This window comes from Neodiprion fabricii, chromosome 4, assembly GCF_021155785.1.
Source record: "Neodiprion fabricii isolate iyNeoFabr1 chromosome 4, iyNeoFabr1.1, whole genome shotgun sequence".
Taxonomy (NCBI): Eukaryota; Metazoa; Arthropoda; class Insecta; order Hymenoptera; family Diprionidae; genus Neodiprion; species Neodiprion fabricii.
In genome coordinates, this window is record NC_060242.1 from 39,358,646 (window position 1) to 39,934,038 (window position 575,393).

General features: G+C 38.4%; 42 protein-coding genes and 5 long non-coding RNA genes across 109 annotated transcripts in view; 23 read left to right on the plus strand and 24 right to left on the minus strand.

Annotated features, from left to right (window-relative positions):
* LOC124180142 (Y-box-binding protein 1) overlaps positions 1–3,256 on the minus strand; it is a 19,005-nt gene extending 15,749 nt beyond the window's left edge. Inside the window, exon 1 of one of the 2 annotated variants that reach the window (XM_046565255.1) lies at positions 3,091–3,256. In XM_046565255.1, coding sequence (XP_046421211.1) covers positions 3,091–3,151 — 61 coding nt within the window. In that variant the 5' untranslated portion in view covers positions 3,152–3,256. The remainder of the gene's footprint in view (positions 1–3,090) is intronic. The other variant, XM_046565254.1, reaches the window with a different exon arrangement.
* A 1,530-nt stretch (positions 3,257–4,786) lies between these two features.
* Positions 4,787–11,613, minus strand: LOC124180138 (nuclear envelope pore membrane protein POM 121-like). The gene is made up of 5 exons (XM_046565246.1): positions 10,738–11,613; positions 10,056–10,642; positions 9,427–9,981; positions 6,278–8,932; positions 4,787–6,175 (listed from the first exon to the last, which is right to left on the minus strand). Exons 1-5 carry the CDS (start codon positions 11,529–11,531, stop codon positions 5,973–5,975), a joined length of 4,794 nt encoding a protein of 1,597 aa, XP_046421202.1. The 5' UTR covers positions 11,532–11,613; the 3' UTR covers positions 4,787–5,972.
* Positions 11,614–12,031: 418 nt separating this feature from the next.
* Positions 12,032–69,140, minus strand: LOC124179479. Of its 2 annotated transcripts, none has more exons than XM_046563881.1 (8): positions 68,845–69,140; positions 53,423–53,617; positions 29,186–31,341; positions 27,850–28,273; positions 27,575–27,681; positions 18,366–25,571; positions 17,585–18,105; positions 12,032–16,568 (listed from the first exon to the last, which is right to left on the minus strand). In XM_046563881.1, exons 2-8 carry the CDS (start codon positions 53,520–53,522, stop codon positions 13,781–13,783), a joined length of 13,302 nt encoding a protein of 4,433 aa, XP_046419837.1. In that variant the 5' UTR covers positions 53,523–53,617; positions 68,845–69,140; the 3' UTR covers positions 12,032–13,780. The 2 variants fall into 2 exon arrangements, with proteins under 2 accessions (XP_046419837.1, XP_046419836.1); XM_046563880.1 differs by having other exon boundaries at positions 27,575–27,705.
* A 2,679-nt stretch (positions 69,141–71,819) lies between these two features.
* LOC124180416 lies at positions 71,820–87,727 on the plus strand. Of its 3 annotated transcripts, none has more exons than XM_046565885.1 (7): positions 71,820–72,038; positions 77,433–77,615; positions 77,845–78,329; positions 79,748–79,879; positions 86,154–86,575; positions 87,323–87,453; positions 87,638–87,727. In XM_046565885.1, the coding sequence occupies exons 2-7, from the start codon at positions 77,435–77,437 to the stop codon at positions 87,706–87,708; spliced, it is 1,422 nt and encodes a 473-aa protein (XP_046421841.1). In that variant the 5' UTR covers positions 71,820–72,038; positions 77,433–77,434; the 3' UTR covers positions 87,709–87,727. The 3 variants fall into 3 exon arrangements, with proteins under 3 accessions (XP_046421841.1, XP_046421839.1, XP_046421840.1); XM_046565883.1 differs by lacking the exon at positions 71,820–72,038 and adding an exon at positions 73,993–74,183; XM_046565884.1 differs by lacking the exon at positions 71,820–72,038 and adding an exon at positions 76,583–76,637.
* An 8,972-nt stretch (positions 87,728–96,699) lies between these two features.
* On the plus strand, positions 96,700–99,608 carry LOC124180418 (chitinase-like protein Idgf4). Its single transcript, XM_046565897.1, has 6 exons — positions 96,700–96,824; positions 97,331–97,453; positions 97,535–97,788; positions 97,874–98,180; positions 98,354–98,516; positions 99,041–99,608. Exons 2-6 carry the CDS (start codon positions 97,339–97,341, stop codon positions 99,504–99,506), a joined length of 1,305 nt encoding a protein of 434 aa, XP_046421853.1. The 5' UTR covers positions 96,700–96,824; positions 97,331–97,338; the 3' UTR covers positions 99,507–99,608.
* A 205-nt stretch (positions 99,609–99,813) lies between these two features.
* LOC124180417 lies at positions 99,814–140,729 on the minus strand. Of its 10 annotated transcripts, none has more exons than XM_046565889.1 (13): positions 140,590–140,729; positions 137,234–138,099; positions 127,709–127,965; positions 124,327–124,982; positions 122,151–122,262; positions 117,060–117,217; positions 115,922–115,972; positions 114,194–114,474; positions 111,532–111,696; positions 106,519–106,695; positions 105,155–105,410; positions 104,823–105,006; positions 99,814–104,005 (listed from the first exon to the last, which is right to left on the minus strand). In XM_046565889.1, the coding sequence occupies exons 2-13, from the start codon at positions 137,778–137,780 to the stop codon at positions 103,859–103,861; spliced, it is 2,991 nt and encodes a 996-aa protein (XP_046421845.1). In that variant the 5' UTR covers positions 137,781–138,099; positions 140,590–140,729; the 3' UTR covers positions 99,814–103,858. The 10 variants fall into 10 exon arrangements, with proteins under 10 accessions (XP_046421845.1, XP_046421842.1, XP_046421844.1 ...); XM_046565886.1 differs by having other exon boundaries at positions 140,485–140,716; XM_046565888.1 differs by lacking the exon at positions 140,590–140,729 and adding an exon at positions 140,065–140,369.
* A 10,828-nt stretch (positions 140,730–151,557) lies between these two features.
* Positions 151,558–157,875, minus strand: LOC124180420 (ras-related protein Rab-3). 4 transcript variants are annotated; one of them, XM_046565901.1, is made up of 5 exons: positions 157,593–157,875; positions 157,079–157,338; positions 154,815–155,036; positions 153,923–154,213; positions 151,558–153,133 (listed from the first exon to the last, which is right to left on the minus strand). In XM_046565901.1, exons 3-5 carry the CDS (start codon positions 155,034–155,036, stop codon positions 152,972–152,974), a joined length of 675 nt encoding a protein of 224 aa, XP_046421857.1. In that variant the 5' UTR covers positions 157,079–157,338; positions 157,593–157,875; the 3' UTR covers positions 151,558–152,971. The 4 variants fall into 4 exon arrangements, with proteins under 4 accessions (XP_046421857.1, XP_046421856.1, XP_046421858.1 ...); XM_046565900.1 differs by lacking the exon at positions 157,079–157,338 and having other exon boundaries at positions 157,593–157,874; XM_046565902.1 differs by lacking the exons at positions 157,079–157,338; positions 157,593–157,875 and adding an exon at positions 155,574–155,591.
* A 3,797-nt stretch (positions 157,876–161,672) lies between these two features.
* On the minus strand, positions 161,673–173,909 carry LOC124180419. 2 transcript variants are annotated; one of them, XR_006870257.1, is made up of 7 exons: positions 173,077–173,909; positions 171,897–172,102; positions 169,493–169,628; positions 168,035–168,168; positions 165,531–165,834; positions 164,813–165,096; positions 161,673–162,936 (listed from the first exon to the last, which is right to left on the minus strand). XR_006870257.1 is itself a non-coding variant. In XM_046565898.1 (6 exons), exons 1-6 carry the CDS (start codon positions 173,153–173,155, stop codon positions 165,020–165,022), a joined length of 936 nt encoding a protein of 311 aa, XP_046421854.1. In that variant the 5' UTR covers positions 173,156–173,909; the 3' UTR covers positions 163,277–165,019. The 2 variants fall into 2 exon arrangements, 1 of the variants encoding a protein (XP_046421854.1); XM_046565898.1 differs by lacking the exon at positions 161,673–162,936 and having other exon boundaries at positions 163,277–165,096.
* Positions 173,910–189,586: 15,677 nt separating this feature from the next.
* LOC124180410 lies at positions 189,587–216,299 on the plus strand. The gene is made up of 6 exons (XM_046565877.1): positions 189,587–190,428; positions 213,379–213,584; positions 213,830–213,965; positions 214,298–214,437; positions 214,542–214,806; positions 214,911–216,299. Exons 1-6 carry the CDS (start codon positions 190,371–190,373, stop codon positions 214,979–214,981), a joined length of 876 nt encoding a protein of 291 aa, XP_046421833.1. The 5' UTR covers positions 189,587–190,370; the 3' UTR covers positions 214,982–216,299.
* A 407-nt stretch (positions 216,300–216,706) lies between these two features.
* Positions 216,707–218,857, minus strand: LOC124180409 (ribonuclease H2 subunit A). The gene is made up of 2 exons (XM_046565876.1): positions 218,284–218,857; positions 216,707–217,947 (listed from the first exon to the last, which is right to left on the minus strand). The coding sequence occupies exons 1-2, from the start codon at positions 218,431–218,433 to the stop codon at positions 217,102–217,104; spliced, it is 996 nt and encodes a 331-aa protein (XP_046421832.1). The 5' UTR covers positions 218,434–218,857; the 3' UTR covers positions 216,707–217,101.
* A 59-nt stretch (positions 218,858–218,916) lies between these two features.
* On the plus strand, positions 218,917–220,654 carry LOC124180413 (ubiquitin-like protein 4A). Its single transcript, XM_046565881.1, has 3 exons — positions 218,917–219,292; positions 219,622–219,727; positions 219,861–220,654. Exons 1-3 carry the CDS (start codon positions 219,245–219,247, stop codon positions 220,148–220,150), a joined length of 444 nt encoding a protein of 147 aa, XP_046421837.1. The 5' UTR covers positions 218,917–219,244; the 3' UTR covers positions 220,151–220,654.
* On the minus strand, positions 220,644–221,893 carry LOC124180411 (gem-associated protein 2). The gene is made up of 5 exons (XM_046565878.1): positions 221,639–221,893; positions 221,477–221,561; positions 221,239–221,397; positions 220,910–221,176; positions 220,644–220,828 (listed from the first exon to the last, which is right to left on the minus strand). Exons 1-5 carry the CDS (start codon positions 221,743–221,745, stop codon positions 220,736–220,738), a joined length of 711 nt encoding a protein of 236 aa, XP_046421834.1. The 5' UTR covers positions 221,746–221,893; the 3' UTR covers positions 220,644–220,735.
* Positions 221,894–222,021: 128 nt separating this feature from the next.
* On the minus strand, positions 222,022–226,764 carry LOC124180404 (GATA zinc finger domain-containing protein 14-like). Of its 2 annotated transcripts, none has more exons than XM_046565870.1 (4): positions 226,446–226,764; positions 225,032–225,218; positions 223,131–224,939; positions 222,022–223,034 (listed from the first exon to the last, which is right to left on the minus strand). In XM_046565870.1, the coding sequence occupies exons 1-4, from the start codon at positions 226,477–226,479 to the stop codon at positions 222,734–222,736; spliced, it is 2,331 nt and encodes a 776-aa protein (XP_046421826.1). In that variant the 5' UTR covers positions 226,480–226,764; the 3' UTR covers positions 222,022–222,733. The 2 variants fall into 2 exon arrangements, with proteins under 2 accessions (XP_046421826.1, XP_046421825.1); XM_046565869.1 differs by having other exon boundaries at positions 222,022–223,037; positions 226,446–226,759.
* Positions 226,765–244,119: 17,355 nt separating this feature from the next.
* LOC124180407 (E3 ubiquitin-protein ligase TRIM23-like) lies at positions 244,120–248,870 on the plus strand. The gene is made up of 7 exons (XM_046565873.1): positions 244,120–244,319; positions 244,551–245,111; positions 245,390–245,498; positions 245,608–245,981; positions 246,067–246,435; positions 246,561–246,765; positions 247,710–248,870. The coding sequence occupies exons 1-6, from the start codon at positions 244,251–244,253 to the stop codon at positions 246,747–246,749; spliced, it is 1,671 nt and encodes a 556-aa protein (XP_046421829.1). The 5' UTR covers positions 244,120–244,250; the 3' UTR covers positions 246,750–246,765; positions 247,710–248,870.
* Positions 248,608–253,476, minus strand: LOC124180408 (calreticulin). Its single transcript, XM_046565874.1, has 8 exons — positions 253,310–253,476; positions 252,225–252,329; positions 251,419–251,622; positions 250,972–251,123; positions 250,272–250,538; positions 249,934–250,170; positions 249,578–249,721; positions 248,608–249,337 (listed from the first exon to the last, which is right to left on the minus strand). The coding sequence occupies exons 1-8, from the start codon at positions 253,392–253,394 to the stop codon at positions 249,320–249,322; spliced, it is 1,212 nt and encodes a 403-aa protein (XP_046421830.1). The 5' UTR covers positions 253,395–253,476; the 3' UTR covers positions 248,608–249,319.
* A 1,621-nt stretch (positions 253,477–255,097) lies between these two features.
* On the plus strand, positions 255,098–260,127 carry LOC124180405. Its single transcript, XM_046565871.1, has 5 exons — positions 255,098–256,201; positions 256,892–257,666; positions 259,063–259,250; positions 259,605–259,814; positions 260,047–260,127. The coding sequence occupies exons 1-4, from the start codon at positions 255,206–255,208 to the stop codon at positions 259,668–259,670; spliced, it is 2,025 nt and encodes a 674-aa protein (XP_046421827.1). The 5' UTR covers positions 255,098–255,205; the 3' UTR covers positions 259,671–259,814; positions 260,047–260,127.
* Positions 260,128–260,579: 452 nt separating this feature from the next.
* LOC124180412 lies at positions 260,580–286,419 on the plus strand. Of its 2 annotated transcripts, none has more exons than XM_046565880.1 (3): positions 260,580–260,703; positions 282,887–283,463; positions 284,112–286,419. In XM_046565880.1, the coding sequence occupies exons 2-3, from the start codon at positions 282,998–283,000 to the stop codon at positions 284,303–284,305; spliced, it is 660 nt and encodes a 219-aa protein (XP_046421836.1). In that variant the 5' UTR covers positions 260,580–260,703; positions 282,887–282,997; the 3' UTR covers positions 284,306–286,419. The 2 variants fall into 2 exon arrangements, with proteins under 2 accessions (XP_046421836.1, XP_046421835.1); XM_046565879.1 differs by lacking the exon at positions 260,580–260,703 and adding an exon at positions 260,869–261,130.
* Positions 268,462–269,763, minus strand: LOC124180415. The gene is made up of 3 exons (XR_006870256.1): positions 269,655–269,763; positions 269,203–269,386; positions 268,462–269,053 (listed from the first exon to the last, which is right to left on the minus strand). It is a non-coding gene; the product is annotated as an uncharacterized LOC124180415 (long non-coding RNA).
* A 1,062-nt stretch (positions 286,420–287,481) lies between the features above and the next one.
* Positions 287,482–315,454, minus strand: LOC124180406 (plexin domain-containing protein 2). Its single transcript, XM_046565872.1, has 8 exons — positions 314,929–315,454; positions 292,484–292,803; positions 291,916–292,242; positions 291,477–291,669; positions 291,166–291,375; positions 290,281–290,667; positions 290,065–290,201; positions 287,482–289,918 (listed from the first exon to the last, which is right to left on the minus strand). Exons 1-8 carry the CDS (start codon positions 315,047–315,049, stop codon positions 289,850–289,852), a joined length of 1,764 nt encoding a protein of 587 aa, XP_046421828.1. The 5' UTR covers positions 315,050–315,454; the 3' UTR covers positions 287,482–289,849.
* A 470-nt stretch (positions 315,455–315,924) lies between these two features.
* LOC124180414 lies at positions 315,925–316,672 on the plus strand. The gene is made up of 2 exons (XR_006870255.1): positions 315,925–316,038; positions 316,318–316,672. It is a non-coding gene; the product is annotated as an uncharacterized LOC124180414 (long non-coding RNA).
* A 1,067-nt stretch (positions 316,673–317,739) lies between these two features.
* LOC124180744 (cilia- and flagella-associated protein 69-like) lies at positions 317,740–319,960 on the plus strand. Its single transcript, XM_046566491.1, has 7 exons — positions 317,740–317,991; positions 318,073–318,505; positions 318,571–318,820; positions 318,904–319,204; positions 319,263–319,444; positions 319,516–319,667; positions 319,749–319,960. The coding sequence occupies exons 1-7, from the start codon at positions 317,740–317,742 to the stop codon at positions 319,958–319,960; spliced, it is 1,782 nt and encodes a 593-aa protein (XP_046422447.1).
* Positions 319,961–319,997: 37 nt separating this feature from the next.
* On the plus strand, positions 319,998–321,613 carry LOC124180745 (cilia- and flagella-associated protein 69-like). The gene is made up of 4 exons (XM_046566492.1): positions 319,998–320,319; positions 320,511–320,725; positions 320,814–321,245; positions 321,410–321,613. Exons 1-4 carry the CDS (start codon positions 319,998–320,000, stop codon positions 321,611–321,613), a joined length of 1,173 nt encoding a protein of 390 aa, XP_046422448.1.
* Positions 321,614–322,510: 897 nt separating this feature from the next.
* Positions 322,511–324,122, plus strand: LOC124179608 (39S ribosomal protein L47, mitochondrial). The gene is made up of 5 exons (XM_046564185.1): positions 322,511–322,681; positions 323,039–323,206; positions 323,285–323,499; positions 323,631–323,790; positions 323,908–324,122. The coding sequence occupies exons 1-5, from the start codon at positions 322,560–322,562 to the stop codon at positions 324,047–324,049; spliced, it is 807 nt and encodes a 268-aa protein (XP_046420141.1). The 5' UTR covers positions 322,511–322,559; the 3' UTR covers positions 324,050–324,122.
* An 88-nt stretch (positions 324,123–324,210) lies between these two features.
* On the minus strand, positions 324,211–335,387 carry LOC124179606 (pleckstrin homology domain-containing family M member 2). Of its 6 annotated transcripts, none has more exons than XM_046564184.1 (9): positions 335,330–335,387; positions 332,220–332,415; positions 330,631–330,818; positions 329,576–329,770; positions 327,763–329,484; positions 327,340–327,564; positions 326,678–327,259; positions 326,496–326,615; positions 324,211–326,417 (listed from the first exon to the last, which is right to left on the minus strand). In XM_046564184.1, the coding sequence occupies exons 4-9, from the start codon at positions 329,738–329,740 to the stop codon at positions 326,301–326,303; spliced, it is 2,931 nt and encodes a 976-aa protein (XP_046420140.1). In that variant the 5' UTR covers positions 329,741–329,770; positions 330,631–330,818; positions 332,220–332,415; positions 335,330–335,387; the 3' UTR covers positions 324,211–326,300. The 6 variants fall into 6 exon arrangements, with proteins under 6 accessions (XP_046420140.1, XP_046420137.1, XP_046420136.1 ...); XM_046564181.1 differs by lacking the exon at positions 335,330–335,387 and adding an exon at positions 334,392–334,766; XM_046564180.1 differs by lacking the exon at positions 335,330–335,387 and adding an exon at positions 334,055–334,141 and having other exon boundaries at positions 329,594–329,770.
* An 8,279-nt stretch (positions 335,388–343,666) lies between these two features.
* LOC124179822 (cardioacceleratory peptide receptor) lies at positions 343,667–387,548 on the minus strand. The gene is made up of 7 exons (XM_046564596.1): positions 386,906–387,548; positions 355,391–355,526; positions 353,101–353,298; positions 351,020–351,114; positions 349,592–349,847; positions 347,824–348,004; positions 343,667–345,920 (listed from the first exon to the last, which is right to left on the minus strand). Exons 1-7 carry the CDS (start codon positions 387,116–387,118, stop codon positions 345,761–345,763), a joined length of 1,239 nt encoding a protein of 412 aa, XP_046420552.1. The 5' UTR covers positions 387,119–387,548; the 3' UTR covers positions 343,667–345,760.
* Positions 387,549–398,289: 10,741 nt separating this feature from the next.
* On the minus strand, positions 398,290–402,136 carry LOC124179823. 3 transcript variants are annotated; one of them, XM_046564599.1, is made up of 6 exons: positions 401,777–402,136; positions 400,934–401,118; positions 400,676–400,863; positions 400,040–400,206; positions 399,755–399,955; positions 398,290–399,602 (listed from the first exon to the last, which is right to left on the minus strand). In XM_046564599.1, the coding sequence occupies exons 1-6, from the start codon at positions 401,779–401,781 to the stop codon at positions 399,584–399,586; spliced, it is 765 nt and encodes a 254-aa protein (XP_046420555.1). In that variant the 5' UTR covers positions 401,782–402,136; the 3' UTR covers positions 398,290–399,583. The 3 variants fall into 3 exon arrangements, with proteins under 3 accessions (XP_046420555.1, XP_046420553.1, XP_046420554.1); XM_046564597.1 differs by having other exon boundaries at positions 400,934–401,253; positions 401,777–402,135; XM_046564598.1 differs by lacking the exon at positions 398,290–399,602 and having other exon boundaries at positions 399,653–399,955; positions 400,934–401,253; positions 401,777–402,134.
* A 2,898-nt stretch (positions 402,137–405,034) lies between these two features.
* Positions 405,035–410,598, minus strand: LOC124179914 (arylalkylamine N-acetyltransferase-like 2). 2 transcript variants are annotated; one of them, XM_046564784.1, is made up of 3 exons: positions 410,460–410,598; positions 406,854–407,139; positions 405,035–405,999 (listed from the first exon to the last, which is right to left on the minus strand). In XM_046564784.1, the coding sequence occupies exons 1-3, from the start codon at positions 410,507–410,509 to the stop codon at positions 405,508–405,510; spliced, it is 828 nt and encodes a 275-aa protein (XP_046420740.1). In that variant the 5' UTR covers positions 410,510–410,598; the 3' UTR covers positions 405,035–405,507. The 2 variants fall into 2 exon arrangements, with proteins under 2 accessions (XP_046420740.1, XP_046420742.1); XM_046564786.1 differs by lacking the exon at positions 410,460–410,598 and adding an exon at positions 407,819–408,249.
* LOC124179916 lies at positions 409,792–412,617 on the plus strand. Its single transcript, XR_006870173.1, has 3 exons — positions 409,792–410,081; positions 412,186–412,386; positions 412,470–412,617. It is a non-coding gene; the product is annotated as an uncharacterized LOC124179916 (long non-coding RNA).
* On the minus strand, positions 410,733–412,343 carry LOC124179915. The gene is made up of 2 exons (XM_046564787.1): positions 412,240–412,343; positions 410,733–412,128 (listed from the first exon to the last, which is right to left on the minus strand). The coding sequence occupies exon 2, from the start codon at positions 411,961–411,963 to the stop codon at positions 411,193–411,195; it is 771 nt and encodes a 256-aa protein (XP_046420743.1). The 5' UTR covers positions 411,964–412,128; positions 412,240–412,343; the 3' UTR covers positions 410,733–411,192.
* A 7,384-nt stretch (positions 412,618–420,001) lies between the features above and the next one.
* LOC124179752 (protein AF-10) lies at positions 420,002–432,456 on the plus strand. Of its 5 annotated transcripts, XM_046564456.1 has the most exons (14): positions 420,002–420,411; positions 421,301–421,380; positions 421,941–422,111; positions 422,302–422,499; positions 422,793–422,910; positions 423,103–423,452; positions 423,583–423,902; positions 426,305–426,754; positions 426,916–427,099; positions 427,285–427,480; positions 427,937–428,089; positions 428,175–428,457; positions 428,752–428,880; positions 428,977–432,456. In XM_046564456.1, the coding sequence occupies exons 1-14, from the start codon at positions 420,303–420,305 to the stop codon at positions 429,125–429,127; spliced, it is 2,892 nt and encodes a 963-aa protein (XP_046420412.1). In that variant the 5' UTR covers positions 420,002–420,302; the 3' UTR covers positions 429,128–432,456. The 5 variants fall into 5 exon arrangements, with proteins under 5 accessions (XP_046420412.1, XP_046420408.1, XP_046420411.1 ...); XM_046564452.1 differs by having other exon boundaries at positions 422,793–423,452; XM_046564455.1 differs by having other exon boundaries at positions 422,793–423,452; positions 428,193–428,457.
* LOC124179753 lies at positions 420,903–421,945 on the minus strand. Its single transcript, XR_006870148.1, has 3 exons — positions 421,787–421,945; positions 421,261–421,693; positions 420,903–421,088 (listed from the first exon to the last, which is right to left on the minus strand). It is a non-coding gene; the product is annotated as an uncharacterized LOC124179753 (long non-coding RNA).
* Positions 432,457–439,749: 7,293 nt separating the features above from the next.
* Positions 439,750–445,722, minus strand: LOC124180000 (pancreas transcription factor 1 subunit alpha). 3 transcript variants are annotated; one of them, XM_046564946.1, is made up of 4 exons: positions 445,720–445,722; positions 443,599–444,762; positions 442,430–442,755; positions 439,750–441,120 (listed from the first exon to the last, which is right to left on the minus strand). In XM_046564946.1, the coding sequence occupies exons 2-4, from the start codon at positions 443,868–443,870 to the stop codon at positions 440,918–440,920; spliced, it is 801 nt and encodes a 266-aa protein (XP_046420902.1). In that variant the 5' UTR covers positions 443,871–444,762; positions 445,720–445,722; the 3' UTR covers positions 439,750–440,917. The 3 variants fall into 3 exon arrangements, with proteins under 3 accessions (XP_046420902.1, XP_046420901.1, XP_046420903.1); XM_046564945.1 differs by lacking the exon at positions 445,720–445,722 and having other exon boundaries at positions 443,599–444,855; XM_046564947.1 differs by lacking the exon at positions 445,720–445,722 and having other exon boundaries at positions 439,750–441,124; positions 443,599–444,852.
* Positions 445,723–450,121: 4,399 nt separating this feature from the next.
* Positions 450,122–454,354, plus strand: LOC124179556 (protein DDI1 homolog 2). The gene is made up of 6 exons (XM_046564083.1): positions 450,122–450,588; positions 451,310–451,531; positions 451,641–451,895; positions 452,165–452,470; positions 452,562–452,678; positions 453,004–454,354. Exons 1-6 carry the CDS (start codon positions 450,327–450,329, stop codon positions 453,234–453,236), a joined length of 1,395 nt encoding a protein of 464 aa, XP_046420039.1. The 5' UTR covers positions 450,122–450,326; the 3' UTR covers positions 453,237–454,354.
* On the minus strand, positions 454,347–456,111 carry LOC124179557 (inositol 2-dehydrogenase-like). The gene is made up of 4 exons (XM_046564084.1): positions 455,952–456,111; positions 455,467–455,712; positions 455,007–455,388; positions 454,347–454,946 (listed from the first exon to the last, which is right to left on the minus strand). The coding sequence occupies exons 1-4, from the start codon at positions 456,032–456,034 to the stop codon at positions 454,488–454,490; spliced, it is 1,170 nt and encodes a 389-aa protein (XP_046420040.1). The 5' UTR covers positions 456,035–456,111; the 3' UTR covers positions 454,347–454,487.
* A 4,946-nt stretch (positions 456,112–461,057) lies between these two features.
* LOC124179352 lies at positions 461,058–470,894 on the minus strand. Of its 3 annotated transcripts, XM_046563608.1 has the most exons (10): positions 470,614–470,894; positions 469,525–469,998; positions 469,090–469,359; positions 468,438–468,589; positions 465,434–465,531; positions 464,445–464,805; positions 464,074–464,285; positions 463,656–463,991; positions 462,537–463,448; positions 461,059–462,374 (listed from the first exon to the last, which is right to left on the minus strand). In XM_046563608.1, exons 2-10 carry the CDS (start codon positions 469,852–469,854, stop codon positions 461,950–461,952), a joined length of 3,096 nt encoding a protein of 1,031 aa, XP_046419564.1. In that variant the 5' UTR covers positions 469,855–469,998; positions 470,614–470,894; the 3' UTR covers positions 461,059–461,949. The 3 variants fall into 3 exon arrangements, with proteins under 3 accessions (XP_046419562.1, XP_046419564.1, XP_046419561.1); XM_046563606.1 differs by having other exon boundaries at positions 461,058–463,445; XM_046563605.1 differs by having other exon boundaries at positions 461,059–463,448.
* A 585-nt stretch (positions 470,895–471,479) lies between these two features.
* LOC124179363 (regulator of microtubule dynamics protein 1-like) lies at positions 471,480–475,530 on the plus strand. 4 transcript variants are annotated; one of them, XM_046563651.1, is made up of 6 exons: positions 471,480–471,868; positions 473,171–473,362; positions 473,520–473,711; positions 474,281–474,513; positions 474,602–474,840; positions 474,961–475,530. In XM_046563651.1, exons 2-6 carry the CDS (start codon positions 473,175–473,177, stop codon positions 475,225–475,227), a joined length of 1,119 nt encoding a protein of 372 aa, XP_046419607.1. In that variant the 5' UTR covers positions 471,480–471,868; positions 473,171–473,174; the 3' UTR covers positions 475,228–475,530. The 4 variants fall into 4 exon arrangements, with proteins under 4 accessions (XP_046419607.1, XP_046419609.1, XP_046419606.1 ...); XM_046563653.1 differs by lacking the exon at positions 471,480–471,868 and adding an exon at positions 472,820–472,915 and having other exon boundaries at positions 474,983–475,183; XM_046563650.1 differs by lacking the exon at positions 471,480–471,868 and adding an exon at positions 472,821–472,915.
* A 476-nt stretch (positions 475,531–476,006) lies between these two features.
* LOC124179364 (lysocardiolipin acyltransferase 1-like) lies at positions 476,007–481,408 on the plus strand. 3 transcript variants are annotated; one of them, XR_006870018.1, is made up of 6 exons: positions 476,007–476,161; positions 476,534–476,717; positions 476,859–477,066; positions 477,268–477,834; positions 477,947–478,211; positions 478,282–481,408. XR_006870018.1 is itself a non-coding variant. In XM_046563654.1 (5 exons), exons 2-5 carry the CDS (start codon positions 476,550–476,552, stop codon positions 478,093–478,095), a joined length of 1,092 nt encoding a protein of 363 aa, XP_046419610.1. In that variant the 5' UTR covers positions 476,007–476,161; positions 476,534–476,549; the 3' UTR covers positions 478,096–481,408. The 3 variants fall into 3 exon arrangements, 2 of the variants coding, with proteins under 2 accessions (XP_046419610.1, XP_046419611.1); XM_046563654.1 differs by having other exon boundaries at positions 477,947–481,408; XM_046563655.1 differs by lacking the exon at positions 476,007–476,161 and adding an exon at positions 476,172–476,246 and having other exon boundaries at positions 477,947–481,408.
* LOC124179355 (ribosomal RNA processing protein 1 homolog) lies at positions 480,794–484,730 on the minus strand. 3 transcript variants are annotated; one of them, XM_046563622.1, is made up of 8 exons: positions 484,624–484,730; positions 484,233–484,526; positions 483,887–484,110; positions 483,635–483,805; positions 483,234–483,416; positions 482,849–483,138; positions 481,837–482,641; positions 480,794–481,738 (listed from the first exon to the last, which is right to left on the minus strand). In XM_046563622.1, the coding sequence occupies exons 2-8, from the start codon at positions 484,480–484,482 to the stop codon at positions 481,472–481,474; spliced, it is 2,190 nt and encodes a 729-aa protein (XP_046419578.1). In that variant the 5' UTR covers positions 484,483–484,526; positions 484,624–484,730; the 3' UTR covers positions 480,794–481,471. The 3 variants fall into 3 exon arrangements, with proteins under 3 accessions (XP_046419578.1, XP_046419577.1, XP_046419576.1); XM_046563621.1 differs by having other exon boundaries at positions 484,233–484,546; XM_046563620.1 differs by having other exon boundaries at positions 484,233–484,730.
* Positions 484,731–484,756: 26 nt separating this feature from the next.
* Positions 484,757–486,100, minus strand: LOC124179365 (histone H2A). Its single transcript, XM_046563656.1, has 2 exons — positions 485,138–486,100; positions 484,757–484,799 (listed from the first exon to the last, which is right to left on the minus strand). The coding sequence occupies exon 1, from the start codon at positions 486,043–486,045 to the stop codon at positions 485,671–485,673; it is 375 nt and encodes a 124-aa protein (XP_046419612.1). The 5' UTR covers positions 486,046–486,100; the 3' UTR covers positions 484,757–484,799; positions 485,138–485,670.
* A 186-nt stretch (positions 486,101–486,286) lies between these two features.
* On the plus strand, positions 486,287–487,946 carry LOC124179367 (histone H2B.3-like). Its single transcript, XM_046563657.1, has one exon. It carries the CDS (start codon positions 486,354–486,356, stop codon positions 486,723–486,725), a length of 372 nt encoding a protein of 123 aa, XP_046419613.1. The 5' UTR covers positions 486,287–486,353; the 3' UTR covers positions 486,726–487,946.
* Positions 487,947–488,189: 243 nt separating this feature from the next.
* LOC124179362 (choline/ethanolamine kinase) lies at positions 488,190–503,769 on the minus strand. Of its 6 annotated transcripts, none has more exons than XM_046563646.1 (6): positions 503,567–503,769; positions 493,687–493,799; positions 492,389–492,868; positions 491,930–492,176; positions 489,841–490,005; positions 488,190–489,721 (listed from the first exon to the last, which is right to left on the minus strand). In XM_046563646.1, the coding sequence occupies exons 2-6, from the start codon at positions 493,797–493,799 to the stop codon at positions 489,608–489,610; spliced, it is 1,119 nt and encodes a 372-aa protein (XP_046419602.1). In that variant the 5' UTR covers positions 503,567–503,769; the 3' UTR covers positions 488,190–489,607. The 6 variants fall into 6 exon arrangements, with proteins under 6 accessions (XP_046419602.1, XP_046419601.1, XP_046419599.1 ...); XM_046563645.1 differs by lacking the exon at positions 503,567–503,769 and adding an exon at positions 497,936–498,367; XM_046563643.1 differs by lacking the exon at positions 503,567–503,769 and adding an exon at positions 495,402–496,556.
* LOC124179360 (galactose mutarotase-like) lies at positions 498,559–506,708 on the plus strand. 9 transcript variants are annotated; one of them, XM_046563637.1, is made up of 5 exons: positions 498,559–498,649; positions 504,795–505,003; positions 505,225–505,592; positions 505,847–506,272; positions 506,368–506,708. In XM_046563637.1, the coding sequence occupies exons 1-5, from the start codon at positions 498,639–498,641 to the stop codon at positions 506,449–506,451; spliced, it is 1,098 nt and encodes a 365-aa protein (XP_046419593.1). In that variant the 5' UTR covers positions 498,559–498,638; the 3' UTR covers positions 506,452–506,708. The 9 variants fall into 9 exon arrangements, with proteins under 9 accessions (XP_046419593.1, XP_046419596.1, XP_046419591.1 ...); XM_046563640.1 differs by having other exon boundaries at positions 498,572–498,717; XM_046563635.1 differs by lacking the exon at positions 498,559–498,649 and adding an exon at positions 501,792–502,368.
* A 1,830-nt stretch (positions 506,709–508,538) lies between these two features.
* LOC124179357 (GPI mannosyltransferase 3-like) lies at positions 508,539–512,423 on the plus strand. Of its 2 annotated transcripts, none has more exons than XM_046563625.1 (3): positions 508,539–508,954; positions 509,278–509,464; positions 510,431–512,423. In XM_046563625.1, the coding sequence occupies exon 3, from the start codon at positions 510,489–510,491 to the stop codon at positions 511,998–512,000; it is 1,512 nt and encodes a 503-aa protein (XP_046419581.1). In that variant the 5' UTR covers positions 508,539–508,954; positions 509,278–509,464; positions 510,431–510,488; the 3' UTR covers positions 512,001–512,423. The 2 variants fall into 2 exon arrangements, with proteins under 2 accessions (XP_046419581.1, XP_046419582.1); XM_046563626.1 differs by lacking the exon at positions 508,539–508,954 and adding an exon at positions 509,027–509,107.
* A 654-nt stretch (positions 512,424–513,077) lies between these two features.
* Positions 513,078–518,039, plus strand: LOC124179359 (GPI mannosyltransferase 3-like). 5 transcript variants are annotated; one of them, XM_046563629.1, is made up of 3 exons: positions 513,078–513,704; positions 514,903–515,752; positions 515,814–518,039. In XM_046563629.1, the coding sequence occupies exon 3, from the start codon at positions 515,902–515,904 to the stop codon at positions 517,381–517,383; it is 1,482 nt and encodes a 493-aa protein (XP_046419585.1). In that variant the 5' UTR covers positions 513,078–513,704; positions 514,903–515,752; positions 515,814–515,901; the 3' UTR covers positions 517,384–518,039. The 5 variants fall into 5 exon arrangements, with proteins under 5 accessions (XP_046419585.1, XP_046419587.1, XP_046419586.1 ...); XM_046563631.1 differs by having other exon boundaries at positions 514,903–515,659; positions 515,819–518,039; XM_046563628.1 differs by having other exon boundaries at positions 513,079–513,704; positions 514,903–515,659.
* Positions 518,040–518,158: 119 nt separating this feature from the next.
* LOC124179356 (ATP-binding cassette sub-family D member 3) lies at positions 518,159–524,707 on the plus strand. 2 transcript variants are annotated; one of them, XM_046563624.1, is made up of 13 exons: positions 518,159–519,049; positions 519,170–519,212; positions 519,278–519,465; positions 519,576–519,645; positions 519,935–520,032; positions 520,223–520,403; positions 520,576–520,788; positions 520,878–520,947; positions 521,054–521,529; positions 521,616–521,915; positions 522,014–522,175; positions 522,264–522,371; positions 523,293–524,707. In XM_046563624.1, exons 1-12 carry the CDS (start codon positions 518,934–518,936, stop codon positions 522,339–522,341), a joined length of 1,995 nt encoding a protein of 664 aa, XP_046419580.1. In that variant the 5' UTR covers positions 518,159–518,933; the 3' UTR covers positions 522,342–522,371; positions 523,293–524,707. The 2 variants fall into 2 exon arrangements, with proteins under 2 accessions (XP_046419580.1, XP_046419579.1); XM_046563623.1 differs by having other exon boundaries at positions 518,160–519,049; positions 522,264–524,307.
* A 362-nt stretch (positions 524,708–525,069) lies between these two features.
* LOC124179354 (midnolin-A-like) overlaps positions 525,070–575,393 on the plus strand; it is a 51,759-nt gene continuing 1,435 nt past the window's right edge. Inside the window, exons 1-3 of one of the 2 annotated variants that reach the window (XM_046563618.1) lie at positions 525,070–526,158; positions 531,229–531,316; positions 572,887–574,167. In XM_046563618.1, the coding sequence (XP_046419574.1) occupies positions 525,731–526,158; positions 531,229–531,316; positions 572,887–574,167 (1,797 nt within the window). In that variant the 5' untranslated portion in view covers positions 525,070–525,730. The remainder of the gene's footprint in view (positions 526,159–531,228; positions 531,317–572,886; positions 574,168–575,393) is intronic. The other variant, XM_046563619.1, reaches the window with a different exon arrangement.
* On the plus strand, positions 564,245–572,443 carry LOC124179368. Its single transcript, XR_006870019.1, has 3 exons — positions 564,245–564,355; positions 569,374–569,570; positions 569,695–572,443. It is a non-coding gene; the product is annotated as an uncharacterized LOC124179368 (long non-coding RNA).

Consider the following 575,393-nt stretch of genomic DNA (forward strand, 5'->3'; position numbering starts at 1 on the left):
ACAATAATAATGGATTAAAAATGAAAAAAGGCGAAACGGACGCGTGCGAATTACATTGTAAAAGGTAGTCAAGTTTTTATTGCCGCTTATTTTAATGTTAGTATTAATATAAGCGGTTTGTGTGTTTTGTTTTTTTTTTTGGCATTTTATGATACGTGAAGTGAAAATCGACTGAAAACGTTGACGCCGTAGCATTTGTTAAAATTAACCAATTTTACGTAGCGAAAATTTCGCGTACTATATTGCCTGCTAATGGGTATTTATAAACAAACGGACTCGCCGTAACTTTATTTTATACAAAGTTTGAAATTGGGATTGGGACGGAAAAGTACGCATAAGGCGAAATGTTAACTTCTAATCCACGAAAGGTATGTTATTAATAGCGTTTCAAATTCGGGTCATCGCTCGTCTGGAGATTCGATTCTGCATACGCGATATCGAGATACGAAAGAATCACGAGTGAATAAAGCGATTCGAGATCGTAAACGTGATATTCAGATAAGCCGAGTACTCGGATTAACAAATCATAGGAGACTCGCTACTCAATTACTTTGAACGGCAACAATAAAGATTAGCAAATCGAGACGCTGGTTTGCTACAGTGAAATTTTCCCACCAGTTGTAATGAGTTGAAAAGTAAGTGTGAGATCGAGACGATAATTTTTTCAAATTCGATATCTATCCCGGTATTGCTGACGTGATAATTCGCGAACCAACATGCCGAACGCTGCTGGAAAATTACGGTAACGTTAAACGGTGCGTGACCCGATTGAGGAACCGGGACAGGAAAAAAAAAAAATTTGTACGAATATACGAATAATCAGCAACAGCGGTGGAGAATAAATATCACATATGCATATGTATATAAATACACAGGCACACGCGAGTTACATAATCGTAATAATTGCTTATCACTCAACGCAGGGCGGAAGATTGTCTAAAAGCTCGACTAGCTTGTTCGTACTTATCACTTATTACACGTTACAAAGTGTAATAATTTGTCGTTTTGCATTTCTTTAGCAATGCGGTGAGTTGTGCATAACAAGACGATAAACGGACAATCGGATCGGTGCACCAGTGATCAATGCCCTCGGTTCTAATTGGTACCAAATCAAGACTATCGACATACATACTCGTACAATAAACGTCTTGGGATAATTCTCGTTTTCTATACATTTCAAATCATATCCCGTTTCGAATGAATAACGAAAGTTCGACGAATTTGCGATACCTGCGATAGCGACTTGAATATTTCCAATTCAATCGTACTATATTTCCGTAAAATAATTTCACACAACGATTTTCAATATCGCTGTATGGAAAAATATTCACGCATACGCAGATTTTAATACTACGCATGGAGAATATGTTAATCATTATTATTATTGTTTGTTGTTATTATTAATAATTATTCTCCAAGAATTCTCCTAGACGAACGATTCGGACGGAAGTGAGAATGGGAAAAGAAACTAAGTGAGTCTCAACGAGTCAGGGAACACCTTAAACTTATTTTAGGGATGATCTCACGTAGCTTCGAATGCAGCAACCATTCGCTTGGGCAGCGTGCTGTTTGGGTGACGCGGTCGGTCAGGAATCGTAGGTATCTTCTATCTCTGCTTGCTTCTTCTATGCCTATCTATAATCCATCTATATATATATATACACACACACGCACACACACACACACGCACGCACGATTGGGTCTCGGTTAGATTATTAAGGCGGAAGTTACTACGAGAAATCATCAAGCCGCATACAATAACGAAAATTTACCGACAGCAGAATAAAATATTTCACACTCGATGTCGCATTTATTTGAATAGCTGTATTGTAACAGCTACGTTGTAATGTCTGGAGATATTTCTCGAATGTGTTAAGAAAAAATTGTAGAGCTACATACACGTGACGAAAAGTCGACAACACCTGGACGTCGTCGTTTTTACAAGCCTGAGTTTATAATGCTCGAGCTGAGGAGGATTAGGCCGAAGTAAACGCGGACGATTCAAGAATGAATTCTATTATCTAAACCTGATATATGTATGTGTATATATATATATATATATATAAACGGTTTGCAGAAGGCTAGTGTGAGGAAATCGATGATGCAGATGAAACTGCAAGAAGAGAACCAGTTTTTCGTGATTTTCAGACCGGAAGAAGGCGATAGATGCAGAAGATATCCCGCGGACAATAAACGAGGAGCGTTGTGTTTTTGTTTTCTTCTCTTCTCTTCTCTTCTTTTCTCTCTCTCTCTTTCTCTGTCTCTCTCGCCCTTCCTCTCGTTGATGCCTGAGCGAAACGAAACCGTGAGAGGAAACGGCAGACAAAAGAAAAAAAGAAAAAACGAAGCTAAGAAACAGTTCGAACTATCGGCGCGTAACGGACGAACAAGCAGTCAATGGCAGTTTCTTGCTTAAATTAACGATATCGAATAAAACGTAGGGAAGACAGTTTAGTCGATAATCCGGCGCCCTATACTCGGCGGTGTGATAATACGAACGACATGTGCGTCGCGGCTTAATTACAATCATTTAAGGTTACTAGGTGATCCTTGTACCGACCCCCCCCCCCCCCTTGCCGTACACGATGTTCCTCTAAATTAGCCAAGCGTACGCCGAAAGCAGAGTGAAATTTGACCTCTGAACAATCGTCGAGGGTTACGGAATTGAAGAAAGAACAAATCGTAACTGGGGGAGGGGGGGGGGAGCGATTGCCATTTCCCGCTAAGTAATGCTAGTAGAGCCTCGCTTCTATTTACCAAATTTATTAAGCCTTGAAGAAAGTTTTCGTTAAAATGCTGCGCTGCGGTGGTGGATAAATCGATGAGGTGTTGAGAAAACGAAGATTCTCGTAACGGGCAACGTTTCCGCGGGATAGGGGTTATAGGGGGGGAGGGAGGGAGAGGGAGAGGGGGGGTTGGGTGATAGAGACGATTCGCTCGCGTTCGCGGCACGCCGGCCACATGGCGAGAAAGGCGAATACGTCTGCTCGGCGCGGGCGCCATTACCCGATGATGACCGTGGTAGGGTGCCGATTCGTATACGAAACGAGACGGAGGGATATTTTTGTTGAGATTTGAAAATTTACTCACCGATGATCTGCTTTTGCTGTACAGCCTTGGGTTGTTCGGGCTGCTTCTCCGGGTCAGCCATTGTGGTGGTGTTAGGTGTTAAACGACACGCCGCTGCCGAACCTAGGTGTTCCCGTCCTTCTAGTTGTACTGTTGGTTCCCTTCTAATGTTCCCAACATGGCTGCGGCTCCAAGCAACCGGGCAAACATTCTTCCGATCTAACGCGACTCCTCATTGGCTATCCCAGCCGGCGCTCGCCAGGGTCAACCAATCACCGTCAGAGTTACTTCGGCCGGCACACGCGCCACTCACTGGCTTTGATATCGTCGTCACGAACCCCGCCGGCAGCCGGCCGAAAACGATGAGCGCGTCGAGCGTGGCGACGAACGGACGAATCGAGCCTCTTTCCTGCGCTGCCTGTTTCGCTCTTCCGACGATCCGCGTCGGTGCCGCGTGTCGCTGCTTTTCGACCGATGGGTCAAATTCACCTTGCGGAATAATGCAGGAATTAATTTCGTCGATGCCTTCAACCCCCTTTTTCCCGTCCTTATTTTTTACCGCTGATGCGTACTCTGGCCAAATCGATATATCGCGTGTACCTGTGTTTTTCTCGCAAACGCGTTTTGTTTTCCGAGACTCCCCGCGTTTAATTCGGACTCGTAAACAACTCGCGTCGTTACAAGACCCGGTGAATAGAACTTTACCGCCTGTTGACTGGACGTCAACACGTTGGGTACAAGGGCCGAATAATCTTAATTTTAAATCGGCATCCGAACCAGTCAAGTGTCGTTTCGAGAATCTTTGTCATTCATGCAGCCGGTTGATTAAGCGTATGGCTTTTTTCCAGCTCGAAAATACGAAAATACAAGATTTACTCTTCACGATGTTTATTGACCTCTAGTTTATCGAATAAATTAAAATCGTAGACAAACCGTCGTCGGTTACTCGACTCTTTATCGAGTACAGCGTTAGAACAGCAAAAAAAAAAGTATACTTTCGCTTGCAGTCGTATAACGACGATTCAGTTTTTCTGGCCTCGCGCTTACAGCACAAACTTACGGCGAGAAATTTCTAACAGACATTTTTGCGGCCAAGTGTAAACTGTTTAGTTTACACTCATAATCAGTTACGAGGGTATTGGATAGAAATTTCGAGATACAAATGTAAACCCTAAGCTCGTACATGAAGATTATCGAACTACGGGTGAGGATTAGAAGACGTTGAGAAATGATTCGATATATTTGAATGCAAACAAATTTTCGCGAGCATTTGCCAAACTTTTTCCAAACAGATTTACGATATTCAATGTATGTATGTATCTATCGACGTCGATACTGGGTACAAATAGAATTACAATATCGGATTAGAAGCGTCAATAATATGAGAATATTGATTTATTACTTTTTTCGTCCTAATAATCATCGATAATAGTATCATACATGTGTATACGTAACGATATATCGTTGATATACTACTATTAATTAACACCGGTTACAAAATGTTAAAACTCTTACTATACTTACTTAAATTTAAGTGTACGTACAAACAGATGTATGTGTTTCATTTTAATTACTATTACAGTATTTATTATTACCGTTACCGTTAAGTTAGTATGGTATAATGATATTTAATAGTAGTGCATAGGCAATCGAATCCCGTACGTGCGTAATTTTGCGTACACAATTATACCGACTAAAATATGAATCATACAATGTATCTAGACACGTCGCGTCGGGGATAAGATCTATTATACATATGTATACAGTTTTTTTTTTTTTTTTAAATATAAGACTGGCTTTTTTCCGCTTAGAGATACTTACTTACTATACACGAACAAATTAATACGATACTAAGCTCAATAGTCAAAGTAGAAAACAAATAACAATTCCAAACATGATTTTATCTGAATAGATCCAAACGCTTGTTATTTCAACACGTATCGTTTAGCACGGAATTTTAGTTCGGGAGTTAAAAAATGGCAGACACTTGATTAAACAACGATTATTTAATGCCCTTGAAAGTAATCCGGCAAGCACGGTATATTGAATATAAAACCAATCAGTGATATTTAATAAAGTTATACTAATATATAATTTACGAGACTTGGCCTTATTATTATTATTATTATTTTGTATCCGTTCCTGCGATTTTCTTTCAATATTGCAAAAGAATATAAATACATTTTGTACAAACTAATCGAAAGGTATTCTTATTAACAATAGGGGCACCAAGTGCAACAAGTACGGAACAAAAAATGTTAAAAACTTATCATTGGTTGAGCGGATAAATTGATCAAATGGAGGACTCATGAGTATTTGACACCAGCTGTTAAACCTTAACAGAGTCATCAATAGATGCTGAAAAATGTCATGATTTTAAAGTTAGTCAGGACTCTGGTTTTGTCATCAGTAGAATTTTAACCCGCTCAATACTTGATCTGTAAACGGTGAAAAGAGGTGAAATACATTTTGTCAGTGTTCTGAAATAATTGGTTTGTCAACAGTGTCAGGCAACGATTTTAGTAATGGTAGTTGTAATAATTATATATTACAAATTACGAACATGCGTAGTAACGATACTTATAAAAAACCACGAGGAAAAGTTAAGGTGAGTAAAATCTGAAACCAATTTGGTGCGCCCTGTAAATTTATTATTATTCGTTCTCGTTACCGTTACAGTACCATCCTCTCGCATTTAAAAGCGTCAAGGCAATAAAGATCTTATGCGTAATATGTGAATTGAACCGTTGGACTTTCTCCGGATTTTATAAAATTTAGAAATCATCCTATCATTATTCTGCTCGATTAGCATCAAATAACCAAAATTTAATTTCTTATTCTTTATAGCTAATTCTTACTCAATTATACATTTCGATAATGGTAAATTAAAATTACATTCTCCACTATCTCCTACTCCGCGTCCTGTTCGATCGAGATCTCGGAGCTGTAGAACCAGCCCCAATACTAAACATTCCACTAGCAGGAACAGCCGGCGCTGCTGCTCCGAACATGTTTGATCCTTGTGTTGGTGCACCGAAAGAAGATGAAGCATTGGCGCCAAAATTCAAGTTGGGAGTAGTAGTTGGCGCATTAAAATTGAAGCCATCTGCAAAAAATAAAAAGTTCGTCAAGATTCATGAAAATCTCAGTGCTGAGAACTTCCTGAATTTTACATTCACGAAATAAGAATGGCGAAAAACCAACACACCTGTTTTAGTTGGTGCACCACCGAACTGGAAGGGTGCCGCACCCATCGTGTTATTCGCAGTGGCGTTGCCACTGAACGAAAAGCTGGAATTTTGTTGCGTTTGCTGTTGGTTGGCGTTGAAGCCGAATGCTCCGCTAGCATTGTTATTGGTTGAGCCGAAACTCGGCGTAATTGAATTTTGGGTTCCAAAAGCTGGTGGGGGATTTTGGCTCTGTCCAAACGGAGTCGAGACATTGGTGCCAAAAGTAGAGCCGGAACTTACAGTGCCAGCACCGAAATTTGGCGTAGTTGTATTTTGAGTTCCAAACGTAGTTGCCGACGATCCAAACCCAGTAGAAGGCGCTGCACTCGCGCCAAAACTTGTATTGGTCGACGCGAATGCAGGAGGAGGAGCTTGGGAAGATTGCTTTACTGCTGGAGTTTGCGTTCCAAAAGTTGGCGCCATCGAAGTCTGACCACCAAACCCAGAATTGTTTCCAGATGCCGTAGTGGCAACACCGCCAAAGGAGGTGTTCAGTGCTCCAAAGCTAGGAGTTCCGCCACTACCAAAAGCCTGTGATGTACTGCTGGCAAAACTCGGTGGTGACTTTCCTTGGCCAAAAAGAGTTATTTGATCTGTGGTTACTCCGAACGCTGAAGTTGCCGTCGATGTAACAGTGGAACCAGTAGCAGCTGCAGTGCTGGGCGTAGTGTTCAGGCCTGTACCTGTAAACTGAACAGCTTTCCCTCCGTAATTGAAGCCAGTATCGGCTGTGTGGGAACCAAAAGCTGGCGGCGTTGTTGTCTTTGGTACGCTAAAGGCTGAGGGGGCAGCAGCAGAATTAGATCCAGTACCAAAGGTTGACTGATTTGCACTAGTGTTAAACATTCCCGATGTTGTCGTGGCTGGTGAACCGAACAATGGTGTAGTTGTACTCGATGTGACACCAAATGCAGTCATTGCCGCGCCAGAGGTTCCGCCGAGTGCCGGTGCTGCAGTGCTTGAAGATTCTCCAAAGGCCGAAGGCGCGGTAGTCGCAGGAGTACCAAATCTTGGTGCACATCTACTATTGAGAATGTTGTAGGCAGGTACTTGATTGGTATTGCCGGAAGTCAGCGTCCCGCTAGAAGTGGTAGTTGGTACAGCGTTTGCGCCAAACGAGAAGCCAGGTTTAGTGCCAGGTGCTGACGTCGAGCCAAAGGAGAATGTTGGATTTTTACCTGACGCAGGGGCAATGGAAGGGGTAGTAGATTTAACGTTTGTACTGAATACAGACGCAGTGGTAGTTTGGCCCGCTGTACTTCCAAATGCAAATGATGTACTTGTGGTGGATGTATTAATGCCATAAGCGGGCGGAGGAGCAGATGAAGCTAGGGTTTCGAATGTCGGCGCGTTTTGAGTTACAGTCGTCACAACACTTCCAAATCCTGGCGTACTGCTGCTAAACGTCGGGGCATTTTGCGAAGTAGTGCTTGCCACGCTGAGCCCAGGAGCTTGAATAGTTTGGAAATTAACCGAGCTTCCAAAGGCTGGTGGATTTTGCGTCGTTGCCACCGTACTTCCGAAGGTCGCGTTACTTTGATTAGTAATGGTTCCAAAAGTAGGAGCTTGGCTCATGGCGGTGTTAACATTGCCTGCAAATAAGAAGCTTCCGCTGGTCGTTGATTGTGGCATGGCACTATTACCGCCAAATGAAAAGACTGCTGGTTTTGTCTCAGGCACTGCGATACTACCTGCGTTTGACGTAACTTTAGTCGCAGACTGTTGCGTTTGGGATACACTACCAGGCATGAAAGACGACGTTGTTGTCGGTGTAGTAGTACTGACGTTTACTTGATTTTGCGTACTAGCTGGGAACTGATTATTTTCACCGAATGCTGATGAGGAGGTCATTTTAGCAGCACCAAATGAGAAATTGGGCATCGGGGCTGGAGTGTGAGTGTCGGTCTTGACAGGCTCAACTACTTTGATCGGTTCTTGAACAAATTTCCCCGTACTTGGTGACAAAGTTGTCATTACTGGTTCGGATACCGATACTGTGTTGGTATTTTGAGTTACATTGGTATAATTTGATGAACTAAATGCACCAATGCTGCTCGGAGGTAAGAATTTTGTTGCTAAACTTGTACTACTTGTCAAGTTTGAGCCACTCTGAATTCCTGACGACACAGTTGAACTTTGTGTAGATGTTGCAACGGCAAATGAAGGAGGAGCAATGGTGGAAATGGTTGCAGAAGATGCAGGAGTGCTCATATTGTTTGTGTTTTGACTATTTGAAGAAGATACTTTAGCGGGATCAGTTGCACTAGTATTTGTTGTAGTTGTAGCAACAGTTCCAAAGTTCAACTTTGGAACTTCTGACTGATTTTGTGCCTCGGTTGTACTTGCTTGGAATCCAGTTGAAGAGATCGATGATGTCAAGCTGCTGTTCGAGATCAATGGTTGCTGTGAACTAGGCAAGTCGAAGGTAACGTGTTTAGTCTTAATTGTGCTGCCGAGTTTCGAATTAGTAATTGTTGGTACTACGGAAGATGTTGTAATCGGAGATGTATTGATGTCTGTAGTCGAAGTCGTCAATCTCAGAGTAGCTGAGCTCGATGGTACATCTGAGGTGGTAGAAGGTTCGTTGTTTGAGTCAGCTTGTATAATAACGTCTGGATTTATCTTCTTGGCAGCTGCAAAATATCAAGAGACCAGATTTTAGGTTTTTTTCTGTGCTATGTTACAAAATGTTTCACTTCAAAAAAATCAAAATAATCTTACACAATAGTTCAGCATTCGGTATAACATACAAATTTATATCAATGGTGTGAATATAACTATCCCATTACGTCGAGTTATTTTCTACTAACTGATTTGAACAATTAACTAACTGTCAGAATTCAAAGCTGTGATGTTTCCAGGTAGGGGCTAGTAAAGCAATGCACAACCAACTAAACAAATCAAGTAGATATAGTTTTATTACTGATTCTCGCATACAGTGTGGTACGGCCAGCACAGCACCTGCCTGCTTGCTCTCGACCGACCACGCAAACAGCTCACTGCCGCTACTCCCACTCACACACGCATACTCCTTGTATCCTGATACACACCTAAACTCCTACTCGTACACTCATCGTATCCGATATCACAAAGGCAATCTGTCATGAAATTTGAGATATATACTCACATTTTCCGGATATAGCATCAAACATGCTCTGCAGTCTGGCTCTCATACTTGTTTGCCTCATATTCACAATGTCTTCTTTCTTAATTTCGTCAACATCATCACTGGTGAATTTTGCTCTGATATTTCCTTGTTCTTCAATTAATGTTCTCAACCTTTCATTAGCTTGTGGTTCTGCTTTCATAAATAATTTCTCAGTGAAGCTGATTGATTTGTTCACTGCAGGAGAAAGATTCTTCATAGGTTCAATTTCTGGTTTTTCATCTATCTTTTTATCTACTCTGTCCGATTGATCCTGGTTTTGATCTCCGACCGTGTCTTTGGTAGAGACGCTTTTTAAAATACTTTTTACTTGCATTGAGGACCGTTCAGGTGATTTCTTGTACGACTCAACTTCCATATTCAGAGAAGATTTCAGATTCAGATCGTCTCTTTGAAGTTTTATTTTCTCTATTTCAGGCTCAATTACAGTTGCCAATAATTTCGGGGTCCCCTGAACCATGTCCGAAGGTTTGAAATGTTTCTCTATGCTGGGTGTGCCACATCGGGATAAATCGACTAAAAAAAAAGCAAAGAATTTGATTCCCTCTGCACAGAAAAGACAGTATATAAATCGATTTTGTGGTACTTACGACTACTCGCTTTTCGCTTAATTCCTGAGGAATATTGATTGCTCGAGCTCAATGAATTCAAAACATCGAAGCAAGAAGGGGTCTTAGTTTTCTTGACTGGCCTAAGCTGATTGTTCCTGAGCAAATCCTCTTCTTCCTCACTGTTCGGCGAATCTTCCCTGGTTCTTTTCTGCGTCATTTCTACCAGATCATCCAAGTTGTCTTCGTATATATCCTCGGTTCTCTGTTTTTTTGCTAAATCCAAGCTCACATCATCTCTCGACGCGTGCCTCTTAAGTGATATTTCTCTAAGCACTTGCACAACGCTCTGGGGTGCTCTATTCTCAGCTTTGCATATGTCTGAGATAATTCTTTGTCTTTCAGGTGGCGAGTACCTGCTCGTTTCTGGCGGAGCTATCCGCACAGTCACGGGAGTTCTGACCTTGACATTTTTCATGTTTATTAACGGTAATGGACTGACGCTGAGATTGACTTTGGGAAATTGGCCAGTCGCGTACTGCGACTGATGCGTCAGTTTGTTGTTGGCTTCCGTGGCATACTTCGCCAAGCGTGTGCTCAGTCCTGGAGATGTTACATCCGAATATGTTCTGAAGGAAGGAGAAAATATGTAGTACGCAGATGATGTAATGTTGGAAGTCAACTGCGGTAACTTGGGCAATTAGTAACGACATGAATTTCTTACTTGGGATCGATGTTGTATCTCGTAGATGCAAGTAGGGGTCCAGCGACGGTTTGTACAGTCTTAATTCCAGCTGCTTTAGATCGCATTTTTGGGCTAATGCTGGTTCCCCACGGAGAGCCCTCAGGGCTAAAGACAGTCTCATTTTGTATCATCGATGAGTGATTCGGTCCGAATGTTGGTTGTATTTCTCGGCGAAGAGGTCGAGTTGGTGTGAAAAGTTCGATGCCTCCGTTGGATGGTACCTGAGGGTCTTTGCACCAGGGGTCAAGTGGTGTCGAGGTGAGCTTTGTCAACGAGTAGTTATCGCTCAGTTGACGAGTGGCAGGATGATCGATGTAGGGGGTATTTTCTTGGTAGCTATTTTTGGGTATGGGGCTGAGCGGATTGGTGGTGAGATCGAACCTTGAAGAGCTTCTGGACGCTTGGCGATTGTCGTTGCTCAATTGGTATGAGGAATTTTTTCTAAATCTGCTCATTTTCGCCGCGACGTAAGTCCGGCAGTGGTTACTTAAAATAGTGTATAACTTACGGAGGGTGGACGATAGGTAGAACGATGCAGCATTCAAATTGGCGGATATTTCCCTGCCGCCCTCGCTCACGTATTCGAGGAAAAATAACGCTTGCGGCGATAGAATGCTGTCGTTGGTTAGCAGGGAGTAACATACGTGTATCACAGCGATTATCGACACAGTTAGCGCGAGAATCGGACCCCAGGCATTGTATAAAACAGCGCATCCGCTCAGCACACTTATCAACACAAAAATACCACGGTTCCGGTCTCCTAAATCCCACATATTACTTTAAAAAGATAACCTCTCCATATTTGAAAAGAGCCCAGAGCACGCAGAGTCATCGGAACCTTGCTGCACTCTTTCTCTCGATCTCAGGGTTGCCAGCCGTCGCCTGTTACAAATCCTAAATTATCAGCATTATGATGATACATATTAGGACCCGCGCTTTACAAACATCACTCTATACGTGTCCGTGTCGTTGAATGAAGAATATGTTATATTCTTCAGTCAACGAATATGTGGATATATATTTACGGCCACAGTTTGCGGAGTAAAAAAATCGCGATCAGAGTTAATCATCGGCCAAATTATAATATTTTTGTTATTAATCTTTCGCTTAAATTCTTCTTTCCTTTCCTCAAGTGCGTTGACTGAACATCTTCAGTCAACGACAAGTGTCATTAAAGTTTGGGAGATAATTCGAAACTTGTTTTTTTATCGATAATTTTAGTTTATTTTTGCAATTCTTATTATATTACAAAACATACTTTTTTTTTCAAGACACATTGAAAATATGCTCTATTTACATCGGATGTACCTAGTTTTTTTTTCTTTCTTTTAGTTCTTTTCTTTTTTTTGTCAATGTTTTTGTGCTATTATTTTATTTTTACAGGAATTAACTATCATTATAGGCTTCCGTATAATTATAATATGGTTATGGCAGTACATTTACAATAAAGTCTATCATATATCTTCATGTTATACATACATATACTTATTGTGATTTTATACTAATTGTAAATACGAAAATCTGAATAGTTACTATACCCACGATCACCGCCATCATTATCCACAATCCCATTGAGGATGTGCTCGAAGTAAACGAAATAATAAACAATTATATTTAAGAAAACATAATTTAACCCGGCACGTGTGGCCACGTTGTGAGATCTATTAATTTGAACACAAACAGAAAGTAAAGCCTTAAATATTCTCGTGCATCAATAATAATTGGTTTAAATGTAAGCATTTATTTGGAATATTCAGACACATACCCGTACTCTCTGAATGAAATTGACCTAACTTTTCTTTCTCTTCATTATTCATTTTCATGTAATATTTTCTGTTCATACATACATTTATAATACATGTATGTATATGTCTTAAATCTATATAACTTTTTTTTAACGTATTCTTCATTATTCTCGTTTTCATGTAATATTTTCTATTCATACATACATTTATAATATATGTATGTATATGTCTTAAATCTATATAATTTTTTTTTTAACGTTTTCTTCATCATTCTCGTTTTCATTTGTATAATCCGTTTTTATTTTCTCTCCTTTTTTTTCAAATGTTACTCAAGTTGCGATATGTAGCAATCACGAAAAGCTGGCCAAAACGCTATAGTTGATTGGACCCCTGTTGCGCGCTGTCCGTCAAAAATAATCCATTTATCATACATTTATAATATTTCTAACTAGTAACCACACCTGTTATTTATCATGATTAAACCAATTTCTGCAGTATTGTCTATAAGTGCCTTCACGTGTCTGCTAAGTCCAACTAATGTTTCGTACATTCAGTCTAATTGTAAGCGATATATTCATAGCATTTATATATGTATACATGTATACAACACAATTCTTTCTCTCTGATGCTCTGTTATGAAACGTGTTTGGCTCAAATTTAATCACTATATATTCGTAATTTAGATCAATGAAGATCCAGTGTAAAATATATCTCAGCTGAATGAATATATGTATATTATATAAGTATGTATGTATGTATGCATGTATGTATGTATATATGAATGTACGTGTTGCATATTGTACAGGGAGTTTTTTTAGATTTTTTATTTTACCGTCACGCCATATATTACAAGTTATCTTATTCACTTTTTGATATTTTATATTTATTTTCACTATCCTCAAACTGGAAACAAATGTCTTATTCGGGTTTATTCGTTTCTTACAAGTCTATCCACGTTTTATTCGCAGTTACGTTTTCATTGGCCAATGTAACCAGCTTTTATTATAAATTACCTAAGATACGTTCTAGCGGTATGAGCATTGGCAATGATTGAAAGTAACGAAACGCTGCTAATGAAATTGTACAGAAAAAAAAAAAGGAGAAAAACTCGAACTCACATCAAAATAAAAAGCTAATTATGCGTTACCGTACATCGGTTCTCTACATTCGAGCGGAAACTAACAAGAAATAAAAAATAATGATAATAATAACAATAATAATAGTGTTAATGAAACTACAGTTTCGCTTGGTAATGAAATTCAGTCGTCGTAATTGTATCAGGACGTGCTATTCCTGTGCTTTTTATTCTTTGCCTTGTTGGGCTCAAACTCGTCCTCACTGCGTCTCCGTTTCTCCTTGAGCTGCTTCTCCATGGCGAGCATCGTTATCATTCTCTTATGAGAATCGCCGACAATCCAGCCGTGCTGCTCCTGACGGTCATCTTCCTCCTCAGCGTTGGCCAGAGGCTCTTCGACGATTTCCTCTTCCTCGTCGCTCGAGCTCGACCAGTAATAAAGCTGATTGGCTGCAGCACGTTTCCTGCGGCCGATGGCGACGCCAACACCTTCCTCAACCTTGTTCCAGGATTTGGTCGTACGCAGCTCTTCGTCGGTCGAGTCCCGTTTCATTCCCGATGACCTCCGATCCTTGCTGTCCTTTGTTTCCTTGCCGTTGAATTCAGCCGCCGACTTGCCACCGGTTGAATGTTTTTTGCTCCTGCTAGACGAGCTCGACGTCTTTTTCGGTGATTTTTGATCAGGTTTCGACTGCTTCTTTGTTTTGGATGGCGACTCGTTGATGCACGTTTTCTCTCTGGTGGTGTCCGCAGTTTTTTCCATCGAATCACCCAAGACACTGCCAGCTCTTTGGGGCTTTTGCTTCTTCTGCTTTTTCGGGCTCATTTTACTCTCAGCTCCTTCTTTGATTTCGTCCTGATCAAACTCGTCGCCCTCGAATGACTTTACGGAATCCATTACCGAGGTCGTTCTCCCATCTTTCTTCTTTCCAAGCTCTCGCAGGATCTCTTCCTGTATCGCCTTCTGCTCCTTGGCTATTATCTGCTCGTGTTTCTTCTCGATGTATCTTTCCTTCCGCTTTTCCCTCGACTCGCGTTTCTGCCGTCGCGGTTTCTCCGACGTATCCGAAGACCTGTCCTTGTCGTGATACTTCCTCAAACCGCTACCACCCTCGTCGGACGAAGAGCTGCTGATCTCCGCTAGCAATCCTTGCTTGCCGATGGCGCATTTCCTCTGCCTCCTAGTCGGCTGTAGCTCCAACAAAATCCGCTCTTGCTCCTCTTGGAGTTTCTTGAGGTGTTGCTGTTTCCGCTTCTTCGACTCCTGCACCTTTCTGCTTAGGAACACGTGAAGCGGTAGATTGTCCGAGGCTTTCTCTGGCTTCTCATTGCCGGGCAGTTTCTCTGGTAGCTGAACCGTCTCGTCCTCATCGATTTTCTCATTCGTCGGACTCCCGGCGTAATTTTCAACGAGCTCTTCACCTTTTGCAACACTAATGTTATCCCCCTCGGTTTCTCTGTCTGTTAAAAATTTCTTTCCTTTATCCTTAGACCGACTCGTTGACTCTTCGAGCGTTCCCGGTTGGTCAAGAAGATCGAGAGCCTCCTCAAGAGGGATCAGTTCATCCTCCTTGAGGAACTTCGACTTCGGCAGGACCTCGGAATTATCCTCGACCACTTTGTCCACCTCCTCGAACACGGGGCACTCAGCATCTCCCTCGTCGGAGCTGTCTTCTCTGTAAAGGTCATCCATTTCAAACGAAGGTTCGTAATTATTTCTGGCATTGCTCTCTTCGTCGCTTTCTCGTCTCTCGTCGATAACGAGCGGATGATCGGACATTTCAGACTCGGATTTCTTTGTCTCGGAATAATTTCTGGTGTTGTGTTCTTCCGTTTGCTGACAAAGACGATCATTGGGTGATTTGTCGCGCGTCGGTTCTTCTGCAGCGTCGATTTCGTCGGGTAACACATCCGTTGATCCACAGTCATAATCAAGCTCTACCTCCTCCTCGCTCTCTGACGAGGTCGACGACAACTCGGCGAACAGATTTTGCTTACCTTTCGAGCAGGTTCTCTGGCTCTTCGATATCCCAACACCGACGTCCTCGGTCTTCGCAGCTGTTATGAATTCGTCCGAACTATCATTTTCGTACCATGCCGAGGGCCGCGATTTCTTCCGCGATGTTTTACCCCGTTTTTTGGACTTCGACCTCTTCCTAAACTCACTGTTACGCTTCGAGCCCTGCTTACCGCGCTGCACAAAATCGTCCATTGGGCCCGCGGCTTGGTCTTCCAGTTTCACGTCACTCGGCTCCTTGGCTTTTTTCGTCCCGGGATCGATCTCGGCGTCTTTTGGGGCGCCTCGGTCGTTCTGGAAGGCTTTGAGAGCGCCTTTGGTCTTCGGCGCGGACTTCTCTACTTCCTTGAACTTCCGGTCGATCATCGACTCGAGTCTGCGGCCCAGGATGTCCGCCTCCTTACCGTTGTCGAGGGTCTGGACGATGGCCTTTGAGGCTAGGCTGGCGACGTCAACCTCCAGAGGCGTGACTTTGCTCCGGAACGAGACGACGCTGGGCATCGCGACTTCCGCCTGGCTCTCCTCGTCGTCGAAATCGTAGACGTCCTTGACCTTGTCACTACGGATAACCAGCGGCTCCTTTTTTTCCGACGAAATATCCCTGCGCTTTTTCTTCTCGGCCATTCCACTGTAGGGACTTTTCCGTACCAACGGAAATTCCTGCGAACGCTGTTGCCTCCTCGCTTTCTTCGCTGTCGTCGTGTTCTTGTTACGGTGCCGATGGACGTTCAGTTCCTTGAGCGCTGCAACCGCCACCACAACGGCTCTTGTTCTGTCGCTTTGGTTACGATCGTTCAGCTCTTTTTTACGCTCGAATAACTCTTTTATTGGGTTCCGTATCCTACGGATGGGGATATCTTTCCGATCCGTCGGCATGCTGTCCAGTACTTTTGGCTCCAGTTCACCAATCTTTGTTGCCGACGGTGCCCGGGCGCAGGCCAGCTCTGCCAATACCGTCATCGGCGTCGAACCACTGCAAATAAAAAAACAAGTTATTTAAAGTAACATAACTTTAAGAAATAATGGCAGGACTTGATCAAGACTAGCAAGTTTGTTTTTTTCATATCTCTTAAACTATTTTCCTCGACCAATAGAGAAGAATTGAATTCGCAAGACTCTAAATGATCTGATTACTCTTCAGAACCATTCCTCTAAGAAATTATTTTATTGTTAAATGGACTAGTTTTGAGGTCAGTTTTCCTGTCACCATATCAAGTTTTTGAAATTCAAAAGTAACGTGAATTTATAATAAAAAAACCATGCAACTAAGTACTTATATTTGGACATTCGTGAGAGTCAATGAGGTGTAAAGAATCGCATAAGGTCAAAAAATAAAAATAATAAAATGGCATGGTCGGTATGTTGTTCCATCAAAAGCTATGGTGGCAAGTTTCTAATCGTAAACAGCGTGATCGTTCCAAATATGATGACGTTTGGGACAACAGGAAAGGATCATTAAAGACCATATGTAATACTACACTGTGAGGATAGTGTGCCTGGGGAGTATTTGTGGTTTTAGGATGACAAAGGACAACGAAGGACGACACGGGTCGAAGTGTAACGCGAAAAGTCCGAAGCTTGGATCAATACCCACCTACGTACGAGTCGTTGAATAGAGGACCGCACACGCGATGAATTAGGCACAGTAATAGCGCGCTTAAACCCAAAACCATCATGCCAGCTTAACTAATTCAAATGATTTATAGCCGGGTGTGTACGTACATACAAGAGGTATAAAATAAAATGAGCGGTTTGCATAATTTCAGCGAGTGTCCCAGTCGCGAAACGATTTTCGTTTTCAATTTAGCTTTTCCTACGCTTCGGTCAAGGGATCGAGTTCAGGTTCATATTAATCACTAAATTGAGGAACTTAAACGAAGCTGGGCGATATTCGGAAGTTCGGGAGTTCATTGGTCAAATCCAAATGCTGAAATCAGTATTCGGATAAGAAATTTGAAAAAATTATTATAATTAGGGAATACGCCTTACTTGTGATCGTGTTTGGTGGTGTCGTGAAGCAGATTGGAAAGCGCGAGTTTGTCAAGAAGTCCACCCAGGGTGGATGTCATCTTTTGCTTGAAGCCTGCGGATTCAAGGGAAGCATTTTTTGAGGTATGATGATGATGATGATCGTCTAGGCCCTTGGCGACACAGGAAGCGATCCTCGGTTCATCCGCGTGAACGGTTGAAGCTGGATGAGCAACTCCATGGGGCGAATTCAAGTCGCCATGAGAAGGATGACGGGTTGTCGGGTTGTTAGCCTCGCGTGGAAACGAGCTGGCGATCAGATTCTCGCTTTCCCGCATTCGCTGTTGTATCTTGTCCCGCAATTTGTTGTTATGCTCGAAGGCGACGTCGAGACTGTCCTCGTAGCCAAGGTTGTCGGGCAAGATGCAGGACGCTTCGAGATCCGGGCTTACGGAGCGACTAGAATTCTCACTTCGCCGATGGTGCGTCGCATGTTTCGAGTAGTCCTTTTCATTGTTCGCGTATCTTTCCTCACCGAGTAGCTGTAAAACGAGGCGCACAATTAGGCGTCGGTGATGGTAGAGTGCTTTGAGAAAAAGGGTGTATACGGTATATTACAAGTGTAAAAAGTTCATGCTGATCTTTTGCAAAAGTTTCTATAGTCGCGCGAATCTGAGTAGCTAAACCCGCAGGCCAAGTTACTCGGAAACTGGTCCACTACGGAAAAAGGTAAAAGCCCTGTTGGAATTACCCAGAACTATCGACAATCGAGTGTTAAACGAATTTTTAAATTCCAACTCACCTGATTCACGGACTCAAGCAGACTGCCAAGGCTGTTCTGACTCTCTGCATCTCTGAACCTGTCGCAGATGCTCCTAAACCCGGATCCATCGACGGTGTCTTTTTTTCTGTAAGCATCGGAGTGATCAAGCTGTATTTTCTTGGCGCCCCGGAGTTCGTTCTCGGAGGTTTTAAGCCTTGAGCAGCACTCGACGAACAACTTCTCGTCGCAATTGAGGACCTTCACTTGGCGGGGCTTCTGCAGAGAGGCGGCAGCATGGATGAGCGCGGGTCGAGGAACGTCGATGGCGTTGTCCTCGAGGGCGTCGGTCGGAGCGATGGTAACGACCTGGTGTTCCTCGGCGAGTTTCACAACCGGCGTATCGACGAGCGGTAATTTTTTCTGGGCCTTATCATCGGCGACAAAATCTCCATTCGCGTCGGAGGCAACGCTGTCCATCGACGTGTCGGGGGTGTTTCTAATATAGAGCGGCGAGAGTCTGCATCGCGGCCCGTCGTCCTCCGACTCCGATGAATCGGAAGACTGTGAATTGCGGTCCGGAGTCGGCGAACGGTTCCTGACGCTGCTCGGGGCCACGCTACTCTGCGCCGGTGACGAGGGTGGTGACGGCGATGGAAGTAGCGACGCCCATTCCGGAAGCGATGCCCGGTTCATCGAATTCTCCGCCTCGGAAACAACGTTGCGCTCGTCACCGGTTCCTAGGGGTTGTTTGGTGTCCGAAATCTCAGATTTGGTGCCAAAGATGGGCCACTCGTCAACACCTGGTTTAGCGGCGCGCTCCTCCTTGGTCGTTTCCACCAGCTCCTCGTGCCCGTTTTCGGAGAGGCCATTCTGATTGCCGACGGAGACTGCCTCCTCCTCGAAAGCCTTGGATATCCGCTCTTCGGCCCGTTTCTTGCTCCGACGACTGACCCGTGATTCACCGTTCGCGCGTTTCTCGTCCTCCCTAGTTTTCGCCCTAGAGCGATTCCGCCGCTTTTTCGAGTCCTCCGACGACAGCGACGCTCCGCGTCTCCTGGCGTCGTCGTCCGAACGAGAATCCCAGTCGTCCAAGACTTCCTTCACCTTGTCCTGGACCTTTTCAGACTTCTCACCGCCGAAGACCCGCCCGAACACGCTCTTAACGATCTTGTTCTTGTTCCTCGAATCCGACGACATGTTCTCAGCCTCGCTCGATTCGCTGCCGGAACTCGGGGTCACGTTTCGTCTCCGCTTTGGTCTCACCGACCTCGATTTTCGAGGGTGAACCTTCCTCACCGACGGCTTTTCATTTTCAAATTTATCGTTCGACGGGCTCACTTCCCGCTGGCTCTCCCCCGGCTTCGAATCGCTCACTTCCTGGTTTTTTAACAGTTTTCTGACATCCACCGAAACCTCGGTGTTGATTGCGCTCTCGTCGCTCTCGAATTCCGCCGCAGCTTTCCGGCTCTTTGATCCGTTCGGCTTCTCGGTGGCGTTAACGAGTCCGAGATGCGTGTCGGTGGACTTTTTCGTCTTTGAAGACACGGAGAGTTCTTCCACTTTCTGGTTGAAAACTTCGGAGAGTTGGGAATTCCTGCTCTTAGATAAAATCTCGGCCAGCGGTCGATCCGATGATGAATCGTCGTCAATGTTGAGGTTGGAGGAAGCGAGAACGTCTCGTTGAATCTTGACAGGAATACTGACGAGCGGATGTTTTACAGCGGGTAAATCCGTGCCGTCGGTCTTCTGCAAACTGCCCGGCGATGCTTCCTTCGTTTTCTCGGCTAAATCGGACTCCTCGGGGTCGGAACCCGGCCTCCGGAACTCCAGGGACAAGTTTTCCGTCCTAGAGACACTTTTACACGGAGTGTCTGTTCCGAAAATCGGGCTTTCCGGCGGCGAGGGCTCGAGATCAGTTTCCTTGTTGAGCTTCGGTTGTGGGCTTGGCGAGTCAAGGTCGAGATGTTCCTCGGCGAGGTTCCTGCGCTTTTTCGCTTTCTGCGCGTCGAGGGCCGGTAGCTCATCTTTCTTCAGGTTTTTGCTCTTCGCGGTAACGCTGACCGCCGTATCAGGTTCCGGGCTGATGTGATCAGTCAGGACAAAATCGTCGTGAGTCATGTTTTCCGTTATCTTGCATATCTCCTCGTCGAGCAGTTCCTCCTCTAGGGCTTCCTCTTCGGATATCTGCGGCGTGAGCGGGTTTCTCGGTGCCCGATGAAGCGCCGTGTCGTCGGGATTCGAACCCAATGGATCGACAACCGGCGTTTCGTCAACGTCGTCGAGACTATCCTCCGAGCCCCAGTAATCCCGGGTTCGATCCTCATCCTCGGGATCCTCCTTCTCCGCCGCTTCTTCGCCTTGGGCAATTTCGATCTCAGAATTTTTTTCCGACTTCGCGATCTGGACGAGATGCGACTGAGACAAGTTGTGCTTCTTCAGCGAACTCTTACGCGTGAAACTCGTCGCGCACACCTCACAAAAGAACCGAGCCGCCTCCTTGGTAAGCTTTTTTTTCTTCTCGACTATCAATATTTCCCCATTCTTCGTGTGACCCACAGCAAAGTTGGCCGTTCCTCGTTTCTTCGGGATCTGCTGCAGCTGGTCGTCTTCCGCTGATATTTCTGTCGTCACGTCCGTTTCCGAAACCAGTATCGACTCGTTGAGCTTCCCATCGCTTTCCTCGGGATCATCGATCGGCACTTCCTCCTCGTTTTTGTCGGACAGATCGAGGTGCTCCTTAATCAAGGATGGTTCGAGACTCTCGGCATTCTCGGAGTTCGCCGTTTCATCTGGAGTCTCAGTTTCGATTGGTGTGTTCGACTTCGGAGTCCGGTTGATTATCGCCGTTTCTAAATCCTGGCCAACTTCTACCGCTTTCGAATTCAACGATTCAGCCGACGATTTCCTCTTCGTCGAAATCGTCTCGCCGTTTGCAGAACCGATCAAAGCCTCGGTGTCAGCCACGTTCAGTGACCTTTTCGAAGACCGTCGCGTTCGCGAATGATGCGCTTCGCCCACTCCCGGTACTTTGAACGGTTCTGTGTTCACTTCCTCCTCGTCGTCGAAGAGTTCCAGATGATCCTCGGCGAGGGATTTCCGCTTTGGATTCCTCTGTCGGAGCGTCCGAAGGCGGTGAAAGATTTGCGGGGACTCGGGCTTCGCCTTGGTGAGAGAATCGGCCGGGGTTTCGGCCTCGGAAAGAGCAGTCGAGTCCTCGTCGTCTAAGTCAAGATGTTCGTTGACGAGCGAGGGTATTTTTTGGGGGGTGGAACGAGACGTCTTCATCTTTTTGGACTCTTCCAGCGTTTCTTCGATCTTCGACTCGTCATCTCTGCTCGATTTCTCTTCAGATTTGCTCCTGCACTTCCTCTTTTTCGTTGCTATCTTTTTCTCGCAAGCTTCGATGACGCTGAATTCGAGCTTCGCATCCGGCTGGGATTCCTCAGCCTCTCCAGTTATTCGTTTGATGTTTTTAGCCTTGCTTCCAGAGTTCTCGTCGCGTTTATCATTCTCCGAACTTACGAGGTCCTTTTCTGCACAAGTGTCCGGTTTTTCATTAGCGAGGGATGATTTCCTTTTCGAAGATCGTCTCTCCGGTTCCTGCGATGATTCACTACCATCGTCGGTCTTTTGACGACTCGTTTCTATCAATCTCCTCTTCGCGGCACAGTTGTTTAGAGCAGAATTTGATCTCGGCACCTGGTTAGCCTCGAGCTCAATCACAGTCGCATCTTCGTCCTGAAGGTTTTTTCTTTTGTTTATATTTTTCGTAAACGTTTCATCATCGTCGTAGGTTTTTTCCAAATCGTCAATCAGCAGCGGCAAGTGCTCTTCAATCAGCGACGTCTTCACGCAGGATCTTCGCTTCGGTCGTTTCGAGTCGCTGTCTTCGGTTGCTGATATCTCGAGGTCCTCGGTCCGCCCTTTCGTCCGCGGCTCACTTTCACTCACCGTTTTTCGTTTCCCCGGCCTGGCTACAGTCTCGTTTTCCTTCTCTCCGTTGGTCTTCGGCTTCTGTATAAGCTTCATTATATCAGCAAGGCAGAGTTCGTCCGTTGGTAGATCGTCGACTTCGTTGATCGCCTCGGCGTCGACGGACTTCCGTTTGTTTTTCTTTGGCGTGCTCGTTTCGATAGCTCGTTTCTTCGACACCGTGACGTCATCGTTCTTCTTCACGTTATCCTTGGCTTTGGGTTCATTCGATGTATGGATAACTAGATTATCAGAGGCACTTGTCGTGATCAATCGATCCTCGTCTAAAGTTGGCCCCACGTCGTCAACGGGCACGAAATCTGCGGTACAAACCTTGATGGCTTCGCTCTGGTCTCTCAAAGTCGGTACCACGTCTTCGTCTTCCTTTTCAACCCGAGTACTTTCCCCCTGACTTTTTTCAGCGAGACTCAAACCAGCGGCTTTGTCGCTCCGAGCCTGCGTATCGTTGACGCTGGTAGTAAGATTTTCCGTGCTCTCCGTAAGATTGGGCGCAACTTCATCGAGTATATTCGTCAGTTCGTCGACGGCGTTGTCGAGGAGAGATCCGACGTCACCCTCGACGAGCAAAACATCCTTCTGCTTCGCTATTTTCGAGACGATTTTTTCCAAGAACGAACCCTTACCCTTCGGTTTTCTCCGCGACAAATCCATTATTATATCGTTCGAGGGTTCGAACGGCACTTGAAGCTCAACTTGATTCGTCATTTTTTCCCCGGGCACTGGTTCCAACTTTTTCAGAGGTTCCACCGTCGCTTGAGTTTCGCAAGAGCCGGAAGGCACAGCTTCTTGGACGACTTGATTTTTCTCAGGGTCGTTAGAGTCTTGAGGTTTATCAGACTTGCTTTCCACCTTTTCTACGCTGCCAGTCATCGCATCAATACCACGGCGAGTTTCCAGCTCCAAAAGCGCCTCATCGCCAACCGGACCCTTCTCCTCGTCGGAGGCTTTGTCCTCGACAACGGCGTCTTTCTCGGGTTTCACCTGGCTTCCGGAAGTGGCTGGCTCGGCGTTCACCGAGGCGGTTTGCACTGTCAGAACGACGCTCTGCTGCGCTTCGACGGGAATGTTTACACCCTCGGTCAGGATCCCGATGACGCTGCCGAGGCGCTTCGTGGGGCGGTCGCGACCGGTCCGCCCGGTCTTCGTCTTCTTCGGACGAACAGCCCGCGGTTTTGGAACCATAATCGGAGTTTCCGACGAGTTCTCTTTGCCGCTGTCGACGTTCGAGTTGCTCGATTCCCGCTGCAGCCGCTCAAGGCTCAAGTTGATCGGGGACTCTATCACGGCCTCTTCGTCCTCGTCGGTGTGCTTCTCTATGACTTCCGGGGCTTTGATACGGCCTCGACGCTTTCCGAGACCTCTACCGCGTTTCGGCAGTCCCGAGTGTTCCTCCTCTTCAGGGTCCAGTTTCCCCTGAAGATGCGGACCTTCCGCGTCACTTGCGGAAATCGGCTGATCATGGTCAGCGAGTTTTTTAACAGCGTGATTCTCACCGGTCGCTTTTTGGACGCTTTTTCTCCCCGATTTTCCCTGCGGCTTGGCAGAGACTCCGTCATCTCTGATTTCTGTCACTTTATCCCGGCTCTTTGATGATCTCGGTTGATTTTGAGCCGCGTAGATTTCCTCGCCATGATCTTTGGCTGATGACGTTCGCCCACATTGTCTTGGATTCGGTTTGCATCCGTTGAGACTTGTGATCATCACTAGACTCTGTTTCTGACCGGCGTCTTCTGCTTTCTCCCGGTTCTTTAGCGTCGTGGATGGTTCGTCCCGCGATCCTTCGATCTCGTCTCTGCGGTCCTTGATAGACGATGTTCGCTCCGAGCGCCTTGGACTCTCTTTATATTCCGTTGGGTTCTTGTTCGTGTTGTTTTTATCTCTTCCTTCCTCGACGGCCTCCATCGCTTTCTGGACCTGCGCAGTTTCAGCATCATTCCCGCGTCGTTCCCTGGTAGACGAGGTGCGCCCTGATCGCCTTGGGTTCTGCTTGATTTCCTTCGATTCGACGAGCGTCTGTGCCGGCTTCTTTTGCGCACCCCTGTAACCGTCCTGAACACTCACGCTCCTCTTGGGCAAGTTCTTTTTCTCTTTAACCCGCGTCAGCGATGAAGAAGACGCGGAGAACGAAGACAAGGCCACTTGCGTCTTTCGCTTGCTGCGCGGGCCTCGAACACCCTTCTTTTCGCTCTCCGCCTTCCGTTGCGAAGCATTTTCTCGCTCATACTTATTCTTCAGTTCGGCGACATCGATCACGCTCTTCTCGAGCACGTCGTCAAGATCAAGGTGATCTTCGGTCGTCGGATCCTTTTTGTCGGAGGCCCGCGAGGTCCGACGAACGGTGCCAATGGCGGCGGGCGAAAGGACTGGAAGCTCGTTTCCGCGGCCTGGTATTTCAGGCTCTTCTTCGGGCCCTGACAGTTCGGAGTCTCTGACCGGCACGGCCGGTTCGAGGGTCGGCATCTTGTCGCCATCGGAGGGCACGCGTCCAGTTATCTTTGCGGTCTTCTTTTTACCAACCTCCTTAGTCGCCTTGATCCTGGATTTGGGAATTACGAATCGCGGAATGCTCGTGTGGCGCCGAGGGTATCGTTCCTGGGTCGGGAGTTCGTCGGAACTATGATTCGGACTCCTCGCGAATTTTCCGTCGTTGGTTCTGAGCTGCTGTTTCGCCTTCAACGAGGCATGCATCGAGGCGACTGGGTCGATCACCTTTTTCTTCCGCCCCATAGCACCAGCCTCTTCAGCCTCTCCGGAATTCTTGGGAGGCTTAGCGCCGACCGCTTGCTGCTGCGGCGCTTGGTTCTTCGGGTTAGGAGGTTTGCCGCTCTTCAAGGCCGGTTTTTCCGGAACCACGTTCACTTTTGAACGACTGGAAACCCTAACGGCTCCAAAGGGCCGTCCTCTCGTTCTGGGATGCTCCATGTTTGCGATGGTGCTGACCTTCGTCTTGACGTTCTTCTTCTTGCTCAGAACCGCCATGACGTTTCTTGCCTGGATTTTCGCCATCCTCGTTCCCGACTCATCGCCTCGTTTGACCGACTCGACCGTTGATTTCGTCTCGGACGTTGATTGCGCCAATCTGCATGTTACCACGCTCTCGATAGCCGCTGCTATGTTGTCGATTCTAGTCCTGTTGCGCTGGAAGGATTTAGCGTTCTTCAGCAGCTTATTCTTCAGCACCGTCTTGTTCCTCGACTGAACCGCCGACGATGTTACATCCGTCGATATTCGGGGTCGTGACCGCGTTTGTACCTGGGGCCAAAAATTTTCATTAATCACTTTGCGTCGAGTTCATTTCTTTTCAACGAGCGAGTGAACAGTAGGGATAAATAGGAAGACATATAGTTTTTGGAGAAGATGACGATGGTGATGGTATTATAATTGCTGGTATTCGGCGGCCGTTTCAACTCGCGAGAAATTTATTCATGAATCATGAATACAAATATGTGTGACCTTGAACACATTCGACGCCGCCTTGTTACAAGGATAACCGGCGGCAGAGAGACGGCGGCAGACGAGACTGAGTCTCTCTAATCAACCGTTAAGGTGCGTGAACAAAGCGAAATGAGCGAGATGAAATTCGATAGAAGAACGCACTGTACGTATGAACCAGCCAATTGGTAATTATTATGCATTGATAAGGAAAATATCCCATATCACGTTCGAGCACCTTCCAAGCATAATTATTTCTTAAAGTACCAATGGTCAGTTAGATTTGAAAGTAAAAAGTGGAGAAAAACCTGAGCAAAGGGCACATTCCACGAAAACTGATGCGAACAACGAGTGGGTGACTTTACCGCTCTGAACACCTTGTATAGCGATACATAGACGTTGCAACTTACACTAGATGCCTGGATTCACGTTTTGTGGCGATGAGTGGGGAATCCGTAGGCCGTGTCGGTTTACCGGTGCACACGCACACTGGTAGCATCGGAACTCCGTTCGCGACGTGAGCTAGCGGAGCCTAAGTGCAGTGTGCGTGTCCGGTATCACCAATCAATACGCTTCACTTACATCGGCAAGTTGTCTGTATGAGTAGTAGGAAGGAGAAACCGAAGAGGCTAGGCGACGGATATTGAGAGCGATAGAGCGAGGAGGAAATAGAGAAAGATGGAGCCAACTCGTCCTTATCAGCACCTCCGAGATTGCCTTTTTTCATCCATCCAATATGCCGGCTTTCCAAAAATTTATAGCGTGATATTCACTGCGCTGTTCAAGGCTCCCAAACGCTAAACGATGATGATTTTACACACTGAGCAAGATGTCTAATTTTTATACAAACACGAATGGTATGGCTTGGCTTACGTTTCGGGCAGAGATCGCTAAATGATGCCTTGATCCGTTTTCAGGGGTGAAGCATCTAATAATAACTGAATCTTCAGTTAGACATAACGTACTTGCTATTGATCACTTGACGCAGTGGTTTGAACGACGGAATTACTATTTTTGTTTTGTTTTTTCAGGCGCAAAATGAATAAGAAGAACGCGTTTTAACGTAATCATTCATCAGGGTTTAATTCATCCGTTGAAATTCATTGAGTACATTGTTGTCAAAACTTTATGCGTTATTGTCTTGCCGAGTGATTTAGAACATGTCTGGGGTCATCACGTTATTGCTATTACTAGTAAATAAGAGATAAACAGAACTACTGTGTGTTAAGTTGTTAATAAGTGTGAAAACTGTGTATTATTCGAAAAATCGATTAGTACGTTACAGGTGAACATGCGTATTTCGAGAGAGGTAAAATTGGGGAAACTTCATAGGTATCAAATACTCGAAAAACATATTTCTGAGTCTGCATTTCAACAAATACTTGTAGAACATATTCTGACGTTGATAATCAATCGTTTCAATTCGTTCTACTTCGATCGTGGCCGTGAAGTTCTTCAAACAACGTAACAATTTAATCCCAAAGATGAAAAGTGTATTCTTAAGCGGTGAGTATTTTAACATGTATAATAAAGGTTACATAATTTTCATTCTACTTGTTACTGCAATAGCAGCAAAAAATATTGCAACGACCCGAGGTTACAGTTTACAACACATCTCGGTCATTTCTTGTTCGTAACTTCCTTGGTCTAAGAATAGTGCGCGTTTGATTTCCGTCTTGCAGTTTTCTGGCACAGTAGAAAATGTCAAGGCTTGAAGAAGAAAGAGCGAGAGAGATAGAGAGAAAGAGCGAGACAGAGAAACGAAGAGGGGGAAAAAAACGGTGAAAGTTTAACGAGGTCCAAAATGGCGCGTTGATACTTACGGTTTGCGCTGCTTCCCGACGCGATCTAGCCAGGTTTTCTTCTCTGAGAACTTTTCTAGATGCTCTCTTGGGAGGAAGGTTGGCCAACATTTTCTGAATACTTTCTCCTGCGGACATGCATGACAAAACAACTGCCTAAGTTTATCATCAGTTTAACGAAAGTTACGGGGGTCCTAATTACCGCCCGTGCACTTATCGGCCCCCTACTCACATCCATTCGAAATCGAGTTTACCGTTTAAAACGGATGAGGACAATAATCGATATGATATCTTACGATCACTGGGACGGACGCGGGGTCCGTTCGCCTGTCGATCCTTGGGGGTGTTCGCCCTCGGGGTCTGGGAATTCTGGATGTTCCTCTTCATGCCGCGCTGCCTTCGCCGCCGACTTCGACTACCGAACGGTCGCCATTTGCACTTCTTTTTACCGTTACCAAAAAGCCCGAGAAGCCAGGTCTGGTCGCCGGCGCACTCCAGCATGTGCCTGTGCAATTCCGCAAGGGTATTACAGTTCTTCGAACACTTTGTGCATATCTTTTCCGGCGATATCGCCGCCCGTGCTGTCGCCGTCGGCGAACCTTTACCCGGCAAGAAAAGGTGCTTGTAAAGGTCGCGTTGATCGCCTGCGAACTCAAAGTGCGAACACCACACGTTCGGATGGGTGCACGATTTGTGTTCCTCCATTTCCTTCAGTGTCACCTGCGCAAAAAGTTTCATTCCCAATGGTCAATGTGTGGAGTTGGAATAGTTTGCTAACCATAATTAGATGTATTTTAGTAAATATTCCATGATAAAACGGGTGAAGGAACGCGGAAACACATGTTTTGATGATGAAGGACCAATGCAGAGGAGGCCGGAAAATTGATCATGGTGTTAAAACTTCTAAAGGCATTTTCTTACTTCGGGAAAGAATTTCTATGATATACCGTGGTGGGAAAATCGTGCGAAGAAATATGAGACGCGATATCTTTTATAAAAGGTGAAAGACAGCCGGTAATTAGTGCTCAAGGTTGACTTGTAGAAAAGATAGAAGCGTTGAATGGAGCAGAAGTGAAAATGAGAGGAGGCGAATCTCACCTCTTGCTTTTCTTAAATATGGGCAATTAAGACTCGAAAAAACAGGGAAACAAGACCGAGGTGTTTTTACCTGCCTGCCATTTCAAAGTCTTCGCTCTCAATGAAAAGATTGTTTAAAACTTTCAAATTGGGTAATTTTGAACTGTTAACATTGATACTCGACCTTCCAAGTCGGATTAATACCGGAAAGAAGGATTTTCCTATAGCCTGAATTCGACCCTTATCCCAATTAGTCACTCAAAGAAAATGCTTCCTCGAATTTTCTCCTCTGTTTCACGAAAATACTGGGGCACATTGGTTCATTTCATTTGTTTAAAGTTCATTACTAAAACAGTGACACGAATACATATATATGTAATTTGGTAAATAAAATCATTGGACAACTTTTAACGTCGTTACATATCGATCATAATATCAGAGACGATTTGAACTGGTGAATAATTATCTATGGCGGCGAATGGACAATAGTTTACGTAACTCTGATTACTTCCTCTGACCTTGATCGTAACCGAAGAAGTCTGTAAAAAAACTCACGTGACGCTCGGCGCAGGCACCGCAAATATAAATCCTTGGTCTAGACCACTCGCCGGTGAGCTCGGCATAGACGACTTTCCTGTGATCAGCATCACCGTTAACGACCTCATCCCACCTCTTGAGCCTCATGAAGCTGGCAAATTCTGATGTAAACATAGTTGTCTTGGAGTCGATTTCGGGTAAATTGAGGTCAGAGCACCGCGGCGAGTTTGGCGATGATTCCTCGGAGGGTACACTGGCTGTTCCAAGAGCGTCGTGAGCATCGCCAACCGGTGTCTCTTCACCGGCCGAAGTTCCAACATCGATGTCGGTTTGTCCATCCTGTCTAACACCGGTCGTCAATCCCACGGAGCTGTCTGATAGCTGCTGCTTCTTCCTCAGTGTGAGCTGAGTGGATATGTCGAACTTGCTGAGGTCCTTGATAGAGCACGACCACGGTTCCTTGCCGTCGTACTTCCTCGGGAAGTTGTACTTCTCAAAGGACACCCTCCTCGGATGGGTCCTTGTCTTTCCTGGCCGCTGAGCGTACTCGCTCGAGTTCTCGTTACCGTCGTTCGAGTACTCCTTGTTGTACACAGGCGTTGCAGCGGTCAGCGATATGTCTATGGGTAGCTGTATCTGGGCGGCGTTGCTCTCGTAAAAGTTCTGCTGCTGCTGCTGCTGCTGTTGCTGGGGCTTCACCTCGACCACCGGGATCACGACGAGGGTCGAATTTGCCTGAAGCTTACCATCCAGATGGTGTAAAAGGTTCTCCCTGATGTTGCAACTCACACTGCTGTAGAACGAGCTATCAAAATCCGGGCTTCCGGGACTGGCGAAGGCTTCCTTCTTCACCGATTCCAGCGTCTCATCGAGCTGCTCCTTCACCCTAGTCACAACCGCCTCCTTTTCTTGCTCCTGAACGGTGTTGTGTGCCTCCGTTGCATGGTTCGCAAGGCTTTCACGGGTAGCGTAGCGCGTCGAGCACTGAACGCAGGCGTAATACCGGTCCGGATGGTACCGCACCATGTGTTTGAAGAGCCCGTCCAGGGTGTCGATGATCTCGCAGGGTACAGCCTCGGGTGACTCGGGCGTCTCGGATGCGTCACCGACGACCTTCTCGGAGCAGTATTGGCAGGTCTGGACGGTCCGCCGCGAGTTCCTCTCCGACCTTCGGCTTGCCCCGCCAACCTGATGAACCCGTTCCGCGTGCCGTTGTCGCAGCGATATCGACAGGAACTTCCTGTCGCAGTAGAGGCAGAGGTGACGCACCATCGGTGGCGAAGGTCGAGACGGCGAACGCTGGGGTGATTGGGAAAAGGTGACGGGCTGGTAGTCCTGACAGGAGCGAAGCATCGGAGCGACCTTCTCCAGAGGCAGACTGCAGTGAAGACTCGTCGGTGACGCGATCTGAACCCGGTTATCTTCCGGGTCCGGGTCGCGGTTCGGCGGCGCTTTTCTCTCGATCAGGTTGTTTATGTCGTTCAGAAGGTCGTTCATCAGCTCCCTGCACGCGTCCATCAGCTTCTCGGATTCGCTGTCGTCTTCGGTCTCGTTAGAATGCTTCTTCTCCGAGTCCTCTTCTTCAACGACGGGATCGTTTACTGCCTCGTTTTTGGCCCCCTCCAACGCCTCCTCGGCGTCTCTTTCCGGCTTCGAGCCCTCTTCGTCGTCCTTAGCATCGTCGGCACACGACGTTGAAGACTCCTCAATCCGGTCCTCGGCGACATCTTCTGCCTCGTCCTTTATCACGCCGTTCAGAACGGTCATCACGTACTTTTCAAGGGTTTCTAGATTCCGCTCGAGGCTATTGCGCCCATCGCTGTCGCTTTCGTTACGCTGTTGTTGTGATTCTTGACGTTGGTGCTGCTGCTGTTGCTGTTGCTGTTGGGTTTGGGTTTGAGAAGACGACTCGGGCACCTTCTTCCTTAGGTTGTTTATAACGTTGCTCAGTCTGCTCCGCTTGTCCAGCGCCGTCTGGGCCGTTCTGTTGCTTTCGGACAATCCTCGATCGCCGCTCGCACTTGCCGGGTGACTCACCCCGAGTTCTTCTAGACTGTGACTCGACGCTACCATGTTTTTCGGCACCACACTGCGATTCAAACTCGTCGTGGGACAGATCACCGGTCCCAATGTTATGCCGGGATCAATGCCCAATAACTTCGCAGATGTTGTATCTGCAACAGGCAAAGAAAGACCATTTTTCAACGAAAAATTTAACCTTGGAACATTACAATTATGTGTATTATACTTAAATGTAGTATGGAGTATAAGTCAATAACGTGATACCTTTGTAAGGTATCGAATCTGAAGTACCCTTCACTGTTTCTTTTTCCTTTTCTCTCGCCATTTCGACCGTCTGTTAAACCAATTTATAATCATCTATTTCTGCTGTAAAAATTCTCTAAAAGACTGTTATTATCGTTGCATTCCAACCTAGGACAACATTCTTTTACTTCGTCTGACGATAAAAGTATAACGGACTTGTTTCTGACCTGCGGTAGATAAAATTGCGGAGTAATGACTTACACCGCAATTTACAAGATGATGAACGAACTTTGAACTGGTGACTTTCAGTCGAACCTTTGAGTGTTCAAGTTATCAGGTGCAATGTTTTTTACATAAGCGATCAAAGTGGCTTTCCACTTATGACTAACGACGATCGTGTGCTTAATCAAAGTGATGAAACGAAACAACGTCTGACATGCTAGCGACTGGATCGATGAAAAATATCTTCAAGATAAATCGAGGATTTTATAGAATATCAGTAACTTGAGCCGATCTCTATAAAAAAAAAATAACAAAAAAAATATGGAAGCAAAGATTTTCCAACGCCAAGGATAAGATGCTTGGATCGATTTGTCCGACGACTATAAAATCGATTCAAAGAAATGTTTTCACTGTCCGAAATCCGTGAACGCAAATTTGGTATAAGTACCTGTAATGCTAAAATAACGATCCAATTTCAGCGAGAAAAGAAGCACTCGATCATAAGGATAGATAATCAGCTCGGGATAAACGGCGAGGCTAGTTAAGTTTCCCATCATGGCGAATGTGGGCTGCACGGGTATAAGTTTCTAAAATAGCATCCAGAGGTGCTAGAGAATTTATTTGACGGGTTGCACCCAGTAAGCGTTTGCCCTAGCTCGATCCTAGCTTCCGTTTCTCCTCACAGACTCAGACTTGCACGTTGAAAATTTATTTGTACAAGAGACTGCTGCACTCGCGTGAAGCTTTCGGGCTCATCCCCTCTTTCATCATCATCGCGGCTTCCCCTTCCTATTCCAAAGCCTGAGCCAGATCCAGAGCCAGAGAGCCAAAGCCAAAGAGCGCAAAGTACGAGGTGAGAACAAGCGTTCGAGTGCATGGCTCTAGTCATTATACACGGATCGAGACAGATCGCCCGGCGAGATAAGATAAGAGGACAGCCGGTCGAAAAACAGGGCGAGCTACGTTTTTAGCGTTCCGCCGAATCGGCGATTAGCGCGGAAGCAAAAAAAAAAAACAAAAACCATCAAAGCAGAAGTTGAGCGACAGTCGGAAGGAGATAGATGATATTCATTCTCTCTCTCTCTCTCTCTCTCTCTCTCTCTCTCTCTCTCTCTCTCTCTCTCTCTTTCTATCTCACTCTTTCTCTCCAGACTTTATAACGGTACAGCATCGATAAGGAGCGAAGTAAGAGGTTCACCCGTAGGCCGCAGTCTCGGCGATGCGGTTAATTCGGATTCCCGACTGCATCGTGACGCCGTCGGAATTGCGGATTATAATTTATTATTATACGCATCGTTGTGCCGCGTTAATGTTTAATAATACATATATACATATGTATAGATAATTGCAATTCTCTATGCCAATAAACGATGACCTGCAGACGGGTGCTAAAAATTGTATAACGCGTACAACGCTAAGCGCATTCATGCACATACACACATATATATATATATTACATACATACATATATGTGTGTACTGTACAAGAATGGAGAAGATACCGCAAAACGGCGACGATTATCTGCGCGTCGATATCACTTATTACATCGAACATGCTATACGTAAGTATTACAAGTAATAGTTTTGCGATTACGATATTGAAATAATTTATAAACATTTAATGGCCAATCGAAGAGACGCATAGAGAGATTATACGTAGGTGTGTAATGTAGTACAGAAATAGATATGGAATATAAACGGCACGAATCGAGAATAATTTCTTATTTTATACGTGGGATGTAGAGTGTGGATAACGTTTATAACGGTAATAATTACTTGTAATTGTTAAACGATCGTTAAAATTAACCCGCTTCAACGATCTTCTATCTTTTCACCCTTCGTTCGGTTCTTCCTCCGTTTTGTACATCATCCATTGAACTAATGTACAAAAGTGTGATTACGTAAGAAAACACAAACCCTCCCCTCATTTGTTATTCAAGAAATAAGGTAGGTACATCGAATTGGATTCGCCTGAGATAGTATTTTTATACATGTACACTACAGTTTCACTCTCCGGCACAATCTTTGGTTGGACAAATTCAACTCGGTTATTTTTTGGCGCGTCGATATCTCTCTCTCTCTCTTTTTTTTAAATTTTCTTGTCTTATCCGTTTGCACAACCCAACAACAAAAAATTTTCACATACATATGGGTGTACTTTTGCGTGTGTGCGTGAAAGAAATATATAATTAAAAATAGGATAACAATGAAATAGCAAAAAGTCGATCGCACCTCTGCATATAATAATATATTATATATATATGTATATGCCTACAAGTGTAGTAAACCTTATGCAGCAATTAATTTCAACGGAGGGTCAATTACGGATTTTAAAGCCGTCCCAGAAGAGAAATAAAGCGACCGTGTAATAGAGACGAGAAAGAAGGAAAAGAAAAGAAAATAAAAAAAAAGAAAAAACAGCACTCGGAACAAGGGGGATAAGTAATTATATAGAACGTGTTTCCTTATGGGAGTTTTAATTCCGCACTTTAAATTACACGGTATGAATTTCACTGTGACTTCACAGCTCATTAATGATATATTCCATACTGTTTAGTAAACTCGGCGAGAAGTGTTTTTAAAATTTTTTCATTTCCAATTTTTAATTTTTTTTTCTGACTTTTGAATCCGCGGTAATCGACACGTTTCGTACTACGTAATATTATCAATAGTAATAGTAATAATAATAATAATAATAATGTATACAGAACAAGTCGAGTATCGGTCTGATTTTCTATGGTAACAATTTTTTTCTCATCATACACGTTAGACGATTTTATTATGCGAAATTTTTCTCAAGTTTGCGATAAAATTTTACCACTCGTGATGAATTGTACCAGACTGATTAGGATGTGAAAAACATCATATGCGAAAAAATAAAAGTTTTTGTTTCTCCGTCTGGTCAATTATTGTGCGTACAATAAACGATGTACAGTAAATTCGTCTAAATTATCGAGTATAGTTTGTTGTTACTACTCCGGTTAAACGAAAAGCTTTCAATATATTCACTCCCGTTTTATGTTACAGTTCGATATTTGATACGTAATTGTACTTGAAACGATGTAAGATGTGTATAGAAAAAAAAAAAAAAATAAATTAAAAAAAAAAATAAAATGTAAAAAAAGAAACGCAAATACGAAATTGCGAATTGTGACAAGTGTTTTTGAATCGTTTAATCTTTACACGCGACGTGCGTGCATGCGTGTACGCGTGTGCGTAAAATTTCCATTTTGTGTTATCATCGCACGTGCATATATCGGTATATACCTACAGTGTTTGATTGCACAGGTTGTACATTCACACCGTGCGGCATATCACTGCCATCCTGCAATGAGAGCGAGCGAGAGAGAGAGAGAGAGCTGCCGTTAATTACACTAATAACTTTCCGGCGGAAAACACGGATGAACAGAAACGATGATTACGAGACGTTCGCCGAGCGATTTTAATTATAAATACGTTCGCAGAGAAATAACGTAATCGCGAAATTTTCTGTGAGCACAAATCGTTCGGTGGACAGATATTTCAAATATTTTACAGTCACTGTAATCGATGTGAAATTCAAAAATGCGACGATCAATGTAACGTTATTAGAGATTATTGATCGGTAATAATCAAGCTTTTATTTATTAAGGAGGTGTTGTTTGGCCGAAAATCTGTACTTTTTTTTGTAATTATTATTATTACGAAATTGTTCTAAGCTGAATATTTATCGAATTATTATATGTCTAAATTCGCTAGCTACGAAGGATCTCTTAAAAAAAAAAAAATACAAAATTGTCACAAAAATGAGTAAAAACGATCTTAAAATTTCTAAAGGAGTGAATTAATACTCTGAAAAATCTTTGCTGAAAAGAAGAAAATGGGAGCAAAAAATGCTTAGAGAAGGTACAAAGGTTGCAGGCTCGTATAACATAAAGTATTTCATGACCCGAGAAGAAGGTGAATATAGGTATGTAGGTTGGTCGTATGTATAAATTCCGGTGCTCGAGGCACAATCGCGTATTATATATATATATATACATACATACACACCTGTGTATAAAAGAATGCGCAGGACAGAAAAAAGTGAGACGAAAAAAAGGACAGGCTGAAAGAGAGAAAACAGAGAAGTTTATCCGCTGAAAAATTTCACCGAGAAAGACTGAGAAAGAAAGAGGGAAAGAAGAAAAAAAATAAATAAATACCGCCACTGTTGTTCCGTTTATTGCTTAAAATTTTCTCGTTCGCAATTAAACCGAGTGATCCTTTAAAACAATTGTATTAAATTATTACACGGTGATTTTTGCATATAATTACAACGAATTATACAACGGTTAACGTTAATTTGATATTATTATTTTGATTGGTTCCTATTTTCCTAATACTGCAATACGCAGGAGTTATTTTTGACAGTTCAATTGTTCAATGTATTTTACAGATTATAATTGAAAAATTCAATCAACGTATAACACGTATATAATTTACAGGTTCGTTAACAATTTCTTGAACACCGGTATTAAAGACCAGAAAATTTTCATCTTTTTAAAACAATGCCGAATCGATCGCGTTAAACTTCCAGGTAGAAATTCAGTCAGAATTGTATCTTTTATGTTTTTACATTCGTAACTACGGTTCAAATAACAACAATGGATATTTTATACAGTTTATCATGTAAACAATGAAATTGAAAAACTCGAGGCGGTATTCCTCTTCACTTTTTTTATCTCTCTTTGATTTTTCCTACATTTTTTTGCACCAACAATACCGTGTTTCCGTGTTGTTGAACAACGTAAACTTTGTCCCGAACGGAATTGTTTTGTCGGACGCGTCAAAGTTTCCGACTTCTATTTTTGAACATAGTACGCGAGAAAAAAAAAAAAAAAAAAAAACAACGCACAGCAACGAGAACAAAAAATTCTAACGTGGTAAAAAATTTAAAAAAAAAAAAAAGGACAGAAACAACAGTCGCATATACCTTATTTATCCGTATATGCATAAATACATACACACGTATAGAATTTCGGAATTAAGAAACGTTCAACGACAATTAATAATACGAAAACGTCGCGCGCAATCTGCAAGGGAGTAGAAAAATATCAGGCGGATAAAACGGCGGGAGGATAAAAAGAAAAAGTGCAGGAGTAACGAATGATATTATCGCCAATCGCCTGATCGCGGGTAAAAAGCTTCGGGAGAAAAAAAACTTGCAAAAAAGAAGAAAAGAAAAAGAAAAAAAAAAGAAGAAATCGCAAACCGGTAAACGGCCATGATACGGAGAGGGGAGAGGAGAGGAGAAAAAAAAAAAAGAAGAAAGAAAACTTAGCGAGAGAAAAACGATAATAAACGACGAGCAGAGTGGCGGATAGGAGCCTTGAACGAAGTTCGTCACGAAATTACCCGCGATAAATTTCAAGAGAGTGTCTCCTCTTTTTATTACACGGACGTGAGGCAGGTCGTCGAGAATTTCGCTTTTCGACACAACGCGCAACGCGCGTGGGAATAGGAATAAAAACATTTCGATCATGCATTGTTGTGCAATTAATTACGATATATCGCAGTACGAAAAGGATTTTCGACAAAATTTTTTTTTTTTACAAACACACTCGCACGCACTTCACGTAACACAAGCACCTCGATTCAAATGATCCGGTATTTTGTCATTTGTTCTGTTAATTAACACTGCGATAATTTCCGCAAGTAGAAGAAATGTAAAAGAAGAGAACCAAAAAAAAAATACATACATACGAATAAATAATTATTTATACATATATATATATTCATTAAACACGAATTATTCCACTATAATACTGTTACATTATTGTTAGATTTTTTTATTCATCCTTGATCTTCGGGAAAGTTTTAATTTTTTCATTTCTCTTACGTCGATTAATTTTCGTTCATCAATTTTTGTTCTCCCTTTCAACGAACATTCAAAATTGTTTCGCCCCCTGTATTCAAGTTTCTTCCTTCTTCCTCAACACTGAGAGAAATTTTTATTTCCGGTTACCGCTCGGTCCTTAACTATTTTCATTGTTTACCACGATCGAAAAATATACTTCCGGGTATAAAATGAAAATTAGTTTTATAACCGATACCGGAAAGTCTGGTATCCGTTGCTATTCCATCTCATTGCAATCACCGTTGCTATATTTTCTTGCGACCGTTGCTAAAATTCAACGCTCGTGCGACGATAAATTGACGTTGAAGCCCTTGTTCAACTAAAAAAGTAGATTAAACCTCAAAAACTGATTCAGCGTTGCAATAACCAAAAAAGGATCGACGATGGCGCAAAATGTTTACGCGTACCTCGTTTTTCGTAATCCCAACGATATTCAAACAGTTTTCTCAACGATACCTGTTTTACTCAATTTTTCTAGTTACCGTAAGAAGTGAAATTTTTCTCAGTCAAATTTTCGGCAGAATAAACAAACAAACAAACAAAGTTCGGAAGTTGGAGGAGGGACGGGAAGGCGGAAGGACGCTCGGCGTCCTCTTCGTCGTCCTGGAGGCGGCGGAGGCGGCGTGTCCGCGTATCCGCGTTCTCACCCCGACTGTTTTCCTCCGGCGCAGCTGCTTCTGCTGCTTTTCCGCAAAACCTTTCCTCTACCGTCGCCATTCCGCCGCCCTAGAGGAGGATTCTCGACGTGGATCGATATCGTCCCTACCCTGCCTCGAATCGACTCGGCGCTACCCTCGCATCGACGACCGCCCGTCTTATATGGGGCATTCCGTGCCGAATCTCGGCACTGGGACCAAATAACCGAGAAATAACAATGCGAGCAAAAATAACACGCGATAAATTGAATTTCGTCGATTTCGGTATGATTTAATTTTTTGTCGCGGGTTATTTTTACGCGGGTTCGTCGTACAGGGGGAGTTCTGCACGAAATCTCGACACTCGGACCGAATAACCAAGAAATAAGAACCCGAGCAAAAGTAATCAGTGACAAAAATAACACGCGAGAAATTTAATTTAATTTCATCTATTTCGGTATGATCTAAGTTTTTTTTATCGTGTGTTAATTTTTGCATGGGTTATTTTTGCACGAATTATTAATGTCGGTCACCCCGAATCTCGCGTAGGTTTTGGCAACACTGTGATTAAGATTCAATTAATCAAAAATCGAGCAGGGAGGGCAACGAAAAAAAAAAAAAAACCGTTTATATAATCTACGGCGATGTTATTTTAGTCATGGATTATGAACAAGATTCATGAATTATTACACTAGTATATTTCCCGATAAAAGTAACGGAACTGCGCAAATTCAAAGAACGAAATTGCTAGGTCACGTGATCTGTAAAAAATTTGACAAAGCGATGTACGTATTATAAATATCCGGATTTTCTCACGAAATGAGTCATTTCCGTATCACATAGCTTTTTTTTTTTTTTTTGAAACGTTTGTTTCATTTTTAGAATAATTAAATTAAAAAGACAAAAGAAATAAATCTACTTTGGTAATTTCTTTAATATTTTTTTTTTTTTTTTTTTCGACTATTTGAAATTTTTAACTGCGCTTATTTTCATTTGTTACGGAAATTATAAACTGCGAAACGAAGCGTGAAGACTTCCCCTCTTAATTTCATTAAAAATTTTCAGGCAATGATTTCCGAGTTGCGGAGATAAAAAAAAAAAAAAAGACACGCACATCTCAAAATAAAAAAAAAAAAATGAATTTTTAGTTTTTTAATTATTAACCTCATTCTCATAATCAAGTCATTCCTCCGTCAAATGTTGAGGAAAATTTTTAATTGCAAAAATCCTTGATGTTCGAGGTTTTTAAAAACCGTATTGAAAAACAATTTTCTATCAAATTATTTTCTACTTAAAATTAGTGTGAGAAATGAAATGAATTTGAAAAAAGTAACGGAGTTACCCTGAGACGAAATTCCGTCACTACAATTGAAATATTCAGTCAAGTCAAAACCCCAATTTTCTTCATCGTTCGCTTTTCCCTTTTCGATTCAACCGATTATATAATTCAGAAGATCGCATCGGGGCGATGAAAAAAATCCCTTGGCATCGCGGCGGCGGCGGCGGCGGCGGCGGAATCACCGCAAGATTAATCAAACGTCGCGTCTATGACCCGATTCGATAAATCAATGTCTTGTAGGGTTCAACGATGATACAAGGTAGGTATTAATTAGAGACGCGAAATAAATTGGCAACAAATATCCCCGGTAATTTCAGGTACAGGTACAACCCTTGCTGATGCACCGAAAAAAATTTAGATACAAGAAAAAAATAAATAAATAATAATTCGCTGGACGACTTAAGAATTTTCATCGTAAAAGCGAAAAGATTTTTTGATTTTTTTTTTTTTTGCAAAGTGGGTTTTCAATGATTAAGGCGTTCCGGGGATATTCCCAACAAAAATTGAGTCTCGGTGAGAATATTGAACATTTTGCAATGAGATAAGAATCTGGAAAAATTAGTCATAACCAAGTCGATAAGATAATTATAACAGAAGATAACAGAATGTTGTTGATAAATTGGTTAAACAAAAATTTGTGCAACAAAACTCTGGTGAATTTTTTTTTTCGTTTCACATAAAATGAATTCATTGATTTTTCCGAATAGCTGTAAATTTTTTTTAGAGTATTCGGCGATTTTCAAAAAACTCGTTTTCCAAAATTTTACGACGCATCTATTTATGAAACTATTCGTTCCATTTTTCAAAATTGAAAAAACGGGTTTATCAAAATTTTTATTTTGGCATTATTATTGTTATTCAAAACTAATCAATCTCATCAACGCGGTTAGGATTCGTTGTTTTTTTTTTTTTCCAGATTTCTCCGTCATCGCAAAGTGTTCAATATTCTCACCGAGATTCACTTTTGGCTTGGAACATACGTCCCATCCCATGAGACGTTGAGCAAACTCGTCAGTCAAAATTGGAAAATTCTAGGAGTTGGAATGAAAAAAAGTTATTTTTGTAAGAAGAAAGAAGAAAGAAAAAGGCGGCGAAGATTATCATGCAGCTGGTTGTATGATTAATAACGCTGAAGGGAAAAATTTTGCACCCCTGTGAATAATCGAAGCCCCGTAAATACCTCAGACTTTTATATAATACAATAAGGTAGGCATAGAATGCGCTGTATATCCTCGACCCTCGACACTGCAAAGTTTCCCCGCGATCAAATAACGGGCCAAAAAAGCCAACAAGAAAGGATCGAACGTATCCTGTAATTATTGGTAAAAAGGGACCGCGCACATTTTCAATTTATTCTTCTTCTTCTTGTTTTGGGAGTCTTTTTGGTTACGCGGTGACACCGGAATTCAATACTGTAGAAAAACACGGTCGAGTTATAACGAATACGCGTTTCGATTGTTACACGTGAAATACTGAACGACAAAAATGAAGAGGATAATAGAAAAATGCTGGAAGTACCATTTTCTTAATAAAAAAAAAAAAACAGATTTCATCAGTTTTGTTATTGGAAGATTGGAGAAAAGTTGAAAACGCCACTTCTTTGGAATTTCTAAGTTTCAAATTTTTTTGGATTCAGCTTTTTTTGCAATCTCCAACCACAAAACGATTAAAAGGAAGAATAGCAGAGGATAAGTGTCAACGTTTCAAAAAGAAAATTAAACAAAAATGGCACTTGCGGCATTTCTGCAATCTCAAAAAACATGGCACCTACAGCCTTTCCACCTTTTATTCGTTTCGTTACAGGAGATTGCGGAAAGCGTGTAAGCGCCATTTTTAAAAAATTTATTTTTAAAAAAAAATGGCACTTTTCCTCTTCCATTCTTCCATTTATTCGTTTTGTATTACAAGATTGCAGAACGGTTGTATCCAAAAAAAAAAATGGCACTTACAGCCGTTCCTCCTTTTATCCGTTTTGGAAACGCTGCGAGTGCCATTTTTTTTTTAAATTTATTTTGGAAAAAAGGACACTTTTCCTCTTCCATTCTTCCATTTATTCGTTTCGTAATACGAGATTGCGGAAGGGCTGTATACAAAAAAAAAAAAAAAATGGCACTTACAGCCGTTCCTCCTTTTATTCGTTTTGGAAACGCTGCGAGTGCTATTTTTTTTTTAAATTTATTTTGGAAAAAAGGACACTTTTCCTCTTCCATTCTTCCATTTATTCGTTTCGTAATACGAGATTGCGGAAGGGCTGTATACAAAAAAAAAAAAAAAATGGCACTTACAGCCGTTCCTCCTTTTATTAGTTTTGGAAACGCTGCGAGTGCCATTTTTTTTTTCAATTTATTTTGGAAAAAAGGACAATTTTCCTCTTCCATTCTTCCATTCATTCGTTTCGTAATACGAGATTGCGGAAGGGCTGTATACAAAAAAAAAAAAAAAAATGGCACTTACAGCCTTAGCAGTAAGATTGCGATAGCGAAACTGCTGTGATTGTCATTTTTTTTGCCAAAAGAAGGAAACAAAAGATGAGGGGAAAAAAAATGGCCTTTCTACAATTAATCTCCTAGTTATAACGAAACGAACAAAGGGATTCGATATTCGGGCGAAGCTCGGTGTTTCACGTAGACGTATTAAGGGGTTAATTTCCCCCCGGATTCGTCATCGTCACCGTCCGTCAACGCGTTTATCACGAAACGCACGCAGGCAGGATTATGCAACCGCGTATATATAACGCGAATATCTTTTCACACTTCCGTACGGCAGCTGGTCAGTCGTTCGAGTGCATTGCGGTCTGATTGCAGAGTTCTCTATGGTCGAGGAGCGAAGCCGAGGCTCGTTTGAAACCACGTAGCGTTGACCCACGTCCTCTGATAAGAAGAATTATAGACGAGCAGAGTGCGATCCGACTTTATTACTGCTCGCTGTACGTTTATCTCCGGATCGGAGTAACGCGTCGTCTGCTTGTAGATATTATGTGACGAAATGGCCGATCAAGGGTTTACATACATATATATATATATATATATATATATATATATATATATATATATATATATGTATATATTAGAGTGTCCCAAAAAAACCGACTATTTTTTTTTTTTTTTTGGAGAACATTGAAAAATCTTCCGAGTGTCCCTCAGAAATGACCTCGGTAAAATATGAGCTCTTAATATTGATATTTAGAGGTGGCAATTCTCAATTTTCTATTTCCCATTTAAATAACGTGGGAAAAATTTGTTTAAAAATTTAGAATTTAATTGCTCGAAAACGAATCAGTGCGAAGATATAAACAAAACATATTCTTGTAGGAAATTTGACACTCTACAAAAAAGATCTGAATAAAGATTTGCGTAAGGTAAGTCGTTTCGGAGTTATCAGGCCTCAAACATCGAACCGTTTGAAATAATGATGTTATTAATCTATAAACGCTACAAAACTGACTCATATCACTTAAATACGCAATATTATTGATTTTAAAATTAGAACTATAGACTTCCAATGAAATGTTAATTAGCAAATTTCATTAACCAACGATATGAGTCACTTTTGTAGCATTTATAAATTAATAACATCATTATTTCAAACGGTTCGATGTTTGAGGCCTGATAACTCCGAAACGACTTACCTTACGCAAATCTTTATTCAGATCTTTTTTGTAGAGCGTAAAATTTCCTACAAGAATATGTTTTGTTTATATCTTCACACTGATTCGTTTTCGAGCAATAAAATTCTAAATTTTAAAAAAATTTTTTCCCATGTTATTTAAACGGGAAATAGAAAATTGAGAATCGCCACCTCTAAATATCAATATTAAAAGCTCATACTTTACCGAGGTCATTTCTGAGGGACACTCGGAAGATTTTTCAACGTTCTCCAAAAAAAAAAAAAAAATAGTCGGTTTTTTTGATACACTCTAATATATATATAGAGCACCGAGGAGAAGATTTCTAGATTTTCCATGCTTACTCGACGGTCTCCGATTGCACTAATTTTTTTTTTTTTTTTTATTTAAATCACAACAATCGAAATTATTGAGACGATTTTGCAGGGTACAGAATTAAAACAGGTGGTTTAATTCGGATAGCCTTGATCAAGGTCAAGTCTGAAAGATTCCCGCTGGGATGCTTTTCCGACCGGTAAAACACTGACGAATACGATGTCGCAAATTTGTTTATTTATTTATTTATTTTTTTTTTTCTTTCCTTACTTTGTTACAAAAAAAAAAAAAAAAAACTCAAAAACCGCGTGACCGATAGAATCCAAGATTAAGTTGGTTTTAGGCTAACTAAAGTTGCGTCGATTTAGACCGAAATGAAGGTCATTCCTTCTCCAAATCAACTTCGTTTTTTTTTTTTTTTTTTTTTTTTTTCTTTGTGTCCGTAAAATTTAATCTTCAATATCAGGGATATTATAAAATAACTGAAAAACTACCGGACCGATCATATCGAAACTGTAATCAGTCTTGAGTCAACAAAAACTCCGTTGATTCGAGACCAAAATCATTAAAATCCGTTCATTTTTCTTCGGATATCGTCAAACAAAAATATATAACAAATGGCGGATGGCGGGAGGGGAGGCAGGTTTTTCCGCAGGAGCTACTTATAACAACAACAATAATAATAATAATAAAAACTCTGCTACAGCCGCATTGTAAGTAAATTGAAAAACGCGTTATTCGCGAATTTAACATCGATCGAATCCTACAGCGGTGTTAATTGACAAAGAATAATGCCGCGTGGGGGGAAATGGGTCAATTAACACCGAACAAGGTTTAATTAAACACCTAACAGGGTTGAGCCACTTTTCAATTCGAAAGCGGTGTTAAATTCAACACCCGCCCTTAATTAGTAACATTTTGTAATTGCATCAATCTACCCAATTTATAGCGTCAAATATTACGTCTCGAGTCGTGGTTATGGTGGACGATGGTTCGAAACATTGCAAAACAGGATTATTATACATTAATTTCTATGTAAAGTAGTTCTTTGCGAGACGAGGGTGTAAGAAATAAATTAGAAAAACAATATAAAAAAAAAGAAAGGAAAAAATACATTGTTTCACTTTGCTTTAAATAATTTAAACAACTCTGAACCCATGCATGAGAAAAATAAGTTCGAAATTTAAGGTGCCGCTACATAACATTCAATGACCTTTAAATTGAAAGAACAATACTCCGGATATTTGGGATCAGATTTTCAAATACTTCATTCCGGCATATCGTTTGAAATTTCGAAAATTTTCATACCATCATCGCGATAATTTTCAGATAAAATAATTCCACGTGCTCGCAAACATTGCATACAACGAAAGGAAAAAATAACTGTAAATCGGAATTTTTCCAATCTTTCCGTTCAACCTTATAATATACCGATTACGCGTGTTCCAGAAATGAAAAAAAATAAATAAAAAATAAATAAATAAAAAAAAAAAAAATCGAATAGGAAAAAAATGTACAAAAACGTAACATTCGGTAAAATTAAATTTGCAAAGAAAATGGGCAGTATAATAATAAGTGCTGCAAGCCTTTCGATACCACCACTCCTCTTTTCAACGGGGGATGGTAATTTTGCACTTTTCTTCCTCTCCTTTTTATTTTATATCTTTTTTTTTTTTTTTTTTTGTCAAGGGCCGCGACTGCTCGCCCGCCTGGCGATTGCCACGATTCGACGACGTCACGAATCCACATCCGCCATTGCCGCCATCTTTGCTTTTCGTCTGCTAACTCGCGGCGCCTGCCTGGCCTCGCCTGTCGCCTCTCGTGCACAACTCGGGCGTCGCGACGCGACGCCGCATCAATTTCTCTACATCTCTCTCGCTCTCTCTCTGTTTCATTACAAAGGCGGGGGCGGCAGAGTGACGTGGAACAGAAGTGGCAGAAAATTGAAACAAAAAATAAATAAATAAATAAATAAAATACAAAAATAAGCAATGACAAAGTCGATTCTAAAAACCCGGTCATTGTAACCTTGGAGAAATTTTTATTTCCGTTTACCGCTCGGTTCTTGACTGTTTTCATTTTTTTTTACCACAATCGAAAAATATAGTTCCAGGTAGAAAATGAAAATCAGTTTTTTAGCCGTTACCGGAAAGTCTAGTATCCGTTGCTATCCTTTCTCGTTACGATCACTGTTGCTAGATTTTCTTGCAACTGTTGCGAAAATTTAACGCTCGTGCAACGATAAATTGACGTTAAAGCCTTGTTTAACTAAAAACGTAGAGTAAATCTCACAAACTGATTTTGCGTTGCAATTAGGAAAAAAGGATCGACGATAGCGCAAAATGGTTAGGCGTACCTCGTTTTTCGTAATTCCAACAGTTTTTTTTAACGATACCTGTTTTAACGAATTATTCTAGCTACCGTAACGAATGGAGTTTTTCTCAGTGAATAATAATGTAAATGATGTTGAAGATGAAGATGAATGAAGATCCGATTTTAATCTCGTGTTTTATATAATTTGTAACGTATTTCCGCTTTTTTTTTCTTTTTTTTTAACACATTACTTGCTTTTTTTTGTTACTTTTATTGGACCGATGAACGAAATGAATATACTGGTCGTGTTCGATGAGGAAGAGTGGAAGAATAAGAAAAAAAAAAAGAAAAATACACCACGTGAAAAAAAAGAAGGCGAAGACCGTTGACTCCGACGACGATATTTTATGCGACACGCATTGGAAGCGTCGTAAACGTGGCAACGGTGGTGATCGCGTCCGAACTAAGCAGACGACAAAATAAAAATAAAAAAGTAGTACAACGAACCTGCCGATCGTGCAAATTCGGTGCAAATGTAACACTGCGACGCATCGCACGGTGTGATAAAATCATCGAGACGGCGACTGAGCGTTGAAAGAAAGAGAGGAATAAAAAAAAAAAAAAAAAAAAAACGCAAAATACAAGAAACATTGCGATGCACCGTTTATTATTCGTCTATTATTAAACGTCATTTCGAATTCATTATTACTGCAGAGTTTACTCAGAGGAGGATCCGGCACGTAGCTTTCGTTGAATTATTATCCAAGACGGTTCAATCGATCGGAGTGATATTAGTCGTCAAGTTATTCCTGCTTCTGATAATCCCTGATTTGTGATTAACTACGGTGTGATTAATTTATTCATCACGCACGCATTTTGAGTCTCGTGATTTCATCGTCCTGCAGGTTATCAAATTATCATGATAAAAATAATTTATCCTCTGCATTCAGAATCGTGTATTAATACTTTGAACAGATGGAAGGATATATTCGCGTTTAATGATACGATCCCAAGTGCCCAAATTATGGGAAGTTTTTTTTTTTTTTGTTTTTTTTATATATAATAAAATTTGTGCTACTCGGCGTGGAGAACCTTTGAATATTGTATATCTATAATACCAAGCGTGGTTTCGTATCTTCGGAGAAAGGCTTGCGCTGTTATTCCGCGTGTGCAATGTCTCAGCTACTTTAATCCACGAGCCGTGCTGGTAATGCAGAAATCAATTTGGGGGGGGGGGATTCATTTCAACCGACAACCCAAGAGTCATCGATATTCTGATTTACACTTATCGCCATTGATTGATCGAGCGCTTTTCCAACTACGAACCACCCCCAACAGTCCATTGGTATCCTTGATGATCGAGGATTACGCTCGTGGTCTTGAAAAGGATGTATCCTCGAAATTTCAAGTCACTTGAAAGTTGAATACGTGCGTTACGTAACGCATACTGGAAAGAAAAGCATTCGCTTACTTTTTCATAGTCGAAAGTTGCCCCTTTGAAGCACCATTTCCTGCAGACATTCCGTAAGGTGAATGTGATGTTCCTGTTTCGTTGCTATTGTACCGCGTATGAAAGGGAGATGTGTGTCCAGGACTTGGATATACACGTAATAAGTAAAGCAGACCGAGGTCGGTTGAAAAATGATGAGGATTAAGTTGGCAACGTTACTTTCACGATGCATGTTTAGGAGAAATCGTTACTTCGCGCCTTTAAAATCGTCCGAAATTTGATAAACCATGACAAACGAAACATACTTATATTTCTAAAGCCAGTTCCAAGAAAGGTAACGATTTTTTCCCCGATGTTTCGTTACGTTAACGTTACTACGTTACTACGTTATAACGTTCGTATTCGTGGAAAAATGAACTAATGATCGTCGGTCTATTCCATTCAACAACTGCAGGTTCTTCATCATCGCACTGCGGTGTATTGATTCAACAATATTCATTCGAAGATGATTTCTGGATCTGTAACAGCGCGGATCAGAGTGCCAACAGCTGGTTGAATCGAACCATCAATTAATGGTTACATTGCAGATCTAACTTGCGATTAGTAACCAACGTGTTTTGAGAAGGAGAACAAACAACTATTCCAAGCTGAAACTAACGTTAGGTGTAAATGGAAATGGTCAACTTTCCAGCCTCTCTCTTCTCCTGTTCATCTCTTTATCCTGGCAATCTGCAGTCCAAGTTAAAACTTGCCATTCGCGATTCGAAAGTATTTTTAAACCAGTAAGTGGATTTTTCCTACTGACCAAAATGACGTTATTGATGATCAGAACGAGGCTGAAGCTAGCAGCCAAACGTTCCGAAGGTAACGAAGTCTGAAAATCAAAATCATGTGAAATACCTTGACTTTGAAAGAACGATCAGGATACAACTGAACGTCATATTTCTACTTCCAAAAAGTTTAACACGTTTTCTGCTGCTGTGACGGAAAACTATGTAACGTAGATTTTACATCTGTCGTGATTAACCTTTGGACACGACTTCTTTTGGAATCAAATCTAAAAATTTTGTTTCCGTGTAGCTTCGGCTTCGATGCAGATTCCGCATCGGAGAAGAAACGGATCCGTATATCGAGTGGCGCGATTCTTGATCGTTGCTGCAAGTTTATCAAGTGTTTCGAGGCGTTCACCTTGACACGATTTCGCCCGCGCTGCGTGTGACAAGGTGATAGCGGTAAGACGAAGTGGCAGGCAGCAGTAAGGCAGGTAGTCAGGTGCATATCGTACAGGTACTAGTACCAGCGGTTGGTCGGTCGGTTGGTTGGTTAGGTGCCACAACTGCAGAGACGTTTAACAACCGCGAGTGAAAAAGCAATGCGCAGCATCGATAATTGCCTCGCTACAAGCTGAGAAGACACCTACGATTGTTACGTTACACGTTACGAGCGTGTCCTCGCTTCGTTACATAACCTGACGGGAACGTTGTTATTTACTGAAAACGACATATATTTTTAACCAAGTAACAGACTGACCGACTGACTGACTTGTTCGTGTCGGCGGACGAAGGTTTAAAAATTTTTATGAGAAACTTTGCATTTAGTAAACGGAAGAACGATGAAGCGAGTAATTTATTAGCTTATACTTGCGCCATGTCACGGATTTCTCTCTCACTCTCTCGCTCTCTTTCTCTTTCATTACCGCATTCCACTCTTTAATTGCTAATTTGATCCATATTATCGAAATGTACTTAAAAATTGCTGTTCAACGATATTAAATTATATCAACGATCACTGATAGTGAGATTCTGGAGAAAATAATGCTATCACACACATATTTGTTATAAATAAACAAATACAGTAATATTAATGTCCGAGTATAAGAACAAAGATGAATAAATTCATCAATGAATGTATGAAAAGAACAGAATTGAATATCCGCGATTTTTGATCCTGAGGAAAAAAAAAAATTTTCTAAAACTTGTACTACAAAATTGCACAATCAAAGTTCATATATCCCTGAAAAAGAATTACCATGATATGCTATCCTGAAATAGAATCCTGCAACGATCGTTCGAAGGAGGTAAAAAAAAAAAACGGCTAAGAATTTAAAGTGCTAATTTAAGCAATACCTTGACATTTCTGAACAAAAAAAAAAAATTTGCGAACTTTACGTTGGTATGAGATATTTATTTTAAGAACGTGTGTAATACAATGTTAAATTGAATAATTAAAAGTTCGCATCGGCGACGGTTGTTGTTTTTTTTTTTTTTTTTTTTCTTTCAACCCTAACCTTTTGATTTTCGTTTCTTTAAATTTTTCCTGGACGAATGAATCGTGATCGCGAAACTAAAAGCGTGAAATTTTTGACGTCTTACTACGGATATCTCTCTCTCGCCCGCAGGCTCTCGGTTCGATAACGGAATGGAGATGAACGCTGCTGCAGCTGCCCGCAGGATGAGGAGATGACTAATTGACTGCGAGGGACCGTCAAGCAGGCATTGCTGGCTTGTAACGGGATGGTATCCGTACTGGCAATGGGGACATACGGGAGGGGGAGAATTTCGTCGAGGATGTAGCGAGCGATCGAGTGATAAAATAAAAGAGTACGCCGATAAACAAAAAAAGAGAAGGAGAGACAGAGCGAGAGAAAGAGAGATAGCGAGATAGAGAGAAAATGAGAAAGAAGAAATTTGTAAAACGAGGTGAAACCGGAATGGGCCCAAAAATTTTTACTGCTGCAGTTAAATTCTCCAGGATTTTTTTGCATAAACAATCTGTATAAGAAACCGAACGATAGTGTTTTCAGATATTTCTCCATAAATGGAAGTAAAACATGACTTTATATATTGATACCATGAGAAAACGTATTTGATGTATTAGATATTGATAGACCGTTTTTACGGTATTGATATTAAATAAGTGATATTGAAAAGTTGGATCTTAAAATTCGTTCAAGCGTGAGGAAGAAGTGAAATATCGTATGTGCGTTAGAATTTTTGCAATTATCGTCGAATATAGGTATATAGCGTATTATTACGAAACTAGAGGGAATTAGGAACGAGGGTTGCGTAACCAAAGTTTGAATGCCTTGCTGTGCCGTCCTCACGGCGCAAGCTAATCCTGCAATGCAGGGAGGGTTACGCAATTTTCAATCGTAAAACGATCCCGTTACGTCACCAACAGATTCTGCATTCCTGAAGTCCCTCCTTTTGCTTGAATGATAATTTATAAAATTCAGTAAACGTCGGTTAATTGCGTGAAGGTGATACAAAGGAGGCGGAAGAACGACGAGCAAACAACCGAGGAGGTATACATAATATAATTGGTTCTTCCTGAGTGAAAAAAAAAAAAAATTCCTGTGGAAGTCATACTAAACTGTCGTCCTGCACCAGTGTCGAAAGTCTGACGTTCATATCGAACTTCTCTGCCTCGGCGAGCGAAAGAAGAAAGGAAGTAACGAAGAAAGAAAAAGATGAAAAAATAAGAAGAAGAAGACGAAACGAGGCCACTGCTTCTTTCTATGCGTATAATTCAAGTACGTAGATAGATGGAACAAGAACCCGGATAGGGTTAAGAAGCCCTTAGAGACCTTTGGCTCTACCCTTATTAAGCCCAGCGTCGAGAACCCCTGATGGTGTTGCCGTAGTGGTCTGATAGTCGTGGATGTCGATGATTCGCCAATACATGGGAGTCTATATACCGGGACAATCTCTTGACAGTTGAAGATCAACCGCGCATGCGCCAAGTAATTAAATCTCATTGGTCGGCGAAATCTTCACGCAGCGATATTTTTGTCCGCGACGCAGGCGTGCCAACCTACGCAAAATGTCTACGTTTGAATTTTCAAAGAGCGTAAGCGTTGAATTCCGAGCGTTCTTTGAAGAATCGACTTTCCGACCCGACAACAAATGCTTCCGAAACCTTTCCGAGTCGCTGCCTCGATTATTCGAGATTCTAACCTCGAAAATTCGTATCAACCGCATCGCCGGCAGAGAGAGTTTGACAGCTGAAACTCGGGATGGCCAGCCGATAAAACTCGCGCATGCGCGGTTGATTTTCAAGTTTCAACAGATTGTACTTGTGTATATGAAGGTGGCGATAATTTTGTTCAAATAAAATTCCCCGACTTTTCCCTTAAAAAAAAATTCAAAATTCCCTAACGATTTCCCACGAGACTTAGGTAATGTTGGACGGCTTTTGTGACCAAAAGCTCCAGAAGTTTTGCACCTTGAATATAATACGTTTGGATCGAGAAAAACACGTAGTATTGCTTCGTTTCGCACAAATAATTAGAAATTTAACAATACCATTTTCAAAAGTTAGCTGAACTGAATTTACGAAGCTTAGCTGAAGTTTGAAAACGATTTGTAAGAAAAAGTACACTTTTCCCTATGGTCCGTCATAATTCCCTGACTATTCCCGGTTTTCCCGGTCCGTCGCCATCCTGTGTATGAGCAAAGGGAAATCGTAACCGCAGGCAAAGAGCTTAATAGTCTATCTCTCGCTCTCTCTCAATATATATGTATAAACCAACACGTTTGATATACGTACATTAATAAGGTTCTTCGAATCGTGCTGTTGCGAAAGGGTAAATTGAGCGGCAACGTGGTCAGTGCAGGAAATGGCAAAACATTTCAAAGTAAATATAATTGTGTAGATATTGAAAGTTTTCACGGACCGTATAAATGAGTTTTATTATATTTATTATTAGTTCGCAATTTTTTTTCGAATATTGAAATTCTCGAATATCAAGTAAAACGCAATAAAGTAAAACATGCGCGCGTGTTTTGAAAACTCAGTTAATTCAATACGATTACAAATTGTAAAAGCAGTGAAATAGTAACATTTTTCTTTTTTTTAGCTTCCTTACGTTAACATCTTGAACGTCAACTTTAACCCTAGAAGGGTGGAATTTTTTTTTTTGTTTTTTATTTAAAACGCCCGAATCTTGTAAATTCCATCTTTCGAGTACGTCATCTCGTTAAGATTCCTATAGGGACTCATTTTCTTCGTTTTTTAATAAAGAATCACGTGGGCCAAAAAACTTTTTGCGTGAATTCCAAAATAATGGTGAAAAAATGATGTGTCTCGAGTCGATAACGTAAGTTGTTCTCTTACGGTCGGAAACTTAAACTCGCGTGGGGTGTTTTTTCACCCCTTTGTTACCGTTTTAGGGTTAAAGATCTGCTTAAGGATACAAAAATAATAAAATCCTAGAATTGTAAATAAAATCTTGAATATTGATATTTTACTTAAAATCGCTTAAAAATCGTTAAAAATCTAGCAGATTGGTCTGATTGTTAATAATCTTATACGATGGCTTATTTTGCTTAACTGAGAAAAATTTTCTCTCCTTAAAGTCGTTCGATATTAAAATTAGCTGATCGTACGCAATAACGAATGAGAAAGTCTTTCAGTCATAAATTTGTAGAAAATAGAATTCTGAACGAAGCGAGCCGTCGTATGGAATGAAATCGAACGAATCTATCAGAGATTTTAAACAATTCTAAAGCAAATTGAAATTTATAATTTTTTCTAATTTTTCTAAGCTTTTGTTGACAATTACAATATTTTTATTACATATATTTCCGCCTTCTTGATCAGGACTTTATCAGTCAAATAAACAGCAGAAGTTAACGACGTCTAAGTGATGAAATCTAATAACTAAAAATCATTACCTCGCAGCATCAAAATAACTGAATAAGTTGAATTCCCATAATCCGAGTTTCTAAATGCGGTAGATATTCCAGTTTACCGAATTACCGATTACCCTGATGGTAAAATGTGAACTTGAAAATTTGCCATTTTCGTAAAACGTAGACGACCATCGAGTAAAGTGTGAAAAAATTTAGTAAAAAATCCTCAACAAATTCAAAAACATTTTCCGGTTATTCAAAGACACTCAGGAAAAATCAAAAATACACGAATGCACAGGACACTGTACACGATCAACGCGACGTACGATGTATACGTTATTTCTGCGACAATTTGTTGGTAGGAAAAAAACGAAAAAAAACGCGACTCGACGCAGGAATCCATTTTTTACAAACAATTACCGTGTGATCAAAAATAAATATATAATTCCCAGAAAACCTTAAGAACCATATCATTTCCCGGGACCGTTTAAAGAGAATAAAAATTCAAGGATGTTTCCAAGGCCTCAATGACTTCCAGAACCAATGGACAACGTGCAATATCCAGTCGTGGCATTGCTCACCTGGGGAGATGACGGGCGGGTTCGGTGGCGTCGGTGGCGTCGACGGTATCGGCGGTGCCCTCGGCGGGGAATCGTCGGCGGAGGGTGTGCGTTCCCTCATGCTCCCGGGTCTCCCCGGGCCGAAGGATGGTTGACGCCCTCGGCGCCCCCCCTCAGAGCCACCGCACTGGAGAACATGGGCTTCTTTGGGTGCCACTGCGAGAGAAATAAAGAAGAAACGCGGATGTATAAATGGAGAAGAAACAGCTCAGCAAACACTAGTTGTCGGTGTTACACCGTGCACCGTAAGAACGATTTTGTTTTTTTTTTTTCTTTTTATCTATTTGGAAATTTACCGCAAGATATTCTTAAACTGACACGCAAAATTTTATAGTCTATAAAAGTCCGGATAGAAATATTTTTTACAGCGTATTTACAGAGTGTTTCCGAATAAACGCCGAGGTATATTGGATTGCCTACCACTCAGGGGGACAAATATCGGTAATACAGATCTACCGAGTTATCGATAGACAGCGCGTTTAAAGTTCTCGCGAGTCAGCTGGGTCTGCTAGTGTTGCGTGGATTTGCCAAGCAGTTGTTTCTTTAAAGTGATGCGTTAAAGTGATTATATCTATGAATTGACTTGGTCGAAGTGATTACGACTCCGTAGGTAGTTCTGTTTGACCGATATTCGTTACCCTCGGTGGTAGGCAACCCGACACGTTGAAGTTAGAAACGATTCGTGCCGAGGGAAAATCGTTATTTCGCCATTTTTGGATTGTCTGAAGTTCAGTTAGCCGTAATAAAACACAACACACTCATACCTATACATTATACTATAAAACCATTGCTGTTGTATAATTTGAATTTCGCAAGAGTAACATATTATGCAGTGATTGGGTGAACGGCCAGAGCTATTTATATCTATGGATATGATTCCTCCAATTTCGTTAAACCGAACGACATTGTAATCGAGCTTGAACAACAAGTTTCCAAATTTCAGGACTTACTGTCCGGTCGACAATTTTTCGAAAAAAAAACGTGAGATGCCAAAGGTTTGCAGAAAAACATTACGTAACACTGAATCTCAACTATAAACATGTTATTATCCAAGGTTAATGATATCACATTATGCCGCTACATTTGTTTTATGAAGTGATAGTATACTCTGATTTCTCTACTAATGTTGTTAGTGCACATCCAGGCGTTGACAATACGAATTCAGGGCTCTTGGAGTTTTTTTTCTGAACCACGGTCCTCAGTCACCAAACTGAGTTGTTATAAAAACGAATATAAACTCGCCTAACATTGAGCCTAAAACCAACTTGGCAAGATTCATTCACCCCTCAGAAACTGATCATTAGAATTCAGTACGAATGGAAAATTGAGATCTCGACAACGTTTGCGGTCGATCAAATCTTAAGGTACGTGTACTTTTTTACTCACATGTAACTAGATTCGGTTTAGCGAAACTTTTTAATCATTTGTGTTCCATCACTTTTCTGACTTGACTCAAGTCCTTAAAGAGGAGTAACAAAAAAAGAAAAAAAAACCACGACCGTCTTTCGAATGACGTATTAAGGATAATTTTGAATTTACACAATAAATTGCGAGTGTCTTCCGCAGCAGCGAATGTACTCTACTATTCAGAGGGTGTGTCCAAGCAGCCCTTCGTCAGCGTCGGCGCCCCTTCTACTCGGGTATCTAATTCGCCCGTGTATATAATAGGCAATCCATCCGATTCGGCAAAGCAACGAATAAGTCAATCGAGCGAAAGAGACGATGATCAACGTCACGAGCAGCAGTAACACAAGAGCGGTAGCCATTGCCTCCGAGCGTAAAGCGTTATCGGACCGAACCGACCTTCGCGACCCTTTTCTGGCTCTGCTGTATCAGAGCAGTTTCGCCACAATCTTTTCGTTATCGTATATATTTCATATATTTTACACAATTTTCATCCATAGTCGTACGAAAACTCCGACAGGTTTTCAACTCACATTTTGGAAGTCATTCCTAACCCAAATGGAATCCTCTTATAACTCTTTGCCCGTATCTCCGAGTCCTATGTTCTATTCGAGTAGGTACATTGTACTAAGCATCTTTTATAGTTTCAGCCACCCACATCAGTCTTTGGAACAGTCTCTTCTGAAGCCCATAAAAAGAGAGTAAGAGGACGAGGAGAAGGCCCCGTTGATCCGGTGACTCACTTGAAAGACGATTGTATTTTTATTTCGCACCTAAAACCAGACCTAGGTTACCAACTTCCGCCTACCCCGAGGTATATCTATACTTTACCGCTTTCAGCATTATGCCCCCCTCTACTTTCTTCTGCAGCTCATTCTTCCTCTCATTATTCTCTTTCTCATTCCCAGTTGCGTGTCCTCAGTATTTTACACTCCTGGGTTTCATTCATCATCAAATTATGCGGTTATACACCAGTCGGCAAGTTAACGAGATGAAGAATATCCACTTATATCTGTCATTTTTCAATCCACACTATGATACAATTTTCCTGGACCTTGTCCAAAAGTACCGTTCCAACGAAATTCTGTGTTCTATACATTTGTTCCTCTGAATCTAGGTGTGTTAGTGAATTTTCCAAGCAATACACGGCCACGATTGTTGCAGCATATAAACAATATCCTCGAACCATGGGGTTGCGATATCTTACCGACGAAATTCTGACGCGTGACACGTACCTTAACCACTGATATAACCTACATTTAGGTAACGTCGCGCGTTTGCGTGGGACGACTTGGCGTCTCGTTAGAGGAGAGCCTCAAGACAGCATGGATGCAGCCTAAATTACACTTGCGTTCATTCGCATTGCATGCTCGCAAGTTTAAAGACACATGCACAAATACGCGCGAGCAGTTAACAACCCATTATTCTTCCACGACGTAGTGTAACACGTGGTTACAGTCGACCACTGGACCATAAGAATTGAACCCAATTGAGCAGACCAAGACCGAAATCTCTCGTCTCTTGCAGGTGCATCCTGAGTCCGAAGACTCCGTCAGTACATCCATTGGCTAACTTCGGAGCTGAACCGAGAATCGAGAGTTTAATTAATTGATTTTTTCGGATGTTCCTTTGTACCAAATTATTCAAGATGAGGGAAGCCCGATGATTGCACAGCTTTCACAGGTCGGTGGTACCCTCCTCATAGATGTAATCGAAGAAAGCTTAGGAACGAGAAGGTCACTCTTAACGATTTCGCTTCCTTCCTTCCCTTCGACCGCGTTAGCTGGGCGCCTGTATAGTCACTTGGAAGGCTTGGCATCCATTCCCTCTGCCGCAGGGTGAGCGGGGTGTCTTTTATCGATTTTAACCTCGCTGAGTAGGGAAAAACAGGATTGAAAAGAGTGAGACGACGAACAGAGAGACCAGCGGCTAAATGTACTCTGTCGGAGGCGGTTCTTGCACTGACGAAAAATGGGCTTGGTGAAAATTTCACCCACCATTCTCGCGAGGAGCTTCGTTACCGTCATTAGCTGCGGTTAGGTTCTTCTTTTATGGAAAGGAATTGAGTTCCGGATTATTGGAATGAGACCGTTTGGTATGCAACCATCGTCGGTTTCTCATCATCGATCGAATCTCAGCGAGCGTCGTGAATTGCTTCACGATCACAATTTCTGACTTGTCGCTTCTCTGTGAGATGGTCCAGAGAAGATGGAAAGTTATTTATGATCAAACCGGCAAAGAAGAGATGATAAATTTTCGCTACATCTCGACATCGTTTTGAGGTATTACATAAAAAATCAATCACTTCTATCCCAACCAGATAAAAACAACTTGATTTTCTAGCCGTCTCATTTTTTTACCACAATCGAAAAATATAGTTCCAGGTAGAAAATGAAAATCAGTTTTCTAGCCGTTACCGGAAAGTCTAGTATCAGTTGCTATTCTTTCTCACTACGATCGCTGTTACTAGATTTTCTTGCAACTGTTGCGATAATTTCATGCTTGTGCAACGATAAATTGACGTTAAAGCCTTGTTTAACTAAAAAAGTATAGTAAACCTCAGAAACTGATTTTGCGTTGCAATTAGCAAAAAAGGATCGACGATAGCGCAAAATGGTTAAGCGTACCTCGTTTTTCGTAATTCCAACAATATTCAAACAGTTTTTTTTAACGATTCCTATTTTACTGAATTTTTCTAGTTACTGTAACAAATGAAATTTTTCTCGGTGTGGAAAATTTTCATCACAGCATCCAATTAGAACCTAAAAAACACCTGATTATACTACAACACCTCGTGTTTGAGGTTTTCTACGTGGCTCTGTTAAGTTTATCCATAGATAAAATAGCAGGAAGTTCCAGGGCCGATCGCTTCCGGCCATTCGAGCATCATGCTCGTCTGAATACGAATGATCCGATTTCAACGACCACGAGTATATTCCAAAGTGATTATCGTTGATGTTTTTTGAAATATTATACCTGTCGAATTTGGTAAACATGACGAGATCGTCGCTCGCCGCACTCACGTTTTTTACTTTATGCAAATTCCGAACTCTGCCACAATACTTTCCCCGTCGACTTTCCCTAAACTAGTTTTCACAACATTAATAATTTATACATCAAAATATTCAGGTTCGACAAGATCGAGAAAATTTTCACGAACAGCGAGTTCAGGAAGCCTCGAATAACCGTTACGAACAAGTCGGATAGCTTTTCTCAGATAAAGCTAAAACCACCGCTGGCTTAAACCTGCAGGTATGCTTACAGCTTTGATCCCGCGTCAAACTCGATCATCCGAGACGAAGATCTTTGAGCCGAAAGAAATTTCTCTGCACCGATTTACGGAACTCTTTGAAAACATTGTATCACTGCTGAATTTTTCATCGAATTAAAAAAAAAAAAATAATTCATTTGGCAATCGGTGAACGATGGATTTTGTTCTTTTTTTATTATTCAAATAAATCGATAATTTTTTAGTTCTTACCACGATGCGAGCAAATAAGATAAAACAACGCGCATAAACGCTTTAGTTGAACTAATCACAAAACATATCCACGATGACGTCATACAGGCTTGATACTTTCTCCTTTAGTGTTTATATCGTTATGTTCGCAACTTTTGACCGCAAAAACTGTCATTTCCAGCAAACAGTATGTACGGAAATAAACGAGTAACCTATTTTCGTGAATTCTTTGACCTCATCTTGGATACGCGCAGACCGAGCGAAAATCGATCTTCGGTTCTGACACGCCTTGTTTCCTCACATCATGGTTCTTACACATGTACGATACATACTTCGTAACGTAATATCGAACTTTTATACCTATAATGTTAATCGGATCAAAATGATGCCAAGCAGTAAGATCCCGTATTCTGGTCTCTGGGTGAATAATGTCACTTGTACAGCTACACCGAGAGAAATTTTTATTTCCGGTTACCGCTCAGTCCTTAACTATTTTCATTTTTTACCACAATCGAAAAATGCGCAAAATGTTTACGCGCACCTCGTTTTTCGTAATTCCAACGATATTCAAACAAGTTTTTTCAACGATACCTGTTTTACTCAACTTTTCTAGCTGCCATGACAAATGAAATTTTTCTCAATGTGTAAAAAACGGCGGTACGCATATACGTACGAGCCAGGGAGTCTCTCGCTCGGTAAATGGAACAGCCATAGGCTCGTGGTCGTGTAGCACGTACATCTGCATACGCTGTGAACAAAACCAGCAACAGTGCACGTTGCCCCCACACGACGACGACCACGACGACGATTGGTGTGCAGAATGTAAGTGTGTGCGAACGTGCGTTACGCGTGTAAAATAACGTAGACGCGTAGAGAGGCGTGCCGATTTCGCGCGTGGAGTCGCTACGTTGAAAAACGTTTTGCCAACCAACGAGACGACGACGTGCAATTTATTATTCGCGTGCGAATTTTCACCGCATTCGCGACGCTGTTGGCGCGGAATTGAATAATAGCAACGAATGGAAGAGAAGAAAAAAAAAAAAAAAAAAAAGAACACAAGTTTTTCCTGAAACCTCATTGTTATTGCAGATGAATGAGAAAACATTTTCAAACCTGCGATAATCGCGTAAAATACAGGAATTAAAAACAGGATTATTACGATTTTTCGAACCTGAAATTCCTTTCCGAGACTTTTCCAGGTATTCCAGCCTCTGAGAATACGATTGTTTTTTTTTTTTCAGTAACCTTTCACGAAATATACCGCTGATTAATGACAATCTTTTTCAACACATTAATAATAATATCTTCAATATTAATTAGTAACTAACTTGCAATTTACAAACAACTACCTACGATTTTCCCTAAGAAATAAAAACGAAACAAGATTTGGTATCAAGTAATATCCTTGTATATAAAATGTACGAAACGGTGCGAAAAAATAAAATTTTTAGTGCAATTTGTGTTTTCTTTCTAAGCTAGACAGTACTTTGTATATAAGAACGAGTTTATTGCTTCGACAGACTCAACATTCCAATCTTATTTTCGAAATTCCTTGACTTTTTCCCTGTTGGAAGAAACTTCCAAGTTGCACCTTGAAATCTTTTTGCAAATATATCTGTATAATCGTTCAAGATGATTGAATAACGATACGATACGATACACAAGAATAGAAAACAATGCGAATAAAGCGTCACATCATCGGTTAAATTGTGGTTACGTGTTACACGCACGCTTCAAACAGAAGGAAAGAAAAAATTGCGAAAGTAAAAGACAAAGGAAAAAAAAAAAAAAAAACATAATAATAATTGAATTAAGTCCGTCGGAGCGAGAATTTTGCGTATATAAATATTGGAAAACAGGTTTACTGTAAAAATTTCTCTTCTCGTAAACTCGTCCGATTAATAACAATATAAATAAAAGAAAAAAATTAAATCATGAAATTGCAATGATTTATCAAATATATTGTTTTTTTTATCTTATCTTCTTCGTTATCTACAATCAATTTCGACGGATTCGTGAAGAATAATAAAATTAGTGAAATTAGTGCTATTGTATTATAATTTTCGTTAAAAATTTAAAATTTTAGAATTGCGATATATATTCCTTACCTTATTAATTCTGCTCCAAGTCAATCGAGTTATTCCAATATCGCGTAAAGATTTGATTTGACGTTGTTCAATTATTGTTTGATATTTGGTCTGTTTCTTTCCGTCCCTATTTCGTCGATTTTCAGTAAATACCTTATCTTTTCCTCACGACTTTACTGTTATGTACGTACAATACACCCTTAGAACTCGGACGCCGCACGTGAGAGTCGCGTTGAATTTGAAATCACGTCGTCAAAACTCGCGATCGAAACCGCAGGTTAGAGACGAGCCAACGCATATATATATATATATATATATATAACGAGATGAGGATGCGCAGCAGATAGAAGGAAAATCCGGGATGATAATTCTGTTCCCTCGCATCCTTCATCCGTCGCCCCGAAACCCGACGCACAACCTTTAAAACCTGACGTCTGACGTCCCGACGCCGGAAAAACGACGCCTGATTTACCGCATACACACAGCCTAACCTAAGTGAGTATACCTACTCACAATGAAAAAAATTTCATTTGTCAGAGTAACTACAAAAATTGAGTAAAACAGGCATCGTTAAAAAAACTGTCTGAATATGGTTGGAATTACGGGAAACGAGGTACGCCTCGTTTTCAATTTTGCGCTATCGTCGATCCTTTTTTGGTAATCGCAACGCAAAATCAGTTTCTGAGGTTTACTATACTTTTTTAGTTAAACGTTTAGCTTCAACGTCGATTTATCGTTGCACGAGCGTTAAATTTTCCAAACAGTTGCAAGAAAATATAGCGAAAGTGATCGTAATGAGATAGAATAGTAACGGATAGTAGACTTTCCGGTAACGGCTAGAAAACTAATTTTCATTATCTACCTGGAACTATATTTTTCGATCGTGTTAAAAAATGAAAATAGTTAAGGACTGAGCGGTTACCGCAACTAAAAAATTCTCTCAGTTTATAGGAATAGCCGCGATGAATATATTGCCGAGAAATTTGAACGAGCGTGGGTGTGGTTAGAAAAACAAAGAAAAAAAAAACCATCATCTTTGGGGAGAGAAATTTTCTAGGGAATTCATTAAATTCCGGGGAATTTTTTAGTTATATAATTATCTGTAAACATTCTACATTACGTATAAATGTGTTGTACACGTAGGTTTTTTTTTTTTTTTTTACGATTGGCAATATTAGAAACATTGAAATATTCGTCGGATAACGTTGCAAGTGTCGAAATATGGATGCAAATTGAAAAAAAAAAAAATAAGAAAGAAAAGATTTTACCGTAAGACTTGTAAGAAAATTTAACCACGTATAAAAAGTCGTAAATATATTATACAAATTGATCATATAACGTAACATCTTGCAATTGTTACCAGAAATGATTATTTTATTTCATTCCATTCAATTTCGTTCAAATTCTAAATCGAGACAAGAGTGTTAAACGAATAATATCCTTCTTCGCAACTTCTGTCTATTGTATATATACACATATGTACATTTTGTATTTATGTCCAGCTCAAAGTGCGCAGGTGATAAATAAATCGCTCAAGTACGTTTGAAGAGTTCTCTTCTCAATATGTGTGTGGGTATGTGAACATAATCATGTACATTAAACGTAGGTAGGTGTAGGATATGTGTAATATACATGTAGGTATGTAACAGCCGTGTACATAATACGGGCAATGCGTGACTGTTGAAATTTACCGTTAAGACGGACAGACGAACTGATATGTATAACAGATACGGTAATTTACACATTACCTTCCGTTTCTTACCCTCCCGCGCCGACGAAGGTGTACATAGACAACTACTGTAAATAACATTAGTAACAACCAAAATGCGTGATACATTGTATGTAGTAATAATCTCGGAGCTGCTAGGTGTGAAGACGGCAAAAGTATTTTACGTACAACGTATTATAACCAAAAGTGGCGGGCATATCGGAATAAGTACATTTTCGTGTGTCTGTTGGTTTTTTTTTTGTTTTTGTTTTTTTTTTCTTCAAATTTCTTTTTCGCTTCTGTAATACGTTAGATTTGATTAATCTCGATACCTACGTGTAGGAATAACGATTCACGAGTACGCTACGAGCAAATGAAAGAAGAATGAAAAATGAGTGGAGAAAGAGAGAGAGAGAGAGTAATAATTGGACGTGAGAATGGTCATGAAAAAAAACGGTGTTCTATAACAGTATAATTACCACTGAACGGCTTTTGTAACAGTGACTAGCTAGTCTGTCAAGATAAAAATGTCATTGTTGATTGTAAAGAAAGAGAAAATAGTGTAATACATGATTTCGACGATTAGTAACCCGATTCACGGTACAGTGTCGAAAAAAACTGCGCACGACGAAAAATTCTGACAACGTGACGTCACGGAGCCAAATCGTATCGAGAAAAAAAGTAGGTGACGGTGACGCCAACGATGCAGCAGCGAAGCTATCCATCTAATCCCAAAGAGAGTGAAGTTCGTGACAAAGAAAAAAAATAATAATAATTTCGCAAATGTATAATCGTATCAAATTGAGAAATCTGTTTTTAAAAAGCAAAGTATATTCAGATTTTGAGAATTAAACTCATTTAAAGTATCTCCAAACTTTCGAAACAATGATTTTAGTTTCAATATTTCGCTATATTAACGTTACTATCTTCAGTATGGTTCCATCGATCCATTCATCCCAAGTGTGTAATAACACAGAAACCTCGCAGCGCAACAATGTTATAATATAAATATAGTTGAAGTACTGAACGTTGCATAGATTACGGACAAAGGGCGCGTCTAAATTTGCAGTTTATAGATAGTTACACGGTTAGAAGTAGCGTCAGGAGGAGGAGGAGGAGGAGGAAAGGCGAGTGAAGTTAGCCACTTACTGACTGCTGCTACAAAAGTTTGAAAATGTGGCCTGGAACTTCACTCTAAACTCATTACATTACGAAGCGACGCCCTGCCGAGTACCGCGTGAGTTTGAATTTAGTAACTAAAACTCGACGATATGCTTTTTATGAAAAATCGTTACTCTCAATTGCCAGGATGGTCTGTTACGACCGACGATGAAATTCATTGAACCAAATATCACATTCAAATTCGTCATTGTCAGGTTAAGAATTGACGATTTTACTTCAATCCATCCGTGCGCTACGTACTTTTCAACCTACACGGAAAAAAAAATTCTGTTCGGCGAGCTGTATTCTACAGCTCCAGTAACTATACGCACTCTACGGTCTATCTTGTAGTTACAGCAACTATATATTAGTCAGCTCTGATAGCTGCAAGTTGTTCAGCTCTCACAGCTGAATGGTTTTGCTCTAAGAGCTGTAAGTTGCGCTGTGCTCTGGTGCGTTGACATATTTCATAACCTTCAAATTTCATGAGTATGATTTAAATACGGTTGATAGATAATTGTTTAAATAGTCCATTCAAATATGTAAATGACACTGAATAAATAATGATAATAATGATGAAAAATAATAGTAATAGCAATATAATTATACTATTTAATAATAAGCGCTGTGAGCGGAGCCGAAAGATTCTGGTCTAGCTCTTCGAACGAAGCTGTTCAGCTGAGAGAGCTGAACAACGTACAGCTATGACAGCTGACTAACAGTCAGTTATACGAACCATGCAGTGCTCTTCCAATAACAGAACGTTTAGTTCGACGAACTGTTTACAAGTAACTATCTAATATTTAGTTCCACGAGCTGAATTTTTTTTTCCGTGTATATAACCAAATACCACCTCATACACCCCGGGGTGTTACCAATGCGCGTCGCAACGGTCCGTGGGACTAAAATTAACCATCTAACAATAAGATTCTCACGGATGGACGAACGAAGAGGTGCCTAGTAACATTGGTACGCGTATCACAATTGTCCGACGGTACTGGGACAAGTGCATGTTTTAGATCTGGCTAACAGCGGAGACCCAAGGTGGGAGTAGGTGGATAGGTAGGTAGGTAGGCAGACAGTACTGCTTCAACTTCGACTGACCACTGCTGCAGCACACGCGACGTGTATACTGTATCAAGGCTGACCAAAATACCGTTTCCTATATAACAGACCACCTATAGCTGTGTGGCCCACTACACTGCCCGCTACTCGGTTGATCCTCCGTCTGTCCACCTTCGCTGCTGCCTGCTTGTTGCTCAGAGGCCAACAGATACCGAACGAATTTCACACACCGTGTGTGTATCGGCGAGTTACGTTATTTATCTCTTTTTCTTCCTTGCAGCCGATCGGTTTTTCCGCCGAACGACTGAAATTTTTGAAGAGGATCGTTTTACGGTCGCGGTTGGCCGTAATTAAATTAGAAGCACGTGATATCTTGCAACTAAACTGCTTCGAGGTCTCTAAAAAGTTTGAAGATATCGTGATCGTTACTTTTGTTTGGCGTTTGGGTGAAACTTTAACGTTGCTGACTTCACGCTCGTCATCTTCGTCCGGTCTTTTATAGGTCAGTGTTCGAAAATCGATCATTTCGAAGTTAGGAACGTTATTGTAACGATTCATGCTAGGGAAAAAGCGTTAATCTGCGATTTTGAAATTGTTTGACATTCGGTAAACCGTGATAAAACAAAACACACTCGTATTTCGAAATCATAGATAGCGATATTCTTTCCCAATGTTTCGTTATGATAACGTTACTAACTTCAATCTTGTGAAAATCGTAGGGGGAAATCGAGACAATGTTGAAGTTATGGTAACGTTAATGTTACCAAACACCGAACACCAAATCACTATTTTACAAGTTCGGAATGACATTAAACGAGTTAAAATTTGACTAGAATATGAAAATGATTTGCCTCGATTACGATTTGTTGAGTTTCAGAGAATCGTGAAGATGTTGCGAGCTACAATATCCGTAAAATTGCATCTTTACAGTAACGTTACGAATTAAAATTTCATGAATCAAGTAACGTCTGTGTGTTTATTTTTCTTGCTTTGTTTTTCGATGTCGAAAGAGATCACTTAACCTCGGCCAGTAATTTTTCATCAGTTTTCCTTCAACATTTCGAGTTGGAAATTACAAATTTAGATTAAAGACAAGGCTTGGAATGGTTGACTTGAATCTGCTTACGAGAAAAAAGTCGGCACCAATATAGCGCTGTTCGTGAATACAGAAGCCCTAGGGACTTTTCACGCCCACATTTGGATCCCATCACACATTCCAATACACGTATCTACAATATTGCAAGAATCACCTTACGGTTCTTTTCTTTCTAACGTTCAAGAAGCACAATTGTTTTATTCCTCCTCAGCAGTGTTTACGCCAAGAATTTTATCGAAACTTTCTCAATCTTGTTTGACGACTGCATACCTGTTTTCTTCGATCTAGTTCGAGAAGAAAAAAAAAAAAAAGAAAAATTCTCCAGGTGCGTTCTCCTGAAACGAACGTCCCGAGTAGGTATATCTCTTCGATTTTTCCTTTCTCTCTCTCTTTCCTCATTCAATTCCAAACTTCAGATAGTACAATGAGTTACTCGACGCTGCTAACAATAAGAAAGATCTCGCACCACATCAAAATGGACTCCCTTGTCGATGCACTGCAGTGGTGTTCAAGCCATCGGCACTTTCAGCGATAGCAGGGCTGTTCCCTGACGGCGTTGTTGGTCATGGCGTTATACCTACACGTCAGTTCGGTTCTATTGACGATGCTGCTCGTCCTCGTCGTGTCGTGTCGCGTTTTCCAGATACACGCACACGCACACACACACACACACACAGGCACACACAGTCGACTCAAATGCGCGACCTACTTACAGCAAGAAGTTGGTGGCAGTAGATACGGATTTCTACAAGGTGGCCTGGAACGATGACATCGATGACGGAGCAGGAAGAAGAGGCATGAAGTTCGTAACGTAATAACGTTTTCTAGGAAGAATCGTTCTTTCGTCGTAAGATCATTTCGATACTACCTACGTCAGCGTTACTAACTCCAACTAGCTTGTGCCCAGGAGAGAGACATCGGATCATCGATTCGATTTTCACGTGGATTCAGTCGGGAGGAAAACAATTTTAGAATACCCGACGACGAGTGTGACGGGAAAAAATTACGATTACGAATCGTAAGCATTGGCGAAAAGAAAAACAAACTCTCTACCTTATGGTTGGTACCGTTGTTGTTTGCGGGCAGGGCAGGAAACCGCTTTTTTTTATCTTAGATTCACGACGACGAGGATGAAGACGAGGCGCTCGATCAGAACAGGTTCAAATCCCGAACTTTCTTCGACGTCGTGTGCCTAGCTATCCTATAACCGTGTCGTCGACTGACGACTTTGCTAAAAATACGCCTCTTGCGGTACCTGAGAGAAAATAGCGTAACTGCAGGGTTGGAAAGCCAAAATCTAGGGTTTTTTTTCATTCTATTTTTTAATACAGCTGAGTGTCAATTTTTTTTCCATCATCCGTGAACATAGCGGGGAGAAAATTGTTTCAATGGGCTCTTTTCAGACCGCGGGGTAAAAATACAGCGTCAAGTTTTTGATGTACACACGTTCATCGGTGAATATTTTCGAGAGCAAAAATGTGATTCGCAGAGGCTTCTGAATCCGTATATAATATACCTATACATAGGTTATATATACGTACACACACATTCGAACCGGATAGGGTAAAACTTTCGTGCGGCATTGGAAAACCACATTCTGCAGTATTGCATAGGTAGCTTTATCACTGTGATTGAACACGAGCTATTGAAGTTGGAGAAAATTTTTACGTACAACCTTTCCAAAGTTCGTTCGTTTTTTTTTTTACAAATGTGATGTTCGCCGATTTATCTTTTATTCACAAGAAATACAGTGTTTATCCGATCAGTGTCGTAGTGCTGCTGGGTGTAGAGTAAGACAAAGAAATTCGAAAGACAATGAAAATTCAGTGAAGCATATTCTCTCCACATTTTCCACAGTTTCACAACTCCGACTCTTCAGGGTTATAAGTGAAGAATTTTGGTAAGATTGTCGATGCAATTCTATTCTGTTCAGCGCAAGGGAATAAATTCAAAATCTTTTCTTTCTACTCGAAGAATTTTACGCCGAGCCGGAAGTTCGAATAGGATTCTTTCTCTTTTTGATCGCCTTTTGTTTTTTATCATTGTTATTTACTTCTCGTATAATCTTTTATGATCCAATTTTGCAAACTTGATGAAAACTGTGTTTCCCCACGAAATTATTATCCGAAATCGCAAGTTACCGGCAGACTCGGAAGTGGATGATGTTGCCTCTCGACGTACATATGTACCATACATGCATATGTACGAAGTGGCGAGTATAGAACGTGCACAACTCCTAGCTCGGAGAGACCGTCTCTGTCGTAAAAATCGATCGTCCTGAACCACCGGCCAGCACCGCCACTGACAGAGGTTCGCTGGTCGCTCAAAGGATGTTAGAGAACTGCTGCTCGAGTTGCAGCTGGGTTAATATTCCCAGATGAAGAACACGTCTCAGGCAGTGTTCACCGAAAATCTTGAGTTTTCAGCGATCGATTGATCGACGAGTTCAACGATTACTAAAAATACCTAAAATTTGGGTTTTCTCATTCCGGGAGACGAAACTTGGTCCAGTTTCTTACTCTGATATCGATCACGTAGTTTTCGGAGATAAGATGAGGGTGTGAAAATAATGAGGGACGGTAATAAACGGAGTATCTTTCATACTTGCTGTAAGCTTAGAAATAAAAATCCGAGATTCTCGTGGCTCGGGCGTAAACGGAGTTAGTTGAATAATTATTCATGATCCTGTTTTTACCTCCCCGAAGGAGGAAGCCCGACGTCGATGTCGAGGGAAGGTGAGAAGAACCGAGACGTGTGAAACAAGACAAGGATGATCATGACCAACGGTGAGCGAAAAAAGTAAAAAGCTACTCGGAGCAATGGGGAAAATGTTGGCTGCTGAATTTCACCGAATCGGCTGTTTGGTCATTGCGGCGAAAAAAATTCCTCCAATGTCACATTCTTCTCCGTGTTTCTCCGCGACCGCGTATCGATCGATCGATTTCCATTTTTCCATAAGTTGTCTAGTGCATAAAATCGCGAATAAAACTGGGTCCGGTGAAAGAACAAACGGCTCGCTGAACTCGGGGCGTAATCGCGCGAGTAAAGCAGGAAACAGGAGAACTGACTTCTCGATTCTCTTCCAATTTCGTGTCAAGTAAGCCTGAACGGCGTTCGTTTCACGTTTGATCGTGCTCTCTGTTTTCACGTTGCCTAGCGATGACAAACGAGGCGTCGACGGCGGTGGCAGGGAAAAAGACAGCGGAATCTCGGTCTGAAAACGGGGATCGGCGATAAAGGGACGACGACGAAGCGAGACGGAAAAACGTAGAAGAGCGGCGGTCCGATCGCCGGGAGGGCGATTCGTACGGGCGGATAAAATTGGCGCCGGGGTTCTCAACCTGATTATCGAATGGGCAGTGCGGTTTCGTTCCGATAAGAACGGTTAAATTTGCTACTCACGCCATGATCCCGGGAAGTGGCTTTGAGATGTCAGTCGTCGGCTGGTTCCGTCGCACTCAGAGCGTTGAAAACGCTGCGGTCATCACGTCGTGCACAGATTTCACGGACTGGGCGGGCGGAGTTGAGGCTGATAGTCTCGTTTGTCGCACAGCACACACCACGCGCACGAATGAAAGAAAAAGGCACCGCGATTCGGTGGGAAATGCTGGGAATAATCGCGGAGCAGCCGCCGGGCGAGACTCGATCACTGCCGACCGCGAGCCTCGGGACGCGCCTCGTAGTTGTTTGGTGCAACCGAGTTTCCGTACTGAGCTCTCGACACTGCTGCAGCCGTGCCCCACTCGGCGCCACCGCCACCAACCCCCGAGTCCAAAAGTCCCTAGGTTCCGCCCCGAGTAGCGCTCGATTCGACCCAATGACGTGATCCACTTCTATTCGGCGGCTTCGGTGCCGTTCCCTTACCGTATGCACGATATAAGTATACATATACCTCGGGCTTGTTCGGAAGGCCCTGCGTTTGCACGAAAATTAGGAAACGCGGGGGGTAACGACAAGTTCAGATATTCAAATTCATAGCCAAACTTGGGTATTTTCTCCCCCTCCCCCCCCTGCAGGTACTTCCACCAAAATTGAATGGTTGTACTCTGTACGTTAAACCTGTGTGCAACCAGCTGCTTTATACGTGATTCATCATAAGTGACTGTCGCCGACGCTTATACCTAGGTATAAATGATATGTCACGGAATGCTTCGTCACTGTATTAAATGTAGGCTGGACAGGTAGAAGCGGCGCTGTCGTATAATCGGAATGTAATAGGGAAATTATTGGTTCGTTGCTCTATTTATATAATCATTCCAATAATAAATGTAAATAACAGAAATAGCTACTCGAGGCGGTGGTTCATTCAGTCATGAATGGATAATGTTTTCTCACCAAACTTATTGCGCAGTGTATAAATTTTTTGATTATATGTACATATTAATACACTTACAAATCAATAGCATATGTTCACCATAGTATAACAGTCTAAATCGTTATCTTATACCAGGAAATAGATGTACGGTAATTGTTAGAAAATTGTTTTAAATTCGCGGAAGGTTTCGCCTTATTAGAACTGATTTTATAGGCAATCGATTATTTATCGATAATAATTGGTGACACAGAAGGTTGAGAGTTGGGAATAACATTATGTATGAGATCAATTATGAGTAGAAACTTTTTCGTCTAACCGCAAAGTGGTCCGATATATGTATAGGTGTAGTGATCGTTTACCGAGTGTTATGAGGCTGCAGGCCAGCTGATAGTTTCGAAACGGCGCAGGGCTAAATATACCTAATACTTCGCCACGTATGCGGAAGGTGTACATAGATACATGGCATGTACACATATGCACCCAACATAAGCAGCACGAACGGTTGAAGAGAAAATTTACGTTTCGGGCAAAGACACACGCGCATTGTGGTTAAGCACCTAGCCCAGTGTTTATGATTTGCATTGTGGGATATACCTGTGTATGTATACTCACCACTCTGCAGGTCATGGACACTAAAGGGAAATACTAAGCAGTTTACCCTAAGCCCAACCGTGATCCTTTATACTTCATTATTTCCTGTCATGCCGTTATGAGTATATATATGCGACTTCTAGGTATATCGTACCTTCGCCGTAAGTATTAATTTGACCGTAGAACACATTTACAGGGTCGTAAACGACCCCAGTTGACCCACTAACTGCGCTCCTAAGCTAGAAATTGTCATTATCGCGTTAATACTTTCAGTAGTACTATAACTGAACTTTAATGAAATTAAATCTGCTCTTCGACACTGGATTTCTTGATAAAACACGAAAAGATTTCTATACCTCGAGTCCCATTATTGGTTTTAGAACGATTTTACGAACAAGACACGCATGGGGTCGATAACGACCCCACTCACGGGTTAAAAGGTACAAAAAGATACATGTGTTCTAACGATAAGGAGAAAAATTAATTAGTTCTCCATTCGGGATTGCTGTAGTTTGTTTTCTAGAGAAATAAGTAAATGCAAATGAATAATCGAACAGCTTCGATACCTTTTCATTGTGTATACAGAATTTTGCACGGGTCTATGGATATTCAGTTTTCAAAGTTTAACTGCTTTACCAATTTGAATCAGGATTTGAAAGAAATCATTTCCGGAAGAAGAAGAAATTCTTTTAGTATGAAGCCTATTTCAATATGCCCAAGTCCAATATATCTCAAATTTCGAATCATTCATTACGCTTGTAAATTTACTTATGGTAAATTGTGATCGCTTTAATCAACGCACTTCGCTATGCCCAATAAAACACGGTCATATTTCCCTGGAGGTTCGAGAAAAAAAAACCTTTGCTCAATTTGTTACGGCCTGATAAATTCCGCAGAGTGCCTGTAACATATTTCCAGTTTCTAACGGACGATTGTAGCCACACCGACCGCGGCTGCAGTGCGTTTGTATAATACAATAACCTTTCACCGTAGGTAAAATTAATTCTTCGTCAAACATTGGCCGTACTTCGTACAGCGTAATGTGCTGTACGTTAAATCCTCGCACCCGGACTAAACGACCGGTGTATACATAATTGTGTCGAGGCGACCTTACAAAGCCCCAGGCAGAAGACGATAATTCCGAAAAAGAATCCAGAGCAAAACGAAGAAAGAGAAAAAAACCCGCAGGCACGATTACGGCACGATCGTGCGTAGAACGTTCAGCAGGCTCGGTTTCTCAATGAAAGAGATCAAGGATCAAGGGTAGAGACAACAGCAGCGACCACAAAACACGCTCGACATTTCCTAGAGACTTTTCTCCGCGCGGTTGGCAGACCGGACGCGCGAGGCGCACGGTGATTGGCCAGCCGCCGCGAAACAACGGACGATCGCGAGATTGGCGGCCATGTTTCCTCGTTCGGCCGTGTGCTTACGCAGTTGGTCTCTTTCCGCAGCGCCGACGGACGACTGCGACGACTCGGAAATCGAGCGAACGCAGCCGCGAAGCAAAGCGCAGCGAGTCGGTAGTTGGCGGCTCGAGCAGCTCGCAATAAGCAGAGTCGGTCGGTCAGTGGTGATAAGAATAAACCGTGGTTTAAGAAAGAAAGATAAGCTGGCGGACTACGAGAGGAAAATTCTCGATTGCGGGAGTATGGAGTAAAGCCAGACCGAGTCCTCGGGCCGACGAAAGGTAGGACAATCGGCGAAAACCCGAGCGGAATCCGTTCGAGCTGTGAAAGCGCAACGCAGACGCTTCCAAGCTGTTTAGTTCGTGAACGTCAGCCAAGTGTCAGTGAACCCGTGCAACACGCGGCCGCTGTCCGCTCTTCTTCTTCGTTTCTTCTCCGGCCGCAGATAACGAATCGTACGACGCTGTACGGTCAAATCGTACCCAAATTACTCGACTGACTTTGACAGTCGAGTGTCGAACCCCAATTTCCTGACACGAGAAACGACGGCTTCTCGTCATCTGTTACGTGCGCGAACACCCTGCGCACACGCGTGCACTCGAAGGACACGTGCATCCCGGTTCCTACTCGCCAATTTCAAAGAGGCCAAAGGTCCTGCAACTTGCTGCAGTTGCTGCAGACAAGTGTTAGCTCATCCGGTGAATCGATCATTGATCACGATTAAACGAGATCCGCAAACTGCACGCAAATTAGGTTTAGAGGGATTGCGGTGTCGTGTTTTTTCATTGACATATTCACGTTGATAGGGGGACGAGACGGGAGAGTAAATTAAAAATTAAAATAGAGGGCATATTAATATGTAGCTTTAATAAGATATGACTACGTAATTTTCAATCCCTTGTAATCGTTACAAAAAGCCACGCTCGATCACAAGTGGCCGATATGGGTGGCAGATTGATGGCGGATTGATGACCCACTAGCTTAATAAAATTACTTAAAATCAGCCTTAGCGGATTAACAAGGAGCATGAAAGAAATTATAAACTGTAACAAGATATATACCTCGGGTTTTGGATGAGTGGAAAGAGAAATACACGTTATAGAGTATCGTTAATCCCACCTTCAGTCCTTTTTTCCTTAATTTACGACAGTACCCGACGCACTAATGAGTATCTTTTATCGGACGAAAGGAACCGCGTGTGTTGGGCATGAAGCGTGTTGTGTTCAGTGCGAATGGTCGAGTTCATGAGTGGTCGCTTTGACGCGTGGCTAATCTGTTTCTACTATCTCGCGATGTTTTATTTTGATCTTTTTACCACCTCCAGATGCTTTCATCGTCACGTTCCGTTTTATTACCTTCTTCGGTAGCTTTGAACCACGACTACAAACGGCTGGCCTTCGATAGATTTTAATGCTTTAAAGATTAGACATGTTCTCGTTTGTGATGAAACCAGCGCACGATCTTGTATTATCAGAACAACTTAAGTTAATAGTTTTCAAACTTGGATACCTACGGACAATTTGTACTTTTGCGCCGAATTACCAACATTATACGTACTTCGAAATTGAATATTAGAGAAACGTTTCTGTTCTCTTCTCTAGCGTATTCTATTCGTTGTTATTGGTGCAAACGTAATACAAAACAAAAAACAACCGACTTGTGGAAACAACGATCATCATCAATGCGGTTCAGAAATAAAAGTGGAAATGTATTTTTCGGTATAACGTACACTTTAGTTTGCGCTCATCCAGCTCAGCAAAATTGTTCGATTTCATTATAATTTATAAGCATTAAACCAGCAACTTCTCTGCAGATTAAATTAACACGAGGCTGAAGTTAGCAACGTTAATGTATCCAGACTTTGAAACAAAAATTATTAACCCGCACCTTTAGAATACATGACAAAAGTTGAATGTACTAAATCTGAGTTTTTTGATGCTGTATCAACAGTTCGCTAAATTTCAAGTAATCCCAAAGCTGCAAAATAACGACTTATTTCAAAGATGCATCATTACAATAACGTTACTAACTTCAACCCGATAGGTTAACCGCGTTATTTACTCTGTCGATCGATCGCAGCGCCCCCACTACACACGTCTCTTAATTTTTCGTCTCTTTCCCCGTGTTACACATGTTACACATGTTACACATGTTCACAATTGGCTCCACGTCTCCGTTTCCGACAAACCTGGTTTGCCACTTGGTGGCAGTATAGCCGCGAAGGACAAATAACTGGTAGAACCGAAACGGCGGCTTCGATCTCAGTTCGATTCTTACTCCTGAGCGATCGCAACCCGTTCTCTTAATTAACCGTCGCGGACCAGTTCGAATTTTGAAAATGTTACCGCTACTCAGGCACAGAAACCGGACGGCGAGCAGCGACGAGACGCCGGAAAATCCAGAGCCGGATAACCCGAAACACGAATGTAATTATCCGACGCATAGTATCAATTCAATTCCCTAAAACGATGTAATGGGATAGAATTAACGGGTTGTGTTTGCGCACAATACTCGTCTCAAGTTTGCGATTCGAGTATTCTCGACGGATCACGGACGGACGCCTTTCTTCGTTTGTTCTTTCGGCCCTCTTCAAGTACGGACAAAAGACCAAGTATTTACCGTCCGCTTTGCTAGGCCCCGGTAAAGTATGGCCCAGTTGTGAATATGTACGGCAACACTGACTACGTGGCTCACAGGCGCGGGTGTGAAATATCGAGCTGCAGTATTAGCGGGAGAAAAGACACCTCTGGAGCACTTTATTATTCGAGTACTCAGCAAACTTAACACACTCTGGTATAGAAAATTTCCTGAAATATCGTCGCACCGAAGTACTCTTTCACTCAATATTATAGTATCAAAATCACCAATTTGTGTCATCCAAATTTTCTATTTCATTCGGGATTCGCAACGTTGAAAATCTTTGTTGAAAATTTCTACAGTAAGTCCATAAGATACATCCAAATTCCTCTACAATATCATCGGAAATTGGACCAAACCAGATGAATTTCCATGGAATATTTTCACTAAGGATATCTGCTGTAACGGTTGTTCAAGACGTGGAAAATAAACTTGTTGATTGTGAAATTATCGTAAGAAATATTTTCTACGATGTGTGATCAATTTCTGAAAGGCAGAAAATGCGGATCGTCAAATTGCTCATCCCGATTCGTTTTAAATGATTTAACAATTGTGGATCCGACTAATATTTTCAACGACTGCACAATCAGTTACAGCTTACAAGCAGGCAGACCGCTTTTGCCCGAAATGTCTCCAGGCTTTACAACTTGTATAATATTTATATATCTATGCATTCGAAAGAGAAACGTTCCTCTGCATTATACCCGAACTTTTACTCATTCGATGTTATCCTTTCATTTAAGGGGACTAGGAAAGCTCTGACGGCTAAAAATGGGATGAAAAATTAAATGTCATTTATGATCGAGTGAGAAAATATACGCGATGTTCTTATCTTTAAGTTAATTGTCACAGTTTTGGCAATGACGATCAATGGTCTTAAAAATAAAAAAATCGCGTACGTTATATCGATTGTTCGTAAACGCCATTCGAATTTTTACCTCATTTTTAGCCTAATTTCGCGAATTTTTCAGTTGTCTTTACGCAAAAATGTTCGCAAAATATTATCCTAATACAATAGGTCAATGAGAAAAGATGATATTTTTCAATATTTTAAGCCTTCGTGGTCCCCTTAAAAGTAACCGAACTCGATAGCTTTAACCGAACCGACTAATGAAAAACAAAATAGTCGGATTTGCATAGATATTAATTACAGCCTACATGTGAAATCATTTCTTTCTGAAAAGGCTGCGCGAGTTTCGTTTCGCGAAAAGTTTTCTCTTCGTCAAGGCAAAATATATGCGTGTACATTTGCATATAATATTTCTCTTATGTACAACATCAGCATTCAAGCAAATCCTACGTATGATAAATATAAAATCTGTATTAATTATGTCGCGGCAAATGATTAGCGAAAATGTGATTGCAAGTGCGTTCTCTTTTGTTTGTGCGACACACTGTTGATACATAAATTGCTCTACTGTTCCGAGCAATATCATCAATACTAGCCCTACAATATCATCGTGATCCACTGAAGCGCTGCGAAGCATCGCGATGATCTATACTTCGCGTTTAGATATGCATCTGATGCATATGATCGTTATCGCTGCAAATATGTTCATTCCAATGTTTTTCCACCATTCACATATTCGTACTCGAAAGCGTCACGTTTTTCATACAGCGCTTCAAAAACACCCACATGACGATATCTTGATCGTTCCGACGTGTGTTATACGACTGTTTTTACAACCGACTATAAGATAAGTGTACCACTTATTGACCTTGTCCCAATAACTGTACCTATTTAGTCGTATCTGTTTGATCCTTGGTTCGAAAATTACCAAAAATTAATTTTTAGCCTGAAACCTGCACAAATTCACAATTGGTGCCGTAAATTTATAATTTTGAAAAATAAAAGAGTCAATAATTGGGGCTAAACGTGTCAATAACTGGTAAACTTATCTTACGTGGCACGTTTCTTTTTTTTTATTCCAATCATTTGACTACACTAGTGACGACTTTTCAATATTCCTCAACTACCTCGATTGCGTGCAAACTCGACTCAAACAGCGACCAATGACAAACTTTATTTGCCAGAATCTTCAAGCGTCGACTACAGTCTGCGCTTCAGAGGGGCGATGAAATACACGCGACATTTTCCAGCTGAAAAAAGTCGTCCGCTCATTGTCAGACCGGCTCCGCGTATAATCGCTAAGTAGGCAGTACGATACGTAATTCGCAATTTTCAACAGCTGTGTTCACCTTCATGGCGAGCGATCCGCGATTTGCAAATTTCTTCGAGAGCTGTATGGATCGTGCTAATTTTTTTTTACAACAGTTTTGCTCCTCGTCATGAAATCTTTGATGCGTTTCTTTTTTTTTTTTAAGAATTGTGTATTCGCGTAGTATAAAAGTTACCTAATTCTCCGGAATTGAAAATGATTTGTGGTTTGTCATAGCTGTATTATCGATTGCAGAATTTTTTTTCACTCATTTTGCTTATTACGCTTTACGGTTTTTCTTCTTACACATGTTTTCTTTCTTTTTTTATGAAACATGAGAAAAAGTAAAAAAATTGTACAATATTAGATCTCTCGTATTAACAGATTTTATACCAGAATGTTAGCTTAATCGAAACACTCGGAAAGACGAACTCGTGTCCTCCACGTTGCAAAAGAAAGAAAAACATCGAGGCCAAAATTCATCGGTGAATTCGTATTGTAAAGCATTATACAAAACACTTGTGTTAATTCAACTGACTAAATAATGAAGAACACTCGTTGAAACGTATATATATAAATAATAATCCTATGAGCCCGGATATGTTGTTAATAATTCCATTACCTGTATGGAAAACGGTTGAAAATGAATTTCCCTAACAATTTTAATACGTTCTGTGAAACTCGCCGTTCATCGCCGGCAGATTATAGACAACCGAAGCTACATTTTCGATGAACGGTTGCCTATCTGCCGGGGCTGAGTGCAAAGTTTCACAGAAAACTCCAGGTTATAGGTCTAATTAAAATATTAATTTAAAGAGGGAAAAAAAAATTAAAAAATAAAAAAACTAAACTAATCTCTGTTAATAATTTCCTCCTCAGCGATGAACGGTTCTCGGCTTGGCAGAGGCCGTGGTGGCCGGCTCGCGGTCTACGCTGGAAGTCTTGTGGGCCTCCTGCTCCTGGTGATGGTGTATCGCGCAGCCGTCTCGGAGATGGCGAGACTTCGAGAAATCCACGTCCAGTGCACCCACGACAAAGAATCGTTGGCCGCTCAGTTTCAAGGTAAGATAACAGAAAGAGATAGATAGATAGATAGAGAGAGAGGAGCGCTTATTTCAAGAACAAGGTAAACCATTAACAAGATATGAAAAACTTTCAATGGACAAATCGGCAATGATTTGACCAGAGTAAAAATGTAAAAGTGAAACTACTATAATCGGACACTATATAGCAAACAGCAGTTACGGTAACTGTATGAGATTTAACAGAAATACACTATGATGATCCGCAGTGATATCCGAGTACAAGATGAGAATTGAGAAGTCTCTGGCGGATGAGAAGAGCGCGAACGTTGCCGCGAAGCAGGAACTCGAGCACAGGGCGACGATCGAGAAATCGCAACGGGACAAGGATCTCGTGGAAGCGAATCACAGGTACAACTCTTTGGACCAGGAGTTCAAGACCCTCAAGACCCAGTACAAGGATTATCTCGACGAGTGCGCGATGAAGCAGCAACAGGCGTCCGAGGAGAAGACAAGGCTCGAAAACACTTTGCAGGAGCTCAGGACCGAAGTCCAGCGGGCGCAGGAAGACAGGGACGCGGCGAAGAACAGCCTCGAGAACTTCAAGAACAAGTATCTTACCGTCGAAACGGAGAAGGGCCGGTTCGAAAACATGTACAACGACATGGTCAAGACCAATGAGGCGACGGCCATGGAGAAGCAGAAACTCGAGAAACATGTTCACCAGCTCAAAATTGAGCTCGAAGATGTGAAGGTGAGTTCGATATCTGGTAATGCGTGTCGGTGTTTGAAAGGAGGTTGCGATAATTCGGAAAGAAAAAAATGGGAGGATGCTAAGTTTGTAAAGACGTGATTAGACGTGATCGGAGTTAAAATATGTAACGGATAAAAATCATTCGTTTTGTGCAATGAATTTTTTCAGTTTCGGTAGGTTATTTCGACTATCGATGGGTTCGTGTGCTGTATGGATCAGGAGTTGGGAAAGAAGAAAAAAAAAAACCGTTTACGAAAAATTCCAGCAACACTGTTTGTGCCGATGATCGTAAACACGAATGAAACATCATTCCTGTTATGTGATTAAACATAAGCTGAGATGTAAAGAATTTGAGGAAAGGTTTTATCATCAGAAATTTCAAAATGATTACACTACGGTGTTTTTCATCCGATTTATTGTTAGATGTTTTCTGGCACGTTTTGACCCATGATCAGATTCTCATAGATTATCCGAAAATTATTCGAGAAATCTTACAACAAGTACAGATGTGACGAACAAATGTGATTGTTGACGAAAATCTTTTGTATTTTCCTCAGACAAATCTATTTTTATCCACTGTGAAGATAATATTTGTAAATTTTTATTTTTTCACATCTACTCGTGTAATCAATGAAATAAACCGGCAAATTTTGCAATCGGATGAAAAATACCAGAGTTTTTCGAGAATTTCAAAATTACTGATGATAAAAGCGTTTTTTAAATTTTTGTTGAAAGGTTTTGTGATCCAAACCTACTTATCTTCATGTCCTTCACGTAGTAGGGATATTGTTTCTTTTGTGTTCATTATCATTGGTGCAAATAACATTTCTGGAGAATTTTTAAGCGATTTTACGTCTTTTTTTCCGACTTCTGATTCAGACGGAACGGGCTATTCATCACTTACGATGATATGTATACTTGGGGACAATGAATTTGAGACGGCTTATTTTTTACACTAGACAGTTATGTTGGCAACGCAGAGAAATCTACAGCGCCATAGTCGGCCGAACGCGAAACAAACTCAATCTCGATAAACATAACATAATCTATAACCGTCGAATCTAACCTTAAAATACTGCGAGGATAATGACTTGTTGGATTGGCACGTATTCTAAGGTTAGATTCGACGGTCGTGGGTTATGTTACGTTTATTGAGATTGAGTTAGTTTCGCGTTTGGCCGACTATGGCGCTGTAGGTTTCTCTGCGTTGCCAACATAACTGTCTAGTGTAAAAAATTAACCGTCTCAGATGCATCGTCCCCAAATGTACATACATTCGATCTAATTATGTTCTCAAATTTCCTTGCTACCGTGAATCCTAGAGTTGTTTTGAGATCCTTTAAATATAATTTTTTCACGATCGTGAGAAAATAATTTCAGATTCTTATGAACTAATTTTTCTCTTTCTTTTGTCGCAGAGATCCTGTGGTCAGCCCGCCGCACCTCCGTCATTTGTAGGCGAACCGAACGGAGCGGCGCCGAAGGAGGCGGAAGGGGGCCAAGACGCTGGAGCAGCAATGAACCTGGCGAAACCGCCGGCTCCGCAACAGGTAAGTCCGCCCAGTGACGGTGCCGGGGGTCCACCACAGCCGATTCAGCCGCCTCAGAACCACGTCCCAGTTCGTCCCGAGGACGGGGCGCAGGTTGACCCGGCGAGCAACGTCGGATTCGAGGTGGACGAAGGGGTCGTCGTACCGGCTGGGCCGAACGCGGCAGAGGAGCTGGATCGCGCGGCCCTGAACGATAACGGGAACAAACCGCCCTCGGAAAACGTCGTCGACAATCCAAACCAGAATAACGCAATACCGAACTCGGGAAACGCCGGTGACAACGACGGAAACGTTCTAGCCGCCCCGAATCTCGCACAAAAAACGTCGAGCGCCGGGCCTCCCGGAGACGGCAATCCTGAAGCCGTTCCGAATGTTCCTATAGTCAAGATCGAGGACCAGGGTCAGGTTGTTCAGGACAGACCCGAGACGCACTGATCTTATACCTGGCGAAATAACCGGAGCGCGGTTTATAGGCGATTCGTATCACGGTGGTTGATTTTACGATGTTGAAGTTAGAAACGTCAGCGTAAATCCAGAGCGACTAACTACTACCTGAAAAACCTGGGATCTGGGGATTTTCTTTTTATTTTCGTGGGAAAACCTGAAATTCTTGGGGAGTTTTTTTTTTATTCTTCTCATGGAAAAGCCTGAAACCAATGAGAATGCAGTTGGTAACGTTAACGTAATGGAACATCACGGGGGGAAACTATGGAAAAATCATTATTGAGTAACTTTATAATGAGTTTCAAGGAGTTGACTTTGAAAAAGATGAGTATATTCTGTTCATCGTGGTTCTCTAAATTTCAGGTACCCCTTAAGGTGTCAAGTAACGATTTTTCCTAAACAGGCATCGTTACATTACCATTACCAACTTCATCCCCATTGAAATCGTAGAACATTTTTTTTTTTTTTTTCTTGCTGCACACAAATTATTTTACCTATGGAAAATAATGGGATAGAAATAAATACCAAACAAAAATACTGAAAATTGTCGACAAAAAAGATAATGTGAGAAGTATAATGATTTGCATTATCTGAGCAGTCTATGAATAAGGATCGGTACTTCAGATTAACATGGAAAATGATAAAAATTATCTGAAATAATCTGAAATTTTTAGGGAATTTTGGTGCCATGTTTTAGTCAACACTCTGATAACAAGACTTTGTAGGGGGAGAGTCGCCATTTTCCATTTTTAAAATACTTCTGGAAAGTTGAGTCTGCAAAATGTTTGATCACACGTCGCTTTATGATCGTTTAGTGTATTCCTAACCATCCTAAAGTTGTGAAATTATGATTTTTCTCTTTCTTCTAAAAAACGGATTGCTGCAATGACGTTTCGAACTTGGAAGATCGTGATTTTATACCGCTGAGTTCCCCTCCACTCGAAATCACGACGTACCTCGCGAATCACTGAATTCTATCGTGCGATTGTATACGTTCAATATCCCGAATAATAATCAACCGATGTAATTATACATCCGCTCCGGCTTTTCAAGGGAAGATTTATACTCACTTGTCGAGTACTTGCCACGTACCTACCTAACTTCGCATCTTGTCATATAATTGGACGCTTATATTATACGGGATCGATTTTAGTTACCCCAGTTTTCATAACTCTGCGATAATTATATACATTCCTTTCGTCTCTCGTCAGTTTCTCGTTTATCCTTTCTTTCCTGTTATCGTCTTCTCTATCTTGTTTATTTTTTCAACACAGCCGCAGGGTTTTTTGATTTAATTTTCAAACACTTGAATTACGAATGTCCAGCACCGACGAAACTTCATTAACAAAGGTCAAAATATCACCCAAAACAAATTTCATCGCGATCCACAGCTGCGTGTTATTTCACACCTTTATGTTCAAACTTGAATGATACTATTTTTAGTGTTTGAAACTTCGTCTCAAGGCCTCTGTGTTTGTCTTCGTAAAAGCACGTCTTCGAAACACTTGCGGTCTTTTGGAGGACTGATATTTTACCCTGACCTTACATAATAAATCATAATAACAACATGAGCATTAAATTGGAATTTTACGAGTTCTGCTTATTATATACATATGCTAGAACTTATTTTTATATCAATCAAACTGTGCAGTAACCTGAATCAGAAAATTATAGGTACATAAAATATCGATTAACTATAATAACGTAATGCATCGTTATACAAATTAAACATATAATTTGTAATATACAAAGATACACGTGTAATAATTTTCCGCTATTGTTTCTGCATTCTCACAGATTGTTTATACCACAGATAGTAACTATTGTATGTATGCACCTAGTTATTATTTATACTATTTACTTCGCCGTGTTATATTAATGTAGAACAGGTGGCTTTGGGATGTGATTTGCGACTTTCCCCTGCATTACTTGTGTAATCGTTTGTCTCGTTTAAATGGCTGGAAAACCGCTATTTAGTTTGTAGATTATTCTTCCCGCAGGGCACCTTGCATGACACATTATTATGTATGTATATTAATACCGACTAACCGTGGCTGCAATATACTTTTCTGTTCCTTACTTCTCTCTTTATTTTTTAGTATCTCGATTAGAAAATTTCCGTAATTCGAGCCGGATGTTTGATTGAATTTTCGAAACAACCTCGTTCTTTCTCTTTTATCCCTCTCTTTCTCTAATTCGTCATTGTTCTCTCATCCTATCAATAACTTGATTGATCGATTATACTCTCCTGAAAACAATCAAACGGTAAGAAATCTCTAAAACCTGCAAAGTTTTTCACTCTGCAGTTGTCTGTAATTTCAATTTTTCGGTAAAAGAACAAAGAACCAGGTATGAATAATAAAAACGTTAAACAACTGCACATAATGTTTGATAATTGGCGATACATATAAATCAAGTTTCATATACGCAATTACCAAAAATGTCAACATCACATGACAGAGAAGAGATTTTAAAAAATTAATTGCGAAAAAATTTCGATTACAGAATTTGCGCGCATCTAATTCCATCTAATATGATAACAATTAGTATGCAATAATTGAGTTGAAAAAACTTGAGGCAATTTGTTCAGCACAAAAATACATACCCACACAAATGCACCCATATATATATATATATGAAATATATATATATGAGCGAATAAAGACCCTGTGTAAATGAATTAGCTGTCTTTTCATGTACAATGGGAATCGTGAAACGACAAAGAAAGGTGAATTATATATGCTTATATATTTATATAGATTGATTATTATAGAGTGAACGAAGGACGTGCTACGCCTTGAATGTGCCTGTACATCTGTGTTACTTAAAATATTATAAATAATAAACTGTTATCATTTCTACTTGCTTGCGTTTTTTTTTTACTTATCATATATGATATATATCGATATATATATATTGTACATACATGCACCCGCACCTAACTAAATACAGCTACGTGTATATAGTATATTATGTACGTACTGATATCGCGTGTCAATCGTGACGTAGGAGCTTCAAAAAAAAATTTTTTTTAATTTTTGAACCAAAAACAATTTCTCACCAATTTTATTTCTCTGTATTTTATATTTATTTTCTTCTATTATTAACGACATAACGTTCAAAATTTGGATCAGATTCGATTGGTTTTACTTATTTATTAACCTAATGCTTGCACGTTTACGTTCTGCAAACGATTCTTGTGGTGCTATTTTCGTTGATAATAATTATGTAATTCAGTGGTTGTAGTAACTAGATATTTAATTAACCTCGAGCTTGCTCATGCACGATTTTATCATGTGACAAGGTATTAATTTATTAATTTAGATACTGTAAACATTTTTTTACATTTCAAACTATTTTATAAATTTATCACTTCTTCTATCTACTTTTGATGAACCTTATTAATGTAATATACACGTATGCGTAACCTTGTTTATAATATGCTGCTACATCTTATTACAATTGTTTACTTGCGATTCTTTATAATTTTTTTCTGTTATTTGTCGCTTCTTTACCCAATTTTGTTTCAATTTTTGACGTTGAACGCATTTTTCATAAGAATACGTTTTAATATCGGGAATAAAATGCAGTCGAAAGAATAATGTTATTTGTTTGGCTTCGCAAGAGGTGTAATACAATGAATACAATTTCTCTCGATTACACGTTTAAAATGATCGCTTCAATTATTCATAAACGATGTACGCGTACGAAGCTGAAATTTTTATAGTTAAATATAACACGCCGAATGTCGCCAGCAAACTTTTAATGTTCAATTACAGCTGAGCAAGTATAAAGTTAGAGTCAACAATTTACCGCGAACAAATAAAACCGGCAAAGTCTAACCAGCGCTCAACGGTTTTTCAGGAAGCAAATTTAATAACTCGTTTAAAACTTTACTAATATAAAAACGATTCGTTCATCTACCTGAATAAATTTTGCCAAATACCATATTCGTTTATTATTTTCTCGAAATATCTCTTCCAACTTTCACCTGCGTCTCGGTGAAACAATTCATATAGTACTTCGGTACAATTTTACGGTAATTTATAATAACTTACGCTGTTATATTCAGAATTGAAAGATTTATCAGAAAAATACTGATAATCACGTAAGTAGTAAAATTGTGCATGATTTTATTTAAAACAGTGCCAAAGCTTCTAATCTTATAATTTGCATGAAAATTCTTTCGCATCTGGTTGGGGAAAAGGAGAAGAAGAAAAATAAAACCATACACCCGTCTTAGCCTTAGAATTATCGCAGAGTTCTCGTAAACTTGGAGAAATGATAAAAGTAAGGGAATATAAATTATCAACGATTAAAGTCACAAAATTTAACAGAGTTTTCAGTTACTTTTATTTTTTTTATTTCTTAGTTATTAGCTTAGTGGAATTGAGAGAGATCATTCCACTACGTTGTAAAACCCAAATTTGTAAGAACGTTGATTATGCAAATTTGGAATTGCATCAGATTTTCACGATTCTTGGTGAGATGTTACGTATGGATAGATAGTCTTTTAAAAAATCACGTCAAATCGTCGAAAGCACATGATAAGATGCAAGTCGACAGAATGTTGACGAATTGAAACAATTTCCCCTCTACCGCAAAATTTGCAACAATTTCGATGATTTTCAACGACTTTGGTTAACTTGACGATTCTCTGTTGCTTCGAGAAATATTTCGATCATTCAAGCTTCTTTGGTTCAAGGATCTATGAGGTGAAAAAGCGTCGAAACAAAAACGTGGCGAAAGCCTTCAACACATTCACTGAAGCTAATTCAATTACATTCAACTATAAGACTTCCCATGATGGGGGAGAAAATGTTAAAATACTTAAATTCGAATATTAATACCTCAATATTTTACTTACATCATAGAAATTTCAATTTTTCGCCCCTAAAAACTCCATACCGCTTATCTGATTCTGATGAACAATGTCTGATTTTATTCGTAACTGAATTCTCCACAGATCTTCCAAGTCAAATTATGATTAAAATTATGATGAATTACGATCAGTTGTTCAATTACAAGTTCAACATTTTTAAATTATTACGATTGGATACAGTGATTTTTATCCACTAACTAAGGAGCTCAAGAAAGAATCTGCATCCAAGGCAAGTTGCAGGAAATTCGTTTACTAACAGAATGAGCTATTTTTCAATAGAATCTAAATAGACAAACTATACCGGCTTTTCGCTGAAAAAATAGTGCAGTAATGTGATTTCTTTAATGTCGGTAATAACAATGTTTTTTGTTGAAACGCTTTCATCTGGATCACAGTAACTTTCTCGAATCAGATTCAACTTGATCAGCTTCAGTTGCTGTGTTCAACTTAAATATTGTTACGTTTTTGATTAGACACATTTTTGTGCCGAGTCAATTTTTATAACAAGACAGTATTCTGTGTTTTTTGGGCTTGCTGATTACGAATCTGAAATCAGGTTTCAAAAATTCAAAATGGTGGATACAATATGGCGGACGAAAATTCCAAATTCAATCAAATCCAGTGCAAAGAATTCATTTACCAATAAAATGAGACATTTTTAATACAATCAGCCAAACTGTACCGGTGATTTTAGGTGAAAAAATATTAGAATAATTTAGTTTTTTTTACGTTCACAATTGTAATTCAATATTGAAACGTATTGATCTGGATCACTGTAAATTTTTCGGAAAAGATTCAACTTGACGAACTTCACTTACCCTGTTTAACTTTCGTTGTGTTATATTTTCGATTCGCCAAATTTTTTACCCAGGTTCATACAAGCTGAACGATTTAATTTTCACCCGTTAAATTCATGGCCCCCCTTATTCAACGACCTCATCCTTACAGAGCACGTCGACGACGATGCCGAGGTTGCGAGCAGCGCAGGTTGGCGACGGCTCCTTGAAGTCGAGTACGAAGGGATCGACGCAACCCGGAGAAAAGTCGTCTCCTGGTGTCCGGAAGGTGAAACTTCCCGCTGGAGTTCCGCCCATCCCGAAATTCGAGGCGGAAAGAAACCCCGCGGCAACGAATGGAGATAAAGTTGAAAAGGGCCGGGGCGATGCCGCCGAGCTTCCATTCGAGGAGGAAAAGCTCCAAGGTCCAGTCGCCGATAATCAGGTCGCGAACCCTCCTCATTTACCCGCCGCGCAACGTCATCCTGGGGAACAGGCCCAACCTCGCCAGGACAGCTGGGCCTGGCCCGCCAAAGTTGCCCCCGGGGTCCAGGAAATTGGCGACGAGCTCAGCAACAGGGAAAAGATACCAGGGTGAGTGTTGAATTCGGTAATACAGGTATCGATAAAAAAATGTTTGAATATTGTTGGGATTACGAAAAACAGTGACTAGGGTTAAATATAATTTGGCATATACATATATGCGATTTTTAGTTGTTTTCTTTACATATTGCTGAATAACCATAAGAATTTATTTCACGTAAGATCACCTGATCCATTTCACCTTCGTGTTTCGATTAGAAGATACGTTTTTCTTTTCTCCACTCCATCTGAAACTCTTCTTGCACACGGCAAGACGGAAGTCAAACTTGACACGGACTTGATTCTGGAATTAAAATTTCTACCAAAGTATCCTTCGAATCATTTTTGTAAAGTCAATAATCTAGCCACTTATAAAGACGGTTGAAGATAAAGTTCTGCGTACAAAGTAAGTAATTAAAACTTAGGAACCGTTTCGGCTACGAATTTCATTCAACGGACAAGTTTTGCAAAGAAGCGAGCAAATCAATTTAAAAAAAAAAAAAAAAAACAAACACAAATAAAATAAAGAATGTTTAATCTTCTCCATGCTTTCCAAATGAGAAAACTTCGGATTCCGAGGACGATCTTTTAATGTTGAATTTCAGAGGTATCCTTTCGCTGGGAATGCTTTTTATTTTTTTTACTACCGAGGGCAAGTTTTTCAGGTCCAGATAAAGAGGAAAGGATTTTTCTTCCAAACGAAACACTCTGATGTACCAAATATTTGTATTGTTTGTTTTCATATTTTTCACTCTACAGGCTCGAGGAGACGGGGATTCGACAAATTGCTGACGGTGTTGAGTACGGTCAGTACGGTGCTGATTACGAGAAGGATTCGCCGATGAAAAACAACGATCTGCACTTAGAGGAAGGGGAAGAAGAGGGAGAAGGTGAGGAATAAAAATGAGTGTTCACTTTTATCACGTTTTACGAACCGCAATAATCAGTTAGCTGTAAAATTATTCCATATAAAATACCAACTGGGAAATAAGCGAGAATTGAAATAATCCGTTGAACATGTAAGCCAAATTTTACGATATCGCCCAACTTTCTTATATTATATTTATTTTCAAGACGGAGACGACCCGCTGGACTATCCGATACTCGAGGGAAACAATATGAAGGCTGGAAAGAATCCGGAATGAGAAGCAACGATTTAAGAGGAAAAAGAAAAAAAAAAGAAAAATTTCCTACCAGAATAAATTAACGTTGAGTTACACGTCGCGTAGAGTGAGCTAATCAAAAAAGGAACAATAATAAATTTTGCGGTGTTGCGGGTGTGTCGGAACATGGCAAGAATGCTGATGGATAACGCAACGGAAAACCAAAAGGAGAAAAAAGCCATCCGATGTTAAATACTGAACTTATACGCAGTAGCGTAGCGATAATCGATGACGGTATAAAATAATGAGCGAAAAAATTCGAACAATAACGGTGAAGGTTTGACATTAACCGATTGAAACACAGTAATAATAACAATAATGTTAAATAACGATAGTGATTTTATAGAAGAATACATCGACTTATATCAGCGTAAACGAAAGCGAGATAAAGCACTATTGTATAAAAAAAAAGCAGAAAAAATTTAATGAAAAATATTCCCAGACAAATAGTTATATACGGTTGATTGAATGGACTGATGATTGATTATAGTCTTGTAGGGAATAGACAGTATTTTTGTAGAAAAATAATATTGATAGCCGAGGAAAATGGATGAATGAGTTGCAGGGTGAGCAACAAAAAAAAAAAATAACGGATTACCCAATTTTTTATAACGAATCGATTGTGACTGAATCTGATCACTGAGTTAATCGTGCGGATTTTTACTTTCTAGCCTTTTCACTTATAAATTTCACCACGTTTCATACAAATTTGTAAATGAATTCGTGACACAATTGTACAGATACAGAGTGCATAATTTCATATTGATTAAAGTGTTGGGAATTACGAGACGCTGTCAAATCGATAAAAGAAAAGGCGTCGAAATTTTCCACCAAATTCATACTGATACATAATTAATCGCATAGTTATTTATCATCATCGATAATATTAGCTTTAACTTATTTTATCTCAAGAATCAAAATCGCGTTATAAATTATCACGCATTACGACTATGAATTTTTTAGTTATTAATTGTTATTTTTTTTTTTTTTCCATTCACGCTGAAGATACCTTCGGAACTTATATTTTACACTCGTATTTCTTTTGAAACATTGTCTAAAAATCACGTGTAATATGCCGTGGCGTGAGTTGTTATTATACACGGTAAAAGCGATGATGCCTGTTACGAGATTTCAAGGATGCATATATAAATATTATATGTATATTATATATACTGTATTGTTAAACTAACACGAGGAGATTATTGCGTAGCGAATATTCCGATTTTTTTAGTAGGTTCAACTTCAGGATCGTTATTCGCCGTATATAAAGCCTCTCATTAGCATAATCAATTCTTCGCATATTTTGAATAAGGAAAAAATTTCAATTTCGTCAAAAGCGGCGAAAGCTTATTTGCGCACTTTTTCAGGAAATCTAATAATTGCGTATATCGATCCAACTTTGAAAGCTGAACGGTTGAACATTTTACTTTGTTTGCATTGTTTCTATTTCATCAAAGCGTTAACATTCTATCGTAATTATTTCGACGTAGCTTATAAATTGGTTTATTCTCTTTCGTATAATTTCTTCTTCTTTACCTGGAAAAGAAAAGGTCCGAAATATTTTTAATAATTCGTAATTACGTGATACGCAGTAATCTCAACCTACGAACAAAACTAGACGCACTATGCACTGTAAATAATGTTCTTTTTTTCGTAATAAAATTGTAAACGTTATAACCTCAACAGTCATATGAATACCACGCACTCGTTCCTAGAGTTACAACAATTTCTTCTGAATTTCGAATAAATCAGATTCTGACTCACTGTCGGAGTTTTCAGGTTTCAGTTCGAAAGTTCAGGATAGAAAATTTAATATACGACAAACGTGATTTGTAAATGTTCAGAGAATGTTCGAGTGATGATATGTTTAAGCGCCACAGAGAATAACGAGGGCTTGCACCATATTTGCAGATCATATCTGCTGATCTCGTGACAAACGGGCAAGTAAGCGATAAACTGAACGAACCTGCACCTTGTGACACATGACGCATTTTTACAAGATGGCAACAAGAGCAGGTTGATATATTTACGAAGGTGACACACACTGTTACACCCGCTTAAACATTAGTCGTGTTTCCTTGCGCCATGCAATCGCAAACAGCAGCAGTGCAGTAATTTGCTTACATTGAGATTGTACTCAGAAATGAAACGGTAATGAATCGCAGAAATGGTCGTTGTTCATACAACGGCTGTACGATACAACGATAACGTCTGTTATTAGTCGAATAAATCGTATTTATATAACGCAAGCATATTACACGCGCCTTTTTCGTGCGTGTTTTCCGTACACAGAACTTTCCGTTTCTATGACACTAGAGTGAGTCTAAGAATGCGCATGCGCGGAGTACAGAAAAGACCACTCTTAAGTCCTAGGAGTGAAAAGTGGTCCTTCTTGCACTCCGCGTATGCGCAGTTGCGAACAAATCTGACATACGCGATCCTAACCTCTATTTCGTACTTCGTGAAAAAACCCGTAACATACTTTCGTTGTATAAAAAAATCGTATGCAACAAAAAGACAACCGTCCTTTCTCATCGCGTGTTTGCAATATTCGTCTTCGACTTCAGCTACGACTCATATTGCAAAGTCGCTTTCTCGTTACACAATATAATATTTCTAACCAATTTAACGAATCCACACTATTGCATTTTCAAATTACGATACTAAATCGGTATCGGAATCCAAAGTTTGAGCGTGACTAAAGTAAGATGGCGTCGTTTCATCAGCTGATCGTTTTACGGAGATTAGACGAATGTAAAGGCACGTGAAGCTTTGTGCAAGCACTTGAACTTCCATTTTGTTGCAATAAGTCGGTACAGGGTAAAAACCGTCATGAAAAATTAATTTTAAAATTAAATATGACTCATTCGGAGCGATTTGAAATCCGCCGTCAAACGGGAGATTTAGGTACTTTGGACCCCGATGTGATTTACTCTCTCATTAATCGCCGGTTTTTTTTTTTTTAAATCGCGTGCACATGTAATTGTGTGATGTAATCTTTCGTCTCTCGTAATCGCCACTTTGGCACTTTGACCTCTTCACGACTGTGAAAAGAAAAAACATTGAAAACATAATCTCAAACCAAATAACAGAGCTGAAAGCTGAACCGATATAAATATTGTCACTTGTCTTGCGTTCGGAAAGTTACGCGATCAATGTTAACACTGTAACAAGATTGATTAACACAATTTTATGGTTACTTACCGATTAGTATTTTGATATTTCATTCGTATTTTCCCAGTAATTTGTCTGTTGAAAAAAAAAGAAAAAAAAAAAATAGTAGAGTAAATAAAGTCTTTTATCGTTATAAATTCAAGGAATCGATTATATCGACTCGTAATTCGATCCAAATGCGAACGGCTGAATTGCATGGTTGTTTGTGCAACGCTTCTCTCGGAAACGAGGAATGCGAATGAAGTGCAAACGCGATTCGCATACTTTAATATCGTCGCACTAGTTCAACTAACTATCAACAAGATCCACACGATTCGCAATACCTTTGCAATTATTCGCGACGCGACTAGTTTCTGGTGTTTGCACACGCAGATTAAGGCGAGGCTATAAATCCGTCGCCCACTTTGCGTGTGAAGGTATTCACCGAGTACAGATTTATACTCAGCACCGTTTGAAATAGGCGGTAATGAATTTGAACGATCTGTAAATTTCTCTTTTATTATTTTCATCGCTCGTTGCTTACGACTCGCAATTAAGTCGTCAGCTTTGGTCATTGACATTGGTCGATTACAGTGAACGGCTGTCTCATCCCAAGCAGCCCAAGGCACATATTAGCCAAGGTTGTAAGTCTTTGGAACAGAAATGAAAGGTGCGCGCAACGTTAATACATCGGGATAATCTTTCGTTGCCATTGAAAATTTTTTCTTACGAGATAGAGAAACAGCTTATAACTGCATGGAAATTCGTAATAATCGTCACTAAGAAAAGAAAAAAAAAAATATTATTTCCCTGCATTAGCTTATGCGAAAAATAGCCTTCATTTAGTAAGCAAGACACTGACGCGAAATAAAGGATTTTTTCAATGTCCGCGCAGGAGAAAAATTCCCGCATAAAGAATTGCTGATCGATGCTGAATCGCTCGCCTTTTTCTCACAGCCTACTGTTATATGCAAAGTTTTTAGTGCGTGTAATATCTACTCGGGATCAGACCAGTCGTAACTACAAGCATGACTCAAGATCGCAGGTTAAGTTACGTAACAAAGTGCTCGGATATTGCGTCTTCTTATCTCTCAAGTCCGGCGAGCTTGAATATTATTATAACGAGATGATAGTTTCTTAGAAAATTCTTAGCACGTTCGTCGTCATTAGCAGTTATCCACTAATTTTTGTTTGACGGATAGCCACGATAATTGTGCTCAAAACGTGTGTTTTCCGCACATATTACAGCTTCTTTAATTTCGAGATTAGCACAATGATGCGCGATGTTGACATTGTTTGCGAAATATTTTCGTTTTGTGACGAGTTTCAAGACATCGAATTTCAAGGAATTGTTAATATATTTTTTATTTAAATTTATTTATTCATTTGCGACATTTCTTCGAAAAAATTGTGACTTCATTCCGTATAGCTGAAGCACCTTCTCGAAAAAATGCACGTGGTTATTATTCTACTCATATCGACTGCGTGATTTCTCTATAAATAAATTGCAGCAACAAATGATAATCCGAGAAATCGAAGAAATGGACGACAGTGAAACCAGGTAAACACACCGAGCTGCTTTAGCAGACAGTTGGAAAGTATAATATTACTTATTTATATTTATTTACTTAATTTATCTTCGTTTTCCGAGAACATCGATTATCGCGTTGCACAACGTGATAAAAACTTGAAAAAGTCTCTGTGCGTGTTATCGTAACAACTTTACAACGATAAAAGTTTTTCAACTTTTCAACCTCAACACTGTCTCACTTCTAATTTAAAAATAATTTCTATCCCAAGTTCACAGGCCTCGAGCGATAAGAGTCCAGAATCTAATATTCCAGCTGAATAAAAAAAAAACAAAAACATATCGAGTAAAATTTATTCACTTATTTCCACTTGCTTATCGGCCGTGTGTTTTCATCATCCACGAGATGCTCACAGAAAAGAGAAAGATAATAATAAACACTGTATGCGAGAGAGGAGTGCAAAAGTAAGTACTCTGACAAAACGGTATCGACGAATCGTAACTCACGTTTTACACGCACGGTTACGAGGTTGATTGTGACTCTCTTCATCAATTTATCGTTCGTCCAATTATACCGCCCATTTTGCTAATGAAGATGCTGATATTACAGCTCGGTTGTGTTACCACATGCAGAGAGAGAGAGAGTTTCCCGAAGGAGATAATTCGCTACTATCTCGCATCGTTTGAACCGTGAACGCCACTATCAGCTGTGTCAATCGGGGATCGAGCCAACAGGTTAACAAGATCTGGTAAACAACTCCGAGAATCGAAACATTCGTCGAGAAATTTCCATTTCGTTTTAATTTTACTGCCGATTTCAGGCCGTCGGAATACTCCGAAACGCACCAATTTGCCAGGCCATGGCTTCGTCGAAAATGCGGATTCGGCGAACAAACGTAAAATAAAACCACGACCGTCAAAGAATATATCCACGCTTGATCTGGTTAACCTTTGTATCCGCGGTACAGAGAACGTATAACAGAAAAATGCGGAGCACAGCCTGCAGTCAGTGTGTTTGATCGGCTCTGTTCCCAGCTCTTTGTAAAAAAAGGTCAAGGAATATATTTGTTATGCATACCGACTGGGGAAACGAGATAAGGTAGACGGAGCTGGGCTCCCGGCTTTGCTGGTGACGAGGCAAAGCCGATGCGGATTTTGAAGATTTCGCATGTCTGCAAGCTTTCCACCCTCTGTCACCAACGCGTCTGCCTAGAAGATATCCTCTAAATATTTGCACAGCCCGTCGTAGGTACGTCGACTTTCATCTCGTCGCCGTTTAATGTTTACCCAACTTCAGCCGGGCGTCGTACGAGAATTTTTTTCAACCTACAAACCGAGGATACTTGTAAAGTCGAATTTTTTTGCATTGGGATTTCGAAGCTTTAACTTCTTGTATTTTGAGTACCTAATATTAGTTTCCTGAGCAAAGTTCAACTTTGAAACCTTGGGAAGCGATTGGTTATCGCAACTCTGTAACAGTGTCAAAAAGCACGACCCTGTACCAAACTTCTGTACACTTCGCAACAATGTTTCCGAGGCGTGAAACAGTTGTGTACTTGATTCGATGCCTCTTCGTACAAGATTAAGCATCGTACTTAAACAGGTACCATTCCTCTTGAAAAGTCACGATTTTAATCTCCATATTGGGAACCATTGAAGAAAGTTCTTCTCACAGGAATGAATCAGAACTCTTTTATTTCTGAATCCGCAAATTAGAAAATAAAAAATCTGTGCCGTCTATGAAGACACGTGATGATGGCTGCCAGGTGAGAATGAGATCTCGACTGAATTTAGAGGCTGTCGCAGATTTCTCTGACCTTTCTTCCCTCCCTCGAAGCACGGCTGATCATCGATGTACGATCAGTTTAACGTACAGAGGCGAGAAAAGACCGACCGGTATTGACAAGCTTGGCACGTTTCGCTCACCTTGGAGTTTGAACGAGTGCAAAATATGCAAACTTGTACGCCGCGTTCTTCCCCGCTCATTTCTCGCCTTTCCATTGTCAAAGATTTATTGGCACAAGACGTGATCGTTTCCGAAAACCGCATAAGCGGTCGTGTCTGATCGAGAATCAGGAAATCTTGTTTTCTTCAAAGTTTTTGGATATCCAATATCGACTGCAGTGAATCATCAGGTTCGAATGTCGGGTCTTGTTTGATTGTTAGTTTTTTTCTTCTATTTCTTGCGTCGTTATTGATGACAGTAAACAGAGTACTTCACGGACAGTTCGAACTTCTTTGCGACACGTGTATTACATTGAAAATATCGCGGTTACTCATTGTAAGTTATTGCAGACTATTATTTTTTATGCCTGACAAAATACGCTGGGCCGTGCAAAACAAGCGAGTGAGGATCGTAACGAGGTAATTCTGACAGTTTAATCTTGTCTGAGGTCACATAACCGGATGGATCAGTGGTTCGACCGTGCCAAATTGAACTACTTACCTTGCTACGCACAAGAGATACTATAAGTGATACAAGCGTATTGTAGACGTAGATTTAAATTGTTAAACTGGTCTCCGCCTTCGCTCTTCCTCCAATCTCATAGCTTTAATTTGCCTTCGTATTATCAACGATTTACGGTCATGACGAATGGTTCAGGTTACCAAGAATCGGGGATTCTGACTTCGGTACTCGTCGTTACGTATAAAGGAATGGTTCAAGTTTCTTTTTCCGTTGCTTCTTTCCCTCTTCTCCAAAGTTTCACATCGCACAGTCACGTCGCATTGTCCCCAGAGGTGACGAAGATCTGAAGTTGGTTTAGGACGGAGGGCGAAACCGAGATTTGGAGGCTTATCAGGAAAACGGTCACCTGCGTCAGTTACGCGAGTAGAATTTTCGGCTAAGCTTCAGATTGCGGAGAAGAAGAACTGACGATCTCAAGAAACAAACCATCGTGTTATCTCGAATCGAAATGCGGACCACGATTGGCCTTGGGCGCTAAAAATTAAGTTTCGAGAAACTCGTTTCCACTATCTCAACAGAAGCCAGAAACTTCAATGCAATTATCGAAGCTCCGATGATGACCTCTGAAACATCTCTAATCGTTATCGTCTCTCTTCCCAGTCGGAACATTCAACAACAACTTTCGGCTGTTATTCCCGCAACTTTCACCACTCGAATTTGAGCCTTTAATAATCCAAACCCGTCCATATTCCTCAAGAGGAAAGAAAGAGTTTGAAAAAAATCGCCTCTTCCAACCTGTTAACCATTCTATTTCGAACCGTGCACCTACGTAAAACCTACGAGTGTATGTACGAAACAGTAACAGTCATAATGATAACATTGCCCTGACAAATTTTCGCCTGCTCGCTCATGTCACCAAACTTTGTTTTCCAGCTGTAAACAATTAGTTGGGGCGTCACGTGTTCGCTACACAGAACAAAGTCTAAACTCCATTGCCAAGGCTCGACGCATTGTTTGAAACTAATGCGTTGATTGCTGTAGGTGTTTACGCTTATTTACCCGCAGGCTGTTGACACGGTGCGATTACATTTCACCAGTCTCCTGCTAACGAGGATAATTTTAGTCTGAGGGGTTATACCCAGTTGGAAAAATTAGATTTTGATTTATTTCCGAGAATTGGATATGCAAGAAGAAAACAAGCTGAATGCCGATTCTGTAATTCAATCCAGCAGAGATATGAACGCTTAAAACTCGTCAACAATCTACATCGACTCCATGCTCTACTTGCCTGTGAAATCGTATTTTTGCACTCTGCCCTTTACAACGTGAAAACTGGAAGTCGGGTCAGTCGAACAGTAGATAATCGACGAACTGGGTTGGACGCAATAACAATTAATTCCGACAGAACAATCGATTCAGTCATATATACGTGCAAACACTGTTTTACTCACACCCTGATCGGGGACAAGGATAATGTCTCAGTCCAATTCACAATCAGTCGAATTGAAACGTTTGTCAAAAAATGGCTTACTTGTTGCGCCTAATCCTTAAGAGTTATCGAGAGATCGGAAGATCCAAGTGATCCCATTTCTCGGTCCGTGACTGCTTCAGCTTTTACCACGTCCTGCAGCTTCGTGAGGGAAAAAATCAAAGACGGGCTCAAGATGGTTGTACATATTTTGAAAGACTGTGCGTTGAATTGGCGTGGTATGATTAGCTTCGGAAGATTTTCCTTGAGAAGTCCTGGGTCTTTGAGAATTAAGGATTCGCTAGGTGTAAACCCCCATAATACAACGCACAAAGGCGTCCCTGAATAGTGAGCATCCATAATGTCTGTGCACATGTAACAGAGTCTCGCCGATTCATGTGTGTAGCGTACGGATTGAACGATGACGTAATTATAGTCAACCCCACCACTGACTAGTCGCTGGGACCAAGGCGAAGTTTCGAAGCCTTCGCTGGTTGCTCGCTCTGGTAAGTCTAGCCAGTCCACGTCTCTTCGCGGGCAAGGTAAGTCCAGTTTTTCCTTCCTTCATTATGCTTAAGAGTTTATTCAAGTTCGAAAGTTATACTACGGTTTGTGAAACCACCGCAATTTCCAAAGACGGTCGATCCTCGTATGGAATAATCACAATTCTTCGTTTAAGAGCGTTGAATTCGAGACAATCGGTCAATTTTTCACAAACTTTCAGTAACCAAACGTTCAATTAAAGATATGTATATCGTACTGCGAATGATCTCCGGAGATAATCTGTAGGAACGTTCGACTTTAATAGTCGATTTCGGAAGAGAAACGCTATCGCTGGACTGACAATTATTAATTAATTCAAGCTAACAAAGTAGATTGGAATAGAATGCAGACTCAACAAATTTCTTTCATTTAATGCTGTATGGAATAACTTTCGAACTCGAAAACTGTTCTTCACTATAGAGCAATAAGTGTATGAGAAAGAAGAAAGTGATAGTTCCAAGCAAATTATGAAAGCACTGGATAAAGCAATGATTCTTTTTTACAGATTGCGAAATGAAGCTGATCACTGTAGGAGTTTTGGCGACGCTGTGCGTCGCCACATTTGCCGTTCAGCACACCCACGACAAGGTTGTTTGTTTCTGGAACTCGACCTCTTTCGAACGCCAAGGTAGAATCGATGACTTTTCAAGAGTTACAACGTACACGTTGAATACCCCGAAGGCTCGAATAATTCGTGCGTGTTTTTCAGGTCCGGCTAAGTTCCAAATAGAAGATCTGCGCCCGGCACTGTCACTCTGCACCCACCTGGTCTACGGATACGCTGGCATCAACGCCGAGACCCACGAAGCCACACCTCTCCATCCAAACATCGACACTGGAGCCGGTTACGCCTTCTTCCGTACGGTTACTCAGTTCAAGAGGACCTTCCCTGACCTCAAGGTCTACCTTAGCATTGGTGGAAACGATGACCCCTATGAAGAGACCCACAAGTACCTCGTCGTGGTGAGTGGAGAATAGAGTAAGCCGATTAGTCGACTCTTTTGTTCTGTCTTCTTCGTATTTACGATATTTACGTTTCGATTTTAAGACCGAGACGAGCGAGAACAGAGCAAAGTTCGTCAACTCTGTCGGACGTCTTTTGACCGATTACGACTTCGACGGTGTGGATCTGGCGTGGCAGTTCCCCGAGGTCAAGGTCAAGAAGAAGCGTGGATTCTTCGGCAGCATTGCTCACAGTGTCAAGAAGGTATTCGGTTATGGCAAGTTCAAGGACGAGAGGGAGCAGGACCACCGTGACGGGTTCACCATCCTGGTACGAGACATCAAGAACCTCCTCAGACAGAGGAATAACAAGGACCTCACCATAACCGTCCTGCCCCACGTGAACTCCTCCAGTAAGTTGATTCAGCGTATTACTGACCGTCCGGATCATGAATTCTAGGATTTTTATGCTGCTGCCTTGGTCGGTTTATTTTTCTTTAAGTTTGTGACACCGAGGTTTGGGTACTGGCATGCAGACATAATTATATTATATTCATTGGTACATCGAAAATCGTTTACTTTCCAGTCTACTACGACGCTCGAGCTCTGACTCCCAACATCGAAGCGGTACATCTCTTCGCCTTCGACCAGAAGACTCCAGACCGCAACCCCAAGGACGCAGACTACCCTGCCCCGATTTACGAAAGCTACGGACGCGCTTTCGATGAAAACATCGACGGTCAAGTGAGGTAAGTGTCAGAGATAAAAATCGTTGGATCACTAAAAAAAAAATGGAAGAAAGAGAGAAACTGAAATCTGCAAGATTTCGATCTACCGCATTTGCAAACCGACCAAAGTGTCCATGTTTCCGAACACTTCAACCTACTCTCACATTCGAATAGCGAGAAGAAACTGTGAAAATCAGCAGGTTGAAAGACCGACTGCGCAGGCGCAACATTTTCGTCTGCAAAGCAGGAGAGCCATCTTGCAGAAACGAATCATGCGGTGTAAAATATTCCCGCGTTTAATGGCGAATTGAAATAACGTAATTTCAGCCAGTTGAAAATTAAAGTTTGTGACACTTTCCCGAATCGTTAACATCAACCTTTCGACTATTGCAACTACACAACCTCCGTAAGCCGCGGTGTAACGTTTCACCGCTGAAACTTGAGTTGGCCAGCCTGCATAAAAGGTTCGCGTATGCGCAATGGAACGCTCTATCTTCCAATCCTCACAATATCCTCTCGGTGTCTAACCAACCATACGTCTCCAGGTACTGGCTCGAGCACGGCACTCCAGGAAGTAAAATCATCGTCGGGATTCCGACTTTCGCCCGCACCTGGAAGCTGACTGCTGACAGCCAGATATCCGGAGTGCCTCCACTGGACGTGGACGGCCCTGGAGCAGAAGGACCGCAAACTTTGACACCTGGTCTCCTCTCCTACACGGAGGTCTGCACTCGGCTGACAGAGACGACGCTCGGCACAATTTTACGCCGGGTTAGCGATCCCTCGAAGAAGTACGGAAGCTACGCCTACCAGTCGTATAATGATGCGACCGGCGCCGACGGCATTTGGGTCGGATACGAGGACCCGGACACTGCCGGAAACAAGGCGAACTACGTGAAGGCAAAGGGCCTCGGTGGCGTCGCGATCGTCGATCTTTCCCTAGACGATTTCAGAGGCGTTTGCACCGGTGACAAGTTCCCGATTACCCGTGCAGCCAAGTACAAGTTGTAAAGCGGAATTTGGGGCCAGTGAACGGCAAAATTAAGCGTTCGATTGTCTTGTTTCTCCGTTATGTTCTTCGAATTTGCCAAATTATAATTTCAGTTTAAAATTTTTACCCGTTTATTGATGTATATGGTGTAATGATATATGATGTGTAAGCTTTGAAAAGACGTCGCAAACTTTACAGGTGACTCTTCTTTTCTTGTGCATATAAGTAAAATCTGTACGAATGTTCTACGTTATCTGTCTTGCAATTTTTTGTCCCCTTTAATTGACGAAACTACCACTGTTTTCCTTTCTCTTGTTTCTTTTTTTATAGAAATTTTCATCGATTTAGGATTGGGATCGATGAACGTACGCAAAAAGATGCGATTTCAACAAGTTCATATATTGTGGACGAGAGAAATTTCGGGTATAATTTAAGGCAACGAGCAAAGGATAAATCAATGGTTTATTTTTTATTTTTACCATCGAAGATGAATCTATATAATGGTTATTATCTGTTGAAATAAAGTTATTCAGAAATTATAACGTTATACATAATTATACAAAACCTGCAAAGTAATACAAAGCAGTGAAAAATTGTTGGAGAATTTTGCTAAAATTTGTTGTGGATATTATTCTCGTTACTTTATTGCCTGCAGTATTATTTTTGTCTCTACTTGACACAGTGTTCTTTTCCATTCTTGTTCTTCTTCTCGTGTATAACAAATTTGGTAGAAGATTAGCTATAAAAAATTCTATTATATTTTGCGTAGAAGTGTGTAGAACTTGACTTTTATTGAACATGATTTTTTCTTTTTTTTCTTCCCTTCTCTTTGAAATATAAATCAAACAAGACGCGCTACGACGCGTGAAATTTCACGCGTCTACAAGATTTTCAGCGACACAATGAAAACTTGGGCATGAAAAAAAAGACTACTTTTCCATTTTGAGGTACTGCAGGTAAAGACTACCACACAGTGTAGGATCGATTACAATTGATTGTGTTATAGTTTATTAAAAATTCGGGATGGTATTCAGGACCTATACTATATCTTATTATCTAGATTCTAGACTGTGTATTAAATGCTTGATTGATTTCTATACCTACATACTTTGTAACTTACGCACGTTCTTCGATTATAATTTTTTTAATCGTTATCCATGCGCGAAAATCGTTTTCTTTCATTTATTTCCGTCTATTGATTGTGTTGCAAATTTAACAAATATCGGTATGTATTTATAGCTCGATTAATAAAACGTGCGAGAAATAGGAAAACTGATAACAAGTAAATGATTATGATAGTTTTTTTTTTTTTTTTTTTCTACTAAAGTTAAATTAAATTAAAATAGAAAATTGCTTCTTAATTAATTTCGGTGCGGTGGTATATTTTTTGTTTTTGTTATTCTCATGTTCTTTTTTTTTTTCTTCTTATTTTTACTTCGACTTTCCTATAACATGAGCGTATATACTCAGTGTATACGTGTATATAATTTAGATAGTATATATATATATATATATTACGTGCAGTCTATAACTCGAATAAACACACGTTTCTCTATATTCCACGCCACAAAGCGTGCACAATCAAAGATTTCAAACGCAGCACCAACATTTCTACCCATTCGCTTCACGTAGGGTTTAAAGATACATTCATAGGTATAGATTATTAACATCACAATAACAGTTCGGAAAACCTGTCTCGTTTCTTTCATTTACTTTCAATTCTGTTTTTTTATTAAAATTTTTTTTTGTTACTTTCCACTTTTACCCATATTTCACGGAACGCGGCAAAATTCATCTTTCCTCATCGTGTATTTCTTCTTTCATTTTCAAATTATTCCAAATCTTTGATAGGCACGCAATCCATAGTTTCATAACTGTTCAAACATTATAATATAATATACTGATATATGTATAATATATCAATTATCTAACAGATGAAGGGCACAACGATATTACATAAACAACTTTGCTCTTGCATTTAATACTTAAAAAATACTGGGCAGGTTTTTTTAATTTTTTTAATATTTTTTTTTTTTTCTTGTTTTTGTTGAGAGTACTTATACACTTAAAATATACTTTATCATACGCGTTATATAATATATTGTATGGTTCAACAAGGAAAGGGCACGCGTTACATCATTTCATCTGTATATAATACCGATATCTTGTGGGTACATATATGTATATATGTAATATTATTTATATCAAATATTTATACTGAAATTTTCATCTATGCAGGATATCGATTTTACATTACGCTGACAATATTCTTCTGCAATTGCTATATCGGTGTGGCTAAAACGAGAACTGAAAATTCCAAGGTAAAAACATACGGTACAAAAGTTTTACCCAATTTACACACGAAATTTTAGATTACATATCCAGTTTTGAAAAAAATGTTTGACTGTACCGGACGACTTTTTCGCAAAAAAATATTGACGTCGTGTCTTTATAATTTGTACACAACAATAGTGCAAGTTGATTCAGGGTGCTCTTGAAACATCAAGATCAAGGTAGTGATAGGGTGCGGATTAAAAACATATAAAGAAGACGTGGCGACGTACGCTGATCTTTCAGCTCACTTCAAGCATCACCTTGTTCTACATTTCATGTTGCATTTATTTTGCCATTTGTACTGGTGTTCAACTCGATATTCTAAAAAATTAGACCACTGAGGAAGTACGATGACAATCTTTCGTCTCGGAAGATTCAATATCGCAAGTACGATGAAAGTGAGAATGAATTTAAGATATTCTCTCAAAAAAAGAGACCATCTGATTGATGACGAAAAATGTACTCTAGCTATCAAATTTTTTCCAAGAAAAATTTGGCAGAGTTCAAAAACTCTGAATTACGATCGATATCGTGACTCAATATTTTGATCTAAAAGAATAAAAGTTCCTCGTGTGGAATCGCAAACTGCAGTGAGCGATTGAGAAACCGAGCACGTCTGCGACGTCATTCATGGGATAGAGGACAGGTACGATATATATTTTATATATAATCTCCTATAAAAAGTTCACTCCAACAATGACAGTACACACTTGTATCGAGAGAAAATGGTGAAACTTGGCAGATCGATCGTCCGACCGCGCATGCGCAAATTTTGTTGTCTTCGTACAGACTAGCCAACTTAAACTTCAGCTGAAAAATTCCGCTTGTTAAGCTTATTTAGGTTATGCGATGTTCTTGCGGTAAGCAGACCTGGAATAGTCAATTCAAGTATTGATTCGAATCTTGAGAACGATATAATTTCAGTTCGACACATGATGCGGGAGTTTGGCATCTCATGCCTCGTTTCGCATAAGTTGGCTCCTCTACCTAATAGACGAAACAATGATGTAAAGGAACAAGGTGTGCTCCAAACGGAGATGCGCAGTATAAAAGTCACGATGTCACGACAAAAATTCCTTTTCTGTCGTAAAAAGTACAACATAACCTCTGTAACCGATTATTTAATATTTGAATATTATTTCCACCATAAAATAAGATTCCGTGAACGTGAGAATGAACGGTTGTTCTATAGATTTTGAAAATAGTGCTCAAAATGACACGATGTAGGGTCACGTTCTCACGAACACACCTTATTTCCTTGTACCATGGACGAAACAATTACCGATCAATAAATTTTAATAATCTTATGCATGCGCGGTCGGTAATTCAGTCTGCCAAAATCGTTGAGCCCATTTGTCTCCGTAAGAACGATCCGAAAGTATAACTTTCCACAGTTCCCGAGGATCCGTCTACCATTAACAGCCGGACACGGGATCTTCAGCCAATTAGCTAGCTGCAACTACATGAGGGAACATCCTTTAACGCTATCTAAATCTTGGTCCACGTTGTTGACGCTAATGAGCTTGAGCAGCTTGTCGGTATCCTTGAAATTTCGCCTGCCACCTTTGTTGGTCCGAGCGTAAGGTAGCGAGTAGTCGATCATGGCGTCATCGAGGCGTATGCGTTGAGGCCACTGGAAGGTGGCGCTGCTGTCGAACTCGTCTAGGTTGCTGGAAGCGCGTTCCAGGGGCTTCTGGCAGTAGCTGACCGCGATTTTCGGCTGGACGAAGGCGTCGTGAACGCGGACGGGCCGCGCCAAGGACGAACGCTTCTTCGCCGGAGTCTGCGGAAGTTTTCTCGGGAGGAAAACGGCCGGCTGACGCTCTTCGTTCGCCGGCTTCGCCGTTGGCGGCGCTGCGCTCGGTAAATTCGGACTCGCGTTTCCAGCGTGTCGACACTCTTCGCCGCACTGAAGACAGTCGTAATACTTCTCCGAGGCTGAAGAGGGCGTTTGAAGACCCGCCTCGCCTCCGCTAGAATTCGGAACGCTCGATCGCTGCTGCGATATGAAACGGAAACTCCGCTGTGGAGGCGGGGGTCACACTTCCTGCAGGTACTTAAGAGGGCACAGGGTCTCCTTTAACCGGGGCTCCGTCTCCTTGCTCAGGCTCTCCGTCGTGTTCACGTTCGACGCGCATCTCACCATCGCCACGCCATCCACCTCCTCCCCGATCTGGATCACGATCTGTTCGAAACAGCGAGGGAAGCAAACACGCGGTTTTTAATCTTCCATAAATATAAATTTATAGGTACCGTCAAGTTCTTTCGGAGCTCCCGAAATTTTCCTAGTCAGAATTCTTCACCCTCCGACAAAAGTGTCATTTCTTAAATCGCGGCAGGCTCTTTCATAGAACAGTTTCTGAAGACCGCCCTGAAGTTGCCTGCCTTGCCTCTAATTTTTTTAAATCGAAACGTTTACCAGGGTGAATTATTTTCTAATTATTTTTCCTTTCATATTTCTTTTTCACTATTACCAAACTAGTCTTCTACGAGTTTAAAACAAAAAATACAAGCAATCGTACAAGCAATTGACAAGGCATTAACGATCTATCTTCGGAAATACTTCAATTTCGAAACTCAGGGGCTGTTAATTTTACGGAGGATTCCCGAATAGCTAGCTAAACCAGCCTGAATATGCAAATGATTTGGCACGGAACGACCTCCGCGTTGCACGATGTATTTTTATCCGTGATTCAGAATCGCTGTGAACTAGTTTTGTATACATTGAATGCGATGCGCAATTTGAAACATAGAAAGACTTGATGTCTCCGTCTCTACGACCTCCGAAGATCTATACGATCATGGACAGTCCAGAAATAGGGGCAGTGCATATGAAGATATGCACGAGAAGTCGCTTTTTAACACTTCGGGCGGACATCTAGATCGGATTAAAAAATTTTCAAGAATCTAGTCAACCGGCCTCGTCTTCTTCTTCTTCATCCGGTTTAACAAGCGGAACACTGTGCTTAAAGAACCGTAAAAAAAAATCAATGAAAATTCACCTGATCTCTGAGCAGAGTCGTCTGATCGGCTAGCTGAAGATTCCGGGTGACCTGAAGCGTCCTTTGGCCAGATTCTACGCGCATGACATAGGCGCTTGGAAAATAGCCGGCTCTTCCACCTAGACATTTGCCTTTCCACCAGTCGGGATCGGACTTGTCTATAACGGTGACTTTGTAACCGGCCCTGAAACGTGATTAGGAAGAGAGTGTTCGCGGTATAAAATCATTCGATTTCGCTTTCCAGGCGGTACGGAGCAATTACCACCCCCACCAACCCCCCCACCCTTCCGATCCCGTTGATTACGCTCCTCTCGATCCATTTATGCACTTACTTCAGATCCAATTCGTCCCGATGACGGGCGTTGAAGTTGTAGAGAACAACGTAGAGGTTGTTCGGCGGCAGGACACGCTTTCCTGGTGGAAAAGGATTCAGATGATTCGCGTTCCCCGCGTGCGGGGAGGGGCACGGGGAAGTACTCGCCGAGGAATAGGACTTCTCTATATCGTCCGGAAGCTCCATGCTTGACATCCGAATTGTGCTTCTTAAAAGCTTGTGACCCCCGTGTCCTTGGCTAGGACTGCAGGGCGCTAGAATTTTATGAAAATTTAGACAGAGTTTTTCGCCCTCCGTCTAATTCACCGACACCGATCTGTTACTCCGTTTTTCTTCTAGATTTTACCGATGAAAAAAGCGATGACGTGTTGTAACGATTTTTGATTAGACCATCTCTGGTGGCTTTACGAATTATTTCGTTTTTCAGCAATTTCGAAAATAGAAACATTTTTAACAAATTTTTACCATTGTGTCGTAATGTACCGAGCTTCGGGGGAAACGAAAAAACTCGCATCTTTTCAATAACAGAATTTGAAGAGATTTTGAGATCAAGTCGAGAAACATCAAACGTACCCGAATTGCGGCACCTTTCATATATTCGACATTTTTTCACTCAACTCGTCCCGTTATTAACTCGAATTAACTACAGCAGAAAAATTGAAAAGAATTTGATGAAAATCAATGAAAATGTTTAGTAAAAAAAGTTTGGCACAGGCTAAAGATAGAGAAGAGAAAAATCACACAGACGAAAATTTTCTGTTCTTCACAAATTTTCGTCAATTTTGGTGAAATACTTTCGATTGTTCCTGTAACATCGAAGAGAATTTTAATTCCAGAATTTCATTCGAAACAAAATCTTTACTACAATCGGTCGAATTCAGGAAAAACGATACGTTCGTCAAAACGTGAAAATCTAAAAATTCTACGGTTAAAAATTTCCTTTAAAAAGTTTCAATCCAACGACAAATTCGTTGTTCGAATAATTGTTCGAAAAGTATAAACATTTAAAGTTAAAAAAAAAGCTGCATAAACATTGAAAATAATTAAGTAAAAACGGAGACACGCGTCAATCTCCACTTTTTTCTTTGCGGTGACGCAGTCGAGATACAAAAAAAAAAAAAAAAAAAAGTATCGGCGTCGGTGAACTTTTGTACCGATTACAGGCGATCGGGTGAAACGAGACGGAATATCCCCTTGTGGATCAGATTTATCGGGGCCAACGAGACGCCGGTTTTTCCGCAAAGTTGCGGCTGCGTAACGTATTTCGCGTATAACCGCCGAACTCTGGGTTAATCCCTGCGATTTTAATCAAGGCACGGGCTTTGTTGTGTAAATTATTCAATCATCCGGTGAAATACATACATAACCGGCTGGTGCCACCGCTGTCGGATAACCGCGGGGGCGTAGATTCCCTCGGACCAGTTGCATAGTAATCTCGAGGACGCTGACGCGTGTGAGCCGAACCTTCCGGCGAATCCAGGCTCAAACTCTTCATCCGTAAATTAAGCCGCTCCCTCCGACGTTGTGGACTGTGGGGCGCTTCATTTTTCATCATATCAATTCAATTAGCATTATCTGTAATCGCTCAACGTTCGTATCGGCGCGATTCTCGTCTCGTCGAGAAACTCCACCGAATTATTGTTATTGCTTTTCTTATAGTTGTGTGTGTGTGTGTGTGTGTGTGCGTGTGTGTTTTTATTTTTTCGGTGTTTGCTTATTTTTCATTTCTCTTTATACGCAGGGGGAGGAAACAGTTATTGTCGCGTGACAAATGATGATCGGTCGTGATGACGAATGAGAATATCGTTCTTTAAAAAACAAAAAAAAAAACGATTCTGGGATTGAAACGGAGTGGGAGTTAAAAGAATAGTACCAAAGTAAGGAGATTCGATTTCAATTCTCTAGTTTGAAAAGTACTCTGTAAATAATCAACGAGGGTATAAAAATTGTTGAAATTATAAGACTACGATGTATAATTACTGTTTTTGTCTTTTTCCCATTTTTTTCTTCCTGTTCTCTTTTTTGTAATATCGCATCACGTATCGTATACATATATTGCATAATATACATCCAGCCACAGCGAGCGAAACAAGGGCCCGCTATCGAAGCGTTGATTTTTCAACGAGATCGTTGGATTATTATAGAAACATACATAATACATATAGTGTATATAAAAATAAGGGGGTAAAATTGGCAACGACGTACAGATGTAATAACAAACATTCACAATTCCATCACAATAATACGCGTGCGCACAACGAGGATTATACCAAGAGAGCTGGGACACGACTCGCAGTACATACGAACATACATTATACATATATATAAATTATACACATAGGTAGGTACGTACGTAACGCGTACGTAAATTTGGAAATAAGACACACCGATATTCGTACGATATTTGAAGAAAATAAAGTTCTTTTTATTATTTCTATTATCATTATTATTTACATTATATACATCGCTTAATTATTGAGGTAACAGTAGTGAACGGTATTTCATGTCTTAGAATTCAACACAGATATTTCTTTCCTTCTATCGATCCGTAGCATGCGCCTTTCAAGCGATTCAATTTACATTCAATTACAAAGAGAGAGAGGGAGAGAGTGAGAGAGAGAGAGAGAGAGAGAGAGCGAGAGAGACAATTCTTTGACGAGTATTACCGATCGGATCTTTGTAGGATCCTGATATAAATGTTTCTTCCTCTTTCGTTTGTTCGCTTCTTCATTGGCAAAGTTTCACCGTCGGATCGTTTGCGCAGAATTAATTTTTATCGCAGATGGATAAACAATCTTTGAAAGGGGGGAGGGGAAATTATTATGCGCACATAATACAGGCAAAAGTGCGTATATAATTCGAAGCCGCACTCTCGCTGTTGGAAACAAGGTAAATGAACGAAACAAATGAAGAGAAAAAAAAAAAAAAAAAAATGGTCAAAAAATTAATTAACAAAGGTGTGAATCGGAAACGCAAATCATCGGCGTTTCGTGGATTTTCGCGTGGTCGATTTACGCCTAAGTTGCAGCGAGGACGAAGTGGATTGATTCGCTGGCCCTCGAGCCATCAGAACCAGAGGCTGTCCGAAGGGTCGAGTGCCTGAAGTTGATCCTCCGCTACCCCGCCCTAGCCAATCGAATCTCGTCAATATTCTTCTGCATATCTTTGTTTATGTTTGTTTGTTTGTTCGTTAATTTACTTGTTTATTCTCGTTATCCTTGCTCCTCCTAAAATCGCGTGAGTGGTTTTAATATTCAAACTTGTGGTTATATTCAGACTTCAGCTTGTAAATCTTCCACACGATTTTTGTTAGTGTTGCAACCGTAGCACCGGCTACATCGTCATCGATAATCCGATGATGAAGAAGAAGCTGCGGGAAAATTGTTACGGAATAACACTCGAAAACTTGTTCATCGTTCGACCCTCTATCGGCTGAGTAAGTTAACCCGAAACGAAGTTTCGGAACTTGTTCGAACCTATCATAATTAAACCTAATCGAATTTAGCTCTCGTTTATACCCTCGAGATCCTCGCAGCTTAGTTTGATTCATTCGACCGAGATCGATGATCTCAAAAATTCTAGATCGATATTTAACCTAGAGATCCTAACATCTCACTTAATGGAAAATCGAGTCTGTAAGACTCGAGAAAAGAAAACCGTGAGGATTGATTAACGTCTAAACCCGGAATATTGAGATTCAGGCTTCCGAGGGTCAAATGAGTTCCAATTTTGTTTCTCGTTAGAACTTCAAACATCAGAATCGGGCCTTACGCGCAGTTTCGAGATTAAAATAGGGTCTTTTTGACTCAGGAGTTCTCTGTTTAATAAAGAAGGTATCGCAAGTCGATCTCTCCGGTTTGATTTCTTTTCTAATATGTTACATTAGACTACTAATAAAAACTAAGCGACACGTATTTTTTTACATGCCATTAAACATTTCAAGGTGGTGAAACAACCCTGAAAAGTGAGGCGTGTCAAGTGCACATAATATTCTTTAACCAATCCAAGTGGCAAAGTTTTCTCGTAACGAGAAATGAAAAATGTGATATCTCAATTAAAAAAAAAAAACTGTCAAATCACCCGTTGACATCCCTTACTTCGGAGGGTAGTTTCATCGTCTTAAAGTGTTCAATGGCGGATAAAAAAAACATACGTGTCGCTTAGTGTTTAGTATACTGTATCATGTTACAAAAGAAGTCAAATCGGAGATATCGACCTGAGTTACCGTCCCTGTAAGAACGTCACACGTAAGGCTAAAAAGCCTCGAAATTTTCTCGGCGTCGAAACAAGGTATAAAATTTCATCCCGGGTAAGCAGGGTGAAAATTCAACGAAGAGAAAATATACAGCTTTACGTATCAAAGGAAGTGGATTTATACCACAGTACCATCCGAGAAAAAATTGCTTGCTCCTGAATGTAAATCGAGAAATCTCTGGAGCGAGTTCCCGGGTGAAAGCTGAATAAAAAACGAGACCGAGGCGGCGCTAGACTGGCAGGGGAATCAGTTTCATGGGATTCGCTGTCTGTTTGATGTTTCGAGGGTACGGATGCGACGCTTTATTAACGCTAGATCCGCCGGATTTGGCTATTCCACTTGGCTTCGCGGAGCAAAACGCACAAGAGCCAGACGGGTCAGGGGTGTCTTTTTTCGACGTGTAATTATCCCGAGTCGAAGGATCGCGAGAGCTTTGCTTGTCTCGCAGCTTTTGTCGGGGATCCGAAATTGGAAACGGGACGGAATTGTGTCTCACCGTCTGCGCGTTTGCAGGGAAACAAGCGGAACCCTTTTTTTTTCTTTTTTTATCTTCTTCTATTTCGACCAATTTTCGTACCGTCGCCGGGTGAATAACTCAGCCGTTAAAGGATAATTGATGAGCTGTCTTCGACGGGCGAATGTGAAAAGAAAATATTGCTTTTCCGTCGAGGTTCGAACACATCTCGATAAGCATATTTTCCTCTGTTTTCTTCTTCAAATCTCGTCAGGTAAAATCAACAATTCCATGTCATAATGTGGTTTCTTTTCAATCTTTCTCCACTGATGTAAATAGAAAGAAGATCGTACAATATTTCTGCTCATTTTGCTGCAATTTCGGGCGTCAGGTTTAAATGCGGTTACTGCAACAGCGGCACTTCGTAAAAGTGATAAGATCACTGATCGTGAGATCAAGTCGACGTTGGTAGTATACTCGACTCGTAATCGTTGCCAAATTCAATTCGTCCCCAAGGAAAAAAAATTCGCAGCAATAATCGCGAGATAAAAATTACAACGAGGTAGTGTCCAGTTTAGAAAATGTAGAAAGAGCGTTGAACCGATGTCGTGTGGGCATTTTGACTTCAATGTATGAACTAAGACACGTTATTCCATGCTTTCCAGATCGGACACCAGCTCGATGTCGATTCAGAGTTAACGGTAAAGGGTCCGCGTCAAACAGCGTGTTATTTAAAAAACAAACATTCGAATATCAACACTCCGGAGAAAAATAAGGTGTACGTTAAAACCTGCAGAACAAGCGTGGACAAAAAAAACAAGACTTAAAAAAGTACGGATTGATAGACGGATGAGTGATTACGGTTTTCGGGGTATGTAGTGACAAAAATAACGCAGGTAGGTACCCACTACACACAAGGCTGCAGGGTGAAAAACACAAATTGGTTATTCAAGCCGTCAGTGTGTTCAGAGTTCCGTAACGAAGTGGCAGCATGGCGGCAAATTCAGAGCTTTCGCACACCTCGTTCAACGACGCGTTAAAAAACACGTTTCGTGTGTGCGTGTGTACGTAATGCAGAGCAGTCGGAGATTGGTACCCCTAGTCAGGTACGCTTAGGGACAATGAATCTGAGACGGCTAATTTTTTACACCAGACAGTTACGTTGGCAACACTGAGAAATCTACAGCGCCACGGTCGGCCGAGCGCGAAACTAACTCAATCTCGATAAACGTAACATAACCCGTGACCGTCGAATCTAACCTTAAAATACCGCGGGGATAATGACTTGTTGGATTGGCACGTATTTTAAGGTTAGATTCGACGGTCACGGGTTATGTTACGTTTATCGAGATTGAGTTTGTTTCGCGCTCGGCCGACCGTGGCGCTGTAGGTTTCTCAGTATTGCCAACGTGACTGTCTAGTATAAAAAATAAATGATCCGTCTCAGATTCATTGTCCCCGAATGCAGCTGTACAGTCGTAGTTGCAAGCTTAAGGTGTATTAATCGAAAGAACACTGGCAGAGTTTCGGGGCGGGTGAGATAATGCCGGATGTGTAAAACGACACGTAAAAGCTTGCACAGCTCGTAAGGTAAGGTATGCAACAACGATCAGCGGAGCGGCGAGTCATGTCCCTGGTAGTGATCGTTAGTAGAGGGGTGGCTTACCAGAGGTGGACGAGGAACAGGGTTGGGAAGAAGAGGTCCTCGTAGCCAGGGGTGCTGCTGCACCGGAAGGGGGATGATCTGCCGTGGGAGGTGTTGGTGGAGAGTTCGTCGAGTTCCCCCTTATCTCCCCAGCCTGCTTCAGCACCTGGTATATCGCGTCCACGTCTGCCATGGTACAAACGCAAGCACACAAGGGTGCCGAGGAGATGTTTTTGGTTAGGGTAAAGGATTTCATCAGCGTATCAATTGGCATATCATTGGGCTGTGGTCGTCCGCTCTCCATGGACCAACGGAAACGGTGTGTGAGATAAAAGAAAAAGAAAAAAAAAAGAAGAGAAGAGAAGAGAAGAGAGGAGGAACGAACGAACGAACGAGAAGTAGACGGACAGACAGAGAGAGAGAGAGAGAAAGAGAGAGAGAGAGAGAGAGAGAGAGATTTAAAAAAAAACGAGAAAAAGAATACACCGAGGAAAATCATCCGTCGGATCAATGATTTTGATACTAGCTAAAGCTATACGAGGGGATAAACCGTTCATTGCCAAAATTCACCAGTCAACCGTGTCTGTTGGTTAAACTTTGCACACATCAAAGGGACGCGGCTCGCCAAATATTCTATCTATAGCATCGAGCACGAGCTTGTAATCATATTTATCTCGGATCAGATTTTCCTCGTGTTCGTCGTTCGCAAAAACGTATATGTGTTTGGGTATATCGGTTATGTTACGTTGAAAATGATTCTTATATTTACGTGATTTATTTTACATTCTACGGTATTGTATGTGGGGAACTTCTTTATCAATTGGGTCAGTTTTGGTACCAACTTTATAAATAATTTTACGCAATATTACTAGGTGAGAAAACTTGTTGTACAATTTATTACGGATTTTTAATTTAATATTCGTCATGCATTTTGCGTTGTACATGTACGACGTGATTATCAATTTCATAGACGAGTTTGACATCCAAAATTTCTGCGATACGTTATTTGATGCGAATTTTTCTTCTCTGTTTTCGATCATGCCTGCCAAGATATGTATCTACATTTCAACAAGCGTATAGGCCGTATATTTGAGTGTTCTTTAAGCCTCTTTTTACCCACCTATCAAACTTGTTTACGTTATATCGTGCCATCGACGTTTACGCGTCTTGGACCGGATTTATCGATCAACAACAATGACAGTGTTTACACACGCGTTAAGCCGGCGAGTTTGAGAATCTTTCGTGTTACTTCTCGTCGTAACGATACGAAAGCAACACGTGTTCGCGTACAGAGGACAGCGAGTGCTGAGTGACGGTAATTGGAGGTGTAGTTATAACAGTAACCGCGTTGAAACGACACGTTTTGCTGCCGACAATTAGATCTGGAATTTATTCTTTCCTCTATCGTCAACTTCTGAAAGTTCTCGCGTGCTTATTGTGACGAGCTTTTCTGTGTCGGTTTTTACTGTTATTACACTTTTGAGACGAACATTGTCCAGCAATTTCATGTTTACTCCATGTTTTACCGCCTCTGTAGCTCGACTGCTGAAATCTGTCTCTGGACTTCTGTTTCACGGGTTTTTGTAATTTTTATTTGTTTTGCAAGCAAAAGAATCGTACAAGTTAAAACGTGAGAGAAACTATGAACAAATCGAAGGTGCTCATCGTCAACTCTAAATTCGGAATGCGTTCACTGTGATTTTAACGAAAAGAAAAGTCCCACCCCAAAAGCTTCCAAAACTGACGAGCCATTACAGTCACACATTTTTTCACTCAATATCTTGGCCTGAATTTAGGTAATCGTGGGTTTTTTGGGTCGCTGATCACGAATATGAAGTCTGAATTTGACAATTCCAAAATCCGAAATGCTGGATCCAATATGACGATATATCCAAATTCTGACCTCAGATTTTGTGATCAGCGACCCCGAAAACCGCGGAGTAACAAAATTCCAGCCAAAATATTGAGTGAAAAAATGTGTGACTGAAAGAGTTAAAAACGTTGATTTAAAAAAAAAGAGAAAATGATTGAATATTAAATATTGATATTGATATTGGAAAAAAAATATTTGCGTCAACTTATATTTATTTTACAATCCCTTTACCCCAAGTCCGGTTATAATGCTTAATGAACATTCTATTTTTATGTATTCCCTGAATAAGGATTAATTATTCTGACGAGAATATGAAAAGATGCAGCGTATCGATACCGTAAAATTACGATCTTCCACAGTAAAGACTTCAGCATCCGGTTTCAATTTTTCAAAACGGCTTACGGATACTTTATTTATCCCCCAATATCTCAGCTTCAATTTCCCGTTGGATTCTTTATTTCCCCACATTTCATTCAAAAGTTACGATTACCATTCGATAACCACGCGCATCACGTATCCGGTGCAATGTACTTGCAATAAAAACACATTGCAAACAATCACCTCAAATTTAATTTTTTCATAGAATTATAACGCAAGGTTCGAAGATATTATATAAATTTTCATAAATTTCCTTCACAATACATGAAATTGGTGAAAAACAAGTTGGAAAAAAAAGACCCGGGTGTTAAAAATCCGTAAGAAATATTTTCAAAACCAGTTCTCTCAAGTAGCAACGAAGCGTGTGAGTTGGCGAAACGTGACCGTATTGACGAAGAAGGTCCCGGAATCGAACGAATCTGAGGGACTTACTGTGATCGGTAGTCGACGAAGTGTCCTCGGCGGTGTGCGAAGTGGTGCTTCGCTGTCTGCGGAGAAGAGGAATTCCGCCGCTTCGTTTCGAGCCAAGACTCGGACAAGTGGCTGGCTGAACGGAAGTTATGCAGTCGGCGTGGACGTTCGTTTTGCAACCGCGACATCGGAATCCCTGTCGACTGTGGCCTCGTAAAACTTGACCGCAGGCATCGCACGGTGTGATCTTTCGGTAAGTGTATTCTCTCCAAGCGTGACCGCCCTCGGATTCCAAATTTTTCCTGGTCATTTGGGTAACGAAATGGTTTCACTGTAATAGTCAGACTTGACATCCTGCCAAATAATCGCTCCGAGGCTTTGTAATTCTTTTTCAGTATTTTCCCGGAACTCAAAAGGCGACTCGTCTCGTTCGTTCAGAGATGCGAACAGGTTCGGGTTGAGATCGTTATTTTAGGTGGATTTTTTCACGCTTTGGATGAAGAAAAAAAAAAAAAAATGGTCGTCTGCCATCTCCTTTTGAGTTTTTTGTTCTTTTGGTTTTATACGATCAGTGTAAAAGTGCAGGGATTGTGAGAAGAACAGAGCCGTACTTACATTCTGAGAGTAAAGCAAGGTGGTGTGCAACATTCACATTCATTATCAGTGTGCCGCGTTAGCATAATTATGTAATCAATGCGAATTAGTGTTTATAACGTATAGTAGCGGCGTTCAACAACGGCGGGGTTGAAGTTCCGAATTTGAAAAGGGCGGAAAGCGCCAAATTTCAAATTATTTGGTGGCGAAATTTGAAGCAAGGAAATCAAACTTTGAAGAAACAAGAAAGTTTCGAATGGTCGGAAAACCGACCGGCTCAAAGTTGCGAAACGGACGATTTCGAAAATTCAAGTTACGAAAAGTAAAGTTCCGATGTAGCGAAATTCCGATAAACAGAGTTTCGGTGGAGTAAAATTTGGAAAATTAATAATATACTCACACAGCGTATGTTTACTCGACGAGTGGGTGTAAGTAATGAGAAAAGCGTAAAAATGTTGAAAATCCGAAACAAAGGAAGGTCAAAGTGGCGAAATTTTACCGAGCCCGAAATTCACTGAACTGAAAATCTTCGGTCATTCGGTATTTCGGTTTTTCAGATTTTTTAATTTTCTCATTCTCCTACTTTCGGAACTTTGATATGTCCTCAAAGTTTGATTTCTCTACTTTAAGTTTCGTCATCAAACAACTCGGTATTTCGCGCTCTCGTAACTTTTCACAATCGGAATTTCAACCCCGCCTCGTCCAACAGATTGCCAAACCGCAGAAAAAATTTTTGCGCAATGTGAGAACAGCGAAAAATTGCGTGAAAAAATGACGATAAAAATAATAAGATATCGACGATGAATAGAAAAATAATAAATGCAGCATTTCCATCTAGCGCAAATTTGTGATCAGCCATCAAGGGGTGGAAAAATATCGTTAATAAATTGCTGTTCCGTCATTGAATCGATTGCGTGTTCGTGTTGTATTGTCAATGTAACATACGTGTAAATTTCAGCTCGATTTGCATTCATACGTTGCTGGTATAAATGTATAAAAATACAGGTATGTATGTACATAGATTATGTGCTGTGACAAACGGATGCTTGCGAGTATGTAATAACAGTAAAAACGGTGAGGGGCGGGTTGTGAGAGGGTTGCAGATCTTAGAGACGTTTATATGCGGACTTTAGGGGGGGGTTGTTGATAAATTACCTGGACATCGCGACGACGGTGGACACAGCGTGATACATCGCTTGCTTCCCCCTTTGTTAGTTTAGCATTACACAAACATTGACTGACGTTATTTTCCAGCAAATGAAAACAAAACGGCGAAACACCGAAGCCTCCGGATTATGGTTTAATCATTATTGGGTGGAGTATAATTTATGAATTACGTACACACAGGTTGGGGAAGTTGTTTTTTTTTAATGTACGATGGTACGAAACTCTAAATCCTGACTAATAACACGTGTGAGCAAAAAAAAAAAAAATAAATAAAAAATAAAAGAAGCACAAAAACATTCCGAGTTTCTATGGATATAAACAAATTTCGATTTCGACAAACATCGAATAATAAACTGAGCCTTAATTTATAACTTGTAAAGTTTGTTTTTGTCTTTTTTACGTTGATAAATAAGTCTTGAAGTTTTTTGTTTATAGCTAATATGGGTGCCCGAAGGGAAGATGAAGGAAAACGTTTTCACTAAGATATGATGGACTTTATCGTTAATAACGTTACCAGGGGCGGTTTAACGAGAGTATGATGGGAGATTAAGTTTGGAGTTTGATACGAGAAAGTTCGTACGAAGATGGAATAAGTACGAAAAATATTCATTTTTTAACTTTGTTTATCAATTCTTTTACATTCGCATTTTATCATCGATTATTATTTTTGAATCAAAGCGATTTAAATGCAAAACTGGAAGTTTGTTTGATTGTTATGTACAGCAAATAGGTAATTTTTCTTAAAATTCGAAATATCGTTCTGCTTTCTACAAAAAACAAACTTCATCTAGTGAAACTAGTTTTTCACCAACTAGTTACGTAGTAGAAATAAAAACTTGACATCTAGAATCCAGACTCAAAATTCGTTTCTATTATAATTCGACTGCTCGATTCAGAAATCGACATATGGCAAAATAAAATTTAAACGTAAAGAAATGAATATTTATGCGGTTATTCTGTCAGAGGTTTTATTTAGCCCGAAAATTGGGTTTCGGGGTGGAGAAAAATTCACCTTAAATGTACCTAGACGCTACAGATCCGAGAGAGTAAAAAAACGTCTTGCAATTTTCGGTAATATAATCGTTATCCTATGCGTGCAGCGTTAAACTAAATGTAAGAAGCTTACTTTTCTGCGGGAACCGGCGAGGCCGCTGGAGAGCTTGTTTTTAGGCTTTTAAAAGCTTTGAGCCATTTGTGCTTGGTGCTGCCGGTTGATCCGTTGGACATTTTACGATCGTTCATCCCGTCCTGGGGACCCGCTTCGCTGCCCCCGAAAAGCTCCTTCTAAAAATCGAAAATTTCATTCTTGTAGTCAGATCTGATCAGTGATATTCTCATCCATAATCCGTACAATCCGATTCGTCTCCGATATTACGATCATCTTCGATCAGGAGGTAGCAGGCTCGTTATTGATAAGAAGAATTAGGGAGAATTAAGTGCTCTTCAACGATCATCGGATACGAATCCAAAGAATATAAGCAAAAGAAGATGAATTTTTCTATAAGAATAAGAAGAACATTTGGAAAATTGCACCCTTTGTCGAGAATTATTTTTTCATACAAAAGTGACAACAACGTTGTCGTTAGACTAGATCGTAAAAGCGTTTCAAACGAATCTCTCGTCTGAGGTATTAAAATGGAAATCGAATTTCAAGCTCAGGGAAACCGATTTCTACGTTTCGATAACACGTAGAATCGAACCGTATGAATTAAAACGACGAAGAAAATGATTGAGCGTTTTGTTAAGAAGATTGTTTAAAGTGATCGTATAACCGAGTCGTATTACTCAGTGAGATTTTTGATCAACCTGCTTCTGGACTTGTGTTTCACGGGTTCTTGTATTTTTATTTTTTTTTGTTTCGCACGAAAAGGCACCGTACAAGTTCAAAAGTAAAAGAAACTATGGAGAAATCGGAGGTGTTCATCGTCAACTATAAATTCAGAATGCGTTCACTGTGATTTTAACGAAAAGAAAAGTCCCACCCCAAAAGCTTTCAAAACTGACTAGCCATTTCAGTCACACATTTTTCCAATCAATATCTTGGCCTGAATTTAGGTAATCGGGGGTTTTTGGATCGCTGATCACGAATATGAAGTAAGAATTTGACAATTCCAAAATCCGAAATGCTGGATCCAACATGGCGATGTATCCAAATTCTGACCTCAGATTTTGTGATCAGCGAGCCCGAAAACCGCGGAGTAACAAAATTCCAGCCAAAATATTGAGTGAAAAAATGTGTGACTGAAAGAGTTAAAAACGTTGATTTAAAAAAAAGAGAAAATGATTGAATATTAAATATTGATATTGATATTGGAAAAAAAATATTTGCGTCAACTTATATTTATTTTACAATCCCTTTTCCCCAAGCCCGGTTATAATGCTTAATGAACATTCTATTTTTATGTATTCCCCGAATAAGGATTAATTATTCTGACGAGAATATTAAAAGATGCAGCGTATCGATACCGTAAAATTACGATTTTCCACAGTAGAGACTCGAGCATCCGGTTTAAATTTTTCTAAACCGCTTATCGGTACTTTATTTATTCCTCAATATCTTAGCTTCAATTTCCCGTTTCATTCTGACAAATAACGTACGAATTATGCGCGTGAAAACAAATACGAGCGTAAGAACGAACAGACGGACTTTGTCCGGCGAGTGCGATGACGGTTGATGGAAGTAGAAGAAGAATAAACGTAATAAAAAAAAAAAAAAAAACAAACTGTCAGGCGACGAGGCGTAGAAGCATGAAAGCACGGGGACGGTAATGCGAGCATTGAGGTGAGATTCGGGTTATACTGACAATTCGGGAACGAAGAGTTGTCCAGCCCATGGCGATATTTCGATAAGAGCACCCTGACCTAGCCAGACGCCGCGGCTTGCACTGGTTTTGGATTCGGGCGAGCCATGTTGACCCAGTTTTCAAGGCGCATGCCGAGACACACGCGCCCCTTTATCTCGCTCTCGAAGCGAGGAATTCGATAAGTCGAGCAGCGGAGCTCGATTCTCGACAAGGGGTGCACTCTTTGAACCGAAGCTCTGTCTCTTTATTTGTTTATCTTCGTTATTCTTACTGTCGTTATCGTTTGCTCATTTAATTTTATTTACCAACTTATCCAAACCGAGAGAAATTTTTAGTTCCTGTTACCGCTCGGTCCTTGACTATTTTCATTTTTTACCACGATCGAAAAATATAGTTCCGGGTAGAAAATGAAAATTAGTTTTACAGCCGATACCGGAAATTCTGGTATCCGTTGCTATTCTTTCTCATTGCGATCACCGTTGCTATATTTTCTTGCAACTGTTGCGAAAATTTAACGTTCGTGCGACGATAAATTGACGTTAAAGCCTTGTTTAACTGAAAAAGTAGAGTGAACCGAAGATACTGATTTTGCGTTGCGATTACCAAAAAAGGATCGACGATAGCGGAAAATGGTTAGGCGTACCTCGTTTTTCGTAATTCCAACGATGTTCAAACAGTTTTTTTAACGATACCTGTTTTACTCAATTTTTCTAGTTATTGTAACGAATGAAATTCTTCTCGGTGTGACACATTGAATATGAAAACGCTCGTTTGTCAGAGGAAATCGGCGATCTTAAGGCAATTGAATCTGAACATAATATTATGTAATTTGAAATAACAATTTCCGGTATCCCGAGTGCTTTATCCGACCGTACATATTCGAGAGCTGGATAATGGATTTCAGTTTCTCTGATAAAGATTCAAAATTTAAGGAGTGAAAAAGCTTTCCGATAGAAGATGTCGATTTGTCGAGAATTAGCGAAATCGTGCGATGATCCAACCTAGCAGCCATCTTATCTTAAAATTGACTCAATCTATCTATCCATCTATCTGTCTGTCTATCTATCTGTCTATCTCTTCGCCTATCCGTGGGACCCAATTCAATTGAACAGGTCACGAAGGTGTGAGTTCAATTTCGCCTTATCGAATTATAAAAAGGTTTTTGCCACTACTCAAAGCGAAAACTCCCCCCCCCCCCCCTCTCTCTCTCTCTCTCTCTCTCTCTAGTCGTTCGCTCCATTATCACACCCTCCTAAAGTCGCACCTTCCGCTCTTTCCCTGCCATGCCTTCTCGCCCTTGAACCACACTTCGAGCACCGTTTCAAGTTTCCACTTACGATCAGTCCCTGATTTTAGTCCAAGCAGTTCTTGAAATCTCGCAATTACAATGAAAAGGTGGAAGAAGTACGACTGAGTAAGTCTTTGAAGTGTTTTGAGGAGGGTGTTTGACCAAAAATCGATAATTTTGAATAATTTTTACTAGTTTTACTGATAATAGATAGTCGTGCATTGAGATATTTATCGAATCATCGTACAAGTGAACTACGGAGATATTTAATTGAAAATGGAAAAACGAAAGATCAAATTTCCAAACCCCGTTTCGAATCACTTCGAAATCGGTAAAACTTTATTAGATACGTTAGATTTCAATCTACGATAGCTCACTTTGTTCAAACGGATTATATTGCCTGCGAATTCAGTAAAATACTTTTCTTTTTTATTACGTCGAAATCGTTGAACGGTTAATTTTACAACATTGCAGCGATATTGATTCTAACGAACAATTGGTAGTACGGAATTGACAGCTGGAAAAAGAAAAACAAAATCTTACTTAGATTGTGAACCAGTCAGAAGCGATTTGAAACAACGCAACGATATCCTAGCCGTAATTGTTTAATTTAGTTTTTATGATAATTTGATGAATACTCAGTGCAATAAAACGAATAAAAAATATCGATTTTCGTACTCGACCCAACGATGACGGTTTAAAAAAACTTCATGCAATAGAAAACTCGTCTTTTAGTTTGAAATTGGAAGATTCTATCATGGATTCAATTCTCTAGACATTTGTTACAAGAAACGATCGACAATTTTTTTCCAACCGAAGCTCGAGGGAGTGTCGGAAGTTTTCCATAATTGGGGCTGCAAAACCGACAGATACAAGCGTTGAAACGTGTCGAAGAAAACAGCTAGACAATAAAGAAATGGAATTTCGCTGAGTGACGGATTATATTTTCAGCTTGAATTGAAAGAACCGTTAACCCGTCCGAGTGAGTAATTTTATGGTGAGGATATTTTGGGGTTTTCTCCTCCAATTACTCGGTCCGAATCGACATTTTGCTCGCGCGGGCTTATAAATCCGAATACCGACCGCAAGTATCGGGAACAAGGCTTCCGGTAGCTTCGACTGTCGGGTAAGCCTAAAGGGTGCAAATCACTCTGTCCGTTTCAAGAGTGAAGGAAGTAAATTCGGGAAACAGAGGTATTCACTCAGCGAGGTAACGAATAAAATCGGAAAGAAAGAAAAAGAGAGCCGGATGAAACGAAGAGGGAAAGAAGAAGATAAGAGGAGAAACGAGCAAGGTGCGACATGTGCGGAGATTTTTTTTCACCAGCCTGTCGTATCTGTCATCGTTTGTGTTTCGTCGAATTTACCTCGCATTTCGCTGACTCGACCTTGTCACTTTTTCAACCTTCCAAACGACCCCAGTCAGTCTTCCATGATCCAAGGCTCAAGGGTCACGGAACAAGTTGTTAACTTGTAGCGGCACGAAACACGCGGCCATCTTCTTCAACGGTCGGCAATATATCAGAAGCACGAGCGGAATTCATAAGGAGACCTCTTTCTCTCTCTCTCTCTCTCTCTGTAACGTCCTCTTAAAAGCCTCCGAAAATCTCGTCGTTTCGGCGTAAATTGCCCGATATAGTCACGTAGCCACTCCAACGACTTTTGGAATATGTAGCCGAAAAAGGGTTAAAGAAAAGGTGGAGCCGTACGAATTACGCGAAGCGGAGCTTAATCGACTAAGCCCGAAAGCTCCGATGACTGGTTTGATTTTAATCAGCGCGAATCCGGTAAGAAATGGATGAGCGAATGCGCGAATGTACAGAAACGTACAGCCAAAGCCGTGCTTTCGATTGCGATAACACATTCGCGAAGCTTTTTATACTAGGAGACGTCACTTGGCTGATCACTCCTTTGACGACGGAGATTATTTATTTATTTTTTTTTGTTGTTTTTTCCTCAATGCGTGCAAAGCTCCCTTTACTTCATTTTATTTTTCTTTCATAGCTCGTTTGCAAAGCGAGAGTGTCTCGGGCTCGGAGAGTTCGCAAAGCCGTGAAACAAACCCTCGCTCGAAATTATGAGCTAGCTACGTTTTAAACGGTAAAGTAATGACGGAATACGAGACCTGAGCTTGCACCGCGGCTAGTTGGAGGTGAGCAACCCCCAGGTCAAAACGCTTCAACGATATGTCCTCTTGAAGTTCCGCTGCTTTGGTGAACAGGCTGCTTTCTGCGCTTCTGAAAACGGAGAAGTCAGCTTTTACTTTTTGCTCGTTTACCCGCTTGTGAATTAAATTATCGATTCCTGTATCTGGATGGGTGTTTGAGATAATAACAATTCGCGATTTTCCACCATGGCACCCTCTGAAAATTTTCCGCAGGTTAAAAAAAAGGTTTTGACCAAATATGAGCGGTCTACGTTACGCGGAGGATCTTTTACTTTTATGCATTTTTTAAAAATTTATGAAGTATAATCGTGAATTCATTTTTTTTTTTTTTTTCATCCCTTACATCGATCGTAATAACAAATTTCGTAACAAAGAAAATCCGCACTTGTAATATCAAGCCTCCGGTTGATGTTTGGAAAGCGTATCTGACGACTTTTTCATTATTTATTCAATCTCGTAAAATATTAATAATTCAATGTGAACTTTTGATTCAGGGGAATAAGATTCCGGGTTAATATATCCTTGTGTTACGGACCGTAATCTTTGGGTTGAATATTTGAGTAGCAGGAATGAAATAATAATTGAAGAGCTACAACGTATTTCTTCACAAAATCCAAGAAAGAATGTCCGAAAAAGTGAAAAATCAGATGAACGTGATCTTCCACATAACGTAGAGCGCCCATCTTTTCACAGAACCATTCTTTTGACCCGAACAAACTTTTTAGGGAGTGTCGTGGTGTAAAATCGTGAATTATTTTTTTCTGAAACACCCTACAACATCAGCAATCCGTGGGTAAATTTTTTTGCGTATAATCAAGGATAATGATCATAAATTTCATCGCTTGCTCGTTATTTCAATTCTGTTAGAAGACCGCGAAAGCTTTTAACCTAACAGCTGAAACTTGGCAATTTTAAACCGCTCGGGAAGAAGATTGGCGAAATTCTTAACACGAAAGTCACCTAGGGATGAAAAAAAAACGAGGAAATCAAAATTTACGTACCCTTGTTTGTTACACACTGTATATTTTCGTCCTTAATTTTACATTCCGATGTAAGCTCCTTAATTCGCGCCTGCGGTTATGCGACAAAGCTTTTACCCGTCATAATTAAAAAACGTTCACCCTGCGCATAAAGTCACGAATATAAAATACTCCGTACGTATCAAGAGAATTTTAGAGCTCAGAGTGCTAAGTCAGATTTTGCATTTTTTTTTTCTCATCTCCCAAGTACAGTGAAATCGTTTCAAACTCTAGAAAATAATAGACTTGCAATACTGTGCTTGCGCGGTAATCAAAAAAAGTTTAGAAAATTCAGTGAAACACTTACGTTTTGCAATTATGACATATGCTATTCTACAAATGCGTGAAACAAGATATATTTCATATATTTCATGTGTTACTTTTTTTTTTTTTCTATTAATCAATTTCCCAAATTTTTTCTGTAGTAAAAATACAAGCGCGATCGTAAATTCTGTCATTCTACCAAATTTTGAGCGGTTTTATTGCTGTGCAAGCGATGAAAAAAATGTCAAATACGATTCGCTAAATTTCGTCGTTGAAACGTGAAGGGTCGACTTTCCCTTAAAACAGCTTGGAAGTTAGAAAAAACAAACTTAACATTTTTACCTTGGTAACAAAAAAAACTAAAGATTGTATTAAACATTTCTCCACAGATTTGGTGTAAAATTATTCTGAATTTTAGAAATATCGATACCGACTCGTAAAAATGCATCATCTTCCACAATCTTCTCGTTGTACAGATATATACTTCAATACTTATCACGGTGACTTTCGAAGCATTCCCATAACAATCTTTAGTCCCAGATTTAGCATAAGATATGTAAAAATCGAGTCGGAATATCCGACAAGAGGGGGTAAGAAAATTTTGTCTTAAAATATATTTCTATCGTTACAATAAATAAGACGCATCGATTCCGAGCAATCTCTCGTCGTTTCAAGACGAATCACGAATAGGCAATTAGAGTCGTCTCGCGAGCCTGTATCAAAATGCAAATAACAAGAAAAAAAAGTACAAGTAGAATGTGTCACGAACTTCGTAACTCGTTGCGGTCGGGTTGAAACATTGAAGTGCGTGCTTTTAAAATATTAACAATCTCCCCGCGGTGTATACTCACTTTCGCTGAATGCGAACCAGGGCCTCGAGCGAGTCCTGGAGGCGGCTTATCTCCTGGGTGAGACGGTCCGCCTCCCGTCTGAGGTCCTCCATCAGGGGTGCGGCGCTGGTTCCCGTTGGCACGAGCTCATCCCGTAAATTAGGCACCTGGGCCAGCCGTTCCTGAGGCACCTGCTCCGGGGGTGACGGAGGGACGAAGAGGCGTCGCGGTGGCTTTCGGGTCCCGGGGGCGGGAGCCAAGCTTCGGGCAACGAGCTGAAGGTCGTTGGCCGGAACGACAGCGCGGGCCTCTTTAGCCGCGGTCTGAAAGCGGCGGGCCTGATCGGCGGCCCGCTCCCCCCCCGCCTCGGCAATGCCGGCCATGCAGCTCCCCGCAAGCCCGCAAAGCTCCTCGTATACCTCGGTCATCTCCTTGAGGAGATTTGGCAGACAGTGAAGCTGGTATCGTTCGGTTATCGCGTTAGTCGCCCGCAGCTGGAGAACGTAAGCGTTGTGGGCCTCAAGGTAGGACCGCTTAAGGCCCTGGTGATCACCCCCACCTTCAACGTCAACGCTCAAAAGCGCGGCGTAAGCTCGCTTGTAATCGACTCGGGCGCGCTGGAGCTTCTCCTCCGTTTTACTCACAACCTGCTCGTACGCCTCGCGGTGGGCGAATATCTGCGTCACATAACCAAAATCACATTGGCGACTAAGTTAGTCGACGATCCTTAAAGCTCGGCCCGCGGGACGTCGGTTACCAACCGCGTAAACGTTGAGCCGTTAAACGAGGCCGGTGGGGTCGATTGGATGCATCGAGTTACGTTACACGGACTTGATTTTTTTTTTTTTTCTAATCATATCTTTCGATGATTATCGTGATAAACTCGTCGACGTCGTGCGGTCGTTGAAATAAGCGGTTAGGGGAAAACGGTGAAAATTACCAGATTGAGCTTTTTTCGTATTTCAACGATGCAGGCGGGCCAACTCAATTAAGTTTGGCTGTAAACCGCAGCCTGCGCGATTTATCTAGATATGGAACGGTTGAGGTTAGCGCTGTGCGATTAATCGATCAATCGATGATTTCGGTAAGTCGTTTTTCCAATTACTCGATTAATCGAAGTCGCTTCGTAATAATTCCGCACACCGATCGGTGTATGAGTCGAAACCGTCGATCAATCGGTTAATCGGAAAAACGAATAATCGAAATCATCGATTAACCGATTAATTGTAAAAACGATTAATCGAAAAGTTGCTTAATCGAAGCTGCCGATTAATCGATTAGTCGCACAGCACTAGTTTATGACTAATTGACCAACTTTTGTCAGTATCTGAATAACGACTGGTAACTGTTACAAGTCTTGTCACTCACTGTCAAGTTTCACCGGATTCCTCTCCGTCTAATGACTCGAAGACTAAAGTGATCAAAAATATTCTGCAATCATGATTCGGAAATTGAACGGACGTTAAAATCGGTTGATCGTTGTACCTGACATGCGAGTGTATAATCGCCCCGAAGTAAGGATCGTAAGTTTTTACGGCTTCGTGTTAAGCCGGTGCTTGCAGAGGAGTAAATTACACCCGGATTTCGGACAGTAGGTTCATTGTTGTCAGTCTCGGAGATCTTACACAGTGAGTTACTCTCGGACATTTTGACGAGCCTGATACTTTTATTCGCAAGGAGTCATAAACCGTCAAAAGAAATACCGAAGCTTTATTGGGTCGTAAAAAACGCAGTGCCAACTCTACGCATATCGCGATTCCGTTCGTTTCTTCCAGGAAATAGACTCGACGTTGCAGAGTCAGGATTATATGGCAGTCGAGTACTTTCTCTAGCCAACTGCAACTGCTGGCTCCGCGGTGCACCGACCTTTTATTAAAGTGCTTTTGGACTGATTTCAAAATTTCATACTGACCGCAATGCCGCGCTACGTAATTTCACGAGTCGAAAGGTCGTTTCGCCGGGTTATAAAAAACGGTTCTTATTTCTTAGTCAGACAAAACGCGATTGATTCGTGAGTAAAAAAAAAAAAACCGTAATACATGAATAAATTTTTTTTAACAAGGCCAGTTAACGAGTATTGTAAAGTTAGTGTAAGAATTTCAAACACACTTCGGTAAGCTCGTTCCGAAGTAATTAAACTCCAAAAATACTGACAAGCTTTTTCGGAACTGACACGAGTTCTGAAATTAATTTACTCGCAAATTAGTTTTAAAAGTATTCCCAAACATTTCAACAAGCTTAAGTATTTTATGGCAAAAGTAAATGAAACCTGACGTTTCTTCACAATTTTGACATCATCCTGCAGGCATTAAACAACGTTGAAGATATTTTATGTTTACAGTCGAGTGAAAAATTAAGACACAGATGTTTAGAGTCTATAACCAAACAAAGTTCTGATACGTTTCGTTAATAAATTCTACCCTTGGTACAGGGAAACATTGAAAGCTATAAATTTTGATTAAAATAGATGAGTAATTAGTAATTTGAAGTGATTTACATCACGGATAAACTTTGATTAATGTCAGTTTAACTAAACTGTACACCTGATACATCCTTAACTCTGCTCGATATTTCGAAAATGTTAAAACCACCACGTTTAGAGTACAAATAATATAAGAACCTTGACTTACGTAGTCTCAAAGCAATCAATCGTCCGGGAACATAAAACTAACTACCTTATATATAAAGCGCGTATTACTTATACATGCGAAAATGAGGCATACGTGTCGTATAATCAGAAAAACAGGCGATATTTGTATAAATAAATGAAAACCTTCGCACGTATTTCGCTCGTTACGATAAACGAAGTCGATTTTTCGAGCTGAAAAAGGGGGCCGTTCTCTTTTCCGAAGATGGATTATTACCCCTCAGCTATTATGTACTCATAATGCGGAAAGATGTACCAGCTTATACACGACGCCGTAATCCGCGCGATCGATCTCCTGGGTTTCAATCAATCCATACTCATCCTCGCGGCATGAATAAGTAACATGTACCCGAAGTTACGGTCGATCAATTTTGATCTAAAACTCGAGCTCCTGCTGACATCGTACATACCGAGACTCTGCGATGAATATTTGAAGAGCGAATGAAACAGTTATACCAAATGGTGGGATTATTGACCAGACATTGTATGCATACCTTGCATATTCGTTCACTGTTGAAACTCTTCTTGACCAATTGATCGATTGATCAAAACTTGGAGCACTTTGTTGAAAAAAATTTCCGTTGCGTATGCTGTTATTCCCATCACAGTGAGAAAAATCCGCACCAGTGCGAAAACGTACCATTTTCCGCGCTAGTGCGAGAATGTGCCATTTTCCGCACTAGTGCGGGAATGTACTGTTTTGCGCACTTGATTGGTAAATTTTTTATTTTTCTTTTTTTTTTTTGCTTTTCTCACCTTTCTCGATTGCACCTTCCGGTGGAAGCTCGCCTCCTGCGTTGGCCGTGCAAGCTGCTGCTGCAGGACACCCGCGAGATCCAAATTCGCCGCAGCGTCCGCCTCGACCTGCCGCAAAAGGCTTTCCCAGGCGCGTCGCATCCCTCCTGAATCTCCCCTCGGCTCTCCTGAACGTCCACGAAAATCGTCGACCAGCCGCCGTATGTTCGCCGCGTGGCTTTCCATCGCACCCCCCAATTCCTGAGCGAATTCCGACACTGCAAGGGGCGGGAGGAGAGGTGATAATTAACGCTGGGTATTTTTTTTTTTTTTAATGCTGTGTAAATTTACGACTTCCGGAGGAGGTGTGTCGCCGTCATAAATGTAACAACGTGGCGAGGGATAACCTTGATTAATAAAAAATGTACCCTAGCTTCCGATGAGAAAAAATAACTAGTTAAAAAGTTGCAGGGCATAAATATGAGAAATTTATAAAATTATTGCAGCAATGATTCAGATTCTTTCGTTTAATTAAACAAATTCAACGTTTTCATCTTTTTTTTGTTTTTCGTATACTTGTGTTTTTTGCCTCGAGGAAATGTTGTTCTGTCAGGTAAGCTTCGTGGAATTTCGTACGTTTCAGATTATTTTAACGACCAATTAGAGAAAAATAATTTGGTCGTTGGATGACTTTCTTCTTTTCTTTTTGTTTTTTTTCTCTTCTCTTAGTGGTCATATTCGAAACGAAGAACAAAAGCATTGAATTATCAGCGGATTGAAAAAAGTTTCTGTTCGACGTCGGCCGTACGAAAGTTTACCGTCTAAATTAAATACGTCGAAAGCAGTGTGATTCGGTTGTAACGAGGTGAGAAATTATTTGTTTCATGTAAAATCTGCATGGAAAGTACGATTTTGCGCACGGACAAAATTCGCGCGAAGCGCCCGATTCTCCTGGACGTTAAAAACCGTTCGGCAGTGTTTTTTTTTTTTGGTACAGAAAATGATCGGGGATCAAAAAAAATATTTATCATTTTAATCGCTGCTTGTTTCAAAACCCGGAGAAATAACAATATTTCATGCCAATCAGATGGAATCAAAATTCGTCAAGGTCGACACAGATGTGAAAGTTTTTCACAATGTAATTTAAAATTGAATCGTCGAACCTTTTCGGTTCCGGAAATTTTGATATTTTTTATATATATATATATATGTATATTTTTTTTTTTTTTTTACCAACACTAGAAACATTTCAACCTCCATACGATGTACGGTGTTTGAGTACAATTAGCGTTTACGAGTGAATAGGCCATTATCTTCCCGCGGCCACGTGCGGATCGAAATCGGTTAATTGCGTAAGTAGAATCGCGTGTTTTCCCCTAATTGCGCACACACTCGACACATCGCATCGTTCGATTATGTATACAGGCATTGTACAGCCGAGCTTAATACGACCTGTATCGCGATGAGATAATACCGGTTGGAAAAGCGGTCAAGATCCGGTGTCAGCCGATGTGAGTAACGATCGTTTTTATGACGGGAGTTGACGATGAAAAAAAAAAAAAAAAATGGGAGGCGAGAAACAAAACCCCAGGAAAACCATCAGGGAACCGTGTCACCGTATCCCACGGTACTTTATTTTATTTTTGTTTCGTTTTTTTTTTTTTTTTTTTTCTCTTCTTTTTCCATATCCCTCCCCTTTTTATTTCCATTTCTTTCTCAATTTTTCCTCCCGCATATGAGGCTCTCAAACGTTTATTGCACCCATTTGCGGGATTACCTTGCAACGTTCTTTATTTACAATAAATCTATCCATCGCGGTGTACGGGAAAAATACGGGAAGAGATAAACGGGGAAAAATAACGTTAAATACAAGGAGATGAAAAAAAGCAAAGAATCGTACAAATTTTATACGCAAACAACGCGTCGAAAAGATGTATAACCTAAATATTATTTGTATAGGTATTTTTTTTTTTTTTTTGTTTTTTTTTCTATCGCGAATACGTTGAATTCTAAGGCACAAAAGCGTCGCATGATACTTTCTGCAGCGGCGTGTAAGAAAAGTACACATTTCAATACCCATCGCGATGTGAATCGAATGATCGATACGTAAGATATAGACTGCATAGATGTATTATGCTTGTAACACAGGTGCGAAAGTAGGCATTCTTCTTTCATTCTTTCTTTCGTTCTTTTCTTTTACAAAATTCACGGATACACGTATATTGTGTATGTTTGTCATTTTTACCCGCGAAACAGAAAAATTCCTATACACGCGGCCTCAAAAAGCTCAGTTCATAAAATCGCTGAAATCGCAGGGAATCGTTTTTCATCGTTTCACTTACTTTTTCTTCCGTATACTCGTTAAAAAACATTACAGATCGAGATTGTCGAAGTAGAATTTATTTTCAAAAATTTTCCTCCCGCCCGACTAACGACCTTCTCCCTCCCCATTTTTCACCCGCGATTTCGCAGACGGTTTGTTTCAACAACGAGTATCCATCAGCTCTGAGAGTTCCAGGATCGGCCTAATTGGAACATGAGAATATCGAATGACTCTCTCCGATATCACGTTGCCGTTAGATTTTACCTTCCGCCGACATTATTTTCCTTCCTCTCTTACCTCGGGTTTCTTCTTCTTTTTTCTTCTTTTTTTTTTTTGTCCCCCTTATTCTTATCGTCTCTATTTTTTCCCCCTACTTCTCACTTTCGTCCCTTTTCCCCCAGACAACGGTCTCCCGTTCGATCGACTCCAACAGCAGCGGCGGCAGCGGATTCGTCGGGAACGATCGGTTATAACGAGGATTCACAGAATGCACTTGGCGCTTAATTATCAGGTCGGCTGTCGGTGGTGTTAATAATGACGAACGCCGCGTCGGGGAAGCCTCGATCCTTTAATCCAGGCCGGTAATATGCATAATTAATGTAACCTTGTCAAAGATTGCAGGTGGGTATGCATACATAATACAGAAAAGGTGTTTAGTCAGGGGTTGACCTGAATTCAGGTGGGGCAGATCAATACCTTGCCTGTTCACCAGCTCGGCTGTGCTGCCATGGCAACCTGCAGACTCCTTCGACATTGTAAAATATTTATAATGCCGATTCGGTCGGTGAGGTGGGATTTTTTTTTTTAAACAAATATAAACAATTACATTAAATGTCACGCGTCACGCCTGGCTCGCAGGATTTCTCATGGATCCGCTCTACCAAACTCCGGACAATACGTTTTCAGCTCCGGCTCAGCGACACGAACCCCTCGAATTACCTTCCAACCGAGATCCAATTTCAACCTTCCCACCACCTGATTTCTCTATCTAGCTAATAGCCGTGTACTACGCGTAACGTAGAATTTCAAACTAGTTTCACCCGTCAAAGGGAAATCTAATTTTAACAACGATATTTATAACTAACGGCGACGGAATCGAATTGCAAAACAACTTGTTCGACGAATTTTATCAACGCCGATAGAATTTGCATAACGATTTTTTTAAATAGGGACCAAATTACTTTTGCTAATTCGATTCGGCCAATTATTGCATTCAACCCTCAATCGCTCTCTCTCTCTCTCTCTCTCTTTCTCTCTCTCGAGCCGTCGACGGCACGACGTGCAGTTAGAACGTGAATAATCGATGTAATTACGCTGCATTCACTTTGCTTATTTAATATTCTCTGTATAATACTGTGAAGAAGAATGATAAAAATCATTTTACCTGAAACGGTGTCGTGATTATATATATATATTTATAGCGCCGAAGTATTACGAGAGGTATTTACTGACGGAAGATATGAGAAGAGAAAAATTTTTACGATCAACTTCTCCCGACTAATAATTATAATAATCAAGATTTTACATCTTGAATCTGTAATCTGTAATAAATTTTTCTGTACCGATCAATTTTCAAAATGACTCATCTGTAATAGGTATGTGTAATGAAACTTTTTATAATTCTTAAAGAAATTACCTCGAAATGAAAAATCGCTGTCGAACCTCTTAAACTGCTGATCTCAATATTTATTCAAGTTTCTACACGTTTGAGAATCATCAAAATTAACGAAGAGACGTTAATTTTGAATCGAGCAACTTTGTGATTCCAGTGTGCGAATCTCAAAAGTTCAAATCACGTTCGTTCCACTGTTTAAAATTTCACGAAATGGCGTTGAAATTGGATGGATTCGAAATCGATTTTTTTTTTTTTCTCTCCGTCTTTTCAACACGAGGCGTATTTATAGACTAGAATCTAAGCGTTGCGAGAAATTGGTCTTTCGCGTAAAACGTGTGAAAAAATCGCTGTGCAACGCGGACGAGAATTTTAGCCACGTAACGAACTACTGTAAGAATGAAAAATTCATTCACGTCGTTAAAAGCGTATCGTCGGTTGGCACGTATATACGCACGTACCCCAAAGACCATAAAAAATTCATTGCCTGCGGATGTGCAGAAACAATTCCAAATTCACCGATGCCCGCTACGTTTCCTGCACGACTGTAATACACGTATATAATCGATCGTGAAATAATATGTATACATTGGAGTGGTTCAAAAAAGTCGAGTGTTTTTTTTTTTTTATTTTTATTAAAATCCCATCTGAAATACTTTCGAGGGGGTGAAAAAAGATGCCTGTCAAAAGCAGAGCTCTTAGTATTAATATTCAGAGGTCAATCATCGCGGATTTCTATTTTCCATTTAAATGGTACAGGAAATTTCTTTGTTTTTTTATATTTTTTTTTTTTTTTCTCAGAATTTCGTAGCTCGCAAACCAATTTTAATGCAATTAAAACAAAACAATTTTTTTTTCAACATGTGGAATGAGAAATTTCACACTACAATATTTGAAACGGAATTAACCGTTAACTTAAAAGTAGAATTGATTTCAGTGAGGTTATTTTATCGTTGAAAGTAGAGCTTTACAAATTAAAAATTGTTGGCTGACTTCCTTCCTCGTAGAATATCACAAGCTATGGAAATTTTATGAAAAATTTGACGATGTTTAGGAGTAAATTTTAACACCTTGCCGTAAACTAAAAAAAAAAAAAAATAGTCGAATGTACTGTAAATTGGACTTCGAGCTTGAATAACTTTGGAAGGAGTCGATTTATCAAAAAATGTTAATAAACACTTTTTGTAGAGTGTTCGATTTCCTATAAGAATATGTGCGAGTCATTTGAATTTGTTTATTGGTTTGTGAGTTACAAGAGTTCTGAAAAAATAAAATAGATCTTTTTTAACCCGGCCAGTATACACGCGTATAAGTATCGTCCATAAAAAGATTTATTTCACTTTGTATGGATAAGTAGACTTTTCTTTCTTTATTTTTATTCTATTTGCGTCCGATTTTATAAGCCTCAGATTTTCGTATATTTTGCATTGAAACAACGCGAACATTGTACGAAAAAATTATTCGTCTTGTTTATTCAACGGGAATGAAAGTCGGCCGAACGAAAATAATTTGATTAAATTCATCCCCTGCACGCATAGAGCAAACACCAAATATAAATGTATTATACGCACAGTCAGAATTGAAAGTTATTGGAAAACTCGTTCGAAACATTACCAGCAGTGTAAATCGCCCCGATGGGAAATGGCGAAGACGGATAAAAAAATACCTGTACGTTGTACACAGCGGTAAAAATATTGAGATAACTTCTTTGCTTCTTAATATCCCGCAACGAGGCGAAGGATATTAGATTAGAGAGCTGGCTCGTAATAATTCCGTTGTTAAATATTTTCATTACCCGTTCTACGTTATCAGCTTTTTCACTTACATGAAATTGCGCGTTAAGAATCGGCGAAGTGAGACGCGTAGTTCCTCTTCTCGAATGGAAAATTAATAACCTCGGCGTTAATATATTCGTAAACAAGAACACAGGGAACCTCATCCGACATAACGAAGCGAGAAAACGGAACGCCGGAGTCTCTTAACCCTTTGAGTCATAGTGGTGGAAGCATTTTTACCAAATATTTTATACGCATTTATGGACGTTTAGAGAAATTTGAAAACGCATTTTTTTTTACTGTATCTGACGGTATAATAATAGATTTTCAATACTCGAGAGCAATTGTTGCGATGTAATGTAAATTGTTATTGTTAGACACAAATTGATTGAAGAAAATACATGTTTTATACAAGTTATAAGTTTTTAAGATCGTTGATTACGAATCTGATACCGGATTTAAAAAACTCAAGATGGCGGATCCAATATGGCGGACGAAAATTTCAAATCGATCCAATCCGGAGAAAAAACTCTGTAGAGGGGTTTTTGGGGTCGCTGATTACGAATCGGAAATCAGATTTTGAAAATTCAGTACGGCGAATCCAAGCAGCGACCCCAAAAGCCCTTGCACAGAGTTTTTTGACCGGATTCGAACAAATTTGAAATTTTCGTCCGTTAGGTTGGATCCGCCATTTTGAATGATTGAAATCTGATTTCAGATTCGTAATCAGCGATCCCCAAAAACCACAGAACACTGTCTCGTTTTAAAAGTTGGTTCAGTGCGATAATGTGTGACTCAAAGGGTTGAGGATGTATGGGACGTATAGTCAGGTCAAAGATGTGTCGAATCAAAAACGTAACAAGATGAAAGTTAAACAGGGCAAGTGATGTTGATCAATTTGAATCTAATTCGAGAAGTCACTGTGATCCGGATGAAAGCGTTTTAATAATGAACTTCAAGTGTAAAAAACTTGTTATTAACGACATCAAAGAAACCACATTATTTCACTGTTTTTTTTTTTTTTTTTCTTTTTTACTTTTTTTCCGGTAAATTAATACAGTTCGTCTGATCGTGATGAAAAACAGCTCGTTCTACTGGTAAATAAATTCCCGGAAAATTGTCTGAGGCAGATTCTTTCTTGGGTTGGTCAGTTGGCAAAAAAAAAAAAAAAAATCCACGATTATCCAATCGTAACAACTTGCACACGAATAAATTATCGTTAAAAAAAAAAGAAAATTCATTTAAAACAAAATCAGCTCATGCCGATTAGAAGGAATCAAGCAATATGGTGTTTCCGATGAAATAAAAATAAAAACGTGTATATTAATAAGATTTCTATGAAGTAGCTAAAGTAACGATGTGTTTATGGTCGAGTTTCAATGTTTCAACTTTCAATCCTTCCATCGTGGGAAAGTCAGTTACAGTAAAATGTAAGTAAAACATCCTGAACGACGCTACTTAAAAGCTACCCGTTTCGTCCCGTCTTTGTTTCAACAATTTTCAGCCCGACTGTACACCCCGTAGATCGTTAATGCGGATGAGCTTCAGGCCCAGTTGCCATTCGCGACCCCGATGATTAATTCAACTATGATTCAAGGTCCGGAGTCGCTGTCCAACTCTACTTGGAAAACGATCCGTGGGTTTCGAGCAGGTTCATAGATACAACCCCCGACTCAATTGCGGGGTTCTCGTTACCGCAATTACGACGGCACACGACGAACTTCGTTCCGTACACGCGTCGCGACGTGGTCGCATTGTTGTGAACAGGCAAATTGTCCCGTCGCGAAGCTTCGCCGTGCGAACCCTGCAACTTGGCTCGATATTCGCCCCCGCACGCGAGTTTTCTCTATTTGCGTGCCGAATAACTTGATTCAAAATTATGTGCTCGTTGCGTTGCGATGTATGATCCCCTCCCTCCCCTGGGCGGGGTAAAAAATTAAGTGGTTTAATTTCGGTGACCTTGATAAGGCCAGCCTAAAAACATTCCTCTGGGATGCGTTTCGAGACGGTGAAACATCCGGAAGAAGCTTGTTTGTTTTTTTTTTTTTTTTTGACTTTCTCACTTTTTTGCATTTCATGTTTTCGTCAAACAACTGGAAAAATTTTGTGGCCGATGAAATTCAAAAACTGATTCGGTTCCAAGGTGAAAAAAGCTGGGTGGATTTAGACTAAGATCATGAAAATTCGTTTATCCATTCTCGAGATATCATCATTTTCACACATGTACACATTTTTTTTTTCTCGTACGGTTAATCGAATAACTCTAAAACTAATGGATCGATCTTGTCCAAAATCTCAATCGGTTCTAAGTTGAGGAAAGCCTCGTCGATTTAGACCAGAATCGTCCGAATCCGTTCTTTCGTTCTCCAGATATCGTCGGATGAAAAATTGATAGCACAGACACTCAGACGTTCGTTCGAATATTTTCAAAAATTATTTTTAAACCTCCCTTGAAACATCGAGACTCAAGATACAGTGAAAACTAAATTTTTCATTTCCGAGGTGATTGCAATAACATCCCTTATTCGTTTTTTCTTTAGAAAAGCAAAAAAAAATAAATAAAAACGAAAAATCGCAATAATTTTAACCGGAATTTAACAAGGGCGCTGCTTTTGAAATTCCGGCATTTTCGAAAGCACCTCACCCTTTGTTCAGGCTTATTATACCGGTTGTTGATTGACTGAAATTTAACACGCGACGTCTAATTAAGCATCGATGTATGTTTTCCGTTTCTATTCAACTTTCACCGTCGCATCGCGTCTATTAAAATTGTTGCTCCGTGCACGGTTCGTAGGATCGATAATTGACTGTACCTTAGTTGTTGGTGGGAAAATATAATTACACTACCAGTTATGGGTCACGGCGATACGCGATCTACGAGTGACTCTTTGACGTGTGCAGAAGGTGCTGATGATCCAACACTTGCGGCTAAGGCCGATCGTTTTTCTTTTTTTTTCCTTTTTTTTTTTCGTTGCTTTTTATTCCACTCGAATCTGCGGTAATATAATATGCATATAAAAAGCGTCGAAAACCACTTTGCTGCAGAATACATGGATGGTATTATTATACAAAATGAAAACGTTTCAATTTTCCTCGATATTTTGACCCCACATTTTTATATCAACATCAATTTATTATCGGATTAAATATAATGCACCGGGCGTACCTACGGTCGAGTAAAAAGTACAGTGAAACTGATATCAAGTGCTGGTTCTTTTCTTTTTTTTTTTCAATTTCTTTTTAGGTCCCAAGCGTCGAAATCAATCATAATTCAGAACGTTTTTGCCTTGAATATACATATATATATATATATATCGAATAAGTATTCTGTGATTTAGTGTGAAGGTAATGAAAAAATTTGCCTCAAACTAGCTTCCGGTTAATTACGAATTCATTTACGAATGAAAATCCAGAGTTCCAATTCACTGAAATGCAACATTGAACGGTCCGTTTTTTTCCATTCCATCCAAAAAAAAAAAAAGCGACTACTAGGATGGTCCTTATTTAGGGTGTGACGAATTTTTTCCACCCCGCCCCCCCCCCTCCCCCAAATAAACTTCAAATAATTAACAAACGTTTGCTTAATTTTTTTTTTCAAAGAAAGAATAGCAACGGATACCAGAATTTCCGGTATCGGCTGTAAAACTGATTTTCACTTTCTACCCGGAACAATATTTTTTCGACAGCGATAGAAAAAAAAAAAAAAACGAAAATAGCCAAGGACCGAGCGTTAACCGGAAGTAAAAATTTCCCTCGCCGCACTCTTTCATACCGCTGAACTTTGCGCTTTATTACCGAGCTTACAGAGGACAGAGAAAAATGATTGATATACTGACCGTTCTGAACGAGCTTGAGGGTGTTGGCATTGTGGAGCTTTAGCGGTTCGCTGAGGGATGCATGTGTCAAGTCCTTAAGGGGGTTGGGTGCGCCCTCCTCGTTGGTGTTGCGGTTATTTTGCATAATAACTCGTTTTTTCTTACGGCCTTTAGATGCGCCGGAATTTCCGGACGAGTTTAAACAGCTCTTCTCGATATTACTAAAACTACCGCTATCGTTACTGTTGCTGTTACTGTTGCCGTTACCGTTGATTTTATTACTATTATTGTTTTTGTTGTTGTTGTTGTTGTTATTGTTGTTGTTATTATTGCTGTTGTTGTTATTATGATTGTTACTGTTGCTCTGATCGTGATCGTTCCTAGTCGGTTTTCCCGGCTTATTCTTCTTGCTCTTCTCTATCTTCTTAGCGTTCGAGTCAATCTGACTCCAGTTAGAAACTTGGCACCGTCGACTCGTCAACACGCCAGCGTTCAGTAAGCTCCCCGCGGGTAGCCTGTTGGTTTCATAGATTCTAAGGAGCTCTTCTGCCGGATAGATGACGTACATGCCCGATCCAAGACGAATTTATTATTAATACCGCTAGAGCAACCATTTCTATCCTCCACTTCATCGTTAAATGCACCTGCTCCCCGGCCTTTATTCTTATTATAATCCCCGCGATTATTTACGTAGTATAATAAGTCCTTTCCACCCGTGAAAAACATCTTTCTCATACTCCCGTAGCTGGGTCTCCGATTATCGCCGTGATTCGCAACACAAAAAAAAACCTGATTTTTTTTTTTTTAATCTTTTTTTTTTTTTTTTTGTATATATTTTTATTATTTATTCACGCGTCGGGGCTTCTTTAACGCGTTTCCATCGTCACCTGAAATCAGACAGTTATTTATCACCGTTATTAACTAATAATTTTGTCAGTGCGCGGATAATCGGGCGAGAAATCTTAACGAATTTGGTTTTTTTTTTTTTTTTTTTTTTTTTTTTTTGTGAAAATTGTTTCGTCAAATTCTAGCCGTCGCCTTTTTATTCGACTTTTCGTTATGCTATATGTATGTATATATATATATTTGTATTCTCACCGGTGCGCGGCTAATTTTAACTTTTATAAAACAAGAAACAGCGTATTACCTTCACAAACAGCCGATAGACACGCGGCAACGTCACCTTAAGTTAATCAACTCAAAAATAGCTCATCATAATATACGCGTATACAGCATATACAGTGTGTATTGTGTCCCAGCGCAGGTTGAGCTACCCTAAAATCGGCTATTTTTGTACAACGAAAATCGTGAATAAAAGTAAAATAGAATCTGACTATCCGACTAATATTTCCCTCTAGCCGTGTTTCACGCTCTTTGTCGCTACTGAAAAAATTCACAATCTTTCACAATCGCTTTGATGTAAAAATATACGTTCTTTAATCAAGTAATCGGCCTCTTCGATCAAACTGATGAGACTTATTATTCACACGATTGGGGAAACTGGTTATCTAAATTGAGTCAATATTAACACGACGGAGTATTCAAAACGGGTTTACACCTTGTTCGATTATACATTTATTAAACGTTACAGATTTATCGTTAAATTTAACCGACGTGAAGTTTTTTATTACCTTTGAAAATTCGACCAGGCAGCCGAGAGTTTATCGTTTTGTACGACAAAAGATCAAATTAATCGCACGCGAGAGGTTTACAAAAGTATTTTAAACACATTTCAAATAAGTGGTGAAAAAAAAAAATGATCTACTCAATTTTTTTGCGAGAGATTGTAAATTCGATTTTCTATACATCGTTACTTGGAAAAATTGGGACTTATTTCTTGCAACAAAATCTTATGAGAATAATTTCGCCAAATTGAAATATGTAAAGCTAAGTATTGCTTTATAAAAAATTACATGAGTTTTCTTCCTCCTATTCAGCAATTACTTTCTGATTTTTAAACAAAGTGATCAAATTCTCTAAAAATTACTGAATCGGCGCGACGAAACGAGATGTCGTGCGGTTTGTCCCGAAACAAAAAAAAAAAAAAACCGAGTCCCGAGCTCTGAAGAGACCGATTGCGAGGAAAAGACTGCCGCACGAATATCTGTCACTCGGCGGATGTTCGGCAGATGTGGCAAAGGGGCGGGAAGCGAGAGACAGAATGAGAATATAAAAATAATCGTCAACTAGGGGAGTTGCAATCTCCTAGCCGACGATGAGAGCGATTTCTGACCGAAGTGACGAGTCGTAGAAATAACCGAGTGATCGAACTAAACACTATCTTTCCTCGCCCGATTTCCGACCCTGTCCTGCAACACCGCTGGGTATAATGTGAACGAAATAAAAATACTCAAGTAGACGGTGGGTTTCAGTCAGTTTCGTTTCGTTTCGTTTCGTTTCGTTTCGTTTAGTTTCGTTACGTTCGGTGTTGGTCAGCGGAGAAGTTGGCAGCATTAAATATTCAGTTAGGATTTATTTATACACCCGCTATATATAGTCGGCTCTACACTCCATTATATACACATAATACATATGTTACACATCGGAAGCTTTCGTAAACTCGGTAGAAACGAAACGCGGAATTGAGACGATTTTTGAAAAAAATAAAAGAGAAAAGATTATATGAAAAGAAGAAGAGAAGAAGAAGAAAAAAAAAAAACAACAACGACGGTAACGAATAAAACGGAAACTCCGCGAATCGCGAAAACCGCCGCCGTTTGAAACCCGGCTCACCGATTACGTTAACAAATGTATATATTAGAAACACATGACGCGGGCGACACCGCAGGTATTATTTGCATACATTTTTTCCCCGCTAAGCTGAGCTTTTCTTTAGTTAAAAAAGAAATAACGTCTATTATACACTTCCAATCCGCACGCTTGTCCGGCTTCGGACGTTCCACTTTCATCCTCCGCAGCTGAACGCGTCGTGTTATAATAACGCGTTATATGTATAATGCATAAATTTTCTTTCAATTAACAATTTCGCCAATTTTTCATACATAATTAACGGATCGTTGCGTATATTCGTTTCAATACCGAGACAGTAAAAGCCGCCGTCGCGTTACCTAACGCCGTGCTTAAACTGACAATGAAAATTGGAAAAACAAGGCCCCAAGGATTTTCGCTCAAGTGCCAAAAACAAGAGAGAGAGAGAGAGAGAGAGAGAGAAGAAAAAAAAACGGCAAGATCGTTAGAAGAAAAGCTCGATTTCATCAGGGATCCTTAAGGGGAGAAGAGTTTACGATTTTGCAATAGTCGTGAAAACTCACACTGAGCTTTTTTTCCTCCTTCATTATCTGTCTGCAAAGTCTTCGGACTGTCTTTTTTTTTTTTTTTTTTATTTATTTTCTTCTTATTCTCTGTCTATTATTTACTTTTCTCAACGCGGACGAGCGACGAGCACCGGAAGAAGAAGAAGAAAAGAAGAATCGGTCGAAGGAGGGATTGAACGTCGACGCGGATCGAAAGCTCGCGCAGCACTGACGGCGAGCGCTCGCCGCCTTCGTCTGGTTCTTCGCTCTTCGGTTTCATCCCATATATATACATATATATATATATATGCCTGTGTGTGTGTATGTATATACATTCATGTATATATCAGTTATACATAACGTACATGTATACGTATACAAACGTCCGACGCAGGGCACACGCGCCAAGGGTGAACGTGAAAACGTCGCACGCGCCCTCGCGGACCTCCCAGAGCTTTTCGGGAGCTTTTAGTGAGGTATCGCAGGTATGTGTGCGCGGATAGAGACGTACGTACGTCGCGGGGACGCGCGGACCGCAAATTTACGCGTACGTACGCTTGTTGCTCCGGCGCTTTTCCCCCACCATGCTGCCGAACGAGAATTGACTGCGCGCGCATCGTACGCGAGCTTTCGCGCGCCGCGTTACTCGATGCGCAGACACCTACTGTACCTATGTAGCGTGCCTTTAGTGCAGGTATGTACATACACCTGGCGGACCTCTATAGGTAGGTACGATGTTTAAGATAGACGCGGGGAAGGCGGGAGGGTTGGAGAACTTGAACTTGTCTTGCGAAATTTTTTTCTATTTCCTCATTTTTTTCTTTCTTTTTCGCTTTATTTTTAGACTAATTGACTTGACTCGGAGTGAAACTGGATTCTGTGAGGCTTGTATGTAATACCATTTGTAACGGTTTTGTACGTACCTACGTATATATATTTGTATTATACCGTTTGCACGATGTTGCAGAATTTCTTCGAGAGTTTGAATTTCTGGTTTTTACTACTCAATTCTTTTTACCCGCAAACTCAAATTCCTCATTGTATAGCATATTTTTCATTTTCGGAATCGGAAGGGTTTCATTCGTTTATGTGTTAATGGAAAATTTCAGTAAAATGGTTACATCGATTCGAACATTTTTGGTTTGAACAGTTTTTGTAGTCTGGTGTCATATGTATACTGTTAAAATTTTTTAGTACTTTTTGGGCGAAAACTTTTCACGTTCTGGCGGAACAATTTACACGTGCCCGTATATTGACTTCAAATTACACGAAATCTGGACAAAATTTTTTCACCTTGTAACTGTCAATAATGTATTTTCTGGTTACTGCAACGTAAAATTTATTTGTTCAACTTATTGCATTGCTTCAGTCGAATGAGACCTTAAAATCAATCTCTCGTCGCGCCAGCATCAAATTATGACAACTGTTTCAAAAAAATGGTATACGAAAGAAATTCCCGTTTATTTGGTACCCAGAACAGAAAATTTTTAGGTTATGTTGAAAATTGAAAATAGTCAAAGACTCTGTAGTGTACAGTAATCACAATCAGAAATTTCTCTCGCTGCTGTGATTGTAATTTTCTTTGTCTTCTTGGTAAGCAATGTGTACATGTGGATAATAAAAAAGTAACCCGCATTCAAGTTCTAAATTCAAACAGGTATTATCATGTAATTTCATAACACCTGTAAAACAAATTTTTCTCTCGACCGTATACCTGCGTATGAAAATATGAGAAGTATTTGAATATGCGATTGATTTTGTATATTAGGTCGTTTATTAACCGCGATAAAATATCCACAATAACAGGGTGAAAATTTAAAGAGACGTGGTAGGGTGTCAAGACTAGGAACAAAAGTGCTGCAACTTTTCTCATTTCCCGCGGATAAAATCTCCACGAAAGTTGTGTATAGTAGATTTTCGTTCACAGTATTTCGAACCTTTAGACTGATAGCTGGAATTTGCAGATAGCGGAAATTTTACCATAACTCGAGGTAAGAAATATATATGGGGCATTCCACGCCAACTCAGTAAACGGTTTACCATGACATTTTTTAATTTCACCAAGGATTTTTCCTACCTTAGTGCGACCCTTGAAAAGCTTCGAAAAAAATTTTCGTTCCAAAAAACACCCAACTTGATTTTTATGAAACGAGAAAAAAAAATAGTTTTTTCTATTTTCATACCTGTTCAAAATCTATTATAATACGTACCGCATCTCCGATTTGATTACTAATTTTTGAAATTGCTTCTCTAGTTCTAAAACACACTCACGAGTTTTTTCAAAATTTCGTGACATATTTTGAACAGGTATGAAGATAGAAAAAAAACATGAGAAAAATAGAAAGAATGATTAAAAAATAAGAAAAGAAAATAAAAAAAACGAGGTCCTCTGAATCTTGCGTGAAATATTTCATTTCGGAAACTAAATGTTTGTTTTTTTTCTTTTTCTCATTACATAAAAATCATTTTGAGTGTTCATGAGACGGGTGTTAAAAAATCATTGGACAAAGACGAGCGATTAAAAAAATTTGAAAATTTTGTTGGAAAAGCTTTTCAGGGATCGCACTGACGTGGGGAAAATCCTTGGAGAAAAGAAAGAAATTTTACGGTTTAAAGAAATGTGAAAGCTGGTGTAATCGTTTACCGAATTGGCGTGGAACGCCCCATATAACATGTATGTTTGAAAAAGTTTTCAGGTAAACTTAAACGCAGTCTAACGACCAGACAATTTATCACGATAAATTCGCAGCGAAAGACGCAAATCGTGTCTTGCGAAATTGCGAAATTGCGAAATTGCAAAATAGGCGGAACATACACCGATCAATCCGACTACGTGGGCAAGTTAATTTCGAAAAGGAACCGGGTTTCGTCAAGTTGCCTGTCTTCGCCGTGCGAACGGTGTGAACATACAAATGCGCGCGGAGAGCCGGATGATGTTAAAATCTCGACGTGACTTCTTGCCGGGAGTCGGTTAAATAAACTAAACGAGCCTGCAGCCGAGAGCTTCGAGACTAAGTGTAAACATTTCAGATCGTACCTAACTCTAATTGTAAAGCATTTCAGCTTATGCTTTAGCTGGTTTCAAAGATAGGCGGGGAGGCGTTTTTGTAACATGTGCTGCTGCTGCTGCTGCTGCTGCATGCGGCAATAATATTATAGGTGTGTGTATAATTCGTGTTTTCAACTTATCCGTGCGGTACGTGCGCATTTTGGGTTAATTATAATATTCCCACGTAAATATAGAACCAACGAGAATCCGCACGAAATAGCCCCCAGCGCAAGCTGCCTAAACGCGTCACCGTTTTTATTTACCTGCTTGTATCATTGCGCGGTTTATTTATCGCCATTATTCTCGTTCCGATATTCTTTTTATACTCCCACCAACGCCGTTTCTCTCGTCTTTCTTCTCCGGGACCTGTAAATAGCTGACGACGTTTTTCTTCTTTTCTGTATTAAAAAAAAAAAAACAAAGAAACAAAAAAGAAAAAAGAAAGAAAGAAAAAGTAAAAAGCATGCCGCAACCTCGATTCATCGATAAACTTATCAAATCACGTTTCACCCTTTTCCCCCCGACGACGTCGGAGCACCGCCTCTTACCACGAGCCTGAGAGACGTGAGCTTGCATACATTAAGCGACAGTCTTAACGCCCGCTTCTCAAATGATCCAAGTTTTCGTAATCTAATAATTACATCACCCTTTCTCGCACTCTGCATAACTTGTATTAATTGATACACAGCAAAACGAGGTCGTGAGAAACTGTGTGGTAGGGTAAAAAAAGCTCGGAAGCTTCGGCCGAGGTCTGTCGAATAAAAATTCCTTGAAACGCTATCAACAACTATTTAGGTATACCAACGTTTTGTGGGTTGGATAAAAACACGAGGAAATAAAGACGTCTTGTAGGTATTATTTCTATTGTTCGTGATACGATCTTTTACGGAATGCTTCTGCCAGCTGGCCAACGATACATCAAGTCTCGATGTACGTGCGATACACTGTATCCAAGTTGGAATAGAGATGTGTTATTTTAGCACGCCAAAACTCTGGGAATAAATTGCTGAGTCAGAAAATAGGAAACCATTGTGATATTTATAGGAAACTACACGCCGGCATATGGATAGTAATTATTTAGATACAGAGGGTGGGAATTTTCTTCCGAACATGGTTTGATAAAGCGAAACGCAGTATGAAACAATAAGTTTAAGGGAGGTGAGATCGATACAAATCGAGGAACCATCTTTCTTCTGAATAAAGAATATCGGGATTCTTCTTGATTTTATGGAAAGGCAGTTGGGGGGAAAATCCATCCCCGAACACTTGGAACTTCTCTAGAACTTCGGACGTCAATAAAACCCAACGGGGAATACATCGAATATTTCGATTCCGATAAAAGCACAGCTTTCTCTCCCGATTCGAGCGTCATGTACTTACGAAGGGTGCTTTCGAAATTGAAACAAGATCATCGAAAGGGTGTATGCGAGGTGCATCAAAAAGATGGAGAATACATGTAGAAGAAACCGTTACCTGCAAATGGTGATTTTCATAAAACGTCCAGTTCTTTTCCTCCAGAGGAATTCCATTCCGTATTTATAATTCAGCAGTGAAATATACAGCCCGAGAGAAAGTTTCGACGAGACGTTCTCTTGGGAGAAAAATTACATTCGGACCCCTCGGATCCCTGACACAGTTAGTTGAAAACATCGAGAAAAGAGGTTCTCTGGCATTAATCTGGATCTCCGTTAATGGAGTCGAGCTAAACGCGGCGGGACGTCCTTCTCATCATAAAACTAATGAACGGTTTGACGATTATTCAGACAAGCTGAAAGCTTTTGAGTTAGTCACGGATTATTCGTAGCGTTGGAAGAAAAGCTCAAACGTCGATGATTCTCGATCCTCTCATCATATTCGCAGCACAAACTGACTGCGATGAATTCTTGCATATGGACAATTCGTCGGACCAATGAGATGATGAGAACCGAAGATGCAAAGCTCGGTCCTGTTTGTGTGAATAAACTACTTTTCATCACTACCAGCAGCTTCGCCAAGACGGGGAAAAGAAGTGTCGATGCTCTAGACTTTTGTAAGCTCGTACCATGTCATTATGACGTATTGTTAGTTCCCTGAAGCTCTGCTTTTGAGATACCTGAAGTCGATGCTACGAGAGCTGCGTTAACCAAAGAGAATAATAGTCAGACCATATGTTGGGGCCGGTAGCGAAGCCGCCACAGCTTCGCCACATCGTTATAACAAATTTCATGCTTTTCAAGGAGAGCGGAAACCCCGGGCAGCCAGTGGTCATCAAGTGGCCATCGACCATTTCTACACCGCGTAAAGTTCAGGTGAGGTCGAGGAGCGGGACTTGACTTTGCCCGCCCGAAGTCATTAGCACGAAGGAGTCCAGGACTGATGTACCATTATTCGCGAGTTTGCCAGGAGCAGATATTAACGTCGAGGAATTTAGACTTGACCTTGCCGGCTTGAAATTATTGGCACGTTAATGAGTCGAGGAGTCATGTACCATCATTCACCATTTAACAAGTAACGGAGTAGCCTGACAGATAAAACTCGAAAAGTGGAGAACGTGGACAGAACCCATGGTGAGGAACCTTTTTAACGGGAGTACAAAAGGCGCGTCTCGTCGCCCTGGAAACGGCCCTGCTGCCTGAGCTCCTGGTGAACCACGAGCTCGTCTTGTTCCCAGAAAAGCTTGAGCCCATCGGGCAGCGGAGTCGACGCCCACATCGCCGGGTTAGAGGAAACCTTACATGCGTAAACGGTCGTGCAGCAGTGAGGCCAGGTTCTCTCTCACCTGGGCCTGGGAATCGATCGGGCTATTTTTCCCTGACCATTCGTCGTCTGCTCGCATTCGAGCCAACAACCTGTTTATCGATTGCCCTCCGTTACTTGCGTGCTCATTGTAGTCAATGTTATATTGGGAGTTTCGATGTTCGAGGTATATCGTCTTTGTCTCGAAGCTACGTGAGGATTGTCGGCCAAAGGATCAATGCCGTCAGAAGGATCACCTCGACCCCCTCGCTCCGTACTTCAAAGACATGCCTGTCTTCCCTCCTCTTCTCAGCAACGCGGTTCGATCCAATTGACCCAAAGCTCGTCCTTGTCATCAAACCGGATGTGACATCGGAACAAGTTCTTTTCCCGAAGGACGATATTCGAAAGAACTTCAATGGCGGAAATACTCTTCGGTATCACGGGGAATTCATCGAGATTTCTCATGTTATTGGAATTCATCGCCAATCACTTGGTATCTCTGAAGAAATCGCGTGAGGAACGATGCAGATCATGGAAAACGTTCCTCAGCGTTACGGTTAACGCCAAATGGTTTCAATCCCATGACATTCTATTGACTTCTGTCTTATCTTGTACTTTCGTTGACTCTCAGTAAACCTAGTGGTTTTCACTGTTTTCCAACGACTTTTCAGAGTTCTCTGGGTGTCCTCAAACTCTTTCGAGTCACTTGCTGGAACTTCCTTGCTGGAAAATCACCGAATTTCCCGAGATCACTGGAAAATCACTGAAAATCAGGTACGTAACCTTTGCGATATCAACGGACATCATTTTGAATCGTGAAAAAATAGAATTCTGTAACGAAAATTACATGAAAAGGCAGAAATCGATAGAAGTCATTCGAAATCTACGTCACGGAACCGAAATGATTCATTTGACTTCCAAGCAAATGGACGATCGACTTTTTAGTCTGCAGTCTGCAATGAGCTTGAAGCACCAAGTTCTTTCGCGACACCAAAGACCCTCCTTCATTTTGTAGTTAGTCATTTTCACAGCTCTCACTCCTAAATTTATCACCTGCAGATGAAGCGCGATAATAGTCACCAGGCAACCCATTCGCCATTTCGATGTTCGCCTACAAGATATCGATATCATCGCTGTCGCTGCAGGGGGATAAGCAGAACCCTCTGGAGAACTGCCCTTCGACATGACAGTTTATCCGAAATGTCTTCTCTGATACCAATAACGTGATGTTTCGTACAAAGACGAACCATGTAATCGGTGAGAAACTGCTCAACGTTGACAACGTGAACATTTTCTCACCCGTCGCTTCAAACAAACCTCTTTACCAACAATCGGACTGTCTCGATTCAGTGTTTCATCAAGATTTTCAAGTTGAATGAAGTCAAAGTCAAGATGAACCTAGAAGCAAGGATATAAGGAGCAAACTTGACGAACATTCGGTCACTTTTGTTTTTCAGGGTACTTTCTGTAAACGTGTCCATTCATAGTCCGCCCAAGATATCTTGATACGGTTAATTGCACCTCAGCACATGATCATCGTCGTCATCAAGTAACGAAAGAACCTGATTAAGGTATTTTCACACCAGTGTCTTAACTTGATTAGATCGAAATTATTCAGCAATTATGTAACCAGCAGGAGGTCTCCTTACTTATATGAGGAAACGTTGGGGCTAGTCTGGCGTGAGTAATTTATGCTTTAATTCCGAGTTAACGCGTCACTCGAGAATCAAGGCCTTTAGGGGTAACGTCGCGTTCTTTCGTTTATGACGGGGAATTGTTATCACTGGTGACCCAGTTTCAACCCCGTACGTAGAAGAGATAGCATACCCGACACATGTGGAATTCGAAAACTTACCGGATTACGGAAACCCAAGAGGAAAGGTTCGATTCACACCCTCTCGGTGAGGGAAATCCCCCCCCAAGAAAACTGACCCATCAACTTCCGCCGCTATTCCCAAATCAATCGTCGAGGAAGAACGATTGCTGTTCCGATCGATGAAATTTAATTATTCTAAAACCTATCCTTATCCAGGGATTACGGGGAGCTGACTTTGATCGAGGGTGAAGAAAATACGCGGCTGATGTGAGTCAAGGGTCGGTCGGTCTTACGGCCGATACAATTCAATTTAGTTTATTGTTCATCATCAATTGTCGATTATGGTTCACGCATAGAAACGAACTTCGAGGGGAATTGAAATACCTCGTTATAATTAACACAGAACTCTGCAGTGATATTATATAATGCGAAACACTTCACTGCGAATAACCTAGAATGGTTGTAATCGAGCATGAAAGCTCGGTTCGTTTCATTCCAGATTTTATTAGTCAATAAAAATTCATTTCCCGACAAGTTTACGGCTATAATGGGGTTTGAAAATCGATTTTCCCGGTGATCGTGTGACCTATGAGAAATGACATGGGGTATACTTGTTTCAATTATCGGTTATACGAACATCGCCTAAATATATATATATATGTATAATAAATATGATGGCACAATTCGTATGTTGAATTATTATTATAATACACTTTTATTTTTTGACAATGTTGCCTGCTATTATAATATTGTGTAGACAGCACTGAAAACATTAACTTTATATATTCATATATACTACATTTATTTATTAATATTATTATTATTATTATTATTGTTATTATTATTATTGTAATAATACGAACGATCAGCATAACTTTTAGGAAGTAAGTCCCAGTAACAGGTTATTATTATTATTATTATCATTATTATTAGGCGTGTGATGATATTATTGATAAAAATAATAATAACAACAACAACAATAACAATAATAATTAAATTAATAGTAACGGTAGTTACATACGTTTTACAATACATACATACAGTGTCCATCCACCAGCTTTTCTAATGTGTACTTTTTTTTTTTTTTTTTTTTCAATTTTCTTTCTCCTACTTTTTGTCTTCACGCTATTCGTATCTTTTCGATCTGTCCGCCGACTATTTGATTTTGTTTCCATACCTTTTCTCCGCTCTTTGTCATTGTATATATATATAGTATGTTTGCAGATTATTATTATTATAATAATACATCTGTATACCCCTTGACGTCAGACTGTAATAATAATTGCATAGATAAACGGCGTTTCACACAAAATATGTAGGAAAATTACCTGTTACGTTATTATATTATGTTCATTGTGTAATTTTTTATTTATTTTTTTTTTTTTTTTTTTTTACCTTTCTTCTAATTTTCTTCCTTATTATCATGTTTGTTCTCGTTTTGTTTCCCTTTTGCACAATTCTAATATATATATATATATATATATATATATATATATTATATGGCCGCATGAAGACATCGCATTTGATATATTATTGAGTTAAAGCAATAAATTCAACAAGAAAAATAAAAAATTTACTATTGCAGGTAGTATATTATATATATATATATATATATAGTATGTTTGCATGTATATATATATATATATGTGTATATTAGGGTGTTTCAAAAAAAGACGATTTTTTTTATGGTGTCTAAAAATTGATAGTTTACCTAAAAACAAAAATTTTGGCACCAATATGAACTATTAATATCAATAGTAAGGTTTGCCTCTATCCATTTCTTTATTTTCGATTTAAATAAGACGGGAAAATTTATTTTTTATTTTTTAATTCTTATTACTTTGGAACGGTTCATCGTAACAACAATCTGAAAAAAGAGATTTGTAGGAAATTTCACGCTCTACAAAAAACGTCTGAAGATCAAAGTTCCTCAGATCAACCCGTTCGAAGATATCAGCTATCAAAAATAACACTAATCAAAAATTTCAAATATTTTCCAATAAAACTACAAAAAAATATCATATGCCATATTTATATTATTTTTTACGTAAAATTACTTTAATTCTGTTAACTTGAGCCTGTAAACTTTTTTTTTTGCTAATTAATTCAACACTTAACTCACAAAAAGCACAAATACATAAATATAAAGGTTAAATATATCATATAAATGATTTTTGTGCTTATTGTGAGTTAAGTATTGAATTAATTAGCTAAAAAAAAAAGTTTATAGGCTCAGGTTAACAGAAATAAAGTAATTTTACGTAAAAAATAATACAAATATGGCATATGATATTTTTTTGTAGTTTTATTGGAAAATATTTGAAATTTTTGATTAGTGTCATTTTTGATCGCTGATATCTTCGAAACGGTTGATCTGAGAAACTTTGATCTTCAGACGTTTTTTGTAGAGCGTGAAATTTCCTGCTAATCTCTTTTTTCAGATTGTTGTTACGATGAACCGTTCCAAAGTAATAAAAATTGAAAAATAAAAAATAAATTTTCCCGTGTTATTTAAATGGAAAATAAAGAAATGGATAGAGTCAAACCTTACTATTGATATTAAGAGCTCATATTGTTGCCAAAATTTTTGTTTTTAGGTATACTATCAATTTTTGGACACCATAAGAAAAAAAAAAAATTCTTTTTTTTTTGAAACAACCTCATGTATATATATATACATGTGTAATCGCAATTCGAAACGCGGTTTCTTTTCAATTTATCATCAGATTTATTTATTGTTTTATATTCTGCGTTGCGGGTTCTATCAGCATCCTATCGTGCGGAAATGGACCCTCGTTAATTCACACGGATAAATTATTAACGCATACATTATACACTTCATTACATATGTCAATAATATTTAATATATCTTATTTACAGAGGGTAGTTCGCCTAGTTTTAAAATGGGCGGGACGGGAGTGAAGAAATAGGGAATGAAAGGAATTGAAATGAAACTAATTCAATGGAACGATAAGGAAAGTTCTAAAAATATAGACAATGGAATAACATTACGGACATTATACTGCATACATATCTATAATATACATATACAATGTATATGCAAATACTGTAGCGCTGATTACGTGAGCTATATATAACATACCTCTATCACGTATGTATAAATTTATATACTATCATACTAACATATTCAAAGAGAACGGTACGAATTGAGTTTAACAAGGTGACAAAAGTTAAAGACTTCATTTAACGCGGTTACTATTTTTGCGAGAAATACAATTCTTCCAACGTATCTGTAACCCGCATTGTGAAAGATCGGCGATGCGAATGAATTTTTCGACTTGGAAAATATCTTGTTTGCAGATTATTTTATACTCATAGTTAATCGTTGTACAGGAATTATAATCTTTAATTTTAACAAAAAGGGTTAAAATTTCGTAAGACGTCAAACTGATCGTCAAGAGATTGTTATGACGAATATTACATACTTCAAAGACATTTTAATTTGAATCGACAAAATTGGTGGTTTTTTTTTTTTTTTTTTTTTTTCTCGATGACTTTGTCAAGAATCATTTCATCGAAATATTTGCCTTTTATCTGTATTGCATACTTCGAGAAGAATTAAAATTTTTCAGGATACAAATCATAGCAGCGATTAATTCGATAGCTTGTAAAAATCGAGTATCGGTTGAAAATTTGATATCGTTGTTTTTTTTTTTTTTTTTATTTTTTTCAAAGCCTAGACTTTGATTCGTGACACCGATTTTACTTCATCGGATTGGATCACCGATCTGTACTTCGCCAAATTGCCAAATTTCATTTCCACACCGAATCCCCTGACTAAACGCGTTTGATTTCTGTCTGTTACAAAAGGCCTATGATTCAGTTTCTATACATAATGACAAATCGTGTATACAATGACGAAAATTATCGTCGTCGTCGTAGCAGGCAATTGAAATTCACTTTAATTGACACGTCATAGAATAAGTTAATAATATAGATTATACAATGTATAGCTGATGTATCTAAATATACATCACACACTCATTTTCAATCGGTTGTAATGTGTACATGTATATGTATATACAAAGATTCTTCTAATAATTGAGACTCTAATTGATAAATTCACAATTCGCTGATTTCAGCTGTACACCGCGCAATATTACATTACATTAGTGATATATCGTATATTATAGGATGCTGGTGCAACAGGATTGTGTTTATACTTTGGTTCCTTCGCTCGTGTAATTTTTCCTCTCATAACAGTTGTCATCTGTTTTAGCCGCCGTACTGCTATTCCAGTTGATAATAATATTCATGTTTAATGATGAGAGAGACCATAAACTGGCTTTCGTAAAATGGTGTTCAAATTTTCGAAATATTTTTAAACAAGTTTTCCATTAATTGCCCGTCTCTTCGTGACGAATTTCATCCTAAAATCAGTAGATTAACTCTTACGTTATGTGAAGTGAAAAACACTCGGGTTTAATGAGGCTAAAATTAACGTTCAACTTTGACCAAAAGGTGAACTTAAATCTAAGATTATTTTTTACTCGGTTGATAATTTTTCAAACGATCCAGAATTGATATTTCAAAATCCGACGAGATTTGACGATAAAAATTCATTTACTCAAATCTGCTGTATGAAATTTTCAAATTGTATAATATTTCTGCGAATCCCAAACGAGTAAATCTACATGGCGGGAAATTTGAACACCAGAATAAGAACGGTGAGAATGTAAAGAGAGTATTGTCTAACCGAGTATCGCTAACCGTAAAAACAAAGGCTTGGACTGAATGGAAATTGAAGTACAGGGGCGGAATGCGAGAGAGAGAGAGAGAGAGAGAGAGGGTGAAATTAAGAGGGAGAGGAAGAAGAGACAAACAAGGAACGACGAAATTATGGACTAGCCAACTAGCGTCGGCACTCAAAGGGATTTTCCATGAGGCGCAATTATGACGCCTTAGCAGTTGCAGTTTGCATTAGCGGGGTTACTCGGCTGATCCGTAAGTCGCTGGCCCTTCGCCCCGGTTCCTGCACCTCCACTTCCCATCAGGGTTGGATCACTGTCAAGCGATTCGCTCATCTTGTCGCATATTATGTCCACCAGCCGCTCGAACACAGCCTAAAAATTTTAAACACATCTGTTATTAGTTACGAAAATATAATTGACAAAATTTATGCAACTGGTTAAATCGCAGGATCTTTTTTGATGGGCTTTACTTATTTCTCGTCGTTTCTTCGTTCTAATTAAAAGTGAATTGATTAACTCGATTCGTCTCTACGGTACTGCTAATTTTTTCAATCTTGTAACTAATCATTCTTTTCGTTTCGTATTTTGTTTAATTGAGGAAATTCGTTCAATTGTAGAAAATTTTTTCCGTAAAATTTATTTGTTCCTAATCCGCTTTTCATTCTAATTAGCAGTAAATCAATTAGCTTCGTTCACTTCTGCAATATTCCTCACTTCAGATTTCTAACTAGTCAATTTTTTGTTTCGCGCTTTGCTTACTTGCAGAAATTGACTTGATTGGAGAATCTTTTGCGCTTTCATTAGCATTTTTTTACCGGCTAATTCATTTTAGGTTATCGAAAAGGACTCGACTCAATCGATTTCTGCAGGGTGTTGTTTCAAACCTGTAACTCATTTTATGATTTCGCACTTCAAGTGGTTGACAAATTGATTCACAATTAATTGTAGGATCTGTTTGGCTTGAATTTAGTTTTTCTTATCGCTTTTTCATCCCAATTAGTGAAAATCAGTCGATTAACTCGACTCATGACTGCAGATATTTACTTTCCCAACCTTCCGTCACATCATTTTATGACTTTGTAATTAGTGTCAACTTTTTTTAGTTTTGTCTGATTGCAGGATAACGCAAAGGTTGACCATATCTATTTCGAATGACCTTACCTTGACGTTGACATTCTCCTTGGCCGATGTTTCGAAAAATTGTACGCCTAATTGGTCGGCCAATTGTTTGCCCCTTTCGAAACTGATGACTCTCTCGTCTTCCATGTCGCACTTGTTCCCGACCAAAATAACCTGGGCATTGTCCCACGAATATGTCTTTATTTGCGTAACCCAGTCTTGGACGGAATTGAATGACTCCGCGTTTGTTATGTCGTACATCAGTATGAAACCCATCGCACCTCTGTAGTAGGCCGTCGTAATCGTTCTGTATCTCTCCTGACCCGCCGTGTCCTGCAGGAATAAAAAACAGTTCTCATTTCCACTAGGATCACGACTTTATTATTGCCATTTTTATACGTCAAGAGGATACGCTATAGTCCATCTTTACCGACGAGTCAAAATGTCACTATTTTTTATCGTTCTAGGGGAATTTTTGTTACGCTGACTGCAGCATTTTATCGAGACTTTTTAATTGCCATTTTTATCCGTTGAAAAGATATGCTATAGTCCATCTTTACCGACAGATCAAAATGTCATTGTTTTTGACTGTTCTAGGGGTATTTTTATTAAGCTGACTGCAGCATTTCATCAAGACATTCTAATTGCCAATTTTATCCGTTAAGAGGATACGCTACAGTCCATCTTTACCGACGGATCAAAATGTCACTGATTTTGACTGTTCTATGGGTATTTTAATTACGCTTACTGCGGCATTTTCATATCGGACGTGCGTAGGCTTTCATAGTACAGTAAAAATGAATGACATTTAACGCGATCGGTATAAACTAACTACAGCATAATATATTCCATTCAACTTTAAATACGCGTTGAAAAATAGAATTTCTCACTTTGGTAAGTAGAGATAAATCGTTTACAGTAACAAAGAACGAACCCATATCTGCAGTTTAACCCGCTTGTCGTGCCTGAAGACGGTTTTCACTTTGAAATCGATCCCCACCGTCGATACAAAGGCCGAGGTGAACGAGTCGTCGGCGTATCGGAAGAGGAACGATGTTTTACCGACGGATGAGTTGCCGATTATTAACAGCTTGAACATGTAGTCGAAATTTTGATCCGCCGCATCCTTCTGCCACTTAGGGTCTTGGCCCGCCATCTGAAAACAATCCAAACGGTATTAACAACTGCCTCTTTTACGATCCAACCTTATTTTTCAAACCAATTCGAAAATTGATACTTAAATATAATGCGTTGACCGATCGCATCGAAACGTATAAACGAAAAAAAGACGAAAATCGGGTAAAACAGATGCTGAGAATACCGTCAATCGACGTTTCGCGAAGTGGGAATGAAAAGATATAATCCATGTACCGCGTAATCCGGGGAAGTGATTTCGACGATTGATATCATCCGTTGCATTCGCGTACGAAGTTCCAGCACTGAATCCTTGACAGGAACTCTAGCGGCGCTATCCTTGTCCTTATTCTCGGACATTGTCGCGATGTAATAGCAAAAATACGGTTACGGAATGCGAATTATAGAACGCGTCGCGAGATGAATGAATGATGCGAGTCAGTCAATGAGTGACAGAATCGCAGGTTTAAACGTCGGGATGAAATCTTTCTCCCCGTCTGTTGATCTCCTTCCTGTCGATGTATAATTACTATCCTCGGTATTTACGATATCGCCTTACTGGGTTTCCGCTGCTGATAGAGAAAACGCAAAACCACACCGCGAACCTCACTTCGGTCTACGTGGCTTCAAGTCGAAGAACGACTCGGTTCGCAGTTTTAAGTAACGCTGATAACGTCGCCTTTCGAGTGATCGGCTCTGCGGAACATGTTTTAACGTTAGTTCCACCTCGACTCACGATTGGCTCCTGTACGTCATATTGAACTTAGTAACGTTATCGAAACGACTCATGTTGACGAAAGAGCGTTGTTTCATGTTCCGAAATCTTAGTTACTTCAAAATCAATGTAAAATTAAGAAAATAGTGATTTTTTTCCACAATGTTTAGTTACGATAATGTTACCAACTTCAATATCGTCCGTATACACGGTGCAGTAATTTACACTCACTCCCAGTTTCTTCAAGATCGTTAAAAACTGTTATCGAAATTGTGTCGTTTTCCAGTGAAATTCGATATTTTCGAGTCTTTCCCTTATCTCGCATAAAATATCTCTGTCGCTTAGATCAGTGCATTGTATAAATTATTTTACGTACAGTATAGCGCAAAATAGTGCGAATTTCTAATCTGCGAAAAGATCATTTATTTCATCGTATGGAATGGATATAATTTTTGTAATTTTGAAAAACGAAACTGTATTATGAATTTTAACTGGTTGTCCTGTACTGAAAAAAAGTGATTTTAAATCTAACGTGATATTCGACAAAGTTAGACAGTTTGCGGAAACTGTTTTTGGGATATTTAGGTACATTTAAAAAAATGGATAAAGTTAAGATCGGATAAGACAGAGAATCGAGAAAAACAAAAAGTGATTAAACCTCTTTATTTGAATATCTGTGCAAAAGAAAAATGAGAATAAAATATTTATTCTACTCACACTTCTGAAAAAAAAACAAAATATTGCAGTATTCTTCGTACAGTATCTATTCACGGTTTTGATTCAACTGTTTTTCAACCGAGGATCAGATTCAATTTGTCTAAAGATTTTCCATCCCTCCGTTGTAGAGAAAATGATTTCGATATGAATTATAAACTTATTGTTAGAAATTCTAATTCTAATATCAAATTTGGTGAAATTTTTTTTGTCTATTCCTGTACTAAAGTTAACAATCGCCCGACACGCAATCGTCGGACGTTGTATTAAGCGATATCCGATATCGTTTATATCGACTGCCAAATAATGGCCGAAATTTCACTACTTTTTGACAGTCTCAATTATTGATCAGGGGGGTTTAGCTCTTGAACCACGTACAAACGACGTATACCCATATATATAGCGCACCTTACACATGCCCGCCATCAAAGATTGTAATTGGAAACATCTGGTACGAAGTTGGCACAGAATCGATTCAAACGAACCGACCGATAAAACAAAAAACGCAAAGAACGGAATAAACTGACCGTGATTCGTTGCCGTATCGCGAGAACACAAATCCTCTCGCCAGTTAACCGAATCAAATATGGCTATTCTTGAATGACAAGGGTGATGAATAAGAAGACGAACTCAACTCGACTTTTCCACAATCAGCCATGTTTTCCTTGGCTCTCCGTTCGCTTGTTTCGAACCTGACCGAATAACGTCGAAACAAGTGACGTTCAAGTTCGCCTCACGGCTATAAGAAACGAATCCGAATTAGCTCAGCTGTCAGGAGGCGATAAACGAGCGTAATATCGTGTGCTATCTTCAAGGAAGTGGGAAGCAGGCACGTCACAAGCGAGTTGCTGTTGCAGGCTTATCGAGGCTCGCTGATTGGCGGAGGTGCGTCGACCTAAATAAAAGCGTTAGTCGCCGATTAGGAGTCGGGGAGTCTAAACACGGATTGAAAAAATAGCCAAGCGAAAGCGGAGCCGTAGAAAAAGAAGAAGAAGAAGGAGAAGAAGAAAAAGAGAAGGGGTGCATCGTGCGAAGGAAGGTCGGGAAATCAATAAGCAGGCCATCGACGAACGAGTCGAGTCCGCGTTGGCGTTGGAGATGGTGCGGATGGAAATGGAACGGGAGCTTTCGTTTCAGTGATCGACTCACAGTTCCGTCGTTGACGACCCTCGAAGGCCCCGATGATTTTAGTCTAAGGCCCAGCGGCGGTTTTCCGGCGATGCAGGCTGCTGCTGGTCAGGATGATCGACGATCTCCGTTTCCCCCGGATATTTATCTCGCTAAACTCTCGTTATCGAGCCTCGACAGTTCTTCCTGCCGATTGTCAGGACCTGATTACGTTTCACGGACACGAAAATTCTACCGCGGGTACACGAACGACAACGTCGTCGGCTGGCGGACTGGCCTCGGGAAAGCCTCGCGCCACTATAGCTTCGATATCGACCATTTCGAAGACCCCCGCCCGTACCCTGTCAACGGTGTCCTGAAACGCGCCTGCGTCTCCCCCCGATGCGAACTACATCAATATATCCCAAGAATACCGTGCCGACGACGTCGCTGACTCCGAGGGTCCAACTTGTTGATTTCCCAATCGGTTGCAGTTGCTGTTAATTTACACTGAGAAATATTTCATTTGTTATAGGAACTGGAAAAATTGAGTAAAACTGGTATCGTTGAGAAAACTGTTTGAATATTGTTGGAACTGCGAAAAACGAGGTACGCCTAAACATTTTGCGCTGTCGTCGATCCTTTTTTGGTAATCGCAACGCAAATTCAGTTTCTGAGGTTTACTCTACTTTTTTAGTTAAACAAGGCTTTAACGTCAATTTATTCTTGCACAAGCGTTAAATTTTCGCAACAGTTGCAAGAAAATATAGTAAAAGTGATCGTAATGAGAAAGAATGGCAACGGATACTAGACCTTCCGGCAACGGCTAGAAAACTAATTTTCATTTTCTACCTAGAACTATATTTTTCGATTGTGGTAAAAGATGAAAATAGTTAAGGACTGAACGGTAACCGGAACTAAAAATTTCTCTCGGTGTATTTAAAATTACAAAATATGCGCACATGTATGTGTATAGACTTGAAAAACTAAAATATAGACAAAAAGAATATGAAAAATAGAAAATGCATTTTTTGGCTCCAAACATCTTACTTTATATAGAAAACCAAATAAGCAATAAAAATAATTTAAATAAAAATTAATATGCATTTACATATTAATCTGAGCCCTAGCCGTAACAGTCAAGTTATACCTCATAGTTCTGGGTGTAGAATTGAATCAGTTTTTCTACAGCAGTGTAGTGACTGAAGAATTACAGTCGGATGAATGAACGGACTTCTAATATTCCAATAACCAAGGAATCGTAATTGTACCGTATTTGAAAACTATTTAAACCTCTTTAAATAAAATTTTCCATATTGTATCCTGTATGTGGATACGTAAAATTTCATGTCGACAGTCATGTTTATCCCTCTTACACCGTTAAACTCTTTCTTTCAAAGGTCTAAAATTCTCTCGAAAACCAAAAAAGACCAACGATATTCAATATATTATAACCTTCCGCGACTGCAATTTTATCCTCGTATACTGCCTTAATATCATATAGCTGTACGTAATTTAATACAAATGTATATTATACTGTAAACTGCAAGTTTTCCGTCAAATTCGACGCGAAACGCCGGCAGATAGGCAACCAAAGCTACGTTTCGAATATCAAGGAGCATAAAACGTAACTTCGGTTGCCTATCTGCCGGCGTTTCGCGACGAGTTTCACGGAAGACTTCCAGTATATGCAGCTATCTCGTTTTCCACGTACTAATTATGGAAAATCTTGAAGCAAACCAGCCTCCTGTCTTATTAACACAGTAATGCATTTTACACTAAAACGTATAAAAATAAAATATTAAATAATTTTTCCCACCCCATTATAACGTATGATTTCCATCTACATTGACTGAAAAAGACGCGAAACAAGAAAATTCGATAGAACTGAAAAATTCTGCCCAACAATTTCTTTCCTTATTCTTTTAGTAGAATCCTTTTTACTTTTATCTTTCTTTTTTTCTCTGTTGCACGTCTTATCTCATCTCTTTCAACAAATTTCACCAACGTTATATTTCTATCCTGAAGCTCATTGACAATTTGCTCAGCTGTTGTAATTGCATCGTGAAAACAAACACAGTGCTCTTGTGCCACGCTGCCGCAACCGCGCATCGACATCTGCTCTGATCTAACATGGCCGCTCTTGTATATGATAGTCTTTTTTTTCTTCTTTCTTACATTTCATTTTCACTACACCAGGTATTTTATTTTCACCTTTCCGAATGGCAGCGCCTGTCGCGATGCTCCATCTGGTGCCTCGGTCCGCTATCCAATTTCTCTTCTCTTCACATACCTTTTGTTGTCGATAACTTCCGGTTATCGGCTGTCTGTTAACCGGATGCTAGAGAATCGCGCGAACTATTGTGATTCGATTTATTTTGAGAATGAAGGGAAAGGATTCAATCTTGTACCATATACTTACAATAATCCATTGCGATTTCGGTGAAATTTTTATTTTTTTTTTCGTCACAGTTTGTATTTCCTTCGTCTGTCAGTTTCTTGAATTGTTTAGAAAATTGAAAGATTAGTAAAATTATTTTTGCAAGTTGTTTTTTAATTGTTTCAAAATTGTTGACAATGGCATGAGATTTGAATTGCAATTCTTTAGGGGATACGTTCTGCCTACTTTACAAACATTAGGGAAATCAAGGTTTTCCTTGGATAAAAATTAGTTTATTAATTACGTCACGTTGTCAATCGACATGATTTTTAGTCATATATAATAATATGTGTATGATTGGTAAGATAATAATTATAACAGGACTGTTCAGATATGCGCGAATTATAAATGATACATCGCATCCTGGTTCCTTGCCTGCTGGGATGTTGATGAAGTTGTTGATACGCGACTATTTTAGTTCCACACAAATCGTTATATGACGGTAACACATTCAATCTGCATTTTTTAACTTTTGCCATCCTGCAGTTCTCGTAATTTTCTGATCAATTATCTTACACATTGATATCCTAGTTTTCAAGTTACATATTTATATAAATGTAATCATGCACATACAAGCTTCCAAAGATCACATTATTCAAATTGTACAAACGAAACGCTGCTATTTTCTCCTCTGACTTTTACATCTTTCTGTGATTTTAACAACCAGTCAATGTAAAATTAAGATATTTGCCAGACACAACGATAAATCTACCACGATTTTATCTAGTCAAAAAATAGATGAATAAATAAATTTTATCGTAACTTACAACATGATAATTATTCGCTGTGGAGCTCGATTTTCCCTTTTTCTTCTTCTTCTTCTTTTTCTTCTTCACTTACGTACGTGCATGAATGATTTTCGTCCATTATACACGCGTCGGAAATATTGATACTTGATCGACGCAAGTCGAGCGTTAAATAATCGTTTTATTAAACATCACACCAGCGATCAACCAGCTAACTTTACATGATTATCGGCGCGTTTACCAGTAATTAAATCATCCCGCAATTGAGTGCTTCTCAACACTTGCGATTATTGGATTATACAAAGTACATTAATTACCGTTCATTAACACGCATTACATGGCATTGTTGCGTGGTTTAACACTTATGATACGTGTATCCACGTAAAGATTTATAATACCATGACGATATTCTATACGTATGCTATTCGTTTTAATTTTACCCTAGATTCATCACCTATATATGTACGTATAATTATTATCATTATTATCGTTGTTATTGTTATTATCATGCCAGATGATACGAATATATTAATTTCAAAAAGTATACAGATACGGTATATACTCGTAGCGTAACGTAAAATATATAAAGAAACTATATATAATCGATTTGAATGAGCAAAACAATTAGGATGCACTGACGGAAATTTTTAGTTTCGATTACCGCTCGGTCCTTAACTATTTTCATTTTTTACCGCTATCGAAAAATATAGTTCTAGGTAGAAAATGAAAATCAGTTTTCTAGCTGATACCGGAAAGTCTGGTATCCGTTGCTATTCTTTCTCATCACGATCACTGTTGCTATATTTTCTTGCAACTATTGCGAAAATTTAACGCTCGTGCAAGAATAAATTGACGTTAATGCCTTGTTTAAACAAAAAAGTATAGTAAACCTCGGAAACTGATTCAGCGTTGCAATAACCAAAAAAGGACCGACGATAGCGCAAAATCGTTACGCGTGCCTCGTTTTCCGTAATTCCAACAATATTCAAACAGTTTTCTCAACGATACCTGTTTTACTCAATTTTTCTAGTTACCGTAACAGTTGAAATTTTTCTCTGTGTGACTATTTCGATGCGTAAAAACAGATATGTGTCTAGACGATTTTAATCACTATGTACAATAGTTGCGCCTTGCTAACTGTATGTAAAACGGGCCAACTAATTGATGTAAGATGCATCTCGTGTAATTAAAAAAAATCTTCAACGATACATTTTGGCATGAGGATAATAAAAACATTATATTTTACGTACGTAATCGTATATGTATATTGAATTAATAATTCAGTTAGTCGATTAATTTTAATTTTAATAATAATAATGACAATAATAACAATAACAATAATAATAATAATAATAACAACAACAACAACAACAACAACAACTCTGTAAATTATGTACATATTTACAATTGCGACGACGTCGTTTTTTTTTTCCCCACCGAATTCGCCCTTTCATTATACATACGTCATATATTATGATAAATAAGTTCCATTCCACGCCCGACCTATTTTCATCGTTCACATTCATACGTAGTACATACATACATTCGTAATAACATACATATATATTTAAAACTCCAGCGTACTTCATCAGCATTCACCTCGACGCTTTTAACATGTATTATATATTTCTACGGAAAAAATAATACTGACGTAATTTCCGAATGAGGATTTTCCGCTTCGTCTGCATGTATAACATTGTACATTAGCCGTAGTTTATGAAGTACAGAGGGCGTGGATTTTTGCAAAAAATTTTGTTGTTTTCCTTCACGTACTTGCAGCTCAGAGTGAGAACGATAACAGTAGTAATTGTAATTTAATTGGTACGGAGATGATAACAGTTATTAGCGATGAAAATCCTCATTCCGCTGTGAAAGTTTTTCTCAATATATACTCTTAACACACCGTTAGGATATAACTTAACATATTTTCTAAATATGATAGCCTAAAGTACGGAGTCAGATCACCGTTCAATTATATATTTCTACCTCCAGTGTAACGTTATATTATATGATTAATAATTCATAACGAATGTAAAGTTTGAGAAGGAACAAAAGTATCACCCTTGTAATGATAATTATTACAAACTCAGCGGAGGATTCGACATCTTAATAAAAGAAATTTCAATATACATTATAACATTATGTATTAACTAAAATAATCTATTACATACTATATATATATATATACATATATATATAGCTTCAAACTTTATCGCAAATGTGTATATAAACTGTAACGCAGGTGTAGGTATAAAGATATTTACTTCGTTTCGGTATAAAGTCGGGAACAAACGACGTTTGGATTTTTATACAGTAAAGGTATGTGTAAGAAAAGAATGAGTGCAGGCAAATTGGCATGTACAACGCAAATTGTAATAAGGAAGAAAATTGAGCCATGTAATTTTATCGCTGTAATGGGAGGCTATTAAAACAAGAAGAAAAAACTTTAAATGAGTTCAGCTGTTTCGTGCAAAATCGATAATACAACGGTCTAGTATTATTATCCACAAGATGGCGAGATGGATATATTCTAGATTTTCACTTTGACAAAATCACATTAACCGTTTTCTAATCTTTTTTTTTTTTGTTTTTTAATTCTTTTGATTATCTTCAAACAATACGACAGTCAATCAATCTACCGAACAATTGGCAATAATTTTTGCAACGACTTTTCGTAATTTTTTTTATTTACAATTGCAGAAAACCTTTCGCGTTGCGGTGATAGAAATTGTTCTGAAAACGCGGGAAGTCTTGCGCGAATCAAAGAATTGGATTCAGGCTTTAGAAAGTTGTTTGTTTGTTATTTTATTTATTTTTTTTTTCTCGTTTTTCTTTCTTATACCAAACAAAAAATTATGACATGACATTTTCCTCTCACGTATTTGTTGGGTATAACATGTTGGTGGAATTGAGCTCGTTAGCCGTTTATAGTAATACTAGATAATGATACAGGTAACGATATAATAACGATAATAACAACAAACCGAATCAATAAATAATTATACCGCGGCTCGCGATTCGAATTTCACTGCAATTTCGGACGAGGCATCATATCCGCTCGTTTCGTCAACATATTCCGCGATGTGCAAAATATTACCTTACACGTATATCGCATAATGTGATGCATGGAATATAAAACCCATCGACACTTGACCTCGGACGACGTTACATGGGACGGTCGATACGTAAAGTGTACGTTTATAGGTATAGGTCTCAACGTGTCTCTCACTTCGAAGTTATCGTATTATCCCAATTTCCTTGACTTTCGTCGTTTTTTTTAAATAAATTATCTTCCCACTTCTCTCCATCTCTCTCTCTCCCTCTCTTTCTCTCTCTCTGTTTATGTAAAGCGAGGAAACGCGTATAATTGCCTGTGTATATTATACTTTAAATAGATATTACAAGTAATAATATGTATACGGCGTTATACAAATTTATGTACAAAATATTGAACTATGTATATTTTACACGTATATATCGTACGTATGTTAAATTCTTATCGAATATTTATTTATTGTTATTATTATTATTACTATTGTTGTTGTTATTGTTATTATTCTTGTTATGATTGCATTCGAAGATTCCTAATAGCCTATATAAAATTGTAAAGCGTCGAGCGAAATTTCAAGCTGATTAGGTATTCAAATTCTAGTGTCTCTTTGTGTGTGTGTGTGTTCGTGTGTGTGTGTGCGCGCGGTCTTTCTCTTTCTCTTTTTTCCTTTGAGCTTATTGCAGAATATTTTATGCATATCAATATACGATATGTATAATGCTCGTATAAACATAATACATATACACGTTTTCTATATATCTACGTAATATATAGTTATATTACATATACATATATTTTTATGTATTATATTAATACAGAAGTTTCAAGCTTCGATCTTTATTTTTATTTTTTTACAGGCTCAAAATAAGCCCGCGAACCTTCGTGAGGGGATCGCATCGAAGATGTTTATATTTCTGTGTATATATGTATAGGTACATAATAACACAGTTTAAAAGTATGTATTGATCATTTTCATATATCTATACATTATGTTAAATAATGGTGTACCTATTTTTATATATACATATACATATACATATACGTATACATATATATATATATATATATATATAAATGTGTATCTGCACTTATAGATTATACTTACGTGATTTATATATTAACGATTATTTGTGATTCACTTTGACATGTATTTATTATACATATTATATTTATGTATCATATCTCCGGCACGATGTTGTACGTATAACGGAAGTACGTGCAGCGGTAAATATTATCGTGTCAAAAAGATCGCCGCCAGTGCTGGCAATAGAAATGACAACCAGTCCGCAACGAATTCACCGCTGGAACCTGGACATTTAAAAATTAAAAAAAAAAATCGTTAGTACGCGAAGAAGAAAAAAAATAAATAAACAAAAAACTACGTCACCGATCAAAGTACGAATTAGTAAGGGAAGGAAAAAAAAAAACCATCATTCTCTTTCGCGAAAATTAATAATTAGTTCGTAATTTTTTTATTTTTCATTATCACACCGTTACTGTAATTATTATATACTTTTATTCCTAGGGGTGAAAAATTTAAAGACGGTGAAGAAAAACTGCTGGAGTAGAAGAAAAAAAAAAAAGAATAAAAAATTTGTCCAAAGAAAATATTTCGAAGGATTACTTTTACGGGGAACATGGTTCTTGTCGCCGGACCATCACTTATCTTTTATCCCCATAAATATTCGTGGAAAAGTCGAAGAAAAAAAAAAAAAAAGAAAAGAAAAGAAAAAGGCACTCACCGTGGGCGAGATCGTTGCGGGTGTGACTCTGCGCCCGAGTTTCCCTACTTTCGGGGGCTTTTAGGGCGTTGTTGCGATCATCGGGGTCAGAATGTCCCGGTGCAGGTACGCCGACGCCCTTAACGCTTTCCTCCTTACTCTGCAAATATACCGTCGCGATTGTGGCCAGACACTTGAGATTCATGTCGCCACGCTTCAGGTGTTTCGGCGTTACGTGAAACTGCAGACCCAACATCGCCGTTTCCAATCCCCTATCATCGACGCCCGTGATGTGAGGAGGACCTTTCAAATACTTCGCGTCCGCCTGTGGAAATAGTTTATTGTATTACTAGTGCGGAAAGTGGGTCATTTCTGATGAGCGCGAAGTTTGCTGCGATCGGACCAATACGCGAGCAAGGTAAGTGCACCGGTTATTGACACGCTTAGACCTAATTATTGACCCCTGTATTTTACGAAATTATAAATTTATGGCACAAATTGTTAATTTCTCGATGACTGAAACCAGTTGCTGGAATGTTGGATACTCCAATTTTTTTTTTTTTTTTGTTGGTTATTCTAGAATTAAGGATCAAACAGATACAACCAAAAAAGGTCAAGAATTGGGATAGGGTCAATAACTGGTACACTTACCTACGCGAATCGCACGAGTCAGATATCATCAGGCTTAAGTTTGTAACGTTATTGTAACGATGCATTTCTAGAAAAAGTCGTTATTTGGCTACTTTAGGATTATCTGAAATTTAGCACATCAAAGTTAATACAGCGTCGACAAATTCAGATTTCGTAAATTCAATTCATGTATTCAGTTAAATATATAAACGAAGGTACGAAATATTAATTTTTTTATTGCAACGTTTCGATACGTTAACGTTACTAACTTCAGTCTCGTCATATATCGCTCATCCGCAAGCGCGACACACGCTATTTTCTCCAATGCCTGTGAAGAAGAGTTCGATTTGCGAAGCAACGCAGATGCCACTGACAGCGAGTCAAATTGAGGTTAGGTAATTTGCGCTCATTGACGCGGCGCGTAAAATGAAGTTATTCGGAAGTGCGCATGCGCCAAAGAAGGCCTTGGTGTGTAAAATTGAGCACTTCGGTTGTGCGCATGCGCCCACGCCGTTTTACCCCACGGTTCGGAAATAAAACTTTCGAAGCAGGTTTTGGGAAAAAAAAATTTTTATCGTGGAAAAACGGGACGAAAAAGGGAACAAAAACACGAAACAACGAGGTTAAGATTATATTGTACGTATTCCATGATATTGGAAACCATGTATACATCATCATATCCATGCGGATATCCATTTTTTACGATATTTCAATTGTCAAATCAAATCACCCGAAGATGAATCTAAACAATTTGTCCGTTCGAACATAAATCGCTCCGAAAAAAATCCTGCAGGATTACATCGATTTCGAAAACAATTTGAAATCATTTCGTTTCGTTGTTCCCCTCGTACGATGGCTGAAAAGTATATTTTTCACGACTTTATCCCCCTTTTCCATCCATTCGTCCATCACTTTAATCATGAGGCAAACGGTTCCTTCCATCTGGGTTAACGCGCGAATACGGAACAGCGATAATCGTTATTATATCGAATTTGCGCATAACACTTAGCGAACTTCATTCGCAGCAGGTGTTGCCCGATTTTAGGCACTATTATATACCTATATGTACACTGTTTCAAGGCGCCATCGCATTCATTATAGTTCCGTTAGTTGTTCTCATGATACGCTTCGTTTACGTCTCGCGCTCATTGCACGATTATTTACGCCATAGAATAATGAAATTATCCCTAGTCGAAATTTTAGAACTCAGGCATAACGAATCAAATTTATGTCTCACTTATTACACCCTTCCGATCCTCGCAGCTTAGTTTGACTCAACAGAGCCGCCAAGTTCTAAGAATTCCAGATCGCAATTCAACCTCGAGATCCTCGCATGTCTCGATCACACTCACAATCGTTCCAACTTCGAATTAGCCAAATTCCAGAAAAACAACCTCAGTGATTAACTGAGGTCTAAGCCAGGAATATCGCAACTGAGACTTCTGAGGAACAAATGAGTCCCAATTTTTTTTTAATCTCGATAGCACCTCAATCATCGGAATTGGGACTTGAGCGTAATTTTGAGGTTAGATTGACATATTTTTTTTAAATCCAAATTTCCGTATCCAAGAAGGTTTCACTAGATAACCCTGGAAAACGTCGATATTTTCCCCTAAGGTCCAAACGAGGTCCAAACTTTCGTCTTTGGTTACTGACCTATAATAATATTATAAGTAACTCGCGATTGTAAACTTTAAGTATTTATTATACGAGGATAAAATATAAAACTGTAAGAAAAAATGCCCAATTTTTCGAGACACTAATTCCTTTCCAAAATTCGTGAAACCCTTCACGCGAGTCACTTCCATATTACAGGAATGTATTATATATCAGGCATCAGCTGCAGTAGGTACAGCAACTCATAGTATATATAAGATAATTGTTACGACACTTACGGGTTCTCCGTTTATGAACCAAGTCAGCATGGCTGCAGGTTTCGATGGGGCAGAAGTGCAGTTGAGCCTGACCGTGTCTCCAACCTGATAACGTGAACGACCTCCGGATATGTGGGGTCCTTTACTCGGCAGAACTGTTCAATTGTCCGTGCAAAACGGATGTGGAAAAAAAAAAGTTGAAAAAAAAATAAAGGAAACAGAACAAAGAGAACGGTATTAAGTGTTTGTAATCGTACGGCAAATAGCGAATCCGTAACTTTGGTTCACGCGGGCGATAATAATTTTCCCACGAAATGGAGTGATGAGTGAAATATATGTATCGTGTATGGGTATAGATAATTATCAATTTCATTATATTTCAGCAGGTGAAAATCGCAATTTTTGCAAATTTTGTTACACACATTTTTATTAAAAAGAAATAAAGAGAAAAAAAAATACGCCATTTTCAATACAACGAACGATGAATTAAGTGTGTAAAATTTGTCGATTTGATGTTTTAATAAAGTGCATAAATGCCTTAATATTCCGGCTAACTTGTTTTCGATCCGAAACAAAATGCGAGTTCAATTCTATACCAATTATGTGACAATGACTGGCGATGCAATTGACGTGACGAAATTGGTTACATTGTCGCAAAATTCGTATAAAATCGACGTCGCATTTTATTGCGGACCGAAAACAAGTTTGCCGGAAGGTTAAAGCATTTATGCATTTTACTGTACAGTAATGTTCATTACTAGGCTTCGAGTGACTCGGTATTTTTTTTTTTTTTTTTGAATCAAAACTGAATCGAGTTTTCTTTGTACATAAATTTTACGTGTCTATGATCAACGTATCGTTTGTTTCTCCCGTGACTCGCGTCGCTAGTCATAGACACATGAAATTTGATTAGAAAGGAAACTCGTTGCAGTTTTAATTTCAGAAAAATAGTTAGCCACTGGAAACCTGTAAACGAATATAACTGTACCTACATACAGAGTTATGCACATAAAAAGGCGAATATATTATTATCATACGCATGATGTGAATAGTTTTAAACGGAAAAATTTAATCTGGTATGAATTATACGAGAGAAGACTTTTATTCCCCGTTATCCTCATTTGCCTCCCCTTCCTTTCATTTACAAAGGGAAAATAGACGGGGCCACGCTGCAGTAAAACTGGTGTAATAAAATTGCCTTATTGAAAAATTCATTTCTAACACACCGGCAGTGTAACAGTTCCTCAAAAAATATCACTGCAGGTTATTCGAGCCCCATTCCCCCCCGTAAATCGTAAAGACACCTAAGTCAATTTGACAAATGTTACGCGAATTTTTTGCCTCTTTTATTTTTCGCTCCTCGGAATATTATGAAAAAAGTTAGTAGAATTTTTTTTTAAATGCCCAAGATTGGAAATTCGAGATATATGTATGTAAATTATACGTATTATACGCGAATCGCTTATTGTTGTCACTCACCTACGACCACCATGTCCGCGTGATCTGATACAGTTTGAAAGGACGGGGCTTCGGCGGAAACTTCGCAGCGATATCGTCCAGTGCTCGACAAATCCACGTTGCGTAAAACGAGCGATTTTTCCGTAGAGTTTGCGATCTGGTCAAATTATAAAAAAATATATAAATATGTATATATATTATAATTGGAAATATAATCGTATTTAAAAAAAATATGCAGCATTTTTTGTACAACGAATATATTTCGCATACAATTAAAGGCTTCGCAGTGCTTAGGCCAGGTAATTTTAGGGGAAAACACGGGAGGTGTTCCCATATTTTTCAGTTTTAGTACCTGTTTGCACCACAAAAAAAAAAAAAAATGTTCACAGTACAGAAAAAAAATCCCACGCAGATATAAAAGTTTTCGAATTTGAATTTGATATACATTGAAACTTTCGATGTTTTTTAATTTTTATTTTTTTTTTATTTTTTCATAACCTTGAATGTGCTGAAAAAATTAATTCAACGCTTGAGTACAATGTTTATGTTTTCAACTGAATGTTGGAACAACGTAATTTGGGATGAGCAAACGTATTTCGTAGATAACGACACTGAATTAAATCGTAAAAATGATGGTTTTGTGAAATATAAGGGTGTTTTGAAATTCAGTGTATTCTTTGTTTGTTCCTATGGGAATTTCGGAATATAAAAATTGTTCCCAACCATGGAATTGATTTTTTCAGTCCATTATAATTTATGACAAAAAAGTAACTGACTGGCAAAAATAGAGTGGTTTTAGGGGGAAATTGACTGCTTTAGGGGAAACCTTCAGTTTTAGAGTCCTTATAGAGGAATATAAAAAAATATGGTATTTTTCGGGAAATAGCGGACCCAGTCAATGTAGCCTGCAAATTAAATCCGGTAAAATAATTATTTTATATTCGATGAATACGACGCGAGTTATATTTATGATTGAAAAAATGTGCACAGGTATTTTTTTTCTCCCTTTTTTTTATAATGCAATACATTTTACATCACCGCTCTGCAATTTTTCCATTTTTTATACTTGCGTTCAGCGTTTTCTATTATCTGCCTGCAGTGCTTACAACAATAGATGATATAAAGTATTGTAATGGTTGTGGAATAAAAGTTAAACAAAGAACAGTAAAACGAATAAGAAAAAAAAAAAGAACGCCGCAGGTTGCGGAGCGCTGTAATTGATGCGGGTTAACGCATGTAGACCGGAAATGAACGATGCGGAGCGATTAGTTCAGCTTTTTCTATCAAATTGAATGAATGCACGCTGCATGGTTGCATGTGCAATGGACGTTACGTGCATGTGCACATTATGGCCATATGTATAATTTATATATACATATATATGCCATATATGTACAAAATGACGTATAATGTATATAACGATTCATTAGCGGGAGAGAAAATGTATTTCCGATTCGATGATAAGAATTTTTAATAAGATACTGCTATACTGCAATGATACTCATCAAATTGTATGATTTGCACAAAGAATAAGTTGATGAGACAAATATCAATAGTTTTTTTTTTTTTTTTTCTTCTGCCATTCCGTTATAAATATATAAACGGTATAAATTTTTCATCGGGCGATCTTTATGGTGCAGAAAATAGGCCCGAAACATTAAAATCGGATCGAAAACACCGGAGTTCAATCATTTTGAACGTTCTATAATTACATTGTAGAATTTCTTGAGTTAATTGTCGCGATATTTTAAAGTTCTGTTGTTCGAATTCGCTCAGAATAATTTCTGTCGCATGGTTAAAATATCGTTTTATTCCTGCTTATTCACTTTTAAAATTTTTCAACGGGAAAATTTTCTCTTACTCTCCCAAGACGAAATTTTAAAATTCATTGGAAGCTTTAAAAAATTTTGAGGTTTGCTAGGTTTCAAACTGAGAATTAATCCCGATTCCGATGTTTGAGGTTCTAATGAGAAAATAAAAAATTGGAACTTGGGGTTCAAACGATTTCTAAAATTTCCCATTTATTTTTGATGAAAGGTATTGTCATTTGGCCAGCCGAACTCGTTGAGAAAATTCTAGATGCTTGACCAGTGTGGGCAAAAATTATTGAGAAAAAAATTCCGTAACATTTCCAGATTTTCCAGGAGCTAAAATCTAATTTCCCCTGAAATTTTTTCAGTTCTATTAATTAATTGAAATTCAATTCGAATCGAAGAAAAATATAATGTTCAAAAAAGTAAGTTTAAGCCGATTTGTTTCCTAGAGGAAAAACAAGTAAATTTGATATCACAAAAAATCATTCCTATTTATATCTTCAGTTTTTTCTACGTCCAAATTAGAAAATCCCCTGACAAATCCAAGTTTTTCAAGTGTGTGACCACTTCCCTGACAAAATGCGAAACGAAAATCGGAAATGCGAACTCACGTCGACGGAGACGCCGGAAAGCTCGAAGACCTGGACAGGCGGAGTCTCGCCTGGAACGTATCGGTAAAATTCGTTGCCATCCTTGTACCATTTCACAGAGTACAAGAATTCCCGATCGAGATTGAAATTGCACTGAAGGGTGACGGTCTGATTGAAAACCACGTGCTCCGGTATCTGCAGCGCCGTCATCCTGAGCGCTCCGATTTCTGAAAGAAAAATGGGAAATCATCCAAAGCCTGAAAATCCTTGACACGCGGGATCGAGGCGAAAGAGAAGTGAAAAATCGGCAAGAAATAAATCCCGCTTTTCGTTAGCCGGTTTTTATCCAATAACGATAATCGCACGATTAGAACACAACGAAATTCGCCTGTCCATTTGTGTTACATCGCCTTTTCCCGGATTAGAAAACACCGATTCGTCGCGGCCGATAATCGGAAGCCAAATCGCGGTTCGAGTGGATTAACTTATCAATATTTCATCGCGGTTCGGTGTATCGTACATTCGCTTCTGAAAATATAAAACACAATATTTAATTATGTACCTCAAATTTTGTGAAAAAAATATTTCACCGATCTTTATAAAACGTCATTTCAAACGGCCCGTGCCCTCAAATTTTTCATGGATCTGTTACACTAATCCCTAGAATATTTGACGAATCGTCTTGAGGAAATTAATTTTTCTCACCGGTTTATTTTTTTTTATCGCCATTTCCTTTATCGCGTTTGCTGAAATTCGAAACCGTATAAAGCGATCAAATGCCTTTGTATAACGCAAAACTTTGAACAATCCCTGATAATTATTGCACATCGGATTTAAAAACTGCCATCTTTCCGCAACGACTTTCGAAAAATTATTGATCAGCCCCATGACTGAGGTGGAGAAAAAAAAAAAGCTAGAGGAATAAATAAAGCTAAATTCCAACATCGTCGACTCGTTTTTAATCATCGCACGTCTGAACGGTTAGCTTAATAATAATTTCCACATGGTAATTGGGTTTTGACTATTAACGTTCGTCTTTGTCTCGTTAACTTTCACTTTCAGACAACTGATCGCCGAGCTTATCGAAAATTCCGTAATTCGCGAAATTCATAAAAGAGCGAAAAATCGTAAAAAGAAAAAAAAAATAGAACACGAACATTCATCGAAGAGGTTAAAAGGTGGGCACATAAAGAGCATTAACCTGGCGCAACGAGGATCAGCAAAAGCGTGACGAGGATCAGAGTGACGTAAGCGAGGCAAGTAAACCGGGCTGACATCATACTCGAAGATTTAATATCCCCCTTCAATGACGTTGTCTATATACGTATACGTACACAATGTATATCATACATATATATATTTATATATATCAGTAAATTCGAATCACAGGGTAAGCAATCATCGGCATCATGACGTCGCCGAGACCGATCCCACGACACATTTCACGTAACGAAAAAATAAAAACACCACCCGCGCCTCATCGATCGGAGTCTGCAAAGTAGACGCACGTATATTACATCTCGAAATCAGACACCATGAACTCAACGGTCTTATCCGGTATATTTAACTTAAAATTCACCGGTTTTTCCTCCTCACCGACAATTTGTCGATCGATTAAAAAAATCGTCACAATTCGTTTCACAAACGGATTTACACATTTTTTCTTCGTTTCTTTTTCTTTATTATTTTCCTTATTACAACATCGGGGAAACCCGAATACCAAGATAGAAAATCAACCGGGCGACATATCGATCACGCGAATTTCCGAAACGTTAAAACTAAATCCACAAATCTACGGATCGTTGAACAACGTGTCAAAAATTTCTCGCCTGGTGATACGGCGTGAACAATAACAGACCAAAAAAAAAAACAAAAACACACCAAAACGGTCAGTTTAGCGGCTGGTTAAAAACGACGCGGTTTCAACGCCGCGGTAAACACGCCGACGGATCCCGTCGTCCTACGGGTACTGCGGCACACGGGCCCTGAAACGTCGTCGACGTTGGGCAATGCTGCGCGACGTTCCGTCGGCCGACGTCGGTAACGGAGTAGCATGACGGGGGGGGGGAGCAGGAGGTCGAAACGGCTCCTGCGCGGCTGGACATTCCCGTCAACGATCGCGCGCGCCGGGCAAAGAAAGCCCCGAATTGCTCGGCAACGCGCATGTCCGGCCCGGGTCGGAGCTTGCGCACTTTCAACCCCCGCGCCCGCCTGGGAAGCTTTGAGCTTTCGCCCCACCATACCCGATTTCGGAACCTCTCGCCCGTTCCCCGCCGACCACCGGAATCGACGATTTCTGCATACGCCGTTTTTTCACGCGACTCTGACTGCGACTGCACTTGTTCCGTGCAGCTTGAGGCACGGAAAGTGGAACTGACATGTTTACGTTGGTAAGGATCGCGATGTATGGATGTATGGATGTACCTATATGGTGGATCGATTCGTCGAAGATTCGGAATTGATGTTTTCTTTTTTTATGAATTATGAAATTTTTGTCGTTTTCTAGTGGGGTTGAAAAGGTTGGATTTAGACAAATTTGATCAGGTAATCGGATTCAGGGTATCGACGTGTGTCGGATTTTTAAACACGTAGAAATCTAATTTACAGATTTTCGAAACGTAGAAGTGCATTTCTGTATTTTTTTTTTTTTTTGTATTTTTTTTTCTACGCGGGAAGAAGGAAAATGTAGAAAAATCAGGTAACGACGTTTTTAGTGATGGGAAAATCTTTTTTTTTACGGAATTTTAAAGTTTAGAAGAAAAAGAGAATTATTTGTCAATATTTTTTCTGCGTATTTCACATTTTCACATTATATATTTTCAACAAATTACCATTTTACATGTATGCATATTGTATTTCGACTTCGCCATTCATATCGAAATTCCACGAGATTCGCAGTCTCCAAAAATTCGTTATTGCGAACCTTCTATTGTATTTTGACCCTCACCCTCTGCTCTCGTTAAAACTGTCACCAATGTTTGTTCTCTTTTTTTTAACTCTTCAGCTTGCTCGATTGAATTTTTCAATTTTTCATGCCTGGTTCGGTTAACACTATCGTTTTACATACAATCCCTAAACCCGTGTGAACGATCTAATTTCCAATCGTACGTGAATTTGAAATTTATTCCCTTACTTTTTATTTTCTTCCGCTTCTTTTTCCCAATCGATTTTCGGTCCATAGTAAAAATAAAAAAAAAAAAAAACAATCGAATGACAAAAATTTGAATTCAGAGAAAACAGACACACGAATAATTCCGACAAGTACGAGTAAAGAACGAATCTATGAAGGAATCTATAAAAGTGGACTAATACAGACGGATGAGATCCTGATATAATAGATTATAGTCAGGATTGAAAGCTTTATGATCGAGCTTGCGTGGGCATCCCTTATACGTATATAACTACACGCCTACACGGGTAGACCCAACAATTTCCCGAGAAGCGTTCCGCGGTATCTCGCGAAGGTCCAACCTACGTACGTAGGTATGTATAGACCCACATCCACCTTGTTGTTCGCTCCTTGCGGTGCTTTCGTTACACAATATACGTATAAGCTCTGTATCAACCGATACAATGCATACCCATGTACGTATACATCCGCATCCGTAAAACTTGATCTACTCGCGCGTTGTATAACTTCCGGTTTCAGGTACTTAAGCCTCTACCTGTACATTTCTCTGGGCAGAAATTGTTTCCGGGAAAGTGGCTTTGTAGGGGCACGATTCGAACATAGAAAAATAACCGGGACCGAATTTTATTGACTCAATTTTTACATCCAACTGCACTTTTTTCCACACTATTTGTGAAATATTATCACAGAAGATTCACTTCAAAGAAATTGTGTGATCGCGCACCGTGCTTTTGGGAAAGATCTAATTTCACGTATAAATTTTTACTCATATTTTACACCCGTAGCCGTTTTATTTCAGTATTTATATATATAAGGGTACATATCCGTAAATATGGACCTATATATCTATTAACGGTATTAACAGCCCGTCGATAACACGTATATTTAATAGCCGCTATACCGGTATCCGCCTGAATACGGACAAGTTCCCGGGATAAAGAACGTACGTGTATGTAATGTAATAATACATTAGAGCTATATACCCATATAATACACATGGGAGGATGCGAGAGGAGAAAAAGTCGCTGTCGGTAATTTTTTTATTATTCTTTTATCCACTTCTGTCGATCCACTTTTATAATTCTGTTTTTTTTTTTTTTTTTTGGTGTGCGTTTTGTTTTCCCCGCACATGTCACTTTTTCGACATTACACTAGCTCCAAAGTTGCGTCAAGTTGCATACGACAGATTTTTTGTCTATGTGCAAAAGAAGAATTATAGCTGTGTTCGAAGAGCTGAAAAAAAAAAAAAAAACAAAAAAAAAATTGCACGTGATATATGGAGTGAATCAATTCACGTAAAAATACTACCTGTATTTAACGTATTTATAAACAGGCGGATTAATACAGCCTGGCGTAGCGTTCATAAATAACCGTTTTACAACAAAAACATGTTTGCGCCAAGGTGTAACACATCATGTACAGGTTATAATTTTCTTGTGTAATTTTTCATATTAGAATATACCTGTACCAAATACAGAGACGCTGCTTCGACCGATAATATATCCGAGATAGAGTTAAGGGAACGGGGGTGAAGTGTTAAGAAGCCGGGCTTGTCGAGAAGGAATTTTTAATAACGAGCTTTCGTCAAGCCGGCTCACCATTTACATATGTATAAGTATAAACTAATCGCTATCAGAAATGTTTCGGAATCTCATCATTTTTAATCTCTGCGCAACAGTTTTTGAGAATCATTGATGCTAGTTGTATTATGAGCGGGTATAAAACTGAAGTAAATGACATCAAAGAAATGCAATTTTGTTACATTGTTGCAGAGTGACGAGAGAAATTAAAGTACAAAATTCCCATACCTCATTTCCTCGGAATTCTCTGACATATTTTCACAATTCATACCTAATTATCATGCTTCAATAATGTAAGGTAAATTCTACAGAATCGTGTGGTAATATTATAAATCAGATGTGTTACATCGAAGTTAAAATCGGACAATTATTCTTTCCATTTAAAACGAATTATTATTTGACTTTTCGTTAATCGTTATCAATAAAATCTAAACAATTTTCTCAAATATAAGAGAAATATCTTTCCACAATTTACCCTGATTTTTCAGCGTCCAAAAATTATCTGTTTTTCCGGTTCTCTCGCCACCCTCAGCAATCATAGTTGGGAATGTTACAATAAATTCTGATAATAATAGTTGTAGGAAATGCAAAAAACAATTTTTCCAAATAACTATTCAGTGTCCAAATCTTATGAATATTATCGATATCGAAGTTTCTGGTAAGCATAAAAAAAATCGCATTCGTCTATTTGTTTTATTTTTTTTTTCTACGTAAAAATATAGTAACAAAAACCGGTTAAAGGTGTAATAAAGTTGGAGCACCGAGGTGTTGGAGTAAAAAATCTGGCGGCCTTGGGGATGAAAAGCGGGCGAGGAAAGAGACTCGGAGAGGCTAAAGGATCCGCACATACGCACGTAGGGCGGGATCAGCGAGGCGCACACGAAGAAGCCCATTGAAATTGAAGGCAGCCTGCGGAGCGAGCGAGGAAGAAACGGGCAGAGAGCACCGACGTACATACACATGCCCTGAGCATAATAGGCGGTGTGTGGAGTGAGTGAAGCGACCATTTCGATCGATCTTCGCAGCTTGCACTACTAATAAATAGCTGCCGGGGCGACGAGGGGGACGCGTGCGCGATAAGGATGTGTAAGGACGCTGCACGTACGGCCTCGAGGGCTCGAAGCGCCGCAGGACTCCTTCCTCCACGCCCTTGAAAGAGAGGAGCGCGAGGATGAGCCGAGTCTCTGCACTGGAAGAAAAAAAAAAATTCTATTTCGCATGTGTCTGACGCAGGGAAACACGGAATCATTAAGTTCGTATTTTTTTTTTTTTTTTTCATGAAGGTAACACGGCACGTTGTGTTACCAGTGCGGAAAGTAGGCCGTTTCCGATGAGTGTGAACCCGCTGTAACCACGCGAGTCGGGTATCGCCCATCCGCACGTGTGACACACGATATTTTCTTCAATACCGGCAAGGGGAAGAAAACAAAGGAATTTTCTTGAAAAATATAATATACCTAGTGTATTGTGTTGCTAGTGCGGAAAATTGGCAATTTATAATATGCATGAAGTTTATTGGAAATATAATAAGCCAAAGACAGAGAGGCTAATTATAAAGATAGACTTTAAAGACTGAGTTGACCCTCTAGACAGTTGTCTGTGTTCTATGGTCGTTTTCGTTACAGCTATCGAGACGTCATCGATAAAAGGCTAAAAGAGACGCTATGTTAATTGTATCAGTTTCTGCTTCTTGTTATATCGTAATAGATAAATCTAAAAGGCTAAAGTGTGCCATAAAACAAATCCTGTCCCATAATTCATCTCTGCGACAAAGTTTGCCGCACGAGCCAAGGCGAGCGCTGTAACAACGCGAGTCAAATATCGTCCATCGGCACGTGTGACATACGCTATTTTCTCCAAAATCTGTGAACGAAAGTTCGATTTGAGAAGCAGCGGAGCGGTGCGTAAAATTGAGTTATACGAAAGTGCACGTGCGCCGAAGAAAGCTCTGGTGAGTAATATTGAGCACTTCAGTTACGCGCATGCGCCTACGTCGTTTTACCGCATTGCTTGGAAATGGGGAATTTTACGCACGCTCGACCGGATTTAAAAATCGAACTTTTCGAGCTGGTTGTGAAAAAAATCATTTTTTATATATACCTGACGCGACAGACACAGAATAATTTGGGACGTATTTTTTGTTTTTACTTTGAAAAAAAGACGACTGCGAGTGTCACAAGGAATTAAATTTCACTGATTTCGTGATTTTTAGATATACAGCTAACCTGGGTCATCATATTGTTGTACTTTCAAGTCTGCTGTATTTTCATCAATTTCTGTTCAATTAATCGCTAAGAGAAACTATATGACCTGATTATTTTTGGTTTCTCTGCTTAGTACGCATGTAACATTTTTTCATGCCGAGTCTTAATCCGACCCGGCTATGATGCACCCTGCAACGCTGGATCCCCCTTCATCCCCTGCAGGGTGGAAAGCCATGCACACATCGGAGCCCCAATTAATTCCTCAAACTCCGCTGCGGTGCCGTGATCTGCACCCCGGAAAACCCGCAATCCACCCTCCTAAACAGGAAGATCTTCATGGGTAAAGACCATTACTGAAGATTACCAAAAAGAACTTTGAGTAATTCACCGAAATAACTTTCTAGTCGTGATACTGTTACAAGTTGTACAGTTGAAAATCAATACTTTTTATTCGGCATTTCATTTCTACAAGATGTTCACGCATCGAGCGTTTAACAAATTGCTGCATTCCTAATTGTAAGTTCGGTATTTCCCTAATCATAAACGATAGCTTGGATGTGGATTTCTTGTTTCAAAAGATTTCAAAACGCTGATAAATCCAGTAATAACCAGAAAATTCGTATCAACAATTATGATTACACTGAATAGTTACTTGTGTCAAATTATCTATCTGCAATTTGGACAAAATTTGAACCGCACCTAGTATCGTAACAATATACATTTTGCTAGAATTTTCTACTACAAACAATGCCAACTGAAATTTTTCTCATTGCCCGCAGCCATGGGATGTTCTTTTTAAAAGCAAGCGTATAAAAAGCGCGGAGGTAATGGTGCAGTGTCCTACATAACCGACTGGCTTACGGGACCACGACGTTAATTGAGTCGGCGGCGGTAGGAAATCCTTTTACCGTCAAGCTTCAAGAGACTTGTTGAGATTCACCGCTCGGTGTGAATTTTCGTTCCGGGCTGCACCCTCCCTGCATCTGTAAATGCAATTCTCCGCACCCCGAGGTGACGTGTTTGCTGACTTCTCCTCCTCCCCGTCATCCTCTTGTGATGACGACGTTTGATTACGCCGGAGATCGCGCATTCGCCAACTGGATCATCGCCTGTTAGACAAGCAACGCAGGTCGGCTGACCGTGTTTGTACAGGGTGATTCAGGCGTGGTGGTAAAGTTTCCTGTAATGTCGACTGAGTCGCGTTCCTATTTTCGTCGTCATTATTGTTATTCAACTTCTTCTTTTTCTTCTTCGAAAACTTAGGGCCGGTGTTACAGGTAATGGTGTTTGAGTTACCGGAACGAGAGTTCAGATGGCCAATCGGAGAAACTGTCGCGTAACTACGTGCAACCAGGCGAATCGACGTTTTGCAATCACTTCAAAACTGCTCCAGCTGCACTTCAGTCGTATGATTGAAATGTTACTAGAAAAATTTCACCTATCCATGGATATTTCTCACCAAGCCAAGAAAGACTGATTTCTTTGTTTCAAAATTATGGGCACATGTTGTACTTGTGAAACATTCAAACACCATCGAGTTAGATATAACCATGAATTTAGAAATCTGGGTAACAAGAATTGGAAGAAATACGATCAGCCGTGGCTATCAATCGAATTTGGACAAAAATTTATATTTATTAATATAATCGTTTACTTCCCTTTTTTACCTTGCTTAGAATGATATTGGATAACTTTGAGATCGAATAAAATTCGAAGTGACAAAATGCCGTTTTCAGGTACTCGAGGTATTGCTTTTTTGCCACGCATACCTGTCTCGCGATTATTCGAACGAATCTACTTCGCAAGGAATATACAATTCCTGGAGACACGTGACTTATGGATGAAATAGAGACAAAAAAAAAAACAAAAACCGCGTATCGTCTGTGCGCACGACACAAAATATCGCCACCCGTGCCGATATGCATTATACATACCTCGAGCTAAGACTCGTAAAGAATTTCGTGAACGCTGCAGTTCACTTGCAAGAAAAATGGAAGATCTACGACGGTAGATTATCTCAAAGCCATAGACGATATGGCGAAGGTCTCGCAAGAATTTCGTTACCCACTTAAAACCCTAAGTGCATGGTTGACAGGAACCCGAAATCCATATTTTGAGTAACGATACGGTGCTACAGATAATTGTGCAGGTGAAAGGCAATTCCAGACTGGTGCGAAAAATGCTAGAAAAAGTTGACGAGATAGAAAGAATTCGGTATTAACGGCTCGCGTGTAAAAAAAAAACAAAAAAACAAAAAAAGAAAAAAGAAAGAGAGAAACGGAATAAAACGTTAAAACTTGACGCAACAAAGTAAAATTTGATGAGATTAGCTCGCGGTGGAACGATCAAAGAAGTAAACCCGGTAATTCGATTCAGTTTTAAATATTAATACGTCAAAACCGATGAACAATTAAACATTCAAGGGACGTTTTGCTGGGACAGGATTAAAAAGGTTGATTGTCTGCATTTGACCTGTCTCTGAAGAATAGCTTATCGTTACTTGATGAATGTTTAATCGCGCCAGTCTGACACCAGTGCGAAAGAAAAAAGAAAAGGTGACGAGGAACGAGCGATAAAAAATTTGTCTTCGTATTTTGTTGTTGTTTTTTTTTTTTTTTCTTTTCATTTTGTAAAATTACCACAGCACGAATATCGTATTAAAAAAAAAAAAGAAAAAAACAGAAAGTAAGCATCGCGTGTGCGTTAGATGGAAATAATTTTTCCCTTCGTAAAACTTTAGAAGCGTCTATACGTATATATATGTATATTATATGTATACCTATGTAATGATGTTCAAGGAATAATAATGCAGCTTGTGGAAGGTATATGGTATATAATAGTATAAATGCAGGAAAGACCCTGCCGACGGTGATGGTGGGCGAACGATCAAAGGAAAGGGCGTTTCTCATTACTCATTGGATACACGAGCGATGAAGAAGAGCTCGGGGCGATTCGTAGAAGTCGATTTTGAGATGTCGGAGAATCGACGATACACAATACGCCAACCCCCTACTACCACCTTTTATTCGAATGACGGAACAACAAAACGCGTGCAACGGCAGCGGCAGCGACAACAACAACAACAACAACAACAGCAGCAGCAGAAGTAGGAGGAGGGAAAATATTTGCCTTCACGCAACGCGTGTACTTTGAGACACTGCAGTATCTCCTTACTTATTTCACGTCCCAAGATACACATGTTATAGAGCGATATATATGCGGCATTGTACTATCGGCCCACTGACGCGGTATTTTCTTACAACGCATACCTGCAGCCAACTCTCCAAATATTTCATCGCAATTTTACAGACTCGCAGCTACTGCATCGCGTTGTACGACGGGTTTCGTTGGAAAAAAATTCATGAAAGACTGACAGAAATTTCACTCTTTTTGAGATATGGAAAGGTTCGTGCTTCGGATATATGTCTGTTTGAAAAAAAAAATTTCTTGTTCCTTGGATACAACTCTTTAGACGCGCTCAAAATTCAAGTGTATTTATTAAATGAACACAAGATCGTTTGATTTAGTGATAATTGATTTAGTTTTTGATTGAAATATTATCCCATCTTGATGAAAGATTAATACTTGTCGAAGCTAAGGTTTGATTGGTAATTTAAGGGGAGAGGTGCAGTTTGGACGGTCTAATATCATACCTGTATTTAGGATATTTTTTTTTTTAAAGAAAATGAAAACACTTGAAGCGATTTGAGTTTCAGGGCTTTGTTATTTATCGTTTCAAGAATATTTTTAATTTATTTTCATTGAAATCAACAACAATGCTGCGGCATGACGCGTATAAGTAGCAAACGACTCCGAACTCGAGGGGTTTTGCGGTGGTGCTTCTCCTGACATCACTGTTCAATTTGTAACGGATAGAAGAAAATTTAGAGTTAAGAATACAGTTTTCGGGTTCGATCTCGTGGCCAAAATGTAAAAAAAAAAAATGTTTCTTCAAATATATACAAATATGATCAAAAAATTTTTAAGAAAATTTCTGTACACAAAAGTTGGGGCTGAAATTCAAAAACCTAGCTACGAACTCGAATCGATAAACAGGTTTTAAAGATTGTGTCAAAATTTCAAGTAGATCGGATAAAAATTGACCGAGGAATCTGTGCGACCGGCTTGAAAACGTAATCGTTCGCTACTTGTATGCGCCATTCTGCCATTTTCTTGTTAATTTCGAAGAATATTTTTTTAAATATAAACTATAAATAATAAATCAAGAACCTCATAAAAAGAGGTATGATTTTATACCGTCCAATATCCCCCCTTAAACACGACAAAGTAAGAAATTCTTTTTGCCACGGGAACGTCGAGCGCTAGCGACATCTGTTAGCAACTTTCTGTACGATTTATCAATAAACACGCTGAATCTTGATATTTTTTTTTGTGCGCGCATGTGTAATAAGAAATTTGCAAATTAGTTTTCAATCGCAGAATTTTGTAAAAACGTCGATTAATTACAACATCCCATTATTTTCCATGCGAGCAGTGGACAGCATAATAAAATGAAATTTTACGAACCGAGTGTCGTATATTTGAAGGTGTTGAAGTATGTGGGCGGCGTTCGGAGCGAATGGGTAAATAAACTGAAACCTCCAAGTAGGAGTATCAGTGCGGCGGGAGGGGATAGGAACTGTAGGTATAGGAAAAACTGGGAGATCAGACACAGAGTCTCAACATCGCACACACGTTCTCAATTAATCTAATCGGTTGACCCGGTTCTAAGGAACAATAGAAAAGACTTCTGACAAACTGGTATACATATACTATATATATATATATACGTTTAAGACGTCGGTATAAGGAGGAGACGGTGGTGTTCAGGATGCCGGAGTAAATTCACGTTCAAAGGATGAATTTGAGACGGGTTCGTTGAGATGGTCGGCGGGCGAAGGGGGGGGGGGGGGGAGGGGTAAAGTAATTGGGACCTTCAATTTATACGCCCCAGTAATGGAAATAGTTGACAAAGAGAGAAGAGACCTCGACTCGATCTTTTTGTTTATTTATTTTTTTTAATTCCTTATGGGTACAGCGAGAGACAGTTTTTTTTCCTTCTTTACTTCCATCCTTCATCCTCGATACTCCTTCTACATTTAACAAGGGGCCGATTCTTCGTTTAATCCTATTTTTCATACGCGTTAATATTGCTTAATTTTCTTCCATGATCTGACATCGTAAGTTCATACTCATTATACGTGTATGTATATTTAATATACGATCGATATCGAATCGAGGATATGTATCCTCGTACGCCAACCTTACCGCACCATCGTAAGTGCAACGGGAATAGCATCCTACTGTCGTAAATTCGGGTTTGTAACCTATTAAATTTAACTTTATACCTGACGTATAATCAACGTTAACCCCCCTCGCTGCACTCTGTGTATATTTTGCCTGCATCAGGGGCAAACGGCGCGACCTTACAGCCCGAGTTATACACAACTTATACAGTTATACCTGTTTGTATATTATTACAAACGGTAAATGTGTGCCCGCGTGTTTCTAAACGATGATGGGGGCGCAGGAGGGGGAGGTTTTTTAGTATTAGCCACGCATTTACATACATATATATATATATATATGCACACACGGACACAACACCGTGATGGCGGATAGTTTACGTCGACTTGGCGGGACGATCACGACTCGTGCACATGGATGCAGAGTTTGGGGGCGGTTGGCAATGCTGTCTGTTTTATGCCTATCTAAACATCTGGAATGTTTCGGTATACGCGGGAGAGTTTACCCGGATCTCGTGTATATAACCGGTGGCGTTATATACCCTGCACCTATACCTATATCATACCCGTAACCCCCCCCCCCCCCCCCTCCCGCCCGTCTTTTACGCCGGTTTTATTTATTTAAAACCCATTCAGAAGTTCCTGTATTTTACATACGCGTATGTATAACAGTTGTATAGAGGTGTAACACAGAAGGCATGGCGGAGAGGAGAGGAGACTCTGGGTACTTATAGTTGAGCTACAACTCTGTAAACAGAGGCTAACGTGTATAGCACACTACCGCTTCACACATACACACGCACGCACATGCAAGATTTTACAGCTGAATATTCTGTGTTTAATTTGATTCAAGTATTTTTATACATTGTAATCTACAGTTCGCGAAATCTACAATCCCACTAAATGCAGCTGGATGATAAATTGGAAAGAATTTTTAATCTTTGAAACTGTAACTGTGTGTAATTTCGAGAACCTTTCATCGCCTCAAGTCTGCTGTAATTAATTAATTTGGTCATTCCTTCATTCACTGACGACAAGAAATATTATTGTATACATATACTCACGACGGTTGATTTTGTCGTACCTACCGCGTTGAAAACGCAAGACGTTTGAAATTTTATATTTTCCGAACAGAAATGTTGAACAAATGCGAATGGTAAAAAAGTAAAGAAAGACAAATAAAAATTCCTCAGAGGTACAAATCTAGGGTGCTTTTCCGTTTTGTTTCACTAAAATAATTTCCCCTGCGTTTTTCGGTTTGGTTTGATAAAATCAAAATGGAAACAAAAAATAATAACAATAATAGTAAGAAAAATGTAAGAAGCTATTACAGGTAGACGGAATTTATGGCATTTTGCATATCTGCATCAGTGTGTGTATATTGTACACATAACATTATACGTACGTATAACGTGTATAAGTAGACGCATATCTACCCATACAAATAATGCACCTTACAAATCGATAATCCACCCAGTATATGCGATAGTATGGTGTATCAGCTGTGCTTCAATACTATACATAAATATATATATATATATATATGATGATACATCGAGGGGTATGAAGAGAGGGATAGAAAAATGCGGAGTTTTTATTTTTTTTTTTTTTTCGTTTTCGCCAACTCATTTGTGAATCAAGAATTTAGTTATTTATTTATTTATTTTTTTGTTTACAATATGTGTATATAATTTTTATTCCTTCAATTTATTAATGCCTCCTCTATATTGCTTAATAATATTCATCATTTCCCTCTTTGTCTCTACCGTTCTATTCTTTCCTCTTAAATCATACCGCTCTGCTGCTAGCAGTTCGGGCAGTCGGTCGGGCCGCGGCGATGCGTGTACATTTGTCGTTGCGAAATATTCCCTTTACTCGGTTATAAATCTCCCCCTAAATTATCCCACACCCCCATATTTCAGACTATAGCGCACTGTGCGGTACCCGTTTTTTTTTTAAATCTATTTATTTTCATTTGTCGTCTCGTTACATTTTGTTATTTTTATTCTATCCTTTTTGTCCGTCTGTCGTTTTTATTTGTTCGATTGTATGTTTCTACCTTTTTCGAAAAAGCTTTTTCTCACGCCCTCCTCTCGATTATCTATAATTTACCCCATATGCACGGTAACGTATAATACCAATTTTCTCTCTCTCTCTCTCTCTATCTGATTCTCGTTATTCTCAAGTTACATTAGGTAATTTTTCATTTGTATTGCTGTTTTCTTTTTTTTTTTTTTTCGTTTTACACTAATCGAGACTATGGAAAATTATCGCAAACCAGAAAATTGTAGAAAAAGAGCAATTATTAGTCTACAGGGACTTGTATTCGTACATATGTTACTTTATACCAACAACATGAGTGAATACCGCAGATGTAATCTTTGATCGCTGGCGCGGTGACTCATTAATTGTATAATGACGGGGCGAAGGTAAATAAATTTGTACATAATGTATAAAAATACGTATACGATATGTGTATATAAGTTGGACGGACGTTTCGTAGGCTATAATGTATTATATAACAAATAGAGATGAGTAGGAGAAGGAGAAGAAGGAGAAGTAGTGGGAGGGGGAGGAAGAGACAGACGGATGGACGGTGTTTAGGAAGGGAGGGTGGATGGATAAGAGGAAAGGGAGGAGACGCAGGGAGAGGAGAGTTCGGGAGTTGCCACTGCAAACCAGAGAATCCTGGATAACGTTAATTGCACTTAAAGCCTCGTGGCTCCGCCGGGGCCCTCGGGATGGTATCAAGCATTTTGCCGCCTGTACGGCTCCCGACGACGATGTCAAAATTAGTCACTCCTCCAGCCGCTGAAACCGTTCGTTCACGATGCGCGGACCCACCGACGTAGAAATGACCGAATCGCCGGTCGTTTCCCGTTTCTCCCTTCCATCGATTACAAATAAACAACAGCAAAAAAATAAGAACAAAACGAAGGAAAAAAAAAAAGAAAGAAGAAAAACAACGATCCGCGCCAAGTTTTATACACTCTCTTTGGTATATAACCGCGCAAGAATTTCAATTAACGAGAAAACGCGGTGAAAAGAGAGTTAAAATAGAAGTGAAGAAAAACAAAACGAGATAAATAAATAAATAATTTTAAGCGCCAGGTTTTCCGATTTTCCGCGAAATGCCGTGCTGCGTCGAAGGAAAAAACAAAAACAAAAAAAAAAAAAGAACGAAAGAGAGATAGAGAGAGAGAAAGAGAGACAGAAACAACGCTGGAAATCTGGAAATGTATAACATTATTATGGGGTAGAATTTTATAGTCTGAAAAATATACGTGGAAATGTCAGGGAATTTACGTTGTACATATTCACGCATAAAAGCACGGTAATGGCACGGGTGTTGGCGCTTAAGTGAAGACGGATGTTAGTTTTTGGGTTTTATTATATAATGTACCACGGATGAGTGACCTTGACACGTTCCATTTATTTATTTTTTTTCTTGTCATTTATACATCGGGACGGTTTTTTTAAAAATTTTTCGAATGACCGGCGATTTTTATTGCAAGAAATGATGAAATTTGATTTACTCTTAACGAAATTTGCTTGACGCTAGTTTACTTAATCGTTATTTACAAAGAAAAATAATTGATGTCAAACAGCGAGAAAATAGTGAAAAGTATAAAAGCGGATCGCAATCAAACGACGAATATAATGAAAAAAAGTAGGTACCACGCAGAAGTATCTATGTATTGTATGTAACATGCGTACGTCTAGCTGAGGGGGGGGGGGGGGGGGGAGGGGAGAAAAAAATTGCCAACACACATCGCATGTCGTCTACGTCCGCTTCCCTTTGTAGTCGCGCGGTACCAAGAATCAGCCGACAATTAGGAAAATTGACCCTACGATGAATTTAGCGGTAAATTAAGAGCGAACCATGTCCATTGCGACCCGGACAAAAGCACGACCGACGTGGCTCCATGCACGCGAATCATGAGTCAAGAAGAATTCTCGAAAATAAAAGATCGTGCCGTTTTTGGTAACTAAAACGATTTCGAAGATGGGTAACTCGAGAAGTTTACCTCATTTGTACGAGGAACGTTTTTTAATTGGTCGAAACGAAAGAAGGCGATACATGTAATTTCGAGCAACTGTTCCTGCAATATTTATAAATATATATATGATATAAATTATTCTCCTGGAATTAATTTTACAGATGCTCGTCGACCTGTAATTCGCTTAAAAATCGAACATTTTGTAGATCTCGTGGCCTAGAGTGACACTAGCGTCACCTGTAACGAATTTTAAACAAGTTGCGAAAGTATCGAAATACTAACCTCACAAAATTTAAACTTTTTTTGCTCCTACCGAGTAATAAAATTCACGAATCAGTTGCAAAATTTCTCCATCAGTTCACCCACAGATTTTTGGTACGCCTACCTGAAACATTGGTTCGTTGAACATCGAACATTGAAAAAAATTTTCCAATCGAATGTAAGTCAAAATCTGGGGGTGATGGAGCAACTCCGCATAGGTATGGTGGCCTAGTCCGCTCGGCAAGACTTTTTTGTTTAGCGTGCTTGTGTAATATTTGTACAACACTATTTGTACAACGCGAGAATGTTTTACGCGTTTTTCCATGCGTGTTTTCCGTACACAAAGTAGCCGATTCTATGACGATCGAGTGAGTCTCCGAATGCGCATGCGCGGAGTACAGAAAAGACCGCTTTCAAATCCTGAGAGTGTTAAAAGTAGTCTTTTCTGTACTGCGCGCATGCGCTGTCGCGAACAGATCTGACATTACGCCATCCTAACCTCAATTTCGTGCTTCGTGACAAAACGCGTAACATAATCTTGTTGTATAAAGAATCGCTTGCAACAAAAAGGCATTGGTCTTTTCACCTCGCGTTTTTGAAATAATCGTCTTCGACTTTACCTACGATTCGTATTGCAAACTTACGCTTGGCCCGAAAAAACCGCGTTTGTCTCCTTATTACACAATATACACCCCGGTGGAAATTTCTACTCAAACAAATTTTTACAAAAATTGCAACATTTCGTATTATCTTCGTAAAGAATTGTTAATTTTCGTTAAACACTGTACTACCTTGTAAATCTTTTTACCGAAAAACAATAAAAATTCTCGTAAAAATCTACAAGGTTTTATGAGAAATTATGTATCCTTCAAATTTTCCACGACAACAATTATTTCTAAAAAAAACTGTACGAAATGTACCAGCGTCGTTAAGAATTCGTATAAAAATCTTATAAATAATTATCACCAAGTATATACTATTTAATAATCGTTTACGTCGGGCTCTATGGCAAAAAAACTCTTCCAATATCGAGGAAAAAAATAACAGCAACGTTACAAATGCACGACTGGTTTCGGTTTTCGGTTAGGATTCGAAGTTCCGACAGTCCTAACCCTAAAATCCGAGACGAGAACCGGTTCTTTATTTCATTAGTTCGAGGAGCGCTCACCAGGTGGCGCTCGCAAGTGGCACTCCCGTCGACCAGCTGCAGGCGCGGCCGAGGGTTCGAGGCCGTGGATTTCGGAGGGGGAACCCCGGCGCCTGAACGGCAGTGGCACCGTTGACAGAAAGACGCGTGCGCGCGAACGTTCGACTCGCCGACTCATTTCCACTCAGTTCACCCCGAGACACGAAGTGCGAAGGGTTGCCGAGTAGGTATCCATCCGAGGGTAGCGCCGGCTGTTTTCACGCCGATTACAGTCTCAAGCCTTCGCGGGGCCGCGGAATTACTGGGAGGGGCGATATTTTTTTTCCGAGGGGTTGGCGTGCCGATTTTCGCGAGGGTCGCGCGGCGGGAAACCGATAAACGTAACACTGCCCCGTACATGTATTTTTGAAATTTATAAATCGCGTGACGGCGCATTCTCGTCCCATCGACAAATGTTCCCAACGAGGGTTCAACCCTGCAGTTATCTATGTGCTTCTACGGACGATTCCTACACACCGATTTGTCCTAGTTTGCAGATGACGTTATTCGCCCGTCGATTTTCGGTACTGTGATTATACCTGAAATCAGTGCGAATTGTTTCAACGCCGCAGTTTCGACGCTGTTTGTGTGAATTTCTGTGACCGTTTCTAGGACTCTTGATACCAAGACGTAATAACTTGTAATACGTTTTGTTTATTTTATTTATTTATTTTTTTTTTATATTCAATCTTTGGTGCATTTTAAAGATAATTTGTATCGGAAAATAGGGGAGAAAACGAATTTTGCACGCCCTTCGGCATTCTTGCCGCAGCCGTCGCCGCTGCCGCTGCTGCCGTTTCTTCTGATTCTTCTCTTGCTCTCTGCTGGGGATAAATCCGGTCGTTTAACCGCAGATTTCATTCGGTTAACGCAAAGCTAGTCGAGACATGGATTGGATCCTAGGGATTATCCTCGTCGCGGCAATCATCCTCTCCGTTCCATCCAGTAAGTTGATTAATGTTTTAATACCGTCAATAGACTTCAACTACCACTATTGTTTACCCATCAATCCGCTAATCGACGTTTTTAACCCCGTCTCCGATTGCCCTGCAATTTTCAGAAGAAACATACGCTTTAATTTCTTACCGCGTAATAAAATTCCGGGGTGCTCAGACGTCGAGAAATTTTGTGGAAAAAATGGAAGGGAGTTCGAATTATACATACTTATGCGATGGTTTCAGGTATTTCTTGTAGAATCTGCGAAGCACACCGCGGCAGTGTTCATAAAAATTCAGTACAACTTTTATAGGAAGAGACGCGATGTTCGCATAACGTACTACATACCTGATGTAAACCTTGCACGTATAAATGTAATATATAACCCCAGGCGAATTTTTGACATGTCAAAAGAAGATCCCTATCAGCGTATAAAAAGTAACGTTTTACCTATGATATTATATGCGCGTAAAACGAGTGACGGGAATTTTATTCCAAGGGAATAACAAGTGATTCTTTTATTTTTTTATTCTTACAGTTCCTCGATGCTTGAACTCTTCCCATGCAAGGGTTTCTTTATCGTCCCGGTGAAATGTCGCGATATGTTTACCTGGATGTAAGAAACGCTTAAATCCGATCATACTGGAAATTCATTTTATCAAACGAACCGAACTCTGAAAACTGACGAGATTTTTTTTTTTTTTTTTGTTATGTATTCAATTAAAAATACTGTTGTATCATACAAAGGAGAGCTGAGAAAAAAATCTCCCTATTCTTGTAAACAACTTTTTCAACATCGAGATTCGTTCAATTATTCTCTCTTCATGCATCACCGGCATCTTTGACGGAGGTCTTGAGAAACCCCGACAGTTGAAAACAGACCAAAGATCTGTTTGTAACGGTAAAATTTGATTAAAAAATCGCGTTGTTTTTGTTAAATAAAAATTAACAGTCATCACTGCGGTATGATTGACATTTTTTTTTACAATTTATACGTTCTTGTTGACGTTAATCGTGTTTCATGGATTATAAAAATTATACCGACCAATAAATTTCACTATCATCTTTCAGTCTCGATTGTTTTTTCGAATAAACCGAGTCGAATCGCTGCACCAAGTTCAAGCATCCATTTGTCTGCAGGGAAGATTTGTCGAGGCGCAAACTCGGAACTTTTCCATGTCCCCCACCCCCCTTTTAATGAGCAAGGCAAGTAGCACTTGGACGATTAGCCGTCAGTGGGTCATCGGGATATTTGACTCTTGAACGTTGAACTACAGCGTATAGCGTCTCTCTTCTCTCCGGAAACGATTAGTTGGGCGATTAGATGTGAGTCGAATGTTGGAGAGGCCAGCATGAGATTTGGTGATGGCGAAAATTTCGCATGTCTTAAAACGGGGGTTGAAATTCCGAATTCCGAATTTGAAAAGTTCCGAAGGCGCCTAATTCCGAATTATCTGATGGCGAACCTTGAAGTAAATAAATCAAACTTCGAAGAAACAACGAAGTTTCGAATACTCGGAAATCCGACGGCTCAAAGTTCCGAATTGCAAGATTCTGAAAATTCAAGTCCCGATAGACAAAAATTCCGAAAAATAAAGTTCCGACGGTGTGAAATTCCGAAAGTTAAGATATCGAAAATCCAAAACCAAAGAAAGATGAAAGTCGCGAAATTTCAGCAAGCCAGATATTCGCGGAACTGAAAATCTTCGATCATTCGGAACGTCGTTGTTTCAGATCTTTAAATTTTCTCATTCTCGGACATTCGGAACTTTGATTTCAATTTTTCAAGTTTTATTTCTTTGCTTCAAGTTTCGCCGCGGTAAAAAATTCGGCATTCAGCGCTTTCGGAATTTTTCAAACTCGTAATTTCAACCCCACCCCATGCGACTGTATATTATACCCGTAATGACAAGGACGACGCGAATTCCCGTCGATGATGGCATCGCCGACTTTTAACCCTCGACCCCCTCCGCATGTTTCTACCGCGAATTTAATTATCCCACCCGGGCGTATGTATAATAATATCGGGCAACACACACGAACGGTTTTTGTAAATTACGCATTATGCATATAACGGGGGCATAAGCAGCAGGGCCGAAAGGGTTCACCCCGCGAATATAGAGGGGGTGCAGTAATTGTCGTATGTCGTGCCTGCGGCTCTCTACGGTTAATCCACGCTCCTCGTGAACGTCAAATTGCGGATCCTATATTTTTTAAGCATACCTACGCTCTTTTTGCTTTTAACGCTCCTGCTTATTAGCCCTCTTTTATTTTAAAGCTCCTTCCTTTCTTTTTCTCTTTTACTTTTTTTTTTTTTTCTCTCATTTCATTTCTGGACGTAACATTCGCCCTGCCGTTATGTACGTATTTTTATACATACCCACCAATACGTGTACCTGTGTATTATAACGTACATGTGCATATTAACCCTATGATTTCCCCGTGGGCCTGTTTGTACGTACGTTATACGCGCGTATAAACAGGGGGTGGAAAAATTCACGCCAGCGAAGAAACCGCGTCGGTTATTTCGTCTCTTAGTTTTCTGTTAAATGCGCGCCCCGTTATAATAGACGTTGTAAGAAGTTCTGCTTATTTGTTCGAATTGACGGTAATTGTTCAGACTGCCGGGGTTATTCGCCGTGCGTACACAACCAAGAACCCACATTTACACATATACTCAACAGCATCGAATTGAAGGATAGAGAGAGAGAGAGAGAGAGAATGAGAGGAGAAATAAAAAAAAAAAATAAATAAGACAAATAAATCGTTCGTTTAATTTGCCAAATTTTTATCTCATAACGGAACAAAGATATTTCGATAGAAATAGACAAAGTAACGTTTTTTTTCGTTGGTACAATTGGTAAAGTCAATGAAATTAATTCTTCTTATGTTTTGAAGATGATTGAAAAAAAACATTTTGTTGTACTGTAACAATGTTGCAGTTCGTTTAACTAAAAAATCGTTAAAAATCGTTATTTCGCAACATTATAGGTGGGATTGTCTGACATTCGATCATAAAACCGTATAAATTAAACGAAACATGTAAATACAACTCGAAGATATCGAAAACTCAACTCGTATTCTAGGTCGTTCTGTAAAGTTGAAAATTACTAAGATATCTGTTTCACCGTCAGTTGTAAAGTTAGATTAACGTTACCAACGTCAAGTTCGTGTATTCTGACCATTTTTCTTGTAATCAAACAAGAGTACCTAATTCTTTCTCTTCTCATACACGTTCGAATTTCTTCGGTTCATATCAAATTCCGAATCACGCAAGATTTTACACTGTAGTAAATTTCTCTCGAAATCAGTCGACGAAGTGCAGAATAATATGTGTTTTTCTCTTCAGCGAGAGAAAAAAAAAAAAAATATCACAATTACACAGACATAAAAAAAAAATCGTCAATTTTTCGAGTCTAACAAACATGCCGAAATAAATGTTTCGTTGATTTTGATAACAGATTTGCAGTTTCACTGATTATAATAATAAAAAATAATCGTTCGATCAAGATGACTCTTTTTTCCTCAAATCAAGTGACGTGACATTTCGCTTAAAAATAATAACAATAACAATGATAGTAATAAACGAGTAAACATTCAATTTGCCGTGTTTGATCGGGAAATTTAGCAAATTCTTTCTCTTTTTCACGCAGCATAATATTAATGTAATATGCATCTTTTTGGTATTAGAAAATCACTTGAGCGATGCGACGACGCGGCGATTCGCGTTAAATTTTAAACGACACAGCGTCACCTTACAACGTACAACGATCTCGAATTTTTCCACCCTACAAAAACATGCTGAAGCCTTACAACTCGAGGGTCCATTAGCCATGCGGAAATGGTTAAAACAGCGAGTGTTCCTCCTCCTCCTCTTCCTCCTCCTCCTCTTAGTCCTGGAGGATCCGCGTCCCTCTTTCGTAAAGGTGCGCAAAAGCACACGACACCGTGTACATATGTGGGTAAATTTAACTGGACCAGTCAAAAAGTCGTCGTCATAATCCGCCGATTAATTTTTGCGTACATTTTTGCACACCGTCGAAAACTTGAGATGTACACGTATCACGAGTACTCGCTGCCACAGGTTCCGCGGAATTTGTATGTTGTTTATACATAAATAACAGGGTGGTTCTTATTTGGGTAATTTTGGAATTGCTTCGCGTTCAACCACAAAAAGTAGTCACACTGAGAGAAATTTTTAGTTCCGGTAACCGCTCGGTCTTTAATTATTTTCATTTTTTACCACTATCGAAAAATATAGTTCTAGTTTAACGATATCTCTTTTACTGAATTTTTTTAATTACCGTAACAAATGAAATTTTTATCAGTACATGTGGTATAGAAAATAATCAGGCTAAAACCAAAAAAAAAAAAAATCCGATAATTCTAACACGCCCCGCCAAACAGTCGAATTTTGTATAGAAAAATGCAGGCGTTTAAATTTTTTTCAAAGAAAACACTGTCAATTACTTAAATACTTTATATTATAAAACTGATACATATAAAAAAAACTGATCTTCGCTGATAACGTGATAAATATTAGATTTGTGAAAATCTTACAACATACCTTTTCTGCAGAGGATTAAATTTCTTACAAGACAACCGGAGGAAATTTTTTTTTTTTTTTCTCTGTTTTGCAATCTACAGTTAAAGTAATTAACAGATCTCTTTAACAAAAAAATTCACATGCCTGCATTTTTCCGTATAAAATTCCACCGCATGGCGGAGTGTGTTAAGGTTGTCGGAAATTTATTTTAGATCTGGCCTAATTTTTTTTTCCCACACAATCTGATTGATTTTTGGTCCTTGAGCGCGAAGAAATTCCAACACATCCGAAATAAGAACCAACCTAATATATATACATATATATACAAAACGCGAGTGTGTTAAACGCACGTTCAATTTACATACATTGATACGTGCGATACCTATACGTATGTATGCATTTTACAGACAGCACACAACCCGCGGAGTTACGAATTATAACAGAAACGTGATTTAAACAGTGTACACGAGGAAAGCAAAGCACATCGGTATACTGTATATATATGTGTGTGTGTGTGTGTGTGTATATATATATATCGTATATAGCTATATACCCACCATCCAGACGGGCAGGAGAGGAGAGGAGAGGAGAGGAGAGGAGAGGAGGTCGTGTTCTATCGATTCTCTCTCCGGCGACCAACGCTCGGCCGACAAAACCAGAGCAAACCAACCTGCCCGGAAAAGGAGATGCAAATTTTTTTCGAAAAGAGACACTCGCCTGTTCTCTTATTTATTTAAATTTTCATCCCAGATTTATTACACCAGCCCTTATCTCATCCTGCGGTTTTAGGGGATCTCTGTCGTGTCTTATCCGTTCGCCCCTTGACTTTCTCTTTGTTCCCTGCGGTAGGAAAAAAAAAAAAAAAGAAAAAAAATGGTCATGTTACATACGTATGATTATTAATTACAAAAACTTCCGGCAAAATCGATATCTTTTATATAATACAATGTAAGGATTCAAATATTTTTTCAAATTAGAAGCCAAATTTGGTACAATAAGAAAGTGTTTGTTCAGTGTTACTTTAGTTTCCTGATTATTCCAACACTGAAACTTTTTCCTTGTATTTTTTATTTTTTTTTATTTTCAAGAAGACTTTGAAAAAGTCGGAACTTTCAAAATTAAGACAAGATTTCGGAAAACCTCGAAACCACGCATCGTGTTTACTGTGTATACAAGTAACATACAAGCTAAAGTGTTTTGCAAATGTAAATTCGCGATTCGCCCGTGTATATACTATATCCATTTGTAAATTAAAACGCGTGACTTACTTAACTTTGTGATATTTGTTCGTTCGCGGTTAGACGATTATACTAACCATACATAGGAACGAAATTAAAGATCAGAAGAAAAGTTTCGAGCGAGTTAATTTAATAATCCGACTTGCAGCGTTAGCGGAAAAAAAATATAAACGTAAGATGTTTAACATGTTAGGCTCTGCTGTACGGGTGTTTGTTATTTTTTCTTTTCCTCCTTCTGCCGCCTAACGCTGCTGCAAAGTCTCCACTAAATGAACATATCTTTGGAACTAATTCCGTCTATAGTCTCTTTTTATTTTTCTTTCAATTTTTTTTTTTTTTTTATTCATTTTTTTTTTAATTCACGCTGTTTCTCGTCACTTCGCAATTGCGTATTTATTTTCTCAACGGATATGATCTTTGGCTTCGGTCACTGCGGAACTGAAATTAAATACCAGGATCGTAATTCATCCTATAAGTACGACGATTTGTTTTCACAGCGGCGGGTGAAAAGTGTAGAAAATAATTATCGTGTCAAACGGCACGGAGTTTGAGTTTAATTAAGCGAATTAGGAAGAAATAGATGCGAATTTTTGACTTTCTGTAGTAATTTAAGCTGCATTTATACACCGGCGGGATATGAAATATAAGATTAAACCGGTCAACACGAATTTTGATTCTGGGTTCCAGATGTCAAATTTTGATTTCTTCTACGTCACTGACAAATAAAAAAAAAAAAAAATAGTTTTATTAGGTGAAGTTTGTTTTTGTAGAAACCAGAACGATATTTCGGATTTTAAGAAAAATTACCTATCTTCTCAATCATTTGTTGTAAATAACTATTAAGCAAACTTCAGTTTTGTATTTAAATCACCTTTATTCACAAATAATAATTAATAATAAACTGCAAACGTAAAATTGACAAACAAAGTTTAAAAATCAATTTTTTTCGTACTTTTTCTATTTTATTACAGAGTTTTCTCGTATCAAACCCCAAACGTAATCTTTCATCATGCTCTCATTATACCGCCTCTGATAACGTTAATAACGACAAAGTCGATCACATCTTGGTAAAAAGATTTTCCTTTTTCTTCCAAACAGGCACCCGTACCAGCTATCAACCAAAAACTTCAAGACTTATTTATCAACGTAAAAAAGATAAAAAGCAAACTTTATAAGTAATAAATAAAGATATTGGTTATTACTCAATGTATAGAATCGAAATTTATTTATCTCAAGAGAAACTCAAAAAAAAAAATCTATTTTGTTGATCTACACAGGTGTTATCTTACATAGCTGAAATATTTACCGTTATGTAATTTTGAAAACCGTTGTTTTATTTTCCACATTCTTTTAATTCGTTAACCTATTTCTCTTTCGTGCTCGAAAAATGGTATATAAAGCTGATTCGATTCGCTTTGCGTTGAAATCAAATCGCGATTGGTGTGACGAACGAAATGCGAACCAAAAAAAAAAAAAAAAAAGAGAGGGAGAGAGGGAGAGGAAAAAAACGTTTCACCGCATCAGGGTTTATTTGCGGAAAATAATTTGAACCCTCGAAGTTCGCGGACTTGACGATTAGCGAGATAGGCACACACACACACACACACACACACACACACACCCTTAGGCATCACCGCGACGGTTTTCCGCTGAATTTCTGATCGAGTTGGAACGCATGGTGTCCCCAGTAACTGTGTTTACGGTTGAACGGGCTCCGGTGGAGGTGTAATCTGCTACCTCTACGGCATCTAGATAATTGAAAAAACGAGAGAGAGAAGGAGAGCGAGGTGGGAGTTATTCGGGTTTCAAGTGACAGATCAATGAATCTCCAGTTACCTATCGCCGATGCTGCAGCCAAGGCGGGCTTAAAAACCAATTCGTTCTTTTCCGGTGCGGGAATGGTATATTGTGTAACAAGGAGGCAAACTCGGTCTTGTCGGGTCGAGCGTAAGTTTGCAATGTGAGTCGTAGGTGATGTCGAAGACGAATATTGCAAATACGAGAGGCGAAAAGTACGCTGCCTCCTTGTTGCACACGAATCTTTATACAACAAGATTATGTTACGCGTTTTGTCACCAAGCACGAAATTGAGGTTAGAATCGCGTAATGTCGGATATGTTCGCGACAGCGCATGCGCGTAGTACGGAAAAGACTACTTTTAACACTCTTAGGATTTGAAAGTGGTCTTTTCTGTACTCCGCGCATGCGCATTCGCGGAATAACTCGATTGTCATAGAATCGGGTACTTTCTGTACGGAAAACAAGCATGGAAAAACGCGTGAAACATGCTCGCGTTGTATAAAGTAAATTAATCAGATCGCTGTGAGTCATTCGCACATTGATACAAATATGTTTTCTCAAAAGTTCGATTTCTTTTTACAAACTTCAATTACGAATCATATACTCTTCTCCCTGTTATCGGTTCATTGATTATACATATACTATATTAAAGACTTTTTTTTTCTAGAGGGTTTTACATATTTTATAACAGACTTCAATTTTTATGTTTACGCGGCTACTACACAAACTCTTTACAGAAAAAAAATTTAAACTCTCTATCATAACTGATTGCAAACCAAACTTTTTTACTTCGATTGTAACTGTGAAAGTTTCGGTTTCTATGTAAGGGATGAAATTGTTTATTTAACATTTTCTGCAAATTTCAGCACTCAAATTTGAAATATCCTCATTCGAAGTTTTTTCTTGAAAATAGTAAATCTCAGCCTTGAAGAAGAAGATGAAAATTGATCGCTTGTCTGGGATAATAAATTACACAACGTGAGCGAATCTGTTATACCTATATGTACATCTAATATTTGCAATTTATTAAAGTTAACTCGCACAAAGTATAGGAACAACGATTACGGATGTATATAACACATTATAATATGCGCGAATTTATAAACCGAGCGGCAAATCGGTCCGAATATTAGGACTCAGAGACAGCCGAGAAAAATGAAATTGAATGAAACATGAAAGAAAAAAATATATATATATAAGGATTTCAGCAAACGTGTGTTCGCGTGTGAGGAATGCATTATTATACATACAGGGAAAAATATTATCGTTTAGAGTACGGATAACATTTAAAAGTTACACCTGACCAGTAGCAGTTACACTCCGGCACGATATAACGCAATTAATTATACATTATTGACGCGACTCTCGCGTGACATTTTTCTGTTTTCCTCTTTTTTCCGTTTCCTTCTTGTTCATTTTCTTGGGTTTTTTTTTTTTTTTTTTTTTCCACCCACTTCTTAGCTTTTTTCTTTTTCCTCTCTCTCTCTCTCTCTCTCTCTCTCCTTTCTTCGTCGTCTCTCTTCCTTGCGGTAGACGAATTAATACCTTCATTTGTATTCCTCCGAGCAGAGAAGCAAAGGAGCGAGATAGCGAAAGAAAATGAGAGCGAGAGAGGGAGAGAGAAAAAGAGTGAGTGAGTGAGGGAGGTCGGCATGTAGCGGAGCGATATTGTACCGCAAAATTGCTTTAATTAACAATATCGCCAAACTAAGCGAAGCGAAGCGAACTGCGAATCAAGAAGGGAGAGAACGAACTGCGGCAGCCAAGTGACGTGCAGTCGGTGAAAATTACTGAAAAAGAAAAACACGATCGCTAAGCGGTGATTAAAAACCTGCATTGCCTCATAGCTGGGATCATTGTTTATATATTTTATATTAAACTCCAAATCGGATCTGCGTACACGAAACGTTGGGAGATTACGTGCATGCATAGCATATATGTACATTATAAAGAGCGAATTGCGCACGACTGAATGATTGATGCGCATGCGCAGAAAAAAAGCAGTTGTTCTGACAGGCCGGCCAACATTCATAACAGCGGAGCTACGCAAGTTTCCCCTTTCCAATTTCTTATTTGTAAACTTGCGTGACATTTTATTGCCAAGGAAATTGACCGGCAAGACTGACAGAATTGATTGTAACGATTACAAACAATGGAAACTTGTTAGTTTTTCTACCTCTAGAGTATACCGCGTAAAAATTTTGTTACCAAAAAACGTGGGGGAAAACTTGAAAGTTTTACTAACATTTGGTTGCTTCGTCACGCAGCTCGATTCACATCGTAATGTTTTGCGACGTGTTTTTGAATAAGGGTCCTGTACTAAAGAGTCGAGTGTCAATCCCGCTGAATCATAAATTGAGGTGATAGGTTGCCGCGATGTATGTAACCTCAAAAATGTTGGTAACCCTGACAGAACGACTGCTATTGAACCATTCGGTCGTTGGCAATTGGTGGTCTGTGGGTATATCGTGGACCGGAGGAAACGACTGTGAAGGGGGAGAAAATAAATGAAATGAAATGAACTGAAAAGAAAAGGAAAAATACTTCCGTATACAAGCGAGCAGCGTCTAATTTTATTCTTGCAGCCCACGCTGCTTGAAAATCTCGCTCCTTTGAGCCTGACATTTCTACTGACAAGAGACGTAAAAAAGAGTCTAATTTACAACAGGAGGTGGGATATACTAATATCGTGTAATATCTTGCGCGTATATAAGTATATATCTATCCGAATATATTATGCACACCGCATTATATTTATATCTTGTATTCTTACATCAAAAATAGATTTCGTATATTAAACATATGCCATTGTATGTATACATATATTCAGACAAGTCGTCTCGGATTATATCACTGCGCGTAGATGTTGTATGAAACCCAAAACGATTCTAATAATTCCGTCTCGTTCAATTCAATCACTTGTCAAATTTCTTGCAGTAAAAAAGCGTCTGCTATGCGTTTAATTCATGGATCAGTTCAGTGGCGGGTATCTGGTAATAATTAAAATTAATTATTCAACGATTATCGACCGTAACAATTCAATGAATTATTATACAATTATTGTTGTACAAATTACCGTTTCAGTCGCATGGACGAATTAGGGGGATTTATCCGGTGTGTACACTACAGTCTGGTACATAAAAACTCAAACCGCGACACATGTATAAAGTATATATAATAAGTAAATCGTATTACAAATGTGTTTCGCAATGTGTATATAAATCGACCGAAATACTTTGTGATGAGATAAAAATCGGATAAAAATCAACCACGATAAAGGCGATAAGAGAATTAAATTTGAATAATAATAGTGCCCAAAAGTTATCAGTAAATTTTAAAATATTGAGAATATTCTTTAAAAATTCATGTGTATTCAGAAATATTGACGAATTTATTTCACACGATAAAAAAAAAAAAAAAATCGCTTTCCCTAGAAATTTGTCAACATCTTTTGGGCATTGTTAGTATTGAAATTTAATTTTCTTCTCGTCTTTATTGTGGTTGACTTTTTTCATATTTTTATCTTATCGCAAAGCATTTAATATCGTCGACGAGACTCACTTTTGGTTGAGCATGTACAGCCAATACACCCTTAAGCTAACGCGATCACTCCAAAAAATTGTTTCTCTTTAAAGTTCACGGATCGTTCGTTTGTTCGCCCCCTTTTTATTTCATAAATCATCCACACCGGGGCAATTATAATTCATTAATGTCTCTATGTCGATGCGTGGAAGTCACATAATATAATAATACGGAAAAGGGTTCGGCTAGTTTTGTGTTTAATTGTTTAACAAACGTGGAATGATTATGAAAGAAACGAGTCATCCGTCCCCCCGTAAACCACCCTGCAGTGGTCAATATATCCAATGACACACTCTGCTCGTTCTACCTGCTTGCCCCCATTCACTTGTGTTTCACGCAATAGACACAGGTCAATACATATATGTCATACCATGTACGTACGTTACATACACGTGAAATAACCGGATACGGTGGCATCCGCGAAATTGGTCGCTGTCAGCGCGGTTCAGAGACCCACCGAATTCACTTCAGAAAATCACTTTGTAATGCTTTTGTTTTTCGTTTCAAGGGAGTATCGAACTTCGACAAATGCTGCAATTCATGTCTGCTGCATAGTATGCGTATATAAAAAAGACAATGGAATTGTAACAATGCCATCGAAATTTTTATGCCGACTCGTTCAATGGTGCGTGTATGATCTAAGCGTAAAAACATTTACAAATTTAATTGTGTATAAAATAATGTTACAACGATTATTTTTCACCGAGTCAACATAATTGATATACGTATAAGAGCAGAGAAAAGTGATGGAGAGAAAGTGAATATTACGTTTGAAGGAAATTTATTGTATCGAAGGATGTGGTTGAGTTTTCGATAATATACGCCTGTGTTTTGATTCAATTAACGGTTCGCTGAATTTCCGACAATTATATAAAGTCGTGAAACAATGATTTTCACTGTAAATGCGGTTCGTTAAATAATAACGATTGAACTACCTTCAACTTCGTACTAAATATGACGAAAATGAAGAAGTTTAGTTACCGCTAGGCGGCGCTGATGTTACGTCTGGAATCCTGTATTGCGAATTTATCTAATGAAATGTTGGACGCAGGTATTTTCGTACACAACTGTTATGTGCCTTGACAAAATGCAGGCTCTAAGCTTTAAAAAATACAAATCCACAAATTTATTACATCAGTTCTCTATTCCTTGTTGCCATAACCTCAAAACTCATTCATCGCGTTCTTGTTTGTTGGTATAAAATAGTTACAAATGTTTCATATTTGATTTCAGAGGTTGTTTGAAATCAGCCCAATGCAGTAATAACTTTTTGTTGTTTTGTAAGCCTCTTATTTTAACCGGTTATTTTTATTTCACTACAGAATAGTTCATATCCAATGGTAATTGGTTACAGGAATACGTTCCATTGTACTTACAATGTACACGAAGTGAAGAAAAAAAAATCCATAAATTACCATGTGATTGCTCTTACTGTCCAACTATGTTCAATTCCAACTCTACATTCTTGTTAGCATGAACCTTTGAAAACTTGCAAAATAAAAGGAGCGTCTAACAAAGCATTCTTAAAAACTAACTATATGTATACAAGTCTAACTCTATATTCCCGTTTGAAAATATATCCGTGTTTGCAGAATAAAAAAAAAAGAACGTCTACAATAAATCTCGGAACAGAAATTCTCCTGCAATTGCAAGAAGAATTTCAAACCGTTTTAACATACCATAACTATGTAACAACGATCCGCAGGAATGCACGGTAGTGTAATAATTTTTTAACGCCCGGAATACAGTAATTATACACAACAATGCCGAAATTTAGTAACGTTAACGTAAGAAAATATGAGTAAAAAAAGTAATTATTTCGCAATTTTAGGACAACATTCACGGAGTTGGCTTTGCAAAAACATCGAGTATAATTTCTTCTTCGTTGTAGTTTACTAAATTTCCGACATTCCTAAAATGTGCAAAGTAACGATTATTCCTAAACACGAATCGTCAACGCCAACGCGACCAACTTCATCCCCATTTTATGCATACAGAGATATCTTGGTGGATTCGCAAGAGCAGCTTCGCGCGCTCGCGGGTTTCAGCGAACCGTGGAAATATCGATTCGATCCTTACATAGTTAGTTATATAGCTGCGGCGGTCACACATCCACATCATCGTCCCGTCGTCTAACACCAGCCACGGGCACACGAGTTTCAACCTACCCCTATAATCGTTACGCGATGCACTCTCACGCGCGTCGTTCTCTGCGCTTGTGTGTTGGTTTCTAGTGCTACTTAACTAGCGCATATATCTAGGCACGTGCCTATTGTCCTCTCTGTCTATGTATAAATGCGTGTCTGCTGCACTGTGCGCACGGTGCATATGTGAGTTTTACAAGACTTACTGACTTCGCCCGTCACTGTGTAAAGGCACGGCTCCTTCTCTCGAAGGCTCTCATTGTGTTTAACCCTGCGTCAAGATTATACGGAGTTACCCCTCTAGGTAGTTCTCTTTGTCCGTGTTTGCGCGGTGCGCAGAAACTAATATACGCGCCTTTGCGCTGCGGCGCAAACTGTCTAGTCTAACCTCAACTGCTCGAGTTCTCTGCACGTATTATATGCATTACACCTATAATCTGCGTAAGGCTTCCAAACTCGAAAGCAGTCGACAGGGAGCTTTTTGTGAAACTTGTCACACAACACCTGCGGATAATCAACCGATGTCAATTACTTGTAATTGGAATGGAAATAAAATTTGAAATTATAGACACGTTGTGTTTTAGAATTAGATGATTTGGTGCGGGTTCATTATACATGGGGGGGGGGGGGCTCTGGTTGAAAATTTTTACGAACAAAACCAAATAAAGGACCCGAACCCTAATAAATAGACCCGGAATTCCATCGGCCGGAAATTAAGCACGTTTATTAAATTTCGTGCGTGTATAATAATGTGATGCGTATCGTAATACGCGTCAAATTCCGCTTTTCAATTCTTCGGCTTTGTCGCTAACGCCTAATTCCTCTCTTTCAGGCTACTATGGGTATACCCGAGACCCCACCGAGACCCTTGACATTATGACTGACGCTGCTAGTAATTAGTTTAACGACCTGTTACGGATTTGAAAAAGGTTCTATGTTGTTTTTTTTTTTTTTTTTGTTTTTTTTTCTGTGTATGTGTTTGGGCGCGTCATTACGGGATACTGGGTTAGAGGTGATTACACGATTTTCACCCTAACTTTTGTCGAATCGTTGGAAAAAGTATATAATTATAAATAAAAGCATAAATAAAATATGATAAAATAATTATTACACTATTTACATTCGTTAAATTTCATTAGCGAAGATGAAAACGTTGAAGGAAAAAACGGGCGTATAATATACTTTTCAAATGAAATTCGGATGTTGTTAAACAAGCCCGAGTCGAAGAGAAAGCTTTGGCTGCCTTTACCGCACGGGAGGAAAACTTTCCGACGGGAATTGAATATTTATATACAGGTACATTATATTTACGCCCGGGTGGGCTGCAAAATAATAAAATTCATTTTAGGGACAATATATATATATATATATATATATATATATATATATATATATATGTAAGTGGTACTGCATAAAAAATTCTCTGCTTGAATATATTGTAAACCAATTTTCATCCCGGTATCACAAAAGGTTTTATATATCCGCGTGTAAAAGGTATCATACATTTACCATATGTGTATAGGTATAATAATGTATGCCCATATCAATTGCTTCGCGAGCAAAACAACAATCGTAACAATATCGAATCGACAATGGTTAACCGCAGTTAAACGATTTCGTTGAACCCGCATAATATGTCATATTGCTGACTCTGACGTGTGTAATTCATTGCTTCGCTGTGTATAAGCTAGCCGCAAATATAATTTGTGTATCATACGGAATTTGAAAACGAGTAAAAAATTTTACTTGCAGTATCTGTTATTATTTTTTGTATCGTTCAGTAGGATTTAATTGCACTGTAGATTATAGCAAATACGTGACTTGAGCTTCATAACAATAACAATTGATTTGAAAGTTTAGAACGGAAAATCTGACTACCGTTTTTTTCATTCACTCTCCGTCGAAAATAATTCAACGTCAGCTTGCAAATTAGTCTCGTACGTATAATATGTAGGTACGATATGTATATGGGTTTTAAAATTTATTTTCCCAGACTAGCTTCGTGCTTTTTTGCTAGGCTCCAAGCCTAAAGCTTCAAGATATTCTCATCCCAGTCTGAGTAGGTATAAATCAAAATTTTTTACCAACTTGAGAGAGGGAGGAAAAATATTATTTACGTTTCGGTGTTACGTCTACATATATACTCTGTGTTATAACAGGGGGTGAAAGATAAACCGTATAAGTGGTTGATAAGGATCTTAATCGCCGCTCGGCATTGCATTACATATTTAGCGTATTATACGTATGCTCTGTACATTATCGTCATAGGTCGTTAAAATTCTCGTTCTAAATGCAAAGTACGTATAAAATAGAAAGAGGTAAAGAGAAAGATAAAGAGAGAGAGAGAGAAAGGGCGACTGTTTTGCCATTCAATGTTCGCGTTCGGGTTTGTGCGCTTGAATTACGCCAGTCGTCATCCGGCTAGTTGGACAACGAAGAGAACGACACCGATTCGCAAATCCGAGGGTTCAATTGCCTTTTATTCATCGGTATATCCATCCGTATTAGCCCTCCACCTTTCATAACTCAATCGTTACGCCCCCGGGCTTCGCCTCAGCTGCAGGCGTAATAATAATGATCCCGTTTATTGCAGGCACCTTATATGTATATCCTCCCGCCTCCACCTACGACTATTAAAGATAAATTGACCCGTTTTCAATTAATAACAATTAAGCCGTTTTAAACGACGAGCAGCCGGCACGCGTGCAGCGTCTGCAGCACCGCGATGACGACTCCTCGTTTTATTCTACGTTTGTAACAACACGTGTATGCGTGTACGTACCTACGTAAGTTCGGACTACGTTACTTGACCATATGTTGTCCTACTCCGCATTGCCTCTGGAATTTTCACTCTTCCGTGACGGACAAAAAATAGGGGAGCCTATCCACCGTTCGGTAAAATTTGTACGAGCAAACTCGACGCGCTGAAAAAGACTGCTGACGAAAAAATTTACGATACCAAGGTTTTTGGATCTGTCGAGCGTGTATTTATGCAGTTATAGTTTAGATGTAAAAAATAAATAAATAAAATGTGTCGAAAGATAGACGTGACAATTGACAAAGGTTACAACAGTCTCAGATAAATCACATTATTACATACTAGACTTTTGCAGCGACGAAATAAAAGTCTAGTTTGATAGATTATGATGAAAAGTAGCTCGTTTCATTCGAGACAAGTTTTAAATCGAGCTCGTTAATTGCAGGATAAATAAAATCCGATATGTACAATCGTCGTGATTTACCGATAACAAACTTACTATTTAGAAGGAAATAAATTATTGTCATTCAAAATTCATTTATGAATAAAATTAGCTGTCTTGTTTGTCAGAATCGAACAATCAATATAGAACAATCTGGTTTACTGTGATGTTGTTAACAATAATCTAACAATGATGTTGACAGTTGAAATACATCATTTTTTAAATTCTGTCCTCAATCACGGAGATTTTTCAAAGTAGAGGTGGCTGGATTAGCTTCAATGACACTTATCGAAGCCTCATTTTACTAGGTTTTTATTTCAACCCTTATATGACCTGACATACCGTCTCATGCATTCTTAATTATTAGGATATCGAAAGTTTAGAACCGCTGAAAACGCTTAGCGGTTTTTAATTTCAGTTTCTATGCAGTCGAATGTTCCAGAAACGTACACGTTTCCAACGTTTGCTACGTGATAATTTGAAATAAGACGATTCATAAAATACAAAAAATACCTTCACTGAATTGTAACTAATATCGTTTCAATTGTGCACCCAGTATATATTCAATAGCAATTTGCGATCCTTTTGGGTAGGCGGAACTTATCTTGGATTACATCGGGTTTCGGATTTCACTTGAATGTATATGTCGAGTCCCTCACATTCCAGCGACGACGTCCAGCCTTGCTAATCTAATCTAAATAGTAATCAACTAATCATCGCTTCGCGTTACGGGTTACGTGTATTGTTTCCCATAACACACAGACGCAAGGGGGAACTGTTTATAATAGATATCGGGGACTTATGAATGTATATTCGTATATACACAGACGATGGAATGTGGATAATGTAATAATTGTATGTATAAAGAGCAATTGCTCCCTTCGATGTTTGCCTCGCGGTACATAAACAGCATAAAATAAGCATAAACGATAATAATACGGATGTTATACACGGTATATAACGCACACCGCTTATACATATGTATGTACATATATATGTAAACCCAGGTGAATCAATTTGATGCGGGGAAGTAAATATAAGCCGGTTGCGTATGCGTGTATACGTATATTATAAAGAAACCTGTGTGCCTTGATGTACAGAATTTGGTCGTTGAGAGAATTCTGAAAAAAACAAACAAATTTAAATAAACACTGTAGGTGCGCTGATTTTCTTAATAAATATTACATCGAATCTTAAGTAGATGCGTACATGTGTTATCATACATAATAATACAACATAGAGCGCAGGATGTACAATTTTAATTCCACAGGAATACGAAATGTTCCGTTCTTCCTAGCGCTGACGTTTCGTCAAAGCAAAATGTATTAAAACAGAAAACAGTATTACATTTATCCACTTTTGTTCCCGGCAAAGCGTATTATAAACTTACACTGAATTCATTCTTATGAAATACATCCTGCTGACGTTTGCTAATCCTTTTATAATATACAAAGTGAGTTATATGAGCGCTATTTGTTTAAACTATGCTTGAACAATACGATGTAAGTCAATCTAGAACCCACTTGGTAACCTACAGGTTTTGGGTACAACAATATTCATTGATACCTTAACATTTCGGCTAACTTGTTTTCGGTCCGAAACAAAATACGAGTTCGATTCTATACGAGATTGCGAGTCATTGTCACATAATTCGCATAGAACCCGATTCGCATTTTGTTTCGGACCGAATACAAGTTAGTCGGAAAATTAAGGCATTAATGAATACTACTGTATGTACATAATATTTAATCCTCATTCTACAGGTTATCCAAACTTTTTCAATTTTGAAATTCAAACTTGTTCAGTTGTGTAATCTAAATTTGTCTCTTTTCAGTGCAAGTAAAAAATCAACATACCTAATACCGATCCACTCAGAAAAAAAAAAAAAAAACAAAAAAGAAACGACACGATTGGCGAAGAACGGGGAACCCTGAAATTTTTACGTTTCATTTTCGCGTCCTAAAAATGAGTGTCTGCAACCTGTACACAGTCCCAGAGGCGCATGTTCGAGCTAAAAATTCGAAATCAATTCGAACGGCCGTTCCGCGTAAACACGCATAACGCGTTATATCTACTTAGCGAGCATTACGCTAGAGTAAAGAGGCGAGGGTGCAGAGGTTAGGTTGTAACGTTGAATAATTACCGGGCGTTTCTATTTGCTTTTTCCTGCATGTAAGCGAGCGGCGAAAACGTTGATGATGAATTATTATGAACACGGCATGGCGCTGCAGAGAGCGTTAGTCAAGCAGTAATATTATATAGAGACGAGGAAGCCCTCCGCAAAATGGCCGCTGCCCGTGCGAGTCCACCGTTATACATATTACATTTATATATACACACACACACATATATATATATATATTATATATTTATATATATGTATGTATCATATCTACATCTCTTTCTCCGAAAGAGCGCGCTGCTGGCGCATCGCAAGAGCCGCGGGAGAGAGAAAGAGGGAGTAAAAGATAGTAAAGTGGGTGTAAAGAGGGCAAAAAAAAAAAAAAAACAAATTAGTGCGGGAGTAATCGGGGTTGAGGGGGACCCCCGACGGATGGCAGCAAGGGGGAGAGGGGGGGGGGCGCTGCAGTCGTCATCGACGACCCCTTTCGAATGCGGCTCAGTGTTAACTCGATATCCGACACCCGTTTGCCCTCCGTGGTAGCAGCGGACTGCAAAGTTGCCGATGTCGCAGATAACGGGCTTCCCTCAATCTACTTTCTCTTTCTCCCACCTCGGATCGTCAGGTATTAGATTTCTGTAAAACAATACTAAACAGAAATTAGACTGCGGCTCGGATGTACTTTTTACTCGGGATACAGATATAGGCGTATAGGTGTAGTTATTATCACCGGCGCGCCCCATGAATCGCGACATATACACACACACTCGAATTTTCGCCTGCCCTGTGAACGTATCGATGTCGTCCCTTCTCGTATGTCTCACGGTTTACACCCCACTTCACCAACCATCAGCTCTATACTTCGGCCCCCACGTCTCTTGATCTATCGGTCAACTGCCACCTTTCCTCGGCAACGAATTTCACCCAAGGTGTGCTAGCTGTTCCAGTCTCTCCTGCAACCCCTACCCTAATTCTCGAAGCTACTGACCGCTCTGTCAGCCCTATAGTATTATGAATCATCAATGGGGAGGGGGGGGATATTCGTTAATAACTTATTATACTTATATATCTCGTGTATTTATCCAGACACGCGGATGTGGTGGAAGAAAAACCTGCGATGTGTGCGTACTCGTGGACTTCTTTTTATTGTAAAACGACGAACGCAACTCGATCTAATCGCCTCGTTTTTTTATCGATTTCTCTTTTTTTACCACGATTTTTGGTTGTTTTAATTGGCGGTTTTTCCACGTCTGCAGTACAGACTTGATGAAGGTTTTGAAATCGGAAACTTGTTCTAGATTTCGTTGTACATCGTAGTGGTATTATCGTGTTACATTATACCTGGGTCTATCCGTACATGTCACATCAGTTTATCATTCCAGTAACAGAATTTCAAAATCACATCTATACTGAGATCACTCATACATACATACGATTGTTTATCACCATATTCTTACAATCTTTATTGTTTTTTATTTTCGAGAAGATATACATCGTCAAACAATATTCGTTGAACTCAAATTCTTGTTTCAACTTGGATAAAAATTTCTGCTACTGCGGTTTGCACACGAGTTTCCAAATACACGACACCGTGATAACCGCGCGCAGACTGAATGATTAATAAATTGTTAATTAACATCAGCGTTGGTCTGCCGTTTGTAATTAAATTTTTATTCAAAATGATACAAGCTGTACGCGGAGACACGCTGCTCTCTAATACGAATAGGTCGTAATTTAAACCAGAATATTCTATATCCTCGCTGTGGATACATATGTTTTTGTACGTGTACATGTTATAGATGTATTGCGTATAATTATAATAAACGTGAGCGCATTTATTGTGCAGTTGGCGCATTTTAATCAATGGACAAAACTATACGTAGATATATATATATATCGTATGTTATATAATTATAAATATTCAACGGTTTAGTTGCAGCACAAATCAAACGGTACATATTGTATTTTTTTTTTTTTTTTTTTGTAATCATTAAGAACTGAGGAGTCGTGTGAGATTTCAATAAAATCTTGACAGACAAGTTTTGGATACAGAAAATTTGTTGAGGAAATTTGACGCGAAAAATGAAATTCGATGTAAAACCGGGGTATCATACGTGAAAATTGTATCCGCGTCACCTTTATTTCCATATTTATATCGCCAACAAAATGACAAATTAAATTATGCATACCTATACGTATATATATATATGACCACTTTCCTGCAGCAAGTCAGCTGGGGATATGTTTTCGGAATAACATTAATCAAATCCGAGTATAATCTGCGATTAAATAGGTTTGTTTAATGAACGAAAATGAGGGGGGAGGGGGAGAGGGGGGAGGATTAAAACAAATAAATAAAAAGTCAATAAAATCGACAAAGGGACAAGCGCGACGCTAATCCGAATCAAGATCGCATGGCAGAATTTTTTGAAAGGGGGGGGGTGATGAACGTGTCACGTAATCGTATACGTACAGAAACAAAGCAATAAAAGACAGGTAGATATAATCACACGCATGCCGAGATTTATACAAATTTATCGGGGTGATGGGGCGGCGTGACGAGATTGCCGCAGGGGTTAATTAAACCGAAACATTTTGAACACACCGGTCTAACTTTCGTCCGGTGCATGGGTAACTTTTTAACATTGTAAGTATATAACCGACACGACATGATTCAGACACACAAGTTGTGTGTATCACAATTGCGTTCAAGCGAATGACTATGCGTGTGAATTCAGCTCGGCGGCAGCTAAACGTGATGCAATTGCGTGTATTCAATATGCATATTGTTTCGTGAGTCATTCTGCCATGCACTCAGCGATCCGACGGGTGACTAGACTCGCTGCACCCCCGCCGAAAAACACGCTGTGCCTGATGACGCAGACAAACTTGTACCCCCACAGTGGGTGGTTCATTTTTTATCTTTTTTTTTTCCTTGAGGTGTTGATCGAAAAATTTGTCACAAATACTGGAATAATATTGTCGTAAAACCTGGTGGAAGTAGGAAAATATTTAGAGGTCGCTACCAATTATTGTAATACTTTTTGTTTATTTTTATGTGTACACCTCACAGACTTATATATATATATATATATATATATTAGTTTATTTTTTTTTTAGTATCGTTGTCCAATTAATCGTTGACCAATCAACACCAAACTGCACCTAACAATTCCGCATTTGGCTGTTCTCGCCTTTTATAGGAAAGATTAATCGTCTCGGAGAAATTTGGATAACAGTTTTTGCTATCGAAAGAGGAGTATCACATCACTTTAATGTACCTATTTTGTTTAAAACTAAATAAAAAATATTATAATAATTGGCAGCGGTCTCTAAATAAATTCCTACTTCCACCAGGTTTTACGACAATTTTTTTTTCAGTATATATTGGTCACAAATTTTTCTTTTTCAAATCAATCACTCTACCCACAGTCGTTATTCCGATACAACCAGCGAGTTTTTCTTGACGATATTTACAGAGTCAAGTTGTTATCAAGACACTACATACTTGATAGTTCCGCCGTTCACCAAGTTTGGCAAGTTCATTGATTTCGAAAGTTAATTCACCCATTTAGTTTATTCTACACTATTCGCGTAATGATATTTTAAGCAGTTTTTCTCCGTCGACTGGAAAATGTCAAATGACTGCTAATTAATGAGGGGTGATTTCGGGTGATTATGTATAAAGGATGTCCTGACAACAACTTCTTGTACAAATTTATGTATTTGAACGATCGTCGATGAAATGTTTTTTTTAGAAATTCCACGCAGTAGATACTCTTAAGCATAACCAATTATTTATAAAAAACATTAGATTAGTCGATTTAACGAATTTCTATTTGACAAATTGGCGATCAGTAAATTCGCCTGCATTTATGCAATGCCGGTTACATTTTACCGATTGACATTTGTTTCGTAGTAAATGATTAGAGCTAGTTAAGAATTCGGCCAATCCTGAATAATATGAACAAACAAATATCGGTCGGTGAAATGTACACTGACTCGCATAAATACAGGCGGATTTACTCCATCTGAATAAATTGTCCATGGAACATTTCAACGAAATATCTCGGTAAAGTACGCCCAAGCATAATTATTACTCCTGAAGATCAATTTTATCTACTGAGGATTTTTCGTCTTCGGTCGGTAAATAATTCAGAAGTATATAGCGAGTCGATCCTTCGACAAACAAAGAATTTCTGCGAGAGGTCAGCTTGTATGAATAAAATTGAGAACAAATAACAGATGAATAAGGAACACGTTACGTATAGAACACGTTCGTAGTTATTTAAAGACCGTCTGCGGCATGATTATTTTGCAATTTCAGAAATCGAGGCTCTGAGAATGATGGAGCTACTGATACCGAAGCACGTTGTGCGGGGGCAAAACGTTAAACTCGAGTGCAACTTTGAGCTGGACAAGGAAACGCTTTATTCGGTAAAATGGTACAAAGATGGTAACGAGTTTTACCGATACGTCCCGAAGGAAATGCCGCCCGTTATCAACTTCTTACTGCCCGGCGTAACGGTCGACGTAAGTCATTATTCTACCTGACGTATAGTTTCTGTCCCCCTTTCCCACCTCGTCGCGCGATTCCCGATAGACGACGAGGACGGATCCGTCTTCCTATCTTTTTATATAGGTATATAACGACCCTGTAATAAAATCCCTATCGCCGTTGGATGCTGGAAACTTAATTGCGCCAACGGTGAAATTCTTATAAAGGAGGAAAAGCACACCCTCGAACAAACGTTGTAACGACACATTTTCATCGACAGATTCACAATTCCACCGAAAGATCGGTCGTACTCCAAAAGGTCACGCTGATGAGCTCGGGTCGGTACAGATGCGAAGTTTCCGCGGAAGCTCCCTCGTTCACAACAGTTTCCGATCACGCGGACATGTTGGTTATCGGTGAGTACAAGTCTTGTGCTTTGTAGATTTCATAACCAAATTATGCGAGCTGTGGTATTTCGGGAGTTTTCGGTGAAAAGTCCAGACGTAACAACGCCTGCGCCTGCAGTTAGACAACCGAAGCTACATCTGATGTAACCGTGTTTGCCTATCTGCAGGCTAAGGATCGTTCGTTTTCGGGGCTTTTCACCGAAAACTCCCGATATGAACCCTACAAAAATTGTAATTAAATATCGTTATAACCGAATTTTCGGTACCTAGAATCGTTACAGTTCAAAAACGATAATTTAAATTCTGATAACCTTTGTCCTTCTACGATTTCTATACTTCAGCTCTACCAGAAGAAGGACCAGTGATCACAGGAAGGCCTGGACGACAACGATTCCGAGTCGGAGACGTTGTCCGTTTCAATTGCACTTCGTCGAAATCAAAGCCGCCAGCAATATTGAGTTGGTTTATTAACGGAGAGCCGGTGAGGAGATCCGAATAATTATCATAATCTACAGTAAATAAAGATGTTGCGTTATATACCTCGTGCTGATAAACTCTTTTTTTTTTCATTCCTCCTTCCTTCAGGTCAAAGCTCAATACCTGAGAGGCCCGCACATTACGGGAGTTGATCACGAGGGGTTGGAAACCCCAGTTTTGGGTCTGGAGTTTCGTTTACAGACGAATCACTTCAAGCGTGGCGACATGAAGATTAAATGTCTCGCGACGATAGCTACCGTGTACTGGAAATCGAACGAGCAGAGCATCGAGGGTGATAAACCGGTCAAAGCACCGGCCATGGAAAGTCGCGAGACCAGAGCCCAAGGGCACACTCATGCCGAGCACATATTGGGTAAGAAAAACTCAATCAAACTGCCATTAATTCACACCGAATAAATCTGTGCTATGTTCGTTTTTTCTAATTAAAAAAAAAAATAAATAAAAATCATATTACAGCGAGCAGTGGTCGAACGACTATCGAATCTTGTCTGGTACTCGTGACAGCAGCGTTAATTTTACTGCGATAAAAAGATACCTTGAACACACACACACATGCATACGCCTGCCTCTTCCAAAAAAGCAGCTCATCATTTTCGACTTCGTTTGACGAATTTTCTTCACGACGAAGACGGAGAAAAGATAAGGAAAGCAAACCATAGAGACATATCTCTATGAAGCAAACGCGCATTATTATATTATACATACTTACATATGTATATTGGAAAAGTAATAATTATGTCATTGATATTTTTTTATATATTATTATTATCACGATTACTATTATCACTATTGTTATTATTATTTTTTCTTTTATTATAAAAAATATCTCAATAGAATATCGTATATTATATGATGCATATTTGTAATACTTTTTATATGTAAATATACATATAGAGATACATATTATATATATATTATATATATATACACATATATGTATAATATACAATAACGTATGCGAAAATAGTTATCAGGGCCTAATCATTTAGGTATATCGATTATATATTTAACACATATTTATGACGTTCTAACGTACTGGAGTTGTTGCATTGCTATATTCGTAATAATTGCATTGTTTAGATAATTTTTATTGTGTAGATTCACAAGAAGGAACTCGCGTTTTTCACGAACAGGAATTCGGAAAAATCTAAGGAATAAAGAAAAAAATGAACTAATCGGGCAGTCTATTTATTGACTTGTTTGAAAAGAACGTGAATGGTATAAAGAATTTTACGCTTCTGTTCTATAACATAACAATGAAATGACTCCACTGCAACTATTGCCGTCACATCAGACGTGATAAAGAGTTGAGGTACGAATATTTCGCATAAACTTATATGTAAACTTTGTTTTAATCATTTTTAAAAGTCTTTCTACTGAACAGAGTCTGCAATTTCTTATTGCATGATATGAGAATTTTCGGTTTGCGATATGTACGTAGCAGTAAATTCTTTTACTTTGAAGTAAGAACGATTTCTACTATCAATTCACTATTTCAAATTTTATAACTGATCTTGGTAGAAAGAGAATATATTTTTAGTATATCGTATAAAAAATGATTAATGTTCGCAAACACTGTCCATAAAAAATGGCTTATTATTATTTTTTAGATATTGTAAAACTCTACATATACGGGTGGTGGAAATTAATGACGATGACCTCTTTTTTTCGGTTGTCCCCGATCACTTGTCATTCATCAAGGATAGTTTGCTTATTGGTTATTGTATACTTCTCAAAGATTATATTTTGATTTTTAATAACTTCTGTATAGCCTTTACTAATCTAGTCGGTACTTAGTAATCATCAAATAATATTGTATTACATTGATATTCTAAAGAAGAAAACGAAAAAAAACGTGTGAATTTAGCATGTGTCTATATTAGCTGTAAGAGATCACATTTCTCGCTAGACATTCCTGACTGTTCTTCAAATATTCGTGTAATAGTATAATAACGTGTATTTTATGCTTTCATCTACTTATACTTAACCTTACATATGTAATGTAAATATGTATATAATTAAAATTATTTGAATTAATTTAATATTCCGTAATAAAAGTGTTATATCAAAAATAATCGATAAATCAACAGCAATTTGGTGTACGGCTAATTTCTGTAGAATTAATGAAATGAGTATTCGTTCAACTTAAACTTAAATGGATCAGAAAGGAAATAACATGTGAAAGGATTCAAGAAGACTTCCATGATACACTAATGTATTAAAATTTTCCAAAAGTCAAACACTGATCGAAGTAATTACAGAAATAATGCTTTATTTTTCTAACTGTAATTCAAAGGCGGTACAATATAGTGAGACAATACTTTCGAATTTCATAGTATTTGAAATCTATAATGCTGAAAGTAACAATAAATAAGTTTAAGAAAAAAAGTGTTCTGGGGCTTGGGTCGTTGAAATTGACCATTGAAAATAAAACTGCCAGAACTCATCTATCATTTAAAAAACAAATTAAAAATCGAGGTAGAGAACAAGATATTCTATCTGCCTGCAATTGTTCGCTTATTATGACTTGCGACTTAAAATATCTTGATTTCGTTTTTATACTTCAAGAAATTGTGTCAACAATTTAAAACTTAAATGCGATAATAAAATTTTCCTCTTCTCGATATAATAAAATCAATATTAACAATCAGAGGCTAGCCGCGTTGGTCAAGCACCTGTCTGCAAAGAACGTATGTTTCTTCCTGTTAACTTTATTGTGCGTATCAACTTTGCTAAAGAATTTAGATATCTTTTGATTATTCGGGGTAGATTCTTCGTCGTTGACCTCTTCCCAATCAACAGGTAGAGCGCTTGACTCAAGAATTTTCTCAGCTGTCGACCAACTGAACCTGACTAATTGCGGGAAGCCAAAAACTTGATCGATGTTCTGAGTGAGCCATTTTTTTGTTACAGGATCATTTGGGTACCCACTACCATACTCGTTCTCGTTTTCACCCTCCCTAAATTGCCACGCTCTCAGCGCATGGTCCCTGGATACTTTGGCACAGATACTAGCCGCACTAACGATAGGATAAGTGGAGTCAGCCTTTTTTGCAACGGTTATTTTAAGTTCGGGAAATATCTCCTTCAGTTTTGCTTGATATTTTTCAGGTTTTCCAACAGTGTCAACGTAGACCTCGGCAAGATTGACTCCCGCCTCTATCGCCCTCCTGATCAATCCGATTGCAGAGTTCATCGATACCTCGTTAAGCGTAACTTTGCTACGCCTGTACATGCTGTTCGCTATGACATTGGGTGATATTACTTCTACTGCCCAGCCCATTTTATCGTCATTTTCACATATCTTGTCGAAAATTGCGTCCCTTTGATCCTCAGTCAGGGTCTTCGAATCCGCACAGCCCAAGTCCACCAGCAGTTGCTTTTCGTTCAACGGAGCGTACGAAATTCCGTAAACCATCGGACCCAGAACCGGACCTCGACCCGCCTCGTCTACTCCCAGCTGACATGGTTCTGTGCGACAAATTTGCGGCACCTGAAAGGAGTGAAACTCAACTTTATTTGTTTCACAGACCTTGTATTTCTTATCGTATATTTTTCATAATTGTTGTAGTCCCATACGAATAGAGAATTTCAAAATTAAAATTTAACATCATGATGTGCAATAAGCAAATAGTATCATGATTATTACGTGTGACAATACGCTAATTCAATTTTAAATATAGGCAATTGCTTGTTTGGAAAACCGTTGAACGTGATCCACATTGTAATTATAACCTCAAAGCTCGGCAACGGCTGACGTTGCCGCGACGTTTGATCGTCTATCGGTGAGACCGAGAGTGATTTCTGTAGAAACTAAAAGAAAGAATACCTTTGAAACGTGTATTTTATTCACACTATGATCACTGTTTACAAAATACGGTGTCAAATCGGCTCTGGACGTGATGTGATCGACACCGTTTATTGATTCAGCTTCGTTTGGTTCCACTGCAGATTCTGATTTCTGTTCGTCTTCACTCATGATTTTGAGCAGTTTATTGTAAAGAATGTCGAAGTGAAAATATTGAGAAACCAAAACAAGAGAATAGCTTTTTTTCTCTAGTTGTTTACCGCATGTAAGTTTTTGGCGCGCAGGAGTGAGGGCGGCTAGACTAAATTCTGAAGAAAATAAACAAGCCTTGTGTTCGTCAAAATTCGGCGCCTGAAAGTAATTTCTCTTCCTACCACGAGCAGCGCCTTAAGATTATAGCTAGAGCTAGATAGTCAAATGTTTCAGGTATGCATGGATAATAATGTTTTGGGTTCGTATATAAGCTGATTAATTATTTTCATGACATTATTTTTCGATTAAAACGATACGATCAATAAATTTTCCGCCGAAGTAGCGCTAGAACACGGCTAGAGTAACAGGTGGCCGCAAGTTACAGGCGGCGGCCATATTCTGCACGATTGATAGCAAGGTCGTTCACTGAAATATTCCTCAGTCAACGGCAAGGTTCAGACCAGTCTTGACATCGAAGCGACATCACAATAAACGAAATACATCAATATATACCACATTTCTATGCGAGTATGCGTTCTTGAGTCGTCGTATACTTCATGGCGATAATATTGGACAAAAATTGAGGGTTGCTTTGTGCCTTCACCTGTCGTCAGCAGCAGCAGCAGTAGTAGAAAAAATTGCGTTAACGAATCTAACCTGGAATCCAACCTAGGTGTAGGACAGATTGCTTTAATCGTTTAATTATTGCGAGGTATTGGATATTTAAACTAAGATGAGTCAACGTTGACACAGTTCTACCCCCGCCGTTCTGTGTTAAATTAATTCAAACATGAAAATCGTTGTGAAAATTCTACAGGGAAGAGAGTGTGTAGTTGACGTGAGTACGAGTTGTCTTTATATTGTCAAATCGTCAATATTGACGTGTTTTTATGAGTATTCACCTTTTGTATTTTCCTTTCCACATTTCAATCACGAATTCAAAGTCAGATTTCATCACCCAACGTTCCAAACCACCCCGCAAAAGTTTCGAGAACATTGCTAAAGACTAATGCTCTCTTTCTTTGGAGCATTTTTTTTTATCAATCAGACGTACGGAAGGTATTCATTATTAAACATTCTCCGAATTATTCACATTTTTTTTTTTGTTATTTCCACCATTCCAACAATTCCGTTAATTTGTCATTAATTCACCATCCATCGTTTCAGATATTGCCGTCAAACACAGTCCTCGAGTTGAAACATAAAGTTAGTGAATCATTAGGAATCGCTGTACCGCATCAGAAGTTGATTCATACAGGAAAGGCCCTTGCAGGTACGAATAATCTGCAATTATCATTGCTCAAAAATCATTAAATTTAAATGGTTTCTAGTAATAAACGAGAAATTGCTTCAAATTTGGTTCAAAATATCTTTAAAGTTGATCCTAAAAAATTTCGTCGTTTCAGACGACCAGCTTCTGAGTTTTTATCCAACGATAAAAGACGGTTGCAAGTTAAATTTATTTGTAAAGAAGCAAATTCAAAGTGAGGGTAAGAGTGCTCAAGGTGATACTGGCATCCAATTATTCAGAAGCGAGATGTCAAGAGTCTTGAGGCATTATTATACAGAATCTGAAACACAGTCGATAATTAATGAGTTTATGAAAGACTTAAAAAAGAAAGTAGACGGCTTGAGCTATGACGACTTGGAAAGATTAGCAACGGCTCTGCTTCAGGATCAAGAAAGTACCACTTGAAGAAATTTTCCTTGGATTTTTTTCTGCAGAATACCTTCAATCATTCGTTTGTTAATTTGTAATAAAACTCTGCATCTAGAAAATTTTTAATTGTAAGGTTTTCCGTGCTTTGTGAAAAGTGAATAATGTTTTCTTGTACTGCTCACTTTTACAAATTAATTCTTTGCACTCTTTTTTAATCAATTATTTACAACAAATTTTCTATACATTCGTCCGTTTTACGCATTAATTTCCCTCTCATTTCACAAAATGGCAAACCCACAGGTGGCTGAGACGATTGATTTGCACAATATTTAACAGCAATGTTCAACGAAATTCCATTCGTGAATAATTCATTGTGTTGACCTACGGTATATTTTAAGCATATGTAATTTCTAATATTCAAGAGATGTAATGTAGCCTCTTCAATGATCGCTCGCTTGAATCAACATTCATCCATCATGTTTAGCTGTTAACTAAGTGCAAGATAATGATAATAATAAAACAAAACTTGTTACGTTAAAATTAATCTATATTTATTTCAATCAGTAGTTACAAATTTCATTGATTCCCAATTTTACAATTACGTCGTTCTTTAATCACAAATTACAAGTCCACCAAATCCATTTGTCTGAAATATCTGGCGACCAGGCAGATAAATAAATTCAAAGCTGTGACATCTTTAGCGTTCTCCTCTGTCTAAAAATAAATTACAAATATTATCCATAAAAAATTTACCACTCCAAACATTTGCCACTGTGTTTTCAAAATGTATTTTACCATGCTAGCTCTGATTATCGAACATGTTCTAGCAAGCGAACGTAAGCAGGAACACGTGTCTGGATTTAAAGGTAATTCGAGGGTAGCTAGTAGGGCATAAATCCAGCCTCCGTATGGCTGCGAGATCAGGCCCTTTTCTTCTACTGCTTCGACGAGATGTTCCAAGACTTGTTCGATCAGCGGCTGGTTCATGTTTAATACTAGTCCAAGCAACGGTCTCATGTCGCTGATGTACTCCAGCCAGCCAACCTGATCATCTGCGTCAGGCTGTAATTTGCACAAGGATAAGTGTAATCTGAAATCAGATGTGATCAGAAATTAAATCTTACCAGAACAGTTTGTCGAAGCCTGCGGCGACCCTCAGCATTTTGTAAATCGTGTTTAATCCGGTCGATCTCTAGTCTTACAGAAGAAAAGTCTGCTAGTTGACACTGCTGCCAGTCCAGAGTCGGAACCATCGAAGCTGGAGCCTCGACACATCCTGCTAGCTGAGCAATTGTTTATTAGTCATTTCACAGATCGTACAAATGATTGCTTGCGTCTGCTTGTTTTGTTTCATTGACTTACAGGCTTTACCGCCACCATGGGAGTCCTGATACGAGCTTTTATATTCTCTGCCACAACCACGTCGTCGCACTGCTGCGCCTCAATTCTAGAAATATTTTGCAATTGCAGTGAATTGTTTAGAGGGAAAATTAGCGTATTGAAAGATGGGACAGGAATACCGACACCACACGCTTGATGTATTCCTCTCCTGAGGATGGAGGTAGCATAAGGTCGAATTCCGCGTCAATTTCGCCCACAAATAAAGCAGGCTCTCTCAAAATATCCCCCATCTTTCGAGGCGAGGTATATGGTTAAAAAAAATTTCGTCGCAACGCGTGGTAAGAATTTCGCATTGTTGACATGTTTTTCCAAGGTTAGATTACGTTTGAATAACGTGAATTCCGCCATCCTTCGACGTATTATCGGTGGTCACATGCAGGAAGACCAGAAACTCGATATCATTTTGCAAGCTCTTGTTGCCATGGCAACGGGTACAATCATAGTGGCGGCAAAATTGGACAAACGCGTGACGGAAACCCCGGGAAATTTAAAGCTGTCTACCTATATAAAACGGTAATCAAAGTTTATTAGTCGTAAATGATCATGATATATTCTTTCCACCACGATTAATGATTCTTCTTATCGTCGCGTTTTATTCATTACTCTACGAATATAGACATCACCGGGTGATCTGAACATTATTAACCTTACAACTTTTGGTGAGCATATGCATCTCTATACCTACTGTTATTTTTTTTTTTTTGTTTTTCTTTTTTATTAAAATACATAAAATATGTACACTCGGTAGCCGTAGTAGCGACCTATTTACAAAAGAATGTGTGTGAAAAATTTGTTATTGTATGTTTGTCGGGACACAGTTCGATCGGCGCAGGCGTATACTAAGCTAAAAATACTGATAAAAAAACCATATTTAATAATATTCTTGAAATTCAAATTAATTTTAGGTGGATCGACATAATACATATAACATATTTATCGTACGTAGCGTAGTAGACGTACATACATAACAAAAATATCTTAATTGTAAGTACAGCAGATCATTGTTTGCGTATTGTATTGTATTAATCGACAGATATGACATCTGGACAAAAAATATTTATCATAAAAATCGCGCAGTTTGGCAATTGGCAATCTCAAATGCATACGTATGAATCTCCATACGTACGAATAGATCGAATAAGACTGTATATCATGGATTGAAAAATCTGCGTCTAACTATTTTTTCCCGCAAGTATAATATAACCCGTATAATGAATTTCAATTTCTTGTTACTTTCGCGGTGTCTCTTGAGCCGCCAACTTGTTCCAGATCAATACCGTCGTATTCCAAAGCTCCAGCATTGTCGTAGTAAGCGTAATCGTAGTCGTTCTTCTTTTCCGACTTCGATTTTGCCGTGGTAGATTCTTGACGCCGATCGACAGTCCTTGTCGTAGATGTGAACGGCCTCGGTGTCGCACTGACGAAATTTCCAGTTCTTGAATTCGGTGTCGTTTGCGACGCGTAATTGGTCGCTGCAGCCGACGACGGCCTCTGAGTTGTTGGGTTATTGTAGACAGTCCTTCTATAACAGATCATCACAAGTTAGACATTAGCGATAAACATATAAACACCTATTTCTTCAATCCAAGCACTTTCAATGAGAAAAATCACCTACCTCGGAACGGGAGTCGTCGCTCTCACGGTGACGGGACTCTCCGCGAGCTTGTTGACACTAGCGGGACTGAATCCGTTGACGGAAGCCGTTCTTCCGCCTTGGTCGAAGTTGTCGAAGCTCTTGGTGCTTCCGTCGAAATTCGTCTTAGATTCATAGTTGTTGTACTGCGTAGCCACCTTCTTCGGGGCTTTCGTAGCCACCTCGCGATTGTACTGTCCGCTGTTATCGTTGGACCTCGAGGTGTCGTAGGTCTGCTCGGTCTGCTGAGTGTTCCTTTCGCGGTACTGGCCGCTGTTCGTTGTTCTGGCGCTCTCGTACTGCCCGGTGTACTGATCGTTCCCTCGATTGATCACCTGGCCTTGGGTGTTGGCATTGCCGATGGTCGCTTGTTTCTTGGTAACCGGACTGTAGGTCGTCGGGATGTAGCTGCTACCCGCAAAGCTGTTTGCGAATCTCTGAGTGGTTTGAGTAAAATCTTGCTGTCTGGTGGTCTGAACTTTGTTCGCAGTCTGGGGCTCGCTGGTTCTCGGGGTGACCGAGTAGTCGTCGTAGGAGGTTGACGCGAAAGTCGAAGTCTGGAACGTGGTACCGCCGGTGTTCGCTGTTCTCTGAATGGTGTTGTAGTTTTTCTGATAGTAACCGGTGTAGTCGGTCGTCTGGAAGCTCGTGCTGGGTCTTAGGGTCGTCGGTTGTGTTGAGAATTGGTTGAACTGATTGGTAAAAGTCGGGCTGCTCTGGTCGGTGGGCTTCTTAATCTTGGTGGCAACGTTCGCCGTGAAGTCCGTCGACCTCACAGTCGTCGTGACCGCAGGAGTTCGGTCGAAGATTGTGCTTCCGTAGTTCGTGGTCTGTTGATTGGTCGCTCCGAATTTCGAGCTGTCGAAGTTACCGAAGCCCCCCGCAGTTTGCTCGTTGTTGTTGTTGTTGTTGTTGTTGTAATTGCTGCCTTGGAACGCGTTGGTCGTCGCAGGTCTGAAGGTCGAAGACGGTGTGTTGTAGTTTCTGTTCTGGTTATTCCGGGGGTAATTGTTGGTCTGTTCAACGTAAGGACGGGCTGACGATGAGGTGGGATAATTGTTGGTCTGTTCGAAGTAAGGACGGGCTGACGAAGACGTGGGATAATTGTTGGTCTGCTCGACGTAAGGCCGGGCTGACGAAGAGGTGGGATAATTGTTGGTCTGTGTTTGTCTCTGGTTGAAGTTGTTGTAGTTGTAGTTTCTCTGCTGGTTGTAGTTACCGTTGTTCTGGTTGTTGTTTCTCTGGTTGTAGCTACTACCGCTGTTCTGGTTGTTGTTTCTGTTCTGATTTTCGAAGGCTGTGGATGGAGTGGCGGTTGTCGGTGTGATAACGTTGCTGTTGCTGTTGAACTGTTGCTTCCTCGCGACTTTTCTCACTCCCGATTTCCTCTTCGGTTCCGCCTGGCTCTGTTCTGGTTCGCGGTAAATCTTCTCGTTATCGTAATCGTCCTCCTTGCCGTTGTGTCGGTTGTTAAAGAAATTGCTGCTGCTGCTGCCCCTCAAGATGTCGCGGTTGTTGTTGTTGTTCGTGTTCGTGCTAGGGGCAACCCTGTTCAAATTATTAACCGATGATCTAACCGGGTCGCTAGACTCGCTGCGCTGCAGATGATCCAGCGGCTCTAGATCGTTTTGCGTTCCGTCATAACGCCGCGACTCAAGACCCGATCCCAGTCTGTACAGATCGAAGTTGTCGCTCGCGTAGTAAAGCGTCGCTGCTTCGCAGTCCACGTCGTACCAATCCGCACAAGTTTGGCTCTCCTGGTCGAACGCGGTGTCGTTGGGACACAAAAACCTGTCGGCACAACATGGAAGACCATTTTATTGCGCCTTGCCCACCTTTCCAAACGCTGAAAAATCATTACCTCAATTTCATCAAGTACTTACCGGTAGTCCTGGACGGTTCCGGCTACCGAAACGCACACGTGAAATAGCTGGCAGTCAGTTTCTGGGTCCGCGTAGTAGCTTCCAATGATTTTGTGATGACATGTGAACGACGTGTCCGGCATTAATTGTTGCGAATATCTAGGCGCGGGTCTCTGCAGGCCCAATACGCATCCCCACAATATTGCCACTGAAAATGATTTGTATTTGTTTTAATTCGATTTTTTTTCGAATTCAAAGCTCGTTACATGCATAGAATCCGTACGATGAATTTAACGATATGTCATTTTAATTTCTTGACAAACGTGAATTTCTAACAGTCTTTAACGTTTCCCCATCCATTGTTTGACCCATATTTTTTAATACTCTAGAAATCAGAATGACACTTGGTTGGATCTAAAATCAAGCTTAAGAATTTTTGTGTTCCACGATGTTATTTGAAACCTCAGATCTACCGGCAAAATTTCTATTCTAACGGAGAGACGTAGTTTGTTTAAAACTCATTAGCGTAAATACCCGATTGGGGCTAAAGATGGGTTATAATTTAAGGATATTTCATTTTCTCTCGACGGGTCTTAATTAATAGCTGCACAAGTGATTTGCATGTAGGCACTGCATATAATGCATCATGCGGTGCGGTATGAAAGAAAATCTTGCAGCGAAGCGAGACCGAAGATAGAGTATGTACTGAATATAGCGATATGATCTAATTGTCTGCAGTACAAATATACAACGTGCGTACGTCTCGTGCAGTTTCAATGCATTCTGGGCACTTACGGTTTTTGTACTAAGTGCGCGCGCGCGATATTCAAGATCTCACGAATGCTGATAAGCCTTTCTAAATTAGAATCTGCATAATGGGTGAGATATTCACGCAACCGGCTTTCGCGTTCCTGTTACAACTCGGACGTTACCGCCGTTAAACGAAATTCAAAAATCTTCCATAACCACCCAAAATTGTCAATCGAAAGTGATTTAGGGAGAGACACAAAAATTACGCTGAAGTTATGCGGAATCGGAATACGTAATTCGTATTTTCAAGATATTCGGAAAAGGTGGGACTCGGCGTTGGGTTTAATTGATTTTATGACACTACGATGTACGATACTTTCCGCGGTGAAAATTACGGTCTAAAACCGGTTTTAATTATGCGTAAAAACGACGCGTCGTTTCGTTTTTTTAAATTTCGTAATCACCTGCCGCGTTGTAACGACCGCGCGAGACGACGAATGTGCGAATTGAAAACGAAAGTAACGTTGTTTTTGCATAATATTCGTTACTCCACCGCCTATTTGTAGAATCGTTTGACACGGTGATAGGTGAGAAAATTTCCGTGCAACAGTCAAACGCGATTACCTAACTTGAGAAAAGGAACCAAGCGAGTGACGTTCTTTTAAAAAAATTATGCGATACTAACCGAGCAAAGTAGTGAAAATTCGCTGATCCGCCATAGCAGTCGATCGATCGGCTGCAACTTGATCGTTTACAGTGGATGTTATCGAAGGTTTTCTTCAGCCAAACCGTTTTTACTCGACTCGATTCCTGCAGTGCACTGAAAAGAACACGGACTTGACGAATCGGAGACGAGGATGAAAAAACAAAATCGCGGTTGATCACTCGGTCTCTAATGGAGTGGCTTGACTGCTCGTACGGACCTCGGGGATGGAACTGAAGCGGCTGACCCCATCAACTCGATCCCCTGAAGAAGCTTCTTGTCCCATCCTCGCGAGCATCCGATCCGAGAGAAGGGATTTCTGTCTATTTTACTCGTTGCTTCTCCTGTTGCTGCTGCTGCTGCTGCTGTTGAAGACGTAACGAACGATTACGTCACTCGGGTAAGTCGCTTTGAGCGCCGTTGACCGATTTGAGAAAGGGATCTTATGCCCCCGGTTATTCTCCTCGGACTTGTGGAAGGAGTATGAAGATCCGCGGTGCAAGTCTTCTGCGAATGAATAAAGAGGATCGATCTCTGTGTAAACAGAAATGTTGATTTAGTAATGCCGCTGGAATTTTTCGGGACTCTTCGCACCCGATTTTTGGTCGTGATGTATATGGGGCATTCCACCCCAACTCATGAAAACGGTTTAACGTGACATTCTTTTAATTTCACCAAGGATTTGTCCGACGTTTCTATACGAGCTCTGAAAAGCATCCGAAAATTTTTCACATTTATTTAATCCCTCGTATTTACTTCATGATTTTTTAAACCTATCTCAAAAACACCCAAATTGAGTTTTATGAAACAGGAAAGACAAAATTTGCCTACAGAAATGAAACATTTTTACGCAAGATTCAGAGAGATAACAGATTTTTTTAATTGTTCCAGTTCTGAAACACACATACGTAATTTTCAAAATTTTATCACATATTTTGAACAGGTATGAAAATAGAAATAACGATTAAAGTAAAATAGAAAAAAAACGAGATTCCACTCTGAATCTTGCGTGAAAATGTTTCATTTCGAAAATCCGATTTTTTTTTTGATGTTTCTTAAAAATCAGTTGCGGTGTTTTTGAGATGGGTTTAAAAAAATCATAGAGTAAAGACAAGCGATTTAAAAAATTTGAATATTTTTTTGGAAGCCTTTCAGAGTTCGCGCCAAAGCAGAAAACATCCTTGGTGAAATTGAAAAATGTCATAGTCAACCGTTTACCAAGTTGGCGTGGAACACCCCATATTCATCTCCGAGTTTCGCCCTTCCATTTACGAGGTTCGAGTTAAAAACTTTGAAGTAAATTCGCAGTCTTACAACTTTATGAGGACTTCGAAAATTTTCATCATTCAAAATATGAGTACGTCTTTCTCCGTTATGGTTTTCTGAAATCCAGAAAAAAACGTAAAGTTCAACTAAAAATGCATCGCTACATTAACGTTAACGTTACTTCAGTTTCAACCTAATTTCCTCTTCGTGCAATCAAACGATTCTCGTATAAATTAACGGGCCCTTAATTGTGAAATTTTTTTCTCTGGACACGCGATTAAATCCCGATAGAATGTTGGCCCGTTCTTTTTGTCCTCGATTCTTCAAAGATTTCGAAAACTTGTAAAATTATATCGATAGCAGTTCATGGGCATAAAATCCCTGTAATTACGTACAGAAAAAGTATCCTGGATCGTTAAAATAAAAAAACCCTATAATTACACCTGCATTATTCCTACAACAGTTTTTTACTCAAATGTTTGTCTGTTTCTTACAAAAAAAAAAAACAAGAAACTAAGAATTTCGATGGCTCGTTGATCGGGTTGGCTAGAGGCTAGAATATTACACCACATGAATGCTGATTATTCACTAATCGTGATACATTCTCGGTTCGTGAAAAACTCACGTTCAAATATACGTTAAAAATTTATCAGACGACTTCCGTTTCGCCTAAAAATTTCATCGAACAACAATCAGAGGCATCTGAATGAATTTTTTTTTTTCTTTTTCTCAGATCCTGCGTTTCGTTATCGCGTTTCGAAACCAGTTTAAACGCTTTATCTAACTGTCAATGCGCTATCGGGATGTGGATCGTTAATCTCAGCTTGCTCAACATTGCCTAATGATAAGTAGACGTATTTAACGACGTTCGTTTTTATCTTATGATTCTTTTTTCTCGAACGACCGTCACCTTTGATGCTTGGACCGGTATTTTAGCCTCTGCTGGCACGGCTGCACGAGCTCGATTATGTTACATCGTTATCTTACAGGTAGCGTGCTTGCGTAGAGCACCTCTCTTGAATATAAAAATTCCTATAGGAAGATGGGAACTTATTTGATCTACGCATGTCCAAGCAAAACATATAATTAAGTTGCGCAACGTAATCAATATAAAATTCTCCGATCGATCTCCAATACCCTAACCGTTGTTTTTGCAAACTCTGTACGATAATGTAATATTTGCCCTTTTCACTTTGTCCATACAATGCAGAGTTTAATGCCTGCAGCACGCATACAATGTGAAGACACACGGTGAGTTTCTTTTTTCTATATAGGTAGACGTTTTTCGCAATTTGTAATTTAGCAATTAAGACGTCGTTTTTTTTTCTTCTTCTTCTTTCCTCTCATTAAACAATCCAGCACAGTACGAGAGACAAGTTTTTTGTCGAAAATCCAGTTAGGTAATAACAAAGCAAAACAATCATCTCGTACCTATTAATTACGGATGTGTCATGTGCCTGTACAGTCCGTTAGAAACAGCGCCAAAACGGAACGATTAAGTAACAGAAGTTTTGTAAGTTCTTACAAGTTTTACCAAAAAATAATCCTCACGGTATACAAACAGAGAAAATTTAAACCCGAGAATTGTTAGTAACGCGAAACGATTATCGTTATCGCGTACCTTAATTTGATGCAAAATTTCGTATGGTTTGATCGGTTTCAATGATCAGTAGCTTATTTTATCCGTAAATAAATTCTCGTCAAATCTAAATTTGTTTAGTATATTTATTCGGCAATTCGTTCGTTTCCGAAATTGTTTCTACCGCACAGTAAACTTGAACGAATAATCTGTCGTTCGTATATTCAGTTGGAATAGAAAAAAAGAAGGTACCGTGAGTAAAATTGTTAAGTTGCTACGGAATGAAATACGATAATCAGGCCAATCGTTGAAAGGCCAAGAAAAAACACGGAGCGATGATCAGCGATATTTTGGTCACGACTCGTCATTATACGTATACAGTATACCTTGTATACCACCTGTAACGAAACATCGAAATCGTGTTCTCCGCACCGCGTGATATAAATTATAAAAACGATAGTCGTCCAGGCAGGTATAATAACAACGGAGGATGATCAGCCCCGGCGAATTTGGATGTACGATTCATCTTCACCGGCGGCGGGGTCGGATCAAGGTCGTCGGTTGTGGGAACGAAAAGTTGCAGGATCTCGTACAAGGAGAAACCGCGGTCGTTAAATCATTTGGGAAAAAATCAGCCTTGGTCACGGATATCCCGGATATCCACGAACGAAGAGCGCAGTCCGGTGCTCCTCCAATCCTATTCCACCTCCGTTTACGCCATCGATAATCCTGAATCCACGGTTTCGCAATTCCGGAATCAGGGTAACTGGCTGCCAGCAAGGAAGAATGCCGAGCCGATTCCATGTCCCATAGGAGTTCCAATCGCCGTTTTAATCGCGCGTCTAGACTCACGCGCCGAGGCATCCGCATCGTCTCTCCGTAATATCGCGGTGAGGCTACACCAAAGGAATCTTCTCAGCCTTGGAGGGCGAAAGTTGTCTTCGGAACTCGAGACTCGGTTCACTCCATCTTTTGCTAAGGCATCAGTCGCAGGAGAAGAAGCAACTGTAATACGTAACACCGGTGTTCCACATTGATTCCGAGTCTCTACTTCCGTGCGGCCGATGTATAATGCAACCAACAAATTAATTAATGCACCTCGTACGCAGTCGGGTAAATTGTTCGTTACCGGCAATCCCGTTCATCCAGATGAAAAAATCTGACGATAGCATCTCATCTCATGTTCTTAACTACTTGCAATCTGTTTTGCAATAGTATTTTATTTTATTTTATTTTATTTTTTTATATTTTCTATACTACGTGTTTATCAATCGTTAATGCAACATATTGACGGAGATATTTTCTCCTCGGATTTAAATGTCGCCGTTTACGCAATACGCGACTAGTCTATGGGTATAACTACAAATAATATACGGGGTATAATTATCAGGACCCTCAAGATGAAACTCGGATGCATAGATATCACTGTATAAGGTATAATAAACGATAAATAGAAATAATATTGTTGAATGTGAAGTTGATTTTCGTCGACGTATTTCTACATCGTTTTACGAGTAGATATTTTTTGCCGTGTCAGAGGTCGGATCATGAATAGTAGAAAATGTGTTTGGACGTTTAGGTTTCATGTATAAAGAATCGCGCTGCTCATCTCCAAGCTTGAGAACTCAGAACTTGAGCCGGGATTTTCATGCGCATAACTTTTGCCCCTTCAAACTCGTGTCAGTATTTACAAGCTGATGAACCTGTTCATGACTATTATAATTGATCGATCGCTTTTGATACGTGATAATATTCCGTTAGAAACGCAACGTGCGGCAATGATTCTAGAATAAGTTTATAAAAGGCGCGTCAAAATGCGGTGTCAAAAATTCAATCCACCTCGTCAGTAAATTTCTTTTTCTTTAAGTTCAATCCCAGAGAGCAACGAACCTCCAGATCGGAGGTCTCGAGTATAGCTGCACGATTTAATCATTGTATATAGATATAATCTCATACGCGACGAGAGAAAGCTCCAGTTTTTGACACACATTCTATACCTGTGTGGAAAAAAATTTGTCGTGCAGAATGTAGGCCGTATTTGCACATTACTGTCTTTAGTAAGATCTTCCACTCGCCATATTTGCACTCGTCCTTAATTCAGACTTGATTCGAATAATTGTCTAGGGGTATTAATAAGTGTCTTGATTCCACATCGTCAAATGCTTCAATTATGCATGCAACCGCAGATTGTATACATTGGTTTAATTACACAGTGTGCAGATATCACGTTCACTAGAACACGAAATTCTGGTTGGAATGTTGGGTACTTGAAAAACTTTGTAGCAGTTTCTCGGTCGATGTTATATAATCGAATCATCATATTTTTAAATTTAAAACGTTAAAATTTTTCGCACGCAATAGCGAAGGTCAGTTGGTTGGATAATTCAACTCAAGTAATTCTCGAGAAACGAATGTAGGATATGTGACGATCCGCTAATATGTTATGCGTTGCAAGAAGAAAATCAAAATGGCCGCCATCGACACGCTTGCGATTTCTTTTCGACGGTACAATCATTCCCGTGACTAAGATATTATCGAGAGGTATCTGACGTCAATAAAAATGATGGCAAGAGTCTGTTGAGCTATGATTTGATGTACGAAGAAAGCTCAAGGTTCGATAATCCAGCCTGTGAAATTTCTTCGTATAATTCGGGAATCCATCTTGTCTGCCGATGACTTTCACGATTAGTGAGGACAGATTAATAGTTTCAACTATTTGTAACGTTTTCGCCACATTCCTACATCTTATAAAATAGATCCAAACGGTGTCAAGACTCGAGTTCATATTCAACGAGGTTCGATGCAGTAAGGCTGCAGGGATGTTACCTAAGCGGATGCAAAAAGGTGCTAAGCGTATGCGAGTGAAATATCTAGTCGTTGTAATACCGACGTACACGCGTGATCTGTAATAACAAATAAGAAGAATAAAAAATGGAAGGGAAAGAAATATACAGGTACGGCTGTAAAAGTACATGATACTCTTCCGCTGCTGCCACCGCCCAGACTTGAAATATCGCTAATAAAGAGTTGAAATCTCTATTTAAATTTCAATTCTCACCTCGTATATTAACGACGTAGGACACCGATCCTCTCTTTTTCTGTTTAGATTTCGTTTGAGCTGGGGAAAGTGTGACTTACGCCCGGACATTATACCCATTATACCTGCCTCCAGTCGCTCCGACCTCATTGTCCCATTGTTTTATTGTTTCGAAGATTAAGGAATAAAATTCTTCATTGTATTCGCATTTAAACAAACCATTCGACGTGTAATATCCGCAAAATTATTCGCGTTCTTAGTATTTCCTATAATATTATCGCAAACATATATTTATTTGTACATTTTACATATTATCACAGGATATGTGTAATCGTCGTATATCTGCATTGGTAACGGGAGAACCCGATTCTCTTCTTCGACCTCTTCTTACACTATCTTTCGCTCTGATAAATCCTCTTTAATGTACTCAAGGTCTGATATGTAAATTTAAATTCGAATGGGTGTCACGATGGGTGAACGATGCCAGAGTGATTAATAGAAATACGAGATTGACAAATAACCCGATGTTATCATAGACATGCCACACCATGGGCATAGGACAGGCCTAAAGATGCATCACGTGTACAGTCCAGCCGAGAAGTGTTAAAAGGGGGAAATGAGGAAAGATAGGCTTCGAATCAGCAACTCAATTAGGGTCTGGCAAGATTGATCGTAAAATGATTTCCTCGCTGCACCCTCGATTTTTATGGTGAATTGAAGAATGCAAGAAAAATTCAAGTCCAAGTGATTCGCATATAATCCATTCGCATCGGAAATGACCTGCGAAAATGGGCAGAATGAACTGATATCTTGAAGGTTGTTGATTGCTGATATTTCTTGTTTTTTAAGATACGAAGATGAACATAGGACACTTTTTTACGTTCGTTTTTTTTTCTTCTCTCCGACAAATTTCGTCTCACATTTTTTTTTTGACAAAGTTATTAGGCTCCGAATTAAACGATTCAACCCTTTTTTTAATAAAAATCTCGAGGGTTGATTGAAAAATTAATTCCGGATTCATACATAAAACGTAGTACCATCCGTTTTTTCTTGGCCTTAGTTAACCCGAGTTCCACTTGTTCCGTCTTCGTTTCTCTGATCCTTTCTTACATGGATTACTTTCCAGTGGACTGTACACCTGATACATCCTTAATTTGATGTAGAAATAACGCTGTTCACTGCTTAATCCTGACAATCCTGACATCCGTGCTGCGCACGAAGGGTTCCAATTTCATAAACAAAGTACGATACGCTGATCATGTAACGTAGCGCATGAATAGGTGGATTACGACGAAGTTATGCGCCGAGGCATCTGCCGCATGCATTGGTAAATATACCTTGTGTTAGTCGAGGGGGAACATGTCCGTGTTCCCTGACACAAACATTTGTCTTTGATTGTGTAGCAGGTAGACGTCTCGTAGGTGATTACCTTCCATAGTTTGCGGAGATGTTCTCCTCGTCTGATCCAGGGTATGTACGCGTTGATAGATCCCCACGTGGGAAAGTGAAAGTAACTCGGCAGCTTCTTCTTATGTGTATATTGCACACCTACACACCCATCCGGATACGTACAACCAACTGTAACTCGATTTGAAAACAGTTAACCGTGCATGCAACAGTAGGTATAATGTTAGAAGACTCTTTGTCTGGAGCTATACGTATAATATATATAATGCTCTCGTGGTTGTAAGGTTATTAAAATTCTTCATTACACACCGCAACTTGATCCGAAATACACCGTATTCCGCGTGTCATGGTTCATGGAAGATGTTCAGCCCCCCCCCCCCCCCCCCCCCCCCTCCCCCAGAGAACATTTGAGTGGTTTTAACATGCCTGTAGGACACTTAAAGTATCTTGTGACCATTGAACATTGTAAAACCATTATTCCCGTCTTTTTTCATCTTCTGTTTTTTTTTTGCCTAATTTCTTCCGAATTACCCGGTGAAATTTCATTTCACGGTAACTCAGTCAACCCTCGACTCTCTCCCCCACCTTTTTCCTCTTCTTTCGCGTTGTAAAAATAAATACATTCGCGGAAGTACTCAACTCGTAAATTGCCTCTTTGCAGGGATCTGGCATTTTGAGAATGTGAACAAACGATGGAAATATCGAATGAAAAAATTAGGTAAAATTCTTAACCCGCGCGCGAGGAAAGTAATTTTATTAAATTTATTAACAGTCGTACTTACGGAGGCGTAACGAAATTTGTGTCGAAAAGAAAATAATAAAATATCCATCGGCGTTTATAATCATTGCAGGTATACATGAAATATTATAAAATATCACCACTGCTTCCTCATCACAATAATCAACATCGCGTAACGGTTCGTCCATACGTATGCAATATTCAAGATTACGTAAAATTTTATTTTATTTATTTCGTTTTTCAATATAACTGTAAAACGCCGCATCAATGCAGCAGCAGCATAAGCCGGATAACATGCATGGCAAAGGTTTCGAAACAGTTTCCCTGTGAACACGATTTTTCAATCCTTCGCTGAATGGAGTTTTACATAATAATAATAATAACAACAATAATAATAATAATAATAATAACGATGATAACTCTAATCCTGCTGCAGGTATGGACTGCGAGTATACCAGAGTTGATTATCCTCTGCATTAAGGTATAAGGCTCGTACGTACAGACCGGATTTACGTTATTTATAGTAGGTACAGGCTTGTATGCAGTACCTGTACAACAAACTAGTCACAAGGCATGGAACGAGAACATTTTTATAGCCGGTTGCCTCGATTAACCTGAATTACTGAGGCCTGTAGAGTATAGTTTTTCTTATACGCCAACTAGACTCTCGAAAGGCAGCTGCAGTCCATGGTTATTTATCACGCGACGATCTTAATTTCATTCGATTAACACGTGACAGCCTGACTCGTGAGTAATTATTGTATTAAGCACTAGTTTGTTTCTACGCTATCTTTATTATTTGTCTCAACGACGTCGGTATCGTTTATCAAACTTAATTCTACAGTGTGATTAAATCAATTTCTGACTCCGATCTCACATATTTTGTTTCATTGATTTCGACAGGCGCATGAAAAATCGTCCTCTTAAGAATTATGATTTCTTAAGTACGCGTTTAGAAATGAGCTATTACGGAAATTTTCCAATTACCACAATTTCTAGTTTCGATTTATGATATATGGGGATGCTTCTGATTGTGTAATTTAGTTTTTTGAATATCGACAATTTTCACTGTTACTTAAAAAAATTGTTATACGCTAGACTTTTGACATGATTCTTGAGATAAATTATTTAAATTTCTTCATAATAACACGACTCATTCTCCTAAAATTGAATATGAGGCTATCGTTTGAAAATTAGTTACAATTACAGAGTTTAAATGCTCGTAGCAATATTTTCATTTTGAAAAAGTTATACGAAATTTCAAAGAGACGCGAAATACGAACCACAAAAGACACTTCTTTTCGGAATAAAATTAATATTCTTGCTGTACATAAATTTTCGGCGAAAACGTCGATTATACTTGCAAATCAAAGTACATAATGGTTAATTTTTACGATTCCTGTTTGGCACTCCGTTTATAAATTTACCAAAGCCGTCTAACAACCAATCAAAATCCCAATAGAAATACACCAAATAAGCGAAAGAACGTTCGCAACAAAGTTTGTGTTACATATATACTTACAAGGACTGAAACAAAATCGATAATTTTTGACCTTTTGCGATTTAAGGCAGAATTGAGAACCGTAAAATGTCTTGCCGGGAGAAGAACGAGCCACGAGCCACGAGTCACGATAAACGTGTTGTTGATTCAGGGAGATTCGCATGCAATAGTGACATCATCAACGTCTTCAAGCGCACGAGTCACCAGCAGACGCTCCTACGGAATTTGCCCGTCCTTACACTTTTCTGCAAAACGCGGATTGCAGTTTTCAAAGCCACGCAGTTTTGCACACACGGTGCTTCTTCTGCATCTGCGCGACTCTCACAAAAGTCGAAGATAAATCAGTGAAGCTGATCATCCCATAGGTCAGAGCGATGTACTAAGATGGCCTCGCGTATCGGAGGAACTTTCACTTACGGAGGACGAAGTGATTTTCTTCTATTTCTCGTTCTTCTTCTTCTTTTTTTCTTCCTTTCTTGTTCCTTCCCAGAATTTGCGCAGAGTTCTGCAATCATTAGGGATAAAAATGTGGCGGCGTGACATCTGGTGGCAAAAATATTCGTCACTCTAACATGGCCGCCGTATTTAATTTTAAACTACGTATTTCGTCGTGTTTTTTTCAATATATCGATAGCAAGCGAAAAGACTAAAGCCTCACGGCTTGCACTAAGTTATCCGTACTTTTCTAATCCCATAATTACAGACCTCAAATCATCGGCTGGTAGCCCAATTATCGGCGCCATGTTCTTTTTCAGGTTATGTTGGGTTCTCACTCGTAGACGCATTCGCTGCGCCCCCGTCTTTGATGTCGTCAAAACTATGTAACGAGTGCGATATATATTCATAATCGCGCGTAACGATCGCGTTAGCCTAGGGAAAACACGTCACTTCGCGTCGCGTCAAACACTGCGGCAATACACCGTTGTTATGTGTCTCAGGTTATTCATAGAAGCGCATATACACGCAATCTCCGTGAGACATTTTCCCATAAAGTTACCTCGTCGTCGTCCTCGTCTCCGTGTATATGTTATAATAATTTCTAATTAGGTCTCAACTCCTCAGGGCATTCAACGAATTCTATTATCCTTCACGTTATGAGAATTTACTTACCATGGGAAAAATCCCCTTACAACGCAAGCGCTATTTTCTACATAAGCTTGTGCCTTGATTGGTATACATATACCTAGTTGCCTTATTATGTCACTCGAGTCAATGTTCGGCTACCGAGAAACGAATCGAAATTTCGAACGACGGAAAATTCGACAGATAAAAAATATACCAATCTTAATTTCATTCCAAACAATTTTACTGATTGTTGATTTTATGAGTCAATTAACAAAATATCATGCGTCTTATATTCACAGTTGTCGAAAAATCAGGCGGTATATTTTTTTCCAACAAAAATCACCCGAAAAGAAATTCCGCGTAATTGTTCTGAAGAAAGTCTGAACAATTTACACCGGGTTCGTGTAATAACAACTGACGCTTCCTCTACAGCTGCTAGCGTGTCAAAGTTCGCTTGAAACCGGCGCCCAAAAGAACTTCGAACGGTGTTTTTGTCACGTGGACATGCGTTGCGTAGGAAGTTACATAGTAGAGGTACATTATAGAGAATTGCCTTAAGAGAGAAAGGTGAAAGGAGAAAGTGATGCGTGAAGATGATTTAGACACGACGCGTTATATACACTCACCCACTGATGTGTGTCTCAATGATATATTATATGTTATTGCTTACTGCGCAATTTTTACACAGAGACTACATTGCTGATTCTAATCAAACTTCGTATAACAATTATTTCTCACACTTGAGCAGTGCCGATCTCCTTTTAATTGTTTTACGCTGTCGTTCTTATTATTTTTCATCCAATTCAACCGCAAACTGCCAAAGCTTAAATAATTGAGTATGCAAATTAGTATGAATCTGTAACCACGATCGTTGATTGTGAATGAATATTTTACTTTTAATTTTCAGAAACAACAAGACGAGAGAGAAAATTTATTCGTAGACCTTGAGAATGAGGTAAAAAGAAAAAAGTCGATTACCACAATTATAAACGTGTGAAATAAATCTTAAAACGTGTTGAGTTGCTGTATATAATTCTACAACCATAGACGGTTATTTAACAAACAACCGATTTCCGCCAATTTACCAGTAATTGCCTATAATACGTTGTAGATATTGCTTACCGGCGTGTTTAACGATAGCGGAAGGCCGCGAGTATCTGCTTGAGATTTAAATCGCCTATTTTTGAAGGCTTCTCAGCACGTCACGTGTCGATAAAAGTAAGATAATTCTGCAGAGTTTCCGGTTTGCACGCGTCCGCAGCTGCAGTTTGAGCAATTTGCGCGTGCCAATTTTCGGCCAGATTGCAATGTATACCCCTTCATGCACGTACCTTCAGGTTATAATGGCGAGGCGTAATTGGGAACATCGGAATCGCACCGGAAAGATATATGAAAAGTATAAGAACTCCGATGCATCAAGTCGTGAACCGAGCGCGCGAAACGGTGAAGATTCATCCTTGTGCCAGATTCACAGCGTTGGTTGTAGGAACACGTGGAACACGTTCCTTCCACGTAGAGCCGGACTTACATTAATTTCGCAACGTCTTAGCACCATGCGAACGGAAAATATTTTCTTTAAAGTCGAGATTCTTCGCCCGGTTGAATTATCGTCGTTTAGATACATCGAGCATCTCAAATTTATATTACAGGGTGAAAAAGTTTTCATTCTTAGATATAAATTGCCTCACGGGCGAATCGTTTCACTTCCTGCAGATGATGTTTGACCGAGCTGCGGGTGAAAATGACGAGCTCGTTTTTTATTTGTGGTATACTACGTACACGGAATCCTTGCCAATAATCCTTGAAAATTCAAGCGATTGAACGCGAGTATCTGGGTATAATTTCCATAATTAACGTGCAGAACCTTAAACTTGCCCACCAAGATTTCCCCGGGGTTTTCCGCCGTCTCAATGCGAAGTCGGAAAAGCCTCTCGGAAGTCGTTTTTTATGCACGTCTTGGTACAGATCAAATTCTCGAGTTTTACCTCGTGATTGAATTTTGCAGGTAATGATGATTCGCATTTTTTCTCAGGTCTTTTTTTCTGGCAGATTAAATAATTGCTCGAAATTCTGCGCATTTGTGAGTTAAATAAAAAAGATGAAACGGACAATGGATTCAAACTTCAATGGCTGCAGGTTGTTGTTAGCTCTTAAGCAACAGGTATTATATATATAAATATCCGCGATCGCCCCTGAACTGTTAGTAATTCCTTTTATATCGCGACATTACACTTACAGAAGAACCGAATACAAACGCGATGACCTTTGCTTGTATTAAATAAAACCTGCTACATCATTGATCGCACATCCTCTTTCTATCCGCTGATCGTCGTTTCACGGGGTTATAATATCAGCCGAGCCTCGTCGTGTTTACAAGGAGGATACGTCCGCATAAATGTCATATCTGTTCAATGAGTAATGAGAGAAAATTAATCTTCATCTATACGCCTGAATTACTTTCAATTAATCAAGTCGTTAAGAAGTACCGTTTCTCTTACAATTAGCCACCAAATTATTCGCAAGATAATTATTGAATTCATTATCTTGCGCCTAGAGAACACTGGTTGAGAGTACGAAAAGTCAACAAATTAAATTCCGTGCAGTATAACGATTAAATGCGAATGCAAACCATGCGATGCACGCAAAAATCACTTTGCCATGAAAATTGGCGAGTCAGCGCTGAGTAGGCTAACGATGGCCACTGAGCTAAAAATAATCGATACATCGGTTAATTGAGTCCAAAAAAATAATCGAATACGACTCGATTGAATCGATAAAAATTAATCGAATAATGGATTGATTCGTATTTTTTTGAAACGGTGCATTTGAAGCCAAAGTTTCGTAAAATTTCAGTATGCAATCCTAATAGCGGAAAAGTTTTTTGATAATTTATAGTTTCATTCAAAATATTTTTCAATTTCAGGTGAAAATATTAATTTATCTCTCACATATTATATCAAATAGTTAAGTACTTAGTAAGTAAGACAATGATAGTAATTGCATCGTTCATGGGTGTAAAAAACAAAAACCAATCGTGAGGAAAAATAATCGAGTCGGTCGATTAATCGAGTTTGAAAAATAATCGGTTTAATCGAGAACCGATTTTTTTTGGTTATTCTTAGAGAACGGTCACTTTCTACGTTGGTAGAAAGAAATCGAATGGATATTACCACCTATCGTATTTACGAATGTCAGTATAAGATTGCGCAGCATTACAGTGGGAAGAATGCTGCGGTATCTTGGTAGGGAAAAAAGGTGTGTATTAATGGTCCCACCATGCATAACGTAATGGCGACTTTTAAATGCTACAGGATTTTCGTATTGTTACAATGCTCGAAGCGTTGTAACTCGCACCACGTGTAATAACTACCCTGCACTGTATGTGCATAGATATCTATGTGTAGCCGTACTTATTCCTGCAGCTGTGGTACATACCCATATATACATACGGTTGGTTAATAGGCAAAGAAGAATAATAGAATAAGTTTTCTGCGGTGCCACTTGGAGCAGAACTAATTCACATAACGCAGTTTAACTTTGGATACACTCGCTCCGACGAATCTTTTGTAAGTCTATGGTCTATGGTATATGTCTACTATATACCTATACGTTCGTATAATAATGGCTTCGCATCATACATACCTATGTACGTACCCTTGCAAAACCTGGCGGAATTACGAAAGCAGAACTGAACGCTCCGCTTTTTAACATATTTGATAGATCGTTTTCTGCGTCGTTTAATATGACCAATCTCTTGACGGTCAATATCAAGGTTTCTGGCTTATGCGCAAATTCATGCAATTCCTGTTCTACTACCCACGCGCACCTGCAAACGATCTGCGGTTATATAAAGTTTTACAGATATATACGACAATAACTCCTTCGCGGAATTGAGGGGTAATTTTAACGCCTTAGTCACGGTATTTCAACATTTTTTCAAATATTCAGATCGCTTATACCGTTATGATCAATTCCTTACTATGTACAATTTCATACGTATACTGATACATGTATGTATAAGCGTCCTAAATGGCCGATTTTCAAGGACGAATAGCAACAGCAAAATTGGTCTTAATCGTCGAATTTTTAAACTTTTTTAAATATGGAGAAGTTCATCTGCAGATCATTTTCTTATATATACAAAATCGCCGCTCGGTCAGCCAGCTTTAGCGAAGTTGTAGAGTTGATAAATTATGTTGAAAACAAGTTCTCGTATGCATGGATACACTCTTATGTATACCATTTCATTATTACAGACCATTGTACAAAGGCGGTCCAATTTCGAAATTTACATGTAGGATCGATTTCGGAATATCCGTTCTCTTGCAATATAGATATTTTTTTTCTTAATGGCATTGCGATAATCACTAATGATTATCCCACGCGAAAATTCGTCGTGTGTAACCCTGAATGATAATACGTTTCACCTAGGATCACTGATCTCTAGTTATAATAGAGATCAGTGCCTAGGATGCATCTAATCATATTACCGTTTTCTTGATAAGGTGATATATACCACAGGATAGTATAATTATACATAGAAAGTTATGATGAAAAAATAATTTTTCTCGGAAATTGTGTGTAGAAAGAAAGTGAAACGTCATACACAGTTGAAAGACTGTAAAACTGTTTAGACAAAATTACAATGAAACGAGAGTTTCACAATCGATCATGTTCATCGATCTCTACGTGTAAAGATTTGAAAGTCAGGAATTTCTTTGCAGATTACTACCTTATCGACTGGTGCTAACTTTGACGAGTCAAATTATCAACCGTAAATGTCAGTCGATGTTGAAAGGAGATTTTTTGGAATTCTTTTTGGCTTTCTCTTCACCAGTTATGTCTGTTATCGACATCAATGCATCAATAACAAAAATCGTTGAATGAAGAATATAAAGACGAATACCTGTGGGTAAATTTTTGTGACCAGTTTTTGGTGGGCAAGTGGGCCCAGGTGGGCCTGGGAGCGTAGGAGGGTTCTGCTCTATCGATTGTACTTGACGGGCTCGCATTGATATTCGTAGCAACCAAAGTAGTGTCGGTATGGAAGCTTGAGATTGAGTCGGTACAAAGTGAGTACGTAAGACTACTTTCCGACTGCGATTTAGAAATGTCGATCAGCTCGATCATCCCCGTGAGTGACGAGTAACCGCGTCCACCACCAACCGCCGCAACAAACGCCGAGCACCTCCAACCACCATCAACCATCTCCTCCCGCCACCGACAACCTTCGCCCCTCCACCCCACACCCCTCGGCGACAACGTCGTCATCGTCCTCCTCGACCGCCGCCGATCTCTTCCTACCACCGCCAAATACTTCCTAATATTCCCGAACACCTTCAACCACCTCCGACCAACACCGACCACTTTCGTCCTCCTGGTCCCCCTGCTCATCCATGTTTTCTATAACATTAATATTCATAATTATTCAAACAACTTTTCATTTGCTCTCTCAATCTTGAATTTTCGTAGGCATAGAATCGAAACGCTGTTTTAGCTAGTCGCAAGTGAAGTATCTACGTTGGGTGAAGAAGCAAAATTGTTTTTCGAAAAGTGTTCGTATGGAAAAAAATTCAGAGTAACTTTAATACATCACTAATGCGCTAATTTTGATCGAGATGAAATGGATGCTCCGTATATGAGACAGTATTTAACGCAGTGTCCTGATTTAAAGATCTGAAAAGGTGATTGTCGGTATTTTTTTTTTTTTGATAGGGAGAGATAGAACGAAGCTTCTTAAAACTTAGAATGTATTTTATTACATTATACACATTACATTACATTATACACATTTGAAAGGTACGAGCAAAAACTTTTATCATCCAATTGTCGCAAAACGGTTACATCTACTATCTACTACGCGGTTGCTTCCGGACTGAGGAATTCGGCTAGCTGATTTTCGACTATATAGATCGATGACGTCAAGAGAAAAAATATTTTGGCTGACGTCACTTTCTAAACATCCGCACATCCAAACCTTGGTTTCGAACTTGAATACTATGTATGATATGAAATAATCACGGATATGATGTATGATATGATATGATGTCTAATGATTTCAGTTTTCACATTTCAGATAAGAAATACGCACTTTATCTTTCCTGCCGAATTCAGACTCAAGCGGCTAGGCCCTTCGATGGTCAGCCGTTGACTAAAGATATATTCTTGAGTTAACGAGTCAGCTAATAACGCTGCCGTTCTGCGACAGTTGGATGATAAAAATTTGTGCTCGTTCCTTTTAAATGTGTGTTAAAATACACTCGAACTTTTAAGAAGCTTCGTTTCATCTCTCCCTATTAAAAAAAAAAATAGCCGACAATCACCTTTGTAGGTTTTTAAATCAGGACACTGCGTTAACGGAGCATCCATTTCATCTTGATCAAAATTAGCGCATCCGTGATGTATTAAAGTTACTCTGAATTTTTTGCCATACGAATACTTTTCGACAAACAATTCTGCTTCTCTACCCAACGTAAATCTTCACTTGCGACTAGCTAAAACAGCGTTTCGATTCTATGCCTACGAAAATTCAAGATCGAGAGAGCAAATGAAAAGTTGTTTGAATAATTATGAATATTAATGTTATGGAATAGATCCAGGGCGCGTCGAATAGAATCCCATTTGGAAATGAATAGTTCTTCTATTTTCTATATTATATTTCTATATTATAGCCGATTATTGTAGATAATCTAATTTGTCTCCTGGAAAATTATAAAATTTATAGTATGCATCACGTATTAAATTATTCATGATCTATGTACACATTCTTCTCTCGGGTACCTAGACTTTAATTAAATCAATGTTTTGCTACGAATTTTGGAAGAAATTTATTTTCATTATTAATTTCTTGTATCGCCGACAAGTCGGTAAGTACACACAGGCTAAGTACTGGCTTGGGCTTACCGTTGCGAAGACTATGTTACTCGGAAGTGAATGCAGCCAGTATCATGTCGAAATCGGTAACTCTCTGATGTTCTGCAACAAGTTCCAACTCTACCACACGAACATCTCAGGGGGCGCATGCGCCCAACTTTATATTCTTCAGTTAACGTAAAAGCTCGCGAATGCGAAATTCATGTTCAAGTCAATGATGCATATTGACAAAGAATGTTAAAATTTACACCTATGTCGATCCTACACTTGCAACGTCAAAGCGGTTCGTTTTACAGTTGAAAAACAAGGGTCGAATAAGGATGACAGAAGACATGGACCAACTAAACAAATATTTCAACAGATCCGCATCAGTATCTTCGAAACCGAACGTAAAGAAACATTTTTATTATACCCAAACCGTCTTCTTGACTTCTAAAATAACAATTATGTCCTGCCAATAAATATCCGACATACAAATTTTCTAAATTATTATTCGTCAAATTTTATTCTATGCTGGAGAGTTTTGTTCAATACTGTTCATTACATCCCCATATTAGGTTATCTCTATTTTCGCTACCACTGAGCAGCGGAACAGGAATATCAACTTATAAATTCAACAGGTTCTAGAATGCCGGGTTTGCGAAGAAGTTTTCACTGCTGAAGGTGGGAAAGTACCACGTCTACTTCACTGCGGTCACACTGTGTGTCACTCTTGTTTACTGCGTCTTCGTCCCTGTGTGTCGGATCAAAAGTTCCTTTTATGTCCCTTCGACCGGCAGCCCACAGCCATCAAGAAGAATGGAGTGTATAGTCTAAAGAAGAACTTTGTGCTCATCGAACTCTTGGAAAGGCTAGAAGAGTCAAATATTGAGAAAAATATGAAACTCGAACGGGAGAGGCTACAGTCTACTCAGCCGTGCGACGAAGATGAGAAACATGTTGCTGTTCTGTACTGCACAGTATGCATGACTCACCTTTGCGACGCCTGCGATGTTCTCACTCACTCGTCAAAAACTCTCGCCAGACACAGGCGTATTCCTTTGTCTGAAAAACCAAAGGAAAAACCAAAGTGTCCCACTCATAGCACGCATATCGCTGAATTCACATGCACACAGGATGGATGCAACAGTGCTCTTATGTGCTACCTTTGCAGGGACTATGGGAGGCACAGTACTCACAAGGTGAAGCTTATAGTTTTTCAAACAAAAGAGTTTCATTTGTTGCACCCGTCAAGCTAAATGACTATAATTAAATATAATTAAACATATTTTCCTGTTTCCAAAAAGTTTAACACGTTTAGCTGCTAACTCTGGCTGCTAGCTTCAACTTTATTGTTAAGAAAAGTCTAATAAAAGGTTCATATGTTTCCCGGATTTAATGTTTGGCTGTAAACTTCAAGAACACTGTTCAGGACTTTGATTATTCGATTTATTCATTAGATTTGTTTATTGAATTGCAGCATACATTGGTAGAGACAGAAGCTGAGAATATCCGAGTTTCAATCATCACAGCAATGCAAAAAATGACTCTATTTACGGAAAACATGAGGGATACAGCTCATAGGATAGGTAAGGAAGATAATTTTGGCTCTGTTTGATGCAGCAGTTAACATGTAATTATCAGTATTACAATTACTGATTGCAGACAATCTGTTAACATTTTATCGAATACTTCTAGAAATTGTAATACAGGAACTAGAAGGCTGGGCAATAGAAGATGCTCGGCAGCGAGTACGTCAGCACTTTGAAAAGCTGAGGTCACTGCTAGCAAAACAGGAAAAAGCAGCTGCAATGAGCGTTGATGCTGAAACAAGGGAAAGACTTTGCACGCTTAGAGAATTACACGAAAATCTGAATATGACTAGGACCCAAGTTGCCGAAGTTTGCATTCAGTGGGAGAGTCTGTTGGGTTCTGAAGATTGGAAACTGCTCAGCAGCGCCAGAGATGTCAGCCAAGTTCTGACGTCATTGGAACAGCAGCAGAAACATTACGCTCAGCTTGGTCCAGACCTGCTCACGCCCGAATCCTCTATTCCCATAATATTTAGCAGGGTTCGTAAAGCTTAATTCTCTCATGATCGGTAATGGGAAATTTAGAGAAAGAGTCGCGTCATTTTTACAAATTTCGTTCATTTAGGACAACAGAGTTTATATTGGAACAAAGATAGAAATGAGAGTCGTGATACTTGGCCTAGATGGGGCTGGAAAAACTAGCATTTTATTTGCCATGAGGGACATGGCTTTGTGCAGTCCGCCGATTCCTACCATTGGATTCAACGTAGAGAGTCTGGAGTACAAAAACCTGGTGTTTGCATTGTGGGATGTTGGTGGACAACATAAATTGAGGCCACTGTGGAAGCATTACTACCATAATACTCAGGCTGTCGTTTTTGTTGTCGATGCTAGCGATAGGTTACGATTCAAAGAGGCGCATAAAGAACTGACAAAAATTGTTAGCGAACCCGAACTGAAAGATGCCTTGTTACTTATATACGCCAACAAGCAGGTACAACATGACTTTATGACTTTACATGTTGAATGAAATGAATAATCAGTTCAATTTAGGAAATTGATGACAGGTGAAATTGATTATTGTTGAAATAAAAAGAAAATAATCTGTTTTTAATTCAGGATGTACCAGGTTGTGCGACAGTCGAAGAGCTGACGGAAATCCTTTCGTTACAAAAATTTTGCTGTGGTAGAGCCTGGCATATAGAGGGATCTTCGCCTCTGACTGACTCCACTGGTCTCATTCAGGGATTAGACTGGCTGACACAGCAATTGGGTGCAAACGAGGCCCTGTACACTAACAGTACCTAAACATAAAAAATACTAGGTGAGTCTAGTTTTCTGATTTACATTAGGCACGGTTTGTATCGCCACACGTTATATTCATTAATTCAACACCGAAAGCTGTCAAAATTTTTTCTGTACCCCGCGCCACTTGAACGGAAGCATGACCCGAATCGGCTCTGCGCTTGAAGTATTAAATTATCATAACAGAGAATAATGTCAAATGTGACGGTAATGAAAAGAAATGCAATAGCCTTATCATTTTAGCTAAAATAGACATCTTAAAGGACATTCATACCGGAGCTATAGTAAAAGAAGTGGGGGAAAAAAATATGAAGTGACGGAGTGAACTTGAGATTGGACACATGAATCACCCTAAATCAGAAGCAGAAAAATAAACGCATCAGGATATCTCTCTTAGATAACTTACAAGAGGCATTGTATATATTTGGTTTTATAGAACATACAAATCCGGTCTTCCATTGAACGGACCTCTGATAAAAAGTAATATGAAACACTCATATTCTGTACTTATGCATTAATTTTATTTTATACCGCAAAACTGTCGTGCATAATTTTTTCTAATAAGGCAAATTATAAATTATAAAAATTGTCAAAAACTTCATGTAAGCCGAATACGTAGTCGAACGTGATCGTGGGTTGTTGTTCGGTAAAAGCAGTAAAAGCGTCACGCTTCAATAGAAGTAACCATGGGTTATTCTTTTTAAATTATTGTTTTAAAGATATTTTTTCTTGAGTCAAAACGATTCGAAAAAATGGTTTTTTAAAATACAGCGAATTCGGTGATGTGCTATGTGCAGTGGATAGTCACTGTAAAATTGTACGAAATTAGATGACAAAACACAAGTTTATGAAAATGTATATTTTCAGTTGAAGCATTAGAACGTCATCAACACATGGGAATTAAAAAAAGATTTTAATCGTAATTATTTGTAGCGAAAATTAATCAGCTCACGTTTCTCCTAGCATTGCAGGTAGAAAAAATTTGGAGAACGATTCCGGAAGAAGATTACGGATTGAAGCAATTGTTTAATGCAGATGAAACTGCGGTTGAAACGACTTTTTCTTCAGAAATGATGAAAGTTAGGACAATGTTAAATTGGCTCAACTTTGTAGTTTTAAATCTGAAGATGCAATCAATGCTGCAAATATTGTGATAGAATATTTCAATTATAATAATGGCTTATCACCTTCAGTCTTTGATGTGTAGAAAAATTCCGAAGAGATGGCTATGAAATTAGTACAAAATTAAAAATGCTCGATATTTTCCAAAGTTGTACATAAAGTAATTATTTTTGCGACAGTACAAGAAAAAGAGCATTGGAGTGCATCTTTGTGTCTTAGTACTGAAAAGTGCTTTTTCTTGATACTCCATTATACGAAAAAAATTTGTAATCGACAATTTTGTTACATAAAGTATCATGTGCACCTTGAGATAGTTTTTTTCGCCTCATATATTTGCCATATTCGTCTTTGGCTTGTGCATGCGCTCGCCTACGACTCATTGCAAACTTACGCTTGGTGTAAGTCTCCTTGGTGCACAATCTATTTAATTTTCTTAGCTCCGGTAAAGCAATGTGCAGCTTCCATTTCAGGACTACTACGTATGTATGTACATTAGTGTATATTTATATATGTCACCAAATAAATTACGATAATTAACGCTTTTAGAAACCAATCGTCTATTCTCTGATGACGTCGTGCAAATATTGGGTAAATAAATTTTCCCAAATCTCTAACAAGTAAAAGTTTACAAACGTATTTAGTCTTCTTTTCGTTCCATGTTTATCATTTTCCCATGCAAACGGTAGAGAAACAATGATGGGAAATAGGAAATTGGCGAGTGTCAATAAACAAAGCAAAGTCTAGAAAAGTCTTATTTATTTATTATATGGTTATTGGTGGTTTGATACAATTATTAGCTATTGTTATCACTCACTCACGATTTGCACACACCCATCACTTTTTGCTTTTTCTTTCAATTCATAACCACTATTAGAAGTCGCAGCGCATTATTACGACGCGTACCCACTGTACTTGTAAGGAGAATGAAATAATAATATTAATTCTTGTATCATCCAAAGTAAATTTCAAAATTACTTTAATACAATATAATATATAAAAACACTTGACAAACAAAAACGGAACAACTTAGTCTTTTGGAGCTGATGATGATGATGTGGACACGGGGGCAAGAATAAAAATTGTCGCGATTTAAATAATTTTTTTTTCCGACGATTTTTGGAGATTCTTCAATCACTTGAAGTAATTATTACGACAATTAGAGAAACTTGTGATCCTTTCAATAATAACAACCAGTTTTCTCGGTTTCGCAACCGACTGTTACGAAATTGCGCAGATGAGTAACGTTTTTAAAATTTTATCAACGTTATCTTGCCCGCACGTATGATTTACACACTATTTAGTGTTTGAAAGCATCTAGTGTATAACATTTTGTAATATTTCATTCCAACTGTCTCTTTCTTTTTTCACACTCTTGCAATAGTTGATAGCGTCGCACAATTAGGCAGCAGCTCCTGGAATACAGTCTGTGTTTGTGCCACCTGACACACTATTTACAATTCGTCGTGTTCCTGCAAAAAAGAAGCAATTCCATTTTGTTATATCCGACATGTAGCACGTTGTTCAGCACGCGATGAGAACTTAAGCTTTATATGGTAGTAAAAAGAAATTAATCAACAGGTAAAGCTTCAGCAACGAGGAATTCCGGCTTTTATCGCTCATAATAATCGGAAATCGTCTTTTCATCATTTTAAGACTAGAGATTTGCTAATAATTTTTCTTGAGGAAGTGAAGGTTTTGTGAATACTTACTGCTTCTTCTGGATCAGGGATGGTGTTGTCCTCATCTTCGTCTTCTTCATCGTCTTCCTCTTTGTCTTCACTTTCCTTGAGTTCCTTTTCTCTCTCTTTCTTCTCTTCTTCATCCTGAGCTTCCTTCATCTTCTTTTCTCCTTCCTGAATTAATAAAGTTCTAAATTAAGATTAGCACTCTCAAAGTACTGCCAGAAGTCAACTGCTTGATAGAGTATTTGTCAGTAACGAGGAATTCCAGCTTTTTATCGCTCATTATAATCAGACCTGCTTTTATCATCATTTTGCGTTAATTTAAATTATAGTTCAACAACGTTGCACCACTTTTAATAATGTGGCAAAAAAATTTCACTCACGAAAGTAGGTTTCCAAACTTCTTCCCCGATTTTGTGCGCTAATTCAGGATCGTCGGTGATCAGAACGTTGTCAAAGATCGTACCGGCCTTGACTTGCCAGAGATCAAATCCAATGGCACAGATCTCATCACGTTTGTAGAGCTCAGGGTCTGGTTGATATTCAGGGTTATCAATCTCGGGATGAATCCAGGGTCCCTTGTAGTTAGGGTTGTCAATTTGCTTGGGTTTCCATTCTCCCTAAGATAATTGAAAAATGAAAGTATCATTACTTTTACGATGGTTTTTGGCAAATGATATTTCAAATATTTGTGCACCCTCACTATATTAAAGCTTCTTACCTTGTAGTCAGGATTATCAATCATGGGTGCTTCCCATTCACCATCCATCTCGTCGTCCCAGTCGTCTGGTTTCGTGGCTTCGGGGTCAGGAATGTGTTCTGGCTTGTCCCAGTCCTCGGGTTTTGTGTCATCGGGATCAGGGATGGTGGGCTTATCATCCCAATCATCAGGCTTGCTGGTGTTCGGATCCTTGATTTTTTTCGCAGGCAAGAACTCCCAGTCAGCTTCCAAGTCGCCGGATTCAACCTTTTCGTTGTCAATAAGGACCTGAAGCAAAGAAAATTACTAAAGATGTTAGTAAAAATGTAAAATTCGTCCACTTTTAACAAAAATGACAGCAAATTAATGTCCAAGTGACGTATGATTTGGCAAAACAATCAGAATCATCATCTCAGCATTTTTACGACTGGATCTCTCGTATTATAGTGGTCTGTGTCTTCACTTGGTACCTGAGATAGGCATAGTAACTTATTCCAGGGCATAAGTAAGACGCGTTATGCTCTTCGAGTTCCTATAGCACTCATCCTCCACAAGGGTGAGACTTGACGAGTGACTCTAGGCTCGATTTAAAATTTTGTTTTTAAATCCATGGACAGTGAATGACTTCTGGGAGTATACTTCTGCTCGTTGATATTGGACAAAATGTAGCAATCTAATCGCTTTTCAAGACTAATGTAAAAAAAAGTCTGATATTTTTTACCTCGTAAGTATTGTCTGGCTTGACAATCAATGTGTAAAGATGAGTGTACACATCATCTTTGCAGCGAACGTCTTTGCTGATGAGTAGGTTCTTTCCTTTGTAGTTGAATATAACGTGAACCTTCTTGGTGCCAGGTCCGCAGATATCGGGTCCTGTTTACAGAAAGAAATTTATGAATTTTGCTAAACAAACAACAAATATGTTCCATTTCTTTATTTGTTGATCTAATGCCAAAACTATTTGGAAATTTCGTTTCAATTATCATGTAAACAGACGCAGATAGTCATCCTAACAATGTTGGATCAATTCCAAAAGGAGTGCACTGGTATTGGGGGAGTTAAATTTATACTTCATATAAAAATAAAAAGTAAACAAGTCAGCCGTTCCTTTATTATGTGGAAAGTGAAGAAATTGCAAATTTAGCAAATTGGTTTTAATCGTACTAACCGAACATGAGAAGATATGGCGTTTCTCCATGCATATCCTTCTGGTCTAACGAGCAGTCGAACACTTTGGCATATCCTCCTCCACAGTCGATGTTCTGTTCATGCTTAACGGAGAACTGAACAACCAGTGGTTTATCCTTGTTACTGAACGGGGTGAATTTCCTACTGAGTGCATAAAATCTTGCATCCTGGGACGTCTGGATACCTGAAGAAATAATTATATATAATATAAAGTTTATCAAAGTATTAAAATGAAGTTTACATTTTCCTTCTGTTGCTTTCTTACAAATATTACACTTGAAAATATAATTCTCAATACATAGAAGACATTGTTTATGCAATAATAAAGTTTTGAATGAAGTGAAAGTAAACAAACTGAATTTATCTTTATGTTATCAAAATGTTTTCTTATTACAGTTATTTTTTCTGCCTTCTTTAATGACATTTCTGAAATATGATAATGGCTGTAGAATTTTATCTTTTGCAGAACACGAAATACATTAATTTAGTAAAAAAGAAAGTTTCTTTCATTTTAATTCAACGCGAGTCATTTATACTTCAATTTTTACAATGATTACGAATAAGATTAAACATAATTATATGCATTGATATTAATCTAACACTAAGTAGACAATTAAAAAATATTTGAAGATTTCAAAGTTCAAGAATTTTAATTAACTTTTGTGTGGCAGAAATCAATTACTTGATGTAAAAAATTTAAATATCAATTCAAACAGATCAATTAGTTTTATTTTACATTGGCAAAGCAAATTATAGATAAATACGCAAACAGTTATAGATACCAACCTTTGTCATTCTCGGGATCATTCCAGAACTTTCCATGGCTAAGTACAAACTTTCCAAATTCCTTACCGGGATGTTCAGAATATACCCATTCCTTTTCCCATGCGTCTGCAATTAACAGACAGGAATATTAGGTTAGCTATAATTTTCACCGCCATTAATAGACGAACGAAAACTTTAATTAAAGTCAAGAGCAAACGCGAAATCGAATGAAATATCCAAGTTGTAGAACTAAACACGTAAATATTTGAGGATAACCTTAACAGAAATCACGTTCGCACTTCGCTTTCAACGATTAATTTTTTCCTCAACGACGATACTTGGCGGGTCTCTTTTACAGAGTCCAGAAGTTCAATTAGCAGAAGGAAGCATTGAGCGTGCTACATGATAGCATAGTCTCATACCTACGGCGATACTGTCACAGATGGCAGCGCTCGATAATCCGAGTAGGGAGAGTGGCCACCTCTACGTTCATTCGTTCGTCCCTGCCGTGCCGGTTGGCATTTTCGTTTGTGTTTTATTTACAAATAATAATAATAACAATACCACTAATGCCAGCACGTATGCCGGTGCCGAAAATTTTGTCTTATCCGATAATCTCTAACGTATAAGTGCCGATGAAACTCCGATGTCGAACGATATCGATCCCCTTGACCGTGATTAATTGATTATATTTGAGATACAAGCTTTCGCCGGGAAGTAGCTACGTTGCACCGAATGATAATGATAACAATAATAATAATAATAATAATGATGATGCTATAGTAGCAAATTTATTTAAGTAGGTATTCGTTGCGGGGAAATTTGTAACCGCATTCATCAAGCTGCCGAGTGAACGGAATTTGCCTACTCGGCTTCCGACGCACATGAAGAGATGGTAATATTTAAAGGGTGTGGTTTATAAATTGACATCGAAAGCCCGGGAGAGTGAACGTCGAGAGATACGTCGTCACAGAGTGGCAGCAGGAGCAGCAGTTGACGCATTGTCAAGAGATCGAGGGTGACGAAAAGTAAAAGGGAGAAGAAATGTAAAAGGACGGATACGAAAGAGGGTATTATCAGAGGGTTGAAAATGGTCTTGTACTCACTGTCGAGGAACTTTTCTTCGAAGTAGACCTCAGCACATACAGCCGATATCGCCAACAAGGCGAAGAACGCGTAAAAAGACCGCATCTCGGGCGCCGGGATCGCGAAATAACCCGCGTCAAATCGTCCTATTCGCACAAGGAACAAGCCAATAATGCCAGACGTGGTAGCGAACAGAGACACCGAGCAGCCGTCGGGCCAGACAGATGGAAAACGCTCATTCGTTCCCTATTTTCGACCAATCACCTCCGACCACGCTCGCCGACCTATGAGGCGCCGCTACGTAGATGACGAATCAACTATCCAAAGGTAAACAGATAGAAAACACCACGTCGCGTCGATAATGCAGAGTTATCAACCGGCGCGGCGCATCCGGCTAGTCACATCGGAATTTTATTTAAACGAGAATAATTTTAATCAACGGCAGGTGGAAAGATTCTGAAAATTTTTCAGGTTGCACGGTACAAGAGAATTTATCAACAAAATAACTGAGATGCAGGAAAACATTTTCACTTTCTTACTGATGATATGCAAGCACGCTGTTCTGCAAACAATCGAACATCGTACCTTTCGTTTCTGCAAACTTTTTGTAGGCATACCTATAAGTATACATGAATGTAATATGGTGTAAAAATGAAAGTATAGGCGAAACATTACATAAAAAGTGGTTCTTCATTGAAATAAATATAAACTTTTGAATTCTCGAAGAGATTTTGAGAATCATATATTTCAGAAAAATATGTTTATTGAAGAATAATCAATTTTTTTTTTTAATTATGTGAACATAATTTTTCCCAGGTTTTATAGGCAAACGTTTTTAATCGTTGTTGCACGAAGTTTCTGAAAATAGAATAGCGATAATACGTTTAATGTATAGCTCACGCAACTAGAATATTTTAGAATTTTCATCCATGCATACGACGTAATAAACTCTTGCCACGTTATCCGCTTACGTATGCCTACGTATTTTACCTCGAGCTCGGTATAGTATATTACCTATAGCTCGGCAAATGATAGTGATATAATCGCTGCAATTATGTGCAAATTTCCGAAATATCTCAATAGGATATATATTATACCTACCCAGTTACGAGCTATTGTAGGACGGTGACGTGATTGGCGAAGTCGCGTAAAGAATTTTTAAGAAAAAATAAGAAAATTGTTTTTGTAAGAAAGTACGTATATGTACTCGTATATGTATATATATGTATAATGTTTCTCGAAAATTAAGGTAACAACTTCTCGCGCGTAGACGCGTGTCTCAATATATTCAATGCATTAAGATCAAAACACGATTCTACCGTCTGCAGTTCAAAGTTTTATATCGAACGATACATGCAACACGCATTATTGCCTGAGTCGATTATCCGAAATAGGAGGACCTTGCAGTGTCTCGATGAGTTTCGAGAAAGGGAAATGTTTTCGGGAGAACCTACCCGTCACATTTGGACTTTGGAATTTTCGAGAATACGTACATGAATCGTAAAATTCGATTATTATAGGTATAACTGCACATTGCAGTGCAACCTATAAAGTTAGGCAATTAAACTTCCAGATGGTGTTGAAAATATTATAATATCTTCCACGAAGTTGGAAACTTCTAGGATTAACAACCGCTTAGCTAGATAAAATCATTCGTGGCAAGTTAACTCAAACCGCTATAAGTGGCACGTGACACTGCCAAACCGTCGCCAGCCAGGGGGGGGGGAGTCGCTCGTCATATTTTCTTAATTCCGTAACTATGGCAACGAATTTGTATACATCATGGCGACGGTAGTGCCGCGTCGATTCCAGAGGCAGAAGGTGTATTAGAACGAGGATCGTTTGACGGTTAAAAATTAGGCAAAATTGAAAAGTTCATTACAGTGTATAAAAAGCGTAATATAAATATAAGTAAAATGATGCGATCGAAGGCCACGGCGGCCTTGATGAAACTCAAGGAAATCGACAGAAAGTACAAAATGAAGTGCAGCGAGGATCGCGTGAAACGGCAATCCAGCTTGAGCGATATAAGCGCAGTCGACAGCGCGGACGAATTATCGAAACCCGCGGGTGAATCTGGTTCCGGCGATGCGATTGTGAGGCCTAAATTAGACGTGAGGATGCCAGAAGCTTACTTGGAGCGCAGCGAAGGACGTCGAGGGCAGGAAGCCTCGGAGCCTACGGCCGAGTTGGTGACGATTTTCGACTGTAAGTCGGGGAAAAAGAGCCCGCGCCAAGAATCGGCGAATTATCAAAGAGACGGTCCGGCGGCCGGTGGAGCCGAAAACCAGGAGGCAAGAAAACGATCCGAAACTCTGTCCCTGCAGGTCGAATCCGAGCGAGAAGCCGCGGGCAAGTTAACGACGGAAACGGACACCTCGGTTAGCGAAGAAGTCCCGGAAGTCGTTCGGTCGATCGCGCCATTTTCACGTCCGGTCTCTGACCACCCAGACGTCCCTTCTCTCGGCGAAGAAATAACTATGAAAAGCGTCGAGTCGATAATTGATGGGGAAGAAAGGCGAGCCAGCACCTTGGACGCCGATTCACCGACCTTGATGGCATCCGCCGGCTATTCTGACGACTTTGTTAGAAGTACGCCCTCTGCTGAGACTCTGAGTATCGTGGAGGAGGATCTGCAGGCGCAAGAACCGGAAGACTCATATTCGCCTTCGGGCTCTTATCGGCCGCAACGGTCATCGCCTACGTCGATGCAGTTGGAAACTAAAAAGCTCACCCAACTCGTAGCGCCGAAGGTGATTCGCGTCTTGAGCAAATGCGACGCCGGTTTGGATCCTGGCCTCAGCAATTATGTAAAAGCATCGACGAACGGAAACACCGCAAGCCCCGTTTGTCTTCTCAGGTCTTCGCAGCCTTCGACTGATCGCAGCGATGAGATTCGCCGGATGAACCGGGTAAAAATTATTGCCGCGATGTTGATAATTTGTAACGAATATCGTGTTTTCTTTCTTTTTTTTTCCTTTTAGATTTTTCGCAGAAAACGATCAAGTATTACCTTTGATCGTACATTCGTCTACAATTATCTAAAACAGAATTGAAAAATTTTCGGATACTCTATGAAACTCGATGCAATTTTGTAGAAGAGTGTAACGATCTTCTACGAAAAATTGTGACGGTCCACAATTTTTTAAGACAAAAGTATAGTAAATCGACTAAACATAAAATTCTGTGAATTCTTAAAGAATTTTAAGAATCTATACGACAATCTATCATTGAATAGAAAACAGCTTTAGTTTCACGTAGATAATTGTGGAAAACTGTGAGTTTTTACAATTCGTGTAGAAGAAATTTAAGAACTGGAAATGGAGACGGGAATTGTTTTTTTTTTTTTCATTTAAGAATTTCGCAGACACATATCAATTCTTATAGAAATGATTCTCTCTATAAGATTATGAATACGTACCTACAAGGAATGTAAAGACTCAAGAAAGAACAACGCAGTGCATATAGTTACAGTAAGAATTTTGAGATATTCTTCGATAAATTACGGCCATCTGAAAGATTGCTGTACAAGGCAAGATCGTAAAAAAGCAAAATGTTCAACGAAAAACTTTTTAGAGGATAACAGAAATTTTTTTCACCAGGTGAAACGAAGGCCTGCAGTTTCTTCCAGGGATTCCTCCGGACTTTCGTCGAAAGAAGATCCTGAAACCGGGAGCAGAAACGAGGTAGAAATTATTACTAAACAGGATGAAACGTTGGCGGAAAATCGTCGTATAGTTTTCCTCATGGAAGGTAAAAATCCGCAGTCTACCAACCCCGCCGAGATGCTTCAGAGACACGAAAGGGTTCTGGAAAAAGCGGAGTCTAAGAGCGTGAGAAACCGGGCGAGGATCGAAACTCCAGTTTCACTGGTCGAAGAACTCGATCTGCAGACTCGCTCCAAGGATTGGGAAAAAGAGGAGAGCGCTGCTTCTGCGGCCGTACAGCAACCTGAACGGGTTCCATCGTCCGAAGAAGCTTCCGCAGGCGGTGCTCGGTTTGCGACCGGCGTTGAAAAGCACCGGTCGAAAAAAGTCAAAACGGAGGAGCGCCATCGGGCGGGCAAAAGTCGAACCAGAGAGAACCGGAAGCTCCGCCATCGCCGGTCCGCAGGCGTAGAAGAAGAAACAGATGCGAAACGGGTAGCTGGGGACGTGGAGAGGCTCAGAAGACGGTTAAAGGAGCTTCTTCTCGAACAGGAACGAGATCAGCTTAGACCTCGCGTACGCAGATACCTGCAGCAAATTATGGACGAGGATGACGGATTCGGGGACTGCGACGCAGCCTCGTCTTCTTCTGGAGTGCGACGAAACCGGAGTCTACGCTCCTTCTTCAAGCCGCTCGACCTCCCGAACGTCGCTGCCTTTAAACGACCCGGTAAACTGGTGCCTCCACTGGAGTATATAGTTTACCGTTAGCCTCGCCGTGGTCCGAACCTGCTACTGCCTGCAGCCTCGCCGCCTCTGATCGCATGTTGCTCCAGGGCCTCGGCTTCGGCCTGGCGACGTTTGTTGTATTTTTAACGAGAACAAAAAAAGTCGGAGAGAAAAAGATTTAACAAAAAAAAAAAAAATACGACCAACCGACAACAAAATATTGAATCGAACAAAAACGAATCCTCGGAAAGCTTTTCGTCGGCGTGAAATTTCGAGTTATTTTTAATTGTTGTGTATACGTCAGGTATAATTTGCTCATGCTGATATTAAACCTGAACCCGCATCGTCGTGTGATAATTATTATTCGAGTACTAATTCGTTACGTATAAATATATTAACTGATTTAGATCGTATCATCGGGTTCTGTTCTTTCCGAAAAAAAAATTCTGATCCACGTTTTGTTGAACTCTCACTAAACATTTATCACTTTTCTTTTTTTCCTCTTGCTCTGAAAACGCCTGGGAGCTATAAGCACGATCATATATACTTACGTCGATAGGATGAACTACGAGCTGTACGAGAAACGGATTCTGGCAATCCAGTACTAAAATTAACCACGCACCGACCGTTCATTCGCTAATCACTCAGTTTACGTATTCCTATTTATTTTTCTTACAAACTCATATATACATGCTTGTATAGTAATATAGGTATGTGTCCATATACTCTGCCGCGAAGAAAGTTTATTCGGTCGATTTGGACATGCAATTTGTGCATCGTATAGGTATGTGTATGCAACGCGTAAGAGAATAAAACACACGAAGATGTGTATATATATAGAATTCTGAGAACATGGGGAAAAAAACTGTTTTCATCGTTTGCTCCGTGCAATATTTGTAATCTCGTTTCACGAAACTTTTTTATATAAAATACGTGCAGAAGTTATTCAAATCAAATAATCCTCAAACATTAAAATATTATGGTTATTAATTCATGCTCTTGGGAATAGGTTCCCACTTTCCTCGTTCTTATGAGGTCAACGATCCGATCCCTCTCTTTGTCTAATTGTCAAGGATTGAACAAGTTCCCAAAAACGGTTGCTTTCCTAGATATGCAGTTATAATTATTGACTTCGCTCGGATTGTGCGGTAACAGATTATATATACGTAACGAGTCAAAAATCCGGTTCCCGGCTATTTTTATCCACTGTTTTACGACTTCTAAACTGAACTTTAGCTTCCTTCATTCGCTAACAAATCACGATTTCTCTCTGTCGGAAAGAGGGCGTGGTTCGGTGATAAAATAAATAAATAAACAAGTAAATGAAAACTAAGTAACGAAGAGAAGATAAAAATACAAATATTCAATCAAACATTTGATTCGTATTTTCGATCCAGATTTCGAAGACGACAAGACCGCCAACCTGGACTGCGAGAGCCGTTTACATTTGCGAATGATTCACGAACGTGTCCTTGGAATACGACATTGGCTGAAACAGCAGTTCGTCCTTTACAGAGACTACAGCAATTTAGCATCGACTATTAACGCAACGTACATCCCAGTCACTTTGAAAGAAACGAAAAAGGTGGGGAGACATCCACGTACAGTAATAATCATTAATGCGTTAACCTCACGGCTAACTTGGTTTCGGTCCGAAACAAAATGCGAGTTTGATTCTATACGAATTTTGTGACAATGACCGGCGATGCAGCCGACGTGAGAGATTGGGTGTCATTGTCACGGAATTAGTATAGAAACGAACTCGCATCTTGTTTCGGACCGCAAAGAAGTTAGCCGAAAGGTGACGGCGTTAATGAACATTACTGTACGTATATCTCGATATCGCTGCATCGAATCTAACCATACCTGTACTGCTCTTTTTTTCTTCAAATTGATAATCGGCACACGTGAATAATAAATTCTGTTTTCTACTTTGCAGATGATTCGTGAAACGCAACGTTTCCGTGATATTATTATTCGAGAGAGGCGATGTCACGTGACATGATCATTAAATAATTATGATGTATGTACATACATTATATACTGTCGTTCAACTTCGGATCTGGACGTAATTAAGGCAAGAAGAAGCAAAGGAAGAACATTTAATTATCAACGGCTTCGAACCTTTGTTATATATACATATATGTAGGTACGTATTTTGAATCGCAACCTATAATTGTTCTCCATACAGATATATGGAGTTAAATTATTTAGCATACCATACATGGTTTAAATACGGTGTACAAGACTTCGCGTATAAAATAATAGATATAACAATAATCATAACAACATACCAACAATGAAATCGGTCGAAAGTTTCCGGCGGCATAAACAACAATCAACCTTCTCCTAATTTATCCCTCTCTTAATAAATCTCACAGGTTAATTAATTACTCCTCATAAACCAAAGTTTGCGTTAATCACGCAGCTTGACAACGTCTTTTCGATGAAGAATTCTTCCGGTTCATGGTACAGGGACGAGGCGTCGAAGTTAAACCAGTCCGTGTTTTTCACGACTCTTCATTTCGCGCCACGCGTCACGTCTACGTCACGGTGCTTGGTTAATTGTCTGTGATCCCGATAACGACAACAATTCAATCTGGCAATAAAAGAGTCGAAAAGCAAGATGACTAAAGAAAATTGAAGAAAATAAGAAAAAATAAAAAAAAAACAAACGCCGATGGCAAAAGGTTGAGATAAAAAGAAAAAAGAAAAAATTGAAATAAAAAATACCCGAGTCTGCGTGAACTTTGGTGAACCTAAGTTCACAGCGCGAGAAGCCGCTCCGCACCAGGTGACTTGCGAATGGCGAGTAGCGGCGAATAGCGGCGAATAGCTCGGTTGAGAAACGTTCCTCGGAACGGCGAAGAGAGTCGATCCAAGAGACCGTGGAGCAGGCGGACCTAAGGGGAGGAGGATATGGTCGTCACTCACGTCTGCGAGCTAGTCGTTCTTGAACTGCTCGCGGTACCGCGTCTCCGATCCCGCTGCCGTTCTTCCCGCGAACTTTCGTTCGAAACGCGGCCTTTCAAACACACGTAAGGATATAATAATCCGCGATTCGTTCATCGAGAGGTTCAGAGAGAGATTGTTTGTTACCACACGATTTCGGAGGAAAGAAGTCTTTAGAAGTATACCTTTTTTTTCTCTTTCGAACCCATAATTTGGTGCTTATTTTTTAAGAAAAATTATAGATAAAAAAAAACGATAACTCTTTATTGAAAATCGTTAAGTTTTGTTTTTCTATATCGTTATAATATATATATATATATATATACTTAATATATTTATTGTGGAGAAGCAATTGGTGCAGACTGTTAATTGTTGCCAGTGACAGGGACGTGTTAACCTGTTTTTAAATCCAGTTTCTTACCGCCTACTGTCTGAACTAAACTTACCGGAACTGAAGACCACGTCCGGATATTCGGCCATGCCAAAATTCGAAACACCGTCCCTTTGTTGCTGGTGAGTCCTATTATAGTGCATGTAATACATATAAATATATATATGTATATATATACTTGTATATACATACATACTCATATTCGAGTATTTGGTAACAGGATAGAAACGAAATAAAGATGTGATCTCGAGAAAAAGTGTGGGAACCGCGATCATCTTTGCTAATTAGTCGTCATACGGCCGGCTGTTATAGCGGCGAATTAATTTATTTGACGGTTTGATGTCTTGTTATACCTTACACGAGTAACATTTTCGTTTCCGGAATTATAGTTGCAAAATTGGTAATTAACCTTTTGCGATTTTCAGCTGTAGAAGCCTCTTCCTTTTCAGGTATATAATACGTGGATGGTCAATTGGCTTTATTGTAGGCGTGAAAAATCTTTGGGAACGCTTTACGCTAAACGGTGATCTAACTTTAGTTGTTCGCTAATTTAATTAACAGAGAAGATACGGAGGAGTGTAAAATTTTATTTTATTCAGTTTTTCAAATATACCTACATATCGAGGCTTATACGTGGAATAATTTAACTTGTTGCTTCGACAAACGTGAAATGAATGTGTCCGACTTGCTTACGGATTCTTCTTACACAACGAGGTATGATAGAAAAAAAAATGTCAACCTGCATTCGGTGTATCTTTAAAATAAAGAAACAGAGAAAGTCGATTTGGCTGCTTTTTCCGGACAAAAATTACACTGCGTTTTATAAATAAAGAATCCTATTTTTCATGGCATTAATGTTTGAAGAAAGCTTAGCAAAGGATCGATTCATCTTTTATAGTTACTCTCCAAAAGTCACGACCCAAAGCTTACTCGACGCTCTTTTGTGTGGCTAAAAGTACCGGATGAGAAAGAACCGCTCCAATATCCGTTTATAGTCTGGCTTATAAGACTTGTTATTGAGAGAATGGATCGGTTCGCGGTAATTAGCTTGGCTCTGTCTGCGGCGTACAGTCTGATGAAGTATAAAATATTTTCGCCTTGAAAACAGACATCCGCGCTTTGTAACTAACCAGCGATATCGAATATCGATACACTCGCAATCTGTATAATAATAAGTGATAAAAATCACGTTGGCTCGAGGCGTATTTTTGATCGTAATTGAAATCTGATCGAAGTGATCCAGGGTTTCCTAAACCGGAGTTTTCGTCAAATCGTCTATTCGCATGCTAATGAACCTCCGAGAAGATCGATGTCTGCTCGTTTAATACTCAATGCGGGATCGAGCGATCGGCAGATGAGAAATAAAAGTTCAAGTTCATAGTTGAACGCGACTAATTTTTCTCTCGCAGTTACCGTCCGCGTTTAATCGATCGATTAAATAATTATTGATTGAAATTATGGATCAGCGACGGTGATCGGAGAAGGATAACGATCGAACAATGGTTCGATTTCGTATTACTTGATTCAGCCGAAGACCGTACTCCAGGGTCTTCACATCCTTGACACGCATTCAGCCGCGTTGTTCTCAAGATCTCGAATTATAGTTAAAACAATTATTTCATCGCTGTTATTACAGGGTCGCGATTATCATCATCTGTCTTGAAGAGACGATGAATATTTCGATAGAACGGTTATATAACGGCATCGCGTCCAAGGAAATACTCGTATAGAATTAAGGATATTACAGATTTTCAACGAGATTTAATTTCAGGCTGGCTAAAATTATTTAAAAGAATTATGAAACATGATGAAAAACGAAAACAGGGTTTTTAATAACGATAATTAAACTACGTGTTACTTCATTTAATAGTTTTAAAACCGATCTGCAGAGCCGATCACGGTGCATGAATAATTATAAGCAAGGAATCGAGCGTGAAGTGAAATTTGTAATTGATCACCTAAACCAGAATCCTGTAATATACCCGCAGGAATTAATCGAAAGATTTAAAAATTGCTCTGTGAGTTGGGTATAAATCGATTGTTACCTCATGCGTAATTCAATTTCTGTGTAAAGTATATCCGCGATATATTATCTCGGAATAATTTATAATTTATCGACGCCTTGTATGCAAATAATGAATTCATATGCATATTATAGGTACATAACGTTACCTGAATTCATTTTATTCGTATTATTTGTATGACGAGTCACTCGTGAACACGCAATTTTTGTGCGTGAATCGATTGTTTACGGCTTATATTTATGCACAATACAAGGTGCGAATTAGAAACAATAAATGCTATATTTTTATAAAATAATTCTATAACTTTTCCATAGAATTGTAAATTTGTAATATCTTATGTTACTCAAACCGCCCTAATGACCCCGATATTCAATTGAGTCAGGTGCACCAAAGTTGTACAAATATTGTAAGAACGCATATACATTATATATATATATATGTATATACGCCTATAAATGTCACGATAAATTAAAGCGTCGATATTATACCTTGGATAAGTAATTAAAAGTACTTAAAAAAACATAAAAATGAGTGAAACAATTAATAACGTAATCGGGAACAAGTTGAAGACTTTCAGTTTAAAAACGGGAGTACATTATTATTACTATTCTTATTATTATTAGACGAAAAAATACAATACACAATAATTTAAAACAGGCGCACAATACAATACATCGGAGATTTTTCCTGTAGTTTAGGTATACGTGTACGTGTATTTGTACACATACATCTTGTCAAGTCTAAAACGCCCGGTAGGTACATGCTAATAATATCGGTAAATATTTATACAAGTGTTATTATATACCGATATGAAGAAGAAAAAAAAAAGTACCAAAGTAGCAGCGACTCAACTTTACATAATTTGTATTCGTTGATATATCGGAATAAACGATAAAAAAAAAAAAAGTAAAATTTATGACGCACTGCAATTATCAATGTAATGATAAAATTTGCACGCATAATTATTACGTGTATAAGTTTGATTTCGAATGGACGAGAAGGAAGAAACGTGGAGGTAAAAACAAGAACTTGGTTTGAATATAAATCTATGTAGCAAAAAATTAGGTACTGTAAATGAATAAATAAACAGATGTAGATAATTGTGCAGTCACTCGGATCTCAATAAGATTGAAAACGGGGCGAGGGAAAGGGAAAGTTTTTTTTCCTTAATTTTCACTTATGCGCACTCAGCTTTTCTTTCGACGTTTATTCTCAGCGTCTCTTCCTTTTGGCGGCTCGTTTACGGGCTTCTTGTCTCGCCTTCAGTATATATCGGTATCTTTTCTTCCCCGACATACGACGCCACTGGTTGTTTGCCATTTTGCGTAGTTTTGACTTGGTCAGGTTCCGTTTTCGCCGGCTCAGTGACGCCATGAAGACGAGAAACGGATTTGTTTGATGAACCGACAGTTTTTTGCGGCCCTCTTCGTTCCGGGATTTCATGATCGTTTTTCGCTGATCGCGATTACGTGAGACGATTTTTATTTCTCTTGTATACTACTTTCGCAATTTTACGATATTACAGTGGCGAAAAAAATCGGCACGGGTTACAAAAATTTCGGTAATTGCGTGTGCTGATATTACATCCGATATGAAAATGATGAACAAATCACCGTCGCTACCTCGCTGAATAAATATACATCGATCCGTAATCGATTGATTTTCGCAAAGAATCGATGAGGCTTCTTTTTTTGGCCAGAAACTTCGCTGCATTCACGCAAGCAATGTCAAATCGCACAAATTGATAACCAGCCAAGAGCGAAAATTTCTATGCAATAATTCGACGATATTGGAAGTTGATTGGAAAAATTGTTTAAATTTTCCAAAAACCTTGCAAGACTTTCCATAAGTTTGGGATTTTTTTCGGAACGTTATGCAGAAAAATATTCCATTTTTCTTCCGTCTCTTCTTCCCAAATTGCCTTATTACGACGAGATTTCTCGTCTTCGCTACTTCACTTCGTTCAATTATTCCGCACAATTTCTTACCCTTTGATATCGATTAACCGCGACCCTCTTAGCAATTGGCCCGTGACCCGTGACCCTTAAAGCTTGATAGTCGTTGCTTGATCCCCAACTTTCATCAGATTTTATTGACGTATTACCTGGCCATAAAATTTGTCAGGACTAATAAGGACAGACCATTTTTCCAAATAAATTGCTACCTCTCAGAACGAATTTATCGAGCTTTCTAAAGGGTTCCAGACACCGTTTGTCTGGGGTCTTATGAATTTTAGCACGCCTGAAGACGCAGTCTTCGAGATTGCAAAGTGGTTTCAGGAAATTTCAAATCCGGTATTAAGTAATCGAGATTAAAAATGCCAGATCCGGAACAGTGATAGCGGAATTGCGAATAAGACTGTGCACATGTAATTCTAAGGGTTATAATACGGCTGAATTGCATCTGTTCAGCGAGCAAAATCATTCCAAGAACGTTAGAATCTAATTAAAAATATAATGTAATATAATATATCGAATCAATTTAAACGTTTTAACTGTAAAACCTTTCTTATAGACCGTGTTATTCGAATTTTTTTCAGATCCATTTCAATACAATTACTTCTTATAATTATAATTAATTTATACAAGTAGAGGTGTTGTACAATTGGTGTCCACCATCATTGGCGCAGATCGCGACACTCCTGGATATTTTTGAAACGGATACAGCCATGCCGATTCCTCTTCAATTAAATTCCGCATCGATCGCAGGCTTTTTAAATTCCCATCCTCGTACCAAGGCTTGCGTCGTATTCCAACCCCTTGACACGTTACTCTCCCTAAAACCGGGCGCCCTCTCCGCATGCTTCACAGCAAGACCGTGAAGCGTGTTTGTGCGTACACCAGTGAAACCATGCCGTATAAGGAAAACCTTCGGGGTTGCGAACCGCAGCCCCTCTTCGTCGGGGAGGATGCCCGAGGCCAAACGAATGACGGAGTGCCTTTGGGGTCAACTTCCGGTTCTGGAGTAGGTGGAACCGCGAATTTGAATGTTCCACACGCGTCGAGTGGTCTCCAGGAGAGAAGCTGGAGCTGGAGCTGGAGTTGACTCTGTAAAATATCATGCTCTGCTCCCACGAAGACGGCGTCATCGACCACCACGGTCCTCTCCTTCTTTGTTTTCCTCTCTCTCTCTCTCTTTTTCTCTTTCTCTCTCTCTCTCTCTCTCCCTCTCCTCTCATCTGGCTTTGGCCTCTCGCTTTCACACCGGATCACCTTGGTCGTTGGAGTTCCAGCTCGAACTCAGAACCCGCGAATCAGCTTGCCTACGAGCCTGTTGGTACCTGTATATCGATACAACTTGTAACTAACCAGCCCCGGTCCTAGACGCAACGTCGCCTCGAGCAATGAAGTTATTACCTGACCTTGCGCAGAGTCGGAAAATACACCCGATAAGGTTCACGTTCATTTGACAATCGGCACTTTGGGGAAAACCCTCCAGGCTCATCTACACCTATTTTTGTGGTCGATGATCGATCACGGGATTAGTTATAACTGAGGCCATTTTTACTAATGGTGGACGATGTGGATATGTTATTTAAATCACCTTGCGGCCCTTTTATCGGGTGGGAACTTAGTTCCAATTCAATCAACCGTGGACCGTATATACATAATCGGTCATCGACCGTAATCACGTCGATAATTAACGTACCTGTTACGAGTTTTCAGTATCAAAATTGCTAGGTAATTGTCGTAAAGTTTCCAGAGCTGAACGTTGGCCTGATTCCAATCGTCAGGGTCTCTGAGTCCTCAGAAAAGAGTAACAACCTTCTGTAATTTGTACAAGCAGCGAATAATTTCGATACCATTCAGGAGGATTTTATCCTGGTAAAAAAAAAGCGCGATTCGGAGCTTTTTCTCGGAATACATCGAGTGACATGACGGTATTATTATTACACCGAAGTATGACGTGACAGTAATGATTGACGAATACGTCATGACGATCGCTTACTTCGCTTACTTTATTCGTGATTCACCCGAGATCGTCGTCGTTGTTGTTGCTTTTGTTACGTTGTTTTTGTTGGGTTGCGCGAACCGTGAATGCTGATTAATTCCTTCAACAAGTATGAAGCCGCTACGATGAAAGGCACAGGCGTGCAGAACATGTAACAGTAGGTATAGGTATTGGTGGGTAGGTACGTGGAACCTGCAGAGTGGTCAATTTCGAGTGACTCATGCAATTTGTATTGCAAGCAGGCTTCCAAATGTCAGTTAAACGATAAAATTTATTTGAAAGTATAGCGCAGTTGCAGGAAGATCGGTGCTCTCAGCAATCTGCCAATCATTCCCAAAGAACTTGAATCGAGAACCAGGAGATTCTTTTTTGTCAATCTTGTGACAAACTGCTTCTTTTCACTGTCACAACGGTCCTAAAAACCATTTCCTATGTGGGAATTTCATCAAGTATACGAATGGATGCTTCCATTGAAAGGGTTTTGCCCAAAACTTTCACGCTGGCAACAAGTAACAAATTAAAGAAAAGAAAAAAACAACATTACACTGATTGTCTGACATTTGTTTCAGAATGGTCGATACTTTCGTCAATAGTACCCTTCCATCATCCCGTTTTACGGTCGATTTGACCAGTAGACGAAAATGGTACTTCGTGCCACGTTTATGGTCTCGGTGTCTTCCTACGACCACAATAAATAAAGGTTCAAAACAAGTCGAAAATATGAGGTAAATGTTGAGATCCATTACACATCGTCAAGGTGTAATTTTAAAGATCGATTCTTTTCGTGGAGACCAACTGGTCCGTTTCTTATCCACATACACCTATGTATACAATCGCCATGTAGGTGTATTCCTACCGTGGACAGTGACTCGTAACGTCACTTGCGGCTGGACGAAGAAGTCAGGTCGATGGAGGCAGGCAGGCAGCTTAGGAAAAGGAAGAATAAAGAAGGAGTCGGAGGAGGAGGAGGAGGAGGATGGCGGAGCCAAGCTGAAGCGGGAAGCTCTGCAGAGGCTAGATCGTCTAAAGTGTATAAAATATTCAGAAACAAGCCAGCGGAACAAAGAGAAACCGAGCCGCGCCGGACACGAGATCTTGGGTAACGAAATCGTTTCGTAACACCCACGCCAAATACACTCTACTTATCCGCTTACCCGTGCCCGTGTTGCTATATATCTATACACAGTATACATATCTATCATCTTTAAGTCCATATCCATTCACATATCGACATGTATACAGTCCTCTTATCGATATCGTTCGCTGCAGCCGCTGAGAAAACCCAGAGGTTCTTTTCGTTGTCGACCCATATAGATGTGGATGAAGTTTGGATCGTTCGTCGAACTAATTATTTCTTTCTTCAATTTTACTTGAGATTTTTTACCTTTACATATCATGATAAATTTAGACGGAATAACGATTCGTCTGAAAGCAAATGTTTGATTGGCGGCTACCATGGCGACTTCGCAAGTGAGCAAGTTGATTGTTCGCAACTGCAACAAGACTCTCGGGTCTTGTACCATTTCTATCAATACATGCACTATAGTATTCTCATATTCCCTACGTTCACGTCACATTGTGTAATGGGCTTAACCGTACCCGGTGGCTTGCTCCTACTCCTCGGCGTTATGAGCACCATGCATGTGCACGGTATACCACTAAGAATGTAGCAGTGGCTTCTGATGTATGGATTGCAGCGCTTCGACCACGGGGTCGCTGGAGATGAAAGTCGGGTGCTGCTACAACGGGAGTCGGTCTTCGCGTTTTGAGCCCAGGTTGTCTAACGGTCCACACAGCGTCCAATGTCAACGTAAAACAACGAGGGATCGACTCCTCTTCTCAGATTTCAGTGTAGGTATCCAGGCTCGTTAGCAGGTGCAGCAGAGTAGACTTTGACCAAGTAATATCCACAGTTCCGTCGGTCAATCAGCGATGAAGTTTCTCCTAGCTGTCGGAAATGGATTGCATTCAAGTCGAATTGCAACTTGTTCCTTCTCGCAATGCCGCGATGGCGCTGAGAAGAAGAAGAAGAAGAAGAACTTCAAGTGATCACATTTCTCGTGGGAAATCCTGAAACATTAAACCAATTCAATTCTTAGGACACCACGGCAAAGTTACTCGTACATACATAGACAATAAGCGACGTGCATCGGTGAGCAACTTCACTCGGGTCACTAAACTGTCTTATGTATAATCGTTCTAAGTATGTATGTATCTACCAATTACCGTAGCTCGCAATGAGACGACCGCATCTATTGTCAGCAATAGTCAAATCGTAATCTGAATCGACATCGTATAAGCGAGTCGCTTGTTGGTTAGAGTTTCGGACTTGTTGTCTCTGTCAATGCACCGTCGAGTTTATACACCAGCCAACCGATCATAGATCAAAAAACGAAGGTATACCTACACAATGAAGAAAAAAACCTTTTTTTTTTTGTCAAGAGACGCTTCGCCTCTCGTCAGGTGGAACGATTTATAACGCGATATACACTCTGTATAATACACGACGTGGAATAATTGCCATTGCCACACTGCCATCCCAATTCCGTGCCGTTACGCATGGTTCAAGGATCAAGGTTCATCAGGAGGATCCACGTCCGGGGAATACATTACCAAGCGATTCCTCACTTTATGGGTATAATGCCTGATAATAATTACGGCGCCAAATTACCTCGGCAATAAAACAATTTGCAATTCTTGTAATTAGACGGGAACCAATATGCGGTCTGTTTTTATTCCACACGAAGCAGTCGCCAGTCGACTTCCTTGCTCGAACACGACCTTCCATGCACTGTTCTAAAGTACTTTCCTATCTTGTTACGATCCCTGAAGATCGCGTGCGCGTTTACGTAAGAGCGGAACGGTAATTGGAAGAAGCAAGTCATTCGGCTCCGAATCGACGCGTTTCCTTATTCCTCGTGACTTATGCTGATGAGTTGAACCGGAGTGAAATACGGAGCTTCCGAAAGCTCAAATCTGCCGGAAGAGGCTCGGTTCAGTTGGTCACGTTTGGACGTCGTAACTTATACCCGATAGGTGTACTATGTGATTTCGTTGTATAATAACCATGCCACGTTCCGCTCTATTGGTAATGAAATCTCTACGTACCCAGGTTTCTCGCGACAATTATACAATGCTTGCCTCGACGCTCGTGACAACCCGAGAAGCAAGGCCGAGGTAGAAAATTCACCAACAAGAAGTTTAGAAACTATTTCATGCAACATGTAACTTCCAATGGTGAGTTGATGGCGCTGTGTAACATAATTCACGCTCCGCCCGAGTCCATTCTGACTGAATTATCTCACAATCATCCCAAGTTGTACACCATGCACAGCTGTGTAACCTGTATTACAATCGTTGCGCGTTCTTGGGGCCTAGCCTGATGGTATTCAATGGTTCAACATCGACGCGCGTTCTTCTGTGTACGACATGTGATATTGACTTATGCATCTAAACGCAACAAAACGACAATAACGATGACAAAATCGTCATCTTGTGATTTCGCAACGGTTCTTTTTATCCGTTGAGACGGTATAGGTATGTTATGTACCTGTAAGGTACAGCCGAGAGATGTTTCTTTGTAACATGCCATGCGTGCACCATTCATGTGGACACATTAGAGACTTCCACGCATATATTTTCACGTTGTGTTTAACCCGATGTACGTACATATGCACACGGCTATACAGACGGCTCACAATCACGCGTCTGTACTTTGGAACCACAACGAAAATATTCAGCGTTAAGTTCACGACAGAAATTTCACAAGCGTCGGATATATGCATGAAATTTCTTTCCGGTGATAAACGCCGGCCATTTTTAATGCACCGGATTACAAAGTTTATTTTATATTTGTGCAACGGAGGAAGCTGAGCCGATCGATACCGTGCTGCGCGAAATCTATCGCTACAAAGGATTGTAGTTGATTTTATTTTTTTAATTAACCGCTTCGATGAGCTATAAATTTTCAATTTACACGATCGAATTGCGGTACCCGTCACCTGCCGCAGTAGGCAGCCAACTTTGAGTGATCAGCAACTGAACTGAAACTGCTCGACAATTATGGTCCCCTAAATAGATCGTTATAAAACTAAAATTACATTCTCGACAATTTTACGTTCTGCGGAATCGATTTTCGAGTTCAGAAAACTTGCAAGAAGTTATATATATAAGCGAACGCGTGTAATAAGCTCGACTCTTATTTATTTTTTTTCAACTAAAACTTAAAAACAAGAGAATAAAAAATAAATATAGTTTAGAAAGTTAATGATCATTGTTAAGATCGTATCACTTACTGTTATAGTCTTTGACGATCTTGAAGTGAAACACCGTATAAAAAGCCTGAAAACTTATATAACACAATGGAGACAAAAATTTATTACCCAAGTTATTTGCAGCTACGATTTTTTAACGGAGATAAGACCAGGTAAGTGTCAAAAAGAAATAAAAAAATGGCGAGAAAAATACGGATTTAAGGAAATCCATACGTACGTATATACGAGTTGTAATGTAAGTACGTTACATTAACTTGACGAAGTACGCGCTCAGGCGAAAAAGAGAAGATGCTTTCCGCCTTTAAGCTTCCTCGGACAGTTTGAAATTACGCTAGGCTAGTTATATAGAGCTCGTTCAAACCTCCCGCTCTCGCATTTTGGAATTATATACATGCAACTGCACTGTCTCTTGGCCATAAGATTCATGTGACGGGTTTACGACGGTAAAATGGCACGTTACAATACTGCAGTACTATACCTATCATTATGTGGTACATCTACTTATCGTTAAATAGAGAGAAAGAGAGAGAGAGAGAGAGAGAAAGTCATTGAAACTGACGGTGGAAATTCTTCTCTCGTTTAGTCGACTACGCAATTTTTATTTTATACATCCAGAAATCAAAAACAAAAAAGAAAATGACCAAATTGTTTTACAGCAAAGACCCGAAATTATTTCATTCCAACGCAATTTTAAAACACTTACTTGTACATCAAATTGGCAAAAACTGAGGGAATTATTGAATAATTCCCATAATTTTGAAGGGGAAAAAAAATATTCAAGGGCCGGTACCGTTCACGATCTGACAAATTTCTCAGTCACTAATGGACAAGATGATGACAGGAGAAAAAGTGTGATGAGATAAGAAAAAGAATAAAATAAAAAATTGTGCCAGACCATTATCGAATAATAAACGTATAGCAGGAGAGCCGGTTCTCTCTTGCATTCTGCGAGATTACATCGCGCGTTACACATTTTTATATAAAACTGCCCGACGCTGACAACATTATATGTATACCTAGCGCGCATTGAGGTCACTTGGCGAACAAAAAAAAAATAAAATAAAAAAAAAATCACTCCGTCTATCTCTGGGGAAGTTTCTCTCCTCTGAAAGAACTTATACTCACATTAGACCGCGCATAGGATATAATGGAATAGACCAAGATTACATTTAGATTCTTCGTCTCTTCTGGATAATCGAAAAGTCGCGTATTGGTAAAGATGTCGCGATATTTTAATTCCAACTGTAATAATTGCTGCGTAATATTCAACATCGCTATAAAATTTGAGCGATGATTTCTCTGACACGTTTAATTAGTATGATGGATAACACGAATACATTTCATGAATACTGTATAAAAAAAATAAAAAAACATGTAGTTCCAAAGATTGAAATGAATTAATCAGTAATCAGCGAGGATGAAACGACGAAAGTTTACCTTCTTGATTTGAATAAAATAGCGCTTTTTTTTTCACCGGATATCAATTTTGTCCTGTAAGTACAAAAGTGCGCTTGAATTTAACGTCGTGAAAATTGTTTAAACGTGTTGAGTGGCGGGTATCGGGTTTATTACATAGGTACATATAACGCTAAAACTAATTTTCTCGCCAACAATTTTAAGAGCATTAGCAATTTTTTTGTTAATACTCCGGCCTATTTAATCCGCGGAGTTTCGCGCTCCTTCTCTTTGTTCCGTATAATTCCTGACCAATTAGGTACAGTATTACACACCCCGTTGAAAGCAGTGCACGAAGACTAGAAGACCGCTCGTTATATTGCCGCTCGATATATACCCGCGAATATAATTCCGCTCTTTGCGCGCTTCGATAAGATAAAAGAAACCAGCGATTGTTTTCTTACTTGTCCCTCTGACTGTATTACCTCTTTCTCTTGTATTATCCTTACTTGAGCTTTCTGCCGACTATAAATTTGTCGCTGAAAACCTATAATCGACACTTTTCTTTTACTCTTACGTGACTAGAGCTCACGGTGAGTTTCTGCTCGACGTAGCGTATAGAGTGATTATTAAACTATAATACGAGGAGACCTGCAGCCGCTATCCGCCTCCTCGTCCATCTCGTTATTTCAAGTGTGAACTCTTCCCCTCCGTATCATGTACTTTGCATCGTTTCCTTCAGCTCGTTCAAGTCTCCCGGTTCTACTGCTAGCCTAGTTTTAACCCTGGTCGCTGAAACGGGGTCCAGTTGACCCCAGAACCGACTTGCGTACAATTTTCAAACCTCCGTGCTCGAATCAGGGTTGTTTGCGCAAGTAAAATGAAGAATGATTGAAAAAACTCTGGGGTCTATGAGACCCCGTTTATGTATCACATATTGTTTTACTATTACTTTAAGGTGCTTCAAGAATTTCTACCACATCCTCCATCGTTTTTTGTTAAGACTAGGATTGAAGTCTATTTCTGAATTGTTAAATTTTCTCCCAGAATTCTGTTCAAGTCGTAACCATAGTGTTTGAGTAACCATAAGTTTAAGCGACACTTAATAATTTATTTGCAGTGAAAGTAAATTTTTTCCCCAGAATACAGAAATTCACAATGTACAATATATTGATTTCAAAAGCAAGGGCAGCTGTATATTCGATCACCCGAAATATATCGGAGGTGATGTATAAATTTTTTATCCACTTTGGAAGGAAAGCCTGCTCGCTTATCGTTTCGTGTAACTATATAAATTTTTGCTCGATGATCGGTAACGAGCACGCGAGAAGTGCAAGTAAATCGCTCAGACCTTTTCCTAGAAAACAAAAAAAAAAAATTACAGTATGCCTGAAGAGAAATCGATACTTTATAGTTAGTTTAGTCATCTTCACCGTTTACTAAACTCTTATATCGTATAAGAAATCACAATTTCAGCTTACTTACAGCAGTTTTCGATAAGAAGAGTTTGTACTATTCACAAAATTCGGATGTCTCCTTTTATCTCTCTGTAGAGGCGTTCTTAAACGGCGCCATTTTGTTTTTAATTGATACTCGATCCTCGATGCGGTAGCAAACTGGTAGCAAAGCGAGATTATCGCCGTCGTATGTCGTATGAGTATTACATATGTGGTATAAAACCCGCGGTCATTTATTTTCTGCTGTTGGATACGACAATTGTTTACGTAACGTGGTAACAATATTTCTCCTCGTGCATGTGACGTTTCGGTTTATACCGTGACTTTATCTAACCAGAAATATCCACACGCAATGACGCCAAATCGTAAATATAAATCCGCAAAATAGCGTGTAATGTAATAAACTTTAATTTTTATAAAAATTATTTTGTCATACGTTGTGTAGAAATTGCATACGAGACAATTCACAATATTGAGAGAGAAATAGAGAAAGGGAGAAACAGACGTCTCTACAATCGGCCGACAAAGTCTAGACGCAAAACCCGACACGCAATTTATATCGCATCTGACAAACAGCGACAAAATGCTTCACTGATATCGAAAATCGAACTAAAGCATTGCACGCCCTGCAGACTCGGTTGGACAAAACGATCCCTGCAACTGCGTATAACAGTCAATCTCGATGTGAGTGATTGTGCTTGGATAAATAAAAGGACATCGATATCGGAATATTTTCCACACTAAGATGCAGACGACACTGCGAAAGTCGTCACGATTTCCGTATATCCGTAAATGCCTGACAAACGTATAATTCAATAAGTCACATAACCTTGTTACACGAGTGTATTCTGTTCATCTGTGAATATAAATAAATGAATTCATGAATGATGAGAATAATATGCTTTACTGAATCAGACTGAACTATAACTGCAGTACCGTAAAAGTTCCGCGGCAAAACAAACTTAAGTAAAGCAATCGTGACTGCAATGTAGTTAAAACGGGAAATAATCAGTAATTGCACGGCGGCAGCAGCATTGTATCAGTTCCCATCTTGATTTATTTTAAGAAAGTGTGAAACGGCGAATGAACAATCCGCTATGGAAATACGTACCTTATACCGCGATAATTACGTAAGGAGATAGGGGGTGGGGGGTGGATCGCTGCTTTCATTCGTACAACTGTACCTACCTTATACCTGCGGCTCTACGAGTACTTATGTACACACGGTAATTAGTTCTTGTCTTCTCAGTACGCATAATACGTACGTTCGCAATGATCATAATACGCATCGGCGTCGGTTATGTTTGCATACAAGTACGTTGTACTTTGCATTGCAATAACGTGTGTAAGTATAATGTAACACACTATTAGCATAGAATTATCAATTCGCGATATAAATCATCGACGGTACGTATGGTAGAATTTAAATTTGAATATATTTTTTTACTTTTTGTGAAATGTTTGCATCAATCATTTTAATGAGACTCCAAAAAACCAAGTTTTTCTACGCGACCTCTCGATGATGGAATATATGTATATACGACGTGACTTTGCATGCCTGTATATTTAATTGCAAGTGAGTTAAACGTACGTATGTAAATGAATAGGCTAAATCCTGACGACAGAAGAGAAAAAGAAAGAAATGGTGTAATTTTTAATGACAAAATCAGATCCGGTGGAGAGATTGTAACTTCGTAATAATGAGGTTGTTTTTAATTTGTTTGTTCGTTTCTCTTTCTCTCTTAACGGAACGACGCCACTTCTGCGCTAATGTTGCAGCATTTATGCTTAAGTCTCTTTCAACCTCGGTCTTAACAGGCCTCGGTAATTCTCTAGCTAGCGAGCAAACGAACGGATGATCGTCGATATTGTTTTGCATGCAGGCTGTTGAGGTGCTCCACATCGTTCGGACCAACCTGCGAATATCGCAAGGGTACTGCAATGTAAGAGGAGTGAAAGTCTCGAAGTCGAGTCCTGACTAGGGTCTCCGGTTCGCTTCGGTCCGCGGGAGTTCGCGGCGGTGCTCGTTACTTGCAGGAGGAAAAAGAAGGGGGGTGACTGTACGGGTGGGTGGTTGGGTATAGCTACTGTAAAACACTTTTTGGTCCAGTGATTTCGGTGAGTCGAGTAGTAGCCCGCAGTTAAGCCTCGAATTACATAATAATAGCTGTTCCGTTGAGATCGTGGGAGCTTAACTATAACATCAACAGCATCTTCGACGCACTCCAATTATTGGAGACAAATTGTTACAAGGAAACAACGTCACGACACGATTTTACAACGGTATATAATTCAAACGCTGCTGGAACAAAACAAACATGGCCGCCGCTGACGCGCACACTTCCGGTTTTGTTTTGGCTCTAAGATTTCTTCCGTCACTCCCGAATCGTCGAGTGCTACTTCAAGCCGAACATATCGATGGCAAGGATTGTTTACGCATGGTTTGAACTTCCAAGAAGGCCTGCAAGCCGAGAATTTAGCTTGCGAAATTTCTAACCGTACGTGCTTGCACGCACGCGTTCATTGGCGTTGCCTTATGCAATGGTTCACGCTCTCGACGAAACTGGAAATATTTTAGCGGTACGTAATTGATTTAGTTCGCAGCTCTCGGATGAGCTTCGTTGAACGCTCAAGTTTAATACAGCTGTGAATGATTGATATTGCAGGGTGAGTATTTACGAAAGATTTGTTATAACAGCACAGTCAAGTCGTATAACAAACGTGGTGCGGAGTGTTGTAATCTTAATTGCAATCGGAATCGGAACCGTAACCGCGGCATCTCCGGAGTGTCAAACGAGCCGTGGCCAAAATTATATACCTACATTATTTTACCTACTTACGTATTTTATTCTGTGGATACGGGGATTCGGTGAACCTTTCAAATATCGCCGCATTGCAGGCGGAAGATACGAAACCACCGTGTCTGACTTTTATTGTCAACTGCAATCTTCGAAGTTTTCGCGCCACGGTTTTTCGCGGTTGCTGCGTAAATACAATTGCGAAATGTGATGGATGTGAGTGTTTAGACATTGCGAAGTCCAGTGCGTGATAATTACATGTAGCAATAAAAGGGTTAACCGTATAAGTGTTAGAAATCTGCAACAAAGTTTTCGGTTTCAATAAGTAACGAAGAGAAACTGTAATACGCGTCTGCTGTTCTTCACCGCACATCCGGCTAATCGTTACTATTAAACGATGCTGCAGTTATAGAAAATAGCGTTTTCAAATTCTTCCTGCAAGTACTTAGAACGAATATATAAATAAATGCATAAATGTGGGAGGTATGTGAGTGTAATTCTGTGTGTAAGTATAATGAAATCGTGTAAGTATAATGAAATCGTGAAAGTCGAACCACATAAATGCTCCTTGTGTCTATGAAACTGCCTACGTAAACCACAACTTATCAATGCGTCATCCGCACTAACCAAGGTACGATATACAGAGGAGATCGAGATCCAGTAGACGCAGATCCGCGTTTATAACGACCCCGTATTCTCCATTATGCATCGAGAGAGATCTCCACCTGTACAAGTTACCGTACAGTCCTTATAACTATTTTCATTTTTTATCATAACCGAAAAGTACCGTTCTGGGTACAAGATGAAAGTTAATTTTGTAGATGAAACCATAAAATCTGATATTAGTCGTGTGTTTGTATCCCTTTTTTATCTGGGTCATTCGTACTATACGTTCTTGTAACGATGGGGATAATTTGTTGTTGGTGCAACGACAAAATGATGTTAAGGTCTTATTTAACTCGAAGAATGTAGTCGACTATGAAAAAGAAAAAATTTAATCTTCCAATAATCAGAAAATATAATATTGACAATTGTAATCACACTAAATATTAATTTACCGGTACCAAATTTTCTTGAAATTCACTGTTACTATACCCATTTTTACACTAGAATTTTTAAGTAACTGTAACTTTCGAAGTTTTTCTCAGTTTAAAATGTGTACTTGGGCTAAAAATTATAGAGTCTTTCCATTCCGTCTCAAAACGATGAAGGATATTCCATATGGCATGGCAATATAGCGTTACAGTTGGACTTGGTAGTCGGTACAGATTCGTCCCGACTAACCGAGCCGCCAGTTGTTCGTTTTGTTGCACCGCCATTTTAGCTTGCATTACAGGTATAAATGGTAAAAGCTGACGGTTTGTAATCCCACGCGTGCAGGATATTATTAGAACGTGCATGATGCATGTAGGTACAACTCATGTAGCTACAGTTTCACAGCTTCAAATCGCAGTCACCTCATGTATCGCTGAATCTTGTATTATATTATACGTAAAAGAAGTGCGAATATTTTGCAATTTTTTCATAAACAAAAATTAGTTCATAAATCGAAGTGTGGTATTATACAAAGATTCGATGAATCCTTCGAAACTTTTCAACTTCATTTCTTATGTGTATTTATATAAAATAACATGAATGCGTGAACATTCATGTAATGTATGTATTTCTTTTTATTCATTCCTAAAGTGAGATTCAGATGAGATGTGAATTTGCGATTGCGGTTACGTGTATCGCCTTATTGGTAAAATATTAATTTCACTGATCGAGTTATAGAATCATAAAAATAAAAACAATTTCAGGCCATCAAAGTTGATTTTAATTTTTTTCTCTCTCTGTTTATGCCATGCGTTTGTGCTTCGTTTTTGACTCGCTACAAATGCGCCTGCTAAAGGTGAAAGAGATGAAATATGGATGCTGCGGGTAACCGCATCGTCAACTGGGTTTTTATTCAAGTTTTTTGGTACTACACAATATGTATATATTTTATACCTAGAACAAGTTTTCTTCGAATCATATTACTGTTTCTGTATTTCATCTTAACCATCCGAGCGAATAAGCGTTCGGATTGATATAATTCAAAACTGGAAATGAATAGTAAAAATTTACTGTGACTCTTGTCTATTATACAGCAGATTTTCAATTTCCTTTCCTCTCTTTTTCGGCATGTGTTTATAAGATTGAAATATCCGAGTCCTCTTTAAACAATTTGAGACTGCGCATAATAAAAGGATCTAACAGTCAAACTACGACTGATCTGATTCAGAAGCTGAAGATGATTAGTTCTATACTATGAATGCGCGTTTAGCCGTGAAAGGTACAAAATACGATCCAGATCACCGATACTTTGAATAGCCAGCGTATGAGTGAACTGCTGTGATAAATCGTGACCGTCATAACCGAAATGAAAATAAAAAAAATTGCAAACATCGTTGCATTAGTTGACGCATTCGATTGTTGCCCCGAGATCATGATATTTATAAACGAAATTGGTTTTTCTACGTAATCGATCGATCTGTCCTCGCGAGCGAATTCGAGGTCAGTGCGTTCACTCTCCGCAGTTATACGGATCGAGTTGTATAAGGTAGGTATGTGTATGTGTTCCACGTTTATAGATTGCACGGTGTATATAATGCATAGAGGTATACATAGGCCGCTGTAAGAAATCAATGATAATAATTGCAAAAAGGAAAATTGAAAGTGAGGATCAGCACGAATCTCTGCGCTTATAATAATATATGATGAGGTCGACTTTCGTTACTATTAAAACCGATGCAGAACTTTCTTGAAATATTGAAAATAACGACACTTTCTACACTTATTTACATATAAGTACAAGTGAAGGTTTTCTACCACGCTGGAAATTAAAATGGCTCTGCGCACTTTTACCCGAGCAATTGCACCGGTTAATTGTAATTCATTAGTCGGCGAAATGGCCAACTTATCGAGTCCGAAAAACAGTGTCGTTAGAATCAACTCTTAGGCCCCGGATTCAAAGTGATATATCTCTAAATTTGGAGCGTCTAGAGGATTCCTGTTTCTAGTTTATGCAGGTTTCGTTTTAGAGAGCCGGAGAAAGAAAGAGGTCGGAGAGAAAAAAAGGGAGAAGACAAAACGCATTCGGCTGGCTGTTATGTTATGCCCATTGCCCTCTCGGATCGGGACAATGGAAAGGAAGAAATTTAAATTCAAGATACGCCGAAACGCCGCGTTGCGTTCCATGAGACGATCTCTGGGACTCTGGAAGCCTGGACCTTCTTCGTTTAAACACGGCCGACGATTCCCGGGTGAAAAAAGACATTTTATTTTCACGGCCGTTTCATACTCCGTTTCGCCCTAACTATACATACGTACGTACAGTTGAGTTCGTGCAGGCATCGCTCGAAGCTTCGACTATTTTCAGTAGTGCCTAAAAGAAGAATTGTTTTCGGCCAAATTCTTCTCGACGCGAAAGTGCTACAAATGAAGAGGCCATTTTTGTTTGTTGAGTTCATGAGACAACTGCAGGAACAAGTCTTTGTTCCGGGACAAACTAGTTCTGAAAAAGATGCGAGTACATCATCATACATTGAAAGACGTACGGTAATATTCATTAAATGCCTTGGGCTTCTGACTAACTTGTTTTCGGTCCGAAACAAAATGCGAGCTCGATTCTATACGAATTATGTGACAATGACTCCCAATCTCTCACGTCGGCTGCATCGCCAGTCATTGTCACATAATTCGTATAGAATCGAACTCGCATTTTGTTTCGGACCGAAAACAAGTTAACCGAAAGATTAAGGTGTTTCACTGTACAGTAAGATTCATTAATACCTTAACCTTCCGGTTACATGTTTTCGGTCCGTAACAAAATGCGAGTTCGATTCTGTACGAATTATGTGACAATGACTGGCAATGCAGGCGACATGAGATATTGGGAGTCATTTTTACGAACTTTCATTTTGTTTCGGACCGAAAAACATGTTAACCGGAAGGTTAAGGTATTAATGAATCTCACCGTACAGTGAAATCATTAAAGCCTTAATCTTTCGGCTAACTTGTTTTCGGTCCGAAACAAAATGCGAGTTCGATTCTATACGAATTATGTGACAATGACTGGCGATGCAGCCGACATGAGAGTTTGGGAGTCATTTTCACATAATTCGTATAGAATCGAACTCGGATTTTGTTTCGGACCGAAAACAAGTTAGCCGGAAGCCCAAGTCATTAATGAACGTTACGGTACGTACCGAAGCAATTTTTGAAGAATCGAGGGTATATATGACGATGATATTAACGCGGCTGCGGAGGATTGCCTAACCGACTGGTTATGTAGCGTTTAATCGACTCACCTTACAACTTTTATTATACTTATGGCTATATACCTGTTTTTTGACTCGGCGGACAACGCGACTAAGACGCTGAGAGCTGTTTGCTGATGATGCTGCCGCCGTGAACCTCCTCTCGACTATCTCAGCTCACGGGCAGCTGACAAAGCAGCGCGCGTTCATAGTCGGCGACAAAGAGAGTGATATAACACTTCATCGGCACTCACGATCATAGGTTATAATATATCCTATACACACCATCGCATCGGCAGGACTTGTTTGCGCAACGAAACGCGTTGAGATCGTTTATCTCCGACCTGCTTGTGACCGGGCAAAAGGCACTCATTTCATACAGGCTCGATGCAATCCAATCAACGTGCCGCGAACACTTGTATCCATACTGAGAAAAATTTCATTTGTCATAGTTACTAGAAAATTGTAGTTAATAATTCATGTTGTTATAATAATGAATGAAATATTATTGACATTACAAAACGTAAAAAAAAAAAATGTACAAATAACTATTGCATTCACGTAATCATAGTTGTCTGATTATTACGATATTAAATCTATTTCATTAGTTTACTACAACATTTTTTTCAGTCAAATTAAGGCCTTAACATCGAATTATCGCAATAGTTACAACAATATATCACACGAATGACTATGATCAAAGAGAATAGTAATTGCACGTACTACTGATTTTTTGGATACATTTACAAAATTCACTTTCATTCTGTATCCAGAATAATATTTTTCGCTTATGACAGAAAATTAAAATGGATAAGGATTAGTAATTTCTCTCGGAGTACCTTTGATATTGTTATACTAAAAATAACATCGCCATTTTATGTTATGCTTCATCCGGCGATGATTCCCCGCCATTATTTTATATACTTTTTATTAACTTCTACTGCAGCTGTTAAAACCTGATATCGCTTATAATGCCCTTGCCTATTCAAAGTTGGACAATATAGAGTTGCGTAGGCGCATTTATCAAGGACGATCGTCGTAAATAACGAAAAAACCTCTGGCATTCATCTCTCGTTTCATATATCGGGTGTGCGATATTTAATTAAAGCATCAAAATAACGCTGAAACTATGCAGCCTGCAGTATGATGATTTTAGGAGACAATTGGACCGCAAGTGGAATCGTTCACGAGAATCATTTTAGGCGACAATCTTTTCTTACGCATGATTTTCACTTAAAATCAGCATTTAACTGTACGATTAAAAGTGAGACACCATGTACATACATACGTATTTTATATCTGAATACACGCAGGGCCAACAATTTATAATAAAATCTTAATTTCAAAAACTCAATCGCGAATATATCTGCAAGCCGTTCGATCGGTAGAATCACGTAAAAGTGATTTTCATGCTTTGAAATACGCTAACAAACATGAAACCAAAGAGAGCTGATGAGGATAAGAAAGAGAGGATAAAAAACTGGTAGTAACGTACCGTATTTCAAGCCGTCTGACCAACCATTCGGGTTTCAAACGTCGCGGTTGTTTATTGGTATAAAGAATATTGTACAATCTTTCCGTGTTTCTCCCTTTCGCGCTACGGAATTTAGCATTGTTCCATGATATATGTTTTAACAGTTTATGATTTAATTATTAAACAAGCTAATTGCTAGGTAAATTTAATTACTCTCTGTTGCAGAATAAGATCGTCCTTGGAAGTAATCCAGCCTTGGATAAACACCGGTGGATATTTACGGTTTCTCGTCGATCGTTACCGCAAAAGAGGGGAGAACGGGACGGTGAATAAGTCATGGCGAGGCAACAGACAACCGACCGGAACATTCCTCACCTACGGGACATATTCGGGTTCGGTAGTAAATGGGAGAACGGGAGAACACCGGCCGAGGAAAAAGCTCCGGGACACGACAGCGCCGTTTCCGTTAGCTCGACTTCGGGCGACGAGGAAAGTCCGAAGAATAACAAGAAGAAGAAATCACGGCGTCGCGATAACAGCAAAACCCTGACGGAGAGTGACGTTAAACACCTTGAGAGACACTTGTCGATGAAGAAAACCATCCGGAAGAAGATAATGCGCGATCTTCAACAAGCGTTCGTCGAGGATCCCAATGAATTCAGGGTCGATGACATTCCTCCTGAACAGCTCAAGGCTGAGATAAATATACAGAGCCTAAGCTTTGGCACACCGTCTCAAAAACAGGGACGAAATCGCGGCAACGCCGAGAGCAATTTTCTCGATATGCTCAGAGGCGGTGGAGGTGAGAAAACCAAATTCATTATATTATTCTAACCAATTGTCAATTATAGAGACCTACAACTTTCTAAAAGGATGATTTATTTTTTATGAAAAATAATCTCTGATTTAATCAACATTTTTATTATCTCCAATATGTTTGGATTTTTTAGTTCATTATGGAAATTCATGGATCCGAAGTTACGTATGCGAAAGTCAATTTGATAGAAACTTGACAAGTGTATACCTATAATGATGCGGAACTGAGGCGTGAAAATGTAGAAATAATCAGTAAACTGATTGCACGGTTATATGGGTGAATCGTGGTCGCTATTTTTGACGCTAGTTCAGTAGACCTCGATTCAAGAGGTCACAGAGACCGCAATTTTTATTGTAAACCAGATTTCTGTGTCAGATTAAGAAAAAGATTAAGTTCCGTACAACTTTTGTGTCAGGTTCACCTTTAACCGGTGGAGCTATTCCATTAAACTTTCCATTACTATATCTAGAAAATTTCCACTTTAGAGTTTTGCAAATCTGCAAACGTGCAGATAAAGTGCATGAATTTATTTATTTATGCAGGATGAAGTGAAGTAGACACACCTTGTATGTATGTACAAACGTTTTTTCACAAAGAGCGGTTGAAACAATTTTTTATTTTTATCCTGCGCAGGTGTTGAGAAGGGGGGAAATGACGTGGACCGTGATTCTGGGCACGGTGGTTCTCCTACGAGGGAACCTCAGGGTCAAGACGCGGACGATGAGTGCAGTTACACCTACGATGGCCACGGAGGTGGAACGCCGGCTTCGAAGAAGCCAGGAAACTTCTGGAGACGTTTCACGATGAAGAATCGTAACAAGCGGTAAACTAAACGCGCGATACTCCGCAGGCCCCAAACCCGAGCATAATTAATATAATTACATTATACATATATATACATATGTATATTAAAATTATATGAAATATAAGATATATAATTTAGCATGTATGATGATTATCGTCGAGCATATATAATATTTCTGAAAGCAGAGTAATTACGTGTGAAAACTGTGATATAAGTGCATTGCTCGACCGATTATTCGCAATTGATTCACCCGATACGAGCGAACTACGATTTTCGCTATCTGCGGATATCAGGTTTTGGTAAAACGATGTAATACCTAGCAAATTTATGCCTCGCGCCAAATTACTCGGTTCTCATTGGTCGGTCCGATTCCAATCGCTAGTATTTTAAACAACGAACCAATGAAACACGTGGATTCGGCGCAGGCGCAATCGACTGTTTCGTTTTACCGATTACATGCAATAAGATGTCGTTGAAAGACAATTGTTGTTACTTTTTAACTTGAATAATGTATTCCCATGATATTATTGAATTCCTTCGCATTCGTAACGAATATTTCCTTGTCCGGATGCATCGAATGCCTAAATGAATATACTAATTTGAAAATTTTTAACCATAGATCAAAGCCTTGATTGCAAATTGTTTTCGCGACTAATTGTCACGTGATTTAATCTACTATATACAATATATAAATGCTTGATGGATATTTGAATATACATATATTTATGCAATGGTACTTTAATTTTACGTTATATATTGTACTTTAAGGGATACAGTTAAGAGTGCTTTCGTATGTATATGAAAAAAGTAAATATATATATAAAGATTATTGTATCTACATAACTGCGATGTACTTAAAATAAATATATTTTACGACGATCAAGTCTCCGCGTGATTCCTCTTAAATTGTAGAGAAAAATGATAAATGAAAGTAATGCACGTAATCACGGTATGAGTAATGAATTAATTAGTTTTAGAATTACGCGTATTTTGGGTATTGAGAACCGTGGTTACAAAAAACGTAACACTAAGCGCTTTGGTCACACCAATATTTTGGTTCCCGCTGTGTGAAATTGCTGTCTAACATATCACAATATACTATCGCATCACAACTAATATTGTCATATAAGTATACCTTATGCTTACAGGTGTTTCAAATAGAACTTATTAATTTCAAAAAAATTGATTACAACTTTTCTGTGAACACGTACCTTAATAATATTTTCTGCTCGACAGTATTTTTCGCGTACTTATTTTGTTAGTATTAGCTAGTCACCGTACATACAATAATAATAATAGTAATAGATATGGAGCGAAGTAAGCGATGAATTTAAAATACAATTACACGTGAATATTACTATTCTTATGAATATAGCATAAATTTACTAAATGTTATAATTACAAATATTGGTATAAACTTGTAATTGTAGCTTGAACAATTTGCTCTTGTAAGTGAACCATACAGGAGTATTTACGCATGGTTGTATCTCGAAAGCTAAATCATTAGTCATTAGGCTTTCATTCAACGAAAATCTTTCATAGAATATTTTTTTCATGTGTAACAGAACTTGATAACATAAAAAGGATTGTATTACAATGCAAGTAAACGGCAGCCTAGTTAATTTTATGCCAACTTTTAAAATAACTCACCCAACATTTTACGGAAAATCGTTTCTATAACTCTGGAAGCAAGTTTGTTGCAGTTAAGCTCCGATTTTACACGCCTAGCATTTTTATCTGTAACGAAATATTTCTTAGCTGCAGATAGTTTGGAAATTTTTTTTGCATCTTAATAAAATAGTTATTTGGTTTACTCTTAAGTTATCGTATACCTTTATATTAATTATTATTATTACGTTCCTAAACTAGAATGTATCTCATAAATTCAACGGTTGATTTATACATATTACATATATTCTAATTCCTTTTTTCCATTCCCGTCGCATTGCTATATTTGTGCATATCTGCACTCACGATTCTGCAACATACAAGTATGTATATTGCGAATGAAAACGCGTATGTTTGACGTTAGGTATCATGTGATGTACACTAAGTACAGAGATAAAATAAGAAAACATAGCTGTATATGATAACAATGTAGCTAAAAATAAACTAATCAAGGAATATTAATACGAAGTTTACTACTGTATGTATATCAAAGGCTTTTGCGCCATTCGCGTCATCTAATCAACTCAACAATTAGAAAGCTGTCAAAAACTGGCTCCAGTACTCTAGTCAAGACGCCAGTTTCAATGTATCTTTTCGAGGGTTTGGAGGGTGAAATTAACGAGACCAAGCTCCAACAAATCGTTTCAGAAACACAGATTTTTACGAAGAGAAAAAAAATAAATAAATAAACTCGGAACAAAGGAAGGCTGATTTTTTGTTGCCAAATTTTGACACATTTTCAAATGCCCTAGATTTAGTCAAACCCTAACTTATTTGATCCCCACATCACTGTGATTAAGTGAGAGAAATCAATCACGCATAGATTAAAGTGACACAAAATTTTTACGTGTTTTTTTAGCTGTTCATCCTACGATGTTCTGGATGTCTTTTTCGGTTTTCTGTGAACACAATTAGAGGGCATCGGCTTTTAGAAATCGATTTTAAGCAGCGTTGTAAGCAAAATTTTGGTACAAAATTCTCACACTGTCGTTAATTCGTCTTGTCAATTTTTATCCACGATAATTATGACACCATTAGTTTTTTTCTTCCCATCTCATATTTTCTTTCTGTATGACAATTGAGTTAGTAAAACGCAAACAGTCGGGAAGTTACAAGATACAATTTTTTCGAACACTCAACAGGTCAGTTACTTTTTTATTTTTTTTTCTTTGTACCAGACATACTTGCACTGTTGACTGCAGTCTTAAATGCATGATAATAATATGTCCATCACAGGAATTATTAAGTCACGACGAAACCATGATTAGGCATTTTCGCGATTGTAACAAATATATTGCCCAATTATATACTGTTGCAAAATTCATCAAATAATGAATTTTAGAGAAACATCTGGACAACACAGGTATTTGCAAAACAATTATTTGCTGATTGAGATAATTGGTCTTTAGTCTACGTTTGTATGTACTCTATTCCAGCTCATTGTAATTAAACACGCATGACTAAATTATCGTTTCTATGCGAAAATTTGTATGAAATAGTGGAAGATAAAATAAATGAAAGATAAGCTAATACAGACGAAGAAATTGGTTTAATCGTTATATTAATTAAAACAATTATTATCACATACTATGAATAAAATCGTACATAATAAAATCATATAAGCTTAAGTAAATTTATAAATTTTAATCATTTACGCTTTGTAATTATACTTTATATGTGATTTGGTTTTCATAAATCATGATTATTCTCATTTCACAATATATTCACGATGAAAGGATGTAAGTTTAAACGCCCAATCAGCTCACTGGGCTGTTATTTCAATCTCTGTAATTTCTTCCAAACATCTGATTACATTTTAGACATATTTTTTTTTACAGATTTTCAAAAGCTGGCGTCAAAGCTTACACAATTTAGGCACTAACGTTATAGTAACGAGGTTCACAGTTTTCTCAGTTTATCAATGAATTTCGCTTTGATCAGCTGCGAGTTTTAATGATCATCATAATTTTTTATGTAGGAAAACGCTCAAGGCACCTTTAAAATGGGTATGAATGTTTTTCTTTTCACTTTACAATTCTTAAGCCATATATACGTAGAAATTATACTGCTCTAAAATACTACTATATACAATTATGAAGATATCTTCCAAAATATCATATATGTGTGATTTTTTTCATTATAAAATTTTTTTTATCATCCCTTTTTATGTATATTGTATACTATATATATATATATATATACGTGTTGCACAAAAGATGCATGTAATCTTTAATTGTGGTTTTCTAAATTACATAGTATATTTGCGTTATTATAGACTTGCAGAACTCAATGTTGCCACACTCATAATCCAGCAAGTCGAAAAAATCTTTTCAGCGATGAAGAAACTTTTTTCACACAATTGATCCGACCAAATAATTATTCAGATTTGGGAATGTTCTTATGGGCGTTAAATTCAAGGTATACTAATGAGAATGAAAATTGGACAATTCGCACTGAAGTAATTTACATTATGTGTAGATGATGAATTTGGCTATCAGAGTTCATCGCTTGGAGAGTTTGAACTCATTTCACATGACTTTGACGGTTTGACAATAAGGATAAGACATGTAAATAAAAAACATTATTCGATTTCTCCTATCTATAGTTTTTTTTTTTTTTTTTTTAATAATAATAATAAAAATTAACAGATACGTTATGCTCGGTCAGATCTCGTATAAAAATTATTTCACAATAGTCAATTAGGGATCGTGAATGCACGTACATAGGTTTATTCGGACAAAGCTATAATGATAACGAATAGTATAAAACGTTCAAGGCACTTTCAATTTCATTTGATTCATTTTTCTTCATTCTCTTTTCTTCCCAAAAGCACACGTAGTGACTTCTAAGTTTATGAAAATGTAGTCGAACTATGTTTCAGTGTATAAATTAATTCTACACCACTCCCTGCACCTGATCAGATAAATGCGTTGGCTTAGATCGATCTCTCATTTATCTTTGTCAATATACAGAATACTAAGTTATTTTAGAGAAACCATAATATATTTTAACGTTCTTAGACGTTACGAAAATAAAATAAGGATTTGTGAGCTTAATTAACGAGACAAAAATCAAAGGCGTTAATAAAATGCTGAGAAAAAGCTTTAATAGCAGGGAACGTGTTTCTAGTTTAAAGTCTCAAACAAGACTGTTTTTACAATAATGTTGATTGACGCAGCAACCTTATTCTTTTTAAAGACATAAGAGGTTTATAAACGTCTTTTATCTACGATGACTACTCAAGATCATTAAAAGGGGACAAAACGGGTGATTTCACCCTTTGTTACAACATATAAATCGTTAGCTTCGGGATACGCGAGTACTATAATCTATAAAATTATTTTCGTCAGATTGGTTTAGATCGTGTAAAACGTACAAAGTACCCACATGTCGAATAATTGTAACGGTTATCATGAGACCCTACAGCATAAGATATTACGTACACGGCTGCAAGTTTCGTATAAAATAAAGTTGCGCGAAACGTGGGTATTCGTAAGTATTACTGCTAAGATCATATGCATACTAGTTTTCCATTTACACACATCCGATGCAAAGTGTATCATTCGTTTCATAAATTCAATCTTCTGACGACTTATATTCCTAATTGACATACACTTCCTTCCATTGACGATATACTATACCATAATATTCATTTCAGCTCTGCGGCTCAACATAATTATTATTCATAATCGTTTATATGCGGTTTAATTTTTGTTGGCAGATCGGCAGTTTCGCACAAACGCTGAGAATTCGGTTTTTCTAGCCAGTAGACTTGGTCCACTACTGTAGTGTATTCTATAGTATATGTACTGTATACGTTAAGTAGGAAGTTCATGTCTCTCTGACAGCCCGACTATCTTCACTGTCAGATGTTATTGTTCATTGTCTTGGTACCTCATTACATATGAATTGTTGCGGCTGTGTAACGTGCTTCTCCTCGCCGCCAACTCCATTGACTTGGTCGATACTGAAAAAAATATAATTACATGTAACATAAATGAGAGTCTTTTAATTCAGTTAAACTGAGGATAATTTGTGATTCAACTACAGAGAAAGAGCGATGCCACTTTAAAGGACCTCGATTCGCAAACGGAGTATCACAGATATACTCACTCTGATGAGTACTTGACCGGAGGCACTGTGTGGATTGCGATAAGCATATCCGCCCCACCCAATTAAGGCAACGATTAGCGAGACCACTAAGAGAATTCCGATTATTCCAGACACCCCCATAGTCATTTTATTCGTAGCTGCAAAACAGTAAATCAACGGTAGATATACGAAATTGAAATATGACTATGAGTCGTTGCTATAACAAGGATCACTCACGAGGCAAAGGGCCGCGAGCATTTGCTGTATGCATAATTTTTTGTACGTCAAATGTGTTGTTGTGATGGTCATGACTATGGACTTCATGTTCCTCGTACGTTGTGGCCGTTGAGGGTGTCACGGGACAGCTTTCCTCTTCCTTGATGCTCTGCTCTTCACATCTCTTCATAAGCCATTCCTGCTTGTAACGATCAATGCCAGTGCTACACCGGTTCAAACTTGGGCACCATTTGCATTTAAAGTCGATTGATGTATTCAGACAGTCGTTACAGTTGTCCATTCTCAGACATGTTGGTAATGCATGGAGGTAAATTACGGTCCAATTTTTTACTTCCTGGTTCATGAAATTTACCCTGTGATATTCGTAAATCGTCTTGCGTCGAACATCTGTCAATATTCAAGGCAGACATTTTACTTAAATTATTCAAGGCTGTTTATCTTTCAAAAAATTTGAAGCGGAGTATAAATTAGCAACAAAGTACTGCAAAGATATCTTGAGCAGCTGTGCCTGCGGAGAAAATCGAAGAGAAAAATTTGACAAGGAAAAGCTGCACAGATGTCCCTGCAGTTACAACGCACGAACATTAAAAGGCTGCAAGTATTAAATACTCAGATGCATGTGAATCTATTTTGAAACTTGGCGCAGACCCAGAGACAAAACTTTAAGTAAAGATTAATGAGTGTCAGGTGCTGCAATGCAAGTACGTATCTGACAAGTTGAATTTTGCCAAGCCAAGCAAACACTTTATAGCAATTATACAAAAAGCTCAAATAAAGACACGTATGTATACATTTTAGTTCTGTTGAAAGCGTTGCATTCACAAAGTAGTTTTAAATATAATTGGTTATCTATCAAATTCCATCGATTGACCGCAATTTACTCACAAAAGACAGTTCTGTCGATTATGTAAGCATCGCTGAGTCCGACTTTGACAGGGTGCAAATTGTCTGCGATTTTTTCAATGTCCAGTGGTATAGCTGCATAAACGAACACGATATCACCATTTTTGTGAAGAGTCACTTGGAAAGTGAAGTCTCCAACGTCTTGCTTCGTTTGAAGTGCCACTTTAGACCACTCCACAGTGAAGGCTGTGCCTGTAAATTTTGGACAAAGATTGGACTTGTTTCTTCGTAACCTGTAGCTTCTCCCAGTAAAAGACAGAGGGAAGAAATATCAGAAAAATCCAGTTACACACCATTATCTGCATATTTGACATAGCTGTCATTGGACAGCCTGGTATCAAAGTTCGCCATCAAAGGAGCAATATACTGAGTTGCGGCTAGCCAGCTGTGCACGTATTCGCCAGTGTACAAGAAGCCGCCTGTTGCTATCGTTACGTTCCTGACATCATGTCCGTAGAATGGAAAATCAAATGATAGCTTCACCGTCTGTGGGAGAAACAAATCTGTCATAAGATATTTATTTTCACTTTTTCATTGTAAAAACGAGAAGAATGTTAAAATCAAATGAGAATCAGACGGTATTATAGATTTATAAAAGTGCCAGGAAGGTAACCAGATAAACTCAACGGTCAAGCAGATCACATCACAAGCACAAAACTTTGTGATAAATAATTTCTGATCAGTGTATCTCAATACTTGTATCCTAGGGATGGTTTAAGAATTATTTTTTACCGCAGCTCTCCTATGGCTGTCACTGAGAAGCTCATTGACTACAAGCTGCGGATGATTGTCCATGTCGACCCATAACTTCTGAGCCTGGACCTTATCCGTGAATATCGTGCTGTTGTAATAAATGTGATGATCTTCCTGGGTCTTAGTGATATTATTCTGAGACAACGTAGTGTTTGAAGGATCTCCAAATTTACTAATGTTTATATCATCGCCAATCGAATCGTCCATATTTTTGGTTGTGTTTGTAGCCGAGACTTCAGTCTTGTTAACAGGACTCTCCAGAACAACCGGCCTCATCGTTGCGTTGGCCCATATTCTTGGAAGATCATGAATGAGATCCTAAATGAAGAAAAGAAACAAAATGAACTGAGAGTGCAAGGGTCATCATATTCACATACATAACTATTCAGATATGATCCCCCAACAACTCTTGCTGTAGTTTATTGTGGTTAATTATTGCCAATAATGTGATTGTCTAATAATATGCAATGACTCGCTGTAAATAACTCTAAGCTAATTTGAGCCAGACTTTGGATATCAACAAACACGTTATATTTGTTTAACTTACAACTGATTTTCCAGTAGCAGCATTCAATGGTTGCGAAACAACGACTTGAGACGTTGTAACCAACGTTGGCTGAGACGTAGAATTCTTGGTATTGTTATCGGTTGAGTATGCAACATTTTCAAAACTGCTGTTCAATTTCGCTGTTGTTTTCGTCGATGGTGTGGTTGCAACATCCAAAGTTGCGTTCTGGTCCGGTGCTGGTTCCGGTAAGCTACGCCGCACTCTGGTCGCTGGTTCATCGTAGAGGACTAAATTCACAGGCACTGCTGGAGCAGACCTCTTGTCCCAGTTCAAGCTTTCATAGCTATGGTAGAAATCTTCTGTAACAGATAATGAGAAAGACTTTTATTATCTTCATTATTTTTTATTTATATTAATGTGAGTGATACTTTGCATCGCTAATGAATATTTTCATCTGCACAAGTGTAATATGAATATTGGATAAATATAGTGATAAACCCCCGTGCATTGTTTCCTACCGCGATAATGATAAGACGGCGCGGCGCGACGAATATTTACGACATTTGTCCATCAATTAGAAAACTGTGGTCACTGTTGAAGGCGTGTTTCAACGAGTATGGTCACAGTTTCAAGCTACGAAACTGGAAAACAATATTCAGTAGAATTTTTCACGGAGATTTTCCAGCGCATGAAAAGAAATTTCTATTCGCTCATTTTTTATAGAATTGAAATACTACTTTGAACAATATGAGGAAGAAGAAAACTGTGAAGAAACGTTCGCAAATCAAGTTACAAAATAATCTCAAGCAGTATTTAAAATTCCCCCTGTTTCTTTCACATTGCATATTGTTTTTTATAATGTTGAAGTTCGTATAATGTCAATGTAAAGATCGTTATTTCAATACCTAGAGACTATCTGAAATTCTGTAATAGTGTGATAAAGCTAAAAAAAATAAGTACAATTTTTTAAAAATTATTTTAAACCTAAAAAATAGTCATTTTTTGTGAATGTTTCGGTACATTAACGTGAGTAGTCTCACCCTCGCATGTTTTTTTTTATCATTTCATTTACAGTAATTTCCGTAAATTTTAGCAACTAAAAATATAAGCAAGGATTTATCGAACAGGGAGATAGTATTCAGTTGATTCGAAATCTTCAGAAGTGAACATAACTTGAAATAAGAAGGATAACTGGAATGAATCATGCTCAACAATAAACAGACTTTCAATATATTTTTCGAGAATCTGGACTCCAGCCTGTAATTGGTGTGATGCGCCATAAAATCATGGTTGTCACATGAAACGCAAGACGAGCAATAAGATTGTAAAATCAGTTTCAATAACACAATTCATGTGTTCGTTCAGTTTAAAATCGTCAACAATCTTTCCGAAATTCTTCGTGTTGCCGAGGGCGGATATTTTCTATTCAAGTTTAGAGGCATTTTATTACAATAGCTCAAAAACAGAAAGCAAAGCGTACATTAAATTTTGATAATGTTTAGAATACTCATGGGAGAACCTATAACAATTTTATCAGTATAATTTTGAATGGTCCAGATTATTGTGAAAGAATTAATTGTTAAATAAGCGAATAAAAAATCAACTTTCATTATCAACTTTCATTGCCTTCTACCAAATCTCTGGCATTACATTATGCACAAAATGAAATAAATTTTTTTTTTTTGTTTCAGAAGTATCAATTTGTTAATAAAATTTTGTATATATTTTTTATTGCAAATAGCTCGATCAATTTTGCGATATCGAACTAATTTACGCTTTGTCACGGAAATCTAACACCGAGAATTATGATTATGCAGTTTTAAAAGTATTATATATACGAGACGTGACTGCAGATTCGTTCGACGTGGATCGGCTTATACCTATGTAGAATTCTCCATTGCTAAGTACACGTAAGTCGTATATGCATAAATAAGTGCATGACATGATACTTCATTACTTGGAACTGAATGCGGTATAACACATATAACAGAAATCTTGCAAAAAAATAAAAATAAACGCAAAGACAAAAATGTCAGCTAGTGTCTCTGAGGATCATGAATATGTTACTGAATAATTAATGCTATTAGCAGAGGGAATGACAAGAGAAAGCAACTAACTGAAAATTGATTTTGATGTCTTTGCCGAAACTTCAAGCCAGTGCCCCAAAATTTTCTCGTCAATGTCATTTAGAACAATAGTTTATTCTATGGACCAAAACAAAAATTTAGAATCATCAGAATTTGACCCTATTGGAAAATAAAATAAAATACAAAATGCAATCTCTTGAAAACGAAATTACTGGGAAGACCAAGACTTTTTAAACCAAGTTTGATCGTTAATTCGGAAAAAGTGTGTCAAATTTAAAAAAATACAAAACCTGTAGTTTCCTTAAAATTTTGAAAATTGATTAACAATGAGTCATTAAGTGGTAGAAACAACTATTACGCATTGAAATTTTTCAAGCGTCGTGTTTTCGGCTCGTCATTATCATCATTGGATTACGTATAAACTCAGATAATAGTAAACATAGTAACATAGGTGGGTGTATCTGGTTTATGGAAATCTCCTGTGAGTCAATAATAAAAAACGTAATCGGTCCGACGGCGATGCGATCATCAAATGAATATAATATGTCGTGCGTAACAAATTAACACAAATTAACAGCGAAGAACGTGAGTGGTTCAGGCATATCGAATAACGAATGATTGACTTTCCGTAAATGTACTGCAATACGCGTTACATGCAAGACAGTGCGAAATATTTAATTCAAATGTTTCACGAGTATTTAATGTAAATCTGCCTGAGTTTATGCAATTGAGGTTACATCAATTTTACTGATCGACATTTGTTTCATGGTCCACGATTGGAGAGAGTGAAGAGATTTGGCCAATCGTAATCAATGAAACAAATGCCGATCGGTAAAATGTACTCCGAGTTGCCTGAGCTGCAGGCGGATTTTGGTAAAATGTAGCCCGAATTGCATAGTTGCAGGCTGATTTACCCTGTATTAAATTGTATACGGAACAGTTCCATAAAAAAACTCTTCGTAGCATATGGCGATGTATGTTATGCACGAAGTATGCAAAATCTTGCGAGGTAAGAAAAAGAAATAATAAGACGTCACGAGATGTACGCATATATAACAACTGGAATTTAATAATTCAGATTGACTTCGCAACTCCAAATGTTCACTGCATGCTTCAGATATAAGTGTACATGAAGCAGGTACACGGACTTGTTCCTAACCATTTAGCGCGTATCCACGTAATAAAATACGGCACGTGAATACATTTCGTACATATAAGTATAAATCTATACCTATATATACACACATACCGTATGCTCTGTTCATACATATGTATAGCGAGTGCGAATTGTGTTAGAGGACGCGTTTGAAAGTGAGCCACATCTATAGAATGGAATGAATTTGCAAAACCCATATAAGTAGTTAAAACAGCCATCTGCTCAGATTCATGGAGAAATATTTTCTGAGTAAATCTTTACAGGGCTTGTACCATCCATCAATCTATCGATCATTGTAATATAACCTAACCTAACCAAACGCTTATATTTATATGTACATCGAAAGTCGTTGATTCCGTCGCTGAATGAGAGTTCGGACAAAGTAGCCTTCGCCACAGAGTACGAAGTGAATAATAAAAATAGATCGTGAAAACTTATACCTGTATAATAACATGCCTGAAGTTTGTGTTTCGTTCTGATTTACGGAGACTCGCACTACCTACTTTGAGTGAGGTTATGTAGTTTATGACTGTAATAACAACGAAGTGAAAAGCATTGGTTGTACCGACTGATGGGCGCACACATGTGCATGCCTTGCAACGTATATTTAAGTCCCGGTCATCGCTAGGACTTAAGAGCGTTGCACTCATCGTCAGCGAGGATATAATATTATAAGATGAGTTGTAACGAAACGATCGAAGCATCAAGTTTGCAAGTTTATTTGCAAAGATCAGTAATTAATCAATGATTAACACTTAGGTGATGTTCAGTGCAGGCTAATTTTCTCATTCGAGTTTTTTTTCACACTGCATAAATAACTCAAACGGAAAGATTAACAGCCCAGTATCATTGTGAGGAAAACAAAAATAAGTTCATATGCGGAAAAACACAGACTTTGTCGTTGTTTGTTATACAATTCGAAAGTTGACGTTTTTGGGAACACAGTAGAAACTATAGCGGACCAAGTAAACTGTCCTTTCTTCCATTTGTAAAGCTATCGCGTATTTTCATAAGACAAAGCATGACATAATATGTTGATCGTCACTGGGCTAGAGAATATCACGAGGTTGAACTTAGTAACGTTATCGTAACGAAACATTGAGAAAAAAATCATTATTTTCTTAATTTTATACTGATTTTTGAGAAACTAAGATTTGGAAATATGAGTGTGTTTTGTATTATTACGGTTTACTGAATTTAAGACAATTTCAAAGTTGCGAAATAATGGTTTTTTCTCAGCATGAATCGTCACGATTTTCCGAATACAAGTTACCCAGAAACCTGATGTCTACACATGACATTATGACCTTAATCGTGACTTTAATTTATTTTTCGTATATACGATAACGGGTGATAACGCTGCACCATACTGATAATCATCAGGAGAACAGACACTATGAGGATATGTCGAGTCCGCGGGCGTAGAAGATAATATAATGTGTATAAGTAAAACAGGAGATACGCACAATGCATGTAATCAATCCGCGTCGTATCTCACACATTGCACCGTGAGGAGCAATAAGACCCTTGAGAGAACAATCTCGCGGGTACATAAGGTCAAGGTCAACGTCAGCGACGTTTATATCCCCCTCAACTACACACATATATATTATAAGTTGCAACGAAACGAACATATGCCGTGTGTGAGTAATGATTGAACGTTGTACGTATAAAAAATTGATAATTTGTACGTACGTTAAAGTAATTGTAAGTCAATGCGAACTCTGATCTTGAGCAAGTTTAAAACAATATTGGGCATTTGATTCGTGCTACACAAATAATTTGAATCATCTGACACGTAGGTTTATGCACTTGTTTTTAAAAAAATTAGGACCAATAAAAAAATGTGAAAAGATTCGTCAATATTATAAAAGCGTAAATACGCGTGATGCATGTCCGTGACGCGTTATCGCGTCTCCAAATAAACGACAGTATAATTAAAATGTATACTCATCGTCTTCGATGAGTTAATATATGAACAATGATTGGACCTGGAATACATAAAGGCACCTACTGAACAAGAATATGTGAGTTCTTCACCCACCAAAAATTATTAATCACCTAAGAATAATATCATTAATAAATTTCAGGACGTATCTAATGTAGAAAATATGTACTAAATTACTCTTTTTTCGTATTCTGGGCAAAACCTCACTTGTAGCTCAGTGGATCAAAGACAGATAGATGATAATCATAGCGTAATATGTGGAACGAATTGATTCAAATTTATATCCCAAGAAACATTTCAAGTGTGAAAATAATGAAATATACTATATGAATGAAGTATAAACATAAAAAATTATTTGTATCCATGATACATGGAAGAAATAAGTGTGTTAAATAGAATGTTATAACGCGCAAGTAGCATTATTATGCACAGTGCAAGGTCCACGATCTCTGCAGCATGATCAAAAATAGTATAGCCACATGCTCCCGTTGCAAGAACGCCGGCGACACAGTAATTTGTCAGAGATATAACGAACCGTAGCACTTGTGCATTTATATCTAACCAAATAACATACATATGCACGAGGTCAATCTGTTTCAAGCGATTTTATCGTTGCCCGTCTCAAACATCTTGGAATGATAAATCATGTATATTTTTGGTAACTTTAGATCCAAGAGAAGAAAGTCATCGTTTACAATAACGACATGTAAGTGCCTTTGACTCAAGAGAGAATAAAAACATTTTAGATCAATTAAGCCAAGCGCATATTCATTACAGATCGATGCACTAATATAAGCCAAAGTTTTCTTTGATCTCTGAGGCAAAAAAAAATTATATATTTTTTACACGTAAATGCAGCGTACGAGAAGATTCGTTTGTAGTTTGTAAAGGCTAGGGTTACATCGTATAATGCCAAGAGTATAACTGCATGGAGTCTATACAAAACTATGAAAGAAGAGAAGAATAGAAATACAGAGCTGTATACACGTGTGTGCAGTCTGCAGATAATGTAAGACCCCGCGATTCATGATCCGGTGTTTTGTATTTTATAACGTTGGTACGGTTATGGTTATGCCTGTATAATGTGTTATATAGGTATACGAGACATATCAAAGTGTTGCACTTGGGGCGTTGAGTTCGCGCCCGAAGTGCATGTACCGTTTTACATGCGCACGCACACACGCACACACACACATACAACCATACACGAACGACGTCTCACGACAGCTTATGAAGAAACGTGAGCTGACGTATAGAAGCTACCAATTGTAAACAGATTGTAAATGGACCCTCATCCCGTCGTCGTCGTCGTCTCTGATCTCAAGGGTCTCCCCCGCTTCCTTTCTGCTTCTTGCTCCTTCGACCCATCACCCGATACACTCAAGTTAAGGATGCAGCAGCTGCATACAGACGATTGGCTCATGTCATGTATATACAGAAATAGAGAAAGAAAGGAGGAAAGAAAGTTCGACGACTTGAAGAACCAAAGAGCCAGAAGCCGACTCCACGTGCAGTGTACGTAATTTTCGAAAGTGTTGATAGATACAGAAGGCCTTGTTGTAAAACGCTGTTGTAGCTGCTGGTCCCTTCGTCTTTTTCAAACTTTATCATTTTCAAACACGATCGTTCCCGCACAATCTATTTGTGTATATTAAGATTATACAGCGAATTAAAAACGAACGCTGAATCTACTTTAATACATTTAAAAGTTTTTGTACTCTTTCGAAAATTATTCTGCAGCGTATAATATATTATATAAATATTACAACATTGGTCTATCGTGTACTTCAGGGCTTGTATAATAATTTGAGTACATGCCAAAATCTGCAGGGTCTTTTTCAGTTAGATTTTGCAGACCGTTGATTAATACGTTGATTATCGGAAATCCACGCAAATGAATAATAAATACACTTGCATAACCAAATTTCTACGATTTTGTAGTTTTAGCAACGATAAAATGTACCAAACGGAAACATTGAATCAATAATCACTATTTTTCAAATCTTAAATGACTTTGAAGGAGTCAAGTTATAGCAAAGTATGAGTAATATATTTTGCTTCAATACAGTTTGTCGAATTTCAGATAATCCTATGTATTAAAGTTGCGATAGATAACGATGTTTCTTAAAGTGATATAATCGCAGCATTAAAATTTCACAAGCTTAAATTCTCAACGCATTCATTACAGAAATTGTTCCAATTTTTGTATTTTCCATCTCGTACACATGCGATAATTTCTTGAATCAGACATCGTCGCTTCGCGATATACGAGACATTAACATTCGAGGCTACTTAACCAATTGAACCAATATTCATGTAGTAGGTATTTCTACGCGTCTTTTGGAACGTACGTCAAGGAGGCGATATAGTATAGAGGCTATGGGGGTTACAGAAAAAGGGATATCTTAGGGTTAGAAAAAGTGAGCCATTTTTGAGTGCAAATAAGGGTGGCGCTGTTAAACGCAAGTTTCCCGTAAGTGTAACTGTGTAACTGTATGTACTTCATATGCGTAACTAACACTGATATAGGATGCGTACAAGAATATCGCGGGGATAATGACTTGTTGGATTGACCCGTATTCTAAGGTTACGTTTATTGAGATTGAGTTAGTTTCGCGCTTGGCCGACTATGTCGCTGTAGGTTTCGCTGTGTTGCCAATATAACTGCCTAGTGTAAAAAATTAACCGTCTCAGATTCATTGTCCCCAAGTGTACATGCCACTATAACCCGTCTCTCTCACTCTACGTTTGTTTAGCTGAGAGAAAACGTATCGACCAATCAAATGTAGAGCAAGAGAGACAAGTTATATTGGCACATAACTCTGACTCACACTCTTTCTCGCTCCTCCGCCACACTTTCTGTACACGCGAGGCCATCTTCAATAACATATACTCTGAGCTGGCGCCTGAATTCCCAGCTCCGATAATACCCCCTAGAAATTGATCGTGTGTTCGACGCGGCACGGCGTCGAAAGAAGAAGTCTACAGTAGGCGAGTTGTCCGCGGGGTATTGAAACGGCGGCTCGGCGTGTTTCCGTTTAACGGAAACGAACAAAGAACGAGCGAGTGGTTACTGATCGGACCGAATCGGATCGCAAAGGGGAGGAACGGAGAAGGAGGGAGTAGACGAAGAGCGATCGAGATCGATGGGCAGATGGAAACGCGTGTGTACATACATAGCGTCTACGCCTTGCGTAGTGTTCCCGTTTAGGGAATCCGCATTTAAGGCACGCATGCATGGACGGATGAACAGACGCGTATTCCCTCTTAAGTGGTATAAGGCATTATACAATGTATGCTCAACGTTGCGCATGCATACGCAAGAAAGTAAATGTGTCAGAAGAATCTTTACGCCAGTCTTATTCTAGCTCCGATGGAGTTTACGAGAATACTGTAGTAGTCAGTTTTTACCGGCAGAGTACAGATTCACTCTTTTTATAATATATTAGTAAATCCTAAAAATTACCGACGTGAAAATGCCGTGCAGGGGATGCAGTTCTACGTCATGCGATACCAAAAATATTGAAAAAAAACCTTTATTTTGATTTGTAATGACGAAGGCCAGGAAACGCATTCCTGCAATAAATAGTAATTCAACTATTAATGCGTAAAATCAAATTTTTTCGATAATTGTATTTCGTATTGCATGTAGAATTGTGCGGCTTGTAGTAATAGTCGCAATAAGTGACATATTTTACTCTGTCGGTAAATACTGAAAAAAGCATCATCTCGAGGAATGGTTTGGCTGGCAGAAGTTGGTACTGTTTAATAATTACCAGCATAATCCCTGTGAATACTTTTCTTTCTTATGCACTAGTACACATTGCCAATTGACGATGAAAATTTGTTTATCTGGCTCGTCTGCTGCTGTTACTGCTGCACATTATATAGTGGTGCGAGTCTGTCGAGAATTTTTATTGTATACATACCACTGTCAATTGAGTTTAATCAAACCGAGGGCAGGCTGAATTAAAATTTATTATCACTGGAGCATCGTGGAGTTACTGATAAACAGTACGTTTCATGGGCCGCAACGAGTTTATTCGGAAGTTTATGTGAATATATATATACATATGAAAATAAAAATATGAAAAATGAATATTCACAACGACATGTGGACAAAACTGTTAAAATATAAAACCAGTATATCATTTCCTCTATTCAGCTTTCAAAAATTAAAATCCACATACTTGCTCCATGTGATTACGGGGATAATTTTCTCGCAGTATTACTTTTTCAATACAGAATGCAAATACCTAAATGTGCGAAATCCTTGAACAATGCTCACCACAACGATATATTTAATTTTGTTGCATGCAAACAGGTACGGTGTGTATATCATGTATATGTATATGCTGTAACCTGCGCCGTTTAAAAATTGGAAAATTTTCGTCGTCACTTCTGTTCAAATCATACAACATTGGTGTACATGGGTTGTGGCTTGCGTTACGTTATATGACGATGTATAATATACATAAATAATGTAAGTAACATAACACAAGTGCTGCGTGTAAAGATAATCGTGCGAGACACGAGATACAAATTTGTGAGGAAGTGGTTTACTAAGTGTGACGAAAAAAAAAACAATCGGGAAAAAAGAACAGATTAGTTATAAAATTTAATACACGCTGTACAAAATTACCTTATTATATTCAAATATAACTATACAAATTTTTCTCAACTGTGGAAATTTCAAGAACGCAATATGCATTGTGTAAACTTTTCCGCATAATGATTATTTACACGTGACGTATGTTTACATATACTATATACATATAGTATGTATCTAAAAGGATAATAAAAAAATGTGAAAAATATTTATGCGACACATGATTATAGCTTGTGAACAATAAAAAAAAATACACGCATGTAATACCGATTAGATACGTATAGACAATTTTCAATTCGTTATTTTATAGGTATGAATATTTTGCATGATAAATGTGCGAGTCTTATTTTCTTATTGTTGACATTAAAAAAAAAAAACCTTCACGGCTCACTTCTCCAGGCTTAATCATCACTTATGAACGATGCGTAGCGATCCAGACTTCACGATTGAAGAGAACAAACAAAATAAAACAGTGTGTTCTGCAAGTTCTAATTACACAAGAAAGGAATAATTTTCACCGTCATTCAAATCGTCTGTAGCACGATAATGATTACATACCTTAAGTGAAGGGAACGCGTGCATGTATATCACGTAATTTATATGAAAAAGATATTAACAATAAAAGATTTCATTGAGCCAGGACAATTCTTCGAAGCCTAGAATATTTCTTATAATTATTTAAATAATTAGGGCCAAGACTCCCTGTTTCTCTGCGCGCATTCCTCAAACTGTGTTGTAATATTATGTACACAACAAACACAACTACGTACGTTTAACGAGAGAATGAAAAGGCGAAAAATGAGATAAAACGCGGCCTTTATACCCACACAGTAACTTGTGGAGAGCTTCATTATCATCGTATCTGTACAAATTTAAAGCACCGTAGTGCAGTAGTAAGGTGAGGTAAGATTGTCCCTCGTTATAATATGGCTCGTATAATTCACCGGCCTGTAACTGAACTGTAGGCACGATAATTACCGTTGGCCTTTGCGTAACGCGTTGCTGCTGCTGCTGCTGCTGCTGCTAGGGTTATGTAAATCGAAGAAACGCCACAAAGAAGGAAGGAATAACAAGAATGTTGAGTACACGATGCAGAGGGAAAGAATAATGCAACCTGTGTACCGGATTATTGCATGGAAAGGTTTAAGTTTTACATTAAATGGCCAACTCAACATTACACGGTAAATCTACGCCTGGATTTATGCAATTCAGTTTACATTTCGCTGGCATCCCCCTGTATTTCGGCAACCGATGATTGTAAGTTGCACCGTTCGTCATTTGTCTCGTTGTTCGTAATTTGCTAACTTTTCCAACTCTTGCGACCAATCGTATAAATCACGAAACAAAAGACGACCGGTAACGAGACTGAAGTTAGTAACGTTATCGTTATGATTTGTATTTGTGAAAACCCGTTAATTCGTAATTTTAGGAATCTCTGAAATGCAGTAAATTATATCGAGGCAAAAGTAATTCATATTGTCAAACTCAGCCACTTCAAAGTCACTAGAAAATTGCATAACGGTGATTTTATTCTCCCAAATATTTTGTTACGCTAACGTTACTAACTTCAGCCTTATGATCGGTACTCTGTAATTAAGGTTGCCGAATTTCAGGCGAATTTCAACAAAATCTTATCCGAATTTGTTATATAAATGCAACCGGATGTTTACCTTAGTAATACGATTACAATAAGGAAAGAAATCGAAAAGCTGCAGCGGGAGGATTTATTTTTATTTCAAGTTTCGAAATATCTAAACTTTTCGCCATACGATGACTGTGCATTTAACGTATAACCGGTCGTCGAACGTTCTCGACTTATGATATGTATGTATATACGCATCAAGGAATCACACGACTGACACGCCGTATAATAAAATAACATATATATATATATATACAGTCTATCGACAATGACAGCTGCGTGTATAGATAGATAGACATACATATACAGCTCTCCGCAGATACGCAAATTCATTGAGTCAATCTTTCAATAAAAACCCTCGGTACGCCAACGAGTTACGTCGTCCTGATAGCCGAGCAACATCGCACGTCCCACATCTCGCATATTATATTATATCGCACACACGTGTGAGGTACGTTACATTAACACACGTATGCATACGTGTAAAACCTACAATTGGTGTAAACATAATTTGTAATTCATATGTTATGACGAAGAAGAGTTTTCAGTTGTTGTAATAAACGATTCTTTGGTTTTTTGTCTCTGCACGATCTAAATAGTCTACGATTATAATATGTTTAACTGGTCAATGCTGCATTCACACTTCATTTTATTCGATAATTTTTTTCGTTCTTTTCTTTTCTTCTAACTTCAAGCATATTTAGCATACGCAACACGTTTCCGGTATGAAAAATTCCGAACTCAAGCAGCTGATTCTGATATAGAAAAAAAAAGTTAAAGTGACCGTCATGCATAATAAAAATTATAACGTACTACCAAGTTATATATAAAATGATGAATAATAAATGGGAAATGTCCGACGAGTGAACCGACGTCCGTGTCGGAATAGGTCGGTTTACACAGGTTACGGGCATCGAAAATGTTGGATGTATACATCTTCGAGGAAGCTGAACCACCCACGTCACCTGCACCAGTGCAAAGCCTTGAGCAAGCCTTTTGTATATGTGTATGTAAGGGAAACTTGAAAATGCGCGGTAGTTAACGAATTTATAGCCACAGATAAAATGGTTCAGCGTATACATACGTTATATATGTTATAAGAAGGCGGGGGCAGCTCTTGCAACATATAAGGTGCGTATAACGTAATATTGCAGAGTATACCAATAATGTTGAACGGAAAAATTATGGCCTTGAAATTGATAACTTTGACGTATAAACAAATTAAACACTGAAAGATGTAATATATGAATATTTTGTAATTTTTGAATGACTGAGAGAGTAGAAAATAGGAGAAAATGTTTCAGAGTAATTAGTATCTATTGCTTTATTATGAACAATGAAATTTGGACAATTTAATTTCAAAATAGAAAATAATGATTTATCCTGAAATTGCATCGTTGCACATCATGTCCGTAGATACTTTTACTTCTCTATTTCTCTTGCTCTATCAAAGATTACAAATTTCCTATTAACAATTCATAAGTGTACAATTAGTTTCAGATATAAGAAAGTATTAGGTAGTTAAGCGCGGGTGGTATGTAATTCGAGACGACTGTTTTACCGACGGAGCTTCCGTGCGGTGACTAAACGGAATATTAACAAGAGACAAACCGTATCTAATGACCGTGTATTTAAACTTCTGGGGTTTCTTGTGGTTACGAGCCTTTGCTGCACGGGGTTTTCGGTGTTTTAAGGCTTTCGGGTTTCACGTCCGTTTTCGTCGTCTGCTTCAGCCCGTCGAGTTACAATATGCGGGCACGCATCGCACTCCGTCATGTACCCGGAACAATAACCAGTCCTCTGCTATACTTCCGGTATCACAGATGCTAGCAACGATATGCTTACATCCGTCAGGTTACTTATTACAAGGCATTGAAAGCGGGTCAGAAAAATCAGAGTTGGATAATTTTCAAGGTTCCACTTGGAAAAAATAATAAAAAAAAAAACAAAAAACCTTTCTCACATCGACATGTCAACTCGTGTTATTCAAATTTACTCCAAAATAGTTTCTACCACATACTAGAAAGGTTGTTTTTTTAAACCCTTTTTCTCTCTCTCATTTCCCAACTTTGACGCAAACGGAATCTATTCATTCAAGTTTATTCACCATTACGTGAATCACGTGGGATCAGAATTTTACAGCTGTGGGTGTGGTGTCATCGTATAATTCACAATCTTTTTCCTTTTTACGAACATTTTACGCTTGTGAAAATAAAATGAATCTATATACTTGTAAAAAGATTGGCTTGTTGAATAATGAAGCATTGATGAAGTGACTTCGACGTGATATTAACAGCGTTACTAATCTAAGATCAAGTTGAATGTCCCAGTTATTCATCCTGTCCTAATTACGTATTGACCTTTTTTGATTAAATCTGATTGAACCTTAGTTCTAGGATTACCAGAAAATAAATTTGTAGCGTTTAATCCTTTAGCAATTGGTTTTAGTCATGGAGAAATTCACAATTGGTGCCGTCAATTTATAATTTAGTAAAATAAAAAGTTCAATAATTGGGTCTAAATATGTCCATAACTGGTACACTTACCTTATAAGTATGTAAGTATAAATGTTTATTGATTACCCTCGTCTTGTATCATTATTATAATAGATATTATATAATTTATAAACATACACGTCTATAATGAGTATGAAGTTAGTAACGTTACTGTAACGATGCATGTTTACGAAAAATCGTTACTTCGTACTTTTAGCAATGTCCAAAATTTACTAAACCATGATAAACGAGATATAATCTTATTTTGAAAATCCAGTTCCTTCAAAAGCATTTTAAAATTGCGTAATAATAATTAATTTTTTTCCCCGATGTTTCGTTACGTTAACGTTACTAACGTCAGCCTCATTGTCTATTTGAACGAACTTCAACCGCTACCAATAGTCTATAATTAAAATTCTCTACTCAGGACAAACGTAGCTCGGAATTTCTCAGTAACAGTTGAAGAAAAAAAATTAAATAAATTCCTTCTGAATAAGGTGTTACGTATAGTTTAATAATGCAAAATACAAATTGTATGATAATGATTCGTCGACGAGTGTCGCAATGTTTATTCAACGTCGAAACTTCGTCGATTTAATAACAGGGCCTGGAAGGTTTATAATTACAGCGGTAAAATTCGTTGTTCAAATATCTAAATATAGTTACTGAAATTGTAGATGATTTGCAAAAAAAAAAAAATAAATAAATAAAATAAATAAAGATCTCCTCACAACCTTGACACAAGATAGAGAGGTTTATAAACGTATGTTTACATAATTCAAAACAGAAATGGAGAAATTACCGACGAGCCGTATGCTTGCTCTCACGTGATAAGATAAGAATAACAAATTTTCAGAGTTCCCTAGGAAGACATGTACAATGTATGTGTGTGTATGTGTACATATGTATACATATGTATGTATATGTAATAAACCTAACAGTTTGACGACAGGATGCGCATAGAAGATACTCATAATAATGATAATAACAATAATAATCATAATATTCGTTAGACAAAGAAGATTGGTGATTAACAAATGGCTTGGAACGCAAACTTCAAAACAAAATAAGACGAAAAGTGAGCTAATGGAATCATGCAAGTGTTTTTTCTCCATCTCTACATTTCGAAACAAAGGAGAAGAAAATTGAAATAACGAGACAAACTAGAACTTATCCGTATATAATAAAGACCAAAAAGAATTTATCGCAACAAATGAATTTTAATCGTAGCAAAATTATTGACGGGGAAAACAAAAACTTTCAAATAAAAATATATATATATAATAATAATAATAATAATAATAATAACAATAACAACAATAATAATAATCAAATTTACCGCAACTGCACAAACGAGACTTTTATTAACACAGTATACGTCAGCGTGAATAAGAACGAAGAACGAAAGTCTGCGGTTGTGGGATAATTGTTAATTAGTCACGGCGCTGCTATACCTACGTCGGTAAAAAAAAAAAAAATTACTCCATATTATTATACAGCAGCCTTCAACGAACGAATTGAATTGTTGGTGGGTGGTTCAAGTCATTATTATACCTCGTGACAGGCAGGCGGGCAGGCGCAACGTCTCCGTTTAAATATAACAGTATATTATACCTATGTAAAGTGTATTTTATATATATATTTAAATCTATATATATATATATGTATGTATAATAATAATCATTCGGCGAAACCAAACTGTGAAACGTCAATTTATCTTTCCCACAAATAATTCCGATTTACGGAGTTTCAAGAATAGTGACAAGAGGGAAAAAAAAACAACAATCAATTATTACTGTAATAATAATACCATTATTCTGTTGATTCCACGACGGTAATTTTTTATTTCCGTTAAAATATTGAAAAAAAAAAAAATAAATAAAAATTGTGTTGAATAAAAATTTAATTAATTTGATACGACACGTGACGTAATTCAATATACATATATACAAATATATTGTGTGTGTATATATATATATATACACAATATATATATATAATATAATATATATAATATACATATAATACTTGACATGTGACAATAAAGTTTGTAAAAATCACCGACTATGATTACATGACTAACGACAAACGACCGCTTTTACGTCATATACCGTGACATATATACACCGCCAGATAAGTGGATTAGTCCTATACATGCATATGTATTAGTATAAACGTAATACAGGAGGGAGGAAGGAAGAGATAAGAGAGTGCAGAGAGCGCCGGAGTGCACTAAACTAAACTTGCAATGAGAAGGTGGAGGTGGAGGTGGAGGTGGAGGATGAGGATGAGGAGGTTTACTGGCCCGTTACATCCGCCATTACTGCAGAGACTCGTCGCATCCGCCATCACGATATTATATACATATATATATATATATATTTGTAATATTTGCAATACTCGCGATTATTAAACGCACCTAACAACAACTTAAACGTATTTCAATATACATATAAAATAACGTAAATTTCTTACACATTATTTTTGATATGTGTATAATTTCATGCTTCAATCAGCGCGACGAAATATTTGGAGGGGGGGGGGGGGGGGGGGGGGAATAAAGAATTAAAAAAAAAAATAACAATAATAATATAATAATAAAAAAAGGAAAAAAAAACAACCGATCGATTCGTGTTTATGAATTAGTTACGTTTACACGATTGCGGTGTAGGGAGCATATCCTGCCCGGAAGGGGTATAAAACACACATTATACGTGACGTTAGACGTTTGCGCACAGCCGAAGCGAAGAAGCGGAAACGGCTACGACGAGACGACACAGGTATGAAAAATAAAAGTTATTGACCCGCGCACGCGCGTATTTTCCCCGTTGAAAATACTTGCCTGCCTGTTGCTGTTACGTAGAATATAGGGTATAATAGAAGTATCCTATACGGTATACACGGGTATACAGGCATATTATACGATTCGTGTGCGTCTGGTTAGCGAGATGTTAACGTATACGTACATCAGAGTGGTTCGACAAAAACAAAATTATTTTTTTCAATGCGAATTCCTCGTAATTAATGTTTTTTAGGATTGATAATGAAAAAAATCTACAAATTTCAGCTAGATCGGATTAAATTTAAAGATGTTGCTTTCGAGTTTTCGTATATATATATATATATATATAGACGAAACATATGAAGAGACACTTATTTGTAGGCAACAATATTTTGTAAAATATATGTACATACAAAAACTTATATTTTCTCTGAATTTAATACGATTATTTCAGCATTTTCGATTTTTTCAGGTTCTAAGTCGCGATAATTCTCAAAATATGCAAAATTGTATAAAATATCTGGAGACCTTTTGTTTTTGTTTTTGTTTGTTTGTTTTTTTTACAGAATATTGTTACCTACAAAAAAAAAAAAAAAAAAAAAAAAAAAAAATAGTTCTCTCCTGATATTTTTCAACTTCGTCTATATTTTCGTATACATGTAAACATACCGGCATCATGATATATACCTATAATATATCTCATTGTGCATGCATGATACCTGTAACAGATTACAGAACTGAAGACGATACTCGACGACGAATCTAATCGGCTTAATTAACTCTGCGTCGTGTGTTGCAGTATAGAGTGCCGGATTGAATTTAATGCTCACGATAATACGAGTTTACGTGATCAAACCGCACGAACGCGTCTCTCTACACACATCGAAAAAGAATAAGAGAGAAGATATTTTTTTCTCTTGTTCTTTCGACGATGATTAAATTGCTTCGTGCCAATTACTGTCTTACAGAGATATATATATATATATATATTTATTATATATATACACATTTCAAAATTCAAGTTTCAAAGATTGAAACGTCAACGAGCACGATTTTTTTTAAAATTTTTTTATCAGGCTTGCGACAAATTTATTCCACTAACGTGTTTCTTTTCCCCTCTTTTTTTCTGAAATTTATTACATATTTTGCATTATACATGTATCGGAGATTATTTCTTTTTTTTCCCATTTCTTTTCGCAACTCTTTGCTTTCATTTCTTTCGCTTCGCACAATCGGCTGATAAAACATTTATGTAAAAAGAAAAACCGTATCTGTTGATCAGATCGAATTAGACACACTTTTCCTTGCCTTTCCCTTTCTTTTTACCTGTACATACAATAAAACCAAGCAAGCGAATAACATTTGTCGCGATCTAATTTTCGGGTGAAAGTTCCGTCGGTCAATGGGATTGAAAATTTTTTATCTCAAAATCTTTACGGAAAATATTATGGTAAATAATAAATATCGCGTGCCGACGACGGCATGAAGATGCGCTACGCTGGAGGATGATGCAGGGATCGAGGGATGGGGGAAAAATCATACATCGAAACGTTCTATAACCGCGAGCCTTGCTGCTGATGCTGCCGAGTTCTCGTTTTTTTTTTTTTATTTTGTTTTTTGTCTGTCGAGACGAACGAGTCTACGAGTCTCTCGCGTCTATTTAGAGAACATCGGAGAGGAGCGAAACTCCGAGCATATTTCGACTGCAGAACAAAATGGCTATGATGGAGATGCAGATGATAACTGCAGAGGCGAAAAAATTGGTGACACGAATTAGGTTGTTGTTGTTATTATTGTTAATAATAATAATAGTTCTGAATAATCATCGAATTGTGAAGATATAAGTGAATGATTAGTCATCGTTGAGAGAGAGAGAGAGGGAGAGGAAAACTACAAGAAAAAATATTTATTAATCACACCGTCAGATTCTTTCAAATTACTTTTGCCCAATTTTCTGAACTCAAGAAACAAAGGGGAATATATATTTTTTGTTTATATCGGGTCGCTGACCGAAATATTTCGATTGATAAGCCCGTATATTATATATATATATAAGACGAAATCAGTGCTTGCGGTATTAAAACTTTAATTTAATTTTCGATAACAAAGATGTTTCGCAAGTGTTGTGTTTTTAAAACACAATTTCTTCATCATCTTGGAAGCACCGCACGATTATACATGAAATTTAAACTACGAGTAGGATATACGGTATAATTTATGGTCCGATTGTTGGCTACGATAGCTGATGAATAACGATACGCTACGGAAACTACGATCACAGTTACAATAAATTAAATATCATTTGTCGCCGTGCGTAAATAGTAAGATACAATATACGATATATGAATAAAATTTTCCTTACATTTTTACGTTCAATGTAATTTATAGATAATTATTATTGTTGTTTGTGAAATGTTTTTCAAACAATTATGTTATAACAAACACGGCCGAAAAGCTGCTGCGCCAGCTTACGATTTATTACGTGCGACATTCCACAACCAAATCCTGTTTGCAAATCCGACCACCAAATTTTTTATGTTTTCTCTTTTAAGTTCTTTACGTTATTCAGGTGTTAACAAAGAGATTTTTCGAGTATGAAAGATCTCTGACTTCAATTAATAGGGGTTACCGTAATTATTAGATTTTGCTTAGAAATTTTCCAATCTAATTAAATGATTGGAAACATGCCTTAAAATAGAAATGAAAACACGGCTTTTGATCGAAAATTTTCTCAATTTTTCGAAAATAATGAGCACTTTATTTTATTACATGTCATTTTTAATACGGAATTCAAAAAGTTAACGGTATAATGTAAGCTCTGCCATGTTCCACATTGTTTTCTCTGAAAATCGTAATTGCCTTTCTTAAAATTGAGGTAATTTCCGACGAAAATCATGTCTGAAAATTTTCCGCTTGTTTACGTCCAAATCACAGTTTCGGTTCAGATAAAATTTGAGGGCTTATCTTTCATTGTTTTTCACCGATATTACACACTGTGGTTTGTGGGTAAACGAGTGGAAAATCTTTCCGACATAATTTTCATCGGAAAATTTCCTCAATTTTCAAAAAAAAAAGAAAGAAACCGATTTTCAAAAAACGATGGAAAACATGGCGGAATTGACATTTTAAGTTTCACTTTTCGAATCCCGCGCTAAAAATGACAATCATGAAAAGAATTTAAAAAAAAAACATCACAAAATTTGGAGGCCGGATTTGCGTACAAGATTTGATGGAATGGCTCATGCAGAAAAGTATGCAAGTCACACGTATGAAACATGAAAGGGGTCTTCGTTTATGCACGCATAGCGAGGAGACGAAATTTCCAACTGTTCAAGGCTTCGACGGAAGGAGAACGAGATGATAAATAAAGAAAGTGCGAGTTTATAATCTTCGATATTGGGAGAAGGCAGGAGAAGCGACGACTGCAGTTCGGCTTTAATAAACCCGTCTCGGATTGTGATAATAACATTATGATGCATGCATTATAGGTCGAGACTTGAAAGAAGAGCCAAGGCAAATTTCAAAGCTACCCGAATCGCTGCGTTTGAGATTATATTATAATCTATATATTCATGTATACGCGAATGGTTCTCTTGGTAACGTGTTACTTATTATAATTGGTATAATAATTATCTCGGTTTGACCTTCTCGCTACTTCGAACATAAGTAACAAAAGAAGTTGAAACGAGATGATTACAGAGCAATTAATCGAAGATTATTATAAAGACGCTGTCACAATCCGCGAATGATACAAAGTCGAATTGTTCGTCAATTAATTAACTTTCGCCTCGACAGTTTAATCGTAAATTCACTTGATTGTTATTCTTATTCTTCATCTACTTCTCCTGCGTACATCGCTTGTATGTGTTCAAATATTTGCGTCGAATTTAGTAATGTTTTATCGGTCTATTGCCGTCCTTCGTAAAAAATTTTGTGCCATGCAAATGAGTTATTAAGACGATATTAAATAATAATTAATATCGTCTTAATAACTCATTTGCATGGCACAAAATTTTTATATTATATATAATATATATAATATATATATACACACCATATATATAAACCATCACCATTCCTATAAACAAACGAGGTTACAACGTACGACCTAATTATTGATGATGTGAAGTTTAAAGCAGGGATTGAAATTACAATATAAATATGTATACATATATACACACATATATATACTTTGGCACCGGACGTAAATGTAACGCTTTCTGAACACGAGGTAGAACACGATTGTCGTCGTCTCCTCTACCGCTTATCGTTGTTGTAATGATATTGTACAGGAATACGACAGATCTTCAACGTCGTTTACATGCATAGAGGCAGGTTATACATGGCTTATATCGATGAAACGAATGTATATTTATAAATTTACATGTACGTGTACCTAGAAGTGACAATGTAGATACTTTCACGTGCCTATGATAATTATTTTACATACATACTCTGTAAAGAAACGTTGACGACTTACGAGTTTCTAGCTGTATACAGTAATGAAATACGAACAACGAATTGGTAATGTGAAACAATTTTTTGTTCTACATTTAAAATGCAAACGTATGTACTTAATATTATGATTATGTTACGTGGATGCAGACGCAAAACGCGTTTCGTCACCTCCTTCGGTTGTCACGATTCATCATCGTTTGCATGTATTTTGAAACAATACATGTATATACGATATTCAATCTAGGATATCTAAGTAAATAATGATTAGTCAAAATGAAGATTAATATTTTTTGTCTATTCTTTCGTGGATATAAAAAAAAATAAATAAACCGATAGGACAAAGGACACAGACACGGCATAGGTGTATCATGTCAAGTGAACGTGTCGAAAAGATAGGTGAAAGAAAAAAAATTCAATGACACGCAACAAAAAAGAAGGTCAACAACGTGTGAGAGAAAAGTTTCTTGTTGTTACACACACGTGTTAAGAACACCATAATTGTATCTTCTTGGCGAGAGAGGGAAAAAAGAGAGGGAAAAAAAGGCAAAGAAAATACATTTACCAAGTACCGTTGGTGAATCGCTTAAATATGTATAATATCTGTGTGATCCGACGGCAATGAGATAAGTTTGTGAATATTGACGGAGTTCGGAATGAGACGTAAATAAAGGTGAGAGGTATTATTTTTAGTACTGGGTTGAATATACCGCCGAATAATGAATGTTTCTAAACTTATGCAGAGGCGGTGTGATATAACGGATGAGTTTACGGTAAACGCGCGGATAAAGAGTAGAGGAGGAAAAATACGAAGCGAAAATTTTACGCTACTTTAGTGTATCCGGTAGCTCATGGAGGAAAAGATTCATCAAGTATTTGCATGTGCGTGACTTGGGTTGTAATTTACATGAGTTTATCAAAAGTGTTTGTTAATCGTTCGACCGATTTTCGATTAATTTAGACAAAGATGTTGCAGAAGTGTGAAATTTTCGGAATTTGAACGTATCATCGTTAATTATCCCCAAGATCTTCAAAGAGTCCATATTTCGAATCGAGGAAACTTAACCGTAAGCGGAATGGCATTATTTTACATAAATTATTATTAATCAACGTGCGAATACCAAGTGGACAGTGGCTCTCAAATCTGTATGCATTCAACAGGCGATCACGAGTTTCGCACGGGTTTCATTGTCTATGACGTGTTTATAAAGATGCGATGATCACAGCGAATGCGCGATGGGATTTTGTAACGAGATTAAATTCCCGTGACGTATCATCACGCATATATACATATGTAAAATGTGTCTCACCTGACGTGTCAGCCGCTGAAACGACGAGAGAAAATCCAAGGGATGCAGCAACGAGTATGACGAATGAATAGCGCACATAACAGCACGAAGAAGAAAACAACCACCGTGATTCACGCGCCATATTTCTGCCTCGGATTTGCAGTTCCTGTTTATAATATTACAAAGAAAAGAACAACTTAGCTCTGTCCGGCTATTTCTTCGTTTTAAACCAGCTCACAATCGCCCTTCGACTCTCTTCTCGGCGTAAGGACGAAACGTTTTCACGAACGAATTTCAGACTCGGTAAGTACGTAACGAATCACCGGCTGCCGTTTTACGGATCTTCGGCGATTTTTTAGCTAGCGCCGTTTTAAAGACCTCGGGACGCGAGTATCGTGCTATCCGACCGACACCCGAGACGTATACAACACAACTGGTGCGTAGGCCCTCCCTCAAACCGGTACGGCGACCGAGTTCGAACACAGCATGTCGGCTCACTCGGTACAACTGAAGTGAACCGAAGGCAACACCGTCGTCTTTGCTCCGCGACCCTCTTCAGACCCCGGCGATCGGCGCTCGCGCGACTCGACCGCGGACCGGAAAGAAAAACGTTCGTCTTTTATTGGCGCATATGACGGATGACAATTCGGGGAGGTTCGGTGCATTCGAGTGGGATTTTTCCAAAGAAAGAGCCATCGCACGGAATAAATACCGACAGGCTTTGTGGCGGGCCGTTGATCACCCGAAACAATAGAAACGCCACTCTAGATAACCGCTTAGTCCTTGCCCGAACGAACAACGGAAGATCGGAGTTTATCTGGCGGGCGGAACTCCGAGTTTCGAGTTTCCCCTTTCTCTCTGCCTTTTTACTGGACTCCGTTTCGCTTCCAGTGTTCCTTTTTCATCGACTACCGCCAGCGTCTCTACAACCCGTTCGGCAAACGAGTGCCAGAACCACGGTCTTACATACAGGTCTTGCAACTCTGGTGGTGGGGGTAGGCTAGGAGTGACTCAGATATTGAATCAATTTGTTGTTTACGGTTTCGGCACTGCGTCGTTACTATCTAGTAAGCCTGAGTTACATAACCTCAAATTTCGTTATTTTTGGCCGTTGTCGCAAACCGCTAAATGGTGAGGTTGTCCATTCTCTTTAATATTGCATTTTTTTCATATCATTGTATTCGTTTTTATAGTATTAATATCTGATATTCGCAATTTCGGATATCAGTAAAGTAATCAATGTGGTTGATTGGGGTTAGACTGTTGCGCACTTTCGCCTACAGAGAGACATTCTTTCTATTGGAACGAAGTTCCTTATCGCTCGTTCACCGTAGGGGCTAGGCGGAAAAAAACGACACCAAAAAACCGACACTTTTTGGCTATAGTGCTCGTTTTTTCTGTCGCTCACAGGTGACACGAGTGACCCTACTAGGTTACAGCGACCCTTGCGGCCAATCTAAGAATTATTGAAAGCGGACCCAAGAAGTGAGTCACCCCCACCACCAGAGTTGCAAGACTTGTATGTGAGACCGTGGCCAGAACCGATCCTGCGGGCGAATGCTGCGACCGGATCGACTGACTACTTACCAACCTCCCACATGTGTATTTCATCGCCATGACAGACTTAAATGAACTGTAACGAGCGCGAGTTGTTGCTGTTACGGGCTCTAGTCTATTTGGCCATCCTGGGGAGATATATTATGACGCTGGGGATATACTTTGTAGAAGTGCGATTTGAATTATTAACTGCCAAAACGATCGTGAATCATTCTTTTCAATGCCCTTTTCTCTTTCGCCTGCGGGGTTGTGGTTTAGTTTGTTTTTTCTCCAATCTTCGATACGACCGCACAGTTTGTACGGAATTAACGCTAAGCTAAATGTCGGGGTGTAAGACCGCTTGATTTTGCACATATCTTCATAATTTAGCATCAAAATTCAACATGGTTGCAGTCGAATCGAATCCCGGAGAGACCAGCCGCCTGTATCTCTGCACTTACGCTCCTCAGATGGCCATAGTGCAAAGAGCGGCAAGTTCCGGTCCTTCTCAACCCTTCGGTGACTGAGGATCGTGTCTTTATACCGAAGTATATCACCAATCGGAATTCAGAATGAATGAAAGAATGTATTCTTGGAGCATTCACCTTCAATAAATTACATACGTTACAAACCAATGATTGTGTATTTTCTATAATCTTTTCATAACTCTTTCCTTACTAAGTTAATCCTTTCTAGTGTCGGGGCTTAACCGGGACCGGGTGCGTCACTGCTAAAGGTGTAATGTACTGCAACTGTGAGTCAATTATGTGCCATCCTTTACAAGAGCGTAGTCTGACCATACACGGTGTCCCATCCGCTGCGATACTGGTTGCCTGTGGTCAGAAGAAGTGTGAATATTTAATCAGCGATTCTACTTTTATGTTACTTTGATCTTTTCTTCGTGACTTCTCGGTATCACGTTTTTATTACCCTGGAACGTACGCTAAAATTAGGGAAAGAGTAACAACTCGTTAGCCTTGGCGATGCCCGATTTAAGGTACTGATCTTTTTCTGACTCCGCGGCAACTTAACGCGTTACAAATATACAGTATGTACAAAAAATGTAAAGACAAGCATGACAAGTGTCTAGTATCAAGTGCGTCGAAATTATCACATCAGAGCAATACGTTGAAACTTATCGGCTACAGCGCCCTGCATTTCCGTTCGAGTCGATTAATCGAACAAGAGAATGCGTAATTCGTCAAAAAATGAAGAGCACTGATAAACTTTGACATTAATGTGCTGCTATGAAGCGGTAAAGAAGATATTAGAATTTCCAAACTAAAAGCGTTAATCATGACGAGTAAAGATTCAAACAACTGGTATCAAAGTCCATGTGATTTGTCGAAACTCTGTCGCTGTCCAGATCTCACTAAGAGTAAACTGAAGCCTTTGGAAGGCGTGGGTATGAAATGTCGCAAAAAAGACTTGAGCAGCACGATAAAAAAGCTCGTGGAACTTGTCTCCGATCCGGTGACCAGTGTGAACACGTTCAGAATTTGCCAGCACTTGGACGACTTTGTCAATCTCAACAACAATCAGGCATTCGTATCCTTCGTTTCGTATATAAAACGGGATTTCCCAAATCACTGGTGGACTTCACTCGATTTCCTTAACCGGTCGGTTCAGTACCTGAAGGATCTAGACGACATAATGTGCATTCTCGAGTTCTTGGCACTGCAAGCACGACATGTTGCAGAGTATCAAAAATACCTGGACGAGATGCTGGAACTATGTGGAATGCCTCCGCTGTTGAAGAAATCATCGGATGGACTTTTCTGCGTGGAAGTACTTGAGCACTATTTCACCTTGTTCGCTTATCTCCTGGTGATCCTACCAACGGTTCCCGAGATTCTGATGGTTCATCGAGCGATTCACCGACTGCTTGACAGGAAAAAAGTGGGCCACATAGCCGCCGTCAAGTTGGACCACTGTCATCGCGCAGTCGAAGGATCTATTTTACCCGTTATCATCACGGCGTTGCTTGAAATCGCAACTGACGAAATTCATCCCAGGATGTTGGAAACCACCTTGCTGGTTGCTTCCATCTCGCATAAATGCTGTAGGTTTAACGGATTTTCTACACATGGCTAGATCAATTACTCGAATTTTCGTGCTCCGGTTCAGGCTACAGAATGATGGAGGCTGGAGTTTTTGAGCACATTTTGATCCGTCTTGATCGCAATCATGCTACCAGACCAAAGCACAAACCGGCACCAGAAATCCCAGAAAACGAATTGGGGGCGGATTGTCAGTCGGAGTTAGTGTTACTGATATCAAATATCATTTGGACGCTCTTGGAGTCTATAATGTTGCCGGAAACGTTGTCAAAAGATATAAATATCCTGGTAAAACCGCCGTCCCAATCCGCAATGTGGTAATTTCTTTCGCCAAACTAACCCAGCGTTGTTCACTCTGTTATAAGAATCTGTTGACAAAGCTTTTCTGAACTTTACGAAGGAGTCTTCGTCATGCGTTTAAACGAGAAGTTCGCTGTGCTGGTCGGAATCGGAGCAGCGTCACGTTGAGAAATGACTTGGCAGCTATAATGCTAGCAATCCTTGCCACTCTTCCGGATTGGAAATTTGTCCAGTCCGGACTGGCCGAAGACCTCGTGATCCTCGCTGTAGCGACTGAATTCGGGACCGAAAACACGTGGGCGAGTGGCGTGAGGTTCGGTAATTCCAACGAAGATTTTCGGTTCAAAAAAATACTGATATTGATCATGTGTCATCTGAGTAAAATAGGAGCTAGTGTGGAGGTGAGAAAAATTATGGACTGTGATTCTGTAGGTACGATAACTCTTTACCTTGCTGCAGATCATGAAACAGAGAAGACTTATGGCGAGTATTTTGAGCTTAATCAATCCAGACGCCAAAGAAATGAATAAATCGCTAAATGAAATGCAGTTCTGGGACTTACACAAGTACGCTTTATACGCTCTTGCAGTCCTTCTTCCACTGATACCTGAGAAGTTCATTGAATACAGAGGAACTAATAGGTACTAGCAGATACTTTCGAAGCAGTGATAAAAAATTAGGTAAATTTGGTGAGACAATTTAACGTTTTCAGGATACTGATGATCCTCGAATGGAGTATGTTAAAGCGATGCGATTCTCAGCTAATTTTAAACTGCATGAAAACGTTGAATGCCATTATCATGAGCGAGAAAGAAATTATTCGCAAAGATTTTCAAGATCAGGGTGCAGTTGGAACAGTTTTGAGTTAGTACGTCCGTAAAATTAGCGCAATAGAGATAGTCGCGCTACGACAACTGATGGTAACATGTTTTGCACGCTTATTAGAAGTTATCCACTTTGTTCTGTCCGTGAACGTTATCAACTCTGAACATCAACGTATATTAACTCACGCGATGATGATTCTGGAGGCTTTGATCAAGAACAATAAGCGTTACCAAATGATGTACGGTGAACAAGGGATTAAAATGGTACTGAGACTGCTGCATAGATGCTTTTACGACAAAACCGAGCTGCACTTTGAGCCAGACAGCAGGTAAAGAACAAAAACAAATTAGCAAAGCAAAACGGACATTAATGTTCAAGTGCAGACTTGCAATCACGGTAGGTATGTTCGTCTGGGAATGCATAGTCTGGTGTTCGCCGAACTTGAGGATGTTCGTTGAACGAGGTGCGGTTTACCTCATGCTTGACATCATAGATGCAACGGTTTTTCCCGTTCGAGTCGTTTTCTTGGGTGCTCTCTGCGACATGTGTGACGAGGGAGGCTATGAGACACAATTCTGCACTTGGCGAGGTCATAACAAAGAACTGGGCCTCATGTCGTTGCTAGCTAAAATATGGAGGGAAGAAGAAATTAAGATCAGGGCTAAGAGGACCGAAGATGGCTGCATTGATGGTTATTTTTATTATGAAACAGTTCGAAATGTGACTCAAGAGAAAACTTTATTAACTTTCCATGAAGTATCATGCTTTGTTAAACTTCCATCTGATAAAAACTAATAGAAAAGTAACAAATTTTTCAACCAAGAAAAGACAGTGACACAGAATGATTATTACAATTGTGAAAAATTTTCTTTCTTTCAACAGATCTTGAGTTGCCATTAATGGGTATAAATCAGTGGTTCGCCACGTTTCATCGAAAGTATCCCAAAACAACGAGTCCAGCGTTAGAAGACATGATGGGATCCTGTCGACCGAAAATATACGCGATTCGTAAAATTCTCGAACGTGATACGGAGAGATACGAGATAGCACAGAATCATTACAGAATATTTTTACAAGAAATACCCATAGAGGATCAGGTGATTTTCGAGCCATAAATATCCATCGTGACTTCTACAATTTTAATTAACGATGACCGTTTTATCTTTTGCCTGAATATCCGTATAGATTACGATGCTGTTAATAGATCACTACTTTCGGATGAAACAGGGAGAGGTATGGGTAGAAGTTCACAGAGACATTCACAGGATCGGTCTGCTGCCGATCCGCACAGACGGTGAGATGATATTTCTGATGCTCCAGAGGCAACAAAGGCAAGCTCTGTCTATCAAGGAGAGTCAAGATGCTATCTTAAAGGCGGCAAAAGAGGCTGAACTTCGGAAAGAAAAGGCGACGTACAAAGAAATCATAGATTCGAAGCTTGCGCCGACACTGGACGCCCTGCACCAGATCGATTTCATATCCAGAACTACCGACCCGAGGTTCATGTATCGCAGCAAAAATCGCCAGAGAGCGGAAGTCGAACGTGCGCTTCATTTTCCGGTGGACGCGGATCCCCAATCCTGCCACAGAACGTTTCTCGGCAAAACAAATGTCACGGTGAATATCCCCTCAGATATTCAACCTCAGTATCCGAGTTATTCCGATGTGATCGTATCGGCTAAATTCGGCACCAAATGTGCAGTTGTTTTATGTATGTAATTCGCATATTGCGTCGACCGCAAATCGCCTCGTTACAATAATGGATTCATTAAATTCCACAGGCCATAATGAATCACCAGCACACTATACAAAGTGAAGCCCTTGCTAACGCCGAGCCCGATAAATATAAACTGATGCCCGTATCGCCTTCGATATCCGGTTGTACAACCCCGTCGATCGTCGCCGAAGCTTCCGACGGGCTTTCGTGTCGTGCATGCTTCATGTCTGGCCTACCATGCTTTCATCACGAACGGCAGCCGCACTGAAGACTGTATTGAATAACCCACTGCGATCATGTCTGACGGATATTGGCCGGTTTCCACAGCTCAGTTTCAATTTATATCACGCCAAACCGTGGAGCTCCCGTGCAAACTGGGTTGCACAACATAGTACAGCCAACAGCGTGTATTTTCAAGTATTCCAGATGCATGTAGTCGACAAAAATTAATGCGATAAAAAGTGGGTCGCGCATATTGTCAGCGTGGGCGCAGCAAACACTTGTAGTTGAAATAATCGCGTGGACATGAGAAAAAGGAGACTGATTATTTTTTATTCGATACATCCTGATTGGAGCATAAAAGGGTTTCATTTCTTTCAATGTTTATCGATCCAGAACTTTACGTCCTGAAATTTCCCCTGATTAAGTACAAATCCACTTCACGTGAATGAGATTTAATTTTATTCAATTAAATCCTGCATCCAACATATCTTCACTAAATTTAAAAAATATATTAATTCTAGTTTTCAATTTTTCGATAAAGGTTTACAAACAAGGATGTTGAACTACTTTCTTCATTACCTAAGATTACTATTTTGTTCGATATCGGAACGATGCATGCAGTTGCATTCAGTGGTAGGCACATACTTTATTTTCTCGGCTCCTCACCGCCACTTTTTTCATTTACGCCGTGTCGCACATTTCTACGCATACAGATAAGGCTGGCGGGCTGTTTGTAAACAGGCGGTAATTCACTCATCTGAAAACCAAATTACCGCAATGACAATTGTCTGGATTGAAACGTATGAATGATAAAATGAGCGAACCTTAGGTCTTGTATCAACATCCAGATAAAGGTGCAAAAAATAATAATATGACAGGTTAAATTCGTAGGAAGAAAAGCATCTTAGGATAGGCAAGCCGCGTATGAACGCAGTCCAGGTTCCGTAGTGTTTGTGATTGTGTTTTCACGAGGGACGGCCAACGGAGCCAAAATGGCATCCCTGGCAAAAGTCATGAATATTTCGAGGGCGATAAACAATGTTTCGAAACTTTTTACAAACTTAACAATATCGCCAAATATTAAATGCACGTCAGTACTGGTGTCGCAATTAAGGTACGAATTTGAATTGTCTTTTGTAATTCATGTAGCGTTGTTATAGAATACATAACCTAATTCAGTTTTTCTGCTGTGGTTTTCTTTTTTATCGGGTTCAGTAAATCACGATGTTGAATTTAACAGAAAGAATTTTGTATATTATAAGTTTCGAATATTTCAAATCCATGATCATCCTGGATTTTTCATAGCTTATCGCACGTGGAAATTTGGTTTGCGCTATTTCGAGTATTCACTATTTACGATTTATTTGCAAATTTCTTTGAGGATTGTCTATAGACATAATTCTTCGAGCAAGCGAAATTTCTGCTCAGTAATCATCACACATTTTTCAAACCAATTTGCATTCTGATTTAGGGTACCTCGTTATGGTTGCGCATATGTTCATACTACACCAAGGCGAAGAGCTCTGATGGAATTCTTTGATGATGCAAAGAATTGGGGCGAATTCGACGTGAAAGTTGGACGAGCTTGGAGGAAGGATGAATTAAGAATTAAAAGTAACGAGGATCTCCACAAATTATGGTTTGTTTTATGTATACTAAATCCCAACTAAATTACTCGAAGTACTTGAGAAATTCTACATACTTTTTTCGTCTTCAGGTTTGTTCTACTGAAAGAACGCAACATGCTTTTAACAATGGAACATGCTGCCAAGAAAGATCTTGAGATCTTACCAAACCCAGAACGAAAATATAAAGTTGAAGAAAGCATGAGTAATCTGGAAACAGTTGTCCGTGAAAGAAATAAAGCTTACCATCTCCTTGAAACTGGCGAGGACGGCGAGCGTCCTGGAAAATTAGTTCACAATCAACTAGGTACAAATTTCTCATTCATAATGGCAGCAGTAACTGGAAAAAAGATCATTTCATCATTTTACATTTAATATTACTATAGTGAAGTTATTTTTTTTAATACTAAACATTATCACGCAACAATCGTTCCCTAGGCATGATGTATTATTACCGTATGTGTGAACACACCATTCCCAAATTTATGAACAACAAATGGAGACAAAAGTACAAGTTTGGGTATAGCGGCAATGCAGTTCACAAATTCCGTAAACTTTACAGAGAAAAGTTATGGAATGAAAAACGCAAGGCTAGAAAGTACGTATTCCTCATTGATTATTTCATCATCAAGAAATATTCTGTCAAGATGCATCGACTTTTCAAAATACCAATTTTAATTACTAGTATCACAAATTTATTAATTTGAAATTTCAGCCGCGACCGTAATCATGTAATGCATCTCATGAAACGATTCCCCAACTTGGATCTAGAGGCTGTAAAAGAACAGTATCCTGATGTTGACATCGAGAACCTTAAATCGCAGAAAAAAGCACGGGGACACTTCGTGCCTCAGTAATCGCGTAATGGTGTAGATAATTTGGCAATATTATTGTAAATAAAAGTTTGGAAATAAATGGTCATCCAGCGAATCCTGTTTTACGTGTTTCTCCCTTTTTTCCTCAGAGAATACGTATGTGCCTGTAGTAAGTCAGAGGATAAGAATGAAAACTTTAAAAACTTATTTGACTAGTTTATATAATTCAACTTTGTTTCTTTACAGAATATATTTGGAGTCTTGAATTATAATTTTGAACAGTTTGTGTGAAGATAAGATAAGTATCTTTTGACACATTCCATCCAGACGATGAAACAAAATTTACAAACAAATTTCGATACTCCTTATGCAAACATACTCCTAATCATTGTATAGGTATATATTTCTTGATGATCACAAATACTTGATATTTATAGGTATAGTTTGGTTGATTTATGTATACTCTGAATTACCAACTATTATTGTTTAAATCTTAACGTCGTATCGTAAACCTATATTCCGATCACATTTCTGTCAAGCGTGTTGACTAATGGATGTTTTTGCCGTACGATTTATAAATTGATAACAAATCGCTGACAAAATTTCACCCAATTTCACCAAAACTTTTCTATTATTAAAAATAAGGCGTTTTCGTAACTGCGGAGACATTTAAGACATATGTTTCCTAACTTGAATAGATAATGAATAATTACTGAAATTATGCAATTAATCGGTATGTTGTTGAAAATGATAAATTCGACGCAGCGGTACAATAATGTGATAATTATAAAACAATTGAAGCACCTTATTACATATAATACATTTTACTATTCTCCACTGTACCCGTAAATTAAAAATTATAAATAAACAATTGATTATCAAATTATTGATTTTCGTTTTAAGATAATAAAAAATGAATTTACAATTAATTAAACACAACCATATTTGTAGCCTCGCTTTTTTATGAATCAATTAACTACGCTAAAGATTTTGCTTCCGATTTTTTCTCAAATAACAATGAAAACTACTATAAACCGATAAAAAACATTATGTACTGTGTTAGGAATGTTAGTATTCATGTTGTACTAATGTTAATTATACGCCTCTACATGTAATTATTATAGTTATGCATCATGTATAATATAGAGTATTATCTTTGTTAAAGTTGTTGAATATATCTCCTTCGAGCATTGTGATGTTTAATATTTATTATTATCATGACGAGTTGCTTGAAAGACTTCCGACTAAAATGCGTATTTAAATAATTCTTTGAGTATAAGGGTGAGTATAGGTACATAATATAGACACTCATTGCATTATTGGTAATGATAATTAATTTACAATTGCCAGCTTGTACACTCTTCTCTAGAGCTTGAAATACGGATTATTATCTTTAGTGTTTTGCAGAAAAATAAATAAAAAATATTGCACTGGATTAATAACTTCACGTATAAAAACATTAGGGTTAACTTAGTTTCTCTTATCCCTTTAAATGACAGCCCAACTGTATTTTCCGAGACGAGAATCTTCGCTTCTTTCTAACAGTGTGCCAAAACTTCCTTTCACTTTACTTTGTACATGAAAATATAATTACGAACACCATCTAACATGCGACTCTAGGATTCTTGTATTAACGGGAGTCAGAACATTTTACAAAATATCTTAATTTTGTTTCACAGCGATGAATATGGTGTATGGTGAATAAATAATGAATTATAAAAATTATTTCATTCTATCAAAGTACCCAGTTCTCAGAAATCTCTGATACCGTTTCAAAATAAATAATTACAGTCTGGTACTATAGTTGCTAGTAGCTGCAATTAATTTTCCAATCGTTCAATAGTTGCCTGCAAATAAATTAACCCGTTGACTATGGTAAACAACGATTTCTCTTATTGAATAATTATTAAAACTATTGAAAGCTTACTACTTTGTTGAGACAATTATATCAGATGGACTTTGTATTTATACTATGCCAATACACTACATAGAAATAAAGATATAATTTAACGAGAATTCTAACGTGAGTTTTTTTTTTTTGTTTTTCAAATTATTTCACATAAAAATAAATCACAAAACAGACCTCAATTTCCGCTTTCATTCGTGATGAATGTGTCAATATTTGTCTCCCTTCTTTTTTCTATTGATAAACCAAGTTTTTTTTACGTGTGTTTCGTGTGCTGTACCGAATACTCTGATCATCAATGTAAAGCCGTAAAAGCAATTGCAGAATTGTATGATTCTGAAATATCGTGGTTTGTTAAATATTTTTACTCTGGAGTATATCTACACGCTACTCGGTCACCATTGGTAGCAGATGTTGCCAAGCCAACTCGAGGTCTTTACTCGCATCTGAGCAACGGCGATGAAGTTTATCTTGAGGTGGAAGTGTAACCATAGGAAAGTCTCCCTGTGTGATCAAGTGATGAGAAGGCTTAATATCAGTTGTACAACAGGCAATTGGCGTGAGGAGTGAATTAGGTCTTACCATATTTGCATCTGCCCACAGGGTTTGAAGTACTTCTCGAAAAGTGCACAGTTCTGTATAGTTGGTAAAATAAATAACCCAATCGCCACTGCTTTCGTGAACTTCTCGGCAGGCGAATTCCTGAAATAAAATGAATGGTCATCATCGTACGAAATAGTGCATGAAGAAATTACGAAACTCACCAGAATACACCACGATTGTTGAGCTAATGGTACGCGAAAAGCTGTCAAATCTTGCACGCAAGCACACGAGAGTGTCTGTCCCCTCTGAGTGCCAGGAAAGGCTTCCTTCATCGCGATTAAATGCCTTGTCGTAGCTATTAGGCTGCACGGCAAGGGTTCCTTCTTTTCCGAACTGTCGAAAAGACCCGAGGCACTTTGTACGAAACTTTGAAGCCATTCCGAGGCAACATATTCATCGGGTGCGGCGAATTGAAAAGACTTGTTTGGTTTGAGAAGTATTTCAAACGTGTGAGGCCTGTGCGAGTTTGGAATTCTTCTGCACCCTTGACACAGGCCACCTTTCAATGGAATTGCGCGTTTTGGAAGTCGTTGATTTGAGTCGGTAAACATGTAGACAACTCCACCCTTTAAAACGAAGTATCCAGCTTCCCAGGGGTTAATCGGAGCGTTGGGATACATTGGTTGATAGGTATGGGGTCTGAACATCAGGTGACCTTCCTTCATCGGACCGCAAGGCGTACTCGGAGGTGACATGTGTTCGTCTTCCATGTATATGAGACTGTAGTGTTCGATTTTCTCATCCTGAAACACAAAATTGTCAAAGTTCCAGGGTGTCATCGTTGATTTCAGGGTACTTTCAAAGCTCAATCTTATCAACTTACAGGATGTACAGCTGTCTCTTCAAGGACTGCGTGGCGTAGAGTATGCATGTCCTCATATCTCAACTCCTTGACAGCTGGTAGCTGCGGTTTTGATGGTGAACGACGCATGGCCATTTCTAAATGTGCGACTAGTTCTGATGTAGTTTGTGAGCATCCAGTTGAAAACAAGTACTGCATTTCGTAATCGGCGTTTGATATCAGTATCGTTTGTGCGTTTGGTCCAATCTTAAGAGAAAAGAAAGGTGAGATGCATTAGTAAAATCATTTCAATAATCGGGCATGTTATGACAAAATAATAAAACATGTAAAAATGTTTATGATAACTCATGGCTATTATCTATGGAGGAATTCAAGGCTCGTTTCCGTAAGTATCGTAAAAAGCGTGGGCTAAGACGGAGTTAGAAATAATATTTATGTACGCACCATAATTACATCGAGCTCGTTGTATGGAATAACAAATTGATTGCTGTAAGAATGACCAAGCTTTGATCCAGTCAAATACAGTGTTTTATCCGTGAGCAATGCCAGCATAGCTTTACTTTCCCCGTTGGTCATGTAAGAACTTCTGACTTTGTAGACCTTGTAGAGTTCTTCAGTTTTATCTCTGTATATATGCCGCTTGAAGGTTTCTCTAAGTTTCAGCCCTATTTTCTCGCCGCTAAACTCCTGCTTTTCAGCTGCAATGTTTTCTTGAATCTCTTTCTCGAGATTATCGTTAAAATCCTTGACTGATTCTTGATTAGCTTTCACTCCTTTGATATAGAGCGGATTTGCCTTCGGCGGCTTCTTGGCTTTCTTTGATTCAAATTTACGCTCCGTAACGGATCTTAAAAATCTGCTGAGCAGCGAGCTTTTCGACGGTGCTTGACGCAGGGGCTGCGACGTCGCCAATTTGTTGGCATCGCCCGGTAGTATCGCAGTGATGTTACGTTTTTTTAACGGAGACGAAAGATGTCTGCTATTTCTACGATCGTCGATATCCGTAGATGTCGTCGTGCTGTCTAAGTCAGACCAATCACTGGAGCCTGCGTATTTTTTCTGATTGAGCTTATTCTCCATCTCAACTTTTGACAGAGCATCTTCAATAATGTTACCGCATTGAGTTTCGGCTATGTAAGCCTCCTGTGCTTCGTTTTCTTCGAGTTCAATCTCGATCTTGGGTCTAAAATTTTTTCCCGGATCTTCTTGACCCTCCGGTGCTCCACGTTCGATCAAAGACAAATCGCAACTGCACTTGGAATTCTTTTGGCAGATCGCTTCGCTGCACATCTTCGGTGGAAACAATTTCTTTTCACTATCATTTTCAAACGTGCTCAAAGACGATGCCGACGAATAATAATCCGAATTTGCATTTCGCGTGATTATATTTTTTTGTACGTAAGGCGAGTCTCCGTGACCGCACCAGCTGTAACGACCTTTTTGTACGTCCTTTTTCTGCACGGAATTAGGTGGCAAGAAGCTCATCGAAAAATCTGCATAGTTCTCATCATCCTCCAGCTTCATAGTCTTCAGTATATCTTCGTGAAAGCTAACCCGTTTTTTAGTATCGCTGCGCTTCTTTTTGCGCTGCCTTCGTTGCACCACGGGATCCGATCCAGATGACGACATTATGCTGCTGTCCGTCATGTTTATCGTGTTGAGAATGCTGTAAGGTGCTTCTGTATTGTCGCAGTCTGATATAGTCATGCTCAGCTCCAAAAGATTAGTGTCATTGTTTATGACGTACGAATTTCGAGGATCTATATTTTTTTTGAAACAGTAGCTACCATCCCCATAGAGACTGTATCTTTTGTTAAGATCTTTGGCGTTATTTTCAAACTCATTATTCCCTACTTTGTCAAGCTTCGAATCATCCAGACTTTTGCTGTAGAAACTGAAGTCCTTCAGAGTATCTAGACTGGAGCAGTTTAGTTCGCTTTCTTCAAGTTTATTCATATTCCGATTAGCTATGTCACGTTTCGTCATTATGCCCTTTTGAAATTTCGTTACCATCGCTGGGCACTGAATAGGGGTTTTACCATCCTCACTTGAGTCGCTCGAGGAAGACGTTTGCTCCATTGTTTTATTATCATGTCCGCAATCACCCGGAAAGACTTTACACTTGTTGTGACGATACTTGGGAACATCTTCGACGGAAGAATCCTCCTAGGACAAAATTTTATATATAATTTGAGACTATTGGCGCAGTATTCAATCAATTAATCACTTCAGCATGATCAGGATAGGTGAAATTCACCTCCTTGTAACTACTAACATCAGTTTCGTTAGCCGGATCCATGTCGCTATCGAAAGCAACACCACTATCTCCCGGGGAAGCAAGACTCGAAGATACGCTCGATGATCTGAGGTGAAGAGATAACGCAGTTCCAGAAGGAGAGCCGCTCATAGGCCGCTGGGGCATGTAGTTGCAGATATCCAAATACGTGACATCCTGAAATTGATAAAACGTTATCGTTACGGGGTTTGCGAATATTTCAAACCGATGTCGCATATTTCAAGAATTCTAATCCATTTTAGGTGGATACAATAGAGGAAACCCACAACTTATGTACCGTCGTCTAGGCTTACCGATGGAAAAGTACTAATATAAGTTAGTATACCTTCCTGAAAAACGTTTTGCAATAAGCATTGCACATTTATTGACTACAGACGATTAATGGACGAGTAATATATAAACGCAATCACCACGATAACCCGGTGCCCTTGCTATCGAGAAAAACATAAAATAGCTCAGGCTACGTGTTCTTTATGTTAACAAAGTTGTTTATTCATTCGATAATTGTAACCATGGGGTGATATCGGAATCAAAGAAAAACGAGCACTTCAGCGACGGTTGCGAGGAGGCCCATAAATGTGTGCAACTCATCATCTCGAACTTGCGAAGCCATCGATTGTTGCAACAATTCCATAACTGAGTAGAAATCCAATTTTTGTCAGATATTTTCCGATGCAAAATGTATCATTAAAAAACCACGATATCCAATAAAAATCGAGGAGTAATTTCTGGCTGATAGTAATACGCTGTAACTGGTGAATAGTTTGTCTGTTTATATCCTTCTCTTCGAGTTTATCATAACAATTAATAAAATTTTATCTTATTCATAACTACATTAATAATATTGCTGCACCTTGGAGGCTCGTCAATGTTTTCAAGCGCTGGTTGCTTATTGATCAAATGTTCGACATTGATTGATCAATCGATTCGGGCTAGGCCTTATTGAGGTCGGTGAACTTTCAGGATCATAATAAGAAAAGTTAGGATTTTTCATTGATATGAGTATCCAGTCTTACCAATTGCAATGTGAACGACACATTTTCAAGACCAGCTAGAAGATTCACAAGCTGTATTGTTTTGTCGACATCCCGAACCAAGGCGTGGGTGAAATACTGCTTCTGGAGTGTTTTAACGTCTCTCAAAAGACAGGCTAAGTAACTCTCAAAACTTCCTTCACTCAGAGTGTGGTACAGCCAGGCTCTACCTGTATTGACAAAGAATTATATATACCTCTTGGGATATGATACTTAGGAATTACATGAAACAGAGGCAACACTCACATAGAAAAATCACGTCATTGTATGGTCACTGAATAAAAGTAGATAGATGCAAAATGGATTAGTGTATATAGTGAACGTAACAATGATTAAACTGAATGGGTAACGGAATGAAATAAAAATAATTAAATACCGCAGTATAGAGTTTACTAATTGTCCTTGTCATATCTTTTTCACTAAAGAAGGGACCAAATTTCTATCACAAATTAAAATTAACTTTAAATGAAAAATAATTGAAGGAATTACAAATGTGTTTTTCTTCGTTACTGTTACCTTTGAAATAGTTTCCAATTGTTGAAAATACATATTGCAAGAATGCTGAATCAATATTCGTCAATCGAACTATGTGACAAACATGAGTGTATTTCAAAGAAAGATATATATCAATAAATATTGTTTCGAGAAACCATGCAATCAACACTTAAATATGTACATAGATATACTTTCTGTGAATTAAATAGGACAATTGAGTACACGAACTTAGTTATAAAAAATTAGTTTTCACTCCGTTATCTTGTTTGTCAGTTAATTTTAAGAAACGAAGATGCATGTCATGCGACGAAGAATGTTATGTACACATATCCTAATTTATATGATGACGATACCTTTTCTAAATAAGCATTGTACACACAATTTAAGTGGTAAAATTACGCAGTCGAATACACACTCGTACAAACGCACTAATACTGATTTGTTAGAGGTAGGCCACAGGTTTGTTACATTACGATAAAGCCTAAGCTGCAATTAGGTGTTCAGCAAAAGCTGGGAGTATAATCCTGAAGGGTTGCTGGATAGACTTGAGGAAATGGAATAACCCGTGCAATATAATCAATACTCATTTCGGCTTTTGAGCACAAAATAGCAAACAAAAAACCGACCTATTCTTCTTGATCATTCGATAGTGGGACCAGATTTTTTTTGTTAAGTTACTTTTCATACCTAAGAAAGGTACTAGCATTGATAAAAGTTTGTTCTTCATTTTTCAGTTAACCATCTTCAACAGCATTCCGTTATATCCAATGAAATAGGAAAACTGTATTGAAAACTTGCTACGGTTTTATAAATTGAATGAAATTTTAGTGTTAGATTTTAAATCAAAAACCTGCGCAAGGAGATTACTTTCAAAAGTTATGTCTAAAAATTGTAAAAGTTCGGTGGCTTGAAGGCTTTGAAAGATATTTTTCTGGTAGAAGGAAACAAGAAATCAAAGTCGTTATCGGCTAATGGTCAAGAGTAATTTTTGGCCAAGAAAACTGCAAAATAAATGTATCGAGCGGCGTCACTTTGATAAACACAAATACGTATACTTTTTATTTGATAAAGTGTACCTTTTCCAATGGAAGTTAGTACGCTTTGCAACGCATGTATCACCACAACGGTGTCTTGGTGACTTAGTTCCCTTGCTGTTCCCCAATATCCGTGCCTTTCTACGCGCAATCCGTGTCTCAAGGCCCGGTCTAACCAATAAACCAACCAGGAATCACCGTCCAGGACCACAGTACCGTGCAGGCTCTGAGCGTATACCTAACACAGGCACACAGAAACTCATAGAAGCTTGTTTTTACCCAGTGGTAGCTTGTGAAGAGATCGGCAAACAGAAATAATAGGCGGGTAAGGCAGTTGAAGTTTGTAACGTTGATGTAACGAAATGTATTCAAAAGAAAGAACTGTATTGCAACTTTGAAATAGCTTTGAAGGATATAGTTGCCATTTCGATATTGTTCGAGCATGTGTTTTGTATCAATTACAGTTCACTAAATTGCCGACAATCATTAAATTTTAGAATATGGTTTTTCCCTAAACACGTGCATTGTTACATCAACGTTACGAACTTAAACTTCATGGCGCGTAAGTGTTTTCATTGTTGTCGGTGGTGTTGCTTGTTTAATAGTTCTTCATCGTTGTTTTCTTATGATTCGTTTAAAGAGCAGTAGAGAAATAAATGAAGAAACATGTGAGCGGTTGCATTGAATTTTTATGCTACCGTTGAAAGATTTTCACAATTCTTTAAACAACTTCGTAACTCAGATATTCACTTAAACCATACGAATTTACGTTGAAAAGATTTTGTCGCACAAACTTGGTGTCACAGAATGTGGATAAGTGTGATAATATTCGATGACAAATGCGAACTGTCATTAAATTTGAGGTTACAAATTGTGCTCGTGTTTTTGAAACCAGTTTTCCCAGTCGTTGTGTTATCGTTCGAGTTGATATTTTTTAACAGTATAATTTAAACCGTACCGAAACCAGCCCGACTATCGATCAGGATATAAATTTTCCTACGATGACGTAGTAAATTTTCGAAAAATTGATTAGCGGAGATCGAGTGACAGCTCCTGTTTCGATTGTTTTCTATAGCTTCTGCACGTTAATTAATTCCGAATAAAATTAAATTGAATCAGTGAAAATTCAGGCATTTTTAAAGTCGCACTTGGTACGGTTTAAGCGAATATCGGGGCTTCGTGATTGGTTTCTATATTCAAAGACATCACCGTATTTCATTGTGGAAATCCAATGTGGCGGCCTGGTTGAGAACGAGGTATAAAAACGGATTTACCTACACAGAGATATCCTATGTTTTTGCTTCTGAGTGTTGTATCACTAAGGCTTGACGGTGTGGTTTTATGCGAACTATCATTCGGCCGATTGATGAATTTTCGTAAAGCGTTAGGTCGTAAAATAACGGGGATAGATGTAATTAGTCGAAACAAAGGACGACCGTCAAGGTTAGTCACTCACTCACTGCTTGGTTGGCTGATTAGACGCACTACATATCTACATTGCAGTTGGTATTCGTATGCGTTGTGTGCACGGACGTGTATCTAGATAATACGAATTCGCTGCGAATCGACGCGAGAAGCGAGAGTATTGACAAATCAAAGAGGAAAAAAAATTGGTAAAACCGTACAAGAGAATACTATTGTCACATAACACACATAATGTACATAAAAATTAGAAGGACAAAAGCTTGGCGATTTAATTAAATGATAATCAACACAACCAGCCAGCCAGCTGGCTGTTGTGCGAAAATATTCGTCGATCAGATCTGCGTAAAAGCGGATTAATTCTCGGTGGCGATGACATGAAGCCGTACGTGTTTAGAGGCGTGTGATATAAGGCTGATGCTAAACTACGACGGTAATATAAATAAGGGAGAGACCGATGAATAAACGGCTGCAGCGTGTGATTGGCGATTATAGGCAAACACTGCGGAACGACGAAACCCTCGCATTATAAGCGAGCCGTAAAAACAGAAGACAAACGAGGACAGGAAATGAAAGGGAAAATAAAAAAAAAAGAAGGAGAAAATACACCAAAACGCAACGAAGGATATGACTCGTAAAAACAAGCGAAGAATTTGGCACTCGCACATCTGCGGACGGCGCAACTTTCGCAGGCCTTGGGTGGGTAAAAATGAATCAAACTTCGTCGTCGCCTGACGTATCTGGCGCCGATCTTACGGACGTGAAGACGAATTCTAGCAGACGGCTGCTTACCAATTTGACAGCCTTGGTCAGCTCCTGCAGGATTCGGTCTTTGGACAGTACTTTGTCGGTGCAGAGGTCCATGTCGTCCTGCGACGGCATATTTCTGTTTTATTTATCCCGTTTATCAACTCAAAATTTTATTTATTCACATAACTTTCCCTGCTCTGTTAATGCGGGCGAATATTATATACGAAAATAGAGAGGCGCAAGGCTCCAATGGAGATCCTGCCTCCTCACTTGCAGACGATGTTTCACTGCTCGGCTTGTCGCCGAACGCCTTTCGCATTGATTTTAGCGGCGCGCGATTCCGGCGGGAATTTCAAATGGTCATTAGCGCGATGCGATTCTTTTCAACGATCGATCTTCCCTTCTTCGTCTGACAATTAACACTGCTCGATTCGCCGGGGATATTTGTCATTCTTATAACGCGGAACGTGATGTGTCAGCCATAAATTTTAGCCCCCACTTACTCGCTGCGTTTTACGACAATTTTAAACCAATACGCACGCGATATTTTGTTGTATTATTTCGATTCCCAGGAGCTGTGTAACGCTAGTTTCTCAATCTTTGTGTAATTATTTATTGCTCACTTGATCATCTCGTTTTACACGATTCTGACCGTTGCACTTATACGAGTATTTATTTTCCGTGGAACTATGAAAGTACGCTTATAAACGAGGGATCTTTCCAGGGTTCAAACGAAGTCTGTATATCAGTCTGTTTGAGTATGCGTAACACGTTTCCCCGACCTGAGGAATTATTTCCGAGCGATATTACGTATAATTGAGCAATGCAGGATAGAAGATTGGACGTCAGCAAATAGCTGAAGAATTAGGAAGAAGAAAAAATTCATTTCATAATTCCACGAAAATTTCAGTCACGTGGCAAATACATATTTATTAAGAAAATTTTCTGAATTCTGGAGATCAACTCGTCGGTATACTTACTGTATGACTGTCGAAACGAGTTTTGTGCAATTCCCAATTCAATTGATTAAAGAACAAAAATTATGCTCGGATACCAGCAGAAGGAAATCTAAAGAAAAACAGGCGTTTTATAAATACGACAGTGAAAAAGATATTACAATATCGGAGCGCGTTCATTAATTATAAAATGTTTTTGTGCGGGGAACCTTAAGTAGATATCGCAGTAGATTAAATGAGACGTAAGAGAAAAAAATATGTACATTTCGCGTAAATAAATAGAGGCAGAAGACTCAAGCTGTCACGTGACTTTCTGTTATACGTGCCCGTTAACCATTCCGCGATCACCGCAATCTTCCTTGATTTTAAATATGTATTATACAAGTCTTTACGACCATTGCGACTTCATAAATAGATCAAATTGTGCGCTCATGGCATGTATTTCATCGCATGTTACCGAGCGCTGGAACTGCGGCAAAAATAACATATATCGTCAACCGGATCGCAAATAGAATTTATATTTTCTGAATGAAATCCTTTTCATACGATCTTACAATAATTAATGTTAATCATATACTGTTTGAACATGATTTTGATACTACAAGGTTGCGACTCGACAGGCAACGATTTTCACGATTTTTAACAAATTGGTAATCGCGGTAATTGTCGATTGGAATTCGTTTACTGTACGCAAAAAATTAGCGGTCTGAAGGAACGCGAGAGTTTCATAAGTTAACTCGCTCCATTGAACACCCGAGCTTTTTCTACCCCAAGGCTCATTAAAAATGATATATTACTAAAATTTTTTACCCACAGGAAATTGATTGTCCGTTAATATTCCCATTTGTGGTATATTTTATAGGTATACCTATGTATGCGGCAAACGTTGTGCAGAATGAGAATGCAATTTGAACGTAAGGTAATCGATCGTTTGATCGGTGCTGCGTAGAAAATGCCGCTGTGGTTGAAAAAAAAAAAAAAAAAAAAAAAAAATTTGAAAAAGATTTAATAGAATGACGAGATATCTGTGTATCAAAATTGTCTAGAAACATTTATGAACCGAAAACGACGAACTTTAGGCAAAGGTCATTTATTTTGCACAGAACGGCCACAATAAGAGGTTGACGGAAAAGAGAAAATGTCGAACTACATGATTAATGTTTTAAACCGGATTCAGCATCGTTTGCCGAATCTCTTGTTCGGGCGGATCTCGGGCTGGCTTGAAGACTTTGTGGCATCGATGAAGTTCCTCTGGTACGAGACCGGAATTTGGGTTTTACGGAAGCCTGTCGTCGCAAAATCTCTTCTATGGTTTTCACCTCCTTCTCGCTCATCGGGTTCGCGTTCGCTTCCGCATTTCCGAGGTCGAAGTTGTCCTCTAGATCCCTGGGGAATTTATGTGTGTTGTATTATGCTGATCCGGTAATACCACGCAAAGAGCAACTGCTCGGTCAGCGTTCAGCCAGACGTAACAAGCGTATTTAGTCTAGCCACTGACGTTGGCAAATGGCGATATTAAATTTAGTCCGCGGATTCCGAGCTCTTTTAAGCTTTTGGGAAGTTAGCGCGGAGCTTTCTTTTGTTTTTTCAATAATTATTTCATTCTGTTATCGAGACGAAATTATTGACGCGAGCTAAATTGTTACCAGCCATTATCGCAACTCGCATTCCGGTCTTAATTAAATGTAAAAATTGATCGATGCAGGGTGCTGCCAGCTGGGATCAAGCTGACAATGCGATTTACGGTTGGTAGCTGCTTATTGCTCGGACTGTTATTATTACACTCTCCGTGCAACTTTCATGCATAATCTGCAGACTTTCGCTTGACGAGTGCTGCGAGAAAGAAATTTATAAATATTGCAATTTTTAATCAGACTTGCGCAATTAATCATCAAGGGGTTCGACCAATTCAATATATTCCTGTAGATTAATTGTAAAGAAGAAGAGGATGGGAGAGTGAGTTTTATTTTTCTGATATTATCAAACCTCTGACGTCGCTCGAACTTGACAACGATTTTTTGCAGACTCAGGAGATCTTTTTGTGTGGCTTTCAACTCTGCTTCTTTCTCCTGAAACAGAATCCATATAATTGTTATAATCTGTCATAAGTAAAGGAGGTTCGGCGCTCAGCGCCAGCCGATAGGCAACCGAAGTCACATTTGAGGTCCGTACTGCCCTTTCTAAAAACATCTCCCTACCTAACCGACGGAGTCCGGGTAAACTACCAAATCAGATCTCTCAAAAAATGGTAGTACAGACCTGAAATGTTACTTTGGTTGCCTGTTTGCTGGCGCTGAGCGGTGAAACTCACGTAAAAATCGCGTTTTACGGCTCGCCCTTAATTAGAGACATCGAAATAAATTTAAAAATGATGCGGTTCGGATTTTAGTACCGCGAGAGCTACATTAACTGCTTCAAGTTCGCTGTGCCTAGTGTCTGAAAGATGACGTGCAGTGACAGTCTCAGCAGACAAACGCGCCAATTGCTGCCTGTAGTTTTGCTCCCTTTCCATGGCTCTGTCCCAGGCTTCTTCTCTGGCGACAACGGCGTCTCTCAGAGCTTGCATGTCGCTCTCTAAGCTCTCAAGCTCAGTTCTGAACAGGCCGATAAAAGAAAGATTTAAACGAAAATTTTATAAACGAAAAGAACCAGTCCACTGATGCTTTATTGCAACTTCGTTATGGTGACCTCACTTCGTTATGGTGACCGTAGGTTCCATGGTCTCGAGACCTTCGAGTTTTCGCTGACAGGCGAGACAAACTGCCCAACATTGAACGCTCCTTTCGATCGTCGAGATAAGACCTCCCGTTGATGTATTTTCGTCCATAGTTTCCGTGTGCCTGCTCTGCTATTGGGAAAATATGTACCCCTTAAATTCGGCAATGCATTAGCAGTGTTATACAAATTTTGACGGATTTCAAACATTGAGTGACGGATTGGGCGATCGATCGATCGTCGAAATGAAATTTAAAACTGATGACATGGTGTAATCGGTAAAGCTGATATAATTTTTTCAGAATACCAAAGAGGAAAGGAGGCGATTTTACACACGACTAGCCTCGAATGCGTTAAAGAAATTTAATTCTATTTAATTAGAGGGCTTACACTTTCCTTGATTTTGCATCTTTCTTTTTTCAGCTCCTCCAGGGTCTTTTGCATTTGTGATCTGAGCTCGTCCGCATCTTTGCTTACCTTTTCAAGTCTGAAAGTGAACGCAGAAACACCTTAGAACGTTATGTGGTCCGGTAAAATGAAAAAAAAAAAAAAAAAATTGGAAAACTAAACAGCCCGTTCACTTACTGGCTATGGAGCGCGTTATTTTCCGTAATGAGATTCTGATTCCGCGTCTGCATTACCGTGTTGCTGTCTTCCAAAAACTTCAATCGCATCATTAACCTTTCGTCGGGTTGCTGTCCGTTTTCCAAATTCACTTTGCCCCCGTTACCAGAATTCATTCCAAGTATCATACCGAGTTGCATGTCTATGTCCGGAAACAAGGGATCTCCTCTACCTGAATAATAGCATTCACGTGTATATGTACGTATGCAAATGTGAAAACGGTAAAAAGGTAATCGAGAAGTAACGACGTTAATGCACCACCTTTCAAAGCCCGCAAGAGATGTAACCGAGTTGCAATTTTCACCTCGGAGCACCTAATTCAGTGCTCAAAGTTCACTGCTGGCAAAACGAAGAGCTAGTTGAACACTTAATCACTATTATCATCGCGTTTATTCGCAGTGGTATCAAATGGTAGTTGCACATTTAGTATGCACGGTTCGGTGTGCACATAAACGAGTTAAACTTCCCACTTCCTAATGCACATCGGTTCCTCCTCTGCTGTGCAGAATCTTTCCGTTTCACGATCCAGGCGACGCGAGTTGGTCGGAGCTTTAACGAGGTGAGAAATTTAATTGGTCGGAAATATCGCCTGTACCTATCCGGATTATTTAACTAGTAACTCGAGATTTCATTCCAAATGAAACGTGTCTCAAGAAAACAAAAAATCCTAAGAAGAGCTCTACAGGCGTCTGTATTTGTGAACTTTTTTACAATTCTTTGGGACAGTTTGCTTCTCCGAACAAGTCTTCTTCAATTCGAACAATCCGAACGGATTTTATGTGGGGGTGGAGCAAATTTTTTCACGGCTAAGAACAAAAAGTTATTTCAAATTATACTTACCGGTCGAAAAATGCTCCACCCTGGGGCTTCCAGCTGGAGAGGGCGACGAAGAGGAATAACTCGAGGCATGATGTTGGACGTCGACGTAACCTTTGCCCTCTGGCTTGTCGATCACGTGGTACCTGGACATCTGAGGATGTTGAAATTTGAGGGGGTTACAGGTATTTTCGTTGAATTTATTTCTGATTTTCTTTACAAATAATGTACGCGTTTTTGCAATATTATTATTTGCACATCATAAGAATTATAATTATTATACTCTGTATAATTTTGTCACTGTTTCCCCGTCTATTTTTGTATCCTTGGATCTCTTGTTTCGATTATATTGGTTACGAGATTTTCTCTTGTTTGTTATTTTTCGCTCTTGAGGTATCGTACGTAAGAAGGTACGGCGTATGTAAACGACTTGAGGGTTTCGTCGGTTGTCTCAGGGATTTTCATTGATGGCTAAAAAAAAAGTTTTCCTTCAACGTCGTGAAACAACTCCTCATATTCTAACTTTATAACACTTTTCTTGGCTTGGAGTTTGTATATTATTATTATACCAGCTTTTAGAACGGTTAAAAAAAACATGCTTTTATACTTGAGGTTGTGTAACGTTTCCCGTTAAACTTTATTCTTTTCCGCACTTTCTTCTTTATTCAACTCCGTGACAGCGGTACATGAGAAATAGCAAATTTTTGTTGATTCGGAATAAATTATTCTTTCCCTTATTTTTAAAAGTTTTTTCTCACCTCTTTCTGTAGTACTATTCTGATGGACTAACAGATGTGTGAAAACTGTAATTGTGATTATAGATAAGAATCAGTTATAAGAAGGATGGTATAAGGTACGTATGTATATAGGTATATATGTATATATATATATATATATATATATATAACTGAAATTGACATTCACGTTAATGTTACAATTATTATTTACGCCAATGAGTTACGCTTACATGTAATTATACGATTATTTACATCCGAAAAAACTTTACGCATAGATAGTTTATGCATGTACTTCTAATTGTTACACGTGTAATACACAATGCGTTAGATGTATTGGTATTTTATTCCTTCAATTTCTTTATAAATATACTAATGCGTACAATACAATTGACGATTAAAAAAATATAACTATATTTTTCGCAAAGAAATGTAAACGTCATTCATAATTAATAATGTGTGCAGCGATTCAGATTCGAATGTATTTAGGCGTGCACTGTGTATGAATACAACAGAACATTGAATCGAGTATATACGCCTGACGTGATGTTACCTGCACTTCATATCTGACATTTGTTGCCTCTTCGAGTTTCTTTAGGCGTAAATAAACTGAAGTAATTTTTTTATTTGTTTGCTTCGGAATCGATAATCGTGACATCATTCGAAGAAGGCGAATATTTTTTCTCCTGAATGATTTGATATCAATGTGCATATATATTCATACAGGTATTAAAAAATTTATATTGAATATATGCGATATACATACACCGTTGTCGGTATTTGCTGTTACAAGTGTTAAACCATCGGAAAGAATTGTCACGTGGAGTTCGTTTAGCATAAATTAAATCGTAATGATTAAGAAAAAAAAAATTCATTTTATCCGTTCCAGCTTAATATCTATATTTAATTAATTTTGGTCAGTCGATCTGCAGTGACGATAACTTCCTCGCACTAGATTCTTGCAAATTTGATGTATTATAAGTATAATGTACCTATGTAATTAGATTAATACCTAGGTTTAGATCTTATGAAAAACATGTATGCATATTATCGATTATTTGATTTTCGCGTAAGAATTCCCCCAGATTTACATAAGTATAATTCTAATTAAGAATACTCTTCTATTACCTTAACATCATATAATCCTGCACATTATATAATCTTATCAATCAGTGATTTACCATCGTTATTATTCAATCAAATATATCTATCGATCATATTTAATATTATTATACATATAAACATCTATAAATTTATCCGCTCAGGTATATATGTACAGTATACAGATTTAGAAAAATTACATTATAGATAATTCCGTTGGACATTTATTATTATACGGTAGAACCTCGATTATCCGATTTAATTGGGCTCGAGCCTAGTTCGGCTAGTCAAAAGTTGGGATAACTGTAATGAAATTTTTATCGCAAGGTATAATAATATATATAACGCAGATTTAAATCGACAAACAGTCTGTATTAAACATCTAAATACATGTTGAACCTCTTTTAAACATCGAACGCTTATTTTATTACTTTGGGTTTATATAGTCGTCTTTTATCAATTGACGGACAGCTGCTTCACATTATTTTACGAGCAACAATGTACATGCATTTCGCACCAGAAATGCATTTTTTGAGCCAACGTTCGGATGATTGAGCGTATTCGGGTAAATCAATTCATGTTTCGTATAACTGAGGGTTCGGATAATCGCGGTTTTACTGTATTATTATTACTATTATTATTTTATCGAATCAGACAGTCAGTCATACGGTGCGAAATGCGACATTTAATTATAAATAGTTGTGTGTATGCTTATCGCTTATCAAAGGGAATAATAATTATTTACGAGTTGACTTTAAGCAAAGATCAAGGATATATTTTAATCGCAATTTGTCAAATATGACTCGCAAAATCGGTCCCCTTTCATCCAATATGTTCCATACACACTCAGATGATTACACCTATAAACTCATCAACTTCTGTACAATTAGCGCAGCATTTGTAAAGCGTGCCGTGGATCGGATTCTGGAATGACTTATTCGATCAACCGGGTGTTCCTGATTATTTTCCAGGAAAGAAGAAAGAAAAGAAGGAAAATAAAAGAAGAGGAGACAAAGCTCAGGACAATTGTAAAATTCGAGTATTATTCGCGGCAATCTAAGCGAAAGGTGTTCCAACAGGTGCTCCTCTTGAGGAGGCCGCACAGAGCACTCGGTTTCTCAAGTGCCACTTTTCAGTGCTTCAAGATGTTTCAGCTTGCTTGGGTCGATGCCGAAATAGGCACCATCTCGTCTCCTCTCCCTTTCTCTCTCTCTCTCTCTCTCTCTCTCTCTCTCTCTTTCCCCTTTCACTTGCTTACTGTCTAGATTACTCCCCGCACATACCTACATAGGTATACAGAGTTTAGCTTCATCCGAAAATCCCCTTGCGCAATTTGGTATGCGACACGAGATGCCCGCTTATCGCTGATTCGAAGCTAGGGAACTCAGTTCCAAAAACCTCATCGTGCGGTTCCTCTAATCCACCCTGTTAATTATGATAGGCGTGATATTGCAGATCGAATTCTAACGAAGAACGATACCGGGATCTTATTTCTTTCTTTAAATATTTCTGGTTGGACGAGACATTTCGTGGAATTCGTTATGCGGGAAACAGTCGCAACTCTGCTCATAACTGAATTGTTTCTACGCAGCTGCAACTTTTAATTGATTCACTGGATCTGATTATACCGTTCATTAGAAGCGGACAGAAGAAAAAAAATTGCAGAGTACAAAATCGTATGAGAATAGTTTCTTCCCTCGATTGGATGATGTTTATTTACACGGTATATAACAGGGATAGCCAACTGGTTGATCGTGGCTATTAGACTAGTCGATTGCGACAAGGCAAAGGAAACTACATGACTCCGTAAAAAAATATTTCATTTAATTTTGTGGTAAATATTTGAGATTGCTAGATCGATCGCAAAGAGTCTGGACAGTAAACGGTAGATCTTAGGTCTGATCAAGTTAGCCATCCCTGGTACATAGTTATCAGGGTGGTTCATTCGTAAACTTTTTTTTTTACGTTACCACTTGAAAAATTTGTGACAAATACTGTAAAAAAATTGTCGTGAAAACTGGAGGGCCTAACTAATGGTTCATAAATCAACGGTAAACTAAGAGTTTTTGTTACGGAAATAGGAGTATCACATTACCTTAATCTCCCTATTTCATTTTCAGTACTCATTTTTATGAACAACGATTAATTGGACCACGATACGAAAAGAAAACTAATATGTATATAAGTCCGTAAGGTTTACACATAAAAATAACTCCAAAATATTACAATAATTGGTAGCGATTTCTAAATATTTTCCTACTTCCACCAGGTTTTACGACAATTTTCTTCAGCATTTGTCACAAATTTTTCGAGTGGCACGTCAAAAAAAAAAAAAAAAAAAAAAAAAAAAAACGATTTTTTAAACGTATTACCCTAATAGATATAGTAATACGGCAAGTGTAGTTAGAGAGCTATCGTAATTACGGGTATGACGTTGTTCGACTACTCTTTTCGCGGACGATTAACCCGCGATAACAATTTCGAGGTAAGAACAAGAATGGCTCAAAGAGACGCTTAAGGGCTGCAGGTTATTACTGGAACAAATTGAAAACAGTTGTACAATATTGTAGGTTGCCAGACGGGGTAGCGAGGCATTACATAGTTGGGGTTAACTGATCGCTGTATAGAAGGTCCCGTATCACAGCGGGGGTGGCTGATTTTGGGGACCGGTTAACGTTGAGCCTTATTTATCGATCGAGACCCGAGCCGAGCAGGGCAGAGCAATGCCCGTATAACTATCGCAGAAGACGCGAGGTCGATACTCGATTTCGCGAGATTTCAGGTTGTTACACAGGCGCTGTGCACCCGCTCTAAAACCGTGTCGCACCCTATCGCGCGTTACACACACGAGCCGAAACCTCTTCCCTTTTTTAATCAAATTCAGGTGCCCCCCACCTCGAATGAAGGAACTGAAAGGAACGACTCCGCCATTCCCTCAGCGGTGGTCAGATTGGATGACTCGTCTCAAAGACACCCTCAAACTGCACGTCGGATTGACACGTGTCCCCGCTTGAAACCCGGCTGATCACTCGATGCTCGTGTTAAATTCGAGCCACAGTTATTTCTTGAAACTTACCTGCTCCTCCCCTTTACCTATTCACATTTATGTTACTCCTTTTCTTTTCTTACTGTTATTAGTATAATTGTTCTAGCTTGAATATAAAAATAATTAGGCCAAGGTCCGATGGACAAGTTAGACACGAAAGAGACGTCCTATCTAAAGAACAAACTTTTCTATGGCCCACGCCGACTGGCATTAGAAAACATGTAAGAGTAATCAATAATCGTTAATAAACATTACTTGTTCTAATGTGAACTCCCGTGAATCTTCATTTGGGTTAGATGAGCGATTAACCTATTAAAGATATAACATAATAATCCGAATAAGCAGGAAAATTCTATGACGCTGTGCCGAAATTTGATCGATTACCTAATTGTGTTACATTCGGTGTGACGGTTCGCTACGAAAAAATGTTAAATGGGCAATGTGACATCGGATTCGCCTGCGTTTATGCAATTTAAGGTACATTTTACCGATCGACATTTGTCTCGTTGTTCACGATTCGATAAATCCTGACTCTCTGGCCAATCTTGAATCGTGAAACAAATGTCGATCGGTAAAATGTACTCTCAGTTGCCGTAATGCAGGCGGATTTCGGTCAAATGTAACCGGGATTGGATTAATGCAAGCGAATTTATTATCCCGTGCTAAATTGTTCATGTAACATTTAGACGAAATAAAAAGTAAGTAAGGTCGGTCAATGTCATAATTGCCTTGTTTTAGGGTCAGAGAGAAAAATAGAGTGAGACTGGTGAGTTAAACGCAAGTTAATGAAGAATTTCGATATTAACGAAGTAATACTGGATTTTTGAAGTTCTTATTGGCAGAACGAGCCAAATATGTATTAATATAATTTGATACTGTGCTGATGGTAGAGAAACAAAATGAAATTACACATACACTGTTGACAATTTTTTTTCAACTTTAGCACGTAATTTAAAGGCCATACGAGCTCGTGAAAATTTACGTGAACTTCACACGAGTTCCATGCAAATTTTTCACCAGCACGTACGCATCCCTCGAATTGAAGTAGTCAAATTGCGGTTTTTGCCCGAGAAGGCGTACGCACGAAAAGTACCAACTCGAAATTTTGAACAGTGAAACATGTGTAATTCGCAAGCAAGCGACTGAATACATCAGGGAGACGAAAGAAAGTTGGTGTGTATATGCCTATACGAATACACCGCACATTGGAATAAGTAATAAGACACTGAATTCGAGGGGATGGGGTGAAACTGCTGCAGAAAGGAGATATTTTCTCTCTCCGGTTCTCGCTGGTTCTTTCGGTTTCATGACTAGCCCCGGGGTTTCTGCTATCGCATTTCCTGTTAGTGGATCTCTCGTCCATGCCGCGAGACTGCAGTCAATTTCGGGCGCAATCTCTTGTCCGATGCAGCTGCAGAATTACACGATGGAGACCATTACGCGTTTCTTCTTCGACGAATGAGCCGTCAAAGACGTGGTAACCGTCGTACGGGTGCTGTTCTGACTCGAACCCGAGCCGAAGCAGTGATGCGGATTCGCGGGACACCATCCAGAGATCCATGATATTGCCTGCAAATTACTGAGAGACCGTTGTCGTTACTAAAATATTCCCTTTCCCTCCAGAACATTTTTCTCCAAAAAAAAAAAAAAAAAACTCGGTCTAACGTACAACATTAAATCTGGATATGCGTAGGCTACTATGATTTACCTCAGAATGCGAGAAAAAATCATACATAAATTACCGACAAGAGCTTATACGTAAAATTTCAATTTCAAATCGCGGTTAAATCGATCGATTTTGCTTTATGGATGTTTATTTTGCTGAAGTAAATGTTCTTTAGAAATTCACTGAAACAGTTCTTTTTTCAGATTTGATTTGATATTGTTCTTTGTTGATCAATATCAATTTATCGTATTTACATATTTGTCTAATCAATCTTGATCAATATCAATGCATCTGTATCTATCTTAAAATATTTAAACGATAAAAAGTGTGTTTCAGTGCGGCATTGTAGAAAATAGTATTCTGAATAAAATAAATAACCGCTGGGTGAAATATAACGATTATACTAAATTGTTTACCGTTTTAAAACGATTTGCAGTGGATAATTAATATGATCTGTAGCTCGTGTTTATATCTTTAGTATTTGTCTAGTTCGCATTTTTATTCGCCTGTGTAACCCCTGAAAAAAATGATGAAAAAAGCATTAAACCTCGAAGTGAATCCCGGCGAACTGTCCAGGGACTCGAGAGCTAACAAGTGTCAGATATGATGATGGCTTTTGATATTGACCGCAATGCATACCCCCTAGAGAATCGTAACAATCAGAATATAGTAAACAAGAACATGAGGAGATGTAATTCGAACAATAAATCGAGCTGGTTAGCAGGAAATGAAAATGACAAGAAAAAAGAATAAGAAACAAGATAAAAAACAAAAAAAAAAAAAATAAAATAGAAAAGCAATAAGGAAAGGAAGAAAAAATCCCTATTCCTCGGGAGACATGCGATCGAGATGCGGAGAAATAAAAGTCGATGGATCTCGTCAGTCTAGAGAAGGTATCCGCGGGAAGAAAGGGCGAAGGGGCGGGAAGGGGGAAGACCCGGCGGACGTCGTTTCTCGTTCTGTTTTATCGCGTCTCGGCGCTATGTTCACTGACGACAGTTCGCTGTCCTCTCTGATGTTGCTGCTGCTGCTGCTGTTACTGCCGAAGAAGACAGAGAGAGGAGACTAGCCGAGCTCGGCAAGCAGCAAGAGATTCTACAAGTTTAGAGTTTTGTTCGCGTGCATGCAGGACTACAAGAAACGCCGGAAGATAAATCTTCGTCGCAAATCACGCGGGTATTTGACTATAAAAAACACGAACCTTTACCAAGTGCGCTGCGCATGCCGTCACCATTAGGAATTCATCAATTTCGCACACACTTCGCTATCTTGATACCGGCATGTTCGTGTACCTAAGTTTATTGTCCCTAACACGATTTCGAATTGAATTATTTACCCTGAAGGATTTCAACTCGTCAACTATTTCCACCAACTTCGTACAGGCATTTACTACAACTACGCGTCAGTGAGTTTAGTATACTGAATTCTTAGTTCCTGTAAGTGTCTTTGCTCAGAGTCAAATTATACCAGAACCATTCTTGCCATCATTTTATTCCTTATGCAATGTCGTCTAGTCGTTAATTAGCATCGGAAACGAAATTATGACCAAAATAAAATCGCAGGTGGGTCCGTGGTGGCCATCTTGATTTCATTCCGACGCTTGATTTTTCCCATTAAATGTCTTACACACATGTATTTGTACCATTAGACGAATGAGTCGATTAGGTCTAATCTTTAGGTCAGTGAAGAATTATTTTAATGGCACAGACGAATGGAAATCTTTTTTCCCTGTCCAGGATTCGTCGTGAGCGTAAAATATAATTAGTGTGACTCGACGGAAAATTAAGAGTCGTAAATAATATTTCAACTGACTCACCGTATGCTCTTGCAGAGAGATGTGCTGAAGAGACAATATATAATTGGATTTGCGGCTGAATTGAGGGGCGCAAGGCTCTGGATAAACGTGGCAACAGCGATGTTCGTCTGGGTCTTAGGGATATGCCCGTAGACTTGCAGAAGATCAAAAATGATGTAAGGACTCCAGCAGATTACGAAAACTGAAAATCGAAGGAAAGAAAGAAAACTTTCACATCATATCCTTCAAGTATAGGAAATAACATAAAAGAATTTTCCCCGTAAAGCGCTTTAAGAGTTCAAAGGTTGCAAAAAAAATTTCCTAGAATTTTTTTTATCGGTCATAGAATCAGGTACCGCATGACCTCGAGAAATTTCTTTTTTGCTTCTTCTTCTTCTTCTTCTTCTTCTTCTTATCAATTTATCTCGCGGTTCCGATCGCCGAGGGTTTTCGGGTTGTGAAATCAAGACTGTGGACCGCAAAAAAGTGAACGTTTTCAGCAAAAGAAGAGAGACGAGCGGTCGCGTCGCATCGCCCAGCGTTGCTGAGGGACGGGGAAGGGGGATAGAAATGAAAAGAATAAGAAAAGGAGAATTGGGAAACCGGGAAAAGAGAAGAGGAGAGAAGACAAGAGTAGAGGATTCCTTACGCGCGGAAGTGCGAGAGGTAGACGTGTATTCGGCGAATGCCTAGTCAGCTTAGGGGCAGAAATCCCCTGGAGCTTGCAACGCGGGAGACACACAAATATAACACGCGGGTAGCGTTCTTGGTTGAAAGTTATTTTATGTTATAGAACTCCTCGGGGAAGTTCGGCCGAATCTTTCTGCCGACGAGAGAATCAGGTGCAAACGAAAATGAATTGTGACCGAATGCTGACGCTCAGTTTCTCCCCCTCTCGTACGTCCCGAATTCCAAAAAGGATTGAGTTTTTTTCCAAGTTTCTCGCCTTAACGTGCCGTGTTTTTATTCCTCACAGCGCGCACCTAATTACCGATTTTTCACAATCTCCGACCGTCAGGTTTATTATTACACGCAATCGACAATCTTCCGTGAAAATAATTCACCCTCCTTCCGAATGGTTGCAGGTTTAAAACTGGATGATGGCTCAATAAATAACGAAAATGAGCCCCCGGTGAATATTTACCGAGCCAACATCTGCGTCGTCTCTGAGACTGTTCAAATACCTTCGTTGTCTGCACGCGATAAAAACCCCGTGACTGAAATTTTGAATTTTAAAAAAGGGAATCAATTCGTCTCGCAAGTAACGCTCAGATGACGAAGAGAAAAATTCAGGTGATTTGTGTCAAGCCTCGTAGAATAAGAGTAGTGAGAAATTTTCAAAGCAGGTTACAAAAATCGCAATAAATACATTTCCGCTTTATGTTATAGTATACGGTTTTACGAACGAAGGAGATCCAATAACTCGCTTGGTTTACTGGCTGTTTACGATCCGGTATGATTTTACGCTTGTTCTGTAGCCGATTCTCCTCAAGACATTGGGACGATGTAAACATCCTTGGATATAAGTTTTACTCGCGACATTCAACTTCTGTCATTATAAGTACGAGGCGAAGAATTTTCGATACCAACACTCTCGAGGTCTGGCAGTCAAGCGATTAATTCACGGGGTTCTATGCGGCTGCACGTATTGGAATTACCGAGAAAAATCATGAAATTTGAATAAATTATTGAGCGAGGTGGGCTGTAAACAAGATTCAATTAAGATATGAGACAGAAATTGCAGCGCTGCTCGTCTGGAAAAACCCGCCGAGATGAAAAGCAAACTTACCGAAAACAATGACCAGCGTCATTTTGATGGTCTTTATCTTCGCCCTTGGTATCAGCCCCCGGGATGACGCCCTCCTCGTATCTCGTGCCGGCCCTGGCCTCAGGGCTCCACCCTGCGACCATATGGTGACCACAATGACCAGGTAACACCCTCCTATTATCAGCGTGGGCGCGATGAACAAGGTAAAACTGACCAGGCTCATATAGATCTTCCATTTCGTCGGGGAGGAGAGCTCGATCCAGCACTGCTCGATGTTCTGAAAGGGGGCAGCAGAGAGTCGATAACGATGGGCGGATTCATTCGAGGAAGTCGTAAATTCACGATTTCAAATTCACACTGTAAACCCAAAGGATATCGAATGACCGAAACATTGTTCGAGATAACGATGAATTGCGAGTCTTTCGATTAATGGTTCGATGTTTTTTAATTTCATTTTCGATGCGTAAATACAGTCGAGTATATACACAGAAAATTTCACGACTATCCGACAAATATTCTCCAAGTTACGCGCACGTTTGCAAAGAAGCCCCGGAGCGTTTGAAATTGCTTTCGAAACTTTGAACGCGCTTTTACTCAAAAACTATGCTTTCAAAGTCGGTGAGCGAAATTTCTCGGAAACGGCTGAACCGATCAATCTCAAATTTTTACACAAGCTTTATGAATATATTTTTTCAGTCCTTGATCGAAGGTTTTTTTTCGCCGATAGATATTTTCCATTTTATAAACAAATTAAAAAGAAAATCTTTGTGGAAAATCGAAATCTTTTTTTGAGAACCCGCCGTTTTGTTTCAAATTAATATTTTGCTTATTCCTTCGATCAAAGAGCAGATAATACCTTATATCGACCAAATCTTTTTTGGTTTTTTCATTTCGGACGATTCAGTCCAAATATATCTTGCTCACCGCAAGACGCTTTTTTTTGAAGGTGCTGACGAAGATCGGCTATAGCAGTTTTAAAAATGATTGTTTTTACAAATAAAAAATATCAGAACGAAGTTAACGCTACCCCAATGTGTATATCACTTTTTATATTAACAAATTGAAATGCCTCTTCTTGAAAAATCCTTAAATAATCGCTTTTTTCGGTCTCCTGACTAGGTGTAACCCCTGAACTCCAAATAGCTTCAATTCCTTGGCATTCTATCGTTGTCTATCTTGTCCCGTCCCTTCGTTGTTTTCCAATCTAGCAAGTGATTGTCATTGCGATTACCGACGATTTCCCAGCGTTGTAGGTTATTTTCACTGTCAGTCGAAACCAGAACCGACCGGAGGCCGCTTTATAGAATGCTCAGAAATCATTGGAAATCAATTTAAATCACACGATAAGGTAGCAATCATTGAATCGGCATCCTTCATTTGGTTTTCAAGGGGTCAAATGGCCCCTCGGTCAAAAATCATTCTCCACTCTGCGCGGGAATTCATTCTCACCTGTATAGTTTTGCTCTCGTATAGAAATATTATCGGCATGCTGAAGAAGATCGAGAGGCTCCAAGCGACGGCGATCAGGGCTCGAGCTCTGTTCCCTGAAACGACACGTAACAAGTTTACCATTTTACCCCGAAGCTATCAATTCGTGGGCTCATTTGACAAATGGAGAAATAAACTCGGGGGCATAAAACTCTCTCATATTCTTTTCGGCTCCTTCGACACATGGAATTCCCCAAGATCCTTTCCGAGTCTCTCTCACCGTCCCGTGAGCACTGCGTATATACACTCGGTGTATGAAATGTAAATAATCCGATCGCTGAGATGCAAATAAAGCATACACGCCGGGATTTTGAATTATTCCCCATAAATTTAAGTCCAGACGGACGAGTCGCGAGGAAACTTGCCTATCATAGATATACCGTATCAACGCTGAAATATTGCGGTGGAACAAAAGTTTACTACACCTCTCATTCTACTGTAACTTTCAAATCTAGTGACAAGAAATTGTTATTTCAGTTTAACCAGCCGTAATATTATGCGCAAATATTGAGCCAACTTTCTCGCGGACCATAAGAAACTCAACATTGAAACAGAATTTCGATCCAGCTTCAATAACACGGCGGAAAGAAACTTTACTTTTTCATTTTTTGTTTTTTTTTTTTTTTTCTCATGACTTCGTCAAAGACAAAGGAATACATCTACCGTGCTCAAATTTACTCATCGTTAACTTTATCTCCTATAGCATAAGAGGTCGTATTTTTTCTCCTCCCCCTCCTTCTATTCTCAAATTGTTATTTTATTCAGATATTACGTATGCAAGATGGTGTGTCTTTTCTTAACTCGGCTGCAGGATAAGTTATACGACCGAATTACACGATCGAGCAAACGATTCTCCGTCGCTCTCCTCGTTTCAATTGGCAGAAACTAATATCTAGCTTCTAAAGTTCGAAGCGGGCGTTGCTGAAAAAAAAAAAAAAAACGTTGAGAACTTTCTTCGCAAGAATATTGAGCAGAAATAACGACTAAAAGGTTGTTTCTATATCGACAGAGACGAGCTGCTACATCAATTGTCAGAGGAGCAAAAAGCACTGTAAGAAAAATTTGACTAAAAATAATGGTTTACTTTATGTTTGTAAATATGACAAAAATTATAGTAATTTTAACATTTAAACTGTCACATCAACATTCAATTTGTACTTTTTAATTTCTTTTTAACCTAGTCATACATTAAAAAATTGTTAAATCAATCCAAAAATTTTAGTGGATCTACCGAGACATTTTTTTTTTTTTTCCAAACTTTAAAATTGTGGCGATTTGTTCGAGCTTGCCGATATATGTAAAACAGGGAACGGAGAATATCGGAGAGAGAAACAGAAACGGTATACATCCAGATTTTCCCGGTGTCCGGATCTTTTGGCGGTAGACAATTTAAAAGAAATCTGTGGTTCTCATCCCTCGCCGGGATGGGAGGGCAATCCCCATTTACCAGCCCGCATATACCCTTTTTCTTTCCGCACCTTTCCTGACGTACTTTCCTCTTTCTTTCATTCCCTCCGTTTCCCCCCCTCCCGACAGCTTTCCTTATTCTCTGTCGCCATCGCGAAACTCGCCGTAAAAGTCAGCGAGAAAATCATGAAACATTTTTACGCGCGAAAGTAAAATCTTTAATATTAGCCCCGGCTACTCGCCGCAGTTCACCGTTCCCCGAATATTACTCCACATGGTGTTCGACCCGCTGATATATCCAACCCCTTTTCCTCCACTTTCCTCGATCCAGTGACCCTGCAGCATGACCCCAGAGTGGTTTTCACTCGATCCGAGACGTCGTTACTCCCAAAGGTCCATCCGGAAACGGAAGAACCCCTGTTAGCCCCTCGTTCCTGGATCAGTTATGTGCCGACTTTTCCGGACGACACATATCTTAGGCGCGATTTTTGCCCTTCCCTTTCCCCACCCCCGCCCCTGTTGTACAACAACGCGGGAAAAGTCAAGAAAACGAAACACCGTCGAGCGTTGAAGTTTCACCGTTTCACTTGATCGGGGCAAAAACAATACCGTGTTATTTTATTCAAGGTACTCACAACTTCCGGAAAAGTTCATTGGTCGGGTAATGGCGTCGTATCGGTCGATCGAAAGGGCGACCAAAACGTAGGTCGAACTGTAGGTGACCACAGCTTGCATGAACCTGATTAATTTGCAGGCGACGTTTCCGGCGTACCAAGCAACCGTGGTTCGCCATACGATGTCCGTGAGTACGGAAATCAGACCGACCAGTAGATCTGGAAATTGAACGATAGGTGAGTTGAATTTAATCGGTTGGATAAGAAGTTTCGAAGATGCGGAGAAACGCGAAGTTCGAGGCACGTTTTGTTTTTTTTTTTTTTTTTTTTTTTTCTTCTCCTAGAACTTTCGCTAATTCGAAGCCGAGGGTGATTTTTTTTACCCGAAAAGAACGCTCGGGACACGGGTCAATAAAACAAAAACAATAGAAACAGCGATAAAATGGTCTCAAGATGGATTTAGCTCGGAGGCTTTCCTCCGCAGCTGCAGCATAAGTCGTACATAAGGTAGTAGAGGTCAAAAGGTCGGGCATAAAGCGCGGATACCGGGCGCGGCTTGCGTGGGTAGTATTAAATCAAAATACTCGTCACAGTCCGCGCAGAGCTTTCGGCTCGCTCCGGTACCTCAGAAATTACGCGAGAGAAGCTCCGCCCGATGTTATTTCCGTTTAAAAAATCGCGTCGAACAGATACGTACATCGGACCCTTCGGACTTTCGTAGGAAGTCTTTTTTTCTTAGTCATTTCGGACAGACTGCATCATTGAAAAAGTGAAAACGCTAACCGAAAGCTCAGCATCTTTCGCGTATAAACGGTCGTTGACGACTGAAACGCGCGGAATATTCCGGTGATAAGATTAAAACGAAAGGACGAGGAGAAGAAACGGGTAACTTGAGAGACTGAAAACTTTTAATTGTTCAGCTGGCGAGGCTAATTTCGGCCGGCACCGGGCTGGATTAGGCGAATCTAAAATGTCAACTCCGAATGGAGCTAAGCAACGGAGTCCAAATTACGACCCCTAATTCGTTATGCGGCTGTGCAGTACTTTGATCCCCATCAATTCCGCCCTACGACGACTGGACCACCAGCACAATGCCGGCCATCGCAAGCTCCGCTTATCGTCCTCGACGTAAGGCCGAGCCAAGTTAAGTCCAACTTACGACCGGGACTATGTGCGACTTTGATTCCACGTATGGTGTCCGTATACGTGTATTATTACGGGGCTGTTCACGGGGCCCGAGACTTTTTCAGACCACACGGAAGTTCTAGCAACGTGTATTTTACCTCCTAAGAGGACAGGGTAAAAGCCAAAGCTCGGATATATGGAATTCACGGTTCGGTTGGCGTCGCTGAGACCGTTAATTTTCAGCTTCAGCAGAGTTTTACCATTCAGAAATAATCGGACAATCGGTGAGAAAAAGAAAAATCTTCGAGAAAATGATGGAGTAGAAAGCCGAGGGTGTGGATTATTTCAGACGGTGAAGGCAATTTGAAACGATCGCGTTTCGCGGCATGGGCTTCAGATTGGCAAAAAGGAAATTTTCTATCGTTCGTTTCACGTGACAAAGGGATCATGCGGGGTGGTAAAAAAATTTGATCTCAAATTTGCAGCATCGAATATCAGCCACTTGAACAACAAAGTGTACATCTATTCGTCTGGTTTCAAGACGGGTTGATGCTCCACTTCGCGAGGGGTATGAAATTTCCACGACTCGACTGACAAGTCAAACCGATGCAAAGTTCTTGGGGCAATATATTTGCGATCATCGCATCTCGCGCGCAAAGCAAAGCCTTGGGGCTCGAATAGCGATTTGTTCGAAGAACGTTTCGAGTTTCTAGAGATGGATGGATAATTAGGAAAGTTTACAGAAACACCTGCAGCCGCCAATTCACTCAGCCGTCAAGACGTCACTGAAACAGACTGCCAACTTCCAAGACCAAAATTTGTTTGCGAAATTGAATGACTGATCGCGATTTAGGGCATTTCTCAAATTAATACTCGTGTCAGCAACTTTATCTTGGGTTCAGTTGTCGGTTCACCGTCGTTCGTTTCAGGGGCTTGGTGTCACGGATAACACTGGTCAATAATTTTTTGTACCAAGAAAGGTATGAAAAAAACCATATTACAATAAAACTGTTCGCATTTAAGCCATTCTCACATCAATTCTATTACAGTAAACCTTGTCCTTCACATAGTCAGTTAGAAGTTTTCACGTTACATACCAAAAGTGAATTTTTGTTGACCGGTGTAATTGAAGGAACGATACCTTTGTCCATCGTATTTCGCCGTGAGTTTCACAACGGATACGAACCTGCAAAAGCGAGCTGTTTGATGAAGAAGTCCATTTTTGACTTTCGCCTTTTTCCCCGTAGAAGCCAACCCAGAACTCCAAGATTCCCGGCAACTATGACGGTAAAGAGAAGCCAAAGAACGGTGAACTGCTCCTTCTGAAAAACAAAATCCTCGATATTTAATTACGTAAGTCTGTAAAAATGGTTAATTGAATTTCAGCGGAAGCCCAAGAATTTCGAACTTGTAAGCAGGTACCACTATCATGCTGAACCTTTTTCCATCTTCTTCTTGCAAGAACCAAGCGGTTGATTGCAACGCACTTATCTTCGTGTAATCGGCAACCTCAAAGCTTATCCTATAATGTCATCGGTCGCCAGGCTGCAGCTAAAGCTATCGCTCTTAAAAAGTTATCAGGTGTACGGATCAGTCAATAAGGTCTGAAGACTAAAAAATTAAGAAACAAACTACTCGCCTAGACTTATTTATAATTATCCAGACTTTAAAGCGTGAAGAGATCTAGTCGAAACTTGACCTTTCGTAAGGGAAAGTTCATAAACTACGTGGTTCCATTTGAATTAAATAAACCACGTGGTTTATAAGCGTTTCCTAATCTCTCCAAAAGTCGTCGGTATCGGAAACCCTTCCATGCAAACTAGTACTTTTTTCGTTGCTCTATATTGAGGGGACATTGTTTCGTCTTAGATGAACTTGATGAAACTCAGTTTTTCACTTGTTTGGTCGTCGTTTTGCAATCCTTGAGCTTTGACGTTGTTTTTGCTGAACTGTACCTCTGACACACATCCTACTCAAGCAATCATCTGTGAAAGTGTAAACGCTCGCGGGGTTGCAGCGATCTTCCATTTGCAGATGTCGCGATATTGCTAGAGGGTGTCTTTAAGAAAATGAAGAAATCAAGCGACACAGCTTAAAGAAAAAAAAACAACTTGGGAGGAAATGAAATAATGCCTGGCCCCTGAGGTACGCGCGTTATTACACACTTGCACACATACCCTACATTTTAAACCTGATCTGTAAATGCAGTTCAGTAAAATTAGCAACGTCCGTGCGACTTAGAGCCAACAGAAAGGGGGATAATTGACGGGTAGTAATTGCTCGGTGTGCTAACATACGCCTCGGATAAACTTGCCCCGTCTCGTACAGGACGATAAATTTGCACACATGTAGACAGAGGTATTCCGACGTGACGTAGCCGTAAGGAATCACCCTCGGTCAATTATAATTACACCCTTCTCACACCGTCTCATAAATCATGAACCGCTGACGTGATATTTATTGTCCACCTTGTGCCTCGTCGGGTCTTCGGTTGAAGAAACAGTTGGATCGAGACAATGAAAGCTGACGAAATGTCGCTCATTCATTATTATTGTTCTTTCGATTTGGCATACCGTGTGACGGTATAAATTCGCTACATTTATTTCTTCTTTCGCTTTGGTGGAATTTCACAAACGGTGGTAATTTTTCATAATATTTCGAACGCCGAAGAGACTTGTAGACCTTTGGCGATCAGTCGAAGGCATTGCTGCGTGGAAATTCTCATTTAGGTGGCTCGAGTCTCATATCTGGCGGCTGTGCGGCGCCTTTGAAATTTGTTACCGCCGAGAGAATAGTCGAGGATATACCGAGATAGGCGCATACGAGTTGAGTTACGCTATCTTCGTTTTCCTATTTTATGCAAGCCGTTAGCGGCTTCGCCGCCGTTTGTATCAATGGGGAGATAAATCTTTGGCCTAATGGCAGGGATCGACACCCTCCAAGGACCTCGTTAACGCCGCTCGCTAATTAGACCGGGCGATTTATACGGAATTATATAAGGATATGGTATGAGCCTGATTGTTCGATATGTTGCAAGTACGGGGGATCCTTTTACTTGGAAACAGGCAGCTGCGAAGAATCCGTACAGCTGTGAGAATTTCTTCAAGAATTGGCAAATACGATCGTGACCGTTTGGTATTCACGTCGGGAAGCTTCGAAATTATCGAACCAGAATTGGGGGTCGTTTCACAAGGGTTAGGAGAAGAGTTTTTCGTATACGTTTGATTAATTACACCAAATACGATTGTTCGTTATAGGAGAATCTTACAGTGACGAATGAAGCTTTGATAACCGAATGGCGTATCACCGAGTGTCACGGACCTTTGCAGAACGGCTTTAATTAACGTAATTACTTTCCGCAGGCTCGACGAAGTTATCAGAAAATCTTTATCATTTCCTGCGACGTGGTTCAGGGAAGTCGAAGTTATAATTTCCGTTCAAGGAAGAGAAATGAATGAATAAAACTAGAAAATCATGAATATGAACGAGCCCTGTGATTTCTTGAGAACGACTTGAAATTTGAAGGGAATAATATTTCCATTAAGGAGTTGGAAAAAATGAGGAAAAATCTCGGCAGCACTGTCAGAATATGAAAGAAAATCTGAGCAGGTCGGTAGTATGAGAAGCGATGGTGTTCTTTCGTCGCTATTCAGCGTCCGGGTCATTTATCTACCCTGATGTGGTTAACTCCGAAGTCTTATCACGTAACGGAGTTTCACATACATACAAGATACGTGAAGCTAGGTACCTGCAAGTAAACCGGGAGCACGTATTATGGGAGTGGGATTTTTAGCCGGATATCCTTCATCGACAGGATCTGCTGGTGGCCGCGTTATATCGCCGGAACCACGAGGAGCAAGGACGAGACAGGATCACCAACGCGGTGCAGGTTACAGAGTGATGCGTAACCGCGATCAATCACCTCCTCCGGAAATTGGGTCGATCCTCCAAAGAGATAAGGAAAAAGACCAGAGGAAGTTCAATCGGGAAACGGATACGTCACTTCGGCCACTCGGAGCTGAATGTAACCGTCTGTTGCTGTTCCTGCGAATCAATCGACTTGTCCATTCGAAAGGCGGCCATCAAACCAACCGATTACAATTCACTGGCAATAATTAAACCCACTCTTACCGCATGACTCGTTAGTAAGAGCGTCAAACTTGGCGGAGCACAGTGGGATGAGGTTCCATTGTCTTTGATGTTGGTCATAACTTTCGAAGCGTAAAAATTGAAGCAAGGTAAATGTACCGGTTATTGACACGATAGATCCAATTATCGATCCTGTTATTTTACAAAATTGTGAATCAACGGTAAAAATCGTGAATTTGTCGATGTTTGAAACTAATTGTTAGATAGTTAGAGGATAAAAATTAATTTTTTGGTAATCTTGGAACTAAGGATCGAACAGATACAACCAAAAACGATCAATAATTGGTACAGGGTCAATAACTGGTCCACTTAGCTTATGGTCGCAATGCGGGGTTCCGGATATTCGGATGTTTGTCGCACGCTGGTCTCCGCTCCGTGGTGAAAATTTTTCAAAGTGAAAAATGGGGGTCGTGAGGGAGGCGGGATGTTTGAAGACACAGTGCCGTTGACATTATACCTCGGTGGACACGACGGGGTGATTTTCTCTAAATTGGAGGAATGGATGAATGAGGATCGCCCCGAATTGGCGTTTAACATCTCCAGATAATTAACTGGCGAGTAGTGAGAGTGCGGATGGGTGCAGGTAGCGAATAATCGTTAACATCGTTCAGGGGATCAAAGAGGCCGCAAAGTACTTCGGTGTACAGACACTGAGAAGAGCTTTTTGCCAAGTGTTGACTTTTGTCTCGCAAGTCGGAATTACACACTCGAATGAAGGGGACTGAGAGCAAATGCCTCTAATTATTTGATTCAAGAGGCACAACGACTAGACCTAAGATTACAGAATCGTAAACACGTGCGACGGAGTCTCTTTGCCCATTCGAATAACATTCGTGAAGGGAGTGGTTGCCAGACTAGATGTACACACGAGTCGGATACTCTGATTTAGTATCGCCAGGCCAAACCGACTACTGAGATTTGAGACTGCCCACGCGTCCCAAGGGTGGCGGGTCCCAATCAAAGTTGAACATCAAGAATTTCGTCCCGATGAGTACGTCTGAAGGATAAAGATAAAAATTACAGTGTCGTTTAGCTCGAAGAAGATCTTATCACGTGGTGGTTACTTCTGTGCCAATTTCGGAGCCGAAGGAAAAGCGATGATCAAAGACAGCTGAAGCGCCTAATTGGTCAAGCGGTATCTCCGACGATCATGAATCAGCATCTGACTCGAATCATTAGAGTCAATTCTGGCTCACTAGTGACTAAAGCGTTCACCTCTGGATTTCCGCCCGAGGGAGAATGAGCCTGTCTACGCGGTTAGTTTATATCGGGGATCAGTGACAGGTGATAATCCGGTTGGCCGGTGACAGAGCTAGGCGGACCTTGTCAGAGGCGACGGTGTCGAGCCACTTCGCATCACCGCCATTTGCCGTAACCAGTTCGAAACTGCAAATCAAGTATGAGATAGGCGTCCGCAGGAGGCGAGGCCAGTTTCCCAGCCGATCTTTCTAGGCGACTGCCACGACATTCGCTGCTGACAACATAGTAATGGCAATATTATAAAAATGGCCCCAGAGCTGCCGGCTGGATTTCTGCCTCCAGCCATCCGTGTGCACGACCAGTCACGGATAAACGACACCATGTAATTACCCTCGTTCACCACGACGTGTGCGCATTGGCACGGAAAAGGATTTCGTCCACTTTTAGTCCCCGACTTTTCATCTTTTATCGATATTCACCTTCAGCCAGATGCTTGCATCTTCGAAACAGCTCAGGACTGTTACTGAAAATATCGAGACTCAGGCTTCATTTATATCCCGATTTTTTTTTAACAACGAAACGATCCATGCGCCTGAATTAGGCAACCAGAGTTACAGCTCGTGTCCTAGTTGATATCCCGCCGAACATGAGCTGTAACTCAGGTTGCCTGAATCAGGCGCATGGATCGTTTCCTACCGTTTAAGCAACCAGAGTTACAGCTCACGGTCTGGTTGAGCATCGTATCCCATTGAAGATGAACTGTAATTCCGGTTGCCTGAATCAGGGGTACGGATCGTTTCCCACTAGTTAGGCAACCGGAGTTACAGTTCATGTTCTGGTTAAACATCGTATCCCGTTGAACGTGAACTGTAACTCCGGTTGCCTGAATCAGGAGTACGGATCGTTTCGCTGTTAGCAAAACTTACGGTATAATTACCGACACTTATAAGGTGAACGTCGCGACGAAGCCTTTCATGAGCGATTACCAGGTACCAGTTGATTTGGCGAATTTTCGAGATATGTACTGAATGTAATAAAGCACAGATGGTGGCGCTCGGCGTTGCGACTACAAAGGGTGGATTTTCGGTCAAACCACTTCACCTCTATACCTGTAATAAGGGACGCTATATGTATATAGTCTGATGGTAGGCACTGCCTTGAATTGAATTAATCAACCTTCGGCGAATGTTACAATAAATAGCACACTAAAAGCGCCGTGCGAAACGTTATCCCTAGTTAGCTCAGCTGACGCGCGTAAATTTGAATCGAAGTGAAATTCATTCGAAAAACAATCGCGTGTGTCAGACTCGCCGTTTCCAGAATTATTTACACTGTGTTTGTACTGCAAAATGAAAAGAAAAAGGGCTAAAGAAAGATAAAAGTAAACAGCCTGCTCTTAATTCTCAAACTTGAATCTCCCCCCACGTCCACATGATATTATACATACATACTTGTAAATATGTAGATCAGCTCGGTGTTTTCGCACTTGAGAAGAAATGGTTTTCCAGATAGTTGTCCTCTTGGCTGCACGAAATATTTCACTTTGCTGTACGGTATGATAATTTACGATCAGTGACGCGTCATGGCGCTCGCAGACTTATTGCCACGAGTATTCCGATCGGACCGGAAGTTTGGTAGGTAAGTTAGAGTCGGCGATCTTTAACGCGCGACGGATCGAGGAGAGGAGAATTTGTTCAAAGCTCAGATACATCCTTTCTTTTCCCCCGCGCGCAATTTGCTCACCGAAAGATATCTGCGATCTGAGTGGTTTATCCGCAAGAAGCCCAGAGACTTTACGGATTGGGTAAACGCGATGGGGTCGGTCAATCCGCTGATCTATCTTCATCTCCAGAGAAAGAGAGAGAGAGAGTAAGAGAGCAATAAATTCAAGAGAAATCTGAGGTCGCGTCATTGCACTTGCCGAGAGCTAATACCTCGGCAAAAAGAGAGGTAAAAGAAAGAACAAGAAGAAGGAAGAAAAACACACACACAAACTCGGAATAAAATTGATCCGTCATGGATTTTCGGCCCGATTCTGCAGGCGACAAAAGATAGAGGCTACCGTTTTCCGATGCAGCTTCAATTCCGAGGAAAAACTCGAGGGTCAGAGGTCAAGGATCGAGCTTAAGCCACTGCGGTCAGAGACCATCTCTATAAATCTGGCTCCAACCCGATTATGCCGAGTACTTTGATAAAACTGGAAAAGAGGCAAGGAGTTCGGTTTGTTACGTACGTTGAATTTGATCAGTTTATGGTGTGTTTTTTTTTTTTGTTACTCCTTTTTTCTTCTTTGCCATGGAATGTAACTTCACGGTAGATCCATAATTGGCGTTGAACGTATAACGACGATTTATGAGAATTGGCTTAGCTCTTGACTGAAGGATTAATCGGAGAGATGGTTACGAATTTATAATTGAATTAAAAAGTTGTCTGGCTAACGTAATTGGTTTTCATCACTAAGAATCAATTTGTAGGGTTAACGAGCTACGAGATTGTTTCTGTAGATATTCACGGACCGAAGCGAACTTTGTTCGTATACTTAATTAAAATTATTGCTCAAAACACGATATAATGTGGACATAACTATATTCGGGAAGTGAAAATTATCGTAATATATTTTATCGGTAAGATCGAAATTAGACGCTAAAGTAATGCGGTTGAATAAAAAGTGTTATTCGAAAAGGTGTAGGGTAAGTAATGCGGACGAAACAAAAGAGAGAGAGAGAGAGAAAGAAAGATGAGATAAAACAATAAGAAAAGACTGGATAAAACGATCCGGCTAATAAATCCCTGTCGTTCTAATCAAATTTCTTTTAAACTCACAACATCGTCTCAAGTGTTGTGATCTATGCGTAACTTTATACACCCCATAAAGAGACGCGTTTGAATTTATTGTAACGAACAAAAAATACACGGTATCTGAATTGCGCGTGAAATGAGAATTTATAAGTAGGTGGATGCTCGAATTGAAAGTCGAGTAAAGCGTCGAATAATTTGTTTACATCTAATCTTTTTTATTGATCGTTGTCTACCCTCGGGAAATGGCTTCTTTTATGACAGTTTCTTTTTTTTTTTTTATATTTTCTTCTTTGGACACGTGTGGTATCTGGAAAGTTTGAAGAGGTCGGTATTTCACTGTGAGATAATTTTCATGGCCATTGAGAGACGGTTTTAAGTATAACGATTACCGAGTTTGTAAATTCGATGAAAGTCTTTCGGGACCACGCGGACCCTGTTTATAATTCCATTGGGAATAAACTGGGCCCATCAGGGAGGCTATTCCCATTAGACGAGAATCTCTGCGGTGGCTGGTCGGCATTAACCCAGTTCAGCCAAAGCGATGCGGGTAAACAGGAGAAAAGAAGGAGAGAACGGTGCAAAATCACGCTATAACCGGTTAACCTATCCCTATAACACTCTAGGGGTTTTTGAAACGTAACAGTCGGGTTAGTAACGCGATGAAAGAATCATTCAAGAAGTGTCTGTGTGAAGCTAATTTAGTCACAATTTACATATAATCAGAGAAAAGTCTCGATGATATATAAAAAAAAAAAAAATTTTTAAACACCAAGTTTCATTTACGAGTATTTGACTATATTAATAGTGTCATAGAAATCATGATTCATCATGTGCACATTATTTTACTATTTTTTCACCAAAAACAATCATGTTTTTTGTCCCGTTCTGATGAATAATATCTCATGTTTTATTCATTATTAAACTCTCCACAAATCCTGTATTTTAGATTTCGGTTAATAATAATTTATGTATTTCTTACCGACTGATGCATTTATCACCTGTAAACTGTGACAATTTCGCAGATCTTTTTTTTTTTTTTGTATATTTATTAACAACAACCGATGTATCTCAGATGATTGAATGTAGGGAGTTGATTTGTGGATAAAGTCAGCTATTTTTCCCCGAAACGAAGCGATTTTTCGGATTTATTCATGATCAAGTGTTTACGGTTGAAACTTGGTGACTTAACATTTTTTTATACATCGCAGACAAAGTTTTAATTTATTTCTCTTCTTCCGCATTGGATTTGGGTATTAAGAACGCATAATTACGCGAGGATATGACTTGTGCTTTGGGATTCGGCTTATCGCGATCGCTATTAATCCGACCCCTGTCCAATTTGCGATACAAAAAAAGAAGGGCGGGGAAAAAAGAAACAGATCAAGAATTTATCGGTTTCCTCCGCATCCAATCTCGGCTCAAGAGAGTGAAAAATTTGGGTAATTTAGACGGCTAAGAGTCTCTCGGCTAGGAGAATTCTAGGGAAAAACGATTCCTTAGCCCTAGGAGACTCGCCAGCTTTCTGTTGAGCGAGATGCAAAAAACACTATTGAATCTTTTGCTCGGTCTTTTGTTCTCATTCTTCGAGTATAAATGAAAGAATTGCGACAATCGGCTGCTTAACGATTCTGTATTTCGTCTTATGGGATGAAGGCTCCGTACAAAGAATAGGAAGAAACGTCTAATCGTATAGTTTTTTTGATGTTGGTGAAAACAGAATTCAGAATAACGGCAAGTAATGTTTTTCATTTGCAAAATTTATGTTCTTCTATATTCCATACGACAGGTTGGTTAAATTCTGACGATCCAGAAAATTAAAATGTTTAGGTTAAAACTTTGTGGAAAGAAAAATAATAGAGAAGTAATGCTTGCATGAATGAATGTGAAACACAATATTTATTCACCTTGGTAACAATTCTGAGTAGCTTAAAGTTTACTGTTGGTAGTGGCGGGGTTGAAGTTCCGAAAGCGCCCAGCTCCGAATTATTTGTTGACAAAACTTGAAGAAAAGTAATCAAACCTTTACGAAACAACAAAGATAAAGTTTAATTTCATTACTTCAAGTTTTGCCACCAAAAAAACTCAAATTTTGACGGTTTCGGAGCTTTTCAAATTTGGAATTTCAACCCCGCCCTTGTTGGTTGAGTTTTAAATGACTTTTTTTCCTTGTGTCTAAGAGCGAACTAATTCCGCAAAATACAATCTTATGTTAAAGGAGAAGAAATTCGGGACGAGATTCTGGTCTTGACTACAGATATTCGGTTATTTTGTAGCCGCAGTTTCGTGCCGCAATTTTAACACGAAGAATATCCAAATTTATTCCCCCTAATAAATCACAACAAAACTAGTCGCTTCTGGCAAGATATCATCTATACTATGTATACAGCATCCCCTCGGCGAGCTGCCGAAAGATATTGCGATTTCTAAGGCTGTTTAATTCATGGACATGTACAAATAAATATACAGATGTCATATCGACACGTGCTGGGGAGAAAAAATTGATACACACTATTCGCATTGACGTGACGTGATTGACGCCTCCTTCTGATTGATCGACAGTAACGATCTACGCAATTTCACTTCGCATAGTGATGCGTGGGAAAAGAAAAAACAAACTTTTCGATACTGGGGTTATTCTTATTAGGTAGATTGGACAGTCCAGAATCGATACCTTTTCGGACAGTGAATGTTTATTAAATTTATACAGGTTTAATAGTCAGACGAATCTACTAGATTTTTTTCATTATCTTACTATTACGGTTATAATCCAAGATCTGGATTTTAATTTGAATATTTTCTGTCCTGCGTTGTTACGAAAAACATCGCAATTTACAAATATACCATTCACATTCTATCTATCAACGAAAAGCAAGAAAAAATATTGATTTCGAATTCAAAAACCTCCTTAAAACGAATTATTAAAATTGATACCCGAGTTCTAGATGTAAATTTTTAATCGAATTGTAAGCATGTGTTTCACCGAAGTAGAATACTACGATATGTATAATAATACACTTTTGAAGTGAGTTTGAATTCATTAGACCTACGACATTAAATAACGAAGCCTCCCTGCAGAGGACGAGAAAAGGCTCTCCGACTGATTTAGGATGGCAAGCACGTGTGGAGCTGAGCTCGGAGAATTTGAAAAATCTTTCAAGGCCCGGGCGGAGAAGTAATGAATCTTCATTCAATTACGCGCTCTCGTGACGTACTTTTCCCAACTTTTTCCTATACGCGAATAAGTGATCATTCAATATAAGAACAAGAAACCGAAACTTTCCGGCTACGAAATATATTTAACTAGAGCAAGAGATTCAGGAGAAGATATTTTGTTTGATTTCTCATTTTCACGTGTATCAATTAATTGGCCAGGTAAATTATTCCGGCGAATTGATGTGATCAGCCAATTAGTGCGTAACGTTGTTAATCAGAAGTGAATTTCGTTTGATTAGCGAAAACGTAGCAAACTGACGAATAAATATATTATACACTTATTTATGCGCACGTGTCAATTTAAATGGGAAAATTTTTACGTTTCTGGAGTATAATTTCCAACACCATGCAGCGTAATATGAAAATCACGTGTTGTTCGTCAGATCAGTCTTCGGGGATGAGGGAATTGGGTAAAAAGTTCGATCAAGAGCCGACGCGATTCAATTTGAAAAGTACGAAAGATCCGCATTTCTATAAACTCGCGGGAATGACGGACAAACTCGTTGGATTAATTTCTTACTCCCTTTTCTCTCCGCCGCTGCGTTCCTCCTCCCCTAATTTTCCCAGCCCAAGCTTCTCGCGGAGAGTCGGAGCTTTCTCCACCCTGTGTCGGAGGTCGAAGCTCCGGCATTACGTTTCAATCTCCCGCGTTCTTGCCGACCCTTTTTATTCCCCGCAACCCCCTACACCACCCTTGGTTAACCCATAACGTTACCAAACGCCCACCGAGGATCGTAGAAGTAGAACTGCCCACCTTCTGAACACCCGAGAGTGCGATTTATTATTTTTCCCTTCGAATTAAAGGCAAAAACCGCGATACAAATATTGCTTTACTTGCAATCAAGGAATGAAAATTTAATGCCGAAATGGATGAACAAAATCTAGCCAGTATTTTAGTTTTTAAACATCAGATTGATCTTAGTCGAAAATTCTTTACTATCGTCAAAAAATATGGATATAAATGAACGCTTGATAAGGAAAGAAATTGGAATTCAACGGAATCTTCATACACAATACACATCTATTTCTCCCCAGTGAAAGGAAAACGGTATAATACCCATAATCCTTATAGCGGAGTCGAGGGTCCGGGTTATTTGGCGATTTTAAATCTGTTCTATACTGGGTGCTTTACGAGATATTGGTAGTATTTTCACCCGTAAACCGGATCGTATATAATATCCGTTGCTGCAAATACATACCTGTATGAAATTCACGCCATACAAGAGGTTAGATGGCCGTGAAAATTGATTCTGGACAATGGATAGAGTTCAGTCGATTCGTCCAGTCTTAGCCTGGAAAGTTGACTTGGGCCCGACTGGGCCCCGATCAGACATTCCTGACTACCTTTAGTCGGGTTAGTCAGTTCGGGCCCCGATTAGTTTTCCACGCCAATGCCTGAATAGCGTAAGACTTGGAGAATAACAAACAAGGCTCGATCACCGTTCAAAATTCTGCTAGTCGAGAGAATAGAAAAATTTTAAAAATAAGACAAACAAATCAGTGAGAAATTGAAAACAGCTGCTTAAGTACGAGGGAATTAAAACGGAATTGCGTGTCGAAACGGCGCCGATTTTGTAAATGTACAACAGAGAGTGGTATAGGGTGTCTGTTATCGGTCTTGTATAAATAATTTATAAGATAGTACGTGACTGTGTTGGCAATGCGAGAAGGTCGCCGTGACGACTTGCATGCGCGGTATAACAGACGGGGGAATTTAGAAATTGAAAAACAGTGATTGGCCGATGATGCTGTGGGTTGAAAGGCGTGTTTTAAACCCGGAGTAGCTCGCTCGAAGCCCATTTATACCCGCACATGGTTATGTATACATATACACACCTATATAGACGCGTGTTAACGTTCATATACGCACCGCGAGACAACAGCGTTGACACCGCAGCCTATCCGCTCGCCTTTGGAACGCGCCTTAATCCGGTTATGCTGATTAAGGGAGAGAGGTTCTCTCTTACGGCTGGTCCATCGTTTACCTCGGTGATATATTTCTTCATTTAAACGCGAATCCCCGACGTTCAGAGTCGCGTTAAGTGGGTCCAGTTGCGCCCGTTTCCGGGAGAGGACGCCACCGTACCGCCTTTTTCCCGCAGTCATTGTACAGAGGCAGATAATTAAGTTGATATCTGCATGCGGGTTGCGGATAGGGATGGAAACATGAGCTGAAGAATCGATTGTCGATTCCGATTCTTTTTGCCGAGATTTAGATTCTCAGAATCGATTAATCAATTTCAAGAATCGATTCTTTTGAAGAATCGATTCTGAGTAAGATTTTTCTTTTTTTTAATTAAAATTTTATAAATTTTTTTTGTTAAAATAAAACTTGTAAAATAAGGTTAAAGGTACAATAAAATGTAAATTTACAAACTATTATATTTTATTAAAAAAGTAACATTTGAAAACATTAATAAGACTAGTATTTTTTCATTCAATATTAATGCTATAGTGTCATTACTCCGGTTTTAAAATAAATTATAGAATCGATCGCTAAGAATCGATTCTAGATCGATTCTGATAACTGGGAATCGAATCTAAAGAATCGAGTTTTTTGACCACAGAATCGATTCTCGGGTAGAATCGGAATCGATTTTACCATCACTAGTTGCGGATAAACTTTTTCTCCAAGTCATCAGGGATCGCGGATTTTGATCCGAAACTTTAACCCCATTCGGCAGATCGAAGTGATCAAACACTAGGTAAAGTTTTTATCGTGGTTCGAAGTTTTTGTACATTGACTCACCGATTTTATTATGTAATATACGTATTAATTTTTCAACCATCATTCGTCTTTGTCATCGACTCCGTTTTTGCGCACTTACCAGCCGTGTAATTGAATTTTCCGCTTCCTTTTTGTTAGCAAGAGGTCGCACGCAGATCCTTCGATAAAAGGTGTTACTTGATTAAAGAAATTCCAAAGCTTTTTGCGCGTGGCTCAATCTCACGGGTAAGTGAACCTCCGGCATATCAGGAGTCACGAGATCCGAGTTTTAGTTATAAGCTGATCCTCTGAACGTTCGCCTCCGCTTTCCCTGCCTGGTCGATGTGAGGAAACTTTTTACATGTTCCGTCCGTCGGGTATTCGAATATACGAGTGAATTCCGGAATGGGAAAATTATTTGGACCAGGGACATTTTTCCTAGAATTCCAGGGTCATTCACTCCGAAAAATTGGCAAGCCGTGCCTAGCTTTGAAGTTTCAGAAACTCTACTTCGGGTTACAGATAAACTTCGTCCGAGAACTTTTATAGATCTTCGCGATACTGTTTTGTAATGATCACTCCTGAAAGTTCGTGTAACACTTCACAAGAAATTTAGTAGGGCAACTTTTGTGGTAAACTTTTCCGGAATTCGATGAACGTCATCAAATATTTCCCGAAATTGATATAGGAATTGTGAAGCTAATCGCACAGGATTTCGTAAACGTCTCGGAGAATCCAAAAGACTTGATATTCTACTTGACGTATTTTAAAAAAAAGTTACGATCGGTTTCCTAAAAAGTATTCTCAATAATTCCCAACGAATTGTCAGCCAGCCGATGATGACGACAATGAGAATTCGCCCTTCTGGGAGCCGTTGATACGGATAAGAGGGCAGGAAAGTAACTGGAAGCATCGGGAGAAGTCTGAGTGAGGCACACGCCGAGTGTCGAGAATGTGTTTCTCCAAGTGATAAATCCTCATCACACGAGGCCTCTTCTATCCTTTCCGAAGCATCCGCAGTTAGCCCCGCGACTATTCTCAAGAAGTCCTCTTCGAGAGGAGGACTGGTTAACGGCGATCCTCAACTCCCAAGCTGGTCGAGTGGATTCGATTTGAGAATTCGAGGATAATAAAATAACGCCAGGACACATTACACGTCGGCGATATGATAATGTCGGAGGAAAATAGAGGATGGGAGAAGCTTATGTTTCTCGAACATTTTCTTATTCGAGCGGTAAAATTGACAATTTCGAGTTGAAAACGGCCGTTCCCTCCCCTTCCTCGGTTTTATTACCCCATCAAATACCAGCTCTGACCTTTGACTTGAGCCAGGAATTACATCCTGGGATAGTTTTCTTCAAACTATAATATTCAGCCTGAGCTCTAGGCAAATGAAGTTCCCGCAATTTCGTCAGGGTTAGAAAATATATCCGGAGACCTTGTACTCGACACCGGAAACTGATAAGAAAGTTCTCAAATGCATGTGACGAAAATATCGAACAATAGATTCTTCTTCGTGAGTTCCGAAGGTAACTGGACAATTTTGTACGCACTTAACTCGAATGTTCTCGAAGATGTTACGATTGATTTTCGTCGATTTAAAGTTATTTCCTCAAGCTTCTTAAAAATGATTGTAACAAAACGATTCTTTCTTTGGATAACAGTAGAAACGTTCTCGATCGGTAAAATCGACTACAGTAGCCACTTAACCCGCCTTTCTTTTTCATCCTTATATATGGACCAGAGAAGGACACACGCTGTAATATGCATGAATTTGTATTTTGTGCACGTGGTTTTCTAACGAAATGGATATACATCACTGCGGCTGTATCTTGATACCATGTCGTTAGAAGGACGGCGGGCTTTAGGCGCTGATACATTCTGTCAGAGAGGGAGAGAGAGAAAGAGGAGAGGCAGGATTCGTTAAATTATAAGCTACAGGGGCGGATTAACTGAGCAAAAAATGAGAAAATTATTCACCCCTGACGTACCGATGGATCGGCACTCGCTCCTCCCATTTTTCCCTGTCATTAGTACAACTGCCGTGCTTGTTTACACTCAACGGTCTCCCGTAACGTCGGGGAAAAATAATCCTTGAAACCCGAATGACAGATTTTAATTTCGAAAACTGAGACTACAGGCACGCATGCACGTCACAGCCAATTTAACTTCGATATATCCGAATTCACTCGTTTAGTTAGCTATCACGCTAATGGGGAAACGATCCCTCAGTTCTGAACTGGTCATCGAATTGGTAAACATTAGACGTTAGCCGATGGAGGATCTGGGTTTGGAATGAAGGACCCTTAATCCAGTTAAAACAATTGTACGCGGGAGAATAATCCATTGAGTGGGACTTTAAGCCGGTTTAGAGAAAGTGATAGAGGCTCCTCGGAATTTTAGTCAAACTTTGCTGTTAATCGTCGACGAGAAGTCGTTCCAATTTTACGGATTTCAATTTTCATACCTACTTCTCGCTTCCAAGATAGCTATTTAAAGTTGCAATTAGTTAAATTGAATCTTTAGTACTGAACGGTATGAAATTAGCATCGTTATCATTTTTTACCATTATAGCATGTCATCCGATTCACCTCGGAAATAATTTTTGCTAACAACATGGGATTTTATCAGAAATTTATATTCTTTAAGAGTATTCGTAAGATTATATTCAAAGACCCCAACGAATGGATCTGGTGATAATCCGTTCTTGATCATATTTGTTGAAATATACGATAAAATTAAAATTCACCGCAATTAAATCTTGTTCCGGTACTGCTTACAATTTTATTGAAAATCCAAAGAGGGACTCTGGATCCCTGGGAACTTCGGGAGGTTGGCGAATTTATCAAACAGTAGATCACAATTTCGTCGAGGCCATTCACTTTGCCCTTCGCACTTTCCTCGAGCATTTCTGCCTCTATACTTTCCTACTTTAAGGATATGTCGAGCGTACAGTAGCGGGCCAAAATTTGACAAAGCAAAAAATTGAAATGAGTTTTCATTGAAGCTAATCAAGTTGACTCGAATTAAACAAAAGTCCTTAGGAAAAAAAAGTAAGTTTCAACTGAAAAAGAATAATACGATATCCGCGATGTTTGGAGTTGAAACTCAGTGTTTCAAAGATTGTGTTTGATCTTTTATTTTTTTTGCATCATCAAGTTTTTTTAGTTCGATGCAACTTGTAGCCTTAGGAACCTTTTTCTGATCTTTCCTCTTATCAACTCGTCTTTACTTCAACACTTTTTTGACTAGACTGTACGTTCCATAACCATCCTTAACATGGTGTATGGCCAGTGAGATATACGAGGAAAAAAGTGAGACCGAGCTGGGTGGGCGGGAGGCACACGAGGGTTTTCGGAGTCCACCCGAGGATGGTTTACCGGCCTCCAAGGATTCGGCCCGGGGGCCGATATCAACTCAAGAAACGACCCCGGCAGCAATCTTAAAACTTGAGGTCTTATCTTCCTAGTAGAGAAAGTCTCGAGACTTGAGCAATGCGTAAGGTAGCTGGCTAGCTGCAGCCTCGTACCAGTTATCCGAGTCCTTCGTCACCCTGCAGGACTTTCTTTCGTCAAATGAAATCTGACAAAGACAGCCTACAGAGTTGAATCCGCGAGTAAATTCGCGAGGCTTTCGTCGCTGGATTTGATTATCCGAATTCACTCGCCAATCAACCCAGCATGTTCGAACTCTAAAGCTCATCCTTTCTCAAAGCCGTGGGCATTTTTCTTCTGCGATCGAAAAATCCAGTCATTCAATCATCGTTCATACGAATGATCAGCCAAAGGGTCCACGGCATAATCACCGGGTGAATCACAAATACTATATTTTGATAGTGCAAACTCATAAGATTTTTGATGATAAGTATGTGATCGGAATTTTTTACTTGTCAGAGCGAAATTTTTCTGCAAAACTTGCCGTTCGACGTCAAACAACCGAAGCTATATTCAGAACATCCCGCAGTACAAAATGTGGGTTTCTGAATAAGTAGCAGTGCAAAATATAACTTTTTGGATATGTGGACGTACAAACGTAACTTTTTGAACATCCCACAGCACAAAATAAGACTGTCTGAATATGTGGCAGTACAAAATGTAGCCTTTTCAACACATGGAAGTACAAAAAGTAGCTTTTCGATTAAATCACAGTGTAAAGTGTGGCTTTCTAAGTGCGTCGCGGTGCATAGCTTTTTAAACATGCCATAGTAGAAAATGTAGCTTTTCAAACATCTCGCAATACGAAATGTAGCTTCATGAATATGAAGCAGTGCAAGATGTAGCTTTTTCAATGTATCCTAGTAGAAAATGTAGCTTATCGAACGTCTTGCAGTACGAAATGTGGCTTTTCGGATATGTAGCAGTGCAAAATGTAGCTTTTCAAACATGTCACAGTACGTACTGTGGCCATCTGAATATGCGGCAGTGCGAAACGTAGCTTTTTGAATATGTAGCAGTGCAAAATATATCTTTTTAAACATATAAAAGTACAAAATGTACCTTTTCAAATACTTCTAAATTCACAGTATACAGTGTAGCTCTATGAATATGTAGCTGTACATAATGTAGCTTCGATAATCTATTGACTCGCATTCAGCAACGAGTTCTATAAAAAATTCCCGATAAGTACGTAAGCTACCGAAATGTTACATGCACCTATAAATCATACGGTTCTAGACGGCACAACTGGCATAATCTCTTGAGAAATGGAGGGGTCAGTAATCGAACGTTAACCTCAAATGCTGGTCTCCTGCAGCAATTCCTCGACCCGGATAAATCGTGGCTCTTGCACTTCGTAGGTACTTCGAGGAAGCAGCATAAAGCCTCCAGGGGGCTTCTGCAGCTTGGACTCGAGACGTGCGATCAGCCGCCGCCACCTAGCCTTATTAAACCGACATCTATGTCACACTAGACAGCAAAATGGCCGCGGCCACTGCTCGTTCAGATAACTGCTCGGGGCCTAACACCTTCCTATGAAGGGTAGAGGTAAGAAGAAGTATCGTACATGGGTTTTGAACTGAAAAAGTGTCCACTAAAAAGTGACAAATAATGGTTCAAAAAGTCACCAGAATGTCGCTCATAAGCAATAAAGGTAACAATCTGATCGGCGCTTTGTTGAACTTTTGCTGCAGCAGCGCCATCTTAATTGCAGTCTATTTTGTGGACATCTACTGTACACGGAGATAATCCTCCTACCTTTACTCTCCATACACTTTCCTCTAGCATCCCCTGATTTATTGTGAGATCACATTCGATTTTCGGATTTTAAATGCATAGAAAATTCTTAAATACTAATTTTGCCAAACACCGAACGGTGCCAGACATTTTTTTATTTATTTGTTCACTCGATAAAACCACTTTTTATTCGTTCTCGATCAAGTCTGCCACAGTTTAATTACATCCTGCGTGATAATACATTTTTCATTGCAAATATGCGAAAATTTGGCAAACATTTGTTCACTCGAGTAAACCGCTTTTTATTCGGTCTCGATCGTGTTTGCTAGTTTGCTAGTTTAATATATCCTGCGCAGGAATACATTTTTCATTACATAGAATTTCCGTTATAAGTAAAGTAATTTGCTAACATCGCAAACTGTTTTCTCGGAAAAACATTTTATCAACCAGGATTGAAAATCTAATATTATACCGAAAGATACAGGTTGTATTGTTTTATTGATTATATAATCACGAAGCACATGCTCTCGTGATGGTCCGACGTTTGAAAAAAAAATAGAAAATGTAGACCAGCAACGTCTACTAATTGAAATCGCACTTTTCACACGGCAGTCTTTCACAAATTATATCTTAAGCTGCGTATACGTACATGCATGCCTACATATTATATGTATACTGAAAGTATAGTTTCGAAACATTATACCAGTGATACAGAAGACGTGCGCATATAAACAAAAAGAGAAATTAGATGTCAGAATTTTACTCATTTATTTATGAACGCTATTTTCCCAATTTCTGATCTGGCTCGATCGCTTCAAATCGTCTATTGAATTCGACAAGATGAAGAGAATGAGAAAAATAGAAAAGGGAAGTGAAAGAAACACTCGCGAGTGCCTTTGAGAGTCAAAACAACCATATAAAAAATCACGAGCCAAATTAGAAAGGCATCAAGGATTAGACCCAGGTCGAGTTGTTATGGAATGCCCTATGTATATAATACGTATGTATCATGCTATAAAAATTTTTCATTGAAAGTAAACTGATTACCTTACACAATTTTCAAGATTAATTAAAAGTCGGAAAAGAGAACGAATGCGTGACAAGATTACGTATACAGGGGCCGAATTCCTAACGATAAGAAATCGTAGGATATACTGCGCATGTGCAAATTTTGTATCTGTACTGTCGGACAATCGAAGGTATAAAATTCGCGCATGCGCAATACATCCTATTATTTCTCGCCGTTATGAATTCACCTTGTATAATCTTCAGGTTTAACCCTGTAATTTGCGATTTTTCGAACAAGTCATGCATTCACAATCATCTCGCAATTAAGAACCGATTGTCGATTGAAAGCGTATTGATTATGTTGTACCAGCTTATTTCGTGAAAATGTTACACGGACAATTTACAATTAACACACGGTAAATGCCCCTTCGTTTATACAATCCAGAATACATTTGAATGAAATTCGCCTAAATTTTGGCCACTTAAGAGTAGATTTCACAGATCAACCATTGGTCGTGAAGTGGACGAAACAAATTTCGATCGGTGAAATGTACTCTCAGTTGCCGAAATGCAAGCAGATTTAGATAAAATGTATGCTGAAATGCATAATTGCAGGCAGACTTTTGTAACATGTATCCTGAATTGCATAAATGCAGGGGGACTTATGCAAAATGTATCCTGAATTGCATAAATGCAGGAGGATTTATGTAAAATGTATTTTGAATTTCATAAATGCAGGAGGATTTATGCAAAATGTATCCTTAATTGCATAAATGCAGGCGTATTTGCCCGCACGATGTTAAATTGGCCGTGTAACATAACCACGAAATAAAACAGTACATATTCGACGACGGCGATGACGGAAGGAATTTCTCGTTGCTTCTAGGCAGTTTATCCACGTGCATAGTTACCCTCCCCCTCCCCTCCTGCCCTCTGCGTGGACAAATCGCTAAATTCCCGAGAGCCTTGAGAGGATTAGAATTATTTCCAAGGCTGAGTCGGCTCAGGCAGGGTTGTGGAACTACATTCCAGGGCAGATCGGATCTCGAGTCTGCTGAATAACGTACCCGAGGGCATTGTAAGATCTTCAATGGAGCTTTAACGACGTCCGGGGCAATTATTTTGTAGCTACGCGACGTGATGTTATACTGCCAAAATAAGGACCAGCAAAATAAATTACTTCATATTAAAAACGACGTGTGTAGTACTTCAAATAAGTACATGAATAAATACCATGGTATATTGAAAGGATTGTGGAAATCCATATAAGTCGAAACGACGTATTTCCGAAAACAGTTTCTCAATCACAGGAATTTTATTAATTAGGTTTATGAAGTAGGTATGTTTTAAAAGTCTAATTTGTCACGTTTCTGGTTCGTGAAAATCTTAAAATGATTGTCAAATGCCGCTGTGAATAATCAATTACAATATCATATGTATTCTACCAAAACAGTTATGTATCTTCTGGGAATTTGAATACTAGCTTGTTCTAAGATCTTCGGTACTTTGCTTCAAGCGAAATCAGTTCTAATTTCATAATACGAAATCTCTCTTTGAAATATCGTACTCAGAACCAGATTGCCTAAATTATACGCTGGTGAAATAACCAATTTAGAATGTCAGAATGAACATAAACGTCTCCGCGGTTTTCCGTGAACCAATTAAGTTTGCATTCAGTTTGAAATGAAGCTTTCAAAATCCCTCGATAAGAAATAAATTCTTCAGTATGACGGGTTCCGACAATTTATAAAAAGAAAATTGATTCAACGGCACGAAAAAAAAGTCTCGATCTATTTTTCCTCGATATTTTCACATATTTTTTCCCAGCTCACATCGCGGCGCGGACGATGAAGCGGAATAACGAAACGGCTCCGAAGAATTCCGCATCGATTACGTATGGGCGCGTGGTCTAAGAAACTCTCAAGCTTTTTTCTACATTTACTCGTTATGTAGGTACGTTATATGTACGTAGGTACGTATCCTGTGCGTCTCGAGTGACGCTTTGTCACTTCTTCTGCTCCGTCGCTCCCCTATCAACTCGGATCCTGTGCCATCGGCTGTCGCCTTTCCCTTTCCTTATTGTTATATTCACGTTTTTTCCCACTCTCTGTTTTTCATCGTTTTACCTTTAGGGGACTCTTTCAGTTTGCGTTCGTATAACTACTTCAATATTACATCTATGCCAAGAATTTTCCGTGAAACTTGCCGCTCAACGCCGGCAGATAGGCAACCAAAACTACATTTCGTATTTCTACATATTCAAATTGCAGTTTTAGTTGCGTATCTACCGGCGTTGAGTGGCAAGTTTCACAGAAGACTCCCGATATTCGTAAATTGTACGTAAACATTTTATACTTTCAATTGGCATTGGATATAGTTTTTCTTCATTAGACTATTTATGGAATCGTTACAGGCATTCTCGTATGCTACGCGATGATTAACCTAAAAATGCAACAAAGATGAAATACTCAAATATAAAAAAGAACTACGAATTCTGTCGATTATTCACTCCAAATCACTTTTTAGAATCGTTAAAGCCGTGTAGATGCGTTCGATGTCACTCTTCGATACCTTGTTTGGCATAGAATCCGATTTTTCACAAATTAATTCAACGGTCAAGTCAATATTCTTGTATGTTAATTGAAATCAATATGTGTGACCGCAAAAAACTAAATATTGAACGACACCAACGTGATGAATGAAATGTACCTTAGCGCAATTGCAAGAAAGTAGTTTTCCGAAGAGAATAATAATCTTCGAAAAGCGAAACGGAAAGAATATACTAGAATTTTTACTACTTGAAAAAGACTTGGAACGTGAAATATCACACAAAAAAAAAAAAAAAAGGAAAAAAAATTCCAAATACCTCCGCCAAAACAAAAATTAATATACTTTTTTCTTTGTAAAATAATACGGTACAATGTGATCATAAAATATAACGCGTCATACGTAATATGTAATAATTGAGTAAAGGAGACAAGTTGGACCGGATTTCAATCGTGCAATTCCTCGGAGTAAAAACACATCGAATACTTTCGGCGAAATAACTCTTCTTTTTTGAACCTTCTGGGACGACAAGACTCGACACTTGAAGCGAAGACGAGAGAAGACAGATCCAACGCTTTTTTGTCAAACCCACACATACACACCAAAGTATCTGTATACGCAGATATTTGCGTGTAAATTTACTGCACCCACACAAATATCACCAGCCATTCAATATACCCTCGGTCTTCTTTCATGTTTTTGCATCTCGGGCGCCCTATGAAATTCTCTCGCGCCTTCTCAACAAATTGCCTGCACAAGCTTAGCGAAACGAGTGACGCGAGATGTCGTCAATAAATTCGTCTCGTATATTCGATGGTATATATATTGCCATGTATTTTACATACGTATTTTTTGTGTCCGTTTTTTTCCATGCCTCCATATTCATACTCCCCTGATGTTTGTTCCACCCACTTGTGAAGGGAAAAAACTATCCAAAATTTGTTCATAAGTTGAATCGATCGATAAGATCGTTTACTTATTTATACTCTTTTTATCCACTGCTTAAATAACGTCATCATCTTTGCTCAAAAGGGATGCAGTGACATTTTATAACGGGAGTTTTCTGTGAAACTGCTCAACGCCAACGAAGCGGCAACCGAATCTATATATTTTGTACTTCTACATAGCTATTCATAATCCAGGTTCAGTTACTGATCTTCCGGCATTGAGTGGTAAGTTTCACGGCAAGTTTCCGGTCTGGTAAATGGTCGGGTAAAGAAGCGATGCAAGATTAAAATTGAAGGTATGAGAACAGGAAAGAAAAGAGAATACCGTCGTAAGTAAATGAATAGGTTAGCGAATTTGTAAATTTGACAAATTTTTCCCGTAATAAATAAAAAATTTAGTGGTTGTTGAACAGATTTACGGCTCGTTAAACGCGCCCGTTAGCTCCCTGGGAGAAATATCACAAGACGATGATGCAAGCCCATATTATTATTATTATTATTGTTATTATTGTTATTATTGTATACTCATATGCGCGGGGAGCCGGTGAACGTCTTCCTCATATTTAATGCAGGAGCAGCTTGGCTAAGGGCTGAAGTCGATCCATCGTCTATCTCCTTCGTCGACATTGGAGGAACGAAGAAGAAGAAGAAGAAGAAGAAAAAGAAAAGGCTACCACCATGCTATTAGGCAGAACGCGGTCCATTCAAACGTCCGGATATACGGTAAACAGGAACGAATGAATGAATGAATAAGTGCAGCAAGTGCAAAAAAGCGGGATTCTTCACTCTCGCAGCTTGACTTGAGAGCGATTTCTCGTAAAGCTTCCAGAGCCAAGTCATAAAAATTGTGTTGAACCCGATTCTGCAGGTGAATTCAATGATATAAATCAATGAAAATAAATTCGCGGTAGTTGTATATTTTTTGGTCTTTTTTCGTCTATATTCTGCATAGTCATTATATGATTGGGTTAACTCTGTAACCTTTAAATTTGAAATAACAGGATATTTAGTAACATCAATGCACCTGATTTCGGAACCTTTGTATTTTTCGAATGATTTTTTTTTCATGCAGCATCAGAAGTCAAAATAATGTGGATCAGATTCAGCGTATTTTTTTATTCGTTTTTTTTTTCTGAGCGATTGAAAATTTGACATTAGAACAATCACGTGGTAAGCAGAGAAATTTTAAACGCACGGGAACAACATGAATTTGTCGTGTAAAATTTAGTGTCGGTCACTCATCGATTTTAATTTGGAATTGAATGTAAAATCAAAAACTTTTCATACGTATAGGATATTTTCGGTTCGATGAGTCATAAATTCTAAGATATTTCCAAGACGTTTGTAAATCATTTTCAGAATCGCTGAAAACCCTAGATCAGTGAAAACACAATATTAGTCAAGTTAATGACAAGTACCTTCCCACACTTTTTTTCTCGCTCTAATTTCAATATACATGAAAAGTGAGCTGACATTCTTCCGCCTGTCATTAAATATGATTACCAAGTTGAGTGTAATGAGTGTCACAATATAATTACCATTAATTATAGCGTTGTATAATACACACGTTTACGGCGTAATGAACCAGCTCATTTTCTAACAGTATATTATACGGCACCAAGATCCTCGCTTGTAGTTATAGGTATGTGTATTGTAGATGTATTAGGCAACAACGACTACGCCTGGTACACAGCAACCAGCATCGCGTGCGGAGTGTGACGAATTGTTGACTCAAAATTTGCCAACTATAAGGCGAAAGATCTTTGGTAAAGAGATTTCCTACCGCTACCGACTCAATTGACATTGTAATCTCCATAAGCGAGTCGGTAAATGTAGGGTACTGCCATTACCGCCACATCCTCCGTGCCCTTTCGCTTGCTTCGAAAGAATACGTACCCATGATCGGATTTCTTTAGCAATCTTCAGTCAACGGACGAACGAACCAGCAGCCGAGTCAAAAAAAAAGAAGCTCAAAATCCCCGGGAAACGGGTGCTCTGCAAGTTTCGCAGGCGTTTTATAATGGCCTGACAGACCTTTCCTCAAAAATGCGGCTCTCTTGATCGGATTGTGATTTCAAGGCTTCACTTATTGAACTACGCGCTGTGCGGAGAATCCTACCGACCGATTGAACAGAATTTTTTCCAACGAGTAGGGGAAAAAAACTAATATTACCGATTGGTAGAAGGACCAGAACGTCGAATTTTCATAGAAGCGAAAATCTTATACGTAGAATTTAATAATGTGGGGAATCCAAGTGTAGAAAATTGAAAATATAGAAAGTTGAAATACAGAAAGGTCAAAATATAAAATATTATCGAGAGGAATTCTGACGATTCTACAGTTTGGCATTCTATGTTCTGACTTTTCGATGCTTTTGCTTCTCCATACTTTGATATTCAACATTTTTTAATTCGATAAATCAAGTTTTCGCTTCTTTAAAAATGCGATATTTTAGCCCTTCGATGTTTTGATCTTTCTATATTTTTACCCCCACGCTTTCGAACCACTGCATCTAAATACAATATAGAAGATGTTAGAATTGTTGAAAAAAAGTGAAGTTTTCACCCTGGATTGAGTGTCGATAATTTATGCAGTTGCCCATATGTGTATGTCACAGTACGCACACGAGTAGGTGAACAATATAATGCACCTTTCAATCTGTAGCATAACATTCTCCACAGTGCAGAAGTGCACCGCTTTGCAAACTACCTCATCAGTCTGTAATGTAAATTTAACTGCATCTCGTCGTCGGTTACTCACAATCAGACTTTGATGTTGGTCAGGTATGCCGTAGAAACTGTTGTAGGTACCTTTGACTCTGCTAACTCATGGCAAACGATGTGTATCGAAGCGTTCCGAAGCTTCCGGAAGGTGTAATGAATAGTCCATTAAAAAGAGATACAAGAAGATGAAGAAGAGGAAGGAGGAGGAGGATGAGGGTTAAAATTAGTTCTCGTCTTTTTCTTCTAATTCTTCTCAAAAGCCGGATGCTCCAAAAAGTGGAAGAGTAAGAATAAAACAAGACGGCGAGCTTGTATGAAAATTTGTTTCACGCTGCGAGGAAAAAAAATTCTTCTTATCGTTAACTTAGCTTCAGAAAATAAGTTCTTGTTTGAATATGAACTTAGTTGAAGATTAAACAATTTACTTCGCGTAGTTGGTGAAAGACTTTTCACTGATTCGATTATAATTCTTTCCAAATAGTGAATAAATTTTTGTTCCCAACAAGTAAAGTTTTAAACATATATATAAAAGTTAATTGAATTCAAAAAACGACAAAATTGACGTATAAATATATTAAGAATATACATTTTTTCAGATTTACGAAGAATATTATTGCTTCACTGATAGAAAAAATTCCATTTTCCGTCGCAATCCCCAAGTTATTCCCTAACAACTGTTTTCATTTTTGTCACTACACGTATGGCAATAAAAATCCTAGACTCGGAATTTCTTTCGTTCCTGAACTGTTTTTCCTCTCTGTCTATTTCCATAAAAGTTGCAGCAAAAAAACTGCGCGAGTCAGCCGCGTTTTGTGCGGTCTCAACTCAGCTGTATTACAGATATACGATTTATATCGTAATGTGGTATGTCCGAATGAAATTAGTTTAAGTCCTATTTTTGGCGACTAAATGAATAGATTCAAGAATAAATCGGACCCACAGTTTTAACAAAAGTTACAGAAAAAGAGAAAAAGAACCAGGTAAAAAATCTCCATCAATGTTATTCACGCGAATTACGGTGAACACGAATGAAACAATATAGCAACTATGTGATTGAAACCAATCCAAGAGAATTCGAAAAATACAAGCTGATCGTGAGACATCATAAACTTAAGAAAAGCTTTCATATTTCAACCGTTCACAAATATCAAACTCTGCATAATGTTTTCAATCCCATTCTGATGTTTTGGGCATATTTTCTTCGTTGACCATATCATCCAAAATTCCTTAAAAAATATTCGGAAAATCTGACATCGTGGATATTAAGAAACTTGATATATCACGCAAAGTTTCTGCCGAATCTTGTTTTTCAGATTTAAAACAGAGAACACGGATTGAATTCTGATATTAAGGAAATTGGGTCGAATCAGATAGAGAATAATGTGGACATTTTGATCGCACATGCGATATAATCACAAGTCGCAAATCCTGGAATATCCTTTCTGGTTATTAACGTTGAACGGCGTGAAAAAAAAAAAAAAAAAAAAAAAGAGCCGGGCCGACTTCAATAATGATAACAGTAATAAAATCATGTAAAAAGGGGTATATAGAGCCGCTGAGGGGGGGAAAAAAATTGGAAAAAGCTGTCCACGTATGGGTTTGAATGCCGGGTGGGGGAATTTCCGGGGGACCTTAAGAGCCGCGGGAGGACGAACGTTTTGTCCTTTAACGACACCGGGTTATCCCGTTTCTTCTACCCGTTATACCACACATGTCGGTAGTGGTAATCGATAATTGACACGTCCGTTAGGCTGCCGTCTTATGTGTACCACCTTCACCCACCATGAAAACCCGACTCTTCCTTCGAGATATATATTGTACATACTGTCTATGTGTTTGTGTGTGCGGCATGATATACGCAGGCATAGGTATACGGATCGACGGAAGATTTCTACCTCAAAAATGGACCCGCTTGAAAACCGGTGAAAGGCTGATAAGCATATATGTATACAGGGTGAGGCATTTAAGTTGCCAAACGCGAATAACTTAAAAATGATGTATTTTCGAGAAAAATGTTCAACACCGAAGTTTTATCACCTTCGAAGCGGGATCTAACGGTTGCATAGTTTTTTTTCAGGTGATTGGATGAGTTGACGGACATGTGAAGGTCAACTTGTTTTTTTAAATGGATACCCCTATTTCTTTTTTTTTTTTTTTGTTTAGTGATTCGTGTTTTGTATGATAAAATTAGACGCAATTTTTGTGAGCTTGTTGCTTGAACAGAGTGGTGTGGAATCGTTCTGTTTATTGCATTTTGCAATTGGTTTGTGCAAAACATATTTAAGTAAGACGCATTCTTAAATTTTGAGAATGCCCAATCACTCGAAAGCAATTTGACGAGACGCAAAAACGGTCTGAACAAAAATTGCTTATTTTTTCGCATAAAAAAACGTATCTGTAAAAAAATGAATAAAAAATTTGGGGTATTCGTTTGAAAAACCGAAAATGACCTTCATACGACCGTGATTTCGTTCACCAATGTGAAAAAATTATAGCCTCTAGATTCCACTCCGATGATGATAAAACTTTTGTCTGAAACATTTATCTCGGAAATACTTCCGTTTCAAGTTATTCGCGTTTGCCAACTTAAATGCCTCGCCCTGTATATATGTATACATTTTCTCGGTTCATCCTAGAATGCGTTTTAAACTTCGAGTCTGAAGATTCAACTGGAGAATTATTCTTCGTATTACTTCTTTGACCGGCCATTCATGTCCTGAAGTTTTTTTTTTCTTTTTTTTTTATATTTTTAACCTAAATACCGCATATCTTGACAAATATCAACTATCAGATGTGTCCAAGTTTTTCATCCGCGGTTGATGAAAGTTTCCGATACCGTAAAACGTTCATTTTATATTCAAACTTTGCGAAAGATTCGTAGAATTTTACCGCAAGCCCAAAAATTCTCAAAACACGAGGATTTTTGTGTGAATTTTCTTTTTGGAAACAAAATTAAGAAAAGAAATAATTGAAAGCCGATTCGATAAAGGAAATAAACTTTCTTCGGTCGAACAAACACTTTTTTACTCAGAACCTTCTGAAATGAAGCTGCAAATAACGATTATTTATCGTAATGCTGAAAACATCCGAAATGTACCAGAGTTAAAGTCATTTTCGAATTTCTTTCACGAACATCTTTTCGATATTCGAATTTCAAAACCCTCGACTATCGGGACCGCCATGTATACCTACGTGTCCCAATTCACAGTATCCTTGTCCGTATCAAGTTGTTATCTGGCATCCGCACCAAGAATACACGGGGAGCTAGCTGCTCGGTATAGAACGTGGGAGTCCTGCAGAGTTTCTCGCGATAGCTGCGTGCGTTCGGATCCATTTTAAACCTCGCCCCCGTTTTTCTCACGTTAAAAAAAAATCCCTAGATTTGAAAAATATTATTCCACGTTTTGCGACTGCGAAACGAGTCTCCCAAATCATTTTCTAGCTCTTACATATATACACGTAAATCTACTGTATTCCAATCCTTTTCCAATCACCAGTTTTTGTCTTTTTTATTGTATAACGGGAGTTTGTTTATTTATTTATTTTTATTTTTTTATTATTGTGAGACTCAACACTCAGTCAAGATTTTCTAGTTTCTTAGTATGAATTTCAAGTTCAACTTGAAAAATTCTTTGTTGTAATAAAGTATTACGAACGTATAAAAGAATCGAACAAAAATATGACAACTTTCATAGCGTATAAATGTCATTTAAATATGTTATCTCTTAAGATGTTGCTCGCCGGTCTGGCCCAAATAAAATCCCACGGGAGTTCGTATTACAACTAATAATATTTATTACTGAATAATGGGCTTTGACATTTCTGTTCAATTTACGCGTGTCATTACGAATTAACTCCGGTTGGCGTCGGCCATAGGATGTTGGTTATCTAGAGAGGACGTCTGGTAGGCATTATGTGTCTAACTTGTCCGTCGGACCTTTGCCTAACTATTTTGAATTCAGGTTATACAACATAAAAGAGAATTACGAGTCGCTCGAATCGAGGCGATGGTTTTTCATCCGCAGCAGAACGAATGAAACGTGAATTGCGACGTCTGTAAGCGACTGATCATTTAATTGAATGATTGATCGCGGGATAGAGATGTACATTTATTGTCGATAGGTGTAGTTGAGTGCGAGCTGCAAAGAAGCTTTCAACGATCCCGATCACGTTCGCTCCTTTCGGGTCCTTCCGCGGTTTCAAATACACACGTGAGTCGCGTTTTAGGATCGCCGTTACACGTGTGGTTCTGCAAAATCTTTCTCTCTTTCTCCCTCTCTCTCTCTCTCTATCTCTTTCTCTATCTTGTTCTTTTTCATTTCCTCTATGATCTGCCCTGCAATCGGGACTCGATGTATCGATTGGTAATAATTTGCCACTTTACCCCTTTAAAAAAAAAAAAAGAAAGAAAAGTCGAAAACAAGAAGAAGAAGAGAGGGGGTGAATGAAAGTAACGGAAAATGTACAATCATCGTTTCAACTCCGTCCGTGAGGTTGGAAAATTGTTTTCTCGATAATTGCAAGAGTATCGTATAAAAAGTGAATAGATGTTTATTCGTCTATTACTTTACCCGTTTTTTACGTATTTTTTTATAAAATAAGTTGATCGAACGAGCCGCGAACAAAGGCTCCGATTTTTCAGTGTGTGAAATTCGTTCTTGAAGCGAGCATCGTTGATATATTGTTGTAGATACTTATTCGAAGAATTTTCAATATATTTATTTATGAGAAACTGCACTGAAAAGATTGAATATTGCGCTATTCTTGAACGATGCTAGCTTTTGTACAACGTATACACATTTTTCGAGTTACGATTTTTATCTACACGCGATTAAACACGAGATTCGAAAATAACCATCAAAATAACGCATATAAAACGCACATCACTGCAGACATAAGTTGATCGGAACGATCTTCTGATGAAAAAAAAAAATATTTCATTTGTTTGACGGAAAGAAAGAGTGAAAAAAAAAGTTGTTGTATTTTGAGCTTCAGAGCATCGACAAAAACTTTCATTTCCTTCAATTTCCTCGAAATTTATGTTTCATCGTAACTCGAATTAAATTTCTTAGCGAAACAATCGACATTTCTGCAGAAAACATTAGGAGAAAAGTATGTATAGTTTCATAGTTTCGCCTTTTTTTAAGATTCTCAAAACTTGAATCTTTTATTTAGTTCATTTTAAGAGCAATCTCAATATCAAGCAACTTTTTTTCCATAATTTTTTTACGGTACTTTAAAAGTTGTGAATCCAGAAAAATCAATGTTCAATGGTTTCAAAATATGACTTGAATGTTTTAAATTTTTTACCTCACTTCACAACAAACGTGATCAATTTGAACAGAATGTAAATCTGATTTGTGATCAACTCTAAGAGAATACGATTTTTTAAAAATGGTTACAAAAAATTCGTCATTTTGAAGCATTTTTTTATAGAGCCAAAAAGGAATTGAGAGTTTGAGAAGTAAAGGATTGAAATTACAGAGATATTTTACACATGTTTAATTAAGCAAAAATTTGTATATCCTCAATTCTGAAACAAGAACACAAAAAAAAAATACAAACTGTAAAATGTTCAATCAAATCAAAAATGATTAAATAGAAACCTTCTCGATTTGGCTGCGTCGAATGTTTAACATAAATAAAATAAGCTTGTGTTTTCCGTGTGCCTTAATAAATTCGAAAATTTTTCGAGGTCAATCGTTGTGAATATTACCAACAAATGGAGAAAAAAATATCATATTAAAGTTAGCAACGTTATCGTAACGATTCATACTGATGTTAATCCGTTATTTCACGATTTTGGAATTGTCTGAAATTTCGTCAACCGTAATAAAACAAAACACGATAAAATTATTTCAGAATCTTAGTTCCTTCAAAATCATGAAGCTGAAGTTAGTAACGTTAACGTAACAAAACATTGTGGCGAAAAATTACTATTCTGCAAGTTTATAGTGACTTCAAAGAAGTTAAGTTTACGAAATACGAATACTAGGCATAATGAATACATTTCGCCTTATTATGAGTTACTGAATTTTTCGACATTCCTGCAAATGTGAAATAACGATTTTCCGAAACATTAATCATTACAACAACGTTACCAATTTCAGCCTCATTCAAAATCGTTTTCGAGTTAAGAAAATAGTGATTTTTCCCCAATGTTTCCTTACGGTAACGTTACTAATTTCACCCCTGTGAAACAGAATAAAACAGAGAATAAAATTGTAAAAACTCACCCGATAAAAATAGTACTGGTTTATATTTTCGGAAGAATTTGGAGTGCCGGTGGTTGCTACTTGAACGGTGCTCAAGTAAATGTGAGCGTATCCAGAGGTGTTCGTTGAATTTGCCGAATCTGCGGCGGAAGCGGGAATTTCGGTCGGTTGGTTGAAGTCGTCGCTGTTATTCGATTCGTCGTAGGGTGTTTTCAACAGATTTTCGAGAGACATATCTGACGGAGGATCAGCTCCTCGTTCCAAGCACTACATTTTTTAATCGGTATTTAATCGAGCCTCGAACCGCCCCATTTCTCCTCCTCTCTTTCCCTTCTATTCTACAATCCTCAATTTATTTTTTTCCCTCTTACTCTCTCTCTCTCTCTCAGTGTTGCACGATTACGTTACCCGTATTCTCATTATCACCTTTCCGCTTCTCGTGTCGCTGCTGTTTCCACTGTCGCTCCTCTTGTCGCTGCATTCTTTTAAATTTATTTCAAATCGGAAGTCAAAATCGTTCCACGTCAATTCTAAACACCTTTATCAAGTTCACTTTTTTGCGGTTTGTTACATCACTTCAATTACACAGTTTATCTGATATTCACAAATTTTTCCACCTTTCGTATTATGTTTTTTTAATATTAAAGCTGTATCGACGTTATACACATCCGTGAGTTTCAAGCGAAATAATCAATCTTCTTCACCAAAAAATTGAAATGACAAAATTTCAATCAGATTTTTATAAATAGATTATTTTGCCGAGAACATAAGCTTGAATAAAAAGAAAAAAAAAATTTTAATCGATATTCGCGTAATTTTTACAGATTCAGTGCATCGGTTTAATCAAGTTCGAAAATCAGAGCGTCGAGAATACATTTTACAAAAAATTCTCCAAAATAACTTTTTACAAACGAGTTATGAAATCAGCTGATTTCACGGTTCAGTTCTATGAACGTATGGCTTTTATCAGAGTTATAGGTACGTACATTCATCGCCGCAAGCTCCAGGATCATAGTTTTGCAGAAATTATTTATCGACTGTACAACAGCTGCTATGTACACAAATATGAATAACGTAGGCTTACAGTTTTCGATTTTTCTCTTTGACTATTATCTTATTTTATTTTTTTTAAACAGAGAATAGGTTTATTACCCGTACGAAACGATCGACGAACGTATACATATAATATCCCTTTGATGCTGGGTGCAGGCATTTACTACCTCGTCATAACGCGAATAAACATTTGTACCTCGGTATGAGAATTATATCTTTCTTCTTCTTAGTTTTATTATTAGTACAATGCGTATTTTATCCACTTTTTTTTTTTTTTTTTTTGGAGAACTGGAAGGAGAATAGGAAGAGAATGAATAAGAAACCAGAAAAAGCAGGTAGAAGTGGAAAGTACAGAAACTCAAAGTTTTAAATTACTTTTGCGATAACTCGAGGATGTATGGGGCGTACAGTCGGGTAAAAAAAGTGTTGAAACAACCGCGTAATAAGACAAAGGTTTAAAAAATTCTCAATGAAATTTTTAATCGATCAAAGGATATTTTTTAAATTTGTTTAACTTGATCAATTTCACTGAAACTTCTTAAGCCTCTATCTTTTCATGTTTTTGTTTGGACAGATTTTCGACTGGACTGTACGTCCCATATATTTCTAACTGTACGATTAAAGCAGGAAATTGGTGAGTTATTACTTTTACCACTTCTGTGTTACAGGTAATTCTACTCTGTTACTCAATTTTTTCCCCGCTAAATTAACAAGGACTCAATTTTCGTGCGATTTTCGCAAGCCTTCGGTTATTATGCTGTGAATTCGACAATTTTACATTGATCTTTCATCCATCAAAGATCGAGCGAAATACGAGTTCAAAAAATTGACAATTTTCTTCTTTAAACATCCACGCGTCAAATTTTCAGTGCACCAATAGGATAAGAAATGAACGAATAAAGATATATTCACATAGGCAAGGTCCAGCCAAACAATGATTTTATCACAAACAATCGGATCGTTTATACCGCGGGCGAGCTAATAAAAAAAATAAAACCAAAACGCCGGAGTTCCGATTAGGGATCAACGAATCCTGGCAGAATAATCCTGTTGCAGGCTAACAATAAAAATGAGTTTGAGGTCTGGAATTGTGGCGGCAAAAAAGTTCTCTCCTCGTTTCTCTCTTTCCAATTTTCTCTCTCTCTCTTTCTTTCTTTTTTTCGAGCCCGGCTTCTCCTGTACCTACACGCAGATTGTTTCCTTCTCAATTATCTTCTTCGTAACAACCACATTTTACGGATTATTATCAAGCCGATTGCCAAACGCCGCAAGCTTTTTTTCCAGAATAGCGGCATTATCAAAAACTTCCGCATCCTCTCCCCTCTCCATTACCGTTTTGTAGGTATATCGACTTTCCTTTATGTCCAAAGTCTCCGAACGAGTGTATTTTCCAAAGCTTCACGATGGGACAAAATCTCCACCTCTCCCTGTTCAGTTTTCTGAACCCTAAATTACGTCGTCCGGAGTCTTATTACGAGTGGAAATTCGTGTCTGAATATCACTCAACGCACATTCAGCTGCAAGCTTCTTTAAATTTCTAACGACAATAATAACACGGACAATCGCTCGATCAATCTACGAATTTAAGTCTCAAATTCCCATCACTGATATTCCCGTGCCAAAAACTTTTTTAACATTTTTTTTCAGCTTCGGTGAGCTTTTTTTCTGAGCTTTTTCTTTGAGCGTATTCTGAAATTTTTCGAATCTGTCTATGGTTTGAGGCAAATTTTATACGAAAATTTCTCAACCGAGGATTACTCGGAGCTTATTGACGTTCGGATTACTTAATCTGAAAAATTTAATATTATCTGAAGCCATCGTCTTAATGTGTTTTTAAGTAACATAGTCAAGAAGTCTCGGCTCTGAATTATATTTCACATTGCCGTTGTAAATAGTTAGGCTAAGGTCCGTTGGACAAGTTAGACACATATTTGTATGAAACTTCCTCTCTAAATAACAAACCTTCTATGCTTGAGTTTTAGTTTTAGAGAAACGTAATTTTTCAAAACGTTGCGCACTCTCAAACTAAAAGTTTTCAAGCTATCCGTTTCAAATTTGGACACAAAATTCTTCGCACCTTTCTTTACCTTCCTACGGAAGCTTTTTTTCTTTTCAACATTTTCATAATTTTACAATCGAAAATATAGTCTAAATTTGACACGTTTTTTTTCTCAATCTTTTTTTTTTTCTCTCTTCTCTCTTTCTCGATCTTTTCACTCATTTTGTTCGAAGACTTTGTCAACCGCTAAAAATACTGTCAAAATAAAAGCAAACGTTTAAAAATTTGTTTCTCTGTTCTTCGCGAGTGCTTCCATTTGACATTAAGAAAAAATCAGACCGATTAGCGTTTTTTAACGTTGAAAATTAGCTATACTTCGACCCGTTATACTACGATGATCCCTTAATTAAACGATTCCACTTTTACTATACGTGTAACACTCCATAGAGCTAGGGATAGTGGCACGTTTATCTAAACGACGAAATCTAGTGCACCGTCGGATTGATAATAGTAAAGTGCACGCGTGACTGCGTGCATGCACGTATGACACAGGTGTATATGTATTACAAACGGTTTTCCCACATCCGACGATCCGCGACGCCGTGCAGCAAGCTTCGCTGACAATTATGTGCAATTGCTCTGTTATAACACCGGCAATTATCGTAATTATTTAAAAGATTTGTATCGACAACATTTTCATTCTTTCCCAATGACGCGGCACTGATATACGGAATTTTAACTCAAATTACTGCACCGTTCGATTAGCAATCAAAACTTATCAAACAAACGAAAAAGGTAAGAAAAATTTGAACCCAAAACTGAATTATTGACAGTTTTATAGTTTCTAGTTTTGTTTTTGTTTTTTTTTTTTTCTCTTGATCACGCTTCGTTCTAATTAAGAATTTTTCATTACTCTACCTTTATCACGTACAACATTAATTGTTTTGTCAACCCGCTAGTTTTGCCTAAAATTTCGACATTTCGGACGTACGTTCGATAAAAGTAACACAAGAATCAAGTTAATGGGATGAAATCGGAAATTCCAATTTAATCTAACGCAAATCGAGGCTCGAATTTCGATCGCAAGATGTTGTTAAAGCACTTTATATTCGGCAGTACCCATTATTATACGTCTATACTAATTTTGGATTTAATTATCCCGCATTGAAATTAAATCAAGAGATTTGGTCCGACCGCCATGCATGGGGTGAGAAAAGAATTAATCGCCCTCCGTGGCAGATTCAATTATAGGAAAACTGCACCAGCTGCACCTGCAGCACTGTTGCATTTTAATTTAGAAAACCTTGTGCATATTGCTGCGATATTTATTGTCTCCCTATCGAGCGCCGCAGTTAGTTATTTTCTCCACACCTCTTAATCAGACTTCAATTTCATCTCGAAGCATTGATTTTATAAGCCAATATATCGGGTTTCATTTTATTCCTTCCGTATGATATTTCTAAATCTTTCAAACTAATCGTTATCATTGTTTATCCGACAATAATGCTCGTACAATTGTTTTTCAAGCACATTTTTACCCGTATTTCAAATAAATTTTCACCGATCACATTTATACCTTATGTGTATTACATATTCGCTATTCGTATTCCGATGATTGGATTATTAAGGAGGATTCTTGAGATCGCAATCAGAAACAATGCGAAAGTACCTGTACAAGGCTTTCATGAATATCTGATCAGCATTCCTTACGGTTACAGAAAACCAAGATGTATATGTTATACTTTAATGAACTTCCCGTCGATTGTTCGCTTGCACGAATAAATGTAACCCCCATGAACGACATAATATTTCACTAATGTAGATCCGAAAATTTGAACAAAATATGTCCCTTGTGACTTCCTTGAAACAATTTGTTCACTTTGCAACGTTAAAACAAAATTCCACCGCGAAATTACCGATTGTATATAACTGATCGACAAGATTATGATTGTTCAAAGAAACCGTGTATAAATTTGTCTTTGACAATAACAAGCTTGAATTATAAAAATGCTCAGGTGAAAGGTGGATCCGTACAAAAAAAATATTCTGTATTATGGATCTATTAAGGTGTTACAGAAGAAAATAATTAGACAATTTTCCACCATGGCACCCCCTACAAAGTTTGTTCAAGTTAAAATAACGGTTCCGTTAAAAAATGAGCGCTCGACGTTATCTGGAAAGATCGCGCTCAGTTGATTCTTTGCTTTTATACATTTTCTCAAATTTAACAAGTATCGTGAATAAATTTCTTTTGTTGCTTACATCAATCGTGATATCAAATTAATTCACAAAGAATACCGACGGTTGTAATATTAAGTATCCAGTGGATGTTTGAAAAGCGTATCTGACAACATGTTTTAAATTCAAAAAAATGTGAAAAATGAAATAAGCACGATCTTCCACAAAACGTAGAACGCTATCTTGTTACAGAATCTTTGTTCTAATCCAAACAAACTTTTTGGGAGGTGCGACGATAGAAAAGTGTAAAATATTTTTTTCTCAAACACTCTGATATCTATATACATTTGCAGAAGTCTGCGGATGAGAATAACCACGGAAAAATTTTTAACTTTCTCGATAGACTCGGACTCATTTTTCTTCGAAACTTTTTGATTACTTCTTAACATGAATTCTTTCTCCACGTTCCATGATTCATATGAAATTTTTCGGCGAAATTCATGCGAGATTGGATATTTTTGTGACAGAATAAAATGTCAATCAATTTCAAGAGTCGTGTATTTTTTTTTTATTTCTTTGATGAATCCGAGCAAGACGTTTAACCGATTTTAATAAAAATTTGTTAGTCTAAGTTTATGAATTCGCTAACTTCAACCTGTAAACACTGTTTCAAATCTAGTTAAGTCGACTGATTGTGCAGGTAACTTGATTTTCGCAATCTCTGAATAATTTCTGCAAGACCAATTTTACTTTGTTTATAATAAAGTTAGATCTAAAGTGTTTGATAAACAATGTAGATATGAAGGTAAAAAATGCGTTCAAGACATATTTCGTCAAGCTCGTACACCAAAATTCAGAGAAATTCGTCAGAAAGAAAATAGCTGTCAAGTAAGAGAAGTTAAAAATCCACGAAAAGATACCAACATTTCCTTATTATCACTTTCTAACAGGAAACATAGAATAAAAAATAGTACGACCAACATGTAGATGGAAAATTGTGCAAAACATGACAAAAATTCTTGACAAAGTAGGAAAAATATATTGTTACTATCTTTTCTCGAGAAAATAAACCGAAGAATCGACACCAATGAAATCACTAAAAGAAAATTGTACATTATACATATGTAAGAAACAACCCCCTTATAAAATGCAGAGAGCTGAAGAAGAAATTTCGGAAAAATTGTTCGGTGGCGATTTCCGCAGGAGGAAAATATAACTGCGTTATCAAGGGATGATAATTTACCCTCATGTGTAATTTTATATGCATATATATATATATATATAATGTAAGTATATCTGAATCTCACCTAACATGTAAAATCGATAAAAAATACTGTATATTTTGAATATAATAAATCCGCAAAATTCATTGCGCGGCTAATCTGATTTTACGGTGAAAGTTTTTGTATCGCGTCTTGATATTGAGATACACAATTGGAACAGCGGTAATATCCCGATGCAGGGTTGTTGAAAGGAGAAGAATAAATTTCGGCGGGCCGCGACGACGCGATTTCACGTCCTCCAGGAACCGGCAAACTTGAAGGAGGAGCGTGGAGAACCGACTTGAACGACGCGCGAAATGCCACTGAAACCACGCGCCGCTTCTCGCGGTTTTCTCGCCAACGAAACGCTAACGCGCGACTCTGATTCTCCGGCGTCGTCGTCGTCGTCGCGCGCCTGCTCCTCGACGACATCCGTATCCACGGTAAAGCTCACTTTAAGGTCGTGACGGACCCTCGAGTCTTACAAACGATGAATCCGGCTGATCGTATTTTTCGCGAAAAAAAAATTGACGATTAGGATACAAAGTATGGGGTGCAATTGTAGAGTAATATTTGTTAATGACTCAAGCTTGCGGCTAACTTGTTTCCAATCCGAAACAAAACGCGAGTTCGATTCTATACGAATTATGTGAAAATGACTCCCAATCTCTCACGTCGGCTGCATCGCCAGTCATTGTCACATAATTCGTATAGAATCGAACTCGCATTTCGTTTCTGACCAAAACAAGTTAGCCGAAACCGAATGCGAGTTCGATTCTATACGAATTATGTGAAAATGACTGGCGATGCAGCCGACGTGAGAGATTGGGAGTCATTAGAAAAGGGAGGGCATTAGTGAACATTACTTTACATCAGCGGACCATAACGTCAAAATTAAGAAGAATCAGCTGCAGGTATAACATTTGAAGTGTTTCCTCCGTTTTTTTCTTTTTAATTTCTCATAATGAGCGTGAAACACAATTAAACATTTTGTCATCTCCCAACGTTTGAAACGATTATATTACTAAAAAGGAGAAAAACGGGAATACAATGGTAAAACAGGAAATATCGATCGAGGAAACAAATCGTTTTTTACAGTTTTTTTGTTTTTGTTTCCTGAGCGATGAAATCGCTGGGAATTATTTGTAAAATTGAAGGGTTTATGATCACGCGTTTTTTGGCACTGAGAGAAATTCGTGATCAGATGATACAGTAACGAAAATATGGCACAATAACTAACCTCAAAGTGATTGAGAATCAATTGCAAGTATATTTGAAGTATTTCCATCGAGGATTTAAACTTCGTTTAGCTACCACTCAACCTTTAACCAAAATTCTATTATTTCCTAAAATATGGAACGATTCTATTACGCGGTAGATGAGAAAAGTATAAAATGGTGTTTGGCAGTTTTTGTCGGGAAAACAGGAATTACCGATCGAGCTAATTTTAGAAAATTTAAAGTTGTTCCGAGCTAATTTTAACAATTAATCTTCCTTATTTTGACCATTTTTTTAGTTGTACTTAAAAATCTTGGACAATCGTAAATAATTTATAGCAGCTGTATGAGGTCAGTTCACAGAGTCACAAGTTTAAGTAATTTTTATTTGTTTAGAGCTATTTTGAGGAACTTCCATCAACATTGATCCATCTGAAACTGATTCCAGTTCAAACGTTACTTATTTTAGAACCATTTCGAAATTTTCAGGGCTTTGAAAATAATGTTATTTGTTTGAACAAAAGCGTTGGGAGGATGAAAATTGATGTTTTAATTATGACAATATTTGTCAGGCCCAAATATAGTTAGTGAATTCCGAGCTCTCCGTTTAGCGCACGTACTTGGCCAAGATTTAATTTTTTTGAAGAGAGGTCCGAATCTAGGCTTGGAAGTGTCCAAAAATTAAAACGTGAACATGACATTTACAACGTATATGTTACACCAATGTACAACAGCTGTTAATTATGCAAACGATAAACGCGTTCCGAGCATTCAATGACTTCTTACAGCTTATTAAATTACTGGGAATCACGTTTTCAATCGTTTACATCATACGAAAACTGCTTTAGCGAGCAGCCCACACAAATTGTAGTACTTTGATTGCTCCAGTTTAATAAAGTATATATAATTCAACGTTCGTTGTAGGACGCTGAGATTTTTTTTCACATTCTTTAAGTAGTTTTCATTTCTCATTTTGCATCCTCTCATTTTTTTTTTTTTTTTTTTTTCACCGCTGTTTTTAGAATCGCACATGTGGCAAAAAGTCGCCAAGCTCGTGGAATTTCGGCTGCTGCTGCTATTTCGTTTCAAAATACTCACGTCGAAATGGAGACAGTAACCGTTGTTTCCGGTGAAATTGGGGCAGCTTCTCATTAAGCTTGTAACTGGAAAGTGTTATTGCCAGTCGTTGACCACAGAGGGTGCTACAAATATCGCCTTGAAATAGAAGCGAGTCATGTTCATAATTATATATATGTATATATATGCAAGACATCTAAAATGCACAAATGTATGTACGTATCGTTTAATGATGTTTTTTTTTTTTTTTTTAAAGCCAGCGAAACCTTTATTGAACGTGAAATTTTTGTATTATTTGTCCTTTGTTCTTTTAAAAGTTGAATTTGAATACGAATACCCTCGATAAAATTGGACTTGCCGAAATTAAAACTTTGAAATAGGAGTAAAGCGAAGAAACTTTGAACGAGAGGGAACGAAGAAAGAAAACTAAAGACATGAGAAAAAAAAAAAAAATAAATACACTTTAATTGAAATCGAATCAGATCTCTAAGTGTTGGAAAATTTATCTATTCGTTGGTAGACCAATGACGAAGTTATTTGACAAGCAAAGAGGTGTGCGGGTGGGGGAAAAAAAGAAAAAGTCATAAAACATTGATTTATTATAGCCCTATTCCGGTAAAAAATCATCAATATTCGTTAATTCGTTTATATTATACAGTTATGGGATTAACAAGTTTCATGTTAAGAAAAAATGGGCGAGACGGGCCGAATAGCGGGGGTGAAAAACGGCGAAAGCAATAAGTTAGCACGTTTATTTTCAGCGTCGTAATTTATAAAAACCATCTAATATGCTACAGTAGGAACAATTTCTTTAGCGAATACATTTTCAGCACAGGCTTAAAAATCGATGAAAAATTCTTAATTGATTAATAATTCTTGTTATTTTTTTCCTCATTTTTTTCGACTCCTCATAACAGCTTTCATTTTGTAGTCTTTTCTCGCCAGGAATCGTTTCTACGTACCTACGACGGTGTATCAAATTTTTTTTTTTTCCTTCCGATAAAAATTTATATCTTCACGGTTCACAGAAGCGAGTCTAAACAGAAGCCGCCGGCGCACTTCCTTCGCTCATGAATTTCACAAAGGATCGAACGAAAGGGATACGCTCAGAGGGCTCGAAGGCTGCCTAGTAGAGGGTTACTGTAATAATTGAACAACATCGCTATGCACTCGAGGTGATGCCCTAGGGGGACTGTTATGGAACATACCTTCCTACCTACGAGTGGAAATATTTCTGCCTTCAATTGAGAATGCCGAATTTATTCCCCGTCAGTTACAGAAGGGGACGCGTAAAAAGAGATGAAGAAATAGAGAAACAGTCGGAACCAACTTGCTAAAAGCTAAGAAAAACTCCAAGTTCAAGGTGAAGCGATCTTTCTCATTTTGCTTCTTCTTCTTCTTCGATAACTGTATTCGGTTGTCCAACTCATGGGAAATTTTCAACCCCCATTAGCAGTGAAGCCGAATTAATGTGCTCTTCTTAGAAATCTGTCTGAAATCTGTTGCCGTTATTGGAACGAATTCGGAGACACTTGATTTGGCGATTGTGACTGGAAGGACTAGGTAATTGATAATGAACTGTTTTACAATTTATTTTCTACGATTAGAATTGTCGCCACTGAAATTGGAGTTGTCGTATGTGGATTTACTACACCGGGGTGAGTATATAACACATCGGTGGTAGAAAAGTGGTATTGGAAGGGTGAAATATTTGAACGCTTTCAGAGTTGGACGATAAATTCCAGAGCGACAGTGAAGATACAGAGCTGAGGTAAATTTCTATTTGAAGAATCCCACTTCCTTCACTCCGCGCAATTCTCAAACCTTTTTCAACAATCATTTTGGTCCGTCGCCAAACGTTCGTCACCCGAGGGATTCGCTCCATCTCCCAAAGCGGTTGCATCTTTATTCTCTGGCTAAAACGAGATTTGCTTAAATTTTTTTTTTTTTTTTTTATCCCAACCATTCCTAGCTGTCTAGCTTCACTTTCTTTGCGATTCTGATTTATAGAAAAATTCAACCAGAAATAAGTCGAAAGAAGAACGATCGGCAAAATATTATGAAGAACGTTTTTCTCATTTCTGTCGTTTTCTTCCTGTTTTACGTTATGTTCCGAGGACGAAGACTGACGTACGTCAATCATTAGCTCCAAATTTGCAATCTTGAAAAATGTTTAAACTAACGAGATAGCGAATATATTGGTGAAAATCCAATCTGAATATTCCACCATGAATGAATTGACACTGGTTATATTTGCAAATGTCTCACGGGATATCTTAAGTAACCCAAATCTGCAACGAAAACCTCCTTTAATTAAAAAAAATATTATAGATGTATGAAAGTTTTAATGCGCCGAATCTATATCTGCTTTCCATTTTTTTTGCCGTCGCGTATATATTACATTATACGATTTTTTCTTTTTCTTTCATTGTTCAAAATTCAGATTTTCTTGTATTTTGTTTTTGCGTTCGCAATACTTTAATCCATTTAAATATTATCTGTATATACAAAATCAGATCGTACCGATGAAAAGAAAATTTGAGGGAGATATTAGAAAGAGAAGAGATTCGTCGTGAAACTCTAATCGATGATATGAAAAGAGAGAAAACTACAAGTTAATTGGAATTATACTATGTAGTAGATAGATTGTCTTATAATTTTAAGATTTCAACTTTTTGAATTTATACATTTTTTTTTTTTCTAAACATTTTTATAAACTAAAACCTTGTCATTGACGGTTGGAATTATGAGGATCTCTAATGACATGTAGAAGGTCCGAGTGTGTCAGAGAACGAATTCCGGTTCACTACAATTTTGGTATCGATATAAGCTTTGAGCTCAGCCTTCTTATTTTTATTTAAAATTTCAAATGCGTTGTTTATTACTTCAACTAAAAGGCTTTGTATTACTGGTCAACAGGGATTTCTACATCAAATATTTAACACGAAAGTTATAGTCTGATCAGATGCTACGTGAACAGAAAATTTTGATTGATATGACATGGATAGTTATAGTCAGTAAACTGAATGGAATTGTTGAAATTGAATAAACCGTTCAGTTAGTTTACCAAGATCAGTTTTGCGATAAATATTTCACCACACTGCTTACATTTCGCCGGCAGATAGGCAATCGTTACATCTGACACGCGGTCTCTCAAACGTAACTTCGGTTGCCTATTTACCGGCGAAACATCGTTCGCCTCGAAAACACCCGGTATACGAGTATATCGAAGTTGAGCTTCTAGTCTCTTGTTCGAAAGATTCTTTTGTGGCTAGAAATGAAACCATTACTTTTACACATTTTTTCATGCGAGCGATCGTGTTGAGATTTGCTTGCTCGACTTAAAGATGAGTTTCAGTGATTTCTTTTGTTTAACTTTCGTGTTTGGTGATTGTTCTATCATCTTCTAATCTAACGCGTATGATTTCTATTGGCTTTAATTGGAACTTGCAAGACCATGCGGAATAAAAATATTTTTTTTTTGTCTTCAGTTGTGGACGATATTACCGCCTGTTAAATTTGTGTTTAAGAAACGGAGGCGATAAAAGGTTATCGAATAGCCTGCGCGTTGCTAAAACTTAAAGTAAAACAGTATTCATTACCTAACTCGCCTTGATGTGTTGCTGTGCCAATAACTTGGCATTATCGTTATTCACTTTTCACCTTTCTCAGATCACATAACGAGAATTTACGAAATGATACAACACAATATCACTGCTCTGAAAATATAAAAACCAGCAAATCTTCCCTGCCCCAGTTCGTCTGTTTCTTTGTTTTTTGAGAAATCAGAGTAACCAGATAATCACATTTTTGTACGTGCATACTTAAAATAAAGCCGGTGTTTTTCTCTGCACATCGGATGATAGTGGACCGATACGTGTTCCTATTTTTCAAGCCTCCTTTTCTATCCTTCTTAGACGCGAACGTTTACCCTGTAAAACCGCATTATCCCAGGTAAGGAGTGCGGAGTATGAAAACGAACTTCAAAAATAAAATATCTTTAGTCGGTAGGAAGCTTAGGAAAAAACTGTAAACAACCGAAGTATTCTTTTTTACAAAAAGCGAAAAATATTACAGCGTTTACTTCAATAATTTCTTTCCCATAACTTTCATGAACTTCGGCTCAACTCCAGGAAAGGCGACATTTCCTTCGTCGTCGAGGATTTCCGTATACTTTCTCTCAACCAGAACTTCAAAACCGTTCCGGGCAGCCACAATCTGGGATGCGATACCCGTAAAAATTGTCTCTGTCGCGGGTATCTGATAGGCCTGGCCAATGTCGGTGCTGAAAGTGAAATCGATTTGAACGTAGCCCTGCTTTCCCATCTCCACATGATTAACAAACTTAACAATGCTCGGTGTTACTGACCGTGCCTGAAGAAGGGCGTCTGCAACACCTTGCCCTCTGTAACTGGGATTCACGCTGAGGCCAAATGCACCAAGGTATCTGTCAACTCCGTATATTTTGGCCATATCAGCTTCAGCCGCTAACCGGAATTGAGTTCCCATCACGGTCTTCATTTTTCTCGTTCGTACCTGTGCGGTAAAAAAATAATCGAATCACTGACTTTGAGAATCAACGTGGAAATGAAGAGGGAATTTGTAATGTATGCAAAATTTGTAACGTGTCAACAGTCGGATCAAAAACGTATTCAAACAAGAAGTTGATTCTACAAAGGTTCGGAATGTTTTACTGATTTGTGAAACGAAACGAGTTACGTACATCTGAATGAAAAAGCTCCCCATGAGGCCGGAATAAATTTTAGAACACTGAATTTTAACTCGAAACACTTCGTTTTTACGAACAATATCAAAAAAAAAAAAAATTATTCCACAGATTTTTCATAAAAAAAAATCCATGTCACTCGACTAATTCTAACTCGCGATAGCTCGCTGTGTTTGTAAATGACTTCTTCTTGAAAAATTTGACTACTACGCGCAAAATCCGGATGTCTACCCAATGACCGGAAGATATGCGTTGTTAAAAGTAAAAAAAAAAACCCACCTCTATCGCGCTTGTCAATTTATCCTCGTCCTCATTCGTACAAACGAAGAGAACGTTGGCTCCAACAATTTCAGACTTCTTATCGGATTCGAAATTCTCCCTGATAGCAACGAGGCTGACCCCCTGACGAAGCGTCTCTTTCCATAACGTACGAATTTCTTTCACGGCAATTGGGTCGCTCAGCAATTCTATTCGATGTATGAGAATCAGTGTTATTTCGCCCAAATAACAGGTCTCGCTTACGTAATTTTCACTTACTCTGGCTTACGGTTATCGTTTCTTCGGCAGTAAAGTACTTTGTCATAAAATCAACCAATTCTTCCTCCATCGATTCAGGGACCTCTTGGATGATGAATCTCGGTACTTCTCCACTCGGCATCTTTTTCCGACCGTCAACGACCCGCCAAACACGCTTCGGACCTTCAGGACGCTTCCAGGAAAGCCCAGAGAGGTTTATGTAATCGACGTACTTCTCACTGTAATCGCCCTCCATTCTCGGATTGAAATATTTTCGACGAGTTTTATCAAAATTCAAGATTTCTCGAGTACAGCTTTCTCTTCGTTTCTACTGTGATGTCCTAATAAGGGTTACGGATAAACTTCTGTCGATTAACAGTCTCAACAGTTACCAACGATTTCAACTGGTTATTTTCTAATACTGCGATAGATTGAGGTCAACAAATCTTCTATATAAATGGAGGATAAAAATAATAATCTTATCACCACTGACCTACTACTGAAAGGAATCCATGCATTAGATCGTAAATGTATACGAAGTCATAGTTGGTATTGTTAACGTATCAATACAAAGATAAAAAAATACATTATCTTGTAATTTTTTAATCACTTTCAAGGACCCCACTTTTCAAAATATAAGCATGTTTTGTTCATTATTGTAGTATGCCAAGTTTTAGACAATCCTAAAGGTGTAAAGTTACAATTTTTCCTTTCAAGTAAATCTGCCGAAACAACTACCAGTTCGTTACTCGATAGAAAAGAATATCTTAGTTAATCAATATCAATTTTCTATTCACAATTTTTTTCATCCAATTATCACACTCTGCATTATCAAATATTATAAATAAACAGCCCTTCACTTACCGCATTTATAACTTCAAATATTCTGGAACAGTATCGCCTGAACGCTGTTCAATCACACTCGCGAATAAAGTTGTGAGTCCTTCGCTGGTATAAATCAGTATCAAAATGACTTGAACTTCGATCTTCACAATGCGCAATAGATAAACGTTGTTTTTCAATAATGATGAACAAAATTTAAATGTATACAGGTACTGTATTTACTGGCTGAGTTGCGTAACCTACGCGTGCGTATCCACACACATGTTGTTGAGAAATCTTAACTTAACTGATATCGTTATCGTTTTTACTGCAACAAATGAAATCACACTGTTAAGAACGTTCATAACGTTACGTGTATTCACTGTGCAACGCTCGGTCGAGAAATAACAATTTGTCGGAATTGTAGACGAATTCTAATCACAGTAACAACCAGTCGCTGTTAGTATTGGTCGCCGGCTTCTTTTATGCAAATAAGTATTATATCACCGACAGAAGTCAGTCAAGAAAATAAGCAGCTTCAGGTTACCGCAGAGCAACGCAGCTTTTCAGCCAGATGAGAATGACAAGCAAAATATGTATAAAATTTTTACTGATACAGCAAACCCAAAGTAACGTCATTTGCGTAGCAAACAGAGATTGTAAATTTCATTTAGTTCGCAAGTTGTGATCGTTGTCAAGGAAAGAAAAAAAAAAAAAAAAATCACAGAAACGTATAATTAAACAAGTAACTTTTATACCCACTGTTGTAATACTGCCGGTATTTTTAACCGGTTATTGCAACTGTTTGTTCAAACTTAACACATTCTCACTTTGAAATTCAAGAAAGCGTGGATGTGACCATAAGAGTAGGTATTATATAATTCCAATATCCGATCTTGCCTCTCGTCCATTTCAATATTGATTCATCTTTCGAATCGGCACTCCCATACTGCAGCTCTTGACTCTTGTCATCGCGCGAATGGATGAGAAAAATTTCAATATTCATAGAATTTCTGCTGTTGGTTGTGTTGAATATGAAAAATAAAGGTTCTCACTCGGAAGCAAAACATCCCTCTTAATCCGTCCCATTTTTCAGCAATTCAGATCGATTCAAAGGATCGACGATACGCGAAAATTAATTACTGGGATGTACGTTTAAGCGATTTTTCAACAAAAAACAAATAGTTATTCATCTGAATAGAAATTACAAGACAAGTTGTATGTATTCGGCATTCGACTTTGTCGTGTGTTTACGTTCGCAATAAAATATTCATTATACGCCTTACTTTTGTACAGTCAACCTTCGAAAATTATGCTCTTCAATAATGCATGTTTACTAGTAAGGTGGGAAATACCGTATGCCTGTTATATGTGATAAGATTCTACTTTTGTGTCTCGGACTGGCTTTATGATTTTTTGTGTGAAAGTACATGACGAAAAACGAAATTGTAATTTTTTTCAGAATTTTTCGACGCAACGTAGCTGAAGTATGATTTAATAACTTGAAAAAAAAACACACTTTCTAAAATCGGATAAAAATTCACAATAATCTTACAAAAAGTAACAACATTTTTCACACCTATTACAAAATGGAGATTTCATAACTACGAAAGATAAATAAGAAAAGAGAAAAAAAAAAAATTAATCATACTATTGGATTGCATTTTCGACATTAGAATGAACGTGAAAGCTTATATTTTATTAGATTCTTCTAAATTTTTTCAGACCTTAGAAAGTGGAGTTTTCTTTTTCAAGTTTTTAAATCATACATCTGATACACCGATTACTTTCAAAAAAGAAATGATAAAGCTAATCCGAGACGTCGACGTAGGATCTTGATCGTGATGTCATGGAATGCCCTATACATGTACTTACTTTGCTGACGAAGCTTTATTGAGCCGACACTTGTATTCTCTTACGAAATCTCTAATCACCGGCGCTATTTCCAATCATATACCATTATCTTTTATGGCATAAACGAAAATCAGACACGCTTGCTATTTTCACAGTTCAAGAGACGAGGTCAACAACTAAACGTCTACCAAAGTTCGGCATCTCTTCACCTCTAAAGTGAAATATCTTTGTAGAAATATTCGATATGCAGTCGTTCGAAACTCGTCGCACGTGAAGAATTTTCAACAATATTTTACTGCTGTTGGTCTGTACGAGTATTTCGATCGGGAATAAAAACTCCGTCGAAAAGTGGAATCGCGTCAACGGGAGATGATTCAAGGTTCAGGTTTTCTGGGAGTCTTAACTGTAAACACGCAGTTTGAAGCCAGCTGAAAATGGAGAACAACCAAAGTACGGTTGTTCGTAATTAGAGAGCATCGGATGTGATTAAAAATACCGAAATCACCTGTTGAATACAATTCGCCCAAGATATTAACTTTTGAGCAACAGCCTGCAAGCAGCATAGCAAGGCGGGTTCTACACGCATTTTCCTGTTACCGACACTTACCGACACTCTCCCCAGACTCAAACCCTTGTCACGTGGTTGATATTAAATACGTATGTTTGTGTATGCGCGCGCACCTTTTAGTCTTCTTAGAGCGATAGTAACCCAACACCGCAGATCCATGGATCTGAATGTACCGCGGCTATCGGTCGACCTTGGATATCAAACCGACATCCGAGTAAGTGAAAAACAATTCTCAGAACCGTTAATTTTGGAATGTCGCGTGGTTGATAACGTGGAAGAGGAATGTAAGGTGGTTGATGTTACACATCAGCGATATCCGAGTGGATAAAAAACAATTCTCGGAACTATTAATTTTGGAATGTCACGTGGTTGATAACGTGGGAAAAGAATTTGGGGGTGGTTGATGTTACACATCAGCAGTCCTAACGTGGGAAAGGAATTTGGAGTGGTTAATGTTACACATCAGTAGTCCTATCGTGGGAAAGGAATGCGGGACGGTAAAAAAGTTCTCGCCCCCGCTGCGCCCTCTACCGTTGGCAGGCGAGCACTACAGACTTTGACCTCGGTCGGTAAGATTGTCGGTAAGACAGCATGATTTTGAGCTTCCACCGATAAGAATTGCCGGCAAAGCAGTGCGATTTTTACCGTCGACCGATACAACTGTCGGTAAGGTTGCACGGTTTTGACCTCAAGTCGGTATGGAAGACTGTGACGTCATTGCGGAAAAGGGTTTGAGTCTGGGGAGAATGTCGGTAAGTGTCGGTAACAGGAAAATGCGTGTAGAACCCGCCTTGCTATGCTACTCCTGCAGATAAAACACGAAGGTATGCCTGCACGGTTTTTAAAATAGTTTTTAACCCTTGGTGAAAAAAAATGAGAAGTTTTAAACGAGTTTATTTAAAAATCAAATTACGTTCTCCGACGCATTACCAATTCAGATTTTATATAATATAATGCAACAGCTATATTATACATGAATTATTATAAGATTCCAAGCTTCTCTTCGTACGTGCTTAAGTAGTTCCAACTTTCGAAGAGCCGTAAAATATGAAACTTGTAATTGTACCGTCTTCAGTTAACCAAACTCAGCGATATTACGATCAAAAATGCAAGTAATACGAATTAAAAGCGCTAAATCGGCGGTGGAGGAGGTCATTCAATCGGTAATTGATAAAAATAGTATATTTTACAGTTGAAAAATTAAAATATACGTTTTTCTTCCGTACAGAAAAGAATTTTTTTCTGAAACAAGAAATTCGCACTGTTTCCGTAAATATTATCGGCACATATTTGATCCACTTTTTAATCCAAGTATAATTATCGTAGTATAATTTATGAAAATTAAAATTGATTACAACCGCTTAGCAACAAGATAAGCGGACTTTTGTTTGTTGTCGCGTATTCGTTCGATGTATTTTTTCCCCTTGAATTCGTAATCCGCCAAAGAAACGGTGACGAGGGTGTCGAATCCAAGATTTTTGCAAATCTTATAAGAGTAAAGAGAGCTACAAATCAAGGAGCAAAGCTTAGGCGCTGCATCCTTGTTCGCGATGCTTTCGACACCGTGAATTTCAACAGGAGTTTTCACGTCTTTTCCAGCTTTCAACTGTTTTCCTAGTTCAATAGAAGCTGCCACAATCAATTCGCCGATTCGCCGTCGCCGATGCGAAATTGCGGTGCCTAAAAACATAACTTCCAATAAGGTGTCAACGTTGTAGTGCTCGAACAAGTTCAGCCTCGAGTCGACGTCCACCATGAAGTCCGTCAGTGCTCGAGACGAGTCGCATTTGCAGTTTTCCGCAAAGATTTCAAAGAATCCTTTAACACCGGGAACCGCAAGCGTCTGAAAAGAAGCGCAATGAATAATCGTAACACTGCTACCTGCACTCCAAAGTTTGTTAAACTTTTCTTTTCAACACCCGTTAAGGGGTTAAACCTAGTCAAGAGGCCGACAAAATAGCGAATTTCCAAGGATTTTTCACGAAGAAACGTTTCAACTTATAAATATAGAAATTTATATACATATCGGGGTAGCATTGAACTTCGTTCTGATATCTTTTGTTTGTAAAAATAATGATTTTTAAAACCGCTATAGAGCCTCTAAAAAAAGGCGTCTTACGTTGAGCAAGATATCACCTGACTGGATCATTCGAAGTTAAAAAACAAAAAAGATTCGGTTAATACAAGGTATAATCTGGTCTTTGATCGAAGGAATAAGCAAGATATTAATTTTTAACAATACGGCGGATTCTCAGAAAAAAAATTTCGATTTTCCGTAAAAATATTCGTCTTGGTTTGTTTATAAAATGGAAAATATTTATCGGCGAGAAAAAGCCTTCGATCAAGGACTGAAAGATATACTTATAAAGCTTGTGTAAAAATTTCATACCGATCAGTTAAGCCGTTTTCAAGAAATCTCGCTCACCGACTTTCAAAGCATAGTTTTGAGAAAAGCGCTTTTAAAGTTTCAAAAGCACTATCAAACGCTTCGGGGCGTTTTTGCAAACGCGCGCGCAACTTGTAGAATATTTGTCGGATCGTCGTGAAATTTTTTGTGTATATACTCGAATCGTACCCAACGAAAATGAAGTAAAAGAAAAATCTTTCAAATAAAAACGGATAACCGGTTCGACAAGTTTTCAGACCAAATGACGACGACCGAATATCGTCGCTCCTTACGATTATAAAAGGACTCACCTGAATTTTATTAAATGAAACTCCGACTACTCGTCCTGTGCAGACTTCAACTGCTACAACGCTAACTCCGTCCTTAGCACTGAGTCTGCACAATTCTATAAGCTCGTCCGCAGCTCCGGGTTCGGAAAGCAGATCGACGCCTTGGCAGATAGACTCGTCCTTGAAGAAGGAGTCCCTTAGCATCTGGAGAGCATCTTCGAGTGTCTCGGTGGTCAATGACTCGAATTCGACTTCGCCATCCTCGGTCGAACCCCATAGCCGATAAGACGGCATTCTCTTTCGGTTGCTGAGAAGAAAAATCTGTTGCGAGCTTTCGTTCCAGTAAAATTTTTCGCATTTATGGTCTTTTATTAGAAAGGTAAAGCTTCTTAAATATATGATCAAAGTCATTCCGGGGTATGAGAAATTGTATAACCACGGAAAGTTCAACGGAAAATCGCATTTCCTTGCATTTCAAAGAGAAGCTGAAAGCTTTTCCTTGTTCTTTTTTTTTTTTTGTTTTTGTTTTTTGTTTTTTGTGCTCTCTCTCTCGCAGTCTATCGTCGTACTAAAGTAAATAGTCTTGCAGGTAAATGGACTCTCTGGGACTTCATGGAAACTCTTTCCTCTAAAACTACGATATTTTACACAGACACGAGTGAACTGGAGAACATTTCTTGACCTTTATTGTTATCTTGCAATTTTTCAATTTGCCGAAACTACGAAACTCCGCCATACTGTGCGACGTGGAGTAAAAATTCATACAAACCACCGTGACATTTTTCTCAAATATGAATTTTAATTTTTCGAAACTGATCACGAGACGACGGAATTAGCGACGTTAATACGGATAATTATTACAACATTTCGATCGTATCTTGTAATTTGTTTTCCTTGCGTACAAGTTCTCTTTCGAAACAAAACACCAATGAACGAATATAAAGCGATCTTATCTAAAGAGAAGAAAAAAAAACAAACAAACAAACCTCATTATGATCACTGTAGTTACGAGTCTGAGACGAAGAATAAAACGACGAGTGAAAACTTTCCAACCGCGTTACAGTGTATTCGACGTAGAAGTGTTATATAACAAAAGACGACGTCTTCTTCAAAGTATCAGATGTACACAATTTTGCACTGATGTTTTACCATTAGCAAAAACCGTTTATTGTAATTACTACTCAATAACCGGTACAACAAAGGTTTCTAGTACGAGAAGACCATAATTTTAAATCAATTAATCAGAAGTATCGGCAATTCCACGGTATGTGATTGAAACTGCACAGCTCTTGAGTCAACCTGCCAACGAAATTCTCCAGAATGACTCCGGGCTCGGTTCGTATCACTTGATAAACTTGCAGTGAGGCAAGAGTGGTGGGAGTGAGGCGTCTCGTGTGTATATCCTACCGAAAGTAAATACCTACGTATGTTATCACATTTTGACATTATGAATGACCTTCCGTTCCCCGACTGGAACACAGCTGTGTTCGTTGCACAAGTTAAATTCGGTTCAAGTTCGAACCACGATTGTGAGTGCAGGGCGTCTGTTGGATCTCGGTCGTTTACGATAAAACAAAAAAAACAGCAACGGCAACGAAGTTCTTGTAAAAGATGTGCAAAAACGGTATTTGGCGAAAAGGTGTGAATGAATTTGATACAGTAGAACCTCGATTATCCGAACCATGACTTGATTTATCCGATAAAAAAAATACATGGTGCTAAAATGGTGCTAATATACATTGTTGCTCGTTAAAAAACGTCGAGCAAACGATTTAAATTTGCGTTGTATAATATTGTTATACCTCGAGATAAAAATTGCTTTACGGTTATCCGAACTTTTGATCATCCGAACTAGACTCGGTCCCAATTAGATCGGATAATCCAGGTTCTACTGTACATCATCAGTTATATTATGTATCTACAGTGTGTCAGGCGAGAAAGTGTTTCTTCGGTTCAATGAACTCACGATGAGCTTGTGCTTGTGATTCGTCGTGACGTTATCTCGTCACCACAGTTCGTTATTTGAGACGTCCGTTATTATACATTCAAGCGTAATGTATTCCGAGTTTACAACTCGATTTGTTACATCACTATCGCGTGTACGGATCGATATTGTCGCGTGTTGTACGTTTCCAAGTACACGAAATTACACCTCGTTTTCTTAATTATTAATCCTTATACATCGTTCGTTATCCTAGCTGTGTAAAGCGCGTGTGTTTATCACAATTCAAATTTTCTTCCCTTCAATTAACATAACGTCAAGATGCTACCAAGACTGTAAACTATAGACGAACGAAATTCTCATCGCTCGTGACGCTTTCCGTCCAATTATCATCATACAGTCGAACCCGCAAACACTGGTACAAAATTTTTATACAAAATTGAGTAAACTTATTTCTCAGTGAAGATTTTTACACAGACATAAAATACCGATGTATAATTAACACTGTTTAATCTAATCGTGATACTTGCACGCATTACCGATGTCCAAGTTTCAAATATTTTCGTTTTAAGATCAACCCTCCATCGGTCACGTGGCTTTTACTAACCTCTTTTTTCCCCACTATTGACTTTTCAAAAATTTACAAAAAATTTAGGTAATCAGATTCAAGCGCCTACTTGGTATTCCAATAGTTTTCATTACGGGATTTTCAATTAGTTAATCAGTAGAAATAGTTGAACAATTGAAAATTCCCGGCACACCGTCGCGATAAGTGTGAAAATCAAGGTGGACGATTTCATCCATGATAATGACATTGCTCGTTTGTACCGAATGAAATATATCGTGATTGCAGCATCGTAAATATGATTAATTTTTATTTCGACTAATTTCTCCTTCCACTCTTATCAACAACCACGACGACGGAAAGTTGTGAGGCTTCTACTGTACACGTTAGCCTAAACACATCGCGTATCTGGAGCAAATCGGTGTTGTACTCATTCTGAGGCGGCAGGTTGCGGAAGGCTCTGCTCTTTCTTTAAAAATAGCCGTTAGCCGGTTGTGACCACCGCAATGGAATTAGCGTCTATATAAATCTCCAAGGACGTGAAACGCCGATATTTTACTTTTATTTTGCTTTTTTTTTTTCTACCGTTCGGTTACACGTTGAAAACCGGAATGCCATGCAGCGGTTGGAACTCGATACAAAATTTCTGACCAAATTTAAAGGAGTCACTTTACGATTTTGCTGACGTTGTCATTACCGTGTCACTGTGACGTTATCACAGCAAGCCCGCAAGTTTCTTTAGGTACGTAATTATAATTGTTACGGTTGATATTTTATCATTATGTCATTCTCCTAGCGGGAATTTCCAAGTGATGATTCATTGGTCGGAAATTGAAGTTGGTTAATACGACACCTTTGTTTACGTACATCTGAATTACGTGGTTGTTTTTAAAGAAAAATTTCACCCTTTCAAATGTCAGGTGCCTTTTTTTTAAAATCTACGTACATTCCGTTATTTGTTCTTCCGTATTATTCTTCTTGTATTTTTATTTATTTATTTTTTTTTTTATCTTTTGATTTCGATACAACGAACATTTGACCTGACTTGGGTTAGGAGCAAAGTGTTTTTGAGTACGTGTAAAAATGATTTTGAAAACATACAGTTTTTAATAAGACTTACCAATGTTCACCGCGTAGACCAAGGTGAATAAACAATAGCAGATTGTGCATCAAGGAAGCAAAGTACGTCTTTTTACGCTGAGCGTGTTTGCAATATGAGCCGCAGGCGAGCGCGTGCGCGAAACGAAGACGAATATTGCAGATACGCGAGGCGATAAAGACTTTGCCTCGATGGTGGACACGATACTTTATATCACAAAAATATGGTTTATAAGTTTTCTTTTACAGCGGAGTTTGAAATAGGGCAAAAAAAAAAAAAAAAAACTAAAAAAAATACGTGTAAACATACTTGCTTTAGATGAAATAAGTTTGTAATTTACATTTTATACGACAAACGTGATACTATATTCTGAGTACATGTACTTTAATATTTCGTGAGTTGTCTTCTAAACGTTAAAGTTTGGCTGAAAATTGTTTATTTAAATTTCGAATCACGTTCCTCGTGTTCATACGTAATGGCGTCATTATCATTTGAATGTAGAGCAATCGCATTGTCCCAAGTATATCAGCGACTCCGTCTGTTCAAAGAACCGAATTCCGAGTACCAAAAAGGAATGAATTGTCTTTTAAGCGGGGATGCAAAATAAACGAGGGTATTCAAAGATTTAGTATTATGATTATTTCTTTCTCATACAATCCGAAATGAAAGATTCGAAAAATCGTTTTTGACACAATGGGTATTTTTCGCTTAAAAATCTAGGCCTTGTTTCATATTTATATTAAAATTAAGCAAATTATGCGTGGTCGATTTCCAAGGCCATGACGGAAACAACGCTGTCTCCGTCAACGTCGCGAAACACGGGCTCGCCCTCGTCGTTCTTAAACGCGTCCGACAAATCGAAATCGAACAGATTAACCATTCCAATTTTTTCGGCGACCTTCCTCGAGTAGATCGAAGAATAATAGCCGAACACAACACGGAGTCCCGGAATGCATTTGGCAATCGTTAGCGCAGTCTCGGACAAATCTTTGGCGAGTCCCTTCCGGCGATGATCCTGATGAACCGCGATTGCGAAGAATTCCATAACGGCTTCGGCATCCGGATACCTCTGGTGCATACCCGTTTCTTCGTCCATCTTTGCCAAGTAGCTGTAGTAATCTTTGACGAACTTGGATTTGAACGTGTAAGACTTGAAGAGCTCCGCCGTTCCTGCACCGTTCCGTTCATCCTCACCCTCTCGCCGACTCAGAATAGTCAAAATAACGCCAACGATTTCCTCGGTCCCATTTTGAACGGCAATCAGACAAGGTGATCGCTCGTAAACAGCGGTGACAAGGTTGTCGTTGTCTTCCTGAGCGCCTCGTTCAGCCTCCTCCTCCTCCTCCTCCTCGTCCGGGTTCGTCTGGCAGCCCGCTTTTAACATTCTCCCAATTTTTTCATCCTCGTAATAATTTTCACTCAAAAACTTCAGTACATCGGGTAGTCGGCTCTGTTTGGCCAGTTCGATTCTGTAACCCGACGCCGTTGTCGGATACAGTTTTAGGTATTCCATGGTCATCGCCATCCCTTGATATTACTCGGCCACGATTTTCCACTTCGTGAGCTTTTCAAAACCAATCAAATCTCACGGGTGCAGTAGAATACGGCTCCGTATGTAAGCAAGCTTAGCACACTCGGTAATGAGTGGAATGATTTTTCGCAAAACTGCTGCCTTTGTCACCAGCCAAATCTGCGTGAATTGATTACAAAAATTGACGATAAGATAAGAGACCTTCGTGGATTACAGAATGGTATACGTAAATGAATTTTCGAGATGGATTCGGGCTTATGCATCACTCACCTCTCAACGTTATGTAATACTGTATGAGATCGTTGCAGCGGTTAGGTTCGGAAATGGTCATTCAAGACGCTCTTACGGTGGTCAAATTCCGGACTAAATTGAGCCTGTTGGAACTGAAAGTGTACAGACTTTGCAATGCGGCATCTGGTATGGTGAAAGTAAATCAAATCCTGATAATCCAAACAGTAGAAGTAAGCATATTATATTAATCGAGCTATGGATCGTTTTAGATTGGGATGAGAGAGCTAACGTAACCTTCGTCATCGTTTAGTTTGATGACTTTGTTTACGACTCGGATAAGGGTCGATGATTGGATATTAACGACGATATGAATTATAACTTAATGTCCACCGATTTTGTATTGCTTTTTGAGATTTTCCTACATTAAAAGTTTCGCGTCAGTCATGAGGTTTGAGAGTATTTAACTGTGAGTGCTTCTTTATACCTGTCCCAAAATGAATATTTCATTGTTATCCTAAATGATATCTTTATTAATGGTAAAACATATTTATACTTTTTCTGACGAGAGCCCCCCTCAGCGCCGAAATGTCAATTTCTGACTTCCTTTCAGTTCGATCTCCATACCGAGAACTCTACACACGTAAATCAAATTACCCCAAAAAGAACCTCTGGTGCAAAAACACTTATCTCTATATTGTCTGTACGAACCGGATGACGTTTTTTTCTGGATTTTCATTACTGTACGAGTTATTTTGTTTTTTATTCATACTTCATTATCATTTGTAATTGTATAATTTTATGGTTAATCTGACCCCAGTGTGGCAACAGTGTTAGAGATGTGGAAACAGAGGCTCAAGTTTCGATCATGCTTTTATTGTGAATTAACAGACATTTACTTGGCAGTAGTACGTGATTTGAATCTTTATTGATAAAGGATGAGAACACATTTTTAATGTACTTGGTGAAAGGTTTTTGCGCCAGAGATGCTTTTTGAGGGGATATCGCTATTTTTTTTTTACTTTACGTGTTACTCGTTCTGATGTATGAACTACTTTTCGTAGACCTTGACAACTTCAAAATGCAGAGAATTGTATTGGAACAAAATCATAGCTATTTTAAAACAGTTTCAGCGCAAGATCTATGATGGTTCGAAGGTGCTATAGATCGTTAAGCCAAGTTTACCCGATTACATGAGCATAAACTCAGACTTCGAAAGACTACTAACTCTGCGTTTAGCGTCATCGAGTGCTCCACAGTTCATCGAACCAATTTAAAAACTAGCAAGATATACTTTGTTGGTTCTAATTGATCCACCTGACTATGTTCGATACAGTGAGCACTCAGTGCTGCACATTTCGCTTTACATATTTCGAGCTTATTTGCAGAGTTCCAAGCTACCCAAGTTTCCGTAATTATTCAAATACTCACCGTGGAATCCCGATATCAACACCGAATTAAATTTGTGATCAGAGTTTGTCAACGGAACTCCAAGTAAATCTCGTTTCTGAATTCAGGCACTGTGAAATAAAACATTCTGCCATCAAACGTCACATAGCACAAGACTTGATCGTTGAAAGATCAACGACATCAAGAGTAAACATGTAAGAATTATTTTCGATCTCGTCAACTTTTACTTCGAAGTGACCAAGATTTAATTGCATGAAAATCAACGGCCCTTGAGACAGCCGTTGACTTTTTTCGAACCCCAAACTTCAGGGCATTTCTCATTACCGCGCCACTTTTGAACTTGGAAATAAACGCGAAACGAATGTTGTCGATTGTCGAATAGACCCATTGAAATTTCCGTGAGCTAGCAAGCAAAAATAGACCTAGAAAGCCTAAGGTTACGCAGCCGGCGCAAGTATAACCAGGAACTATTGAAAAACACTGTTCCGTAGTCATTATTATGGCGTTAGTTACGGAAAATTTTTAAATGTAGCCAATACTTTTTTTATTGATATTTTAAACGCGTAGAAGCATATTATAGATCCAAGAGCACAGCGTACAAGTAAAATTTGTTTCTGTGTACAACGATGTATAACAGAGATACTATTGATGTTTGAAGTTCGTGACTGTGTTTTTTGTATGATTAAATTTTCGTTGGTCGAAACAGTCAATGATGACAAGATGCAATTCATGGAATGATGCTTTTATTACGACGTTTACGTATCGGGATTAGCGTATCACGCATTAGTTGAAGGACACAGGTTCAGTTTTGAAAACGTACTAATATTAGACAAAGCGATTAAGTGGCATAAAAGAATTGTAAAAAAAATGATACACGCATCAACAAATGATACTGTAAACAAAAGAACAGATATCGATAATCTAAGTCACCTTTACGTAGACATTTTATAATATCGCAAAACACATATGTGTTAAAGGTCATGCGAACAAAGTGCCAGTATAACAACAATCATATAGGCAAATGTACGACATTATATCATTGTTATTATAACTAACATTAAGCAGGTCAAAATGACATAAGGATAGTCAATTCCTTCTATAACGCCATGTAAGCAACAACTGTTGAGCTAAGGAATGTCTAGAAATGTGGGTGTATGATATTTTATTATCTTATGACAACATAATAACTAAAACTAATAGCTGCATTTATGTATACAAATTTTAATTGAAAGTTTTTATTGTAAAATGTGTCTAATTTAAATTAGTTAATTTTGTAATTTCCTCTATAATATTTTTTTAAGAAACCTGATGATGGCAGGCGGGGTCCTGCCGAAATGTCGTAATAAAAGCATCATTCCATGAATTGCATCTTGTCATCATTGGCTGTTTCAACCAGCGAAAATTTAATCAGAGATACTATTGTAGATACGAATAAAATGAGTTCTATGTTTTTTATAGAAAATTTGATGAGCTTTAATTTTTATAATAACATTTATCGCAATCGAATCGACGATTACCGAGATATGATGAAAAAACGAGTGGGGGCCAAAAAATTCGAACTATTCATCTTTCGTTGTTCTATTTTGACATGTTTGAAATTTCGATATGTCGACCATTCGCAATATTGACCCTTCCAAGTTTTGATCTCCACCCGAAAAATCTGGATTGAAACGACTTTTTTCAAGATGACGGATCAAACCCTAGAGGTGGAGGTCAGGATTTTTACTATCTTCAAAAGTACGCCAAAATAAAGGTCTCCACCGATTTATAATTTTTTACTGGTTAATTTTGCTATTCGCCTCATTTTGCCTAATAGGTTTATATCGGATCGGGTTTTTGGCAATCCCAGAATGGCCTGAAAAGCCGGAATCTCCGGGAAACTTGGAATCTTCGTAAGGCCGAAAATCTTTGAGAAACCCGAATCGTAGATAACCTAACTTACCTAATATTTGTAATATCGTAAAGATACTTAATAGTCAATAATAGTAGTAAATAATGAGACATTAATATTTCCAGTAAAAGATGTATCGTCTTTCATTATATTGACATTACTATCGTTATCTATATAAATTATACGTACACACTGTGACGATGAATTTAACTACCAAAATTTTACAAAAAAATTGTTCAGGTAAGTATTACGTAATCGGCGACTTCTTAGGTTACATATACATACTTATTACTAACACGTAATTATTCCCGTCTGCCGTTACTTGTTATTGCCGGCACTGCACTGGGCGTACAATAACAATCATGCCATGCGAAAATATAATACATGATATATTTTCCTCGACCCAACCCGACCCGACCCACAGAATTCTGGTACCCATGTTACGTTCCAAGCTCGATTTACAAACCTTGTAGTGTTTAGGTTCACGAACTTCGATGACCTGGTCGTGTGGATTCCTTGTTCAGCTTGTCTCAATTTAGAACCATGTTTTTGTGGATCGTGCCAATTCTCACTGCGCAAGATTGAAATAATTCGTTTTACAGAACACTTTAATTTAAAATACGCATCTACTAACAATGAGATGTTCTTTGAATTGATTTTCGAAGTTTGGTTTTACAATATTGTTCGATGGTTCTAAGTGTGAGCGTTTTGTAATCTAGAATGATCTGGATTGCTCGATGTTTTGAAGTTCGTTCCGAATGGTTGAAAGTCTTAATTTGTTCTGTGGTCTTTGGTGTCTAAAGTGATTCTCTCTTGCATTAGTTTGGTTTTAAAGTGGGAGTTTTGAAGAGACTCTTAATTGGTCTTTATTTACGTCAGTGCAACACGATTAGTTTTAAAAGAAACCGAACGGTGCAGTGCTGATCAGATATAAGTTAGTTGCAAGAATGCTTTTCTGAGGTCTGAGAATGATACTTTGTGAACATGCAAGACCATTGCACACTGAGGTGGTAACTGAATTTTCTAACACCCCAAAGTTTTTTCCAATCATTCTTCATTTTACTTTCACAAACAACCCTGATTCAAGCACGCTGACTTTAAAATTCTACTTTAAAGCCGGTTCTGGGGTCAACTGAAGCTAATAGTAAATAATAAAAATATAATATAAAATAATAAAAATGTAGTTCTAGCTACAAAATGAAAATTAGTTTTGTAGCCGTTACCAGAAAGTCTAACTTACTCACTATTCTTTCTCATTACGATCACTGTTAATATATTTTTTTTGTAACCGTTGTGAAAATTTAATGCTTGTGCAACAATAAATTGATGTTAAAGCTTTATTTAACTAAAAAAGTAGAGTAAACCGAAAAAACTGATTTTTCGTTGCAATTACCAAAAAAGGATCGACGATAGCGCAAAATGGTTACGTGTACGTCGTTTTTCGTAATTGCAACAATATTCTAATAGTTTTTTTTCCGATTCATCAAGTTGCATCAAACATCTCAATAATCTATGTTCCTATCCAACTGCAATACTGTCTGATTGTGAAGGACGTCACATTACGTGATCCACGACCAGTATACCCGTGAGCTATACCGGATCTTTTTCTTACATTGTTGTGTATAATCTACCTGAAATACCCGTTTTATTGGAATTGGAATTTGATGATGCCATTAACTGAGCCCGTCAGCCACTTTCATTGTATTCATTAGTCCCGTAATTTTGAATATATTTGCGCTATTTGTACAGTTGCAGTATATCAACATCACCTGTTCCATGTTTACCATGACCAACATCACGTCTTGTTCTGCTTGTTCCGTGTTTACGCAATATCAAATCTATGATATCTGCAATATGCAAGCCAATGTATTCAGCGATCCATTCCGTGCCAGTATATGTATTGTTAATTTATATATCTGTAGGCATTGCTGATGTACCTACAATTTTCATCGCACAATTAAGAAACCTTATGCACTTTACTCGTTTTTATTGATTACTTCGTTCGTGACAAAACTTTTCTCTGATCAATCTAATAAATCTAATATTGTACTATAATCATTGTTTTTAATTATTCTTACATACGTTTTATTCCGTGAGTGTGTGTGTGTGTGTGTGAATTATTATACGTATTGCAATGAGATCCGACGAAGATCCGTTATAAAATTCTGCTTCATCCACCGAGCAGGGGCGCCGTTTCGCTGAGAACAAAAAGTAAAAAAATATGTAGACAGCAAGTTCAATTAACGGGTTTGCTACATCTGGAATCTTGCGTCACTGTGCTTGAAAACTATTGCTAATTCAGTGAAAATTGTTGCTAAACTTCAATAGCTAAAATTCTTGCCGTCTCTATATCAACACTAAAATTTGTTGGTCCGGCGAATTATTTTTCAATGTGTAGGAATCCCACGGTGAGGCTAATTGATGTGTTACTATAGAGTTGCTTTTTCACGAACCACTGTTTTTGTCATGTGAGTCAGGTAACTGAAATATAAAACTGGAGTTGTGTATAATAAGGGCCAACATCAGGAAAAATCAATTCTGTCACCGACACTTTCGCGTATAACACGTCCAATTACAAGCATGCACCCTGATCGAAGCTAGCCAGCCATACAATCAGTACCTTCAGAATACGTATCAATTATCATCGAACAATTTCATCATCTTGGCTGTTCGCTCAACAGATGCTTAAAAAAGAGGACTTCATATAAATAAATTGCAGCCTCACTCAATACATAGTTGAGACACGCATTTGTTTAAAAAAAACTTTGTCTTGTTCTATGCATGTATGGTGGTGACAAAACGATCTGTAAGATCAAAAACCTCACAGGATTGCTATCCATAGTAGACGGGTAATATGCGTTTAATATAATGGACAAACCACTATAAATTTATTATAAACTACAAATTCTCGGGCTTTCTTTTTGTTATGACTATTTTTAATTTCACTTTTCAGTACTATTTTTATTTCAGGTGGCCACAACCCATATACCTCTCTTTAAACAACCTCTTCAACTCATTCATCTCCACCTTTCAGACCCGTAACAATACACACTATTTTCACTTCTTTACATTAAATAAACGTGCGACAATGCCAGGTGTAATTATTTTGCTCCACCTTCGTTTGATCCAAAATTGCACGTAATAACTATCAGTATCGTTTGAAAACGGTCGTACGTATATAATGTCCTTTATGTTATGAACACTTAAAAATTGATCCAGTGACGGAAGAATTTAAAATTTTTTTAATACACTAAATAATTTCGAATTGACAATAATTAAGATTTAGCATTTCGAAAATTGAGAAAACAAATTGTTTTTATAGGTCTATCCACATTATACATATCCACTTACCTCTTTGAAATTTTGGACAAAATCCAGAGAATTACTTTCACTTTTACCATATCTGTATTAACGTTCTTGCCGTAACGCGAAAAATGTTTCAGAATTTCGTGGATATTCTGAAATCTTGAGTCATTGTATTTTATCAATCGATAATCCTGAAGTTGTTCAAAAAGTGACGATGGTATATTACCAGCGTCTGCCACTCAATAACTGATGGTTATGAAGAACTTCTTCTTACCTGCGTGGCCAGTCACTTGGTTAATAACACATAAAACTGCTAATATCTCCAAATCTGTCCAGATCCAACTAACTGTTGCGAAAAATAATCCAGGGTCAACAGTTCTTATATGCGAATGACGCCGCGCCGTGCAGAAACCGCTGCATGTTTCGATAGACGGTTGGGACCAGAGCCGAGCAAGTGTCGGCTGTGTTTACGGATTGCTGTCGCCCGCAGTGTCAGGCGTAAATTTGAATACCACAAACCTGAAGCCTACTTACCCGCCGAGTAATGGTCACCAAAATTTGTCCAGAAGTAATCGTTTTCGAATTCTTCCGTCACACACAAATCAAAGACATCACGGTTTCCCGATTTTTTGGAACCAACTGACAAAGTTAGGCTGATGAAAATGTATTTCGAAATAATTTTAACCTTTAAAAATAATGTCTTAAGTTGACATTTTTTAACGCGCGCGTTCATTTTACGTCAATTTTCTGACACAAATCGACGCTACGTGATTCCATTATTCGGATCTAACGCAATAACCTAATGAAATCACTTAGCGTCGTGTTGTGTCAGAAAATTGACGTTAAAAGAAGCGCCCAATGTGACCGACAAAGTTGACTGTCATAACATAGCACTGTTTGTATCGTTTGTATACTTCGAAGAACGCATACCTATTTTCCGACCGTTATTCGACATGATTTAAGACTGTAGCCGTTGTTGGCTGCTGTATTAAATTAAAAAGGTTAAGAATTGTCGAAGCCTTTCCCCTTGCTGGTTGTGATTAAACATGTCGACACAAATGAAAACCTAAGCCCCTATTCGCCAGTCTCTTTGATTAGAGAGTCACTAGCATTGCCCAATGGTCCATGACCCATGATGCATTTTTGTTACGCGCGGGATTGCGCATGCGCTTGCTGCGCAACAACAAAATAAAATGGCCGCATAGTGAGATAAATAGAGAGTACGAAGAGTAAATAAATAATTCGCGTGGCTCGGTTGTTAAAACGGTCGTCAGGACGATCGAATGTTATCGAAAAGAATCAATTATCCCAGCCCCGAATAGCCGCTGGTAATATCGGCCCGCAGCTCGGTAACAATACCCAATAGAGTGATAAGAAAAAATAGTGCAATCGTGTGCATGCGGTTAATTCCCGATACCACAAAACACGATGCTCCGTTTACGAAGCGATACGAAAAGGCGAGTTCGGCTGGTGTAGCTCACGAGATCTGTACCGCAGCATGAAGGAGATGCTTGGAGGTTGCTGCGTATGTTCGGACGAGAGGGGTTGGACGGAGAATCCGTTGGTTTATTGTGATGGCCAGGGGTGCACGGTCGCCGTACACCAAGGTATAACACACATCTGTATTATCGCCCCCTCAGCTCCCCTCCTCTTCCCCCCCACCCCCCTCCTGGTCCACCTCTTCATAATCCCTGTTTCTTAACCTAGTGGAAATCAGGAGTTTGGAATTGCTTCCCCGCCGCAGGTCTCGAGACTGCTCTTCTCTTATTGTATGATTAAAATTTCAGCCGACTCTACGATACGTCAGAATGAAACGAAACAATCTTAGGCAACTTGGTTTTATCGAATAGGTTAGATCAAGTTCTGAAATGATGAAATGATCCTTCGACTCTAATCAACCCTCACGCAATGAGACCTATTTTGTACTTTCCTAAAACTCTTTGTTTCGATGGTACTCGATGAACGTTAAAACGTTGACAAGAAAATAAACCAGCGATTCATATTCGTTCCCACTTGCAGTAAACTATATAATTCGATCAATATCTTTTTAAAATACGGCTTCTTTAACTTTAATAGCAGCCCTCAAATTATACGAAAAGTTGTTAAAGGTTACAACGGTATCGGTAGAAAAACACATTTGCTTTATATATCAATTATTACTACTTGAGTTTTATTCTCACCATCTGCTGTATCATCTCCTTGTTCTACAGTCATTAAAAAGACCTCCTCTGTGATTTAACCGCCACATCAAAGGTTCACGTTACATTCTCTCCACTCTAAATAGCTGGAAAGGAACATGATACGAAGCATTGTGTGACCTGTGCATTTTGAGAACAACAAGCAAGCAGAAATTGAATATTTCGTTGTTATTCATCTAAACATTTTGAGATTAAATTATTCAGTCATTATTTTTCCTTAACAATACGTATGATGAAATATGTATGATCTTCATTTACCATGAATTAGACAATTAAAATCTGTATCAATGCTTTGCAGCTTGTTATGGGATTGTTACGGTACCAACTGGCCCATGGTATTGCAGAAAATGTGAATCGCAGGAACGTAGCGCACGGGTGGTAAGTTACTTTCATCAGTGAGTGATACTGGAATTATTCAAGATTTTTAATACGTTAAAAAGAGTTCTCACATTGATCGAAACTTCCTTCATTCGATGAACATCTTGACTTAAATTATTTTTAAGGATAGCAGAAGATGATGCATTTAACGAATACCAGTTGTTGCATAAGTTGATCAACCTTTTGCAGTCATGAAAGAAACTTGCATATGTGTAAATTTGTGTCAAGGTTCTAAAGACGCTTGACTATAGTAATTTTCTTTTGTGTTATATAACTTTGCTGAGGTAAATGTTGAAAGGAAATGAAGCAGCATCTAAAAATAGGCAAACAAGAAAATCAGTAATTATAAATTCTAAGCAATATGTACAACGAAAAAAGGTTCTTCAAGTTCCCTGTTTTTCATTACCTTTGTATTTTTCACCTTTCAATCCAACGATGTGCTTCTACTAATTAAAAAAATGACTTATAACCGTGCATTAGATGGGACTTATTTTTAATGGTAAACGTAGACTAGGCAGAGGTAGGCTGTAGTAATTGTGTGGTTGTGATGCAAAATGTTGGAGCAGCGCTGCGAGCTGTGCCCAAGCAGGGATGGAGCTCTCAAGAGAACGGATCAGGCGGGCTGGGCGCACGTTGTGTGTGCTCTTTACATACCTGAGGTCAGATTTGGCAACGTTACAACGATGGAGCCAATTATCCTGCAATTGATACCATCGGAGCGATTCAGTAAGGTAAATAAACCATGCGTCATCCGAATACTAATTTAAAAATGATTGATCGTGTCAAAATGTTATTTTGTCAATCATTTTCCTATCTTCTCAATTCTTCTGTATTCATTTCACTATCGCTATCACATCCATGATGTTCGTTTTTCAAGAATAAGGGTGTTGCCCATGTTACAAATTTATCCTATGTCCTCAGACATGTTACATCTGTGAGGAACAAGGCAGAGGCGGCAGGGCTAATGTGGGAGCTTGTATGCAATGTAACAAAGCAGGTTGCAGACAACAATTTCATGTTACTTGTGCTCAGGCTCTGGGACTGCTTTGCGAAGAAGCTGGTAATTATTTGGACAACGTAAAATACTGCGGTTATTGTCAGCATCATTATTCAAAACTGGTGAGTATTCCGAATGTTGTCGGTGCTGTTACAGAATTGAAGATTATTCAATTTTAGCAAAATGATTCCGTACGAATTGTTTCAATCAATTTCGATAGCTTGTGTTCATATGTTACTCAGTTCGTTAGTATTTTTGCATTGACAGTATGATTGGCACAGTTGAAAATGATTTTTAATTATCATTGAGAAAAAGTGATCACGATTATTGAATGTAATTAATGTATTTTTCTGCTTTTTAGAGTCCTGTAATTGATTTAGTAAATAAATTGAATAATCATACTGTTGAATTACAGAAAAAAGGGGGTAACGTTAAAACAATTCCTCCATATAAACCAATCCCAGCAGACAACGGTTCTTCGGATTCGTCGCCCGAAAAAGAGGCTGAAACACCTGTAAAAACGTCGAGCAGCGGTAAGCGCAAGAGTTCAAACTCAAAGATGAACGCGGCGTCGTCGTCGTCGTCGTCTAGTTCAAAGAGTAAATCAAGCGCTAGTCCTAGCTTAGAAATAAATGGAAATGCCGACGAAAAAAGTGGAAGTGGTCGTAATACGCCTAAAGAAAATTCTTCCAACACAAGTAAATTCACCACCTCAAATTTCGTAGAGACCGTTGTCACTCAGTCGGAGAGTGTTTTTGGGCACGAGAACGTTACTGCAAAGTCTGGATCTAATTCAAATGTGATTCACAAAAGCAGCAGCCTGTCCAAATCCAGTTCCTCCACGTCCGGTAAGGCCTCTAGCCATGTGAACAAAAAGAGAAAAACCGGCGCCCGAACACCGACTGTTATTGGAAATGAAAATTCAAATCATTCCGTTAGTTCCGAGGCAAGTGGTTCGGTTGTTGTCGCTGTTAGTTCAGTCCTTCAGCAAACTATTAACACTAACATTGTTCTACCAACCGTTACCGAAGCTACCAGTCTGAGTACAACCACCGATCCTGAAAAAACAAAAAAGGTAAATTCCTCTTACCTTTTTTCACGTTCAAAGTGGGCATTTTGCATGACAAATTTCTGTCTCAAAATAACGGAGCCATAGCATTTCGCGTTGAATATATACCATTCACTGACAGAGTCATATTTTACAGTCGAAAATAGAGAGTCCGCCGGCACAATCATCCTTGCATCCTCCAATCACAACTGAGACTACAACAACAACACCAGTTATAACATTGATCACTCAAGCTCAACCTTCAGTTCCTGCTCAGTCACCTACCACGACTTCCAACAGCATTGTTGTCTCTGTGCCGTTGACGGCGACTTCTCTTCCCAGCTCCGTTCAGAGTGTTGTTACAAACGCTCCCACCCTCTACCAGCAAATACAGCAAAGTGTAGTCACTACAGCTGCTACCAATGATTCCAAACGAAGTCCAATTCCAGCTGACGACATGCCAAACAAGAGATCACGGTGAGTCTAGAATAAAAAAGCGTTAATGTTTACTGCATATCAAAAAAATTTCAAGTTTTCCTCCAAGTTTTGAAGTACTATTATACCGGGTATTATAAGTTCGATATTTTCAACGGAAATTATCTGGTTCCATGATTAACCACGATTATTTTATTCAATATATTACATGGCGTTACAGAGAAAAACAATTACTAATAAATATTTGTTTCTTGGATATGAAGGTCAATGAAAACAAACGTCAATTTGTTGACGTTTCGGCCCGGTCGGGGGCCTTCCTCAGAACGAATTTTTTTTAATATGATAATCTGGTGCGAGAATTTTTTTGATAATAAAGCATGATATGGAACATGCCGATGACACAGAATTACAGAATACAATTTTAAAATACACTGTTACATTATACGGTGCAATACGGAACTCCCAAGCACACATCGTGGAACAAGATTACTGGCAAGGAAGGAAAGAAATTGAAATTAGATGACCGTTGGAGACGTTCATACAACAATGGTCGGACTAGAAGAAAAGCTCTTTCCTTCCTTGCCAGTAATCTTGTTCCATGATGTATGCTTGGGAGTTCCGTATTGCACCGTATAATGTAACAGTGTATTTTAAAATTATATTCTGTAATTCTATGTCATTGGCATGTTCCACATCGTGCTTTATTATCCAAAAAATTGCTCGTACCAGATTATCGTATTAAAAAAAATTCGTTCTGAGGAGGGCCCCCACCCGGGACGAAACGTTAACAAATTGACGTTTGTTTTCATTGACCTTCATATCCAAGAAACAAATATTTATTCGTCATTGTCGAGGTCAAAAAAATCATATACAAAAACAATTAATGTACATTTTTATTGACTATCAACATGTTGAAAGATGCAGCTGATACCTGCTGTTTAAAATAGCAACTAGGAAACCAGCATAGTTTCATCACTCATCCTAAGCCCAAAAAAATGTGTTATACTTCAGTTACAGTGAAACATCTCAATAGCGAACATATCTTTGGGACTGAAAATATTGTCCGTTATTAAAGAGTGTCCGCTATTCAGAACAATATTAAGGTGTACATTGTATACTTCTGGAGATTTTTAGGCTGCCCGTTGTAAAGAGGAATCTGTTGTCGGGAGGTGTCTATTAATAAAAGTTTCACTGTAAATGTAACTGCAGTTATTCTCAGCCGATTCAGGAAATTATTTGTCAATGATATAGCGTGAGCTCTATTTCAAGCCAAAATATAATCAATCAGCAGAAATTCAAAAGTATTAGATATGAAATATTCGCTCTTTTTTGTGATGCTGAGATTATCTTTCATAACTCCGATGGATGTTCTCAGACCAGATGTTTACAAATTTGAAAAAAAAAATTCAACTTTTTTTCAATTGTAAGATAAAAGAAATTGCGTGCATGATCAATGCGGGAGGCGTTTTTATTCGTCCTAGAAGTTTCAGCAAAGTATGGAAAACTGGTAGGTCATTGTTTATCTGTGAATTTTCAGCCAATCCGCTTGCGAATGATGCATTATTTGAACTTTTTTCGCGCAAGATCGAACCGCTGAACAAAACAGGGATGATATCGACGTCATGGACGTTATTCGAGTTCGATAGCCGCGTTCAAAATGGCCGGTGTGAGGGGTAAACAAGAAGCAGGTTGTTCTAACCTCATTTAAGTGCAATAATATCTGGATTCGATTGAGAATATCGGTGATTTATAGTGAAATAAAACATTATATCATATGAAGAAGTTCATTCCGCAAGTGTGAGTCATATTTCGGAACCCATATGTTTTCACACTTACGTTAAAAATCAGTTTTACTGACATAAAAATCAACTGTTTATAACAGTAGTACGGCCTTTGTACGTATATCGGGCACAGTAGTTCACTTCAGGTCATGCCACTGCTATGGATTTTCATAAAAATAGAAATTAAACCGCCCTGATAGTCCCCCTACATTTGGAAAAATCGTATTACTACTAGATCGGCTAGCTGACTACTCTTCAACGTCTATTTCCGCTTTTAATCGTGTATCAAATATCACCCTTTTCAAGGTTATGTTCGATCATTATTTACAAATGAGATCGTACTAAGCTGTAAATACACACCCCTCCACAATTACTATCCCACAATCAACCTGAAAATGTCACTTTACCAACACTCCGTAAATTATCAAATATTTGTCCGTTTTATTTTTCTATCTTTTTTCATTCTTAATCATATTGGCGGTGGTAAAAAGATGAGGCCTTATTAATAGAAATTTTTTTTCCAGTAGATCAGAGATCTACTTATCCTTTTCATAGCTTGTGATGAAAGCACATTCCTCAGTATTTCCCAGTTGTCAATTAAGCGTTGCGTTCTCTCAGGGTATGGAAATTCAATAATAATGATTCAAAGTTTCGTTTTTTCAGGTCACACTCGTCGGACAAGCCGGATAAACTGCGGAAGCCGAAACGGGGCGGCACTTCGAGCAGTCAGCCGGTTCCGCCACCGCCACTAACAACAACGACAATATCAACAACCCTTCCCAATAGTATAGTCAGCACAACTAAACGCGGAAGTCGAAGTAATCATCCAACGCCACCACCGCTGATAACCGTGGCCCCAGTACCATCCATAATTCAAGGGCCCAGCCAAGCAGTCGGTCACTTCAGCAGTGTCGGAACTGGTTCAGGGATGGGACCTACTGTCAAAGATTCACCACCTAGCAGCCCTGGTTCGGAAAGCATGAGCAACTCTGGACCTGTTCGACGAAAGCGCAAAAGCGCTGGAGGAGCTTCTACCACACCAACACCTTCCACGTCAAGTTCCACTCCGACAGCCATGGCGAACAGTACTAAGGATGAAAAAGATGTAAAATTGTGAGTAAAATTTCAGTTTTTATACATTCGGTTTTGATAATTTGAAAGATGTTATAAAACCAGCAATAATCATTTTTACGTAATTTCCAGACAACGTAGCATAAAAATTTGAGTTACATGATCATTTTTCTAATTCTGGAACATTTGCTTCTGATTAATAGGTTCCAAAATGGTATCAGTGCACCACATATGCTTGGGAATCAATTGAATCCCACTTCTACAATGGCACAAAAAATGTCTGATACTCTCACCCAAGAATTAGAGGCTCACTCGATTTTCACCGAAGCTAATAATCCTACGAGCAGCTTGGTTGGACCACAGTTACACAGTCATGTCATTGCCTCTGTGAGTGCTCGTTTGATTATATGTGTTAAAAACGTTTTTCTTTATCCATTCATCCGTAAAGTTTTTGATTTTGATTTTTTATTTTTCTTCCCCACTTCTGTAATCATCAACAATTATTTATTACTCGCGGTCAAAAGTCTCGGTCAAAACTCGCATTTTCATTACCAACAATATTTGACATATAGGTAAGATCCAACCAATCTGCACCCGCGACAACGTCTTTATCGTCCGTTTTCGCAACTAACACTGGTCCAAATACTGGCAGTTCTGGTGGCAATGTGTTGGGTGGAGGTGCAATTCCTCAGACATTGGATCAACTACTTGAAAGGCAGTGGGAACAAGGCAGTCAATTTCTCATGGAACAGGCCCAGCACTTTGACAGTAAGTGTACGGCAAGAAAACATTAGCTTCGCTTTTTTTTCCAAATGCGTGGCTGATGGGGCAAAATAAGTGACTGTATGCAAATAACAGTTAAAAAAAAAAAAATTCCCATCTGCTATCGTAAACTTTTAACCATCTCTGTACAGAGCTAAGTGATTTATTCTGCTGATTTTTTTTATCCTGTGCACGAAATTAGAACTTTAATATGCTGCTTTCAACAGTAACCTATGCAATTGTACAGCACATAAGCTTGTAGTTTTACTCCTGTATCTCTCCATGAATTATTGAATTATTATAGTTGCATATCTGTTTGAAATCGGTATTACGCTTACATTAAACTTTTTTGCATTTAAAAATTATTTTAAATCATTAGCAGTGTCGATCGACTACACTAGATCTTCAAATTTTGTTTGTGTGTTTGTCACACAAATTCACCACTAATTTTTTCAATCACAGTTGCCTCTCTTTTATCGTGCTTACATCAATTGCGAGCGGAAAATCTGAGGTTGGAAGAGCATGTCAACAGTCTGCTGCAAAGAAGAGATCACCTGCTAGCAGTGAATGCTCGGCTAGCTATTCCACTGACCACACAACCAAACACACATACAGGTAAATAAACGACGCAAGGGATTCGGTAGCTTTGTTTCGACTTGTGTATCTCAAATGCATATTCGTATTCGTTTCACTATGGTAGATTCTCTTTTTCATATAGTGAACAACATACATCCTTCGGTGAATCCGACGCATTCGAATATTCCGCATTCGGATATCCAGCCAGGAGGACCCGCCCCAGTTTCTCGGGTCAACCGTGAAGCCAGAGTGAATAATAGCTACTTACCTCATTCAAGTTCTAGTTCGCATTCCACTGTCATGGAAAACGGATTACCACCCGACCCTTCCCCACCTGCAGCTGCCTCCTTGACACAATACCAACACAGAGGCTCACTTGTTCCTCCCCAACCAAGTCCAACGATCAGGTAATTTCATTCAAGACACTCAATCATTGTGAACATTATCATCACCACAACAATAACTTGAAATCTTGATGAATCGTTAACATTATGCTTCCACTGTGAAAGTAAAAATTGTCCAAATTAATATACAGGTACAATGCATCTTCTTTTGTAACCATATTTTCAAATTTTTGCAATTGATTGAGATATGTACATTAATTGATCACAAATATCGGGCCGCCCTTAGTTATCGAATGGTTTGATATATATTTTAAAACACTTTGTAACGTACAGTTGTTTTTCTTTCTTTCGTGAAAGGCATGGTCCAGCAGGGACTGGTTATCATCAAGCTCAACCTAGCAATATCGTTTCGCCTGCAAGTGCAAACAGCTCGGGTGTCGTTCGAAATTCATCGGTGACACCAGATCCTCTGCGAGGTGTACCTAGGTAAGATTTTCAATTGCCTAAGTAGTATGTCACGTATTTTGTAACTCCATAAATTTTACTATAATTCAACATGTGCTATTTTGCGCCCTTTTTCAGATCCGTGGCGCCTTCATCGAGCAACTATATGCCCACACTGTACCAGCAAACAATGTCCAACTTGGCTAGCAGTCAAGCGGGAAGCATACACAACATACATTCACACGGACCTGCGCCTACCAGCCACGGACCTCCGGGCAAACCCAGCTGAAGGTAGGTGCGAGCCCAGAACGGGCACAACGTTGCATCTTCAACTAGATCTCAGGCTACACCTTGCGCTAGCGAGCCGCGTTTTCATCATAAGCGGTAAACTGCTCGGAGTTATACTAATATACAGATCGGCAGTATACGTATTGATACGGGAAAGAAGAGAATGAGGTGAATTTTATGAATGTAAGTATAATCAAGTCGTGAGGTTGAGGCAACACGAAAATTTAGTTGCCTCGAGAGAATATCTATCTTGTCCTTGTTAAATCATCTTCAATGGAAGTTAACTGTGTCCTGTGACAGAATTTTACTTGCAATTAGAAGAGGGTTTACATTCATTGAACTTTTTATTCGAGGGTATTAATTTGCATCAATTTTCCTTTTATTCCATTCATTTTTCATATATTGATACGTATCGTATGCACGCAATTATTGTCTTTGAACGATTCGTTTCAGCGAAAAAATTCTTGCGGGTAATAAAGAATCGACTGCATATCTAGGCCGAATAGAATTAACAGTTATCAGCGTATTTTAATTGTGAGAGAAAAAAAAATGATTACTCTCCCACAGTCTTTTCAACCGAATCACGTTATTCAGGATATGTATACGTATTTCAGGAATATGTTTATATTAAAATCCAATTTGGCAGTACAGAAAAAATTTCTATACGTCTGTATTTTTGACGAACGAATTCTCATTTACGGGGAATAATCCGTAAGTAGCACTTTTAGTATGCGAGATAAAGATATTGAATTAAAAACTTGCAAAATTTTATGTCAATGACACGGCACAATAGCTTTTAATTCTATTTTTGCGAGCAGTGCACCAGCTGTTTTATATGTTCTTCATATGCTACGCAGCAGGAAAAACAATTATAAAGAAATAAAATGGTCAGTTTAGCATGGTAAAATATTGAAAATGGAAAAAAAAAAAAAATCAACATGTTAAATTTTCTTCATACCAATTTGATGGAATCGTTAGCGTTTCATTATTTTTGGTATGAGCGGTAATAAGACTCAAGTCTCGTTCTTGGTTTATGTACAAAATAAAACAATGACGAATGTAAAACTGATTTTATCTTTGGGTGTGTTATTATTATTAATGATTGTTGTAATTATTACGTCTATCTTATGTTATTGTTAAAACACGATTAATAACCAGAATTAGAAGAAAAACGTCATTAAAATGTGACGGGGAAATTCTCGAACTATACAATGTATCACGTGTATGTCATTAGCATGCACGGAATTTTTCGCATTGGTGTTGTACGATTTTTTTTCCCTTGTACGTATGATATATAAAATCAAAGAGGCACATCCTTCAGCATCTTTGTTTTCTACATAAACTAAGGGTCATTCACTATATTATGATTGATTAGAGGCTGATTTTAGGGTATAACATTTTTAATTTTTAGGGTGTTTTAATTGCTACAAAAGGATCCGAATAAAATTTATTTGACAACAGCGATCAGATCTGTTTTTTGTTTGTATAGGGATAAAGAAAGTAAAAAATTTTTTGGTCCTTTCATTCATGAGGGTTTATATTTTCTGTCGATTTGAAAATTTTCGACAAATTTTCGATGACAACCAAAAACAGGTCTTCAATACTTATGAACTAATGAATTTTTAATTATGAGCTGGTATAAGAAGTTTTCTCGCATGTCAAAACAATCTTAAAATAGCGTTGTGTCAAAAATTGACACTTGACACTAAATATGAATAAAAATCCCACAGATGTACAAATATTAGAAACGTAAGTAAGTTTACTTATCGTGAAGGGGAGAAGGGGAAATGAATAGAATTAAAAAATAGCAATAATGATAGTAATTGTATAATAAATCATTTTAAATTACACACACGTACAATTGAATGTCCGTTAATGAAAATTGGTATGTGATTTCAAATTTAAAAGAATCAAGCAAAATTATCTGATGAACTATTTAAACGACAAATATATTTGAAATTTAATGTACAGCTGTTGGAAGATAATCAATTTCCACGTTGCTTTCATTTTGTAATTTAAGTATTATTATATTATTTCGGCTTTTCTCTTGGTTTCGTTTTGTTTTCAACCGCCGAATATAAATCTTTAATATGTCTAGCTACTACGTAACCGAATTTATAAGATCGACATAACGATTGGAAATATACATATAATAAAAAATTGTTCACGTATGTATAATAGATTCGTTTGCTAAATTTAACTCGCATACAAACTGCACCCAATATTGTAAATTTGGAATGAATTTTTTTTATCTTATTTCAAAACCAGTATCGAAAATTAATTGTGAACCATAAAAATTAATATTTAGTTGTATAATGTAAATGACAAACACTGCCTTCCATTAACGCCAATTTTGAAATAGGTCAACGCTCTTGTGAGCGTAGAAATTTATAGCGAGCATGAATTAGTATTATTTTATAATTATCATTAGTTGATTGACTATCTATTATTACTTAATGAATAAAAAACAAATCAATTGTGACATAGACTGCCGTAAAAAGACCGATCAGCCAGGGTATCCCAGGGACTACCCTTAGAAAATTCATTTTCAAAATTGCCAATCATCTCATCTTGTTTTGCGTTATTTATTTTGTTTCAAATCGCTTCTCAATAAAGAGCACAATAACCAACAATTTCAAAAATAATATTCCATTCATTTCTAAGAACATTCTATTGGGATATGGTTCGTATCTTCACCGAGAGTATAATCCGTTGAATGATGTATTAATTGACAAGTATAATTAGAATTCATTGTTTTTCCTATTAAAAATAAAATGATCGCATGTATATATACCTAAGCCACAAGCTGTGAGCTCACTTTATATTTACAGATGATTCAGTTTATTGTATACACATGAAATAACGCTTTGAATTTATTATTTTTGTCAAACCTTTTTTTTTCGCATATCATTCTTTATTCCGATTATTATCAATGCCGAGAGCAACAGATTACAATGATCGTAATAAAGTAATAGAGAGAATTCATTTCAATTTTTGAGGATAAGCAAACTCTTCTCTTAACAAAAGATCCGCTAAGAACTACAAATTCTTTGATTCTTCTTCGTCATTGAAACAAATTGATTGAGTAGACCTCTATTTATTACACATGCAAATTTCATTAGCGAATTAATGACAGCCTGATAGAATAACTTTACACATTGCTTGTGGAGAAAATTTATCACCTTCTTGTTTCTGTTTTTGTTATGAATTATTTTTTGTCTCTAAAACAGGAGTATTAGCACCTGTGTAAAAATATCATTTGCCCTCGATATTTCATCTAAGTCGCAAAAAAAAAAGAACACCACATATTTCTAAATCGATGAAAAGAAATGAATTTGCAAACCCTTTGAATGGCATTGAATGAATGGAAAAGAAAAGGTGAAAAGAAAGATAAAAATTGAATACAAGTTTTGAGTTTTTAATGTCAAAAATTGATAGAAAAAGGCAAATACAAACCTTTTATAAACAAGCATAAATGGGCATTTGAAAATTAGAAATAATCAGAGACCTACATGTATAAAAATCATACACACAACTTGTATATCATACATAAATTGCTAATAGAACGAAACACTGATCTAACAGACTAAAATTAAATATTACTCAGGGAATTAGTTTATTCTACTTCCTTCAATTTTATAATGAAATATGTAATAACGATAGTAATAATAACCATCATAATTAGTAGAGAGAAACAATTTGTCAACTATCTTGCAATGTTTATCACTCGTTCAGTTATCCGTTTCATGTTGTTGTTTTTTTTTTTTTTTTTTTTTTTTCTCCCCGTTTCCCGATTCATCTGCTTAATTTTACTGTTAAACCCAAACTTAATTTTATTATTATATTTGCGTTTTCTTTCTTTCCTTAAATGTAATTTCATATTTTGCCTGTCCTAATGGTATGTTTCTAAAGGCTTCAAAAAGTAGTACAATTTTTTGCTCTTTCAAACGAGTGATAAAAGTGCAGAACAGATTTCTAATTGTATAGATTATGATAAACAAACAGTGCGGTCTTGAATGAAAAATAGTATAAGAATTTCTACAATACCTTGTAATACTAAGTACGACTTTTCATAATGGGCTAAAGAGAAAAGAAAGATAAAAATTGTAAACAGAAAGTGGGAAATAAGAAAAATCGAGAGAATAACAATTTTCACCGAATCGCCGTATTTTTATATAGGCTAGAGTAAAAAAAAAAAGAAAAAAAAATACAACAAAACAATGATATTTTCTCACAGTAATCGTGCCAAATTTTTCTATCTTATTACATTTAATTGATTAATGAATTAATCGGTAGGCATGTATAAAAATAATTAAAAAGAAGAGAAAAAAAGAAATATACCAAAATTAGGTTTTGATATAAAAATACCAAGCTGAGAATTATCAGCTGTATTCACAGTTATAACACAATGTCATCGAGCATGTATTTATTTATTACAATATATAATAATACCCGCATGTCATTTTGTAATGTGTAACCCATAGGTGTTCAACAACTAAGCAGCTACTTAATGCCCGTTCATTCGCAGAAATAATCTAACAATTGTGGCTATGAATTTTCGGTGAAAGTCTGTGTAATGAAATCAAAGTATGAAGAATTGATTCATGATGTATCCTTCAGATATTCAGAACATGCTAGGAAAAGAAATTGTTCCATTTTACCATGTATTACCATTCGCCCGATACTAACTAACAATAAGCTCTTGCACTTGTCAACACACGGATCAATTCTCGATTCTGTGAATGAATTGTAATCTTAATAGAAAAAAACAAATTCAAGTTATTTTCGATGAATGCCGACGCTATACGCTTATTGTATAGTGTATATCAGTGAAACACTACATTGCATTGTACCATATTCAGTAGCAGAGGAAAAACAAATATTATAATATTCTAATATAGACGAAGTAAAACGCTAGTTTTATTTTATGTATAAAGTATAAATCGTATAGAGCAGACCAAAACTCTTTTTAATTCCGTTACTGCGCGCCGGTCTGAATTAATTTGTGCATGTTAAGAATTATTGAACAAAATATTGGAAAACCAAGTGACTTATTCTGTTTCGTTGTCTACTGGTGGATATTTATTCAATAATAATTACTAGAAAACACAAATATTATGAATTTTGGCCTCCTCGTATACATAATAATTAATAATTATTATTCTGTAATAAAAACATGAAATGCCATATGTGTTTCCAAGGAAAATTTTTTTAATAAAGTCTGATTGTTTTTTAACTTGTAACAAACTATGGTTATCGCAATTATTAACCACATTCCAAGACAACAACGATATGGTACATCAGAAAACTAAGTTTATCGCGCTTTTCACCTGCGTCAAACTAGAAACTTCCAAATTAACAAAGCAAGGAGGCTGGTGTGCGCTGCTCCTTGTTGCATGCAACTCGTAGATCACGGCAATCTCTATGTGTGCATATTTCCAGGGTACTTGGAGGAACCACACAGATTTTAATCGAAATGCACGTGAAGTCGGAACAATGTGAAACACGGATAAGATCGTTGCTATCCAGAAATGTAGGTACAACTTAAATACATATATAAATACATACGTGTATGTGGACATAATAGGATTTAAAATTGAATTCTAACGCGTTATCTGCCGCTCGCTAGAGAGATTTTACGCTGAATTCACCGCAGTTGATCCTGTGATCTTATCAAATTCTATACCTAAACAAATTTGATCCCCTTATTGCGATAAAAATGAACGGATCTCTCCGCGATGTGAGTGCAACGACGGTCGCTTTAAAAATTAGCCTGTAAAAATTACCGGTATGCGTTTTTTCACTAATAAAAATTTGTACGGTCGCATGACTTACTTACAAAAGAAATCCGATCATCATCGAAGATGCAGATTGGCAGTAAAAGAAAAATTTGAAATATTCTAAATCGAAACGTTCGGCCAGTCAATCATTTCCAATTCAATACAGCGCGTGGTGTTGAGTTTGAAATGCGGTCCAGGTTTGGTACCGAAAAAAGCGGTAGCCACCCTCCTTCTTGCGGAGGAGATAATCGTTTCGATCCGAAGCCCTTAATAATTGCATTATAACGAACCTTGGGTTCTCTAAGCCACAAGCGCCAAAGCGTGTTTGCACTATTCAAGTGGGGTGGACTTTGGGACCCCTGTGGTGCAGCTGCCCAGGTATTTGCGTGCCCTAATTTTTACCTTTTTTAGGGTCCTTTTCAAAGAGGGGGACCGTCTCTTGCTCAGTTCATGTTTCGTGCGTTAAGCCATCATACCGGCTCTCCGCACCCTCAAACTTTCAATTATTATATAGATGCATTTATTTCGAAATTCAATCCTTTTCTTTTTCCTAGCGACAGAAATAGTTTTGATTTAAGCGTACTAAATTCGTACGATAAATATAAATGTTTTTATTTATATTAATAATAAATATTTTTCTTTTCTGAAAATTTACATGAAAAATTTTCAGACGACCACATCAGTGTGTTACGGGGCCGATGATTGTAATCACGACGAGCGGCTATCAATGACCTCCTCCACACCCAGCGGTCATGTTATTACGGCCTGTTTTTGGTAAATAAATAAATATAAATAGAAGAAAATGAGAGGAACTTGTATCGAGGAATTGAATGTTTGAGTATATTATAATTTATTTATTGCAAAAGATGTTGAGAGTAAATGAGAAGATGTAAAGGAGGAAATAGGGAACAGAGGTGAATTTAGATTTTCGATGAATAAAAGATAACTTGAGAGTGAGAATATATGGGAGAAGGATTCAAAGGACTGGTTAGTTGCATAGGAGTAGTGGAAGTATTCTGCTGATCCTGTATAGGAACCGAGGCAGTGAAGTGATGATAAGAAGACGATGCAGGGTTATATATTAGCTGTAAGAGTATGGGAAAGACTGTAAGATCTAGCGGACGTAACAAGTGGGAAGTAGTAAACAAAAAACATAAAAATTTCAAAAAAATAATGTACCCACAATAATGAGTATATTTTGATAATTTTTTATTTCTCACTTCGCTGCGATGTTCCGCAAAATTTTTGCGCGTGAATGTAACGGTGTAAATCACCGGTCTCGCAGCTATTATTCCTAGGCTTTCTATTATCCCCCATTATTCCTACGCGGTGAGAATTAATACTTTATTTGTACGTCACTCCAGCTGCGAGGATCAGCACAAGTGGCTCGATGCAACACCCCGAGTGATCTATTTCCCTCTCTCTTTTCCTCTCTCTCTCTCTCTATCTCGGTTTTACTCCCTTCCCCTCAGAACTACCCCTACACAAGTTGCCATGCAGGCGAAATGTAACGCGGTGCATTGGCTCCCCAAAGTGCCGACAACGGGGTGTCGAGTGCGTTTGCGCATCTATGCACACACTCGCAGGTATCGCAGGCGTATATAATATGTCCCTTAACGCACTCACACACACCGTCATCTAGACGGCTACGGGTCCATGCTTCGCTAATTTTTCAGGCATTATATCGGACGTATCAGAACGTCGTCACGCCGTCGGAGCCGATTAAACCGACCCTCGGACTTTCCTATCCACGACCGTGCAACCCTTGAATTTCAATTTACACGCCTCCGGCGTCGTGACACCCTGACAACTGTATTTTTTCGCGCATGCATTTGCCAAAAATAGATTAGACGGAGATCCAATGTTCGACAATCTTGCAGACACTCCGTTCAAGTTGTTCCGTCTGTTCAGAATAATGCAATACGCTTTTGAACCGAATCCTATTTCATTACAAAAAAATTATTAGTTGCTTTGATAGCACACGAAGAAAGAAATCCTGGTAACTGTTTGAATTGCGTGTGGTTTAAACTTCCGTTTTGAAAACGCTTGTCAAGGTTTAAACGGACGAACCTAACTCTGACAGTTTTTCCAACGAACATTTGAAAGAACCGTAGGATTTTAAACCAATAATATAAAATTCTCCAATTATTTTCAAGGAACGTTAATTCCAAGCATTTTTTTCTTTACCCACACCAAGTTATGAACAAGGCAAACTGAATCGATTCGTTCCTGCATATCCTTGCAAGGACGCGATTTCGCATTACAGAAATTAAAAACTACCCTTCAATGAGGCAATAATATGGGGGAAAAAAAATATACCGTCATTTATTTATTCCGCGACATCCTGACACGTGCAGTTTGAATTCCGACCGATGACGGGCAGCCGGTAAAATTTAGCGGTGGTCACAAGTTCATCGTAAAACGCTTACGCAAACCCAACCCACAAGGTCCTGAGCTACAGCTAGAGTACGAGCGATAGTGTACGAGATAAAACGCGACCGGGAATGGCCCTCGAGGCGTGACCGGGGCGCTCTATCAGCTGTGGAAACAACGTTGTTTATATACATCGGTACACAATGAGGTGTAATTGAATCCATATTCCACGGTTTCCATATGGATAGAGACCCCCGGTGCCCCTTGGCCCTTGCTCTCGCGCCCTTATACGCGCCCCTCGGGGATCCCCATTCAATGATCGCGGTGCCACACTTAACGGTACGAATTGAGGGTGGTGACTCCAACGGACGTAGTGGTATAATAGTAGTCGCGGTAGTTAAGTTCACCCGATTTGTGGACAATTAGGGACAATTTTGTGCCACTGGAGGGAATAATATGGGGTGCAAAGCGCAGCGGCAGCGGCGGCGGCGGTAATTTGCCGAATTGAAACGTTGTAACATTTTCGTACCCCGTGATGATAGATTGAAATACAATCTAGCTGTAATCTGCCGACAGTTTTCTATGAAAGTATCGGTGGAACGCCAGAACATAGGCAACTGTGGTTGCGCTCTTGATATGTATGAGAATGCGAGATGCAGCATCGGTTGCATACCTGCTGGCGTTGAGTGAACATTTTCACAGAAAACTTCCGGTATAAAAAAGCAAGCTGTAACGGTTGGTGAATGGTTTGGCCGTGCATCCAATTTTCCAAAAAATTTTCCAATAAGAAATATGCACGAATAGTATATCATAATTCGCGTGACGTGATATTTTTGTAGTTTTTCAAAGTCTCTATACGTCTCCCTCTGTGTGTCGTTCTGTGGACTAGAAAACCGGTATAAGAAACTTGATAAGGAATGATATGAAGTAATCGAATCAGGAAGTCATCACATTATCTTTTGTCTAGAGGTTTAAGAACAGTTTGGACGATTGTCAGCGAAATTTTTAGGTGTTCCAACTGTAAATACCTTCAAGAATAACTGTTATACGAAGAAGAATTAGAAATCCGTAGAATTTTATTTTTATTCAACAAATTCACAATCAAATACGTCTCAAATTTTTTGATCAACGATCTCCTATTATTATATATATGCGCGTCTTTTGAACTTATATCTCGATGAAAAGAAAAATTCAAGAGTTTATGAAATTTCTCTCAGGAAATTCGCATTTTACAGAAAAAACAATACTTCAGGAAGTAATGATTTTGGTATCAGTTTATATCCTGTTACATGCACATTACACATTATCGCAATATCCGTTTAGTGCGCTTTATACTCTTCTATGCATCTAATCGTTTATACAAATAATATAGAACCTACACTGTCAAGAGTTACGCATGACGCGGCAGGTGCTTTGAAACACCTGTATCAACTACCTCGGATTATCTTACCTATAACATATACTATTGTAAGTATATACACATTGCTATATCACACAGATAGTGTTATAAATATATCAACTACTGGCCTTCGTATTTAAAAAAAAATACCTAAAGATAACGCGCTTTTCTCAAGGACTGACTAAACAATTTCATAATAACATATAATTCGCGTACAATTTGTAATACTTCCGATTGATATTATAATTGCAACAGTTGAACCCACCTGGATCTTTAACGGATGGAAGAAAATAATTAAGACGTGTAGTATAGGTATACCTGTATCGCGTTTATAGCCTGGAAATTTTCACACTGAATATTTCATACGGCTGGCGAAAATTGGTGCTAAATTATCGCGTGCAATTGTAAGAATTATCAACGTATGGCCGAATTATATACCTCGGGTGTCTAAAGATTCAACGGTAAATTTCTGCGTCTCTCTTATCCGTGAACACTCTCCCTTTCCCTCGATCCTTCTCTTTCTAGTCACCCCTGTATATTCGCGAGGCGTGGGAAGATCCACAGCCGTCGGCGCCATTCTGTAGCGTCGCGACGCCGCGGTATCGACGTACCGCCCACACCAACACAATCCAACTTTGTTATAAATTTGGTACAGTATCTGTTGGGATCGAACAGGTGTTCGGCCATCTTGTCTTTCCCAGGGCGAAATGCTCTAGAAAGTACTAAAGCCTAAGGATCGTCGCTGCTTGGATATGTCAGTGTCCCTGATATTTCCCCATGAGTATTGTACGTGTCTTATCACCCAGTAATGTTCTCATCGCACGTTAGTTGCATTAAAAAAATTAAAATCAGCTCAAAAAACGCGGTGCAACTGTATTTTTCGAATTCCAAAACTTGCCACTGACCGTTCAATATTCACGAATTAAACTACTACATTCGCTGTTTTTCATTCAATTGAAAATACATTACGTGAAAAGACTTTCATTGTGTAAATAATACCGTGCAATATTCCTTCATTCTTTGCGTCAATTTTGTTGATTATTGGGCGATGATATAAATTATAACTCGTCGTGATTATAAGATTATTTTTATTTTTGTTTGTTTTTTCAATCTTCTATTTATATGTTTATACATGTATGTATAAGTAGGTACCGCTGCTTAAAAACGATTGACTAGAATTAGTATACACGTATAATACAGGTTAAATATACAATAGGTCACACGGTATATCAAATAACCATATAATGGCTATTTGAGACAGTCGATATGTATAGTTAATCGCGTTTTTGAGCTTTCTTCTTCACGTTGATTCTAATACGTACGAGGATTGAGTGTAACCTCCGTTTCAACCAATTGTCATATAGTACATGTTATGACTAAATCTTACCTAAGCCATAACAATTTTATCTCGCCCCTGTTGACGAGAAAAAAATTTAAAAAGTATCTCCTGTAATATAGTTTACATAATTTACAACCATCGGACAGTTGATCAAGCAATCAATTGATCGAGAACATTTTTATAACGTTATATATAATTGAAGATTTGAAAATAATAATAACGAAACCACATTTTGTTTTTTAATATAAATTAATAATTTTATTTCTCATTTCTCATGTTCCAAGTCACTTGCCGGAATGATTGAATATAGTTTTGGTTATTTAAACCCGCGTAACTGAGAAACTGCGAACTATATATTTACGTTTATATGGTATGTATATTATTCCGCAAAAATCATTTATTATAGGAGTGTAAAAGTCGACTATTATCCACAAATATCTATCGCTAATATACGATTTACGACTAGATAATATACAGTTAAGCTTAAACACTAAATAACATTTTGACTAGATCGATTTATAATGCTCCGCAACGTATTAGTTCATTCTCAAAATTGCATCAGATTTGAACGGCAAAATCATTCACACGTAATTCCTTAGAAATTCAATATTTTTCGATTAAACTATAACATGATATATTTACCCGCGGTGTTTTATTCCTCACATCCCAACACCGACAATGTTTTTATACGGTGTTCCGAACACTTGCGGTTCAAAAACCACTATCGATTTTTATTATGTTAATCTTTGGATTATGTCTCACCTACATTCGGGTAATATCACTATTTGAAAGTCTCTGGTACATATCCCTTTCGCATTGATTTTCGCAAAACCCGCGAAAGCAAAAGTTTCTTTTTACCTTTCGACTTCTTGTCCTCTGCATATCTAAAGACGTCTCGATTTACGCCCGGAGAGGTTGAACGACGCTATTTTCGACAATTTCACTCAACGAAGGTGTTCCCACCACCGTGTCCGACGCCCCCAACGCTCTTGTTAGCTCGAGGATCTTCCGGCGTCCAGACTTTCGCGTACATCGTACCATTTGGTGAAATGTCAGATTTTCTGGACCATGATAGTGAGTGTGAGAGAAACGGGTTACCACCGCTACCTGAAACAGGTCTCGTTCCATAAAACACTGAAATAAATAACTGCATGGATGTATACAATGTACATTTGGGGACGATGAATTTGAAACGGTTAATTTTTTACACTAGACAGTTATGTTGGCAACACTGAGAAACCTACAGCGCCACGGTCGGCCGAGCGCGAACAAACTCAATCTCAATAAACGTAACATAACCGATGATAGTTGAATCTAACCTTAGAATACGTGTCAATATAACAAGTCATTATCTCTGTGGAATTCTAAGGTTTTATTTCTAACCTTAGAATACGTGTCAATCTAACAAGTCATTATCCCTGTGAAATTCTAAGGTTAGATTCGACGGGCATAGGTTATTCTACGTTTATCGAAATTGAGTTTGTTTCGCGCTCGGCCGACTGTGGCGCTGTAGGTTTCTCTGTGTTGCCAACATAACTGTCTAGTGTAAAAAATTAGCCGTTTCAGATTCATTGTCCCCAAGTGTGCATACGTCTCATTGCCATGCGTATATACGTACATTAACTAATCATTTGCAAGTTAAAATTTGGAAAATCTAAACTGGACATCCAAACCACGAAACAAAAACATAGATTCCATTGTTGAAGCCGCAGCTCATGTGCAGTTTTTTCGACTTCTATCTATGTTCCAATTGGCATTACAATCGGTTTGATGATCAGCTAATTATATAAACTAGAAAACCTATGCGAAGGCGAATTATACCTAGTTCATTTACGATGGGAATGCTACTGTTTACATTCAAACTTACATACAATCAAACGAGGGTGTGTAGGACAATTAAAACTTGTTACTATTTTATTTTTCTTTCTTGTTTGAATTTCGTAATGAGGCAGAAGGGATGACAGCCAACGACGTCGCACACCTGTCCGAGGGTGCAACGGTACACAGCGGATAGGTGAAGAGGGGCGGTGGTACGCGTGATTATGATAAACGAGCAGTATTGCGACAATTACAGACCGGAAATACAAACACCGCTCCGAACTAGGAACGTTTCACGGGGGGCCTTATGGATATTTGACAATTATGCATAACTAGAGGTTCCATGTTTGCCACCTCTCCGAGTGTCAAAACCCACAATGAACATCGTGATTTATACTATACGATGCGTGATTGATGTCTATTGAAGAAAGAGCTAGAAAATTACGACATATAACGTGCATGCACGTTATCAAGGTAAAGCTGCGGTGAATAAAAAATTCGAATGAAATTTATCGGTATAGCTTTTTTGTATAGCGCCTGAAAATCTGCAAAGCAATTACCGGAGTCATAATATTCTTATATCGATAAACTTACCGCGGACTATGATTTTCTTCGAATCGTCGCGACCGGAACATCGTGACAAGCTTCCACCGGTGAGAGGATCGTTGCCCTTATCGGCCCGGACGAGTTCGTTGAGGAAATTGATGTACCCGATGGCGAGCTTCAGCGTGTCAACTTTAGAGAGCCGTTTTTCGTACGGCAGAGTTGGTATGTGGGCTCTGAGACCCTCGAAGGCGTCGTTTATGCTCTGCATTCGCCGTCGTTCTCGAAGATTAGCTGCTTGCCGTTGCTGAACCGCTTGCCGAGGACATTTTCCGCCAGAAGACGATCCTCCCGATCGCCGATTCCGACCGTTTCGTCTGCAGGACAATCGGACGATCGAATTTGCGTAAATCGAATTGTGCAATTGGGAAAGAATGCGGATTGATGGCTGTAAAACAATATGGCGTCGAGAACTGGTCTATCAGCGGATGTTTTAGGTCAATTATATACAAGTAGAAAAGTAGAGACAACTCAGTGCAAGCTGAGAGGCTTCAGTTTTTTCACACGGAATTAATATACCGCAAGAAATGAAACGCGAGACATCTTTTAAAATTAAATATGGCAAGGTTGAAGCAATCCATTTCTTTGCCACCAGATGTTGCAACACCACATTTTCATTCCCGATTTATTGTTCAAGAACTGTACGCACTTTGTACGGCGAGGATGCTACAACAGATTTGAATCGAGTAACTGAAGCGTCAATGACTTTTTTCCATTTTCATGCATTGCGAAGTCTCACGGCAATCATAATGATGCTTTAATCGACTGTCGAGTATCAGCGTATCGAAATTTGACAAACATGGACAGACTTCACCCTCTCAACGCAATAGACTCGGCAATTGAGGAGCTCTGGGCTCGTTTGAACAGCTTGCGATAAGAGGTGATAAATAGACCAGTTTATCCAAGCGTACTCACCGTATGTTCACTTACGCGGGTATTTAAACAAAAAAAAAAGGATGCAAAGGAATGCGTTCGCGATATTTTGAAACGAATTAAAAATCTACACAATTCGATATTATTATTGTTATTATGATTACTTATTATTTAAAAAAAAAAAATTTGTAGAATGCGATAAAAAAATCTAATGACGTATATGTATATTGTGATTAATAAAAAAAAAATTGAAATGTAAGTAGGTACACAATTATGTATTTACTGACTCTCGAGTGTGATTCTCCTGGTCACTGCTATACGCGCTCTCGTTGTCGCTGCTGTTTTCGTCGTACAGATACAAATCGCTGCCACTCGTGCTACCCGTGCTTCCAGGTGGATGTGAAGGCATCTGGGGAGGAATCGGGAGCAAGCTCGCCGTCGTTGGAGGTCCGCAGTGCGGCGGCAACGAGGGTATCGCAGGATTACCAAGGAAGCTGTGAGCTTCGTACATGTATTGTCTGTTCATCATGTCCAGATCGAGGTTGTCAATGGAATACATTTTGCCGCGTTTTATTACTTACTAGTCGCCGATTTCAATCTCACACATTCCCGAGTCGACCTACGTGCTAGTTCAAACGATCGCGATTTGAATTTCGAATTAACGTTCTTCGAACTGCGTTCGAAGGCTCATGATCGTTGAAAATTCACTCCGCCACTTTGTTTCTTCTTTACTGAAATAATCTAGGGCAGAGACAATATTTGGTACATTTTGACGGTTTGGATCGAGAAGAGCTGGCCTTAACATTTCTTCGCACATTCTATTGGAAGGTCCTATTTTAACAACGACGATATCGGCTCGTACACTGCCGCTATATCAAGGACTTGAAATCTCCCAGAAACCTCCATTCCAACAACGGTATTTTTCAATTGCCGTGTGCGGTACACATGCTCCGGAGGAATTTCTACACCCTCTCTTCGCTATCGCAAAGGGGGGAAAAAGACACGCGTCGGCGACACGCGTCAGCGATCGGTTCTCCAAACAATCCTTTAAACGTCGACGCGTGTCGGCCACGCGTCTACCGAACCTTCGTCCCAGGCTACAGGTGTGACAAAAATTAACAAAACACCCACTGTCTGCAGTTGCAACACCCGATCTCAGATTTTCCTCACTTCGTCACCTAGTCGGATGCTCTTGCTGCAGGTAATGCACAAACCGAAAAGCGCATTTTCACTCAGTTCGCACTTCTTATTCTACACACTTCATTTTGTAGTAACATCAAAAAAACCACAAGATATCATATTTTTTAACCCTCTCTTTGTTCCGTTCTCTGCCTAGATTTCTTTATTCTTTTTGTTGTTTTGACTTCATCGTAAGTCTCATCTGCATCACTTATTGTTCGAATACAAACCAATCATGCTTTTACGCCGATCTCAACGCCGGTTTAGGATCGCTTATATCCGATACACCGTGTTACAGGCGGGTCCCTCGGGAACGATACTGCACCTCGGTTATCCCTATCATACTGAGTCTCGATTCAAGTCTGGAAGCCATTCCCTGACGGTGAATCCCTGCGCGGTACGGTTTCGTCCAATCGGGGGTGTCGGAGGCGGCTCCGTTCAACTTGCCGACGAAGGGTGGAAGCAGGGGAACGCGGAAACACGCCGCCACGGCACCGCCTATCCATCGATCTGATAAGGGTCACGCTGAGAGGACGCATCCAGAGCTGGATAGACGTAGAATATTTCCTCCAAGACTTATTCCGCCACGCACTTTGTTTACGCACGAATGAATCGACTTGCGGCATCGATTCAGAGCTTTGATAACCTTGTGTTTACCCGTAAACGACGTAGTATCACAGTTGCATTTAAAGTCTGAATTGCAGATCGGATATACCTGTTCAGGGAAATCCTTCACGAATTTTCGACTTCGTCTCACACAAATGCTGCGTTTAGTTGAAAAACCTGATTGTTTTTTTCCTCAGTGTGACATTTTTAAATGAAAATGGAGAGACGTTATATTCTTTCTCGACAAAAGTGCAGTCCCAAAATTTTGATAATTGATTGCACAGATTCGTAGGAGAATGTATAAAGATGGTATGTAGTTGTTACCTCTTAGCATCAGTCAGGCGAAAATGAGATTTTCGAGTCACTTTTGTGTCGGAAAATAATTTCATAAATTTATCCCATAATTCAGCCACCTCAAAAACGACGATTTACCAAAATACAGTCAAATCGATGTAAAAACACATTTTTTTTTTCAAATGCCCACATATGTCTCACGACTTTTTTCTGCCCACACGTGTGTGACAGTCAGAGGGTTAAAGAAGAAAAGCAGAAAACTCATCTCGATCAATGAAGATTCTTTCGAAAAATATTATGCAGAATATCATAGAGAAAACAAAATAAACGAACTCCATTTCATCCTTATGTTGTCACGTTTTGATCGATTTATGAATCATTTTTACATGGAGTAAAAGCAGATCTTAGTAACACCCATAATTCAAGCGGCTGCAGCAATATTTTCGCCGTAGTTATTAGACACGTGATTAACTGATAAATATGTTATGGATCAGATTGCAGACTGCACGTTCTGCGGCTTGGGGTGCTACTATACGTACACATATACCGCGGTAATTACAGGTTGGAGTTCGGAGGCCAAATGTCGTCCCGGTGCTTAACCCGACCGCGTTGAACCAGCCATACATGCACGTGTCTCTCACGTGTCACTAATTTCCTGGCAATTGTATTTTAATCGTGATTTTGACTGCCGCAAATATAAACTGCGGCGTGCTGCCCTTTTATCGGTCACCCCTGAAGTCGGTACTCGTTAATTGGTTATTGTATTTTTGTCGCTCAAATTTGAAATTCGGAAAAAGAACAAAATGAGGTTTAGAGTAAATTTTTGAAACATGTGTCATATGAATAGTTTATTCGGTTGACGTCTAACAATAGTTTATGATTGTACGATTTCTGCAGGGCGGACTTTTATGCCGTCGACTTCTATAATTTACTGCACCACCTGGATAATCCATCTAGGACAAATCGATCCGATTTCATAATTCATTTTCAAGGGTAAAACAAATTGCTGTTACATGCAATTTCAGTTCGACCGTATAAGGAGGTATCTGTCTTCCATCCGTGCGCTATGAATCTTGTGCATGATATACCTACGAATGGATGACACGTAATAAATGACCGGCATCCTTTGACGACACCGACAAGCTAATAATAAACAAAGCCTCATCACAACTTGCCATGTGTTCGATCGCCCTCGTGGACTGCAAGGATCCTGAGGGTGTCCAGGGGTGCCAGGCTATTAAGTTGCTGTAATTAGTGGGAATAAAATATCGCTCTGGATACACAATCAAGTGTGCTGGGTTAAGGATACATGCATAGATATAACGTACGTGCATATCAACACGAACACACGTCTGTTGCAGGGGAAACATCAAATCGGAAATGAAATATGTTGGGAATAGCTCCCAGCAGGGAGCGAGGATCGAGGCTTCGTAGATTTGTGAGAACGAATTATCACGAACCTATAATGTGCGAGTAAAGCGGAATACCCGAAAGAATAATAAAAATAAAATTTGCACCTTGTATTCACTTTCCTTTTTGCAGTCGTTAAATGCAACGCCTGCTGCAATGGTAATCGTACCGTTGTTGGGCGGATTTCTGGCAGCCAATCACGTGCTTGTACGCAAATGGCAGACGTAATCCGCACTGAAAATAAAGGATTAGAATCTCTCCCTATTGTAGAGAGAGTTTTTCGTACAACGACGATTCAGAGATACGGCTATGAGCCATCCAAACAGTTAGGGACTGCGAGCCGGGGGATCAGAAATCCTTCACGTCTGCACGTGCTTCGATTGTTCTACAAACCAGCTACGCGTCGCCAAAGTCCAGGGCGAATATTATCTTTACATTTGACAGATTTACTCTAGTATTTACCTCCGTATTAATAAGCCTTCGGTCTCTTATTACATTATAACTTACACCGACCCATCGGTATCCCGAAAGTTTTCTGTGAAACTTGCCAATGAACGCCAGCACATAGGCAACCGGAGCTACATTTAGAACACGCAGGAATACGAAATGTAGCAGCAGTTGTCTATTTGCTGGCATTGAGCATAGAGTTTCATGTAAAACTCCAGACTCCAATAATACATGATTAAAATTAACAATATTACAAAATCACACTATACGCCAAGGATGCTAACTTTTTTTTATATCATCATCTTTCATCTTATACTTATCCGTAATGAATATTAATTCATTTACATAATTATACCTTAATGAAACTTTTCTGAACGCGGAATACAAGGAGGCTAATCAGTTCAGGTCCGAACAGCTCTTCTACATCATGAAAACTGTACGAACTGGTATGACGGCGTGTCAAATTGCAAATGGATGTTGTACACTCCTGCTAGGTATAAATTAATAGACACTTAATAAACCTGGAGCCCTTTACAACGTGTTGTTGAGGGTTTCAAGGGTACTGAGAGACCGAGGGTATCGAGGGCGTTGGGGTGAAAACCCCAGGTGCGGCTGGGTCCGGGATGCACCGTAGCTAATCGGCTCTTATTTCTCAAGTCTCGATCTACCGGGGTGGTAGATAAGTTGCCTGTCATTAGGCGTCTGATAAACCGTTCAAACCGTGCATGAAGCATGATTAGAACTTACATTAGCTAACCAAAAATCCATACTTTTTCACATATTTGACAGAGCATCGCAGGTTAACTATTTAATCAATTATTGTATTCGCAAGCTACGGAGATGATTCAAAACAGAAAATACTGTCCGTATAAATAAAAGCTTACAATTAGATGTCGACGCTTCATTTGAGATCGTTTGAAATTGGTTGAAGATCGTGCGGTTTCGTTCAATTTCACTCAACGATGGCTCATGTTAATCGGAAGGATACTCCATATGAATTCATTTTTTATCTTTGTATTTTAAGAAAAGCTTCATAGGTTTCAGATACAATTACTTCATAAATACTTAAGTTACAAATACCTTGTTGTAAAATTACTAAAGAGTATAGGTTTTCGGCTACCCAACCCTCTCAAACATAGAAAATACTTTCAATCAATAACTCTGTCCTATTCTATCTTTGGAATACTCGAAAAAAGTCCACCGAGGGGTAAATCACTGTCGAAATTGTTTACACTACCATCTCCATACACTTCCTTCTAACATTTCCTTGCAATATCTGCAAGGTCACGCCAAAAAATTTTAAATTCAGTTAATATTTTTAAAAATCTTGAGTAATCTTCAAAAATGTGGCAAAATTCTTCCTGCTACGTCTCCCATAATCTTCAAACATTTCTTTATATCACCTGCCCTTTGCACACCCAGTCTATTATTGTGATTCCTCCCTCGGGAAATGTATTTCACTAATTTGTTTATAATCAGAAGTTTACGTCATGTTTACCTTTAACGCATTAATTACTACGGTCTACGTACATTCTACAGATAAGTTTATTTCTGTGGATTTACTTTATTTCTGTCCCGCTTTACTTCGTCCATATTATATTATATACTATACATCAATCGTTGTTTTGCCATTACGCATATTTTCCTGTAACCCGCACCTGTCTAATGTATACTTGTACATCCGGTCACTGTCTGTCCTCGCATATCAATGTGTGCATTCCGACTTCCGGTTCGTGGGTTACCTCTACATGGGGGATGTACCCGAATCCCAAGTACATACGTCTGCTCGATGGGGGTGCTACGGGGCCCAACGGGGGGCGCGAACCCTAAACACTGCACGCTCCGACGCACCCGGGCCAAATGGCAAATCGATTTACCATCGCATTTTGTTATCCTCCCGGAATGATAGATAGATAGATCCAATGATCGTGCAGAATTTTCCGCTACCGTTTTACATGGGTGTTCTCTGAGCCGGATCTATCCCATGTCGCGGTGTTATTAATAAAATATTCAACACTCTCCTGAATATGAGCTAAGTCGGTTGAAATATCCCACATGAATATCGGATGCAAATACGTACAGTTAGGCGTCAGCTTCTACTATTACACCCGAAAGAATACGGTACGAAAATAATTATGCAGACCATTTCTTTGATGAATTTTAGGTAATTTCCGTCCTAGATCTGCGACTTCACTAGTGAATTATAACTTATGACTTCTTATGTGTTTGCGGTATAAAACGTTACGGTATTTTACAATTTTTATATTCATAATTTGATCATCGATCCATCTGTATACGAGTGCAACAGTTTTCTGCAATTATCGACTAGTCTACACAGCCTCTTGTAGAAATTCAATCGTAAGAAATTACCAAACATTGTTGCATAACCAGCTTAGACCCGTCAATCCGACTGGGTGACGTAAAATCTGTAGCGATTGGTTCATCTAAAAAAAATTACATCGACACTGTGTATGGGATGGTCGATATTTCATAAACACTTTCTGAATTGTCTAAGTTTTTCAAAAAGAAGGACCTTTGCAAATGTTTGATTAATGTCATCGACCGAACACTTATTGGTTTACGTGTTGAACGGCTTCCGCCGATAAAGAAGCTACGGGATTGTTATCACGGTTTCTTATGGTCCCAAACCCACTCAGGCCTACTTATCCACAGAGTATTGGTCAAGAAAATACTCCCAGGTGTCTTTAATTAAACTCTTCCATAAACGTAAAATATGTTTTCATCTTGCAGCCCATACTTCGCATTTCAAATGAAGATCGATATTACCCAGTGAGTTAAAACTGGTTAAAACAGCAGTCGTTCGATATGAGCGAGTCGACCTGCAGCGATAATCGATGCGAAATGCGGCGGCTGTTTTGTTCGTGCCTTCACGCCATACCTCGGAGACGAGGAATATTTTTGCTGAGCTGGATTGTTTACATCCCCAAAGAAAAGTGTTGATCGTCCGACTGGTGCGGAAAGAAATTATTTTTTTACAATATCTCCAACTAACCTTACGCGGAGAAATTTTATTCGGTACAAATAAAAGCCAGAGCTTTTAGTGAAAAATAATCGTATCATGAAAGTGACTGTGACCACGTTAAGCGATGACATCTTTGTACTCGATGTCAGCGAGGAGCTGGAGCTCGAAAATTTCAAGGCGTTTTGCGAAATCGAAAGTGGGTTTCCGGCCCATGAAATCGTTATTGCATTTAACGGCCGTCCGTTGATGGACGACAAGAAACCTCTAAAGGAACATGGAATTAAAGACGGGGATGTGGTCATTTTACAGCACATGCAACAGAGCGGTTCTGGACTCAGTTTACAGACGTTCGATGGAGGTTGGAGTTCTCACTAATTACCAAAATTCGGCATAAAATTTTACTTGAACACCAAATTTTGACCACACTGTTCCATTTCTCCGCATTTTTTTCCCTCATCTAAATTTTTCAAGGCATTCAAATGTATCCGTTCCTACTTTATTATACTACAATCCATTCGGTCAATTTACTGAAGTGCACACAAGTTGTTTACGTCACGTTGACGGGAGAATGTTTACAACGAGTATTTAAAGAATGCAAAAGAAGACTAATTTTACCAAAATTTCAATCTCAACGACAACATAATTGATTTTTCATCTAATCTTTGGTCTTGTGATCCAGTTCATTGCAATTTTATATGTGCAATTTTTGCTGATCAATGATTGCTTTGTTGATGAATTCTATTTATACATCAAGACAAACTTCATATTTTTATGTAATGCCGCAGCAACGTTCTATGTATACCCATAATATGCTTGTCACTGTTGCTATTTTTGTTTTCCACTCTCTTTTTCATTTGCACAAAATAAACAACTTGTTGATTATTTTGCACAAGATATCTCATGTAAATTGAGCAAAAATATTTATTTTCACATTATTCTTATACTTTGATGAACTTTGTTCAATGAACACAACTTGAGCTTGAATGTTTTATTATCAATTTTAATTGTCAATAATTAAAATTCTTTACATTCACCGTAGTTGATCAGAGGCTGTTTAATTCTAAGATTCGCAAATTTAGCTGTACCTACGTTGGACTTCAGCGCGATTAGGATTCCTGGATCATCAGGTAGATCCGCGCCAAGTTCGAGCGGTGCTGCAGCACCGCAGAGACCTCAAAATTCACGTAGCGAGGATGACCCTGTTATGATCAGAGACATGTTCCTCGCTAATCCAGATCAGCTAGCTTTACTTAAACAAAATAATCCCAGGCTAGCAGATGCCTTACTGTCCGGGAATATTGGTAAGAATTTCAGCTCAGGTTTTAAACTTGAACCAATTGGAAATAGTAGAAACAAATATACTTTACTGAATATCGTTGAATTTAATTTTATATCGAAATATTATTGCAGAAAGGTTTTCGAATGTTTTAAAGGAACAAATTAAGTCGCGCGAAGAACGCCAAGTTCAGCGTGTAAGAATGATGAACGCAGATCCTTTTGATACAGAAACGCAAAGACTTATAGCTGAAGAGATAAGACAGAAAAATATTGAGGCAAACATGGAGGCAGCGATGGAATATAATCCCGAAACATTTGGAACTGTAGTTATGCTCTACATCAATTGTAAAGTAAACGGTTTTCCGGTGAAAGCGTTTATTGATTCAGGTAATTGCTATACCAGTCGAAATATTATCGATAGCTATCCAAGTTGAAGGTCAGGTTTATTCACAGGCGTGCTAAATTTAAACGTTGCAGAATCCAAGGGTGACTGAATAACTTTCGCTCGACACATAAACAGTTTAATAATAGAACTCGGCTTTATCTGACTATCCAACCCAGTTTGCTCTCAGAAATGCATGACAAGAAATTTTACCAACTCTAAAACTGCATCTCACGATAATTCTCATTGTCTATCAATTCCACTCTACAAACAGGTGCTCAAACTACAATTATGTCTGCCGCATGTGCAGAACGTTGTCACATAATGCGTCTGGTAGATTCGAGGTGGGCAGGTGTGGCAAAAGGTGTCGGAGTGCAAAAAATCATTGGCCGTATCCATATGGTACAGATACAGATAGGTCAAGATCACCTAACGACTTCTTTCAGTGTTCTTGAAGAACAGCCAATGGACATGCTACTTGGTCTTGACATGCTTAAAAGACATCAATGTTGCATAGACCTGAAAAAAAACATACTAAACATTGGTACAACTGGAACTGAAACTCCGTTTTTAACCGAGGGTGAGTAAGGAACATACTCAATAATGGTTTTTTTAACATAGACACTGATGGCACGTCAAACCTCATATTGTTCTGTTCATCATTTATACAGGCGAACTACCAGAATGTGCAAGGCTGAGTGGAAATAGTGATGAATCCTTAGATGACAGAGATTTGCAAAGAGCATTAGAAGATAGTTCAAAGGATGCTAAAAAGCAAAAGCAGCAGGGTAAGTATGTATCTGTCCGGGCTTCCCCAACTTCCTAAATCCCATTCCCTAAAAATTTACGGCATACAGAAAATATTCTAATCTTGTCGATGTACGTTATCATTTTATATCTATTATTTCATATAATAATCAGCAAAGTTATACTGAAGTGCTTGATAGCGTTGCGGCTTATCAAGTGATTAAAATCACCTCTTTTTGATATTCCTTTCCTGCTTGCCTGGACAGCTTCTGAAATATCAGAAATGGTCTTGATAAACATGTGTTTACTTTCACGTTTTCTAACTGTTAAGTTCCGGTTATCATGTTTGCCTGATTTGCTTTTCAGACGGGCCAAGCGCAAGTAATAGTCCAATGAATGTCACACCATCGATGTCGTCGAGCACGACAACAACTTTAGAAACAACCGTTCTTCCACATGACCCCTTCACAGATGGTACAGTAAAAGAAATTGAAGCCTTAGGTTTTACTCGCGCGCAGGTAATCTCAGAATTGCGTCGATTTAACGGAGACAAGGCTCAAGCTACAGCTGCGCTGTTTGCTAAATCATTGAAATTCTAGTAATAAGGAGGTTATTAAATATTTCGAGGAACAATACAGAATACTGGTGAAAAGAATCCTTCTCTTGATAGTCAGTACAATGTGTGTCATCAGCATGTTAATAAAAAGAAAGTTGTGGCATAATATCGAATGAATTATTCAGTGCCACAGGTTTGAGACAATTATGTGATGATTTGTACTGATTGAATTGATTCTTTTCGTTTTATGTCGTATGGAACGACGAATAAATAAGTAAAAAATAGTTAATATAAAGTTTAAGTATATGCTACGTACTGCAGCTTTCGAAAGTGTCATGTATTTTTTCGTAAATGTTGGCCGCTACCCGTTGATAAGCCTCTTAATCATACGACTGAACAATGTAATCACATTTAGCTGAGCCTACACTAAATGCGTGACTTACGACAAGTAGAAGAGGAAAGACTTCAATGCAAGAGAAAAGAAAAAAAAGGGTACCTTATTCAACGCACATCAGTTACTGTTTCATGAAATCCGTAGGATTATACAGTTCATCCCTGGATAGAAAGTTCCTGACAAATCTGTATTTCTTTGCTCACACCTTTATCAATTTCAAGTGTGAATTCATTTTACCCTTATTTTAAACCAGCCCCGTAACTGACAAAAAAAGGTTGAATCAGTTAACCTTTCGTATATGTAGATACAAATTGCCAAGTTTTGTGTGACAAATTTACTGTCTGAAGAGTTAAATTTGTTTGGCTCTGATTGAGACATGTGAATCAATGTTATTCTGAATGCTAAAAATACGCACGAAGTATTTTAAAAACTTGAAAACTACATAATCAGATGAATTTTCAGAGAGCATGACTTTCGGACACGATTTGATAATGCCCTTAGTTAAAGATGATCAGACTGCAAAGAATAACACGACCGTTCAAAGCTCAAAATCGATTTATGAGAAAAATATTTTTACAATATTCTTCGATTCTGTAAAAAATGATGAACACTTGCACAATGTGTACTTGACATGTACACACTGCTTCCAAAATATTCATACCTAATTGCAATAGAAATAAACTAGTGTAAATACATTATATTTATCTACTGGTTCATTGTTGGAAACATGATTGGAAAAGCAATAAATTCAAGCAAATGTAATTTCATTGTGGTATTTTTACTAATTTCGTCGAGATTACGATTCCCACACATGCAGCACAATCGGTATTACTAATTCGTAACTGTGACGATATATACTCAGACAGTTTATTATTGGTGAAAAAGTAAATTATTACAAAACTAATTTCTCTTAGGGAGTTCGTCCGCTCCCCATTTAATCTCGACCATTTTTCCGCTGCGAGCAGACTCCTCACAAGCTGTCGCAATCTTACTGACTGCCAGAGTTTCTCTGTAGTCAACAATTGACTGTGCCTTTCCGTGAACGATGTCTAGGAAGTGCTCCATTTCCGTTTGATAAGCATTACGGTAACGACTAGGGAAGCTGTACCAAATCGGTGCGGTGGTGAGTCCATTTAATCCGTACTGAGTCTCGACACAATGAATCGGCTGCTCGTTGGTGGCAGTGAGCATTCCCTTGGGACCAAAAACTTCCAATCGCTGATCGTAACCATAATTGCAGTTTCGGGACAAATCAACTATTCCCAAAGTTCCCGAGGGGAAGTAGAGGGTAGCGGCGACAGTGTCGTGATCGTCCAAAGCTTTGATTTCAGGAATGTGAGTGTGTGCTTGTACGGCAACCTGAAATGTTTATGAAATCGTTACAGTTAGAACACTTGATTGAGGATTTCAAATAATTACCTTAATGGGGTATTCTCCAATGATCCAAGTCATCATATCGATGTCATGCACCATACAGTCGTGGAAGATACCTCCTGAAGTTCTCAGGTACTCGATAGAAGGTAGCGGAGAGTCCCGGGAGCAAACTTTGATGGTTTGAACATGACCGACTTCACCTTTTTGCACCCGCTGCCTCACTGCGCTGTAGCTTGGGTCGAAACGCCTGTTGAAAGCACAGAAGAGTGGCTTTCCAACAGCCTTGGCGGTTTCATAGCACTTGACACTATTTTCACGGGACTCGGCTATGGGTTTTTCGCAGAAGACAGCCTTCTTAGCTTTCAAAGATTCAACCACAATATCCTCATGAGTGAAGGTTGGAGAAGCGACGACAACAACGTCAACTCTAAGAAAAGAAACAAAAATGTTCAGCAAGACGGTCTTCTCAAATTGAATGCCAAGTCAATTGATTATAATGTATTACTTGGGATCCTTGAACACAGCGCTGGACTGTTTACTGTTCAGGAAAGTGGCGTCATTAAGTCCCCAGAACTCCTTCAAAGCTGCCCATTTAGATTCGACATCGTCGACAACATAGGTGATCTTGACACGAGGATTGCGAGCCAAAGATGATAAATGAATGGTTCCGGCACGGCCAAGTCCAAAAATAGCCAAATTCAGAACTTTCTCACCTGTTCTGCTTGACTTTAGGGCTACATTGTCTTCGTAACTGCAGAAATAAAATAAGCACTTAGACAAGATAGTATATTAATCATCTAATTCTAAGAACTGTGTCCACCAGTAATGCCACAGTCGAAATTGAAGCATTCCATTGCTTGTCTTAAAGATGAAATAGAAAAATTCCAATATCGAAGAGAACAAGTTGCGATTTCTATTATTTCATTTATTATTTCAGACATTATGAAAGTCTCATACAAGACTCGAGTGCAGTGTAAACGTATTACTTACATCTTGTACAGATAGTCCTCTGGTGGCGGCGTCGGTGTGGGCTGAACGTAGGGAGAAGCCTCTTTGAATTTTATGGTGGCCATGACGGACTAGAAGTTCGACGTTGCGTTAGGACCGAACAAGTAGCCCAATGTTGAGCGATGTTCAATATAAGCATTTCTTTGAATGGAGTGGGGAGGTATCTTTACTAAAGCTAATCTCTTTATATTGCCACATCAGAGTTTAGAGAGAAAAAGAGAACAACTGTCGGACGTAATGTATTTATGTTCAATTATTGATAACGCGGGATTGACGAACGTTGATTTATGTAACCTTTAGTAACTATTAGATTACATTCGCAGTACGCAGGGTGTTCGTTAAATTTATCATCATAGGTTTAAACACGCTACAATGCTTTACTGGAAACAATTATTGATACCATTGTAAATCATGTTGAACAAAATTGAATTAACAATAAACAAAGCTGCCGAAACTCTTCTCAGAGGCCGAATTCTGATTCTAACATTGATCTTCGATCTCTTCATCTGCGTAACTGTGAGTGCATGACCTATGTCTGATGATATACAATCTTGCCATTATGTAATACTGCCGAAGTTGATAATAATGAATATTAAACATTATATCGTTTATACAGGACCAGCTCAAACCCAATCTTAACTAATAATTGCAAATGATTTTTGAAATCTGGGAAGAAACGAAGGTGTCTCGAGACTTGATCACCATTAAAATCAGGTGACTTGTCTGTTTAGTTTCATTAATTATTTCTATGATGGTTCACACAGTTGCCTAAAGTCCAAACGGAGTAGAATAGAAATCACGTATTTTAAGTTTCCTCAAGGTATTTGCACGGTGGTGAAATTGACTCTTTTCCATGGATCAAAATAATCAGTAAGCCGCTTGATACAATTGTGTGAAAAAATTATTAATTCTCTCCTTTTCACCCATCTTCTGATTTATCGTTTTAATCATTACGGTATCTTTAACATGCTGTGTGAAACTGATGAATGCGTTATCTAACTGCAAAAAAAAATTGCTACATTATTGGTATCGTTACTTTTATAGCATGCACTTCAATCAAACAGTAAAAAAAATGATTTATGTTATCGATACTATTAAAGATGTTCTGATTATCTCGATCGGTATGAAATTATTCTTGATACTTATTCATAAACATATGTATTGAACTTCTGAATTTTTCGACTGAGAATCTTGTATAAAAAAACTTTAAATACTGATGTATTATGAAATATACAATCTAAATCAAATTTAATCTAAGAAATACGTAATTTAGGATTATATAATTAATTGCAGATTGGAACTAATTTGAAAAAATATCTGAACCCCTTGATGCACCGAATGTTGTGCTGATTCAACTATTGTTTCCTTCATTTACTTTACATTGATTATAAAAATGCTTCTTATATCCATGCAAGTGTGTTATCATAAAATGGGTCCAGTGATTGTTCTCTGTCAAGTTGTATACTTGAATAATAACGTATAAACATCTCAAGCACTTCTGCCTACTCATAGTGAAATTCGTCACCTCAGCTGAAATCACAATTCAAAAAGCAAGATAATTCCGGTTCTATCGTGATACGCATCATCTAAGTTTTTTTCAGTTCTCTCGCTTCCAGTAATAACCAGTTCCTTCATTAGGACAGTGCAAAGTGGGGGAAGATTGTTGTTCTGGAAATTTCTATAAATATTCCACGATCTGTTGTCTACGTCACTCAATTCCCAAATCACTGACCTTAAGTTGTTTGTTCCACATAGAGGGGGCTTATTATATCGCACAATTTATCCTTGGCGATCTAAAAAGACCTTAACTGACGTTACTATCAACCACCCAAAGAATGTTCAGTATGGAAATACTAGTGCGCACTAATTTTTTACCTGACCTTGTTGAAATATTATTTATCAGCGTTGGGTTCATCACTGGATCCAAATTCTTGTATGACTCTGAATGTTTTAGGTGGAAATTCCATATATTCTTTCATGTGTCTCGTAGTAATTCTGTACAGAGTGAGTGTCAAGATCCGTAATAATCGATAATCCTCCTGTTAATCCATTTTCAAAATCATTTCGCTATAACCCGATTCTCCTCAATCTGCCACAATTTTATGTTCCATACCATCAAATTTATCACAGAAACACTTTATCTTCCTTTGACAGTGCATCGCAGTAAGCGGATGTAACAGCTCTGCTAAATTCGTGTGTATCAGGTGTTGCACCTGTGTGTTTAACTGCTAATTAATTTCTAATCATACATCGATTTTTTAAAAAAAAAATTCAATTGCGTGACATATTTCAAGTCCAATGAATGATAACATAACGCTTTTATTAAGTATCCAGTTGTGTAATATTTAGTCGATAAAACTTATCAAGCATTAGGGATTACGTAGTTGTAATATCTCTGACGATACGTTTTTTATTTCTGATACGATATACTGAACTGGAACCATAATCAAACTCTTTTCTTAAGGTCATTGTTTGTGATGTGATCTCTGATCTTGGCACTTGCTCAGGGTAATCGATTTCTGTACAGATCTACCGAAAGATTTTTCTATAACCATTTTAATCGATACCATCGTATGCATATTCTTTAAGCCTTGATCCTGCTGTACATATTATATCCGACTCACATTAATTTACCGATCATACAGCTGGTCATTCTCTATAATACATACTACCATTCTTCAAATTTCCAAAATCCAAATACTGAAGAATACCCTGTTTTGATCATCGTCAAATATGAATTCAATTTTAATCTCTATATCAAATATAAGTCACTGCTATTTTAGATTGTATCTCACAGCTTGAGATCTCATAGGTAGCTTATTAAAAGATAGACTTATTAGTACATTGTTAAATTCGTTTTAATATCAACGGTAATATTGAATGAGAAAAAGAAATATGGGATGTCATCGGAATAAACCAGAGTCGATTACTTATCATGGGTAGTGTAGTAATAATACACACGCCAATTTCTTGTTGATAAATATTTTTTTGTTTCAATTCTGCGAGCCTATCATCAGAGAGAAAAGAGGAAGGAGTAGATAAGGAAGAGGTAACAGAAGTTAAAAGTTCAATGCTTTGAATAGTATGCTTAGAATTCTATCGACACATTTTTTACACTACTTCAAATGTTGTTCTGTAACTCAAGTTAGATGCCAGATGTTAGCAGTCAAAAGCTCTTCAGATTCATACTGTATAGCTTTAAGTGCAAAATTTTATAAAAACATTCATGTTATTTAACAAAATTTAATTTGTTAAGCTGCCTTACTTTAATAAATAGTTGTTAACTTTGCACAGTTGTTTGAACTTGATGTCATTGTTTGTTACTTACTTTATTACGAATCAAAGACAGAGCTCTGTGATATTACTACAAATTTAATTTCTTTCGGGAAGCTCATCGGCCACTTAAGCTCCACCATCTTTGCTCTGCGAGTTGATTTCTCGCAAGATGACAATTCTGCTTATTGCCAAAGTTCCCTGATAGCGAATCACAAACTTGTACTTGTACAGAAACCTGAAATATTCATGAACCACTTTAATTGTAATAGTTACCTTTATACGAAATACTCCGAGCATCTAAATCATCATGTCAATATCATGGATCATAGTTTCGTGAAAGATGCCATCAGAATTTTTAAGGTAAGCAATGGAAGCTATTGGTGGGTTTCGATTACAAATTTTAATAATTTGAATATGCCCAACTTCGTCTTTAATCATTCGCTGTCTCATTGCACAGAAACTTGGACCAAAAAATTTGTTGAACGTGCAAAAAAGTGGCCCACCAATAGCTGCTGCAGCTACGTAGTATTTAACGCTTTTATCGTAAGACTGTGCAATTAGTTCTTCACAGAAGACTGATATTTGAGCTTTTTAACGATTCAACGACAATGCCCTCAACAGTGAGAGTTGGGGAAATAACGACAATGCTGTCGAGTGTAAAAATTATAACAATACATATGAATACACTCTTTTACGATGTTCCAGAATTTTGTGATAATTTTACTTTCACACTTTTCATCTTTGTACACACACTTGTTTGTTGGCTAGTTAAGAAAGTGGGATCATGTAATCCCCAGAAATTCTTGATCCCTTCCCATCTTGATTAAAGGTCTTCAACGATATATTTTATCTTAACACGAGGACTGCGAGCTTACATTTCTAAATTGTAGGTGCCAGCTCAGCCAACTCCAAACGGAGCTGCACTTAATACTTTGTCATTAGCCAGTCTGCCTGACTTCAGAGCTAATGGGAGGAATAAAATAATCATTTTAGCACCTCAGGAAAGGTTGGATGAAAAAGGTTTTGTTCAGAGTGGATAAAAAAATTTTATCTATTGTTCAAACTACTGAAAAATTTAGGAATTAAAGAATCTCTTTCAACCTCTAAGCTCGTTACTTACACCTTGTAGAGATAATCCTACGGAGGTGGATCACGTCTAGCCTTCCCTCAGTGTAGGGGAAAGCATCTTTGAACATGACAGTAGCCATTGCTCATGAGAATTTGTTCCGACGTGACACCGAACGAGTGACCAATCACTCATTGTCAGTACGGTTTAACAGATGTATTCTGTTCTAATTGCTAAAGTGACGAAATATCTTGACGATGACTCATATTTTTACACTGCCATATGATGGTTTGCAGAAAAAATATAATCGAATGCAATGAACAGGTGGTGAATGAACGATAATCTAGAAATCACAGTGAAACATTCTGTTATGTATTAGTTTCTCAATAACGCTTATCTGCGAATCTGAATTATATAGACAGCACACAAAATATAAGTTACATTTCTGAATAAAAATTTGACTATTCATACAGAATGAAAAAAAGCACTTCGGACAGAGTTCCAATTCTGAACGCGGTAGAGAAGTGTAAAAAAAATTATCAATCAACACTATTTAACCATTACACAGCAACGCCGTTATAAAAAAACCGCCTGCATATGTTTCACATATTGCAGTGTGTTTAAAAGGAAACACATATGGTAGGGAAATTGTGAAGTGAAATTGCATTCAATGAAATTTTTCTTCTTGGGACAAAGATGAGTAGGTAGTTACAAAATCGCAATACAATCTCTCTAAAAAAATTTTTGTAAACATAGTCAATATTGTTTTTTTTTTTTATTATCAATGAATCATAATTAAACTGCTCTTGTTCAAACTTTCATGATAAGTTGGAGTCTAATTTTATCGCAGCGACCCCAAAGGATCGCAAATGAAATGACATCCCTCACAAGGCAGCTAGTGAACAATTTTTTTTTTTTTATACATCAGAATAATTATTGTGTATAACTGTATAATATATTACAATATTTTCAGATTATATTCTGAAAATTGACCAAATTATGGTTAATTTCATTATTGAGGTACAGACTTATAGTTTTCGTTTCTCGAAAATATAAGTGTTGGGAATGGTTACACCCAATGTGTTATCACCCGATACAATAGATTGAAGAAACGTATCACTTACTAATAATGTCGTCAGTAAAGCATTGTTGACGTTATGTCATAGTATCAAGTAATAATTAATAACAACCTATAGCATGTAAAAGCAACGGATTTGCCATGCGAGAATCATTAAAACTTCTGGACAGAAGGTGAAATATAAATCGAAAATTCATTAAATTTCGGGTTTTTACAAATACAGTGTTGAACATAAATTCGACAATAGTCAAGGATAGTAAGATCGAGTGTTTCAAGGCTTCTTAATACCTATTCTGGTCATAGAGCTTGATGCGTTGAAATGGTTAAACGACACCAAACAAACATTGATTTACCATGAGAGTATTTTCACAATGGATTTTCAAGAAACGCAGTCTTGTCGACGCGATATTTTTAATGGTAACCAGCTAAGTACACATCCGTATTACCGTGATTACACACACACACACGAATGAATGAAACTGTCACCGAAATTTACAAATTGCATAATCTGTATGATTCGCAACACAACGTCACAGATATTTTACACTCATAAGGACAGTTCAAAAATTGTCTCTGCTTCTAGAATTGCCACCCCTGGGTGGTTGATCATTGTCTCTACCCCTGCCTCTATTCCCGTAAGCACCACGTCCGATATTGTTTTCATTAGAACCTCTGGATCTTCCTTGCATGTTGTGCATAGGTCCGTTTTTGTTTGGCCCACCGTATCCACCATATCCACCTTGTCCCTGATTGCCAGGGTTCGGGCCACGGAAATTTGGGCCACCGAAACCTTGGCGATCAAAGTTTGGTGGTCCTTGGTTCCCGGCATTGGGACCACGCATATTTGGTGGGCCTTGATTTTGCATAAACGAGTTGTTGAAGGGTGGCCCAGAATTTGGCGCGAAGGGCGCCATAGGATTGGGTCTGAAGTGTTGATTACCCCCAAAGTTTCCATTGGGAGGTCTGAAATTGGGACCAAAATTGCCTGGAGGCATTCCATTTGGCCCAAACCCAGGTGGCATATTAGACATGTTGGGGTGATGCATCATGTTTGGCATGTTAGAGTTATTCATATGTGGCATTGGATTATCAATATTCTGCATTCCTTGATGCGAGGACATATTTGGATTATTTTTATTTGGCATACCCATGTGTGGTGGCATGTTCGGATGGGGTCCCATATTCGACATGTGATGACTCATGTTCGGATTGATATTTTGCATGTTATGATGGTTACCCATGTTGCCCATGTGCGGCATGTTGTGATTGTTTCCCATGTTTGGCGGCATGTTGTCTCGCTTGTCAAAATTGTTATTCCCAGGGAAATCCATGTTGAAGTTGTCGTTAAGATTTCTACCACCCTGCTCGTCGTCCCATCTTGATCTGTCTCTACTTTCTCTGTCCCTATCCCCAAACATATCATTGTCCATGTTTGATTTTCCCATTCCGAAATTGTGCATGGACATTTGCCTGAAATCTTTATCGCCAAAGTTCATCGAACTGCTTCTCAAGTCCTTGTCGCTACCCATCATCGACCTGCCCAACCCACCACCCATACCACCGAATCGTAAATCTTCATCTCTACCCATGCTTCGCATGTCACTTGGCAAGTGTCTCAAGTCTTCGTCTAGACCCATTCCGAAAGAGTTACTTTCACAGCCGGAATTGTTAGCCATTCCAGATCTCGATTCTGTGTCACTAGACAAGTCATCGTTCAGTGAAGCCCCAAAGACAGGTTGATGTATTTTAGACGTTCGGTCGCTCGCACCGCCGTCACTCCAACCAATTAACTGATCAAACTTTCTCTTTCCACCACGGTTTAATGTTTTCAGTAATTCTGGATTCTGCGCAAATTTGGAACTGGGCAACGGCGCAGGAAGTTCGATGTCAGGAACTTTGGAGTAATCAATTTCACCTTCATCTTGTAAGAAATCTTCGGATTCTTCCACATCTTCAGGAGAACCGATCACTTCGCGAAGCTCCTCTATCTCTCCGGAAAATACTAATTTGTTTATGGCATCGTTTCCTTTGGTAATAGCCTCAGCTAATTTTGATTCTGCTGCAAGATGAAGTAAAAATAGAAAAGAATTAAAATATATTTGCAGTTACACAGAGTACTGTACTTCAAATGTGTGAAAAAACAACGTAAATACTTTGTGATCATGTATACCAAAGGCAGTCTACATGTACATATAATCTTCAAAAGTTGCGGAAAATCATATTTCTATGCAAATTTCTACGCACATAGTTTAGTACATCAACTTACGCTCAACCGGAATCATTTTCCCATATAAAATTATAGCATTGGGTGTAACTTCATTCAAAGGTACAGCCCCAGGTGTCGTTTCGATTAACTGATTGACGAAGGCATTCAATGCCTCGACTTGTTCGATATCTTCAGCTTCCATCTCATTCCACTGTGCTTGGAAATTTCTGGGTATCGGTTTACTATAAGGAACTTTCTTATTGGCATATTTCTTTCCCTCGTCAATCGCATGATCTAAGTCAAGACCTGGGATTCCGCCGCTTTTATCTTCGGATTCACCGTCAGCATTAATTCTATCTTCAGGTCCCATACCCGGTATGACTGGTGAGTCGTCAGCTAATAATGTGTAAAATTCGATGGTTAGACAAGTCAAAATGAATGTTTATAAAATAGATTATACTTAAAAATACTCTCTTACCAACTTCATGATCATCAACACCTGCAGCTCCTGCAGGCAGAGTGTTCAGGTTGTATTTATCTCTCATCAAATCTCCTGGTCTATTTCTCGTCCAGAACTTTGATGTGTGATCGTTGCTTCCAGAACATAATATGTGTCCAAGCGGATGCCACGCCAAGGTCCATACTATACTGTCGTGCGCTTGCTCTATCGCTCCAACTTCTTTGTCAGCGCTTGACGAAGGAAGAATAACAAAAATATTTAGTATTCTTAATGGAATTCGTAAATTATAGTATATTAAAGTATAATAACCCGGTGATTGCGTAATTATTTTTCATCATTGCTTGTCAGAAGATAATTAGTGCACCAGAAACAGGATTAGAAATACATACCCAACGTGCCAAAAGAGTATGGCCCCGTCGCTACCACCGCTACAGAAAAGTCCTTCATGACTAGGATGCCAAGCAACACTTGAAGCTTCTTTTTTATGACCCCTAAAGGTTTGCACTTCTTGACTAAGATTTCGCAGATCAAACAGCTTGAGTAAATGATCTCGAGATGCTGTGACCAACCAGTTTCCATTCTCATTCCACTTCACATCCATCACCGTTGATTTGTGCGCGTGTAGAGTAGCTAGCGATTGCCCAGTTTTCGGGTCCCACAACTTCACTGGCTGCTGATTATCTTTACTTCCAGATATAACGAGACTCTTCTGCGGATGCCAATGAACGCACTTTACATCCGCTCCGTGACCTGAAAAATCACAATTTAGTACCAATTGATTCAATCCAAGCCTCACGGTATAATACATTTAATATCATCAGTGCAGATTTATTTATATGTCCACTGTTGCAGTTTACTATTAACGGCAAACTTTGCAGTTATAGCACATGGATTCCACATTATGTAAATAAAATTTAACAATCAACTTTTTAAATGCCAATGAATGGTTCTTTCCTTTTTTCTTTCGACCAGCAACCCGACCAAATATAGTTATCACCAGTTAATCAATTTGAATTACTATTAATAATTCGTAACTAATCGGCATAGACATTTATATGTCGTAAGATTGGTCTTCTGACATTCTTTTCAAATTGTTTGCAATTTTACCGATATCTGGATTGAACCAGAATAAATAGTCTGAAATTATTTTATTGAAAGAACAATAAGACGAAAGATTGACTGTTGCAAATCATTTGCCTAGATTTTTGAGTATACTTGAAAATATGGACAATTCAATCAAATGTGACACGTGGAAACAAAGTTTAAAAAAAAACAAATACGTTATTAATGATAATTAGCCATTATTGTTTGCAAATAATTATTGTTTTAATTACTCTTTCCAAATTACAAATATATTGTAATATAAAGAAGTTTATACCCCTGAGAATTCGTTCCTCGTGACATCGCAGGAAGTCCCAGATTCTGACGGTTCCGTCATCACTGCAAGTGGCCAGCTTGTGATCCGTAGGACTGAAACTACCCACCCAAAAAAACAAAGTTATACACACCAAATGCATGGTCATATTTATAAAAGAAATTCTTTATTTTTAAATCACATATGTAATGTAACAAACAAACGTTCAGTAGTGATATAAAATAACGAAGTAACTACCAATACCAAATTATTACCAAGTGAAGAACAAGAATACCCTGACATTTTTTATCATTATAATAAAGTGTAATATACTTGAATGTTAACTTTATTTCAATATTCCAAAAATACAGCATTATTGTCGGTTTATTGTTAATTTTTTTTTTTTCTTATTTTTTCAACCACAGAGTGTAATATTCACTAGTAAACGATTAAATAAATAAAACCTAACAACTTTATTCTGCTAAAAGTTTATGGTACATAACTTCTGGGTTATTGGTGTTTTTGGTTTCTTTATTTGCTCGATTTATCATGTTGTCTTTTCTTTTCCTTTTTTTTCGAATTCTTTTAGTTCCTAATTCTTTACAGATGATAGTATACTAGAAGCAGGAAGAAGCAAGGGGTATTTAATTCTTTATTGAAATATGCAATTTGACAGAATTTCAACTCCAATCTGGTGAAGATCCCAAATATAGCACAGCTCGAAACGACTTGAAGGCTCGGACAATTGCAGTGAAGCAGTCACGGAGAAGTGATACCCATCAGCGTTGTGTAATTTTAATGTGGAAATGTTTTTTCGTTGCTTTTTTTCACTTTGCATGATAATGTGCAGAATATTATTTGACTAAAATTCCTCCAATCAGGGTATTGTACCGAATATCGCTCAACGATAATTGACCAGCATCTCAGATTTTAAACATCAATAAATAAGATACGATTCGAATGAAAATTTTAAACAAAATATGAAAAAAATAGGTAATAACACGACGAAATTTAGATTCAGATAGAAATAGGAGGAAAAATTATATTATTCAACCAAAGTAGCATCAGAATGTCAGGCTTGTTAAATTTTGGAGTTCATTGCAATAAGAACAATTGTAAATGATAGATTGTTATGTTCAATTTTCTTGCAGTGTCTTAAGTTACTGAAATTATTCCGCAGCGAAATGAATTAATGCAGATATCGGAAATATTCTCAAAAATGGATATTGAATGGAGGAAGTATTAGTAAATATCGCACTGCACGTGGAGAAAAGGTAGGAAATGTGTATGTGGAAGTGTTCTTGACTTAACTTAGAACTTTATTAAGTCACTGTTCTGAAATCTTGTTAATGTATCAGCAGAGTCCAAAATATGGACATGGTATATTTTCTAATAAAAGGATCAACTAGATGTAAATATTGTAAATAAACAAAAAGCCATCTCCGACAGTCATATCTGGCACTCAAAATACACTCTGCAGTTTATGAGCAATAACTGAGCTCAATTTGCACACGTACACAATGTGTCTTCGATGCCACATGACCACCGGAGAATGTACGAAAATTAGGTTTATTTTTTCTCAAATTTAACGTTTATTTCATAAAAAAAAAACGATTAATGTGTACAGAATGTTCCTTCATTATTTTATTAATAAATTTTTTTTTCCAAATTTGTCTTTATTTAAGATAATCAGTTTTCTGAAGGACAAGAGCAACACAAAACAAAGGAAGATATATGATGATCATTCTTTATTAATGCAAATATATATGTGATAATATAGTGAAGTATTTATTCATTTATATTGATATTTTTGGATGATGTGAAGGGAGCTAGGATATTTTTCTTTATTATATATTCGATGGGAATCTCGACTGGGTGCTGCTGTATTTTTTCTTTAGTTTTATTATTATCAATATTACCATCTTCTCTTTATTCTACGATACATCTTTGCCCAATATCCTATCCTGTATACAAACTTTATTCCTGACAGCCATAAGGTCCCAATTGCGCTTCTACTTAAATTTCTTCCCGCAATTACACACCAGCATTGAAATATTACAAGACTTTGAAGTGAATGAACATAATTACAGGGATAGACTGGGAATAAAGAAGTACGTTTGCAAGATAAAGGAAGCTCGTTTGCGTAAACCTATTTGAACTCTTGAGTGGAAATTTGACCACAAAATTATAGTGTGTAATTAATGTAAAACATCGGTAACTGTTCAGTATATGCAAAACTTCTGAGCCTGAGATAAAAATGGTTGAATATGGTCCATTGCATGCAAAGATAAGATCCCGATGGCTCTCAGAACAGGTAACTATACTGTAAAATCGAGGATCCATTGAACCTATCTATTCAATACATGCTTCAATTTCACCTGTGTTTCGCGTACTGCCCAATAATCTTTTCAAAGCACTACCTACTAGTATATAACGCAAAATTAATTATACGAACAGATTCAAAGAATTTTTTTTGTAAATCAATCCCTGACCCTGATAAATGTCTCGTTCCTCACAAAGTCATGATTGATACGATTGTTTTTTATTCGCAATACTTGGAAGATTCGAATGACGTTTTGAGTTTCATACTGGCCAGATTTTAATATACTGCTGTTATCACCTCAGTTCAGCTTCATAGGTGTAAAAAAAAAAAAAATTCAAAAACGGTTGTTTGTAATCATAAGATATAGCAATCTCGACGCACATACACAAACCAAAGTACTATATTTGATCTAGTTAACACCCTGATTGCCGATACACTGGATCTAAGGTACAAACGGAGACTGCATTAAAAAAAAAATGCTGAATGCTCAGATCATTGATAAGAACAGACCACACTAAAGAAACAAGAAAAACACTTCACCTATGTACCCAAATGAGAAGGTGTAACTTGATTTCAAACGTTTTACTAAATGGAAAATACATCAAAATGAAACCCACGTCCTGTGTCCTGATTGCTACATAAGTTAATCGGCCGTGAAGGACAGTGTCACGATAGATGTAAGGACTAGAGTGGTAGATGCTATACCTGAGTCCTCTAATAGCCTCTTTGTGCGCCTGAAACATCTTGACGTTGTTCATGTTGCTCTGCCAGTACTTAACGTAGCCTGCGTGGTCGCCCGTCACCATCCAGCTTTCGTTGTGGGACCAAACCATTGTACGTACAGGGCTGTCATGAGCCTAAGAAATGGAAGAATGAATGATTATTTTTAACTGCCCTGTCGGAACATTTTACAAGGTTATTCCATTACATTAGGTTCATTTTTGACTAATTCGACACTCAAGAGGAGATGCTAATATTAAACCATATTTTGCAAATTTTCAATTAGCCACACCTAGTTAGTGATCAGAGATGTGTTGCTTATCTTCACTTACTGACAGTTTGTTTATTTGACATTTTAAATTCAATTTTCTGAGAATCGTGATATTTGTTGACATGACAAGGAGAATGAAAAACCAAGCTAAGATTTTTTTCATAAACGAAAATGACCTCTGAGAACTATATTTGTAACTCAGATACACATGGACATTAAATTAACGAATCTCATAATCTGTTACAGATAAAAAAAATAGCGATTTACAAGAATAGAGGCTGTAACAGATTCATTGAGCAAGAATATTAGGTCCATGTACTAATAGAGTATCAAAAAAGGTGGTAAATTTTCTTGATATATCCCCACCTGTAGAATAGTCTCAAAGTTAAAAGTAAGCCCATTCCATAATGTGAATTCGCCACTCGATGCACCAGTGACAAGCCTTCTTCCTTCGGGGGTCCAAGCCATGCAAAATATTGGACACCTCATTTTATTCGTTGCTGTTTTGACAAATTTTGTTGTCACTGCGTTGATTGGATTATCAACATAGCTTGGTGGTGGCAGAAGGTCAGGATAATATATAACGTCAGGCTGAAGAGCTCTTCTGTCTCTGTAGTCTCGCTGCCAAACCCGATTCTGAGTAACAAAAAGATGGAAATTTAATCTACACCTACACGAAGAAGAAAGATGCTAGAGGTATTAGAAGCTTGAAAGGAGCAGCTGAACATTCTGACAAGATAAAAAAAATATGAAATTACAAACAGGAACCAAAGTCATTTGTTTATACGAATAATTTATTACCTCCAAGGTTTTAATAATAGCAGCATTATAGTCGACCGTCTTTCGCATCACAGATTTCCTGAGTCTCTTTCCATCGAATTCATCTTGTAACGCATCTTGACCACCAGCTATAACTTTCGGGGCATGATAAGGTCGAAATGGTTTGAAAAAACCACGATTTCCATCTCTATGAGTACCAAATCTGTGCTGATAACCTCCAGTCGTAGTATTTATAGTTGTTAAATTAGGAGGAGGTGCAGATAAATTCGGCGTTGCAATGGGTGGTGGAACCGACATGTTCGGTAAACTTATCACCGGGGGTGGATTGGCGAATTGAGCATTGACAGACATATTGATGGTTTGGAAAATGAAATAATTTAAATAAGTTTATCTAAAACCAAGGTCTCTTCTTCTTAGACTCAGATCCCGAGACATATTATAGAACAAAGTCACGAAATACATTTAACAGTAGTAACGCCATCCTTGCGATAATATCTGAAATAAAATTAAAAAAGTCATAGTTACAAAAATTGTAGGTTCTGCATCGTTGTGAATATCCGTAATTGATGATGAAAATTCGTCGTTGATAATGGATTGTAGAAGAGTGCTGACAAAGTAATAAAATAAGATTCAAGACATACTTTCACAGGAGCAAAACATTTCCTTTTTCATTTATTTTCAACTTCAAATAACAGAGTGAAATAACGAAATAACATGTGTTCAGTAATTGTAGAAACCCGTGTTGCAAACAGTGCCAGCACAGGTGCCCAACACTTGTATTTGTGGTAAGAGAAAACTAGAAAGGAAAAAATACATTGGACAAGTGTTGGATATGTGAAAGAATGAGTAAATTGAAGAGGCGAGCGAAACAAACGTTTCGTCCCACAACGAAAATTTTGATGAAAGTGTATATGCCAACTTTCGAAGCACTAGGGATATGATGACGCAAAAATTGTAGTGGGGATGTGTGGCATCAAATAACCATGTTTGAAGGTTAGTCGGTAATGGTGATGTAAACTCGTGGCAGAGCCGATTACTGTAGTGAATTTAATCGAATTTTATGTCGGGTCATTGATATACATCATAATACGGTAAAATAGTGAGACCAACCTGCTGCAGTATCGTCGCGATTATATTTGTCGAGGCCTACTCCCAGGTCACCACTTCGGCGTACACAAAACACTTCAACGTTCTAAGGCCACAAATTACCAAACACTTTATTTACAATAATACTGAAAATATAGCGCCAAGCGAACACTCCCTGGACAAGCGTCATCAACTTTTTTGAAATCTCAACGCGTATAATACAGACTACGACCGACAGCTTGAGGGAATATTGTGCACGGACGCTAACGACTCCATGATAGGTATATGAAGACTGACGAAGACACTGCTGGACACTGCCTGCCACTTCCGGTTCGAAAATCCGGCGTTCCGCTCGGATACCTAATAATGTTGATTACTGCGACCTCTGCTATGTCAGAGCTCGCACTGTAGCCGCAATGTATACGTGTTACGATGATGATTGGAACAATTAATACAGATCCTCATATACTTTCAGCGTCGAAATCCAACAGGCGTTCGGACAGTTAGCATTATAATTTTCGTTGGCTAAAAACTAAAGCTATACGATATACAATATATCTTTCGGCAACGTAATTCTTGATTAACGCTCGGATTAACGGAAATGGCCGAGATTCGAGTTTTGTTCCACCGGTCCCGTTGTTCGCAATCGACGGATCGTTGGACGCCCAAAATCCGATTTCCCAATTTCATATGTAAGTAAAATGTAGTCACGAAAATTATGAGCCGATCAACTGTCCAGAAATCGCTTGCTAATGTGTGAATGAGTTTGAAAGTGTAAACAAATTTTTTTTTGTAAATCATATGCATCAGTCATTCGATTCATATGACGCGCCAAGAATGATGCTTTTTTGTTTTTCCAGCGACTTTTACCCCTCTATGGGCCGCCGGCGGAAGTGAAAAACAGTTGCGGCACGCTTCTTTCGCAAAGCTGAAACGTTCAACTGCATGTCGAAAAGGGCTTTTTGTGTATTACAAAAATTGAGCGTTGGATAGATTGTCCTTGGTTTTAAAATAAGAAAGAAAAATGTCAGTTTGATGTGTCGTGCGAGGGGATTCACAGCAGTATATACGCGATTCTTAAGACTCGCTGAAAACGCGACTAGTTGTATATACCATGTAAAGGTGTAATGTGAAAGAGTTCGCGTGCTGCAGTGTGCTGCTGGATAATTTTGATTATTGTTTAGAAGAAACATGACAAAATCTTTGGCCTGTCTACAGTTATCTTTATTATACAGTTAATTCACCAGTTCCAAAAGTCGGATGAAAACTAACGAGAATCGTACGTTGACGAGTATAGTTGTTTACTTATTTTATACCCGTTTAATTTATCCATTATTCATGCCCAAACCTGCCTGTATTGCCATTGATTGATACGACTTTGCTCAAGAAATAATTCATACTCCCCTTTCGCGAAATTAGCACATGTATTATCACTAGCATTTTTGCCTATACTCGCGAAATGAAACATGCGTATGTAACGTACGCTATAATTGATCTGACCCAGTTCTACAGCTCAATGTTACTTGCCATGTCACTCTTCATAATTTATACTATACAAGACGACGAACAAACAAATTATTTTTTCCAACCCTGGCAAATTATTTCCCATTTTAACAGGGTTACAAACACCGATGTTGCCTGTTAATTAGGATAGCTTACTACGAAATGATTGAGGTATTTCAGTGCTGAAATTGCAAGGACGTATAAACGCGTGTCGAAACAATGTTTATACCGTTATTTCGCAATTTCTACTTAATGACGAAACACTCATAAGTCAAATACCATACTAATGACATGCCAAAATTTTGTGCACTGCATTAAGTTCATTCAATGTTGCACAGGGAAGTTTGAACTGAGGACACTACGTTACAGTATCCATTTGAAACACGGAGTAGGTACAGGTAATGTAGTGTTTGACAGGGTTCGCTCTTTTAGTCTGCTGTCTGACAAATTTGATAAGCAAATATTGGTAAATCTTTCATCATTGTACATTCAAAAAGACCGCTCGTTCACTGAAAACATTAGATTCTTTGCTATGAATGCACATTACTTAGCTACACAAATTATTGTGAAATACAAATAACCAATGAGCTGTATATTGAAAAGGTGGAAATTTCCTCTCAAATCTTACGTATGATTGGTTGAATACATTTCCGCTTTGCATTAATGTACCTGTAAGAACTGTATGTAGTGTGAAGAAAAAACACTTGACACACGTTCGAAGTTCAAAGTCTAAATTTCTTCCAAATCTGTTATGTGAACTGCCGTGAGTTCTCTTTATGTATTCCATGAAACAAGAGTCCGTCAGAATGAGAAAAGCTCCCCAGTAATATTGAAACACAATTTAGAACTATATTTTGTGATAATGTACAGTATAACAATAGACAGAAACACCAACAAATATTTCCCACCCAAAATCACATTGAATAAATACTTCAAAGCACGTGATGCGGTTTAAACATACAGATAGAAAAATTGCAATATCATAATTTTGTACAATTATGCCCTTGTATATATCTGCCTTGATTATTTCATAACTTCTTTAATTAATCATACATTTTATGTTTTATCCACAATTTAGCACCATGAGTGATATAAACTCTCCGCGACTGATTGCGACTGCAGTTGCTGCAGCGTTTGGCGTTATCGGGGCTGTGGGTCTGTTCGTGTACCAGAAAATAAGAGAACAACAACAGACCGAAAGAGTCAGACGAGATTTGGATAAAATGGGTGAAACTATGGCCGAACTACAAGCACAGTTGGATCTTTTGAGGTAGGCTCCTTTTAGTTGTAGATATTTCGATAATCACGGTATATCTAGCCCTCTAAAATACGTATAACTAATTTAACGTAACTAACAATAAAATTAAAAAAGTACAGATTGAAAGGTTATTGTCATTACCACTTGTATTTCATACTTGCCTAATTAGATTACAGCAAAATCAACGCAGGAATCGAGAAAGAATATCGCGACGAAAGCCGAATCTTAAAAATAGCAGCACTTATTCTGCAACAGATAATGACACTGACGTAGACGCCTTTTCAACAGCTGACACAGAGTTTGACGATGATGAATTCTTTGATTTCTCCGACATGGAGTCAGGCGATGGAGACAATGAAAGGTCTGTAAATTTAACAACCAAATAATGGATCGTAATCAAACTAATAACTCATATTTCATTTCAATACATAGAATAATAAATCTTCCTGAAAAGGAAGCAAAGTAGAAAGTACAAACTGGACTCCTTACCACAAAGGCAAGTCTTTCCTTTCACAAACAAATCTTTTGCAGTGATAAATGTTATCCGCTAATATTATCACAGCATTTTCAAATGCCAAAAGATTTCGATGGATACTTATATTGATGCACGCTAGTAAAGTAATTTACTATAAATAAATGTGTCAATTTTAGTGCCCACTTTGTGTGTTTTTATTTTTTTTAATTAGTTTCATCTGAAATACATGCCGCCGAATGCATTTTGTAATTGTACTTGATATTTTATGATTACTTCAATTCAATTGAACGTTTGATATTTATATCAATTGATGTGTACCAGAGGTAATGAGATACATTATATATTAAAGAAACGTGAAAATGCTTTCTTCGTGGCAAATTTTCACCGAGAACAGATTATATGCCACATGAATTATAGAAAGTTTAGCAGAAGAAAGTATATGTTTAGTAATGCAGGATCTCAGGACCAACAAACGAACTGGACAGAAGGCTCGCTGAAACAGACAAACTAATTGAAGCATCGGAACTACGTCCAGGTAGCGAGTGTGAAGAGGCTCTTAGTACACTACGTAATCTACTTGTTAAATATCCAGATAATATTGAAGTTATATGGAGGCTGGCAAGAGCTTGTCACAGATGCTCCACAAATGCTACGGAGACAAGTAAAAAGCTGGCTCTTATCGTCGAAGGTAAGGATTTAAGAAGCAATATTCTCTAGTTTTTTTTCTGAAGTATCCGTGTATTCCAACTCCAAATAAAATTTTTATTACCCCGTAGGTCTCAAGCCTTGCGAAAGATTTGAAGAAGCAGACAGCGCAGACTTTCACAAGTGGTACGCAATACTGATAGGATCACACGGAATGTTTCTTTCTACTAAAGAAAAAATAGAAGGTGGCTACCGCTTCAAAAAACATCTCAACAAAGCATTAGAAATCAGACCAGAAGACCCGGTACTTCATCATTTATCGGGAAGGTTCAAGTTTGAAGTTGCTGGCTTAACCTGGATTGAGAGAAAGGTCAGTTTGACTTTATATATTGTCTGTTCCAGTTGATTATTCCAATCTTTAAATTATTGATTGGAAAATTTTTTTATTGTGTCGCCTAAAAATTGCAACTTTTTCCTCAATTTTATACAGGTTGCGTCAACATTGTTCGCAGAACCTCCAAGTGCAACTTACGAGGAAGCGATTGTCGATTTTGAACGTGCCGAAGAATTGACGATAAAGCCATTTAAAGATAACAAATTACTTCTCGGTAAATGTTATGTAGCAGTTGGGCGTTATCAAGATGCAATCAGATGGTTCGAAGAAACTAGCAACATTCCGACAGTTAGCGAAGAAGACCGTGTTTCGCAAAATGAGGCCGATCAACTTTTATCAAAATACTCTAAATATCGTTCATAACTACAGCTATTGAAATTAAAATTGTAAATATGCATATAAATATATGTGTGCATGTATGCTCGTTTCATGATATTATGAGAACGTACATTTAGGTATTACATTTATATGGTGCTCGTATCGTGTAGTGGAACTTTGTGTTAACGAGTAAGGAATAAAAATAGGAGGGGGTTTCCATTTGAGTATAATGTAACAAATTTATTAGGTGATTTGATGAAATGTAATATTATTGGTTTGGTATAACACGGTTTGCAAACTTTTTTTTATAAGACACTGAATGAGTGAAATATACACCCTGACCTAAAAGTATTGCGTTGTTTATTCGATTCCAATAGTCAACTCTGCTATGCTTATAAGTTAATTCTAAAGATCTTCAAAACATGTCAATTTAAGTCACTAATTGAGTTTATTAAGATTCGTTAAGCTTATCAGAATAATAATGAAGGATGTACTGAATGTGTAGAATTCATCAGTGGTTGGGTGAAATTTACGCCTGAAAGAAGAGAAAATCTACAGACGTCTTTTTTTCGTCATCCCGTGCTTTTGACGTTTCAGGAAGAACGAGGCAGTTATCAATCGCAGAAGATTTTTTTTATAACTTTGTAAGTAAAATCTAGTGGATGGGGTAAATTTCTTCTTGTCTCTTGTGCAATATGAACAACTACTCTTTCTGTGGCATTCTCAATGTAAGTTATTCTTCGCCTAACACGCACTCGTTTTGTACCTGTATGTGTAATTTCCAGATCAATAATGGTCCAACACAGCATCCCAGAAGCCACTAGCATGTCAGATAAGAGTAGAGCAGGGGGATGAGTGTGCTTTCACGAAGGGGTGAGTCGAGGGAAGCCCCTCTGACAGTTCTAGGGGGAAGCCAAATCAAGGCTCTACTCCTAGAGTGAATTAGTTAGTTGTCAAGTTCTGATGCCAGTGAGAAGTGGTATGATAAAATAAAACGTTACTTTTCCTACTTTTAGAATGTGGCTCAATTTTGGATGTACGAACTGCCGAATTCAAACAACTCAGTAATCTCATTTATAAACAAAGAGTCATTGCATAATTAATATAGAAATTTATTTCATCATTTAATGTGAACATTGTAAAAGTGGTGGGAAGATTTTTTTTTCTGAAGCATATCAGCCCAGTTTAGAAGATCATTAAACATGGAAGCCGTTCGTTGCTTTTTTATTCATAATCAAATAAATCTTTTTCCAGATTATAATCACCCATAGTGGTATTCATAAGAATGCCTTTCTTTTTGCTGTCGTAAAGTAATAAAATTACAACTAAGAAATATTCTTTTCATCCACAGAAGTGTGTAAATTGTAATGCGAGCGCTGTTGCGCGGAGCACTCTACTGTGCTTTGTGGTACGGCAGCATCGTCGCTGGATTTTTATTCATAGCATGCCCACTTTTGCCTGTATTACTACTGAGCCCTATAAGATTTCGAAAATGTGCAGATTTGCTATTTTCATGTTGGGAACTTTATCCAACGGTAAGTTTTCATGCACTTGTTCTCTTTAGAATACTCCTTCACAGTATCACACCAAAGTCTACGCAAAGACAATCAAAAATCAAATCAAAGATTAGGCAATAAACAAAGTTCTGAATATTAATACAAAAATACTTCACTCAGGGATTACTCGAGTTGTTCGGTGTAAAGATTCTGGTATCGGGAGATCACATTTCCCCCTATGAATCAGCCATTCTTGTTATGAACCATAGAACCAGAGTTGATTGGAATTTTTTATGGGCAGCAATGTACCAGGCATGTATGCCAGAAGTTGCTGCTCATAAATTGAAATTCATTCTCAAAGATCCCATTCGACATATTCCAGGGCCAGGTATGAACAATCAATTTTTTTAATTTGTCATTATGATAATGCAACAGTTAATGTCCTTCTACCAATCACGTCAGCGAGTCTTTTGTAAAACCAGTTTAGTGTATTTTAATTGCATTATGTTTCATAGAATTGTAAGCACTTTGAACTGTATGGCAAAGAGATTATAACTAGGTAAGGAAATGAAACAAAAACCAATTACAGGGTGGGTGATGCAGATGAATGGCTTCCTTTACATAACGCGGCACTGGGAGGAAGACCGAGGACGTTTGTCAAACTCACTGGATTATTTAGTGGCACTAGGCAGGCGGTGTCAACTTTTAATATTCCCTGAAGGAACAGATTTAACTCCAAACAGTAAAGAAAAGTCCGACAACTACGCGGCCAAACATGGCTTGCCAAAATATCACTACACGTTGCATCCAAAAACAACCGGGTTCAGTTACTTGGCACGTCATCTTCACCAGGCTCAGTACCTTGATGCTGTTTACGATCTGACAATAGCATATCCTGACTATGTACCACAATCAGAGGTGGATCTAGTGAGGGGAAAATTACCCAAGGAGGTCCATTTCCACGTCAAGCGTATTCCTGCTACCGATGTCCCAACAGATGACTTGATGCTGCGACAGTGGCTGGAGAAGAGGTGGCATCAAAAAGAAACAATTCTTCAAGAATTCTCCAAAGGGAAAGCTTTTCCAGGTAAAGTGTGGCCAATGGCTTCTTCCTTGCCTCTGAGAGCCGCTATTGGATTTTGGAGTTTGCTAACAGGTGAGAAGTGTAGCTCATTCTGATATAAATTTCAAAAATTTCCTGATAATGATTCGAAGAATCTACGAAGGATGACTGTTAGTTGTGTAACGGAATTTTTTATCGCTTACAGGTGCAACGGTTCTGTTACTCGTTATTTCTCCGTTATTTCAACTATGGGCTTTAGTACATTCAGCTTTATTTGTTGCCCTCTCCTTGTTCAGCACTGGTTTCAATCAAATTGAAATGGGATGGTATTGGCGTTGGAAAACTCAAAGTTAAGAAAACGTATTTGGGTATAATACCATTGTAAGCTGAATTGTTTTTTATCAACTGTGGAAAACCTGGTGCCACAACATTCCATGTTGCACTATGATGCATCGCAGGTGAATACAGAGGCAAGTAAATAGCACTATAAATTTTTTTAAATCATGTGCTGTCTCCTGAACTTTCTCACTATTCAATTAGCTTGAAATGTTTTAATTGTTAGCAGGCACTACATTTCACCTTCTAAGAAAGAGTAACGAGATGTGAGAAAATTCGTAAACGCATGTGATGTTTAACTACAATGGAATAATATGCAAACATTTGAATGGCTCTACAAAATGGTATTTTTTTAACCAATGGCATTTGAAGCAGTTTAAAAATTTTGACAACTTGATAAATTAATATATTTTAGTACATTCGATGTACACCTACTGCGGAAGATATTTATCTTCAACGGTGTTGAGAATTAGTATTTTTTAATACAACAGTTATATATTTTCTGAAAAATCCTTTGAGTTTTCTTGAGTTTTACTGAGATTTTTTTACATGGAGTGATATCAGCATGACTGCATAATATACGAATAAGAAAATTGCTTGGTATTTCGTACACATTGGAAGTTGATTTTTAATTTTCATACCTACCCGAAAACTTGAACGTGCCCTTAAACTTTTATACTAGTAGTAGAAGTAATATAACTGAAAAATTTTTTTTCTTCTCTCATTCATCATTTAGTATTCAACTCACAGTGTGACGTTAAGTATAATATCGCCATTCGTTGATTGCAGTCGTTTTAATCAAACCTATTCAGGATATGATTTAATTCTATCCAGCAATGAAAAAAGGGTGCTTACTAGCATTATGTGCAATTCTATGAACAATTATTGCAATTCAGAAACATGTTGTAAATTTAGTAATCGGTGTCATCTATTCGCTTACAATTATTCAAATACACGTATTTCTCACAATTGATTGAGTACATACCAAAATTTAACCCATCTTGTTATATTCAAGATGATATCAGTACTAGAAGTCGGTAATAATCGCAAACAATGCCAAATAATTTGCGTTTTCAAGCACTCATTGTTGCACTATTATTTTGGCCATTGATATACGCAGCTCAATCTAATTAGTTGTGTAATATGTAATATAAATTTAAGATGGTTCGCGAGCCTTGTTGACCTGTTATTTTATGCGCAGTTATAGCCTCATATCCTGTTTGAATTTCGATGCACAGAGTGTATTTACATTTTAAAGAATAGCTTATAGTAAAATTTTATTCAATATACCTATACCTTATATACATATACATATATATACACACACACTATTTTAAGCATCCAAATACAACGTCTCTAGATTGACGCTCGGACAAAATACAATTAACACTTAGCAACATGGAAAACTCAATCAGATCTTCGTTAAAAAACCAAACGAACATGTGCAGTCACTTGAAATAGATGAATTACACAATTATAATCGTGAACATGAAATGTAACTCATATTTATTCATCTGTCACGATTATCCATCAATATTGTTTGCAATTATAATTATCAGATAATCCTGAAATTTTTTATTTGATTTGTCATAAAAATTTTGGCGATGGGTTGTACTTCGAAGATCTAGTGATAAAATACAGCTGTACATAAGATTAACCAAGTGTTAATTGTACCTTGAGCGAGTTCAGTATTCTAAAATATATGTATTGGAAGTTCGGACAGAGAATATATTTTTTCCGTAGTTGTAGCATATCTCGTAAAATAAGGAAAAGTGAATTCACGTGCCAAAGAAGCAACTATGGTCGACGACACTTCTCTATTAGCTCAACAGGTTCAATGGATTGCGTAAAATTGGGTTCTTGCGTGTTTGAAATGAGTTTTTTTTTTTTCCCTCATAGAAAAACAGCGTAATATTTTTCCAGCAATAACTTGAGTAAATAAAAGTTAACGAGTAAATGTTTTTCAAGTGCGATTCATAAATTATTTCATTAAATCTATTGAGTGATAGTGATGAATTTAAGTGTTGGGACCAGGATAGGTTGCACTATGTATTAATAGTAAAATCTCTAATAGGTATCTTGTACTGTTTGTAAATTAGCACCACCATACATATAAATATCTAAGCAGTTAGCTGGATTGAATGGTATAACAACTACAATGTGTATGTATGAAAAAAATATATAAGAATGCTCATGTATCTTTAGCTACATAAATGTATCCTGTTAATTGTATATTCGTCATTCAAAATAGACAGAAATTACTTTTATCGGTGTTAGTAAGAGATGAGCCAAATGTTCATGCAATTATACTAATCCTAAGTGTGTACCAACCTGAAAGGGTAAATTCGTTTAGATTCTAATGGCGTTTAAGGCAATATCTTCTTTAGCAACAGAAGTGACGTACAAAGTTCGATAATACAGACCCAAAACTATTCAAAGCAACACTCTCTGCACTTTCGATTCAAGAAATACATTTCAGTTTTACTGTATACGGAAATAGAACGTAAAGGGAAAAAACATGCTTAAGATTAGTAATTATTTAAATGTGTATCAGCCGACTCTTAGAATTCTCTGTAGCAAAATGAAGAACGTTGAAATTCATTTTGGTTTCAAATCCTGTGATAATGAAACTTCGTGTTCATATACTAAAAACTTTTGCCAGTTGAAAATATCATCATCGAGAAGCATCTGTCTAGTATATTTTTCATTGTAACAGAAAAACTTTGTTCTTACAATTCATGTGGAGTGATACTTTCTTTTCATTTCATGAATCTAACACAAAAGCTGATCGTTATTAGATGAATTCAGCATTCTAAGAATCCAATGGTATACCATTGATCGATGTCACTTTTCGTTTTGAAACTCGGACATTGTCCAAAACAAAATCAGCAATCGAATAAATTAGGTCTGCTCAATATGAATGAATAGTTTTATCGTTAGTTAAGGATAAATGATAAATAGTAATCTGTTTTTAATCGATATTTATTTTCTTCAATAGAAGAAGAAATGTTCAACAAATGCGTACTATCACTGATTCTCAAACACACTTATCAATGATGAGTACGTTGATGTTAGTTATACATGTGTTACATGTTTTTCGTTTCATATGCCTGTAGCTGATTAATATTTCAATATTTAATAAACTTACTTTCATGAATGGTAGCAACAATGTGTAATTGTGACATGTATAGTCACAAGTCAAATGGATTTAGTGTAATTCAATTTTCATTCAATTAAAATCATGTTTCTGTGCACTGGATGTATGTACATATCTGATTTTAAAATCAAAAGTGTAACACAAATTCGATCACAACTGCCTCTCCATAATCCCACAAAAAAAAAGAAGAAAGCAACAATTATTCAGCAAATTGTAGTAAGTATAGAATTGAAATACCTATTTAAAATTCTGTTTATAAAATGGATTTACTGGACTTTGTATCGGACTGGGTTTGAGTACGCCCACAGAAGGCTTTCGGTTGGCGTCAAAAGGTATGGCAGGGCTTTTTTTCAACTGAAGCCTATAATCCGACGTGTGCTGAGCTGTATTTTTCTGAAGATCTATTTTCACTTTCTTTTTGGAAGAGGACGACGAAAGATTTTTGATTGCTTGTGTTCCTGGTGTGGTGAAACTGGTTGCATTATTGGTGGAAATCCGTGTGCTCTGTAATTTAATAACAAAAACAATGATAAGACTTCACAATATTATTTCGGAATCGGATGAAACACGCGATTTATTTCGTTCTTATGAAGCAAACTTACAGACTGTTTTATTGACTCCTTTTTCCTCACTGGTGTCAACCAGGATAATGCCCTGTTCGGTTGTGACTTTTTGACTGATTTTGAATTATCCTGTAAACTAGTAGTTGGAACACGAAGATTTGATATTGACGGTGACGTTGAACTAATATCCGCTGAAACGCTCCAATTCCCCTCACAACTGTATCTCTTTACTTTCTTTAATCCATTCTTGATAAGAGATTTCTTTATTAGCGTAGAAGGCTCGGGATTGGATAATTTGCATTCATCCTTAAGCGGCTTGTGTTTGGTAATTTTACTCGCGTTTTGAATACTCTTATTTGCATCGGACGAGTCACCATTTTGCAGAGATGGTTTGTTTACCCCTTTCAACTTTTTCTTTTTTGGAGTGTCAGTAATTGTGGTTACATCTCCGTCATCTCTTATCTTTGCACTTCTTTTCCTTTTTTTAGAAGATTCTACTGCATTTGACTTTACTTTGCGAGGGTTAGCTTCGACACTTTCATACTCTGATATGTGCTCCACTGATGTGCTCTTTTTTGCATTTCGTTTCTTCGCCTTGGTAGCATTTTCAGACTTTATTTTTTTGATTTCGAAATCAGAATCTTGCTCGGAATTTGGATCCTCTTCTATCACTTCGCTAGTTTTTTTCTTACGTTTACGTCTGATAGTATCAGAATAAAGTTTTTGTTCAAACTTCAATAATCTCCATGCTGCACTCTTTGAACTAGTTTCAGATTTGGAACCCTCGTGAATTTTCACTTTCTTAATACCTAATGGCATGTTGCCTTCAGACAACTCATTATACCTATAAGAGTGCAAATTATTTATTTTAATGCTAATTATCATATTCAGGTTTATTTTCATATTTTAAAATAAGGTGAGTCCAAAATGGGATGACAAATTTTTAACATTACATAAAAAAATATCGTTTAGGGAAGTAATAAGATATGTACATAATTCATAAAAAATTTCTCCTAGAAAAATACTAACGAGAAAAATCATATTTACTTACTCTTTAGCTACCCTAACTATTTGCCGTCGAGACTTTGTTGTAGACGACGGATGAAATCTGTAGTTCATAACCATATCAGCAATGGCTTTACCATTAACTGGTAATTGTGGTAAATCAACATCGACTCTTCCAGCTCGCGGATCCAATGGTCTTTCCTCTATATTATCAATCTGATGATCATCATCAAAATCACTTTTCTGTTCGTTATCATCTTCGTCAGGTTCATCTTCGTCAGATTCATCTTCTTCTACTTTTTGCATTGATTCAATGTCTCCATCAGGAAAACCTGCCTAATTGTTTAAATGCGGAAGAAAATTCCATTAAAACTACATGCATCGATATCATATAGGCATATTCCAACAAAATTCAATATCTGCACACATACGTGTCTCCAAGCTTCGAACTTTTCCATGTAATCCAAGCCGGGATCGGATTGAAAAATTAGGTACCTAAAAACGTGTTTCATGACATGCCGTATTTCTCTTTCGTCGTTCATAGTTGCCAAGTGCACTGCAAAGGGCCTGACAAATTCTACGACAACATCTTCTGGTACATCGCCTCCGCTCACCTATCAAATATATCGGATTGATACTTGAATCGACATCACAGATCGTAAATTGAATGAATATAAATCTAAGTCGACACCAATATGAATAGTCTTTCTCAACAAACCAATATGGATTGTTCACTAACACTTTCTTTCATTGGAACACTTTCATTTTCGTATTCCTCAGAGTTTTTCAAGATATTTGACAATTTTAGAGAACACACATAGTCGTTACATACCTTTGCCAATTCTTCCATGTACAATTCAGTTACATGCAAACTAAAACCTATGGTAGCTTTTGATTTTACTAAAAGATCTTCAATTATCTTTGTAACTCCGTTAACCCAATCCCGATTCCATAGTTTCTTTTTACACATTTCAAAAGTTTGTCGAATGATTCTTCGTACCAACTGTAAGAAAAACAAAAGGAATAACAACTCTTGTACATCGGTATGGACAGGACCGTTTTTTGCACTTACAAAGAAACCTACCATTTGGAATTTGTCTAATCTGTACTGATCAATTCCAAACCATTCAGTTGCAAGAGACAGTAAGGTACATTTAATATAAAGCAGAGCAGTATCTTTATTATTGAAACAATGTACGAGTTTACTAAGCGACTCTGCTAGCTCTTCTTGAATCAATGGTTTATCCGACATCCACATGCAGTAATAGAGGCCCTTCCACAACCTCATGAAATCTTGTTCCTCGAAGGCTGTAAATATTGAATATTAACTGTTGGGGTAGTACAATTTTACCCGACCAAATCTAAATCTTTGGAGACCTTGAGATTTGAAGAAAGGTTCATTCAAAATGCAAATATTTATAAATTCTTACCAAAGGTGCTCTCGGATCGCACAGTTAACCATTTTCTTAGGTTCTTCAGCACCTTGTCTCTAACTTTTTTGTCATTACCAGCAAGTAGTTTGGCAAATTTTATTTCATGAGCAATGACCAAGGTTTTTTTGTTCTTCGCTGACTTTTGTACTTCGTTCTTCTGCGGTTTTCTATTTTTGAACTCCTGCACGAAACGTTTGATTTTCGGCAACACGTGCTTCGGTTTCCTCTGTATTTTTTTCACCGACATTCTATCATACTATGCCTCTTTATACTCGAAGTAAAACACTTTCGGTGTAATCACAAAACACAGACTAACAGAGGAAAGATGTTCACTCAACGAGGTTCTTTTTGTATTCGTAACCTGGTGATTGCAAATCAAAATATCTACCCGAAAACGTGACACGATCTTGGCAGTCTCTCTATGCGCGCAGGTACTACCAACATAACCTAGAAATTGGCAGATTATTTCCCTCTCAATCATGGACCGATACTGACTAATGCTAACTGCGGTAATATTTTTCCGTACGGTTTCCAATCATGGCGCTATGGATAGAAGATTCTGATCTGTTACGACCGAAATTACGGTTATTAATCATATATATATATATATATATGTATATATATATATCTACGGATTTAGTTTCACTCTACATGTTTGTAATATAACAGTTATGGAAAATCACGACCCTAATGATGTAGCTGTGACAAGAAAAAATTGCATGAAAAACAGCATAAAATATCGTTCAGGTATAAAACTTCCATTTTACGGTTATGCGAGAACTCTCAGCATTATCATTGTTTCCCGACATTTTCCTTCTTGTCCTCCTACACCGTCTTATAAAAATTTGTAAATCCAAGTAACGGTTGGGTGACATTGCATGGATATTTCGTTTAACGTGTACTTGCGGTTAATTTGCCGTGAAATTCCACCTCAGGCTGAACTGTTACGTAGAATTAACTGAGTCAATAAAATTACCAAATGTATACCGTCATAGCTACAGAAAAATAATGCATTTTTCACTTTCTGGTATTTATCGGTGCATTTGAATCTTTATTTCGTATCTGACTAAATGTATCGGAACACGATTGTACTCTCACATTGATGTACACAAGCATCGGCTTTGGAACGGTGTAGAGGCTTTGTAAAGCCAACGAAATTAGTTTATGTGTAGAAGTGTTTGTATTTAGATTTTGACCGTACGTAGCTTATTCAATTAGTTTCGGAAACTTGGCAAATGTAACAATAAGTTTGTTGTACGGGTTAAAGATTACCGTTAAATGCGTATGCATCCTACGGAATCGCAAACCTAACGACATCAATTTGGATGAAACGATGTAAATAGTATGTTAGCGCGAGTCGATAATCATTCTTTGACGTAAATAAATTTGGTGGCCCTGAAAAGGGCCGATTGTGAGTTTGGATGACTGTCGAAATTTAAGCTTTCTTCTCGGTTTTCTTCGGCAAAAGAACAGCTTGAATGTTGGGCAAGACACCTCCCTGAGCGATGGTAACACCTGAGAGAAGTTTGTTCAATTCTTCGTCATTGCGAATGGCCAACTGCAAGTGTCGAGGGATGATTCTGGTCTTCTTGTTGTCACGAGCTGCGTTACCCGCCAATTCAAGGACTTCAGCAGCCAAGTATTCCATCACTGCAGCAAGGTAGACCGGTGCCCCAGCACCAACACGCTCAGCATAATTTCCCTTGCGAAGTAATCGGTGAATACGACCAACGGGAAATTGTAGACCAGCTCGGCTGGAACGAGACTTTGACTTTCCCTTGACTTTGCCTCCTTTTCCGCGTCCAGACATATCGATGAAGTTATATAGTTTAAACTTGTAAGGAGTAACGATACTATCCGGTGTGCGGTCGATGAACGAATGACTAGGCGTTGGGAGAGTTACATATTTATACCCAACAGACTATTCTGACGCGGACCAATCAGCGCGCGTCACCAATGCGGCATCGCTCATTGGTCGGTTCGAGACCCCGCACGGACGGCTAGTGGAAGTATAAATCCGGAATCGCAGGAGTTCAGCGACACAGTAGAATTACGTCAACGACTGGGCACTCGTCGTACGCATCGTATTCAGCTTCTTGGATTATCGTGGTTTTGAAGATGCCTCCTAAAGCAAGTGGCAAGGCAGCGAAGAAGGCCGGAAAGGCACAGAAGAACATTTCGAAGGGCGACAAAAAAAAGAAACGCAAGAGGAAGGAGAGTTATGCTATCTATATCTACAAAGTTTTGAAGCAGGTCCACCCCGACACTGGTATTTCAAGCAAAGCTATGAGCATCATGAATAGCTTCGTCAACGACATTTTCGAGCGCATTGCTGCCGAATCATCACGTCTCGCTCACTACAACAAACGCTCGACGATAACTTCTCGGGAGATTCAAACTGCTGTCAGACTTCTACTTCCTGGAGAACTCGCCAAGCACGCTGTCAGTGAAGGTACCAAGGCGGTCACCAAATACACCAGCTCCAAATAATTTGACTCTTTGATACAAACAAAAACAGGCCCTTTTCAGGGCCACCACTTCCATCCTACGAAAGATCGAAATCTGAACAATAAACAAGTGCATACTGCTCAAACATTAATAAAAATTCAACGTAATTTGTCAAATATATGAATTTAGAGTTCAATTTATCACACTGCAGCAGTCGTTTAATAATCTAACATATCGAATATCTTCCACTTTTCTTCGTTCCTACTAGATTTTACTAATTTCAAAACGATTCTAATTTACAAATATACCCACATTATGTTCAACTTATATAAATATATTTATATTGGAGCTCAAGAGTTCCTTGTTAACATGTTTAACTTATTACTGTTCAAAATATCGCTCCCAGTGAATTACTAAAGAAACTGCCTACAGCAACTCCTGCGTACACACCTAATCAAAATGTAGCCGAACTTGTGTAACCTATAAACACTAGGACTCGTTTTAGTCTTTAAAGGCTCTATTTACTTTTGTTAAAAATTGTCACTTGACCGTTAACAATTGTAATAATTTTTTCTGCACTAAAAATTGTGATGTGATGGAAGAATTCCAAAAGCCGGGTGATTACCATCACTGAGACTTCATCGCCCTCAGCGGTAGAAGTCGCAGAAGTTGTATAATATAAACTGCTGGAAATGTACAAATATTTTTGCAACCAAAAATTCAGGCGTGTTCTCACTGTTACTGTTAGTACGTTGTGGGAACTAATAGCAAACCGCTGGACGCTACATAACACTGCCGGGATTTTGGAATAATCAATTGTCACCAATTTATGAATAGGGGTCGGCCGATACATCTCCAGCCAAAGATGTATGCAGAATGCAACATGATAGAATGTTATAACGAGGTCTGAAAAGAGAGTTGGCTACTCATTTGTTCTGAGCATAAAACTGGAATGCGGACGAAACATACTTTTTCCCGTAGAACTGCGAAGGCAGCGTGATGCAAACGATAATTCATTATGCGGCACAGAACGATTAACGTACTGAACGGATTGTACCTTCTCAGAAAGCGAATAACCGCTTTTGTCCCCTTCCAGTAGCAGCTGCAGCTGTCGCTGCTTTAGTGATGAATACCATGAGTAGGGAAAGATACAGTCCGTCCAAAAAGTAGATCGCGTCGCTGCACGTCCGTCCACATTCTGTATTTTATGATTTGAACATTTTTTGCGAACGTATACTAGGTATATCGTTTTTTTGAGACTCAAATAAGTTGATCACGATATAGTAAAGGATTGCAGTTGTAAGTTTTTTTTTCTCAGATCTTGGGACTCAAGATCGCCTGTCACTTAGTTTATCATGGGAAAGCACTTGAATTTTGTAAGATTTTCATACCTTCATTATGATGTATCTCGCAGCTGGGGGAAATATAATTGTTAGACAAACATATTTTCATTAGGATAATTTATAAAATAAAATCTTTCATAAAGGAAATAAGAGAAAAAATAAATAAAATGTTTAATAAACTTTATTATAAAACAATATTACATAGTTTCGAAACAATAATTATTACATTAAATTGAAATACAATTAGACAATTCTAAAATCTTGTTTGTCTATCTTATATATGTAGTAACATAACAGTAGTAATAAAATTCTCCAATCACAGATATCTGCAGGGTGAGCCACTTCTTTGCACTCACCCGACTGTATCAAAGTTCACTAGAATTCACGATAATTTTACATGTAAATTAAAGATAATTATATCAGTTCTTAGACCGCTTCTTTTGAATTTCAATGAAAATATTTTCGAAGTTTCTCCTCCGCCATGGGCAGCCTTATTCTCTACATCTAAAATAGCAACGTGCGAACTTAAAAACATATTATACGTATATTGCTAATGATAGTGTAGTATATTGTGAAGAGATTTCACAGCTTAAATAAGTAATAAAAAAGTTATAAAGTACTACTAACATTTCAAGTAGGAGTCATAAAAAGCCTTCTATTACGGAAGGCAAAATACATCTTTCAACAAGCGGGATGTAATTTTTTGAATGTTGTATACGTAGTACAACCACCAGACTGAAAGTTGTTGATCACTTTAGCTGTCATTCGAAAATACCATAACAGTAGTTTAAAAAATTTTAGTCTTATATGTCAATGGTTAGATTTATCATTACTTTCAATTCATAGTCGATTGTAACAATCAACTTTAACGACGTCACAAGTGACATGCTGCACGTCTTTCAGCGGGCCAGCTAGACATTGCGCATCATACACATGTTTATTTTATCATGCATTAGTCAATTTGGCAATTGGAATTAGCGGCTTTTAAGTACAGAATATAAAAGGGTATAAGTAAATCACGATACGTGAAAAGTAAAAGTCTTTTAAGCAAAATATTAAAATTTCAATTTTTACTTGATTTACTGTCCTGAAGTCAAATTGAATTCAATAAGTGGACGGCAGACCAGCTATATTATCATGTTTTCCCTTTATATCGAGACCCCTTGACTCTGTTCTCATCCCGCTTTGATCTAACTGAACTTGAGCAATATTGTAGCATTAAGATCTAATTACAAATCGCGATTTACAGTAGAACCTTGTTGCCATCAACTTGAAGCAGCCACTGGCTTGTTTCACTCTAGAATCCATTTGCAATGGATCGCGAGCCTATTAATTCACTTCAGCGAATGGCTCACACCCTATTAAGGAATGAATCATAGCTCCCTTGTTATCATCAGAAGGTTTGAGCAGTTGATAACACCGTGATTCTACTGTATGACATATAATGCATGATTTGGAGATCACTTTTCATTAATCTCCGAAGAGTATACTGATGGCTGTGTGTTGAGGGTTTAGCAAGAATATTACTCTGCAGTGCAGAATTACTCTTAGGTACCAATCGCGTAAAGCCCTTCACCTCATTCAGTCCATATCTGTGACTTTTCTTTTTACTCCACTGTCTACTGGGTCCATTTGCAATGCGATTGCTTTTTCTTTCAGCTCTTGGTAATTTTTCAACCTACTCACAGCGTAATCCTGAAGAAAATTGATAAAATTATGAATTCCCTTATTAAATTATTGAATCGTATCAGTCAGTGACGTTTTTGAAAGTTGATAAATCAATGTAACAAGTTGTTTCTTGAAATATATCTTACCCAGTAGCCAAATGGGATTTGGGATAGTTTGGCATTGACAATAGACCAGAGTCCCCAAAAGAGATGACTTGCTAATGAGAATGTCTTGATTTCTCGCATCATACGTTCTTCTTCCGCGGTTCCCTCTTTGTTTAGCGTCCTCAGGTAACTCCGGATGAAGTTTAACTGTCAAGAATGAAATTGAATAAGTCTAATGCATGCTGAGAAGAGGAAAACCTAATTATTGGCTCTGATCGTTTGAATGACATCTACTACTATAGCATTTACTAACTGGAATTCCCACATAATAGTGCAGGATATTTGGAAAAAAGTGCAATCGACTCAGGAATAACATAACTTACGTGATAAATGATCAACCAAATGTTCGTTTATATGTTATCGATACTTTGGTAGGTATTGAAATATTTATGGACACACAAGTTTATAACTTTACGTATGCAGCAAGATTGCACGGTAGAAAGGACAATTGTTATAGTTTCACCTAGTCGAATCAACTGTATTCATGTCCGGAATTGTGATGACAATAAAAAAAAAAAAATCGAGAAAAAGATGAACATAACAATTGGAGTGATTACAGGCACGCAATTCCAAATAAACTGAATATTTAAGAAACTTCAGAGTTTGTTTCTTTATATACAAAATTCAGCATAGCAACCAAGTTATAATTTGTTTCTGCACATTTTCATTTATTTATACATTTTTTGTTTATTCGTAATTTAAATTTGTACGTGAAAATGATAAATTTATTAATTATAATGATATTTATGAATGAGATTTCGGTTGTGCATACGAATATGGTATACTATTGATTAATTGAATCACTTTTGTACGAAAAATAAAAAATGATCCCAATTCTTTAATACTGTTACTTTAGGTATGGAGTCAAAGGGTTTTATGGTTATTGATGATTTTGCATTATGTGCAAGGATGATGACTATCATTATATATCTTATATTCTTCAGGGAGAAATCCATTGAAATTTTTTAATCTTGGCTCACCTCCATACAGCTACAATCTAGCTGTAAGCCAAGTACTTGTGATAACTGTAGTAAGAAGAATGACCTTTGATGAAATAAATGAATAATTACATATCTAGGGTTATGAAACTACTTGGTCATTGTTATGAATCAGCAAATAGAGAAACATACTCTTCAAAAGTGTTTCAACTCCGAATGCCACAGTTCTGGGATTGAATGTTACGTTACAGTTACGTTTTTTTCTTTATCTTTTTTTTTTAAGGGTGGTAATAGATTTTGGCTATTGAGAGTGCGTGTAGAGGTACTCTAGTGTCGTAGATGCCCAGATGCGGTTCTGGTTGTCGCCATGTTGATATAGGCGCAGGTTGCTCAGCTTCCACCAAAACGCACAGCGAGAGCAGAGTCCATCAGACTGGGGATTTGATTTGGCCCATCGATTTGATGATAGCAGGCATCAGCCTTCTCTCAAGGAATCGCGTTCCTGTGAAACTAACATATACACACGCCAAGGTGTCCTATCCTCTTCTCAGCGCCTCAATATAATATTACATGGAGAAAGCAAAGAGCGTCACACGCAAAGTGATATCTATCAGATTACTTTCCAACTTTATCAAAAAATCATTCCAGTAGTTTAATGAGTAACTAATATGCTTTCATTAAATCTAAAAAAAAATTATTGCCACTTCAACTAAAAAAGAGGCTGTTTCAACAGTATACAATTTCTCAACAAATTGTAAACAGGCTTGTCATACATTTTATTTAATAATGTTTTGAATGGATGTATAATTGTGAAATTTGAATATGCGTCGTAATGTTCAGTTCGTACAGTTAGTGATTGTATCATTCACACTGTGTAAAACCATTTTTCCGGAAGTAACAAAATTAATTTTGTAACACTTTGTTGCGTGTAACAATGCTGCTCTAAACCCCTGACGTATCGTGTAATATTATATTCCAACTATGCGTAATGCTTTTTATTCAAACTGACAACAATGAATGAGGTGTGAAGGTAGGTTTGGTTTGTCGTAAAATATCTCTTACCATCACTTGTAACAAGTTCATGATTTGAATTTCCCTCTCCCTCCGCCAACTACGTCCTATCTGAAACTTACCTTTTGCTCTCTGGTAGGGCCAGCTGCTCCTCGCTCATGATAGAATGGATACTCGGGTGCTGTGTAGTCGTACTGCCACTCGACGAAATGGTTAGCAACATCGAATCCTCTGTAGTTGTACGAACAGTATTCAAAATCGATGAGGACTAATTCTGGTTTCTTGGTATTTTGCCTCAGAAGGATGTTACCTTCTTGCATATCGTTATGACAGAATACAACAGGAAATTTGGTCTGCGTTATAAAACACCTGCAAGAACATGAATATTTTTTTTTCAATTTCTTGGTGGAAATTATTTTCCTCACTGCCTTTACTGCATTCAACCACCATTATCTAATGTTTCAATCAAGGTAACGCTTGAAGTAATCTACTATAATATTCAAACTACCAGGTAAAATCTCAAAGCTAAAACAAACAGTCCAACATCCAGAAGTGAAATGGATTAACGCTCCAAATTGTACCTAAGCCATTTAACTTCCTGAGACAAATCCATGGATCTGAGTACATTGACGTTGTCCAATAGTTTTGGATCCACTTCACCAGGGTTTTCAAGGACATCCGTAGCAGTGTCGAGCCATCTTGCCATGGTGTCCCATAGCCAGGTAGGTTCCTTGCTAATGGGAACTTGCATCGAATGTATGTTGGCCATTTTTTCAGCGATTAGGACACTGAGAGACGGGTCAGCGAGTTCTTTGGTCAGCAAGGGCCTTGCTGGAATGTATTCCTCGATTCTACCACCAGGAAATATGCCGTGCAGCTTTGGGCCCAGCCGTCTTTCTGACAAAAGAGTGAAAATCACAGACTCTGTAATCAGTCCTTCGAGTGCTCGTTCTCCATGGACTTGTCCGTACAGTCGCAAAAGCACCTGGCGAGGCTCTCCTCGTACAGGTGCGGCTCCTTCCGGAAGCTCCACATTGTACAGCCAGTTACTCAAGCCGCCGCTACAAGTAGGACACAATTAGGATTAGTTTGTGACTATGCGTTAACGTGATAAAAAAATGAAAGACGACGACTAATCTAAATACATCCGTACATAACTTTGGTGAAACGCAACAACTCCGAGAGAAAAATATACTAACAGTTACAGTTAAAAATATTTTCATTTAAATATAGATTATCTTGAAATGGACATAGCAATTTTCACTCAGCTGAGCTAATTTCTATCGAAATTGAAATGTGGCATATTTATCTAATCAGAATTAAATTCTGGATTCCTTTTTTCTATTTTCATTTCACACTGTTTGACGCTACTACGTTTTAACTTATTAGTACGATGAATACGATAACTTAGACTCCACAGTTCTTGCGTAATAGCACGCTTTTAATGAAGTCTCTTCTACGTTTAAACAAGCAGCCAAAAAATATGTGAGTCACAAGACACAAAAGACACGAATGTACCAATCTGTACGCATCTGTACAAGACAAATTTCCAGTTCAAGTGAGGTATGGTACATAAACCGGGAAAAAAAAAAAAAAATTGTAGTTCATAAATTTGCGTTCTTGTTTCTTTTAAACAACTATTTATCTGTAATTCAGTCGTCAATATTCAAAAAGAAAGTTTTCTTGATTTCGGTGTATGTTTTGTTTACATAATATTGCTAAAAACTTCGATTCGAATGCAAGAATTATATATAAATATGATTCAAAACGTTAGGAATCAATTTCATACTCCAGGTATGCATAATTTGCGTAAAGGTAAAATTTATCGCTATCGTCAATTGAAATTAGCGAATGAATGTGTAAATGGTTGCGAGCTTACCTGATTCGTTTGAAGCCGATATTATCCGCGGTAACATACTTCCATGCACCGTGTAAATAATCACGACAAATTCGGGCTGCAGTCTCTCTCATTTCCGGATTCTGCTCTGACATCTACAACGAAATAATGAGGTATAAAATTTACAAGAATATCTCAATATTTATGAAGATTCGTATCGCGTGCAGCGGAAAATTCGGAGCATAATCTTAGATCAATGTAGCCACAAAAGAACTGGGACGAATTATTGTTGAAACAGTATTGGGTTTATTATACAAAAGCTAATATTGGGAATAGATAAGAAGATAAAAATCCGTCTATCTAAAGTAGCTTCGGCTGCATCAATGCGATAATATACATTTTACACACAATGATCAAATCGTTATCTCAATCAAGTAAAATTACTCGTATCGTGATGATCCGTTCATCATACGACGCGAACATTCATGAAGATCGTACGAAACTGCCCCCTGAAAAATCACCAGCAAAGCTATCCGCGTTTGCGCGATGTTAAAGGATCAATAATATTCTCACGATGCTTGAATGTTACAGCTTGAGCTGGCAGACACGGCGTGTAAGAAAAAGGCCTTTTTACAACAAATAACGCACTCCAATTATTTGATGCGATTATGCGTTAAATTAAATTACAGTCTTTTATCAAGGACTAAATATTCCGTCCCTTTTTTACAGTAATTTACATAACTGATATTGGTCAATTTATATTAATGATCATTTTTTCTATATTATTCGCGTACGTTATACATTATTTCTAAAAAAATTTTAATATTTCGTTACGCACTTTGCGACGACAAATAACATATATATGTATAATATATATTACCCAGGGATAAAATGAAACAAGGTCATGAAGCTTGCGTAACAAATATCAGGCAATACCGAAAGTATTTACTGCATGTATAAAGGTATGTATGTACATATATTTCGCAATACACGAGTATAAGTTGACATTTTTTTTTTTTTTTTTGGAATGAAACTTTTGGTAACGATTTATACCTACATATGCACATGGGTTTATCATTAGCAGTTATCATTACGCCAATTTACACTAACAAAATCTCGTCGAATTTTTAGAGTAAAAGTAGATGCTTTAATAATAATTGTCAAGTATGTGGTAATTTGCGCAGTTATACGTAGAGTTATAAGTGTTAATATTATATCTATTGATTAAACAGCTTGAACGGTGGTATATTGTTTCAAACAACATATGTTCAGTGCAGTATAACAATCGGTATTGCTGCTATCAACGAGTTGCGGTGATACAGCTAGGCGATAATGTAACAGAAAGTATGAAATATAGAGAAAGAAACGAAGATTCTTTCTGAAGCTGTAAGTGTATTATAAGTGTATTAAAACAGTTTCAAGGGACACTTTATATTTACTTGCAGACAGCTGCTGCCATTGACTAGTAAATACGTTACTTTATGTTAATCTAGTACGACTATACACTCTAAGAAATGCGTAAACAGTTCCTGTCCTTGCAGCGCAGCAAGATAAATATAAATACTCGAACTGACGAAAATAATATACGGCTAAGGAATAATTCCGTAGAAAAATATTCGAAATAATTATAACAGTCGTGTATTTTTTTTTTTTTTTAAACTACTTTTAAATGGCAGGATTTCGTATAGAATCGATTGACGTATATGTAAATATAAGAATGTGTCGTTTCGACGCGATCAATTGACGTATGTACCTACTTGAGAAGATGAAAACGAACCGTCGTCTCCAAGGATCTCACCAATAGTGTACATAAATTATGAATAGTTCCTTGATAACACGACGAAAGATATCGATTAAACAAAATATTTATCGTTGGCATCGATTGGATATTAACGATCAGTACAAGTGGGCCATAAATGAAGATAATATTAGGCATTATCATATCTATAATGTGTATTCATTGGCGTCGGTATCGAATTGGTTTCAACCCGCTATTGATCCATCCGCTAATTTAATGTACGAATGACATTAAAGAAAACAATCAATTTCTCGTATGTGTTGTAATGATATTTGTATGCATTATTCTGATATTAAAAGTTTGCCATACATCTAAGTTGCGAACTACATTCAAGGGATATTTAAGACCAATATACCAGACGTCAACCGATAACAATGCTACTTCATCATTTATACGAGCATGTCAGAGTAATCGTGAACCTTGGACCCGAGTTTGGACCGTAGGTAACTCTCGATAATATGGTTATACGTTCTAGGAAAAAAACCTCTACAATCAATTCCGGTTAAACAAACCGCATACGTGGCAGTAAAGATATAATACGATCGCATTTTCTGTTTCACTTTCAATGCTATACAAAGTTGTGTGAGACAATTGAAACGAAATTTACCTTCAAGACCCGATTGAATTCAACGCAATTAGATCAATACCGTTTGACGCCGGTTTATGAGAGGGCAATTTCATGTTCGCTTCTTAACCCTTCGAGTTCACACATTATTGTACTGAGTCATCTTTTATAATAGGACGTTGACAACAAGGTAGTATTCTATGATTTTTGGAGTCGCCGATTACGAATCTGAAATCGGGCTTCAAATATTCAAGATGGCGGATCCAATATGGCGGCCAAAATTGCAAATCTGATCGAATCCAGTCAAACAACTCTATGCACGCGTTTTCGGACTCGGTGATTGGGTTCGTCATTCTGAATTTTTTAAATCTGATTTCAGATTTGTAATCAGTGACCCCAAAAACCTCTGAACAGCGTTTTTTCTCCGGATTTGGTCAAATTTGAAATTTTCCTCCACCATATTGGATCCGCCATCTTGAATATTTGTAATCAGATTTCAGATTCCTATGTAAAACATGTATATGTGTAGAAGGATAACTTTCTCTGAAATGAATCATTCTTTCAATTTTCAATCAACTTCTTTCTAATAATAATGATTTACATTATATCGGAATAATTACTCTCAAGCATTGCAAACCTATAGTGGTATATTATCAGAAATAGCAAAAACAAAAAAAAAACCATAGGGAAATAAATTGACAAGTTCTCTACATATTATACAAAAAATGGATATAAAATAGGTGGTAAGGATACTCCTACCATTATGACTCAAAGGGTTGGACGGTATACAACAACTCATCTATCGATAATTTGAATTTGTGAATTGCAAAACTTCTGCGAAGATTGTGTATCAGTGCAATACTGATTTGAAGGATTGAAATAATTGGCTAATCTATATCGAAGACTCCACTTGCGCAATGGAGTACCTAATGTAATTTATTTAAGCGCAATTTGCATACGTTGAATAAATAATGCATTTTCGCGTGTACTTAACGGATAGTAAACTCGATCGTGTTCCTGACTGAAATCATCCCGCATCATCAAAGTTTTTCTAAATACAAATGGATCTTTCACTTCATTTAAATATTTTCCCGGTCCAAGTCGTTTCGCCGTCATATCAGGCACGATACAATATATTTCCTATATTTTCCCGTCTCGGCTGCATTATGCACGCGTACAAATAGCTCGAAAATGGGAGGAGAAAACAGTTTCCCGCGAGTTATAAATACCGTGCACATGCAGGAGCAGCAGAAAACGATGGAAAGGAACGAACCAAGAGATACAATTTCTGCAGTAGCAGTTACGAATAATCATAGCAACATAGCGATTACTTTTCCTGCGCCAAGGCTTGACGGCGGAATTCCTGACCGATAAAAAGAACCTCTGCGTCAACGCTCCAAGAGCAACGATTGCAAATTGCGGTTGTTGCACCTAGAGTCATATAAAAGCGTGCCTTCGATTGTCTTGAAATCATGGTTTTGAACCTTGTTCGTGGTTTTGTAAACATGAGGTTATTTACATATGTGTCTCATCGTCACCTACGTCAGAGCTCAAGCATGCGGTAAATAAAATGCGGGAGAAACTGTGTTGATTATATTGTTTTTACATCATAGTATTCGCCTTATAATCGTTGCGCTGCAACGCAATGCGATTGTGAGTCGAATGAGAGCTGGCGCTTGAGAAATATTCTCGAAGTTTACGTGAGCCGACGGCAGCAAACGTCACCTTGATGATTTAAAAACGTCGTGGCTGTACAAGGGCGAGTTTTGAAAGCGTCCCAGATACGGAATCTAGGGATGGGATAAGACGACGCGTAATAACGGCTTGCGTAAAAACGAGGAGCCAGCGTCGATTTAACGCCCTGTAACATAAAATCGGAGAAGCGCTACTGTGGAAGGCGTAGAATTAAATCGTTCGAGTTCACGTACCTTGTTTTGAACACCCATTGTCCGCAGATTTGCTAAAAGCGACGCAGTCGAAGTCGAGATATGTGAAGATCGACGGTCGCTTTACGTTTACCGTATGCGAGAAAGCACTGCTGTTTACCACTGAGTTTTCAGCCTGGAAGGCTAATTATAGACTTGCGGCTTTCGCTCTTGTAGGTCGTGAATGAAAACCGCTACGTAAGACCGAAGCTGCAGGTATTTAGTTCCAACGATTACGCTTTTATCGCAAAATCTGACGCTTCACTTTTCCTTTATCGTTTACAGCAGTTCTACTTATCGATGTGTGATGTAGAGCGACTGTGAGTAACAAATTTCTGTCAAACTTACAATACAAAACAAAAATATTATCCAGCGAGAGCGAGCTAGATAATTGTACGAAACGCGTCCGTTGAACGTCACCAAGTATATGGGCGAGGATTGCGCATGTAAGAGATTGGTACGGTAAAATCTACCTTGGTGGGAAGGGGCGAAACGCGATTTGTTGGCTTTTTGCCATCGACGATCTTACGGCTCAAAATCGACCAATCAACGCTCGAGATTTGCCGACCAGCAACTGCGCAGGCGCCGTCTGCCACGAGGGCTCAGGGATGTGTCAGAAAGAGGTGCTGTCCCGGTATTTCTTACCCGGAGAATATTCAGCAACCGCTGATTCAGAATCGATTAAAATCAAACGTGAAAATATCGAATGGTGACAAGGTAAGGCAAACTCGAATTAATCCGAAACTGCGTAGGAACTTACAAGGCTGCGAGGCTTCGGAGTAAAGGTGAGTGTAAATAATTGTATAATAATAAACCGCAAACTCTAAATCCTAGTACATTCGGTTACTCAAATTCGTAGCTCTGAACATTTACCGGCAATCGTTATCGGATTCAAATATAGCCTACGTATTTTGAACAGTGGATTAGCAGGCTTGAAATGGTAAACATCTTACGACGTCACGAGGGCTGACGGACGTAATTTAACATGGTGCATTATGCGTCGTGCTTACTTGTGCGTAAAAAAAAAGGATGCGAAAGTAGAATTTTTAAAGTAAAAAAAATTCGTCACAATGACAATCGCAGTCGACAAACAGTGAGCTGCGAAATATGCATTCTACGATCAATTCAATTCGCGTATATACGTGTCTATTTGTATGCGCCGAGCGAAGGTGTTTTCCAACCGCTTTGTGGCAGCTAGCTTTATGTACATTGTATATACATGCAATTATACATGGACCCGTGTACAATATTGTGTATGACACGTGTATGCGAATTCGTGCAGACCTACATATCGCGAAGAAGCCAACGTTTAAGCCGATGCAGGTGCAATTGCACGCAAGTCAGCACACATCACACGCTAAAGGATGCAACAAAAATTAACGTAATTTTTTCGAAATCTCGGCATAATATTCTGACGACGCAATACATATAAATATTTATAAGGCTTCTTTGCCGGAGAATTTACAAATTTTTGATACATGCAATTATTTATTTCTGAATATTTTTATGTAGAGGTGGACAAGCCAGATTTATTAACTATAACTGTGTAACAATTCAGTTCAGTTCAAATTTATGTACGTGTCGTATTTATGTGTCTATAACCCGTTGCATTGTTACAAAATGACTTGCGACTCGTGTGAAATCTTTGTCCTTGTTCTTTTATCTCGTCAGATGTATTGTATCGTCGTGGGTAAAGTATAATGTAGGATTCGTGCTAACAATTAGAGCATGTAGACATGGAGGAAGCCTGGTGTACAATTTCGTGTAAGTCGAAAACGTAATAGAGATAGAAGTAGTAAGACTTAACTACACATATTTATCACAACTAAAGATCTCCAATTAGACAACATTGAATTCTACATTACATAACGATACTTAAGACTTATTTGATAAACAAAGTCATGAAATTGAAACGCATTTTAGACATTGAAGTTATTCTTAAAATATTATACAGTCGTCGAGAATTATACTTTAATCCAAAGTTCAAAATTGGAGTGGTTGCAGTATTGTTAACCTTTCTATTCATAATAAGTTCTTGGCTCGTGGTTAGAAATTAACATAATCTCTATAGGTTTCATCATCCGTGAAATAACTATCGGCCCTACTGAAAATCATTCTATAATAAATCACCTAACGTTATGAGTCATAACTTCTGACCGATATTTCGATGTATCTTATCATGTAATTTAATATGTGAATACGATTCAATACATAACAAACCACATAATAAATCATGAAGTATAGATTATATAATAAAATACATAAAATAGGGGTGTACCTTCTATACCTGCCTTATATATGTATACGTGTTTACCCGATCGAATCCAGATTTGCACTGCGAGGGTTTTGATGGCAAATCCATATTACATAATTTTCATGGTCATGTATATTTAATAAAAATGAAATGTAAGGAGCAGTGACTACGGAGGCGGAGTGAATTTCTTCATCCTGATCATCGTTGACAAGCGCCACTTGAAATTTCCAATTGAAAATACCAGTCTGCCTCAAATAGCGCGCAAAATCTTGGCTCAAGTCTCAGAAAAAAAAATATTGCCAGCAAACTGGATTAACCAGTTTTGAAACAGATCGTAATTGTCGATTTTGCGAAAGATGTATCAAAATTTGTGCCGGTTATACCGGCGTATTAAAGCAGGACCTTGCATTGCATTACACATAAAGAGGCAATATTATACGTATGCGGAAAATATATTTTGTAATAAAAGTTTCTGCCATGCATACTTGTTTACTGCAAGATTTCCTTCACGATAGTAAATCGACCATTCGTACTTTATCGACACGTGACTAATGTGTTTACGCCCTCCGTAGATAATTAGTATAAAACTGGGTTAGTTCCATTCGATCAAGAATTTGTCATAAGTATAATCTACATCTATTGTGCAGATGATGACGAGATGAGAAATTCTTTCGTGACCAACGGCCTTACCGGTTTCAAAATTCAGACGTGTAGGTAAAATTGGCATCTAACTAATACCGACTGCGGTAAAGAAATCGTTATACCCGAAGAATAGGATTGGACATTTGTTAAATGTTAATAGACAGTAATATGCATTCATTTTGCGAATAAGGAAAAAACTGAACCTCCTTAATTTATTTTCACGCAAACCACTAAGTATTACAGAATGAGGCATATCGATAAATCTGCATAGGTGTAATCGAGATGTTAAAACGTTTACATGTTGCTCACGTGATCCAGCCTCTAATAGGTGCGTCATGTTCAACACTTACTCATCGAATGTTATTGATTGCTACGGTGGAATTTCCCCAGTGCATTACTAAACAAGAAATTTTGATACGATATACAATTTATTGGTTTGTAGAATCATTCGCTACTGAATTTTGAATTTCGACCGCGCAAAGAATAAGGGGTCTCTCGGCGGGAGATTCAAAAACTGATCCTCCATTTAAAAACATATTACTTAATTCTTGCCTCTTGGAAGACGATGCTAACTCGTACAGCTAATTCTGGTTAATCAGCGAACCCCTCTTTCCATGTAGATCCGAGCAATTATCAAAAATCTCATTTTGGTACGTAAATGTGACCGCATATCTACCGTATGGTATTATGTACCTGCGATTAACTATATTATGGTACGTAATAATCCCGATAAAAGAACCGCAGATCATTTTAGAGCGGTGTAGTAATTAAGATATAACTATTTCTAAGACGTGTTCATAATGTAGCATCATTCGCATCTGTAATACCTGAGAAAAAAATCAAAGTTCACCTATAGCGAATTAACGGTAAAATACCCGTGTCGCTGTGAACGGTCAGTAAGGAAGATAAAACCGGTGAAAATCGTAAGGCAGCCTTCAGACGTGAAAGTTGGTGGTCACGTTATAGATAGTCGTCGTATTTTTACCCTTGCAAACCGTCAAACAATATTTGTACAACTTCAAGCATTAATATATCTCTGCTTGTCAGCTGTGTGCATACATTGCAGATCTTGCGAATTGCATATACATATCTTGAAAATTTCCTTAACAGTCTGTATCAGAGTCGGTAAAATACGTGAACAATTGCGAGAAAACAATATACCTAGTGTTACACACAGTGCGTCGTACATATATTCGAAGAATTATAATTGATCTACGTAACAATTCTAGGAACTATTATACCTACAACTAATTATTACGTGAAACATTGCAAACTGTGGTTGGAAAATTTTCATCAATCATCTGCTCTTACACCGTCTGGAAAGGAATTATCTACAACGAGACACTGTACCGTGCAGTTGTGAAATATATAAAAAAAAAAAAAAAAACACTGAAGAAATATAATATTCGTGCAGATGAAGTCAGAATAGACTGACAAGCCGAGACGACTACTAATTAACTCAAGTCTCAATGTTACACTCATCGTCCACTATGATGCACCCAGTAAATTCTGTTATGTTTATCATCGTCTTGCGAATCGGGTAAGAACGTAATTATGACCAGGCAACAGCAAAAAGAAAAAGCGAAATTTGCTGTGCACTTATCGCTTACCTTATATTATTCACAGTCCTGCAATATTCGAAAGCAAAGATATCTACTTGATGTTTTATTTTTATTACCTTATATTATTCACAGTCCTGCAATATTCGAAAGCAAAGATATCTACTTGATGTTTTATTTTTATTTCATTCTTCGTATTGCGCAGTACAAACAATTAATTATCCTCCTCTTCGATCAGGGTGTCTCGTTCTACTCGTATCAATTACCGTCAATTACTCCGAAAGCGACTTTTGTAAAAAAAAATGTCGCATTCTCAACGGCGCCAGACCGGCAACGTAATCAAACCCCAACAAATTGGTATCACAGAATTTTTATTTTTTTTTCACAGCGTATTAGTTTGCCGCACGGCTGCAAGGAGGCGATGTTTGCAATACTTTCTCGCAATAGAAGTTAGTTGCGCAGAGTACACATACTATAGTTGTACGCGACGTGCGTAAATTTAATCAATGCATGAATTACTTGAGTACAATAAATTAATCGCTTGATCTAGTATTTCGTATTTTTAGGAAAACGATGCATATGAAACCAAAAGTTCGTTAATGTAGTCTTAATAGCGACAAAATTTTGAAACATTTATAGTTTGATACAATACATTTTTCAATTTCAGGTGAAAATACTCGTTTATCTATCACTTATTATATCAAACAGGCACTTGGTAAGGAAGGCAATGATAGTGATTGATACTCTAAACACACAAATTGATATTACATTGCGAGGTTAATGAGGGTAAAATACAAAAACCGATTGCGAGGAAAAATACTCGAGTCTGCCGATTATTGAAGTTTGAAAAGTAATCGATTATACTCGATTAATCGGGAAAAAATAATTGATCATTTCTGGTCATTCTTAGTTTGCAACTTAATTTCTGATTATAGTTTTCAAATATGTCCCGATTTTATTGAAATTCAAGTACTAGGTCAATGAACAATTGCTGAGGTTTGCTTTTTGTATGAATTCTTTCAATTTGGCAATGATAACAAGAGTATAATTATCATAAAACAGAGTTTTGTCTTTCCATACATCATTATACAATGTCATAACGCCAACTGATAACTATAGTGAAGTACGGATCACACATGATCAATTTCGATTTATTAGTAAAGAGAGTAAATAACTTACCAACTACAAGATCCCGGAAGAAATGATTATTGTTATACATAATTTAATATATGTATACGCATCATCCACGTGGTCAGTCAAGTGCCGGAAATCTTTGAGACATGCCGAATGAGTTTATGTCCGTTTCACTTCGCTATTATTTCACAATCCGTAACGAACAGGCAAAGCAAGTTGACGCTACGAATTAGCAAACACACTTGTGAATAGTAACACAGTAACATAGTATACATCATAAGCACGTGTCTACAGTCAGACCCTAATTATATCAAAGGGTACGGAAATCAAGCTGCAAAAATTGGAGCAAAATGGCAACTATGCCATGATGCGCAGTGTCTAACGCGCACTTGCCCATGATGACTCATAAACATTCAATTATCAATAATATCAATTCTCGATCGAAAACAAAGGCCGAAGTACAGTTGAGGGGGTATTGTCCTAGCTCGGCAACTCTCGGAAAAACAAAACTTCGTAGTACAAGAAAGTACGGTCAATACGACAGTTTTGTACATTTTAAATATTTGACTATCTGATGAAATCCTATACCTACTTATACAGGATTTGTGTAAAGGAAATGTTAGCGTTCATATAGGACTCTGATTTTACAAATAAACTGACTTTGTATTGCCGTTAACCAAGTATGTCCCACAATACGTCACTCTGCAAAATGCGCAACAAATGTTTTTGCCCTATTTCTACTTCGTTTAAATCCTAGAAATACACGCCCCTTATATGTATACATATAGATAAATCACTTGAAGATAGGAAAATTTCAAACAACCTATTATCGAAAACGTAATGTTACACATACCGTCAGTGTAACATCAGCCAGTTAATGCCTGCATGGTGTTGACTTGTACATACTTATGGTCAATAAAATTTCATAAGGGGACTGATTGGGTTTGTCTGTATGTGTGCCGGTCCTACACGGGTAGCAATAACTACTGATAGCTGGTAAGGAGCTTTGACTGAGTCTCTAGACACGCCAGTTGTACAGAGAACCTTCTTGCTGCGGTAAACCAGAATCCCTTAAAGTATTAACTCTATTACAATAATTGTACAATACGTGTGTATTAGAAATTTCATGACAGAATCAGACTTGTATGGCAAACCGTACGCTGAAACCTGTACCGCAGTTTAAAATATTATCGTACTTTTTTTTCCAATCTATTTACTGATAAAGTTATATAGATAAGTTCAATCAAGCGGCGTTTTTCATTTTATTTTTCAGAGCAAGTTTTGCCAACTCTGAAGCTATGTCGGTGACACGCCAACCATGGGGAACGGTTCAAGGCGAGAAAGTGGAGATATTTACATTGAAAAATGGGCATGGCTTTGAAGTTGACGTTATTTCTTATGGGGCAACAATACAATCCATTAGAACGCCTGACAAGCATGGAAATATTGATGATGTCGTTCTTGGCTTCGATAACATTGAAGGTAGATAATTGTCGTTGATAAGTCAATCCTGCACACAGCATGAAAATCAATGATATGTAAGAATTCTTGGAATGTATCATGTTTTACGACCAAGTCTTTCCAAGCGTTGCTTTTCCTGAGCTCAATACTGAACTCGCAGAAGCTTTGCTGCTAATACTGCAACAAATGGTATTTTTCATACCTCAAATATTTTTAACGACTTTGACAATTCTTTCGCAAAGGTTACCTCGGAAGTGACAACCCTTACTTTGGAGCAACTGTTGGACGAGTTGCTAATCGGATTGGAAAAGCCAAATTCAATGTTGACGGAGTGATGTATACTGTGGCTGAAAACGTTCCGGGAGGCAGTCTTCACGGGGGGTTGAAAGCCTGGGACAAGAAGATTTGGAATGCCACAATCAGGGATAATGCAGTTTGGATGACGCTGTTGAGTTGTGACGGAGAGGAGGGCTATCCAGGTGCAGTAATCGCCACTGTAAAATTCAGCGTTACCAATGATGGAAGATTGGTCATCAAGATGACTGCAGTTTCCACGAAAGCCACTCCCATCAATTTAACTAATCATAGTTACTTCAACTTGTTCGGACACGTAAGTGGCATTCATTTCTTGAGAAAAAAATTCCACGCGAGATAAACATAGTGCAGGCGTTGAATAAAGACTGTATCTGCACGATATTTTCTTGACACTGATCACAAATAGTATGTCAAAGGCTAATTAGTTATAATTGTTTGTATAGCTGCGTGACGGTTCATTTCTGCGATATAAATGTAAAAAAGCTGGGAAATGAAAAATGTCATTTCTTTTAGTACTCCAAGTTGTTGAATAATTTGTCTTAATTCCAGAGTGGCAATGCCACAGAACTGTACAAACATGAGATAACGATAAATGCCGATCGCTGGACAGTGACGGATGAAGGAAGCATACCAACTGGTGAAATTAGATCAGTTGCTAACAGTATAATGGATCTTAGAGTTTCTAAACAGCTTGGAGATGTTCTTCCTAAAGTACCCGGCGGAGGATATGATTATAACTTCTGTGTGCCGAATGATGATGGGCCTAAGGGAGATAGATTCGTTGCAAGAGTATTACATCCAAATACTGGAAGATATTTGGAGGTGTACTCTGACCAGCCAGGTGTTCAGCTGTATACAAGCAACGGGTTCCCAGATGAAAAGACTAAAGGCATTGTCGGCAAAAACGGCCAGCAGTATTTTAAGCACGGAGCATTTTGCCTAGAGACACAGAATTACCCAGATGCTGTGAACCATGTACGTGTCTCTGTATTTTTTTTGATTGGTATTGCATTTTTTTCACAATTCCATGCACTCTTACTCGACGATAAAACGTTTGAATGATTTTTCAGGAAAATTTCCCAAATAGTATCCTGCGACCTGGACAAACCTATAAGCACAGCGTCACATACAAATTTGGATTTCAAGAGCAGTAAAATCGAGAACCAAGTATAATGTGATATGCAATGATTATTATAATACGATTAATATAAGAAGAGATTTATATAGAATTTCCATCAGCATTCAATAGATTTATGGACTTTGAAGCCAGCATTTGTGTATTTTGGTTCTATTCTGTGATTAAGGTACTACTTTCGTGTCAAGGGTAGCGCATTATCACAGAACTGTGACCCTCTTGGCTTTAGACTCCAGCTGAATTAACTGAAATAAAGTATATTGCACAGCAAATGAATTGCTGCCCTAATGAGGCTAAACCTAAAACAAATTGCACCACTCCTCTTGATTTTTAAGTTTCATTTCAGCTCCATATGAATTCACCTACTTTTAATATTCATCAGTATAATTAAATAAATATTAAATATTTACACAAGATTTCAGTATAAAATATATATAAACTACAAAGAAGTATATTTATACACAATTGGTGTGAGAAGTCAATTGCTACTCTTTCAATAAAATGATTAGTAATGAGCTCAGCAAAGTTTTCAAGTATTACAAACAAATGTGACAACAGTGAAGGTCCATGTTTCTTGCTGTGAGTCCAATTACTATTCATGTATCAGTAGTTACTAAATATATTATTGCCAAAACTCGATCTCATGCCAATGACGGAGACAGATTCACTTCTAATGGATTGTGTTTTTTCTTTGTCGCAGTTGAATCAATATTTTCCAGAAGTCGATCTTGTCGTTGCTGCGTAATCGGAGCAGCTGAAGGTGTATAGCGATCTGATATCCAACCCTCGATGTAATAACCAATAGAACCAACAACAGCTGCAACAGGTAGCGTTGCATAAACAGCATATCTGCGTATTGCCATATTTAGAAACCACATTTTCTGCAACAAGTAGATAAAATCAGATATTTTGCAAACTCATAATATTTATTAAAACAAGTATCGCTCTGCCGATAAGATTCTATGGGTGCACCAACATTGCACATCAAATCCTGTTGATTACACTTTGTTTGAAAAATCATAGTTGAATAATTGTGCTGAAGAACTTGATTCTCTCAATAACATTAATTGTAGCTTGGTAAAATATAAAATTTGAAAATAATGGCAAACAAAGTTGAGTAAATTAGGTTAGTATTTTTGGTTTGCCGTGTCACCGTCGGACAGACCGACTAGATTACTAAATATCTTGTCACAGTGATCCAGATTTGGTTTACATAAACCGTAAATAAATCAACTATTTTTAATTAACGCTGCTCACATCGTATTCGGAATTCCTATCCTACTTCCAATTATATACTCGATAAGTAAAAACTATTGCTCGCCTCACGATCCAAGTTCCGTACGGTGGCGCTCCCCAACAATGAACAAGTGAACACCGGATTTTGTCCAAGAGCGACCACCTGTTGTTTTTTCAAAATTTGAACAAATATCATCGAAGAAACATGGTTCATATTTTTATGCATGCAACAGCATGATTCTTTCTGGTCTTTGATTTATTCAGTTTTGATTTATATCTCCAGTCAACTAAAGTAGACGTCTGTTTAAATAATGTTCAAAATCATGCCAATTTTCAGCTTTTTTGAAACCTAGCTCATTTTCGAATGATTGCAAATAAAGATTTACTACTTGGAGCGTTGACTGAGGATATACATTGGAGTCGCGCCATTTTGCTGACAATGAACTAAAATCCCTCGAATTTTTACACACGCGCACTCAAGAAAAACAAGTCCATGTCCGACCGTATATACTTAGATATGATCGTACATGAATTTTGGCGATGTCTGAACATATATGTATTATCAGATAAAAGCATATATACGATTAGATATGATCATATGTAAATACTAAAAAATTCTTAAATGCAAATTGTTAAATAAATTTATCATCATAATAATTAAATTTAAATCACTCTCACGGAATAGAACGCGTAGACTTCGATGAGTGGTATCCGAAACCTATAATTCTACGCCCAGCTAAGGTGTTATGAAGGTATTTTAAGGTTTGCCCACGTCGATTATGCACTTACGTGCGAATACTCCCAATGCAGGAAATGATAGAAAAAAGAAGAGATCGGTTCTAAGGGAGGTGGACGATTTAAGACAGTAGACGGCTTGAGGGATAGGTTTTGATTGTCATGGAGAGGTATAATTATTGTACGAAAGCTAGGAAAGAAGTAGCGAATTTAGAAAATGTTGGAGCCTTGCTAGTTGCAGTTGAAAGATGTATAAGTTCCTGCTGATTCGGTGAAGATAAGGAGAGTTGCTTGGTGTAAAGTGACTATAAGATTGTGGGAAAGGAATACGAGGTCTGGGAGATGTAACATCATAATTGATAAAATTATAATTTCTTTACGAATTAAAATACATATAAAAAAATTCGGATTAATCAAGCCAATTCTCCTGTGGCTGAGCTGCTGTTATTATACCTACACTGATATTCTACATCACACAAGTATTAAGAAATCAATGAAAAGAAACTGATGCATTATTATTTATAATTATTGTCAAAAATTCAGTAACGCAAGTATGAAAAAAGAGAGTAAAAATATAATATTCATTATACTTAAATAAAATATACGATTATAAAAAACAACGTAAAACATTTCTATTGTATAGCCAAACCTGGCCGGTTTTTTAATTTCAATGAACTTTATATAATATTCTATACTCGATACAAGTAAATCGGTAGTAACAACTTACATTTTAGTCGATGTGTACTTATACCTGTATCAGCTGTGACAACAACAGTACCTTTTTAAAAGCACCTTTATTAGCTTTGACATAGACAAACGTATGGTGAAAAACAGCCACGTCGTTCATAATACACATCATTATTCGCTTTTTCAGATGATGAGCCATTAGTCGCTTGAAGGTTCTTAATCTCATTCGAATTCATTGGCTGATGCCGTATTGTCGAATATCAACTCACATAAGCAATATAATCCAAATCAGAAAGGTGTGAATCAGACTAGAATAAGAATAGTAAATATAACTATACGGTTGGATGACGACGATTAATCTGATTGAAAAACACGTATGTATATTATATATCATTTTGTTTAATTATCATATGTATTTGTCATTTCGGTCAAGATTATCCTTTCCCACGTTAGTACCTAATTAATATATGTATTATTACGTGCAATGAGGCAAAGTACGATTAACTCAGTAGACTACGTTCCACTTTTTCACCTTATTTTCCAATTTTGAATCCTTCACACGATTCCATTTTAATCGCATTTATTAACAAAGCAAATGTTAGATGGTCTTAGCGATAGTCAAGATTTGAACAATTGTATTGTTAGTATAAGATGCGTGAGATATTTGGATAAATATTTAGTCGATACTTCTGGAAATGAGTGAAGAATTTTTGGTAATAGGCATATTATATCCGTAATATTTCGTATTTATTGAGTTTGACTTTAACCCTCTAACAACGGCTGTCCATTTCAGTGGACACACATTTCGAAATTCATAAAAAAAAGTTTCGTCCATAAGTGTTTTTTTTTCCAAAGGATGGCGTTTTCCAACAGTTCGAAGTCCTATATGAGAAGAAAAAAGTGGTAGATCTAATTCAGTCCTGAAAGGGTTAATTAATGTATTCGGTGCAAAGTTTTTATACGTTAGGTGCCTTTTTGGGGGAATTTCACTACTTTTTATAGAGAAGTTTCATTAGTTGTCCAACAATATGTCTTCAAAGATTTTAAATTTACACAACTTGTGTTTATACATAGGTATGAACAAACGGACAAAATGAAACGAAAACCTCAGTTTCAACTTTAAAAACTATAAATAATCTGTTACTAAATTCACAAAAAATGTATAGAAATTCCACCTTCGCTGTACAGAAATTTTACTCTTGCTACACTTCTGTCTGGCAAATCTATGATAAATTTGGAAATAAAGCGCAAGAATGTTGAACTATTTCGATAAAATTCTGGTCATCCAGCGCAGTTGGGACTAACCTGGCAACAAACTGTACACACATATCAAATTTCAGGGCAGGAGCACCTAATCAAGTTATACGTAACGGACAACGTGATAACTGATTTTTGTTGATGGGAACTGCGATTAAAGAACCAAACATAATGATTCTATCAAATAGAATTCCCAGAGTTCTACTCTACGTAATCGCGTGGAGATTGTCATCGGTATTTCTAGTGCAAACGAGTGACGCAGCAGACGAATATTGGCAGTCAGTGGAGGTTGCTCATCGGCTGGCATTTGGTTATGGCCACTTGACCTGGGAGTGGCGGGAAGGAATACGTAGCTACATTTATCCGTTCCTGATATCGCTGATCTATCGGATCCTTGGATTTTTTGGCCTAGATTTTGCCACGCTTATAATAATCACGCCTCGCATTATGCAAGCCCTTCTCTCCGCTTACGCTGATTACAGATTCTACGTATGGACCAAAAACAAGTGGGCCCTCTTCAGCCTCTGCACCAATTGGTTCTGGTATTACTATGCCTCTCGAACTTTAGTCAACACCTTGGAGACTTCCTTAACGACAATTGCCCTGTCCATTTTTCCATGGCGAGATAGTAACACCAAGAGCGTCAGCTATATTTGGATCGTCGCATGGCTCTGCGTCGTTAGACCCACTGCGGCTGTGATATGGACTCCGTTATGTCTGTATCACCTTTTGACTACTCCGACCTCAGGAAGAATTGTTCTCCTTCTCAGTTATTTAAGAATAGGAATGAGCACCTTATCTATAGCGACCTTGGTTGATACCATTGGTTATGGAAAGTTCGTTTTAAGTCACATAGAATTTTTTCGGATTAATCTCATCAATCGGGTTAGCGATATCTACGGTACTGAGCCTTTTTTCTGGTACTTGACCATAGGAATCCCAGTCATCTTGGGCCTATACTACGTCATATTTTTAATTGGTGCTTGGCAAGTCGTGCAACATCCTGCTAAGTTCCATATACAGGCTGTTATGTTAGTGGTTATTGGATGGACTCTGGCCATCTATTCAATGATACCTCATAAAGAAATTAGGTTTATTCTTCCGTTACTCCCATTCTTCACCTGCCTCAGTACTAGTGGGATTTTGTCCATAAACAACTCTGTGGGACCTTTTCCGCGAAAAGTTTTTATGGCCGTTTTGGTGCTCACTAATTTATTGCCGGGACTTTACTACTCCCTGATTCATTTACGAGGTTCTTTAGATGTTATGAAAATACTGCGGCAGGAAATTTCAAGCGCAGACAATGATGAAGTCAATATTTTATTCCTCACGCCCTGCCATGTAACTCCCTTTTACAGTCACTTGCACGCTAATATAACAGCCAGATTTCTGACTTGTGAACCAAACTTATACCGCCAAAATGACCACGTTAATGAGACAGAAGTGTTCTTTGCAAATCCAAACCTATGGTTAAAACAAACTTATAGCAACACCAAAGATACGGAGATGCCCACACATCTTGTATTATTTAATGCGCTTGCCCCAACTATTCATCAGTTTCTTAACAAATACCGACTAATCGCTGATCTATTTCATGCTTATAATGCACCAAGTAGTCATAGTCAGTATCTACTGATTTACAAAAGGAAGTAATTACCCTTGATTCGATTGCATCAACAGCTTTATTCTAAGTATCTCTGTTGTCGACTGATAACTTTGTATGAACTCAATTTGATTAACAGTTCCTAAGGTACTGATAGACTGAGATTACTTAGTCATCATTATGCATTTTGCCTACATGTAAAATTCGCATAAGATTTTCACTCGTTTATAACTTGTTACATCGGGATTACATTTTGGGTTTAGTGACTCAGATGGTTTTGGAGTAATTGTAATTACTTCGAAATTTCAAGAGTCATGCAGATTGTTGTGTGACCTAGAATTAAGTTTTTTGTGTGTATGGGTTTGTAAGTATTGTGAAACTGACGTGTTACGATGTAAATATATCTGTGTCTGTTCATTGGGGTTAAAAATATTAGTATAAGAGCATAATATGGAAGACTATTACAAAAATAGCAAACAGAATAAACCAGTGTTCAAAATGTTGAGGTTTTTTATTTCTACTTGATATCCAAGTATGTATGCTTTTACTTAAAATTGAATGTCACCTGGAACAAGTATCTTCTACGAAGTTGAAAAACATTTGTCAGTTTTTTCACATCAACAGGTACTAGACGATGATTTTTTTTCTTTCAAACACATATGGTACGCCAAAGGGTGATAAATTCTGACGACGTAGATCTTTCGCGGATCATCAGACATGACATACACCGTTCACACTACGGACGGAATCTAAACCACGGAGTAGTAGGAAGGAGACGACACTGCGATAAGACTTGTCCCCAGTTTTAAGATAACGTAAGAAGAATTATCTGAATGCGACTTACACTCTTCTTACGGAAAAAGTTAAATTTTCGCTCTAAAATGTAAAAAAAGAACGGCGGCGATCGTAACGTACGTGCTCTAAAATACTCCGTAAATTATTCGTAAAATATACATTTGCAGTGAGTGAAAACCAGTGAAAATCGAGTAATTGCTTTTCCAGCTTCACCCGATATTAAATCCGAGGAAAAGGTTGCAAACCAAAGCAATCGAGAGACTGGTAGAGAGATTGCCAATGCTGGTGCTCGTGGGGGTCTCTGCTGGCCGAGGTAGTGGGGGTAGTTCTCGTGCACATTGGCTTGGCTGATACGTCAGATTCTGGAAGTCGCTTCGGCAGACTTTTATTTCTACACTTTTATTTCAGTTTAATATATCGAAAGTTGTTTTTCTGCAGTTGTTACACCTGATGAATTCATTTATCAGGATGTCAAGATCTAATTCTTCAGGTATATCTTGGTGAATATGGTTTATAGCTACACCGCCCAAGTGATCTTGTAGTACCGTTGATATTCAATTAGTAATTGAAACAAAATTGAATTTTTTGAAACTGCAGATATCTGAGGTGTGGAATTCCACACCTACTAAATATTGAGGTGTGGAGTGCTCCATACCTACTACAGTGATTTCGCCACCTGTGATTGATGAATATATGTCGAAATATCAAAGTCCACGTATTTCAAGTGAAAAATTGACTCGTCGTCGGCAAGGTGGATTTCAAAACTTATCTAAAAGCAGGGTGTACTATGCCCTAAAAAACCCACCTTACCGAAGCAGGGTTAAAACATTTGCAATAAGAATCAAAATATCCCATTGGTAAATTATGAGTTTGAAGTTTCATAAAATGTTTTGTAAACCTTCGGACAGAAGGAACTGCAATATGGGCGATGGAAAAGGAGTATAGAATGAAAGAAAGAGGTACAAATACTTTTTATATGAAAATTGTAAAAGCCTGAAGATGTGTACCTTGCATGGACAAAAGGTACGTGCCGAAGCTGGAGACAGGAAATAGATGATCTGAAAATGTTTGAAAAAGAAGTAACGCCTGCTTTTCTTAACTGTAGCGTTGACAATATTCTTCAGTCAACTTTCGGATAAAGGAGAGGAAGAAGAAACTGACAAAATTCTTAATTGAACTGAGAATTTAGTAATTCGTCTACATTATATCTTCGTTTTACATCCAAGCTGTTGAGCTTTCCTTAACGTACATAAACTCGGCGGGGTTTCCGTCAAAGTATTTTTTTCTTTATATAATGCGTTTGACGCGAAATTTTACAGAATTTTGTGATTCGCTTGAGTATCCATTGACTATCAACAAAACCATAGACATATAAGAATAGACCGCGTGACCGGGCTAAGAAGTCGATAGCAGAATAGAAAGAGAAAGTTGCATATTTATAAGTCTATGATGGGACCACTCTGCCTTCGTCAAGTCGCGCATGCGCGAACACGCGTAGACACTGCGAGGTCAACTTTTACAAGGTCAAAGCTAAAGAATACGCATGCAGAACAATAAGCTCACAATTTTTAAAGATTTTCAAATTATGTATAAGTATTCAATAACAAAAGTCAAATGAGCCAAATAGAATGTTTGTGCAAGATATGCTTGTAAATTTCTTGTAAAATAATATTTTTATATATTACGAAAATATAATATTTTTTTACGTATTGTTTTAAGTATAATAATATTCAACGTTTTATTACAGTATATAATCATACAGTATGTACTTATGTGCATTATTCATGTTTGTTACCTAATAAAAATGATGAACAGCATTCAACGATTCAATATCCAATTATTTAATTTTAATGTTTTATTAGTATTATTCCTATTTTTAAATTATAACTTCTAATTTATGTTTTATGTACAATATATGTATAAGAACTTCCATCCCTCCATTCATTTTCTATTTCATTCTTACTAAAAGAACGCTGAGTGCGCATGCGTGATTAAACAAGGATAGAGGGGTCCTATCAGGGTTGCCATACGCACGATAACTATAGTACATGTACGATATATTTACCGTCCGTACGATACACGATTATCGTACTAATTTGTACGATAATTGTACCATATTATGTGAAATTGTCCGATATTTTTTTTTTTGCTCCTTAGTCGATACGTCAGAACGTCACGCCGGATCGTCAAGCTTAGGCCCAAACATCGAGGAAAATGAATAAGTACAGCGTAGCATTTTTATTTTCGAAAATTTCATCCTCTATTATTCTGTCTTTTTACCAGCAGTCGGTATTCCGCTTAACCTCCTCGTCAGGACTGTCAGGAGTAACAATCGATTTATCAACTCAATGCTTTTCTCCTAACAGAAAGGTGTATACCATAATTTAGTACGATAATTTATAATAATAGACGATAATTAGGACGATAATTTTTTTTATCATCGTACGATAAGTGTACGATAAATTTATGCAGCCTGGTACGATATTTTCACAACGGCCATCTGGCAACCCTGGGTCCTATGTGCAGCTTTCTCTTTCTATTGCGCTATTGCATTCTCCAAAGGGCCACCTTCGTTACTCCTGCGGTCTATTCTTGTATGCTATGAACAAAACCGACCCACCAGGACTGTCTGATTAGCACGCTGATTAGTCTGAAACCCGACCGGTTCTATCGAGTTATTTGAAAATGCGAAAGAAGCGCAGGAATTGGATGTTGAGGCTCAGATAGCCGTTACCGGTTATCCGGCTGTTCCTGTTATCTTTAAACTCAATATTCACTTATCCGTGTACATCAGAATAGATTTCGATTCTTGGTAACTCGCGTTGCACATACCTATAATCAACCGATAACGCGACGCGATGTGTGATTGTTTAGCCCACTGTTGGATACACAGCGAAAATATTAGACTATTTAGGTAAAAAACTTTGGTCCAGAGTAACCAGAGCAGCTGGGTATAATTTTCGCCGGAAATCAATGACGAAGATTTGAATTTCGGCGTTCGATTATTGTGAGCCTAACCTAACTTAACCTAATCTAGCAACAAACTGTATACACATATCAAATTTCAGGACAGGTGTACCTAATCAAGTTATACGTAACGGACAACGTAATAACTGATTTTAGTTGACGGAAACTGCGAACAAAGAACCAAACAAAATGAATCTGTCAAATAGAATTCACAAAGTCCTACTCTGCGTGATCGCGTGGAGATTGTCATCAGTATTTCTAGTGCAAACGAGTGACGTACCGGACGAATATTGGCAGTCGATGGAGGTTGCTCATCGGCTGGCATTTGGTTATGGCCACTTAACCTGGGAGTGGCGGGAAGGAATACGTAGCTACATTTATCCGTTACTGATATCGTTGATCTATCGGATCCTTGGATTTTTTCACCTAGATTTTGCCACGCTTATAATAATCGCGCCTCGCATTATTCAAGCCCTTCTCTCCGCTTACGCCGATTACAGATTCTACGTATGGACCAAAAACAAGTGGGCCCTCTTCAGCCTCTGCACCAATTGGTTCTGGTATTACTATGCCTCTCGAACTTTAGTCAACACCTTGGAGACTTCCTTAACGACAATTACCCTGTCCATTTTTCCGTGGCGAGATAGTAACACCAAGAGCGTCAGCTATATTTGGATCGTCGCATGGCTCTGCGTCGTTAGACCCACTGCGGCTGTGATATGGACTCCGTTATGTCTGTATCACCTTTTGACTACTCCGACCTCAGGAAGAATTGTTCTCCTTCTGAGTTATTTAAGAATAGGAATGACCACCTCATCTATAGCGACCTTGGTTGATACCATTGGTTATGGAAAGTTTGTTTTAAGTCACATAGAATTTCTTCGGATTAATCTCATTTATCGGGTTAGCGATTTCTACGGTACTGAGCCTTTTTTCTGGTACTTGACCATAGGAATCCCAGTCATCTTGGGCCTATACTACGTCATATTTTTGATTGGTGCCTGGCAAGTCGTGCAACATCCTGCCAAGTTTCACAGACAGGCTGTTATGTTAGTCGTTATTGGATGGACTCTGGCCATCTATTCAATGATACCTCATAAAGAAATTAGGTTTATTCTTCCGTTACTCCCATTCTTCGTCTGCCTTGGTACTAGTGGCATTTTGTGCATAAAAAATTCTGTGGCACCCTTTACGCGAACAGTTCTCATGACCGTTTTGGTGCTCACTAATTTATTGCCAGGACTTTACTTCTCTCTGGTTCATTTGCGAGGTTCGTTAGATGCCATGAAAATATTACGTCAGGAAATTGCAAGTGTACCAAATGATGACGTCAATATCTTATTCCTCACTCCCTGCCATGCAACTCCCTTTTATAGTCACTTGCATGCTAATGTAACAGCCAGGTTTCTGACTTGCGAACCAAGCTTAAGCAACCGAGATGACTACATTGATGAGGCGTCAGAGTTCTTTGCAAATCCAAACCTCTGGTTAAGACAAACTTACAGTAACACCAAAGATACGGAGATGCCCACACATCTTGTATTATTTCATGAGCTTGCTCCAAGTATTCATCAATTTCTTGACAAATACAGACTAATCGCTGATTTATTTTATGCTCATATCACACCAACTAATTACAGTCAATACCTACTGATTTACAAAAGGAAGTGACTATCCTTGATTCAATTGCATCGATTGCTTCATTTTAAGTATCTCCATTGTCGACTGATAACTTCGTATCTAGTCTAAGTGATTAACAATTCCTAAACTGCCGATATACTAAGACTACTTAGTCATCATTATGCATTTTGTTTACATGTAAAATTCGCATAAGATTTTCATTAGCGTATAACTTGTTACATCAGGATTCTGCTTTGGGTTTGGTGACTCAAATGGCTCGGGAATAATTGTTATTACTTCGAAACTTCGAGAGCCATGCAAATTGTTATATGACTTAACATTAAGTTTTTTGTGTGTTACAGGTTTGTAAATATTATGAAACTGACATGTTATGACGTAAAATTATCTGTGTCTGCTCATTGGACTTAAAATGTTAGTAGGGCGTGATATGAATGCTATTACAAAAGTAGCAATCGTAATAAACCAGTGTTTAAAATGTCATCGTTTTTTATTCCTATTTGATATCCAAGTATCCAATCTTACAATCAGGTGGACAGTAAAAATGCTGTTAGCTATTCTCAATGAAAATTCAATGTCACTTGGGCCTGCCAGAATATTAGAAAGTTTCCAGTGACGGTTTTCCTATAAATGTCAGTCAACCATTGAACATCCTATTTCTCTAAAGTATTTTTCAATCAATCACTAGTATACTCCGTATATGATCCGTTATATTTCTTTTTTCGTAATTGACCGTTATACAACCTACCATAGATATAACAGACTTTTCAATTACTCTGAGGCATTACAGTCATTCAAACTTGTGGCTTTTGATAAGCAATCGTGGTTATAACTGTATTATATTGCAAGTAGAATTCAAGGTCGAGGATTATTTCCTCCGATCAACAAAGTATTTAAATATAATTTGATATTTGAGCCCTAGTGATGAGTGGGAAGTTCGAACGGCGGGGAGGAACACACACAATTGACCATGAATGATAAGTTCGAACGAGTTTTTTTTACTATCTTCTACAAAGTTGAAAAATATTTTTCTTTCAAAAACGTACCGTGATAGCTGTAATGACATAGTAATGACGTAACCAAGGTCCGAGTTTGTGGCTAACCTAGCCTATCGAGTTCAGTTTTATCCTTGTCTTATATGGGAGCTTGCGCAAGTGTGCGAGACACGTGTCTAATTTTTCACTTGTAGTTATCTCGCTACACTCGGATGCGCCCGAACGTAGCCTTTGGTTGTATCTTTTTCGACAGTTAAATTATGTGCATGTATACATACGTAAAATCGAAGGTTCGCACCGTCATTCCATGAAGGCGGTGATCATTGAAAATTTACTTAATATTTATTTTGACGGTTAGGACATAGGTGGTCGCGCGGTTAGGTTGGCATACGTTGCGTCACTGGCGTAGTGACTTGCGTTGATGTAAATTGGAGGTAACGAACGAAGTAGAATTGTAAGAAAACAAAAACGAGTGATAAACACCGGGTAATGTATTCAAGAATTCAAATGCATTCCATCGAAAGCGAATGAAAACCAGATACCAATTAAAGTCCATAGTGAGGGAACCGAAAGGGAGTTAAGGCAAAAATGGCACCTGCACTTAGTAAATTTGTAACAAAAAGGTCAATCGCAGGAGCGATAAGTGTCAGCGCAATAATTTGGCTGCTGAACAAAAAAACGAAAAAACGGACATCGAAACTTAGGTAACTAATTAAAATTACTAGTCGAAACCGTCGACGTTGTCTCATTCATTTGTCTACATTCTGCAATGTCACTAACTTTCTTCTCCTAAATAATGCAATGTAATAATTTTCCTTTCACAGACATCAACAGACAAACAACGACATTCAGTATGTCATTAAAGAGGTAAGGATGATAAATTTAATCATAGTTACTCACATAATCATTAAACGATAATTCAATTTCTGCAGGACAAACCAAAATCGCCCAAAGCTCACGTTAACGCAGAATTCTTCAGGCAGCTACGCCAGCTTATTGCTATTGGCGTTCCAGGAGTTTTTTCCACAGAATCGGGATACTTACTCCTGATAGCTGTGGCTCTCGTTGTCAGATCGTTTTGTGATTTATGGATGATTAATGCCGGGACGCTTATCGAATCGTATGTAAACTTTGGTTATCTAAAATTATACAATTTGTAGATATTGTATTATTCTATCTAGTATTTACTGCGTCCATGCTTTTTGTCCTTAAGCAAAAAATCATTTTCAGGTCTATAGTTAGTATGAATGGACCTTTATTTAGAAAACGACTTTTCTGGTTCTTCTCCGCATTGCCGTTGGTAAGCGAGTGTATTTGTTCAATTGATTTCATTTAATGTTAAATTTAAAAAATATGCCATTATTGTCAAATGAGTTGTTGATGATGAGTCTAAAATTGGTGTTACAATAATACGGACTTGAAATATCGGGATCTATCAAACATAGTGAAAATAGAAACACCACAATTTTATGCTCATTCGCATCGGATAATGAATATCAGCTCTCTGGAATGTTAATATTGTTTTTCACCTATAAAATGATAATTTCCTAAAATTTGATAAAATTTTGACCACACATTTATTGATTTAGGTTTCAATAGTGAACAATATACTGAAGTATGGTATTGGCGAAGTGAAACTTAGGTTACGCACTAACATTACACACCACCTTATGGATAAATACCTCAAGTAAGTATTAAGTATTGGTTGCAATCAGAGAAGAAGTCATTTCGAAGATAACGATATGATGTATCAGGGTGAAAACAATTTATGTACAGATTTTTTCAGGCTTTAAATTGGCATATTATGTCTGTAGTATTAATATTTGTTTATGCAATTACAATCTAATTCATCTAATCATTTATTCATTAATTCACAGGGGTTTCACATACTATAAAATGTGCAACTTGGATAACCGCATTGCAAATCCAGACCAATTGCTCACAACAGATGTTGATAAATTCTGCGAAAGTTGCACAGATTTGTACAGTAATATTGCTAAACCTCTACTGGATATATCTATTTACGTATACAGACTCACGTCCACTCTCGGAGGACAGGTAAAGACAATATTTAAAATAAAATTTTATACTCTGCTATATGAATAAAATAGCTGCTCAAAAACTTTTTGCTGCAAATCCGTAAAGACCAGTCATCGCTCATATAACGTTCTAATTTTGCACATCACGCAAAATCATGATTGTTTCTTTCATTTTTTTTTTCCCCCAACAGACACCCCTGCTTATGCTGGGTTACTTGTTGGGAGCAGGAACGTTTTTAACGCATCTTCGTAGACCAATCGGGTCATTGACTGTGACGGAACAGCGACTTGAAGGGGAATATCGTCACATTAACTCACGCCTGATAGTCAATTCAGAAGAGATTGCTTTTTATCAGGGAAATAATCGTGAGAAGCTCACCCTCCTCACCAGCTTCCAAAAATTGGTAAAACATTTTTTTGTATACCATGAATATGTTGCAAGATAACACAGAAACTAGACACGGTAACTAATAACTTTTAATGAACTCTTTAGATCACACATCTACGAAGGTTCCTTGAGTTTAAAGTAACTTTGGGAGTAGTGGACAATTTTGTTGGGAAGTGTAAGTAAAATAGTAAACAAAATACCTATAATTGACCACAGCAAGATTTTGGGGAGAGATCAAGAACAAAGACCGCAACTGGGATAATTTTATTTATTATTTCCAGATGCGGCAACGATTGTCGGTTTTTATGCAGTCAGCATTCCCTTCCTCCAAAAAAATCATCCGATACTGAGTGGAACCCCTGATCATCGTTACAAGAGTTACTACACATATGGCCGAATGTTGATAAAGTTGGCGGAAGCTATCGGCAGGCTGGTACTTGCAGGAAGAGAGTTGACACGACTGGCCGGTTTCACAGCCAGAGTTACAGAAATAAGAACAGTCTTGAACGACCTGAACTCAGGGAAATATCAGCGAACTATGGTGGCAGACAATAAGTCCGAACCGGTTGGCGCACCAGGAGCAGGAAAAATAGTTGCTAAGGACAACATAATAAAATTCGAGCATGTGCCTTTAGTTACACCAAACGGTGATGTACTTGTAAAAGATTTATGTTTTGAGGTGAAATCTGGCATGAACGTTTTGGTCTGCGGTCCAAATGGTTGTGGAAAGAGTTCCCTATTCCGAATTCTCGGCGAGGTAAGTAATCGGCACCAATTCAATTTTCTGTTCATTGCCTGAGCAATAGCTGTATCATAATAATCAATAACTTATTCAACAATTAGCTTTGGCCAGTCTGGCGAGGAATTGTAACTAAGCCACCAAAGGGGAAATTGTTTTACATCCCGCAAAGACCGTACATGACGTTGGGTACGCTCAGAGACCAAGTAATTTACCCTCATACAAGAGCCGAAATGCTGCGACGAGGTAATTGTAATGACGCCGATCTGGAGGAGTTCTTAAATGTGGTGCAACTTGGTCATCTGCTGGAAAGAGACGGTCAAGGAAAGGGGAAAGGACAGGGTTGGGACACCGTTGCCGACTGGATTGACGTTTTGTCAGGCGGAGAAAAGCAGCGCATTGCGGTAAATTGTTTCCCCTTGTATACGGGCGCGTATACCAGTGAACTAAAACTTTTTGTTATTCGTGTAAATTGACGCGGAACCGATTTTTTTATGTTCAGATGGCAAGGTTGTTTTATCATGCACCACAGTTCGCCATTCTCGACGAATGTACGAGTGCAGTTAGCGTGGATGTCGAGGATTCCATGTATTCTTACTGCAGACGAGCTGGTATTACTTTATTCACCGTTTCTCACCGAAAGTCCCTTTGGAAACACCACGAGGTAGGACTCAAAATCTGGCTTGTTACTTTCGCAAACCTGATGGATAAATGTGGATAATAATGTCGTTTCTGTTTCTTTTTTTGTTCAGTATTACCTTCAAATGGATGGTAGAGGCTCGTTTGAGTTTAAACAAATTGAGCAAGATACGGAAGAATTTGGATCATGAATTTTATTGTGAATCGTAATTCTCTATAAGGTGGTATGCATTAAATATACATATATAATAGATACAATTACAAGAATTATAGAACAATTATGATAAATTATCAAATCAAGCATCTAACGAATGATCCCAGAAATTAAAATTCGAACGTAATCGATTTTAGAGAGTAGGATTTGAGCTCATATTATACGCACACATCTCTGTAGGCATAGAAGATATTTTTACACAGGTCAACTATAAATACGTCGTCAATACTTGAAAACCGGGCTGTAAAAATATACGTACAATGATTTTTTAATAATTTCACTATGGGGAAATTTCGAAAATCTAAATCAAGTTTTACAGAAATATAATGGTTATCATTATTTAGAACATTTAGGAATATTATCGCAACTATTGTATTATCGGATAGTTTCATGATAATGTTTAGCAAACAAATTGTCTCACAATCAACAGTTCACAGGCTATGGGATTTTTGAATTAAGTTGATGCAAGTCAAAATTTTCACCACTCTATCTCCTCTTACAAATATACAGGGGATCTCTGATGAAAGGGCAACCTCTGAGCTCACCGCTAGCGCTAACCACATGTACAAGTTTTTGTTCACAGCATTTATCTGCTATGCTCGGGTCACGTAAAAGTTGCTACTCGCGTGGGTTGGAGATTGCCTTTTGACCAGACATTCCCTGTATATGAAGAATAGAAATGGAAGGGAACAATATTCTGAATGGGTATAGGAGAGAGTTTGGTAACATCGGGAATCTATAAATTATCGGGAATGAGTACATAGAGAACAAGGGGTGTATATCAGTTTAATACTGTGTGTCCTGTTAAATTACGTGAACAATACTTAAAGTAATCGAATTTGTGCCGAGATAAAGTAAAAAAACAAATTTACGTTAGTATCAAATAAATGGTAAATATAACTGTATATATTATACTATATTCATACAGGTGAATCATGGATAGTTTAGGCTACCACGATGCTCAGCCACGGCTTGATTCCAAAACTAATGTGTTCAAGAAGGGATCGTTAGGCTACGTTTTATAGATAATAATTACTAGCGTATAACATCACAAGCATTTGAACTCTTTTAAAAAAATTTAACGCCATTTAATGGCGTTAGGGTAAGAACAAGAATTTGTCACTTGTGAATTTGTAAGCTTTAGACCCTTAAATCTAAGATTAGGAGGGGATGTAATAAATTGTACTGTAGCAATCAGACCAAACGTTTTGACCGAGTGACAATGAAAATTAAATGAAACGCGTTGCATTATCGTTGAACGTAAATATTTTGTTCAATGAACATCTTCTGGAATAAGATGTAAGATTATTGATAGAAATGAAAATTTTGCGTCTCAGCAATTAGTAATTAATTTGAACAATTTTAAACAAAAGTTTTTTTACTGCTTGTTTATTTGATCTCTCATTATTAAATACAATTCAAATATTAATATATTCGACATAGTGTAATTTTTAAGTATAAAATCAGTTGCGAAATATCGTATTCGAAAAAATTAATACCGCCTCTAGAGACTGTACTTTACAATGCCACAGTTATCTTATATCCAGCTTAAATGCGAAAAGACCTCTACTCGCGGAAATAATAATTACACATTTATATTCTTCTTCCAAAAATTACCTCCTATTTTACTCTCGGTAGTAAAATCACATAGAAGTCTAACGAAAATTATAAGGTTTCAGTTAACACTGAGTACAGTTGTATATTATGTATACATATTTACGACGGAGACGATTAATTACAATTATTGTTATATTGTTAATTGTTATGTGCAGAGCACATTGTATATTTATATAACGTAATAATTTTAACAAAAATGTCATCACAATAACCATAGTCTTAACGATTTTATTATTAGTATACATGTATATGGAATTGCTGGCCAACGGGTAAAAATATTGAAACAATTTTTTTATATTTAAATAAAGATCACTTTCCGAAGAAAACATTGTACAGAAAAATGATTAAAAAATAACCGCAATTTTCAGTCAGTGAAAAGGTTTTTGTGAGGGATAAGTAAGATATTTGTGGTGCCCATTTTTGACCATTGATTCTTGGTGTTTTTACCAAATCAAGGAGAATTTCAAGAATAAAAAATTCGCCGTTTCGGCCTCCCTAAGGAGATGTAAGCACTTTTAACGGTCATTGGAAACACATCGAAATTGAACGATTTTTTTTTACTCATGAGTTTGGCATCCGTACGAAAGGGGCACAATCGAAACCACAGTCACATCAACACGTAATAAAATCGCAGGAGGTGACTGTCGCAGCCCAAAGGTTATAATTAATTCGACCTCCGTATGACAATGTTTGTTTAGTAATAAATATTTCGTGAAATGATGAAAATACCAACTTTTCTTTATTTTGATTTAAATATCGTACTCGTGCCCTTTTATGTTATTTAGGGTGCGTTCCGAAACTAGCTGGCAACGATATAAACTCCCTAGGACAGTGACAAAGCTATTCCACGAGCTAATCTCGGAATGCACCCTTACTTACAAACAGGTCTTTCTATGTCGATAACGCCTAGTTCTATAATAGCTTTCATAGCACATGAAAATAAATGCTAGATGGCGTCGGCTGTAAAGTTTATCCAGTAATCCGTAGGATGGCGCAGCATGTCACGTGGCTCGCGAAGGTGAATCGCAGAGTAGCAGTAAGAGGGCGCTATAATCGCGGCGGCCATTTTACTTTAAGATTCGGTAATCGGCTGGCTCGGCGAGCGGCACCTCGGGCACGTTCGACGTCTGGGATTCCGTCCGGGTCTCCGGGTCTTTAGTCGCAGGGTTCAAGTAGCCGAGGGCGGGCTGGTGAGTGCGGTGACTATTGATTGAGGTGTGTTTTCTCTCTCGCGTGGTTATCGTACAGTGATAATATAGAAACGTAACAACGGCCAGGGGAAAGTGGGTGTCTGAAATTCTGAAGTTGCATTAATCAAGGTGTAAAAAAGTACATACATACATAACATATATATTATATACACATACGTACACACGTGTATTAAATCGAAGTGCTGGGTATTGTGCGCGGTGGCTGTGTGTGTTCGTGAATACAGATATAGAAAGAGATAGAGGATAATAGGGGCTACAGAGTAAAGTTTTCGTCTAAGGAAAGTTGTTCTCCGTTTTCTTCTTAGATTTTTTTTCATTCATTTCTCTTTCTCGTTGCTTCTCTGTGTGTCCGTTACCAACAACCGTCCCCTTCCCGTTTCGTCTGAGCCGTAAGAACGCGGTTTTCCTTTGTTTTCTTTTTTTTTTTTTCTTTCCGTTTTAACCTTCTCCTCGTCTCAACTCGCTCCTTCATCCTCTCCGCGGCTCATTCTAACATTCCGCCTGAGGATATAACGACGCAGCAGCGGAGGGAGGAACAATGGATAGCAGCAGTTCGGAAACGCCGTCAGACACGGCGGCGAACACCAGCGGTGGAAGTAAAAACGGCTCGAAGAACGGGGGCGGTAATCGCGATCCCGAACTCGAACCCGAGGGCGTCCGGACATCCCCAATGACCACCAACGCCGCCTCAACGTTAACCTCGCGGAGAGACGGGGGCAGGTCCCCGTTGCTCACGCCTTCCCCGTCGCCGTCGCCTTCTCTCACCTTATCCTCCTCCGCGCCGGGGTGTGGCTGCACTGTGGTCACCGGGGACGCGGAGGAGATCACCATCACCCTTGACCCCACCACCGGCGGTCACTTTGATCTCACCGTTGACCGTTCGGAGAGTATCGAAAATCTCAAGAAAATTATATCCAAAAAATTGAAGGTCGCCAAGGAACGGATTTGTTTACTGCATCGGGAGAGGTGAGCGTGTCTACATATGCATACGTACTACATACATATCTCTGCTTCCTCTGCCTCGCTGTTTCTTCTTCTCACGGATGGCCGTGCTAAACGATCCTCCTTGCCCTGAAGCTTAGGTATAGGTATGCTCACCACTCGCGCGTAACTCACTAGTCGTATTATTCCGATCGCACCAACGCTTTACGGTTATATTGTTACGGTTACTATTACGGTTTTCAGTACCTTTCTATCCCTCTTGCATTTTTATATTCTATATATTGTTTTACAGTTTTTCAAATCGTTTTTCTCATACCGTATAGCCGCGCCGGGGGAATTCTATTGTTTCAGTTCTGTCCAAGAAGTGATGGCGACAGGATTTTGGTGAAAAATCTATTATTCGTGCTCTCGCTCGCTTCTTTTGATTTCAGCTTGCTTGCTCTCGCTTAGGCAGCTGGGATTTTTATACCAAGTTGGTAATCTTTTTGTCGCACGTTTCAATGACTGAACAGCCGCGCGAGTCGTTTTTACCACTATTCAATTGTCACGCGCAGAGATCGTAATACTCGGGATTCAAAAATTCCACGTAAATAAATACATACATACATACGTAACGGTTTAATCAGGATTTCGGGAATAACGCTTCACTGCAGTACGTGAAATGAAACATGTTTCAGAGGAGAAGAGTAAGGAGAAAAGCGGAGTATTGAAGAATCGCTTGACGTCATTGCAAATTTGTCTGCCTGTGTAGGATAAAGTGAAACGATTGGTCTTGTTACGAAATATATTTACTACACGGCCACATATCATAGCCACACAACCGTCGTCGCTGAGAGTATATGCGAATATATCGCGAGACTGAAATGTACGCGTACATGCATATATGTAACGTTTACTGTGCGTCCTAGGGCTACGTTTACGCGCATATTCGCTGCATGGATAACGTGTCGTGTGTAGAATGGTGCAAAATTTTATACATACACATGTTCTCGTTTGTAAGAAACAGCTATGCCTATTTGAATGCGGCGGTGGCGCGTGTTCGCCCGTGTATTTCAGCGATATAAAGATATATATATAATGACGTATAATATCATCAGCTGGCGCACGTATGTCGGTTTTTGTGTATCTATGTACATTATATTTCGAAAGAAAGGTGGTGGGCCGGCTGCTGCTGCTGCTGCTACTTTTAGGAAGGCGGGGGCGACGACCAGCTCACTTATACACTCGCTCACTCACTGATTATGAGTCCTTAACAATGAAGAGTATGTCTCTTGCCTCGCCCCTTTTTAAATAAGTCGAGCAAAGCTAAAGCTACTTGTGTCACGTATCGAGTCACTTCGTGGAAATGTTACATGGGAAATTAATATTAACACAGGGTTTAAACACGCCTACATTTAGGCAATTCGGGGTACAGTGTACTGCCGATCGGCATTTGTCTCGTTGTTCACCATCATTGGTTGGAGAGTGACGAGAGACGGCCAATCGGTCAAACGTACTATGATTTGCCGGATTTCAGGCGGATTTACCCTATGCTGTGGTCAATTGCTCGTGTAAAATTTTCGCCAAACAATCCGGTTATACAGCTGCGGATATTCACTAACGATATCCCTGCATTACTTTATCGGCGATGATAAACAATATGTATAACTGTATATATTTAACCCTATCAGTGACACATTTTTCAACCAAATATTTTGACCTAAATTTTGTGACTCGGGAGTTTTTGGGGTTATACGATCTAACAAAGATCATTTAAAGTTGTAAATAAACCGAAATAAGGGTAGGATATGGATATTTTTGAGGTGGGAGGCTGAGCAACCAACTGTGACTGAAATGGTCAATTGATGTGCAGTTGGAAAATATAGGCAGGCCGTATAAAGAGAAACTGAATTGACGAATCACGAAATCTTCAATTTAAGATATCTGAAGACTATGTTTTCTTCATTATAGGGCGAAAACGGGCACGACGGCGAATCACTATTTATGCTGTTACGCGTAATCCATGTGCTGCATTTTCTTCCTTCGTGTTACGACATGATAGGTATATCTATTTGGAAGCGCCAGAGTAGTTGTTACGCGTTTCGTCGTCGCCTCGCAAGCGATATCGTCACTTGCTGTTGCTGCTGCTGCTGCTGCTATGAGAGACCTCCCTCTCTCCTCTCTCCTCTCTCTCTCTCTCTCTCTCTCTCCCTGTGTCTCTGTCTCTCTTGACTCTCGCGCACTTTCAGCAGAGAGGCTTGACTGACTGACTGACTGACTGCTCCGCTGCCTGATTTTGCGGGTCTGGGTCTTGATTACAGTTTTACCAACCCGGGGGGCTCGCTCTCTCACTGGTTGCTCTTGCACAATTCCTACTTCCTTTTCTCGTCATCCTCACAATGTTGTGGTGTTGTTGATATCGCTTCATCTTCCTAGCTCGTGACGCGTTTTGTTCTACGTATGTAATAATAAGAGCAAAAAGGATTCACGTTGAATTGGCACAAATGTATATTTCTTCTCTCTTTTCAAGAAATATTATCATTGCTATATTATCGTTATTATTTCTTACTTATTTCTATTGAAATAATATATTGTTTTGTTGATCATCAGTTTGGCGAAAAAATATTTTTCTCATCATTTGTGCAGATATACATACGTGTCTATATAGGTATATATTACCAATCTGCCGGTCAGGTTCGTTACACGCGGCTATACGACGTGTCTCCCTCCTCTCTCTCTCTCTCTCTCTCTCTCTCTCTCTCTCTCTCTCTCTGTCTCTCTCTCTTTCGAACAACAGATTCAAATCGCAGCAGTCACACCACGGGATATGATATCAATAATAATAATAAGAATAACGATAAAATATATTATACATTATAGATGTTGTACAATTCAGTGCAGCAGTTCAAATACCTCACTTATTATTCACTTTATTTATTCTATAATACATATGTATGTATAATGTATAGCAGCTGCAGGCGCGCGGAGTTTAAAAGAAAGAAACCCGTCGTCGTCGTTGAGGAAACGGACGGGAACAGAAGAGCTGATATAAATACAGTATGATGTACATTGTAGTAGAAAAAGTGTGCGCAGCGAGTCGATTGTGCAATGGATCGTGAGGATTGTCATTGTTTTTCATATTGTACGTTACACCGGTTACATCTATTATTGTTCTTGTTCTCCATCTTTTTTTTCTTCTGCTTTTTATCCGCTTCGCTAATTAAGAAAACTTTGGACCACCTTACTTTCCTTGCAGGAAACTTATAGTTCTACAAAACTTACTCCACGTGTATCATAATGTTTAATGTATCGAGTCGCGAAAGGAAGAAGAAGAAGGAGAAGGAGAGTTGTTAGCGGGTACGAATGTGAAATAACCGGCCGACCGGCGGCGTCCACCTGTCCGTGACAATAACCGTTTTCATGCATACCGGGTGATCGGACCGAATTGGATTTATTATTTTTCGCCTCCATTCCCTTTCATCCTTTTTTCCTTTCTTTGCTACAGAATCATTAGAGTGTTTGTCCTAATCTACGTAACATAATATATACATACTGTAATAGTATGTGTCATCTTTAGAAAATTGACAAATTTGGATTTTATTCGGCAAATTTTTCGAATACGTTTAGTTTCACCTGAACTTCTGCAACTTGAAAGAAAAAATCATTTTCACCCTCCGTCTGTAGTAATTTTTTTTTTCGAAACATTCTTCACATGTCTTTTATACCATCCATACGCCACTTGGGTATATACTTTTTCCATTTGGAAATTCTTTGTGTTGGGAAATATTGTATGACTGCTTGGTAGAAGTGAAAGAAAAAAAAAATTGCAACGCCGGTTGTTGCTGCACCTGCACTTTAAATTACTGCACGCGACAAAGAACGACGATTTAACAAAGTTCATTCATTTTGTCATCATGCGGTCAGATATTATATATGTTTCAAACAGGATTATAATCATTAATCTACCAGCCAATTTTACTTTATTAATTAGTGGGAGAAAGAAAGTCAGTCAGTACCTGTTCCAACAAAAACAGAATTTTTCTTTTTTTCATCTTTACTTGAATTACTTCTTAACACACTAATCGTCTATTCTTGTAACCAATTTAACCTTACGTAATCAATTCTGAAAGGTTTTGACGATAATAATATCAGTTGATTTAGAATTTATATCACATTTATATATACATATATATATATATATATATATATATATATATATATATATGCATAAATTTCCGCTTTCAACTATACAAAAATAATCTTAACTTACATCATGTCTGTAGTATGTTATGTATATATAAACCTTATGATACATACCTAGGTATAATAATGCACACGGATCTACGATGTGACCTATACCACCATTTTTACTGCAAGGAATTGGAACACAATATATTTAAATATACAAATACATGTCATAGGTATTTGTTTTATATTTCATACAAATCATAATTTAAAAGATTGTATTATACACGCTATATAGAAACGTTGCGCAGAAGCGATTTGTAAATAAATCTCTTTAATTTGACGCGTGCGTTGTGTCTATACCTACCGACAACAACAATAATAATAACAACAACAACAATAATGGTGGCGATAATAATAACAACAACAATAATAATTGTAACGTGGCAAATAAAATCTTGATATATTATACTTTATACCTCTATCATATAGTGATAATGATAAATTTGAATAATAGATCCGCCGCCACCGCCGCTGCTGTTAGTAATACTATAATAGTCATAGGTACATAAATTATAATCTTTCTAATACTCCCGGTCTCTAATCTTGTAATTTCGCCGACATAGCGCTTGTGTATTTGGCGGCGGCGCAATTCTCTAGTTTATAATAATATGCGTACATTATACATACATATTGTGTGTAAACAGTAATCACGGGTTATATATTATATACGACAATGCACTTTTTAATCTATGATTCGTGTGACGCGTAATACGAGTACGTCTAATGTATAATAATGATAATGATAATGATAATAATGAGTTAGATCGTTTATTGAAGAATTTTGCCTGAATATTGAAAGGGCGGGAGGGGGATACCAAAATTGAATTAAACCTGAACTTGATTGTTTTTCTTGTTTCCGTTTTACAGACAACTGAGAGAAGGAACACTACAGGAAAATCACATTCAGGATGGAAGTCGGCTCACGTTATTACCCAGTGTAGAAACTGGCCTGTTGGTGAGTAGAAGACACTTATTATAAGGATATTACTTTGTTTGATTAAGCACGGTGGTAAGCAAAATATTACATATATATATATGTATAATATATATCACACTTTGTACAACGAACTGTAACTTCGAGGGGTTTTCAAAGAATTGACTGCTTGAAGTATTCGAATAATCGCCAATTATACGTTATTTATTCCACGCGTTTTGTTTTCTGTCTTTGCGTGTGTTGCATTTTCGACAATTTGCATTAAACACACACAGATACACACGGTACGTTGTAACTTCCGGTCTCGCAGTCTTAATGATTCAAAGTTTGCGGTTTTGTATAGGCGTATGACGTGTAATAATGTAATGTTTTATATATCGGAATGGGGAATTCCGTCTCACGATCAGTTCACTCGTTTATAGATGCATTTCTGTAAAATCGTCTTCTTATATATGTATATGTGTGTGCGTACTAGGTTGGTCCTTATTTGGGGTGTTTTCGAATTTTCCTGCGGACAAGGCGGAAAAATTTTGCAAATAAATGAATAAAAAAGTACGCGAAACCGTATATATATATATATATATGCAGTCAGAGAGTGAACGCATTTATAACACCGATAATGCAGATTACATTGTAAATTACTAGTGTAAAAAAAGAGAGAAAGTAATTGACGGAACATCAGGATTAGTCATACGTTTTGCCATATATTTTAACCGTGTATGATGGTACATAAATTCGCGCTGTCGTAATTATCACACATACGGTATATCGTGTATGTACTACAGTAATTGTAATTAGCGAATATAGGAGGAAGATGCATTGTACAGGTTGGCATGTAGAACGTATCGGCGAATTTACACACACAATTTACGAATTCAATTCGGTATACGTTTTGTAGCGTTTAACGACGTAAACCTGATTCTCTCTACGAGGTTGGAATAGTTAGTAACGTAAACTCGTTATAAATATCTAGCGAAATATCGGAAGTGAAAATCACCCATTTAGCAACTTTATAACGACTTTAAAGAATTTGAGTTTTCAAAACATACAATCAGTATGGTAATTTTTGGTATATTATATACATGTATAGGTATAACAACGATTTAAACGAATTCCTTATCATAATCGTAATAAACATGCGATACTTGATTCAAGATGGCGGACAAAAATTTCAAATTTCATCGAATCTGGTTACAAAACTATGCAGGGATTTCGGGGCCGCTGATTGGATTCGCCATACCGAATTTTCAAAATTCGATGTCAGATTCGTAATCAGCGACTTCAAAAACCTCTGTACAGAGTTTTTTCTCCGGATTCGATTGGATTTGAAACTTTCGCCCGCCATATTGGATCCGCCATATTGAATTTTTTGTACCCGATTTCAGATTCGTAATCAGCGATCCTGAAAACTTATAATCTATGTAAAACATGTATACGTGTAGAGGGGTAACTTTCTCAGAAAGGATCATTCTTTCGATTTTCACGATTATTTTCAATCAATTTTTTCCTAACAATAATAATTTACGTTATATCGCAATAATTACTCTCGAGTGTTGAAAACCTATTAGTATACTGTCAGAAATAGCAAAAATCCGCAAAAAAATACGTTTTAAATATTCTCTAAATACACGACAAATATGGATGTAAAATAGGTGGTGAGAATACTTCAAAACCACTATGACTCGAAGGGTTAAAGATTGTAATATCGTCATCGATGCGGAGTGCAGCGGGTATCCTTGCGGCTTGACCACTCATATAATAAGAACCTGGTGCTGTTTGTAGGCAGCACTGGTTGGTTGGGATGAGCACCGTTATCTTTTACTCGCCAGTTGATATTATAGGTGGTCGCGCACAACGCTGGTCGGGTCATTTGGTTTCTCGGTCATATAACCTCACTTCAGGTTGGTTCATTCGTTGGTTGGTTGGTGTTTCGCTTTGTTTTATTTACGGTTTTTACTAGTCTTACGGATTGCGACGACGTTCAGACGGTGTTTCAGGCTTCCTCCTCCTCCTCCTCCTCTTCTTCTTCTTCTTCTTCTTCTTTTGCTTCTTGTTCTTCTTTTCTTGCGTTTCCTCGCCTCGCCTCGCCTTTTACGTATCACACGTTGTGCGTTGCCTTTACCTTGCCTTGCCCTGACGACGTACAAAACAGCTCGGTTGAGTCCGACGAACTTCGACGCGTCTCCGACCACGTCGGCAGCTTCTCGAGGTCCCGAGATTCCAGCTGCGGTGGTTCCAGGATTCCAGGTTCTAGGTTCTAGGTTCCAGGTTCCGGGGACTCCGGCTGGTATCGATCTCCACCAACATTTCCTTTTTCTTCTTTCAGGCCGGGCTTCTCTCCCTGTGTAATATTATATACACCTTATATATGTATATATACATATACATATAAATAAAGACTTTGATATGCAAAGTTTTTAATTCGTTGACTCTTTATTTTATAGAAACATACGGTGTCGCTATACATCACACCTAAAAAAGAAAGGAAATTCTAACAAGCTTCGTTTACGATTTATTTTCTACAAATTAGTTACCACCCGAATCTCGGAACATTTTTCATTTAACGTGTACTAGATCCGTTTTTCTTTTTGCTTTTTCTTTAGATTCCTTCAGGAAACAATCAACCCGATATCGAAAATATATATATATATTTTTTTTTTCTTTATATATACAAAAGTATAATTTACCGAGTGGCATTGTAACTACATAACCTTTCGAAGAAAAAAGAAACAGCAACAGTAAAAGCACACCATTTACATCGCATTTCGTGTTTTTCAAGATTTTAGAAAATGAAACGAGTAACGGCCAAATAAAAAAAAAAAACTTTGAAGAAGTGAAAGAAATGAAGAAATGAAAGGGAAAAAAACAAACGTTTGTGAATGATGGTGTCTATTTTCGAACAATTGCAAATTCGATAGCACAGCCTGCAGTATAACAAGTGTGTATGTATGTATGTATGTAAAGTATGTATGTATGTATGTATGTATGTTTTGAGAGGAAATTTCCCTCGGCGCTATTGACGTCAGTAAAGCGATCCGCCGCTGTATATCATTTCGTACAGAACAGCTTCTGTAACGCCGCGTTGTTCATTTGTGGATTATGTTCTGTTGCTGACTTGACAAGCTTTAGGTTTTTCTTCTTCCTAACAACCCCGTTAGCCCCCCCCCCCCCGATCTCTAGTATTGTCGTAATGTTCTTTGTTACCATCATTTGGTACTGATTCCAATACAAAACAATCATTATCCAATTACCGAAGACAATTTATTAGCAATACATAGCTGTTGCAACGATTGAATTGAATCAGATTGTATTATTCGCGTCGGTGTAATTAATTTACTTTATACGTACTGGTAGGTATATTACGTAAAAAATCTATTATAACTAAATAAAAGTAATGGTATTATTTATCATGAAAAAAATCTTTAAAAATATGAAGAAAACATTTACGGAGCTTGCAATTTGAAAGTCGTAATGCATTTAATATGCCATGGAGCCATGTAAACGAGTTTAGAATTTGATTTGTTGTTACTTGTTTTTTTTCTATTTTTTTTTTTTTTTTTTACGATGATCGTGAAATTCCTTGTAACGGCAGATTTACACACGCACACACACACACACACACACACCATGTTATTAGTATAATGTGCTAAAATTATCCAACGGGATTTTAATTAATTTTTTTTTTCAACCCATGCAATCTCCTGATCGAGAGATCAAATCAAATCGTCTCGTCAAGCGTCGTATATTTATACGTATAATGTATTACGTGTTAACTGTTATTTATTGCAATTCAATCTAAGCCATTTCGCATGTTTAAATAAATTACATATATATATACCGGGACAATCTCTTGAAACTATACATACAATGCGCATGCGCGAGTTTTATCGGCTGCACGGGCAGGCTGGTAACTCCGAGTTTCAGCTGTCAAACTCTGTTTTTGGCGTCGAAGTGGTTCATGCGAATTTTTAAGGTTAGAATCTCAAACAGTCGAGATAGTGACTCGGAAAGTTGATGCTAATGCTCTTTGAAAATTGGCTTTATTCGACTGAAATGAGAAATCTGTTTAAATCTTGGGTGCTTGGAAGAAACGCAGCAGGTAGGTGGGAACACTTTATTTGATCACTTTTATTATTTTGTACATTAGAAATAACAATGAAATTTTTTTCTGTCAACAGGTGATACGGCCAAAATAATTGCATCTCTAATATTTATTGTTATCTGCCTATTCAATTTATCACAGGTACAAAGATCATCGCCACTTTCAAGCAACTAAGCGACTTTCTCACTCTCTTGTGATTTCAGGCGGTAACATTGAATTTTATTACTTTTGAAAATGGGACATTAAACCGAGTGTTCAAGAAATTTAAATATCACACTATCTGTAACAGAACTGTGAATCTTTTTTTTCTCGAAAATAGTTGAACAAAATTTACAAATAGTCGATAGTCAATGTATTTTTAATGATGTTTTAATGATGTTCAATTAAATAAATGAAGGGAACCTAATACTCAAATTGAAAATTCAAGTAATATTAGATTTATTAAAATAATTTCTGTATTTCATGTTAGTGCGTTTCGAAACAAAGAAAATGTAATCGGAAGCGTAGAACTCAGGAACGTAGATCACATCCTGCGACACAAGTTGAAAATCAACTTTCTCAAAATGCGCCTTAACGTCACAATTACCTTCAAGGACAATCATGTTTTAGAGTAATGTCAGAACATTATTACGAGGATATTGACTTATCGGATTCATGATTGTGCCCCTTGTTCCATCAAAATAAATGAATATCTAATTTTTAACGAAGTTCATGAAGATCTTTTTCCAAATAATGTAATCCGATACAATATGTTGTTCATAGTCCTCCAAACATCATCTTGTAACAAGGATATTTGGAAAGAGTCCCTTTGTTGCAGGAACCATTATAAAATTCTTGGTTTTCAATTCGTGCTACCGAATAACTTCTGCGTTTCAGGTTCCATTTCCAATCTCAAAATGAGATTTTTTTTGCTCCAGACAATGCTAATATGAAATGCAGAAATAATTGCGCTAAATGGAGATTCACAAGCTTTCAGTCTTAGCGTAGGACCCTATAAAGAATGTAAAATTGAATTTGGTTTTAAGTTATCGTGCAACTAGCTAGCCAGATGACACCGTCAACTAAAATTAAATTTAAAGACATTTTTAACTGAAGTTATTTAACAATTCTAGATTTAGATTGATTCAGTTTGCCTAGCAAAATTCAACCCCACAATCTAATTGAGGACTTGAAAAACTATTCATCTGAATTTAATGCCAATGAGAGTAAAAGTAAGCTTCAAAATAAGATACCGAATTAAATGGCATAAAGTTTGAAAAACAATGCTGGTCAATAATAATGCTTGAATTACAATGGTGCACAGAATGATTCCTCGGTAGAACGAATTGGCGGCAACGGTTAAGTAACAAACTTATTGCTATTGGCTCGATCAAAGTAAAATGATGGGATATTCAGCCATTATCATCTGTAGTATATCCCGCTCTTCAATTTTGCCTCAACTGATGTTAAGAAGGTGGCGATGGCCTGATGAAATTCACTCTGGCACCTGATGTCTGACGGAAGAACCATGTTCGATGGTTATAATGATTGCACCGCTCGAGAAACCAGGATCCTTGCCACCTAAACGTTTTGACCATCAGGTAAGGCATAATTTTCCTCGTGTTAATCAAAGTTTAAACTTCGAGCCAGCTGAAAAAAAAAACGAATTTAATCATTGAATCCATGTTAAAATATTGTAATTGTCAAAGATCACGTAATTATAAATTTACCTACATGCTTCCATGCCTGACAAATTTAGTCCCGCTTTGACAATGAATTATTCCGTACCTGAAAATATTACAAGCTATTATTATCAGACTGGAACTTTTGGTATTTTTGGATACAACTAATTTCCAATAAAATGCACAAAACATAAATCGTTAATGAGACGCATTTTTAATTTTATGTAAATAAAGAATCTGTTCACAATAAACATTGTTTTTACTCACCTACCTCTGTTTGTCCAGACTCCCACTTGTTAATGACATTTCACATTGAATTTCAGATTTTTTCTTTCAATAAATAACATCCAATTTCTGTATCATTTGATATTTGCGTCGGTTGAATATTTTCCGATATCGACCACGGTATTGCTGAACGATAGTATTCTTAGACAATGCGCGCTACGTAAAAATAAATAGCAACATAACCTCAATCCGCGGTTTTATGCACGAGAGATTTACAGCTCTTGAGTCTTGTCTCATTTTTGTGTACGCTGGCCCTCTGCTCAGCAGACGAAAACATCGCCGCGGGGCGATTTCACCGACCAATGAGATTGAATTATTTGGCGCATGCGCATTGTATGTATAATTTCAAGAGATTGTCCCGGTATATATACAATTTATAGTTTCTGCGGCACGTAAATTTTTGTACAAAAATTTGGCACGATCTTTTGTATTTTGAACATTATACTTCGGCAGGGTTGCGACAGACTCACGTGAAGTTGATCCATCCCTCCACTTTCAGTAACTTGAATGTTTTGAATATTGTTCACAATTCTTCTAGGTTTATTCTACGTTGTTCCAAAAGTTCTTATTGATGATTTACAGAATACAATTAAAAAAAAAAAAAAAAAAAGGTAAAAACCGTTTTTTTTTTACCGAGCCCCCAACGTTTCAAGAATCGAACCTTTTTTTAATTGTATTTTGTAAATTGTCATTATAAACTTTTGAAAGAATGTAGAACAAACCTAGAATAATCGTGTACAATATTAAAACCATTGATTTGTCGAAATTGGGGAAAACCGGAAATAGTCGGGGAATTATTATTGACAATAGGGACAGGCGTACTTTTTTTTTTTTTTTTACAAAACTTTTTAAAACTTCAGCTACGCTTCGTAAATTCATTTAAGCTAACTTTCGAAAATGGTGTTTTTCAATTTCTAACTATTTGTACGAAACGAAGCAATGCTATGTGGTTTTTATACAAATATTTATATATTCAAGGGGCACAAATTCTCGAGCTTTTGATCATAAAAGCTGTCCAACATTACCTGTAAGTTTCGTTGGAAATCGTCGGGGAATTCTGAATTTTTTCACGGGATAAATCAAGGAATTTTATACGAACAAAATAATTTTTTTTTTTTTTTCCGTCTTACTATCTTACATTTTTGTTTTTGTGTTTTATATATGTATATATATGTATATATGTATATCGTATGTATAATTCAAGAATTTCGGTTAGGGTTTCGCGGTCAGTTTGAATCCCTACTTGCGGTTTCCGGTGTCGCAATTGATCGCCGGTCTCTTACTTACTTTGTTACGTTTTATTATAGATGTACAACATACCTATAATACCGTCCTGTACGTTTTGACGTTTAAATTCATAATATCGAGAACCGGGTGCAGAGGTGATGATTCTTCATCGTATCGAAGTCGGTAACGTTTTGCTGAGAGAGAAACCGTTATTTCGCCATTTTGGAATTGTTTGAAATTCAGTAAACCGTATAAATAAAGCAAACAAACCACACTCATATTTCGAAATTTTAACTTTAAATTTTAAGTTCAAACTTTAACTTTTCTTATTTTTTTATAATTTTATTTTAAATAATCTTTCAAATAAAACAGATCCGTGTAACTGTTATCAACTGTCTTTCCGATGTTTTGGTCGCGGTTGCACATCAGCCAATATGTCTTTAGATTATTGTACCCATAAATAATAGGATTCATCGCTCGAATTATTCCGCATTCCATTCCCGATGGTATCTCGATTACAATGCCGTTTTCGGCGTAAAATGTTGCAGGTATGTGTCATTTTTGTGAAAATTTAAATAAATATGAATTCTTATAAAATCGACCACCCTTAACAGGATGGTGAAATTAGATTTTGATGAAAATGATTCTTAAGTAGGTCAGTTAATTAATTATTTACTTATTTTATACGGTTATAATTTTTTAAAGAAACTATTTCAAAACGTCGTAGTCAAATGTAAAATTTCCTAATTGCAGATACCACATGCTTTATTATAAATTTACTGTTCTTTTCCTTAGTAAGAATATCGTGTAGCAATTTTCAGATAAATACGTCGTTTTTAAACAGTATTAGAATGTTAAAAATTATTCTTTTTTATATGAAATTAAAGGACTAGATTCGCGAAAGGTCCCTTAAAAACATTAACAAAAAAAATAAATAAATAAATAAATAAATCATGTAAAAACTTTGATCCTCAATTTCCTCGATTTTAGCTAAAACACATAATCGTATCAGACTTACAATAATTTTAAATCAGACTCTTTGACTGATTTCAGTGCAATTTCGTACAGTTAAGCCAAGTCGTCTTTATCTCCGTTGGGATTAGATTAGATTAGGTCAGGTTAAGTTTGTCTGGGTCAGGTCGCGACGCAAAAAAGTCTACCAGGCGCATGGACTTGCATTGCTTTGATTCGCAGTTTCCTTTTTCTTATACGCAGCGGTAACAACATCCTTAAATGGTGTAGTTGCGATACGTTTAACGCGCAATAAAAAAAAAAAAAAAAAGAAAAAAACCTGCATATCATGTACAAGAAAAATTATCTATTACGAGCCTCTGAAATTGCCCGCTAACAGACAGTCCGAGAAACGATTATAACGGTTTGTTATATTGCCCTATACAGATTATATATATAACTTATATATATATATATATATATAATCTTTATACGTGCATAGGGTAAATTACTATACCTATATGGGTATTTCGACAAGTGCGGATGGAGTCCTTTTTATTCTTCATACCCTAGAACCGTTTTCAAATTTTCGATAAACGAATACGAAATATTCATCGGGTTATTCAACATCGCGTACAATTGTCACTAGATGATGATATGATGATTGTTTTCGTCGTTAGTTATGTCAGGTGTTATATTTCAAGTTGGGGTTGGGTTATGTTAGATTACGTTACGTTATTCATAAGGTTGAAGTTAGCAACGTTGCTGCAGCAGCGATGCATTTCTGTTATGAAAACACTAGTCGTTATTTCACAACTTGGAAATATCTATGAGAGGCTAAAGTTGGTAACGCTGACGTAACGAAACATTGGTGGGGGGAAAAAAATTACTATTTTGCAAGTTTGTAGTGACTTTAAAGTAGTCAAGTTTTCGAAATATCGGACATTTCTGCGGCTGTGAAATAACGATTTTCCGAAACGTTAATCGTCACAATAACCTTACCATAAATTCTGTCTCATAAATGTCCGAAGTTTGGTAATCCCGCAATAAAGCAAAACTGTATACTCATAGTTTTTTTGTTTTTTTTTCTACAAAACTTGACCGCTGTTACACTTTAAGACTGTTTTGAAATTGAAGAAACAGGAATTGTATTTGTTTTCGAGTTTCCGTGACGTTGACGCTACTAATTTTAATCTCGTGTTTAATCTGGATTAGGTGTCAGGTTAGGTCATTGGGACACAGGATCCGTGAAGAGTTTGCGTTTTGAATTCGTTGATAAACAAAAACTAATATTTCTATGGTCACGTTGCAAAGGGCCAGATTTCACTCTCTGCCGTCGATATCGTGTACTACAACATACAAATATCAAAAATTTTTACACACACACACACACACGTATATATGTATATATACATATATTTATCCGTAATAAAATACGACGTATTTTTGTCATTAAAAAATACGGCAATTTCGGAATAACTGACAAGATTTTCGGTTCCGAGGACTGTTCGCTATTGACAAGTTTCACTGTATAATAGTAATTATACGTATCGGATATATAGACGCAGGATTCACATAGTTGCTTAAATTGTATATTATTTATATACATATATGTACATACATATAGTAATATGTAACATTTCTATTCACCGTCAATCCAGCGTGTCTATTATCATTATGATCGCCATCATCATTGTTATTATTATTTAAAATTATTTATCAAGTATGATTTATTTTGTTGTTGTTGTTGTTGTTGTTGTTGTTGTTATTATTATTTAATATTATTATTGCGCTAACTTTTTAGACGGCCGTTCAAAAGCTCGAGAAAGACGTCGTAGAGAGCAACCACTTCACTCGCCTTATTCATACGTTGTTATACAATACCTTTTATAACGTACCGTATGTATAAGGTTATGTACGCATACGCATGTAACATGCATATGTATACGGTGTACCAGCGGAATAGATATTATACAATGTGTCCTGATAGAGTCTATTCATCGTTTCTTAACAGGCTCTCGTCGTCTTTATTCCCTGCAATCTATGTTACAATACAACGATATTACCTTTATATTTGACGCGCGTTTTTGTGTAGATATAGATACAATACACATAAACATAATCATGTGTATATATTTATATTATGGCTACGGGTTCGTCCGTCAATCATCTGTATTATATACCTTGTTTTTAGCGCTTACATGACGATAATTCAAAGATTAGACAATGTTTTAAATAATCGCTGGAGTCTGACCTCGTGACGATTAATCGATCAACGTCTATTGTAATAATAACGTATGTTGTAACACATTATGTGTATTATGTTCCGCAATGCGATTATTTCATCGTAACTATTTCATTTGCGAGGTTTTAAACGACGCACGATGAAAAACTTGATTGGTATTTTAGCGAAGAAATATCGGAGATTAGAGATAAAAAAAAAATTGTTGGTGATTGATGTGGAAAGTCTCAGTATCGATCGTTTTATACTCGGAAACAGCTTTAACAGATTTAAAACCGTTAGATCATCACGCTGAAGTTGGGAACGTTATCGAGACGATTCGTGCCGAGGAAAAACCGTTATTTCGCGATTTTGGAATTTTTTGAATATCGAAAACACGCTTATATTCCGAAATCTTAGTTTCTCGAAAATCATTGTAAAATTAAGTAAACGGTGATCCCCCCCCCCCCCCCCCCCAACGTTTCGTTACGACAACCGTTACTAACATCAATCTCGTCTTTAAATCGTGATTTCGTATGTAACGGTGAATACACTTACGGTGCTAATTTTCGGTAGTACGTATCCATATTATATACCCAACGGAATGTAGCAAACCAAACGTCGCTTTGGCATAACGAGTACGTATCGCAAACAGCGAATTCGCACCACCAATTCCTAATTCATCAGCCAATGATAATCCATCCGTCTCCTCCTATAGCTTAGCTTCGTTTCGTTTCGTTTCAATTCGGTTCGTGTCACCTTCATTTCGCACAAACCCACCAGGACTTGGAGAGTAACGTATCGATGTTGGATGTAATGGTAAAGACCAGAGTCAGTCGGTGCGGGACCGAATGCTGGTCACGGAAGAGAGCGAAGCAGATGATGACGGAGGTGGCGGAGGAGGAGGAGGAAAAGGAAAAGGAAAAGGAATAGGAAAAGGAAAAGGAGGAGGAGGAGGAGGAGGAGGTCATCGTGGGTCTGTACTGCTATCTAACCAAGATTACGTCAAGCCGGTGGTAACGGTGAAACTTTAAAACTGTTAATCGGGACGAAAGTGAGTTTGGACTATCGTAGCCGTGTCTCCGGCTCTGTAACCACCACCTCGGTCTCCGTAACGACACGCTGTTGGGACTGCCGACCAGTACCGGATGTCGCCTTGCTTACCGTGGCATACCGATTCACGATCAGACTGAATATTTTATTACAGTGATTGTGAGAGGGACAATTTCTATATGTATACGTAGTTCTTCTTGCTTACCATTTTTTTTTTCTTTCATTTTGTAATCGTGAACGAGAAGAACGGATATTGATAGTACGGACAATAGGGTGTTTGAAGAAAAACGTAATTTGCGATTTTCCACCATGGCAACCCGTAATAAACTTGTTTAGGTTGAAAGAAAGGCTCTGTCCAAAGGTGAGAGTTCTACGTTATGTGGAAGATCGCGCTCGGTTGATTTTTTAACTTTTATACATTTTTTCAAACTTACGAAGTATCGTGACTAAAAACAATTTTTTTTTATTGCTTACATCGATCGTAATATCAATTTACGTAACGAAGAAAAAACACACTTGGGAATATCAAGTCTCCAGTTGATATTTGAGAAGTTTATCTGACGAATTTTTCATTGTTAACTCAATCTCGTGAAAGAGTTATAATTCAATATGAACTTTTAATCTAAGAAAAAGAAATAATAATTGAAGTGCAACGTTCATCTTTTCATAGAATCTTTCTTTCGATCCCAATAAACTTTTTCGGGATTGCCACGGTGAAAAATCGTATATTATTTTTTTACGACACACCCTAACAGACATAATACGGTGCTGAGTAGAAAATGAAAATCATTTTTGTTACTCCTGCTATATTCTTCTTACGTACGTGTGTCGAATAGTGAGTTTTTACATTATACGTCAATGCCACGTGTTACAACGGCAAAAGACGTCGAGGTATCGTTCATGTAGAACTCAAACGGCACAAGATGTCCTTATACTTTAGAAAGCTACACTTTTTCCGATACGATGATATTTTTTTCGCGCAGCCAGTTTATACGACTCGACTTGTCCACCGAAACTTTCTTCAATCTTTGAAGAAACACATCGATCTTCTTTATAATCTTACGGAATTTATCCAGACTTATCGTTATAACTGCAAAAAGGAAAAAGATCGGATCGTGCGAACCTTCGATTCGTTGTAGTAGATTAGATTTTCGCTTTTCACCTGCGATTAGCGAAAGTCTTCTGCAATTGGAGCTTTCCGTCCTTACTTTTCAACGACTAATTAATACGATCGTTTCAGGTATTCATCATTCTCACTTATTTACCTATTATTGCGATACGGTTTAGCGATATATATAAATATGTATATATTATGTGATCGGTACACTTAATCGAGTACCTGCAGGTAAATAAATTACCTTTCAGTATGCGTTGCGTGTTATATCCTACGATTATATTGTTCGGTCGTTTCTGTTATTCGATGATAAATAGAGGTATATACACATACGCGATATTCTTTATGCACAGGTATCCACGCGCGCATTTATATGTCATTTATACGGTCAGGCATGTGTCGCAATTTTTCTTTCGAACTACCTACCATAACCACTGACACAAGTGATCTTTACAGCCCGAGGTTATATCATTAGTGCCAATGCCAAGACGCTGCAGTTTATTAGAGAAAATCGCCTTTTACACTTGCATATCAATGTGATCTGCCTGTGTATATATATGTCCGTTATATCCTATCACCGTATCGAGCGTTAATTTGAGCTGGTGCTAATTTGCCTGCGGGGATGATGTATGATGTCCAGTTTTTAACGGAACATATATTATATATGTATATAGGGGGAATTCCATGGAAATCCGACCAACGTCTGACCCTCGCCATTTCAGACTTGTTTAAAAAATATGTGCAGCAATTATCCCAAATCTGAAACAGTAACCTGAATTTTTTCAGATTTTTTATTCGACTGCTCAATTATTTACAAATATTTAAAGTGATTCTGAAGAGGATGTTGTTGTTGTTGTTGTTATTATTATTATTATTATTATTATTATTATTATTATTATTATATATTTTTTATAGATTAGCAAAAAATTCTCAGAAACTGTATTTTCTATTTCAAACATTTTCAATTTTTTTGGTCACCTAAAACATCGTTTGAAAAATTCTCAAGACTTATGTTTTTCCTTTAGAATATTTCTAGACGGTGGCTTAGTTGATTAAAAAAATAAAAAATTACCAAAACCAAACAAATTTTGAACCAGTCTTGAAATATTCGGAAAATAACATAAACTTTTTGAAAAATTTTCTAGAGTATCCAAAAAGCCTTTTCAAAACCATTCTCAGTATTTACAAATAATTAACCAGTCAGAATAAAGAATCGGAAAAAATTCAGGGCACTGTTACAGAGTTGGGATAATTGTAGAAAATTTTTTCAACAAAATTAAAATGGTGAGGATCAGACGTCGGTTTATTGCGCATGATATTCACCGTATATAAATTTATAACGAAGCTTGCAGATTTGTTCGTTTGTTAGTATACTTGAGATAATTATTAGAATAAATACCGTTCGCGTTTAGATATATTTTACTCGCAGCTAAGATTGTTATAGGATTTTTTTCGAAACTTTACTGCAGCAGCGAAACAGGCCTTTCAAACGAAACTAAACGGTACCTATAACAGACACGGTTTGCCTTGACATCTTATACTTGTAACGTATAGTATACCTTGTAACTATTTATTGAGGAGAGAGGAAAAAAAAAAAAAACAAACAAACAAACAAATAGGAAAGAACGAAGGTTTGAAAAGCGAAAACTTTATTACCTTTATTCTGATATCTATATTTTACAAAGATGTTGTAATAAATCGTAGACAATGAAATTTTTCTTGATTTTATTTCTCTTATATTTTTATCTTTTAAAAGTAAATTGAAATAGAGATAAACTCGTTGTGTATTGTACGTTATTCTACAGATGTGTGACACACTTACCTATATTTGGTTAAAGAGTTTTCTCGCAAAATTTCGTCCGGTCCTCCGGCTTACGTACACGTGGAGTATATCCATACGCTTATACGCATAGTTATGTATTTAACCCATAGTATGTACGTACGTACGTAGAAGCTTTCTCTTAAATCTTTTAACGGATTCACGCACTGGCGAACCGACGGAAAAACGTTTCACGTTAACAATAAGTTTTTGGGAAAACCGCTGCTTCAGTAACTGCAGAAACACACCTATATATACCTGATAATAAAAAATGCTCAAAGCGCGTTGTGCGATGAAACTTAAGGTTTGGTTCTTTTTCGATTTCATACCGTGTTTTTATTTTTTAGGATTTTGGTGAATTTGGTAAATCTTTTTTTTCTTTCGAAAACTACCGCTGATGATAATTTTGATTTGATGGCGTTTCTTTTTTACTCGCACATCGATCGACGCGTTATACTGGAGAAAATATCTTTTTTTTTCCCCACATTTATCGTTGTAGATCATCGATGAGGTACGTAAACGCAGACTGAACCTGAGAACGATGCAAGTATCGATTACCGCAACGATCTCGATCGATTCACTAGCCATTATGGTATAATATTATGTGTATAATCCGTCGTGCGGGGGGAGCCTTTCCCTTTTTTGTTAAAACGCTACAGAAGCATCATCCGTGCAGCATCAGCAGTCTTTTTGTGCAATATGATCCTCTGTACTGAAAGGAATAACTCACGATCGCATCATGTTGCAGGTTTTACAATAATAATAAACTATAACGTGGAATGAAGCGGAAATTCAATTAAAAAAAAAAAAGCAGTTTTACTGGATCATATCGTAGATATGAACGAACGATACTGATGAATGAATGGTTTGTCGTTGGTAAGTTTTAATTGATTCTTTGAAATTTCGTGCTAAACCCAATGAATTATACTTATCGTTAATCAAATTTATGGAATACATCTATTTGAGTACGTTGGTATGAATACAGGGAAAAAGTGTATTCAATATGGATGGGAAAGAAATTATTGTATAAAGAGCATGGTGATATGATTTTTGGGGAAAGCATTGAAGGTACGTAATCAATTCATAGTCGAAAGAAAGAAGCGAGACGACAAGTTTCTTGAATGGTAAAAGTATGAGCTTTGTTGGTAATATGATATGAGATCGTTTGGGGTAGGGTTAAAATTCCGAATTTAAAGAGTTCGGATAGCGCGAAATTCCGAATTTATCGGTGGCGAAACTTTACGTAAAGAAATGAAACTTTGAAGTAACGACAAATCGTTTTTCTCTGCAAACGTGCAGAGGTGTAAATGTGTACATCGTTACTTTGTCTCGTGGTTATAAGTACACTCAAATTTGATGATTGCCAGCAACCTTTTTCTTCTCTTCCGAATCGTCTTCTGGATATGATCAGCGCACGCGTAGCTTTATGCCGATGCTGCAACGATGATTTGCTGCATGGCGCAGGTTTTACCTGCAGCAATTCTATAGCTTATTTTGCGACGACAACGGGACCAGGAGGAGAAGGTGAAACCAAACCAACGCAGTGCAAAGAACAGCTCAGCAGCCGGATCCTGTCTGCAGAGGTCCCCTTCTTCGTTGCGTTAAAGAAAAAAAACCAACCTTCCGCACCCACGCGTCAAATTCCAAACTTGCGTCGGGGTTCATGCAACGGCAACGACCGAACCACTAGTTGTGGGTTATAACGGAGCGAACGAGACCATTTATACCTAACAATAAGACCAACAAGGAAAGCATCGGACCATGCTGAAATTTTTGGGGGTGTTTCTCAGGTCAGAATAATGGATTCCTCTTCCTTCGATCAATTCGTACGATAGATCAAGTCGCCGAAGGCTTCTTACAACGAGTTATCTAACTATTGCTCTGAAATTATATCAGTACTCGTTCAGACTTCCTGTTGATGAGATCTTACAATATAATCGTTGAAACCTCGTCAAAGGACAATGAAAATGGTTATCGTTCGAGGCAAAAGTACAGCATGGGTCTTGTTTCTTTCGCCAATTTACCCGTCGACACTGCTGATATGTGTTATCACGTTACGGTGAAACATTGCGAAAGGTATCAAAGAATATGAATGATTGTCGAAGAATTTCTTTTGGCAAAGTATCGCGAAGTGCAGCAACGATGCTGCGGAATGTTGAACGTTGAACCATCGAACGTCCATGCATCAAGGACGAAATCACCTGCTGTGGAAGAGGGTGTAACAACACCATTCCGCAACCTTACTGAAAGTGCCGTGCGCAAGGATATCAAGGTGTACGTATACGCGTATATCGTGAGTGTGTGTGCGTGTGTGTATAAAGTATAAGTGCCGAGATCACCGAGGTCTAGGCATCCAACACATTTTATCTTCCTTCTTCCTTTCCTTCTCATGCTCATGCTCACGCTCATGCTTTTGTCGCTTTTGGCTCTTCTCCTTCCCTTCTTCTTCTTCTTCTTCTTCTTCTTCTTCTTCTTCTTCTTCTTCTTCTTCTTCTTCTTCTTCTTCTTCTTCTTGCTTCGTTCAACTTGGCGTCAGTGCTGCAGCAGGAATAACGAGATGTGGATAAAAAGAGAGAATGTGAAGGAGAGAGACGACGAACGTATCGTCGACGTCTGTGCTGGCGTCTGGACTTGTACAAAGATGCTGCCGACACACACTGGTTCTGTAGAGTATTTATTATCCCCGTGTACACACACGCGTCTCTCTTTGTAATGTCATACACGTATGAACCCACGTAACCCGGACCGCAAGGAGAGGGCGCGCAGGATTTTATACCCTGTGCCTTGTACAACTACCTTTATCTTACAAATACATGTGAGAATTTGGAATGGTGTGTGTGTCCCCTAATGTGTAGGTACCTACATGGTGGATGTAAGGTGGTATAAACACCACATGCGAATGTGCATGTATGGGTTGGTCTGCTCGCCTGTTTGACTGCCTTGGCTACCTGCCGTGACGACTGAAGAAAATCACCGTGAACGACGACCGAACCGTTCCTACATTGCGTTACCGGTTCGAGGCGCCTATAACGACGACTAGTATAGACGTGTAATATAACGAAGATGACAACGACGACGACGTCGTATTCGCGGGCCTAAAATCGCAGGGTTATGATTTTTTTTTTTTATTATCTTTACATAACCGTGTTTCGTACGTGCGGTTTGTTGTGCGCTGCCTTCGTACTGTCCGTGATTTCTATTTTCACTTTCGATTCGATTTGCAAATTTCATCGTCGTTTTACTATTAACGTTACGCAATTTATACACTCTTATACCTACTCGTGCGAGTTGTAATCGCGAAATGATTAGAGAGAAGATGAAAATATGCAAACGTGAAAGTGATTCGATCGATTCGTCGTGCAGGAGTTGAAATTCAACGAAAAGTTACCTACCATTGTCTTTCGGCAACGTTTTTCTGCTTACCTATCCATTCAGAAAGAAACCATCGTTTTGCTTACATACATATATCTAACCTAACCTAACATATATCGACGATATACATTAGGTAAACCAACAAAAATATCTAACCTAGAAACCTAACCTAACCTAACTTAACCTACAAAGATCGTCGTATCGTGGGTAAACTTTGATATATATATGAAGTGTGTGTTTGAAATTCGCGATGATTATCATACGACCTTTTTACTTGCGTATTGTGCAAACTACGATGCTAGTTTGCAACACATCGTAACAATTTCAGCATCCTGCTGACAATGAAATCGACGTGATATTCCATAATATCCATATACACGCATGTGGCGCATACCCCGTGTTATTCGCTATGTCGTGTAATGAATGTATATTTTAAATTACATACGGTGCAGGACACGTGCACGAGTCCACCTTATCCATGTACCCACGCTTACACGCAACGTATATGCATATGGGAAATACATCGTTATACTTGCGAAAAGGTGTGTGTAGGTATAAAGTTGTATGCCTTTACACATTGTACACCTGGTGTTTGAAATGTTGGCAGGTAAACGTCGAAAATGAAGGCGTGTCGTAGCAGTGTAATACACGTTATGTGACGTACAAGAACGAGATAAAAGTTGCAGTGGAATTTTTTATTTCAATCAATTTCAATTAATATCAGGAATACAGTAGAACATTTATTACAACCGTGCGAAGTTTCTCATTGTCAGTCTCGAAGTGTCTCAAACTTGATGGAAATAATCAGTTGATACGCCGATCTAGTTAGTTTGAACTTTAAACGTTAGTTTTAAGGAGGTCGCTTTGTTTTCGATACACCAAAAGTCTGCAGAAATTTTTAATGTTGGCAATAGAGTTCGATGATGATATTTTCTTTGATCAGGATATTTGACTGTCATGAGATTCAAGTGAAATTACGTCATTATCACGGGAAATAAAAATGTAGTAACAATGCGACGTCAAGCTTGATGCTTACGTTGCAGGGGTTTTTTTGTATTGACTAACTATTCCGCTGCAAGAGTTATCCAATTCGATTACGGACTCCAAAACGCCGGGTGTACTTCTCGTTCGCATGTTCTTGCTACTCTCCTATCCTTCCCTCTCCTCATCACAACTTGCATACCACACAGCAGCCCTCCTCCGCATCGACGACGATATCCGTGTGGGTACAACGCAGCATCATCCCACCCGAGATTCAAGAACGTTTCGAGGTTTCAAACCTCCGTCGGCCTCGGCGAAACTCGGGCCCGTTGCCAGGGCGAAGTATAAGAAGAAGAATAAGAAGAAGCAGAGGAGTTCTGGATTCTAACGGGTCCTTAAACTCCGGCAGCAATGCAGCGGCGGGTCCAATTTTTAGACCCCTGCTCCAGGACTCCATGAACAAAGGATCATTCGGGGGTCTCGCAGACGTATTAAAGTTAGCTGCCAGGCTTATCGATGTATGCGTCGTCTGCTGCTCCAGTGCGTGTGTGAGACTTCTTCTCTCCACATTTGCCTCTTTCTTCTTCTTCATCGTTTCTCGAGTAGGAGTAGGAGTAGGAGTAGAAGTTGTAGGATGAGACGGAATTTCTTTTTCTTCTTCTTTTTTTCTTGCAAAGAAACCCACTACCGCCAACGACGACCGCGTCGTTTGGTAAACTAAGGAGGAAGAGAGAGAAAAGGAGAGCGGAGTCGTAGATCTCACGGTGAAAAAAGGAGCAAGCGAAAATCTCGCCTACGTTTACCATCTTTCTTATTATTTTCCTCGCTGTTCGCTGAACATTGCAGAATTTCTTTTTTTTACATTCATTATTTCCTTTGTCTGTCTGTTTCACTTTATCATAGTACCCTTCTGCAACTCAGGAAATTTAGTACTCAAATTCACATGCGTCAAATCACGTGATTCCAGTGGCTCAGTTTTTTATCATCTCGTCAGGTTGACCAACCACCAACACAATTACGGCCATACTTTAGCCATAGAAATTCTCCGGCTTTTCGAGGTTATGTTGCGTAGTTGAGAATTTGAAATATCCAAAATTTGAAGAGTTTGTATTTGAGTCAACGTAACCTCGAAACGTTGACGCTTATTGACAGTTCGCGTGGGGGATCCGACAAGACAGAGTTGGCCAGCCTGTCTAAACGGACGAAAAGATTTTCTGCGTTACCGATCGTTGTTGTGATGGAAGGAAAATGACGAAGTGCTGTTACACTAAACCACTCAAGTTCCGTGTCTGTCCTGCTGCAAATCAGATCTAGAAGAGAAACGAGGCTGAAGTTATTAACGTTACCGTGTCAAACGTTCAAAGAAAAATCACTATTCGTCACCTTTAGAATAACTAGAAAAATTATCTTAATAAAATCTTACAAAATCTGTGATTGTTCATGCTTCATTAACAGTTTCCTAAATTTCAAGTCATCCTAAAATTACAAAATAACGAGTTTTTCTAAACATTATCACGATAACGTTACAAACTTCACCCCGATGAAAAGAAATAAAATAGCGCATACCGATTACCGGGCCTAAACGTGGAAACAAATGCCACCTCGGCGCCTACAGATAGGCAACCGGAGCTGCAATTCGCCATCTCACGAACGAGATTGTAACGCCCGGTCGTTGCCTATCTGTAGGCGCCAAGGTGGCATTTGTTTCCACGTTTAGGCCCGGTAGATGTGGCGATGAGGTTAGGATAAGGAAAGAGGGAGAGAAGCGTAGGCTGATGCAAAAGAGCAAAGAAGAGCTCGTCGTGTTTGCGGGCTCTCGTTTTCTTATTTTAGTTCTAATAATAATTACCCTCGTGGTTTCTTCTTCTTATTCTTATTCTTATTCTCCCACTCTATTGGAGCGGAGAGAGGAAGGTAGGAAGAACTAATGAGCGAATGACTGATTCAGCGAGTGTGTCTTGAGTGTCTGCTCGTTTTGAGCGAACGAACGATAAAGTCCAGACACCCTAACCGATCCTGCGTCATCTAAAAATCCTTATTCTTAATTTATACTTACGAGAAAATAGTGACACAGAATTTTGCGTAGAAACCGGCAGACGCAAAAGAATTATAAAGAAAAATTGTGTCTAAGTAGTGCTGGGGAAATATCGGGAAAACCGAGAATTTATATACATACACACTTGTAATATATCATCACATCACATAGTGCAGATTCATGGGAATTTTATTCGCAAAATTGGGAAAATCCTGCACGAGGAAATTTTACAGCGCGACATGATGACGGAAATACTATCATGGAATTTATATACATTGCTATAATTTTTATACTGCAATCGTCAAGACATATTGCCTTTTACCATGTTATCAAAAGAGTATGATTTTCAAATTTTACATGTGTTTTCGATTATATTTTTGAAAAAATTTTATACAGTTCGTACGGTTGTAGGAAAAATTTGTACACACTGTGCGTACACGATTTGTCCACCTTATACGGTATTCTATTAATTAATTTTTCTCTCTTTATCATGATCTATTCTTATTGTAATAACAATTTAAGTTACGAATTAGTGTTTAAAGTTTGACTTGGAGACGTTGCGTAATCCTCGTAAGGTTCTTATACGTAATGCGCGTCGCTCAAATTCCACTGTTGTTATACAGCTTATACACCAACACCTTTGCAGAACGATAATCCCCCCCCCCATATCTGTATATGTATATCGGAGTACTTTTGTAACAATACATACGCTTGTAGAATTCTCTGAGTTTACGTTTCTTATGGTGCCCGTAAATGGAAAGCGAATGTGAAAAAAAACTGGGTCGATTCCGATCGTTGTGCGTGGAGTATTATGTACATTTTTTTTTCTCTCTCTTTCCACTACTCATGTATCATGTATAGAGACGTAAACGCATGAATATTGAACGTACACGTTCAATTTTGGCAGAATAATTTGCGACGGAATTCAAGCGGAATATTTTGCACAAATTTACGTTATAAAGACTCGCATTTTCTTGGTTTCGTTTTTTTTCTCTCTTCTTTTTACACACATACCAGAAGGTCACGCTTCCATTTGACCAACTGTACAATCAAATTCTAACCTACAACGTACACATATGCTCTGTCTGTTTTTTACGTATTCTGTGTATAAAGCTATGTACATATATTCAAAATATATTGATGCCTGTCTCTAGAAACAATGTTCGACGAGATATGGCTATAATGGTTTATAATATATGCGTTAAATCTGTATACATCAGGCAGACGTACATATATAATTATATAGGTACACACCCCATGTAATACATATGTTTCAATGTAATATGCCATAATACGTTGGTATCGCAATGTTCCAAGCTTCTATTTCAGTTAAATTATCTTCATGTTTATAAAGTTTTATCAATATTCCTTCTCCTTCTCCTCTCCCGCCTCTTTCTATCTTCTGCTACACGATCGAGAATAATATATGTATACATAATTATACACAACAAGAGAGAGAGAGAGAGAGAGCGAGACAGAGAGTCGAATAATTTATGTTCAATACATACAAAGTTGTGTTTACCAAACTCCAGAGAATTTATAACACGAGAGATGAAACCGATTTCAAAATACAATTTTCAATTCGTTACGATGTTTTTTTTCTTCTTTTCTTCCCAGTAATAATAATAATAATAATGTAAATTCTTTGACATCTTAAGCAAAAATAAAAAAAAGAAAACGTTTTGAAAAAAAATTTGGCAATATTGAAAATAAAAGAAAAGTTTTTAAGGAATACTATTCGTGGGGCAATGGTGGCGCAGTGGCAAAGCATCGGGCCTTGGAATCCGGAGGTCGAGGGTTCGAAACAACTCGCCAAGTTGACGGAAATTTTCTCATTCCTTAAGATTCGATTTTTCACTCTCGTTCTTTCTTCATTACCTCGTATCTTCTAATATTTCTCTCCATATTAGAAATATCTGCGAAGGGACTTTGAAACCGGTACCCAAAACATAAACAAAAAAAAAAAATTGCCAAAGGTTGCGCGGCAAAGGTTGTTGTGCACAACCCTGCAGGATTACCGGAACAACACCCGAGCTCAGAGTCACTGACCCGTGATCCCCAACGGTGGTGGGTCGGTGCTAAGAGAACCTCGGAGAGTAAATTGTGTAAGGTTCTTGCTTATGCCCTGGCCCCGCTATATGTGCGTGTTTCAGGTACCGAGCGAAGATACAAATATTTTTTATAAAAAGCGAGAATGTTCGACGCGGTTTTTCATGCGTGTTTTCCGTACACAAAATATACGTTTTTACGGCATGGGCATTGAAAAGTCCACTTTTTGTGGCAGTTTTCGTTTCGTAAAGTGAGGCTTTATACGGCAACGAACAAAGTTGCGGAATAAAGTCTTTATTCCGCAGTTTTGATGCGCAGTTCGACGTGCGCATCCCAAACTGCCGAATAAATTAGCTTCGTCGAACAGATCGCGACATAACCTCACTCTTCGTTTTGCTTTTCAATGCCCATACCGTAAAAAATATTGTATGTGGCATGCCCGTAAACCGTTTTTTGGCTCGGATAATTTCAGTACTCGCTTCTGGCTCGCTTCCGGCTCGCTTTCAGCTCGTCCTGAAATCTTTATCCTTGCCAAAAAAAAAAAACAAAAACAGGCGGTTTACGGGCATGCCACATAAATAGCTATTCTAGGACGGTATTGTGAGTTTGCGAATGCGCATGCGCGACGTACAGCAAGGACCATTTTCAAGTTTGAGGAGTTAAAAGCGGCCTTTTCTGTAATGCGCGCATGCGCTGTTGCGAATAAATTTGACATTACGCGACCCTAACCTCAATTTCGTGCTACGTGAAAAAAATGCGTAACATACACTTGTTATATAAAGAATCAAGTGCAACAAGGAAGCCACGGTGTTTTCGCCTCGCGTATCTGCAATATTTGCCTTCGACTTCACCTACGACTCGTATTGCAAACTTAAGCTCGGCCCGAAAAGACCGAGTTTGCCTCCTTGTTACACAATATAGTATTTCATCTTTCACGGCTTTAGGTGTCACTCTTTTCTTCCATGCAAAGATTCCACACGTGTTGACTTCGCTCCTTCCACTTTTCTTTTCCGTACCATCAGTTTGAAATCCAATTTTGTGTAATTTAATATCGGTCAGAGATAAAAATATTATATAACAAATATCACGCCTATAGTATATTTTGACGGCGGAGGTAGCCTTTTTTTTTCTTTCGTTTTTCACGCTTTCACGGTGTTTATTCATATGTGAAAATAATCGTAAACTGGGAGTAATTTATTCATATTTTATACACGCAATGTACAATATAAATATTATATAAATAGATATGCTTGTTGTTTGTGCATGTACTGATAATATTTATCACAATATGAGTATACATACAAGTTGGATACATAGATATGTATATTAGTCGTTATGTTTTGACGATGAGATAAGCGGAACACCTCTGCAATGCTATACGATATTATTCTGTGCAATATACATAGTATACGGATGCATTACATACGTGCATGTACAATATACTTATATATGTATTCGAGGGAATCCCACTGTTTTATATTTGCATAAATGAAAACCCTGAATATTATTTCTGGAACGATTCAAGTGTAACGCGACCTTCGCTTATCGTTAGCCTCCGGACGATTGGTTGGTCGATGTAATGAAGTATTATAACATCTTTACCCGTATAATGTACTTTACATGCGTATACATGTATCTATAAGTCCTTATTTGGGGGTCGAAAAACTTTGAGATCTGTTCCAAATCATTAAAAAAAAAAAAAAAAAAAGAAAATCTGATTGTGAGTAAAGCTTCAAACCTCTACGTTAACTGGAACACGTGCCTCTAAGCTCCGAATGTTTTAAATACATTATAGTTTTTATAACCAGTTATTTCCTTCTGCATGACTTTGGTATGAATTGAGGGACTGATTTGAAACTTGGCAGAGTTGTTGCTTACAATGATAGGAAAAAAACGGTGAAAATTTCAAAATTATCGTCTATATGTAAAAATGAATTTAAATTTGAAAGAAAAAAGAAACAAAAAAAGACAAATACACCGCTGATTATACAAATCGAAATTTGTCTGCGAATATATTTGGAGGATTTATTACATCTTTCTGTGTCACGATATGAAAGAAGCTGCTTCTCGTAATCCCTTCAGGATTTATCGTGTATATGTATACGTACGCGTGATGAAAAGTATATAATGTATAAGTGATGTATAAACAGGCGATTTTATGTTACGGCATGAAACTCAAAGGTGAAACTTGACACGTACTCATCTATATGTGGTATTTTTCTCCCTTTTAATGCCTTCATCCTTCCTATATGTATATATATACTTACGCACAACACACTTGCATACTCCTCTCCACCACCTTAACTGTTGCACCTACTTTTTAACGCTTTGAAAAAAACCCCTTTGTCCTTACCACGGTCCCTTGCATTCGCTACCTATCTACCTACCTTCCTTGCTTTGCACTTGTGAGAAATACGAAGGTATTCATTCCCTCTTTTTCTCACTTTTGCTCGTGCGTTTTATTTGCTGCTGCTGCTGTTGCTGCTTCTGCTTCTGCTTCTTCTCTTTAGGCACAGGCAATGATTCTTTACACGTCTCGGAGAAACTTACCGCCATAATAAATTCAGCAGTGGGCAAACATTTTCGCTTTCTTTTTGTCTTCAGATCAAGAGTATTTAAAGTAAACAGCGATTGCGATATCCAAAGTAGAAAAATTTATTTGAATGTTGGTTTTTATTTTGTTTTATTATTTTGTTTTGGTTTTTATTTATTTTTTTTAAATTATTTATTTATTTATTTTTTTTTTTTTTGCAAAAAAATTACGCACTTGCAGGCAATAAGGATTGATTTCAATATTTTTAACGCGTGAACGTGTTTCTAAAATCTTTTATTAGTTAAATTTTGATCTCTCTTTTTTTTCAAACGAAAATTTGCGGATTGTTTATTTGGTGTTTATTAAGTTGCGAAGTAAATTTTTCTCTGCAGCTTCCACTTTACCGTTATACTTGACGCAAGGTTTTTTTCTATCTAAGGTCTTAGAAAAAAAAAAATACTTTCATCTAACAATAAATATTTAATATCTGTCTGTTATAGGTGTAATCTATTTTCTATCGAAATACGCTTTAGATATACCTGTTTGAATTATAATTCTGTAAGAGAGGCGCTGCTGCTGCTGCTGCTGCTGCTGCAGGTTGATTATTACTGCAGGTTAAGCGATTTCATCTCCTTTTTGCTCGGAATGACTTCGAGGTCTATAAATAACAACAGCACCGGCAGCGCCACGATCTACTCTGTTTGAAAATTCACTTCCAACGAGAAGCTGGTTGGCTGACTGGCTGGCTGGCTCTGGCTTTGGCTCTCGCCATCAGCCTCGCGTTACAGGCCTCTTCATAGCGGGTTCAGTTTCGCTATTTTTTATTCCTTGTGTTTTTCACCTTCTTTCTCTTTCTCTCTTCTTATTATTATCTAGACACGCATGTATATATATACACATACATATACTTATTTTGGACACTGTTTTTTTTACACTGTAATATATATATACATGTACATTTGAATGTTAAACTGCGGTTTCGAACGTCGAGAATTTTCTCTTTATATTGTAGCTGTAAAAAGTTTTTTCTTTTTTTTTTTTATCACTTAGGAATGTATTGTTAGAATTTTACAACTCCAATGTTAATCTGTCCTAAAAACTGTTGTCATATCCACGCTGTACAACGTGGCGTATTTTAGGTGTACATTACAGTGTAAAAAAACAGTGTCCAAAATAAGGAATTACATGTAATGAAGACTGAAAAAAGTACAAATGAGGTTAGTCAGGTCGAATTGGGTCAAATCAATGCGGTCTCAGTGTCGAGAAAATATCTTAGGTAACAACAATATTTTCGATCCAAGACTGTTTTAATTTTTTTAAACAACATCCAATCTGGACAAGTAATAGCTCAACTTAAATCATCATTCAGCATTCGGTATTATGACCGAATAGACAAGTTGTGTGAAATCAATACGTGGGTAGTATAATCACAGATTGCGTGTAATGAACTAATTAATGCTTGATTTTTAAATATATTAATCATATCGAAAGTCCTCATATTTAGTCAAAGGTGATCTGCGCGAAATTCATTAACGAACAAAATACGAAGCTATTTTATTATTTGCAATTGGAGAAATTGTACGAATTTGGTATGCCAAAAATTATTAACTCTGAACCGTGGTTACTTAATTCTATCGGTTTTCCATTGTTTTTTTCTTTATATACGTATATGCAGAGGGAATTTTGCTAACTACTAAATGGTTTAATACATGCGCATTCGCTGAAATTCGAGAGCAAGAGCAATTGTTTTGGCAGGGCGACCAACATTTATAAATTCTCTTAATAACCTTAAAATGTTGGTCGCCCTGTCAAAACAATTGCTCTTGCTCTCGAATTTCCACGCATGCGCATTAAACCATTCAGTCGTTAACAACTCACTCTCTGTATACATACTCTGTCGAATTTAAGAAACTTTTTTCGGATTCACTAGTTTTTTTTCCCTACCAAAGCGAATCTACCGTGCGATCACTTATCATGAAAATTCAAGACGCGCCTTTATTACAATTCCTCTCACAATATTATTCCACCTATATATCAACACCTGGAAATTTATTAGCAAATTTATCTTACCGTTTACGCAGTTGAGCGTACGAAAATTACGTCTGCATCCCATCATTTGCACCACCATCAGCCTGCAACCAGCCAGCACCGTCGTCTTCTGACCTACGCGATAAATTTCCCTCGCATTGTTAACGTTGTAACGTATAATTTTCAGCATCCTCTCCCGCGTTCACGCAGCAAGTCGTTACAAGTATCAAGAGCAAGTAATAAACCGAGCAGCGAGTGAGGAGGATTAACTCTATGGCAAATTTTATTATTATTGTATGAAAATTGGAAAGGTTAATTTATTTTATTTATATTATTGTTATTTATCGTGAGCTGCGAACACGACGGCGAAGATGGTGTATAAATTACAATATATATATATAGATTTGCAGCGATCAGGTGAAGTCTGCGAAGTCTAATATCCCGTATGGGAAGTCCGTTAGGTGTCGCTTCGTTAGATGGGCGCGACTCCTAGGGCGGCAGTAAGGCGAGAAAGAGAGGGAGATAGAGAGAGAGAGAGAGAGGCGCCAGGGCGGAGGAAAACCCTCCACTGCTGCGGCGGCAACAAGGTTTAGATGAGGTTTCGTCTTCAGCAGGTCTTCGGCTCGTCTTTGTTTCTCTATTTATCACTTTCTGCTCCTCCCTCTCCCTCTCTCATTTTTTTTTTTTTTGGTACCTCTAGTTCCTCTTAATCGTGAAAAGGAAAATGCAAGCCTCGTGTAAATGTTACATTCCCGGTCAATTTAACACTGATCATGGTTTAATCCGCCTACATTTATGCAACACTGTTTACATGTTGAGAAAATCTACGCCTGCATTCCGGCAACCGAGAGTGTATTTCTCCGATCGCCATTTGTTTGTCACGAGTGTGAAGTTGGCAACGTTATCGTATAACTATGCATCTTCATCAGAAAGAGTTGTTATTTATGTACTTCCTGCCTTTAGGATCGTTTGAAACTGAAACTTTGTAAACTATAATAAATAAAACTTACTCATAGCTTCTGCAAAGCCGACTCCCAATTGATAGTTATTATCAAATTGCACTACAATAATGATTATTTTTTTTTTTTTTCTTTTTCGCCACTAATGTTTCGTAACGTAAAAGTTACTTACTTCAGACTGGTCATTTGAATCGTCGACTTTTCACTGTAGTATCTTTAATTAACCAATCATATGGACCGTGAAACAAATGTCGATCGGTAAAATCTACTCTGGGTTACCGAAACGCAAGCGAATTAAATTTGTACTAAATTTTCAACCTGTGTAATATTTTGTGTAAGAAATAATTCGATACAGTTTTATAATGTATAAATCATGTTCAATTCAAATATAACGTATAATCAACGATTCCTGGAGAATTTTGACGGTAACTATTCTTTTATCGCGTCTTGGTTCTTTCCAGATGCGGTTTTCTCTACTATGATAAAAATAGTTACACGGATTGATAGATATAGATGATTTCCCCGCGGATCAAAGCTGTGAAATCGACTTGTATAAACATGTACATATGTATATACTTGTATACTATGTATGTACATGTATGAGATTGAGGAGAAAATTCTAAATTAGAGAAGTATTCTACGTATAATATATGTAACAAAGATGACATACGGCAGAGTGATTATAACAAACGATCTGAGGTATGATTACGTTTTTTTATTCTTTATTTATTTACGTGTTTACATTTGAATTTCTATCTTTTTCCATTAAAAAAAAAAAAATAGAAAAGAACAATTACAAATAGTTGTACGATACGTTATGGGTATTTATGCACTTTGATGAGAGATCAGGTTTTAACGATCGCAACTGTTCTCAATAATGAAGAAATAAATTTAAATCGATGTGAAAACTATTTAAATCTATTTAAAAAGAGATTGGAGAATTTTTATACAGATTTATATCCTTTCGGGATACAAATGTATATTCAAGTTATGTCAATATTGAAACTTGAAAATCTTGTATAATGTTCCTGAAATCTGGAAAATCTGGAATTGTTAGTCAACTTAAATCGTGTACACTTGAAATAAATCCTTGTTACGAAAAATTCATTCGTTATCAAAGATCGACGAAGATACGAAGAGAAAAATACGAAAATCTTGATCGAATTTAGGGTCAATTAAGTACCGAAAGGAATTAGGACACTTACCAATGACTTATTGTTAGAGGGGGGAAATTTGATGGAAAAATGGCATTTTGAGCCCTAAAAAACTTGGTAATTTTATGAAATTTATTTTGCGAAAATCGGTGCCCACGACTCTGTTACACTTTACACTTGACGCTATATGCGCGTGGTTATTTTTTACCTCCTTCGATTTTTTCCCTCCCCTCCATTATACTTTTCTCCTTCTTCTCTTCTCCCTCCCCTTTTCATCCCAACGCCGCAACCCTTTTTGTCGCCCTTCGCTGAACGAAACTCGCAAAATGCGCCAGCGTTGTTATTCGCCAGTCCGGCGGCAGTTCGAAATCGATATTAGAGGCACCGGCTGATTTCTGACAAAACCCTCCCACTTTTCTTTCTCTCTCTCTTTCTCTCTCTCTCTCTCTCTCTCGACGGCGACGAGGAGAAAACACGACACGAGTTCCTCGAGAGTGACGTAGGTATACCTACGTATTAAAGTTATACTCGTTAAAGCTGACGGATCGATTTCCCTCTCCGTTTAACAACGCGACCTGTAACTTTATGAGATAAACACGCGCAATTTATGACAAGATAAATACATGTAAATAAGAAATAGTAATAATGAAAAATGATAATTTTGAAAAAATTAATTTTATACATTTTTTTTTATCTATTATTTTTAACATGTATCGTTGATCTTTAAAGCTCTTTGAGTGAAATATCGAACGAACCTGAAGAAAACTTCAGGAAATTCATTCGAAGCTTAACGTCAGTTTTTTTTTTTTTATTTTCTTTTGAGAAAAACTGCTTTGTAATGAAAATGAATTATAAGAAAAAAATACTTACTTTTAAAATTTTGAAATTTTAAAAAATTCGGTGCATTTTTTTTTCTCGTGTTTTCAGCCAAAATTGATCGCCAAAATATGCATATTACAAGTCAAGTATGTTATAACTTTCTTGAATTTTCTTGAAATAGATATTTATTCAAGTACAAGATTCTCGTTATTATTGTTATTACGTTGTTTTGCTATTTTAATAAATATTTTTATTTTCATACAGTCATTTTCACCACGGGTTTGAATATTTTTTGTCGATTAAAATATCTTGGCGTTGTTCTACTTGGGTTAACGTAACCATGTGTACATTATATGTATAGTAAAATATTTATCGTAGTTGAAACGATATCGGAATTCGTTGTTGCGTATAAGAATGATGTGAAATTTTTTTCGCCGTTTTTCATTCGTCCTCAACTCGTCATCAAAATATTTTACATAGGATAGTTGAATTTTTGAATACAACAATAATAATAATAATAACAACAACAAGGAATAAAAATATCGAGAGAAATAAGAGACTCCTGCTTATGTACACTTGTTTTTTTCACTTGAAATAACAGGCGCGAATGATTGTAAACGCGACCTAGATATGAAGAAATTGAAATAAACTGAAAGTCTCAGAGCTACGTGTATTTGCACGAAGAGCACATATTCGGGTAAAGTTTGAACCCATGGTAATTAACGACGTATGGGATGTACAGACACGTTAAAATGCTTCGAAACAAAGATTGACGAGGTGTCAGTGAAGCAAATCTAGTTGTTTACGTCCAAGTAAGAAAAAGAATTAATTACCGCTAACTTATCGTTATATTAACAAAATCAGAGAAATCATATGATTCTATTTTATATTAATTATTTTTGCAACTAAATATTCACGCTGCTTGACCGGTTTTGAAGGACAATAGCTGGTTTTATTCGTAAGTGAATTCTCCAGAAATCGTCGTACCTACATTTTCTATAACTGTAACGTGTTTCTTGCTGAGGCACAAATTTATTATTTGTAAATTATAACGATCGTGTAATAAATATGTTGATTTATGTTTCTTTCATCAACAAAAAAAATCTATCTCATTGTCAGACAATTTCTTAGGGGTGTATAAATTTACGAATGTGAATTAACCGTCTTTCATAAAAATCGGAGGAATAATGTAATGATGATCTGATTTCTTTGACATGGGTATTAATTGTAGCAACAATCAGGTGTTTGCAGTTGAGATTCAATGTAGAAAAAAAAATATATCTATATATATATATTCCGCATCGATCGCAAGAACTTTTTAAATAAGATTCAGCTTGATCGGCTTCACTTGCACTTTTTGTACCTTTCCTTATACTTGTACATACCTATTTATGCTTCTACGTATTTTTAGCTCGACTATATGTTCCATACATCGAGCTCAAACCTATTGCTAAAATGATAGTATTGTAGATATTTCAATATATTGAATTAAATTCCAAAGAGTAACGACGCCTCGTTTTTTTCTTTTTTTTCTCTCCTAATTTTCCTCTTCAAGTCGATTAGCAGTAACCTGTGACCCCCCCCCCCCCCCCCCCCCCCCCCCCCACTTCCATTTGTTACTAATACGTACTTGTTACACCTCTGCATGTATCGTGCAGGTTGTATATAATGGTAATAATAATAACAATGACAGTGACAATGGCAATATCAATATTAAGAACCAAACGAGTCGCAGGTTGCATCTCGTCGCTTTTATCCGCCAAATGTATAACAATGCGCACTGCTGCAGGGATTCAAGATGCTCTGCCTCTTCGTTTGCGCGTGTGTACCTTATATTATATGTAATTAACATACCTGTATTTACTGCATTTCGCAGTGAATGCGCGGTGCAGTATTGCGTGTGATTATATTTATATCTATATACATATATATACATACGTATAAACGTAAATAAATATGCGCACACATGTGGCATGCGAAGGAGGGGTTCTGTGTTATACACGCGTACGTATACCACCCACACGCAGCCCACGGTGGACGAACAGGGTTAACCGGCACCGGCAACAGCAGCAGCAACAGCGATCAGCCTGAGGTTAAAGGGGAAGCAACGTCGCTGACGCCCAGCTGAACGAGCAGAGAGACTAACTCGGCATCCTCCTCCTCCTCCTCCTCCTCGTCCCCGGGCAATGCCTACGCTCCTGCAACGCAGTGTAGGTATATGCCTCTGTGTACCTCCCGTGTGAGTACTGTACGTACACTTGGGGACAATGAATCTGAGACGGCTAACTTTTTACACTAGACAGTTACGTTGGCAATACAGAGAAACCTGCAGCGCCACAGTCGGCCGAGCGCGAAACTAAATCTCCATAAATGTAACATAACCCGTGACCGTCGAATCCAACCTCAGAATACCGCGGGGATAATGACTTGTTAGATTGACACGTATTTTAAAGTTAGATTCGACGGTCATGGGTTATGTTACGTTTATTGAGATCGAGTTTGTTCCGCGCTCGGCCGACTGTGGCGCTGCAGGTTTCTCAGTGTTGCCAACGTAACTGTCTAGTGTAAAACATTATCCGTCTCAGATTCATTGGCCCCAAGTGTACATATGTGTATATATACCAAGTGTATGTATCGCGTTTTTATCCGACGGATTATCGAGCGCCGACCGGCCGGTAGGCGAGCGTTATAATGCATGTGAGTAGCGATGTGCAAGCCCGCAGGAGGGGAGTGGAGGTTCTGGGCGGACATTTTACTCGTCATTATTTTGATGCGGTGTTTTTTTTCCCTTCCACTTCTCATTTTCGATTTTTTTTTCTCACCCTTCTTTCTTTCGTTTCATCTCGTGCTTTATATACTATATCCATAGGTATATATTTGTGTACATTATACAGTAGCGCTGAAGAGTATTTTGACAAAGATAGTAATTGAGTTGATTACATGCAAGAAAAAACTACAAAAATCAATAATATTATTTGTTGAAACAAATTCAATGTTGTACATATTTGTTAAAAATTAACTCTCAATTACTCTAAAATAAAGTTAAAATAAAGAGAAGTAAGAAAAACGATTGATCAAAGTAATAACGAATTTCATATTATCAAAATACTTTTGAGCGCTACTGTATGTATGCAATGTAATTTTTTATTACAGAGCTGCATTTTACGAAAAGAAAAAAAAAAAAAGCAAAAACTTTTATCCCGAATTGATTTTTCTACTTCGATTTTTCAAGATATCTTAAGATTAATAAATTAGTTAATAAGAAAATCTGGCGATAATTCACCGAGTTTTTTTCAAAATTCCCTTTTTTTTCTTATATTTCCAAAGTGTTGTGCGTGGAACACAAGCTTTTCCGCTACGGTGGTCAGTAACACGTACAAGTAAGGTAAGTGTACCAGTTACTGACCCTATATCAATTATTGACCTTTTTTGGTTATATCTTTTTGATGCTTAGTTCTAAAATTACCAAGTAAAATGTAAATTCGTAATGTTTAACTATGTAGCAATTGGTTTTAATAACTAAGAAATTGATTATTTGTGCCGTCAATTTATAATTTTTGAAATTAGATGGGTCAATAATTGGGTTCAAACGTGTGAATAACTGGTACACTAGTGCACCTTACTGCGCGCTGGATTAGTGCGGGTTGTATTTGATTGTGAGTGAGCGTAGCTGATCCGTAGCGCCTGTACGTGAGCGTAGCGTAAAGGCACGTTTTCCAGGAATAACCCAGAATCCCTTTCCGTCAATCCCGGGGATTCCCCACGCGTTTTCCCTAGGATCCCCCACGCATTTTCCCTAGGATCCGTCGCCCCTCCACGGCGCTTCGTAAGTAATCGGAAGATATTCTCATAGATAGTTGATTTCGATCACAAGTCCTTTATCTTTTTATTATTAGTTTCACGTATATAGTATATAAATGTGAGCATATCTCGAAACTCGTTAGCTCGATATTTTTGCTTATCTATATTAATTATTCACAATGGTGAAGGTAACGACCGGTAAATTGAATGAAAAATTTTACCGAGTTATTAGCTTTCTTTCTTGGCAATTTCATCGGTAAGATATGAATAATATATATGTGTATAAATAAATTACTCTGCTGCTGCTGTAGTAGAACACGCATTCATCTGTCAACCATTTCCTCCTTCGATGCACAGTGAAATCGCTGTGTAAAGTTGCGCGGGATTAACAGGTTACGGATAAAATACTGCAGCGCAGTGTCGGATTTCACCTAATTACCTATTATATTTAGCCCTTTAATTGTAAGCATTTACGTTCAATATTGTACATATATGCACAATGCAATGAATGCAGTACGATGCGAGTTATGGGAATTTTTGGTGAAAAGTATTTCTCTGTTTCTGTCGTTTAATTTAAATTGTTTAGATCGCCCCCCAACCCCCCGCCCCCCTAAAAAATTGACAGTAAATATAATTTTAATGTATGTTGTAACGTCGTAAAATTTTGTATTTTTTTCCTTCGTTGCCATTCCTTCGTTGCTCTATTCTAATGTATATTATTATATTGCATGGGATATAAATGTTTGACAATGAGAAAAATATTGCCGACGATTGCGAGGGGTTTGATAAGGTCTAGATGTATTTGTACGACAACATTAATGTTTTTTGCCATTTAAAAATATTTCTTATTATTTTTTTCACGATCATTTTTTATCGTTCCGCGCAATAAATTCTTTTAATCGATTAGTTCAATCCTCGCATTGATGCAGCAAACCGAATCATGGAAACTGCAGGCAAATCGATCGATCTGTGCCTGTATAAACGATCGCGACTCGATGCAGCCACAATGCGAAATACCGCTGCTTTGCAAAGCTCGATACATACATTCGCAATTACGCAAATATGTAAGGCAGACTTACAGACATGTGTGCTGTGCAAAAGTTATGCCGAGTATTTGAACATTTGCCGCACGCGTTCTACAATTATATGTATAATATTGTATCGCCTCAATTCTTCTGCTCAAGCATTATATGTATATCTAATATTATGAATTTATAACCAAACTGTATTCTAAATCTAATATCACTATCTAAAAATCAATAATGTTTACAATTTCTATAACACTATCTGTATTTCGGTATACTATAATGTTTAAATATATGTACAAGTACATGTGTAGAAAGAAACGAATATTTTACGATATGTATTTGATTGGAGATAGAAAAAAAGTTGGTTTCTGTATTCTACAAACTATATTATACAGGGTAATGATGTGTACGGTATAGCGGAAAGGCTCATGACTATTTTATATCGGTTTGCGTTCGTGCGTTTTTTGAATATAAAAACCGGATGTGCTGAATAATGTTTCACTGTTGCAAAAATACTGCAGCAGCAGGGGCCTTTGCCCTCTGTGCGCTATTTTTCATTTATTTATTTGTTTTTTTTTCTTCGACTTTTATTTTTCTTTTCTCTTTACGAAACAATTCGACACGTGTGCGGCTAATTGTAGCGTTTACCTCGCGGTGAAGTCGACTACTTTTGCAACAGGGATCCTGCGTGTATTGCAGGGTCTAATTGAATATTATCGAAGACGCAGGAATAACGACATGAAAATCCAAGAAGTTGGGGATAAGTTGAAAAATATTGTTTTCGCTCATGAACGAGGGAAAAACTTATCGAATTCTGAAGAATGGAATCGTTTGGTATTCGATTGTTCAATGATTCAAACTCAGTATAATAAAGATTGAACGTATAAAAAAAAAAAAAAAGAAGAAGAAGAAGAAACGATTGCTTGAAATTTTTTTGAAATTAATCGAGAATATATTGCATCAATTTTAATTTCGGTGAATATAAACTGCAGTTTTGCAGCTTTAAGTACTTGTAGAATACAATGATAGGAATGAAGTTAGTTAACGTTAACGTAACGATACATGAGTATGAAAACTATGTAAAAATCATTAAAGTTGCATATAATTTTATAATGAGTTTCGAGTAGTTGGTTTTGCAAAATACGAGTAGCTTTTTTCCTTTGTCATGGTTTACTGAATTTTAGACATTTCTAAAGTCGCGAAGTAACGATTTTTCCCAAACATGCATCGTTTACAGTAATATTGTTACCAACTTCATCCTTATATATAATCCGGATATCTTTTTTTCTCCCTGTGCCTAGATATTTGCAATTAAATTCAGATGACCATTCCCGTTAATGTCTGATCAATTACTATATTATAGTACATATTTAATAAGAATATATTTTACCCAGTACCTGTTGTTTTAATGTTTTTGCAGAGAAAAGTGCATATTTTTCGATTATGCATGTGAAATATATATAATAAACGAGGTACACGTAACCATTTTGCGCTATAGTCGATCCTTTTTTGTTAATTGCAATGCAAAATCAGTTTCTTCGGTTTACTCTATTTTTTTAGTCAAACAAGGCTTGAACATCAATTTATCGTTGCACAAGCATTAAATTTTCGCAACAATTGCAACAAAATATAGTAAGAGTGATCGTAATGAGAAAGAATAGTAACGGATAGTAGACTTTCCGGTAACAGCTAGAAAACTAATTTTCATTTTCTACCTAGAACTATATTTTTCGATTGTGGTAAAAAATGAAAATAGTTAAGGAGTGAGTGGTAACCGGAACTAAAAATTTCTCTCATCTCTGTATTATAAGGTGTAATACGCGTAACGTGCATGTAAAAGCTATTATTGGTACAGCGTCGACGGCGACGTGACGTTGCAGCAGGGCGGGGTTCGGTTATGCGGAGTAAAGGGCGAGGGCGAGGGCGAGGCAAATGCCTTCCTTGTCTCGGCTCGTTGACGTTGACGCAATCTACCCCGTCACCATCTCACACCGCGATTTTGTACCTCCTGCCACGCCGATCTGCATGCAGGCGTCGAGTATAAGGCAGACCGACCTACGTTTATTGGTACACATGTCACACACACCCCCATCCATACAGCCAAGACTCTGCAATCCGTTCCTATGCGTCGTATTTCACATATATGTACATCCATACCTTGTACCCACTGTCGTTTACTTACTTACTTACTTACTTACTCGCTGTTGAATCAAATGCTTTGGTACCGCTTCCTTCGTCGCCCACACCTTCTTCTCTCAGTATTGTGTATGCTACACGAACACTTTTAATATACGTCGTACGTCTACGTTTTGCTTCGTTTTATACATACACGTTCCCGTTGAAGCGACGATGACGGGGTAAGATGTTGCGGTACATGCGAAATGTGGAATTTTATTTATTTAAAAAAAAATGTTTTTCAAAAACAGATCTAAATTCAATTCGTACTGAACCTTTAGATGGAACTGGTACTCCGATCAATGACGATTTATCGGTATTCGATGTGCGGACGTCTTGTTGTTCAATTCAACGTTGGACTCCCTTGCGATGTTAACGCTTTGTGATGTGCAATTCATTTCAAGCACATACACTGACATTTGGAATTGTTATTTATTATTTTTTTTTTTTTTTTATTGCATGTGGAAGCTTTTTTCATTTCGACGTTGTCATACACATCTCCAAATATCTAAGTCCACGTATCGTATCGCAAACGTGAAAATGGGATTAACTTAAGCGCTATTATGTATGTAATTCCGAACAAAATCACTACGATGAATTTTTATTTTATGGAGAAATAAAGGAATTATGTGACACTTTTTACGAAATTGAAGTATTAAATTCCTAGAGTCGTGGGTATTTAATAATTATTTGTATTTTCATCGTACACAGTGGATTACAAGGAATGTCAATTCCAACAAAATTTGGAAACAGAGGGCAAGTCAGCTCTGACGAAAGGATTCGCGCAAGCCAGTTGACCCCACGTCTGGTCTCTTCTAGATTCTCCATTTCCATACCGCGTCCTTACCGCATGAGAAAACAGACGGACGAAGAGAGAACGTGGTTAAAGCTGTCCCTTCTCTCTTCCGGTACGAAATTTCTTTTTTCCTTCTTATTCGAATTCATCCCTATCGGACCTTTGATCAAGAGTACCAACAGCAGCAACAACCGACACGATAGTCGTCTTCCAGTACCAGTGGTTCGATCTTTCAGGATAAAGTCGATGAGGGGCACGTTGCACGTACCTCGTCGTCGTCGTCGTCGTCGTTGTCGTCGTCGGCGTTCCGAGAGGTTGTTTCGACCGTCGACGCGACGAAAGGTGGAACGGGATGGAAGAGACGAACGAACTCGGATCCTTGAGGTTAAGAACGAACGAACCAGAGAGAGCAGGAGAGAGAGAGAGAGAGAGAGAAAGAAACAGGGGGGGGGGGGGGAGGCAGAACGAGTCGCCAGATGGGACGCCGGATGGGGTGCAGGCCAGTAAGAATTCGTGGTCGCGATGCAGGGGGTCAGGTGAGGCTAGTACATGGCAAGAGGTTGTCCTCCTCATCCTCGCGGGCGAGGTAGGAAGGCAGGCAGGCAGACCAGGCGAGGCCAGTGTGTAGGTATTGATTGCCCGGGGCGACGGAGGATCCCCCTTTTCATGAGAGAGCTACGCGTCCTTCTCCAACATCAGCAAGTCTCTCCCGACTATAAACCCTGCTGGTATACCGCCAGACACGGTGCTCTCACTTACGCACGAGCACCACATCCGCGCTTTTACAATTCCAACCACTGCAGAAGACCCGACCGCCTGAGCCCACAAACTTCGTTTTCACTGGGCTCTGTGTGCTGGGAAAGCGGGCAACACATGCACATTGCACACGTATCGTATACGTACAAAGTACATGTTAATGTGTTGGTGGTAACAGCGTTACGATAATGTCGCCCCACACACATACGCGGAAATGGCGAAGGGTGCATTGCTCTTCGATGGATCTGAGAACGTTCATCCCTTGGCTTGTGATCTATATTCTATTGCACGTGTGGCAGGATTATAGAACTCTTCTCGTAATATCAGTGTGACTTGAAGTCTCGCGCATTTGCGTACACTGGTTCCTGGGTTTATTATTATTATCATCATCGTCATCGTCATCGTCATCATCATCATATTGTTTTTAATCAACGAATCCGATTGATGGAGTTGTCTTCTTCAAGGGGGAAAATGAGCATCGCCATTTGAATTCGCTGATTTTTAAGATTAGAGGGTGGTTAAGGTGAAAGGCTTATCGATTTGGACTGGTTTTAAGGTAGTTGGGCAGTAATTTCGGAAATGTTTAATTCACATGAGTTTTAACTATATAATTTTTTGAAAATAATTTACCGTTTAGTTACTGAGTTTATTCATTTCAAAGTTGCGCTATTTTATCTTGTATAGATAGGGACTGGGATAAAAACTGACAGTTTCGAGTTGGTTATTTTAGAATAAAATTTTTAGGGCGGGGAAAAAATATCGAGTGATGTAATATGGATATTTAGGATTAATATATCAAGTTTTTGTGAATCTTGTACGTTATTTAACAATTAAAAACACAATCTAAAAAAAATTAAAAATTCAATGTAATGTTGGTTAGGTTGTAGATTTGGCAACGTCGCAGGTATGTACATTACGCGCGGTGTTCAAATTATTTATTTTCTATTGTTAAGATATGATATTGCTAAAACATTTTTTTTTTTTTTTGATTTTTGCTAATCTGCCCTTAAATCGTAACTGACATGACATTTTGACTCGCAAAAATAAAGGGTATTGCGAGGTAAACATCGAAGGTTCAAGCTGACTAAAACAAAAGAAAATCACGCGACGTTGTCAAATTTATTTTCTGAATATTTGAAGAATACAGTGCTCACGATTATCCGTCAGATGGCGTTACTATCGCTATCCAAGTGCCTTAAAGCTGATAGTCTCGTTTGTAGTGTCATTGACAAACATATTGAAACATATCCTTTTATTCAATTGCAAAATGAACATATACCAAGATATTCTATAAACAGTACTATTATTGTATATATTCACATCAGAGTTGAAGTTTAAATAAGACTACATGTTTCTTTAACGATTGTTCCACGTTTTTTTACATTTGGTATGTATCTGGTTTCTCTCTCACAGCAGAACACGCCGATTTACGAATATTACAGGCCATAGCTCTTCTCAAATGATACGATTACAATGCAAAACGTTGAAAACGTTCCGATCCCGCGATCTTCGTCTCGTAGGCATGCGGTATAACGTGACTGAATGGTTTTCAATCCCGCTGTGTCACGTAGAATAAAATCCAACTTCAAACCTTCTCAGCGCCTGCACGTAATGATATTTACGTCTGGTTTTTGGGTTGCGGTGAGGTGGGGATGTATCTGTAAAGTTTGGTGCAATAGGCCTGATTCAGGTCGTTATTGATTGTTGAGGCCTCGCAGGTATAGAAGTCTGATATGCCGTCCTGGCACAATGAGAATACTTGAAACTTGAGAGGAGGGCATGAAGAAAAAAGTACTGCAGGTTCGGCAGCTGACTGTCAAAAATAATAATCACTGAAATGGCTGACCTGTTTTCCGCTGTGCTGTTTCTTTGAATGAAATTTGAACCATTCGTACGATTGTTGGTTATTTCCAATCTCCGTCTGATAATGGATATAATGGCAATGAAAAATAATCTACCTTCGGAGGTCGATTCTAATTTTGCCATCAGCTGCAGCGTGAGACTTGCAAAGAGCAGGTAACTATTTCACCTAGGTAATTCTGCGACACGATACTTCTGTATATGTATAATAATATACAACCCATCCATATTTTGTCATTACACATTAGACATATTACGTAACGACGTTTCGGCATGATGTTATACTCGGACGACAGCAAACATGCGCTGATTCTTATACCACCACAGCTTTCAGACTTGCATAAAAAGCTGCGTTGTATCTGCGAACGTTTATCGCTGGTCAGTCGCTGTGTTTTTTTTTTGAGTAAAATCGATGCAATTTATGGGAGGAACAGACGCGTGGTTATTGGAATTTCGCGTTTCATGCGTGTGAAATGTGTTGTGTGGTGTATGGGGAGGGAAGATAAAAATATCGAACAAAAAATATACGCATTGCGGTCACGCTGTTTTTATAACACCACGTTTTTTTTCTTCGTCATTCAACGATCAATGTACGTTCGTGTATATCTATCATAGGACGTATAACTCCAGCTGGAATGATGAGAAAATTGGCATTACATTTGAATACGAGTGATATTTTTTGAAAACCCCGAAACCCCATATATGTATTTATGCGGGAATGTGATCTATTTCGAACATGTAGAGAAAAGTTTGTCACAGACTGTCGTTGAGAACCATTGACTAATGGAAGAAATGATATTTCTATTTTTCAGGCACAGAGACCGGAACAAAGTGTAATGCAGGCCCTGGAAAGCCTGAACGACTCGCAGGTGAACGATTTCCTTTCAGGGAAAGCACCGTTGAACCTGACTATGCGACTGGGGGACCACATGATGCTGATACAGCTGCAGTTGTCGACTGTGACGCCGGCGGCACCAGCTGGTGTACCCGGTGGCTCGACGACGGCAACGACGACGTCTAGCAGCTCTACGACGATGCACGCGGGCAACACATCCTCGACCTCGTCCTCGTCCTCGTCCTCGTCGACGACGCAGAGTAGGAGATCGTACGTTATACCGGCACCAAGGACGCCGAAGACACCGCCGAAAGTTCAGGGAAATAACGCAGCGGCGAGAACCTCGTCCCTTATCAGTAGCCTAGCTTCTATATTACAGGCAGCGACGAATTGCAATTCAAATTTATCGTCGTCGACGACCACGACGACGACAACAACCACGACGATGGAGTCCTCGGCAACCTCGACCTGCAACACGGCGCCCACCGTAGCAAGCAAGTCCACCACCTTACCCCGTAACTCCACGGCTAGTCCAACGAACCTCGAACACTCACCCATAACACGAACCCATTACTGCACGACAGAATCGCCAGCCTCGCCGACACCCTCCCCGCCACCCTCGGCCCAGTCCTTACCTTCCTCCGCGTCGACGGTCGGCCACTTTCCGAGATCAGGGGGCAGTTCACCCTTATCGACGTCGGGGAGCCGTCAGTCCTGCATCCTCCACCACCACAACCACAACCACAACCACAGCCACCACCACAGTCACCATCATCACAGTCACAATCACAGTCACAGTCACAGTCATCATCACTCTAGGAACAAATTGTTGTCGTTTGATCCCCTTCACCCGTCAACCTCAGCGGATCCCACTTCCTCGACCTCGTCTATCGTAGAGGCTGCCGGTAGTCAGCAGCAGTCTACGGCGTTAGGCACACCACAGAAAAAGAAATTATGCACGAATCATCATCACCAGCAACAACAACAACAAGAACAGCAACAACAACACCAGGTACAGCAGACTGATATGGAACCGAATGCGAGAAAGATCGACAAGGAATCTGGAACGGAGAACGTTGTGTCGTCTCTGGCTTCTTGTACTTCACCCGAAAGTCCTAACGGGAACAACGCCGTTGACGGAGGGAAGCCAACCGCCACTCTCGACACCAGAGCTCTTGCAGAGGCATCGCGAAATCTCACACAGACGCTGAAGCAACTCTCCTCTGAGGTACTCACCTCGCGGGTCCACCTCGCTGAGGTATACATTACTTAAAAAAAAAAAAAAAAAAAAAAAAAAAAGAAAAAAGAAAAATCCCTTGATTTGCGTCACTCACGTTGTTGTCGATTCATCTTTACGTATAATAATATTTTCATTATTTTGCTATATGTAATAATTAAATGACGATATTGCTTAAATCTTTCAATTTTAACATTCTCTTCTCTTTCACACTAGCAACTTTCAAAGGAGAACGCGTATTGACTAGATATATGTTTCATTTTATACTTCGGGCGTGGGAATTAATTTTACAAGCAATGTTTTCGTTGCTACAGTTTTTTCGGCTCGTCAAATTTATTAAATTCTTTACGGTACATTTTCAAATATACTTGAAGCAGTTTAAACTTTTTTTTTCTGCGGTCTTTACAATAGATGCTCATTATTTATAGAATGGAATGTTATGTCCCAGTATTGATGATTTTGTCGACAATTTTTCTCTGCTTACAACTAGATTCTCACTAAAAGCATGTAATTATGAATATAATCGTATAATAGTGGGTTTTTTTTTTTTTTAGTATATGTATTTTTTTTTTTTTTTTAATAATGTATACATTTTTTTATTTTATTTATTTTCATTGTTTAAATCATTCACGGAGACGAGAAATCAGATTTGAAAAAACATCGCGCAAAACAGTATTCTTACGATATCTTTTGAATTATGATTTCCTCGTTGACGTGCATTTTTAATTTTGAATAAGTAATACTCACGTTTTTCACTCACTCTACCGTTGAATCAATTGCAAATGTTATTGTAACTACTAAATTGGAGATTTTGTAAAAATTTAGGCTTTTAAAATTCCGCAAAGTTGCCAAAATTGGTAATTTTTCCACATCCTTCTTGCCCAGGGAATGTCTTACCTTTTATATGCACCAACAGTGACACAATAATGGGAAACTGTTACTTAACCGTTGCAACAAGTTCTGATTTCTATTTTTACAACGCCTTATAAAGAAACAAGGGTCTGAGTTGAAGAAGGTATTGCCCAACTGGTGAAGTCGATTCCTCGCCTTATTCGAAGTATGTAATACTTGTACCGTCCACCGTGATGGCTGGGTGTTTAGAGAAAGAGGTAAAGATAAAAAAAGAGAGAGAAAAAAATTAATAAATGAATAAACAAACAAACAAAGCGTTCAGATGCCTACGACGACTTTACCGTTCTAATAATGTGTAACGTAACGTAACGTAACGTAATGTCTCACCCTCCGTT

What these genes read in the sequence shown, in the direction of transcription:
- LOC124180138 (XM_046565246.1), bottom strand. Translation starts at nt 11,531, where the DNA reads ATGTGGGATTTAGGAGACCGGAACCGTGGTATTTTTGTGTTGATAAGT. An exon ending in AGATACAACATCGATCCCAA is followed by an intron (nt 10,643 to 10,737) that starts GTAAGAAATTCA and finishes TCCTTCCTTCAG; the next exon opens with AACATATTCGGATGTAACAT. An exon ending in TGGTGCACCAACTAAAACAG is followed by an intron (nt 6,176 to 6,277) that starts GTGTGTTGGTTT and finishes TATTTTTTGCAG; the next exon opens with ATGGCTTCAATTTTAATGCG.
- LOC124179479 (XM_046563880.1), bottom strand. Translation starts at nt 53,522, where the DNA reads ATGAGGGAACGCACACCCTCCGCCGACGATTCCCCGCCGAGGGCACCG. An exon ending in GTCGGGAAGCAGCGCAAACC is followed by an intron (nt 25,572 to 27,574) that starts GTAAGTATCAAC and finishes TTTTGGCCCCAG; the next exon opens with GTACAAACGCGGTCACGACC. An exon ending in TGCTTGAGTCCGTGAATCAG is followed by an intron (nt 18,106 to 18,365) that starts GTGAGTTGGAAT and finishes CTCGTTTTACAG; the next exon opens with CTACTCGGTGAGGAAAGATA.
- LOC124180416 (XM_046565883.1), top strand. Translation starts at nt 74,096, where the DNA reads ATGTTACCGCTACTCAGGCACAGAAACCGGACGGCGAGCAGCGACGAG. An exon ending in GGATAACCCGAAACACGAAT is followed by an intron (nt 74,184 to 77,432) that starts GTAATTATCCGA and finishes TTTCCTCCTCAG; the next exon opens with CGATGAACGGTTCTCGGCTT. An exon ending in AGGGGAAGAAGAGGGAGAAG is followed by an intron (nt 87,454 to 87,637) that starts GTGAGGAATAAA and finishes TTTATTTTCAAG; the next exon opens with ACGGAGACGACCCGCTGGAC.
- LOC124180418 (XM_046565897.1), top strand. Translation starts at nt 97,339, where the DNA reads ATGAAGCTGATCACTGTAGGAGTTTTGGCGACGCTGTGCGTCGCCACA. An exon ending in GACCTCTTTCGAACGCCAAG is followed by an intron (nt 97,454 to 97,534) that starts GTAGAATCGATG and finishes CGTGTTTTTCAG; the next exon opens with GTCCGGCTAAGTTCCAAATA. An exon ending in AACATCGACGGTCAAGTGAG is followed by an intron (nt 98,517 to 99,040) that starts GTAAGTGTCAGA and finishes ATACGTCTCCAG; the next exon opens with GTACTGGCTCGAGCACGGCA.
- LOC124180417 (XM_046565889.1), bottom strand. Translation starts at nt 137,780, where the DNA reads ATGTACGTCATCTATCCGGCAGAAGAGCTCCTTAGAATCTATGAAACC. An exon ending in CGGTGGCACCAGCCGGTTAT is followed by an intron (nt 105,411 to 106,518) that starts GTATGTATTTCA and finishes ATAAAATTCTAG; the next exon opens with CGCCCTGCAGTCCTAGCCAA. An exon ending in CGACTCTGCTCAGAGATCAG is followed by an intron (nt 104,006 to 104,822) that starts GTGAATTTTCAT and finishes TGTTTCGAACAG; the next exon opens with ATCGTGATCCAGATCGGGGA.
- LOC124180420 (XM_046565899.1), bottom strand. Translation starts at nt 155,374, where the DNA reads ATGTCCGAGAATAAGGACAAGGATAGCGCCGCTAGAGTTCCTGTCAAG. An exon ending in TCACTTCCCCGGATTACGCG is followed by an intron (nt 155,037 to 155,251) that starts GTACATGGATTA and finishes GATTGTTTTCAG; the next exon opens with ATGGCGGGCCAAGACCCTAA. An exon ending in GGGTTAAACTGCAGATATGG is followed by an intron (nt 154,214 to 154,814) that starts GTTCGTTCTTTG and finishes TTATTCCTGCAG; the next exon opens with GACACGGCGGGTCAGGAGAG.
- LOC124180419 (XM_046565898.1), bottom strand. Translation starts at nt 173,155, where the DNA reads ATGATGTCAGCCCGGTTTACTTGCCTCGCTTACGTCACTCTGATCCTC. An exon ending in CGCGGACATGGTGGTCGTAG is followed by an intron (nt 168,169 to 169,492) that starts GTGAGTGACAAC and finishes ACAATTGAACAG; the next exon opens with TTCTGCCGAGTAAAGGACCC. An exon ending in CCGCAACGATCTCGCCCACG is followed by an intron (nt 165,097 to 165,530) that starts GTGAGTGCCTTT and finishes TTAAATGTCCAG; the next exon opens with GTTCCAGCGGTGAATTCGTT.
- LOC124180410 (XM_046565877.1), top strand. Translation starts at nt 190,371, where the DNA reads ATGGATTGGATCCTAGGGATTATCCTCGTCGCGGCAATCATCCTCTCC. An exon ending in CGCGGACATGTTGGTTATCG is followed by an intron (nt 213,966 to 214,297) that starts GTGAGTACAAGT and finishes TCTATACTTCAG; the next exon opens with CTCTACCAGAAGAAGGACCA. An exon ending in GGTTTATTAACGGAGAGCCG is followed by an intron (nt 214,438 to 214,541) that starts GTGAGGAGATCC and finishes TCCTTCCTTCAG; the next exon opens with GTCAAAGCTCAATACCTGAG.
- LOC124180409 (XM_046565876.1), bottom strand. Translation starts at nt 218,433, where the DNA reads ATGAGTGAAGACGAACAGAAATCAGAATCTGCAGTGGAACCAAACGAA. An exon ending in ATAAAATACACGTTTCAAAG is followed by an intron (nt 217,948 to 218,283) that starts GTATTCTTTCTT and finishes CACTCCTTTCAG; the next exon opens with GTGCCGCAAATTTGTCGCAC.
- LOC124180413 (XM_046565881.1), top strand. Translation starts at nt 219,245, where the DNA reads ATGAAAATCGTTGTGAAAATTCTACAGGGAAGAGAGTGTGTAGTTGAC. An exon ending in GAAGAGAGTGTGTAGTTGAC is followed by an intron (nt 219,293 to 219,621) that starts GTGAGTACGAGT and finishes CCATCGTTTCAG; the next exon opens with ATATTGCCGTCAAACACAGT. An exon ending in TACAGGAAAGGCCCTTGCAG is followed by an intron (nt 219,728 to 219,860) that starts GTACGAATAATC and finishes TCGTCGTTTCAG; the next exon opens with ACGACCAGCTTCTGAGTTTT.
- LOC124180411 (XM_046565878.1), bottom strand. Translation starts at nt 221,745, where the DNA reads ATGGGGGATATTTTGAGAGAGCCTGCTTTATTTGTGGGCGAAATTGAC. An exon ending in CCATGGTGGCGGTAAAGCCT is followed by an intron (nt 221,398 to 221,476) that starts GTAAGTCAATGA and finishes ACAATTGCTCAG; the next exon opens with CTAGCAGGATGTGTCGAGGC. An exon ending in GGCTTCGACAAACTGTTCTG is followed by an intron (nt 221,177 to 221,238) that starts GTAAGATTTAAT and finishes TGCAAATTACAG; the next exon opens with CCTGACGCAGATGATCAGGT.
- LOC124180404 (XM_046565869.1), bottom strand. Translation starts at nt 226,479, where the DNA reads ATGGCGGATCAGCGAATTTTCACTACTTTGCTCG. An exon ending in AATTTTCACTACTTTGCTCG is followed by an intron (nt 225,219 to 226,445) that starts GTTAGTATCGCA and finishes AATCATTTTCAG; the next exon opens with TGGCAATATTGTGGGGATGC. An exon ending in GGAACCGTCCAGGACTACCG is followed by an intron (nt 224,940 to 225,031) that starts GTAAGTACTTGA and finishes TTGTGCCGACAG; the next exon opens with GTTTTTGTGTCCCAACGACA.
- LOC124180407 (XM_046565873.1), top strand. Translation starts at nt 244,251, where the DNA reads ATGACAGAAGACATGGACCAACTAAACAAATATTTCAACAGATCCGCA. An exon ending in GGAGGCACAGTACTCACAAG is followed by an intron (nt 245,112 to 245,389) that starts GTGAAGCTTATA and finishes ATTGAATTGCAG; the next exon opens with CATACATTGGTAGAGACAGA. An exon ending in TTATATACGCCAACAAGCAG is followed by an intron (nt 246,436 to 246,560) that starts GTACAACATGAC and finishes TTTTTAATTCAG; the next exon opens with GATGTACCAGGTTGTGCGAC.
- LOC124180408 (XM_046565874.1), bottom strand. Translation starts at nt 253,394, where the DNA reads ATGCGGTCTTTTTACGCGTTCTTCGCCTTGTTGGCGATATCGGCTGTA. An exon ending in CGAAGAAAAGTTCCTCGACA is followed by an intron (nt 252,330 to 253,309) that starts GTGAGTACAAGA and finishes TGTTAATTGCAG; the next exon opens with ACGCATGGGAAAAGGAATGG. An exon ending in TGATCCCGAGAATGACAAAG is followed by an intron (nt 251,623 to 252,224) that starts GTTGGTATCTAT and finishes TTATTTCTTCAG; the next exon opens with GTATCCAGACGTCCCAGGAT.
- LOC124180405 (XM_046565871.1), top strand. Translation starts at nt 255,206, where the DNA reads ATGATGCGATCGAAGGCCACGGCGGCCTTGATGAAACTCAAGGAAATC. An exon ending in AGATTCGCCGGATGAACCGG is followed by an intron (nt 256,202 to 256,891) that starts GTAAAAATTATT and finishes TTTTTTCACCAG; the next exon opens with GTGAAACGAAGGCCTGCAGT. An exon ending in CGCTGCCTTTAAACGACCCG is followed by an intron (nt 257,667 to 259,062) that starts GTAAACTGGTGC and finishes TTTTCGATCCAG; the next exon opens with ATTTCGAAGACGACAAGACC.
- LOC124180412 (XM_046565880.1), top strand. Translation starts at nt 282,998, where the DNA reads ATGGCGAGGCAACAGACAACCGACCGGAACATTCCTCACCTACGGGAC. An exon ending in TATGCTCAGAGGCGGTGGAG is followed by an intron (nt 283,464 to 284,111) that starts GTGAGAAAACCA and finishes TATCCTGCGCAG; the next exon opens with GTGTTGAGAAGGGGGGAAAT.
- LOC124180406 (XM_046565872.1), bottom strand. Translation starts at nt 315,049, where the DNA reads ATGGCGCGTGAATCACGGTGGTTGTTTTCTTCTTCGTGCTGTTATGTG. An exon ending in ACAGCCATAGGAGAGCTGCG is followed by an intron (nt 291,670 to 291,915) that starts GTAAAAAATAAT and finishes TTTCTCCCACAG; the next exon opens with ACGGTGAAGCTATCATTTGA. An exon ending in TGCTCGCGGCCCTTTGCCTC is followed by an intron (nt 290,202 to 290,280) that starts GTGAGTGATCCT and finishes ACTGTTTTGCAG; the next exon opens with CTACGAATAAAATGACTATG.
- LOC124180744 (XM_046566491.1), top strand. Translation starts at nt 317,740, where the DNA reads ATGACGAGTAAAGATTCAAACAACTGGTATCAAAGTCCATGTGATTTG. An exon ending in TCAACAACAATCAGGCATTC is followed by an intron (nt 317,992 to 318,072) that starts GTATCCTTCGTT and finishes CGGTCGGTTCAG; the next exon opens with TACCTGAAGGATCTAGACGA. An exon ending in AAATAGGAGCTAGTGTGGAG is followed by an intron (nt 319,205 to 319,262) that starts GTGAGAAAAATT and finishes ACCTTGCTGCAG; the next exon opens with ATCATGAAACAGAGAAGACT.
- LOC124180745 (XM_046566492.1), top strand. Translation starts at nt 319,998, where the DNA reads ATGTTCAAGTGCAGACTTGCAATCACGGTAGGTATGTTCGTCTGGGAA. An exon ending in CGAAGATGGCTGCATTGATG is followed by an intron (nt 320,320 to 320,510) that starts GTTATTTTTATT and finishes TTCTTTCAACAG; the next exon opens with ATCTTGAGTTGCCATTAATG. An exon ending in TCGGCAAAACAAATGTCACG is followed by an intron (nt 321,246 to 321,409) that starts GTGAATATCCCC and finishes TAAATTCCACAG; the next exon opens with GCCATAATGAATCACCAGCA.
- LOC124179608 (XM_046564185.1), top strand. Translation starts at nt 322,560, where the DNA reads ATGGCATCCCTGGCAAAAGTCATGAATATTTCGAGGGCGATAAACAAT. An exon ending in GTACTGGTGTCGCAATTAAG is followed by an intron (nt 322,682 to 323,038) that starts GTACGAATTTGA and finishes ATTCTGATTTAG; the next exon opens with GGTACCTCGTTATGGTTGCG. An exon ending in ATTAGTTCACAATCAACTAG is followed by an intron (nt 323,500 to 323,630) that starts GTACAAATTTCT and finishes ATCGTTCCCTAG; the next exon opens with GCATGATGTATTATTACCGT.
- LOC124179606 (XM_046564181.1), bottom strand. Translation starts at nt 334,481, where the DNA reads ATGCCGTCGCAGGACGACATGGACCTCTGCACCGACAAAGTACTGTCC. An exon ending in AAGAGACAGCTGTACATCCT is followed by an intron (nt 327,260 to 327,339) that starts GTAAGTTGATAA and finishes TTTGTGTTTCAG; the next exon opens with GATGAGAAAATCGAACACTA. An exon ending in AACAATCGTGGTGTATTCTG is followed by an intron (nt 326,616 to 326,677) that starts GTGAGTTTCGTA and finishes ATTTTATTTCAG; the next exon opens with GAATTCGCCTGCCGAGAAGT.
- LOC124179822 (XM_046564596.1), bottom strand. Translation starts at nt 387,118, where the DNA reads ATGTCTCTCGAAAATCTGTTGAAAACACCCTACGACGAATCGAATAAC. An exon ending in ACCAGTACTATTTTTATCGG is followed by an intron (nt 355,527 to 386,905) that starts GTGAGTTTTTAC and finishes TTTGTTTTTCAG; the next exon opens with AAGGAGCAGTTCACCGTTCT. An exon ending in TCTCTCTGCAAGAGCATACG is followed by an intron (nt 345,921 to 347,823) that starts GTGAGTCAGTTG and finishes ACGGTCTCTCAG; the next exon opens with TAATTTGCAGGCAATATCAT.
- LOC124179823 (XM_046564597.1), bottom strand. Translation starts at nt 401,168, where the DNA reads ATGGAGGGCGATTACAGTGAGAAGTACGTCGATTACATAAACCTCTCT. An exon ending in AACGATAACCGTAAGCCAGA is followed by an intron (nt 400,864 to 400,933) that starts GTAAGTGAAAAT and finishes TACATCGAATAG; the next exon opens with AATTGCTGAGCGACCCAATT. An exon ending in GACGCCCTTCTTCAGGCACG is followed by an intron (nt 399,956 to 400,039) that starts GTCAGTAACACC and finishes TTTCACTTTCAG; the next exon opens with CACCGACATTGGCCAGGCCT.
- LOC124179914 (XM_046564784.1), bottom strand. Translation starts at nt 410,509, where the DNA reads ATGCACAATCTGCTATTGTTTATTCACCTTGGTCTACGCGGTGAACAT. An exon ending in GGTCTACGCGGTGAACATTG is followed by an intron (nt 407,140 to 410,459) that starts GTAAGTCTTATT and finishes TTTTCTTCTCAG; the next exon opens with CAACCGAAAGAGAATGCCGT. An exon ending in TTTCATTTAATAAAATTCAG is followed by an intron (nt 406,000 to 406,853) that starts GTGAGTCCTTTT and finishes GCTTCTTTTCAG; the next exon opens with ACGCTTGCGGTTCCCGGTGT.
- LOC124179915 (XM_046564787.1), bottom strand. Translation starts at nt 411,963, where the DNA reads ATGGCGATGACCATGGAATACCTAAAACTGTATCCGACAACGGCGTCG.
- LOC124179752 (XM_046564452.1), top strand. Translation starts at nt 420,303, where the DNA reads ATGAAGGAGATGCTTGGAGGTTGCTGCGTATGTTCGGACGAGAGGGGT. An exon ending in ATCCTGAAAAAACAAAAAAG is followed by an intron (nt 423,453 to 423,582) that starts GTAAATTCCTCT and finishes CATATTTTACAG; the next exon opens with TCGAAAATAGAGAGTCCGCC. An exon ending in ACAGGCCCAGCACTTTGACA is followed by an intron (nt 427,481 to 427,936) that starts GTAAGTGTACGG and finishes TTTCAATCACAG; the next exon opens with TTGCCTCTCTTTTATCGTGC.
- LOC124180000 (XM_046564946.1), bottom strand. Translation starts at nt 443,870, where the DNA reads ATGTATTCCATTGACAACCTCGATCTGGACATGATGAACAGACAATAC. An exon ending in CAGGAGAATCACACTCGAGA is followed by an intron (nt 442,756 to 443,598) that starts GTCAGTAAATAC and finishes ATTGTCCTGCAG; the next exon opens with ACGAAACGGTCGGAATCGGC. An exon ending in GAAGAAAATCATAGTCCGCG is followed by an intron (nt 441,121 to 442,429) that starts GTAAGTTTATCG and finishes TGTTTCAGGTAG; the next exon opens with CGGTGGTAACCCGTTTCTCT.
- LOC124179556 (XM_046564083.1), top strand. Translation starts at nt 450,327, where the DNA reads ATGAAAGTGACTGTGACCACGTTAAGCGATGACATCTTTGTACTCGAT. An exon ending in CTTACTGTCCGGGAATATTG is followed by an intron (nt 451,532 to 451,640) that starts GTAAGAATTTCA and finishes ATATTATTGCAG; the next exon opens with AAAGGTTTTCGAATGTTTTA. An exon ending in TAAAAAGCAAAAGCAGCAGG is followed by an intron (nt 452,679 to 453,003) that starts GTAAGTATGTAT and finishes TTTGCTTTTCAG; the next exon opens with ACGGGCCAAGCGCAAGTAAT.
- LOC124179557 (XM_046564084.1), bottom strand. Translation starts at nt 456,034, where the DNA reads ATGGCCACCATAAAATTCAAAGAGGCTTCTCCCTACGTTCAGCCCACA. An exon ending in GAGGACTATCTGTACAAGAT is followed by an intron (nt 455,713 to 455,951) that starts GTAAGTAATACG and finishes TTATTTCTGCAG; the next exon opens with TTACGAAGACAATGTAGCCC. An exon ending in TTGGAGAATACCCCATTAAG is followed by an intron (nt 454,947 to 455,006) that starts GTAATTATTTGA and finishes TAAACATTTCAG; the next exon opens with GTTGCCGTACAAGCACACAC.
- LOC124179352 (XM_046563605.1), bottom strand. Translation starts at nt 469,854, where the DNA reads ATGTCTGTCAATGCTCAATTCGCCAATCCACCCCCGGTGATAAGTTTA. An exon ending in ATACTCTTTTGGCACGTTGG is followed by an intron (nt 464,286 to 464,444) that starts GTATGTATTTCT and finishes TCCTTCGTCAAG; the next exon opens with CGCTGACAAAGAAGTTGGAG. An exon ending in TGTTGATGATCATGAAGTTG is followed by an intron (nt 463,992 to 464,073) that starts GTAAGAGAGTAT and finishes ACACATTATTAG; the next exon opens with CTGACGACTCACCAGTCATA.
- LOC124179363 (XM_046563650.1), top strand. Translation starts at nt 472,869, where the DNA reads ATGTATTCCATGAAACAAGAGTCCGTCAGAATGAGAAAAGCTCCCCA. An exon ending in GGCGATGGAGACAATGAAAG is followed by an intron (nt 473,712 to 474,280) that starts GTCTGTAAATTT and finishes TTAGTAATGCAG; the next exon opens with GATCTCAGGACCAACAAACG. An exon ending in TAACCTGGATTGAGAGAAAG is followed by an intron (nt 474,841 to 474,960) that starts GTCAGTTTGACT and finishes AATTTTATACAG; the next exon opens with GTTGCGTCAACATTGTTCGC.
- LOC124179364 (XM_046563654.1), top strand. Translation starts at nt 476,550, where the DNA reads ATGCGAGCGCTGTTGCGCGGAGCACTCTACTGTGCTTTGTGGTACGGC. An exon ending in TCGACATATTCCAGGGCCAG is followed by an intron (nt 477,067 to 477,267) that starts GTATGAACAATC and finishes AACCAATTACAG; the next exon opens with GGTGGGTGATGCAGATGAAT. An exon ending in ATTTTGGAGTTTGCTAACAG is followed by an intron (nt 477,835 to 477,946) that starts GTGAGAAGTGTA and finishes TATCGCTTACAG; the next exon opens with GTGCAACGGTTCTGTTACTC.
- LOC124179355 (XM_046563622.1), bottom strand. Translation starts at nt 484,482, where the DNA reads ATGTCGGTGAAAAAAATACAGAGGAAACCGAAGCACGTGTTGCCGAAA. An exon ending in GATTAGACAAATTCCAAATG is followed by an intron (nt 483,806 to 483,886) that starts GTAGGTTTCTTT and finishes TTTTTCTTACAG; the next exon opens with TTGGTACGAAGAATCATTCG. An exon ending in ATAGTTAGGGTAGCTAAAGA is followed by an intron (nt 482,642 to 482,848) that starts GTAAGTAAATAT and finishes GCACTCTTATAG; the next exon opens with GTATAATGAGTTGTCTGAAG.
- LOC124179365 (XM_046563656.1), bottom strand. Translation starts at nt 486,045, where the DNA reads ATGTCTGGACGCGGAAAAGGAGGCAAAGTCAAGGGAAAGTCAAAGTCT.
- LOC124179367 (XM_046563657.1), top strand. Translation starts at nt 486,354, where the DNA reads ATGCCTCCTAAAGCAAGTGGCAAGGCAGCGAAGAAGGCCGGAAAGGCA.
- LOC124179362 (XM_046563643.1), bottom strand. Translation starts at nt 495,455, where the DNA reads ATGTACACTATTGGTGAGATCCTTGGAGACGACGGTTCGTTTTCATCT. An exon ending in ATCGGCTTCAAACGAATCAG is followed by an intron (nt 492,869 to 493,686) that starts GTAAGCTCGCAA and finishes TCCTACTTGTAG; the next exon opens with CGGCGGCTTGAGTAACTGGC. An exon ending in GCCCTACCAGAGAGCAAAAG is followed by an intron (nt 490,006 to 491,929) that starts GTAAGTTTCAGA and finishes CATTCTTGACAG; the next exon opens with TTAAACTTCATCCGGAGTTA.
- LOC124179360 (XM_046563634.1), top strand. Translation starts at nt 503,917, where the DNA reads ATGATGACTCATAAACATTCAATTATCAATAATATCAATTCTCGATCG. An exon ending in TGGCTTCGATAACATTGAAG is followed by an intron (nt 505,004 to 505,224) that starts GTAGATAATTGT and finishes TCTTTCGCAAAG; the next exon opens with GTTACCTCGGAAGTGACAAC. An exon ending in ACTTCAACTTGTTCGGACAC is followed by an intron (nt 505,593 to 505,846) that starts GTAAGTGGCATT and finishes TCTTAATTCCAG; the next exon opens with AGTGGCAATGCCACAGAACT.
- LOC124179357 (XM_046563625.1), top strand. Translation starts at nt 510,489, where the DNA reads ATGGGAACTGCGATTAAAGAACCAAACATAATGATTCTATCAAATAGA.
- LOC124179359 (XM_046563629.1), top strand. Translation starts at nt 515,902, where the DNA reads ATGAATCTGTCAAATAGAATTCACAAAGTCCTACTCTGCGTGATCGCG.
- LOC124179356 (XM_046563624.1), top strand. Translation starts at nt 518,934, where the DNA reads ATGGCACCTGCACTTAGTAAATTTGTAACAAAAAGGTCAATCGCAGGA. An exon ending in AAACGGACATCGAAACTTAG is followed by an intron (nt 519,050 to 519,169) that starts GTAACTAATTAA and finishes TTCCTTTCACAG; the next exon opens with ACATCAACAGACAAACAACG. An exon ending in TCACCAGCTTCCAAAAATTG is followed by an intron (nt 520,789 to 520,877) that starts GTAAAACATTTT and finishes TGAACTCTTTAG; the next exon opens with ATCACACATCTACGAAGGTT.